This window comes from Haliotis rufescens, unplaced genomic scaffold, assembly GCF_023055435.1.
Source record: "Haliotis rufescens isolate VD_foot unplaced genomic scaffold, xgHalRufe1.0.p SCAF_2, whole genome shotgun sequence".
In the NCBI taxonomy this organism is placed as follows: Eukaryota; Metazoa; Mollusca; class Gastropoda; order Lepetellida; family Haliotidae; genus Haliotis; species Haliotis rufescens.
In genome coordinates, this window is record NW_025963890.1 from 34631767 (window position 1) to 35208482 (window position 576716).

Below are 576716 nucleotides of genomic sequence, written 5' to 3' on the forward strand. Positions count from 1 at the left end.
CATGTTCTTTTAGACTATGTAACCATATACTGGAAATGAAATCGAACACAATATATGCAGTCATTTAGAATCAGAAAGGACCAGGAGAGCTTGCGCCAAGGCGAGGAAGAATTTGAATTCTCTGAGAGATATTGGACTAAAGCAGGTGGTCTGAACCCAGTCTGCTGTATGAACATATGGCGCAGAGTAATAATTCCATGTGCCTTCTACACGTGTGAACTATGTCCAAGACAGAACACAATGAAATTGAAAAACTCCAGCGCTACTTTGCACATAATGTACAAAATTTTAATGTAAGATCTCCGACCGTTGCGACTATTCAGACGCTAGGATTGTGGACAACGACATCTGTGATTGACAAAATGAAGCTGATGTTCCTTGGGAGGATGTGTAGAAGCAGCAGCAGATATGCCCCGAAAAAGGTGTTCTATTTCAAGTGTGCTCAATATATAGCAGGCAATGACAAAGGCAAGTCTGTAACACATGATCTACTCAATGTGGCAAAGAAATATGAATTATGGACCATAATAGTTCACTTTAAGAAAACTAACCAGTTTCCATCCAAGGATATGTGGAACAAAACCGTACAGACGAAAATAACAGAACACGAAACTGCTCACTGGCAGAGGAGTCTGCGAGATCACCCTGAATTAAACAGATTTATTTAAATTCACAGAAAGCTTGTACCTCATAGACTGTGGAATATGTGTATTCTGTACAATATACCAACTAGACCAATGTATGCACTTGTGAAACTAGGAACACTACCAATAACACCTGGACAGTGTTTAATGTGTGATGAGGAGTGCGATGACATAATAAAGCACCAACTGCTATGTTGTACAGCTTTAGCTGATGCAAGGAACACCCTCTATGAACATCTGTTTGACACTTTAAACCTCGAACAATACATGTGTATTGAGGACTGTGCAGATGACGAAGTCAAACTTGTGACATTGCTAGGTGGTATAACCCCTATTGTAGAGGATATGAGCCTTGACAGATGGGCTGAATTCATATCTTCTGTATCACGAGACATAAGCTCCTGGAACATGCGATCAATGCTCTATCTATAGACAGTATATCTCATACCAGGACCACGACATGTAAATATTCAGTATTGCCAATTTCTCTGCATAATGTTCTTGTAAATATGCTGTGTTAACATGATTCTAAATGTATATCACTCTCCGAAATTAATGGAGGAAATAAAGATCATTCATTCATTCATTCATTCATTCATTCATTCATTCATAACAAAAACAGTTGTCCCATGTCAACATTTCTCCAATATAAGCTAAAATACAAATGATCTCACATATTACAACCGAACTCCCCTAGTCACTGATTCCATTAGCACAATGTATGACCTCACTACTTGACAAAGTATTTTTTAATGACAATAAGGTCAATTTGGTACTGAATATAAAGATAGGCAAAAGGATCACATGGTAAAGTACTGGGAGTATGTTTCTATTACGGCTGCGTTTAATTATGTTTATGAATACCAATTCAGATTCTACTCTCAAAATAGTTAACTTCATGTCAACAAATGGGTCCAGTTATAATCAAGTGAATGATGTGATTGTGGCAGGCAGTTGTATATATTATATATGTTTATTTCAGCTTTTTATATTTTTTAATTTGGGTCCATTTCAGGTTGATTGACCATTAGTTGTCGATGGTCAAGTATCATCCACTTGGCTAGTTTTCATTTCTTCTCTTTTAGGTCTTAGGTATTTCAGTTTAAGGGTGGACAGGTTATTCCATTCTCTTTTCTATTGTTTCTTGACCCGTCAGTTGATTAATACAAAAGCCTTGGCCAGTCAGCTTGGCCTTATGCAACTTTACCTTTCTTTTCCACCTCTAACTTACACTTACACTTACACTGCCACTAACCCTGCACGACTAAGGACAAGGAAAACCACAGTGCCAAGGTTAGTTACTTAATAAACATAAGCTCTTTAAATAATTTTAAACATAGCTTATAAATAGTATAAACTTTTCTAAGTATACTTATCACCATTAAGGTATATCTAATATATTTACATCTATTCTATTTACAGTAAGTAATGATATGTATGCATGTGTTTGAATGTTAGGTTACTGCATATAAGGAATGCAGGTTATTATTATATATTTTGTATTGTATATACGGAATATCTAGTGTTTTATCCATAGTTTATATATGACTAGATTGTAATAGTGTATATATAGTATATATAGTCATAATCATTATATCTTAGTTATAAAGTATATGAGTTGTGTAATGCCACTGAATAGTTATTTGCATTACAGTATTATATTAATTAGTTACATCACATAAGTCATTCTGTGTTGTATATTAAGTTTCTTACTATACATGCATGTCGCTGCTGTGGGTAGGGACAGACACACCCCGGTGTCACCCACAGGGTATCTATGATATGTTTATTTGTGTCTGATTTGTGCAAATATCTGTAAGCAGTATTTAAAATTATATTATAATAAGTAAACTGTAAATATGTAAATAATATTCATGGCTACTAAGCGCTACATGATGTTTTGTACCATACTTTCATGTAATATATGATTATGTAATATGCATTGAGTAAGTTCATAGATACAGATAATATAAGTAATAAGTCTTCAACTTTACATCTCTGTGATCCATTCGTGCCGTCTGCAAGAGACAATACATATCAATGAATGAATACACTTGTGCCATGTAAGAGGACATGTAGATCGAAAGATTACAAAGCGGTAGTCAGTGGGTGAATGAGTAAGTTGGGTTAAACGCCGCTTTGAAAAGTATTTCAGCCATATAACAGCATGTCAGCTTAATGTGTGGGTGACTGAGTTGGGTTAAACGCCGCTTTATATTGACATATCTATATACATGTTCATACAGTCTTCATTTCAAAATTCTGACTTCTTACTTTCATCTCCTCCGTGTACGTCATTACATGCCACGCCCTCTGGTTGGTGCTCCAGACACATCGTGTGACATTCCTCCCTACATCCACAACCGTCGTCCGCCTGGAGACATCTGTTACAGTCAGCCCCACAATCTGTCTCACAACTGCTGCCATAGTAACCAGGTACACAACCAGAACACCGCCCATCTCCTCGATCACATGTCTTCCTGTAGCACTTGGCACTACATGTTCTATTGCAGTCAGTTCCCCAGTAGCCTTGCTTGCATCTGGAACATTCCCCAGTCTCCTGAGAACATGACTCACAGTTACCAGGAAACTTCAGCTTACAGTCGAGTGACATCCAGCCGTCCACACAGCTCTGTCTGCAGACTGTAGAGTTCATTCTGTGATCATAGAAACAGTCCTGGTCTCTACAGTGTCTGTTACACTGCTTATCACAGTGATGTCCGTGAAGACCGTGTTTACAACCTCGGGTACACTAATGGTTCCCCTACTGTTCACATGTATTGCCGTGACAACCCGATCGACACCTGGTGTCACAACTGCCACCGGCCCAACCGTTCCTGCAGCCCTTAGCACACGACTCGTCCCAGTCGTAGCAGGAGATGTCTTCACATCCATCACTGCACTTGTTTTCACATTTATTTCCCCACCAGCTGTCTTGACAGTTTTGCAGACAGTTTCCCGTCTCCCGGTCACAGTAGGGCTTGTCACCATGACTGTATCTACAGTTGGGAGGACGTGTATCTGTACAGCTGGCGTTGTAGAAGCCAGCATGGCACTGTATACATTTCCCGGTCTCCCTGTCACAGCCGCCGATGTCGCAGAAGGAAAGGTTGCTGTTACAGTCGTCACAATACAAGCCTCTCTCACAAGCTGGACTAGCCCAAGATGATGTTGGCCAGAGACAGTGGTCACGAGACAAGACGGCATTTACACTGAAAACTGAAAGCGATATATTGTGATTTACATACGAACCACAATATCAGAGTAAATCAAGGAATTCAGTTAAGGATTGACTGTGTATTATTTTCGATTCATTGAGGTATGAATCGAAAAACCGATGTGCAAACTGTATGAATCCGCTGCGGATGACGTACGGTTTGTGAAGATATTCGTCGAAGGCCGGGGATGCTTCTTGCAGTCACTGTTGCTGGCTGGAATCGATTTCGTTGGTGTGCTGTTCGAATCCAGTTGTCTTGTCGATTATTGGTTACGCGTGGCCTGCCAATCCGAGGATGGTCTCTGACTGCATTCGTCTGTTGCCAACGTTGCCTTAAACACCAAATGGTGTTTCTGTGAACGTCAAATTGTCTTGCAACATCACGTTGACTCGACCCTGCTTCAAGCATACCAATGGCTCGCAGACGCTCATTTATGGACAAGCGTACGCGTGGCATTTATTAATGTTGAATAATTGCGTAATTTTGTTGTTTTTCTGAGTGGTTGTTGTCAGCACGATGCTAAACAATGCATATGGAATCCCGTTAACGCACATGTTTTTATACTCATTCTTGGATAGTGAAATGCATGGGGCTTGCATAAAAGTCAACTTTTGCATGGAATGCATGCTTTTCTGTAGTCCATACATGTACTACAACATTGAAAACCAAACTTTACTTGTTTGAAAAATACACTAAAATATTGGTGTCAAGGGAACTTTTGTTTAAGAGTATGAATGATTGTTCCACCAAATGTGAGAATAATTTCTGGTCATGTATCCTGGAGGAACCAACCGATGGTGAAGAAGCTACACACGAGCACAACTTTTCATCTGTCCTTTTACTTGAAATTAACAACCAAAACTACCTTCATGCTCTTTATCCAATATATCGACATCATACTTGATCTATAAACTATCCTTTACTAAGACACCCACACATCCAAGACCCCTCTTTGCCCTTGGGTGGATGAATTCCCCGTTATGCCCTTTCCATGTGAAATCTGGTACTGGTATGGTTTCACTTTTCTTCAGGAAAGGTTCATTCAGAAAAAATATTACATAGTCCAAAAATTCGACAGTATCCGTGGATTTAAACTGACCTGTAGACTGCCAAAGTCAAAATGACCTAGTATCGATCTCATCCTATTTATAGGTGTGAGAAAATAGTCACATGTCTGTTTTTGACAAATCGAATTTACCACAAATTGCGCCCGGTTACGTCTTTATTCCTTTGAGGGATTTACTTTCACAACGTAAAATCACTGAAATAGGGGGAATGGCGAACCATCTCAGGAGGTAGTTTGGTTTAGAAATGAGTATTTATACCAATCAATTAATTACGTCTAATTGATTCGCTAATCGTCAGAAAAAAGGTCAGCTTTGAGAATGACTGCCAGAGAACGGTTTCGGAACCAAAACTTACGTCCCAACGATTAGAAATCATCTGCATGCATGTTGTACAACCGCCAGCAAATCGACAGTCTCTGCACGGACGCCAGTTGTGTCGTGTTCTGTGTGGTGTCGAAGGTCTCGTGTAATGTTTTCAGATGAGTCCAGATTCACTCTTGACATTCTAGATAGGCGTTGAAGTATCTGGAGGCGTCCTAACGAAAGTCAGATCCGGGGGTTAGTCTGCAATCGATCTTTCAAGACGACAACGTTTGTGCCCACTGTGCACGTATCGTAACTACCGTGACTACCGCCAACATCACAAGAATCCAATGGCCAACATAGAGTACTGACTTTTCCCCTTTTGAACACATCTGGGACATGATCGGGAGACAAGTACAAGACTCCCTAACATTGTCATTGGGAGATTGATTCGGACAATGCCATCTCGTATATTGAATTACTGTAACCAGAATTATTGATCAAGTCATTTTCTGACACCACACCCATGTCATCTTTCTTGATTGTTTGCACCTGACAATACTCCGCCAACATGTTCTATTGATTGTCATGGGGCACCTAGTTGTTCCTTTTTCTTGTCTATATATTTCCATCACTCGATAGCTCTTGGTATTTCTGCAATCAACACAGTTATTTTCGAATATCCAGTACTTATATGGAGAGTATATTTCAGGACTGCATATTTAGTTGGCCAGTGGGGATTGCCCTTGAGTACTCTTATAAAACTCTACTTTCAAGTTGTAAATTTGTAGTTCGGGTTTAAGTGATTTCATTTCTGACCTTTTGTACACGGCAAGTTTATTCAACAGATAAGTGCATCACAAATAATTATGTCAGCGAAAGGTTCACAGCAAACACATTTTTTTATGATTTATGTAAGTAAGGTAAGGGTGACTTTGATTGTGGGATTTATACCACCCAAACAGCTGAAGTGACAGATGAAAAGAACGTATGTAATGGGGAAGATATATATGTTTCGGAAAGGGTAAACACAACGTCACGATCAGATTCAGGAGATTAATATTCAACTCGATTGTCATCCATAATAATTCCACCATGTTCGTCGCATAGATGATCGTAATAAGAATTCAACGCCTTATATAACATCACCGAATATAAAGCGGGACGTAAAAGGTGATAATACCATCTGAGCAATGTCTGCAACGTCGGTTACCTGTTGTATTCCGATATTACAGCGACGGGCACTGACACAACACGTCGGTTACCTGATGTATCCCGATACTACAGCGCCGGCCACTGTCACAACACGTCGGTTACCTGTTGTATCCCGATATTACAGTGTCGGCAACTGTTACGATACGCTAGTTACCTGTTGTACCTTGATACTACAGTGTCGGCTACTGTCACGATACGCTGGTTACTTGAGGCATCTTGATACTACAGTGTCGGCTGCTGTCACAATACGCTGGTTACTTGATGTATCCCGATATTACAGTGTCGGCAACTGTCACGATACTGTGGCGTACCGCGATACATTGTTAGCCATCGTTACACATACTTAATAAGTCCGCGCTACATTATTATTTCTCCGGCCAATGGATCAGTGTGCAGTCCCCGATTTTCATTCACAGCTCACAGGTCTCGATTTTCATTCACAGCTCTCAGTCCCCGATTTTCATTCACAGCTCTCAGCCCCCGATTTTCATTCACAGCTCTCAGCCCCCGATTTTCATTCACAGCTCTCAGTCCCCGATTTTCATTCAGAGCTCTCAGCCCCCGATTTTCATTCACAGCTCTCAGCCCCCGATTTTCAATCACAGCTCTCAGCCCCCGATTTTCATTCACAGCTCACGGGTCTCGATTTTCATTCACAGCTCTCAGCCCCCGATTTTCAATCACAGCTCTCAGCCCCCGATTTTCATTCACAGCTCACAGGTCTCGATTTTCATTCACAGCTCTCAGCCCCCGATTTTTATTCACAGCTCTCAGTCCCCGATTTTCATTCACAGCTCTCAGCCCCCGATTTTCATTCACAGCTCTCAGCCCCCGATTTTCATTCACAGCTCTCAGTCCCCGATTTTCATTCAGAGCTCTCAGCCCCCGATTTTCATTCACAGCTCTCAGCCCCCGATTTTCAATCACAGCTCTCAGCCCCCGATTTTCATTCACAGCTCACAGGTCTCGATTTTCATTCACAGCTCTCAGCCCCCGATTTTCAATCACAGCTCTCAGCCCCCGATTTTCATTTACAGCTCTCAGCACCCCGATTTTCATTTACAGCTCTCAGCCCCCGATTTTTATTCACAGCTCACAGGTCTCGATTTTCATTCACAGCTCTCAGCCCCCGATTTTTATTCACAGCTCTCAGTCCCCGATTTTCATTCACAGCTCTCAGCCCCCAATTTTCATTCACAGCTCTCTGCCCCCAATTTTCATTCACAGCTCACAGGTCTCGATTTTCATTCACAGCTCTCAGCCTCCGATTTTCATTCACAGCTCACAGCCCTCGATTTTCAATCACAGCTCTCTGCCCCCGATTTTCATTCACCGCTCACAGGTCTCGATTTTCATTCACAGCTCTCAGCCCCCGATTTTTATTCACAGCTCTCAGTCCCCGATTATCATTCACAGCTCTCAGCCCCCGATTTTCATTCACACCTCTCAGCCCCCGATTTTCATTCACAGCTCACAGGTCTCGATTTTCATTCACAGCTCTCAGCCCCCGATTTTCATTCACAGCTCACAGCCCTCGATTTTCAATCACAGCTCTCTGCCCCCGATTTTCATTCACAGCTCACAGGTCTCGATTTTCATTCACAGCTCACAGGTCTCGATTTTCATTCACAGCTCACAGCCCTCGATTTTCATTCACAGCTCTCAGCCCCCGATTCTCATTCACAGCTCACAGGTCTCGATTTTCATTCACCGCTCTCAGCCCTCGATTTTCATTCACAGCTCACAGGTCTCGATTTTCATTCACAGCTCTCAGCCCCCGATTTTTATTCACAGCTCACAGGTCTCGATTTTCATTCACAGCTCACAGGTCTCGATTTTCATTCACAGCTCACAGCCCTCGATTTTCATTCACAGCTCTCAGCCCCCGATTTTCATTCACAGCTCACAGGTCTCGATTTTCATTCACCGCTCTTAGCCCCCGATTTTTATTCAAAGCTGATCATCCGGACTGCTGAACAGTGGCATCTTTTGATCAAAGTTACTTGCCTAAGGAGATACCACATGTAACATGTGCTTCAGTGTGGGGCAGGACCGAAGCCCTAGAAGCTCTCAGGAATCAAGCTGCTGAACACGGCATAATAGATCATTTCAACGGGTTGTTTCAAAACGTATCTAACGAGCGAAAGCGAGTTAGATACGCTTTGTTACAATTAACGGGTTGTAAGATCAGTGGTATCTGACAGGCACGAGTGCAGTAACTGTTTCTTACACACCCTAAAAAACGCATCTTTTTAGCATCGAACCGATGCATTTTGTCTATTCTCATGATTGTGGCAGCACTGTCACCACTGTCATAAGTGACGTCATCCTATGTACTGCTCACTACTCATTAATAATGTGACCCTACCCCAAAAAAAGGTTTCCGCCATATCTGTGGATTATCAAGGCGATGATGATAATGCAAACTTGACAAAACCAAAGAACACGCTGGGTCCCGAGTTAACAGTTTACACCTCTAAGAAATTACCAAATATGTACAACAATGTTTACTTCCATATGACATCACTACCGGTGACCGACTTTTACAAAATGGCGTGTTCACTGACAACAGTACAGTAGGCGGGATTTTCAGAGGAGGTTTTTCGTTGATTGAGGGATCGTACATAAATGTGTCATGTAAGTAATCAGAAACAATCAGACAAGCTCCATACTGTTATTTGTTTTATGTTTTCCAGTGCAACCAAGAGATTTAGTCAGAAATAAAGCTAACTACCGTCGACGTTGTGCGTGATTTTTCGTCAGTCATGGCGTCACAGAAACTTTTACTATTTCTGTTGAATTTACCTGATCATTGTAATGTATATATTTGTAATTCCATAATTCGTGCTACGATACTTTTTCCATGAATATTCACAAACGTGCGAGCCAATGTGTGCAACAATTAGACGAATGAATCTCTCAAAATAGGAGAAAATACCTCACAGTGTAAAATCTGAATTAAAATCTGTACATTTCAACAAGTACAGTTCCGAGCACAGTGTTCGTTTCCACACATAATTTATTTCGCTTGATTTCATTTGGATAATTTGCATTGGTGACAAAGACCATTTGCCATTTGATTCTAAAATGTATGAGGAATTCAGTGATGCATGTATCGCAGCTGCGAATAGGCGTCTCATAACCAGCACACGTGAAACGTGATTTTGTGAACACAATCCCATATGGCGGAACGTACACTTCCGCGTTCGTGTTTACGTAGTTTCCAAAACAATCTAAACGATTTTAGGCTTATCGGCGAGGTTTCAGAATTATCATTAGTGATTTGATACCCGTGATCACTAATTTGGAAATTCAATTTTTCGAGTAAATATCCGATATTTAGATTTCTAAATACACAGTAAACATCGCCGTGAATGACAATTTAGCGAGATTTACCATGTACCTAAGTTTCAGAGGTCAACTTCAGTAATGTTGCTTTGCCCTAAACGACAGTGGATGATATCACAGAAGAGGGAATCCAAAACTTTGAAGTGCATTTGTGTGCGTGATGTATTTTGAATTTTATTCGACTTCGAAGTGAGGGTTGAAGAGGAGGGACATATATATGTTGCTGTAGCATCTAGGGGGTTGGTTTACACTTTAAAAAACATAACGTTCAATACAGACGCAGGTGAACATTCGACAGAAGCACGAGCATCTTATCAGTGACTTACAATAAGGAAAGTAGTCCGGGATCCGTCATAATCTGACCTCAGGTCATCACCATAGAGTAGCCAATCACGGGCCTGGAATTCGATCTCACACATGTTTGCTACCAGTTGTTATGAGCAAGACGTTATTGTTTTGTTGTATTTTAGAAATGTTACTTTTTCTTCCTAGTTGTCATTGTTGCATATCCAACAACGGCGGACAAACCCGATACTGAAGACTGAGGACGATGTCGTTGTTTCTGTGTGACTTCACGATGTGCTAACTCGAATGTTAGCAGAAGTAGTCGGACCGTCATCTGTGTGACTTCACGATGTGGTAACTCGAATGTTAGCAGGAGTAGTGTGACCGTCATATGTGTGACTTCACGATGTGCTAACTCGAATGTTAGCAGAAGTAGTCGGACCGTCATCTGTGTGACTTCACGATGTGGTAACTCGAATGTTAGCAGGAGTAGTGTGACCGTCATATGTGTGACTTCACGATGTGGTAACTCGAATGTTAGCAGGAGTAGTGTGACCGTCATCTGTGTGACTTCACGTTGTGGCAACTCGAATGTTAGCAGAAGTAGTCGGACCGTCATCTGTGTGACTTCACGATGTGCTAACTCGAATGTTAGCAGAAGTAGTCGGACCGTCATCTGTGTGACTTCACGTTGTGGCAACTCGAATGTTAGCAGAAGTAGTCGGACCGTCATCTGTGTGACTTCACGATGTGGTAACTCGAATGTCAGCAGGAGCAGTGTGACCGTCATCTGTGGGATTTTATACAGTGAATACTTTTGTGGTAGATGTGGTGTCGAGTACGTGTCATACACCTTCATGCAATCATTCAAAGAGTCAACTGTCATCATACCGGCTATATTCTGGGCAGGCTGACTTATTCTGAATTGCTATGTGAAAGCATAACACGAACTGTCACATGTTCATGCAGAGCAATCTTGAAAATGGTTATTCCCTCATACCATTATCAAATTTATTGAATAATAATGATGTCAATCTATGACTTAATACATCGGTAAAACACCCAAAGCAAAACTTCTCCTCACTTTAAAAACGGGTAAATTATTACAAAAACCATAATATCACGAGTAATAATGATAATGTTTTTCAGAAGTGTATTATCATGACATGTATTATCAAAACTATTTTAAAATGTTAAAGTTTCTAAAATGTCTAACGATTTGAGGGCAGACATTTGGCGCTGCACTGATTAGACATAGACAAAATATAAGAGATTTAGTTACATTTGATATTTCTGGCTGACAATTGCAACATTTGCACAGGTGTATCATAGGTAAACACGCGTACCTTAGCACATGTAATATCCGTTCCATCTATTGACTGGGGGTGCACACCATACTTGCCAAAATACAATATATTTAACTGTATTAGGAACAATAATTATTGAAAACATTCTTTATGAGTAAAGTATTCTAAAATGGCATACTACCGATGTGATATCTCATTTCAGATACAGGAAATACGTGAAATAACAAATGCATCTACTTTGTCGTAAATCATGTTAGCAATTGACAGCCATCGATTTTGAATATATGGGATGGAATGGAGTGTAAAGTTTTAGGGAAAATGGTCAAACTGTACATCAAATTCTGAAATCTGTTTCATGATTTTACATCTATAAAAACTCTTGACCAGCGATGATAAATGTGGCAGAGTCTAAAATATGTATCAAAATAACAGTATCAAAACCCTTTAGAATCAACACGGCTCTGTATACTTTGCTCTCTGGTTTGCTCTCTGTGACAGCGAGTGTGTGTGTGTGTGTGTGTCTGTCTGTCTTTCTGTGTGTCTGTCTTTCTGTGTGTCTGTCTTTCTGTGTGTCTGTCTTTCTGTGTGTACGAGTGTGGGCGTACGTGCGTGCGTGTATATATCTCTGTGTGTGCGTGTGTGCGTCAACATGCGTGTGTGTATGTACGTGCGTGTCTATCTGTGTGTCTGTCTATGAGTGCGCGTGTGCGTCTATCGGTCTGTATGTCTGTCTGTGTATGTCGCCGTCTGTGTGTGCGTGTACATGCGTGTTTGTCGGTCTCTATGTGTTGGCGTGTGTGTCTGTGCGTGTGTATGTCTGTGCGTGCGTGTGTGTCCATCTGCCTGTGTGTGTGTGTGTGTGTGTGTGTGTGTGTGTGTGTCTGTGTGTGTGTCTGTGTGTGTGTCTGTGTGTGTGTCTGTGTGTGTCTGTGCGTGTGTTTCATAAGGTTCATCTGTGGGGTTTTGTCTCAGAGGGATCATATAATAAACACTGCAGATGATCGTGGTGCTGTTGTGAGGCAATATATTGATATGGCCAGATTTACATCGAACACAATACAATGAATGCCTCACTCCCAAGAGATCTATTATTAAAACATAACATTACGTCCCATTTGGTACATGTGAGGTATACGGCATTTGTCATTTATATAAATATTCTTAATAGAAGACTATATCTCAATATCACAAAATAGCATGTCTGCAAACTAACACTGATTAACCTTTCAGAAGATAATCATCATTTGTCCCTGGTACAAAATATAGTGACAATATCAAGCATGTGTTATATAAACATAGAACATACTTGGGTCATGCAGACTTATATCCTAGTGAGGAATATTTACAGTATTAAGCAGGTGTTACACTGTAACATACTCTTCAATAATGCTTGGTTTTTATACAAGTGACGAATATCTACAGTATCAACCACATGTTATACAGCTGTAACAGTGACATTTATGCTTGGTTGGTATACAAGCGACGGATATTTACAGTATCAACCACATGTTACACAACTGTAACAGTCACATCACCCATGCTAGGTTTACATACCATTGACGAATATTTACAATATCAATTACGTCTAACACAACTGTAACAGACACATGTACACATCACCCATGCTAGGTTTACATACTGGTCACGAATATTTACAGTATCAACCACATGTTACACAACTGTAACAGTCACATCACCCATGCTAGGTTTACATACCATTGACGAATATTTACAATATCAACTACGTCTAACACAACTGTAACAGACACATGTACACATCACCCATGCTAGGTTTACATACTGGTCACGAATATTTACAGTATCAACCACATGTTACACAACTGTAACAGACACATGTACACACCACCAATGCTAGGTGTACATACCATTGACGAATATTTACAATATCAACTACGTGTTACACAACTGTAACAGACACATCACCCATGCAAGGGTTATATACCAGTGACTAATATTTACAATACAAACCACATCTAACACAACTATAACAGTCACATCACCCATGCTAGGTATACATACCATTGACGAATATTGACAGTATCAACTACGTGTTACACAACTGTAACAGTCACATCACCCATGCTAGGTTTACATACCATTGACGAATATTTACAATATCAACTACGTCTAACACAACTGTAACAGACACATGTACACATCACCCATGCTAGGTTTACATACTGGTCACGAATATTTACAGTATCAACCACATGTTACACAACTGTAACAGACACATGTACACATCACCAATGCTAGGTGTACATACCATTGACGAATATTTACAATATCAACTACGTGTTACACAACTGTAACAGACACATCACCCATGCAAGGGTTATATACCAGTGACTAATATTTACATTACAAACCACATCTAACACAACTATAACAGTCACATCACCCATGCTAGGTTTACATACCATTGACGAATATTGACAGTATCAACTACGTGTTACACAACTGTAACAGTCACATCACCCATGCTAGGTGTACATACCATTGACGAATATTGACAGTATCAACTACGTGTTACACAACTGTAACAGTCACATCACCCATGCAAGGGTTATATACCAGTGACTAATATTTACAATACAAACCACATCTAACACAACTATAACAGTCACATCACCCATGCTAGGTTTACATACCATTGACTAATATTTACAGTATCAACCACGTGTTACACAACTGTAACAGACATATCACCCATGCTTGGTTTACATACCATTGACGAATATTAACAGTATCAACCACGTGTTACATTATTCATACCAGGTTTATATACGTGACGAATATATAAGTGACGAATATTTACAGTTGCAAGCATGTGTTACACAACTGTAACATGACTTCAATAATGCTTGGTTTCATAGATTTATACACAAGTGCGAATATTTACAATATCAGTCATGCGTTACACAACTGTAACATGCACTTCAATAATGCTTGTTTTCCTAGATCTATATACAAGTGCCAATATTTACAATATCAAACATGTGTTACACAACTATAACATGCGCTTCAATAATGCTTGGTTCCCTTAATTTATATACAAGTACGAATATTTACAATATCAAGCGTTACACAATTGGAACATGCACTTCAATAATGCTTGTTTTCCTAGATCTATACACAAGTGCGAATATTTACAATATCAAACATGTGTTACACAACTATAACATGCGCTTCAATAATGCTTGGTTCCCTTAATTTATATACAAGTACGAATATTTACAACATGAAGCATGCGTTACACAACTGTAACATGCACTTAAATAATGCTTGGTTCCCTAGATCTATATACAAGTGCGAAAATTTACAATATCAGTCATGTGTTACACAACTGTAACATGCACTTCAATCAAGCTTGGTTCCCTAGATTTATATACTAGTACGAATATTTACAATATCAGTCATGTATTACACAACTGTAACATGCACTTCAATAATGCTTGGTTCCCTAGATTTACACACAAGTGCGAATATTTACAATATCAAGCATGCGTTTCACAACTGTAACATGCACTTCAATAATGCTTGGTTCCCTTGATCTATATGGACGTACGAATATTTACAATATCAAGCATGTGTTACACAACTGTAACATGCACTTCAATCAAGCTTGGTTCCCTAGATTTATATACAAGTACAAATATTTACAATATCAGTCATGTATTACACAACTGTAACATGCACTTCAATAATGCTTGGTTCCCTAGATTTACACACAAGTGCGAATATTTACAATATCAAGCATGCGTTTCACAACTGTTACATGCACTTCAATAATGCTTGGTTCCCTTGATCTATATGGACGTACGAATATTTACAATATCAAGCATGTGTTACACAACTGTAACATGCACTTCAATCAAGCTTGGTTTCTTCAATCTATATACAAGTACGAATATTTACAATATCAATCATGTGTTACACAACTGTAACATGCACTTCAATAATGCTATGTTTATACACATTGTTCATGCTGGGCTTACTTATATTCTTTCCCGCCGTGATATTGCTGGGATATTGCTAAAAGCGGCGTAAAACTACTCTCACTCACTCACTCACTTATATTCCTTATTCTTGTTGTACTTGTTATATTACATTACCCAATTATTTAAAGAAATATATTATAAAAACAAAACTGTACAAACTCCAAAAATGGAAAACGCACTCAAACTCTGATATAATCACACATATTTATCACAGGTACAAATACAGTGTAGGTGTATTCATTGTCTTGTGTTATCGCAGGACTTCAGCTAGTCTGTCTTACAGACCCTGATACAAATATATATCAAATACAGCCCATGCAAGTCTATAATGTTTGGCAAGTCTAGATCACTGCAGTATCTGAAAATGAAGAGAGTCACTGGGCTCCTTTTTATTATATTTATATTAAGATAACTGAACAACTGGTTTTTTTATGTACGATATGTTCATTTCAGAGACTAGATTTTAGTCTAGACTTCAGCTGGCGGGTCATGTCAATATCATCACATCGGGTGGTGGTGTAAGGGACGTAACTCGGTATTCTTTGCTGCACATGCTACCTATCATGGTGTAGTCTGTGACGCCTTCCAAGTAAATGAAATAATAGATATGAATTATCCCACTTTATCCAACGCTTCAGCTGCGAGGTAACCTTATTGTCTGGAGGTTAAACTCTTTTTCTGTGTTTTGTCTTGTGGTGATTCGACATGAAGTATTTCCATACCACCCTTGTTCTCTCTCGTCACATATTAGTCTTCATTGATCTCGTCTTCGTCATAGGTGGAAGTGTGTGCCAGATATTTCTTCTCCACCTCCTCCAGGTAGTCATTGATGGCGTGTACAAACGGGTCATCGGACAACTCCGTGTTGTTGATCCTAGAAGAAGAAATACCACATACCCATGACAAAGAAGCTATTCCTTTATAGTTGTACCTTCCAAGAGCACCTTGCAACTTACTTATGGGTGACTGGCGATGAACTTTGTTATATTTCATTAAAAACCTTTTCTTCGTGATTGTGGCATTATGTAAATGTCACCAAGTTTCTTGTAATCAATACACTAATGGCATCTATACTTTGAAGAATTGGAGTAATTACGAAATGCTTTAGATGAAGCTTCCAATGATTTGAAAATAACATAATGGTTGACGTTCTGTATGTCCATTCCTAAGAGATAGGGTGGCATATTGGCTAAAGACGTTCAATTCCCTACATGGACACAATATGCGTATTGTTTGATGTTCCCCGCTGTGATACTGCTGGTAGAGCTCCAGTATAAGGCTGCGTAAAATCACGAACCCACTCCCTGACCTACCATTCTCTAGCTGTCCTGAGCATCCAGTTCCTTGGAAGGGCCAGATCGAAAGACGTCAGACCCTCGGTCAGTGCCTTGAAAGCCTCGCCCCGAGAACTCTGCTTATCTCGACAAGTTTGTAGAACCTGGGCAAAATAGCAGGACATTACAGCTGAATAAAAATATGAAACTTTCACTCTACAGAAGAATCGAATGTTGTATTTGCCTCAGCAGTAGATTAAGTGTTGGAGTAAAATTAAGAAATACGAACAACAAATGATTGTCCATTCAAAAACTGACAGTGCGACAAAGGGTTATGTTAAATCGTTTTTGCGCTGACTCCAACATGGACACATACTGAGTATTTGCTTACCTTGATCATCTTGGCCTGGTCAGTAGGAACAAGTGGATCAGCAAGGATAGTGTCTAGCTCCGGTCTAGACACGTCTACATCGCCAGCCAGGTCTAGCACGACCCCCGTCTCATCCACCAGTGCCTGCAGGAAGGCATCAGACATCGGCTCAAGGAGACCTGAAGCATCCAACCCAGCACAGTTATCTATGTTCTGACATCAGATATTTGTGCTGTTAACATTGAAAAAGGCATTCCTACATTATTTTATAACAGACATAGTAATGTGAGAATGACAAACTAAACAACACATCTTAGTTTAATTTCACATTTTACAGGCCTATTTGTAAATGTGGTGTTCATGAAAAAATTCATTTTGTTATTTCGGTGTAGCAAAATATATTCACTTTGTTAAATTTCATAGATCTTTCAAAATATTTGAATTAGAAATATAAATAAGTCTAGTAATCTGGCCGTTGAACCATAATCAACAATATCAGGCAATCAATTATAATGTATGGGTACACTACCTTCTGCACATATCATGGTAATGAAGACTATAAGTTGTCCACAGATGTGATATATATTTTTGTTCATTTTTATACAGATTAAAATAAATAATGAAGTATGACACAAAGGATTGACGAACTCGTTTAAGAAAAAGGTAGAGAAAATATTTCATTCAACTATATTTGGGAGAGTTTTACCTGAAGTTTGTGATTCCTTGGCAGTCAATGCATTCTCCAGCCAGGAGTAGAATTTATCCTGTCGCTCCTTCTTCTCATCCAGCCTGTCACACATCAAGAATAAAGTAAAATACTTATATACCAATACCATAGAAAAGCAATAACCTTGTACATGGCAGCACATTCGGCTGTAATGTGCCTTTTATTAAAACAGTGTTGGGAAACATTGTTCCTTCAACACGTCTTTCTGTTGCTCCATGTGGGGTTATCATGGGAACAGTTACTTACCATTTCTTGAGCTCCGCGATGACAATTGCCACTAGGTCTCTCCTCCCAGATTTCTGTAAGGCTATCAGCAACTCGGGGACGCCATGGTCGGACCGATGAAGGCGGAGATCACGCCATCGTGTCAACATCTGAAATTGGTAGATAATGAATGTATAGACATGTATATAGTTGCTTGATTACTATTTACAGTGTCTTTGTCAAGCACGTGACAGAGATAAGGTCTTTACTTCATTCACTGACGAAGACTTGACGAAGACTTGACGAAGACTTAATGGGAATTGATTGATTTGCCAACGCCCTAGCAAACAGAAATGCACAAAATGTACACATTTTGTGGTGCACGATTTAAGTATCCAGCTTGATCCCCATGATAGATATTGTTATCAGTTGTGCAATAAAGTGAAACATGAAGAGATATGAATCATTTGCACATAATGTATTGACGCAAACAGTTATATATACCGGTCTTAAAGACATTAGTTGACGCAACAATGACAATGTTTCTTGCCTTATCACAATACATATCGTCACTACTACGAATTGGCACAACATATGTATATAAACTAGACAGCTGATATTTCTCATATTAATAAACCCCAAATAATCAACCCGGCCGTATGTGTATCATCACTTACTTTCAGTCGCTGGTCCATGTCCTCCAGGTCTTCCTGAATCTGCAGCTTGTCGATGGACGCTCCAGTGAAGCCCAGGAGTATCCCCAGCCTCATCCATTCTGATCCAAGTCTGCTGGCCAGATCCTGAAGGAGGTGTCTGTCTGTGAAACCTGAAAGACAAATAAATATGTCTAAACAAAAGAACAAGAGTTAAATGAAGATTTAATACTTCAAAATCTGGACTTGTCTGTGAAATTAGGTCAGTTTGGTAATTTTACTACACATTATACCACCTCTTTCCCAGATGCTCTCTGTTATATGTGCGCTAGACACGACTAAATTTTAGCCTTTCTCAAAAAAAATTATTAAAAAAGCAAACTCAATGAAAAGAAAAAAATGTTCGACAACAATCCTCTGAAGATTGCCAAATAAGTTAAATATGAAAATAGTACCTGCAAACGCTAAGGCCTCTTCTGTCGTGGTTTCATTTTTTTTTGTATGTGTCTCGCCATTTTTCTTGTTGGCCTTCGTTCTGTCAAAATCAGCCAGGTACACCAGAATCTTGGCCAGAGAGTCGTAGGTGGGATTCTGGGCAAACTCTTTCTCAAGCCTCTTCTTTTCCCCTATGTCAACCCAGCCAACTTTATCCCTGGTTTCATCCTTCGCACAGATTGGGAATGTCAAGTAGTTGTCCCTTTTCGGGTGATACTGTAGCTTTGTGATCACGCTGTTGATCTTCTGGCTGTTGCCGCCGATGTCAAAGAGGAACTCCTGTTTAGGGAAGGAGATGAATTCGGTGGTGAAGCTGGGTTTCTGGTCCTTGTAGCCTTCCATCTTCCAGTGCTGGAGCCTGGTGTGAAGCCGTGTGTTCCTGGTGCACTCTACAACAGCTTCACAGTTGGAGTCTTGCATGGGCCGGAGCATGGCCATAAACACAACGCTGCACTCACGGCGCTTTGCTTTCTCAAGAAGCTTAGCATTAGTGCGGATGATGTCTTTTTCCGTGACCTTTGCATCTTCCATTGGTTGTTTGTACTCAATAAGATTAAGACTGCATGACAAGAAAATAATTAAGGTTAAAATATTGAATTCTTAAACCCAGTATCATTACTGACAAGGGCCCTGTTTCAGGAGTAATTGATGAGGTAAGCATGATTAATGTAAATATAAAACGTCATCGCAAGAGAATAACCGATTTCGATTATCCGACGAAACAGATGCCTTTGGGCTTTAAGGCCAAAACATTATGTGAATGGATAACTAAAAATCAGTTAAGACACCAGGTGTTCGCGCAAAAGGGTAAACATGCCCTGCTCTATCGGTAGCACCCGCCACTTACACAGTTTGCATGAAAAAGTATGTGCTTGTTGCCTGACCAACACATCTACTTCATATAACCTATAGTACCGCATAACCCTTATCATTATACAAAGCCTGGTTCAAGACAAAGGAGAATATGGACTCAACATGTGCCTACATGAACAGTAATAATGTCATTTACAATCTGTAAAGGTAATGCAGCATTTCTACTCAGCATACTATAAAACATGCTAGGTATCTACACATCTTAAAGATGTTATTGAACTTACTCAGAGAAATGGGGAACTTTAACTGTAATTAGTCCGCCGTTTATTACTGGATTCTTTTCCAGTATCTCCCAACAGTCCTCCTCCTGTTTATGATCCACTTCGTCATGACGAAGCATGACGTACAGATCGCCGTCACCGAAGTAGTCCTGTGGTGTGGGCATGGTGATGAGGACGTCACGCTTGGGTTGTTCCCCCTTGGAATGGTTGACGTCATAGAAGTGGGACAGGGACAACACGGGAGAGAACTCGTCCTCGTCGAAGGCAGGTTTGGGGATGACCTGTGGCGAAATCTCAACGAGTCTTAATCTTTCATAATCATGTTGGGTTTTTATTTAAGAATTTTGTTCATTAATATATGTTATCATGTTTATGTCGTTTACCGAAAATGGAACTCCAAGTTGCACTTGTGTCTTAATAGGCCTATTTTGTATGCTTTAGCTATTTAAAGAATGTTTACAAAAATAACACATCAGTGTCTCATGGTCCACATAAAGCACTAATTACGACCCTGACTGGAAATAGACACCAGGCACCATGTGCACAAAAAGAACAACGGCAACACACATACTTTAACATAGACTTACAATAGATGTGACGCTGCGATCCATTTGTGCCAGTGGTTTCTGACTAAGTATCCTTATATCATGATATCATGTAAATAATCGCAAGCCAGTGACCGTAAGGTCTTCAGCAACCCATGCTTGCCGAAAAAGGCGACTAACGGGATCGGGTGGTCAGGCTCGCTGACTTGGTTGATGCTTGCCATAGTATCCCAATTGCGTGGATCGATGCTCATGACATCAATCACTGGATTGTCTGGCCCAGACTCGATTATTTTTAGACCGCCGTCACATAGCTGGAATATTGCCGAGTGCGGCGTTAAACAACAAACAAACAAACAAACAAACAACAAGCAAGAGCAACGATCCATTCCATCGGGTAAGATGACACGCAGTCGGCCACTTTTGTCTAAGGGATTCTTTCTATAACCTCCAGTGATCAACTGATTAAGAGCAGCATACATGAACTACCATAAACAACACTTGAATGTATAATTATATTTTATGTTATTTTAGAGCTTCTCAATACCTCAAGAGTGAGTGTTCCCGACTTGACGAAGGTCTCCTTGAGGATCTTGATCTCCACCATGTTGTCCACAGAGGAGGTGAAAACGCCCCCTGCTGGCGTGATCGGGAACTTTTCTACCTTGGGCAGAGTGACGAGGAGAAAAGCGTTGATGTTGGAGATGTTCATCTTCACGTAGCAGAACCACTGTTTCTGTGAAGATGAGCAAACATTTATATGCAGTTAACTGAAAATATTACAAACTATATAAAAAAAACAGTGCCTGTTAAAATAGCGTTATACATGTAGATGCTCGTGGCTAACTCAATCCAAAGGTCATTGTCAATTTAATACACATGTATGTGAATAATGGCATGTTTTTATATGAAGATTGGATGTTGGTAAAGGCGCCAATCAACAAGATCCAAGCTATATTACTGTGGCCTGTACATGATAGAGTCTAAACCACACAACATTTGTGCAATCCTGACACTGTAGTAATGTTATCCTAGAGTATATATATAGATTGTATATTGTTTTAATATTGAGTTTTTGAAAGCTATTTCCGGTATTCGATAAGATTATCCTGTACATACCGTGTCCTCCTCGTACCGTATGTCCCTCAATAAACCGCTGTACACACCCCGGTCTGTTTTCATGTACACTTCCTCAAACAGGTCAGGTTTGGCATATACGGGTATCTTCAGTGTCACATGACCTTCAGGTCGCGTGCCAGACAAGCGGTACTCAAACACGTCACTCATTAGCAGCTCTTTGTCTGCCGGGACCAATGAGCTGCGACTGTACTCGGGTCGGACACGCCTACCGATGAAGTTGACAGACCCGGTGCCTATGGAGAGCGGTGTTTTTATGGTGAGATCCAGCTTCTTAAGATGATAGGTGGAGTCAGCTTCCAGTGTTGTGTGCTCTATAAACACATAACTGAAATAAAAAAAAATATGTCGACTCGATAATATTGTAAGTAACTTGACTTAACTTGTTAACATCTTGAGGAAGTCGGTGCAGTGTGGTTACAGCGTTTGCTCGTCACGCCGAAAGCCCGGGTTTGATTCGCGACATTGTTGTAGTATAGGCAAAAGCGGAGTAAACACTCACTCACTCACTCACTCACTCACTCACCGACCCACCCACCCACCCACTCACTCACTCACTCACTCACTGATGAAAATCGTTGATGTGATTTTATATGCGAATGCAATATTATTAAAGTGAAGGAATCCTTCGTAAAATATCTTAAAATAATACTTGCGTTCTGTCGCATTTACAATTTTCAAGAAGTGCAACCAAAGATGTCAAACAGTCCTTAACCATGTGTATTTTTAACATAATAATCAAATAAATGTGTATGTTTTATAAGTTTTAGCGAACGCTTATGATAGCTCTTGTTACAAAACGGAATAAAAAAACTATTTCATGACTTACCCGTTCTTGATTCCAAACACTGTCTGCCTCGACTCCTGCATGAGACGCAGCATGTCCTGCCGCTTACACGTGTAGGACGGGGTGTTGCCAATCTGGAAGTCACGTCACGTGTACGTTGTATGTTATCTCTGTACATTTGTAGTTGTATTGTTCACCTATTATGTTGATCCTTTGTTCATAGTGGTGATAAAACTGGATCATAGCTATGTTTTGTTTGTTTGTTGTTTAACGCCGCACTATGCCAGCTATATGACGGCGGTCTGCAAATAATCGAGTCTGGACCAGCAATTCAGTGATTGATATCATGAGCACCGATACACACATTTGGGATATGATACATGCTTTTAGTCTCTGTTATATAGCTGAAATACTCTTCAGTGGCGGTAAATCCAACATATTCATACTTTGTTCCCCTAGTGTTATTGGTTTACCTTGTCCTTGATGGTGACATCGGCTCCACAGAAGACTAGGATGTCCACTGCCTCCACCTGCTTCTTGTTGACAGCGTAATGGAGAGGAGTGCGGCCATTCTAAATCACAGTTACATATTCATCATTTATTCTTGCACAGGAATCGAGGCATTATAATTTTTTATCAAATAATCCATACTGTCATACGTTCATGTGCCATTGATTAGCTCTTTCTATGCACATAATAAGCATATGTATGTATGCGTGCACGGTATATATGAATATGCACATTTACATACTGGTATATCTGAGATTTTGTTTATTTGCTTTGTTTGTTGTTTAACGCCGAACTCAGCAATATTTCAGCCATGTGACGGTGGTTTGTAAATAATCGATTCTGGTCCAGACAATGCAGTGATTGACATTACGAGCATCGATCTACGCAATTGCAATATGATGACATGTATCAACTAACATAGCCAGCCTCATCACCCGATTCCGTCAGTCGCATCTTGCGACAGTCATGGGTTGCTAAAGAGCAATTCTAACCCTGAATCTTCTCGGGGTCTGTTTATATTAATCACATAAGGGAATCGATGATCTAGGACAATATATTACACTTGTGCTCATGGAATATACAATTCAACCTGTACACAGGAGCAGTAGACCATAACAAATATCAAAGATTGTTTTAACACACAAAAGAGATCGATTGGAATCGATATACTAAATTGATTATATATATTACAGCTGATTAAAAAATGTAATCGCGAGCATTCTTTATCAATGCATCGTAAGGACGATTTTCATTTGATATTTCACCGACTAGATATTGACAAGGAGACGTTAATACTGTACCTTGTCTCTAGCATTGACTTTAATACCATATGTCAGCAACAGCTTTATGCTCTCTACATCTCCGTGAGCTGACTCTATATGCAGCGGTGTGCGTCCACCCTGGAATAAAGCTTTTTTCAGCATCCATTCTATGTTGTATTTTGTTTTACATGTTTCAATAGTGTTTTAGAAGTCTTAGAAATCAATAATGTTCATGCTATCTTAAAGTACAAAAGGTTTTCAAGTTACTTTGTCAATAGGTAATATAAAACGTATACCCCAGAGAATAACCAGTCTCTATTATCCGATTCTGTTGAGCATAAAAGGCGAAATAGATATGCATGGATTACTCATAATCCGGATCTGTTCGTGTGTAAGCCTATATGAGTTTAAGCGCGAGTAAGTTGGGCTTTACACCGACTGTAGCAATCTTCCAGCAATATCACGGTGGGTGACACCAACAATGAGCTTCACACATTGTACTTACGTGGGGAATGGATTCCGGGACTTCGGTGTGACGAGAGGACGCTTTAACCACTTGGCTACCACTCGCCCCATGAATGTGAGCAAAATAGCAAATACCCCCTACCTTTCGACTTTATTAGAGCATGGCAAAATGTCTCACCTTGTCAGTTTTCGAGACATCAGCCCCATGAGAGAGCAGCAAATTTTGGACCACATAGTTCCTCAACTCAGCAGCTCGAAGCAAAGGTGTGCAACCATCCTGGAATTGAAATGTGATGACATGTCATGAGTGTTAATTGTACCAAGGTTTGTATACTGAACCAAATTAAAAACTTCACAATCCTAAAATTTTAACATTTTGACCAGTTATCATTGTGGGCCCTTATTGTGTATTTAAACAGTAATGGCCACGTATTGTCTTCAGTTAACACCCGTTTTTGTGCAGGTGAATCGATCAAAATCATGTGCACAGCAGTAAAGTGGCAAAAGTGTTTTTTACACGTCCAACTGGTCACTTGGCCATAATACCGCATGTGTTTTCAGCATACTTGTTAGCAGTCATTAACAAAAAAAGAAAAACACAAGAAAACAAAAGTCTTTACGGCCATTTGTCATGACACGCCTTTCAAATGTGCAACGTGAACATGCAATCGGCATGTTGCAGACGGGAACGTCCGTAGCTGAAGTAGCAAGGACGATGGGTTGTAGTCGACGGACTGTTTATGATTTACAGACGCGTCTACAGCAAACGGGTACCACAGCTGATCGCCCTCGGCCAGGTCGACCACGTGTGACGTCACATGCAGAGGATCGTCAGATTGTCTTACGTCACCCCCGTAACCGATTTTTGACGGCTACATCAACCAGAAATGAACTGTTGAGGGGTAGACTGAGTGCGCAAACTGTTCGAAACCGTCTAAGAACTGCTCACCTTTAAGCAGGACGGCCATACTGCGGGCCGATTCTGACTCAAGTACACAGACGTCAACGTCAAATGTGGGCACATCGACACTTACGATGGACTCAGAAGAATTGGAATCAAGTCGTCTTCAGTGATGAATCCCGATTTAATCTTCGATTTGTTGATGGTAGGGCGAGGGTGTGGAGGCGCCGTCATGAACGTTACGCCCAGTGTTGTGTACAGGAAGTTGTCAGATTTCGAGGTGGAAGTGTCATGGTGTGGGGTGCTTTCTGTGGCAATGCACGTTCCAGGCTTCCAGGCACGTTCGTTCGACGCTGCTGCTTACCGCGACCAGGTACTGGCACCAGAACTTCTGCCTTTTATGGCAGCACATAGACCCGGTTTGATCTTTCAACACGACAATGCCAGACCCCACACAGCAATTTTGACAAGGAATTTCCTTCAGATTGCGAGAGTCAACGTCATGGACTGGCCGTCAAGGTCTCCCGACCTCAATCCCATCGAACACGTCTGGGACGCTCTTGGCAGACGTATGCGCACTCTCCAGAACCAACCACAGAATTTGCAAGATCTTGGCACCATTTTGCAGCAACAATGGCGTCGTCTTCCCAAACATGTGTTCACAAGTATCACAAGGTCCATGCGGAGGCGTTGTGTGGCAGTTGTCAACGCACATGGTGGCCATACACGCTACTGAACTTGTGTGCCATCAGATTTTCGTGCTTGGGACTTATGATTTAAACAGTTGATGTTATTACCGAATACCGTGCTAGGTGCTTGGAACAAATTATGGTTACCACCGTTAATTAAAATCCTTCTTTGGACATTAATGATTAAAAATTACCTTCTCTGATACATTTGTTCGTTGTATATCATATATGGGATAACTTTTAAAAATGTGAAGTTTTTAATTTGACTCAGATTATATGATGTTGACATTTCGAAAAAATAAATGTGTAATCCCTTTCAATATATACATACCGCGTTTTTCGCATTGATATTAGCTCCAATATCGAGAACATTTTCAATATTTCCTGTGTGTCCAATCTCTACAAAGTCAAACAGCCGGTCTGTAGCTTTCTGGATAGCTAGCCTGCAAAAAGAAGAAAGTTAACGGAAATGGTATGGTTTTACTCACAATACAGATTGCTTTTTTTGCGATTGATAATAAGTAACAGTAACTGTAAATACCTGCTGGTTGCTGTGGGGCGTCGTAGTCTGTCTACTTTGGGCAGTTCCTTCTTCACCTTAGGTGGAGAGCTGATAGTCATCACGGAGTGGTTGTCTGGAAACAGGTCCTCTGTTAAAATCATTGGCAGATAGCTACTCCCATGATTTGACAACCTAGATCGGTCATAGCGGTTCGAGGTACTTCCTTTAAGAGCAGCAAGGAGGTCATCTTCAACCTCAGACTGTGAAGCAATATTGCCATCATCCTTTAACACAGAGAACCTCAGGTTGCCATTCTCAAATGTTGCCACGGATCCATCCCTTGATGACTCCTTTACTTCCAGTGACACCAGTTCAGAGAGCAATCGTTGCTTGGCATCTGCATCGGTCTCTGCAACTGTTTTCAAAGCAGCCGAGAAGTTGACCCTTGACTGTACCGCCGCAGAAAGAATGGATTCCTTGTCTTTTCTTCCATGGAACTTAAATACGGTCACGGCATGAGCCAGCATATCCATTCCTAATGTTCTAGAGAGAGCCTCAGATATGAAGAAAGGAGTTTGGAACTCGAATGTACGACACACTGCAGAAATCAAGATATCAGTTATTGTTCTGAGCTCTGAGTCAGTATCAAGAATATTTGGTTTGAAATTTATATACAGATCTCTCTCTGAGAGAAGATGTATGTCCGCAGTTTCAGTGTGTGTAGTGCCTTTCACTGTTTCAATAGAGTCTTCATCTTTCACAGAATGTTTGAATCCGATACGAATGTGTCCAATATCAGCAATTGTTGACAATATGGCGTCCTTGTTTTTGTCATGTCCTTTTGGAAGGTCAGCTATTTCTTCAAGTGTCTTCTGCATTATATAACCCACAACCTGAAGACTTGAGTCACTTTCAAAGTCTCCAGTATCGATCACAACATTTGTTCCGAGTTTGCTTCCAATGTCCCATACATCGTACACAGCAGATATGCTCTTAAAACTGCTCTTCACCATTAATTGTAAGGAGTTCATGTGTGGACACATATTTTGTTTCTCGTAGAAGTAACCTTGTCGGCAAATCACATCTTCACAGGTAATGCCCAGTACTCCTGCAGCAACAGGATGTAGTTTATCTGTGCCGTCATTTGGTTTGATGTTTACTGTGTGAGGGATTTCCAAAAGCAAACGCTTAACAGCAGGTTTATCACAAAGAAACATCAGGTTCTTATTAATGCTTATAAGTTGCACTCTTTGAATCTGATGATCATCATCTTTCATGAAATGATTGAATGATATGTGTTGCCAGATGCCGCAAACTTCTGCTTTATTCATTTCTTGAATCTCAGATAATTTCCTTATTTTGAACATCTTTGTTTTCTTTGTGTCAGCTTGCTTCAGTCGTACCAACAGCACCTTTGACATCCTGATGTCCTTCAGTTCATTGTGTGTCACCCATGTCCAGGCACCAGCAGGTATGTTGAAATCACCAAGGTATCTACATCCGCGTGCACCCTGTAAGATGCTCAGGAGCATGTGGGTGAAGGCATACCATGTACCAAATGCCAACCAATCATAGTATCTACCAATCAGATGTAGAGGATGAGTCATTTCTCGAATGTCATTTGTGTGTATGATCTTTAGCCAGTCAGAGTCGACAGGAGACACTGTAACAATGATGCCAAGTTGCTCCTGGAGATTCATTGTAGCTTTAGCAAGTTTTTCAGAGCTTGTCAAGGCTTGCACTTGTGCTGACTTGGGCCAAGTAACGTCCTTAATGTTGTGAGGATATTCAAACTTGAAGGGTACAACATGGTCAAGAATCTGTTTTTCTTCCAATGAATAGAAGAACTTGGAATAGTCCATGTCTTCAGTCATCCACATTCCCGTGTCAGTCTTTGTAACCCTCAAGCTAACCACAAGAGTTTTCTTCTTGAACCAAATTCCAGACCTGTCCTTCATTCGTGTTACCCTTAAGCATACATCATCAATATCAAAATGAAGCCACAGCATGAAAGCATAGAGTTGAGCTATCTTCTGAAGTTCCTGAACAGCATATCCCCTGATGAATCCAAGGATTCTCCCAACCATGCCAATGCTTTCAAACGATTCCCATTCTATTGTCGCATCAACCTTTGGCTTCTTACGGTTTTGGCTAATCTGCATGGTAGGATTAGAGTAATCTTGTTTGCTGGTCAATATCCTGAATCCATGCAAGAGACAGTTGTAACCTGCTCTGCAAGTAGTCAGTAGTTTTAATAAAATGAAATGATCCGAATTGTATCGAAGGGAGCCATCTTTCACTGAAAAGTACCACAGCATTGATGATTCATTGGATGTAATAGACTCTGCTTTCAAAATAGGTAGATTTGTCACATACTTGACTGTAATTTCTTTCAAATTAGAGTAAAGTTGTACTGTAGAACTGACAGCTTTTCTACCACAAAGGGATTTTATATCTCTCAACAATGAACCACAACGAAGTATAACACTTTGAAGTCCACCAAGTTTGTTGCAGGCAGCATCTCCTGATAACATTCCCATGACAAGTGAATGAATCCCCATATCCCTGGACGCCATGACTGAATCCCAGTCAACACTGACCGTCACAGCAAGACCACTCAGTTCTCGTTTCACCTGAAAGAATACAAATAACATAAATGCAACAAAAGATAACCATGATACATAAGTTCAAATTGTGATGAATTATTTTTTACATTCACTTCAATGAGTTATATTCACATATCGTCCATTAGCGCAATAACTGTGATGTACAATATGTTATTTCTATTCACCACACATGAAAGAAAAATATGTTTTCCTCCTTTTATACAATCTATGAATCAATACTTAAAAGCTTCACATAGAGCTAAAATATAAATTGTCAATGGAAGATAATGACCAGTTTAGATTATCCACCGAAACAGAGTACATACGTACATGTCCTTGATCTATGGACAGTGCTTCAGCTAAAAGTAAGATTAATAAAAGATTATGTTGACTTACTAGATTCTCCATTTCCTTTGTGACTGTCTCATCAATATGCTCACGGGTACCAGCTTCCTTTGTGATTTCAGTTGGCATCTCTCCCGTAAAAACATACACTTCAGCATCCTCAACAGAAATTTGGATTTTATCTTGAAGATGAGATCCAGAAAGTAATACTTGAGCACTGCCAATGGAACCCTTCTGGATACATGATACACTGATTCTTGATACTGCTTTCCAAGCATGACTATTTGTATCTATGTAAGTTGAGTACCTTCCAAGAACAAGCTTTGACATGGCTAGACCACGAGTTTGCACTTTTGAATAACCTGGAAGAATCTTTTCAAAGCTCATCAAATCTACATGTAGTTCTTTTCCAAAGAAGTGTGTTGGTATCATTGCTTCAGGGTCAGCCTGCTTTTCAATAATCATTTTGTTGTCTTGATCTTTGGATTTGGTCAGCAATACGTCAGCAAATGACATGCGGGAATCGGAATTGTCCATGTCAGTTTGCCATCCATAATCACCTGGATGTGAAAACCCAATTCTCCATTGTATGGACACAGGTAATGCTCCTTGGATAGTTTGTAGCACTGGGTACATCTCTGTAGCCCCACTGTTCTTGATAGTAGATACTATTTCTGTATTCCCGTATGCCAAAGCAACTTCCAATGGTGAAGCCATTTCCCCTGTGACTAAGTCAGTAAATGACCTTTTCTCCAAAACGGTCTTGAAGAATTTGTTTTTCTTTGTTTGTGCAGCATAACAGCAGAGTTCAGCGATGTTTTCTTGTCCATGTGATGTGTTTTGGAAGTAGAAACACGCTGCCTCTTCTAAATTTGATTTTAGCGCCCATTGGAGAACATCTTTTTCTTTATTCAACAAAAACAATTGTGTGTTTATAATATCAGCTTCATATCCCATTGTTGCCAGTGCACTGAACATAGCACCATTAGAATGGGTTATTCTAGACCATGTGTTAAGTGTGTCGAGGGGATGTGTGAATCGCTTCTTTCCAAACTTCAGATGAACATCCAGACAGAAACCTACTCTCGATGGCTTTCTAGCAAGAATGTTTCTCTTTGGAACCATTGGTGTTTTCATGTATCCATTCTGGAACATCTTAGACCAACCAATTGCTGAATCCATCAGACAGAGCACACAAGCATAATCCGCCACTTGGTGAGATGCATGAGAACTTTCTTCAAATGTTATACCCTTGCAAAGATATTGCAACAAGTGATGATTGCCATAGGCAACAGCCGTGGCAACAGGAATCAAGTTCGATTTATCCCTGGCAGTAAACGCTACCTCAGGGGCTCTGACTGTGACCGTTTCAGTGATTGAAGGAATACCAATACGGGCAGCTAAATGAAGAACATTTTCTTGCAAAGGAGATTTCCAATTGTACAAGTTGGTCTCTTCCATTAAAAGTTCAACACATGAAACATGCTTTTTTTCCATGGCCAAAACCAAAGGTGGTGTCTCTACATCATGTAACCACTCCACTAGTCTATCTGGATCATGTGCTTTTGTGAGGGTGAGAAGGAATTTTAGAGAGTTCTTACAACCATAAAGTGCACAGAGATGAAACAGTGTAGGTGCTTGCTTTGAATCTATCATCTCCTGAATAAGTCTTTCTTGTAAAGTCTCCATGATTGCTAATGCACCATGATCATCACCATGCCGAACAAGGGATTGCACATTGGATTCAAGCCTCTTTTGTTGCGTGTAAGGTGGCATGAGGTCACCTGGTACTGAAGGGGATGATTCATTCTTCATCATGAGATGTTTCAACCAGCCTGTTTGTCCTGTATCAAACGTTGACAATGCCTTGTAATTGTTCACAAGGTGGTTTGCCAATGTTATGTTTCCCATGCATCTTGCGAGATCCAATGGGGTGTGATCAAAATTATTTCTTGAATTGAGCTCATCTTTAGATGTGTTGAGAATAACTTCAATAAGCGCCTTCATATTCCAAACACATGCAAAATGCAACACTGAATTGTCATGCCGATCAGTCCTCCTTACATCAAGGTATCTGCTGTTCAGGAGATCAACACAAGCCTTTTCTTGACCTCTTGCAGCTGTCTTCAATAGCACCTTCTCTGAAAAATCCTTTGTAAGCACTGATGTGACCATTCTGGACTGAACAAGTGTAACAATGACGGCATTATTTGCATGATCAGAAGCCAGTTCCATACTCTCTCTGATTCTAACACTATCGATTGTACCACTTGCATCAAGTGCATCTAGCACTTTTTGCACAATATCACTGCTTCCACTAAGGACAGCAAAATCTAAGACCCATTTGCCTCTGTCAAGGGCTGTAATGTTCTTTGCTTCCTGTTGTAGCTTCAAATGCTGGGCTAGGAAATAATCAACTGTTGCTGATCTTTTGTGGAAGCATGCCAAACACAATGATCTATATAATACCATTGATTTGTCAGACACCACACGTGTGTGTAGTTTTTGACAGATTTCTGTTACAATATCAAGATGTCCTTTCTTTGAGGAATCATATAGCACTTCTATCCATGTATCAACCGTTTCAAAGGCTCTGTCTTTTGCTGAGTAGTCCCTAACGACTTCATGCAGCATGGCATACAAACCCGTCTTCGTCGCAAATCCTATTGTACCAGTGCTTAGTGTTAGATCTACTTCATTTGCTAAATATCGCAGAACGCCTACCCTGTCTCTCACGTCACCATCCTTAGCATGCTTTGTAAACATGAACAAAAGGTCAGTGAACAACAAGTCACCAGATATCTTTCTTGCAAAAAGAGCTTTGAATTCTTCATACCCAGTCTGCCGCAAGACCTCTATAGGCTGAACCTTCCCAAGATATGCAAGAACTGATATAAGGGAATTTGGCACATTGGATTTGCATATCTTTAATGCTGATTTCACCAAGAGTGTAATTTCTGATAGTGTAAGTCTGGTCCCATGTGAAAGATAATTCTTGAGTTTCTGGAAGATCTTGAATGCATCCTGTTTTCCTTGAAGCTCAGACAGAAGATCTTTGCCCATCCTTTCTTTGGGAGATTTAATCTTCCTCTTCTGTACAAACAAGTCGAATTCTGTTGTCTCTAAGGTAGCAAGTGTCAGAATATCATATAAATGTTCAGGTTCATCGGTGACCTTCTTGAGCACTGTTTCAAATGATTGGTACTGATGATTTGCCACAGCAAAGACCAATGGTGATGGACATGTGGTTAGCTGTAGCATGTGTTGAGACATTGTCAGATTTAACATCTCTTGGAGAAGTTTAGTGTCACCAGTGGCTGCAGCTCCGTGTAACATGCTGGAAGAATTGGATTGACAATAGTTTGAGAGGTCTAGTAAATATTGGACCTTTTGTTTAAGTGTGTCAAATGGAACTACTTTGGGCACGTGGTGATCCAGCACGGACGTATACTTGTGAGGAGCCCTTTGGGATTTTGTGTATACTTCTTTAAATAACATAGTCCTTGGAGACACTATTTCTGCTACCCTGGTTGAATCATTTCTCAGTATTTGTGCATCACGATGCCGTGACCATTCTTCATGACTGTGTTCATGGCCATGGCTGTGTTCATGAGTGAAAACCCTCTTTGGCCACATATCAGGGACGGATCTGTTCAGGCTTAGGATGCCACCATGCATCAAAACTACTTCAGCTATATTGAAATGCCTGTTTGCGAGAGCGTACCATAAGGGTGTCACTTTTGAGTGGTCCTTCACATTAACAACACTTTGAACAGGAATGTATCCATGTGTGCCCAGCAAATTCAGTGCATATTTCACAAAATCAATATTTCCATTTTGGCACACGTTGTGGAAGGTTGTCATTCCATGGCTATTTTCCCATGTAAGTAGCTTAACAATGGAATCTGAAAGACCAGGCTGATTTGCATATCTTGAAGTAAGAAGTTTGAAGAGCATCAATGCAGTTTGTTCAGAACCTCTAACACTGGCAGTAAACAAGGCCTCCTGTGCTACATCAAAAGATCCAGTCATGAGATTTTGTCCGTGGTTTTCTAACAGATGGCTGCAGGTTTTCCAGGGACCTCTTCCTAACAGAGGTAGGATAACCAGTCTGAAAATATATTTATATGTAATAATCTAGTTACAGCAAAATTAGCTCATATTATTTGTCTTTTTTTTCTTCAGAACAATTGACATATTTGTTGTCTTTGGTTATTCCTACTCAATGAATCATTGCATTATTATGTATGTCTCAGTCAAGTGGTTTACCAGTTGTACAAACAAAATGGAGGTCATTTGTAATATGAACTTGAAATCACATTCATTATTTAGGCTTTGAATAGAATGCTTTATAGCTTATGCATTCTAATAACGATACCTACCTATCACTGAGGATGTCAGTAGAAATGTTTGTTCCATTTTCAAGGATGAATTGAACCAACTGCCAATGTGTGTCTTCTACAGCTACTCTCAACAAGTTTCCAAACACTGGATGATGATAGCTAACATCAATCTGCAAACTAGTTGATAAACATATACTGATAAAAAGGCTTGACACGATCCCATGAACATTAAGATTGGAATATAAACATAGATAAACTGTAATACACAATAATGCTATATGATTTCAATAACAATAGAATGACTTCTTTCAATGACACTGAATGGAAACAACAATAAATTTAGGGCAATGAATAAAGAGAAACCTCGTTACATTACTTACACTGAACTCAGTGTCCTCAGGTCCCTTGTTTGCCTTTCGTCTTCAGGGACTCTCAAGGATTTGGTGTACTTCCACTGCATAAAAGCTGATTTGAAGAATATAAAATAAAATATATACTGAATCAGTAATATAATTTCATGAATGTAACATATTCTTACAAATGTGAATTTTACAGATTCATTGACCACATATTTCTTTGACACCTATGTGTGCATAAATTCGCTATTGGTCATGAGGGGCTCAGGTGGTTCGTATGAACTGTAGATCCCCTTGTTCGACCCTCAGATGCTATGAACCTCTGTTCATCATGTTTGAATCATGTTGGAATCCCATATTATATTTACCATAATTGTGTTGAGTATTTATAGGTCATCATCATGTGTGTCACATTGGGCTTTACTCAGATAAAACACTATGATATGACCGAAATACTGACAAAGTGGTGTTACACCCAATTCACTCACTGGTAGGAGTTAAACAGGGAATGCAGAAATGATAACTACTCACGCAAAAATCTTGTGCCAACACACACAGCAAGCAGAGTCTGCTGTGAAACATTTGCACCATTCTTCAACAGAAACTCTACTGTTTTCTCATTGCCCATGGCTACAGCATAGTCAAGACATGTAGCTCCAAGTGCATCCTCAAAGTTGATAGACAGAGGATCAACACAATCAATAACTGCTTTCATTAGCTCCACATCATCTAGAAGGCTCACTGTGTGCAAAAGAGATGCTCCACTGTTTATGACTTTATCAAGTGTTGACAGTCCCATGGTGGATAAAGAAAATAACAGTTTTCTGTCTTGTGTCATATTCCTGAGAAGTTTAATTGTGTGCCAGCCCTTTGTGTGCATGACATACATTTGAGTAAACTCATCTCTTGGCATGACAGTCATCCATTCATTAAGATTCTGAAAGTTCCTAGCTTTGTCTAGAACTTGAGGAAGGAGCTTTGGAAAGAGGATCAAAAGTTTTGCAATTGTGAAGCTAGACCTTCTTGATAAATCCAGACCCTCAATGTGATGGGATGCAATCTGAGTAATGATATTTTCACTAAACATTCTCTCTTTGTGGTCTGATTCTTTCAACAGAGGAGACAATTTCTTCACAAGATGTTCAAAGTCAAGTGTATTTACAACATTGAGTCCTTGTTGAAAGAAAAGCTTCAATGTTGACAACGGAGCGTACCCAAACAGCTTGTTCCACGTCTGAAAGAGCACAGGATAAGACTTTGTGTCTTCTTTTTCCATATTGTAAACGTGTCTGTGACATGAATGGTGTTTGGTCAGGAGGCACTTCCACAAAGTATTCCCCCCAACTCTGAGAACTTCATCAGCTGCTGCCCAGCATCTTTTGTTGATAACTGTCATAAACATATCACATGAAATGTGAATTGTGCTTTTCTTTGAAACACGCACTTCATCCAGATAAAGACCTTTTTTCAGTAGTTCCATAACCACATATTCAATTTCTGGTTTCTTGCCTAACCTGTTTGCAAGCCATGTATGTGGTAGTGATGAGATGTCGTTGTTTCTTTCAGAGAATTTGAACAGGAAGCATTTAAGAAGGGAGTAGTTGGATGATATATCAATGTCTGGGCGAATTTCAGAAACCATGTTTCTTGTCAGAAGTTTCTTGCTTTGGAGAGATTCTGGAATTGCCTGTACTACAGAATGGATGTGTTTCAAGCTTATTTCTCTTGCACTACACAAGGCCTGTAGTATACCCATTCCCAGAGAACATACACGCCACAGTTCATCAACATTGTCTATTGTTCCAATGATGGATTCACCTTCCTCTTTCCTTTCTCTGAGTAAGTAATCAAACATTTTAACATCACCATTCAGAGCTGCTAGATGAACAGCAAAACATATTGAACTTGATGCTCCATTTCTCACCAGCACTTCCACCAATGATGTATTTTGATTTATAACACCTAGTTCTAGAGGACTGTAATATAGCACACGTTTTTCATAAGCTGTCAAAGCTATCATGCTGTATAGATCATTCTTCTTTGGTATAAGATTTGGATGTGCTCCTAAATCTATGAGATAGTTAACAACATTGATCTGTCGTTCTTCCTGAACAGAGTCTGATGGTTTCTGCAAGCAGGCTAGATGCAAGAGTGCTGTAAGAACTTCTTGAGATGCCTCCAAAAAGATCATCAGGACTTTCAAACTATCTATGTGCCAATTACAAGCTGCAAATAAAGCAGCATGTTTTGCACAGTTCTGTAGGAGTTCAGGGCGAATATTTGCAATAAGTACTAAGATATCGTTCCTGTTCATTAGAATTAGTATTTGAGGTAAGGACTGGACTTCTTCTGTGCTGGATTTAAATGTTTTGAATGGCCCATGAATTGCTTCTATCTCCTCACAATATTCCTTCTTACTATATACTGGTGGCACTTTCGTCTTTTTTGGCGAATCTATCTTGCCTGCGTGACTTTGTGAGTCCAGTGATTCCTCCAAGGCCTTGTCAGATTTGCATTTGTGTAACCATCTGGAACAATAATATGGTGGTAAAAAATATTGTATTTTCATGGTGGTTTGCATTGGAATTACTATTCATGATTTCTTCGAGTCATCCCATTAACTTATGTTCATCAGGGATAAGGAACGAACATTTCATATAGTGGTCACAAACAATGATACCCACAAGGATACTTCCTGTTGAATTTTCACATACGCAACGTATTCGCGAAACATTGCACGTAAAGGCATGCCAGTATATTTTCGTCACCAATGTATCGCCGTGAAATGTAAGGGAATAAAGTACATGTGTCACAATACATGGTGAGACATTCAGACAAGACAGAAGCAGTTAATGATAGAATCAGATCATCAACAAGCGAAGCTTATGGTCAATACACACCAGCAAGTAGGCAAACAACCTGTGCAGTCGTTTGAAAGCAGCAGGAGAAAAATCTTGTCCAGTGATTGCCATCCCTATGGCTGGAAATCAGAGAAAGTGCCTTCAGTGGTATCATAGCATCAGACCATCACTGCACCAAATCTGAGCACCACTGATATGATAAATTGTGTGAGCCTTTAGCACACACCTCGTTCATCTTAATGATTGAATGAGTATGGTTTTACGCTGATTTTAGAATTATTCCAGCAATTTCCCCACGGGGAACAACAAGAATGGGCTTCAGACATTGGCATTGAACCCATGTCCCCGGCGTGATGAGTATATGCTTTAATCACTTGCCTAACCCCATCTTAAAATTGACTTACGGGGTTCGTTATTATGAGGTTTTGAGACAGTTGTTCATTTGCAGGAATGCATTCAAACCCAAACCACAGTTGTCCAGGTTCATGGAGGTTACAGCCCTTTTAACATGTCACATCCAACACCGATGTCAAAAAAGGCATGCCCACTGAGTTTTTCATTCAATGCAACTGACACCTTAGTTTTCTAGAAGTATATTTAGGAATTGACTGTAGTTGTATAATGACTGTGAAATGGGCAACCATAAACAATGCTCAATACACTCAGTTGGAACTAAGTCATTGCTCAGTCGTTTACATCTAGTTTGACTCATCCACTGGTTGTCCCAGCAATGGGCATACAATGCAAGTTAAATCTGCAACTTGCAGTAGGGTAGTACTGAACATTCTTCCTTGTAACAGACGGGGCCAAGCCTCGCTGCCACACTGTAAGAAGACTGTGATACATCAGTTGGGGTATAATTAGAATCCCACATGGCTTATCCCATGTGTCGTTAGTGTGAGGGGCGGTGCCTTATACATACAGTATTAACATACAGCATTACAATGCAGAAAGCAAACGTTTAACTAAGGTGTATGTCAAGAGGGACAGTATTCTCTTCAACATAAACTGAAATTTTAAAGTTATGTTTCCATTAATGTTGAGGAAAATTCTGTCCTTGACATACACAAATTTCATCATAAAAGGAACCAGTCGAAGAATGTTTGTATAAATCAATTCATTGTTATTCTTATTCATTGAAAACACAATTTTTAATGAAACTCCAGTATTTATTTGCTATAACTATTGCACATGAATTTGAGGGTAGTGGGGGGAAAGTGTAATCTAGACACAATTAAATGCTTTCTCATTTACCATTCATGCCAGAGAAATAAGCCAACACATTTCTTGCCTGTTGATTGGTAATCCATTTGCTACTGACAAGCAGATGATTAAAAAACTGATATTGGTTAGGAGAATCCTTGATTATGTCGTGAACTGTATACATTATCCCAGGAAATGACAGTGACCATAATCATTGTAACAGTAAGACATGGGATGCTTAGACATATGAATCAAAAAGTCAATGTCCACATCATTCTTGAGATTTACAACCTACCCGTGTGGCTTCATTCTGTGGAGTATTTTGACAAGGAAAAGATGGACACAAAAAAAACGTGTTAATCTTCGTCTAACTTAAGAGGAAGCAATAAAGGAATTCCCCGAGCAATTTAACTGGTATCTTGATATTCTGCGCGAAAAATATGAAAGGGACAACAATACACAAAAATACACAAGATGAAATGAGGATATTCAAGATGACAGTGTTTCAGAACTTGAGGTTGTTGATGCAGATGTTGGTAGTAGTATTGACAGCACTGATAACACTGATAAGATTGAACCACATCTTAATGTTGGCCAATGTCCTCATTGCTACTCTAAAGCATCGGTTACCGAAAATAGGTGGTTGGGCAAAGGACAGTCCCCGACTAATGGCCCTTTGAGGAAATCAATGTACTAGAAGTTTTGAAAAATGCTGAATGACAGATACTTTGCAAGTAAATCATTATGAGATAAAGAAAGCTCACATTCTCTGCCAGGCAGACACAAGCGATGAAGTAGTGTGGGAGGGGGAACTGGAGACAGGCAAATAATGCCCACCTGTGTTTTTCATAATGTTCGTGGTTTATACCCAAACCCATCTGGTATGGGACACAAATGGCAGTAATAATTAGCTCATTCCAGATCGATTGCATACTCTTGTCTTTTCCCATTACTTCTTAGCTTGGAATATATGCTTGAAATGCAAAACTATTAAGTAGAGAGAAAGAGAAGAGAGAGAAACTGGACAGGGCTATCAGGACAGATTCGCACTATTTTCATCAGGGGGAAAGCCCCAATCTGTACCCTGACACATGAACTCTGACCCTGTCATTCAAATGCTCAACAATTGTTAACATTCAAAGAGAACATTTGAAATATTTATCAACGCTACAAAACTGTGTTGCTTTCAACAAAACATTCCATGCTTTTTCATACTGTCACCCATATGTGACAAACAGAATCCAGATTAGTTTGTTAAACGAGCTAGAAGCTTTCCCATGTCTCAAGTGGAGAGGTGACTGGTTTGAAATTGCCACTCCGTATTTGTGAGGTCTCGTAAAATCTCGCGCTATTTATAGTTTACTTTTGCCGGCTTAAAACAAATAACAGCTGGAAGAAAAAGGATATATGTTACTGAAACCTACCTGATGCGATCTCCAAGAACAGTCCAAATCTTCCCACACTTCTTGCATCTCATTCTTGAAGTTTTGACTTCCCGTCTGCTTAGTTTTCTACCCTTTTCTTTCAAATCAAGCGTTTGATCTCTCCACATCTCACATATTGACACAAATGAGGACAATTCCTTCACTTCAAGTGTAGCATCCTCAATGATTGGTATATCCTTCATCTGGGTTAGCATTGTCTCTGCTGTCTCAACGTCCATTAAATACAGGTAGTGAAGGATGGATCTTCTTTTCAAATCCAGAGCATGTGGATCTAGCTGTCTGAGGTAGGTGTTAACAAGAGTCTTCAGCAGTACAACTTTCTTACTGTGTGCTGCAACGAGCAATGGGGTCCTACCAGAAACATCCTTCACATTTGGCACAGTTCGTTCATTTTCAAGAAGTACCTTCACAGAGTTGACTTGTCCTGACATGCATGCATAATGAAGAGCAGTTGAACCTCTCCAATCAACATCGTTTGGATTAGCACTGCTAGCTAAAAGGAAATGTATACATTCAGTATGTCCCATCTGTGCTGCCTCATGTAGAGGGGTTCTTCCCATTATGTCTGGATGCTTCAAATTAGTACCCTGTTCTGCTAGCCATTTTAAAGCTCCAATGTCTCCAACACGAGTAGCCTGAGATACAAACCTGACAAGTACCTTTGCCTCTATTTTCAAACATGGCATAAGCGCTACTGAACGTTCAGGGTGAACAGAGAAGTTTTGTTCAATTTCACATATGATCATTTGCTTGGTCCTGGCATCAAGAAAGAAGAGGTCCCTGGCTTGAACAATTGTCTGAAGAACAGATGTTCGTTTCCACTGGACTGCTAGTCGGATTCCTTTTACAAAATCGTCATCAGACATTTCATCATAATATAACAGAGAAAGTACAGATGCATTACCATGCTGGCAGGCATAGTGAAATGGGAGATGTCCATCTTTGTCTTTTTCTTTTGGATCATGTCCCTGTGTTGTGTTCTCGTTCACGACGTCTTGGTCGTACTGGTTTCTGACATCAGACTCTATGGTGTTATCCCCATCTCCCTTGCGAAGCAACAACTCAACCAGGTCCTTCTCTCCAACTTCAGCAGCCAGATGTAAGGGTGGAAGGTAAAACACTGAGTCGAAAACCTTCACAAGCTTGCAGAGATCACGTGCAAATTCCAGTTTCCTGTACTGAAGGGAATAACAAGTCAGATGAAGGATCAACTTGTCATCCAAGAGACTTAGATCTGTCCTCCTAATGACTTCATCTAGTGACTTATTTCCGAGAGTGAAAAGTATCCAGTAACAGCTGAGTCCTTGAATATCCTGACACTGTAAATCAGGTCCAAGTTGGAGAAGGTAGCAAACCACATCAAATTTGGCATAAAGACGCCCATCTTCATTACTTTGTCTCTTCTCAAACCCCGATTCTTCAAACTTTCCAAACGTCAATGCACAATGAAGGGGTGTTCTCTTGTTGATGTCTTTCATGTACAGTATTTCCCTTCCGAAACGACCAATCAGAAGCTCACACGCGGCCACGTGACCATTCTGTGCTGCATAGTGTAGAGGAGTCGCAGCTCTACTGTCTCTGAAATGTTGTAGTTCAGTTTCTGGTGGGATCGTCTCCAGAAGCTCTGCAAGCTCTCTTTCCTTGCCCAGCGCAGCATACTCGTTCAGTGCATAGACTGACACATCTACAACAAAACAAAACACTGACGTCAAAGAACAGTTTATGAAATGTATTTTTTATATTATATGAATACTTTAATAATAGGTAACTAGGTGCTACGTGACTTTTTAAAATATTTGTTCAAGGTTCATGGGTTTTAACTTCTTTCAACTCCTCATCCAACAAAATGTCTTGTGATAAACAAATTCATAATCGGTGAAACAGTCTGCATAAGGTCAACAAATCCCCACATACCTCCCTCAGGCTGTCATTGCTAACGATTCAGTCAAAACATGATAATTTTCACATCCCAAAATGTAATCAATGGTTCACATACTGTCGGTCATATTGACTTACGGCACAACTATGCTTACCATCACTTTCTGCCCTGGCTGATGTGATGCTCCAAGGTACATAATCGAAGCCGAAGATGGTGGGAGCGCTGAGAGCGTCCTGGAGGGTGTCAGGGATCCAGTGACTTAGTCCGCTGTCCTCGTACAGGAACACCATCCCACAGCACATGGATGTATAGCGACGTCCGTCCTTCTCGAACGTCAACTGTAATGTATCACAAGCTATGCAGTCAGCAATATTACAACTAAATCTCAAGTAAATAATCGATTATTGATCGGAATAACCAGTGGTTGATAATATGAGCAAAGGTTCGTACCTTCAAAGTGCAGTGATACACAATCATACAAAACACTACAACCACTCAATCCTCTCCTAATACTGTAGGTTCCTGGCACGTATTCCGTCACAAAATCTCAATGATGGGATAGTATCTGTAATATTGACAGTTTTGGAAAACTAATTGTTGCTGCAATTCAATTATGAATATGAGACATTTATGTCATATTGTCGAAATGTGAAAAATATACCGATAAGGCACATTTACCATATTTTATCATATTATTACACGATATTCAGAAGAAAGATATGTGAATCTAACCATCACTCAAAATGTTAAACATGTAACAGAGAGATGGTTCATTGCTACATTTCTTGATAAGTGTCACCTTTTTATACTGTACGTTCTGATATCGAAAGGCAGGGTTTTGAACTTTAGAAGGTGGCCTTGGTAGGATGTCAAACAAACGTAGAATTCTCTCCCTGGATCGCACCACCTCTTTGTTCTTCCGCAGGAAAATAAATCCCTTTTCGTAGCATGGTGCAAAGGTCCTGTATATGAGCTTGCGGATCTCGAGCAAACTGGACTTGGAACTGAGATAAAGGGAACAGCTTCGCAGGCATGGATGTTCTCTACTGACCGCCTGGAATTTGACCAGGATGTCAGGGGCCTTCTCCCTCGGTACACTTGGGGCAGAGGAAAACACATATTGGTCCCCGCTTCTCTCTGTAGCCCTGGAAACAGAAGGGAATATGTAACTGCACATTTCTACCATTTTAAAGATCACCCGACCGTTGTTGTCCCCTTGCTGAAGTTGCGTCTTTATTGACACACTTCGTAACTGTTACTGTGTTCGTTTCATAGCATCTGAATCAATTATTCTAGTATAAAGAAAGGCTGCACACATTGTACCCATCTGAGGAATCGAACTGGGATTTTCGACACAATGAGCAAACCTCGAGGTTACCCTGCCACATTTGCTTCTTTGAAATAACTGTTGGAACTAATGCATGTTTGTGTTTAAGACATGTAACATGGCAACAGTTACGTTAAGTCTCATTGATATTCAATAAGGGACTCAGACGTCCCTACTGCCACAGCTCTATATAAGCAGCTACAGTTGCTCACAAAACCTAATCCGCTTATCTATAGTGCCCTACAACCAATATGGTCAATAGAGTATTATAGGTGTTTAAATGGCAACATGTAGGTACCTCCTTGAATGCTATAATGGGCTTAGTTATAAATATATATTCAATAACTATTTACTCACGGCCACAAGGTTACATTCAAACCAAGGAATATTTTCACATAGTGAGCATTTCACACTGATTTTTCAGCACGTCAGCTGAAACTGATATCACTTCATGGTATTGGCAGATTATTGTTTACCACAAGATGTTTATTATCAATCCTTTAATTGATACAGCTGATTTGGGGGAATTTGTTTAATAAGGCCACGAAAACTTACTTGATTTGTATATACAGTGAATCATTTGAGGAGAGGAAAGACGACTAGACGTGAATGAATATGTTTATATCCCTATGTAGATTCAGCCAATATATTAAAACCGATACCATATATTATTGAATCGTACTTATGTTATACAATATAGTATTACATTACAACAAATACTATCAAAGCATATGTTATAATTCTATCACATTATACGACTATTGGAAGTAATATTATAACATACTATTTTGGTATAATATATTATGCCACTATCAAAGGTGAGGTGAAATGGGGTTTAACGTCGCGTCAAAGATTATTGCACTATAATTCTATCACATTATACGACTATTGGAAGTAATATTATAACATACTATTTTGGTATAATATATTATGCCACTATCAAAGGTGAGGTGAAATGGGGTTTAACGTCGCGTCAAAGATTATTGCACTTACATAGCGACGTGCATGCACGTGTGTGTGTCGCAGTTTAAAACGATTACACCCCCCCCCCCCCCCCCCCCCCCCCCTCAGACACAGTGTACTGACTCCGAGCCGACCAGTCCTTGTTTTACCCTCTTAATGCCGAGCGCCAGACAGGGTTACAACAAGTAGAATCTTTTAACGTCTTTTGGTATGACGCGGCCGGGGATCGAACAATGGCTTTCCCTCTTCGGGCGAACGTTGTACCACTAGACCACGGAGGCTGTCTCCACTTTTAAAGACGATACCACACACTATACGTCTGTAACATTATATACTGTTTATACATTTGGTATATAACTATTAATACTCTTTTTGCACTTTTAAAGCATATAGTTTTGACTATCAGAAATGTTATTATACACTATTAATGCATCTCTATTATGCGAGATATCATTTTCCTCTTGAAACTGATATGGCACATTATATCGGTGTGTTTTTGACACTATTAGAACTGATTTTATACAGTATTAAAGCATCTGCTGTGGGACTTTCAAAACTACTCATGAAATACAAAAAACGCTTTTATATATTATTATCAGGTTATCGATTCCGATTCTAGTTCTTATGACCTTTGAACAATTCTTCAATGAGCATGTTTCATCGCAAATATTTGCTTTGTAACTCATCATGTAAAATCCATATAACCACTGACAAGCGATTAAAACTGCCCCCTTCTTTCCTACGCACATGAGAAACACAGACGTGACATGCAGAGCGGAAAGTGACACCGGCGGAAACGAGAAACAAAGTGTCGGTTATCGACCTTATCTGTGTCAGTAGAGCCGCCATTCCGGAATAGTCACAAATCTATAAACACGCTGTTCATTACTTAAATGTCAGATAGTTCACGCATCCACAAGAATTATGTAACCGACTTTGGATATATTCATAAATACGGAAGGAAACAATCACTAGGACATTTGTGAAGTTTACAAACTCGTTTTTAACAGAGCGACGTCGTAAATATAAGACACGAATGTGTGCTTTGGTGTTTAGCCTGAATCCATATAGAAGCTATGCAGCTGCTATCGTCAGCAAATAGCAACCACTGAAATATATTTATTAGGGAATCCGATTTTCAACAATCGCCTGAAGCCACTGAAAACGTCTTTGTGACAGACGACGCCCCCCACACATTGTGTTGTAATCTCCAAGGTCTTGTGTACAAGCGTCAACGCCCTAGCAGTACAGCAGATAGATTTAAAACATATTCAGAGGACCATGACGTACACTCAACAAATATTAACAAAGAGGTTACATGTTTGTTTAGAGTCAGTGAAATGTGTCTGTGATGAGACAGCGTTTTATCCATCCCGAGATGAGACTGGTGAGATGAGAGCTGAAAATAGCACTGACTCATCAACATACGTTCTTGTTTACATGTCCCTGCTCATGTTGACGTGTGTGTGACGTCACAGGGCGGATCGCCATGGATCGGAAAATAGAATAAGACTTGAACATGTTATTTATATGTTCTTTGAATGTGTTGTCAAAGCCAAGAGGCATTTGAATAAAAAAGTTTTAGAATACATAAAACATACTTCATAGGGATAACATGAAATTCAGTATACTCCTGGTGGGTGTACCGTATACCTATTGATACAAGCACTCAGTCATGCATTATCTGTGAAAAAATGGGGTGAGGGAGGGAGGGAGGGACGGAGGGACGGAGTGACAGAGCGAGCGAGCGAGCGAGCGCTCGCGAGTGGGTGTGTTTTTTCCCCCGATTGACTACACAGCTCAGGTATTCAAAAGAGATATTTAATCTATACATTGTTTAAGATATACAAATAAACACTCACATTAATCTTACATGTTTTTCGATAGCACTTGAAATCGTTTTCCGTGAAAAATTTAATGTCGTGAACAAACACCTAACAATCGACATGAAAAAAAAGCTGTGCTTATTATATGGCCTGTGATTCAACCTTTTACAATGTGATTCCTCCTCTTTGAAGGTGCACATCGCTGAGATTTGTTTGCTTTGTTCTACAGGGACGAAATGACTTCAGCCCAAGGCTAGCATCAACACATGTCACTCACCGATACATTACCATGCATTTCCCCGGCTAGGACAACATTTACTCCTCATTTCGCCAGCTAGAACAACATTTACTCCGCATTTCCCAAGCTTGGACAACATTTACTCCGCATTTCCCCGGCTAGGACAACATTTACTCCACATTTCCCCAGCTAGAACAACATTTACTCCGCATTTCCCAAGCTAGGACAACATTTACTCCACATTTCCCTGCTAGGACAACTGGTACTCCACATTTCCCCAGCTAGAACAACATTAACTCCGCATTTCCCTAGCTAGGGCAACATTTATTCCACATTTCCCAAGCTAGGACAACATTTACTCCGCATTTCCCCAGCTAGGATCACATTTACTCCTCATTTCCCCAGCTAGGACAACATTTACTCCGCATTTCCCCAGCTAGAACAACATTTACTCCGCATTTCCCCGGCTAGGACAACATTTACTCCGCATTTCCCCGGCTAGGACAACATTTACTCCGCATTTCCCCAGCTAGGACAACATTTACTCCACATTTCCCCAGCTAGGACAACATTTACTCCGCATTTCCCAAGCTAGGACAACATTTACTCCGCATTTCCCCAGCTAGGACAACATTTACTCCGCATTTCCCCAGCTAGGACAACATTTACTCCGCATTTCTCCAGCTAGGACAACATTAACTCCGCATTTTCCCAGCTAGAACAACATTTACTCCGCATTTCCCCAGCTAGGACAACATTTACTCCGCATTTCCCCGGCTAGGACAACATTAACTCCACATTTTCCCAGCTAGAACAACATTTACTCCGCATTTCCCCAGCTAGGATCACATTTACTCCGCATTTCCCCGGCTAGAACAACATTTACTCCGCATTTCCCCAGCTAGGACAACATTTACTCCACATTTCCCCAGCTAGGACACCATTTACTCCACATTTCCCCAGCTAGAACAACATTTACTCCGTAAATATGCACGTTTGTTTGCCGTGAAAGTGGTGTGAGATTCCATCAAACAGACACGCGCGTGCTATAATCGGATTATTCAGACACCGTTACCACGATTGGAATAACTGACATTCTACATAGCCGGCATACATATAGAATACTAAACGAGCGCCCGTGTAATACCAATTTTATGAAACTCGTGAATAGTTGTGGTCTCTGACGAGCTTTCGCTCGTCAGAGACCACAACTATTCACGAGTTTCATAAAATTGGTTTTACACGGGAGCGAGTTTAGTATTTCATTTATTACTTGCAATTTATAACGTTTTTTTAATTATACTGTTGAGTATGCATAGGCTAGCACCTACATGATCCACAACATAGTCCAATTGAGTTTAACAGAATAATACTTCAAGCACGTCAAAAGTTGAAACGTATGAATTTCATACCATACAACGGGTCTACCTTTAGAATTCACAAAATTATCGAAAGGCTAAGACTTTCGCATCTCACATACTTTAACTTAGACCAACGACTGTCGTTGCGCTACAATACGATCGCCTTGTGGAACGGGCCTTGCACCTCAAAGTTTTCAATAACGTCACAATACCCGATGACGTAATTTGTGGAATTTTGATGCAAGATCCATCGGCGAAACAATGCCATGTGACGTCAGCCTAGCAACAAGGTTGCTTGGGTCATCGAGTGTGCATAAGCTCCTCTCAGTGATCTATCAACTCCACACGCAATGTCGTTGAATAAGCCAAGGGATGTTGAGAGCTTTCAATATTTGTTCGTGAAACGTGTTCCGAGAGTACATAAGCACGCGTTTTGGTATTACACAATGTGTAATAAAGCTGTATGTTTATTAAACGGGTAATCTCTTCACGGGCAAGTAATAAAGTACCGTACATCATGCTGTATGGGTTTCTCGACGTTAGGGAACAGACACCAATCATTCTGATGTTGAGTTCATTAAGAACTGGCTTTTCCTTGGTGCGAGATCTTTAAGTATGAACCTTCAATTGTGAGGGCCGAACTGTATGAACGTCGGAGCTTGCGATAAACTGAAGGCCGATTCGTATCCTATATTATTCGTATTTATATTACTATTTTATACCTTGAAGGATGTATACACAATTTCTTGTAGTACGTGTGACTTTATGTTTATACTGACAGCCATTCAACAACCCGGTTGTGTCGTGGAATACAATTATAGTTCCTCAAATGGACATGAGCGTATGTATGCTCAAATTGCTCTACAATAAAATCTTTTGTAGTTCGGTTACAACACATAGATTAAAATAATATCATCATTCACATTTGGATGAGAAAAGTCTGTTTAGAGCTACCTCAGTAAGTCGGTCACAGAGGCAGTGCGTCAAAATACATTTACATCAAGTGCAGGCCGTCACAACAGCCGACACGATCAACGTGACGGGAGATATTTCAGAAGTTGTTGCGGTTACATGTGTTTGTCATCATTGATCAATTGGCCGATCATTGAAAGGTGATTGTAAAGATGTGTTAAATAAATACTAAGGTAAATTCATAGATTGCTGTTGACTGTCACTGTCAGTGTAAACACGGATCGAGTCGACTGTTGTGTGAGCGTGTATTTCTTCGTTTTGCTCACTAGGATAAGTCGTAGCGAGGATATCGTGCACGGACATACATCAAACACTCTGATTTTTCCCAATGTATGCTAAAACGCTGAGTTCAAGATTAAAGTGTCCAAATAATCAAAAACAGAAACGGAAAACAGAAGTTGTCCGTCAGTGTTTACGTCATTTCAAGAAAAATATCTTGTAAAAAAACTGTTGACGTCAAAATGTGTCGTTCATTCGCTTATGAACGTCACAGTCGCGGTTATGAGGTCTCTCGTCTGACTTTTCCCAATGTATGCTAAAACGCTGAATTCAGGATTAAAGTGTCTAAATGATCAAAAACAGAAACGGAAAACCGAAAAAGTGGGTCAATGTTTACGTCATTTCAAGAAAACAATCTCGTAAAAAAAGTATTAACGTCAACACGTGTCGTCCATTCGCTTATGAACGTCATTTTTAAACTGCTGTCATGTGGTCGGCCTCTCGCCTCACTTTTCCCAATGAATGCTAAAACGCTGAGGTCAAGATTAAATTGTCTAAATGATCAGAAAGAGTAGCGGAAAACCGAAATAGTGGGTCACATTTTAAAAAATTGTTTTGATAATTTTAAATCGTAAAACAGTCACATAGACACTTGAGCCCGGGTTAAAGTGCATATTCCGTGTGTGGTACCAATACTACTACAGAGAGAGGGCGATCGTTGATGTGTCTTTGTCGGTTGGGATAACATTCCCAAATCTTCCATAAAAATACCTCCCCGTTGGTTATGTAACTACCCCTTGGGGATATCGAGTAGACGTGGTCCCCAGTCACCTCATTCGTGACCAACTCGTGTTATTCCGGGACAGACGGAAAGGGGCGAGGGGTGACGAATGCAGTAACCTGTGCTTGTCGTGCGAGTCGTACAATGGATCGGGTGATCAGAGTCTATGGACTGGTTAGATGTCAGTATGTTCCGATAGTGTGGAACGTTGAGCAAGGTGTCCGTCACTGGTGTGTCTGGTCCGGGCTAGATTATTTACTGGTCGCCATGGTACAGCTGGAATGTTACCGAGTGGCGTTAAACAACATTCACACACTCATCTACTGTCGCAAAATTTCTTCAGTATATATGTATTTAATATCAGCGAGCTTCTTGAAGAGTACGTGCCTGGGAGATCTCTCAGATCAAACTGCCAGTCCCTACTCTCTGTGCCTAGTGTTAGAACGGCGACTTTTGGAGGTCGGAGTTTCGCCAAAGTTGCCCCTGAGCTATGTAATAGGCTGCCATTGGATATTAGGAACATTGACAGTCCTACTTTGTTCCGATCAAGACTCAAAAACTATCTTTTCACCAAATCTTTCTTAGAGTATTGAGGCTTTGTGTTTTCCTAGCTGTGTAATGTCTCTTTTTTGGTGTAGACTCAAATGAAGCGCTTTTGAGCAGTTCTTCGAACTGGATACCAGCGCTTTATAAATCTGTAGTTATTATTATTTTAAAGTCTTGTCGCCATGTTGTCTTCAGTGTAATCTATCCCTCCTTTTTATTCCTACTTTTGTTTCTGCTCACACACAGCAACAAAAACTACCAAGTGAGCATCTAACAATAGGTTATTCGAACCCATCCAAGTCATCATAACGTTGCCAACGGCAATCAATGTCGCCATTCATAGCTCTCGTGTTGTCAGTCACAAAACGAGAGGCTGAATGAAAGAAATTGAACTTAAAATATACAGCAACGATTGAAATTTACATTTGGAAAATAATTGTTATTTGTTTTGCAAATTCAGGGTGCGGTAATCAATAGACACGGAAGGAATGTATAGTTGACAGTTTTCAATTCAGTCGGAAGACCTTGGGCTTTTCCGCAAGCCACAAGCCATGTTGCATAAATAATTACCGTTGACCAGTAACTACCGGGTTAAGATACAATCAATCATAAGCAGGCTGACCTTGACCCAGATATGTATGTTAATGTTACTCCTAACAACGTTATTATGTAAATCCAATATGACGTCAATATAGAATACTAAACGAGCTCCCGTGTAATACCAATTTTATGAAACGAGTGAATAGTTGTGGTATCTGACGAGCGAAAGCGAGTCAGATACCACAACTATTCATGAGTTTCATAAAATTGGTTTTACACGAGAGCGAGTTTAGTATTTTATTTATTACTTGTCATTTATAATGTTTTTAGAATTATACTGTTGAGTGTAAATAGGCTGACATCTACGCGATCCATGGCATAATGCAATTGAGTTTAACAGAATAATACTTCAAACACGTCAAAAGTTGAAACGTATGAATTTAATATCATACAATGGTCCAGCTTTAGAATTCAGGCGTTCGTCCCACAAAATTATCGTAGTGCTAAGGCTATCACAACTCACATAATTTAACTTAGACTAACGACTGTCGTTGCGCTAGAGTACGATCGCCTTGTGGAACGGGGCCTTGCACCTCAAAGTTTACAATGACGTCACAATACCCGATGACGTAATTTGTGGAATTTTGTTGCAAGATCCATCGGCGAAACAATGCCATGTGACGTCAGCCTAGCAACAAGGTTGCTTGGGTCATCGAGTGTGCATAAGCTCCTCCCAGTGATCTATCATCTCCACACACAATGTCGTTGAATACGCCAAGGGATGTTGAGAGCTTTCAATATTTGTTCGTGAAACGTGTTCCGAGAGTACATAAGCACGCGTTTTGGTATTACACAATGTGTGATAAAGCTGTATGTTTATTAAACGGGTGATCTCTTCACGGGCAAGTAATAATAATGATTTGAACAGCTCTGTTGTTTTATTTTCTAAAAACAACACTGTTTAAAGTTTAGATGGAATTCGTTCGTTAGGGCTTCAAATTTCTATTAACATTTTCAAACATGATAAATAATGTGTCTGTAGAAACATTATCGGTCGGGAAATTGAAAGCTTTAAGATTTAAGAAAAACTTTATATGGGGTATACGGTAATCACTCAATGGCACAATGCCAGATAAGATCGACATTCCGAGCATTTAACGTGTCCTAATTACACTGATAGATCAATCCATTTATATATTATTACTTTCTAATATATACACTTGTGAGTTGGACTATATGGTATTTCTTCGATATGGTAATTACGTTATGTCTATTCCCGCGTTTCTATATACGTGCAATAATAATATATCCATTACGGTATTGTACGTGAATGACAACCATTCGAAGCATTCAACTTAAGCTGACGCTGACAGGTTACAATTATGTTTGTTAATAACCTTTGAAGTGCGTACTCCCTGAGCCCTGCATTTCACTAATGTGTTCATAACAGTCTTCCATTACCCGATCTTATACATACTGCTGTCTCATGACCCGTCAAACAAACTTGCAACAAATGGAACTTAAGCCATGGTTAGATTTAATATCAATGCCCCATAACATGCTATCATCTCCATTGAAGCTGAACCTTTATAGTCGTGCATACATGTATGAGATTTGCTGGCCGACGGGAATATGACAAGGCCTCGTTACAGCTTAGTGGCCGTGTCTTGATGTGTTGGGCTCGCGGGTTAGTGGAGTCAGGTTATTGGGGAAGTTTATTTCAATATAATGTTGTGTTGAGTAGAGTAGAGTAGAGTGATTGAGTCTTCTGTTATGCCGCCGTCAGCAATACTACAGCTGGGTCACAATCTATAAAGGGTTAATTCCAGATCTGACGAAACAATGGTTGCTAACAACAGGAACACGTTGCCACGGTACAGTGACCACGGTTAGCCTAGGAGAGGATAGTGTTTATTACAGTCTCACCCTATACACATATATAGAGTAGACACATATTTGAACAATAACATGTACAGGCCACCAATGGATTATGAGAGACTTAACCAACACACAAATCTAAATAAAATAACATAAACTTTAAAATAATACATATAGACAACCATTTTCCTACAAAATAACACCAATACACAGTTATATCTACATTCATCCACAGCATACTTCACAGTCACATTGTGGACACGGTTGTGGTCGCCGCGTGGGTACAATGCGTGAAGCCAGTTCTTGGTGCCGTCGCTCCAATACTACTACAAGCGGCGTAAAACAGCACCCACTCAAACATTCTATTGATTGAACCCAAACAGGTATAATTCGATATCTGGTGATCAATTATATCAATATCCCCATTCGTATCGAGATATGAATGTGGCTGGCACCATGTCAACGATGTTCATATGGTTCATGTGGGATGTTCCAGGACGCATTTCAAAACAGATTCAGCTTTTTTTCCGCATGTAAAGAATAAAAGGGGAAAGGGGTTTACGAGGTGCGCCATACACAGCCAGCCAGTGTATAGCAGATTGAGTATCCTGAGTCAAACACTGTATTCTATCCTACCCACACACAGCGCATTCCACAACAATTATTTCAATTAACAGGATCAGTGTACTGACTGAAACTCAAAACGTCATCCTTGTTGGAAGTCATTTACGTTTAAAGCGTTGTAACGTGATGAGCGAACACACGGTGATGACAATGGTGATGAAAACTTGATTTAACTTTCACATTGATCTTGTAGATAACAACGACCTGTGGATCATCGTGGCCTATTTATTCTGGTATAAGGAGACATTAGTTGACAAAGTTGACATAGCTGCGATTGGCCATATTTCCTGCACACAATGAGCTAAACACTGCAACCCATCTTTTTACATTTCAAATGAAGGTTATTCGGTGCTGGTCGATAACGATTTTAGCAATTAGGCTTTTGTCGTTTAACGAGGTCAGTGATTCTCTGCTAACTGTGGTTAGTGTATCATAGAAGGGAGACTACAGTTGGTATAACACGACACTAACCACACTGCTATTTTTGTATGGATTGTTAATGTAAATGTTGACATGATATTGACACAATCACTATACATATTACACTTGCCAGTTTCATATGTAGACGGAAGCAGTCAAATTGGTCGGTAAAAGCTTCGCTACTCAGATTTAATAACTCGGCGTATAAAGGACAGCGATAACGTTATTATCTGCTACATACCAAATTGCTTGATTGGCATGTGGTCAAAACATGGTGCTATATATCACGTATAAGCTGCCATTTCCGACTGACTGACAGGTCATGGTGATATTGACAGTACTGTCATGTTATCAATTCAAGATCCATCAGCTACGGATGAATTGCCAATTCCAACTTGCGGTTTATATCTTATTTGCTGGTTACATAGTGTGCATTTAATGAGCGGCAGAATTGACAAATACGCATTAATACATCAGTGGTGTTCAATCACTGAATACAATTGCAGTCAATCGCAGTACAGGTTATTATGTCGTGGCACTGCCGTTATAAATCATGTAAGACGTCATTGTAACGTCGTAACGTCTTCAGTGAGGCATCAGTAACGCTAGCTGCATGTTAGATGTAGCTGTATGTGTGGTGATGATGGTTGTGGTGGCTGTAGTGCACACAATTACGAGGGTACAACTTAGTTTTGAGGGTAACTAGTGAAATACCGGGTGTTTATGATACATGGTTAATATTATTTATGGGTGTGAGTGAGTATGGTTTTACGCCGCTTTTAGTAATATCCCACCAATATCACCAGAAATGGACTTCACACATTGTAACCATGTCGGGATTCCAACCCGGGTCTTCGCCGTGACGAGCGAACGCTTTGACCACTAAGCTACCCACCGCCTCCTATTATTTTTGGAATAAACCAATCCGATAAATTTCGTGTCACAAGACGATAAATATGCAAATGAAGTCACCTAGCAGGAACTATTTTTAAGTTCAATACATCGATGCAATGCCTTCTTTCTAATGAAACTATTGACCAACGCGGCTGTATGTCATTTCATCAAAACACTGTATTCATACACGATTTCTAAAGCAATGGGTGAAATTACATCTGAAATATCGATTGTTGTAAGAAGGAGATTATATGATAAAGATATTATCACCCTCGTGTGTTTCCGTATCGTAAAACTAATGTAAAAGGAATAAGAAAATATGTTTAATGCTCGACTATGGCTGAAATAATACACTTTTATTCCTATTAAATATTGATAATTACGACACGGAAACACACTCGGCTACTAATCCCTATTGCTCTATTGCTATGAAACAGGAAACATTACTCGGTTACAACTTGTGTCAGTGGAAGAACTACGAGGTAGATGTGAGTAACCAAAGTGGATGAAGTAGTAGTTTAGTCCCGACAAGGATGTCAACATCGGCACAGCCTCCAGGCCGGGACACCTACTTTATGATAGCGACAAATGTGTATATCTGAACCATACTGACGTCATCTCGTCAAGTTTGTAGATCAACTTGATAAGACATAAAAACAACTGGTCAAAAAACATTGCTGAATCTTTTAAATAAAATACTTAAACTTGGTTGTTATGACAACGTCCATGTTTCCGCAACATATACCTGCAATTACTATATTGTGTTGGTATACTATATGAATAATTAGTGACTAGAACTCACGACATACAGAATCGCTTCCCTATCGGATAAAGCCCCTTTCAACACGCCCCTGTATCAAGCAGTTAATTGAGAGCCTTTTGTCGACATTAATAGTATTTTGACATAAAACGGTTATATGCTGGTGTAAAGAAACAGGGTTACAGGCGTTTGTTGTCAAGCGTGACAAGCTTTTTCAGCAGGAAGACTGAGGGGTTATTCAACTTACAACTGTAAAATTTACATTTTATTTGAGCGAGTTGTTTACACCATTATAACATACAGAGTGTGGTTATACTGGGAGCTTATGATTGCAACATCCGTTTTCTCATCGACAACATCTTTGTTAACATGTTTAAAGGATTAAGACACCTGCTTCAACACAGTATTTGAGTATTTCAGTTTCATCTAAAGAATCAGATAGAGTTGACACACCAATACCCATACAGTATGTCTGTAAACAAAGTGTATGCTATGACATCCCATTGAGAAGTTGTACTTCCTCGTTGCAAACCACTACCATACACAACGACATCCACTTACCCCATGATGTTACAATCGTCTGTGTCACATGAGATAACTCCCGGAGAACGATGGTCTGTCCATCAGCGATAGCGAGTCACTTTCACATGAGCAAAGGTATACCTATGTCCGATTGCATTACAGGTGCGTGAATCACCTGCCGTGAATCACATGACGCACGGACGCCTGTCCATCCACTCTTTACATCAATACACGAGCTAACTTCCTCCAAGTTTGACACCAGGCGTCGGAGCGTAACTACAGTAAACTGTCGTCTGCTACAGCTGGCTGTCGTCTGGTCTGTGAAGCAGACGACACTTCAGTTGCTGGTGTTTAGTCGTATCCAAGGCCGGCACGCAAGATTTAACACGCTGGAAACAAGATCCGTGTTTTGTTCTCCGTATATCACACGGGATATGAGTTCCTGAGGCATGTGTTGATGCATTTTGTGTGTGTGTCTTGTCATCTGTTGTCTTTCGCCATGACAATATGTCAATAATACCTACTCTCCTGAGAAAACACACCTTGGTAACACAACAAGCATTTGTTTGTGTCGCATCTGATTTATAATCTATTGCAAAAAACACAATGTGTCTCTTTGAAACGTTTAAACATATGCATAGATTCTTAGGAATTGGCATGATTTATGTCTTTAGCGGTGTGTGTCAATATGCATACTTGTATGCCAGGACCCGTGAAGATCCGGGGTAGAATAGGTCTTCATAAACCCATGCTTGCCGTAAAAGGCGACTGTACTTGTCGTGGAAGGAGACTAACGGGATCGGGTTGTCAGGCTCGCTGACTTGGTTGATGCATGTCATCCTATCTCCATTGCGTGGATCGAGGCTAATGATATCAATCACTGGATTGCCTGGTCTAGACTCGATTATTTACAGACCGCCGTCATATAACTGGAATACTGCTGAGTGCGCCATTAAACAACAAACAAACAGAACTTGTATCCCAGGTCCCTCTTGGGACACACAGACAACTTAGATACCTCCCGATCAAAGAATACGTCTTGACGTGCGTGCATGTAAGTCTGCGTCTGTTTCTCTTCCCAAACACGTCATTTTACTATAATGACAAGATACTGTCGTCGCGATGATGTATTCTGAAAATAAACATATGCAAACATAGTATACCTAAAGTGTGTGAGTCAATGTTGTTTAGTGCCGCACACATCAATTTTCCAGCGTATTATGGCAGCAAGTTAAGAATGGAGTCTAGACTAGGAAAACCAATGACTGAAAACATGAGCAACGATACACGCCATTCGGGCCGATCAGTTTCAGTTTTCTCCCCATGGCCAGGCTCCGGTCTGTTCAGATTACTACACCGTCGACCCCGCCCCCCTCCCTTTTTTTAGGAAATTTACTATATTGTTTTAAGTAAAAATGTTATATTGCTTTCAGGAAATATACTATATCGCTTTTATGAAATATGCTATATTGGTTTTAAGAAATATACTGCATTCAATTTGCATTTATAGCGACGGTGCACATAATGCCTTTACCAAGTATACAGCTAATGTGCTTGTATAACCAGCGTAATACTAAAATACTCTCATGCAGAGGACAAAAGTTCATAAGGTCGGTTTCTAAATCGTAGACTCAATATAATCTAGTTAACAATCTTATTACGAACAATGGGTCCGCCTCCTTGTTCTCATACAGTGTACAGATTTGGTATTAAGAACTCACATATATTTTAGGCGCATAAAAGCTGGATAATTTCCTCATAACGTTGATATTACATTTCCAGTCAAAGGAGCGGTTGTTGTTACCGTCTTATCTCCAAAATCTACATTATTTAACTTGTTGTTATTTACACAATCTTTATATCCTCCTATATCCTTCCAACACGCTATTGTGTTATGTTGGTATCAAAGTAACTAAATGAATCGTTTATATTTCATCAACACCATGTTTTGTAATAAATCATATTAATTCACATAAGTAATTACCATATATGAAGTAATATAAACTGTAGTTATTGTATATTATTTGTCTGGTAAGGCTCTTAGCATTTACTACATTGATATCTGTCTCTACCGATATGTCTTTTTCACTTGTAAAAATAGTCTTATAGATAACTTGCTGAAAACAAAACAAATTATCTATGAGAAGAGTTTTACAACAAAAATAAAGGATGAGCAGAAATAAATATATATGTTTGGAACGCATTTTCTCCTGTAAACAAATGGTCATCTTATTATAAAATCTTTATTTGAAAATGATGACCGGTTTACCTATTACTCAACCCAGTACGTGAGACATGTTTGGCGTTTTTCATCCTTAAATTTAAGAGGACGGCGTGTGTGTTCCTTCTCGCACTGTCCGGCCTTTGGTGGTCGATATAGATATACATATGATGAAGATGCCTTCATTGCTCATCAGTGTCTGGTCACTGAGACATACCGATCTTTGAAATGAATCGGTTGTCAAATATTCCAAAGCAAAGTAGCATTGATACCAATGCTGTAAATTATTCATTGGCATTATTTCTTTATCAAACAATTAATAACGTGGAAGGAAACGGCATATTGAATAAATGCATTATTTATTATTAAATAGTCACTAATGTGTATTGACAAAGGGCGAAACATCATGTGTGCTATCTTCCATACTACTGCAATCATTGCTGGTGGGTTTTGGTAGACAAATATGTATTTGCGGACCGAGTTCTGTCAACAATGCGGTAAATCAAACAACCATTTGCCACATGGTAAAGAGAGTCGGAAATTAGATACGAGGTTAATTATCCTAACTAACGCTAACTATAGTAAATTATCTTGATTGCATCAGATCAGTCTCTGGAAACAACTATTCCCTTTTGTCATCTGTGGGCGTCAACGGAAATTCCCCTATTCGATTACACACAACACTTATGGTGTTATCTTGAGGAAATGGTTGCTGAGAATAGTCATAAATCTCTAACAGTATCAGTAAACGATATTGCAATAATACATGTATGCCTAATCATATCAATTACATCAATTTTAAAGCTTGAGGGGTACAGAGGATCACGTGTTATAGGGTGGAGTAACCGGTTCACAGGGTTCTGTCCCTTAGCCGAGACAGGATTCCCTGATCGTGGGTGCAAATTGAAGGTTTATAACCGGTTATGGTCATGTTCTTGTCGCTGGGTGCTGTGCTGTGGTAAACGTATAGTTTGTATGATGGGCGTCTTTCCTCCATAAGGTGGGGCGAGGTGAAATTGGGTTTAACGTCGTGTTCAAGATTATTGCACTTATGTAGCGACGTGCGTGCACGTGTGGATGTGTGTGGCTGCTTGTACTAGTTCGGTATAATGCCGAGTTTATACTACTAGCCCACTGAGATACCACGCCGCAGTTTAACATGAATACTCCACTCAGACACAATATACTGACCCCGAGCTGACGAGTCCTTGTTTTAGCCCCTTAACGCCGAGCGCCAGACAGGGTAACAACAAGTACCATCTTTCAACGTCTTTTGGTATGACGCGGTCGGGTATCGAACCTACGATCTTCCCCTCTCCGGGGAGACGATCTATCCACCAGACCACAGAATCGGTCCTGTACTAAAGAGACAGGGCTGATATAACATAAATACTGTTCAACCAGGCGTAAAGCCATCTAACCAAAGCTGAAAGGGGTGTGTAATATTATTCATGACGTCTTTGGTATTTAGTGGCGATTGCATTCGAGAAACATCTCATAGTTCATGCTTGGATTGTTCAGTGCAATATGGAATCATCTTCCCGAGGCAAGGGAGTAAACTGACTACAAAAGTCCAGTTTCCACCCTAGCCGAACTAGGCTGGAATTATTGAGTTGTATTTTGGCTGGACTAACGAGTCCAATCAAATTCGCGTAACGAAATCAACATCCGGTTCGTAAACTGCCGTGCAGGTTTTGGTCGATTGGAGGATTTGCAAGGCATGTGTACCGACAACTTATCAACAGATACTTTACAAATCGTTTCATGTTTTTAATCAATGTGCTAACGTGATTTCATGCACTTTTCGAAGTAAGATCCGCGTTGTTACAAAATAGATCTTGACTATCGATCCTATCGTCTTCACAGGGCGCTGCCTTTTTATGCAAATGCATGTGATATCAGAGGTGGAATCTGATTGGTTTATTTGTTGTTTAGCGCCCCACTCAGCAATATTCCAGCTACATGACGGCGGTCTGTAAATAATTGAGTCTGGACCAGACAATCCAGTGATTGACATCATGAGCATCGATCCACGCAATCGAGATGAATCAAATTGGTCAATAGGAGGGACATAGAAGGGTCATAACTCGTCATAGCCACTGGCGCTACGATTAAACCCAGAAATTCCGGCCTAGTTCGGCAAGGGTGGAAACATGACTTTTATAGTCTGTTAACTCCCTTGGCTCGAGAAGATGTATGGGATAGAAATATATTGTCAACGTGATACTTGCAAAACAAATGGTAGGCTGAAGTGTGACCCTTTTGTCTTAATGACAGACTCCACTCATCTGGACACTTCTAGACAAGTCTAGACTCCACTCATCTGGACACTTCTAGACAAGTCTAGACTCCACTCATCTGGACACTTCTAGACAAGTCTAGACTCCACTCATCTGGACACTTCTAGACAAGTCTAGACTCCACTCATCTGGACACTTCTAGACAAGTCTAGACTCCACTCATCTGGACACTTCGAGACAAGTCTAGACTCCACTCATCTGGACACTTCGAGACAAGTCTAGACTCCACTCATCTGGACACTTCGAGACAAGTCTAGACTCCACTCATCTGGACACTTCTAGACAAGTCTAGACTCCACTCATCTGGACACTTCGAGACAAGTCTAGACTCCACTCATCTGGACACTTCTAGACAAGTCTAGACTCCACTCATCTGGACACTTCGAGACAAGTCTAGACTCCTCTCATCTGGACACTTCGAGACAAGTCTAGACTCCACTCATCTGGACACTTCGAGACAAGTCTAGACTCCACTCATTTGGACACTTCGAGACAAGTCTAGACTCCACTCATCTGGACACTTCTAGACAAGTCTAGACTCCACTCATCTGGACACTTCGAGACAAGTGTAGACTCCACTCATCTGGACACTTCGAGACAAGTCTAGACTCCAAGTGAAAAATGAGCAATGTACGAGTTTACTGCTTGGAAATAGACTGCAAATGTATGTACATCAGAATATCTCTGCGCCCGATCATAAGGCATGGAAATGGACGCTATTATAATATCTGCATACAAGCAATGATGCATGGAGTATATAAATGAGGTCATCTCCCGCTGGAGAAAACAATCAGGTTGCACGGAATTTACTCTGTCCCAGCTCCCCACTGGAACTAAGTCACATGAAGTCTTCTGCCAACAGTGAAAACAACAAGCCCTTGTCCGTATATCAGCACAGGGCTGGTTCACGAACCTGACTAGGGCAATTACATATTAGTAAGATATGTTGGGTTGAGGGCGTCTTTAGTAGTATTTCAGTTAAGTGATGGTAGAAAACCAAGAGAGACTCGAGTCGTAGACACCTTTGGGACTATTTGAACACATATATGGTGCTGGCAGACCGAGAAGGATCCTTAACGTCACGAATCAGGGATTCGAGTAAACGAGCTCTGGATCCTGGCACGAGTAAGGGGAATAACCCCTACCGTATTACAGGTAATGCTATGCCTGCCATTTCTTAATGTGTAACAAACAAGCTGTGGTGTTTTAACATCACACTGTACCCATCATGTATAAGTTAACACATACTTCCCCAAACTGTACACATGGCTCACTGATCTGACGGACAAAGGTAAGTATACACCCATGTTTGTTGGTGGCTAACATGAAACAAACAAGACATGGTTATTCGATGGTGATGTATTTAATATGGGTACCATAGTTGTGTTTTGGACCTTAAGTTTGCAGTGTTTCGGCGACTATTTTCGGCATAGTAACGCTTTGATAACGTTTGTATTTGTTTGGTCAAATCCAATTTTCAAGTTCGCCCGGCTGCTTAGTACGGTTATAACGTGTAACTTGGGTCTATCGCCCCAGGAGGTGTATCAGATGTGCATTAACATCGGCTTTTGAAAGCTCTCTTGACTTCAATGTACAATAAATAAGTAATGCGCTGACTGAATGGAGCTGCCAAGGATCACGCTTCCAGAGAGTGTTAATCAAATCATACTCAACCGACCTGTCATTGTGTATTTTAGCTCGAGTGTCATTGCATACGCCAGTTTGATGAATGAACATCATATAGATCTGTAGGGTATTATCAGTTCCAGACATGTCATTGAAGTCCTCCTGGCAAAAGGGACATTCTGTAAGTCGCTATTGGTTACGCGTCCATACAGTCATCAAAGGAGGAATTAACATGTAACTAAATATTGATAATTATAGTAATGAAATAGCATTTATCATTTGTGTATTAAGATGTGTGCGTGCGTGTTTTCAGGGAAGTGCAACAGGCTCCGCGTACCGAGGCTCCAGTGTGGCTGTAGGTATTCCATCCTGGACAACTAGGTATGAACGGAGCCAGTCATGGATCCACGCACGTGACACGACCGGTTGGCAATTAATTGAAAGAATATTGTGTGACTGGACGAGCTGTCTGTGTGACACTTGGCAGAACTTCAAAACCATGGTGTATGTCACGTAGTTCAAAAGTTAAAATAGCACAAGTACATTGGCATACGGTGTTGTGCCCTGTCTTCCTCACAAAAGGAGGAATGTCTCAGTATCATTTTCAAACGTTGATAAGTATGATTCAGTTAGCAGCAGAAATTGAATCGTAACTTTCGAGGTGGGGTGAGGTAAAATGGGGTTTAACGTCGCGTCCAAGATTATTCACTTATATAGCGACTTGCATGTACGTGTGTGCGTGTGGCTGCTTGTACTAGTCCGGACTAATGTCGATTTTATAGTGCTAGTCCACTGAGATACCATGCCGCAGTTTAACATGAATAACCCACTCAGACACAGTATACTGACTCCAAGCCGACCAGTCCTTGTTTTAGCCCCTTAATGCCGAGCGCCAGACAGGGTAACAACAAGAACCATCTTTTGACGTCTTTTGGTATGATCGAACCCCGGACCTTCCACTCTCCCGTCGGACGCTCTACCACTAGATCAAGAAGGCAGTCTTTAACATGTTTTACACGAATAGTGAGACTTGAAAGGAAGAGAAATCTCATTGGTTCTATGACATATATAGACTTGTTTCTAGAGTATCCATTCGAAGTCGTCTGTGTGATACAGCTACGTCTACAGCGTAAGTCTGTAGGATGATTATTTATACAAACATACGTTTCGAGGGTGGGCAGAATGAATGTGGACAACGCCATAATTTATAAAGTAGGGCCAAGTGCTACAGGCGAATACCTCTCTACGTATAGTCTCTTCCCTTTATCTGCTCAGTCACTGAGTTTGTCTACAGATTTATATCTGATGTTGGCCTGTACCCTGTCCGGTTATAATATAAACATGAACGTGATATAGATATCCGTGTGCGAAATACGCTGCAGTCGGAAAGCGCACGTTAAATCTTCTATATCAGTCAGTCAGATATAGATATAAATAAGAACAGTACATCATCAATCCCGTCTTATTTAGGGAGCATTTACCAATCCCCTTAGGGACAAACAGGTAAGCTTTTTCGGAAAAAAGGCGTTTGTGTAATATATGTCCCTGGTGACGCGTCCTACCATTAGTAGGCAACTGATATAGTCACGGTATAAGAAACAGCCTATGTTCTATTCAAGCGAAGAAGGAATTTACTCGTATTCCTGTCCGATATAATCGTCACGCTTTCTTACTAAATTCTTAGGATATTCAAATTGCTTACTGATATGTAAGTATATCCAAATTGCTTACTAATATTTAAGTATATCCAAATTGCTTACTAATATTTAAGTATATCCAAATTGCTTACTAATATTTAAGTATATCCAAATTGCTTACTAATATCTAAGTATATCCAAATTGTTTACTAATATTTAAGTATATCCAAATCACAGACACAAATACAAATAGAAGAAGCCATGGTAAAAATGTTATCAGGATTTCTCAAGAAAATATATGCGGTTGTTTTTTTATGTTCACTGTAGAATGAGAACAATAAGTGAACAATTGTTCTGTTCACACCTTTTCTTGACCAAACAAACATCTATAATAACTACAATTGACCTGGGAACATCAAACCAAATTCTCCCAAAGTGTTAAACAGCTTAATCACTAATTACGTTTAAAGCCAATTTATCAACATGTACGAGGGATCACACACCTGTCGTAGTGTGATCAAGAGGCCTCAACACCCAATAGAGTAACCTTGTAGATATTCTACCTTCTTGAGAAACAGCCATGGCATTATTTGACCGTCACTTAGATATAAATACATGTAATTTAAGTCCACGGTGTTGGCATTGCTGAATGTACAGGTCCCCTGTGGGGTGGTTGGAATGTATCGCTCCACTGAGTTCAAGCTAGGCCTTCTGAACAATAGACGCAATCAGTGGCACTTTAAGTCCTATAAGAATACAGAACCCCTTAGTCGGTGTGTAGGGCACTTGTAAAAACGGTTTTGTTACTACCGTGTTTTATTTATATATAACTCATGGTAGAAGATTAAATAATATTGTTATTAATACTTATGAAATTATTAATTATATTAGCTTCGAAATCGTATTTTTGTGTCGGTGTTAGTTGTGATAGTGCTGATGCTGGTATTGACATGTTGTGGTATTCATAGTCAGGTATACACGTTATGACGGTGTTTGTTTTATGTATTCAAACATTGATAGGGGTCAAAGGGTATCGCAGGGTCTATAAGGTGCAGCATGTCAGTGTGATAGTTGCGCTCCTTAGTCATGCCAGGATCTGCTGAACGTGGGTTTGAAACGCAGATTAGACACGAGTATGAGGCTTGGTTCGTCAGCACCGTGCCCATCATCATGGAGTTAATAGAGGTCATAAACAAATTTACTAGGACCTGCATCACTTTCCTCCCACATGAAGCTGCCACGCCGTGATATGACTGAAGTACTGCTCGAAGCGGCGTTAAACCCAACCCAGTTGCGACCGCCCCCGTGGTCTAATGGATAGAACGTCCGTCAGGAGAGCGGAAGGTTCGATCCCCGGCCGCGTACTACCAAAAGACGACGGTTTAAAAATGGTACTTCTTGTTACCCTGCCAGGAGCTCGGCATTAAGGGGCGAAAACAAGGACTGGTCGGCTCGAAGTCGGTATACTTTGTCTGAGTGGGTTATTCATGTTAAACTGTGGCATGGTATCTCATTGAGCTAGCATTATAAAATCGGCATTAGTCTGGACTAGTACAAGCAGATACACTCACACGTGCATGCACGTCGCTATATAAGTGCGATAATCTTGGACGCGACGTTAAACCTCATTTCACCTCACCCCACCCAAACCCAGCCGTTCACTATAACCTGATAAATTAACACAGTTACCTTGTGTATGATTACCATATCCAAATTCTTGCTGTTGTCAGTAAATTGCAACGGTATTTGTCTGAAGTGTGAATAAGTCGGAATTAACATTTCAATATTCATGCATACGAGGAGTGGAAGACGCATATATGGGAGCAAACTTGAGTTTTCATCATGACAGGCGAACCCTTTAACCACTAAACTACCCCGCCCCTGAGAAGCCACGTATGTCACCGTATCTGTCTCGTGTTACGGGTCGTGTTTGCAGTGGCAGATGCCTTGTCCAGGTAATATCAATCCACAGTTTGTAGTCTGTCTGTACTGATTGCGTGACACACGGCAGTGACAGAACAATCCGTGTTGATGGAAGGCCCACTGCCCGCCAGTGTTCGCTTGTCATGTAGATAGCTCGCCGTTATCACACAGCGCACCTGTCAGCCGCATGCTCACGGAAGATATTAAAACGCTTGCAGAATACAGATAGCTGTCAGTCAATACCAACACCCCTGGTTCTCAGCACGGGGAGTTATGGCAATCAATAAGTGTGTGACAGCATCATCACTAATTTACCTTCTGTAGACAAAGGGGTGCCTGTAGTGTGACGTATAGTTAAGTACATGTGTGGGTTGTGACAGACTGAAACCCAGGGTGTAGCCGTGTCTTAGACGAATACACAAAATACGTGTCTGCTTCTAGTCATAGTTTCTTTCCCAGGGAGGAGAAGACAAGCAGTATTTTCACACCACATTTCCTGTCAGGACATCCGACTTCTCCAGCAAACAATATTTTTTTCTGGTAAAACCTGAGGCAATCTTATTCTTTCTTTATTTCTGGAACAAATTTTTTTTCAAAAGTGTGTGAGTGAATGGCGTCTTACGTTGTATTTAGCAATAATCCAACCATATCGCGATGATCGATATGTAACTATCAAGACTGGGCTTGGATAAGCTGTCGGAGACTGGTGATTAACGATCCACAATGACAATCAAGCAGACAACACATTGTACGATCCCAGTCCTCCATGAGTCGGCCCTTGCATTAAATATATGCAGGTACTTGGGTCCTTTTCCGACCAAGACATCATCATTTATTTCTCAAAAAAGAACCCTCCATGGTGGTACAGGAGAAAAAAGTTTCTTAACATGATAATAATTCATATTAAACAAGATGTCGGTCATACTGTACAGATATTTGGCGATAAACATTTTGCTTGAACATTTGTACGAACATTTAAACAGAAACACTTACATAAACAAACACACATATACACAGTTACACTCAAAGGTACTTATCTATTATATATATTATTTTTCTCTTTTTGATTTCTTTTACATGTCTGGTACTCAACATTTGTTTGCATTTTATTATATTCGGAAATTGCGTATATTTATTCGAGATAAGTTTAGATCTAGATTCACGGAACGCTTCACATTTATGGCAGTGGAATTCATCGGCTATAGCAGGCGACATTCTCTATCTATACCAAGCCAACGGCCAACTTCGACAGGTAGATTATGGTTACAGGTTCTATGTTTTAGAATAGGATAATAAAAGTTTGTAGATAGGAGAAGAAAGTTTTCAAATGACGGGATATCTTTTAAATATGTATAATTATACCCTTTTGAATTAAATGATTAATTATCATCTGGGGTTATAACCACCACTCTGAAAAAATAACAGTTGATGAAAGTCAGATAGCAAAGCTTCTGAACGCTTCCATAGCAGCTCGGTTCCAGTATCAGTATTTTGTGTGACTTCCCCAGGCATCCAGATAGGCCTGGACACGACGTGTGACCTCTTCGGGCATCTAGACAGGCCTGGACACGATGTGTGACCTCCTCGGGCATCAATACAGGCCTGGACACGACGTGTGACCTCCTCGGGCATCAAGACAGGCCTGGACACGACGTGTGACCTCCTCGGGCATCAAGACAGACCTGGACACGATGTGTGACCTCCTCGGGCATCCAGATAGGCCTGGACACGATGTGTGACCTCCTCGGGCATCAAGACAGGCCTGGACACGACGTGTGACCTCTTCAGGCATCTAGACAGGCCTGGACACGACGTGTGATTTCTTCAGGCATCTAGACAGGCCTGGACACGATGTGTGACCTCTTCAGGCATCTAGACAGGCCTGGACACGACGTGTGACCTCTTCAGGCATCTAGACAGGCCTGGACACGACGTGTGACCTCTTCAGGCATCTAGACAGGCCTGGACACGACGTGTGACCTCTTCAGGCATCTAGACAGGCCTGGACACGACGTGTGACCTCTTCAGGCATCTAGACAGGCCTGGACACGACGTGTGACCTCTTCAGGCATCTAGACAGGCCTGGACACGACGTGTGACCTCTTCAGGCATCTAGACAGGCCTGGACACGATGTGTGACCTCTTCAGGCATCTAGACAGGCCTGGACACGATGTGTGACCTCTTCAGGCATCTAGACAGGCCTGGACACGATGTGTGACCTCCTCGGGCATCAAGACAGGCCTGGACACGATGTGTGACCTCTTCAGGCATCTAGAAAGGCCTGGACACGATGTGTGACCTCCTCAGGCATCTAGACAGGCCTGGACACGACGTGTGACCTCTTCAGGCATCTAGACAGGCCTGGACACGACGTGTGACCTCTTCGGGCATCTAGACAGGCCTGGACACGACGTGTGACCTCTTCGGGCATCTAGACAGGCCTGGACACGACGTGTGACCTCTTCAGGCATCTAGACAGGCCTGGACACGACGTGTGACCTCTTCAGGCATCTAGACAGGCCTGGACACGATGTGTGACCTCTTCGGGCATCTAGACAGGCCTGGACACGACGTGTGACCTCTTCAGGCATCTAGACAGGCCTGGACACGACGTGTGACCTCTTCAGGCATCTAGACAGGCCTGGACACGACGTGTGACCTCTTCAGGCATCTAGACAGGCCTGGACACGATGTGTGACCTCTTCAGGCATCTAGACAGGCCTGGACACGATGTGTGACCTCTTCAGGCATCTAGACAGGCCTGGACACGACGTGTGACATCTTCAGGCATCTAGACAGGCCTGGACACGACGTGTGACCTCTTCGGGCATCTAGACAGGCCTGGACACGACGTGTGACCTCTTCGGGCATCTAGACAGGCCTGGACACGATGTGTGACCTCTTCAGGCATCTAGACAGGCCTGGACACGACGTGTGACTTCCCCAGGCATCTAGACAGGCCTGGACACGACGTGTGACCTCTTCAGGCATCTAGACAGGCCTGGACACGACGTGTGACTTCCCCAGGCATCTAGACAGGCCTGGACACGACGTGTGACTTCCCCAGGCATCTAGACAGGCCTGGACACGACGTGTGACCTCCTCGGGCATCTAGACAGGCCTGGACACGACGTGTGACCTCTTCAGGCATCTAGACAGGCCTGGACACGATGTGTGACCTCTTCAGGCATCTAGACAGGCCTGGACACGATGTGTGACATCTTCAGGCATCTAGACAGGCCTGGACACGATGTGTGACCTCTTCAGGCATCTAGACAGGCCTGGACACGATGTGTGACATCTTCAGGCATCTAGACAGGCCTGGACACGATGTGTGACCTCCTCAGGCATCTAGAAAGGCCTGGACACGATGTGTGACCTCCTCAGGCATCTAGACAGGCCTGGACACGACGTGTGACCTCTTCAGGCATCTAGACAGGCCTGGACACGACGTGTGACCTCTTCGGGCATCTAGACAGGCCTGGACACGACGTGTGACCTCTTCGGGCATCTAGACAGGCCTGGACACGACGTGTGACCTCTTCGGGCATCTAGACAGGCCTGGACACGATGTGTGACCTCTTCAGGCATCTAGACAGGCCTGGACACGACGTGTGACTTCCCCAGGCATCTAGACAGGCCTGGACACGACGTGTGACCTCTTCAGGCATCTAGACAGGCCTGGACACGACGTGTGACTTCCCCAGGCATCTAGACAGGCCTGGACACGACGTGTGACTTCCCCAGGCATCTAGACAGGCCTGGACACGACGTGTGACCTCCTCGGGCATCTAGACAGGCCTGGACACGACGTGTGACCTCCTCAGGCATCTAGACAGGCCTGGACACGACGTGTGACTTCCCCAGGCATCTAGACAGGCCTGGACACGACGTGTGACTTCCCCAGGCATCTAGACAGGCCTGGACACGACGTGTGACTTCCCCAGGCATCTAGACAGGCCTGGACGCGACGCCTCATGGATGACATAAACGTTTTGATGACGTCATTGGGTAAGGAGTCCCACTTCTCCAATAACGCACGTTCCAGCTGCTGTACGTTGTTTGGCAGGTTTGGACGTGGTCTTATCTGTTGCCCAAGATGATCCCAGGGCAACCGGGGTATGTTATGACGTTGAGAAAAAAAATTCGAGCAGTGGGGCCTGGCATTGTCCTGTTGGAACAGTAACCTCCCGAATGACAACCATGTAACGTTGGGTGTTCAAATGATCCACGCATGAGAACAAGACGTGGCTTTCTTTCACCACAAATCCCGCCCCACACCCTGACTCCGGACCCGTGAAGATCCGGGGTAGAATAGGTCTTCAGCAACCCATGCTTGCCGTAAAAGGCGACTGTGTGTGACCTCTTCAGGCATCTAGACAGGCCTGGACACGATGTGTGACCTCTTCAGGCATCTAGACAGGCCTGGACACGACGTGTGACCTCTTCAGGCATCTAGACAGGCCTGGACACGACGTGTGACCTCTTCAGGCATCTAGACAGGCCTGGACACGACTTGTCGTGAGAGGCGACTAACGGGATCGGGTGGTCAGGCTCTCTGACTTGGTTGATGCATGTCATCCTAACCTAATTGCGTAAATTGATGTTCATGATGTCAATCACTGGATTGTCTGGTCCAGACTCCATTATTTACAGTCCGCCGTCATATAGCTGGAATATTGCTGAGTGCGGCGTTAAACAACAAACCAACCAACCATGTCACCGCTGTCTTAAGTTGAACCAGCTCTCGCCCCTGAACAGTACCCTTGATCAATCACGTCGCTGGCAACATCGTGTAATTGCAGCATGTAGTTGTCTTGTGTGACTGCTGAGGCGGCGTCCCAGCTTCGTCAACGCCTATGACGCCACCGTCATCATCAGATTGTGGTCCCACTGAGGGTCCCCCCTGTGGGATTCCAGTTCGAGGTCACATGTGCCTTGTCTGGTGGTATCGCTGAAGTAGTCTGGCAATGGCCAGTCGGCTGCACCTCAGCGTTCTTACAATATGTACCCAATAGCCTCTCCGTGCATGTTCATCTTGTGCTATCATCCTAAATCAATACAATTCAGACATAATTATTTTTCTCAAAATGAACGGACTTCTGACAGTCAGATGATGCTGCATGTGTTTGGGCAATCGTTTTTTAACCTGAATTCATTTTTCTATGGCCAAGATATTAAAACATATACGAAAGTACATAAACTGTTGAGTCAGAATATTTACAAGAAAACTACAGTCTACCACGAGCCCGCCTTCCGTAACAAAGACGTGTGTACAGGTTATTACCAAAATACACCTGATATGTATTTCCGAAAAAGTCCATTAGTTACATGGCTTTGATGGGGTGAGTGAGGTAATTACATGTTTCTTGGTTTAGGGAACATGAAGCTAATCTTCTGTTCTTATTATACGTAGATATTTAATAATTGTTGCTTTTGTTTTAATGACAAGGGGTTTGGGATATATAGTTTACTAAGGAGGTAGATTGTTATCATGAACTTGTAATTAATTTTCTTGTCTTTGTCATTAATGTCACGGACGTGGCCTATGAAATAAGTATTCCCATCCTATGAATGAATATTCCCATCCTCGATTATACAGTGTATTGTATTTGTATCCCGAGACCCCATTCGCCACCGCGGCTTGTTTACGAGAGTGATCTCAGTGTCTGTTATCGCCAACTTAACACAGCGTTTCTCGAGCGAGGTAATTTATCGTGACAGAATGGATGTATGATACACTGGATAATCGAAGTCATTTTACCTTAACTACGTTTCAAGATCGAAACCCGTTGGCACCCGGTACAGAATCGGTCCCCAGTGACCAAATTGAATCAAATAGTCAGGTTTACTGACACGGCAGATTGCCCGGACGGCGTAAGACGTGGCTCATAATATCGACCCCTTGTTTGTCAAGTCCAGACTCTATTATTTCCAGGACGCAGCTGGAATATATTAAAGACTACGGCTTTTAACATCATTCCTTCACTACATTGGAAACCCAACACAGATGGTTGTTATGGATAGCGTCACGGGCCATTGCAGACGGGTTCTTTCCAGACCCGTATATTTGACCGAAGTCCATAGCACTGTCGACAGTAACGGCGTGCGTGTGTATGGAATTTCCTCGGCCATGCTCTGTTGTTGAATGCTGTCCCTGCTCGATTATCTTCTTGACGGTATTTAGACATGTATAAAATGGTGGGTAATCATTTGTGTGACTTGTCGCATGAACCTGTCAAGTCATGGCATCGTTATACCAGTGTATTTGACAAGTCTACAAACACAGACAGCCACGACAGCAATAGTATGCGCGGACTTTTCTCAGAACGGTCACAAGGCAATAAGAGTTATGTCCCCTGGGCATGGTATCTCCCCCACCCCCCGTAAATGTGAAACCCCCGTAAAAGCATCTTAAGATCGTTTCCATTGACACTCACAGAATTTTTAGGGATTCGTGTCTAATGTTTACTGAGATTAAAAACACACTGTTTCGATGTTGACACACTTGTTTCTGTGTTTCAGGGATTCTAGGTCCGAACATCCCATGTCCTAAGAACCGTATAATATGGATACGGTGTGTGAAGAAGTTGATCACCACCTTTCGTGCCCCTTGGACCGTTGCTCATCGTATCAACCACTGAGTTCGCTCTTGAAGATTGAATTATTTACAGGCAATCATGGAACTGTTGACTGCGGCGTAAAACAACATACACTCACTCGCCCCTTCGGATAACTTTGCAGGACACTTACCTGTCTGTCATCTATACTTATAACGTTAAAAGAACCTGATGATATAGGTTGGACACATAACGAATGTATTCTTAGCAGTGGTCGACTGAATGTATTCTTAGCAGTGGTCGACTGAATGTATTCTTAGCAGTGGTCGACTGAATGTATTCTTAGCAGTGGTCGACTGAATGTATTCTTAGCAGTGGTCGACTGAATGCATTCTTAGCAGTGGTCGACTGAATGTATTCTTAGCAGTGGTCGACTGAATGTATTCTTAGCAGTGGTCGACTGAATGTATTCTTAGCAGTGGTCGACTGAATGTATTCTTTGCAGTGGTCGACTGAATGCATTCTTAGCAGTGGTCGACTGAATGTATCCTTAGCAGTGGTCGACTGAATGCATTCTTAGCAGTGGTCGACTGAATGTATTCTTAGCAGTGGTCGACTGTATGTATTCTTAGCAGTGGTCGACTGTATGTATTCTTAGCAGTGGTCGACTGAATGTATCCTTAGCAGTGGTCGACTGTTTGTATTCTTAGCAGTGGTCGACTGAATGTATTCTTAGCAGTGGTCGACTGAATGTATTCTTAGCAGTGGTCGACTGAATGTATTCTTAGCAGTGGTCGACTGAATGTATTCTTAGCGGTGGTCGACTGTATGTATTCTTAGCAGTGGTCGACTGAATGCATTCTTAGCAGTGGTCGACTGAATGCATTCTTAGCAGTGGTCGACTGAATGTATTCTTAGCAGTGGTCGACTGTATGTATTCTTAGCAGTGGTCGACTGAATGCATTCTTAGCAGTGGTCGACTGAATGTATCCTTAGCAGTGGTCGACTGAATGTATCCTTAGCAGTGGTCGACTGAATGTATTCTTAGCAGTGGTCGACTGTATGTATTCTTAGCAGTGGTCGACTGAATGTATCCTTAGCAGTGGTCGACTGAATGTATTCTTAGCAGTGGTCGACTGAATGTATTCTTAGCAGTGGTCGACTGAATGTATTCTTAGCAGTGGTCGACTGAATGTATTCTTAGCAGTGGTCGACTGAATGTATCCTTAGCAGTGGTCGACTGAATGTATTCTTAGCGGTGGTCGACTGAATGTATCCTTAGCAGTGGTCGACTGAATGTATTCTTAGCAGTGGTCGACTGAATGTATCCTTAGCAGTGGTCGACTGAATGTATTCTTAGCAGTGGTCGACTGAATGCATTCTTAGCAGTGGTCGACTGAATGTATTCTTAGCAGTGGTCGACTGAATGTATTCTTAGCAGTGGTCGACTGAATGCATTCTTAGCAGTGGTCGACTGAATGTATTCTTAGCAGTGGTCGACTGAATGTATTCTTAGCAGTGGTCGACTGAATGTATTCTTAGCAGTGGTCGACTGAATGTATTCTTAGCAGTGGTCGACTGAATGTATTCTTAGCAGTGGTCGACTGAATGTATTCTTAGCAGTGGTCGACTGAATGTATTCTTAGCGGTGGTCGACTGAATGTATTCTTAGCAGTGGTCGACTGAATGTATTCTTAGCAGTGGTCGACTGAATGTATTCTTAGCAGTGGTCGACTGAATGTATTCTTAGCAGTGGTCGACTGAATGTATTCTTAGCAGTGGTCGACTGAATGTATTCTTAGCAGTGGTCGACTGAATGTATTCTTAGCAGTGGTCGACTGAATGTATTCTTAGCAGTGGTCGACTGAATGTATTCTTAGCAGTGGTCGACTATATGTATTCTTAGCAGTGGTCGACTGTATGTATTCTTAGCAGTGGTCGACTGAATGTATTGACATGGCATAACTGGAGAAAGTAAAGGAGTTTCAAACACTTCGCCATGCAGAGTGGCGTCCCTTTGCTCGCCCTTCGTGATTTGGAATCCACTGTGCTTATCGTCTCATTCTGAAGTACGAAACGAACCAGTTCTTAAGTAGAAAAGAGCTACTCCTACAAAATTCCTCTGGGTAGAGTGGGATGAAATAATAACCCGAGAAAAAACAATAGTTTGTTTTGATCCACCTTCTTATAGACAGAATACAAAGACAGAAGTAAGCCAAGTCTGTTATTGCAAATGTAAGCCACATCCAGCCACCTCCTTGTCGGTAAAAGTGATTGTCGAAAATTAGTCGGAAAAAGATATAACTGTCTGAAAAGAAAATACTAGCGTCCGGGTCCCTTTCTCCTAGTTCTCTCGTGACTGACCAAGCGTCAACACGCAAGTACAATTGCTCCTCCAGGACGCAGGGGATCCAGGTGTGGAGGGTTCACGTGTGACTGCTGCTCCTACTTGCCACTACGCTTTCGGGAGAGATTACACTGAAGTGGGAGAAAGGAGATCAAGTCAACCAAGTTCAACCTTCCGCATACCGCGAGGATTACCAACTACACCTGCAGGATGCATGAGCTCAGTACTTGGAACCTGTGTCAGATGGGACTCGGTGGTATAACAGGACCTATGACTTTGTCATGTTATAGTTTTAAGAACAAATATTGAAGTTGGGGGGGTGGAGGGGTGCCTATGCTCCATTTCTAGTTTAATTCTCAGATTCTTTATTTCTCTTTTAACCACCATCGGTGGTACATGAACAATATTAGAATACATACTATATGAAGTGTCAACACTGAATTAGTGAATCAATATGACAGGGAGTATACATTTATATATAACTATGGATACACACAATTAGTTAATGCGACTTCAGATTGCTTTCTGTATATATGGCTACTAACTTAATTCTGTATTAATAGTTGTTAGGAACCTACCATGTTGTTTTAAATGTTTACATTTAGGAGTACATAAAAGACATTTTACATTTACTATCGATTTATGTTATTCTTTGTTTTCTAAAAGCCTCACAACGAAATAAATAGTGAAATTCTTCTGCAATGTCTAGTGAGTTTCGTCATTTACATAAGACATCTTCTCTAGGAGTATTGCTCCTTCTTCCGGTCTCAATGGGAAGGTGGTGGTTTGATGTTCGAAATTTTAGTAGTGGGTATGATACTGATTTAGGGAGCCAAAGGTAATTTCCAAAATTAGGTATACTTATGCTTAAAATATTTGTAGTAAAATCTTTTAAAGTCTGTTGCAATTGTACAACGCCAAAATTAATCAAGATGATCTTTCATTGTTCGTTCAACAGCTGCTACGACCCAGTCTCTGTTAAAATGTTGGGGTGAATGAAATACGGCTGTTAGTCCACAAGAGTTCAGTATAATTTCAACGAGGCTAAGCCATTGGTCTTTCTGTGGATTTATATAGCTATCAGCTTGTTCAAGACTCAATATAACTGTGATGACTTAGGGGGCTCAGTTAGATTATTTGATAGATTCCAGATGCTGATAAAACTTTTACAAATGTGTATACTGAGTGGGACCCTTCCAAGTTTACCACATACAAACGGGATTGGGGTTGATGTACTCAGACTAGTTGCAATTTTAAAACAATTAAATTGATTTTTCAACAACTGCTGCTTTTTCATATCCCCAGACTTCGGATCCATACAGGAGTATGGGAGTTACCATAACGTCGACTGCTTACATAAACAGTCTAAGGATAGAGTGAGGTTCCTCAAACTTTGCTTTGGATACTTTGGATGTCTCTATCAACGTTAAATAGCGTACGTAAACCGTCTATTTCTGTAAAACTTTATTCCTATGTTATTGTAACTAGCAACTATTTCCAACTTTTTGTCTGTAACTGTACCTCCAGCAAAAATAGCAACTTTTGTTTTTTGCAATATTGACATCATTTTTCCATGTGCCGCATTAACAGTAGAATGGACCTTATGTGGTTTGCAAAGATAATGGATCATTCCCAAATACTACTGTGTCATCTGCATATAGAAGGAACGGAAATTGAAGGCATAACGTTGCAGTGAATTCGTCAGTACTTTCTATTGTAACACCGTTGCATTCTTTTGATACCAGACAAGTTCCAAATCATTCAGAAATATGGAAAAGAGCAGGGGTGATACATTCTCCCCGACGGACACCTGAATGACTGACGAGGAAGTCTGATACTTTATGTTAAACTTTACATAGGGCTGTCAGAAATCTTCCCTCTGTTCCCAAATCTGACATTTTAAACCAAAGCCCGACTCTCAAAACATTGTCAAATACTATTGAAAACTCTATGAAAGCACAGTATAAATTTCTTTAAGCATTTTTCAAAATGTTCAATAATAGAAATATTGTCAGTAGTCGAAAACCCTTTGCGAAATCCTGCTTGAGATGGTGATATAAGCTGATTTATATCCAGGAATTGTGTTAATCTTATGCTAAGTATACTAATAAACAACTTTCCACGACAGCTTAAAATTGTAATCGGCCTATAAGGGTTGGGGTCTTGTAAATCACCCTTTTTCTTATATATTGGTTTAATAATGCCTGTAGGGGCGGTTGGGTAGCTTAGTGGTTAAAGCGTTCGCTCGTTCGCTCGTCACAATATGTGAAGCTGATTTCTGGTGTCCCAAGCCGTGATATTGCTGGAATATTGCTAAAGCGGCGTAAAACCATACTCACTTACTAATATACCTGTTAACCATGTTTCGGTAACTTTACTAGTAGAAAATACAAGATTGAACAAGTCAGCATATAGTAGTCCTATCAAAGGAATCTTTAAGATAATCGTGTTCTGTGAGATCAGTGTAATGTATTCAACAACTGCTTCATGATTTCTGTGCCATTAGCATTCTCATTAACTGCTAGGTTGATATAATAAAATGTAAGTTTGCAGAGTGGGTTTTGACTTGCTGAGTCTGAGCAGGACCCTTTACAATCAGCTATCTTACCGCCACAACTGTAGTAAGGCAATGTTAACGTATGGTTCCGATTTATTATCGTCATAACGCTAAGATCGCTTTGTTGCAACGGGCCCATAATCCTAGTCCCCCCTGAATTCATTATTCGTTAATGGAATGTATTACGTCCTTGACAATGCTGTACACTAACACCGGTATAGTGTCGCTACATAAAGACGATACCTGTCACCCATGTAGGCTGATTTACTTTAACGATTGAACCTCCTGGTGTCTGAGTCACTTTCCCATTTATTCAGGGTGTGACACTATCCATTTAGTCGTGTTGCTAATCTGTTTCACGCAACGTTGAAACAGTTGACAAGGACTGCAAACCAATCATGTTAAATGTGCGATCAGTAAGACTCAGTTGTATCTGGCCCACTGATCTTCATTTAAGTCTGTATGTTTAAAAAATTAATTCAAGAGGCCGCACCAAGAACACGTTATTTTTCCATATACATAATTATATATTTACCATATCCTGACGTCAGCTACATACCAGATTCTTTAAATTGAACTTGCAGTGGTATTGTCTGTACGTGAAATAACTACACTGACATGAACATGACATAGTGACAAATATAATGATTACCACCTTCCCCTTCTGAACCAAAGTTGATTACGGCCATGAGCCGTCAACGCCACGTCCTTTTTTTGTTATTCAGAAGGAAAGTCTTTGTCATCAACAGGGGACTCAAGTGAATGTGTATCTTTTCGAGCCTACCCACGTATTGCGGGATTAATTTAACAGAGATCACTGTATTTTACAAGCATATGTCCAACTCGAGACATTTGGTGGAGCGAGCCCCATATCCTTTAGTTGCTTTGAGTTTGTCATTTATCTGATGTTAGAGGCGGCTACTGTGGATGTTAGAGGCGGGTTCTGCTAATGTTAGAGGCGGCTACTGCTGATGTTAGAGGCAGCTACCGCTGATGTTAGAGGCGGCAACTGCGGATGTTAGAGGCGGGTTCTGCTGATGTTAGAGGCGGGTTCTGCTGATGTTAGAGGCGGGTTCTGCTGATGTTAGAGGCGGGTTCTGCGGATGTTAGAGGCGGGTTCTGCTGATGTAAGAGGCGGCTACTGCGGATGTTAGAGGCGGGTTCTGCTGATGTTAGAGGCGGCTACTGCGGATGTTAGAGGCAGCTACTGCGGATGTTAGAGGCGGCTACTGCGGATGTTAGAGTCGGGTTCTGCGGATGTTAGAGTCGGGTTCTGCTGATGTTAGAGGCGGGTTCTGCTGATGTAAGAGGCGGCTACTGCGGATGTTAGAGGCGGGTTCTGCTGATGTTAGAGGCGGGTTCTGCGGATGTTAGAGTCGGGTTCTGCTGATGTTAGAGGCGGGTTCTGCTGATGTTAGAGGCAGCTACTGCGGATGTTAGAGGCGGGTTCTGCTGATGTTAGAGGCGGGTTCTGCGGATGTTAGAGGCAGCTACTGCGGATGTTAGAGGCGGCTACTGCGGATGTTAGAGTCGGGTTCTGCGGATGTTAGAGTCGGGTTCTGCTGATGTTAGAGGCGGGTTCTGCTGATGTAAGAGGCGGCTACTGCGGATGTTAGAGGCGGGTTCTGCTGATGTTAGAGGCGGGTTCTGCTGATGTTAGAGGCGGGTTCTGCTGATGTTAGAGGCGGGTTCTGCTGATGTTAGAGGCGGCTACTGCTGATGTTAGAGGCGGCTACTGCGGATGTTAGAGTCGGGTTCTGCGGATGTTAGAGTCGGGTTCTGCTGATGTTAGAGGCGGGTTCTGCTGATGTAAGAGGCGGCTACTGCGGATGTTAGAGGCGGCTACTGCGGATGTTAGAGGCGGCTACTGCGGATGTTAGAGTCGGGTTCTGCGGATGTTAGAGTCGGGTTCTGCTGATGTTAGAGGCGGGTTCTGCGGATGTTAGAGGCGGGTTCTGCTGATGTTAGAGGCGGGTTCTGCTGATGTAAGAGGCGGCTACTGCGGATGTTAGAGGCGGGTTCTGCTGATGTTAGAGGCGGGTTCTGCTGATGTTAGAGGCGGGTTCTGCTGATGTTAGAGGCGGGTTCTGCTGATGTTAGAGGCGGCTACTGCTGATGTTAGAGGCGGGTTCTGCTGATGTTAGAGGCGGCTACTGCGGATGTTAGAGGCGGCTACTGCGGATGTTAGAGGCGGCTACTGCGGATGTTAGAGTCGGGTTCTGCTGATGTTAGAGGCAGCTACTGCTGATGTTAGAGGCGGGTTCTGCTGATGTTAGAGGCGGCTACTGCTGATGTTAGAGGCGGGTTCTGCTGATGTTAGAGGCAGCTACTGCTGATGTTAGAGGCGGGTTCTGCTGATGTTAGAGGCGGCTACTGCCGATGTTAGAGGCGGGATCTGCTGATGTTAGGCTGATGTTAGAGGCGGCTACTGCTGATGTTAGAGGCGGGTTCTGCTGATGTTAGTGGCGGCTACTGCTGATGTTAGAGGCGGGTTCTGCTGATGTTAGAGGCGGGTTCTGCTGATGTTAGAGGCGGCTACTGCTGATGTTAGAGGCGGGTTCTGCAGATTTAGAGGCGGGTTCTGCTGATGTTAGAGGCGGGTTCTGCTGATGTTAGAGGCGGGTTCTGCTGATGTTGGAGGCGGCTACTGCGGATGTTAGAGGCGGGTTCTGCTGATGTTAGAGGCAGCTACTGCTGATGTTAGAGGCGGGTTCTGCTGATGTTAGAGGCGGCTACTGCTGATGTTAGAGGCGGGTTCTGCTGATGTTAGAGGCAGCTACTGCGGATGTTAGAGGCGGGTTCTGCTGATGTTAGAGGCAGCTACTGCGGATGTTAGAGGCGGGTTCTGCTGTTGTTAGAGGCGGCTACTGCCGATGCTAGAGGCGGGATCTGCTGATGTTAGAGGCGGCTACTGCTTATGTTAGAGGCGGCTACTGCTGATGTTAGAGGCGGGTTCTGCTGATGTTAGAGGCGGGTTCTGCAGATTTAGAGGCGGGCTCTGCTAATGATAGATACGAGCTCTGCTGATGTTAGAGGCGGTCTATGCAGATGTTCGCAGCGAGTTCTGTTGATGTTAGAGGTCGGTTCAGCTGATGTTAGAGGCGGGCTCTGCAGATGTTAGTGGCGGCCTCTGTTGATGTTAGAGGCGGCTACTGCTGATGTTAGAGGCGGGTTCTGCTGATGTTAGAGGCGGCTACTGCGGATGTTAGAGGCGGGTTCTGCTGATGTTAGAGGCGGGTTCTGCTGATGTTAGAGGCGGCTACTGCTGATGTTAGAGGCGGCTACTGCTGATGTTAGAGGCGGGTTCTGCTGATTTTAGAGGCGGGTTCTGCTGATGTTAGAGGCGGGTTCTGCTGATGTTAGAGGTGGGTTCTGCAGATTTAGAGGGGGGGTTCTGCTGATGTTAGAGGCGGGTTCTGCAGATTTAGAGGCGGGCTCTGCTAATGATAGATACGAGCTCTGCTGATGTTAGAGGCGGTCTATGCAGATGTTCGCAGCGAGTTCTGTTGATGTTAGAGGTCGGTTCAGCTGATGTTAGAGGCGGGCTCTGCAGATGTTAGTGGCGGCCTCTGTTGATGTTAGAGGCGGCTACTGTTGATGTTAGAGACGAGCTCTGCTGATGTTAGAGGCGGGATCTTCAGTTGTTAGAGGCGGGTTCTGCTGATGTTAGAGGCGGCTCCTGCTAATGTTAGAGGCGGCTACTGATGATGTTAGAGGCGGCTACTGCTAATGTTAGAGGCGGCTACTGCTGATGTTAGAGGCGGCTACTGCTGATGTTAGAGGCCGGTTCTGCTGATGTTAGAGGCGCTACTGCTGATGTTAGAGGCGGGTTCTGCAGATTTAGAGGCGGGTTCTGCTGATGTTAGAGGCGGGTTCTGCTGATGTTAGAGGCGCCTACTGCTGATGTTAGAGGCGGCTACTGTTGATGTTAGAGGCGGCTACTGCTAATGTTAGAGGCGGCTACTGCTGATGTTAGAGGCGGCTACTGCTGATGTTAGAGGCGGCTACTGCTGATGTTAGAGGCGGGTTCTGCTGATGTTAGAGGCGGCTACTGCTGATGTTAGAGGCGGTTACTGCTGATGTTAGAGGCGGTTTCTGCAGATTTAGAGGCGGGTTCTGCTGATGTTAGAGGCGGGTTCTGCTGATGTTAGAGGCGGGTTCTGCTGATGTTAGAGGCGGGTTCCGCAGATTTAGAGGCGGGTTCTTCTGATGTTAGAGGCGGGTTCTGCTGATGTAAGAGGCGGGTTTTGCAGATTTAGAGGCGGCTACTGCTGATGTTAGAGGCGGGTTCTGCTGATGTTAGAGGCGGCTACTGCTGATGTTGGAGGCGGCTACTGCTGATGTTAGAGGCGGGTTCTACTGATGTTAGAGGCGGGTTCTGCTGATGTTAGAGGCGGCTACTGCTGATGGTAGAGGCGGCTACTGCTGATGTTAGAGGCGGGTTCTTCTGATGTTGGAGACGGCTACTGCTGATGTTAGAGGCGGGTTCTGCAGATTTAGAGGCGGGTTCTGCTGATGTTAGAGGCCGGTTCTGCTGATGTTAGAGGCGGGTTCTGCAGATTTAGAGGCGGGCTCTGCTAATGATAGATACGAGCTCTGCTGATGTTAGAGGCGGTCTATGCAGATGTTCGCAGCGAGTTCTGTTGATGTTAGAGGTCGGTTCAGCTGATGTTAGAGGCGGGCTCTGCAGATGTTAGTGGCGGCCTCTGTTGATGTTAGAGGCGGCTACTGTTGATGTTAGAGACGAGCTCTGCTGATGTTAGAGGCGGGATCTTCAGTTGTTAGAGGCGGGCTCTGCTGATGTTAGTGGCGGCCTCTGGAGATGTTAGTGACGGCCTCCGGAAATGTTAGAGGCGGGCTCTACTGAAGTTGGATACGAGCTCTGCTGATGTTTGAGGCGGGTTCTGCTGATGTTAGAGGCGGGCTCTGCTGATGTTATTGGCGGCCTCTGTTGATGTTAGAGGCGGGTTCTGCTGATGTTAGAGGCGGGCTCTGCTGATGTTATTGGCGGCCTCTGTTGATGTTAGAGGCGGCTACTGTTGATGTTAGAGACGAGCTCTGCTGATGTTAGAGGCGGGATCTTCAGTTGTTAGAGGCGGGCTCTGCTGATGTTAGTGGCGGCCTCTGGAGATGTTAGTGGCGGCCTTTGGAGATGTTAGAGGCGGGTTCTGCTGATGTTAGATACGAGCTCTGCTGATGTTAGATACGTGCTCTGCTGATGTTTGAGGCGGGTTCTGCTGATGTTAGATACGAGCTCTGCTGATGTTAGATACGTGCTCTGCTGATGTTTGAGGCGGGTTCTGCTGATGTTAGATACGAGCTCTGCTGATGTTAGATACGTGCTCTAATGATGTTTGAGGCGGGCTCTGCAGATGTTAGTGGCGGTCTCTGTTGATGTTAGAGGCGGCTACTGTTGATGTTAGAGACGAGCTCTGCTGATGTTAGAGGCGGGATCTTCAGTTGTTAGAGGCGGGCTCTGCTGATGTTAGTGGCGGCCTCTGGAGATGTTAGTGGCGGCCTCTGGAAATGTTAGAGGCTGGCTCTACTGAAGTTGGATACGAGCTCTGCTGATGTTAGATACGTGCTCTTCTGATATTTGAGGCGGGTTCTGCTGATGTAAGTTGCGGCCTCTGGAGATGCTGGAGGCGGGCTTTGCTGATGTTAGATACGAGCTCTGTTGATGTTAGAGGCGGGCTCTGCTGATGTTAGATACGAGCTCTGTTGATGTTAGAGGCGGGTTCTGCTGATGTTAGTTGCGGCCTCTTGAGATGCTGGAGGCGGGCTCTGCTGATGTTAGATACGAGCTCTGTTGATGTTAGAGGCGGGTTCTGCTGATGTTAGTTGCGGCCTCTGGAGATGCTGGAGGCGGGCTTTGCTGATGTTAGATACGAGCTCTGTTGATGTTAGAGGCGGGCTCTGCTGATGTTAGATCCGAGCTCTGTTGATGTTAGAGGCGGGTTCTGCTGATGTTAGTTGCGGCCTCTGGAGCTGCTGGAGGCGGGCTCTGCTGATGTTAGATACGAGCTCTGTTGATGTTAGAGGCGGGTTCTGCTGATGTTTTGGACGGATTCTGCTACTTATATTGGAAAGATGCAGTTCCGCTGTAAGCTGACCGTAAAAATCTGTAAATACCTACATTCAATGAAAATGATAGGACATACTAAAGAATTACAATCTACTATTCTTGATCTAATATTACACAGTTTCATCCACCCCACCACCATGCATTTATAAAACGAATATGTTGTGAATGACGTTATAGAAGTAGTGTTATTTGTTTTTTTTGGATCATACACAAATGCAGCACATGGTAAAGTGCGGTTAGCGATCTGTGTCAAGATGTGTAAAGGTCGAAACTATTAAGTACCTTAAGCTCTATGGCACACACGTTTTCAGTTACACATCAATGTTAATTTAGACGAGTGAGTTATCCCATTGAATTCAATAAGAGGGTCGCAGGATTTCCAACAGTCAGTAATATTTTGGCTTTACACAAAGTGCCATGTACGTAATCTGGACGAGTCAAACCAGTGATTAAAGGTCTGATCAACTTACAGCACTATTCCCATCTCCGCCCATCAGGATCTATATAACTTACAGCACTATTTCCGTCTCCGTCCATCAGGGTCTATGTAACTTACAGCACTATTCCCATCTCCGCCCATCAGGATCTATGTAACTTACAGCACTATTCCCATCTCCGCCAATCAGGATCTATGTAACTTACAGCACTATTTCCGTCTCCGTCCATCAGGATCTATGTAACTTACAGCATTATTCCCGTCTCCGCCCATCAGGGTCTATGTAACTTACAGCACTATTTCCGTCTCTGTCCATCAGGATCTATGTAACTTACAGCACTATTTCCGTCTACGTCCATCAGGATCTATGTAACTTACAGCACTATTCCCATCTCCGCCCATCAGGGTCTATGTAACTTACATCACTATGCCCATCTCCGCCCATCAGGATCTATGTAACTTACAGCACTATTTCCGTCTCCGTCCATCAGGATCTATGTAACTTACAGCACTATTCCCATCTCCGCCCATCAGGGTCTATGTAAGTTACAGCACTATTCCCATCTCCGCCCATCAGGGTCTATGTAAGTTACAGCACTATTCCCATCTCCGCCCATCAGGGTCTATGTAAGTTACAGCACTATTCCCGAGTCCAACCACCAGGATATATGTAACTTACAGCATTATTCCCGTCTTCGCGCGCGCGCGCGTGCGTGCGCGCGTGCGTGTATATAGATATGAGACACATTTTGAATCACAGAAACACCAGTTAAACAACTACGGTGATAGAATAGGTGGGATCAGCTTTATTTAGTCATTACACAATGAAGAAGACGTGCACTTTTCGAAGACGTGCAGACGCACTGTTGACGACGTACAAATGCACCAAGGAACCATAAGACATTACGAATTGAAAAATCAACGTAAAGGAAGTATAAGGAAAATACCGATCTATCACACTAATGCTTTTTATACACCATGCAATGCCGTGTTAAATCATGCAACGATTATCAAGGCAATGTTGTTCCTGTTGCTGCTCTCTGAGATTAGTCAGAATACAGATGAATACTATTGTGTCACCTCGTTTATCCGGACGGTAACGTTCCCAGATACACTGTCCAGAATAACACATATCTGGATAAACGAATCATTTTTACCGAGATGTGTCCTACGCTTTCGCCTCGTGGCTATACTCAGTCTATGACATCACAGCTGACTATACAAACAAAAGAACTGGAACATCTAGTACGTTGTGTGAAGATGTAGAGCAGCTAACAGCTTGGGCTTTGCGGATACCCAATATCAGCTCTTCACTAAACTCTGCTGAATTGTGTTTTATTACGGGCAGCTATGGCAAGCTGATTCAAGCACGACTAGGAGTGTGGTCCAACACATCGAACACATGTTATTCCTTCATATTCGGCAATTCATATCAACAGTCTATCTCTGCCTCGAGAGCACGCAGGTTTTGAAGCTGTACACAGCTGACAACTGGCCCCGGCAGCTGCAGCCTTGACAGATCTTTCAACCTTCCTGGTCCCAGCGCTGACCTAACGACAACAACACACAACGTCCGCAGTGTCGCTGGCGTAGCTGGAAGAGAACTGTATAGATGTAGCAAAGGTGAATTATCTACTATTTACTTTCATGCTAACACGAAAATCATCAGTCTACGCTATAAATTAGGCCAATGTGAACAAATGTCTTCAATGTGAACATTTCCCTCGAATCTGTTATTAGCTCTAAATCATAGCAACACAGTTCGCTTCTATCATGAAAAGGGCATACCTACCCACATTGTTCAAACAGGACATATTGTTAAATAATATATGATCCTAACAACTAAAATAATATCACAACTAATTGTTTTCAATCTTCTCCCAAAACTAGCATCCCTGGCCAAGCTTATTTTGTGATAAACACGACGAAAATATCAAACAGACGCATTCCTCAATGGCATGAGGTCTCACGAAGGTGTATGATATTTCACATGTATCACATATTAATATCATATACCATGTGAGATCGGCCATGGAAACGAACATCCATAGCTTATATATACGCTTACCTGCTACTAAAATCCCAAAGAATGAGAATATATGAAAAATCATTACAACTGATTTTTTTATGGTAAAGGTCACCGCTATTGATATATTATTGATACATACACATTACTCGGGAATATATTTTGGGCTGTTCTACACTTCCAGATAAGTTAAAGCAGCTGAGCCCCAGGAAAACGTGAATAAATATTTCAAATATCATTATGCAGCAGTAGGTCACAGACTTCAAATATATTCCAGCTTTCAAAAAGATCATACAACAAGGGGCAGTTCGCTGTTACGTTCATACATTCTTCATATGGAGAAAGTTAGACAGAGAGTAAATACTGACTATCTATTTGTAACTAATTTGTCCAACAAAAGCCGGTCAATTTTGTACGATGTTACGTCTATGTGTTCCCTCCAGTATTTCCATCATCAGTTCACGTTCTATATTCCTCATGTATTTGCTCAGTAATGACAGACAAGCACTTGATCTGATTGCAATTAGTAATATCTCATCTGAGCAAACATTATCCCGGCCGTGTCCTGCATTCATACGAAACCTTTCACTCCTTCAAACCATCGAGCCTTTAGAGGAAATAGGAAATACTAAATTCACTATAGTTTCGCTTACAGCCGTGAAACCCGTGGCGGGCGACATATATCTATGTAAGGCACAATTTCCGCGTGGTATGCGTGTTTTACAAGGCATGGGTCAGGATGACCTATCGACACTTAAAGTAAACGTCCATTCAGTTGTGCAGACATGAATTACATGTGCTTGACATGGTGGTGCATTGGTGATAACAACAGTTACATTGAAAGGAGCCGAAACATGCCCTGCTCATTGAACGCTATAGTGGTCACACGAGACAATGGCGAATAATGCATGAACATTTCAGTATTGTAGTGGTGAGTCAAATTAGTTGTTTTTCTTAAATACTGGTATAAGATATAAAAGGTGTATAGGTATATATTTTTTCAATTACACTACTTGATATTCATTGGCACGTACATTTAATTGCTTATCGCTATATTTAAGTTTTATAAGATGTTCATTTTTTTTTACTATTATTTTTATGATTCGTTTGTTTTGTTTTTTTTGTTTTTCCTTTCTATCAACACTACACGTTGCAACTTACACCGCCTCCGCTCCACCCACTGTCGACATCCGGGGTCCTCCTTACTGTCGAGGTAGTCAAGGGGCGTGCGCTTCAAATCGTTTGTCACGTTCGTCGCCATCCCACACAATAAGTATTGCACAAGTTTAAAATGGCCGCTTTTGGCAGCAACATGAGCAGGGGTATTTCCTCGCTTGTCCCTCAGAGATATGTCAGCACCATGTCGTAACAAGCACTGGAGAGTTGGCAACGACCCACTTTCGGCAACGTCGTGGCAAATTGTACGGTAAGTACTCGTGCCGCCAATATGGCGGTGGCTGATGTCCTTGACATTAGGATCTGCGCCTGCGCAGAGCAGCTCATCTGCCAGATCGACATAAGTGTGCGTCATCACCTGTTGAAAATAGAAGACATGAAAAACTCGCATCCCCATCAGTCATTATTAACAATGACATCATGGTAATAAGTGAAAGCAACCATTTTATACATCGGCATGAATTATATTTGTTTTCGTGTTTCACATGGAAACATTTAGGCATGTTTATGCGGTTTATCTCACTTTTGAAAAGGCTCATTTCAAGAAAACCAATATTTAAAAGTAGACAGTCTCGGCATTACAAAGGCGAATTATTTCCTGTTTGAATAATTGTCGTCTAAGTTATAATTTACTTCCTTCAACAGTTCAGTTTAAGACCCTTGGAATCACCAGCACCTATGCCTACTCGTTGGTTTCGCCGAAGTGGTAAATGTCTACGAAATGCATCAATTAAGGCTTCCCTCCAAAATAAAGCTCACACGCCGCGAGATAACTGAAACACTGTTCAAATTCAGTCACTCACCCGCAACGTCAAAGATCTCAGTCAATTCCGGGTTTTATAACTCTGTGATTTTACTTAGATATTTAATATAGCAGCGGGAAAACCAAACTCAACAGCTTGCATCTTACACAATAAAACTGTAGGTATGTGTTTATTGTGCATACAAAGACACAGAAAATTAAAACACATATGTGCATATTAGTATACCATACATATCCAGGCCAGTATTCAGTGCATATTAACAGGCCTTTTGGAGGAAAGTTTGGGAGAACGTCTGTATGTTTAAGAAAGCGCTCTACAAATATCAACTTGAATCGTTGTAGTTTAATCTTTCAATGATTTTCAAAATACTAATCCAAATCTATAGCTGAATCCATGTTCGATGTGCGTATCTCCCACACAAATAACCCTTGACAAATTACACCAACTAATTTTTATTTATCATGCTAAGGCCATAATAGATTAATTATGAAATTCACATTTATATTTTCGTATGTAGAAGTGAGTTATCAGAAGGAAGGACTGACACATGAAAGAATGAAAAAGACTCATTGTGACCATGACGGGGTTTAAGACAAGCAGTGGAGGAGTTTGATTAATCTCAATGCCTTACGACACTACCCTGCATACCCTACACCGGCACAACTAGTCCTATGTGTCCACGACTGCTTCTGGTTGGCTAGACACGGCAGATGGTTGATGCATGGCAAATATGTAGCATATCTGACATACCGCGTTAAATGAATATTTTTCATATTACCTATTTTAATCAATATGAGTCCAAAATTATTCAGATCTTAAACGATTTGCTTATAAATAGATACATTATTTCTGATAAAATCAGTATTTCCCTCTATGTCGGTGTACGCTTTAATTTTTGTATTTGGTCATCATTTCTTCTGTGTTATGAACGACACAAGACATGTAATGGTGTCCGGCGTTTGCTGTTGTGACAATGTTCGAAAGATAAATTAAAATAGTGAATAGCCATGTTCACTCCGAATCACACGACCAGATTAAACAACTGAATTATGCTACAAGTGAATTATGAACATTATCTTTGCTACACTGAATAAAAACAAACTAACTTGTAGATGTTGGCTATATGAACGGTTACTGTTGAAAAAAGTATGCTACTGTGTCTTTGAAGGGCACATTCCGACACAGTTGTATCATCTGACTCCCATGTAATACTGGTAACTTTTCGATCGTTCTCTGTCTATATTTTAGGATATTTTGTTTTATGTTGATGTTACTATTATAAGCAATTAAAGATTGGAAACATTATTTCGTTTTAGAATCACTATTAGTATTCCTTATTAGTCAATGCGGTATTGATTAACATCACATCAGTATCTTTGTGACCCCTTATCACTTAAGAATGCGTAATAACAAAACACATAACCGATCCCACAGGTGCCTTTACTAGTTGTATTAACACATACAAAACACAGAATATAATTACCAAAACATGATTCTTATACTGAAACACGTGTACGAATGCATCTAACAGCGGAGAATGATCCCGAACTCTGTGACATGGTATGGTGTTGTGTATAAAAATGTGCGACAGGAAATTGTGGATTGAAAAACGTTTAGGGAATGTAAAATATCTGTAGGAGTGGCCTTCAACGGTGATGGCGGTCCCGGCAATGCATTTGAGAATGGCGCTCGCTTTCAAAGTTAGCGAGATTAGTAGTGCATGGGACACCATCCAGTGTGATAAGCAACACACTGACACAACGTCGTCAGAAACAACATTTTGAACAACATATTGCAATCTTCTGGATATAAATAAAATAGCATAACCAAACATAAAATATCAGAAATACACTTCGCATACATTTGTTTAAAGATAATTTGTATTGTCCACCGTCCTTCAATTACTATATACTAATTGAGAGCTATTTTGTGTTGATGTTGATATATTTTCCTTGTTCATTTTGTACTCAGATTCTATAATCACCACAGACATGTATATTTAAATTGGTATGCTGAGATGTGATTGACCCCATCTAAACTGTGAATATTTTCGTTTTCAAATATTAATTTATAGTAAGCAATCGGATTTTCGAACACCACTATTTGAAGTATTTTTACATACACAAATAAACCGAACTGTAAAAAAGTATTGAAATTAATCGCATTATCTATGTTATTGCAAGAGAGCATCACGTGTTAGCAACACGGCAATTATTTACTAAATCCTACCATTAATACACTGATGCATGGTCGAGGAAACATTTATATCGCGCAGATTGGGCGATATAATTGTCCATAGCTGAGTTAGTTAGACGTGCTGGTACAGCCCACGGAAATAGATGCCCACAATCGTATATTGTTTTAACATTTGATTTACCATCGAAATTGACGGACTGAAGTGCTTCTGTTCAACGTGTGACGTTATAAATTATATCTACTTCATTGTTATTATCAACTATGTATTTTCTAGCCATGTATACACAGTATACATGGAACCCGCTTATCTGCGAAGAAATTTACTCAGTCTTATGAAATGGCCTGAAATATGTCATGCTGACAAAACTATTTTTATCTGAAAATAAATAACTCGCGTTTGTATACAATGAACCTATTCATTTTAACAGCCTCTATTGCCAACTGTCTGACTCAGCAATGTTTCGTTGTCAGGAATAACTGGGGAAAAAACCATTGAGGATGTGCTTCTCATTTCACAAACGGATGCATGTTGATAGCATTTCCCTTCCTTAAACCTGACCTATGAGACACATGCATTTTAGTTTCCATGGTGACCGACCCACGATCATGGACCTCTTTCAAATACAAACATGTATTCCTTATATTTTAACAAACCTAGAATGGTATGTCGACGGTGAGTACATGTAAGCCTAGCTTTTCTATTTACGCTGTATGACCATATAGACGAGTGTTGTACATATCCCAACACTAAGACACATACATTTTTTAATCAGACACCGACAAGTATTTTACTTTCAATACATTTAGAAATTTATGATGTTTCAATTTGACATTTACATTCCTATTTAGACGAGCATATTTAACTGCCACTAATAGTGTTTTTTAATTATTTTGAGAAGTCTGTGTTCTTAGCTATAATATCCGAATTCTGTATAAGGTATGTTTGGCTACATCTGTGTGTTTATATTATTTGTCACAAATAAATCACAAAGAGAAACACGTCATTTCAATTTAACTGACTTTGTGATGGCATATGTAATTGACACGAGAGAGGTAGCGTGACACTATCAATATATATAAGTCATGCTTCATGACAATAGCTCTATTTCAGCTTAGTGGGGTTTTCCAATTTATCTTCTGATATTTATCAACCAATCAGAAGATGGACGTACTTCCGTTTAGGATGTTGACTTCGCTATGTAAATAACTGTCTCTTATTTGAAATGTCAATGCTTTTTCATTATATGTGATCAGTGATGTTTGGGCTTTTTTGTAGGTGACCATTAGTGATATGTGAGTTGATACTTATCTAAATAGTTATTGAATATTGAAGGTAAAATTCTGAAGAAAATAAATATGGATTTAATTTTGATGTGTACTAGAAGGTAAGAGGATTTAACAGTTATTTGCGTTGAACTTTGGTACATGATCCTGTCGGGTCTTACTTTCTCTATGCCATTACAACTATGAACAACTGAGATGTCTAAATCATTACTCTTACCATATATTTACCCTGGGTGACTTATGATTAACCTAATAGGAATTAGCTTTTCCTTGACGTATTTGCTATAAATTTCGACCATTGGAGTTTATCAATTGAAGTATTTGCAAACTTAAGAAGAAGGCATATATACATAGTAAATATATGTACTTACTGGGTATGACTGACCCAACATATATATCCAACCAAATGGCCATTATAAATAATTTGTCATGGTTTATTATTTCATTACTTGGACAAATAATATTATTTTCATGAATATTGATTATTCCTCATGATATTTTATATATTGTTTAAATCACATGCCTGTTGTTGATTTGCATTATTTTTAAAAGTAATATTGTTTTTTATTCAGTAATAGTGTGTGTCTTATATTATTTAAATCAACGTCGTTTATGATTTCATTACTTGGAAATATTTTTTTTTGTTAATACTGATTACTCCTCGTTATATGTTATGGCAGATCGAATCACATACATGTTGTCAGTGTTCATTATTTCTTAAAATAATACTATTTTTTATTCAATAAAAGTGTGTGTCCTATATTATTTAAAACAATGTCGTTTATGATTTCATTACTTGGAAAAAAATTATTATTTTGTGAATACTGAATATACTTCATCATACACTTTGGCAGATCGTATCACATGCCTGTTGTCTGTGCATTTTTTTCTTTAACTAATATTAATTTTTATTTCAGTAATAGTGTATGTATTACATGATTTAAAGCAAGGTCGCTTATGGTTTCATTACATGGAAAAAAATATTAATTTTGTTAATACTGATTACTCCTCGTTATATTTATGCAGATCGAACCACATGCCTGTTGTCAGTGTTCATTATTTCTTAAAATAATATTATTTATGATTCAGTAAAAGTGTGTGTCTTATATGATTTAAAGCAACGTCGCTTGTGATTTCATGACTTGGAAATAACATATTATATTTGCGTATGCTGAATGTTTTTTCATTATACACTTACAGATCGTATCACACACCTGTTGTCGGTGTACTTTTTTCTAGAACTAATTGTATTTCTTATTCAGTGTGCGTATTACATGATTTAAAGCAGCGTTGCTCATGATTTCATTACATCGAAAAAATAGTATTTTTGGTAATACTGATTATTCCTCATTATACTCCTCGTTATATGTTATGGCAGATCGAACCACATACCTGTTGTCGGTGTTCATTATTTCTTAAAATATTATTATGTTTTACTCAGTAGTAGTGTGTGTCTTCTATGATTTAAAGCAACGTCGCTTGTGATTTCATCACATGGAAAAAAATATTTTTGTGAATACTGAATATTCTTCATCACATTTACTGACAGATCGAATCACGTGCCTGGTGTCGTAGTTCATTATTTATCAAAATAATGAAAACAATTACTCACTAATAGTGTGTGTCTTTTATGATTCATAGGAAATTGGCTTATGATTCCATGACCTGGATTTTTTTGTGAATGCTGATTATTCCTCATTATATGTTCTGGCAGATAGAACCAAATGCCTGTTGTCAGTATTCATTATTTCTTAATATAAAATTATTTCCTATTCATGTGTGTATTACATGATTTGTTGCAACGTTGCTGGTTTAAATAATCCTACAGCAAATGCCTGTGAATTAAAAAAAAAAGTACAGTAACTATAACACAAACTATACACATATAATTCCATTCCAGGAGAAACGCAGCCCGTAAAATACATTAGTTATAAACAAAGATCATCCCTTCGACGAAGAAGAATTTGTTAACAGACGCTTGAGTATATTTGTACACATAAATAACTGCTTTAAAACATATCTTTTGATACCATAAAAACGCATCAATGTAGAATAAAACAAGTCTGAAAATAGAAATATCATTTTGAGTGGGTTTGTATGACGATATATCAACATGCATGAAATGCATGTATAAAACCAGACTGTTTTACTCGTCCAATACCGTCCAAGATTAACAATATCAAAGCAACCATTTGTTTTAAAGAAATGGGTGCCAAATGTTAAGATTATTTACTGATGTAATTCACTGCCTCCTTGTATTATCTGACGCCCTTTACTCCCACATACATGTACATGAAGGTTTGAAAAATGACATGATAATAATGTTTGCACTGGGACAAATCACATACCGTACTTACTCAACACATGCAATCAATTCACACGAATTTCAGCAGCAGTATCCCGAGTGTTGTACGTGTGTGTGGCTGTAGTGAACAAGCTTATTGAAACTGAATGACTCACAAACTTATAAATACAATACAGAGGTTTAATGTCTAACTGCTAATGGTTCGCTACATGTCAATGAAACACTCGTGAATGTGTTAAAATAACGGCTCTTCATCGTAGTGTTATATCTATGGTAAATATCACCCTTTGTTCTGTACAAAGTAAAAGTGTGTGGCTCAATGGTTAAACATGGCGGAGGAGTAACCGCTCAAGATCATTAGTGTTTTGTTGCTGTTTAACGCCGCCCTCGGCAATATTCCAACTATAAGACGGTGGCAATCGTATCTTGAGTAGACAAACCAGACATCAACAAGGCACCGAGCCTAACCAACTGATCCACATAGTGGCCTCGTACCACGGTCATAAGTAGCTGGGGATATATCCTAACCCGGGACCTCCCCAGGGGGCAACCATCAGTGAACAGTGAACTACAGATGAAAACATGTTGTGTAAGTATGAATGGAAAAATATCTATTATTATATTATATATGATTGACTATTCACATATTAATTTATTCAATAATATGTTAATTCAACATATTTGATTACGCTTTACATATACATGCATTTATACAAAGCCGCACTATCAAATTCGTGAGTGTATATATATATGTCATACATATACCATGTTAGCGAAGCAAAATTTATATTATTGAATTTCAACAGTTTGACAAAGGTAATTATAGACTGAAGTGAGGAATTCATCTCAAATTAATTGTTGATAGTATAACGCTGCTGCAATGGAACCTACCAGTTGAAGCTATATTGAGTTGTAAAGAACCTGTGAGGAAGCAAACTAAAAAAACACCGAAAAACTTTGGTTGTAAAACGATAAGAAAAAACAGTTAGTTAACACAGAATTGGTCACCTATTTCGAACCACTAGACAGTATAGTATGCCCAAACATAAGGATACATATCAATCATTTGACGAAAAAATGATAACATGAAGTGAATATAAATACACATTAATATGTGTAACAACTGTTTTTAATTAGTGGAATCAAATATTCATTCATAGTTCCACATATCAATATATTTTATTATATTAACTGATGTTTTAATTACAGTAAATTCACGTTTGCTGTTGACTATTTATCGTAAATGTGATGTGCCATGTACATATCAACTAAAAGAAATCAGAAGTAGATTTAGCATGAGATACATTCACAACGCGAGACTCTTGGTATTTCTTTCGCTAAATGTAAGACATTGTTCGTAGTTTAAGATTTTCGTGGTCAAGGAAGTTATTTCAGTTGCACTGACGTGTTTGTACTCAACAATTCAATATATATAGTTCGTCCAGATTAGTTGTTAGCATGTATTTATTCATTCCCACTATATTATTATAAAACCAAACAAACATTAAAAAATGACACTTACACATTTCGTTAAAAGTGAAAAAGATGGCAAGACCGGTACACTGGATATATGCTTGTATGATAATGTTAAATGAACACAATGGTGGAACCAGCGCATTGGATATATGCTTGTATGATAACGTTAAATGAGAATGAACGATAAACCAGCACACTGGATGTATGCTTGTATGATAATAATAAATGAACACGATGGTTAAACCAGCGCATTGGATATATGCTTGTATGATAATGTTAAATGAACACGATGGTTAAACCAGCGCATTGGATATATGCTTGTATAATAATGTTAAATGAACACGATGGTTAAACCAGCACACTGGATATATGCTTGTATGATAATGTTAAATGAACACGATGGTTAAACCAGCGCATTGGATATATGCTTGTATGATAATGTTAAATGAACACGATGGTTAAACAAGCGCATTGGATATATGCTTGTATGATAATGTTAAATGAGAATGATCGATAAACCAGCATACTGGATATATGCTTGTAAGATAATGTAAAATGAACACGATACTTAAACTAATACACTGGACTTATGCTTGTATGATAATGTTGATATCTTACAAGAGCGTCCATGTTTATTCATATGTATCCACTATGGTGGGCGGTATGCACTTGTCAATACCTCAGTTTATCACAGCACGCTAGGCTAATTGAACTGGCACAGTTGGGGTAATGACGGGTAAACTGTTACGAGACGGGTTATTTTCAGTTACTTGACTACAGATCAGCCGATTCAAAACTTGTATTTAAAACGTCATAATGATAAAACAAATCAAAGTGTGTCGGTCTATGAAACAATGTAACATTTGACTTTTACACATATTTATTTTATTGCGATCCATCGAATGTTTTTTTTATGAGATCACTTAAAAACGTCTTTATATGTTTATTCAGATTTTTATCGATTCCCACAACATATAATCACTATTTGTCCATCGTTAACTCTAGAAATAAAAATGTTATTTAACAAGCTGTTATGAATATATACATTTACACCGGATATAGGTTTTAACACCTATTTCATGTACATATTATTAATATGCGCGAGGTGGTTCTGCGTTAGAACGGTTCCCAGTAATCTAAATGGATGGGTGGTCAAGCTTAGAGACTTTGTTGATCGTACTCCCGGTTGCGTGGATCGTTACTCATAATATCAATCACTTTTTTATTTGTTCCAAAGCCGATTACTTACAGATCACCGCCATACAGCTGGAATGCTGCGTTAAACAGCAAGATTGGGTGAGTTTAATGTCGTTTTGAAAAGTATTTCAGTTACATCACGGCGTGTCAGGCTGATGTGGTAGGAAAACCTGACATAGTGCAGGTCGTAGACGTTTACCACTTTGTTGAAACTCGCATACACGGTCTTGATGCTGACAAACCAAGACACCTAATCACGGCAAACTGGGAATAGAACCCGCGATCATAGGTTGTTATTTTTCTAACACGCCAAAGGAACTCGGCAAAGCGAATTGTGGCACCTCAGACGATTTGGCCACCCACTGCCCCCTTAACAACAAAGAAACAAATATTAACAGGTACATGTCTTATTTGAGATCTATGAAGGGATGAGAATAATTGTGACAATCATTCGAAAACTAATATAGATCTATATGTTTAAAAATAAACAAACTGGAATAATGCTCTCTGATGGTACACGATAACCCAGAATATATATAATGAAAATCGAGTCAATTTCCCTGTTGGTTTGAACATTCACAATGCACTCTAAATAGCATGATAATATCGTTTATCATATAGTGGGTAGGTTTCTCGGCAGGGTAAAGCCAACGAATACAAGCTGTATCCGCTGGGATCATTTACTTATAAATATGCAAACATAAAATGTCAGGTAGGTACTACTTTCAGTGTTTACAAACAAATAACCATGTCTATCGACAATCGAGTCAGAATTGACGATCGGGGAACCCCGGCAAATTGTCAAACATTCAAAATCTAAGATAACGAAAATCAGTATCTAAAAGGGGCGTAGTTGAGGCCATTCACAAGTGTAGGCAACATTGGAGATAGAAATTTGCGAAGAAATTTAACGATGACGGTTAAAAATGACAATTAAAAACAGTTAGACTATGTCACACACATTACCTTGTTTCTTTTTTGTCGCCGTGTTGGATATATGACTGCATTTCGTAATCACGAAAGGTTATGACAGGTCATGCAAACTAAACAAATGTGATCATGACTTCTCATTGACTAGAGTAACTTCCCTGGGCAAAGGGCAGTTACTCTAGCGGGCGGACTGATGCAAAAGGCAATCACTGACATTGACAAATTATGTGAAGGCAATTGTCTTTTGTAATCTGCAACACCATTTTAAGTTGAACTATATTGACTATTGTCACTGTCCGATTGACTAATCACTGACCTTGTGACGTAATAAATTAATGCGCACATTCCAGAAAAAAAACTTGCAATGTTTAGATATTGTTTGTAAGAAACGAGGATACTTTTTTCGAAGATATAATGACATTATATGATAAAGAGGTGACGTCGCTTGTATGTTTTGGATGGTAAATATCCTATATTAGGAATAAACACTCTGTATTTAACTCGACAGGGCTTGCTAAATACAATGTTTACTCCTAATATTGGATAGTAACCATCCTGATCACACTCGCGTGATAACCCATTGATCCTTTTTCTTTAACCTAATTACACGTGTGTAACCAGTGAAATATTCATTTTGAGAACAACATGTGCATTAAATATTTATTAAACGCATTTTAAATTAGTTCTAGAAAGTATTAAAAACTGAAGATGCCTATGTAGGAAAAATGGACAACACATGGGCTTACTTTGATGCAGTAGTAGTGTTTTCGACATTTTAAGATTGTATTATAATTAGTTCCAATGTCAACTTTATGTTGTAGCCACTTTAAATATTTGTTCAGGATTTCTGGTTGATGACCATTTTTAATTAAATGACATTGCTTATTACGATTCTCTGAGTTTTCTTTCCTTTTTTCATTGAGAATATTTAATAAATTAAAACATTCAACTGTGCTAAAGAAAACAGACGGAAACATCTCCACAATAATGTGGACGGTTTGTGGTCAGTCAGGCGAACCTTCGTACTCACTATCATTGTGACAAAGGTCTGCTTAAAGCTATCATTAACTATGAATTCTTGGATTTGCAGTTTATTTCTAGGTCTTACATACCCACAATTGTTTATTTGCCTCCCCTGTTCTGTCCCACCTAAATCTCGCCCTGTTCTACATACCTAGCGTTGTTGATGAAATGTCTCCGTGATAAGATGGTCATCCCAGCCCTCTGGCCCCGACTGTCGACATCATCATCTATCACATCAAAGACATGGACAATTTGGAGTAACTCCTCCCCTACTGACCTCCCTAATTGGACACACACCAGATACATCAGTGTGGACAGACCCTAGGCTGGAAGTCCGCTTTACATCACTGTGATGGAGTGTAATGAGATTTAATTAGTAAGCGTGTGTCGTGTGATCTTCAACGCTGAGTAGCAACACACCACTACATACACTACTACATGTATATCAGAACACAGATACAGCAATATTTCTAGAGCATGGCTCTACATGAATAAATATCATTTTGTGACATGGGACATCTACAGAATATACCAAGACATCACATGCAGTGATACATGTTTTGTGCAATAGATATTTCAATAGTTACAGATTGTGTCGTAAACAGTGCCATCGATCTACAAGCAATATGAGTTTGCTGGCGTTAGCATTTTGGTTTTTATTAATTAACAATATATATATATTTTATTTTTTTTGCTGTTCAGTTATAGGTTGTTATCATTCCGACTACTGTTTTTTCCGTAAATTGAACATGTGCACATTACAAGGTTGATTTTAAGACAGGGGACATTATACAGACGAACTCTGGAATTTTATATGCTAGATGTACGTCCAAACTATTGCTAAATAGGATTTTGTTATGTTTCTCTATGAAACTATGCTTAACTGGGTTTTGGCCCGAGAGACGTCTGAAATGAACCACTTCAGGCTTATTGCGGTATCTGACAATGAGACGGTCATGTACACAGTGATAACGCATAGTATTTGTCATTGCCAAAGCATTTTGAAATATTGACACATACATGCAACTATGGCGCCAAACATACATTTGTAATGATTACATATGTATTTTACTATTACAGGTGTCTTTTTATTTGTTGAATTTCCATTTTAATATGAAAGTTTTCAAGATTGTTATTGAATATAGCATTGGCGACATTCACATTTCGACAAATGTTCATACATGTGGACTATCTGGTGTTGGGTTCATCGCCGCCATTTTGATATGAATTCCGCAATCGCAAGGAAAAGCATATTTCCATTCCATTCAGTTTTCTTCTTGTGCATTGAACTTAACTGTACATCAAGTAATTATAATACGCCTCATCAAGCCTTGTTAAGATGTGTTCTGTCGCTTTTCTTAATATAATAAGGTGTTTGGCAGTGTAAGGAAAGTGTACATTAATACATTTAGCATACAAACGTTGCATTATGTCCTCTATAAACTAGTAAGTCAGTATACATAACTCACAGACCATTTAAACGTATGAACATGGTTTCAGAGATTTCTCTAATTTGAATACCTGTACTCTCATCATGCGCACCACACGGATGTTACGCTCAAAACTGACGTGCCATAACAGTAAAACAATCGTAATTGATTGTATTTTGGATCATGATTTTTCCTTAATTGATACATTTAAAAAGTAAGCATGCATTTATTGAAAGCATGAAAAATTGCGATGTAATTTGAGAGCGATGTGCCCTACCTGAACGGCAGTCCTTCCAAAGCTATTTCTCCCATTGACATCCACTCCTGTTTGGAGGATGTCTCGCACCTTGGTCAGATCGCCATTCGCCGCCGCTGTGGTCAGGTCGTCCACGGTGAATTCGCCACACCTTATTTCACCTTCTCTCGCCATGAGCGATGCCTAACGTCTGATCTGTCCAGCCTCGATGACAACAAAGCATATTTGTAAGCCTGCAAGTTAGTCTTCAACTATTGGCTAAACAGAAGAGCTTCGTCCAATAAGAGTTGAAGTTTCTGAAAAGAGAAGGTGGGGCTTACATTGTAATTATATAAAGAAGTGAAAATTTGCAGGGTGAAAGCGCACGTTAAATCTCCTATATCAGTCAGTCAGGCAGTCTGCAGGGTGAGCAATCTCACTGTCAAAATAACTCCATAATAGAAAATATGTTATCAATGATAATTCAACTCTTATCCATAAACTATATATATGTTTCACCAGAAAGCTTTGAATGATTTATAGCCACTGAATACGAACTACCTCCACACAAACAATGATATTTTGAAATAAAATAACGTATATAATATATAAGATCCAGACGCTCTTCGATAAGCACAAGGCATCGCAGACTGACACATGAGGTAGTTGATCAAAAGGTTCCCTGTACGTACAACGCGTACATAGTAGGCTAGATACACCCCACAGATGTTTATGTGGTTACATATATATGTTTTAATAAATACATTCTTTCCAACCATATTATTCCACTGGAAATTAATCTTTTGCAATAGGATCATATGTAAATATAATCTCAAATACTATGCTGGTTCCAATTCCAAATGAAACATCGCTTAATTTCAATTATAGGAAAGGGATGTGTGTGGATATACATGCTTGCCTAATCTATTCGTCGCTGAATTGGAAATGAAGTCTATGTATCAAAGACGACATCTGTACTTCTAGCATGTGTATTGCGAAATCAACGTCATATCGTACGATTATATTGTTGGCTTTTGGCACATTCCTTGTGTCAGATAATCCTTTAAATAAAGCTTTAATAGTCGTGGCGTGTAAACTGTTTCAATAATATACGTTCACAGGGTGGCTGCAAAACCGGGACAAGGGAACTGTCTATTTTACCACATTTTGTTTGTTGAGAAACATTTATGTCAGTCAGTCCAGCCGTGAATACTTTGACGTCCACACTGTGTGTCAGTACAGATAGGAGACTCGCCACAGCATTGCAAAAGAGTACGACGAGAAATAGAACTTAATATCATATCTATATTTCAATTATACGTAAACAGATATTTCCTCTACGTGCAATTTTAAGAACAACGATCTAATAATAATTACTTTAGAAACGCGCGGAATCGAAATGCTATTCCAAGAACACTTACAAAGATAGTTAACGGTTGTTTTGTTTTCCATTTCACTACAAAACTTGTCAAACAACACGTACTGTGCAGCAAAACAGCTGTGCATACCTTTAATTGTAGCAAGCACCTTGTAGCAGTTCTATTTCATGAAAACTATTGTGAAATGCGAATGCAATAAAAATACATGCAAACTCAAGATTAACTGAAAAAACGCAAAAGCAATACATTTCCATTTATGAGATATCATAAAAGTTAAAATGGCTATGATTTGATAATGTAATTACTTTATGTGCATTCTATCAGTCAGTTTAAGTAATGTGTCATATATTTATAAACCTAAAATATTACAACACAACTGTGTGCATTATATTTATATATCCGAACTTGTACCACAATATAACTGTGTGTCTTAATTTAAAAACCTGAATTATTACAACATACCTGTGTCTTACATTTATAAACCTGAAATATTGCCACAACATAACTATGTGCCTTATATTTATATACCCGAAATATTACCCGAAAAATGACTTTGTCTTATATTCATAAACACGAACTCTTAAGACCAAACAAGGCTGTATTTTGTGTATATACTTGAATTATTACCACAAATATCTGTTTGCCTTAATTCATAAATCTGAAATATTACCACCTGAAATATTAGAACATAACTCTGTGTATTATATTGATAACCTAAAATATTACCACAACATATAACCGCGTGTCTTATATTTATTAATCCGAATTATTACAACATACCTGTGTGTCTTACATTTATAAACCTGAAATATTACATTAAACCTGTGTGTCTTACATTTATAAACCTGAAATATTACAACATACCTGTGTGTCTTACATTTATAAACCTGAAATATTACATTAAACCTGTGTGTCTTACATTTATAAACCTGAATTATTGCCACAACATAACTATGTGTCTTATATTTATATACCCGAAATATTACCCAAACATGACTTTGTCTTATATTTATAAACACGAACTCTTAAGACCAAACAACGCTGTATTTTGTGTATATACTTGAATTATTACCACAAATATCAAACAAACAAACACAATATAACTGCTTGCCTTATATTTATTAACCTAAATATTACCACACCATAACTGTGTGTCTTTTATTTATTATACCCAATCTATTTTCAAACTATTATATATTGTCTTATATTTATCGATCCAAAATAGGACCTGTGTGTCTTATATCTATCAATCCGAAATATCACCACAACATAACTGTGTCTTATATTAATATACCTGAAATATCACAATATAACTGTTTGCCTTAATTCATAAATCTGAAATATTACCACCTGAAATATTAGAACATAACTCTGTGTATTATATTGATAAACCTAAAATATTACCACAACATATAACCGCGTGTCTTATATTTATTAATTCGAATTGTTACAACATAACTGTGTATCTTATATTTATAATCCCGAACTATTAACACAACGTAACTGTGTTATATATATATATACCCGAAATATTACTACAACATATATATGTGTCTTATATTTATAAACCTGAACTGTTACCACAACATATATATGTGTCTTACATTTATAAGCATGAACTGTCACCACAACATATATATGTGTCTTATATTAATAAACCCGAAAACATAGCACAACAAAACTGTGTGTCTTATATTTAAACCCGAACCAGTAACACAACACAAATGTGTGTCTTATATTTATTAATTCGAATTGTTACAACATAACTGTGTATCTTATATTTATAATCCCGAACTATTTACACAACGTAACTGTGTGTTAAATATATATACCCGAAATATTACCACAACATATATATGTGTCTTATATTTATAAACCTGAACTGTTACCACGACATATATATGTGTCTTATATTAATAAACCCGAAAACATAGCACAACAAAACTGTGTGTCTTATATTTATAAACCCGAACCAGTAACACAACACAAATGTGTGTTATATTTATAAGCCTGAAAGATCGCTCGTGACTATGTCTATATATTATGCGCTATGCAGATATAAATAAAACAGACCACAAATGTGTGTATTACCATTCAAAACTTCTCACTTCGTGGTGATATCCAATAAACATAAAATTCAATTTCACGTTTCATGTGCTCACAATTGAATAAGTAGTCAACTTTCATATTTTTGCAAAGTGAATTAACCATAAATATTTAAGTCGAATTTAGCCTTCAGTTTGAAACCTATCAAATTTGTTGTAGATCAAATGCACAGTATTTTATCATAGTACAATAACAAGATACCGATAAATAATAAAGTGCAAACTAGTACATTGACGTAACTGTTATTGCGCCAACGGTTCAAATAATTTATAAATAACTTGTTATTCTTATTCATGACGCATTCTGTGTGTGGCTTAGCCAGTTTCAAATATAATGGGAAGCATCAATTCTAATGGCTGTGAAGATAATGGACATCCTTTTCACCGAATAACTTTTCTATAGGCATTACATGGGATACGGAGACACTTAAGATATATAACCATACATACATTCAATAATTTGACAGACATATTGAATCCAGTCCGTCATTAGTCCGTGTCTCGTAGTTTCCAAGAAGCATACCAAATGCCATATTTCAAACATAATATTTCAATTAACAAGCATCATTAATGCCATGAGCTTTTATGGTGTTTATGAAGATACCACGAAGAGCACATTTCTGTGAATGTGACACGCATCACATGTTCATGCACATTCCGTTATATTTCGTTATCTATCTATCTATCTATCTATCTATCTATATATATATATATATATATATATATATATATATATATATATATATATATATATATATATGTGTGTGTGTGTGTGTGTGTGTGTGTGTGTGTGTGTGTGTGTTGTGATATATATATATTCAAAAATGAGGTAAATGTTCACTCAGTTTACATATAATATATAATAAAATAATAAAGTCAAAAGTTAGTCCAACATCTTCTTTATATCAGTTTCAGACATAGTACTTTCGCTGTCTCATGACAGCTCTTGCTGTCATGTCTTGCTGTCATGAGACAGCGAAAGTACTATGTCTGAAACTGATATAAAGAAGATGTTGGACTAACGTGGACTTTATTATTATATAATATATATATATTGTTAATTAATACCACCAAAATGCTAACGCCAACAAACTCATATTGCTAGTAGATCGATGGCACTGTTTACGACACAGTCAACGAAACAATGTGTAACTACACAAAACATGTATCACTGCATGTGATGTCTTGGTATATTCCGTAGATGTCCCATGTCACAAAATGATATTTATTCATGTAGAGCCATGCTCTAGAAATATTGCTGTATCTGTGTTCTGATATACATGTAGTAGTGTATGTAGTGGTGTGTTGCTACTCAGCGTTGAAGATGAAAATATACAATTGACACAACTACCAGTAGATATAGTGTATAAGCAATCGTAATTAATCATTCATTTCAGTGTATAAACAACACGTTTGCCTCTTACATTCGATATTTATTGATTCAGTATTACACAAATTTAATCATATACATGTAGATCTAAACTGCACAAGAAATTTAACTATTGTGTTGTCTGTTCAAACCTCTTTACCTAATTGTGAAATACTTACATATTTAAACACCGAACGGCATTAAGCCCATATACTTGGTGCCATATTATTAATTACTTGCAAAATTGTTCGGGTGTCTGCAGAATTAATATCTTAATCAATCAATGCATGTGGCAACGGAAAGAAGGACCATTTTCAAATTTTCACTGTCTTCGCTTGTTTCTCTAATTAAAAATATAAATAACGTACATCACGACAAATGGCTAAGGCAGGATCTCATGTTGCGTGATCGCTTCTGTGAATATTTCAGCCTCAACATCCAGGAGCGATCATTGTTATTTTTGTCTTCACAAAAATTGTACATTAATGTCAGTGTTGGGACATTCATTGTAAAGGTAACCTTGCTGTATGCTATCAGATGAGCTACGAAATGCCCGCGCAGGGCAACCGGTGCATGGAGTTCGATGGAGGTGCAGAATACTAACATAATCAGTGTCATACTCATATATTCACAAAAATAAACATAAATTGTTCAAGTAAGTAGGATGAAGCATCGTCAGTTATTAAAGTATGAATCATGGGATGGAATGTAAAACCTTCTTCAAGTTGCCCTTAGATGAAAACCAAAATTAATACAGATAACAAATAATTGATACCCTGTTATGGCGACACATGTAGAAGTTTGTGTGTTTATATTTGAACCCACTTAACCGATGAACAGCGTGTGTGTAAGAAAGTGTACATTTACGTACTATATATCTAAATGTAACAATTTCTACGTAAACGCTCTTCATTGGTTAATGGGGGTAATATAAAGACATTGCGGGAATTTGAAAAAATGACAAAGCGATCGTACCTATAAGTTAAAGTTAATTTCAATGTTAAAAATTCAAAAGTCACTTCACAAACTAAAATACCGAAAGGTTATGTATGTTGTTGCTGTATACTTCTTTATATTTTCACCCACAATGACAGGTATAAACTGTTCATGTAGGATCCGTTTTCATACAATCAATGACCAGGCGGAAATTAGGACACGTCTCACCCTCCCCTTTTCGTAGTTGCTGTGTACACACGTAAGTTTCCAATTTTAGGACCAGGAACGCGACATGTATTTGCAAGTTTGAGTGGTGGATTACTATTTATTTTATGTCATATATGGCGACATGTTATTAGCATTAATAATACAATAACCTAAAACTGTGTCTTGTGCGAGTATTAAAGTTCCAAAATTTCCGCTGAATCCCTCAACACATATTATGTAAATAACTTGGTGTCCGAACATATGCCTTACTTACAATTGTGAATACGAGATGATGTTTTCTAATTAAACTTGAAATATAAGTACAACTGCAAATAAATTTCTTTTTATTGTAGACTATTACATAATAATGATTGACATGTTACACTTAAATAATATAATATTTAGGAGCCTCTGACATAAATAGTGTGAGAGTTTCCAGAATTATATCATGAAGAAAGATACATAGGTATATAGCTGCAGATAACGTAGATATTTAACATACTAGCACTGTATATTTCAAATCAATTACAAAATATTTATGTAACGTGGACACATATAATGGCGCCAAAACACTGGAGAACTAAACAAAAATGCTTGACAAATAATAACGGCATTTTAATTTGTAGCGGTAAATACGAAATAGTGTTTACATATTTCTTCCTCAAATACCCAATGAAAAGTGTCAGTATGAAAACTGTGCATTCATAGGTAAAACATTACTTGTGTTAGAATATAAGAAATCGTCAAAATTAAATACACATTTCAGAATGATTTGTAAGAACAACACAAGTCATCTAGGATTGACGGGATAAATTACCTAGATATTCTGTAGTATTCTTCCTGTCTACCCTTTGTCATTAGGCCCAACTAAAAGCGATATTTCAAAACAGAACAGACGTTTCAAACCAAATCAGGGCACATATCTTCCTGACTGTAGATATAATATAAGTAACGGGCAGCTCGACAATTTACATCATGACAGCACTCTTACACTCATCAACATCACACAGTCTAATACACTAGTTCACCTACCTCTGTGTGTTATTGAAGGCAACCGGGTATTCCTTTCAAATGGGATATACATTTTGTCTGGAATTCACAACGGCCAGACAAGCAGACGACAATCGTAACATATCCCAGAAACCAGTTCATACCGGTATACGTGCACGTGCGGGTGCTGACGATGTGGCGGCACTAAACACACAGACAAGGAAGACCCCAAACAACTAAACAGCAGCGGTAATTCTTTCAGAAGGACTGTTGGGCTGCAGTGGTGGTTTGGTTGATATTTTACACATATAAACAGGATGTTGGTTTTCCATGAACAATTCTCTGTGTTTCCTGTGTAGAATGGTGTCATGAAATGGCTACAATTTATGGATGCTCATCACGTATATCAACGTACATAAGACAAGGAATAAGTGCGAATAATATTCACTTTGAATCAAGTATCATATCAATCAGAAGGAGGACTGTTATTTACAACACTTGAATATGTTCGTCGGTATAAAGATAGTATGTCATTATTTATAGAAATTAACAATATACTAGTATATACCTGCATATATAGTGTCTACTAGTACAATAACAAATAAATACAACTGTAATTGTACACCGTGCACACGTTCAGAACACCTCTCCTCGGATATTATCATGATCATATAGTGTGTCTTATTACCATGTGTTTAACAGGCTTGGTGTGTGATTTCGCTTTAAATATTGCTACATTAAAGTTCGTATGTTGTATACGGGCCTATGGCATTCAATTATTACAAACAATATGAAATCAATGACATTAAACATATAAACATGGCAAGGAAATGAGCATAGACTGTCAGATCAACTACTACATCATCTGATATTTTGATTACAAAATAATACTTTCATTACCATATTATTACCCACGGATGGTTCATATGGGGGTGCTAGTAAAATAGCTGTTTAATTTGTGAACACAATCTGCAGCAGCTGTTTTATTTACTTAGTAATGAGAATATTAGGTGAGGTAGTAATGAAGGGTGTCTGGAATTCATATTTTTAAGAATTGTGGAACATCTTTATGATGTACATTTCAGCTGGTATTATGTATATTTTCATTTTCCTATTTTTTCTAATTGTTATTCTATTTTTCATATCTGCAAACAATTCACGCTGATATACATGGTGCGATACATCTATATTTACCAGAAGTTTATTTTTATGGTAGATGTGACAGGCCTCCTTGTCAAACACTGGAGGTAGTAGTCGTGATGCAGTAGAAGTCGTAGCCACGGCTGTACGCTAGTATCTGCACTTTATCTGATTGTAGCTGTACTATTAGTAGATGGTAAAACATGGAGTTGGTGGTAAAATGGCAATGTTGTTTTGAAGAAGAGTTATGTCCCCTGCGGTGATTGTGTCTATAAATACCTTCCCTGAAAACTATAAATCATTTGAATATCCTGCAAAATGCATTTTCGAAAATATTTTAAAACCTCTACACGGCTAATATTTTAAAACACCACAAATCCCCGAGAGCTATATATTTAGTCGTATAAAAAAAATACTGGCTACCCTCCATGTACCCCCTCACTTAAATATAGGTCATCATGTTGTTATCACTATGTTAGTCCATTCTACCGATGTATATCTTGTTGCATGATGTCAGTATCATATTTAGAATCATATTAAATTTTAAATGCAAGATTTCAATATGAAAAACCAAACGTACGAAAAACAATAGATAAAGCATGAATACATTGTGGCAAGATTAAATCTAACATCAGTCCAAGGGGTTACTCTGAAGAAGTGAAATATCAGATATCCCTGATGGTCACAGCAGTATACGATATGATGTCAAATTTCTCTGTAATATGGACAATCACAATAAAGATTTTTAAGGCGTCCTTGCATGTCTGCAGTAAGTTTTGGACATGAGTTGCTAAACAATCTCGGACATTATGTATTCACGGATTATTTCATAAAATCTTTTATCAAAATCAGATTAAGTTTTTCATGAACTCATTAGCACATTCTTCATGAAATTGTGCTTAAATCCTTCATGAAGGTATGACTAAATGCAATCGATGCACTACTTGATACTTGTTCGTTCAAACAAAATGGCAGGGGGTACGTCTTATTATAATTATGATGTTTTGCTTGTATTTCATGTGATCATGATATGTATGTTAATAAGATTATAATCCCATTAACATAGAATGCCATCCTATGTATCGTATGATGAGAAAAGCAGAACTATCTGCTCAACAATACTGACACGACTAGAGCTCTACAAAACAAAACACTTCTGGTCTAGTGAGACCAGCATATTTGAGCCTGCCATATCCCAGTCCTCGTGCCAACATGTGTACAATATACACTCTTAATAATCCCGTAAGTGAATGTTGTTTAACGCCACAGCCAGAAATAATCCAGCTATATCATTTGTTTGTTTGTTTGTTGTTTAACGCCGCACTCCACAATATTCCAGCTATATGACGGCGGTCTGTAAATAATCGTGTCTGGACCAGACGATCCAGTGATTGACATCATGAGCATCGATCCACGCAATTGGGATACGATGACATGCATCAACTAAGTCAGCGAGCCTGACCACCCGATCCCGTTAGTCGCCTCTCACGACAAGCATAGTCGCCTTTAACGACACACATGGGTTGCTGAAGACCTCTTCTACCTCGGATCTCCACTGGTCGCAGCTATATCTTGGCTGCATGTAAGTAATAGTGCTTGGGCCTGTAAATAAGTGATTGATAGCAACACCAACGTTCCACACGACGAGGACAAAAGGAATCACAACCAGCCAGGTGACACATTGTGACCATCCAGTACTCACTGGTCACTTGTCACGACTAGCATGGGAACCTGGGTACCAGTCCTGACCCGGAAGCCGATAACACAGTCACATCATCGAAACAATTTGGTCTGCGCCGATTGACCGGTATATCCAATTATAAAAAGTGTCCACTTCACACATATATATCTTTAGTCTACTTGCATGTATGTTGTTTACATGAAGCCGTGTTTGTCCATCACACTGGGAAATACAATATTTAAGCAGTTATTATAACACAAATATGCTTTAATGTTGTTTAAAATATCATAGACAAACAGTTATTTCATACAGCATAGTATTTGTTTGAGTTTAATGCCACAACCAGCAATACTCGAGCTATATTATGACGGCCGAACAAACAAACCGGTGATTGATATCATGAACAACGTTCCCCGGCCACGAGACTAAGTCACCGACACTGACCACACGATCCATTTGCATACTGTACCTATATAGATTATCCATCTGTATATATACACCATCAGAAACCACTTGCATATAGTATTAAAATATAGTGTGCATCTGTATATTTACACTCACAAAAATGACTTACATATAGTAGTATAATATAGTGTGCAACGAGCATGTGTATATATACTGAACCACCATGGATAGATATATGAGAAACCTTATTTGTCCTAACACTAAAAACATATTTTGAGACATATTAAAAAGATGAAACTTGGCAAAACTGATCGTCAAGGTTGAAATTAAAGTGTCAAATGTTCTAAAAGTGAAACACAACACTAGTCTCTGAGAAAATGGCATCACAAGTCAGTATCTCGTGTGTCCGCCATGTGCATTGATGACTCCCGTGCAACGTCGATACGTGGAATGGGTGAGGCGGTTGAAGAAGGCATAGGCACTTGAGCCCATACTCTGAGGAACGCCTGACGCAGTTCAGCTGCAGTTGTCGGCCTTGGTCGGACGAGCTGCAGTTGTCGACCTTGGTCGGACGTCATTCAGCCGTCTATGAATCTCGTCCCACAGGTGTTCAATGGGATTTAAATCGGGACTGAGGGCAGGCCACTGGGTGGTTCTGATGCCATTCTGCTGGAGGAAGTCTCTTGTTGCTCTCGCAGTGTGGGAACGGGCGTTATAATATTGAAACTCGTAGTTGCGGCGACGTGCCAAATGAGGTATGGCGTGTGGTCTCAAGACTTGATCAATGTACCGAGCTGCTGTGCCACCATTACCTCTCCCTGGAAGACCACAGGGCCGACCCTCTGTGCAAGACCAATTCCACCCCACACCATGGGTGCTCGGGCCACCCCACGAGTCTCTCTCAACAACACAAGCATCCGAATAACGTCCCCCACGTCGTCGCCAGATTCTCTCTCTCTCTCGCTCAGAGAGATACAGTAACGGCTCTCGTCTGAGAAGAGGTTCCAATGCTGGTGCGGTGTTGCCCACTGAAGGCGGTCCCGGCGATGACGTGGTGTCAGAATGGGTCCTCGGTGTGGCCTGTGACAGTGGAGGTGTCTCCTCATCAATCGTCGACGCCCGACGTCGACGATGCTGTCGCACAATCTGACGGTCCTGACGTCGGTTGGTGACCTTGGTCTTCCACTTCGTGGTCGGTCATCTGTAGTGTTGGTCGTCTGGTACCGTTGCTGGAGCCTGTATACGGTCCTTATGTGGATTTGAAATGCATTGGCTACTTGCCGGGCGGTTTGTCCAGCTTACATTCGTCCAAGGGCTTGGTGTCGCTGATTTCTTGTCAATCTTGGAATGTGGTAGCAATTCAATAACGAATGAATGTTATCCGATCTGGGTGGATTTTTATAGGGCAAGACATAGGGAAAGGCATATGCATTTCAGTTTGCACGGAACTCGCGTGCATAGGGTTACCATGGCCGTTGCCGTGATGCGTTTGCGCGATCGTTTTTTTTGTCATCTGCTTTGGGGTTTTTATCATCAAATTTCATTTTTCCGGACAAGGTAATGTTAAATTTTAGTAACTCTGACAAAAAGTACCCAGATATTTAAATGACAAATTTTCATGCAATGTTACTTGGGGTGACGTTTCTTTTGCGGTTCAGTATATAATCACAGAAACCACTTACGTTACGTACACTGTGGTATTATAGTATAATGAGTGAGTGAGTGAGTGAGCTGGGTTTAACGCCCATTTTAACAGTATTCCAGTTATATCACGGCGTGTCAGCTAAATGTGGGAGGAAAGCCCGAAGTGATGCAGGTCTCAGACGTTTACCACTTCGGTGAAACCCACGAGCACGGATATGGTGCTGACCAACCTAGAAACATAATAGGGGCGAACTGGGATTCGAACCCACAATCATAGGTTTCTGAGATGCAACTCTGCACAGCGAATCGCGGCGCCTAAGACGACTGGGCCCTCCGTGCCCCCTAGTATATTGTGTAAGGTGCCTCTGTATATGCAATAATGAATAGTTCTTACATATGGCATTATAGTATAGTGTCTAATGTCCATCTGTATAGGCAATCACATGTAGAGATTATTATACCAGCATCTGTGCCATACATCTGTGTGATTTTACGAAACGAGTGTCAGAATTCTTGTATTTCCCGAGCGAGAGCTAGTTTCGTAAAATCAGTACGACACATACGAGTGTAATAATGTCTTTATTACCCTTTTTTTCTTTATACTTTTGAGCTCCCCTTTAGAAAAATGCACAGATCACGACCGCCGTCTCAAAAAACCACACCTGTCGAATGACGTCAACAATCTTCAGCTATGACGTCGTTTCTAGTGTGACGTTATGGTCCGGACTAGTGGGCATGGTCCGGACTAGTACAAGCAGACACACACACGTGCATGCACGTCGCTATATATACGTGCAATAACTTTGACCGCGACGTTAAACCCAATTTCCCTTCGCCTCACCTAGTATAGTGTGTTTATTTTTGTTTGTTTGTTGTTTAACGCCGCACTCAGAAATATTCCAGCTATATGACGGCGGTCTGTAAAATAATCGAGTCTGGACCAGACAATCCAGTGATTGACATCATGAGCATCGATCCACGCAATTGGGATACGATGACATGCTTCAACCAAGTCAGCGAGCCTGACCACCCGATCCCGTTAGTCGCCTTTTACGACAAGCATTGTCGCCTTTTACGGCAAGTATGGGTTGCTGAAGACCTATTCTACCCCGGAATCTTCACGGGTCTATTATAGTGTGAAATGTGCATATGTTTATATACAATCATAGAAACCTCTTACATCTATTGACTTTACTGCTGTCGTCCTGTCTTTGTTCTAGCATGTCTTTTGTGTTGTTATGGCATTTCTAAAAATTGCATCAAAGATTATAACACACATGCCAGCTGTTGTTAAGATCTGCTGAACAAGTCCAGTGTTCCTTGGATTCTATTGAGTATTATACTATAGCGTCTATCAGTACACACAGTCACAAAAAATCATAACATATACTATAGCGTCTATCAGTACACACAGTCACAAAAAATCATAACATATACTATAGTGTCTATCAGTACACACAGTCACAAAAAATCATAACATATACTATAGCGTCTATCAGTACACACAGTCACAAAAGATCATAACATATACTATGGCGTCTATCAGTACACACAGTCACAAAAAATCATAACATATACTATAGCGTCTATCAGTACACACAGTCACAAAAGATCATAACATATATTATAGCGTCTATCAGTACACACAGTCACAAAAAATCATAACATATACTATAGCGTCTATCAGTACACACAGTCACAAAAAATCATAACATATACTATAGCGTCTATTAGTACACACAATCACAGAAAATCAGAACATATACTTTTGCGTCTATCAATACACACAGTCACAGAACATTATAACGTATACTATAGCGTCTATCAGTTCACAGAATCACAGAAAATCAGAACATATACTATAGCGTCTATCAGTTCACACAGTCACGGAAAAGCATTACATATACTATAGCGTGTATCAGTATACACAATCACGGAAATTCATTAAATACTCTATAGCGTGTATGGATGTATGGCCGATAAACCAGCACGATATTAAAGCAGTCAGAGCATGTAGTTAGTCGATCGGTTGTGTCACTTTAACCAAAGCTATGCCTGCATCCGGGTATGTTATTTCCAACGACATGCATACACATATATGATAGGATAAGTGTTAACAACCATCTGAGTTTCCTCACCTATTATTAGCTATATTACATATATAGAGAAGCTTACCCTCATGTCTTTTGATATCAAATATATCAAACACGAGTCGATAAAAGTTTTTATTACAAAAATCGTAAGTGCATTGTTTCCGTCATCAGGGCGGCATTATTTACGTCATTCGAATCTCATTGTGACGTAAGGACGGGATGACGTCATAATAGAAACGCCGTCATAGCTGAAGCTGAATTATGGTTTGGGGGGACAACGCTGGTGATCAGTGCAAAGGGATTAAGAAATAATGGGTAATAAAGAATTATTACACTCAAGTGTGTCATGCTGATTTTACGAAACCTGTGTAAGAATTCAGGTAATTAGATACAAGATAACAAGAATTCTCACACTCATTTCGTAAAATCAGTATGACACAGGAGCTCGTATAATAATCTCTTTAACCGCCCGAGGCTTTATGAGTGTTTGTTATAGTTGATATCAAGAGGCACTACGGTGAGATTCCATTTATCATCCAAAATCTTTCTTTCAAACTTTTCAACTTTGAAAGATGTACAGCTTACCAGCTTTAGTGGCAGACAGATTAATGATGTCATTTGATCGTGACGTCACGGTAACCGATGATGTCACAATGGTTTGCAAAGCATTGTAATCTAATTTCATTGTAGCGATATCTCCTAGGTAATATCACATAATCTCATCAATCGATATCTTCCATGTCCATGTCCGCTTTCTCAATAAACGATAAAAATCCCCAACTTTGAATGTAATTAATTCTTGTGCGTTGTACGGACTATGGGCAGCGCGCAGGGAGAGGAGTGTTTGTTTTTTTGTTGCCCAACGGAGAAAGTAAAACATTGTGAATAATATAAATACATTGTCCTGAACGAAAATATAGAAAGGTGTATGAAGACACATTTTCCATACGTGAATGCATAGACCCTGCATGGTAAGTATTTGTATGTTCAATACTGCGAGCATATTTGGTCAGCCCCGAGTCACCTGGTAATTGGTCAAGCATGCGACTGGTTAAATCATCTGAACAGTTTCATGTGTACAGGTGAGGAGAGACATATGTATCCTGTCTACCTGTCACTCAGTCGTCTGTCTCCTCTCCTCTGTATACAAAAAAACGCTCTCAACAATTAATTGTTTATCCGCCATCGATCACACTCGTGTGCCTTGGCTATCGTTCGGCTTCGTTGCCTTATGAAAACGTCCACACGTCAGCCAGCCTGGCAGTGTCAACGGGTTCTCGTGAACTACTCCCGGCTGTAATCGTACCCATACATACAACATATACTGAGGTAGGCCTGCATTAGGTGCGTGTGCACTAATTACATGCAAATATGTCTGGGGAATAATGCCACATAGACTGTTTTCTGACAGCGTGAAAAAAGATCCCATTCGAAATGTAATTACCACTTTCATTGAAAATACGACTCATTTTAATGGTTTGGTGATTTGACAAATCGTTTTATTATGATAGTTATGTTGTTTCTCAGGTCGGTGTATCTTGTTTGTTTGTTGGTAAACGCTGCAGTCAGTAATATTCCAGCTATATGACGGCGGTCTGTAAATAATCGAGTCTGGACCAGATAATCCAGTGAATGACATCATGAGCATCGATCTACGTAATTGGGATACGAGGACATGCATTAACCAAGTCAGCGAGCCTGACCACCCGATCCCAGTAGTCGCGTTACGACAAGCATAGACCAATCCTAACCCGGATCTTAACGGGTAAATAGAATTGTTAGATGATAGATGCAGTTCGCGACGAAAACACCCAAGACAAGCATCGTGTCGCAAAGATGTAATTTGATCTAAGAGTTATCAGTGAGTTTGCCTTTTAAGTCTCCTTCAACACCGTTTCTGCATAATCACGGCAGAGACACCAGAAATGGGCTTCACACATTGTACATGTATAGGGAATGGAACCCGGGCCTTCGGCGTGACGATTGAATGCTTTAACCACTGGTCTAGCCCACCGCCCCTATTGTCGGTTAAGTATACTGTTAGGTAGGTCAAAGATAGTTATTGCATGTAAGGCCTCCGGCCTATATACAAAGTTGTGACAAATAAGTAGTTTAACATATTCGGATATGTACTCATGTTTAACAATTCGTTTCTGAGAGAAATTGCATTTTTAGCATATTTTGCCAGTTTTAAAACGACAGCATTATCTTTTGAAGAGAGAAGAGAAATATAAATATAAACTTGTTTTTTTCGTCACAATAATGACATACAAAAGTAGAATAAATTTCATTTTCTATAGCTGAATGAGATAATGGGCACAACCTCTTCGATTTTTCAGTGGACATTTTCTTCATTCATTTATTATGAGATGTAACAATCCAAGCCTAAATGAAATAAATGGTCGAAGGGTTCTTGATGTTAATATAGATAAGTATTTTTCTGGCTAAATATGATATATACAAATCATACCTTGAATTGTTTTCTAGAGTAGACTGTCATTCTTGGTAAAAGATATTTATAGATTTTTTGTACGAAATTGTTTCAAAACGATTTTAACATTACCAACTGTTTCATTTAACCAAACAAAGCCGTAGCCATGAGAAAATATAAGGTTTCTAATACGTGGTACCCATGTTACTTTGCCCATGTCGTCTAAATGTACAAGCAAACATATTATAAGCAGGTTTGGGGATTCGGCGTGCACGCATCCCAAGAATATGAAACCAGTATTTCAAGCATCTAATTTGGGAGTTGATGTATAACGGGTTTCTGCCACTCTCGCCATAGACCATACAATTGGGTGTTGATGGACCAACAGATAAGTATGTGTTCTCACCAAACAGACATTGCGTGAATGAATGTGAGTTTGGAGTACTATGTATCACGACAATATACAGGCTATATCGTGGCGGCCTGTAAATGATACAGTTCGGACCAGGCAAACCATGCAGTGACAGAACGCTTGAGAGACGATCCACACCAGTTTGGCACGATAACACACAGCCGTCTCCGTGGGGAGTTTGGGTTAGAGTTGGTCCCCAGCACAATAAGCTGGTAGTAAGAGGTGGCGTGATGTATCAGCTGGTCCGTCCAGCTGACTTGGTTGATTGTGTGTCATCCTACTCTTGTCGTTGTGGATCGTTGCTCGTAATATCAATCACGGGTTCGTCTGGTCCAGACTCGATTATCTACAGGTCGGCGTCTTGTGCCGGTAACTTGAATATTGCTGAGTGTGGCATTAAACATTGACCAACAACAGACAACAATAGCTAAATCACAGAGCCTGATCACCCGATCTATATTGCTAGTCAACTCTTACGACCAGAGTGAGTGAGTTTTGTTTTACGCCGCTTTTAGCAATATTCTAGTAATATCACAGTGGGGGGCACCAGAAATGGGCTTCACACATTGTACCCATGTCGGGAATCGAACCCGGGTCTTCAGCGTGACGAGCGAACGCTGTAACCACTAGGCCACCCGACCGTCCCCTTACGACCAGAGACACGTGAAGATCCGGATCAAAATTGGTCTTCAACAACCCATGCTTGTCGTAAGAGGCGACTAACGGGATCGGGTGGTCAGGCTTGGTTGATGCATGGCATCGTATCCCAGTTGCGTAGATCGATGCTCATGGTATCAATCACTGGATTGTCTGGTCCAGACTCGATAATTTACAGACCGCCGTAATATAGCTGGAATATTGCTGAGTGCGGCGTTACACAACAAAACAACCTACGACCAGCGTGGGTAACTAGGGGAAGTCTCTACCCCGATAAATACAATTTAGCTAACAATGTACCCATGTGGGAATCGAACCTGGACCGCAACTTGCGAATGATCAAAGCACTAGCTACTCCACATCCTCCAGGTTTGAGGGATGGCAACAATTTCTCTTGAAAAAAATCTAACCTTTTTACGTTATTCATAACAATACACCAACTGGTCGGTTTTATTTTTACAAATGTCTATTACTAGTGTAAATCAATTTGTAGTAAATAATAGATTATAATCATATCATAACTTTTACATACAACCTTCCAATATACTCCGACGAGGAATTACATTCAATTCTGACAAGGACAGTTACATCGGAGATGAATGTTGGATTAAGACAAGCTATATTTCGTTAACATAAATTATCTAAACAAACATCTGTAGTACGATAAAATTACATACTGACAGCCGTACAACAATAGTGAGGATATATCTAACGAGGATGACACTCAAGTGTTGGGAATTCAAACCTGAAAACAAGTCGATGACCAGTGTAGGCCTAATACAAATATATATACCTGTGCACTGTGTGACATACACCCGTATGCTGATACACAAACACTTACGTGACAATAACGGTTCGTTTACTTACCTTGTATACAACACAACCTCTCACAATAGATGAATGGGCAGAATCAGTTGATTTTCACCCTCGGACCCCAGCGAGCCCTCCGAAAAACAGCGGTCATACAAGCGACCTGACCATATTGATAACCGTTCATGACTAGTCTGGTCGAGTAAAGATAAAAGGCGGGATGGCTATCACAGCGTAATATCCCGACACTTGTCAATAAATCCTCGTCCGAGCATCGGGGGTCCCATTCGATAAAATCTCACCTGTCACGAACATGTGACATCGTGTGCTGACATTTTAAGCCGTCCTTAAAAGTGTACATGAATTTATTTGCTTGCGCAGCGCAATCATTTCAAGTCAGAGGCATGTTTGAATCGCGGCGCGTAATTATGAACTGTTCGATATAATCAAGGCGATGTAAAATATTAGTCTGTGATGTCAACGGTCTATTAATAGGCAACAGCATGGGACGAAAATAATCAATAAACAGTGTTTGTCTTCTGTGTGAATTTGATGCTCCTTGGTTAATGAGTTCGTAGCGACTGTGTGCACTAAGTTAATTTTCATATGCTTTTAATTTGAATGCGTTATGGCGATTAAAAACGTTCGATTGCCCATACGTTTATGAATACAGTCAACACAGCCTCAATGTTTTGATCGGGATTGCTTGGAGATTGTATGTCACGTGACATACTGCACATGCGGTTTGTTACTATTTATAGCCAGACCAAAATAAACAAAATACTTGCTCACTGACATTTCGTTAAATGTTCCCTGGCAACTCTTGTGCATTCCCATATTTCAAAAATGAAATTGTTGAATATTTTGTGCATTGAAATTAAATAATATGCTAAGATTATTCAGATTTTGCGTTTTGTCAAGTTATTGCCATAGCCCTGCGCAGAAACGGTATCTAATGTTACCCACAGTACCACTTATATATGTAGTTGTTTAACAACTATTTTCTTTACAAAGATACCAATTGGTAACATTATTTAATGAATAAAACACACTTGGAATTGTGGTTATAAGTTTTTTATAATTTTAGGTTACTAGAAATTCAAATATCAACTATATCGAGACAAGAATGTTGTGAAAACAGTGATGTTTTTACAAGATACTAGCATTTCAGACCAATAAGAAGCAACAATGGCGGACGGCATACGAGACTCGACTCTTGTTGATTTTCAGGTCTGTCCCAATGGTTATCGGGATATCTAAGTTTCATTTATTTGTATCGAATAATTGTTGATAGTTATGACTTTAATTTCGTGTCCTTCTTTTAAATTTAACATGCCGTAGAAGGAAAGTCTCACTCTATGACACATCATTAACAAACGCTTTGCCAGTCATTGAATCAGCTGTTCATGTTTGGAATTTATGACGCACAATCCTTCGGAATCATCTCGATCGTGCATTTCACCGTATATCTGCGTGCTTCAAGCTTTAAAGACGTTTCGGCTAAAATAGACAACATGGCTAATTAGATGCATACTAATAATACAGTGCATTAGGATAGTACACCCAGTGGCTGCTTTTCCTGACACACACTACATAGATTTTGATGGGAAATTTCCACACTCAATTTTTGGCATCCCAAAACAAAATTATTAATTATGAGTAAATAATAAGTGGGTTATAACTGACGAGCAGTCATAGTATAATTTAAGAGATCTGTTCTAAGAATCCATACTGTTAATTCTAATTGATGATTGATCAGTTACTCTGACCCGATACAATGATCAAGTATAATCAAACGTGGAGAAAGATTAGTTCTTACTGTAAAATTTCTGGGATAAGATATAATGGATGTTGACGGAATGATATTGTAATTGAAATTAACTTGTGCTAGTGAATCCCACACCATTGACCATGTTGACAATCTCATTAAAATAGTCTTTTCTTAGTGCTAGCTACCGCTACACATAGATCTGGGAACATCCCATTACAGGTCACATCAGAACGACCTTTCATCCGACCAATCAGAGCATCGCTTACTAGATCGCGAAAGTGAAAGTCTGAATGTGTTTACTCGTCATGCAACCTTAAAAAGGTGAACACAAGGCATTCCGAACAACAGTTACAGGTGTAAGGACTGATTGTGTCAAAAGTATTGCCTATCTCTTGCTACAATGGGACACGCATTTGAAAATTATATAAGTTAACCTAAAAATACATGAAAATCCTATCCAACCTTACGCTTTGTGTCTACTTAAACAATCAAAGGGTAGCCATTTTTGCTATAGATCTTTAATTAATAAATACACAGTTAGTAATCAACACTACAGAAAATTGCAACATATACTTGAAAACATTTAGAATTACATATATTGGATCTTTATTTCTTTAACAGAGACCAAGAAGAATTTGTTGCCTGGAAAAGTTCATTCTTAATTCGATTTTATCTTGAAGCCAACTTTGAAGTTCTTGCCAGATAGGCGTTACCTTGCTACAGTCTGGAAATAGATGTGAAGCACTTTCTTTAGAAGCTGAACAATAACTTCAAGTGTCGTAATCCACATGTCCCATTTTAAAAGTCTACTGTTTGTTGGTAGAATATGGTGTAGGATTTCATTTTGAAACCATTGAAGGTTTAGTGTCTCTTGAACATTGAAATGGTATGTGGTTATATAGTTGCCATATTTGTATTCGAATATCATTTTCAAGTATATGTTGCCATAACAGTGTATTTATTAATTAAAGATTTATAGTAATACTGGCTACCCTTTGATTGTTTAATTAGACACTTCAAAGTGTAAGGTTGGACCGGATTTTTAGGTTTTCTTATTTAGTATTATTTGTGGAACATAATTTGTTTATTGTGCTTATTATCCCTCTATGTTCTAAATAATTTGCTTTTGCGTTGAACTTACTTATAAATATATTGTATGGTAAAAATTGTCCTGATGCCTTGAGCATGTCATTCACATAACGTACCCCCTTCTCATTCCAGTTTGGGTAGTAATACTAGTATGTTACTTTTCTGCCAATTGGAATGTTTTAATATACCAGATATGTTGCGAAATTATATTAATATTTTCACTGTTGTCCTTCTCAAATCTAGAAGTAAAGTCCCACCAGGCAGAAAGAAGAACAATTGAACTTACTGCAAACTAGTGGGATGATAACACCTTTTAGCTTTTCACAGTTATAATCGAATATATCCGAAGATCCCAGATTTTGTAGATAGTTGGAAAATAGTTCATGTCCTTTCGATGACTTTGCATTGAGTCTTCTTGTCATTGAAACTTTTTGTGCTTGTATTATTTCCTTCATTTTCGGTATGACTAAACCTCCATCTTTGACGCTACATATCTGTTGATCTCTTTTCACTTTGTCTGGTTTATTTCCCCACATGAATCTAATACATTTACGTTGGAATTCTTCTACAAATGCATCTGTGAGTGGGTTCGGGAGGGAGGAAAAAAGATGATTTAGTTTTGTAATGATATGTGATTATAATATGCAGTTTTTTCCCAAAGTCGAGAGGTTGCACGCTAACTGGATGGACATAAGCATCTCACATTTTCTAAGTGTATCTTTATAATTTAGTTCAGTCATGTCAAGATGAAGGTTAAATTTTATCCCAAGTAATTCAAATGTGTTCTGATACCAGTTTAGTCTCCATTTCTGACACAGCTTCATTGGTGAATGTTTTTTCGAGCCTATCCAAATATTTCTAGTTTTATCAATATTTACTTTCAATCCCGAGAAACAGGCAAAGAATGTTAACACTTGTAGCACTGTTTGTAGTCAGTGTTCCGAACCATCTAGAGAACAAGTAGTGGGAGTTAAGTTAAGTCCCTTTGCAGTGCTAGGATCTGCTGATATTGGATTTGTATTCACCCTGATTATGATCCTAGGTCTATCAGCACCTTACCTGTGTTTGTTCATTTCACTACACCATTTATGTCCACAACCTGCATCACTGAGAGCTTTCCTCCCATATGAACCTCATGGATATAGCTGCCATGAATAGATGTTATTTATATCGCTGTGCAGAGTTGCGTCCCTTACGCACGCCAGAAACCTGTGATTGTGGGTTTGAATCCCGGGTTCACCCCGATTATGTTTCCAGGTTTGTCAGCACTGTACCCGTGCTTGTGGATTTCACCAATGTGGTAAACGTCCGAGACCTGCATCACTTCAGGCTTTCCTCCCCCATTAAGCTGACACAGTGATATAACTGTAATTATGTTAAAAGCCATGTTAAACCCAACTCACTCACTCACTGATGTTATTTATATGCTGCATCAAACACTCATTACAAATTCAGACGTTTATTTGGCTCTATTTCTCTATTCTCTATTGCATTTTTTTCAAGTCACAACCATCTACTCTGACTTTCCTGATGTTTTAGCGTTATGGCAATGCTTCAAGGTCTTTGTGCACTATGTTCCTCCATCACCAGCCAATGTAAAGGGTTCCTTTGCAGTGTAATCACTATTGTTAACCAACAAATCGAGTGAGAGGGAAGCCATCGTGTGCTCAGACCAGTGAGTTGCCAGATTACATCGCACAAAAGTTGATGTGTCTCACTTGTACCACAGCCTTGCAAGCCGCCCTGCTCTACACATCACTTCCATGCAGGCAATGCAAGCCTGGGTTCAGACAATGATCATGCATGGAGTAGGGCTCTTTTGAAGTCCATCATTAATAAACAGACCACGTAAAACAGACATGTATCATTACTACACTGCATAGTGTCTGTATGTATTCAAGAGTGGTGGAGGAACGGCATGTATACAGATCTTTGAGTCAAAGTACACAATGGCATAATGATGAACCTAGCTTCGGTAACCGTATCTCTGGGCTGCTCCCTATGAACGATTTTCATATTGTCTTGTCACCACCCAGAGCTACGTGCTGTCCCATATTGTTTTCCTAAAAGGTTCCCGATTCGGGAACATACCTCACTAACAACCCTGTCATAGTGTACATGAATTGTAAAACCACGAAAATTGCAACACAATTCTCTTCCTAAAACACTTGGCTTCAAATATGTGTCCCATAGCAGGGCTGTCCCATAGCAGGGCTCGATTTAACTATATAAAACATGCACCTGTGCAACCTATTATTGAGAAATGCAACCTACTTGTGGCTGACTTACTATTAGTTGTTCACACAACATTGATCTTTGAACACGATACCTCTTAGCTCTTTACCATACTATGTCACTAATCCAGCTGTTATGTGTATTTGCCATGCTTTCATGGGCTTGATGTCATGAAACTGTGGACACTTTAAGATTGTGTCCACATGTTCCTGTAACATTTACAGCAATACGTCATTACTGTCACTGGCAGCAGGCCTATGTTTCAACTTCGATAAATTTATGGGACCATGGTGCAACGTGTTTTTTGTCTGGTGCAACTAGGTTTTCATGTCAGCATGCACCTGGTGCAAGTTAAGTCCAGTTCCTTGAATCAAGCCCTGCATGGTGTTTTGCTAATAGATACCTGATTGAAATCTTCAGCAAATTGCATGCGTTGTGATTTTACTCTTTCCTTCAAATATCAGTACTTGTATTTTAGATCTTTACAGGCAAAGATATATTTTTTTCACCATTGCACTTAGTGATGGCGGCCAAAGATCTGTACCCTTTCGGTTATTCAACCCCGATAAGTACATAAAAAAATTCCATGATTGAACGTATCAGGATACATATTTAATGGCAAGTGTTTTAGGAAGCGAATCGTGTTGCAGTTTTCGTGGGATTACGATTCATGTACATTATGGAAGGGTTCTTACTGCGGCAGGTTACGAATCAGGACTTTTAGGCATTGGTTTTGCCCATGTCTTTAGAAGTTAAGTAGCCTAGTAAATGAGTAACCAGCCTGAGATGAATCAGAATTCCTAGTCCTGCACCATGACCGTGGAATATATTTCTTTTATGAAAAAATAATAATCTAGAAATGCATACAAAAGCAAGTCTAGCCAGCTCAAGCTAGCTCTATTCCACATAGGGACATTTTTTTATTTTTAGAGTCAAGAAGGATATTGTGTAATATAAGATTTCAGAGACTAAATGTTAGTCTACAGGATTCCCTGACCTGAGAGATAACATAGCTATTATGATAGAAGGATTTGTCAGACACAGTGTGATATTTGACTATCAGGGATCTCTGACAAGGTTGATCCACCATCAGGTGCTCTTTGAACTGAGAATTAGTAATAAGTCCATTTATATTATAATGCACCAGATTCCATTCACCAAAGTTAATGCTCATGGCACTACATATGATGAAGCAGGTTATGCTACAGCAAGGAAAAAGTTGTGGCTTGGGTCAAGGGGTTTTGAATTTAGACTGAATAGTTCTGCTTGAAAAGGTAGGTGTTTAGATGTGCCTTGAATGATGGGAGTGGTATTTTCCCGTGGCAAGGGAGTTAACTGACTATAGAAGTCCAGTTTCCACCCTTGTGAACTAGGCAGGAATTATGGAGTTACATTTTGGCTGTGCTAACAAGTCTATTCATTGTCCAATCAAAATCGCATAATGAAATTGACAACCGGTTCATTAACAACATAGCAACTGCCATGCAGATTTCAGTCAATTGCAGGATTTGCAGAGCATGTGTGCCGTCAACTGGGCGTTTACAGATATGTTCGAAATATTTTCATGTTTTTAATCAAGGTGCTGAAGTGATTTGATGCACTTCGCGGGATAAGACCAGTTTTATTATGATAAAGATCTTGACTGGGTGCCGCCATTTATTTTGAGTCAAATGCTAGTGATAAGAGAAGTGGAATCTGATTGGTCAATAGGAGAGGCATAGAAGGGACATAAGTCGTAATAGCCTCTGGTGGCGCTACCGTCGAGCCCCGTAATTCCAGCCAAGTTTGACAAGGGTGGAAACTGAACATTTACAGTCATTTAACATGTTTAACTCCCTTGCCTAAGAAAGATGTGGGAGTGATGGTAAGAGCTTAAGGTGGTAGAATTTCAAACATGAAGTCCAAATTGAAGCTGTGTGTATTTATATTCACACTTGTATTCATGTATATTTGACCAATTTGAACACGTCCAGACTTCTGTAGGTCAGCTCTTACATACCAGTATTTCCTGTTTAAAAAACAGGACAAAGGAAGAAGAAGAAAAAACAAGAAAAACTTGTTAAGGACTGACTGGGCTCAATGAACTGGGTCAATCTAGGTGTAGACTTCGTAGTTGTGCCTTGTGTATAACTAGGACCATTATTCCTGTCAATATCACCTTGTAAGGATAACCAGTTAGTCTAAATGGATCTAAATCATAACATTTGAGTATGTAGGTAGGCCAGTAAAGTGTTAATTAGTTCAAGTTTGCTACAACTGTAAATTGTTGAAAACATCTATTGGCAATGTATGTGTTAAAACGGTTTGGGCTTACTCATTTCGTCATGTTTGCTGAGACTGGAGTTTTATTGCACAGACTGCATCCTGCGGGTGGGGATCTAAGTAGTCGCCTCTTACGACAAGCACAGTTGCTTCCTCACTCTAGAATGGAGGATGGAGTAGAATGGTTGGTGTTTAGGCTCAGTTTCGTGGTTAATTGTGAGTCATCATACCCCATCTTCCCAATGCAAGGGAGTTAACTGACTGTCAAAGTCCAGTTTCATCCCTTGCCAAACTATCCTGGAATTATGGAGTTATATTTTGGCTGAACTAGTGAGTGAGTATGGTTTTGAGCCACTTTTATCAATATTCCAGCAATATCACAGCGGTGAACACCAGAAATGAGCTTTACCCATTGTGCCCATGTCGGGAATTGAACCATCGGTCTTCGGCGTCACAAGCAAACGCTTTAACCACTAGGCTACCTGACCGCCCCTTGGCTGGACTAAAGACTCTATGAATAATCCTAACAAAATCACATTACGAATTTGACATCTGGTTATTAAACTGGCATGCAGATGTCTGTTGATTGCAGGATTTGCAAAGCATGTGTACCGACAACTTAGCCTCAACAGATATTTTCCAAATCTTTTCATGTTTTCAATCAAGGTGCTCACATGATTTTATCCACTTTGTGAAATATGACCAGTTTTATTACAAAATAGATCTTGATTATCGATCAGATTGCCTTCCCTTGGCGATGCCATTTTATTTGAAACAAATACAAGTGATATGAGAGGTAGAATCTTATTGGTCAATAGGAGGGACATAAGTCATAATAGCCACTGTTGGCGCTATGATCGAACCTAGAAATTTCAGCCTAGTTCGGCAAGGGTGGAAACTGATCTTATCCAGTCAGTTAACTCCCTTGCCTTGGGAAGATGTTGTACCCCAAAAGCATGAGACTCACATCAACTACTGTATCCCTGGTCCAGTGATTTGCAGTCTGTCATAATATAGTTGCAACAAAAAAACCAAGTGAATATGCTGAACTAAGCAATCTCTGCTTCACCTGTAACACAATAATTAGGGAGTCTTCACAGCTTTGTGTGAGATATGTAGATCAGGTGAATGGGTTCAGATGTTAGCGGCATCTATTCATAGACTGAGACAATGAATATACACATCTGTCTATGACTAGTGAACAAACTGATGCCAGCCTTAAGTGTACATGAATAATTGATACTGTACCAGCAGGCTTGTACCAGCTAGTGCTAACTGACTATTCAGGTTGATGGGTGTACTTGCTTGAACTGACACCAACACAACAGCTTTTATTTCAGTATTGGTTTGTAGAAGACATGTTAGCTGTCATTAACTCAATGTAGACATGAAATTCAGCATGTGGAATGGTCAGTGTAGACAAATGGTAACACTTGACGTTGTTAACATGACTTAAAAAAATATCAACCTGTAGTACAATAACTGAAGGAGGAAAAGCCAAGGAAGATGCATGTTAAAGCTATACTTTATATATAATGCTGAATGACATAGGAATTAGGCTTCAATATTAGCAACATTTATTTGTATGTGTTATGGTTTGAATATATTTGTATTAAATCCTTTGACTATCAAACAAAAAGGAGAGTACATGATGGCTGATGTGCACACAGAGAATTTATTATGTTTTCATATGGATTAACTTTTTTTAATTTGTTAAAATATTTTATGAAATTGAATATTAATTATATTTTTTTCAAAATATGCCTCAATGGTACTTTCTTTCTTTTTTTGGACTGTTAAGTTAAATAACAAACACTTTAGAGAAACCTATTTTTAGTGTCTTAAGAACAGTCCAGCGGACATCCTTAATTTGACATGGCTCATATCTACAATGGCACGAAAACGTGCTCGCCATGTTTATGGAAAATGGATAAGTTGTAAAAGATTTCGCCACAGCATTAGTACTTTCTCCATTAAATAGCCACTGGGGGTGTGTTGTGGTATTCAATAAGTCATGTTAATGTAACTACAAAAACACTCCTATATGTAGTATTAGTGTTGACCCTATTTTAACCTTATATGTCAATGGACCATTCAGTTTACTGTTAGTTATGGTATTGTAATCCTGTCCCTAGGGTCTTTCTGGTACTATAGATCAATATATTGATATGTCATGATACTTCTCACTGTGTTCACTCAATATATTGATAATGTGTTTTCATCAATGAAAGCACAGCCTTTCCTTTCATAAGCTGAATCCAAGTGTTAGAATTATAACAGGTAATGTCTGCTTCAAATATTAGATTGCTCTATTAGTATTCATACATCTTGCCTGCGTTTCTGTCAATATAGTAAAGAAAATAAAAAATATTGAAATCTGATTAAACTTTTACTATTATATATCAAACAAAGTCAGGCATGACAGTCAAGGTGTTGTATCATATATACACTCATGTTAAAAGTGGAAGGTATTGGGTGTCCCTACGCTCATATTGAGTAGAGCAATCCTTAAGAGCCCCAGGACCACACTAATTACTAATATAACAATGATTACATGAGACTCATATCAACTGCTGTATCCGTGGTCCAGTGATTTACAGTTTGTCATAATATAGTTGCAGCCAAAAAACCACAAGCAAATATGCTGTACCAAGCAATCTCTCCCTCTCCTGTAAAACAGTAATTAGGGAGTCTTCACAGCTTTGTGTGAGATATGCAGATCAGGTGAATGGGTTCAGATTAGGGCTGGGATGAGTCCAAATTTACTACCCAGGTACCCGGCCCCCTATTACCTGACCCTACTGGGTACCCACTGTAGGTCTCAAGAGATAGGTACAAAATGTCCGATTGGGAAACGTTTGACCGTATTCCTGTCAAAATGTATTTAGATACAGGTATAAAATGATCTGGTCATGCATACACTGAAGTTGACTGAAAATTGATCTTTAAGCAAACATACGAAGTCAAAAGGAATGTGTGCATAGTCGGAAAGAAATGTGAACATTTGTCACTTATAGTGTAACCATAGAGTTCCAGATAATTTTTGTCATTAAACAATATAATCACGTGACTAACCACGGGTGTGGGTAGTCCTGTGAGTACCCGGGTCCTACTCAGTACCCACCCTACCCAAGTTACCGAGGCCTAGTTCAGATGTCAGCGGCAACTATTCATAGACTCAGACAATGAATATACACATATGTTTATGGCTAGAGAACAAGCTGATGCCAGCCTTGAAGTGTACATTATTAATTGCTACAGGACCACACTAATTTCTAATATAACAATGATTACAGATCCTTCTACAGATATCTGGCACATGTCACTGGGGCATGCAGGCAAGCGGTCTAAAGCCCCAGACCAGCAAGTGCTGGTGCCAGGTGCTGAGATCATATCCTGCTATTGACCAGGCTGTTATTCAGCCTATGGACCAACAATGTTTACAGGTCTTCGCATTGTTGTCACTACCCCTAGTGTACAGTACATTCACCCTGTGCACCCTGAACCCACTTGTCCAATGGTAGATGACCAGATGATGGAAACTTGAATACATTCATACACTCAAAACAGATGTGTCAAAACGTGTTGCCCTGGGCAAGTGACTTACTTTAAATGTGCCTCTGTTCACCCAGCAGGGAATGGGTACCTGAAAAGATAGGTGGATGTAAAAACACTCTAGCACCCGTAGGCAGTTTGGATTGGATACTTCCAAGGGAGTTAGAAATGATGACTGGAATGCATACTGATCCTGGTAGGGGAACAAATATACTGCATTTGAGCAGACACTAGAATCTGGATAAGTGGGGTATATAAATGTCTTTTATCATCCAAAACTGGCTCCCACTGGAGATATGGCTTGGGTGAGATCAAGCGATATCTACATTGCAGATATCGCTGCAATGAAATTGCATCACAATGCTTTGCGGACCATTGTGACATCATTGGTTACCATGACGACACAATCAAATGACATCACTCATGGCTCTGCTGCTGAAGCTGTTAGCAGTACTTTTTTACGCTTAGGACACTGCTTATTAAAGTCTACAAACTGTAAAAGTTGGAAGAATGATGTTGGATGATTAACCCCAACCTTGTGTCTTTTGATATCAAATGTATCAACACGTGTTGATAAAAGTGGAAAAATTCCTTGGCAAGCCTCGGAGATTTTCCACTTTTATCAACGAGTGTTGATATATTTGACATCAAAAGACACTGAGGTGAGATTCTCTATATATAATAATAGTGGGACAGATGTATTAACTGAACTTGGAGAATTCGGTTGTGTTATGTATGTTAATTTGCTTTCTATGTTTTAGGCGTTCACTGGAATTGATGACATCGAGACATGTGTGGCAATACTTGAACAGCATGATTGGAGTCTAGAGGTGAGTTGTAAACAGACCCCATGTAGACCAAGGTTAAGGCCCCGGTGTATGTTTAAGATCAAATGTCTATCACATCTGTGATCTGGTATGTGGAGACTGGTGAAAGTTGAGTGGAAAATTTGGAGAGGCAGAAACTGGCGATTCAATTAGTGACAGCCCAAAATGAAAATTGAGAAAGATCTACATTCATAATGGTATGGGTTATGAGATAACTGATCTCTGTGGTTTTGAACTGTTTATCGCTAGTGTGACATCTGACACATACATTCTGAGGAAAGTTGTGTCCGGGTCAGATAAAAAATACCCACTCCATGTTTTTTATGCAGTGGGGTCATCCGCACTCTCTCAGTATATGCTCACTCATGAATGTTTTCATGTTCCGCTACACAACAATCCAAAACTTGGATCCCAGTGACCATGAGCAATGCTAGCAGTAGATCGTGAAGTCAATGGTCGATTTATATGTGCCGGACCAATCAATCTCATTAAAATCAGATCTTAGTTCTCGCTATCGCTAAACAAAGGATCTGAGGACATCCCATTACGGGTCACGTCAGAAAGACCTTTCATCCGACCAATCAAAGCGTCGCTTACCAGATCATGAAAGTGACAGTCGGAATGGGTTTTCTGATCATGCAACCTCGAAAATTTAACACGAGGTATTTCAAACAACGGGTACGGGCCATAAACATGAAAAACTGATTCCGTCAAAATTATCGTTTATCTCTCGCTTCTGTGAGATAAACATTTGAATGGAGGAGGCGTTGCACAGTACGTAAGAAGCACTGCCATACAATCGCAACCACATATTAGACATTCCAGAATGTTTGTTTGTTCCGTTTTCAAATTTTTTATCGAGAACTGCATCAACATATTTTTCAAGCGTAGTCTGAAATGGAAGTTGCCAGGTTGAAACGAGTGTCGATAAGCTTGAGAAAGCTGCTTTCTAATTGGCTGATGTCAACTTTTTGTTAGTTGTTTCAGTGGTCGGTCAAAGTTCGCGAAAGGTCGTTCTGACGTGACCCGTAATGGGATGTCCTCAGATCTTTATTTAGCGGCAGCGTGAACTTAGATCTGATTTTAATGAGATTGCGGACCAATTGTCTGACAGTTTTTCTTTTTAATCTGACAATGACTTTCATGAATTGTCACAAAGAGAAAAGGATTGTAACCTTTATCAAGTCCTTACCATGATAACAATGACTAACAGTTAGTCACAATGGATCTGTCATTTCGTGGGATTATATTACTTCGCCCTGTAATCATGGTATTTATTGCAAAATTACACACACGAACACCTGCGTGAAGATCTGGGATAGAACTGGGCTTCAGTAACCCATGTTTGTCATAAGAAGCAACTAACGGGATCGGGTGGTCAGGCTTGCTGACTTGCATAGATCAATGCTCATTATGTTAATCACTGGATTGTCTGGTCCAGATTTGATTATTTACAGGCCATCATCATATTGCTAGAATTTTTCTGAGTGTGGTGTTAAACAACAAACAAAAATCAACCAAGAACACAAACAAATATATTTGTTACCATGGTTATACTCACTCACTCACTCACTTTTGTAAGACAGTTGACAGGAAACTAGCAACCCAAGATAGTCATCGAAGTGTACTAATACGCCACAATAGTATTCCATTTGTGAAAACAGTTTCTGTAAAACATTTTCATAAAAACATTTCTCGAAGAACAAACAATTCATTAGGTAAATATGTATAGAAAGCTGTGTGTTTGTACATAAGCCCTACATCCATGAAATGGCTTTACGATAACTACCTATACAGCCCATCATCATCATAATATATTGCATATATTTCCACACAATAAAAAGCACTATTATTTCCCCAGTCACTGGATTAGTGTGCACTCAAGAATCATTCTCAGCTCCCTGGGGAGTATACAACCCAAGCTTCCTGTTAGGTGCTAGAAGGTTAACAATCACATTGCCATCTCATCCCACACAACAAAAAGCACTATTATTTCCCCAGTCACTGGATTAGTGTGCACTCAAGAATCATTCTCAGCTCCCTGGGGAGTATACAACCCAAGCTTCCTGTTAGGTGCTAGAAGGTTAACAATCACATTGCCATCTCATCCTACCGGGTACCCATCCACTGCTGGGTGAACAGAGGCACATTTCGAACAAACTCACTTGCCCAAGGAGACGTTACTTGTGTTACATGTGCTTCAGTGTGGGGCAGGACTGAAGCCCTAGAAACTCTCAGGAGCCAAGCTGCCGAACACAGTCACCATCTCCGCAACAGATGTTGCTTAACTTCGTAAACTGTGCGCTGTGCACAGACCAGGTGCCATCATCAACATTCATGATGCAATCAAGCTGAATCCATTACTAAAATGTTACTGCAATATCAAGAACATGTGGCATAAAACAACAAATAAACAAAAGGCAATCCAGTCACCTTGAAGTCTTCTATGGTATTTAAATCTAGGCACCCCCAATACATATATGCTGAATCTTTAACAGTTTACATAAGAGTTGTGACAAGGACCCCTCGACTTTATTGCTTCATTTAAACACTGGTATGTTTAGAGCATAACATGGTTAGAAATACTTTTTCTTATTATGCATGTTTGTTCAGTCAGCATTTCAGACTAGGGAGGCAAGTGGTCTAAGACTCTAAGACACCACAGTTCTCTGGGCAGTGGTACATGGTACTTGTCAGCTACCAGCATCACTTTGAGCATTCCTACCCATGAATCCGACGATGCTGTAATGTCACTGAAATATCATTCAAGGCAGTGTTTCTGTTAATCCCAGCACATCATTTACTTCCTTGATCAGGTGATGACATACAGATGTACCCGTCACCTCCTAGCAGACGATTATCTGCACTCAATAGCCAGTATACTCTCAAGGATTGATTTATGGAATTTGATTTTAATTGCACCATGTGCATCTTGACTTTAAAACCTAGTTGCACCAGATTAAACCAGGTTGCACATGGTCTCATGAATTAAGTTAAAACATGCACATTATCTTGAAGTACCCACATTTTGATGTCATGCCCCCAAAAGCAAAGCAAATAACAGATAACAAAGCGATTAATGATGTATACTACTCCAAATTTACTAAAGATCACCACTTAAAAAAGTGATTTGTCAAATTGTGTGCATATATTGTAATAGCCAAAGACAATATTGGGTGAAAACATGTTTAATGAACAAAACCACCCTGTGGCACGATCATCATGACCTGCATGTTGCTGGGTAGCTGACCCAAACATCTGAAATTGAGTTACCCAATAATTGTGTACCGAGATATTTCAGTCTTTATTTGGAGGATGATTTTTTTATATCTTCAGAACTTGATCTGTAGCAAACTTTGAGTAGTATGGTATATTAATAAGCTTAGAGGTATTGAATGTGTTCAAAGATTTATGTTGTGTCAACATGTAAGGGTTAGACACAAATTTAAAAAGATTTTGACATGTACATGGTGCATGTAGACATGAATATTAGGTTGCATTTTTCAATAATCGGTTGCACTGGTGCATGTTTTATATAGTTAAATCAAGTCCTGACTCTCTGATAATGGGACAGTTGCCAAGTCTCTTACAAGTCATCCCCTTGGGGAATCGGGGTTAAAATTTGTCCCCAGTAGCATGTTGAATGAGTCTACAAGCTGAATCGGGTGGCCCTGACTTGGTGATTTGGCTGATTGTGTGCCATCAAAGCATGATTGTGTATAATATTGCTCAAACTTTGAGTCACTGGTTTGCCTAAACCAGACTTGATTTTTTACAGACCCCCTCATATTGCTTGACTATTGTTCACTCACTCAATCCAACAGGTCAATAACATTATACTACACCATGGTACGCCTTACAGTTGGCATGGTTGGCAAGTGTTCAATTTCAATGTTGAAACCTCACCAGAAAATGCTGTCTGAAAAAGTTGACTGCAAGTAGAAAAATAGCACATGATCAGAAAAGGCTATTCAGATTGAAACAATTCAGTCCATGATTCATTACATTATATTTCATTTGACAAAATGGTACATTAATATAAAATATTGTTTTCAATAATGTAGATGCATATTTGGTGTACAAACTAAGTATTGTTTTATGATATGTGTCGTATTGAATGGATTGCAATTACTTGTATCAGGGCTTAAACAGTTACCAGTCGAGGCCTGGTAGACAGGTGTGGGCTGAATTTCAACAGTGAAACAAATTAACTCATGCTTTTTGTTGTCAGACTGCAGTGAACAGCATCCTCCAGGATGGAGCTTCTGCAACCATCAATCCTGTTCCCCCTAGCAATGCCACAGCCGGGGAGACGACAGAGATGGCAGACTGTATCATGGATCCAGACGACCACAATAAGGGCTTTGTGTCCGATGACCCGGCACTGGTCGTAGAGGGTGCTTCAGCTGCTGGTCCCTCCACAAGTTTTGCAGGACGCAGTATGACACGAATGTTGCACTTCCAGGTGGAATATCGGGACAAGATTATACCAGTTATCTTGCCAGACACAGAAACCATTGGTAGGTGGCTTGTTTGGTAAAGTATTTCAAAGAGGTGAAATGGGGTTCAAGATTATTGCACTTTTATCATAGCGTGTGTATGGCACCAGGCAGGGTAGCAAGAAGTACCATCTGCTTGTACTAGTCCAGACTTAAGCTAGATTTATAGTACTTGCCCTTTGAGATATGATGTTTCAGTTTAACATGGATACCCTATTCAGTATACTGACTCTCATATCCCATAATATCCCATAATGCAAAGCACCAGGGAGGGTAACACAAGTAGCATCCTTTAAAATGTTTTGGTGTTATGCGGTTGGGGATCAAACCACCGACTTTCTGCTCTCGTTCTGAAATATGCCATTGTGTTACCTGTCTCTTCACATATGATCAAGTAGTGTATTCCTTTCAGGCAAGATCAAAGAAACCCTGAGTGTTGAACTTGGCATACCAGTTGACCAGCAAGAGTTGAAAGGATTAGTCAAAAGAAAAGTTGAAGATAGGGTAGGTACTCTTTATATTTGTAGACACGCTCTTGAGACAAAGCATGTCACCTCTGTGACATCAGTGCTCTCCATTTAGTTCTTTTCACTACTCCTTGCTCTATGGCTACATGTTAATCAGTCAGTTCTGTTTAAAGCCATAATAAATAATTATTAGAATTTCTGTCAGCCTCATTCTCAAATACCTGCCAAGCATTGTCGTACCAAAGTACCTTCAGACAAAGGAAATCACTGTGTACGATTGTTTCTTTTACTTTCCTCAATCATTAATGAAATATGCCATATATGTCGTCCTACAGAACATTCATCTGTCATCGATTGGTAATATTGCGGCAGGATGCACAGATGCTTGAAGAAAATTTGAAATGAGAACATGAAATGCTTTACAGTTTTTCTTTAAATTGGAAAGAACAGCTTTAAAAAATTGTATTCTTTAACTGTTTAATAACATAAATGTAAACCTGAAATTTTAAACTTATCCCATCTCACACTATGCATTTCTTCCTTCATCTTTCGATCCTCCTGTGGAAACATGCTTGAACAAAGTTTCCAGCTTCTAGAAACAATTCACCTTAACAAGTCCCATGGTCACCACCCAAACAAATGGGTCATGCGATGATCACATGACTACCCCTGCCACACCATTCTCTTTCTCATTGCCACACTGTTGAGACGTGTACTGAGCTCTTAGAGAATACATTTTGAGTTCTTAGAGAATGCATTTTCTTTTTTATTTGTGGATTTCGTATTAACTTAATGTTAGTAACCTGAGGGATCGTGGGTACTGAACATGAAAATACCCCCGCATGTCTCGAGTGCAGACAAGCTTTCTCCACTTCGGATCCTCGCGATCTCTCTTGTAATTGTCAGGGCCATTGTAGACAAAAGATGTTTCCAGTGTTCCTATCTCACGGATAAATCCTTTACCATCTACCTATGCAAATTACACAAGTGGGACGTTGTCTGGCGGTCAAAGTCCAAAAGACATAGAACATGTGTCGTCCTCTGCTAAGAAGCCTAAGAGGGTCACCAAACTGGCTGTCCACTCCTCTGTATCTGTCGTCAAACCTTCTCCAGCGTCTACTTTACCTACACTGTCCGTGGTTTGGATGACGTCTTCGACAGCTTTCTCACAGACGATGTTGCTGCTGTACCGGTTCAACAGTGTGTCTGTCCCCGGTGTGTCCATGTCCACGCCTCGGACTGGCTCAGACGTCCGGATGGTTCTCTCTGCAGACGACTTGTCCAAGCCAGATTGACAGCACCACAGGTTGACCCTTCTAGCGATCCATGATCATCAGCTACCAGTCGATTGTCATCCCCCCTGCTCCTTCACATGATGTTCCTGGATGTTAGGCACCCATCTCCAGATTTCAGTGGACCTCCTCCAATTTCAAAAGCAGCATCTGGAGGAGCATCAGAAGAGGGAACGATGTCAACCTCAATTTGTTCCTTCACAGCAAGACCTCCATGAAGTTCTAGGAGTGAAGACTATTTCATTTCGTGGCCTCCCTCCCATTATGGCCATCAAGGACAGCAGTCCCAGCTCCAATTTCTCTGGGCTCTGTGTCATTCACCGCTTCAGGGATGTCGGCGAGTCTGCCAAGCAACTCATCCTCCAAGTGAACTTCCACCCCCAGTCATACGCATTGTAGAGACTCCCCATGACCAGTCTTTTTGTCACACTCCTCCTGCAGAACGATTATAGGCTGCCGCTGATCATAACTCGGTCAACAACGCCCACACCCCTTCCTGTGCTAAAAGAAACCATCGGTACATTGCTTTTAAAACATGCTATAGAATATCTAGGTCCAGACCCTAGTACCCCAGGGTTTTACTACCTGATCTTTCTGGTCCTGAAGAAAGACATTATGAATCTCAGGATAATATTCAATATGAAGACATTCAAAGTGTTATATCTGGAAGATCTGCCGCATTTTCGCCTGACATCAATCCACTTCGACCGGTCATCTGATTCAGTGACCAAATGGTCAGTATTGACCTCCAGGACACATATCTACACATACCCATCCATGGCCCCATGCTTTTTTACCCGCATTACCAAGCCCATCACAAAGTTCATGCAAATTTGAGGGTTCGCCTTCGAGTCATACATCGACGATTGGTTTCAGGCCCATACAGATCCAGACATCCTCATGTGCCATGTCGAGTTTACACAACAGCATCTTCATCAGGTAGGGTGGCTCATCAACGTTGGCAAGTCTGAGATGACTCCGACTCAATGGCTCTAGTTCACCAGGGCTCTATTCAACTCCAGACTGGGCATTATGTTTGTCCCTCAGGACAGGTGGTTGAGGATACGTCTCATGACATTGGTACTCAGACAGCCCCTACTTCTACTCCAATGGCAACAGCTGCTCGATATTCTGACTTCGGCGCAAGCCCTTACTCAGAAAGGTCAACTTCAACTTTGACCGATCCAGAAGTCGCTTGTCGCCAATGGCTATTCGAAGAGAGTAGCCAAGACCATCACTGAGGCTCAGCACACCTCTACTAAGACCCTATATGACCACAAATGGAAAGCTTTCAAAGCCTACTGTCTATCTCATGACATCACCAAGCCGACCACTGCTTCTCCTCATCAGGTCGCCGAATAGCTCCAACATTTATGATCTTCTCAGAAACTGTCCACTGGTCCACTTTCCTATCTTGCTGCGATCAACTCCATCTTTGCTACTACAACTGGATGGAAGATCTTTACTGTTGCTGAGCTGCAGTCCCTCATTCGGTCCTACAAGTTGGCTGATCAGTTGTCTTACTTCCGGACGTCCACTTGGGATCTTACAGTCTTTCTCCACCATTGGACTTCAGTAGAGGTGGTGTACAAGGACTTTGAGTTGATCGCCTTAAAGACGCTGGAGTGAGCGAGTTCCATGCTTTGGATTCAACAGGGTCCAGTTTGAGCAATTACAGAATGGGAAGGTCTTTCTGGGCCTTTGCTGGGACTTCATCGTGAAGAATCAGCTTCTGGGACAGCCAGATCATTCATCTCATATAAGAAATGAACGTCTCATGGTCGTTATTTGTCGTACAATTAACAAGTCCCACTCGTCGTTTATTTCTTAAATATACTTACTTATCTCACATGCTATATGCCCTCCCGACCATCCGGACCATCCCATACATACCCACATCCCCACATCTAGAATGATGTGGCAAGGGTAGTCATGTGATCATGTCCTGTATGTCGCTATGCACAGGATTACAGTGCATGACCCATTTGTTTGGTTGGTCACCATAGTAATTCTGGGATGTGTCGGGTGAATTTTTTGGAAACTTTGTTCAAGCATGTTTCCTTGAAAGAAAGATCGATAGAAGGAAGAAGGAAGAAATGCATAATTTGAGATGGGCTAAGTTTATAAATATACAATTTTCTGTAAAAATTACATTTAAATGATTTATGAAAGCAAAATCTTTGCAGAAAATGTCAGAGTATGTCTATTTTGGATGTGTTGTATGAGCAGACATGTAAGACTGTATGAGGAAGTGTTGTCCAGACATACACTGTTTTTTGCAGACTGTGTTACGAGACCTGCACCTGCCCAAGCAGAACAAGCTCTATCTGCTGACACCACAGATCAACAACCCAACGCTCACAAAACCCAATGCTCCAGTCAGGGAGGAGTAAGATCACTTTCTGTTAAGCAAGGATGTAATTTTTAGCATTAGTTGCATCTCTTAGCCATGTCAGGATCCGCTAGTTCACCTGATTTCTGGTATGACCCTTGGTATGTCATCATACCCTGAAGGTGTGGGATTATTAATCTTAGTTCTCGCTACCACTAAACATTACGGGTCACATCAGAATGACCTTTCGTTCGTCCAATCAGAGAGTCGCTTACCAGATCATGAAAGTGACAGTCGGAATGTGTTTTCTAATCATGCAACTGCAAAACAAATTTAACATTAGGTATTTGGAACGACAGTTATGGGCTTTATTGCTGAATCCATACAATCTAGGCTATCTATTAGCCATTCCAGAATCTTTTTTTGTTTAGTTTTCAATTTTTTTATCGAGATAGTCAAAATATCTTTCGAAGTGTAGTCACCAGTTTGAAACTAGTGCCATAAAGCATGAGAAAGCTGCCTTCTGATTGGCTAATGTAGACTTCTTATCAGTCATTTCATTAGTCAGTCAAAGTTCGCAAAATGTGGGTCTGACGTGACCTGTAATGGGATGTCCTCACATCTTTGTTTAGCATTAGGGAGAACTAAGATCTGATTTTTTATGAGATTGGGGATGCTGCTCATGTCAAGTACCTGTTAGTCTGGTCCAGAGAGGATTCTGTACAGGCTATACAGCTGGAATATTGTTGACTGCTGTGTAAAGGTTGACACACTGAGATAATATCCTAAGAGCAATAAGGAATTACCGGTAGGGATTATTTGTCCGAAGTTAATTAATTTGAAAGCTCCGGGCCTCGGCACAGAACTTTCAACATGAATTCAAGAAGGACAGATAATCTGTAATTCCACATTGCTTGTAGGTTCTTCTTTATATTACTTGTAGTCTTGTGATGAGAAAAAGTGAAAAATGTGAGTTTCCTGATCTCAAATGGAGACCTCAGCTCAGTGGCTCTATCAGTGGAACGTCACATAAAGCCATCATGAACAGTGGATGTCATCGTCTTCAGTTATGTGTGACAATACGTTCATATGATATCACGTTGCTGTGGGCTTCACCACAAACAATAACAACAATGGGACAGTCTTATTATGCTAAGTGACAATTACTGACAAGAATTTTACCTATGTCTGTGCCCTTATGGGTAATATCGTGATGTAACAGCACTTCTGTTCAAGATGACATTAAGCATAGCTCAGTCACTGTTCATTCAGTGTTATGTTCTTGTGTTGATGTTGAGTGATTCTCATCATTCTGTGTTTCAGTCCATGTGAAATGTTCGACCGGGAGTACACCCTGAACATCAAGTTCATCGACGGCAGCAAGTACCAGTACTACCCACTCAAGTTTCAAGGGAGTAAATCTGTCCGAGAGGTTAGTTAAAGCAAATACTTTAAAGTTTTTCTAAATACAAATTTATCACATTCACTGTAATAAGTACCCTGTGTGCCTAGAAAATTGACAAAGGGGTGCTTATTTAAACCATACACAAGTTAAAACTGTCTGCTGAGATTGGTTAAACTATCAGTGAAACACAAAACTTTTCTATAATAGTTATTTGGCAGTTATATGCTTGTACACTGCCATTATACACTGTAATATACAAAAGTAAGTATGGGCTGTCATGTAAATATTTTAGCTTAGTACGGTGGTGTTTATGAAGAGTACTTGCAGATTGTAGTTGATAGAAGTTGGTCTGGGGTGCTTAGTACGGCAAATACGGTAGTCTAAACTGTTCTTTGTCTTGATGACAGCAGATGTTTTCAATGGACCCACAGAGTTTAAAGTAAATAAGGTTAGATACCCACAGATGACAACTGTGTAAGTGATTGGGTATGGTTTTACGCCACTTTCAGCAATAATACGTCCGGGGACACCAGAAATGAGCTTTACACATTGTACCCATATGTGGAATTGAACCCAGCCTTTGGTATGATAAGCAAACACTTTAACCACTAAACTACCCTACCAGCCCCAAGGGATAACTAGACATACATTTGATAGTTCCCAGGCATTCCATTTTGCAAGATATCACTGAGCATAGTATATCAGTTATAGAGTGAGCTCTCTACTGTTACTGAGTCTAGTCTTTGAAACAGGTTAATATTTGTGTTTGGGAAATAATGCAATACCTCTTTTATTTGTGACACTGAGTGTTAGCTGGTAACATGTTCTGTGTGTAGATCAAGCAGGCGGTGTTTGTGCTGACTGACGTAGCCTCCAGGTTCCAGGTGTGGTCCGGCTGGCCAGATGGCATCAAGGATGAGGTGGGTTCAGTAGGCACTCACTTATCTAGCCACAAAATATTCTCCCTGGTGATTCCGGACGAGGATGCTGATCGAGTGGTAACAGATGTGTGACCTGGATTACTGTGTCATCGTGCCCCTAAAACAAATATCATTGCTCATGATGTCGACCACTGGTTTGCCAGGGTTCAACTTACAGGCCGGTGTGATATAGCAGTAATATTGCTGGCTGAAGCATAGCGCATCAACCATTCATTCAGCTGATTACTGTAAACTTGCAGATGCAAATTCAGAAAGCAACACACAATGAACAAACTGAATGGACCCTAGCCTCTCTTACAGACTGATAGTGTCTCTATTTAAGTGCCATCATCTTGAACACGACGTTAAGCCCCATTTCACCTCACCTCAAGACTAATAGGTTTAAGAGGGATTATTAAAGCATGTAACAATGCCCATACGTGATGAACATGATGAAATTACAAGCAAATGAATTTTTGGGGAGCAGGATCAAGTTGAATAATAAAAAATTCTCAGGGTATAATTTGCCTCCTCCCATCTCTCCTCCATCCCCCACCCCAACCCTCCTCCCATCTATCCTCCACCCCCCACCCCCACCCTCCTGAGCTTCTTCCAGGATGTATTGTTTTATGTCATTCAATCTCCTTATGCCAAGTTTGATAAATGTTTTTACTTCAGGATCTCTTGGGCAGGACAGGTGTATCTTATCCGAAACATGAATTCGAGATGCACAAGGCCTCATCTTCTTCTCAGAACAAATCAAAAATGACAACTGAGGTAATTTTTTTGTTTCAACTGAAGCTGGACACCGGATCAGCAAGTAATTTGCTAACTTTTATGTTTGTACTAGTACTAAAAAATTATCAGTAATACTACAACATGCTACAACTAATACTTCTTCTACTAATGATAGTAGCCATATCAATTATGTGCTTTCAGAGAAAGATATGACAGAAAGTAAACTTAATGCAACAGAATGAGACTTATTTAATAGGATATTTCATTATAAAAAAAATGGAAGATCTTTTGCTGTGAATTATTTTCCTTTTAAAACTTTTTAAACATTTGACAAATGTGATTGTTTATTAGTTTATTTATTAGTCACCGCATTCAGCAATATTCCAGCTATATGAAGGTGGCCGACAAATATGAAAAAAGCTACTTGAGTCATTGAGATCCTGACTAGAATGTTTCCAGTGGGAGTAATAGATAAGTGTCATGTCTGACTGGTATCCAACTAACATTGTTGCAGGAAGCCGTGATGGAGATAGATAGCAGTGATGAAGACACGGCCATGGAGCCCTACACACTGGAAGATGACATCTTCGCCCCCGAGTCGGAACTTCCCCAAAGCAGGAAACACGAACCACTAAGTAGGTTAAACATACACTAACAGGAAACTAACATGCTACCAAGTCTAGAAAAACAGGAAACACATCTGTGTTTATTTATAGAAATTATGAAATTTGCTTTAACCCTGTGAAATACAATGGGTATGATATGCTATGTGTAAGACTTGTATCGTTGGTATCTGGGGCAGAAAATAATCAACTCTCATCTATGTGAGTAATAGGATGCTCATCTGTTCTATCACACACAGCTTCATCTCAATAATGTGACCACTTACCATTGTAGTCGCCTTTTACATGGAAGGTGAAGGGTTAATCTGGCCTGCCCTTGAAAGATACAAGGGAATAACATACATGTAGACCAAATAATCAAATGAACAGAGATAATTATGCAGACACAATCATGACCATGGCAACTATTTTAGAAAATAACAACAAATTTTGAGTGTGTGTCTCTGGCTTTTGGCCATTTCCATGATATTATCAACCTTCCTCTCTATCGTTACCAAATTTGAAAAAAATAATCAATAGGACATTTTGGATGACTAATCAGTCAGTATACTAGACAATGAACCAGTCTGACACCCTGATGGACTTAAGAGACAGATTGAGTGTAGATAATTTGCTGTTTGTGCTTTTATTTAACCTTCCAAGATAACAAGTTTAGGTAAACTATGTGTACAGTCATTCTGACGTGACCCCTAATGGGATGTCCCCAGATCTTTGTTTAGCAATAGCGAGAACTAAGATCTGATTTTAATGAGATTGTACAGTATAATTATTTTATGTTGAACAAAGAGCAGACAAAATGTACATCAGGATTCAGTCCATCAGTAGTGTGCAGGTATTGAGTACAGCACCTGTCCTTATCCTGCAGTTTCAAATAGGAGATTGTGGTCATTTGTCAGTGACCACTGGAACATATGCCCTGGTCGGATGTTGGAAGTTGAGGATTTGTAATTGATTATGCATTTGAGGCTATTTCAGGATAGTTTTCGCTCCCTGGACTCACTTTGTGGGGTAGTAGTATCATGGATTATAAACAAGCTAATGCCACCATTGCTTATATTCATACTTAATGTAGACTTTGTTAGATTATTTTGTATCAGGTTTTTATTGATTATAGCTCATGAGATGTAGATAGACTCTATGAAGTTTTAGAAAAATGTTTTCACTAATATTTTGTTTTGACAGTGCCTGAATCAGTAAATGATGAAACAGAGGCCTTGGAACATTTTACCAAAGAATTCAAGGAAAGGTACGAGCTGTGTTAAGTGTAGTTATGTCGAGGTAGTTGAGATGTCACGAGATCAAGTGCATCGTCAAGCAGCTCATCTATGAGGTCACTATGAATACATGGGTTAGCGGTTACTGAACAGTTCTCTCCCTTTATCAACAACTTCATGTCCTCTCTCTTAACTCTCAAACCACCTCCCTCCACCCTTCATCTCTCCATGGCCGAATAGGTGGACTAGTGGATAGTGTCCCCTCGGAGAGTGGAAGGATGGTAACTCGAGCTATGGCCATGTCATACTGAAAGACATTAAAAGATGGCATTTAGAGGATAAAAACAAAGGACTGGTTGGCTAAGAGTCAGTATGCTGTGTCTGCGTGGGGTATCCCTGTTATACTGCGGCATGGTATCTCAGTGGGCTAGCACTTTTAAATCAGCACTAGTCTGGATTGTGCAAGCAGCCATACTCCAAAAAAACTGCTGAAACACCCCTTCCCTCCCTCCCTCACTCCCTTACCATCCCTCTCAAAAAACTCAGAAACTCCCTTAATCTTCTCCCCCTCCCTTCGCTCCCTCACTCCTCACTCCTCTCTCCCTCCTCTCCGTCCCTTCCTTATCTCTAAGGGCAAAATGATACACCGATATTCCCATGCATCGCGATATTTAACCCACGATACGAACTTGATACACCTGGGTCTGTTTATCGATACAGCATATACAGAACGCAAATCCTAAGTACAGTGTTCCCTCGCTATTGCGCCCATCAATATAGCGCTAAGTCGGTTATAGCACGCGATAAAGCATGGCTCCCAAATTTTGCTTACATTTCTCAAGTTTTACACTAGCACAATGTTTTTCCCAACGCAGACATTAACAGCTGATCACCAAGAGCATGTAACACTGGAAATACCAGTCAACAGATTCGATGTGAAGTACGCAATTTAATTATTATACTATCTGGTTATAACAATGTGTTCATTGTATATCTGGACTTACGTTTGTAATATATTTTATTAGTTTTATTCAAAATTTCATTCACTACTGTTTACATTACGGTGACTAGTAAAATTGTTCCATACGTAAAAATATCCTGCAATAGCAAGCACATGTACCAATGTGCTACGGTTATGGTTCTTATAATTTTAAATATATTTTGTAAAACCTGCAATGAAAGTAACATGATATTGGAATTATCATATCATGTTACTTTCATTGCAGGTTTTCCCTCTCCCCTCACTCCTCTCTCTCTCTCCCTCCTTTCCCTACTCTCCCTCTCGCCTCTCCCCTCTCTCTCTCTCTCCCTCCTTTCCCTACTCTCCCTCTCGCCTCTCCCCTCTCTCTCTCTCCCTCCTTTCCCAACTCTCCCTCCTTTCCCTACTATCCCTCTCGACTCTCCCCTCACTCCTCTCTCTCTCTCCCTACTTTCCCTACTCTCCCTCTCGCCTCTCCCCTCACTCCTCTCTCTCTCTCTCTCCCTCCCCTCCCTACTCTCCCTCCTGTCCCTACTATCCCTCTCAACTCTCCCCTCACTCCTCTCTCTCTCCCTCCTTTCCCTACTCTCCCTCTCGCCTCTCCCCTCACTCCTCTCTCTCTCTCTCCCTCCTTTCCCTACTCTCCCTCTCGCCTCTCCCCTCACTCCTCTCTCTCCTTCCTTTCCCTCCTCTCCTTCCCTCTTGCCTCTCCCTCCTCTCCCTCCCTCCCCCTCTCTCCCTCTTGCCTCTCCCTCCCTCACTCCTCTTTCTCCCTCCTCTCCCTCCTCTCCCTCCCTCTTGCCTCTCCCTCCTCTCCCTCCTCTCCCTCCCTCCTCCTCTCTCCCTCTTGCCTCTCCCTCCCTCACTCCTCTCTCTCCCTCCTCTCCCTCCCTCTTGCCTCTCCCTCCCTCACTCCTCCCTCTTGCCTCTCCCTCCTTCACTCCTCTCTCTCACTCCTCTCCCTCCCTCTTGCCTCTCCCTCCCTCACTCCTCTCTCTCCCTCCTCTCCCTCCCTCTTGACTCTCCCTCCCTCACTCCTCTCTCTCTCCTCTCCCTCCCTCTTGCCTCTCCCTCCCTCTCTCCTCTCTCTCCCTCCTTTCCCTCCCTCTTGCCTCTCCCTCCCTCACTCCTCTCTCTCTCCTCTCCCTCCCTCTTGCCTCTCCCTCCCTCACTCTTCTCTCTCTCCTCTCCCTCCCTCTTGCCTCTCCCTCCCTCACTCCTCTCTCTCCTCTCCCTCCCTCTTGCCTCTCCCTCCCTCACTCCTCTCTCTCTCTCCCTCCCTCTTGCCTCTCCCTCCCTCACTCCTCTCTCTCTCTCTCCCTCTTGCCTCTCCCTCCCTCACTCCTCTCTCTCTCTCCTCTCCCTCCCTCTTGCCTCTCCCTCCCTCACTCCTCTCTCTCCCTCCTCTCCCTCCCTCTTGCCTCTCCCTCCCTCACTCCTCTCTCCCTCCTCTCCCTCCCTCTTGCATCTCCCTCCCTCACTCCTCTCTCTCTCCTCTCCCTCCCTCACTCCTCTCTCTCTCCCTCCCTCTTGCCTCTCCCTCCCTCACTCCTCTCTCTCTCCCTCCTCTCCCTCCCTCTTGCCTATCCCTCCCTCACTCCTCTCTCTCTCCTCTCCCTCCCTCTTGCCTCTCCCTCCCTCCCTCCTCTCTCTCTCCCTCCTCTCCCTCCCTCTTGCCTATCCCTCCCTCACTCCTCTCTCTCCCTCCTCTACCTCTCTTGCCTCTCCTTTCCCTTACTCCTTTCGCTTTTCCCTCCCTCTCCCTCTCACCCCCTCCCTCCCCTCCCTCCCCTCCCTTCTCTCCTTCCCTTCTCTCCCCCCTTCTCTCCCTCACTATTATTATATCATCTCTCCCTCCTTTCCCTCCTCTCCCTCTCACCTCTCCCCTCACTCCTCTCTCTCTCTCCCTCCCCTCCCTACTCTCCCTCCTTTCCCTACTATCCCTCTCGACTCTCCCCTCACTCCTCTCTCTCTCTCCCTCCTTTCCCTACTCTCCCTCCTCTCTCTCCCTCCTCTCCCTCCCTCTTGCCTCTCCCTCCCTCACTCCTCTCTCTCCCTCCTCTCCCTTCCTCTTGCCTCTCCCTTCCTCACTCCTCTCTCTCTCCCTCCCTCTTGCCTCTCCCTCCCTCATTCCTCTCTCTCCTCCTCTCCCTCCCTCTTGCCTATCCCTCCCTCACTCCTTTCGCTCTCTCCCTCCCTCTCCCTCTCACCCCCCTCCCTCCCCTCCTTCCCTTCTCTCCCTCCCTTCTCTCCCTCACTACTTCTCCCTTTATAAGGCTTCTTTATTACTGAAGTGATTGAGTGTGAAATCATCAGATGTGTTCCACATAGTCATATATCTTTATACCCCCAACTAAACAGCTCCTACATTCCAGGTATGGAGACTGCCATCCTGTGTTCTACATAGGTTCATTAGACGATGCTATCCGTGATGCCTTACAAGTCAAAGCTAAAGATGTGAGTCAGTCAGGGTGATGTGTTTTGTGTTGTACAAGCATTGATTCTCACCGCATTGATTCACCAAGTAACAATTTTGGAGACTATGTCAGAAAGTCTTGTGTCAATACAAACAAAACAAGCATTAAGATGATCCCATGATATAAAGAGGGATATACACTGAAGTCACAAATACAATATGATAAATGTTCATGTTACTTTAGGCAATACATGGTCTGGTAACAATGTATTCAATATGATCACATCAAAATGGCAATCATTACCAGTTTGTAGACCCTATAATGTTCAGATGATAAAAAACAGTATATTGAAACTAGATGATGTAATTATAAAGAAATAAATACCATGAGTGAAATCCTCCATTCAGACTGGAGGTTTAACTAACACAGATTTCTGGAAAAACAAGGGACTGACAGGCTAGGTGTTAGAAGATGGAAACAGGTTCAAGGTTCAATTCCACTCTAGGATCGATTGAGACGAGAGAAATGCAAAGTGTGAAATAGGATAAGTAGTATAGATATATGATTTATTGTAGAACTTACAAGAAATTTCGTTTCTATATGTCAATCTTGTTTTGTGCTGCAGAGAAAGTTATTTGCCATCTACCTCCACCATGAGGGAAGCATCTTCTCCAACGTCTTCTGCTCCCAGCTGCTGTGTTCAGAAGGCATTGTCAATTACCTCAGTAGCAACTGTTTAACCTGGGCATGGGATATGACCTTCGAAGCCAATCGGGCAAAGTAGGTTGTCTTCAGAATACTCTCTCATGAACTACAATCACGCCACCTGCCATGTCCCATTCACTCAATCAGGCAAGATTTCAATGGAATTCAAAATGTTCTTAGGTGCCATGAAAAATTGCGTCCCTAAGCTGTGGTAAGATCTGTTGATTGGAATCAGAATGTTTTCCTGATAATGGTCCTTTATCTATCAGCACCATATCTGTTCTGAGGATTTCCCCAAAGTGCTAAATACCAAAGCCCTGCATCACTCTGGCTTTCCTCCCTCATAGTGAGTTGGGTTTAATGCCTCTTTTAACAAAATTCAAGTTATATCACACCGTGTCAACTTAAATGTGTGAGGAAAGCCAGAAGTGATGCAGGTCTCAGACGTTTACCTCTTTGGTGAAACCCACACGCACGGGTATGGTGCTCACAAACCTAGAAACATAATCAGGGCAAACCAGAATTTAAACCCACAATTATAGGTTTCCGGATGCAACTCTGTAAAGCTAGTTTGCGCCGAGTTGACATGGTGTGATAAAGCCACAAAACATAATCTTTATAGATTCTTGACTCCACATCAGTGATGTCAGTGTTTGCTTCTTCCATCTGTCAGGTGTTTTTTGTTCCAGGTTAATCACAGTAGCAACCCGTCACTTCGGGAGTGTAGCAGCCAGTCAGATTAGGAACTATAAAACAGACCAGCTTCCAGCATTGTTATTAATCACAAGATCTCGGGCTACCAACGAAGTGGTTGATGTTATTCAAGGTGAGCTAGCAGATCTCTTACGTCAGTCTGTGCTTGGTTCATGCACGTTTGATACATAACATCTCTTATTGATAGACGACTTCATGTAGAAATTCATTGTTTCTATCCATCATCTGTAAAGGTATTGAATGATTCAGTCCCTCATGGAGAGTCAGGACAGAACAGATCCCTGGCTCCTAATGCTTGTTCCCCTGTGGAGATTCCAGGACAGAATAGGCACCTTGTATCCCATACTTGTTTACCCCTGGGGAATGGTGGGAGGGATGGGAGAATAGGTTCTCAGTATCCCATGCTTGTTTACTTGTTTACCCCTGGTGAATGTTTGGAGGGATGGGAGAATAGGTTCTCAGTATCCCATGCTTGTTTACTTGTTTACCCCAGGGGAATGGTGGGAGGGATGGGTGAATAGGTTCTCAGTATCCCATGCTTGTTTACTTGTTTACCCATGGTGAATGTTTGGAGGGATGGGAGAATAGGTTCTCAGTATCCCATGCTTGTTTACTTGTTTACCCATGGGGAATGGTGGGAGGGATGGGAGAATAGGTTCTCAGTATCCCATGCTTGTTTACCCCCCGGGGAACGGTGGGAGGGATGGGAGAATAGGTTCTCAGTATCCCATGCTTGTTTACTTGTTTACCCATGGGGAATGGTGGAAGCGGTAGGTGAATAGGTTCTCAGTATCCCATGCTTGTTTACTTGTTTACCCATGGGGGAATGGTGGGAAGGATGGGTGAATAGGTTCTCAGTATCCCATGCTTGTTTACCCCAGGGGAATGGTGGGAGGGATGGATGAATAGGTTCTCAGTATCCCATGCTTGTTTACTTGTTTACCCATGGGGAATAGTGGAAGGGATAGGTGAATAGGTTCTCAGCATCCCATGTTTGTTTACCCCCCGGGGAATGGTGGGAGGGATGGGTGAATAGGTTCTCAGTATCCCATGCTTGTTTACTTGTTTACCCATGGGGAATGGTGGGAGGGATGGGTGAATAGGTTCTCAGTATCCCATGCTTGTTTACTTGTTTACCCATGGGGAATGGTGGGAGGGGTAGGAGAATAGGTTCTCAGTATCCCATGCTTGTTTACCCCAGGGGAATGGTGGGAGGGATGGATGAATAGGTTCTCAGTAACCCATGCTTATTTACTTGTTTACCCATGGGGAATGGTGGGAGGGATGGGTGAATAGGTTCTCAGTATCCCATGCTTGTTTACTTGTTTACCCATGGGGGAATGGTGGGAGGGATAGGTGAACAGGTTCTCAGTATCCCATGCTTGTTTACCCCAGGGGAATGGTGGGAGGGGTTGGAGAATAGGTTCTCAGTATCCCATGCTTGTTTACTTGTTTACCCATGGGGAATAGTGGGGGGGATAGGTGAATAGGTTCTCAGCATCCCATGTTTGTTTACCCCCCGGGGAATGGTGGGAGGGATGGGTGAATAGGTTCTCAGTATCCCATGCTTGTTTACTTGTTTACCCATGGGGAATGGTGGGAGAATAGGTTCTCAGTATCCCATGCTTGTTTACTTGTTTACCCATGGGGAATGGTGGGAGGGGTAGGAGAATAGGTTCTCAGTATCCCATTCTTGTTTACCCCAGGTGAATGGTGGGAGGGATGGGTGAATAGGTTCTCAGTATCCCATGCTTGTTTACTTGTTTACCCATGGGGAATGGTGGGAGGGGTGGGAGAATAGGTTCTCAGTATCCCATGCTTGTTTACCCATGAGGAATGGTGGGAGGGATGGTTTTGGGTAGTTCCCAGTATCCCATGTTTGTCTCCCCTGAAGAATGGTGGGATGGAAGGTGGGGGTAGTTCCCAGTTTCCCATGTTTGTCTCCCCTGAGGAATGGTGGGGGTAGTTCCCAGTATCCCATGTTTGTCTCCCCTGAGGAATAGTGGGAGGGATGGTAGGGGTAGTTCCCACTATCCCATGTTTGTCTCCCCTGAGGAATAGTGGGAGGGATGGTAGGGGTAGTTCCCACTATCCCATGTTTGTCTCCCCTTTGGAATGGTGGGAGGGATGGTGGGGGTAGTTCCCAGTATCCCATGTTTGTCTCCCCTTAGGAATGGTGGGAGGGATGGTGGGGGTAGTTCCCAGTATTCCATGTTTGTCTCCCCTTAGGAATGGTGGGAGGGATGGTGGGGGTAGTTCCCAGTATTCCATGTTTGTCTTCCCATCAGGATTCTGGGACAGAATGGGACCCCAGTAAGTCCTGCATTGTGTAAGAGCTGTTTCATGAGGTTTGGATGGTTACAACATGTGGCTGGGATGTTTGTGTATCATCATATATTAAAACAACATTCACCCTCTAATATCTGTGTATATTTTATTGTTGTTGGTAAAATGAATTCTGCTCCTATGAAATTAAGATGAAATTCAATTCCATACAGTATGTCAGTATGAATATTTAGCCACTAGTCTGAAGCCCAAGTCTAGTAAAATTGTTTGGTCTAGTAAGCTAAGCTGGTATTAGTCCAGACATGACATTATGATCTACAGTAGAGAGATTTTGGCACAGGTTAATATATGAAATATCTTTGTGCCATGACATCCTGTCCACTGACAGTAAATGGTATCTTGTTGTTTTCCTTCCCAGGCCATGTAACACTAGATGAACTTATGACAAGGTTAATACATTCAGTAGAAGTGTTCACAGAACAGCAACAAGCTGACATGTTAGAAGAGGTAAGTGTTTTATATCCATTACAATAAAACTTCTCTAAATCCTAGTAACCATCAGCTACGTGATGAGTTCACCCTCGTACAAGCCTGTACAAGCAGAGTGCTGATGGAGATAGTGGACCATAGAGTAGATATGGTTAGTTCACCCTTGTTACCTATACAAGCAGAGTGCTGATGGAGATAGTGGACCATAGAGTAGATATGGTTAGTTCACCCTTGTTACCTATACAAGCAGAGTGCTGATGGAGATAGTGGACCATAGAGTAGATATGGTTAGTTCACCCTTGTTACCTATACAAGCAGAGTGCTGATGGAGATAGTGGACCATAGAGTAGATATGGTTAGTTCACCCTTGTTACCTATACAAGCAGAGTGCTGATGGAGATAGTGGACCATAGAGTAGATATGGTTAGTTCACCCTCGTTACCTATACAAGCAGAGTGCTGATGGAGATAGTGGACCATAGAGTAGATATGGTTAGTTCACCCTCGTTACCTATACAAGCAGAGTGCTGATGGAGATAGTGGACCATAGAGTAGATATGGTTAGTTCACCCTCGTTACCTATACAAGCAGAGTGCTGATGGAGATAGTGGACCATAGAGTAGATATGGTTAGTTCACCCTCGTTACCTATACAAGCAGAGTGCTGATGGAGATAGTGGACCATAGAGTAGATATGGTTAGTTCACCCTCGTTACCTATACAAGCAGAGTGCTGATGGAGATAGTGGACCATAGAGTAGATATGGTTAGTTCACCCTTGTTACCTATACAAGCAGAGTGCTGATGGAGATAGTGGACCATAGAGTAGATATGGTTAGTTCACCCTTGTTACCTATACAAGCAGAGTGCTGATGGAGATAGTGGACCATAGAGTAGATATGGTTAGTTCACCCTTGTTACCTATACAAGCAGAGTGCTGATGGAGATAGTGGACCATAGAGTAGATATGGTTAGTTCACCCTTGTTACCTATACAAGCAGAGTGCTGATGGAGATATTGGACCATAGAGTAGATATGGTTAGTTCACCCTTGTTACCTATACAAGCAGAGTGCTGATGGAGATAGTGGACCATAGAGTAGATATGGTTAGTTCACCCTTGTTACCTATACAAGCAGAGTGCTGATGGAGATAGTGGACCATAGAGTAGATATGGTTAGTTCACCCTTGTTACATATACAAGCAGAGTGCTGATGGAGATAGTGGACCATAGAGTAGATATGGTTAGTTCACCCTTGTTACCTATACAAGCAGAGTGCTGATGGAGATAGTGGACCATAGAGTAGATATGGTTAATTCACCCTTGTTACCTATACAAGCAGAGTGCTGATGGAGATAGTTGACCATAGAGTAGACAAGGATTATACGGAGACCTTACACATATTGTTTTTATGTCATAAGGGATTGACCATTTGATATTGGGGGAGGTGGGGGGTCTTGGATTTTATTGAAAAAAAGAAATTGTCCCCCAAAAGCCTGGAAAATAATATTTCTGCTTCAGAGTGTTGTAAAACAAATAAATTGCTTGCCACAAAAGTTACATTGTTGCAATGGGTTTTTTTCTTTACAAAATATTCAAGCTCATAGTGTAAAGCGAAAAAATATCTGGTTTTGTTGCTGCAGCTTCAAAATTCCAGGCCTCCCCCAGAATATCAAATGGTCAGTCCCTAAGTCATTTAATGATAATCTGTTGGATGAGATTTCAATGTAAAGTCTGTCTTGCTAGATAACAAGAGAAGAACCAACAATTAGATTTGGTTATAAAGAATACAAAATACAAGTAATTACTCTTGAAGAGGTCAATATGCATAAACAAGGACCCTAGGACCCGACTCCCTTGAGGTTGGGCTCAAGGGTCCATTTTTTCGCATATTGACCTCATCAAGACCCCAAGACCTTGACCCTTTCGGCAGTCTGACCAGACATCAGCCTGCGGACTCTGTTCGGTCAGACAACCTTGGGGTTGGGTCCAAGGGTTCTAGTATTCGCATATTTACCTTCTCAAGAGTAATCATTCATTTTTTTATACTGTAATTCACTTTAAAGTTTATGAAATGTTTAAGTTGTCCTCTGTTTCATTACAGTAACTTAGCTGCAAACCATGAAATGTTCGTACCAGACGCAATCTTGTTTCCTTGCTCACATGACAGGTCAATACTTATCATGTGACGAGTCTATATTCGAGGGCAGTGTCAATCCCTTGATTTCAGGGTCTACTGAGAATGTATTGTTTCGTCACTTGGTACAGATTAACCAATGGAATTGCAAGATTTTAATAGAGGTATAACAATGCTGGTTGTTTCAGCGTGAGAGAGAGGCGAGAGAACAAATCAAACTAGAGCAGGATGAGGCGTATCAAGAATCATTAGCTGCTGACAGGGCCAAGGTGAGAAGCAGTACGGGTCTCCACAACACTAATACCAGTATGATTAGGCTTGAACACATTGAAAACATCCCAAATATCTACACTTGTGCTTTATTTGTCACCATTTGGCTTATTTTGAACGTGCAAGAAGTCTTGTCCCATCCATCAGTACTTGGAAAGCCTGTGCAGCTACAAGTACTTCAGCTGAATAACCACCACCCCCATTGTTCAAAGCATTACAATTGTCCGATATGTGATGTGCACTAACTTACATGGTTCAAAGTGTATTTATCATGTTTTATCTTTTTAACAGAAAAAAAGCGACCAGTCGACTTTATTTGATAATGACAGTCGAATGGGCCACCAGTTGTTTGAGAAGAGCATCCCTATGTATTGCCCAGCATTTGTATACATTTCCTAATACGCCTGAAAGAGTTGCTTCCCCTGTGTTGCCAAGTTCATTCACATTGAGCAGGTGCTCTAGGCCAAAGTGCACAGACAGGCAAATATTGTACTATTGATATCCACGTATTTTGTGTACATGCACAAAAACATTTTGTCAACTGCCGAGATGTTCTCAATTAGAAGAGTGTTAGATACACATTGTCCATTTAGCTGACTGACTGACTGACTGACTGACTGCTGTGTTACAAGTGTCCATGTTACCTGCCTGACTGACTGCTGTGTTACCTGTGTCCATGTTACCTAACTGACTGCTGTGTTATCCATGTTACCTGACTGATGGACTGCTGTGTTATCATTGTTACCTGACTGATGGACTGCTGTGTTACCTGTGTCCATGTTACCTGACTGACTGCTGTGTTACCTGTGTCCATGTTACCTAACTGACTGCTGTGTTATCCATGTTACCTGACTGACGGACTGCTGTGTTACCTGTGTCCATGTTACCTACCTGACTGACTGACTGATTGACTGACTGCTGTGTTACCTGTGTCCATGTTACCTAACTGACTGCTGTGTTATCCATGTTACCTGACTGACGGACTGCTGTGTTACCTGTGTCCATGTTACCTACCTGACTGACTGACTGATTGACTGACTGCTGTGTTACCTGTGTCTATGTTACCTAACTGACTGCTGTGTTATCCATGTTACCTACCTGACTGACTGACTGATTGACTGACTGACTGCTGTGTTACCTGTGTTCCTGTTACCTGACTGACTGACTGGTTGACTGTTGTGTTACCTGTGTCCATGTTACCTGACTGACTGGCTGCTGTGTTACATGTGTCCATGTTACCTGACTGACTGCTGTGTTACATGTGTCCATGTTACCTGACTGACTGACTGCTGTTTTACCTGTGTCCATGTTACCTGACTGACTGACTGCTGTGTTACCTGTGTCCATGTTACCTGACTGACTGACTGGTTGACTGTTGTGTTACCTGTGTCCATGTTACCTGCCTGACTGACTGCTGTGTTACCAGTGTCCATGTTACCTACCTGACTGACTGCTGTGTTACCAGTGTCCATGTTTCCTACCTGACTGACTGCTGTGTTACCTGTGTCCATGTTACCTGCCTGACTGACGGACTGCTGTGTTGCCTGTGTCCATGTTACCTGCCTGACTGACGGACTGCTGTGTTACCTGTGTCCATGTTACCTGACTGACTGACTGACTGGTTGACTGTTGTCTTACCAGTGTCCATGTTACCTGCCTGACTGACGGACTGCTGTGTTACCTGTGTCCATGTTACCTGCCTGACTGACTGACTGCTGTGTTACCAGTGTCCATGTTACCTGACTGACAAACTGCTGTGTTACCTGTGTCCATGTTACCTGCCTTACTGACTAACTGCTGTGTTACCAGTGTCCATGTTACCTGACTGACTAACTGCTGTGTTACCTGTGTCCATGTTACCTGCCTGACTGACTGACTGACTGCTGTATTACGGACTGCTGTGTTACCTACCTGACTGACTGCTGTGTTACCAGTGTCCATGTTACCTACCTGACTGACTGACTGTTGTGTTACCAGTGTCCATGTTACCTGACTGACTAACTGCTGTGTTACCAGTGTTCAGGTTACCTGACTGACTGACTGCTGTGTTACCAGTGTTCAGGTTACCTGACTGACTAACTGCTGTGTTACCAGTGTTCAGGTTACCTGACTGACTGACTGCTGTGTTACCAGTGTTCAGGTTACCTGACTGACTAACTGCTGTGTTACCAGTGTTCAGGTTACCTGACTGACTGACTGCTGTGTTACCAGTGTCCATGTTACCTGACTGACTAACTGCTGTGTTACCAGTGTTCAGGTTACCTGACTGACTGCTGTGTTACCAGTGTCCATGTTACCTGACTGACGGACTGCTGTGTTACCAGTGTCCATGTTACCTACCTGACTGACTGCTGTGTTACCTGTGCTCGTTACATGACTGACCAATTACTGTAATACCTGTGTCCATGTTACCTGATTAACTGTCTGACTTGTGTTACAGGTGTCCATGTTACCTGACTGACTGCCATGTTACCTGTGTCCATTTACCTGCCTGACTGATGGCCATGTTATATGTGTCCATGTTACCTCACTGACTGCTGTGTTACCTGTGTCCATGCTACCTGACTGACTGACTGACTGCTGTGTTACCTGTGTCCATGTTACCTGACTGACTGCTGTGTTACCTGTGTCCATGCTACCTGACTGACTGCTGTGTTACCTGTGTCCATGCTACCTGACTGACTGCTGTGTTACCTGTGTCCATGCTACCTAACTGACTGACTAACTGCTGTGTTACCCGTGTCCATGTTACCTGCCTGACTGACGGACTGCTGTGTTACCTGTGTCCATGTTACCTGCCTGACTGACTGACTGCTGTGTTACCTGTGTCCATGTTACCTGACTGACTGACTGACTGGTTGACTGTTGTCTTACCTGTGTCCATGTTACCTGACTCACTGACTGCTGTGTTACCTGTGTCCATGTTACCTGCCTGACTGACTGCTGTGTTACCTGTGTCCATGTTACCTGCCTGACTGACTGACTGCTGTGTTACCTGTGTCCATGTTACCTGCCTGACTGACTGACTGCTGTGTTACCAGTGTCCATGTTACCTGACTGACTAACTGCTGTGTTACCTGTGTCCATGTTACCTACCTGACTGACTGACTGATTGACTGACTGCTGTGTTACCTGTGTCTATGTTACCTAACTGACTGCTGTGTTATCCATGTTACCTACCTGACTGACTGACTGATTGACTGACTGACTGCTGTGTTACCTGTGTTCCTGTTACCTGACTGACTGACTGGTTGACTGTTGTGTTACCTGTGTCCATGTTACCTGACTGACTGACTGCTGTGTTACCTGTGTCCATGTTACCTGACTGACTGACTGCTGTGTTATCTGTGTCCATGTTACCTGACTGACTGACTGGTTGACTGTTGTGTTACCTGTGTCCATGTTACCTGCCTGACTGACTGCTGTGTTACCAGTGTCCATGTTACCTACCTGACTGACTGCTGTGTTACCAGTGTCCATGTTTCCTACCTGACTGACTGCTGTGTTACCTGTGTCCATGTTACCTGCCTGACTGACGGACTGCTGTGTTACCTGTGTCCATGTTACCTGACTGACTGACTGACTGGTTGACTGTTGTCTTACCAGTGTCCATTTTACCTGCCTGACTGACGGACTGCTGTGTTACCTGTGTCCATGTTACCTGCCTGACTGACTGACTGCTGTGTTACCAGTGTCCATGTTACCTGCCTGACTGACTGCTGTGTTACCTGTGTCCATGTTACCTAACTGACTGCTGTGTTATCCATGTTACCTGACTGATGGACTGCTGTGTTATCATTGTTACCTGACTGATGGACTGCTGTGTTACCTGTGTCCATGTTACCTGACTGACTGCTGTGTTACCTGTGTCCATGTTACCTAACTGACTGCTGTGTTATCCATGTTACCTGACTGACGGACTGCTGTGTTACCTGTGTCCATGTTACCTACCTGACTGACTGACTGACTGATTGACTGACTGCTGTGTTACCTGTGTCTATGTTACCTAACTGACTGCTGTGTTATCCATGTTACCTGACTGACTAACTGCTGTGTTACCTGTGTCCATGTTACCTACCTGACTGACTGACTGATTGACTGACTGCTGTGTTACCTGTGTCTATGTTACCTAACTGACTGCTGTGTTATCCATGTTACCTACCTGACTGACTGACTGATTGACTGACTGACTGCTGTGTTACCTGTGTTCCTGTTACCTGACTGACTGACTGGTTGACTGTTGTGTTACCTGTGTCCATGTTACCTGACTGACTGGCTGCTGTGTTACATGTGTCCATGTTACCTGACAGACTGCTGTGTTACATGTGTCCATGTTACCTGACTGACTGACTGCTGTTTTACCTGTGTCCATGTTACCTGACTGACTGACTGCTGTGTTATCTGTGTCCATGTTACCTGACTGACTGACTGGTTGACTGCTGTGTTACCTGTGTCCATGTTACCTGCCTGACTGACGGACTGCTGTGTTACCTGTGTCCATGTTACCTGCCTGACTGACGGACTGCTGTGTTACCTGTGTCCATGTTACCTGACTGACTGACTGACTGACTGGTTGACTGTTGTCTTACCAGTGTCCATATTACCTGCCTGACTGACGGACTGCTGTGTTACCTGTGTCCATGTTACCTGCCTGACTGACTGACTGCTGTGTTACCAGTGTCCATGTTACCTGACTGACAAACTGCTGTGTTACCTGTGTCCATGTTACCTGCCTTACTGACTAACTGCTGTGTTACCAGTGTCCATGTTACCTGACTAACTGCTGTGTTACCTGTGTCCATGTTACCTGCCTGACTGACTGAATGACTGCTGTATTACCAGTGTCCATGTTACCTACCTGACTGACTGCTGTGTTACCAGTGTCCATGTTACCTACCTGACTGACTGACTGTTGTGTTACCAGTGTCCATGTTACCTGACTGACTAACTGCTGTGTTACCAGTGTTCAGGTTACCTGACTGACTGACTGCTGTGTTACCAGTGTCCATGTTACCTGACTGACTAACTGCTGTGTTACCAGTGTTCAGGTTACCTGACTGACTGACTGCTGTGTTACCAGTGTCCATGTTACCTGACTGACTAACTGCTGTGTTACCAGTGTTCAGGTTACCTGACTGACTGCTGTGTTACCAGTGTCCATGTTACCTGACTGACGGACTGCTGTGTTACCAGTGTCCATGTTACCTACCTGACTGACTGCTGTGTTACCTGTGCTCGTTACATGACTGACCAATTACTGTAATACCTGTGTCCATGTTACCTGATTAACTGTCTGACTTGTGTTACAGGTGTCCATGTTACCTGACTGACTGCCATGTTACCTGTGTCCATTTACCTGCCTGACTGATGGCCATGTTATATGTGTCCATGTTACCTCACTGACTGCTGTGTTACCTGTGTCCATGTTACCTGACTGACTGGCTGCTGTGTTACCTGTGTCCATGTTACCTGACTGACTGACTGTAATGTTCCTGTGTCCATGTTACCAGACTGACTGGCTGCTGTGTTACCTGTGTCCATGTTACCTGACTGACTGCTGTGTTACCTGTGTCCATGTTACCTGACTGACTGGCTGCTGTGTTACAGGTGTCCATGTTACCTAACTGACTGTTGTGTTACCTGTGTCCATGTTACCTGACTGACTGGCTGCTGTGTTACCTGTGTCCATGTTACCTAACTGACTGTTGTGTTACCTGTGTCCATGTTAACTGACTGCTGTGTTACCTGTGTCCATGTTACCTAACTGACTGTTGTGTTACCTGTGTCCATGTTACCTGACTGACTGGCTGCTGTGTTACATGTGTCCATGTTACCTGACTGACGGACTGCTGTGTTATCCATGTTACCTGACTGACTGGCTGCTGTGTTACCTGTGTCCATGTTACCTGACTGACTGACTGTTGTGTCACCTGTGTCCATGTTACCTGACTGCCCAGCTGCTGTTACAGGCGGAGGCCCAGAAGGTGGAGAAGGAGCGTCTGATGGCGGAGCAGGAGAAGGAGATGCAGGCACAGATGGTGGAGGAGCAGAAGAAGCAGGAGGAGCTAGCTGTGAAAGAGGTACACATAGTCCATGTGGACCACACTCATACAGTTTCCAGCCAAACACATTCTTCTCTTGATTATATTACTGACACTGACAGGTTGGTTGGTGTAAGGACACCTATTTAACTGCCAGGGTTCCAGTTCCTCATGAAAGTCCCCAGTGTACTGTGGTTTCTTGTGTCTACCAAAGAATAAATCTCCAGGACTTCATACTTGTCTTCAGAGCCAACTAAAATGGATACAACATGTTTCTAGGCTGACCATGAACCCCATCATGTCTAAAAAGAGTGGACTTTTGATTTGCTATCAGCCATTATTGTATCTGGCTCAGGCTCCATTCAAAGGCTTTAGGCTGGATCGGAAGAATCAGGAGAATCAGGAGAAGACTCTTCAATTCATTGTGTAGATATGAGTCATATCTCACTGGTTCATATCTCAATGTCATACAATAGTTAACCCTTGTGATCAGCTTGTCCGTCCTCCGCCATTTATTTCGTTGCCAGTGCAGAACTCCTAAACTATTGTATACGTCTTGTTGAAACTTCCTCTATAGATAAGTGTTGTCGTAAACTCTTGCCTTTTAATGATATGGGATTGGTTTTTTTTCGTTTTTTTATTTTCATGTTTAAAAATTGAACTTTACTGAAAATGAGGGCAGTTTCCAGAGCAAAACTCCAAAACCATTGAATATTTCTGGAAGAACTTGCTATGCAGATCAGTCTAGTGGTGAACTGGTGCCTTTTGATGATTTGGGTTATTGAAAAATACTGAACAACATTATGTTTTCTTACTGAACTGAAGGTATCCAATGGCAATGAATCAAAAGTGGGGTATGAGTAGCCAAACTCCAAGCTCCAGACTATGTGGCATCTCCTTATGACCCTTGTTTAAATAGTGTTTAATAACATCACATGCAGCAGGATTATAATTTGCAACATTTGGTCATTCGAATGAGAGTGTCATTAGCACTGTGCAACTGTACTCTGCAACATCTACTCTACTCCACGACGGATAATCTGCTCCTGATAGACACCACTGTGTCACAAAACACATAAGGTGCATGTAGGCACACTCAACAGGCTTCTTAAAACTGTCTTATTGATATATTTAACTTGAATATATCAAGTCTTTTAGTGTTTGTAGTTGAAGGACTTGCGAACAAATACATTTGAAATAGAGAGTGTATACAGACTGCCACTTTTATTTTTTAGTTGTGCAAGCATTGTGGTATTATTAAAATTCAGAGCATCACTTACAACAAAACATTGACCTTGAACTTCAGGTTCTAAATGAGAGTAATGCCAACTTGGACCAAGTGGACAGGTCTTCATCATTTCAACTGTTGCAATCTTGTGTCTTGAATCTTTCATGCCCCTAAACTGAACAGGTGTAGCTTGGCTATAGGTTGCAACCAATATCATAACACATAAACCAGCTGCTGACTTGTATGAAATTACATAGTCAATATGACCGGACTCAATGAGTCAATCGACCCGTGAAGATCCGGGGTAGAATAGGTCTTCAGCAACCCATGCTTGCCGTAAAAGGCGACTATGCTTGTCGTAAGAGGCGACTAACGGGATCGGTTGGTCAGGCTCGCTGACTTGGTTGATGCATGTCATCGATCCCAATTGTGTGGATCGATGCTCATGATATTAATCACTGGATTGTCTGGTCCAGACTCAATTATTTACAGACCGCCGTCATATAGCTGGAATATTGCTAAGTGCGGCGTTAAACAACCAAAAACCAGCCAACCAACAACAATGAGTCAATCATCTTGTGGGCTCCCCTCACTTAAACTAAAACGAGGTTGAAGCTAGATTTTCAGTTGAATGCAGATGTTTCTGACTTGATGATGTTTTTGTATATAAATGCTATTATCAATGTGATTTTTTTAATTGGCATATTATCGTATCTTATAATGAATCAGCTACAAATGTTATATTCATGCTCCATCCTTGTATTAAAAATTTCATTTTTTCAAACATTGTATTTTAGTAAAGTGCAAAGTTTTTGAGTAATATTTAAATAAATACATTTGTCCCTGTTAGATACCGTGTTTCTTACAACTTGTATTTTTCAAACTTACCTGATGAGTGTAAGCAGGGACTTGTTCAGTAATATATATAGGTGTAATATTGCTGACTGAGATGCAGGACAACATACACCATTCACTTGCTCTGGTCCATAATAGGTGTACTAGTTAGTGGAAGGACATTGAATTAAACACATCACAATATTAGGGGGTGGATACAATCACTTTGTACATCTACCTATCACAGTTCTTTTACAATATTGTAGGCAATCCAGGCTTCCTTATTAAAGTCATTACCAGATGAACCTCCCACAAGCTGTAAGAATCCTGTCAGTCGGATACGTTTCCGTCTCCCGACTGGCGAGGTGACGACTCGACGCTTTCTGGCAACCGAGACAGTGCAGACACTTCTACATTATCTGACAACCAAAGGGTTCCACACAGAGGAGTACAAGGTGCTATCTACTTTCCCTAGGAGAGATGTGAGTATACATGCTGTATAGGGTATATAACATACCGTATTCGACGTAATAAGCGCCCAGGACGCTCTCCAAATTAGAAATAGGGCTCTTATTGGAATAATATTTTAGTGAAAAAAAGAGTTGAAAGATAAATATCGTGGTTTATGCTGACAGCCTGAAATGTTTATGCACGACAGATATATTTTTCCAGAATTTAATTGCCCATAATTAAGTGTGCACATAATACATGAGTGCATATTAAACACGAATAAATAAGTCTTGTGTACATTGATCAATCGAAAAGGGTGCTAATTGGGATTATTCACTGGCCAATATATTAGTAAATATCGCCGTGGGCACTTATTAGAGCGAGGCGCTTATTACGTCGAATACGGTAACTACACGATAAATCACAAAGAACAATGAAGAACGAAGTGTTGTTTATTTCACTATAAAACATTGTTCTATCATGACGTCATTTCTGGAATTTTGAACACGTGCTCACAACTTGATGACATCATAAATTGGACAAAGTTATTTTTTTAGAGGGAAGTGTTTAATGAGTTGTTCCCTGTAGATGTAGCTGGCCAATGTAGATAATTGCAAATGCTGAACGAATGTTTGAGAGATATGACAATCGGTATTGGGAGAAAAGGTACAGATAATCGACGTGCAAATTGTGAGAATATGCAGGAGAGACCAAAATTTCATAAAATGTACTTGTCCGGCATTGCCATGGTTTGATTCTATTCAGAGAGTCATCATTATTTAAATATGGGTAAATATCTTTGAAGCTTGTATGCTACATGACTCATGATCGTTATTAATCGTTCAACAAAACACTGGAGGAAGAATAAACCACTCAGGGCTGCACCCCTCATGGTTTATTCTTTATTGTACGATAAACAACTCATCGTATATTTTATAAATAGCACTTCTACACTGTAATCAGTTTGATATTTGTTGCATTGGTCCAAGAGGTGAGAGCTTCACTGTTTGAAATGACAAGCTAGATGTTCCATTTTGATATAAAGATGTTATGTATGTATTTATGATGGAAGTTATTGCATTGATATAAATCCTCCCCAGTCCTTGTCACCCAAAGGGTAGTCGTTTCCTTCAGGCCCCTTGTAGGAGCCCCAATAGGGATTCCAGACAGAATAGGTTCTCTGTACCCCATGCTTGCCCTTAGAGTAAGACCTTACCACTCCTGGGCTCAAAATAGATCATCTGTACCCCATGATTGTCATAAGACCTTATCTCTATGTGGCCCAAATAGGTCCTCTGTTCCCAATGATTGTCCTAAGACCTTACCTCTATGGGGCTCAAATAGGTCCTCTGTACCCAATGATTGCTCAAATAGGTCCTCTGTACCCCATGATTGTCCTAAGACCTTACCTCTGTGTGGCTCAAATAGGTCCTCTGTACCCCATGATTGTCCTAAGACCTTACCTCTGTGTGGCTCAAATGGGTCCTCTGTACCCCATGATTGTCCTAAGACCTTACCTCTATGGGGCTCAAATAGGTCCTCTGTACCCCATGATTGTCCTAAGATCTTACCTCTGTGTGGCTCAAATAGGTCCTCTGTACCCCATGATTGTCCTTAGACCTTACCTCTGTGTTGCTCAAATAGGTCCTCTGTACCCCATGATTGTCCTAAGACCTTACCTCTATGGGGCTCAAATAGGTTCTCTGTACCCCATGATTGTCCTAAGACCTTACCTCTGTGCTGCTCAAATAGGTTCTCTGTACCCCATGCTTGTCCTAAGACCTTACCTCTGTGCTGCTCAAATAGGTCCTCTGTACCCCATGATTGTCCTAAGACCTTACCTCTGTGCTGCTCAAATAGGTCCTCTGTACCCCATGCTTGTCCTTAGTCCTTACCTCTGTGTGGCTCTAATAGGTCCTCTGTACCCCATGCTTGTCCTTATACCTTACCTCTGTGTTGCTCAAAAAGGTCCTCTATTCCCCATGTTTGTCCTAAGACCTTACCTCTGTGAGAGTCAGAATATGTCCCCTGTACATAAGACAATATTCATTCACACATACTTTATTCATCAATTGCCAAATTTCTTTTTGTAAGAGAGAATAATTATTTTGTTATTGACAGATTACCCAGCTAGATCTTAACATGTCATTACAAGAAGCCAAACTGTTTCCACAAGAAACTCTTATTCTGGAGGAGAAGTCGTAACGCTCTGTCATTGATGGGTTGCCGGGGAAGTGCAAGGATGTTTTCATTGGACTGAGTGAGAGCTCTGATGTTGCTGATGTTGCTGATGTTACTATGTCCCAGACTCTCACACATGGAAGACAGTTTTTTCTGAAGCAAAAATTATAATGAAAAACTTGATGTTTTGTTCTGTTCTTGGATGGCAACATTTCATGTTGGTGATGAAATAAGACGGATGTGAAATTTGAATTTACAAACAAAGAAAATTGAGCGCCAAATTCAACTGTTTGGTATTGAATTGATAGTAAGATTGTATAACAAAAATTATTGTGCTGAAAATAGGACATGAATGTCCTAGGACATTTGTTGTTGTGTCCTGAACTTTGAAGAATTCATTAGCTGGCTGCCATTGTAAATGTTCCATGTTGTTGCAAGTCTGGTCAACTTGGTATGCTTGTCTACACACAGATTGATTGATGCCTGTCAGTTACATATGGATGTATTTCAAGCTTGACACTGACGTTCACAAACTGCAAAATCTTGATTACATGAAATGACTGAAATTATTTTTGTTGGCATAGTGAAATATGAAATATCCATGAAGTCTTTGCATGGCTTTAGGAAGGATAAGCAGAGTAAGGGAAACTTCCTTTTGCCTTAATCTCTCAGTGATGAGTGCAGAATACATCCACCAAGGATCAGGTTTAGTATGGGCTGAAATCCCAATAGACATGGAAGCATTCTTGTTAGTATGTCATTGGCATTGAGTCTCAGTACCTCTCTGTATGCAGATCTGACCAGCCCTCTACAGAACACAAGGTGAAGCATTCAAATTTTGTTTTGTTTGATTTTTATATCTCAAAAATGATTGTTGGCAATTCTGAGTAGAGAATATGGTATAAAAGAGCCCCATGCATTTAAGATGCTCTATCAACTGAACATTTTTTAATTTTTTTTATTTATTTATTTTATTTGGTTGTTTCATTTCCTACAGGCCAAAATTTCAGAGTCCTTGGCAAATGCATTTGACAAAGGAAGGTGATGACGAAAAAGAATAGTTAGAGAACTGACATCTGATTTGGATCACATATCTTGCACATCCTTCATTGGGAGGTCAAGGCTTGCTGAGTGTTCACATGATGTGATAATGGAGGATTTGTCAAATCTTCACACAGAGATGTATTGATTGCTATCATACTGAACATTGTCTTTACTGAAAATTGTATTGGTTCTCTGATTCCAGTAATCAGTCCTAGAAATGTCTCCGAACATAGCTGCAGGCCTGTGTGTTGCTGTCACCGGAGTTCATCAGTGAAAACTTCAGCTGTAAAACTTCCAACATGTTATCTCCTGATGTGCTGCTACTTTAACCAGGAGGATGTAGCTTTGTTGGCCCATCATCCCATTGCTGTTGTATATTTTATACTAAGTGGTTTGATGAATTATCTGTTCTTGTTGAAATATCTATATTTAATTTGGGGCATGTATCATGTTAAGTGGGGCTCCAGGAGGGCTATAGTGTATACTATGCTAAACAAGAGGTACCATATTTGATGTACTAGGATCCCTGCACTTCACAATTGATAACCTTTGTGTTAAGGGTTACATCGTGTCCAGTGGAACCTGATAAATCCAGACAGGTCGTTTTGGATCAAGATTGTCCACATTAGCAGGTATGTTGGTTACCTGAAGAATGACTGTGTAGAGGTTCCATCCCAGCTGTGTCCCAAAGTGAAGAGTTCCAGATAACAGAGGTTCTGTTTTAAACAGATGGAACCTGAGCTGCTGCCTATACCTAGATGACAATCTCAGACATGTGTCAGTAAGAGAGGAAGTGACTTAACTTTTGGTAGGCGAAGGGGAGAATCTGTACAATACGGAAACGACACTTTTCCTACACCATAACACCCAGATTTCCTTAACATATATTTATCTAATCCCAGTACACTGAAGACAATCGTGTCATTATTGACCCTATGCCATGGTGAGAGGCTGGTGCATGACTGTCAAATGTGTGATTCTGAAGACTGTATGAATTTTTTGTTTTGGCCAACCTCATTCAAATCTGGATCCTGTTTCACAAAAAATAAGGCTATGACTATCATAACTCTTCTGCTTTAACATACAATTACGACAGTCGCATCACTATGATCGTTTTGGGAAACGAGGCCCAGATATTTTCCTCCGCTACGATACCTCTCTGTGTGAAGATCTGAGGAAACCTCTCTAAATGGCTGTATCAGGTGAACATTCTATTAATCTGCCCATTGGTGTCGAGGCTTCTAACTTCTCGGTATGAGTGAGCAAAGATTCATACAAGCATATCGTTTTTTCTGTATCACGAAAAATGAATATAATCGTGGAACTCTGATTACAAATTAGTCATGTTATTATATTGTTGTGGATATGTTGTACACCCTGTTGTTACGGAGTGCCATGAGTGCATCGGAGAGAATCTACGCCCAAAAGGGTGTAATGTTGAGGGGATATTTGTGTTTTGTGTTGGTTTCGAAATCGAGATGCTAAAGAAATGAAGCTGAAATATTTGATAAGCTGACATCTGATTGGCTCCAGGACCCATGCATCCTTTGTTGTGACTGGATCAGTCAATGTCCTCAAAGGGTTCTGCAGCAACCTTTATTGGTGGTGTCCTCAAATCTTCACGCAGAAAGGTATCATATCACAGTGAAACATTTGATTTTAGTGAAATTATTTGCCTTAAAAACTGCTTCCCAAACAATACCATGTCTTGAACATATTCCCAGTGGATACTTTATCCCATTTGAAGGAAACAATAAACCAAAACATGTTTCAGGCTTTGATATTCCTTTATTACTGTGCCAATTGAAGTTTAAAATTCTAATGGCATGGTAAAATAAGTCCTTGGTGCCTAAAGGGTACACTTAAAAAAAATAATTTTAAATCATAGAAACATGTTTATTATATGAAGCCAGTGATAATGTACTTTCATGAACGTCAACTGGATAATCACAAGGAAAATAATCGATTGAACATATTTATTTGGCAGATTCATATAATAATTGATGGGATTCAGAAACCGAAAAGGTTTCAGTTGCAGTGAAAGGATGAGGGCATCCAATGATTCACCGAGGTCAAACTTGGATCCAAAGTAGTGTTCTTGTTGTGACGCTTCTTTTCCAGAGCGCACATATAAACACTGTTAGGAGTGCCTTGTGGCAAAGAAAATACATTTGTAACCCTACATTTAATGGCCATGGACAGACCACTAATTAGATTTGAAAGTTGCCATTTGTTTGTTGAGCATGTTGAGAAAGCATGGTATTATTCAAACACAGGAACACCAATAAGGGTTTGACAATAAAGCTGAGGGTATGCATGAGTGAGTGAGTGAGGAACATATTTGCATTTATTTATTAAAAAGAATCTGGACAGAAAAGAACTGCACATTTTGTTGTCGTTTGTATGTTGAGTATTTTCTGTGTTCATGAGGTAATGATATACGTAGCTTGAAACTTACAGTCCTGTTATGCTGTAGAAGTGTAGAGAGGTTTGTGTTCGTACATAGTCTCTGGTTAAGTTATCTCCCTTTGACCTGGAAGGCTCCCATGTATTGTGAGGACTCTTGAAATGCCTATCATTCTGTAGACCTACAATAGTCTTAGCACTGAGTATGTTGTGTGCTTGTGGGCTAAGAACTTAGGGCTGGGACAAGTCTAAATTTACTACCCGGGTATCGACCCCCCTTTTACCCTATCCCACCCAAGTACCCACTGTAGGCCTCAAGAGATAGGTACAAAATGTCTGATTGGAATATAGTTTGACTGTAGCCCTGACAAAAAGTGTTAAGATACATGTATATAGTAATCTGGTCATGCATACACTGAAGTTGACTGAAGTTTTATCTTTATTCAAACCTATAAAAGTCAGAAAGAAATGTGAACATTAGTGACTTGTAGTGTAACCATAGAGTTCTAGATATTTTTTCTTATCAAACATTATATTACATGACTAACCACGGGTCCGGGTAGTCCTGTGGGTACACGGGTTCTTAGGACCCACCTGACCCGAGTAGCTGAGTTACCTGTCCCAGTCCTAGTAGAAATTAACACAGCTGTAACAGAGCTGACTGTATGGGACATTGTTTTGTTGCTCAGTTCATTTCAACTATAGGTAGTTATATTTTCTCGCCTGGTCAAAGGTTATAAAGATATTCTTCAAAACACAAGGTAAAGAAGTACACAGTATTTCGTAGTGGTCCTAGACATAGCAATATTGTTCATAGCAGTTCATGGGTATTGTTGTTTGAAAGTGTTTTGGCTGTTGGAAGGACAGGCAACGAATGCAATGTGTCCTTGTTGATATATTTTCAGAAGCCATTTTGATTGTGGAATTAATGATTGTTTCTCAGAGGGAGATGTTGGTACTTATTTCAATTTTCTGCTAATCATTCTTTGCCATCACCATTTCCATCCCACCCAACCGAGTTATTTTGAACTAAATGAAACCAGGGTTCAATATGTCAGATCCACTGGGTCTCAGAATATTATTTTTCTCTGTATTCAACTTTGATTTGATGTTGACAGTCATTTAGTCCAAACCTCAGTCAAGAGGATCATTTTTACAACACTTGAAGTAAAGTACCTAACGCTGAGTTTTTTGGATGACTTTGTTTTTTGGTGAAGTTGCGATTGTTTGTGTGACTCTATAGAATATGGTGGATGTGAGGATATTTTTAGGGGAAGGTTTTTTTGGGTCAACGGTGTAAATGTCAAAATGTGTCATAGTGTTTTCAATATCTCAGTTACATGTTTATTAGGAAACATATTTCTGTAAGTATATATATACATGTACTTCATAAATGTTTTTCAAATTTCATACACAATCAATATAATACAATTTTGAAAGAATAGTTTCCCGTTTTGTGTAACATTTGTACGTGAAATGAGTGGATTACTATTTCTGCAGTATCAGCTGTGGAGGGTATCGGGACTAGAACATGATGTAGAGTGGCATGCTGATCATTCAGCAAAGTCAAGTCAAGTGTCACATGGGCATTAATCCAGTAACATGACTGCCATTAATTCTGGGTGTATTTTGTAAGTGTGAATGAATGTTGTTTGTCATGAACTAAGGGCTCTGGGTGAGACCACACAAGTTTTCTATTAATGTAAACAAGATGAGAAATCTTTTTGATGAGTATCTCATAGTAATATGAAAACAAAATGTGAACAAATATGTATAAATGAACGTACGAGTTCAGACCAGAACAGCTGTAATTTCAGAGACAATACTGGTAACACTTCTCACAAATAACTCTTGTCTCATCAGATTACAGGATATTCATGAGGGTCAAATTTTTCATGAGGGCTCTTGTATAGGGTCGGGACTTTCTCCATAATCCAAGTCCTTTTCCAATCTAGGTTTACACGTAATTAGTGCCATGTAATAAACCAAAACATTGTCTTGTATGAATAGGCCACATTTAAAGTGTAACGTAATGACTCCACAACATGATACAGGCACTTGTTGACAGTGTTTGATGCTATGCCTCAGTAAATGTATCCATATACAGCATTTGAAATTGAGCATGGAAGTCGAGGGGCCCTTGTCATAACCCAAACTGAAAGTTGAAAATTTAGTGGTCCTTAAATTTGAATACTATAGCAGCAAATCTAAAGGATTCCCTTTAATTTCTAACAATGTATATGGATTCAATTGCATTCTCAACTTCCTGGGGAGGATACAGTTAGTTGTTGTAATTTGGATAGGAATCAGAACCCCAACATGGATCTTTTATTATGAACCTTAAAGGGGAAGTGTACACGCAAAAACCACTTTCTTTCTTTTTCTAATTGCTGATGCGGCGTTAAGCAATATTCACTCACTCACTCTTTTTCTAAACAAAACGCAATTTTAGAATTAATTAGTATCTGTGTTTGAAAATATACACTCATTTTTTCACAGTGAAAGTAGGAAGCTCACAATAGTGTGAAAATGACATGAAGTTATGAGGCCTTCGTTTTTCGAGCTAAACAGGCCTGAGTTATCCCCCTTAGATTATGACGTAATTGGTGCCAATTCAACTGGGTCCCTGTCTATTCTCAACGCAAAAGATATCAAGTACCAGTTTGCGGTAAAACAACATGGCCTACGACACACTCCGGCGCAGTGGTGACTCAGCATAACACTATGCTGGCTGGCATCTGAGACGCTAGAATCACACACCTGGACCTACACCACGTGAAGCGGCTCTAACAAAGCATAGTGACGTCATAATGTTTATCAATTGGCACCAATGACGTCATATTGCAAGGGGCATAAGCCATGGTGTTTTTATTGTGGAAATAGAACACTTGGTAAATGTGAAAAATATAAATCGTTTTAATGGGAAAAATATGTTAATTAATTGTGATATTTTTATATTTTTGTCTATGACACTTCTAGGTTAACACTTTTAATGTGGAAAAAGTACAAGAAAAATAGGTTCATTTCCGTGTGTACTTGCCCTTTAAGAGGCAATACTTTGAGAGAAAAAATCATCAAATAAATATCTGTTGATTATGTGTTAGGTGACTTGCACATCATCATCAATCAGAGTTAATGTGATTTCCATAAAATACGTACCTCCTACACTATTGGGGAAAACACAGCTGAATGCAAGACTTGATTAGACCCATCCCCAAGTCGTTTTTGCCTGCAGGTTTTGTGTGGTCAGAGGTACCATGTTGATATTTTGTATATACGCCCCTATTGGGAGAGTAATCATCTTCCCGAGGCAAGGGAGTTAACTGACTATCAAAGTCCAGTGTCCACCTTTGCCGAACTAGGCTGGAATTCCGGAGTTACATTTTTGCTGGACTAACGAGTCTATGCATAGTCCAATCAAAGTCGCGTAATGAACTAGACATCCAGTTTCTAATCAAGGTGCTCAAGTGATTTGATGCACTTCACGGGGTAGACCCATTATATAACAATATAGATCTTGATTATCGATCAGATAGTCTTGACTGGGTGCCGCCATTTTGTTTGAATAAAATGCAAGTGATATGAGAGATGGAATCTGATTGGTCAATAGGAGGGACATAAAAGGACACAACTCGTGATAGCCTGGAATTTCCAGCCTTGTTCCGCAAGGGTGGAAACTGGACTTTTTAAGTCAGTTAACGCCCTTGCCTCGGGAAGATGGAGAGTAATAAACGACTGTGTATTGTTCTTGTGGGAACCACTCATCATTTGCTTGTACAGTTGTGTATTTAAGTGCATTGTGAAAACACCATATTGTAGAATATTGAAGTGATGATGACATGTTACTATGGAGACCTATGCTGGCACACATTAAAAACTGTTTTTTAAAACTGCTGCATTTCATGTCTTTCTTTCAAGCAAGATGCCATAGTACTGCAGAGACAGGCATCTGTGTCAGTCAGCCTGTTCTTTCAATCTGTGCATCACTTTTATCTATTAAACCCTGAATATATATATATAATGGGGTTTAATGTTGCGTTCAAGATTGTAGCACTTATATAAGGATGTGTGTGTGGCTGCTTGTACCAGTCAGCACTAATGCCGATTTTTATGTTGCTAGCCCACTGATATATCATGCCTCACTCAGACACAGTATACGGACTCCGAGCCTACCAGTCCTTATTTTAGACCCTTAATGATGAGGGCCAGGCAGAGTAACAATAGGTACCATCTTTTAACGTCTTTAGGGATGATGCAGCTGGGGATATTACCCCTGGCCTCCCGCTCTCCAGGTGGATGCTCTCTCCACTAGACCATGAAGAAAGTCAGGTCAGGTCAGGTCAGGTGAAATGGGGTTTAACGTCCCGACCAAGACATGCATGCACGTGTCGATTTATAGTGCTAGCGCACTGAGATACCATGCCGCAGTTTAACATGAATACCCCACTCAGACACAGTATACTGACTCCGAGCCAACCAGTCCTTGTCCTTAATGCCGAGTGCCAGACAGGGTAACAAGAAGTACCATCTTTTAACGTCAATTGGTATGACGCGGCCGGGGATCGACCCCGGGACCTTCCGTTTTCCGGGTGGACGCTCTACCACTAGACCACGGATGCGGTCACGGTCAAGACACAAAGAATAAATTTCAGTAGTTATTATTTGTTTATTATAGGCAGTACTGAGTCAGATATGGATTATTTTAACATTATATCTGTACAATAAATAAGATAGTAAAATATAGTCAATGGACGGACTCATCACTCCGTGGACTGTATGCAAGTGAATGTGATAAAATATACAAAAATAAACACCTACATATCGTGGATTGAGCGACATGGCATCTGTCACAGTGAGTTGATGCAGTCTCCAATTGATGCAAGCTGAACCAGATTGAATAGTTAAACCTCATTAATCAGGACATCGTTCAAAGGGGCATTGTCCAGTTTAACTAATGTCCTACTTATGCTTTGTGTGTACTTCTGCATAAAGAATGTCTAGATGGTTTGTAAACAAACTGCTGAGTTTGTGTGATGACTCTTCCTCCATCGTGCAGCTCTCCACATGCCAAGATGTAGCCTCTGTCAGCAGGATCCCCTTGGGATGGACGTACAGCTGATTCAGCTTCTAACCTGAGTCATGGCCATGCTCCAGGCAACTCGAATGCTACATCCCGAAGATCTTAATGTCCCTCAGCTATGGGTCTGTGTTTCTCTGCATGTTTAAGCATACAATGGGAGACAACTCTGACAGGACTAGCTTATCATTTAGCTGTCCCACGAATGTAATGCTTGTATGTACAGGTCTACATCTGAACTGGTTTCTCTACTGATCCAGATGCTCTACTGTGGGTCTCCTGTTGCTAGGAAGGCAAGTATCCATCTACAGTCGCTGGGCCTGTCACATGTTCATTTCTCTTGATACCATTTTCAGCGCTTTCTTGAAGGTAAGCCTAGGTTTGCGGTGTTTCCGAATATACTGAAAAATCAACACTACACTTATACCAACCACATTGACTGCTATTGAAAATCAGGTAAAGACACACCAGTTAGTATTCCAGGCTTGACCTTGTACTGTAACATACCTTAGTAGGTAGACAAGCTTCTGGGGAAACGACTAGATACATTTCATTGCTTGTGAAGTGGAAGGTGAGATTTCAATATTAAAACAAGGAAGAGGCTTACACACTGTATGTTCCGTAGGGCCACTGTGTGTACAAGCAAACTATCAGTACTAAAGATCAGGTGGTCACATGGATGTTTGCTCACGACGCCACAGTTTCTTTACCCAGACTTGGACGTGAATATTGCTGACTGCTGCGTAAAAGAGCATTCACTCCCCGCACTCACCTCCTGGGTGTCCTCTAGCGTGGTGTACTTATAGCTGTCCTCCAGCATGGAGGTGGAGGACTCGTACATGCGTCTCTGGGTCTCCAGGAAGTTCTGTGTCAGGGCAAGCTGCTGCTTCATCAGGTCATGCAGCGCCAGCATACAGGGGCTGTAGGATGTCATGGCTACAGGGCACATACAGACATATTATACAGGGGCTGTAGGATGTCATGGCTACAGGGCACATACAGACATATTATACAGGGGCTGTAGGATGTCATGGCTACAGGGGACATACAGACATTATACAGGGGCTGTAGGATGTCATGGCTACAGGGCACATACAGACATTTTATACAGGGGCTGTAGGATGTCATGGCTACAGGGGACATACAGACATACAGGGGCTGTAGGATGTCATGGCTACAGGGCACATACAGACATATTATACAGGGGCTGTAGGATGTCATGGCTACAGGGGACATACAGACATTATACAGGGGCTGTAGGATGTCATGGCTACAGGGGACATACAGACATACAGGGGCTGTAGGATGTCATGGCTACAGGGGACATACAGACATACAGGGGCTGTAGGATGTCATGTCTACAGGGCACATACAAACATACAGGGGCTGTAGGATGTCATGCCTACAGGGGACATACAGACATTATACAGGGGCTGTAGGATTCATGGCTACAGGGGACATACAGACATTAAACAGGGGCTGTAGGATGTCATGCCTACAGGGGACATACAGACATTATACAGGGGCTGAAGGATGTCATGCCTACAGGGGACATACAGACATTATACAGGGGCTGTAGGATGTCATGGCTACAGGGCACATACAGACATTATACAGGGGCTGTAGGATGTCATGCCTACAGGGGACATACAGACATTATACAGGGGCTGAAGGATGTCATGCCTACAGGGGACATACAGACATTATACAGGGGCTGTAGGATGTCATGCCTACAGGGGACATACAGACATTATACAGGGGCTGTAGGATGTCATGGCTACAGGACACATACAGACATTATACAGGGGCTGTAGGATGTCATGGCTACAGGGCACATACAGACATTATACAGGGGCTGTAGGGTGTCATGGCTGTAGGATGTCATGGCTACAGGGGACATACAGACATTATACAGGGGCTGTAGGATGTCATGGCTACAGGGGACATACAGACATACAGGGGCTGTAGGATGTCATGTCTACAGGGGACATACAGACATTATACAGGGACTGTAGGATGTCATGGCTACAGGGCACATACAGACATTATACAGGGGCTGTAGGATGTCATGTCTACAGGGGACATACAGACATTATACAGGGGCTGTAGGATGTCATGGCTACAGGGCACATACAGACATACAGGGGCTGTAGGATGTCATGGCTACAGGGCACATACAGACATTATACAGGGGCTGTAGGATGTCATGCCTACAGGGGACATACAGACATTATACAGGGGCTGAAGGATGTCATGCCTACAGGGGACATACAGACATTATACAGGGGCTGTAGGATGTCATGCCTACAGGGGACATACAGACATTATACAGGGGCTGTAGGATGTCATGGCTACAGGACACATACAGACATTATACAGGGGCTGTAGGATGTCATGGCTACAGGGCACATACAGACATTATACAGGGGCTGTAGGGTGTCATGGCTGTAGGATGTCATGGCTACAGGGGACATACAGACATTATACAGGGGCTGTAGGATGTCATGGCTACAGGGGACATACAGACATACAGGGGCTGTAGGATGTCATGTCTACAGGGGACATACAGACATTATACAGGGACTGTAGGATGTCATGGCTACAGGGCACATACAGACATTATACAGGGGCTGTAGGATGTCATGTCTACAGGGGACATACAGACATTATACAGGGGCTGTAGGATGTCATGGCTACAGGGCACATACAGACATACAGGGGCTGTAGGATGTCATGGCTACAGGGCACATACAGACATTATACAGGGGCTGTAGGATGTCATGGCTACAGGAGATATATAGATATGTTTGCATAAAAAAACTGAAGCAGTCCTAGTGATGCTTATGTCTGAATGTTTAATTCAGACCCAACATACAACACACAGCAACACTTGGTACTATTGCTTGGTAACGTTTAGCCTCTGTATATGAATCAGACCAATATACAGTCAGACACAGTTGTGTCAAAGTTGAAGGGACCTACGTAAATAATTGGAGTTATGCAAGGTTCATCACAACCGAAAATAATGACTACAGAAGGAATACGCAGGGACAAAGCGGTAACATCAAGACAACCGTAAGTTCGACACATTAAAGTTCAACACAACAGTGTTTGACTGTATGTAACAATCTCTCATCTTCCCAAGGCAAGGGCGTTAACTGACTACAAAAGTCCAGTTTCCACCCTTGCCGAACTAGGCTGGTATTATGGAGTTACATTTTGGCTGGACTAACGAGTCTATGCAAAGTCCAATCAAAATCACGCACCGAAATCGAATCCGGTTCGTAAACTGTCGTGCAAACTCATTGTCAACAGATATTTTCCAAATCTTTTCATGTTTTTAATCAAGGTGCTCACGCATTGCATGATGTAGGACCCGTTTTATCACAACATAGACCTTGATTATCGATCAGATCGTCTTGAGTGGGCGCCACTGTTTTGTTTCAAGCAAATGCAAGTGATACGAGAGGTGGAATCTGATTGGTCTAAAGGAGAGGCTCAGAAGGAACATAACTCGTAATAGCCACTGGTGGCGCTACGATAGAGCCCAGGAATTCCAGCCTAGTTCGGCAAGGGTGGAAACTGAACTTTTAAAGTCAGTTAACTCTCTTGCCTCGGGAAGATGCAATCTCTGTGATCCTACTGACTATCTGCTGTGTGTGTCACCCACCTTCTAGAGAGTCTGCACTGACAACATGGGAGGCTATAGGTGTGGGGTCCACGAAGCCAAGTCCCAGGCTGGGGCCTGATATAGCCAGGCCACTTGACATCAGGTTCCAGCGATAATTCAGACCAGGATCACTCGGGGTTTGAATCTCCACATTCTTTGTCTCCTTCCTGGATTCTCGGAGAGGCTGGTCTTGTCTAGATTTTGTGTAGCTGAAATAATGGATGCATGTATGCCTGAGTGAATGAGTGAGTGAACTTAGTGAAGGGGACTGCACTGTAGATTCCACAGGAGCTTGCAATGTGTCACTGTCTGCCACAATGTCCCTGTCTGCTGCCATGTGTCCCTGTCTGCTGCAATGTGTCCCTGTCTACTGCAATGTGTCCCTGGCTGCTGCAATGTCCCTGTCTACTGCAATGTGTCCCTGTCTGCTGCAATGTGTCCCTGGCTCCTGCAATGTCCCTGTCTACTGCAATGTGTCCCTGGCTGCTGCAATGTCCCTGTCTACTGCAATGTGTCCCTGTCTGCTGCAATGTGTCCCTGGCTCCTGCAATGTCCCTGTCTACTGCAATGTGTCCCTGTCTGCTGCAATGTGTCCCTGTCTGCTGCAATGTCCCTGTCTACTGCAATGTGTCCCTGTCTGCTGCAATGTGTCCCTGGCTGCTGCAATGTCCCTGTCTACTGCAATGTGTCCCTGTCTACTGCAATGTGTCCCTGTCTGCTGCAATGTGTCCCTGTCTGCTGCAATGTGTCCCTGTCTACTGCAATGTGTCCCTGGCTGCTGCAATGTCCCTGTCTACTGCAATGTGTCCCTGTCTGCTGCAATGTGTCCCTGGCTCCTGCAATGTCCCTGTCTACTGCAATGTGTCCCTGGCTGCTGCAATGTCCCTGTCTACTGCAATGTGTCCCTGTCTGCTGCAATGTGTCCCTGGCTCCTGCAATGTCCCTGTCTACTGCAATGTGTCCCTGTCTGCTGCAATGTGTCCCTGTCTGCTGCAATGTGTCCCTGTCTGCTGCAATGTCCCTGTCTGCTGCAATGTGTCCCTGTCTGCTGCAATGTGTCCCTGGCTGCTGCAATGTCCCTGTCTACTGCAATGTGTCCCTGTCTACTGCAATGTGTCCCTGTCTGCTGCAATGTGTCCCTGTCTGCTGCAATGTGTCCCTGTCTACTGCAATGTGTCCCTGGCTGCTGCAATGTCCCTGTCTACTGCAATGTGTCCCTGTCTGCTGCAATGTGTCCCTGGCTCCTGCAATGTCCCTGTCTACTGCAATGTGTCCCTGGCTGCTGCAATGTCCCTGTCTACTGCAATGTGTCCCTGTCTGCTGCAATGTGTCCCTGGCTCCTGCAATGTCCCTGTCTACTGCAATGTGTCCCTGTCTGCTGCAATGTGTCCCTGTCTGCTGCAATGTGTCCCTGTCTGCTGCAATGTCCCTGTCTGCTGCAATGTGTCCCTGTCTGCTGCAATGTGTCCCTGGCTGCTGCAATGTCCCTGTCTACTGCAATGTGTCCCTGTCTACTGCAATGTGTCCCTGTCTGCTGCAATGTGTCCCTGTCTGCTGCAATGTGTCCCTGTCTACTGCAATGTCCCTGTCTGCTGCCATGTGTCCCTGTCTGCTGCAATATCCCTGTCTGCTGCAATGTGTCCCTGTCTGCTGCAATGTGTCCTTGTCAGCTGCAATGTGTCCCTGTCTGCTGCAATGTGTCCCTGTCTGCTGCAATGTGTCCCTGTCTGCTGCAATGTGTCCCTGCCTGCTGCAATGTCCCTGTCTGCTGCAATGTGTCCCTGTCTGCTGCAATGTGTCCCTGTCTGCTGCAATGTGTCCCTGTCTGCTGCAATGTGTCCCTGTCTGCTGCAATGTGTCCCTGCCTGCTGCAATGTGTCCCTGCCTGCTGCAATGTCCTTGTCTGCTGCAATGTCGCTGTCTGCTGCAATGTGTCCCTGTCTGCTGCAATGTGTCCCTGTCTGCTGCAATGTGTCCCTGTCTGCTGCAATGTCCCTGTCTGCTGCAATGTGTCCCTGGCTCCTGCAATGTGTCCCTGTCTGCTGCAATGTGTCCCTGTCTGCTGCAATGTGTCCCTGTCTGCTGCAATGTCCCTGTCTGCTGCAATGTGTCCCTGTCTGCTGCAATGTGTCCCTGTCTGCTGCAATGTGTCCCTGTCTGCTGCAATGTCCTTGTCTGCTGCAATGTCGCTGTCTGCTGCAATGTGTCCCTGTCTGCTGCAATGTCCCTGTCTGCTGCAATGTGTCCCTGTCTGCTGCAATGTGTCCCTGTCTGCTGCAATGTGTCCCTGTCTGCTGCTATGTCCCTGTCTGCTGCAATGTGTCCCTGTCTGCTGCAATGTGTCCCTGTCTGCTGCAATGTGTCCCTGTCTGCTGCAATGTGTCCACCATACTGGCCACATACACTGTCAGCTCTCTACCATACAGGCCACACACACTGTCAGCCCCCAATGATACTGGCCACACACACTGTCAGCTCTCTACCATACTGGCCACACACACTGTCAGCTCTCTACCATACTGGCTACACACACTGTCAGCTCTCTACCATACAGGCCACACACACTGTCAGCTCTCTACCATACAGGCCACACACACTGTCAGCTCCCAATGATACTGGCCACACACACTGTCAGCTCTCTACCATACAGGCCACATACACTGTCAGCCCCCAATGATACTGGCCACACACACTGTCAGCTCTCTACCATACAGGCCACATACACTGTCAGCTCCCAATGATACTGGCCACATACACTGTCAGCTCACAATGATACAGGCCACACACACTGTCAGCTCCCAATGATACAGGCCACACACACTGTCAGCTCCCAATGATACAGGCCACATACACTGTCAGCTCCCAATGATACTGGCCACATACACTGTCAGCTCACAATGATACAGGCCACACACACTGTCAGCTCACAGTGATGCTGGCCACACACACTGTCAGCTCTCTACCATACAGGCCACATACACTGTCAGCTCCCAATGATACTGGCCACATACACTGTCAGCTCACAATGATACAGGCCACACACACTGTCAGCTCCCAATGATACTGGCCACATACACTGTCAGCTCACAATGATACTGGCCACATACACTGTCAGCTCACAATGACACAGGCCACACACACTGTCAGCTCTCTACCATACTGGCCAAATACACTGTCAGCTCTCTACCATACAGGCCAAATACACTGTCAGCTCTCTACCATACAGGCCACATACAATGTCAGCTCTCTACCGTACAGGCCACATACAATGTCAGCTCTCTACCATACAGGCCACACACACCATCAGCCCCCAATGATACTGGCCACATACACTGTCAGCTCTCTACCATACAGGCCACACACACTGTCAGCTCTCTACCATACTGGCCACACACACTGTCAGCTCTCTACCATACTGGCCACACACACTGTCAGCTCTCTACCATACAGGCCACACACACTGTCAGCTCTCTACCATACTGGCTACACACACTGTCAGCTCTCTACCATACAGGCCACACACACTGTCAGCTCTCAACCATACAGGCCACACACACTGTCAGCTCTCTACCATACTGGCCACATACACTGTCAGCTCTCTACCATACAGGCCACACACACTGTCAGCTCTCTACCATACTGGCCACACCCACTGTCAGCTCTCTACCATACAGCCACACACAGTCAGCTCACAATGATACTGGCCACACACACTGTCAGCTCTCTACCATACAGGTCACACACATTGTCAGCTCACAATGATGCTGGCCACACACACTGTCAGCTCTCTACCATACAGGCCACATACACTGTCAGCTCCCAATGATACTGGCCACACACACTGTCAGCTCACAATGATACAGGCCACACACACTGTCAGCTCACAATGATGCTGGCCACACACACTGTCAGCTCTCTACCATACAGGCCACATACACTGTCAACTCCCAATGATACTGGCCACATACACTGTCAGCTCCCAATGATACTGGCCACATACACTGTCAGCTCCCAATGATACTAGCCACATACACTGTCAGCTCACAATGATACTGGCCACACACACTGTCAGCTCTCTACCATACAGGCCACATACACTGTCAGCTCCCAATGATACAGGCCACACACACTGTCAGCTCACAATGATGCTGGCCACACACACTGTCAGCTCTCTACCATACAGGCCACACACACTGTCAGCTCTCTACCATACAGGCCACAAACACTGTCAGCTCCCAATGATACTGGCCACACACACTGTCAGCTCCCAATGATACTGGCCACACACACTGTCAGCTCTCTACCATACTGGCCACACACACTGTCAGCTCACAATGATACTTGCCACACACAGTCAGCTCTCTACCATACAGCCACACACTGTCAGCTCACAATGATACTGGCCACACACACTGTCAGCTCTCTACCATACAGGCCACACACACTGTCAGCTCTCTACCATACTGGCCACACACACTGTCAGCTCTCTACCATACTGGCCACACACACTGTCAGCTCTCTACCATACAGGCCACACACACTGTCAGCTCTCTACCATACTGGCTACACACACTGTCAGCTCTCTACCATACAGGCCACACACACTGTCAGCTCTCTACCATACAGGCCACACACACTGTCAGCTCCCAATGATACTGGCCACACACACTGTCAGCTCTCTACCATACTGGCCACACACACTGTCAGCTCTCTACCATACAGGCCACACACACTGTCAGCTCTCTACCATACTGGCTACACACACTGTCAGCTCTCTACCATACAGGCCACACACACTGTCAGCTCTCTACCATACAGGCCACACACACTGTCAGCTCCCAATGATACTTGCCACACACACTGTCAGCTCTCTACCATACAGGCCACATACACTGTCAGCTCCCAATGATACTGGCCACACACACTGTCAGCTCTCTACCATACAGGCCACACACACTGTCAGCTCTCTACCATACAGGCCACATACACTGTCAGCTCCCAATGATACTGGCCACACACAATGTCAGCTCTCTACCATACAGGCCACACACACTGTCAGCTCCCAATGATACAGGCCACACACACTGTCAGCTCACAATGATACTGGCCACATACACTGTCAGCTCACAATGACACAGGCCACACACACTGTCAGCTCTCTACCATACTGGCCAAATACACTGTCAGCTCTCTACCATACAGGCCAAATACACTGTCAGCTCTCTACCATACAGGCCACATACACTGTCAGCTCCCAATGATACTGGCCACATACACTGTCAGCTCACAATGATACAGGCCACACACACTGTCAGCTCACAATGATGCTGGCCACACACACTGTCAGCTCTCTACCATACAGGCCACATACACTGTCAGCTCCCAATGATACTGGCCACATACACTGTCAGCTCACAATGATACAGGCCACACACACTGTCAGCTCCCAATGATACTGGCCACATACACTGTCAGCTCCCAATGATACTGGCCACATACACTGTCAGCTCACAATGATACAGGCCACACACACTGTCAGCTCTCTACCATACAGGCCACAAACACTGTCAGCTCCCAATGATACTGGCCACATACACTGTCAGCTCACAATGATACAGGCCACACACACTGTCAGCTCCCAATGATGCTGGCCACACACACTGTCAGCTCTCTACCATACACGCCACATACACTGTCAGCTCCCAATGATACTGGCCACACACTGTCAGCTCCCAATGATACTGGCCACACACACTGTCAGCTCACAATGATACAGGCCACACACACTGTCAGCTCACAATGATACAGGCCACACACACTGTCAGCTCTCTACCATACTGGCCACACACACTGTCAGCTCACAATGATACTTGCCACACACAGTCAGCTCTCTACCATACAGCCACACACACTGTCAGCTCACAATGATACTTTCCACACACACTGTCAGCTCTCTACCATACAGGCCACACACATTGTCAGCTCACAATGATACTTGCCACACACACTGTCAGCTCTCTACCATACTGGCCACACACACTGTCAGCTCACAATGATTCTTGCCACACACACTGTCAGCTCTCTACCATACTGGCCACACACACTGTCAGCTCACAATGATACTTGCCACACACACTGTCAGCTCTCTACCATACAGGCCACACACACTGTCAGCTCTCTACCATACAGGCCACACACACTGTCAGCTCACAATGATACTGGCAACACACACTGTCAGCTCTCTACCATACAGGCCACACACACTGTCAGCTCTCTACCATACAGCCACACACACTGTCAGCTCTCTACCATACAGGCCACACACACTGTCAGCTCTCTACCACAGTCCCAGATTGCTGTATGCCAGGTCACCCAGGTCTCCTACCTCTGTGTGTATGTCTCTGTGTCCGACGTGTAGCCCTCACTGTCACTCTGATATGTTCGGTCAGAGTAGCTCCTCGCTCTGGAGTCAGTCTCAAAGTCATCGTCGTAGTCTGCCTGGGTATTCTCATCACTGTACTCTGTCTTCACCTCAGACGCTGTGGACCATCGGACCTGCTTCCCACCCTGGAGACTCCCCTGTCCAATTCTCTCGGAAATACTGTCCTCGTCAAAGTCCTCAGAATACACCTGATGCTGGGGAGTGTCCACACCGATCTCTGTTGCAATTGAAGACACAGAATCTTTTCTCTTCTGTGCAGCAAAAATATCTGACTTTTCTGTTACTATTTCTGAAGCTTCAGACACTATACTCTCATCCTTAGCTTCAGACACACCTAACAGTTCATCAACTGTATGAAGTCCTAGATTGTTAAACACAGAGTCAGTTTTATGGGGCTCTCTTGCTTTTTTTGAAGAACTTTTTGCCTTGAATATGTCTTCTTTCCCTGATGCTTTGAAAACACTTAAAGACTCTTTGGATTTTTGTTTTGGTTTGGATTTGGATTCTTTTTGTTCCGATTTTTTTTTCAAGGATTTCTTCTTCTTCTTCTTTTCTGAAGGTTCAGGAGACAGGGCAAGAGGCTCTAAAGAGTCCAAATCCATCAAATTGACAGCTTAAACAAAAAGAAATGGTATAAATTATTTATCATATAACCTATTTGTCATTTACTTTTGAGTGGTTTTCACTTATTATAAAATCAACCCATGTAACAACATGAACAAGTCTATTGATAAATTAAAGCTAAAATTATTATTTTCTGGATAAATATAACATTTAAATAATTCAAATATATTTTGCTGTAACCAGCAGAATTGCTACATTCTTCCTTTATTTTTGTTTCAATGTAATATTTCACGGATATCAGACAGTGACTGATTTGCACTGCTTTAAGCTGTGATGACACTGAGATCCAGTCCTTACTGTTGAATATGTTGCCAGAGCTCTCCGTCTCCTGGGTGTCGGCCACTTCACTGAGGATGGAGTCCACGTTGTCTGAGTCCTGGGAGGGTGACCTGGACAGCCGGCGCCCGTAGATCGGAGACGGACCCCGGCGTGGAGTCTGTGTTGGAGGGGACGGCGTTCTCATGAGGGAGAGGTCGGGGGATGGGAGGTCACGACCTCTGGACTTCTGTACATGGACATGAACACTACACTACAAGTCAGACGTGTCAATCTTCATCAAGCATGTAAAAAACATGACTCTATCTACCCCTCTGTAATGAACAAATTGTCTTTACTTAGTGTTGATGTAAAGATCAAAGGGTCACAAAGATGGCACACAGAGTTTGACTGTCGGTCAAGGAGGAACTCTTACTATCAGAATGCCTTCTAATGTAAGACGTTAAACCCAACTCACTCACTCACTCACTCACTCTAATGTAAGACTGCTGTAGTACCCACCTGTCGTTTCTTTGTTTTCTTCTTCTTGGCGTCGTCAGCGGAGGACAGCCGGTTGATGAAGTCTGCCATGCTCTCCTCCTCGGAGGTGAGGTGGATGTTGCCCATGTACTTTACCTGCCCCTTGTTGGCATACTCCGGAACTGAAGGCACAACACACAAGATGACGAGGTTACCATGGTTACTTATATATTACCTATTTATAATTTCCACTGAAAAAGTGAAAATATAACACAATAAATGATCTGTCATTTTGTTTGATGAAGAACCCTAATTCACACCTGACCCGAAAGTTTTTCCATCGTCAACTTGTCAACAAAGTTAACAGTTTTCAAACTAAGACCCACATGCCTCTACCCCTCTGATCCTTATCACAAGGTTAAAACTTACACTGTCACACACAAAATGTTTAAAACATGTTACACTTATCCTCCTTAAGCAAAACATTCCACAGACCCATTACGATTCAATAAATACTTAATGTCGCTTAATGCTGCTACAGTGTTGGAATCGAGAGACACCTAAATTAGCGACATTTAGTGTCATGACAAGAGCGCATTTGTTTTCAGGCCTAACTTTAAACACTGTGACACTTGATGCCCTCTTCCTTTCCTAGATCCAGTCCACAATATCCCAGTCCACCACGCATTCAGGCTTCACTCCCAGCAACAGCCTGACCACCTGATCCCATTAGTCACCTCTCATGGCAAGCCTAGTTGCCTGTTACGGCAAGCATGGGTTGCTGAAGACCTATTCTGACACGGATCTTCACGGGGATGGGAATCCCCATGAGGTATTTTGACATTAGTAAAGTAAGCAATGTTAATGTCAAAAGAACTACATCATCAAAAGAAGCATGGATTGAGGAAGCTAGTCATTCAAGTTTGAAAAGAATGCAGAACAAGTTTGATAAGTAATGTAAAATGTAGCTTGACTACCTACACACACACACACAAGCAGATATACAGTCAAACACTTTTGTGTCAAAGTTGAAGGGACCTATGTACATATTTCGAGTTATCCGAGGTTTGACACAATCGAAAATGATGAATGAAGAAGGGATACGCAGAGACCAAGCTTAAACTTCAAGACAACAATAAGTCTGACACATCAAAGTTCAATACAAGAGTTTTTGACTGTACATGGTAGAGGATCCTGATGGGGGTTACAGTGTTTGACTGTACATGGTAGAGGATCCTGATGGGGGTTACAGTGTTTGACTGTACATGGTAGAGGATCCTGATGGGGGTTACAGTGTTTGACTGTACATGGTGGAGGATCCTGATGGGGGTTACAGTGTTTGACTGTACATGGTAGAGGATCCTGATGGGGGTTACAGTGTTTGACTGTACATGGTAGAGGATCCTGATGGGGGTTACAGTGTTTGACTGTACATGGTAGAGGATCCTGATGTGGGTTACAGTGTTTGACTGTACATGGTAGAGGATCCTGATGGGGGTTCAGCAGGCAGACAGATGGAGGACCAACTGTCCTAGATATTTAATGTCAGAAAAAAATGACGCCAATCATGTAAATGGGGTTAAATATCTTATTTAGTTGGTAAAAGTTTATTCTTAATTCTGCTTTTGTTTTTTTATGGAATTTGTTTGACGAAACAACTTGACCACAGTCTTCAAGTCTTATATCAATTAAACAAGGTCACTTTTTCGGTTGCTTGTGGTTTTTTTCTTCTTATGATAAGCAGTATTATTTTATGGTAAGCAGTATTTGTTCATAATTTTCCATTAAATTTTACGCTAAATTTAGACCAATCATATACTTTGAGTTTTGGAGTTGTTTGTGCCAGTCATTCAGCCCATCAAGAACCTCATGTACTAGACAGAGTAATGTTCACAGATGTATCGAAGAACTGACGGAAATTTGATCCCCATATACTTTCTCAATATGAAATCTGTTCAGGCAATGAGTTGAAGGCAAAGGGTTCCCGTCTCACATCAGAGGTCAACGTGTCCAACATGTCATAGTGAATGAGGGAATCGTGGCTTATGCCAGTCAGCAAGATAATGTTTACAATCCCCACATAGGCGAGCCTGCCTAAAATTGACCAAATTATGGTACTGCATGTGGATGTGGGCTAGACAACTTATGACCCACAGTTTCGACCCATCTGATTACACTGAAGTGTAATGTGGCTGTAGACATGAAACTTTGAAAACAATCCGTCTCTGCAGATCTTGTTGGATATCAATGACACAATCTAGCTCCCATGAACAGACATCTCCACTCAACATGCTCAGCTGTCGGTTCTCATTACAATCAGATAGTTTTCTCTGATATATGAGAACCTCTCCATACTTGGCAAAATTTTAAAAAATAATATGAACAGCACATACTCGGAGGAGTGAGTGAGAGAGTTAGGTTTAACACCACTTTGAACAGTATTCGAGTTATATCACGGCATATCAGCTTCGTGAGGGAGGAATGCCCAAAGTGATGTAGGTCTCAGACGATTATCACTTTGGTGAAACCCACGAGCACGAGTATGATGCTGACACATACAGTGACAAGCCGAGAAACGTAACTGTGGTAAACCTGGATTCGAACCCACAATCTCAGGTTTCTGGCATGCCCAAGGGTACCAAAACTGCAGAGCAAATTGTGGTGCCTCGACAACTGGGCCACCCCCGCCCCCTACAACTACAAGGGGCGAACAATTCACAGTCAAATGTAAATTTTAGAAGATCACTTAGACATGTTAGAAGCTACATAAAGGTTAATAATATATCCTCACAACAATAGCGCCCCAAGACCATGAATCACAGAGATCTATCTGGTATATTATATTAAAGGTCGTACAAAGATAAAGAAGGATAACCAAAGGTCTCTAAAAAAAACAGGCATCATAAAAAATTCCACATTGATATATTAATGGGTATGCAGAGCGCCAGAGTTACAAGTTTACCATGACTACCATGGCACTGGTGGCAGGCCTAACAGTACACATGCTACATAGAAGTAGATGTGACAAATATCACGCTATAGCAACACATCCGTTATTGTTAGTCATACCACATATTTTCTGTATATCAAACTTCATAATGATTCATTCAGAAATAACAGAGTAAACGGGCAAAATACTATGTTCGTCAGCCATGATTACAGTTGGATGAGAGTTCTTTGAACACACTGACAACACTGCTGGAATCCCAAATTTCAGCTTAATAAACCCTGCGGTTTACATAGTCATTGATGTGGGGACCATGCTAAAAATAGCATCAATTTATGACCAGTGAAATTACAGAGCGCATTTGCTCCGAGACGTGTAAGGAACTTCCGGTACAATAAATGGGAACTGATGAAAATGTCCGCCTGCTAAAACATTTTCGATTTTTATTATTTATGGTGAACAAGTCAACTAGAGCACATGTCGGCCATGAAAATAGCCGCTGGTCAATTAAAGAGAAAGTCTGCCGCGTTAGAGACTAGATAACAGGGTCACAAGAATATATCCAAGGTCAAAGGTCCAAGCAAGGTTGAAAAAATCCTGTCTTATTTGCAGACCACCTACACATGACATATGATTCATAATGATCAATCTACCAGGTCGTGAGTATCATTACTTTACGAAGACATCTCATTTTGACACAAGTCACTTATTACAACATCTAGACCTAGGACCATGAAGCATAGTCTTCCATTAATTGTGCACAGTATGTTATATACTACTCAAAAATAGTGACTCATATGACTATACAGTAGCTTATACAGTGGCAGCTCCGGAGGGAGGGTTCTGGGGGTGGCCAGTACAACTGGGACTGGTAACTTGGGCACTCTGGTCGGGTGGGTCCTGAGCTGGACCCGGGTACCCACAGGACTACCCGGACCTGTGGTTAGTCACATGATATATTGTTTAATGACAAAGTAATCAAGAACTCAGTGAATTCACTACAGGTCACGAATGTTCACATTTCTTTCTGACTATCATATTTTTGAATAAAGACAAAACTTCAGTCAAGTTCAGTTATGCATGATCAGATCATTTTACAGTGCACCTGAATATCTTTTTGCCAGGGCTCTGATCAAACAATTCCCTATCGGACATTTTGTACCAATCTCTTGAGACCTACAGCAGGTACCCGGGTTGGGTCGGGTAATAGGGGGTTCGGTACCCGGGTAGTAAATTTGGACTCGTCCCAGCCCCCCTTTGTTACATCTGATGACATATTTTGTATGCGGATTGTAAAGTAAAATTAAGAATGTTTTACATATAGGGTATGCTGAAGCTACAAATGGCAGACGTCAAACCCCCAAATCCTGGTCCTACCCCTGTAATATGTCTTGTCAAAAAAAAAAATATATACTATCCAAAACAAGTTGAAGAACACGCAATTTTTTAAATGACTGTACTTAATCCGTAATCTAGTGTATATATTTATCATGCAAAGGTGTGTGATAGAGCACAGAGAGTGAGTGAGTGAGTGAGGTTTTACGCCGCTTTTAGCAATATTCCAGCAATATCACGGCGGGGGACACCAGAAATGGGCTTCACACATTGTACCCATGTCGGGAATCGAACCCGGGTCTTCGGCGTGACGAGCTAACGCTTTAACCACTAGGCTACCCGACCGCCCCTAGAGCACAGAGAAAATACAACAGGAACTAGTGCACTACAAGCAGCAAGAAGAGATATCTACACAATACAGCACTAGATAAGCAGCTACAGATATAGGAGCATGCCATGAAGCCATAAAAGGTTCAAGATATTCAAGTCAGAGACACATTCAAAGCAAGACATATGAATACACTTTGCCTATACAGTGAGGGGCTGTATCAAATGTCAAGCTGTCATTTCCATGCACTGACCAGAAACTGAAGCACAACTCATGAGGCTCTGCAAGGCTGTGTTTTCTTTATAAGATCAAGGGATGATCTGACAATCACATGAAGAATTAGCAAATAAGATGGTTACATGGAAATTTTGTTGCAGTTTGGAAATGTCTGTTAAACATTTGACATTGTCCCCTGTTATTAACAAGCTGTGACATGATTGACATCTCGAACAGATAACATATATCAACAGGGATCACTGTTATGGACAGCAAGAAAAACATAGAATGGATTTTCAGGAATCAAAGAAGCTAATTTTGAATGTGAGACCATTCCATTGAGGAAAGACTGTTTTTTAATTGTATGTTAATGTCATGAAATGAGCAAGGTCGTCCATTTCAGTGTCAATCATCCCCACTTACCAGCTGCTGCATTTGGAGGTTTGGAGGTATCTAGAACAAGTGATTCATAAAGTCAATAAACCAACCTGGGATCTGTAAATGATTCATATCAATAAACTTTCACACCTGTGTACAAAAATAAGTATCACAAAATATCATAATAAATATGTGTATATATCACCTTTCTGCCTTAATTTGTTATGCCTACCATCTATAACATCATCTATAGCAATGTGCCATTGTGTGAAATAGTATCAACACCCTCTGCAGAGAAGAACCTCTTTAATACAAACCTCATTAATCCACCAACCCCCCTCTTGGGACAATCAGTTTCGTGAAAATCAAGAATATTAAACAAATATATTCACACATATATATATACTGATTTGGTTGGTTGGTTAGTTTGTTGTTTAATGCCGCACTCAGCAATATTCCAGCTATATGACGGCGGTCTGTATATAATTGAGTCTGGACCAGACAATCCAGTGATTAATATCATGAGCATCGATCCACGCAATTGGGATACGATGACATGCATCAACCAAGTCAGCGAGCCTGACCACCTGATCCCGTTAGTCGCCTTTTACGACAAGCATAGTCACCTTTTACGGCAAGCATGGGTTTCTGAAGACCTATTCTACCACGGAATCTTCACGGGTCACATATATACTGAAATACATAGGGGTTGTTTCACTTTCTTGTCACATAACATGTTCATTTCATCACTCCTAACTCTATGTAAACAGACTCTGTGTTGCATCGCCCGCCCGCCCGCCCGCCCGCCCGCCCGTCCGCCCGTCTGCCCGCCACGCCACGCCACGCCACGCCACGCCACGTGGCAAGATACAATACCCGATACACAAAGTTTGGCTTGATTCACATTTAACCCCATATCGATTGTCCTTGTTGATCATGCATTGATATCAATAAACAAGTACAAACTATTTGTTCAATTCCTCATACCTTTCGAGGTCGTCTTTCGGATATGAAACAGTCCCCATAACAAGACTGACCAGCTTTTCTTTGCTGCCTGCCAGTACGTAAACTTGTTTGTTTCTTATTATTTTCTCATACAGAATAGTTTACAAATTTGTAACTATATACAATATCAGAGACAATCTCTGACAATATGTATGTTACCTGCTGCAGAAACTATTTCACCACACACGTTATTGTTGTCATGCCCGTCTGTCTAATGCCTATGGAAGGCTGCTTGTCAGTCTTCAAAGACCAAGTTACCTGTCTATAATAGGCAGATATTAATTGTTACTTCAAAACTGTTGTATACACGTCATATGATAATCATACTACTGATTACAGGTGTATATGCGCATACATATGTACACATATGCTATTTTGTCATGTCTCAAGAAAACTAACATCAATACACACCTCTATCTGCATACGGTCGGCGTTGTCCCTTAGCTGGGGACGATGGCCTAGGTGCTTCAATTTTTCCCATGTATGCATTTTCACCTTCTTCAAGAGGCTTCTCTGCTTTCGTTTTCTTCCAAAATCGATTTCCATCTCTCCCGATGCTCTTTTCTGACGCCGATTTCAGCTGATCAGCTGACGCATATTGCATGTAGTTAGCAAGACTCACACTGTCATCAGTGTCAGTTTCAAAATAGGTTCCTCGTTTATTGCCATCAACAGCCCTGTCGTTGATCTTGCTAGTCAGTGCCTTAGCCTTGTCAAGGGGCGTAGATTTCTTCTTAGTGGGAGTAGATTTCTGAGGTGATACATTTGGAACTGACGTCGCTGGGCGATATGAACGTCTTGGACCCCGAGGGGACATGTTAGGTGTCGTGACATTTGAATGGTCAATTTCCTCTGGATCTGGTTTCTTCTTCTTCAGGAATCGACTGGCAGCTCCTCTGAGTGGCGGGGTTTCAATACGAGCTCTAGGCGTCTTTTGTAAGTTACTTTCACTGGAAATTGAAATATTTTCCCCCATGTCCTCAAAATTCACTGACTTTCTGGCCTGGCCTGTTTTCTGTGCCAAGTTGCTCAGGTAGTTCTGGAAGGAAAGTGGACATGTTGAGTCGTGACTGAAAAAGGCTATGGTAATTTGTGAGAGGGAGGGAACATGACTGGGAACGTTGTTGATGCTGCAGTCATCAGTGTCCCAGCATTATTCACAGTGGCCTGAGAATAATGAAACAATGATTCACATTAGCGGGACAAGAGGAACATACAATCAGGTACCACATGGCCATGACCTTCACTGTTCGGCTCTTACCAAAAACGCCAGGGTTTAATTGGTTATATACGAAAATCTTCATTTTAATAAGCAGAAACTTCTTTCATCATCAAAATCAGACCAAAAATATGTCTGGTTTACAGATTTTATTAACCTGGGCCTCGTTCCACAAAGCGATCCTAGCACTAAGTTGATCGTAATTCCCATCTTGTAGCATATCCTTACGATAGTCGTAGTGCTAAGATTGCTTTGTGGAACACATCCCAGTTACCTTCTGTCAGTAGAAATAAAACAAATAGTCAATTTGTGTCACGCAGTTTTAAAATTTGATCTTGTTGCTTGGGATGGGTTTTAGTGAGAAGAGTGAGTGAGTGTGTTTTTACGCCGCTTTAAGCAATATTCCAGCAATATCACGGCGGGGGACACCAGAAATGGGCCTCCCACATTGTACCCATGTCGGGAATTGAACCCGGGTCTTCAGCGTGACAAGCGAACACTTTAACCAACAGGGTCCCTGACCGCCCTTTACTGAGAAGAAATTACTGATGATTGTGTGTACATATGCAGGATCATAACAGTAGGATGCGTAGAGTAGCATTCTATATGCATCTCTTCTGAGAAGACTTTGTCCCATAACTATGTCCAGTGTAGGTGCTGTCTCTGAGCTGTTGTATCAGAGCGTAGTGGGTGAATACAGTATTCACTGCAGCTATATCTAACTGCTGTCATTATAGTGACTAAGGTCAGTTCATCTTTCCCGTTGTTTGTCGTGGAAGACAATATACCAGTGACTATCTGTTGTCAATAACATTTGTATTGTGTTGTGACAGACCAGAACTATATCTTGTCATGACAGACCAGAACTATATCTTGTCGTGACAGACCAGAACTATATCTTGTCGTGACAGACCAGAACTATATCTTGTCGTGACAGACCAGAACTATATCTTGTCATGACAGACCAGAACTATATCTTGTCATGACAGACCAGTACTATATCTTGTCATGACAGACCAGAACTATATCTTGTCATGACAGACCAGAACTATATCTTGTCGTGACAGACCAGAACTATATCTTGTCATGACAGACCAGAACTATATCTTGTCATGACAGACCAGTACTATATCTTGTCATGACAGACCAGAACTATATCTTGTCATGACAGACCAGAACTATATCTTGTCATGACAGATCAGAACTATATCTTGTCATGTCAGACCAGAACTATATCTTGTCGTGACAGACCAGAACTATATCTTGTCATGACAGACCAGAACTATATCTTGTCGTGACAGACCAGAACTATATCTTGTCATGACAGACCAGAACTAAATCTTGTCATGACAGATCAGAACTATATCTTGTCATGACAGTCCCAGAACTATATCTTGTCATGACAGACCAGAACTATATCTTGTCATGACAGACCAGAACTATATCTTGTCGTGACAGACCAGAACTATATCTTGTCATGACAGACGAGAACTATATCTTGTCGTGACGGACGAGAACTATATCTTGTCATGACAGACCAGAACTATATCTTGTCATGACAGACCAGAACTATATCTTGTCGTGACAGACCAGAACTATATCTTGTCGTGACAGACCAGAACTATATCTTGTCGTGACAGACCAGAACTATATCTTGTCGTGACAGACCAGAACTATATCTTGTCATGACAGACCGGAACTATATCTTGTCATGACAGACCGGAACTATATCTTGTCGTGACAGACCAGAACTATATCTTGTCATGACAGACCAGAACTATATCTTGTCATGACAGACCAGAACTATATCTTGTCGTGACAGACCAGAACTATATCTTGTCGTGACAGACCAGAACTATATCTTGTCGTGACAGACCAGAACTATATCTTGTCGTGACAGACCAGAACTATATCTTGTCGTGACAGACCAGAACTATATCTTGTCATGACAGACCAGAACTATATCTTGTCATGACAGACCAGTACTATAACTTGTCATGACAGACCAGAACTATATCTTGTCATGACAGACCAGAACTATATCTTGTCATGACAGATCAGAACTATATCTTGTCATGTCAGACCAGAACTATATCTTGTCGTGACAGACCAGAACTAAATCTTGTCATGACAGATCAGAACTATATCTTGTCATGACAGACCAGAACTATATCTTGTCATGACAGACCAGAACTATATCTTGTCGTGACAGACCAGAACTATATCTTGTCATGACAGACCAGAACTATATCTTGTCATGACAGACCAGAACTATATCTTGTCGTGACAGACCAGAACTACCGTATTCGACCTAATAAGCGCCCAGGGCGCTCTCAAAATTAGAAATAGGGGGCTCTTATTTGAATATTATTTTGGTGAAAAAGACAGAGTTGAAAGATAAATTTCGTTGTTTATGCTGACAGCCTGAACTGTTTATATACGAGAGATACATTTTTCCAGAATTTAAATGCCCTTAATTAAGGGTGCTTATAACACACGTACGTATTATACGCGAATAAATAAGTGTTGTGTACATTGATCAATCGGAAGGGGTTCTAATTGGTATTGTTCACTAGCCAATATATTAGCAAATATTGCCGTGGGCGCTTATTAGAGCGGGGCGCTTATTATGTCGATTACGGTTTATCTTGTCATGACAGACCAGAACTATATCTTGTCGTGACAGACCAGAACTATATCTTGTCGTGACAGACCAGAACTATATCTTGTCGTGACAGACCAGAACTATATCTTGTCATGACAGACCAGAACTATATCTTGTCATGACAGACCAGAACTATATCTTGTCATGACAGACCAGAACTATATCTTGTCATGACAGACCAGAACTATATCTTGTCATGACAGACCAGAACTATATCTTGTCGTGACAGACCAGAACTATATCTTGTCGTGACAGACCAGAACTATATCTTGTCGTGACAGACCAGAACTATATCTTGTCGTGACAGACCAGAACTATATCTTGTCATGACAGACCAGAACTATATCTTGTCATGACAGACCAGAACTATATCTTGTCGTGACAGACCAGAACTATATCTTGTCGTGACAGACCAGAACTATATCTTGTCGTGACAGACCAGAACTATATCTTGTCATGACAGACCAGAACTATATCTTGTCATGACAGACCAGAACTATATCTTGTCATGACAGACCAGAACTATATCTTGTCGTGACAGACCAGAACTATATCTTGTCGTGACAGACCAGAACTATATCTTGTCATGACAGACCAGAACTATATCTTGTCGTGACAGACCAGAACTATATCTTGACGTTGGACAATCCCCTTCCATGTCTGTGTAGGCATCTATCAGTGTATTATGATATATGTGAACCTTTAGATTGCCTTGTGTGTGTATGTAATTGCATTTCATCTGCTGTGGTAGAGCACAATGATGGCTGTGTTGAACCAATAGTTGTATGTGTAAATCAGTAGTGTGTAATTAGTAGTATTAGCATGATTAGAGCATAGCTTACTGTGTAGTTTACTGTATAATCTTAATAAATAGTATTAGTGTTTAGTGTTAGTTTTAGTAGTGTAGTGTTAGTAGTGTTAGGAGTAGTTGTAATAGTAGTAGTAGTAGTTGTGGTAGTAGTTGTGGTAGTAGTAGTAGCAGAAGCAGCAGCAGTAGTGGGAGATAGTGATAGAGTATAGTAGTAGAATAGAGTAGTACTAGTATCAGTAGGAGTATAGTAATTCTAATTGGTTTAGGTAATTACTCAGAAGTTAGTAAAAATTATATATATATAGTTATCTCTCTTCGTAATAATATTGTTTTTAATTTCTTTTGGAGTTCTGTCATTTTTACTTCCTCTTAACCATTTCATGTGACACTGATGATGATGATGATGATGATGATGATGATGATGATGATGTGACAATTAAATCCTTCCACTGTTAAATTATCTCAGCTTCTGTCATCAACTAACCCTGCAGTTATTAAAAGTGTATCTTTACATCTGAAAAGAAACCTACCTAGATAGCACCTTTTTTATATGCACATTTAGAAACAGCACAATGTTTGCATTTTTGTATATGCAGCACCATGGGCCATGTGTCCGCAAATGCAAAATACATTTGGCACTTGTCAAACTTGTCACTTGTCTTATTAACTGCTGAATTGAAATTCATGACAACATCTGAGTGTTGCAGACAAACTAGTGTTTGAATGACTTGAATCAATCATGCTCGGACATACAGCTCAAAGCCTAGTCTCTCTTTAAATGTTTCACGGAATATTGTCACAAAAAAATCTAAATTCACACAAGTGTATTTTCATGTAAATATATTTGATAAAATTTGACACCATTGTGAAACAACACATTTGGGACAATATCTGCATTGTCAGTCGGTAACCAAGGGAACTTTGACCCAGATGTCCAGGATAACACTGACAAGGGTATTAGAATGTTGGGCATAGTTCCTTTGTCCTGGTTACACAGAATGTACAGCTGTTTGTGTATGCTCTTGCTATGCAATGTTAGATTCAAACAATCAAAAAACAATTTCCAGGGTTTTCTTGTTACATGATTGACATAGCAATCTGCAGCACCTGTTATGATATTGACAGGTGTTAATTTCACAATTGCAAACAGAATCAAAGTGAGTCACTTGCAGCAGTATCAAACACCATACTTTTGAAAAAATACTGCATGTTTATAAACAAACAAAGCTTTGATATGGCCCATCAGAGACTGCTACCGGTATATGATTCTACAACCAGGCAGCGAGGCACATGCACATTTATGAACAGGTTGGGACTGAATGTAAGGGGCGACTGAATGTAAGGGGCGACTGAATGTGTAAGGGGCGACTGAATGTAAGGGGCGACTGAATGTAAGAGGCGACTGAATGTAAGGGGCGACTGAATGTAAGGGGCGACTGAATGTAAGGGGCGACTGAATGTGTAAGGGGCGACTGAATGTAAGGGGCGACTGAATGTAAGGGGCGACTGAATGTAAGAGGCGACTGAATGTGTAAGGGGCGACTGAATGTAAGGGGCGACTGAATGTAAGAGGCGACTGAATGTAAGGGGCGACTGAATGTAAGAGGCGACTGAATGTAAGGGGCGACTGAATGTAAGGGGCCACTGAATGTAAGGGGCCACTGAATGTAAGAGGTGACTGAATGTAAGGGGCGACTGAATGTAAGGGGCGACTGAATGTAAGGGGCGACTGAATGTAAGGGGCGAGTAAATGTAAGGGGCGACTGAATGTAAGGGGCGACTGAATGTAAGAGGCGACTGAATGTAAGGAAACTGAATGTAAGAGGCGACTTAATGTAAGGGGCGACTGAATGTAAGGGGCGACTAAATGTAAGAGGCGACTGAATGTAAGGGGCGACTGAATGGATCAGGGGGTGAATCTCAGTGACTTAGTTGACGAAGTCAATGTACTCTGATGGCATGAATTGTTGCTCACAATATCATTCCCTGGATTGACAGGTCTAGACTCGATTAATTACAGGCCGTCATCATATAGCTGGAATATTGCTGAGTGCGGCATTGAACAACACAGCTATATACTATTGCAACAATCCACAACTTTACCCCATAGTCTGAAGCCCAAGACAAGTAAAATGTCATTTGGTCGGTTAGATCAGCTTGTACTAGTCCACATACTAAGCCTAAAATCTACCAAAATGATGCCATAATTCAAGTTTGGGCCAGAGGGCATCAAAGTGTTGAAATAGCATTGCAATAGCTTTAAGAGAAGATGTACACCGTCCTACAATGGAGGTATACTTGAATTACTCAACATGATGGCAAAGCCCAGTATCGGCAGATTGCTTGCGGCAGTTTTTGAAAAAAAAAAAAATATATTACCAGGTTGCCATCAGGACTCACAGACTTAAGACCCTGACTAAATTCTCAGGCCCTCATTAACAACTGCAGCCTACTGTGACAAATAAATCAACAGGTAAATTTACTGCAGGCTATAAGGACCCCTACAAAACTGAAACTACGGGCCTGACATGAGATCTACCTGCATATTTGGAACGGGAGTAATGGAGGTACTTATGTCTGTTGTCTGATGTATTATTATGATCATTACCTGAAAGGATGCCCACATGTTTCATCAACATGACCAAGCAGGTGAAATTTTGGTCCAAACAACCAGGAAATGTAAATGATAAATAGATTTCTTTTCTTTTATTACATCTATTTTTTTTTTGAATGCCAACCAAGTTAATTTCTTATGCGTAGGTCATCAGTCCATCTACAGTTATATACATATATACATGTTAATTCCTAGGGCAATAATGAAACCTTATTAGTGTATACAGAAGTATAAACATATATACATAAATATATACAAGACATGAGAGAGAAACAAATTCAAATTTAAAAATGATGAGCCACAATATTTTCATCCATGGAACACTTTACAACAAAGTAATTTTGGTTACACGTTCTACATAACCGGTGTAGACTGTCTCCATCTGTCGATACTATCTATAGTTCAGAGAAGCTGTGATGTCACTGATTGCTACTTTTACCAGTTATTGATCTTCAACAGTTGGACCAAGGACAACTGTGATGCATGGATGGTTTGACAGTCACTCCCCTACATTCCACACTGACAGGACCAGACTATTCAGATATGTTGGTGTCAAATAAACGCTAACAATACACATTGGGCTGATTGTGAAAGCAGAGGCTGTAAATCTAAGTGGCGAATAAAAGTGAATCAGTGATATGTTTGTTTCTAATGGCCTATTCAACAGGTCAGCACAGATGCCGTAAATCAATAAACTTCATACTGGCAGTGAAGACAAACATTGGCCTAGAGCTCCCTGCTGAAAGAGATGGGAAGATAATGCAACATGCTGTTGTCAATATCACCTCCAGCTGTCTTTCTGCTATCAACCAATACCTGCAGGGCATGTATATTGCACTACTGACACATGGGCACAATGATATCAGGTCTACTTTTGTTTCACATAACTAGGATTAAAGAGGTTTATTAAGTAACTTTATTTCATGAAACAATTGCATGCATTATCTGTGTAGATAACGACTGTCTGTATTGAGATGCCTGCACCATGGATAGATGAAAAGAAATTGACGATGTTGATTTCACTAAGGCTAAAATGCAGACCATGTGGCAATGAATACCAGCAGTCCTGATGACGTGCATGTTTCCCAACTGTCCATAAATGACAATGTTTGCAGTCAGTTACCTAATTCATCCCTGTATTAAATACAACTAACAATGTCCACCTGACTGTATGTGTGTCAGAATGAAATAACAACCATCAACCAGCTGTGTGTGTGTGCCACAATTTGATTGGTTCAAACATGAGACATGGGATTCAAAGCTAGGAAAGCTTGGACGTTTTAGAATTTATCAACATCTTTCTTGAAGAAATATAATATTTTCTCAGTCCCAAAATATGAAAATATGGCAAAATAATCTGTATGAGGACATGACTATCATATCACAATATTAATTTAATAATCATGTGATAATAATTGACTGCATCACTTGGGCTTACCCAGTGGTTCTCTCTGTTCTGTCAACATGGTATTTCTATTGAACAAATATGTAACCACAATACACAATGAAACCCAACAAAAGAAAGGATTAACCGCATAAAAGAAATGCTTCTGTTTACACATTTATGGAAACATACTGAAACAATGTCACGCAAGTGCTCAATATGTCTGTATTTCCACTTCTCTAGAGGTAACCAAAAGACTGAAGTAGAACTGAGCACAACTACAACCGTATACCAGTGTCTCACACAACTTGAATCACTTGTATCATTGTATGTCATTTACAGTATTCTCGAGTTACATCCTCAGCACGTCCTGTATGTGCCAGGACTCGCATCAGCAGCAACAGCTGACGCAACTGACACTGCCAAACAAGAGTCTAATGGCAAACATACATGATAACTATTGACTGGCAAAAACTGAACCATGAGAATATTGTTTCGAACTATGAAACCAGTGCCAGTTTATAATACCGAACACACATGTCCTAGGATATCAGGGATTTGTCTAGACCTACTCACTAGATGATATTTGGCCCAAGATTTTCACTGTCAACAGGACCACTAAAGAGGAGGAAACTTCAATGGTTAATTTTATAGCATTTCACTCTCAATATACAATGTTGAAATACATCTAAATTTAAGAAAATAAATACTATATAAAATCCCATTTTGTACAAAATAGTGATGCTTTTCCCCATTTTCCTTGCCAGGGGACACATAGTTTAGAATCCTTTCGAATCCCTGGATGCAATATTCCATGGACCACTGCAAGAACATGCTGTTTTACTAATGTCATGGTCAAGTGATGTTTAGCTTACCAATGAGCTTGGGTAAAAATATAAATAATTTTTGTTTAGCTCAATATTCTCAACTTATTTGTCATAAAAGGTGTTTGAGTCGGTCATGCTAATTCTATTCAAAGTGCTGCCTGCTTAATATTTCCACAGTACCATGTATCTGTATTGAACTGTCAGGGAGGATTTTCATTGCTATATGGCTTAAATATTGCTTATGAGGCAATACATTTTAACCCAGTGTAGCCAGAGACATACAGAGTGCATTTGATCAATCATCATTCAAACATTAACAGTTAGTTCATAGTTAAGTTTATCATTTGTTATATTTTACTGATAGTATCTTTCTATTTGTCTGATCCATCAGGGAAGCGAGCACATAGAAATACACTTCAACTACCTTTTCTTTCATTGTATAATTGTGGCTGTTGAAGAGAATTACAAAGATTTACAAAGGAAAGATATGACATGAAAATTTGATGCAAACATTAATGTAGAAACAGACTGACCGAGAGCTCATCCTCCTCCTTAGACTTTAGCGGTACTCTCTCCCCTCTCAGCTGAGAGTTGACCCGCTGCAGGATGGACGAAGCACGACTCATCCTCGTCACTGACAAAACTTCTCACAGCCTGTGTCAGTGTTGCTTGTACACCATATTGGAAGATGACATCTAGTGTTTGTCAGTATGACAAGTCCCTGCACTGGGTTGAAACCTGTAATAAATATCACATTTCACATGATAAAAACCATTCCACTATTCAGTTTCAAATTTGAGAAATATCAAAATCTATTCAAATGTTTTTTCCATAATTTACTTTACCATAAACATTGCAAAAAAAATAAAATTAAAAAGAAACATTGTGTTCAGCATGTTCAGTAAAAAAGACTGGATAGTGTTATTTAACAACTTTCCTTGTTTATATAAGCTAGCTTTTAAACCTTTGTTACAAAAGATTTTTAAAATAAATAAAACCAGTAGTCTTGTTATGAACAGGCAATTTAAAAAAAATATACCAGGTCATAATTTATAAAATTCACACTCATTTTCTTTGTACCAAACCTCTTTTCACACATAATCTGGTCTAACTGGTAATTTTATTCATATATCATCACATATCAATTGTTTATAATATGAGACCATAAAAGACATACATGATATAAACATGCATATTTGATCATTTCTAAAAATCATAATCAGTTAAAGATACATGTAAAATTGTAACAGATTGTAAATGATTGTCAAGTAAGGACTACAGTAATAGTATAGATTGGACTCATTTAGTTCCAATGAAAATATTATGTAATAAGCATATCAATATTCTCCTGCTGCAGCTTGCATGACAGGCATGTCACACATTCGCTAAATGATGTGGTGAACATCTTGCAGATTTCTAGGAGTCTGTCGCTTTATTTGCTTCATCCAGTTTAATTAAGACAGACAGGGGTCCTTTAATTGTAATACTAATTACCATGCAATAAGGGAGAAGCTTGACATTCAGCTTTGGCACACACAACAGATGCTTTTTTTATTTTGTTTTTTTATTGTTTATGCCACACTCAGCAATATTCCACCTATATGTCGGTGGCCTGTAAATAATCGAGTCTGGACCAGACAATCCAGTGATTGCCATTATGAGCATCAATCTACGCAATTGGGATACGATGACATGCATCAACCAAGTCCCCGAGACTGACCACCCGATCCCATTAGTCGCCTCTTACGACAAGCATAGTCGACTCTTATGGGCATGCATGGGTTGCTGAATTCAAACTAACTGACTGATAAGTACAATAATTCTGGCTTTTCCCCATATCACAGAGCTTAAGATAAATTGTGTATATGCATAAACCATGCAAATAAATCACCATGACCCAATTAAGTTTGAGTTGCTTGCACACAAATTTGCATGTAAATCTAAAAAACAGCAATTAGTAAAACAATACTGTGATTAATTACAAAACATAACCTTTTCAACTTGCATACCCAAATATCTTTACACTTCTTTTTTCTATTTAGCACCTACACTTAAACTCTACTGCAGTGAATAACGCACAAAAGTGCTACATCTTGCTTATTGTAACTGAGACATGTGTTGCTGGTGTGAGTTTATGTGGCGTATGACATACTTTGGGCACCACATGAACCAAAGAAAATTAGAAATTACCTGCCACAGCATAAGTAGAATTATTTTCAAAAACGTCAATAAATAGACAAAAGACTTGATCCAACATGTCCAAGGGAGTAGAAATATATTGAACACTCAAAGAAAACCCATCAAATACCCAATGCGAATTATATCAATCATGCAAGAAAATACTCAATGACTCTGGAGCCCTGTATGAGTTGTGAAGGGAACATAGTGTTGCCATTGTATCCAATAATCTGAATTTGTTATAGAATAAAGACATACCATCATACAAATAATTGTGAACAGATCTGATTTAGAATGTGTGTGAAAATCAACAAACATTATTCTTATATCAAATGGATATTAATCAGCCAATATATGTCAAAGTCCACCTCTGTATAAACTGTACATATGGATTACTTCTGCTAAATAGTATTATGTGGGTGTACGTTTGGTGTGTTTTTAACAATACATGTCAAATTTGGATGTTATCAAATTCCTGGCAAGAATCATGCAAGTAATTATCTTCACTAACAACCAAACTATAATTATTGCAAAATAGTGTTAAATTATTGTAACTCTGGTATGTTCATTAATCTGTTCCTTGTATCGACGAGTGTATTTCGTATTTATTTTTCGCCAGTCATTGCTATCATTGCTCTCCACGTAGGTATGGCTTCAGCCAATCCGTGGTTCACATTTGTGAAGTTACACACTTCCCACGACGATATATATCAATGAAGTAACATATGGCACTTTAATCCGGAACTCGCAGTGCCCACTAATTATATGCATAGTGACATGACCTTACTATGAAATTGATCAAATGTAAAGATAGAACACGCAGATTTCACGTTCAGACATGTAGATATAACTAATATTGAAGTATACACGCAAATTAATTTAATACATGAAACTGGTGTCACCGAAGAGACAAGATCATTATTTCTCACAACTAGGGATATATATGCACAAATGACCTTACAATGCTACCGAAACTTACAATAAAATGAAACATTTTCAACAAGTCTCTCTCTTCTAACTTCCGTTGCAAACAACAACAAAGTTTAGAGTTACTTCCCTTCCTTGACAATCGGGAAAGACCGCTATCCAACGACAGTTTCCGACGTGTTACGATGAAGGGAGATTCCTCGCTCTGCGCGTGGTGAGCGCTGATTGGTCAGAAGAAACCAATCGCGTGCGTACAGCTGTCGAGATCACGTGGAGAACCGGCATTAACTATCTCGGGGTAGAAGTTTCGGCAGGTCCTTTCCAAAGCCTGACCAAAGATGAGGGCGGTTGCGATTTTTGTGGCACTCTTCGGTGCAGTTTTCTGTGATCCCACTGTATACTTTGAGGAGAAATTTGATGGTAAGTCAAGTTGTGATTGTGCATAAGTAGTATTTAATATTTTGCAGGTGCTCGTTTATCCACAGACTTTTCCGATTTCCCATGCTTTGACATTTGACTAGTGAATATGTCAATATTCCTTTACAAAATTGCTCGTTAACAGATGTATATTCAAGACCACAGTGAATGTTCTATAAACCAAGCATATGATGATATTACTTGTGCAGATATTAATTGTATATTCCCGATGCAGATCATTTAAGAAAAAAAATAATTTTATACCGTGGAAAATACTACAAATCGACGACTCGCAAGCTGAAGTTCAATATATTACATTAATTAAAGTTTGGATTGAAAAGTAGCAGTGACCACTGATTTATAAACGTTTTTCATAATGTGACAGTATAGTTGTTCTATCATTCTAAGCCTAAGTTGAAATAAGTGGAAGTGCCACTTAATATGTACATACATAAGTGTAAATATAGTATTTCTTTCTTAAACGGTTTCTTTGTTTTAATTGGAAAATATTAAATGTGGCCACAACAATCCAGTGTATGCATGTTCATTTTATTTCCAGGTGGCTGGAGGGATCGTTGGGTTGATTCAACCGCAAAGGCTGCAGAGCAGGGAAAATTTGAACTGTCTGCTGGAAAATTTTATGGTGATGCAGAAAAAGATAAAGGTGAGTATTTAACCTAGAAGATTGTTCAGTTTTCTAGACAGTACAATCACATGTACAAACATTTGCATTGCTACTTGAAATTCCTTAATCTGAGCAGATATATGTAGAATTGTTTTTCAAAGTTGGTGCTGTTCTTTCTTTTCAGGTTTAAAAACAACCCAGGATGCCAGATTTTATGGTGTCTCAGGCAAGTTTGATAAATTCAGCAACGAAGGTAAAACTCTAGTCGTCCAGTTCACAGTGAAACATGAACAGAACATTGACTGCGGCGGTGGTTATGCCAAGGTTTTTGCCAGTGACCTCGACCAAGCAGGCATGCACGGAGACAGCCCATATCTCATTATGTTCGGTAAGAATGATTTTCATCAGTCTAGACATACTAGGTAAAATCTGTCTTGTTTCATTGTAAGCCATTAAAGAATGTTCATCTTCAGACGTTCAGTTCTTTATTTGGGTTTGTGGCCAGGTAGTGAAAATTAAATTTATGGGTAATATGTGTGAAACTCATTTCTGGTGTCCCTCGTAGTAATATGGCATGAATAGTGACTAACTAGGGAGGTTAGTCTTAGAATCATGATATTTTTCATATTTTTATTAATTGGTTTCTTTCAGGACCTGACATCTGTGGTCCTGGAACAAAGAAGGTTCACGTGATTTTCAACTACAAGGGAAAGAACCTTTTGACCAAGAAAGATATCCGATGCAAGGTTTGTAGAATATTATTCACTCGAAAGTTCATAATAACAGATTTGTGAAATGGGTATCAAAGAAGAATGGAGAAGAGAACTAACATTTCCCAGAGACTTAAATACAATCCGATAGCTCTTGTTCTTATTCCATGTGTGTTGAGTAAATGCTTATGGTGTTCTTGTTTCCCTGTAGGATGATGTTTTCACTCACTTGTATACCCTCATTGTGAAATCTGACAACACATACGAGGTGAAGATTGATAACGAGAAGGTGGAGAGCGGAGAGCTTGAGGCGGATTGGGATTTCCTTCCAGCCAAGAAAGTCAAGGTAAATATTTTACATAGTACAGTACAGGTATTGGTGTTGTCATATGCTTGCATGGAACCCTGCATTTGCCCAAGAGACCAGAAACAGAGTGGTTATTAGATCCAAAGGACTAGTAGAAATACTTAATGTTTAATCAAAGTTGCCTATTTGCTTCAGAAGGTGTAACTGAAGTTTTTACCGCTGTATAAGCAACCAAGGTACACCTCAATCTGCTATTGCAGCACAATGAATTAATATGCCGATCAACAATGATTAAGTACCCTGAATATGACAGTATATTAATGTTGAGTTCATGTGTTTTCAGGACCCCGAGGCCAAGAAACCCGATGACTGGGATGAGCGTGAGAAGATCGATGACCCTGATGACACCAAGCCTGAGGATTGGGACAAGCCAGAACATATCCCCGACCCAGATGCCAAGAAGCCTGATGACTGGGACGATGAGATGGATGGAGAATGGGAGCCCCCAATGGTTGATAACCCAGATTACAAGGGAGAGTGGAAACCCAAGCAGATCGACAACCCAGACTACAAGGGCAAATGGGTCCATCCTGAGATCGACAACCCTGACTACTCCCCCGATGACAATCTCTACAGATACACCGATATTGGTGCTATTGGTTTTGATTTGTGGCAGGTGCGAGGAATCCCAATATTTATCTAGAATTTATTGCAACTTTGTTGAGTAAAGTCTAGGATTTCTAAGTCCATGTGGCAGGCAGATTGGTTGGGAAAAGCATTATTTTGCACCATAGATTTTCCCACTGTCATAGCTGGAATATTGCAACGTTTAACAACATTCAAAGAAAAACCAAAGATTTTCAGTTATTTTCTTGTATTTAATGATATCTGAGAATGCTTAGATAAATGTTCACCATCACTTTTTTCAAGACCTGTTCCTTCCTTTCAGGTTAAATCTGGAACTATCTTTGATAATGTCCTCATAACTGATGATGAAAAATTCGCAGAGGAATTCGGAAAAGATACATGGGGCAAAACAAAGGTAAGGAAATGTGACTTGTCAGCTGTTGCTTCTCAGCATTAAATCTGCAGTTTAAAAGTTGAAAATAAATCCCAAATGACAATACATTCCGACTGCCTTCACTAATCTTTATGATACTCATGGGGTGGATATGGTTTCTCATGAATGGTTGTATGTTTCAGGACCCTGAAAAGAAGATGAAGGATGCTCAGGATGAGGAGGAGAGGAAACAGAGGGAGGAGGAAGAGAAGAAGAGGAAAGAAGAGGAAGGTGAGAAGTGATTCAGTGATTGCAGACTATGTAGAAGGATTGAGACATCTGTCTTAGCAGTCTCAGGTTGCTAATGAAAAATGTTCAATACTTGTGATTTGACACATTCACCATCTATGAATTGTTGAGAGTATTCGTAAATTATTAAGTGCCGTTGTCTGTTCTCAGATGCCAAGAAGGAAGATGGGGATGAGGCAGAGGAGGAGGAGGAAGAGGATGACTCAGATAAAAAAGAAGAACCTGTAAGTTGACTACACCCAGTTGCTGTGAGATTGTCTTTGTCAAAGTAGTTATGAAATTATTCCAAATTATTTTCTTCACAGTAATGTACTTGTGTATGCTAAAAGGATTTTTAGTTAGTTTTATTGACATTTATGAATGTTTTTTTTTCCATTTCAGGATCATGACGAGTTGTAGAGATCTTCCAGAGATTAGCCAATCATCTTCATCCGTCATTCGTCACCGTTCATTTCATGCCATTCACATGACGTATAATATGGGAAGTCTTTTAGCCGGGGTCAACAGCTTTCATCAAAGCTCTTAAAGGAAATTTGTTAAGTTTTTGTTTTTTATTTTGTATTCATCGGCCATTGTGTGTGAGATGTTTTAAAGAAAAGTCAAACAGCGTTTCACTCTAATATGCCACCATGGACTAAATACAAAGTGTGTGTGTGAAGATATGCATGGAACAGTTCACTGTTCTTGGTAATGGCATTGCTGTCAACATTATTAGGTTGTCTGTCACATTAGATGATTTCACTCTTTGTTTTGTATTTAAATATTTAATGTACAATTCAAGTGATGTATAAAGAACTATTGTAAATTTCATGCTATTGATGTAAATTGCTCTGTAAAACATAACTAATGTAGGGGTGTTTATGCCAAAGTGAGGTAATAAATACTTCTTTTTACAAGTCTGTGTTGTTGATTTGAAACCATAGAAAAGAAAGTCAGTTTTTATACTGCAGTCGGCAATATTGCAGCTGTCTTCGCAGACTCAATGCAAATGATTGATTGCACAAGCATTCAGTCAGGTCGTGGTGACAACCCAGCAGACCTGTGTCTAGTTGCCTCACATCACGAGGTTGAGGTGCAACATGGTGCGAGTTGTTTCCCCTTAGCTGATAATGTCATTGGACAATGGCTCTGTCTACGGCATACTCGCGCATATGCAACAGCCTCCTTAGAAGGAATGCTGTCCGGAGAGCGGAAGCCATGCCATGCCAAAAGGTACATAAAGAGGACAAAACAAGGACTGATTGACTCCTAGTCACATACTGTCTGAGTGGGTTATGCATGTTAAACTGCGGCTTTTTTCTCCTTGACATTAGTTACAACTATAGTCTGGAAGGTAATTTAAGGTACCGACGTTTACTACAATATCTGAAAAACTATTTGACCTACTCCAGTCAAAGTTGGTATGAGATTATTAAACAGTCATACATAACTGGATATTACATTTAAAGACAATCGGTGCATGAATAAAAAATCTGTCTATTTAGCTATCACTATATTTCATCAACAACCAGACCTGTTCGTCACGGGAGGAACGAGCATTCATAGAAACAGCCATCTGCATAATGCTACCTCTGCTTCACATGGCCATATGACACAGTTGAATCAACTCAACTCGAAAGGCTGCACTGGAATCACGCACGTTGAGACCCCCAACGCTAACACCGTATTCATGTGTGCGTGATTCCCGTGCACCTTGAGTGAGTTGATTGGTTCAACTGTGTCATATGGCCCTGTGAAGTAGGGATAGCATTATGCAGATGGCTGTTTCTATGAATGCTCGTTCCACCCGTGATGAACAGGTCTGGTTGTTGATGAAACATAATGATCACTGAACAGACAGATTTTTTATTCATGCAGCTTGGTTTTAAATGTAATATCCAGTTATGTATGACTGTTTAATAATCTCATACCAACTGTTTTTACCGATAGTTTTTCAGATATTGTAGTAAACGTCGGTACATTAAGTTATATTCCAGACTATAGTACATGCACACACCCCACTTTATAAGTACAGTAATCTTGAACGCGACATTAAACCACACCTCGCCTTGTGCACTTGGATAAAGTGTGTAAAATGTATCCATGACCTGCCATACTTCGGGCCTTGTCCACATAAAGATAATGCAGTTTATATATTATTAAAATACTGTTCAAAGTGTTTTCACGACCATCTTAGCAAAAGCAAGAATTGGGGATTTGTTCTGCCCCTGAATCCTTTATTTTTTATCCCCCGCCCCAATGAAGTTAACTCAGAAACCGTTAAATATTTCTCTATGAAACTTTGCATGTCTATCAGGATCATGCTGAACTGGTGCCATTTTGCTATTTAGGAATTTTAGAAATTGTTATTTTTTACATTTCCATGGTAACAAGTTGGATTTAAGTTTTAAGATAGGGTGGGTTCACTTACGGAGTATAACAAATAAACTGTTAAACATTTCCTTGCCAAACATTGCATGTCTATATATAAAGCACATACTGAACTGGTGCAATTGGATATTAAGGAGTTTTAGAAATGTTTATTTTAGAATTTCCATTGCAGCTATTTTGACATGGGCTAAGAGAAATGTTGGGTCAGTTATCTGGTTTGGGACCATAACATGTTAAAATGGGCGGGGGATATAGATGACTTCCTCGACAATATGCTTGTTAACAGATAGGATTCCATACCATCTGGTGTACAAAATTGGGATTTTTTTTAGTCTGTATTTTCTTAAATTCGGGGATATTTTAATATGAATGTAAACATCAAAGCCTCTTGTTTATAGATCTGTAATCAGTGGAATCCAAGCGATCTCCACATAATGATCATAATCATCATGATAATAACATGACTTGGCAAAGTTTTTATTCCAATTTGGGAAATTTTACAGACATTTCCTTCAGACATGTGGGCCTAATATCAGTTTCTGAGGAGGTGAGACTAGGTCTCCATTAGGGCTGGGACGAGTTCAAATGATGTTTCAAAATGTCTGATTGGGAAATTTTTTAGCACAGCCCTGGCAAAACACATTTAAATGCATGTATTAAACAATCTAGTCATGCATACACTGAAGCTGAATTAAGTTATATCTTTATTTAACCATATGAAAAATCAGAAGGAATGGGTGCATAGTCAGAAAGAAATGCGAACATTAGATGACTTGTAGTGTAACCATAGAGTTCCAGCTAAATTTTGTCATTAGACAATATATCACGTGACTAACCATGTGTCCAGGTAGTCGTGTGGGTACCTGGGTCATACTCGTATCCACCTGACCCGGGTACCCGAGTTACCCGTCCCATCCCTAGTCTCCATGCCCCCTTTCTTGTCCTAAGTGTCAACTAAAATGAGGACTTTATTCTGGCTACTTGTATGTCATCATACCAGGTGGTATGGACTGGTCCTCACACTATCATCCTCTTGTTCGTCTGTCTCAGAATATTTACAGGCCACTGAGATACACCTGGAAAACACAAGATTCATTCACTCACTCATACAATGTTCACGGAAACATCACAACAAACTTTATTTCATGTATATATTTTATTCTGAATTCCGGCTGCAAAGTTATGAGGAAGACATGCATCTAAATCACTTCTGCATAGATCATCATATTTCATTCATCAAATACTGTTTGATACACCCATGGAAGACATTCTAGAAGAGGAAATAATATAGTTCATGAAAAGTCTATACAGGTTTTGTCAAAATACTGCACTTAATACTGAGCAAATTATACAATTATGACAAAGCAGGTAATAATTGAAAGAACCATTCTCAACACCAGTTGTAAATAATCAACTGTTCTACAAACTTTAATTAAATGTAAAAAGACTGATATCAGCTGAAAATATAAAATAGGGCTGAGTAAACTGGCAGTTCTGTGATGAATGTTTGCAGCTTGTACCCTTAAAACAAACAATCCTAGGTTACCATGGTAACCTAGGAATGTTTTACTATTGCAGTTCAAGAAATAATGCAGCGTATAACATGCTTTGTATGAAACAATATTCAAATGAAATCGTCTTTTTCCACATTAACTAAAACATGAAAGGTGCTCATACAGATTCATGGTATTGTGCAAAGGTTATTCACAATGTGTTAAAACATAGGGACAAGGTAGGATTATGCTATTGTGAGAACAGACTTCTCAAGACACAGAATCTTGTGGTCTGATTTTACGGTATGTCTGGAATATGCATAATCACAAAGTTAGCCTAAATCTAGGTCTGTCACTATGTGAGCAAAAATTGCAAATCAAAAGTTCACATTCCATTTCAACAATTCATTGGCACATAACAGATTGGCTGTAAAGCGATAATTTGTATATTTTACAATAAAATTGTCAAATTCAACAAGAATAATTTCTCTCTCTCACATAATTAAACTTAACAAAGGGAAATTTACACACCAACAAATGGCAACAATAGAGTGAACCACAGAAAGATTACAGGTCCTTCAAGGGAAGGGTAACGGCAGGTATGACTGATCTACTGAAACCTGACAAGTTCAACTCTTCATTAACGATGGACCATTCAGATGAAGACAGTCGCTAGTTGTTTGTGTGTTCATCATTCGACCTAAATGACCTTCCTGCCCAATAATTCGAGAAGTGTTTTTTCATATATCTATTCACCTGCTGGAATATATCCTCCTGTTGGGGCAATGAATCACACATTTCCACTAACCCGGACCATTAAGAAATCTGTGGGTTTTTTTGTTGCAAGGCTATCTGTAGAACGAAAATGATTATACCTCTAGGTTTATTTTTTATAATCTTTCAGGTACTCAGATGTTAAAGTTTTAAGCATGACCATTATATTGCTGGAATATTGCCACAAAAATAAAAAATCACTATAACTCCATGGTTATACTACAAGTCACTAATGTTTGCATTTTTTTCTTACTTCAACTTCAATCAACTTCAGTCTGTGTATGTCCAGATCATTTGATAGTGTACCTAAATAGGGCTACGGTCAAACTATTCCCAATGGGACATTTTGTATCGGTATCTCCTGAGACCTACAGCGGGTACCCAGGTAGGGTCGGGTAATAGAGGTGTGGGTACCCAGGTAGGGTCGGGTAATAGAGGTGTGGGTACCCAGGTAGGTTCGGGTAATAGAGGTGTGGGTACCCAGGTAGGGTCGGGTAATAGGGGTGTGGGTACCCAGGTAGTAAATCTGGACTCGTCCCAGCCCTATGGGCAACACAGAAAATATTACTGATGGGCAAACCCAGTTAACACAAGAATCTTCCATATTACGACCAAAAGGAACTTTTAAAAAATATCATGCCATGGAAAGATGGTTAAAACATGGAAAGAGAGTTTTAGTTTTCATGAAGATCCATCGTCCATCTTATTTGTCAGGCTTTAGAAATTAGACATAACATGCAAGAGGAATGTTTCACAGAACGGACAAATAGAGAATCATAAAAATATACAGCAGCAAGTGCAGAAACGTTCTGATAATGAACATGAATATTCTGCATGAAATAAACATGAATATATTTCAGTAATGCTTAGACAGGTTTAATTTAGAAATAGGTTTACTAATCAAGGCCGTAGTTAACTTTTTTTGACAGGGGGAGAAAATATTTGTACAAGTATCACTTGTCCCCCCAACTTGTATTCTTATGATTCAAATAAAACTGTTTTCTATAAAAAAAATCCCCCCGGCTGGCTACGGCACTGCTAATGGATCATTATGGCATTTTGAAGGATAAAAAAATGTGACAATTGACAATTTTACAGGGAGAACTACTCCCAAACTAACCATGTGGATAAAAAGCGTGGCATACCATCTAAGGTGGTGCATGATGTGCCCCTGGAGTGTGCAAGGACTCCACATTATGCTTAATTGGGAACCAAATCTGTGCTACTTGCATTTATCAATAAATCAATCATATCAAATTAAACTGTATAGCCTAATACATACCTATCATGTGCATGTATAATAAAATACAGGAAATCATGGCTATTTGTAGACACTGAAGTTGTGGGCCATTAAAGGCACATGCATAAATAATCCAGGACATGAACACAGTGCACACACTGGTGACACACACACCACACAACTTGATTTGTTTAAGCTATGGATTATTGCATAGAGATATACAAGAGAATATACGATTAAGTAAAAAAATATCACATTTGATCATATTGAAGCTGATAACAGTGATGGTGACACAAACATCTTTAATAATATTTCAGCATTAACATCATCCTTGTTAGCCATGACAGACAGTTGACTGGTAATGTTAACATAAGTGACGAGTCACATGTAATGTTAACATAAGTGACGAGTCACATGTAATGTTAACATAAGTGACGAGTCACATGTAATGTTAACATCAGTGATGGCAGTCACATGTAATGTTAACATAAATGATGAGTCACATGTAATGTTAACATCAGTGATGACAGTCACATGTAATGTTAACATAAGTGACGAGTCACATGTAATGTTAACATCAGTGATGACAGTCACATGTAATGTTAACATCAGTGATGACAGTCACATGTAATGTTAACATCAGTGATGACAGTCACATGTAATGTTAACATAAGTGATGAGTCACATGTAATGTTAACATCAGTGATGACAGTCACATGTAATGTTAACATCAGTGATGACAGTCACATGTAATGTTAACATCAGTGACGAGTCACATGTAATGTTAACATCAGTGACGAGTCACATGTAATGTTAACATCAGTGATGACAGTCACATGTAATGTTAACATCAGTGACGAGTCACATGTAATGTTTACATCAGTGACGAGTCACATGTAATGTTAACATCAGTGATGACAGTCACATGTAATGTTAACATCAGTGATGACAGTCACATGTAATGTTAACATCAGTGATGACAGTCACATGTAATGTTAACATCAGTGACGAGTCACATGTAATGTTAACAGTAGTGAGGACAGTCACACGCAACATTAACATCAGTGATGACAGTCACATGTTATGTTAACAGTAGTGAGGACAGTCACACGTAACGTTAACATCATTTATTACAGTCACCAACTGTGGTGTTAATGTAAGCAATAACCTCCACAGGCACTAATGTTATTGTCAGTCACAGACACCGATGTTATTGTCAGTCACAGACACCGATGTTATTGTCAGTCACAGACACCGATGTTAATGTCAGTCACAGACACCGATGTTAATGTCAGTCACGGACACCGATGTTAATGTCAGTCACAGACACCGATGTTAATGTCAGTCACAGACACCGATGTTAATGTCAGTCACAGACACCGATGTTAATGTCAGACACAGACACTGATGTTAATGTCAGTCACAGACACAGATATTAATGTCAGTCACAGACACTGATGTGAATGATACAAAAGTACAAGCCAGAAACTTAACAAGGCCTCGCAGACAACTAGCCACGTGTAAACAGCCTACTAAAGAGTGAATGTGGTGTACCATGGGGACAACAGTAATCACTCTTAATAGTTCATGAAGGCATTACCTATTCCTACAAAGATTTTCTTTCTTCAAAATTTACCGAATTTATACCCGAAAAGAAACAAACCAAGGCATTCTTCAATTTTGAAGAAACAAAGCAAGTTGTCGTGGGATCATTCCTTGCAAACATTATTGAAAATCTGTTGATAGAAATGACAACAAGACATCTGACATATCTTTGTTTGCAAGGTCATGCAATATTTGGTGATTATGTAAGTATATTGGGTGAAATCCATGTAATGTGAACAATAAAAGGGAAACAGATACCAATCCTAAAATATCCAACAGATATCCTAAGAGATGATGTAAACACAATCCTCAGTAGAATCTCTTGTATCACAGAACTTTATTATAAATGTTATTCACACTGTATTAAACAAAGTAAACTCATTCAGACTGTTTCAACCAGCATATTTCAACATCTTTCTTCTACCTGAAGTATATAAAACTACAACTATATATACCAGCTGATCAAGAAGTCAGGTCTAAGGTAAAATCTATTTCTTCTCTGACACATATCCAATGATGTGGTCCTCGTGTACTATTCCCCCTTAATGAGGCTTTTTTTTTTGCTTACAAATTCATATGTCCCTTCAACAAACATATAAACACAATTCTGTTTTCTCCTGGAGCATGATTTTGACCAGGAATAACATTATTTTGCAAGGGTTGAAAAACTTAGAATTGGTTCTCACACAAATCAAAACTGTTGCGGTGAAAGTTATTGCCGTGAATCACCCATTAGTTAAATCAGGCCTCAATCTCATTTTTGAGGTTTTCAAAGAGACAAATGCTGTGTTTATGGGTTCGGAAGGTTTGACCTCAAGTACATTGGAGCTCGGGACTCCATCAGTTTTCCAGTTTTAACATATCAGTGGTGCCAATCACAAACTGAGACAACTAGGAATATCTGACACCATTAGGGTCTAAATTGAGTATTTGGTTTAACACCCAAAATCTGAAGCCTTCAAGCTAAAACAAATGATGAATATTTGTTAATCGGTTGTTTATGAGACTTGACTTTCATGCCTAATTTACAGTGGCTCGGGGCGGAGAACGGAGACAAACATTAGCCTGTTGAGAAATACATGATAAAAATGGTTCATACACTGACCTCACATTCATATAGGCACTGGTCTAAAATTATTACATCCGTATGACACATTTAAGTACAACACATATTCTGTTTTCGTGAAGTACATATGATAACACTAGTAACAATCACAATCATGAATTTACAAGATGCAATATGACCCACAGTTCAACTTGTGTTCCTCCCCATTGAGATATTTATCTCCCCTTACAATTATCTCCCTTTTTACAGCTTGGTTGTATGATCATCAACATGTTGTCCTGTATAATCACTTTTCTCTACGGAAACATACATAAAATGTTGGTAAATCATGTAATTATAATATTACATTTTGTATAAACCTGGTGGTTTGGATGTAAATAAATTTATATCAAAATTTGAAATTTGTTTTACACTGGTCTTTTTACACACAATGAGATATTTGTGATAAATACTTTATTATTATATCTTCCTTGGTTTAACTGCACTGATACTATTGCCTGTTCCTGTGAGTATTTGTCAGTTTGTTGATTCCATTGCTCAAACAACTGCCATTTTTGTATGAACCTTTTTCTGTTCCAAGTCCATGGTAGAAGTCTTCTTTAAATCAGAGAATCGTCAGCTGGTGGTGGACTTTTGTTGACTGCAGCGTACATTGGATCCTGAAATTTCAAACAAAAATATGTAAAATATCTGCTCTGGGATCCAATATCTTTCATTTTCTAAAACGACAATTACATCGTGAAACACTGTTCCATTCAGAGTGTACTTGATTCATTCAATCCTGAATTTTATGATGATAATTATTCTGTATGGATATCATAACTACATATAAGCCTCTCTCATTAAGATTTGGTACTAATCTAAAGGCATCTAAATGAAGGTTGACAAAAAATGAAAGTCATAATCATGATAATAATAAAAACGTAAAAAAAATAAAAAGCTAAAAGTCAAACATTGATAAAAATATTAGTTAAAAATGGTATGAAGAAAAACTACCGGTAATAGACTTAAGTCTATAGGATTTGTCTGACAGCCCGTGCAGATGTAGAGTAGATAAAGCTAGAAAGATGGTATCTAAAAATGCTCGCAGCCAAAACAATAATAATGTACAATAACAACGTTGGGTGACAAGCTGTAGAGTGGTTGATGTGGAGACACATCTTCTCAACTCGGTACATCGTCTCCGCACATAGGTAACATGGGCAACATTAGTAACAACATAAATACTTTGTTGTAAATCATGAAATTAATGTGACCATGAAAATAATGAAAGAGTACCCCCTCCTCACATAAATAAAGCGACACATTATTATCTGGCCGTTATGTATAAATGTTTATCAAGCAGTTATGACAGTCTGTGTGTACTCTTGGCCAGGCTGTTAAAACACTGTGAAACTACGTAATGATAATGTCGTAATGCCTAATGAAAACACAACACTGCCTATTTATATTTAGAAACTGTACTTGTGTATCAACACTCATTTCAAAGTCTCATTTATCATTTTTTGCTGCTGATTTCATGGAAATTTGATCACATTTTGAGAGAAAAGAGAGAAAAGAAAACTCTAGTATTCACCAGAACAGCTAATTAGCTCTCAGTAAATCATGGTATTCAAAGTCTAAATTCTTGGTGGTGTTGTCTCCTGCTTAATGAAACAGAGTTCTTAACTTTCGAAGTATGGGCTTCTCACATTAATGGTTCGAGGTGGCACACTCATCAATATGACACAATACTTCCATGATTTACATGTGAGTAACCAACACATAGTAGCCAGGATCTGTGGTGTTAAGGTCATGCAGCAGGCAGGCTGTTCAAGGCAAGTTACATCAGCCCAAACACTCCAACTCAGACCTAGGGCTGCAAATTCAACTCAAAGGCCATGATCATACATTCAGCTCCTTCCCCCTACCCTAGAGTCAAACTCCTGGAGCTCAGTTCCTTCCCCCTACCCTAGAGTCAAACCCCTGGAGCTCAGCTCCTTCACCCTCCCCTAGAGTCAAACCCCTGGAGCTCAGCTCCTTCACCCTCCCCTAGAGTCAAACCCCTGGAGCTCAGCTCCTTCACCCTACCCTAGAGTCAAACCCCTGGAGCTCAGCTCCTTCACCCTACCCTAGAGTCAAACCCCTGGAGCTCAGCTCATTCCCCCTACCCTAGAGTCAAACCCCTGGAGCTCAGCTCCTTCCCCCTACCCTAGAGTCAAACCCCTGGAGCTCAGCTCCTTCCCCCTACCCTAGAGTCAAACCCCTGGAGCTCAGCTCCTTCCCCCTACCCTAGAGTCAAACCCCTTGAGCTCAGCTCCTTCCCCCTACCCTAGAGTCAAACCCCAGGAGCTCAGCTCATTCCCCCTACCCTAGAGTCAAACCCCTGGAGCTCAGCTCCTTCCCCCTACCCTAGAGTCAAACCCCTGGAGCTCAGCTCATTCCCCCTACCCTAGAATCAAACCCCTGGAGCTCAGCTCCTTCCCCCTACCCTAGAGTCAAACCCCAGGAGCTCAGCTCCTTCACTCTACCCTAGAATCAAATCCCTGGAGCTCAGCTCCTTCACTCTACCCTAGAGTCAAATCCCTGGAGCTCAGCTCCTTCCCCCTACCCTAGAGTCAAACCCCTGGAGCTCAGCTCCTTCACTCTACCCTAGAGTCAAACCCCTGGAGCTCAGCTCCTTCACCCTACCCTAGAGTCAAACCCCTGGAGCTCAGCTCCTTCACTCTACCCTAGAGTCAAACCCCTGGAGCTCAGATATACACTCACCTCAAATGCTGAGATATGCGCTCACTTCAAATGTTAAGGTTTCCGTTCACTCCAAATGCTTATACATTTTCATACACTCACTTCAAATGCTAAGACATACGCTCACTTACATTGCTAAGACATACGCTCACTTACAATGCTAAGACATACACTCACTTCACATGCCAAGACATACGCTCACTTCAAATGCTAAGACATACGCTCACTTACAATGCTAAGACATACACTCACTCACAATGCTAAAACATACACTCACTTGAAATGCTAAGACATACGCTCACTTACAATGCTAAGACATACGCTCACTTCAAACGCCAAGACATACGCTCACTTACAATGCTAAGACACACTCACTTCAAATGCCAAGACATACGCTCACTTGAAATGCTAAGACATACGCTCACTTGAAATGCTAAGACATACGCTCACTTACAATGCTAAGACATACGCTCACTTACAATGCTAATACATACGCTCACTTCAAATGCGAAGACATACGCTGACAATAAATGCAAAGACATACTCTGACAATAAATGCTAAGACATACACTCACGTCAAATGCTTAGACATACGCTAGCAATAAATGCTAAGACATACACTCACGTCAAATGCTAAGACACACGCTCACTTCAAATGCAAGTTGCATATCATAATCTCAAACACTACTGAAGTACACACAGTACTACATTGATTTATCTGCCCTTCAATTTAAACATTTCTGAAAAAAACGCTGAAAATGATGTAAACGAAAGAAGCTAGCATTGCTGCTGCCTGCTGTGACCTGCTGTGTTAGCAAGATGTGTATTAGTACCATCTACAAGCTATGCTGGGCTTCAAGCTGTGTGTTAGATAGCTACACATTGTACTCGCACCATACTACGAGCAAGAAGGCTGCTTGTCAAAGCCTCACAGGCCTGTGTCAACAGGCCAAAACACTAAGGGTGAGTGAACGTTGCTTACTGCTGCAGTAGTGAGTGCGTGAGTCAGTATGGTTTTTAGCAATATTCCAGCAATATCACGGCGGGGGACACCAGAAATAGGCTTCACACATTGATTCCATGTCGGGAACCGAACCCGGGTCTTCGGCGTGTCGAGCGAACGCTTCAACCACTAGGCTACCCGACGTCCCTTAATGCTGCAGTAAGCCACATTGCAGCTTGCGTACAGTCGCCTGTAAATAACCAAGTCCGGACCAGGCAAACCAGTGACTGAAAACATGAGCAACGATCCATTCCATATCCCGGCGCCTGACACACTCAGGAACCCGTACAGGGAGCCAAACATTATGATGGTACATGTATTTTACCTACAAACAGCAATATGAAAAAGGTTGTTTGACTATACTCCGAATGTGTTTGTGTTAACTTTAACTTAATGCACAGAAAGGCAGACACAGGAGACTACAGATAAGTTTGATAACAATACTGAGCTAGGCTACTAAGCAAGTCAGGCATTGATAAAGCTAGCAACAGGCTAGGCATACAGCTATTTCATATACGGGCTCAAAGCATTGAATCACATATGATAAAGTTTATCGTAAAATAATTTGTATAGTATTACATATTAATTCAAAAGTTATAAATGGGCAGGTCTTTTTTCAGATAATTTGTAAGCCACAAAGAGTTACTTCCCTTCTTCTTTGTGACACATCTGGTGAAGTGTGTGTCTGACAACACATTCAGCTAGGTTCTTGCACAGACGGAAACAATTCACACACACGACACACGTCAATCATTTTGATTTCATTTACTTAAAAGTGCCGAATGCTTTGAGCCAAGATACCTTGGGAACTAGACATGGTCTTTGCACACTTTTCTACCATACGACATACAGTCATACAGTACGTCATGTGGAAAGACCAGATCTGGGACCATTTGATACAGGAAAAAAGCAAAGTAAAGACCATTACCGGAGGAAATCGTTGCATGCTATGTAACTGTAAAAATAATACATGATGTCAAACACATGCAGAACTTACCACACAATACCACAGATTTATTTGTGCTGTAATATACAGAGAAAAATGTTAAGGTTTGTGTCGAAGAACTGTTACATCCTTCCAAACTCTGTATCTAAGAACTCTATGCTCATCAAATTGAATGTATGTTAATGCACATGGTTGTGTGTTGTTAGACATATTGTAGTGAATATGGAGCCAAAATCCTCTAGAAATGTGCTGAAACAACCATAGTTTGGAAGTGAATATGGTATACAGATCCGTGGATCCATAAACTGAAATTCAGGTCTATTGAGGCAACATCTTAACAGTACATATTGTCACAGGCCCACCAAATAAGACAATCATGTATTTTCAGATTTCACCATATATACCTGGAAGATCTTTTTCTAATGCCTACTAATGTTTAACATGAAGTTGAGACAGTATTTATTTTTGAACAAAATATCCACCAAATAAAGACATGAAATATTTTATGGATAGCAATGTCTTTATTTTTTGTTACAATGTTTCAGGGGTACTTCAGGTGAATGATGAAGGGGACAGAAGTAGCCATGAAACATCGTCACAAACAATATAGAACTTGTTATCCACAAATTATTTCACGTCTTCATGTTCTTGTAACTAAATGCCCATCAAAGATGTGCTCCATCCACTCGTAAATGGTAGAGATGAAACTTGGTATGTGACTAGTGCAGCAAGGATTTCAATGAGTAGTGCAGGGTGCAATATAACCAAAATCAACATTGAACTATGAGGACTTCACACGTTACATGTAGCTATACTACTGTTTACACACATTTGAAAAGATAAACACAGAAACATATTTTGCATCACTGCAGAATGATGTGCTGAAAGAAATCGCAAAAACTTCAAGGCTTAAGACAGGACATGTTGCTAACAGTGGCAACCTATGTCAGCTTTGTCCTGATACTGTGATGCACCAAGGGCCTTTGGTTTCCTAGCCTAAAAAGAAGGGACACAAGAAAATCGGGGAGTCCTCGGTTATCAATCTTTCGTTGAAAGTTCTTATTTAGGCTTTGAATGTTCTTAAAATGTATTGTATTCTTCCCTAGAGGATGAGACGGTTATTTTTTAAATGAAAGTTGATGTTCAATATTTATACTAACTGAAATCTAAAATATTTATGCAATATATTTTTAGTAATGGTAGAATTATACCAATTACCCATAAAGAGGCAATATGTTGTTGCCATGGGAACATTGCTGAGAAACATATGCTTCCTCAGCCTTGGTGTGTCACAGTTTGTTAGGCCATCCATATTTTTATGTGTTTCTTATCCCCAACCTCAGCCAGCAGGAGAGCAGGCAGGTGACAAAAAAATAAATATAAATTTTAAAAAACAACAACTGTTTTTCACTAATTGTGTCACTTATTTTATGAAATCTTAAAATTTAGAACACTTTGTAATAGTATCTAAATTAATATATGATGTAGACAAATCGGTTTTCTTCAGAAACAAATTCGTAATCAATATAGCTGAAGAAAGCTGTTTTTTTATGAGTGTGCAATGGTAAGAATACTTTTTTCATCACATTGGGGCACAAATTTCCACAGTGTGGGGGAAAATTGAGATAAGAAAACTATTTTTATAATTTCACATTGGAATAAAAATTTGGGGCGGGCGGGCAGGACATGGGAAACACAGAAGAAAATATGGACAGCCTTTTGTCAAGAAAAGATGATTCTCATACATATGGCCATATGTATGTGTAGGCAGATTTCAATGGTTCGAAATGGCTGTTTTGCGGTAGGAGTGGCCATATTGCAAGGTGGACATTTTTTAGACCATTGGAATCCGCCGACAAACACAGACACACAAATAACTCATGTCACCTTGAAGTCAGTCAACAAACAACCAATAAACAAACACAGACATCAACACATCTCACCTCTCCATTCATAGCAAAAGGGTCACCTGAAGATGATTCACCCTGAATTACAAAAACATTCCCACCTTTCAACTGAATCGTAACTTCAAGGGAACTTCCTAATGATGATACTGTTACTATAGTTACATCTCACAGTCACTATGGTGTACGGATAATCATTGCCTTAACTTCTTCTTCTATCTATCTATCTATCTATCTAGTTTCAAGAAGTTAACATCCATGAAATTGGTTCCTATTTGAACCATGAAATGTTCACAATTTCCACCCCCATGTATCAAATGTTTATCATTTTCACAGGTACGTACTCTGGACAAAAAGTCTCCTAAACTTCATTATATCCATGGAATTGTGTAGTGATTAATGTGTGATTGTCACCAATCACCACTCACCAAACACATTACACAGAAGACAGGAAGCACTCTGCCCTTAATAAGTTTTACAGACTATTGTTTCCCATGTTCTCAAAATGTATTACAGCTAAGTAACCAGTTACAATTCACTAGTCATTCCTAATATTCCATATATACTTATTAAAGGTGTACGAAGGTCCACACTTCAAAACTTTAATATCAGACAAAATCTGAATGCCAGCTCCGCAAGTTTTCAACAGATTAGTTGAGTTATGAAAATATAAATTCTGATCATTTCGTTCACACTCACACTCACACAGTCACACACTCACTCACACATGCATGCATGCATTCACACTAACACTCATGCACGCACACTCACTCACACATGCAAACACATCATGCGTGTGCGTGTGCACACACACACACACTCACTCACACATGCATGCATTCACACTAATACGCGCACACGCGCACGCACACACGCACACGCACACGCACACACACACACACACACACACATAAAACAATACAAAGCAACACTACCATACCACTCAACAGAATACATTTGAAAGAAAGGAATGTTAATAGGTACACAAAAGCCTGAAAAAGTGTTTCTTTCCATACAGAAGCAACAAATGTCAATGTTATCTACAACAGAAATATCCAGTTAGTTGTGACAGAGAAATCAAAGTACTGAGGAGAGAATCTGAAGTAGGACCCATGCACAGGAAGCAGGCATTAAGACTTCCACAGAGAAACATGACATCTTGACGGGGAGCTTCACACTCTCTATTTGTTCACATTAAACATATTATTAGGACTGGTAAAGAAACTTTAATGATACTTTAGTCAGTGTGTATTGTTTTATGCCATTTTCAAAACTTTTCCAGCAATATAAAGGCAGGGGACACCAGAAATGAGGTTCACAAATTGTACCCGTGTTGGAAACCAACCAGAACCTTTGGCATGACAAGCAAACTCTTTAACCACTAGGCTACTGCACTCCACCTGATGGTACTTGAACCGGAAACTATATTTGCTTGAATTGGGAAACTATTTCCTATCATCGCCCTATTGGAAAAGGGTGGAGCAGGAGTTATTTCCCTTCATGGTGAGATGGACCAGGAATTATCTCCCATCTTAGGGACGGGACCAAAAGTTAGTTGTGAGGAAGACCAAGAAACATTGTCGGATCTCAATGACATATCTGATCTTGCTGAGTTATACCAGGATACATTGTGAGGTTGACTTTGAAGCTATGAAGATATTAGTGAGGTTCACCACAATAAGGTAGGAGTTTATATTCCTGTTAGTATTACTGAGAATGGCACTATCCACTGTCTGCATCTTATGAAACATGATTGTAAAATATGATCATTGTTACTGTGTGTACAATATTGTCTCCTTCAAGATGCTGATGTGTCTCTGTGGATGAAGCATCTCTGCTGAACCAGTTACACATGGCGAGACAGACAGCAATCCACACCACATCCTGTGAGAGAGTCACATGTCCACACCTGGAGGATGCCATGCCTGTTACTCACCTGTTCTGATACTGACGCAGGTCCATTCTTTTCAGTACTGGAATCAAATACTGTGAAGCAATTGTTCTTAAAAATATCACTACTGAAATCACTAAACGGGTCCCAATTGCCAAATGGCTTGCTGTCAAAACTTGGCTGACTAGACAAAAATGGGTCTGTAGATTTGTGGGTGGGTAGAGTACTTGGTGCAGAGGGGAAGGAGTCACTGAACGGGTCTGTGTTGGAGCTGGGTGAAAAGGGGTCTGTAGCTGATGAAGGTGATGGGGAAGAGCTTGTGGATGTATTTTTACGAGGCTTCGGCACTGGCCTTGGACGAACAGAAGCAGAGTTTGTGTCAACTTTAGGTCTTGGGGGTGGTGGAGGCGGTGCCCCACCAGGTAAAGAAAGCTTCACTTCAGCTGGCAGAGGTGGTGGTGGTTCTTCAGGTGATGGGAGGTTAAAGTCATCAGAGAACACAGGAATGTTCCCATTTGTTAACCTCTTTGGACTCTTTTTAGGCAAGTGTTCGTGTTTTGAAACATCTGCTTGTGTTTGCTTCTTGGGCATATTATCACATGAGAGTCTGCTGCTAAGGGTCATCGCTGGCATGAAGGGGTCGACGTCTGGGGGAGTGGAGGAGGAGGGTTGCGATGTGGGTTGAGGAATGTGCACATGTGAAGTGTCAAAGGGATCCTCGGAAGAATCGGCTAACCCACGTAACCGATCTGCTTCCTTGCCTAAAGGACCAAACGGATCACTTGCCTGCTGCTGGATACCAGGGGAAATGACCCCAGGGGACATGACTCCAGGGGAAGGAATCCCCGGGGATGGGGTCCGGGGTGGGACGACATCAACCTTCAGCTCATTCAGAGACTTCTTGGGAGGAGCACTCATAGCCTCAAATATGGCTTTGGGGGACTTCTTGGGATCACTTCCACCGATGTTGACAAGATCAGCAAAAGCATCCTTCTTTTTAGGTTCAGTTGTTATTTCTTCAACTTCAGGTTCATTTAAAACAGTTGGTGTCAAGATATTAGGGTCTGGCTCTGTGTCAGGGAAAAGGTTTTGTTGAGGCTGACCCATGGCAGGCTGAGCAGCTCCAAATGCTCCAAAGCCTCCAGGGAAGGCAGCTGGTTGACCAAAGCCTCCTGCTGTGGGCTGTCGTAAGGCTCCACCAAAAGCCTGCTGACCAAATCCTGCAGGGGCAGGTTGTCCGAAGCCTCCTGCAGCTGGCTGGCCGAACCCTGGACGCACCTGCGCCTGAAATGAGAAGCTGATTTTACTATCGATCGTACAGAGTTAGGAACAAGGCTGATTACTCCAGCCTTATGGTGGTGAGGGCCGCCTAGAATGTGTTTCACACATACATTGTTCCCATGTAGGGAACTGATACCAGGCCTTGGATGTGATAAGCCATCACTTTTACCAGCTTAGCCACTCTTTTCCTACTAATAATCAGCAATCACACTTTGCAAGAGAAAATGTTTTAGTAACATAAGAAATTCTGTCCATTTTATCTCTTTAAATCAGTACCAACATCAACCTAAATAAAACAGTAAGTTAGATAGTGAGTGAGGTGAATTGGGTTGATCCCTGCTTTGGATAGTATTCCAGTCATATCTCAGTGTGCCAGCTTCACTCTTTCAACACCAGTCAACCAGAAGCGTTTACTGCTGTGACACCAAAGACTCTTGTGTGAAACATATAGCCAACATTTATCAAAGAAAATATCTGCTTGTAAAACGTCTTTACTACTATATGTTATACCCCATTTGAAAGGTCTGATCCTATTGTTTATGAATATGAAAGTTATGTTTATCACATTTTTTAAATAATGCATTTACAACTTAATTAAGTTTGTTGTTAATAATTTGTTAAGCACATTGACAAGGTCCAGATAAAGGACCAAGGAAGCGAACTTGGACGATTTTCAGCATATATATGATTTCATTAAATCCACTTACCTATTTCTTTTTTATTTTCATTGTTTATGTAATTGGAAATGCATTTCAAAAGAACTATAAATAGTAATTGTCATCACCCATTTCCCGATAAAAGTAGCTGTCCACTCAGCAACATGAAGAAATACCCCTGTTTTTGAGACCTATGGCAGCCAATCAAATTACAGCTATGGTACCGTGCTCGTGTATAATGACTTTCAGATTTTGACGAGAGATTTTTGTTAAATCGTGCTATTCTGAACGTTTTAAGCAGGAAATCGCGATTTATATTAAAAATATGGAGCTTCGTGGATGTATCGTGCTAGGTTACCAGCTATGACAAAGATTATTCATGCATTAAGGGCATTAAACATCATGTCCAAGCCGAGAATTCGAGGTGACGAAAGCCAAGATGTCATTTGATTTACATTACACGCAATTGCAAGAAAAGATGGAAATAATAACTAAGATGTAAGTTTGACATATTTTTGTTGATTTTATTTATTACTTTGTATACTATATTTAAAGATTTGTTTGAAACGTCTTTATTTTGCTGTTTGACATGTTCGATGTGGACCCGTTGTTGAAGTGTGTGTCCGAGAATTTTATTTTCAATGACATAGAGGGAAAAAGTGAATAATATTTTAATCTAAATAAAATGATAAATGGAATACACATTTCAGACATTGTGAAATGTGATAGATTTAATAAATGAGTGATATGAGAGGTAGGTTTATAAAATTATATACCATTTTGACGTGACTATGGCTTGGCTGCTTAATCGGCCTACAGTGCCTGGGGACTCGATGCTTCTTGGCCGGTCTACAGCAGAAGGCACCACTTCAGCCTGGGTTAATACATGTACAAGCTATGCTCCAGAAACGAAATACGAAGGGACAGACAGACAGACAGACCAGATGATGACTATCCCCCTGCAATATGTGCCGGGGGGATAAAAATAATCAAGGCAGATCTGGGATTCAAACTAAAGATCATGGGATTCTGACACACCCAAACAACGCACAGCAAACAAAACAATTGGACCACCCCTAGTTAGTAATGAAATTCTTCAAGCATAAAAGTGAGACAAGAAATTCACCTGTGCTCCAGGCATGGGTGTTCCTGGCATGCCGAAGGCAGCACCAGGGGGCAGGGCTCCAGGTCCAGGCCCAAATGGCTGTGAAGTTGCTGGCTGACCAAATGGCTGTGAAGTTGCTGGCTGACCAAATGGCTGTGAAGTTGCTGGCTGACCAAATGGCTGTGAAGTTGCTGGCTGACCAAATGGCTGTGAAGTTGCTGGCTGACCAAATGGCTGTGACGTGGCTGGCTGACCAAACGGCTGTGACGTTGCTGGCTGACCAAATGGCTGTGTCGCTGCTGGCTGACCAAACGGCTGAGATGTTGCTTGACCAAAAGGCTGACCACCAAATGGTTGACTGGTAGGAGCGGAAAAGGGATTGGCTGTGTTGGCCCCAAACCCTTGGCTTGTCGGTGGGAAAGCATTTTGAGCGCCAAACCCACTCTGCAGCCCTGCAAGATCATCCAGATTAGACCCAGAAGCATTTCGCTTGATGTCTGCCTGGGAGGTACTAGTACCCCAGGGGTCAGTTGTCGACTTGGAGGCGTCTGGGGTGTTGGTGTCAAGCATGTCAAAAGAACTCATCTGCTGAATTCCCTACAATGAGAAAGAAGTTGATGTCATCTCTGAAACAAGCCAATGTTAGAAAATATGTCCTTACTAAGCCTCTGTCATATGAAGAATGCAGGATTTTACAGATTATTCAGAGGGAGGTGACAGCAAGAGATCTTATCCATTTTGCATTCTGGTGTAAGGTTAAAGACCATGAGTCAGAACAGACAAGGATGATATATAACCGAGAGCAGCCATAGTAATACAATTGAAGCCAAAGGTTAAATATTCAATTCCAGAAATTCTTGAAACAACTGTTTATACAAGTGATGAAATGATGTGATGATGATGCGATGATGATGTGATGGAGCCTATACAACCCCAGTCAACATGCAATCCACACCACTAGGGAGAATGACAGCCTGTCATGAACATCACATCTGGAGGTCAAGATGCGTTATCAACAACTCCGCACTGGGCATGCTAAGTGCTCTCCATAGTTTCCTTGTCTTGAGTATATTTTCTAAAAAATGTTCAAAATGCAAACAAAGCCAGAGGATATTGTTTGTTTTAGAATTTAGAATTTTAATTAAGAAACTATCTTGTTTTCTTGAAGTAAATTCAACAAAAACTGTTAAGCGTAAGTGGAACATAATTTTCGTGCCTTGTTTCAAACTTCAATACTCTGTGTAATTCTCACACTGCAGCCACATCAGTTCAAATCCTTTACCTTAATTCATTTCTGAAATTCAATATAACGTTTCTTTAATCCAAAATCCAAACTTAAGACAGAGCAAATACTTAGCTCCCAATACGTCCCCAATTTAATCGAGATGTCTTCCAATTGGAAGTAATTTCTTGTTAGCATGAGCTTAGAAAGCACTTATTAAGTGCTGAGCAGCACTAGGTCCTAGGTAAGCAAGCACCCTAAGCACACCCACTAGTTCTATGTTTTCCAGCTGATCCTCCAGGTCAAGCAGATTAGAACCACTCTTCTTCTCCTCTCCGGCCACAGGGGCGTTGTTCTGGGGCACCTACAGAAACAAACCACTTCCTGATGCAGGTTAACCATATATAGGGCACTGTAACCATGGACATAGTGTTTGGTAACCATGGCAACAGAATGAGGTAACAGTAACATGACACGAATTTAGTTTTCAGAAATGGATTCAATTTCTTTTAGTATTGGATCCAAGGCAGTATAATGGCTGTCATGGAAACATAAAACACAAATCATAACTGATCGGATTGTTTGTATTCTGATACATTCTGCAGTTTTTCTCCAAAATGCATGAATTTGAAGCAAAGGGTTGATCTTGTCATGTTTAAATGTCACAATGCCCCCAAGACACAAACACATGCATGTGTAGAGGAATACAGAAACACATGTTCACAACGGATAGACACAAGGAAACTACAAGGTCCAGTGTCATGCTCATCTTCAAATCTGAATGTCAAAGACCTCATCAATTATTGTGTATCAATGGAATTCATCTGCACACAAGCAGATATATCATGTTTTACTTTTCTTATAATATAAATTCTTCCTGTCTTTCAATTTCAAATCAAATACAGCGATCTGATACAAAACAATTATTCTTATTATGGTAATTTCTTGTGTTTACTGTATATAGAATTACAGTAGATACCTACACTAGACCTTGGTAAACAAGAAATACAGATCGATCAGAAGATCAAAGAGCATGCAGCAAGAAACAAAGATTATTATATGTAACCACAACAACAACAACAACAACAACACAATCACTGTAGGTAAGCATGTCCTACTGACTCTGGGATCATTGCTTCTCTAATGTCTCTTAATAATGAGGGATATGCAATGTATAAATATAAGTGGTCAACCAATGTCGAGGGGTATATGGAGTGATGTACCCACTGTGTGAGCCTGTGTACCCAGAGCCATCAGACGCGAGGTCACAGTCTCACAGATCACACTATATGCCCCATCCCTCACAGATCACACTATATGCCCCGATCCCTCACAGATCACACTATATGCCCCATCCCTCACAGATCACACTATATGCCCCGATCCCTCACAGATCACACTATATGCCCCATCCCTCACAGATCACACTATATGCCCCGATCCCTCACAGATCACACTATATGCCCAATCCCTCACAGATCACACTATATGCCCCATCCCTCACAGATCACACTATATGCCCCGATCACTCACAGATCACACTATATGCCCCATCCCTCACAGATCACACTATATGCCCCATCCCTCACAGATCACACTATATGCCCCGATCCCTCACAGATCACACTATATGCCCCATCCCTCACAGATCACACTATATGCCCCGATCCCTCACAGATCACACTATATGCCCCATCCCTCACAGATCACACTATATGCCCCGATCCCTCACAGATCACACTATATGCCCCATCCCTCACAGATCACACTATATGCCCCGATCCCTCACAGATCACACTATATGCCCAATCCCTCACAGATCACACTATATGCCCCATCCCTCACAGATCACACTATATGCCCCGATCCCTCACAGATCACACTATATGCCCCATCCCTCACAGATCACACTATATGCCCCGATCCCTCACAGATCACACTATATGCCCCATCCCTCACAGATCACACTATATGCCCCGATCCCTCACAGATCACACTATATGCCCAATCCCTCACAGATCACACTATATGCCCCATCCCTCACAGATCACACTATATGCCCCGATCACTCACAGATCACACTATATGCCCCATCCCTCACAGATCACACTATATGCCCCATCCCTCACAGATCACACTATATGCCCCGATCCCTCACAGATCACACTATATGCCCCATCCCTCACAGATCACACTATATGCCCCGATCCCTCACAGATCACACTATATGCCCCATCCCTCACAGATCACACTATATGCCCCGATCCCTCACAGATCACACTATATGCCCAATCCCTCACAGATCACACTATATGCCCCATCCCTCACAGATCACACTATATGCCCCGATCACTCACAGATCACACTATATGCCCCATCCCTCACAGATCACACTATATGCCCCGATCACTCACAGATCACACTATATGCCCCATCCCTCACAGATCACACTATATGCCCCGATCACTCACAGATCACACTATATGCCCCGATCCCTCACAGATCACACTATATGCCCCATCCCTCACAGATCACACTATATGCCCCGATCACTCACAGATCACACTATATGCCCCATCCCTCACAGATCACACTATATGCCCCGATCACTCACAGATCACACTATATGCCCCGATCCCTCACAGATCACACTATATGCCCCATCCCTCACAGATCACACTATATGCACAATCCCTCACAGATCACACTATATGCCCCGATCCCTCACAGATCACACTATATGCCCAATCCCTCACAGATCACACTATATGCCCCATCCCTCACAGATCACACTATATGCCCAATCCCTCACAGATCACACTATATGCCCCGATCCCTCACAGATCACACTATATGCCCCGATCCCTCACAGATCACACTATATGCCCCATCCCTCACAGATCACACTATATGCCCAATCCCTCACAGATCACACTATATGCCCCATCCCTCACAGATCACACTATATGCCCCATCCCTCACAGATGACACTATATGCCCAATCCCTCACAGATCACACTATATGCCCCGATCCCTCACAGATCACACTATATGCCCCATCCCTCACAGATCACACTATATGCCCAATCCCTCACAGATCACACTATATGCCCCATCCCTCACAGATCACACTATATGCCCAATCCCTCACAGATCACACTATATGCCCCATCCCTCACAGATCACACTATATGCCCCATCCCTCACAGATCACACTATATGCCCAATCCCTCACAGATCACACTATATGCCCCGATCCCTCACAGATCACACTATATGCCCAATCCCTCACAGATCACACTATATGCCCAATCCCTCACAGATCACACTATATGCCCCATCCCTCACAGATCACACTATATGCCCCGATCCCTCACAGATCACACTATATGCCCCATCCCTCACAGATCACACTATATGCCCCATCCCTCACAGATCACACTATATGCACAATCCCTCAGATCACACTATATGCCCCATCCCTCACAGATCACACTATATGCCCCATCCCTCACAGATCACACTATATGCCCCATCCCTCACAGATCACACTATATGCCCCGATCCCTCACAGATCACACTATATGCCCTGATCCCTCACAGATCACACTATATGCCCCATCCCTCACAGATCACACTATATGCCCCGATCACTCACAGATCACACTATATGCCCCATCCCTCACAGATCACACTATATGCACAATCCCTCACAGATCACACTATATGCCCCATCCCTCACAGATGACACTATATGCACAATCCCTCACAGATCACACTATATGCCCCGATCCCTCACAGATCACACTATATGCCCCATCCCTCACAGAACACTATATGCCCCGATCCCTCACAGATCACACTATATGCCCCGATCACTCACAGATCACACTATATGCCCCGATCCCTCACAGATCACACTATATGCCCCATCCAACACAGATCACACTATATGCCCCGATCCCTCACAGATCACACTATATGCCCCATCCCTCACAGATCACACTATATGCCCAATCCCTCACAGATCACACTATATGCCCCGATCCCTCACAGATCACACTATATGCCCCATCCCTCACAGATCACACTATATGCCCCATCCCTCACAGATCACACTATATGCCCCGATCCCTCACGATCACACTATATGCCCCGATCCCTCACAGATCACACTATATGCCCCATCCCTCACAGATCACACTATATGCCCCGATCCCTCACGATCACACTATATGCCCCGATCCCTCACAGATCACACTATATGCCCCGATCCCTCACAGATCACACTATATGCCCCGATCCCTCACAGATCACACTATATGCCCAATCCCTCACAGATCACACTATATGCCCCGATCCCTCACGATCACACTATATGCCCCGATCCCTCACAGATCACACTATATGCCCCGATCCCTCACAGATCACACTATATGCCCCGATCCCTCACAGATCACACTATATGCCCCATCCCTCACAGATCACACTATATGCCCCATCCCTCACAGATCACACTATATGCACAATCCCTCACAGATCACACTATATGCCCCATCCCTCACAGATCACACTATATGCCCCATCCCTCACAGATCACACTATATGCCCAATCCCTCACAGATCACACTATATGCCCCGATCCCTCACAGATCACACTATATGCCCCATCCCTCACAGATCACACTATATGCCCCGATCACTCACAGATCACACTATATGCCCAATCCCTCACAGATCACACTATATGCCCCATCCCTCACAGATCACACTATATGCCCCATCCCTCACAGATCACACTATATGCCCAATCCCTCACAGATCACACTATATGCCCCATCCCTCACAGATCACACTATATGCCCCGATCCCTCACAGATCACACTATATGCCCCATCCCTCACAGATCACACTATATGCCCCGATCCCTCACAGATCACACTATATGCCCCATCCCTCACAGATCACACTATATGCCCCATCCCTCACAGATCACACTATATGCCCCATCCCTCACAGATCACACTATATGCACAATCCCTCACAGATCACACTATATGCCCCGATCCCTCACAGATCACACTATATGCCCCGATCCCTCACAGATCACACTATATGCCCCATCCCTCACAGATCACACTATATGCCCCATCCCTCACAGATCACACTATATGCCCCATCCCTCACAGATCACACTATATGCCCCATCCCTCACAGATCACACTATATGCACAATCCCTCACAGATCACACTATATGCACAATCCCTCACAGATCACACTATATGCACAATCCCTCACAGATCACACTATATGCACAATCCCTCACAGATCACACTATATGCACAATCCCTCACAGATCACACTATATGCACAATCCCTCACAGATCACACTATATGCACAATCCCTCACAGATCACACTATATGCCCCATCCCTCACAGATCACACTATATGCCCCGATCCCTCACAGATCACACTATATGCCCCATCCCTCACAGATCACACTATATGCCCCATCCCTCACAGATCACACTATATGCACAATCCCTCACAGATCACACTATATGCACAATCCCTCACAGATCACACTATATGCACAATCCCTCACAGATCACACTATATGCCCCGATCCCTCACAGATCACACTATATGCCCCGAGGGATCAGTGGACAACTAATATATCTCATCCACATTCATACATACAGGTCTTGAATATATGTCTGAAGTTTCACAGAGTTAGCAAAAGTCGTAGCAGTTGACGCAAACAAGCTGAGTTACTTCCTTTACCCAATACATTCGGATAAACATCGGTTCATTTCAACGATACTTATTCAAGATATGCCAGTTACCTATGATGTGTACCGACTGACTCCACACTGGGCTACATGAGCGAGCTTCATAGAAAGTAAGTGCTAACTCCTTGCCAATCAGAAGCTAGTATTTTAATGAAAAGTGAGATAATACACCTTGTAGTTTCTGAAGGTTGCTATGAAGAGAATATTTGTGTGGTAATCTTTTGTTAAGATCAGTATTTCCGAATCAAAGTGGTAAAGAAACCCTTTTTGGAGACACATTTGATTGGTTGAAGAACCATGCATCATTTAGATTGGGCAGTCAAAGTATATTCAGGGTTGACCTGATATGGGGGATTGTAGGATCTCCATGAAGAGAGGTATTGACTCGGAGCAGCAGGTCTTATCATTGTGAGATTAATTTAGTCTAAAATTTGAAAAAAAAACATTTTGATTAAATCATAATTTATTCATTTCACTGAACTAAACTTGTGACTGTACAGTATTATGTTAAGCACTTCCAAACATGCACAGGTGATGAACAAAATAACAACACTCACGTCACAGAGCTAAGCAAACCGTCACCACATGCTCTTTAACCAAAACATGAGCTCAGCATGAGGTGATGTGAAACTAAACCCACTAAACATCCATACTGAGGGCACAAGCAGCAGAAACAGGGGCCCTCACCAAGAATATATGCCAATTCACCACAGGGGCAACAGGTAAGTTACAGTGAAATGCTACTTGATTATTGTGTAGCAGAAGCAACTGAGAACTGCTAGGCATGTAGCATTAGTGTCTAGCCACAAATGTCTTACTGAATAGATATGCTCAGGGCTGTCAGGTGACACATCATTGTTTGGAACCTGTAGTCAAACAAGGGACAGCTGCACCATGTGTCTTCTACAGATATGTATTTTGTTCAAAATTTAAATATATTTGCACAGAATGAAATTATTCTCATTTCAAGTAAAAAAGAACGTCTCTTGCAATATATCATATAGAAGTTTATTTGTCCTGTACTGGACCCTCTAGCATTGACATTAACATGGTATGGAAAAATTTAGTTTGAGCTTGAAGTTGGTGGTCACAGGCCGAAACTGTGCCAAATCTGCAAGGCCTGGGACACGATTGATACTCCTCAGCTCTAACCCTCTCCTGCTGTGTGTCACGTCTCACCTGGTACACTGCTTCTTGTGCATCTGGTGCGGCCTCCGCTGGTTTCTGTTCCCCTTCAGCGACTGGTGTTTCTGGCGGCAGCTGCTGCTGCTGCTGCTGATGGTCTTCCTCCTGCTTCTTCTTGGCATCCTCCACTTCCTGTTTCTTCATGTCATACACGGCTTGGAACAAGTCTCGTAACGTCAGCACCAGCTGCTCTGCCTGTGACAGCACAGAAACATAACAGCAATTTAAAATGTTATTTTCTTCTTGGAAACAATATCTTCATGGCTATACAGGGAACAAGTCTTACTGAGTCAATTCCCCAGAAAGACGAGGCAGGTTAGGGGCTCTTTTTGGCCCACTTGCAGGAAACTTGGCATAAAAATATTGGCATAAAAATTATAAGACATGTTCTGATAACTAAACTTTCATCTTTCTTAGACTTGCAAGGTTTAGACTTCTGATATGATGAAATAACTACTGGACCCATTAAGATCTGGGGTAAGATTGTCTGATTATTTACAGACTCCCGTCATATAGCTGGAATATTGTTGAGTGTGGTGTTAAACAACAAACAAACATAATTATTGCCCAAATGAGTCTAATAGACCCATTTGTTCTAACTTCAGGAGAACATCTAAGTATGAGCAAGCCTGTGACCCAAGATGGACTTTTTACCATATGTTTGATTGAAACATATTTTATTCACAAGAAAAGGACTGGGCCCAAGTTTTCACAACTTAAATAGCCCTCTCCCAAAATATATAGAGGATATATAATATTACAATGTAAATATGGAGTATATATGTTCGTACTACCTCTCAGATTGGGTCTATCCTAGCCAATCAGTCAGCTTGGGTCTATCCCAGTCAATCAGCTTGGGTCTATCCCAGTCAATCAATCAGCTTGGGTCTGTACCAGTCAATCAGCTTGGGTCTATCCCAGTCAATCAATCAGCTTGGGTCTGTACCAGTCAATCAGCTTGGGTCTATCCCAGTCAATCAAAAAGCTTGCAGCTATCCCAGTCAATCAATCAGTTTGGGTCTATCCCAGTCAATCAATCACCTATCCCAGTCAATCAATCAGCTTGGATCTATCCCAGTCAATCAATCAGCTTGGATCTATCCCAGTCAATCAGCTTGGATCTATCCAAGTCAATCAATCAGCTTGGATCTATCCCAGTCAATCAGCTTGGATCTATCCCAGTCCAGTCATTTACCTGTTTTTCTGTCTTGATTGCAAAGAACTTGTGTGTTCCATCTCCCACACCAAATATATAGCCGAAGGCCCGAGAGTCGGACACATCCCTAGCTATGAAGGAGATCCTGTGAACTGCATGTGTGTACTGGATAGCCTGAAACAACACCTGAAGATAACTCTCATGTCACATCATCTTAATCATAATCATACGACCCGTGCAGATCCGGGGTAGAATAGTCTTCAGCAAACCCCTGCTTGGGACAAGAGGTGACTATGCTTGTCGTAAGAGGCAACTAATGGGATCAGACGGTCAGGCTCACTGACTTGGTTCATGCATGTCTTCGCATCCTAATTGTGTCAATCAATGCTCATGATATCAATCATATGAATTGTCTGGTCCAGACTTGATTATCTACTGATCACCGTCAGATAGCTGGAATATTGCAGAGTGCGGCATTAAACAACAAACACCCAACCAACCATAATCATACACACAACCCACCATAGGCTTCATCTGTTATGATGATGATGCATCATAACACAATTAAACTTCATGGAACATTATCTATCATCATCATCATCATCATCATCACCACCACCATAAGATCTACATGATTATCATCCTTGCCACCTACCATAGAGACTCCATCTATGATCTTGAGCCCCTCCAGTGAGACGTTGACAACAATTCTCTGTTTGTGTTCCCCGGCTGACTTGACGGAGGCCTTCAGCTTCTGCATGGACATCTGGCACATCTTGTCTCCACGTGCCTCAGCAACATCGTCAACACCAATCAATTTGGCACGGAAATTTAACCCTTCACCCTCAAACTTGTTGGGATCAATTTTGCCTGGAACACACAGTAACTAACATGACAGCCATCTTACTTCTTGGACAGCTAGACTGACATGAAAATGTACACCTTTGGCTGATTTCAAAAATACAAATGCATATACTAATCAGAGAATTTCTTTATATATATACACACACACACACACACACACACACACACACACACACACACACACACACACCTGTTAACCCAAGTGTGAGACACGCACCTGTTTTAGCTGTTTACCCAAGCGTGAGACACCCACCTGTTTTAGCTGTTTACCCAAGTGTGAGACACCCACCTGTTTTAGCTGTTTACCCAAGCGTGAGACACCCACCTGTTTTAGCTGTCATGGTTGCCTTCAGTCAACACTCAGCTGCTGTATCATCAACTCCTGCAACATCAACACAAGTTGCTTCAAGTGGCCTTATCGGGAAGGTGGATCGTTTTTTTAAGTATATCCGTAATCGGGTAGGTAGGTCGTTATTTGCAGTATATTCGTAATCGGGTAGGTAGTTACTTATTCAGTGTATCTGTAATCGGGTAGGTAGGTCAATATTAAAAGTATATCCGTAATCGGGTAGGTAGGTCGTTATTTGCAGTATATTCGTAATCGGGTAGGTAGTTACTTATTCAGTGTATCTGTAATCGGGTAGGTAGGTCAATATTAAAAGTATATCCGTAATCGGGTAGGTGGTCACTATTCACAGCATATCCTTAATCGGGTAGGTAGGTCGTTATTTGCAGTATATCCGTAATCAGGTAGGTAGGTCGTTATTTGCAGTATATCCGTAATTGGGTAGGTAGGTCACTATTTGCAGTATATTCATAATGGGGTAGGTAGGTCACTATTTGCAGTATATCCATAATCAGGTAGGTAGGTCATTATTTGCAGTATATCCGTAATCGGGTACGTAGGTCATTATTTGCAGTATATCCGTAATCGGGTAGGTAGGTCAATTTTCACAGTATATCCGTAATCGGGTAGGTGGTCACTATTCACAGCATATCCGTAATCGGGTAGGTAGGTCACTATTTGCAGTTTATCCATAATTGGGTAGGTATGTCGTTATTTGCAGTATATCCGTAATCCGGTAGGTAGGTCACTATTTGCAGTATATCCATAATCAGGTAGGTAGGTAGGTCATTATTTGCAGTATATCTGTAATCCGGTAGGTAGGTCACTATTTGCAGTATATCCATAATCAGGTAGGTAGGTCATTATTTGCAGTATATCCGTAATCCGGTAGGTAGGTCATTATTTGCAGTATATCCGTAATCAGGTAGGTAGGTCACTATTTGCAGTATATCCATAATTAGGTAGGTAGGTCATTATTTCCAGTAATCGTAATTGGGTATGTAGGTCACCATTTGCAGTATATCCATAATTGGGTAGGTAGGTCATTATTTGCTGTATATCCGTAATCGGGTAGGTAGGTTGTTATTTGCTGTATATCCGTAATCGGGTAGGTAGGTTGTTATTTGCTGTATATCCGTAATCGGGTAGGTAGGTTGTTATTTGCTGTATATCCGTAATCGGGTAAGTAGGTCACTTTTGGCAGTATACCTGTAATTTGGTAGGTAGGTCATCAGGTAGGTTGTTACTTGCAGTAAATCCGTAATCGGGTAGGTAGGTCACTATTTGCAGTATACCCGTAATTGGGTAAGTAGGTCATTAGGTAGTTCGTTATTTGCAGTTTATCAGTACAATCCTACTTTCACATAAGTGTCACCATATTAAAGATAATGACTGTTTTATCTAAAGTGAAGCACAACAAATTTGCAAAAGAATACAGATAAAGTAAGGTTCAAACTCAAGAAAAACAAGCATATAGTCGACGAAGTCATCTATATCCCCGCCCACTTTAACACGTTATGGTCCCAAACCAGGTAACTGACCCAACATTTAAACCAGTTCAGTATGTGCCTCGTAGACATACAAAGTTTTGTAAGAAAGTATTTAACGGATTTTGAGTTACACTCCCGAAACGAACTCTACCCTAAAGAACCTAAGTCCAACTTGTTGCCATGGAAACATAAAAATAAAAATTTCTAAAATTCCTAAATAGCAAAAGGCACCAGTTCAGTATGAGTCTGATAGACATGCAAAGTTTCGTAGAGAAATATTTAACGGTTTCTGAGTTGTGCTCCGGAAACATTTTTGAGATGCACACACACACTCACACACACAAGCACAGACGGACGGATGGATGGAACCCATTTCTGTATCCCCAACCAACTTCGTTGGGGTGGGGGATAACAAGGGTCAGTCAGTAAGCTGGAAACAAATGTCATGGGTTTTTTTAACATGAATATAAATGCAACATATGGTTCCACATGTTAACTGTCTGCCAATACATCAGTGAAGTTGAACCTTATTACTTCATCAGATAATAAGAAGAGATTTTTTATGCAAGGATATGGATCATAACTCACCACTAGTCACACACAATTAGACCACTTATAATGTGTGATTATACATCCATCTTGACAACTCCAACACTGATATGCCACATACCTGCCCCAAACATCGGTCTGTCCTATCAAAGTTCACGATAGTGTAAGATATGAACAATGAATGTGATATCAGAGGACAGTATCAGGAGTACCAAGTCATTCAAGTTCAAACATGTCCGCCTTCATCGCTTTCCCTGTATCAGCTCTCCATCAAATGATATGTAGACAACACCTACCAGACACACTGACAGAGCAATGCCCAGCTGAATCCTGCCAGTTGTCCAACTGTACTATGGTATCCTCCCAATCATATGATATCTGGTCCATATATATTGATGTTTGGGGATACGTTCACTGCCTAACTTCTATAAGAAACTTTATGAAGCAATGTCATAGTTACTCTATTCATATTCAGTGGTTTTAACAACATGGAAAATGTTCAAATTAAGGTCGATGTTTATTTTTTTTAATATTTTAATATTTTCCCTCAAACTAACATAACATATTAAAAAATATGTTTCCCATAGTGAATGTCATAGCATTACAGGTACTTCGCCCTCAATTGAAAAATAAGATAGACACAATGTGAAGAAGCAAAGACTGATCTCAAAATAACGATTTTAATATTTTAATAATGCGAGATGGGTCGTATAGATAGATGAGAATACCTATTATGTCATCAATAGGAAGCATGTGCTGTTTACACGGTTTACACAGAAATCCTGTCCAGCCAAATGCTTCAAGATAGATAATAATATGTTAATTTTTCTGTGACTGTATCTGAACATATTGATACCCAATGGCTGAATGTGTATTGCTGATGACTGTATTGCAATATAGCGGTATACCAGTTATATTGCACACCCTATATTTCATATTTGTTAAATTGGGCTGATCCAAAAACATAAGAACAAGAAATGAAAACATGACAAATCAAATGTCATTTGCTTTTCTCATGCATCAAATTCCCTTGCATCTTTTCAGAATCTGAAACACTGATTTCACGTTTCGACATGTACATTAATAAAAGGCTACATAATGACTGCACTAAAATGTATATATAATTCATGAGACAGATTCTCTTTCCTAACATTGTTCCATCAGCGTCCATATCTAACAGGAAGATGTATTCCTGAATACCTCCCTGTGGGTACAAATCTTAAAATCCAACCAAATCCTTGTCGATTTCTTCTACGTCAACTGTGCTGGAATGTCAAGTAGCTCCAGTGGATGTGGAAGACCTTATCTCTATGAATCCGTATGTTGTAAGATATATATCAGTCCAAGCTACAATTACACAGTCAAGCCCTGTAGCTCAGAACACCCAATGCAGCACAATGCTGTGTCTTAACAATTGTGCACAATCCCCTCAAACATGGATCAATTGTACATACAGTGATAGAAACCAACAGTCTAACACTATTCCTTAACAGATACCAAAACCCTTAAAAATGGCAAATTTCTACTCGTCCTTATGATACCTCAACTATTGGGCATTTTGGCAAGGACAATAGGACTAGTGTCAATTTCTATCACTGCATTTGAGATGAATCCCAAAAGTAGAAATATGAGGTCCACACCAATCTATCTAATTTTCAATATTTCAACCTAGTGGATCACTGATGATGTAACTTTGTGGTTAAAATTGTGGAATCCTTATTGGCACTATATTGTGGAATATCTCAAAAAGACAGACACATAGATATATTATAAACCCAAGGACAAGCTTTCATTCACATTCCTTCCAATCCTCTACACAAATCAGCTCAAAGAGAGTCCTACTTACACCAGCTGACAGGGAAACAAGCATGCCAACCCAAGGTGAACACTCCCACTGCCTTCTTTTGTCTCGTCTGTGACAGACACGACTGGAATGGACACATGAAATGTACACCTAATTAATGCCTGGTCACTATCAACTACAAATGTCTATATCACAATGACCTGTGGATCTCGGTGGTCTCCTGTGGGGTCTTCTCTCTGTCGTCACCCCAGGCTTCAGATCATCCTGGGGGTATCACACCAGCTCTCTGGGGCAGGCTGGAATAAAGTGTGGTCAAGTCACTAGTTGTAGGGCTTACAAACAAGCATGACTTAATGTGAATGTTTTTTTAATAAATTTTGTATGTTTTTTTATTAAATGAAATGTTTCGTCATCATGTCTCTAAAAATCCATTTCCCTTACATTCTATGACTTCAAGTTCATTCTGACAGATATTTTACATACTTGGAGGGTTAGAAATTCATATTTGTTTCCTAAGTACACAATATATCCTGCTAGAGTTTTAATCTCTGTACAAGTGATGGTTAGTTCACAGGGAAATGGCACCCTTTCCTGAATTTTAAAAGTCTTAGACTAGCAGACTTAATTTCCACCCTGCATAGTATGGAAAGTAATTCCTTTGCGGTGATAGCACAGTTAAAATGAGTTCCCACTGCCAGAAGGGTGTACTTAGAAATCTTTATATTTGAACAACAATGCAACAATGTTTATTACAGGAAGCCACAAATAAACATCACAAATAAACATCACAAACATGTGGAAAATGATGACTAGTGAACACGCATAATGTTCAGTATGATTCACCAAATAAATTTGGGTATTCAGAAATAACAAAGCAGGGCTCGATTGAACATCATATAAAACATGCACCAGTGCAATCTATTGTTGAAAGATGCAACCTAATATGTTATGTCTTCATGCACCAAGTGTTTGTCAAAAACTTAACCAGTGTTTGAAATTGGCACTCGTTCTGTAGCCCTTGCCAAACTGCCCAATAGTTAAGGTATTTTAAGGTTTTGCTATATGTCATCCTATTACAAGGGCTAGTAGACTAAAAATGTTAGTTTCTACCGCTGTTAATATGTGTCTTACTAACCCTTAGCTGTTCACATAACATCGGTTCAGGAAGACAATGGCTCTAAGCTCTATTTGCCAGAAAATATCACTAATCCCTTTTATGAGTAATTTGCCATGCTTTCTTGGGCTTGATGTCATCACCCTGTGGGTACTACAAGGTTATGTGTACCTGTACCTATAATGATAATTTCCGTGACACTGGCAGCCGACTGGCCTATGTTTCAGTTATGGACCAGGGGGCAACCTGGTATTGTCTTCTGCAACTTGGTTTTCATGTCAACATGCACCTGTTGCAAGTTAAATCCTGTTCCTTAAATCGAGCCCTGGAAAGGGTATTATCAATCTCAATGAACAGGTAACTGCTAATTATTTAGCCTTGGGACTTTTACTGAGTTTGAAAGTGGATCAAAATAAATCTTCTAGTTGGCACACTTTTATTCCAGAGGGAACACCCAAACATCTTGATGAATGCATTTTTCAGCACTTTCTATCCCTGCATAGATCACATGTTTCAAACATAAAGTTGATAATTTGACATGAGACATGACATTATCCCAGTTAATAACATGGTTTCAAAAATATACCTGCAGGGTTCGAAATGCCAGTCAAAATCACAATGGTATGGTTAAAACAAACTCCAAGTGTCCTTACTGCAGTCTACAATTTGAAGAACATATACCAAATATATCACATCTATTTTTCAAACTCTAAGTTAATATTTAATTGACTACAATCACAGGAAGATTATAAACTCACATCAAGGATATGGTTTTACTCTCCACAGTAAAAGTGAAGCACACTTGAAAACAGTTGCACTTCGATCCCTGACCTGAAGTCACCGAATCAGCCCTACCCACAGGACACAGACGTCACCTTAACACATTTCTTTTATGTTTTAGGACGTGAAATATATCACTTCATCCCTATTTTTTGACACTACATATTTTTCCTAAAAACACTTCCTGACTGATGACTCTGATGCCAAACAGTGCTGATCAGCTGACAACAATACACAGACAATATGCAGCTTCCTTTGTCACTAGTCAGTAAGTGTGGCGTCCCTCCTCCTGCCCGACACCACAATTACCAAAGTTCACAGGTCAACTGTGGAGGTCCTGGCCTGTAAGTAAAGTAACCCGAGTACCATATACGTCTGAAAACTATTGTATATTGCACTAGGTTAATGACAAGTTAAGTAGCTTACAGGCTAACAGAGCGAGGTATTGGTGTGACATGAAGCAGTAAGATCTATGGGACGTGTAACCGATATGACAGGTATCACTGAGTATGACATATTACACTGCTAGTGGTACACATGTCAGTCATCAATATCAGCTGATATGCAAGGACTGACATGTAACATTTTACAACAGTCAGCAAAATAATTGATTTTTCATAATCCAATTTCATATCCAAACCAGAAACTTATGTCTTTAACCAAGAAAGTCATTTATGTTTACATCAACATCAGCATGATCAGTTACAGTTTAGCATAGATTTTTTTAGGTTGCAATTTTTGGTTGGTAAGAAAATACTAATTCACAAACACAAGAAAACAGTGTTAATAACTTAGAAATATCCTCATGTTATGGGTTTTTTTCTGATGCTAAAAAAACATGATCGTTTTCTCGTAAATCACAAGAACAACTGTAAAACATCTCACTCAGTCACTTACAAAAGATACCTTTATCTTATAAACAAGCCATCATCCGAGTATTTACAATGTCTGTGTGGTGGCGCCACACTCTTCGTTATAGCGTGAGTTATCATGATAAACATGGTCATCCGGAAACATATGATGTCCGAAACAATCCAAAATATTATTTGACCATTTCTGATCTAAATTATATATTATGCAGCAACATATCCTCTAGAGCATCAGTAAACAACATAAAACACGGCACATGCTACAGCATATTTGCTTGCAATGACAGGCTTGACTTACACTTGATGCAGCAACATCCACTAGCAGTACCTTGCCTCAATCCAGGATTAAAATAGATTATCATTTGCAACAAAATAGTATTATACTCACAGTATCAACATCAAATTATTCTCTATCAAAGGATACTTTCAATTATCATAATGTCAAACTAAGTTTAAAATTTTGACGGAATAGCTAATAAACATGATTACTATATGTAGAAGTTGCAGGTTTTGAAAATATCCCTTTTCTATTACAGATTTAGTTAAATTTACAGTTTTACTCTATCAGAATAATTAATACAGATAATAAGACAAACAAATTAGTCGGGACTTTTTAAAAAATTGACTTAACAAATTCTGCAGATCCCTAAAATAACTAATAGTGGCAAGAAGCACAATAAATTTCTGTGTTTGTCACAAGACAATAGTGCATAGGAAGCAACACACTCAGGTCATTGTGAAAAATGTAAATTAATCTGAAATGTCTTTTATTTTATTTTTTTCCACCTACCAACCAGGATACTGACACCAATATTAACATGTCAAGACATCCTGTGTTTTTAATTGGCATGAGACAAATCTACTTGTAAAATTCACAGATTAATATTAATATATAACAGCTTTATTCTAACTTATGTTTTTGGACTGTTCGACTGACAAAACTGTTCGACTGACTATACTCTCTTTACAAAACCTACAGTAGTGCTTGTATCATATAACTAGAAATGGATGTATCATGTCACAACACATCTTCCAAAGGCAAGCGTGTCCACTAGCCTATAATAAGCTTAGTTTCCATCCTTGCCACATCAAGTGCACTTTTCTTGGGTCAATCGTGGGGCCACCTTGTGGAGATCACAGTTGTGCCCCTTGCAATGAAAACGAGATATCCAATCAGAGTGCTGTTTTTAACTTCACAGTAGGGCTTCACAAAGATGGTGACTTCTCATCATTGTAATTCTTACAAGCACAGTACTAGGGCGAATTAATTTTAAACTTGGAAAGACTTAGAAAATACTTCTCTTTGCTTAATTGTTGACTGAACTTCAGCGCAAATGCGACGAGCTATATGGCACCGGCCTAGTTTTCGGAACCCAGATGATGATTGTATAAAACGTTCTCTGATTGGCTTATCGATATGTGCTATAGTCCAATCATATTTAGCAGAGGAAAGTGGGCTTGATGTGGCATCCTTCATGATGAATTGCCTGACTACTGGTTGACAAAATATTTTGACACTGCTCGACAAAACATATGCTGTTAATGAATGTTGACCTTAGAGATGAATCTCTCTCTCCCTGTATCAGCCATACACTTCCCCCAACTCAGGCAAGGCTGCCCTTATGGTTCAAGGTGTAGATACAGCAGCAGCAAACTTGGTGAAGATGTTTTCCTGAATTCAATCTACTTGTGTGTTTTTTCACTGCTGCTTTTGACAAGAGGAATGGTCTGTTTTGTTATGAAGATCAATTCAGCTGTCAAGTATCTTTAGCTTAGTCTGAGATATGCTGGGTCCTTGAGATTTCGTTGACTGCAGCAATATTCACGCAATATAACAACTGTCTGCAGATCATCGAGTCCAGACGGGGTAAACAAGTGGTTGGTAGCATGATCAAGCTTTGATCTATATCCAATGCAATCAGGGTACGATGACACACAACCAGTCACAAAGCCTGAATTAACCAATCAGTCTATTGTTACGAGATGCATTAAGTGCTGGATATCTTAACTCTGACAGGGAAGCCCCACAGGGCAGAGTCTATGGTCAGAATGGTGTGCTGCTTTCTGGGTCTAGTGTCAGGAATACCAAAGTCTGAAGTATGTTGGGTCTAGTGTGAAGTATGCTGGGTCTAGTGTGAAGCATGCTGGGTCTAGTGTGAAGTATGCTGGGTCTAGTGTGAAGTATGCTAGGTCTAGTGTAAAGTTTGCTGGATCTAGTGTGAAGTATGCTGGGTCTAGTGTGAAGCATGCTGGGTCTAGTGTGAAGTATGCTGGGTCTAGTGTGAAGTATGCTAGGTCTAGTGTGAAGTATGCTGGGTCTAGTGTGAAGTATGCTGGGTTTAGTGTGAAGTATGCTGGGTTTAGTGTGAAGCATGCTGGGTTTAGTGTGAAGCATGCTGGGTCTAGTGTGAAGTATTCTGGATCAAGTGTGAAGTATGCTGGGTCTAGTGTGAAGTATGCTAGGTCTAGTGTAAAGTTTGCTGGGTCTAGTTTGAAGTATTCTGGGTCTAGTGTGAAGCATGCTGGGTCTAGTGTGAAGTATGCTGGGTCTAGTGTGAAGCATGCTGGGTCTAGTGTGAAGCATGCTGGGTCTAGTGTGAAGTATTCTGGATCAAGTGTGAAGTATGCTGGGTCTAGTGTGAAGTATGCTAGGTCTAGTGTAAAGTTTGCTGGGTCTAGTGTGAAGCATGCTGGGTCTAGTGTGAAGCATGCTGGGTCTAGTGTAAAGCATGCTGGGTTTAGTGTGAATTATTCTGGGTCTAGTGTGAAGTATGCTGGGTCTAGTGTGAAGCATGCTGGGTCTAGTGTGAAGCATGCTGGGTCTAGTGTGTAGCATGCTGGGTCTAGTGTGAAGCATGCTGGGTCTAGTGTGAAGTATTCTGGATCAAGTGTGAAGTATGCTGGGTCTAGTGTGAAGTATGCTAGGTCTAGTGTAAAGTTTGCTGGGTCTAGTGTGAAGCATGCTGGGTCTAGTGTGAAGCATGCTGGGTCTAGTGTAAAGCATGCTGGGTTTAGTGTGAATTATTCTGGGTCTAGTGTGAAGTATGCTGGGTCTAGTGTGAAGCATGCTGGGTCTAGTGTGAAGCATGCTGGGTCTAGTGTGTAGCATGCTGGGTCTAGTGTGAAGCATGCTGGGTCTAGTGTGAAGCATGCTGGGTCTAGTGTGAAGCAACATGCTGGGTCTAGTGTGAAGCATGCTGGGTCTAGTGTGAAGCATGCTGGGTCTAGTGTGAAGCATGCTGGGTCTAGTGTGAAGTATTCTGGGTCTAGTGTGAAGCATGCTGGGTCTAGTGTGAAGTATCCTAGGCCAAGTGTGAAGTATGCTGGGTCAAGTGAAAAGTATGCTGGGTCTTGTGTGAAGTATGCACTGTCCAGTGTGGCATATGCTGGGTCTGTATTGTAGGACACAATGTGAGCTCGTTCAAGTATAAACAAACTGGCTTGATGAAGCTTACAAATATATTTCCCAGAAGACAAGCCACTAAGAAGCTTGTTGTTCTGCTACACAATGCCTGCATTATGACCAATGAATTCAACCAACCATCCAATACTGACACGATGACCATACATGGGTACAAGATTATTGTGGCACACAGGATTCAGATATGTCATGAATTAAGATAAGTCTCTCATATTGCTCAAATAACTAAACTTAGTTATAACAGGTAAAGTATTTTTATCTACATTATCTTGGAAAAGCAGCAATATCTCTGTAAGGGACTGGTCATTTATTATGGGGGTTGGGGCTTGGAGAGGAGTGATAAGATTAGGGGGTGAAAAGAAAATTACACAGTTAAAGAGGGGGGGGGGGTGGACACCAAGATTCATCACAACTGGGGGGTTGGTGAGTGGGACTGAAAAATGAATCAGTATTATCTTTTCAAACAATTTTGTGTTAATAAACTTGAACATTATTTAGGGACTGGTCATTGCTTTTTGGAGGGGGAAGGGTGTCATTTAAAAAATGTTAAGTCCTGAGACCAATCCCAAAGTTCCGTCCAATATAACAAGTTCTTACTGTTCGCATTTTCCCAATCATCCACTGGTACATTGTGAATTATTTAGAACAGATGAATATTCCATATGACAGCAAGGTGCTGGGAGAGTTGGGAAGCATCAAATACTCCCACAAGAGTAACATGAATCCAGGATATTGAATTACTTAGCAATAAATACAAATGTTGCGCTAGTGTATACTACAAGCACATGTACAAGGGTAATTCATACCTAATTAAGTCAGGGGGTGTACTCAGGTGTATATTTCAGACCAACAAGTCTACATTTGATTGACACTTGAGGTGTTGAATAATGTCATGAGTTGAGCCAAGGCAAGCATGAAGGTCAACATTTGTAAGAATCAGTTTCATAAAGTATTAAATTTAGCAACTCAAAAGTCAAAGTCAGATGTAAAGATGATCGATTTTACCAGTTTCAGGTTTCTCAATTTAGATTTTTAATAACTTCAATCTGACACATTTTACATACAAGTAAGGTTCTGTTGAAACATATTTCAAATCTCAATTATTTAATAACTAATTTATTAGACTTTTCCATATTTCAAGCTTCTAATACTCCATGCTGAGTGTAGCACAATTGATGTAAAACAATGTCTGGGAATCAGGAGAATTTTTTTTCTTTTTTCTTCAATTAACAAAACAACTGAAAATTAGATCATAATGGGTGGAACAAATCATGGTATCATCACTTCATTGAAAGATGAAACAGTAATGGAAATCAAGTAATTATTTTCAATGTGACATTCACAAATACCATCTTAAAAGTAATGTATCGGACATCTTGATCTAATTTAGGTGTTATCCATGGTGGGAAGAAGCATGACAAGCTTCTATTTCATTGGTGCATTGGTTCAGTTTAATTGTCGTTTAAAGATGCTGAAGAAGTGGTTCTGGTCCAGGCGAACTAAAAGAATTCATTGCCGTTTTCTCCAGTTAAAGAGTAATAACTTCATCATCAAAGAAACTTGTAATTAATTCAAATCAAATGGCATTTGATTTATTTTGCCCCCTTCTTTATTTGTGAAAACTTGTGAGAGAAAAAGTGCCCTGTCTACAAGTATTCAAACCATATTGTATCGCTATCATATATTGTCAAATAAACCATGACTGCATATTATCTTGTGATAATAGTTTTAAAAGTAATATCACAACGGAGACATTTCATGAAAAGCCGAGTCCAAACTACAGAAAACAACACGCTAATTTCCTAACAATCCAAAATACAGAGAAATTACATGTTGACAAGTGCAGTGATTTTGGACAAATGGCAATAGGTCATTCGCACAATTTTATCACTTTTTGATAGGACATTCTTTGACATCATTACAAAATTTAAAAAATATCTTCAGGACATGTTGGATAACAATCAGTCAGTGTCCTAGAAAATGAACCAATCTGAAACCCTGCAATTGTTTACAAAACGTTTGTAAAAATATGGATATAATGGCAGTACTTTCAAACAAACAATTCGCCAAAAACTGCTTGCTTTATGTCTAGTGGTCAATATGACCCAGCTAGTTGAAACTAGGCAACTTGTTTTGTCGAAGATATTATTTTACAAATAAGCAATCAGAAACATAACAATACAACAACACAAAATGTTTACTTTATCAAAAGCTATTTGTCGAGCTGTATGAATAAATTAAACGCCTACAGCCCATAAGAACTACAAATTATCCATTTTGCCAATCGGTCAAGGGGGCGTTAACACACGATACACCCATCGACTTGAAATACACATGACAAACAATAACGGGGATTGAGTGGTTTACACCTGTCTGCTGCTTCCCTAAAATACAAACAAGGGCGGAATCTGCATGTAATTTAAACGTGACATGGAATTGGAGGCTTTGGTTGGGCAATTAATTCCAAGAACATCGTACGATTCCTGACATTGACAGATCCAAAATAAGGTAAGGGTCGATTTCACGCTACTCACGGTTATATGGATCCACAAACTTCTCAGACCAAAATTGTCGCTTTGTCCGTCTTGGCTAGATCACAACAGACACAACTGCTCTCCACAAAAGTCAAATTAGATCACGGTGATCCTGAAATCAACAAATATCTTCCATCTACACCCCTACTGTACACGACACCCAGTTCCGGATGTCAGATGATGACCTGTAACCTCTCAACCACACACTACAAGTCTAACGGTATACAATGTATACATGATATTCTGCAATCGTAATTCAAATCACGAAACTGTAACGTAACTTACACATCCGTGTATTATATTAAACAATGCATTCTGTATTCTTTATATTCCTTGATAGTATTTTTTTTACATGCATTGGTATCAACAATAGTCCCATTTGCTCAGTAACATTAGTTGTTTGGAAAGTAAGAGATGAAGTTAAAGCACGTGCTACTGCTAAGAAACGAGAGGCGGGTTATTTAAACAGGTGTACGCTTGTAACTATACCGTGTACACACATGCTCATATCACAATAATTAGTTATTGGAGGTAAATGCCAGCGCCGTTGTGACAGTATGACGCAGTTGTATTTTTTCAAATAATTATTTTTATAAATTTGCACATTATTTAGGGACTGTTATTTTTTTATTGGGGGTATGGAAATGTTATATTGATTATATATTAACCCCCATATATATATATATATATATATATATATATATATATAACACCCCCATATATATCATTTTGTATAGGGGGTATGGACAAATGTTATATATGGGGGTTATAAAAAATGATTTAGTCATAAGGCCAATCTAACCGCCACCCACCCCCCTTCCCCTGTGATAAGTAAATGACAAGCCCCCCTTAGACATTCTACTAATTCATTTAATAATATTATTAATACATTTCGTATAGACTAACGATAAAAAAAACAACAAAAGGACAAAGATAAGAATAGTACTAAGTTTTTGGAAGGCATTTAGAAGTGATACACATAAGGATGAAAATCTATGGATGTCAACTCCTTTATTATGAGGAACAACGTTTCTTAGTAAATATGCTTACTCCTTTATCAGGTGTATGATTGCTATGAGGCTGAGAGCATCTATATTTGTATGTTAGAACAACAAAAGTAATAAGATAACAAAAGGTGGAAACTTAACGAGGGAAGCCCATGGGCGGATACAGAGGGGGGTGCGCCCCCCCCCCCCCCCCCTTTTATTTCGAAATTTTTTTTTATTTCTGTATAAATTACCACCAAAGACAATAAATAGATCTTAATTGTGCACACACCCTTTTAAAAAAAGCTGTATCCGCCCATGAAGCCAACAGATAATTGGCGCTGATAGGTGATTAGCAATAGACAATGGAAGCCAAGATTTCAGAAATGTCATCTCGTCGGTTTACAAAACCCAATAGACTGGACCCAGGAGTGTAAAATATATTGAATACCCCCAAAACGCCATCACTGCCCAGTGTGAATGATAACATGTGCATGAGTAAATTATGAACGGCTCCAATCAAAATCTCGATCCATGGGACCAGGGAACCGCCTCGTGGTGTGGTGGATAGAACGTCTGCCCAGAGAGCGGAAGTTCGATCCCCTATGAATCCGGGCTAGTACAAGCAGCCACACACACACTTTCACGTCGGTGTATGAGTGAAATAATCTTGAACGTGACGGTAAACCCCAATTCACCTCACCATTCAAACGATGTAATGAGATAACGTTATTATTAAACCGCGCGTTACTGAAAGATGCGCACGTACAATATTGGTTTTGGACTCCGGTAGCTCGAAGCGTCAATGTCAAACAGAACCAAGGCCTTAAGCTTCTCGCAGCTCTTGGGTGAAGTTTAATTTCATCGCTGATTTGACAAAATGATCTTTAATTTATGTCAGCGTTGCGTACGAGAAAGATAATTACTGAATGGGTGTCGTCGAAGATGTTGGGAAGTATGATGCAATGAGTCCCGACTAGACAAACACTTGGTCAATGAAAACATGTCTTTATAATAATTTGTATTTTTTCGAAAGAACCTTTCCTCTTCTGCTGTATTAATCAAGCAAACTAGACTTGGTTAGTTTGATCTAGTCTTGCCTGTTCTTTTGCTAAAAAATGCCTAAAAAATATAAATTCCAGTCATGGTGCAGGACTAAGTCCCGATCTATCAAATCAAATATTTAATCGTACGAAAGGCCTTAGGCCAAAATGTAATTTAGTACAATGTTTCCACGTCAACATTTGTATATGAACACACTATGCTATTTAGAGAGTGGTACCTTCTTAGTATAGTACAGATTCTCGTATTTTGGGGGGTTGAGTCCCATCCGGGATTAGAACCCACGCTGCCAGAGTGAGGGACCTAATCGCCAGTACACAAAGTCAGCGATCTAACCCGCTCTGCCGCCGAGGCTTCCACAAACAGGAAAGTCCAACAACTGGTAGCCTAGATCACGTTTTGTGTACCATTGTTTCATCTTTGCATGTTAAAAGGTTCACATGTGTCTGTTTTAGGGCTGGGACGAGTCCAAATTTACTACCCGGGTACCCGCCCCCTATCACCCGAACCTATACCCGGGTACCCACTCTAGGTCTCAGGAGATGTCTCAAAATGTTCGATTGTGAATATTTTTAGCATAGCCCTGGCAAAACGTATTTAGATACATGTATCAAACAATCTGGCCATGCATACACTGAAGTTGACTTAAGTTATATCTTTTTTCAACCACATGAAAAATCAGAAGGAATGGGTGTAGAGTCAGAACGAAAAGCTAACATTAGTGACGTCTAGTGTCACCATAGATTTCCAGATAATTTTAGTCATTAAACAATATATCACGTGACTAACCACGAGTCCGGGTAGTCCTGTGGGTACCCCGGTCCTACTCTGTACCGACCCGACCCGACCCGGTTACCCGAGTTACCCGTCCCAGCCCTAGTCTGTTTATTGAGTAATTATCTGGTAAAAACCGTAATCATAGATCTCTGTATTGAGGCAATCTCATTAAAATCAGATCTAAGTTCTCGCTTTGTTTAGCGATAACGAGAACTAAGATCTGATTTTCATGAGCTTGGTATTGAGGCAGAAAACAAGCAAGAAATTACGCTTTTCCTTGATACCAGATTTACACACATAATAATTATAGCAAGTTCTTTCGAAGGACTTTTTTCTTCGTTTATTTAGCGTTAACTCGCAATAACTCTTGTTAAAGCATAGTATTGGGGAAGTTTCTTTGAGTTTATTTGACAGATGTCTCACTGATTATAACATGGGTTTGAAAGTTCTATCATATCTGGAGCTTGTGCACATGTGCGGTGTTGATGCTGTCTATCTATTGCAGTATAAGTGGTTTTTTACCGTGAAAATATCGGATGTGTTACCACCTCGTCCAACATCAGAATGTGTATAGACTTGTTTAATATTTATTATTAAATTATGTTTTTAAATGTCCGACTGAATGAATTTTGTATGCAAGGTACACAATGACCAAAACCAGAGACCGTATACCGGTAAAGGTCTTGTCGCCTCTACCCTAACCGTGGATATATTATGTTACACCACATAGCACGTGGTATATCCATTTAACACTGAGGTGTTTTGTATTGTTGAACGAACTATCACATGTCTACTTTTCCCTTAAGTGTTAGTTGTAGTTCGCGCTGATGACTTCATAAACAAAAGATTCAGAAAACAGCACGTGTCACGTGACCTAGTCTGTCCCAGACTTTGTTTGTTTGTTGTTTAACGCCGCACTCAGCAATAGTTAGGCTATTACGACTGCCGGTAAACAATCTAGTGATTGATATCATGAGCATCGATCCACGTAAATGGGATACGATGACATGCATCAACCTAGTCAACAGATCTGACCACCCAGCCCCGTTAGTCGCCACTTACGACAAGCATAGTCGCCTCTTATGACAAGCATGGGTTGCTGAAGACCTATTCTAACCTGGATCACCTATCGCTGGCATATAAATCCCTGCTATTAGATGGTATGGGCGAGTTTATGCTCCTGTTTTTAGGGATATGTCGACATGCATACATTCAGCGTACACTGGTGATAACTAACTTCAATATTCAGTCAGAACCAAATCTTGGAAAAGTCTAATTTGTCACAATAGATTATTGTAGCGGAGGGCGGTTATCATGAGTGCTAAACTTAAGTTGAAATTATGTATAGGTTTTATAAGGGCATAAGAAATAATGACAGCCATTTAGTTTTAGAAATATACAAGTTATCAAAGAAACGCAATTAAACAAAACACAATAAGTGTAAATTGGTGATGGATTAATCCTATCAAATTATCGAATTGTGTATACAATTATGCTTATCTCCACGGACGTGAATAATGCAATAAATGTACGTGATATTATCTACAACGAACGCCATCTAGTAAAACAATCAAAACATACAATGTTAACTAAATATAGATCTATACCCTGAGGAAAACGTTCTCTTCTTGGTGTTATGACATTCACGTGATCAGTCATGTGATTTGGTTCGGGACAAAATGGCGGCAGAAAATCACCACGGAATTATTTACATCTTTCTTGTGAGTTTAACGTATTCGTTGACATCGGGATGCGGTACGACTACACACATCGAAATCAGTAAGTTTGGATTGATCTACATCAAAGATATGTATTTGCTGACCTTCAAAACTTCTAATCCCATATGAAATGTTGAATGTTTACATGTTCCTTGTTATTATAGTAGGGTGACCGAACATTGCGGTGGGGTCCAGCTGTCAAGACATGGCCCTACCTGATGTAGGTCAATCGGCCCTAAACCTAACTTAATAACTATAACCCATAAATATTTGTAACTTTTGTTTTTCCACATTATATTTATATATAACATAAATGATTTTTAATGCTTATAGCAAGTAGTCTAAGATCTTTATTTTTAAATGAGGAAGGGGTTACCAGCTTGTTACGGACGGTAGTTTTACCCATTTTATTTCCCTATTGGCGATTGCTCTGCTTTCATGTTATGGACTGGTCACAGATATCAAGAAATACAATTTTTCAGGTTGGGGATGGGCCTTGTGTGACAGAAAAATAATGGGTCAGCTGGAGAAATACAAAATATTAGTTTTTTACAGTTTGAAATAGATCTTGTTTCATGCAGTTGTTTTTACTTCTTAGAGCTCGTCCATTTCTTTTACCTTATTAGGACTTGTGATATCTGTGGTCAGTTCACTATTTTGTTCCTCATTAACTTAATATTACTTCCTGGAGTTTCATGATGACCCAGCCTGTAAGAAAAATGTTGAATCAAAATGTGTATGAAAAGGTTTTTGTTTAGTATTCTCATGAATGATATGCAATATTAATTGTTCTTCAACAGATGTTCATTGTAATAAGTCACCCCCATATCATCTTCTAGATAAATGTGTAAGTAATATTTATAAGTGCTCCATACTAAGTCTGAAAATTGATGTGACAGTCCGTATTTTCATGTGTATTACAGACTGTTTTACAAAAAAAAACACAGCGGTGTAGGATGGGGATATTAGTTCTTGGTATTTTATTATCAAACATTTTTGAGTTTCATCAATATTTGAACTAAGTTTATTTTCTACCACTCGTTTTCCAACAACAATTGAACTTGTGTTGATAAGTACCTCCCTTTGTGCGTGGCTAATACAGTAGTTTTAATTATTGCTGTGACATTTCATTCTGGCAGCATAGATGATAGAGCAATATGTTTCAATAGTTTGTATAGGTGGTAATTTAAATAAAATAATATATAGTTTTCATATGAATGCAAATATGGCAACTGGTTCAGTACATGTGGTGTGTTATAGGCAGCTGTCGTCGCAAACTTTCAATTTACTTGTATTACAAAGCCACAATAAATTAATGATTAGATATGTGAAGCAGCAGTCTTTTCACTTATGTTGTTATACTTAAATATTCCAACTGGTTACCATATTCAAGACAAATGTGTACATAAACTGTCGTCAATGTGATTCACATCTCGTCACATCTATTTCTAACATAGACGTGATAGAGATTAGGTGTAGCAAGTATTGGTCAGCAGTTGGTGCAGAATGCTCAATGTCACAAGTCCCAAATTTGTTATGGGCACCAGCTGAATTGTTGATTTTTGTCACATGGTGAAATATTGGTTAAAACACAACCATTCTTACACCAAGTAAAGGAGCAAGGAACCAGGAAGGACATTTTCTTCATCTGTCTGTACTTGGGGATGATGATATGATTCAAGGCAGAGTGTTTAGTTGTGAGGTGAGGTGTTAGATGTGAGGTCTGTACTTGGGGATGATGATATGATTCAAGGCAGAGTGTTTAGTTTTGAGGTGAGGTGTTAGATGGTGAGGTGAGGTGTTAGATGGTGAGGTCTGTACTTGGGGATGATGATAAGATTCAAGGCAGAATGTTTAGTTTTGAGGTGAGGTGTTAGATAGTGAGGTCTGTACTTGAGGATGATGATAGGATTCAAGGCAGAGTGTTTAGTTGTGAGGTGAGGTGTTAGATGGTGAGGTGAGGTGTTAGATGGTGAGGTCTGTACTTGGGGATGATGATATGATTCAGGGCAGAGTGTTTAAATGTGAGGTGAGGTGTTAGATGGTGAGGTGAGGTGTTAGATGGTGGCTCAATTAATTTCTTAGTTGCTTGCATACAAATACAATTTCAAAAACCCAATAACACAAACAACACTGTCACTGTGCATAGTTACTAGGGCTGGGACGAGTCCAAATTTACTACCCAGGTATCCACCTCCCTATTACCCGACCCTACCCAGGTACCCACTGTAGCTTTCAGGAGATGTCTCAAAATGTCCGATTTGGAACATCCTTAGCATAGCCCTGGCAAAACATTTTTAGATACATGTATTAAACAATCTGGTCATTCATACACTGAAGTTGAATTAAGTTATATCTTTATTCAACCATATGAAAAATCGGAAGGAATGCAAACATTAGTTACTTGTAGTGTTACCATAGAGTTGTAGATAATTTTTGTCATTAAACAATATATCACGTGACTAACCATGGGTCCGGGTAGTCCTGTACCCGGGTCCTACTCAGTACCAACCCGACCTGGGTTCTCGAGTTACCCATCCCAGCCCTAATAGTTACCCAATGCTGCATTTTCAACTTTCAGCCCAAGTACCTTCACACAGTGTTATTTACTGATCAAACGCAGGCATCACCTATTCATACACTGTACTGCATTGAATAATGCACAAGTGGGCTACATGTCGCTTATACTGTAACTGATGTGGCTGTATAACTGTATATACTGTAACTGATGTCGCTTATACGGTAACTGATGTGGCTTATACTGTAACTGATGTCGCTTATACTGTAACTGATGTCGCTTATACTGTAACTGATGTGGCTTATACTGTAACTGATGTCGCTTATACGGTAACTGATGTGGCTTATAGGGTAACTGATGTCGCTTATACTGTAACTGATGTCGCTTATACGGTAACTGATGTCGCTTATACTGTAACTGATGTCGCTTATACTGTAACTGATGTCGCTTATACTGTAACTGATGTCGCTTATACGGTAACTGATGTGGCTTATACTGTAACTGATGTCGCTTATACTGTAACTGATGTGGCTTATACTGTAACTGATGTTGCTTATACTGTAACTGATGTCGCTTATACGGTAACTGATGTGGCTTATACTGTAACTGATGTCGCTTATACGGTAACTGATGTCGCTTATACTGTAACTGATGTCGCTTATACTGTAACTGATGTCGCTTATACTGTAACTGATGTCGCTTATACGGTAACTGATGTGGCTTATACTGTAACTGATGTGGCTTATACTGTAACTGATGTTGCTTATACGGTAACTGATGTCGCTTATACGGTAACTGATGTGGCTTATACTGTAACTGATGTCGCTTATACGGTAACTGATGTGGCTTATACTGTAACTGATGTCGCTTATACTGTAACTGATGTGGCTTATACTGTAACTGATGTTGCTTATACTGTAACTGATGTCGCTTATACGGTAACTGATGTGGCTTATACTGTAACTGATGTCGCTTATACTGTAACTGATGTCGCTTATACTGTAACTGATGTGGCTTATACTGTAACTGATGTGGCTTATACTGTAACTGATGTCGCTTATACGGTAACTGATGTGGCTTATACTGTAACTGATGTTGCTTATACGGTAACTGATGTCGCTTATACGGTAACTGATGTGGCTTATACTGTAACTGATGTCGCTTATAGGGTAACTGATGTCGCTTATAGGGTAACTGATGTCGGTTATACTGTAACTGATGTCGCTTATACTGTAACTGATGTCGGTTATAGGGTAACTGATGTCGCTTATACTGTAACTGATACATGTATCACTGTTGTGAGCCTGCGACCGACCTTGGTGCATGTGCACCTGCATTACGATTCTTCACTACCCATACGCTTTGCATGTGATGCTTCGTCATATCATGTTGGAGCAGTACTATCACATGTTACAAAGGACGGTTTGGAAAGGCCCATTGCATTTGCTTCCCGCACACTGAAGAAAGCTGAGAGTGGATATTCTCAAATAGACAAAGAAGCTTTGGGGATTATTTTTGGTGTACATTTATGGCAGACATTTGACATTAATCACAGATCATCACCCACTGACTGTTTTGTTTGGAGCTGGAAGACCCGTGCCTACACTTGCGGCTGCTCGGATGCAGAGATGGGCGCTCATCCTAAGTGCATATGATTATGAGATTAAGTATAAGGCATCAGAGAAGCATGCAAATCCTGATGTGTTATCCAGACTTCCACTTGTCAATGTTACCAGGGAGCAGAAAGAATCACCAGATGAGGTAGAGATGTTTTACAACCGACAGTTTGAGCAACTACCGGTTACTGCTGCTGACGTTAGAAACGAAACAAGACGTGATCCTCTCCTGTCTCAAGTGTACACAGCGGTGATGAATGGATGGACAAGAGAGCATGGGGAAGATTTCATGATGAAAGCATATCACAGTCGAAGGTTTGAACTCACTGTACATATTGGCTGTGTGATGTGGGGAATGAGAGTAGTAATGAGACAGACTGTGTTGCAAGAATTACACACGGGACATTTTGGAGTTGTGAAAATGAAATCTGTAGCAAGAAGTTACATTTGGTGGCCTGGGATAGACGGTGAAATAGAGGAAATTGCCAAGACATGTTCAACATACCAGAACACTCACAACAATCCACAGTTAGCCCCTGTACACCCATGGGCTCCGCCGTCATGTCCATGGACCCGCATTCATCTTGACTTTGCAGGGCCATTTATGGGTCACATGTTTCTGTCAACTGTAGATGCATTTTCAAAATGGACAGAAATTGTAGCAATGAATTCTACAACATCTAGTGCTGCAGTGAAGGAAGTACGAAAGCTGTGTGCACAGTTTGGTGTGCCACATCAAGTGGTTACAGATAATGGACCACAATTTGTGTCAAAAGAGTTTGAAGCATTTTTGAAATGCAATGGTGTCAAACATATTTTGTCAGCTCCATATCATCCGGCTACTAATGGACAAAGCCGCCTCCGTGGTCTAGTGGTAGAGCGTCCCCCCGGAGAGCGGAAGGTCCGGGGTTCGATCCCCGGTCGCGTCATACCAAAAGACGTTAAAAGATGGTACTTGTTGGTACCCTGTCTGGCGTTCGACATTAAGGGGCTAAAACAAGGACTGGTCGGCTCGGAGTCAGTATACTGTGTCTGAGTGGGGTATTCATGTTAAACTGCGGCATGGTATCTCAGTGAGCTAGTACTATAAATCGGCATCAGTCCGGACTAGTACAAGCAGCCACACACACACACGTGCATGCACGTCGCTATATAAGTGCAATAATCTTGGACGCGACGTTAAACCCAATTTCACCTCACCTCACTAATGGACAAGCTGAGAGGGCAGTCCAGTCATTCAAACAGGCCATGAAGGCAGCTAAGGAAGACGTAGGATCTGTGTTGACAAAGGTTGATCAGTTTCTGCTGGCTTACAGGTCGACTCCTCATTGCACTACCCGTGAAACTCCAGCAAAGTTGTTTCTGGGTCGAGAATTAAGGACAAAGTTAGACTTGCTGAAACCAGACATTCAGTCTGCTATGTCATCTAAGTTGGCAGGTCAAATGAGTGATCCAGTTGAGACTAGACAACTGCAAGTAAACCAGGAGGTGTGGGTGCATGATTATCATGCACATGACAAATGGATACCCGGGCAAGTTTTGACAAAATATGTAGAGAGACATTATGAAGTTGGTGTTGGTGACAGGAGTTGTCGACGCCATCTTGATCAACTTCGAGGTAGAATTGCTACAGACAGTGTAGAAGGTGACAAACTTTCGACCAAGAGTGGGATGGTGTCAGACTCATGAGACTAAGATGTCAGATGCAATAATTGTACCATCTGGCAAGACAGACACTAATGCATGTGGTGATGATTCGGGTAGAACATTGAATGTTGGGAGGCAGGTGTGTGTGTCGCCCCAGCAGTTACCATGGTTATAAAACAAGCTGTCAGGCGATCAACTAAGACAGTAACAGCTCCTGACAGACTTAATCTGTAATGCCATAGATCATAAACTAAAAGTGTGGTTAAGTTATTTACTGTGTTAAACAAGGGATTCGTTTTGTGTAACTTAGTGGGTCAGTGTCAAAAGTTGTAATGTTGTAATTGTTCTTTTTCTTAGTACATCAGAGGGGTGTTAGATTTTCGTTTCAAGGGGGAGAAATGTTGTGTTAGGTTTGTTGACATATTGTGAGCGCCAATGTGCACGCACTACTACGCCATACCTCACGTGCCCCGGCATCGGAGTGACGTCATGACTATGTACCTGTGGTCAGTTCAGAATAAATCATCGTTCAGTTCACACGTCTTGTTGCTTGATGTTCCTCCCAGTCTAGGCGCAGGTCGAACAAGTACCTGAACATGATGTACAGTCTTACAAATACACTACAGTGGCAACTCACACAGTAGAGATACAGACTACATTTTTTTAAGTATTTTCCACTTTAATGTTTTGTTAAAGTCTAAAAGTAATAGTGCTGGGATGATAAACCAACTGTGCGATCCAGTATGTCTCACGATACATTGCTCACGATCCAATATGTATCACGATACTTGCATGTGTTCTTTTCTGTGGTGTGAAAGCCATCCTTTCCATAGACAGGATTGACAAATACCTGGCACAATGGATAAAAATATTTATTACCAACATGGTGAAGATACAGGTGGTAAGATACTAAATCTGTACGTCACGTGTGTGTAGTCATTTCGATGGATAACCGTGACCTCTGTCACACCTGAATTACTTTTTTCATTCATAAAAAAGTGCAAGACGTCATTCTATTTGCAGCTATGCAGAACTGAAGCAATCTCATGAAAGCGAGAGACATTTACACACACTTTATTATACCAAACAAGATAGTCACACGCATCAACTTTGCTTTGCATTCTGTATTAGTTATGCACAGAGCTACTACAGACATTATATAATCAAGCTATATCCATTTGCAATGTACTATTACCGATCGATAGATCGAGGGTCCCTATGAGCGTGACGCACCCAACAACTTTCTTGACTTTCAATTTGATTTAACATAAAAGGATAAGCGTGGTGAAATGAAGTCAGTTTTAACTATCTGGATATATATCTGGACTATCTGGATGCTCCGGTTGTGCCATCACTGTCCCCTTTAAAGCGTTTTTTTTTCGGCACTGTTTCGGGAGATGTTTGTTCATCAATAAACATACACGACTGCACGACCAGATCACTCAAAGTGAACAGTTCTGATGAAAATCGTTCAAAAACTCTGTGGAAGTGTGCCTGACTTCTGATTTTGTGGCTCAGAACATCCCAAATGCGAACAATAACATTCCCTAGCGGAAAACGCTGTGAGTAGATCCAGTTGTCTTTTCTTATATGGATGGTGACCTTGCCCTTTGTTCGAAGCTGTCACTGACATGCAAGCAAACTTTAGTTTGTTGATTTTAACGTCTTCAGCATCAGGCCGTACAGTTAACATGAATGTCTTTGGCAAGCACTCTAATTTCCCTCTACCAAAATGGTACGGACAGGATATAAATTCAGCAGATAGATCAAGCAAACCGCAAAATTTTGATTGCACAGCCAGGAACTAACAACAATGCGCTTGAATTTCCATAAGTTGAATATATTCTTTAAAAAGATCTTGAGGGTTGATGCTGTCATGTTTGCACACACAACAGCAGGAACATGTTGTTAATGCGTATGCATAGAAATGTCGACAATTCCCATATTTGGGCATATATCAATATTCATGCACAACCAGATTTGCAACCGGTTTCAGTTTCATCTGTCAATGAAAGAAAGTTTTTATGTATTTACACTTAAATACATATTTTGACATGGGTAATAAAAATAAGATACAGCACTCACTCTCGTTTGATGCCTATTTTTATGAAACTGATCTTGCTTTCGCTTGTTCAGATACTATAGAAAGTCCACTCATTTCGTAAAAATGGTATCTAACGAGAATGAGTGTAGTATTCTCTATTTATGTTTTTACTACTAATTAGTGTTTGATGTAATATTCTTTATTACCCGGTAACTTGTATTGAGAAGTAGGAGATCCACTAATGCATCGGTGTATCGTCCCACTGCTGACAAGTAGGGATGTGTTTAAGGTTGGACAAAGTTCAAGTGTCTTTGGTGCAAGTCTACATTACATGGAGGGGAATATCCGAGTAACTCTCCATTCCTTGAAAATACTGGAGCAGAGGACCCACAGAGGAATGGAGAGCTACGAGGATATTCCCCTACTTAAAACTCATCATCTCTTTTACACTTTGACAAAATATTCTATTGTGGAAAATATTTTCAAAATAAATCAGAACTCTTTGTGGACTGTATTTATACTGGGTGAATGTCCCTTGCATGATGCGCGCGAAATACCTTGTCTGCCGCTGTTGCACATGCACCAAGCTCTGTCGCGAGCTGACAGTTACAATGCATGGTACACATAATTTCGTTGGGTCCTAAACCAGTATTTATCAATCGCTTGCACATTGTCAATACATGCTGATGGGAATAATAGGAAATATACAGCCCCGAACAAGGATATATATCTTATCTGATTTGTTTTTTCTCGTCAAAGGTTTATCAAATTGCTATAAATATGAACATTGTTGTAGGTAACGTGCTCTAACACAAATTATATACATATTATTTTGAGCTTTTAAGCATTATGCAAAATTATGAAAATATTTAATAGTTAATTTTACACCATACCTTCATGTGCCGCCGTAGCTGAGGTTGACAATTACACATTCTCAAATCAAACGATGCGGGTTCAAACCCCAATGGCGACACGTTTTCGGGGAAAAAATGAAATTATTCACTTGTCAATAAATGTAAGAAATAATTCCGTCTATTCCAAGTGGTAATTAATTCAAATACTGGTTCAAGATAATGTATAGTTGAAAAACAGCTCTCCATTCCTGAAAAATAATGGAGTGTTCAAAGGTTACAGATGTGTTTTAATTTTCCAGAATGAACAGATACTCTGACTTTCTCCTATAATAAAGTGTTATATTAAGAAGGTGTTGCTTTAGCTTAAACAAGACTTTAGTATGTTGCTTTTAAAGCAAACCAAGTCTCATTATAATCAGATCTTTCACTCCCCTAAAATACCCCTCTGCATGCTTGAAGATCTGTGAACACCTCTATAGCAGGTTTGTTTGTTTAATGTCGCCCTGAGCAATATGCAAGCTATTGTGTCAGGTGACCCCTGAGTGACTTTTGACTGCCCAATCTTAGGGAAGACTTAGTGGATTCTTGTGTTTTCTAAAATGATTTAACTTCATATTTGTCCCACATCAATTTGGAAATTTTGATTTCTAAAAACCAACACAGAACACAAATATTCCTGCAATGGTACTGCTTTTTCATGATTTTGGTGTAGATGCTATGGTGCCCAGAAACGACATAATGTGTACTTTCTACTTTTGGATCTTGCCGTGTTAGGGGTTTTTTTAGATTCAGAAATCAGATATGCTGGTTTGAAGTGATATTTTAACGGTATATTAAAATAAGTTTTGGGTTGTTATCTCCCTTGTCGTTCTTCAGTTGTGAATAAGGTTTGCTATGTTGTCAATTCATAAAATGATTCAGAAAGATTCAGAAATCAGATGTGCTGGTTTTAATGGCTTGCTCACACTAATCGAGAATTTAGAAGCCTCAATAGCAACATCACCTGATGTGACCTGTTATTGAGGTGTCCTCAGATCTCCATACAGGGAGGTGTCTGAATTTAATGTGATTGAATTAAGCTGAATTGTCTCCATACCTTTATGGCATTAAGCATGTTTGACATAGTTAGCTGTGAATTATGACTTAGATTTGGCTTCAACTTTGATACTCTGAATTGCATGGTATTAAATTCATTCAATACTTCTAGGTATGATTTATGTAGTGATATATTCCTTTTATAGGTCACAGAGCCATTGAACATTTTGCTGATGAGAAAGGACAGTTTACCTACCAAGAGGTGGGTGTTACATATGAATTTATCATTATCTGACATAGGACTTTTGGACTGCTTCCTAACAGCATCAAATTTTTAAAAGTCATTGCCTGAGAACCAAAATATTTATGGCAATCTTCAGTGTTTTTTATGAGTGGCTTTATCCTTTTCTTCTGTCAATACAGTCAACTTCAGACATAACAAAATCACAGTACAGTCAACATCAGACATAACAAAATCACAGTACAGTCAACATCAGACATAACAAAATCACAGTACAGTCAACTTAAGACATAACAAAATCACAATACACATGATACAGTCAACTTCAGACATAACAAAATCACAGTACAGTCAACATCAGACATAACAAAATCACAGTACAGTCAACATCAGACATAACAAAATCACAGTACAGTCAACATCAGACATAACAAAATCACAATACACATGATACAGTCAACTTCAGACATAACAAAATCACAGTACAGTCAACATCAGACATAACAAAATCACAGTACAGTCAACATCAGACATAACAAAATCACAGTACAGTCAACATCAGACATAACAAAATCACAATACACATGATACAGTCAACATCAGACATAACAAAATCACAATACAGTCAACATCAGACATAACAAAATCACAGTACAGTCAACATCAGACATAACAAAATCACAGTACAGTCAACATCAGACATAACAAAATCACAGTACAGTCAACATCAGACATAACAAAATCACAATACACATGATACAGTCAACTTCAGACATAACAAAATCACAGTACAGTCAACATCAGACATAACAAAATCACAGTACAGTCAACATCAGACATAACAAAATCACAGTACAGTCAACATCAGACATAACAAAATCACAGTACAGTCAACATCAGACATAACAAAATCACAATACACATGATACAGTCAACTTCAGACATAACAAAATCACAGTACAGTCAACATCAGACATAACAAAATCACAGTACAGTCAACATCAGACATAACAAAATCACAGTACAGTCAACATCAGACATAACAAAATCACAGTACAGTCAACATCAGACATAACAAAATCACAATACACATGATACAGTCAACTTCAGACATAACAAAATCACAGTACAGTCAACATCAGACATAACAAAATCACAGTACAGTCAACATCAGACATAACAAAATCACAGTACAGTCAACATCAGACATAACAAAATCACAATACACATGATACAGTCAACATCAGACATAACAAAATCACAGTACAGTCAACATCAGACATAACAAAATCACAATACAGTCAACTTCAGATTGCTCAATATGCACATGATACATGATGTATTTGACAATAAGCTGTATTCTTCCAGCTGTTCCGGAAGCACCAAGATGCCTTCCAGGCTGGGAGCCCCTACCCTGACGCCTACTACTCCAATATCTGTGCTGACGGTGAGTCTCTCAGGAAGCCTTCCTTGCATGAGGAGGATTCTCAATAGTCAACACATCACATTTCATATAGATATGTTTGTCCAATAATGGACCTGCAACAATGTTTCTTTTGTGTTACCAAAATTGGATTTTATTGAAAAAGTACATTGTCTGCGAAAATGGTTTAAAAAATAATTATGCTTCATATTGTTGGGAATTTTTTTTTTTATCTGCCACAAAAATTACATTGTGTTTATATAGAAAAAAATATTCTGGCTCATAGTGTTAATATTTGGTTTTGCAGCAGATAAAAATGTCCTAAGTACGTCGTTCATTTAGTTCAAATTATTATTTGGATCAACCACTGTGTTTTTTTGTCTTCATGCACACTAATCACAACATGAGATTACAAGTTTACCCTAAATGCACATTTTAAGTTGTCTACAAACCAATTCATTTTAGAATCATGTGGTTTGTGGTAACACGATCATGCAACTGATACTAAAGCACATTAACTGCATAATAGGTAAATACCACAACATATCTGAAGACAGCCATTGGTCGGGATTCCTTAACGCCACCCTGAACTACATCCGGAGGAAGTACCCCCCACCCTGGGACCAGGTGAGTACAGTCCCGGACACAACACATCACAGCCCCGGTCCACAGGCACTTTTCAGCTAAATCTTCACATCCAATAATAGATCATCAATTCAACAAAGAATCAAATGCTGTGACTATCATAAATCTATGTTAGATGAACAAAGCCCTGCATGGTCATTGCTAAGGTACCTTCTTAGTCCGAGGAATCTGAGAAAGTTATGTTTCCATTAATTGTTTTCTTTGAAACCACCATGCCACAAGTGATGACGCTGTTTCTGTCTGGCAGGCCACAGAGAAGTTGGTGGTCTTCATGTTCGGCTTCATGTCCCATCAGGTGGCAGATGTGTTATGGCACAACTTGGGGATCTCACAGGGCTTCCTCCAGACCATGGCCAATGTAGGTATCTGACTGTGTGTAGGGGCACCATGTAGGTGTCTGACGGTGTGTAGGGGCACCATGTAGGTATCTGACAGTGTGTAGGGGCACCATGTAGGTATCTGACTGTGTGTAGGGGCACCATGTAGGTGTCTGACGGTGTGTAGGGGCACCATGTAGGTATCTGACAGTGTGTAGGGGCACCATGTAGGTGTCTGACTGTGTAGGGGCACCATGTAGGTGTCTGACTGTGTGTAGGGGCACCATGTAGGTGTCTGACTGTGTGTAGGGGCACCATGTAGGTATCTGACTGTGTGTAGGGGCACCATGTAGGTATCTGACTCTGTGTAGGGGAACCATGTAGGTATCTGACTGTGTGTAGGAGCACCATGTAGGTGTCTGACTGTGTGTAGGGGCACCATGTAGGTATCTGACTGTGTGTAGGGGCACCATGTAGGTGTCTGACTGTGTGAAGGGGCACCATGTAGGTGTCTGACTGTGTGTAGGGGCACATGTAGGTGTCTTACTGTGTGTAGGGGCACAATGGCCAATGTAGGTATCTGACAGTGTGTAGGGGCACCATGTAGGTATCTGACTGTGTGTAGGGGCACCATGTAGGTATCTGACAGTGTGTAGGGGCACCATGTAGGTATCTGACAGTGTGTAGGGGCCCCATGTAGGTATCTGACTGTGTGTAGGGGCACCATATAGGTGTCTGACTGTGTGAAGGGGCACCATGTAGGTGTCTGACTGTGTGTAGGAGCACCATGTAGGTGTCTGACTGTGTGTAGGGGCACCATGTAGGTGTCTGACTGCGTGTAGGGGCACCATATAGGTGTCTGACTGTGTGAAGGGGCACCATGTAGGTGTCTGACTGTGTGTAGGGGCACTATGTAGGTGTCTGACTGTGTGAAGGGGCACCATGTAGGTGTCTGACTGTGTGTAGGGGAACCATGTAGGTGTCTGACTGTGTGTAGGGGCACCATGTAGGTGTCTGACTGTGTGTAGGGGCACCATGTAGGTGTCTGACTGTGTGTAGGGGCACCATGTAGGTATCTGACAGTGTGTAGGGGCACCATGTAGGTATCTGACTGTGTGTAGGGGCACCATGTAGGTGTCTGACTGTGAGTAGGGGCACCATGTAGGTATTTGACTGTGTGTAGGGGCACCATGTAGGTATCTGACTGTGTGTAGGGGCACCATGTAGGTGTCTGACTGTGTGTAGGGGCACCACGTAGGAATCTGACTGTGTGTAGGGGCACCATGTAGGTGTCTGACTGCATGAAGGGGCACCATGTTGGTATCTGACAGTGTGTAGGGGCACCATGGCCTATGTAGGTGTCTACAGTGTGTAGGGGCACCGTGTAAATATCTGACTGTGTGAAGGAGCACCATGTAGGTGTCTGACTGTGTGAAGGGGCACCATGTAGGTGTCTGACTGTGTGTATGGGAACTATGTTGGTATCTGACTGTGTGTAGGGGAACCATGTAGGTGTCTGACTGTGTGTAGGGGCACCATGTAGGTGTCTGACTGTGTGTAGGGGAACTATGTTGGTATCTGACTGTGTGTAGGAGCACCATGTAGGTATCTGACTGTGTGTAGGGGCACCATGTAGGTATCTGACTGTGTGTAGGGGCACCATGTAGGTGTCTGACTGTGTGTAGGGGCACCATGTAGGTGTCTGACTGTGTGTAGGGGCACCATGTAGGTATCTGACTGTGTGAAGGGGCACCATGTAGGTGTCTGACTGTGTGTAGGGGAACTATGTTGGTATCTGACTGTGTGTAGGGGCACCATGTAGGTGTCTGACTGTGTGTAGGGGCACCATGTAGGTATATGACTGTGTGAAGGGGCACCATGTAGGTGTCTGACTGTGTGTAGGGGAACTATGTTGGTATCTGACTGTGTGTAGGGGCACCATGTAGGTATCTGACATGGCCAATGTAGGTATCTGACAGTGTGTAGGGGCAACTGTATTTGACAATAACATGAAAATAAAATTAGTTGATGTGTATTTTTTTCATTTTTAGATAAATTTCCATGGCGTATTTGGGCTAGCCCATGATACAGGAGATATTGGTAGGTACTTCTAAACAATGACATTGTGATGTCTTGCGTGTGCGTCAGTTTGAAGGTGAGACGAGAGCAGTACATGTAATATTTGCTCCTTGCCTCAAAGATGATATATTAATCAATACTATAGTAAACTCTGTTAATAGCGAACACACTTATAACAAACTGACAGATATAGTGTTCTTGTCTTTTGGCCCCGGCCATTTGCTGTATTTTTGCTCAACCGTATACATGCCTGTTACGAACTACGATTATAACGAACTAAAATTAGATGTCCTTTTGAGTTTGTTACGACCGTAGTTTACTATATATGGATTGTGGATTCAAACGTTCAAAGCAGCTATTTGAAAGTAGGACCGGAGGTAATAACCTTGATGGCTTTCTCTTCAGGGGGAGATGTACTGGCAGTGTTTGAGATGAATCTAGATTACATAGACAATCTCTCTGACTGGTAAGTGTCTTTCAGCTTACTCTGCATATATCCTCTGTCAGGTGAAGTGTTGAGCCAAACTTTACCAGTGTACCATTGCCTTCTGAATGAGTGATTGAGATCCCACGTGGACTGCAATGTTTCCTGGACACTTGTTCACGATTATGTTTTTGTTCAGAAATACATCATGATGATTTTTGTGTGAAATTTATTCAAATGTTATTTTTTATGAGGTTGAACCTACAGGTAACCTATCTCTACATTGAAAACACAGGATGTTTATCTCCATTCTACCTTGACAAAATAAAAGGCAAATTCTTTATTATTGACGATATTGTTTGAAGCGCCATTTTGTCACCTAATATTGTCCATATCATTATGTCACTTTCCTTCCGCATCAAACTTCAGCCATCAAATTATCTGTTTGAGTCAGAGGTGGTTATTATGATTTGAAACCTCTGATTAGCTGATTTGAAAGTTAATGCTTCCATATCTCAGTATTTCAATGTTTTTGTTATGATAACTCCATATTTTGAGACTTAAACACAGGTACCATGTCATTTACATTATAAGACTTTGCTGACTCAAAACAAGAGAACATTATGTAGAATTGTTTACCTTGATTAAGAAACAATACATTTCAATGAAGACCCTGACGTACACTGACCCCGTCAAATATTGACTCGTCTGCTAGAAAACAAGATGGCATCTGGTACGAATATTTCATGGTTCGCCTGAAACTTAATGTAATGAAATAGAGAATGGTTAAAGACTTCATAAACTTTAAAGTGAATTTCGGTATAACCAAACGAATGATTACTCTTGACAAGGTAATTATGTGAAAACAAGGACCTTTCGCGTATTGACCTCGTCTAAAGCCAAGAGTAATCATTTGTATAATGTTGAATGCATATTACCATACGCCTATCCATCAATGTGTAGGTATGTCCCTGAATGCATATTACCATACGCCTATCCATCAATGTGTAGGTATGTCCCTGAATGCATATTACCATACGCCTATCCATCAATGTGTAGGTATGTCCCTGAATGCATATTACCATACGCCTATCCATCAATGTGTAGGTATGTCCCTGAAAGCATATTACCATACACCTATCCATCAATGTGTAGGTATGTCCCTGAATGCATATTACCATACACCTATCCATCAATGTGTAGGTATGTCCCTGAAGACGTATGACCATACGCCTATCCATCAATGTGTAGGTATGTCCCTGAATGCATATTACCATACGCCTATCCATCAATGTGTAGGTATGTCCCTGAAAGCATATTACCATACACCTATCCATCAATGTGTAGGTATGTCCCTGAAAGCATATTACCATACACCTATCCATCAATGTGTAGGTATGTCCCTGAATGCATATTACCATACACCTATCCATCAATGTGTAGGTATGTCCCTGAATGCATATTACCATACACCTATCCATCAATGTGTAGGTATGTCCCTGAATGCATATTACCATACACCTATCCATCAATGTGTAGGTATGTCCCTGAATGCATATTACCATACACCTATCCATCAATGTGTAGGTATGTCCCTGAATACGTATTACCATACACCTATCCATCAATGTGTAGGTATGTCCCTGAATACGTATGACCATACGCCTATCCATCAATGTGTAGGTATGTCCCTGAATGCATATTACCATACACCTATCCATCAATGTGTAGGTATGTCCCTGAATACGTATTACCATACACCTATCCATCAATGTGTAGGTATGTCCCTGAATGCGTATTACCAAACGCCTATCCATCAATGTGTAGGTATGTCCCTGAATGCATATTACCATACACCTATCCATCAATGTGTAGGTATGTCCCTGAATACGTATTACCATACACCTATCCATCAATGTAGGTATGTCCCTGAATGCATATTACCATACACCTATCCATCAATATAGGTATGTCCCTGAATGCATATTACCATACGCCTATCCATCAATGTGTAGGTATGTCCCTGAATGCATATTACCATACACCTATCCATCAATATAGGTATGTCCCTGAATGCATATTACCATACGCCTATCCATCAATGTAGGTATGTCCCTGAATGCATATTACCATACACCTATCCATCAATGTAGATATGTCCCTGAATGCGTATTTCTATACACCTATCCATCAATGTAGATATGTCCCTGAATACGTATTACCATACACCTATCCATCAATGTAGATATGTCCCTGAATGCGTATTTCTATACACCTATCCATCAATGTAGGTATGTCCCTGAATGCGTATTACCATACGCCTATCCATCAATGTGTAGGTATGTCCCTGAATGCATATTACCATACACCTATCCATCAATGTGTAGTTATGCCCCTGAATGCATATTACCATACACCTATCCATCAATGTGTAGGTATGTCCCTGAATGCATATTACCATACACCTATCCATCAATGTGTAGGTATGTCCCTGAATGCATATTACCATACACCTATCCATCAATGTGTAGGTATGTCCCTGAATGCATATTACCATACACCTATCCATCAATGTGTAGGTATGTCCCTGACTGCATATTACCATACACCTATCCATCAATGTGTAGGTATGTCCCTGAATGCATATTACCATACACCTATCCATCAATGTGTAGGTATGCCCCTGACTGCATATTACCATACACCTATCCATCAATGTGTAGGTATGTCCCTGAATGCATATTACCATACACCTATCCATCAATGTGTAGGTATGTCCCTGAATGCATATTACCATACACCTATCCATCAATGTGTAGGTATGTCCCTGAATGCATATTACCATACACCTATCCATCAATGTGTAGGTATGTCCCTAAATGCATATTACCATACACCTATCCATCAATGTGTAGGTATGTCCCTGAATGCATATTACCATACGCCTATCCATCAATGTGCAGGTATGTCTTTGAATGCGTATTACCATACACCTATCCATCAATGTGTAGGTATGTCCCTAAATGCATATTACCATACACCTATCCATCAATGTGTAGGTATGTCCCTGAAAGCATATTACCATACACCTATCCATCAATGTGTAGGTATGTCCCTGAATGCATATTACCATACACCTATCCATCAATGTGTAGGTATGTCCCTGAATGCATATTACCATACACCTATCCATCAATGTGCAAGTATGTCCCTGAATGCATATTACCATACGCCTATCCATTAATGTGTAGGTATGTCCCTGAATGCATATTACCATACACCTATCCATCAATGTGTAGGTATGTCCCTGAATGCATATTACCATACGCCTATCCATCAATGTGTAGGTATGTCCCTGAATGCATATTACCATACGCCTACCCATCAATGTAGGTATGTCCCTGAATGCATATTACCATACGCCTATCCATCAATGTGTAGGTATTTCCCTGAATGCGTATTACCATACGCCTATCCATCAATGTGTAGGTATGTCCCTAAATGCATATTACCATACACCTATCCATCAATGTGTAGGTATGTCCCTGAATGCATATTACCATACGCCTATCCATCAATGTGTAGGTATGTCCCTGAATGCATATTACCATACACCTATCCATCAATGTGTAGGTATGTCCCTGAATGCATATTACCATACGCCTATCCATCAATGTGCAGGTATGTCCCTGAATGCGTATTACCATACACCTATCCATCAATGTGTAGGTATGTCCCTAAATGCATATTACCATACACCTATCCATCAATGTGTAGGTATGTCCCTAAATGCATATTACCATACACCTATCCATCAATGTGTAGGTATGTCCCTGAATGTGTATTACCATACACCTATCCATCAATGTGTAGGTATGTCCCTGAATGCATATTACCAAACGCCTATCCATCAATGTGTAGGTATGTCCCTGAATGCGTATTACCATACACCTATCCATCAATGTAGGTATGTCCCTGAATGCATATTACCATACACCTATCCATCAATGTGTGGGTATGTCCCTGAATGCATATTACCATACACCTATCCATCAATGTGTAGGTATGTCCCTGAATACGTATTACCATACACCTATCCATCAATGTGTAGATATGTCCCTGACTGCATATTACCATACACCTATCCATCAATGTGTAGGTATGTCCCTGAATACGTATTACCATACACCTATCCATCAATGTGTAGGTATGTCCCTGAATGCATATTACCATACGCCTATCCATCAATGTGTAGGTATGTCCCTGAATGCGTATTACCATACGCCTATCCATCAATGTAGATATGTCCCTGAATGCATATTACCATACACCTATCCATCAATGTGTAGGTATGTCCCTGAATGCGTATTACCATACGCCTATCCATCAATGTAGATATGTCCCTGAATGCATATTACCATACACCTATCCATCAATGTAGGTATGTCCCTGAATGCATATTACCATACACCTATCCATCAATGTAGGTATGTCCCTGAATGCATATTACCATACACCTATCCATCAATGTGCAGGTATGTCCCTGAATGCATATTACCATACAACTATCCATCAATGTGTAGGTATGTCCCTAAATGCATATTACCATACACCTATCCATCAATGTGTAGGTATGTCCCTGAATGCATATTACCATACACCTATCCATCAATGTGTAGGTATGTCCCTGAATGCATATTACCATACACCTATCCATCAATGTGTAGGTATGTCCCTGAATGCATATTACCATACACCTATCCATCAATGTAGGTATGTCCCTGAATGCATATTACCATACACCTATCCATCAATGTGTAGGTATGTCCCTGAATGCATATTACCATACACCTATCCATCAATGTGTAGGTATGTCCCTGAATGCATATTACCATACACCTATCCATCAATGTGTAGGTATGTCCCTGAATGCATATTACCATACACCTATCCATCAATGTGTAGGTATGTCCCTGAATGCATATTACCATACACCTATCCATCAATGTGTAAGTATGTCCCTGAATGCATATTACCATACACCTATCCATCAATATAGGTATGTCCCTGAATGCATATTACCATACACCTATCCATCAATGTGTAGGTATGTCCCTGAATGCATATTACCATACACCTATCCATCAATGTGTAGGTATGTCCCTGAATGCATATTACCATACACCTATCCATCAATATAGGTATGTCCCTGAATGCATATTACCATACACCTATCCATCAATGTAGGTATGTCCCTGAATGCATATTACCATACACCTATCCATCAATATAGGTATGTCCCTGAATGCATATTACCATACACCTATCCATCAATATAGGTATGTCCCTGAATGCATATTACCATACACCTATCCATCAATGTAGGTATGTCCCTGAATGCATATTACCATACGCCTATCCATCAATGTGTAGGTATGTCCCTGAATGCATATTACCAAACACCTATCCATCAATGTGTAGGTATGTCCCTGAATGCATATTACCATACACCTACCCATCAATGTGTAGGTATGTCCCTGAATGCATATTACCATACACCTATCCATCAATGTGTAGGTATGTCCCTGAATGCATATTACCATACACCTATCCATCAATGTGTAGGTATGTCCCTGAATGCATATTACCATACGCCTATCCATCAATGTGTAGGTATGTCCCTAAATGCATATTACCAAACGCCTATCCATCAATGTGTAGGTATGTCCCTGAATGCATATTACCATACACCTATCCATCAATATAGGTATGTCCCTGAATGCATATTACCATACACCTATCCATCAATGTAGGTATGTCCCTGAATGCATATTACCATACACCTATCCATCAATGTGTAGGTATGTCCCTGAATGCATATTACCATACACCTATCCATCAATGTAGGTATGTCCCTGAATGCATATTACCATACACCTATCCATCAATGTAGGTATGTCCCTGAATGCATATTACCATACACCTATCCATCAATGTAGGTATGTCCCTGAATGCATATTACCATACACCTATCCATCAATATAGGTATGTCCCTGAATGCATATTACCATACAACTATCCATCAATGTGTAGGTATGTCCCTGAATGCATATTACCATACGCCTATCCATCAATGTGTAGGTATGTCCCTGAAAGGATATTACCATACACCTATCCATCAATGTGTAGGTATGTCCCTGAATGCATATTACCATACACCTATCCATCAATGTGTAGGTATGTCCCTGAATGCATATTACCATACGCCTATCCATCAATGTGTAGGTATGTCCCTGAATGCATATTACCATACGCCTATCCATCAATGTGTAGGTATGTCCCTGAATGCATATTACCATACACCTATCCATCAATGTGTAGGTATGTCCCTGAATGCATATTACCATACACCTATCCATCAATGTGTAGGTATGTCCCTGAATTTGTATTACCATACACCTATCCATCAATGTGTAGGTATGTCCCTGAATGCATATTACCATACACCTATCCATCAATGTGTAGGTATGTCCCTGAATGCATATTACCATACACCTATCCATCAATGTAGGTATGTCCCTGAATGCATATTACCATACACCTATCCATCAATGTGTAGGTATGTCCCTGAATGCATATTACCATACTATCCATCAATGTGTAGGTATGTCCCTGAATGCATATTACCATACAACTATCCATCAATGTGTAGGTATGTCCCTGAATGCATATTACCATACTATCCATCAATGTGTAGGTATGTCCCTGAATGCATATTACCATACAACTATCCATCAATGTGTAGGTATGTCCCTGAATGCGTATTACCATACACCTATCCATCAATGTGTAGGTATGTCCCTGAATGCATATTACCATACAACTATCCATCAATGTGTAGGTATGTCCCTGAATGCGTATTACCATACACCTATCCATCAATGTAGGTATGTCCCTGAATGCGTATTACCATACACCTATCCATCAATGTGTAGGTATGTCCCTGAATGCATATTACCATACACCTATCCATCAATGTGTAGGTATGTCCCTGAATGCGTATTACCATACACCTATCCATCAATGTGTAGGTATGTCCCTGAATGCGTATTACCATACACCTATCCATCAATGTGTAGGTATGTCCCTGAATGTGTATTACCATACACCTATCCATCAATGTGTAGGTATGTCCCTGAATGCATATTACCATACACCTATCCATCAATGTAGGTATGTCCCTGAATGCGTATTACCATACACCTATCCATCAATGTGTAGGTATGTCCCTGAATGCATATTACCATACACCTATCCATCAATGTGTAGGTATGTCCCTGAATGCATATTACCATACACCTATCCATCAATGTGTAGGTATGTCCCTGAATGCATATTACCATACACCTATCCATCAATGTGTAGGTATGTCCCTGAATGCATATTACCATACACCTATCCATCAATGTGTAGGTATGTCCCTGAATGCGTATTACCATACACCTATCCATCAATGTAGGTATGTCCCTGAATGCGTATTACCATACACCTATCCATCAATGTGTAGGTATGTCCCTGAATGCATATTACCATACACCTATCCATCAATGTAGGTATGTCCCGATTGATGACCTGTACTACATCTACCGGGACTTGTATGGTCGGGACAGGATGCCCAAGGACATCATGGAGGCTTGTACAGCCACATTGTTCCTGGAAAGGTAGGGACTGTCTTTTATATGCCAGGCCACAGTTTAATAGTTTTCAGTCCATGAATTTGACCATGTCTGTAGTTGAAATTTAGACATATTTGACTGCCCCTTCCATCTTAATGTATTTATAAATATTTAATATACAACAACCATAATCGTACCAAGTAAAAGTAACAAATACCTTTTTATATAATAATGTCTCAAATACACTGTATATAATCTCTTGCCACTGTTGTCTTGTTATAAAGGTGAACTAAGCCATGTGCAAAATCAAAACTTTTACTCTGGTGTGCAGCCTTAACCTTAAGCCTGCTGAATTGTTTTCACACTTCATACCCCTGCCTGCTGGATTAATTTAAGCATAAGGCGCTCTAAAGAGGGTGGGTGATTTCAAACATTTGAGGCTTCATTGAACATGGGATGAATGTCGATCATCATGAATGAATCAATAATTTGTACAAGTACTATATCCCTGACCAAAAAAAGGCGGGGGTATATACATGTAGTTATGCCAAGGAGTTCCATCAGTCTGTACTTCTAGGGACATTTTTTGTGCGACCTATACTTTGAAAAATACTGCAAACTTAGTGAAGACTTTCTATACCAGTAGGAGCCGTGCCGTGTCCATTTTATTTCAATATTTGTACTTTTTACATGTTTTGAAATTTTGTTTACTTCAACATTTGGGCGACCTATTAATTGTAAACTATTTCATGGATTCTGTTCAATCTGGAGGAACAGTTTCTATAGCAATAGGAAAGGTACAGTGCAAAGTTTGATTTCGATTAGTGGATTTTCTGAGAAATTATTGCTTTTTTTGTTGTACGTTGTTGTCAAGGTCGGGGGTATTAGTGAGCCCTGCTCAATTTTTGCCTTGTTCCTGATAGAAATACCCACATTATTATTAGAAATAAAGCCTGACATGTTTAAACATAAAGAGGTTAAGACCAAAGGGAACATAAAGTTTGTGCACTGAGCATCTGATCCATGTCCCACACCACCTCAGGGCATGGTTTATTCAGGTTTCTGTTTGATCAGGGAATACTGATGTATGGCTGTATGGGAAATATCAGTTTATGTTTGTCTGGTCAGTTACTGTAAAGATTTCATCCCCAAATCTGAGAAACAGCCAACTCTTTGTAGTCTGATTCAGTTGTGGTTGATAACATATGCCCAACTTCTCTGAAATTGCAGACTTGGAGAACAACTTGCAATAGGGAAGGTAGGTTTTCACAGCTCTTTGTCATTCAATGTGTTCAACTTGATCTAAGTGGATCCCAACATAGGTGGAAAGGTGTGAAGCTGTCTGTCCCCCTCGTCATGATATCGCTGGGATAACCCTACAACCTGCTTAAATCAATCAATCAATCAATCAATCAATCAATCAATCAATCAATCAATCAAGTCACTTGTACAAGTTTATCATTATTTATTATTCATGTGTGAATAATGGCAATTAAGAGACTGTTATTTCTCAAGATTCATGCATTTCATCAGTGTGTGATGGGTCCAGAATAGCCTGGTTGGATGATTCCTTACATGGGTACATTTCTGGTGTCTCCTTCATGTGGCTGGAATATTGCTGACAGAGGTTTGGACCCTACACACTCACTCACTCCATTTGAGATATATGGATAATCTGTGCCTTTTTCTGTGTTATCAGCTTTACACCACCTTTGCAAAGAAGAGCCCATTTCTTGTAGACCAGTTTTCTGACTACTTTGTGGGTGGCATAGATGACATGTCAGCCTGGACACAGATCATCTGGAAACTTGTGGTGTATATGCTGGAACACGGTCAGAGGTAGGTCATCTGGACACATGTGGTGTATATGCTGGAACACGGTCAGAGGTAGGTCATCTGGAAACATGTGGTGTATATGCTGGAACATGGTCAGAGGTAGGTCATCTGGACACATGTGTATATGCTGGAACACGGTCAGAGGTAGGTCATCTGGACACATGTGGTGTATATGCTGGAACACGGTCAGAGGTAGGTCATCTGGAAACATGTGGTGTATATGCTGGAACACGGTCAGAGGTAGGTCATCTGGAAACTTGTGGTGTATATGCTGGAACACGGTCAGAGGTAGGTCAACTGGATACATGTGGTGTATATGCTGGAACATGGTCAGAGGTAGGTCATCTGGAAACTTGTGGTGTATATGCTGGAACACGGTCAGAGGTAGGTCAACTGGATACATGTGGTGTATATGCTGGAACACGGTCAGAGGTAGGTCATCTGGAAACATGTGGTGTATATGCTGGAACACGGTCAGAGGTAGGTAATCTGGAAACATGTGGTGTATATGCTGGAACACGGTCAGAGGTAGGTAATCTGGACACATGTGGTGTATATGCTGGAACACGGTCAGAGGTAGGTAATCTGGGAATGTGATGTATATGCATGGCTTAGGCAAAATCTGAGGAAGGCTTATTTGAAATGAAATTGTACAATATCCCCTTGTTTACTTGCTGTGTTTGAATGACAAGGAAGATATCCATGTTGGTTTCAGTGACTGTAATGTCACCCACAACCCGCTGTACATCACATGTGGCCAGCCCCCACAGAACCCACAGGTGAACAACAGGAAGTCAGCAAGGGAGTCTGGGATACCCCTGAGACTCACAGACCATGGTCTGTCCCAGGAAGACATCATTGTGGAGAAAGCATATCGAGGGATACGATTCAGAGCAACTGACAAACTCAAGGTCAGTCATTTAGAGACTGTTGTTGTTTTTGGATAACGATGTTGGCAATTACAAGAAGCAAACACAAAGAAACCTTTTTCTCCTTTATTTGCATATGTGTCTTGTGCATCAGTAGTCAGTTAACAATGTTTCTGATAGATTTGATACTACTTGTTTCAGTGTAATAACTGCCTCCTATTTTCAATCTATTGGTAGGAATTCATACGGCAGAAAAGACTTAAGAAGCAAAGCATTGCCAAGTTGCACCAGAGGGAGAGTCTGAATGATAAACAGCCTGATGCCGTTTATACAGTTCCAGAAAAATATGCCAAGTTGGGCTGGTGGGTATACAGTGAATCAGTGACTGGAATGGTTTGTCAGACTTTAAGAATACAGCAGCAGATTTCATACATGGCCTCTGTCAGTTTTAGCTATGAGAGGTATGTGATTAGGTTCATGCTGATCAGGATCCAATATCCTTGACACTAACCTCACAGTGTTTATAACCTCACCATGTTTATAACCTCAAAGTGTTTATAACCTCACAGTGTTTACAACCTCACAGTGTTTATACCCTCAGTGTTTATAACCTCACAGTGTTTATAGCATCACAGTGTTTATAACCTCACAGTGTTTATAACCTCACAGTGTTTATAACCTCACAGTGTTTATACCCTCACAGTGTTTATAGCATCACAGAGTTTATAACCTCACAGTGTTTATAACCTCACAGTGTTTATAGCCTCAGTGTTTATAACCTCACAGTGTTTATAACCTCACAGTGTTTATACCTTCAGTGTTTATAACCTCATAGTGTTTATAACCTCAGTGTTTATAACCTCAGTGTTTATACCCTCGAAGTGGTTATAACCTCACAGTGTTTATACCCTCACAGTGTTTATACCCTCACAGTGCTTATACCCTCAGTGTTTATACCCTCACAGTGTTTATACCCTCACAGTGTTTATACCCTCACAGTGTTTATACCCTCACAGTGTATATAACCTCACAGTGTTTATACCCTCACAGTGTTAATAACCTCACAGTGTTTATAACCTCAGTGTTTATACCCTCAGTGTTTATCCCCTCACAATGTTTATACCCTCACAGTGTATATAATCTCACAGTGTTTATACCCTGACAGTGTTTATACCCTCAGTGTTTATACCCTCACAGTGTATATAACCTCACAGTGTTTATACCCTCAGTGTTTATACCCTCACAGTGTTTATACCCTCACATTGTTTATACCCTCAGTGTTTATACCCTCACAGTGTTTATACCCTCACAGTGTTTATACCCTCACAGTGTATATAACCTCACAGTGTTTATACCCTCAGTGATTATACCCTCACAGTGTTTATACCCTCACAGTGTTTATACCCTCAGTGTTTATACCCTTACAGTGTTTATAACCTCAGTGTTTATACCTTCACAGTGTATATACCCTCAGTGTTTATACCCTCACAGTGTTTATACTATCACAGTGTATATAACCTCACAGTGTTTATACCCTCAGTGTTTATAACCTCACAGTGTTTATACCCTCACAGTGTTTATACCTTCAGTGTTTATAACCTCATAGTGTTTATAACCTCAGTGTTTATAACCTCACAGTGTTTATACCCTCGAAGTGGTTATAACCTCATAGTGTTTATAACCTCAGTGTTTATAACCTCACAGTGTTTATACCCTCGAAGTGGTTATAACCTCACAGTGTTTATAATCTCACAGTGTTTATAATCTCACAGTGTTTATAACCTCACAGTGTTTATAATCTCACAGTGTTTATAATCTCACAGTGTTATACCCTCACAGTGTTTATACCCTCACAGTGCTAATAGCCTCACAGTGTTTATACCCTCACAGTGTTTATACCCTCACAGTGTTTATAATCTCACAATGTTTATACCCTCACAGTGTTTATACCCTCACAGTGTTTATAATCTCACAGTGTTTATACCCTCACAGTGTTTATAATCTCACAGTGTTTATACCCTCACAGTGTTTATAACCTCACAGTGTTTATACCCTCAGTGTTTATACCCTCAGTGTTTATACCCTCACAGTGTTTATACCCTCAGTGTTTATACCCTCAGTGTTTATAACCTCACAGTGTTTATACCCTCACAGTGTTTATAACCTCACAGTGTTTATAACCTCACAGTGTTTATACCCTCAGTGTTTATACCCTCAGTGTTTATACCCTCACAGTGTTTATACCCTCAGTGTTTATACCCTCATTGTTTATACCCTCACAGTGTATATAAACTCACAGTGTTTATACCCTCACAGTGTTTATACCATCACAGTGTATATAACCTCACAGTGTTTATAACCTCCCAGTGTTTATACCCTCACAGTGTATATAACCTCACAGTGTTTATAACCTCCCAGTGTTTATACCCTCCCAGTGTATATAACCTCACAGTGTTTATACCCTCACAGTGTATATAACCTCACAGTGTTTATAACCTCACAGTGTTTATACCCTCACAGTGTATATAATCTCACAGTGTTTATACCCCATAGTGTTTATACCCTCACAGTGTTTATACCCTCACAGTGTTTATAATCTCACAGTGTTTATAATCTCACAGTGTTTATACCCTCACAGTGTTTATACCCTCACAGTGTATATAACCTCACAGTGTTTATAACCTCACAATGTTTATACCCTCACAGTGTATATAACCTCACAGTGTTTATACCCTCACAGTGTATATAACCTCACAGTGTTTATAACCTCCCAGTGTTTATACCCTCACAGTGTTTATAATCTCACAGTGTTTATAACCTCACAGTGTTTATATTCTCACAGTGTTTATAATCTCACAGTGTTTATACCCTCACAGTGTTTATAACCTCACAGTGTTTATAATCTCACAGTGTTTATAATCTCACAGTGTTTATACCCTCACAGTGTTTATACCCTCACAGTGCTAATAGCCTCACAGTGTTTATACCCTCACAGTGTTTATACCCTCACAGTGTTTATAATCTCACAGTGTTTATACCCTCACAGTGTTTATAATCTCACAGTGTTTATACCCCATAGTGTTTATACCCTCACAGTGTTTATACCCTCACAGTGTTTATAATCTCACAGTGTTTATAATCTCACAGTGTTTATACCCTCACAGTGTTTATACCCTCACAGTGCTAATAGCCTCACAGTGTTTATACCCTCACAGTGTTTATACCCTCACAGTGTTTATAATCTCACAGTGTTTATACCCTCACAGTGTTTATAATCTCACAGTGTTTATACCCCATAGTGTTTATACCCTCACAGTGTTAATAGCCTCACAGTGTTTATAATCTCACAGTGTTTATACCCCCACAGTGTTTATAATCTCACAGTGTTTATAATCTCACAGTGTTTATAATCTCACAGTGTTTATACCCTCACAGTGTTTATAATCTCACAGTGTTTATAATCTCACAGTGTTATACCCTCACAGTGTTTATACCCTCACAGTGCTAATAGCCTCACAGTGTTTATACCCTCACAGTGTTTATACCCTCACAGTGTTTATAATCTCACAATGTTTATACCCTCACCGTGTATACAACCTCACAGTGTTTATACCCTCACAGTGTATATAACCTCACAGTGTTTATAACCTCCCAGTGTTTATACCCTCACAGTGTTTATAATCTCACAGTGTTTATAACCTCACAGTGTTTATATTCTCACAGTGTTTATAATCTCACAGTGTTTATACCCTCACAGTGTTTATAACCTCACAGTGTTTATAATCTCACAGTGTTTATAATCTCACAGTGTTTATACCCTCACAGTGTTTATACCCTCACAGTGCTAATAGCCTCACAGTGTTTATACCCTCACAGTGTTTATACCCTCACAGTGTTTATAATCTCACAGTGTTTATACCCTCACAGTGTTTATAATCTCACAGTGTTTATACCCCATAGTGTTTATACCCTCACAGTGTTTATACCCTCACAGTGTTTATAATCTCACAGTGTTTATAATCTCACAGTGTTTATACCCTCACAGTGTTTATACCCTCACAGTGCTAATAGCCTCACAGTGTTTATACCCTCACAGTGTTTATACCCTCACAGTGTTTATAATCTCACAGTGTTTATACCCTCACAGTGTTTATAATCTCACAGTGTTTATACCCCATAGTGTTTATACCCTCACAGTGTTAATAGCCTCACAGTGTTTATAATCTCACAGTGTTTATACCCCCACAGTGTTTATAATCTCACAGTGTTTATAATCTCACAGTGTTTATAATCTCACAGTGTTTATACCCTCACAGTGTTTATAATCTCACAGTGTTATACCCTCACAGTGTTTATACCCTCACAGTGCTAATAGCCTCACAGTGTTTATACCCTCACAGTGTTTATACCCTCAGTGTTTATAATCTCACAATGTTTATACCCTCACAGTGTTTATACCCTCACAGTGTTTATAATCTCACAGTGTTTATACCCTCACAGTGTTTATAATCTCACAGTGTTTATACCCTCACAGTGTTTATACCCTCACAGTGTTTATACCCTCAGTGTTTATAATCTCACAGTGTTTATACCCTCACAGTGTTTATACCCTCACAGTGTTTATACCCTCACAGTGTTTATACCCTCACAGTGTTTATAATCTCACAGTGTTTTGTGCAGGTCACTGGCTGTTGGCGACCTGAATGACGATGGTCAAGATGACCTGGCTGTTGGTGCCCCAGGGCACGGCAGTGAGTTCTCCCCACAAGACGGCAAAGTCTTCATCATCTATGGTAGGTGGGGAAACTGGTAGCTCATTGTTATTAAGCCTTGACATGGTAGTTGAGCCTAGCAGTTTGGTAAAAGTCAAAATTCCTTGGAAAAAATACACAAAGGCAGAATGGAGAATGAGCATTTACTGACTAAGTAAGATTTCTGCTAGATTGACTCAGTAACACTGACTATAGCACACCCCTTGAGACCGTCTAGGATATGTTATATCTTATGTTATGTTCTACAGGAACAGACCATGGTCTGCCGCTTAAAACAATGGAAAATCTGAATGTTCAAGCAAACCAAGTTCTGAACGGCCCATTTAAGGTAAGTATCAAAACCGGATACTTACCTCTGTTTCCATCAGTGAAGTCTTGTGGAGCCTGTTGAATTGTTTGCTTCTTGAAATTAACCATAATGAGGTAAACAGCAGAAACATATGTTTGACTCAACATGATTTCAAAACAAATGAAACAACATGCTTTGCAATAATATCCGGCTCCATGTACTTATATTGTGGTGTCATGCATATCTCCCAGGCCCAGGCCAGGTTCGGCTCGTCTCTTGCGATCGTTGATATCAACATGGATGGCATCAATGACCTAGCTGTCGGCGCCCCCAACATGGCATCAGAGTCCACCCCCCTCAAGTACCAGGTAACATAAGCCGTTCCAGGACTAGTGTCTGTAGGTAGGATATGACACGGCATTGTAGGGTATGCCTGATAATGAGAAACTATCGCACGTGGGATATCAGAAAAAATATGATTCAGCTTCACCCTTTTTGACTGGTTCATGCCTGTTGTGTGATTGTTCACAAGTTAACTCCTTCGATGCCACATCATTTCACTGCCTGTTGTGTGATTGCTCAGAAGTTAACTCCTTCCATGTCGCATCCTTTCACTGCCTGTTGTGTGATTGTTCACAAGTTGACTCGATGTCACATCATTTCACTGCATGTTGTGTGATTGTTCACAAGTTGACTCCTTCCATGTCACATCATTTCACTGCCTGTTGTGTGATTGTTCACAAGTTAACTCCTTCGATGTCACATCCTTTCACTGCATGTTGTGTGATTGTTCACAAGTTGACTCCTTCGATGTCACATCATTTCACTGCCTGTTGTGTGATTGTTCACAAGTTAACTCCTTCCATGTCACATCCTTTCACTGCCTGTTGTGTGATTGTTCACAAGTTAACTCCTTCGATGTCACCTCATTTCACTGCCCTTATCACAGAATACTGATAATGATGTCGAGTTTTTCGTTTCTCACCTTACATCTCTCACTTCTACTTTCCTTGTTGGCAGTTTTCTATTAGTCATTCTCCGATGAGAAGGAATGATAGGTTGCAAGTGTTGTTACACCAGCATTGACAGTGGCAATGAGCTCCAATGTGTTCAGATGTTAATGTGTCACAATATTATTATGAGCAGGAGACACAGTTTTCACATTAATTATAACTCTGACCTAAAAGGGAGGGGGTATATAGTTATACCAAGGAATTCTGTACGTCCTTCTTTCCATCCCTCCTTCCATCCATCCATCCTTCCAAGGACAATCTTTTGTACGGCCTACCACTTTTATTCTTTTCAAACTTACTGAAAACTTTTTATACCTCAAAAGAATTCTGATAAAAAAACACACTATTTTTCAATTTTTTTACCTTTTTGTGCGACCTATAACAAGAAAACTACTGCATGGTTTTTTATCAAATTTAGGGAAAAAGAAGTCGGGGTTAATTTCATGATTCACAGTATCAGCTGCCTGAGTGGAAGTGTCCATTATCTGATGCAGACTGTTGTGTACGTGTACTTATGTCTGTTTCATGCTGTGGTGTACGTGTACTTATGTCTGTTTCAGGGTATGGTGTATGTGTACTTATGTCTGTTTCAGGGTATGGTGTACGTGTACTAATGTCTGTTTCAGGGTATGGTGTATGTGTACTTATGTCTGTTTCAGGGTATGGTGTACGTGTACTAATGTCTGTTTCAGGGTATGGTGTACGTGTACTTATGTCTGTTTCAGGCTGTGGTGTAAGTGTACTTATGTCTGTTTCAGGCTGTGGTGTACGTGTACTTATGTCTGTTTCAGGCTGTGGTGTACGTGTACTAATGTCTGTTTCAGGCTGTGGTGTACGTGTACTTATGTCTGTTTCAGGCTGTTGTGTACGTGTACTTATGTCTGTTTCAGGCTGTGGTGTAAGTGTACTAATGTCTGTTTCAGGCTGTGGTGTACGTGTACTTATGCCTGTTTCAGGCTGTGGTGTACGTGTACTAAGGTCTGTTTTAGGCTGTGGTGTATGTGTACTTATGTCTGTTTCAGGCTGTGGTGTAAGTGTACTAATGTCCATTTCAGGCTGTGGTGTACGTGTACTAATGTCTGTTTCAGGCTGTGGTGTAAGTGTACTAATGTCTGTTTCAGGCTGTGGTGTACGTGTACTTATGTCTGTTTCAGGCTGTGGTGTAAGTGTACTAATGTCTATTTCAGGCTGTGGTGTACGTGTACTAATGTCTGTTTCAGGCTGTGGTGTATGTGGACTAAGGTCTGTTTTAGGCTGTGGTGTATGTGTACTTATGTCTGTTTCAGGCTGTGGTGTAAGTGTACTAATGTCTATTTCAGGCTGTGGTGTACGTGTACTTATGTCTGTTTCAGGCTGTGGTGTATGTGTACTTATGTCTGTTTCAGGCTGTGGTGTAAGTGTACTAATGTCTGTTTCAGGGTATGGTGTATGTGTACTTATGTCTGTTTCAGGCTGTGGTGTAAGTGTACTAATGTCTGTTTCAGGCTGTGGTGTACGTGTACTTATGTCTGTTTCAGGCTGTGGTGTATGTGTACTTATGTCTGTTTCAGGCTTTGGTGTAAGTGTACTAATGTCTGTTTCAGGCTGTGGTGTACGTGTACTAATGTCTGTTTCAGGCTGTGGTGTACGTGTACTAATGTCTGTTTCAGGCTGTGGTGTAAGTGTACTAATGTCTGTTTCAGGCTGTGGTGTACGTGTACTTATGTCTGTTTCAGGCTGTGGTGTACGTGTACTAATGTCTGTTTCAGGCTGTGGTGTAAGTGTACTTATGTCTGTTTCAGGCTGTGGTGTACATGTACTAATGTCTGTTTCAGGCTGTGGTGTACGTGTACTTATGTCTGTTTCAGGCTGTGGTGTAAGTGTACTTATGTCTGTTTCAGGCTGTTGTGTACGTGTACTAAGGTCTGTTTCAGGCTGTGGTGTACGTGTACTAAGGTCTGTTTCAGGCTGTGGTGTACGTGTACTTATGTCTGTTTCAGGCTGTGGTGTAAGTGTACTAATGTCTGTTTTCAGGCTGTGGTGTACGTGTACTAATGTCTGTTTCAGGCTGTGGTGTACGTGTACTAATGTCTATTTCAGGCTGTGGTGTAAGTGTACTAATGTCTGTTTCAGGCTGTGGTGTACGTGTACTTATGTCTGTTTCAGGCTGTGGTGTACGTGTACTAATGTCTGTTTCAGGCTGTGGTGTACGTGTACTTATGTCTGTTTCAGGCTGTGGTGTACGTGTACTAATGTCTGTTTCAGGCTGTGGTGTACGTGTACTTATGTCTGTTTCAGGCTGTGGTGTACGTGTACTTATGTCTGTTTCAGGCTGTGGTGTACGTGTACTAAGGTCTGTTTCAGGCTGTGGTGTACGTGTACTAAGGTCTGTTTCAGGCTGTTGTGTACGTGTACTTATGTCTGTTTCAGGCTGTGGTGTAAGTGAACTTGTGTCTGTTTCAGGGTATGGTGTATGTGTACTATGGAAGCAGGTACGACATGTTCAGATTCTCACAAGTCAACATGACTATCAGCTGCAAGGTAATCACATTGGTGACAATACCCAACATTTTCAGAAAAAATCATATAATCATATAATCAAGATAGTGATATGTGCATATTTTTTAAAAATATTATATGATTTGTAGCCAAACAGAAATATGTATCAGTGTTGATTGACAAGTTCTGAGCCTCACATAGATGGAATGGCATAATAGTGAATTCTCTGTTGTGGACATAACTTGCCATAGAGGTATACCCTCAAGCACTCGAGTCGCTGAGCAGATTGTCTTGCTGTGACATAACTTGCCATAGAGGATATCCACAAGCACTCGAGTCACTGAGCAGATTGTCTTGCTGTGACATAACTTGCCATAGAGGTATATCCACAAGCACTTGAGTCGCTGAGCAGATTGTCTTGCTGTGACATAACTTGCCATAGAGGTATATCCACAAGCACTCGAGTCACTGAGCAGATTGTCTTGCTGTGACATAACTTGCCATAGAGGTATATCCACAAGCACTTGAGTCGCTGAGCAGATTGTCTTGCTGTGACACGGCAGTAAAATAAACAGGAGTCTGTGACCTTTGGAAAATGGACTAACTTGAGTAACGTGTAGTGATCAATTACTTGCAGAAAAAGGAATTTGAGCTGAATAGTCTTTTTCTGAACAGTACTTAAATATAGAATATTTGGCACAGAGGCAACTGGGGGCAGGCAGGTCAGTATTGTAACAAGTATTACACAGAGTGAAACATTATGTTGAGTTAAAGTTATAAGTTTGTGACAAATGGAGTGCTGTAATTAATTTGATCACAGTGTCACAACTGTGAATTGAACCCCTCTTGTATGATATTCCCAGTGACTGGAGATGATGAGATTCTACTGAAAATGGAAAATTCCACATGGTGAAAGAGTTGTGATACTGGAAGGCACAGTTTCTATATTCTACAGGATACATTCTGCAACAATGGATGGTCCCTGTCTGCTGGCGACCTCAGTGGAGACGGACATCCTGATCTCATTCTTGGCTCCCCGTTTGCTCCAGCCGGTGGCCAACAGCGAGGCTTTATAGGAACTGTGTATGCCAGCAAAAAGTACACAGAGGGTAACACTGAATATCTTTGAACATTTCAAGTATTTCTGTTTCAGTTTTTTTTATCTAATAGAAGCGGATACTGATTCCTCAGCATGGGCATTAGGCGATATTTTGATTTGTTTAGGTTTTACTCAATCGACTGTACAAAAAGCCTTAATCAGAAAATAAATCATACATAGTTAATATCTATGTGATGGATTTGAAAAATACCTCCACAAAAGTCTTAACACCCAGTAACTGTTGTTTTTCTGCGGCCACTGCAAACATCCTAAAAACTTAAAAAAGCTGTCTGTTGACAATCTAACTGGTGAGGAGCATCCACACTGAGTTGCTGCTATGTTGAATGATGAACTGTGTTCTGTGATATCCTGGTCATCTGCATGCATCCTCATCCATCTGTAGATGTGACCGCCCTGACCGTAGACACCCTGGACTGGACGAACAGTGGACAGCAGGTGAGGGGCATGCTGCAGACATCTCTGTCTGTTGTATCTGTTACAGCAGTAGGTAGGCTGAAAGCATTGTTCACTCTACATGTTTGTATTCTCATGGTAGGCCTTCATGTGCTGTCCATTCTTTGTGTTCTCTCACCCTGTGGTGATTCAGGTCACATGTCACATGTCATTGCAGGACTATGGCTGGCTGGGACAAGACCTAGCACTCAGGCAACACCCCAGCGGTCAGCAGCTGCTGATGGTCAGTCAGCCCACCTTCAGGAACTGTAGGCTGTGAGTACTGACGTCTTGCTGACTCTCCATCCCGTCACCTGTAATATGCACATGTTAGTCTGCAAGGACCATCTACTGGGGAGTTGCATGTTTGTCTGCAAGAACCACTTACTAGGCAGTCACATGTTTCTCTGCGGGAACCATGTATTGGGGAGTCACATGTTAGTCTGCAGGAACTACCTATTTGGGGAGTCACATGTTAGCCTGCAGGAACCACCAACTGGGGAGTCACATGTTAGTCTGCAGGAACCACCTACTAGGCAGTCACATGTTAGTCTGCAGGAACCACCTAATAGGGGGACAAATGTTAGACTGCAGGAACCACCTACTAGGGTAGTCACATGTTAGTCTGCAGAAACCATGTATTGGGGGGTCACATGTTAGTCTGCAGAAACCACCTAATGGGGAGACAAATGTTAGTCTTCAGGAACCACCAACTGGGGAGTCACATGTTAGTCTGCAGAAACCATGTATTGGGGAGTCACATGTTAGTCTGCAGGAACCACCAACTAGGGGGTCACATGTTAGTCTGCAGGAACCATGTATTGGGGAGTCACATGTTAGACTGCAGAACCACCAACTGGGGAGTCACATGTTAGTCTGCAGAAACCACCAACTGGGGGGTCACATGTTAGTCTGCAGAAACCACCTATTTGGGGAGTCACATGTTAGCCTGCAGGAACCACCAACTGGGGAGTCACATGTTAGTCTGCAGGAACCACCTACTAGGCAGTCACATGTTAGTCTGCAGAAACCACCAACTGGGAAGTCACATGTTAGTCTGCAGAAACCACCAACTGGGGAGTCACATGTTAGTCTGCAGGAACCAACTAATAGGGGGACAAATGTTAGACTGCAGGAACCACCTACTAGGGTAGTCACATGTTAGTCTGCAGAAACCATGTATTGGGGAGTCACATGTTAGTCTGCAGGAACCACCTAATGGGGAGACAAATGTTAGACTGCAGGAACCACCTACTAGGGTAGTCACATGTTAGTCTGCAGAAACCACCAACTGGAGAGTCACATGTTCGTCTGCAGGAACCACCAACTAGGGGGTCACATGTTAGTCTGCAGGAACCATGTATTGGGGAGTCACATGTTAGACTGCAGAACCACCAACTGGGGAGTCACATGTTAGTCTGCAGGAACCACCTACTAGGGTAGTCACATGTTAGTCTGCAGAAACCATGTATTGGGGAGTCACATGTTAGTCTGCAGAAACCACCTAATGGGGAGACAAATGTTAGACTGCAGGAACCACCAACTAGGGGGTCACATGTTAGTCTTCAGGAACCATGTATTGGGGAGTCACATGTTAGTCTGTAGGAACCACCTAATGGGGAGACAAATGTTAGACTGCAGGAACCACCTACTAGGGTAGTCACATGTTAGTCTGCAGAAACCATCAACTGGAGAGTCACATGTTAGTCTGCAGGAACCACCAACTAGGGGGTCACATGTTAGTCTGCAGGAACCATGTATTGGGGAGTCACATGTTAGACTGCAGAACCACCAACTGGGGAGTCACATGTTAGTCTGCAGAAACCACCAACTGGGGAGTCACATGTTAGTCTGCAGAAACCACCAACTGGGGAGTCACATGTTAGTCTGCAGAAACCACCTAATGGTGAAACAAATGTTAGACTGCAGGAACCACCTACTAGGGGGTCACATGTTAGTCTGCAGAAACCACCTAATGGGGAGACAAATGTTAGACTGCAGGAACCACCAACTAGGGGGTCACATGTTAGTCTTCAGGAACCATGTATTGGGGAGTCACATGTTAGTCTGCAGGAACCACCTAATGGGGAGACAAATGTTAGACTGCAGGAACCACCTACTAGGGTAGTCACATGTTAGTCTGCAGAAACCATGTATTGGGGGGTCACATGTTAGTCTGCAGAAACCACCTAATGGGGAGACAAATGTTAGTCTTCAGGAACCACCAACTGGGGAGTCACATGTTAGTCTGCAGAAACCATGTATTGGGGAGTCACATGTTAGTCTGCAGGAACCACCAACTAGGGGGTCACATGTTAGTCTGCAGGAACCATGTATTGGGGAGTCACATGTTAGACTGCAGAACCACCAACTGGGGAGTCACATGTTAGTCTGCAGAAACCACCACCTGGGGAGTCACATGTTAGTCTGCAGAAACCACCAACTGGGGAGTCACATGTTAGTCTGCAGAAACCACCAACTGGGGAGTCACATGTTATTCTGCAGAAACCACCTAATGGGGAAACAAATGTTAGACTGCAGGAACCACCTACTAGGGGGTCACATGTTAGTCTGCAGAAACCATGTATTGGGGAGTCACATGTTAGACTGCAGAACCACCAACTGGGGGGTCACATGTTAGTCTGCAGAAACCACCACCTGGGGAGTCACATGTTAGTCTGCAGAAACCACCACCTGGGGAGTCACATGTTAGTCTGCAGAAACCACCAACTGGGGAGTCACATGTTATTCTGCAGAAACCACCTAATGGGGAAACAAATGTTAGACTGCAGGAACCATCTACTAGGGGGTCACATGTTAGTCTTAAGGAACCATGTATTGGGTAGTCACATGTTAGACTGCAGGAACCATCAACTGGGGAGTCACATGTTAGTCTGCAGGAACCACCAACTAGGGGGTCACATGTTAGTCTTCAGGAACCATGTTTTGGGGAGTCACATGTTAGTCTGCAGGAACCACCAATTGGGGAGTCACATGTTAGTCTGCAGGGACCACCTACTAGGGGGTCACATGTTAGTCTGCAGGAACCATGTATTGGAGAGTCACATGTTAGTCTGCAGGAACCATGTATTGGGGAGTCACATGTTAGTCTGCAGGAACTACCTACTGGGGAGTCACATGTTAGTCTTCAGGACACTAGGGAGACACAGGTCTTGAAGTATCTGGTGTGGAGACACATGTAAGTCTTGAAGCAAATATTGGGGAAAACCACACCACACACATTTATGCCATTATATATCATATCATGTCAGAATTATCAAAATGTGTTCCTCCTTAGAAGTGACAAGGCAAGCTTTAGACAAGCATCCCATATCTTCCTCATCATACCATGGTATTCATATATGAAACTGTATCAACATAATTATGTCCTTCCATGTTGTCCTAATCTGAAGATTTGATGGGAGTACTATACAACTGACTCTGTCTTACAGATACAATTGTTCCTATGATGACAACGACACCCAGAGTGTGGGACAGTTCCACATGTTCTACGCCCCAGTGACAGGGGTCACTTTATCAACAACAAAATCAGGCAGTAGGCAGTTCCAGCAGTTTGGCTCCAGCTTCGATATAGGCCAGCCCCTACCAGGGGGAGACACAATACTGGCCGTGTCAGCAGTGGGGGAAGGTGAGCTACATTGTCTGTGAGTGTGGTTATCACAGCGTTGTCATGGCAATAGTTAATAATTCTTATACTCTACCTCTTGTACATCATTGCCATAATCCTGTATTTTGGGTGAAATCACACTTGAACTAACCTCTTCAGATTTTCAACAGAGGTCTTTCGGCACTGTCAACTATACACGACTAGTCTTACCCATAATAGCACGAAACTGCTTACAGCTGTTTGCGATGTGCAAGGTGGGAAAAAACTCAGTCCTTTCCTGTATGTAGTTAGGACAGTGTTAATTTGCCCAGATAGCTAGTGAATCTTTTAGAGGGACAAATCATTTTATACTAGCTACACTATTGGCCAGTAAATTGTTTTATTTTAAACATTCCCTTGTCATATATTTTAAAGTGAGGATCAGGTGGTCCATGTTTCTCATAATGTCTGGTCCAGACATGATTTTTTACTGCTGTTTGTCGTTGACAACAAACCTTCGAGGACATAATACCAGTGTCTTGCTGCATTGTTGACAACAAATCTTGGAGGACATACAACCAGTGTCTTGCTGCATTGTTGACAACACACCTTGGAGGACCTACAACCAGTGTCTTGCTGCATTGTTGACAGCAAACCTTGGAAGACCTACAACCAGTGTCTTGCTGCATTGTTGACAACAAATCTTGGAGAACCTACAACCAGTGTCTTGCTGCATTGTTGACAACAAATCTTGGAGAACCTACAACCAGTGTCTTGCTGCATTGTTGACAACAAACCTTGGAGAACCTACAACCAGTGTCTTGCTGCATTGTTGACAACAAATCTTGGAGAACCTACAACCAGTGTCTTGCTGCATTGTTGACAACAAACCTTGGAAGACCTACAACCAGTGTCTTGCTGCATTGTTGACAACAAACCTTGGAGGACCTACAACCAGTGTCTTGCTGCATTGTTGACAACAAACCTTGGAGGACCTACAACCAGTGTCTTGCTGCATTGTTGACAGCAAATCGTGGAGGACCTACAACCAGTGTCTTGCTGCATTGTTGACAACACACCTTGGAGGACATACAACCAGTGTCTTGCTGCATTGTTGACAACAAACCTTGGAGAACCTACAACCAGTGTCTTGTTGCATTGTTGACAACAAATCTTGGAGAACCTACAACCAGTGTGTGCTGCATTGTTGACAACAAACCTTGGAAGACCTACAACCAGTGTCTTGCTGCATTGTTGACAACAAACCTTGGAAGACCTACAACCAGTGTCTTGCTGCATTGTTGACAACAAACCTTGGAAGACCTACAACCAGTGTCTTGCTGCATTGTTGACAACAAACCTTGGAAGACCTACAACCAGTGTCTTGCTGCATTGTTGACAGCAAATCTTGGAGAACCTACAACCAGTATCTTGCTGCATTGTTGACAACAAACCTTGGAAGACCTACAACCAGTGTCTTGCTGCATTGTTGACAGCAAATCTTGGAGGACCTACAACCAGTGTCTTGCTGCATTGTTGACAACAAACCTTGGAAGACCTACAACCAGTGTCTTGCTGCATTGTTGACAGCAAATCTTGGAGAACCTACAACCAGTGTCTTGCTGCATTGTTGACAACAAACCTTGGAAGACCTACAACCAGTGTCTTGCTGCATTGTTGACAACAAACCTTGGAAGACCTACAACCAGTGTCTTGCTGCATTGTTGACAGCAAATCTTGGAGGACCTACAACCAGTGTCTTGCTGCATTGTTGACAGCAAATCTTGGAGGACCTACAACCAGTGTCTTGCTGCATTGTTGACAACAAACCTTGGAAGACCTACAACCAGTGTCTTGCTGCATTGTTGACAGCAAATCTTGGAGGACCTACAACCAGTGTCTTGCTGCATTGTTGACAACAAACCTTGGAAGACCTACAACCAGTGTCTTGCCATGTCGTTGTGGTACCTGGGCAGCCGGATCAGTGCTCTCTGCATCACCCTTTGGTATGACAGTTCCAGGTTAAAGTGCAAGCACATATGCCATTATGTTGGCCCTGAAATGATGCGGATGCAGTTTTAAAATATTTTCACTAATTACAATGACTCTGATATTAATGAGACCACTGCCTGGACTGTATGACTGACCTGCTACTACTGTTACCCCACAGATGTGGAGGGCAAGGTGATGCTACTGGATGCCAAGTTCACACAGGCTGGGGTGGTACATCTCCTCAACATCACCAACATCACCTCACTGTCTCAACAGGTGGCGCTGTATGCAGGGGACAGACGGTATAGTAGGTTCGGGGCAAAGGTCAAGGTGAGTTGGTCTTAGAAACCAATAAACGGCCACGCAATTAAGTAATAATCTGTGCCAGTCACTTCAAGGAAACATGTCTTCATATCTGATACAGATGTTTGGAAATTATAATATATTAACATTTGCTTATTCAAGCAATAAAACAATAATAATAATAATAATAACCTAAAGTGATGCACATCTTGCCCTGAAGCAGTAAAAACTGTAGAAAATACTCCCTACCCTTATTTTCACCTCTGTTAGTTTGCTGATCTGAACACGGACGGCTACGACGACCTTATTGTCACCGCCCCACTCCGTACAGATGATGTGACAGAAGAGTTATATGGAGGTGGGTAAGGATGTCCAGATGGGCTGCATGTTCACATTTCAGTACCGACAAGATGAAATTGCCCTAGAATTTGATTGATAATGTTACAACTATGAAGATATTTGTGAGAGCTACAAAACTCACAGCTGTACCAGCAGAAAAAAACAGATGTTGGAGCTCACAGAAGCTGCCTCATTGGTTGATTAGCTTACAGTGTTACCCGCATTCACGGACTAAACACTAGGGCTGGGACAAGTCCAGGAACTTCGGTACAAAATGTCCGATTGGGAATTGTTTAACAGCAGCCCTGGCAAAAAGTATTTTGATACACATTTAATACGATCTTGTCATGCACACACAGAAGTTGACCGAATGTTTATAATCTTTACTGGAACATATAAAAGTCAGAAGAAATGTGTGCATAGTCAGAAAAAATGTGATCATTAGTGACTTGTAGTGTAACCATGGAGTTATAATGAACTTTTGTCATGAAACAGTATATCCTGTGGGTACCCAGGTCCTACTCAGTACCCACCCAACCGGAGTACCCGAGTTATTCGTCCCAGCCCTACCAGACTTCATGTTGTATTACAGCTGAGGCGGGTCGGGTGTTCATATACAGTGGTGGCAAGGGCTTCCCTGTGGGAGACAGGGCCTTGTATGACTGCCAGACTCTCTCCTTCATAGAGCCTTGTCCAGGACAAAAGGTGGGTAACTCAAATATAGATATTAGAAATTCTCCACATCAGGGATCTGCTTGTGTGTAAATATTGTCACAATCGTGAGTGGGAGAGATATCTTCATAGCTTTTATCACCATGTCACTTACAAGTAGTGTGCCAGAAGGCAGGCACAGATGGTGTAGACTGACATCTTGTCTCTGAAATGAAAATAGTTTTTACAAAAAAACAGTTGTTAAATTATCTTAACAAAATAGGAACCCAGAAGAAGCTGAGGTAATCTAGACATGCCAACTATTATAGACTTGCATGGGCTACATGGGCTATATTTGTTTCAGGGTCTGTATGACAGACTAGCCAACTCACTCCGACCATTGAGAGTCAGTTTGTTGAGTTGATGGTTATTCTTTGTGTGGTAATGTCACATCGCAAGGTGTAGAAAGTAACAAAAACAAGTTGGAAACACCCTTGTCAGATATGTGGCCAGATAAGTAGATACTATTTGCTCTGTTCCTGGATTTGTCAAGGGAGTCGACTGCATGTTTCTGAAGCTCTGATTTAGGTCAGCCTGTATGAGCAACTCTCACAGTGTGCCTTGGAATTAAGCTTCAAACAGGCATCATTCTGTCAAAACATGCTTGTTGCTTGGATATTTAGAAGTCTAAAAAAGTTATTTCGTGGCTAACGGAATATTAATGGTAACAAGCAGTGTTGACACGAAACCATCTTCCCAAGGCAAGGGCATTTATTGACGATAAAAGTTCAGTTTCCACCCTTGCCGAACTTGGCTGGAATTTCCAGGTTCGATCGTAGCGCCACCAGTGGCTATTACAAGTTATGTCCCTTCTATGTTCCTCCTATTGACCAACCAGATTCCATCTCTCATATCACTTGCGCCCAGTCAAGATGATCTGTTCAATAGTCAAGATCTGTATTGTAATAAAATGGGTCTTACCCCAAAAAGTGCATCAAATCACGTGAGCACCTTGATTAAAAACATGAAAGAAATCCATGTTGTTTACAAACCAGATGTCTAGTTCGTTATGCGATTTTGATTGGACTATGCATAGACTCGTTAGTCCAGCCAAAATGTAACTCCTTAACTGCAGCCTAGTTCGGCAAGGGTGGAAACTGGACTTTTACAGTCAGTTAACTCCCTTTACTCGGGAAGATGACACGAAAGAGTCTGAAATATAAACACAGTATGTCTAGATAGCAGCATAAAACATGGGGGACATCAAAATATTGATGTCAAAAGAATCTATGAGGTGAACAAATGTGAAGTAGATTTTAGTGAACAAACATGAAATAAGGATTACAGAAAATGTTATTGTGTTCCTTTGGTAGTATTTCCAGTTGTAATTTCAGGCATCTTACGAGCTGAACCTTGGGGAAGACGGAGCTCAGTTTGGGACGAATATCGCTGTTGTCAGGTCTAAACATACAGTATGTTTGCTTAATCATGTATAATATTGATATTACAGTGAGGATTGACATTTTTGTGGGGATTTCGGGGTAGAAATTGTCCCCACTAGCTGATGCTGTTGTTTAATGAGATTGTTCCAGTGTGGAACCTGGATGGTTGTGTGTCATGGGAACCAGATGCCAAAGAACTTTCAATAGAATATCCCTGGGCCGGAGCTACTTTCCACAGAATATAGGGGGGCACGGATGGCCTAGACGTCTTAGGTGCCACAATTCTCTGTGCTGAGTTGCACTCCTTGGGCATGCCAGATATCTTTGATTGTGGGTTCAAATCCTGATTCGCCCCGGTAATGTTTCTAGGTTTGTCAGCACCATACCCGTGGTTGTGGGTTTCACCAAAGTGGTAAACGTACCCCCACATCAAGCTGACACGCCATGATATAAGTGGAATAATAATAAAGGTGGCATTAAACCCAACTCACTCACTCACTCCACAGAACATACCCACAACAGAGGGATATTCTGGAGAAGGTCCCTGTTGAGAGGTTATCCTACTATATGTAAACAATTACACCACTAGAGGTGTATGATATGTACAGGCAAGCAGTATATAGCTGGAATATTGCTGACATGGCCACAGAAAGACTCACCCAGTTTTACACCTTCTTTGCAGACGAAATGATGCCTGCCTTTTGTTTACTTTCATCATTATGACTTCAGGTGAATCTGGTAGTGACGGCCCTGCACAGCAGTATGGGGGACAGACTGTCTGGGGCTGTGGTCGTGTACTCCTTTCCCAAGTCCTGACTCCAGACAACCATCTCTCCATGTTTTAGCATTCCAACCTGTCAACATTCTGACAGAGACCATATACCGATATACGGTCTCTGATTCTGATGACCTTGGGAGAGCCTTACTTCACTCATGATTTTTGTCTGATCAGAATATTTTTAGACTGCAGGAAATGTATGTCAGGGTATCTTTAACCATGGATATATCTCTAGCAATTTCTCCAGTCGCGAGTCTTTTCATTTGTGTCTGTGTTACTTACATATTGGAATATTTATTTGAATTATACAGCAACAGTATGTAAAATGCATGTTTGCCTAGTCTGGTTAATGCAGTCAATATCATCAGTATGTGTTATCTTTTTTTGTTTATGATTGTTATTTTTAATTATAAGTCTATGAACAATGTGATTATATTTTTAAAAGGTTTACTATGGTACTATGGAGTGAGTGAACGAAAGTATTGTTTCACCCCTAATACTAGACTAACATATAGTCTCTGAAATGAACATATCGTACAGAAAAAAACAGTTGTTCAGTTATCTTAATAAAAATCTAATAAAAAGGGAGCCCAGTGATTCTCTTTTCATTTCCTGATACTGCAGTAATCTAGACTTGCCAAACATTATAGACTTGCATGGGCTGTAGTTGATATAAATGTATCAGGGTCTGTAAGACAGACTACCCTAATACAGATGTGACAGTCACTGTTGATATATTACTATGTGTTTGATGCCTATTTCCTCCGAGTATCATAAGTGGTCTATATGTAAACGATTAATGTTCCCAACTTCAAAGAGTTTCTGGAGGAAAGATTATTCATATGGGAAAATATCTTTTTTTCTATGTTAATATGAAGTGTTGGTGTAAATATATAATAATATATCACATTTGCTCAGGTTACATAATTTATTTTGTATTCATTTTTTACAAATTTGGTGACATGTTTATGATATAGATTAGGGGTGGGAAAATATTCCAGTGTTAGTAAGATACTGGCTGTGGAAATAATATCCAATTTTACACTGGACATTTTTACCTAAGATATTACTTTCTCCTGGAAAGAATCTCCAGGGGGAATAAATATCCTATTACATATTCAGGAATTCTGTTACACTTGAAATAAAAATTAAATGCTTCGCACCTTGTTGCTGATGCACCAGTGTCTGAAAAAAACACATTATTGTTTAGGCCTAAATGGATGTGAGAGGTATGAAAGATCTAGGGCTGGGATGAGTCCAAATTTACTACCCGGGTACCCACTGTAGGTCTCTGGAGATGTCTCAAAATGTCCGATTGGGAACATTTTTAGGATAGACCAGGCAAAACGTATTTAGATACATGTATTAAACAATCTGGTCATTCATACACTGAAGTTGAATTAAGTTATATCTTTATTCAACCATATGAAATATCAGAAAGAATTGTGAGCATTAGTGACTTGTCGTATAACCATAGAGTTCCAGATAACTTTTGCCATTAAACAATATGTCACATGACTAACCACGGCTCTGTGGGTACCCGGGTCCTACTCAGTACCCACCCGACCCGAGTACCCGAGTTACCCGTCCCAGACCTAGAAAGATCATGAGAGATCAGCTCACTAGATGCGAGAGAGGACGATTGACAAGACTGATTCAGATAGGTGATGTTTGTGGTAGACAGGGTATCTGCAGTACAAGTCATATGTCGCTTTGTCAGGATCTGCTGATGGTAGGTTGGAACATTAGCTTCCTCTGACTATGGTTGTTATTCTGTCAGCACCATACCCATAGGTATGATCATAGGTCGTGACAAACGTTCACGCCCTTTATAAGAAATCATCTTCCTGAGGCAAGGGAGTTAACTGACCGTAAAAGACCCGTTTCCACCTTTGCTGAACTAGGCTGGAATATCGTGGCTCGATCATAGCACTACAATTGGTGATGTCCTTTCCATGTCCCTCATACTGACCAATCAGATTCCACAGATATCACTTGCATTTGCTTCAAACAAAATAGCAGCACCCAGTCAAGACGATCTGATCGATAATAAAGATCTTTATCGTCATGAAATGGGTCTTACCTCGCGAATTGCCTCTACTCACTTGAGCACCTTGATTAATACGTGGACAGTTTTGGAAAATATCTGTTGATGCCCAGTTGATGGCACACATGCCTTGCAAACCCTGCAATCAACAGAAATCTATATGGTAGCCGCAATGTTGTTTATGAACCAAATGACTTTGATTGGACTATGCATAGACAAGTTAGTCCAGCCAAAATAGAACTCCAGAAATCCAGCCTGGACAGCTGACAGTGCTGGTGCTGACAGAATAACAACCATAGTCAGAGGAAGCTAATATTCCAAACAACAATCAGCAGATCCATGACACAATAAAGGGACACAACAATGAACTCCAGTGACTTAGACCACGGAGCCATCTGTGCAATCAAAATGAAATTAATCCAAATTTGATAATTTTATAATCCTATACAATCACTGACATCCTCATCCACTGAGGAGAAATTATCATCTGTCAGATAGAATGTAAAACCTTTTTACTAGCTGCTTATACATTTGTCAAGTATTTTCTAACTTTGGGAAACAATTCAGAGGTGTGTTGTCCATATTCTCCAGCATGACATTATTAGATCTAACTTCATCAAGTGCATTAAATGCTGCTAAAAGAGTCTTCTGAAAGTCTTCTCAATAAAACTTGAGATCATTATGAATAAAACTTTATTTCTTTAGATGTTGTGGTTTTAATTGTTACAAGGAAAAACACATTACATTATTTTTATGTAGAATGTTTCCTTTGTAAGATCCAATAGTCAGAGTGGTCGGTAACTCTCCTGAATCAACATTTAATCACATGAACTTTCACGAATTCTGGAAAACATTATTTGGGTCACCTAGGAGAAGTCAATAAAATTATAACTAATGGTAAACATTCTAAGTTGAAATGTATGCCAACACACATATTGTTATCACACACTCCAAGCTTCCTTAATGCAGTGAGAAGTCACAGGCAAGCACAATGTTCAGTATGGCTGCTACAGTAACCATGAGTCCAAACCAATATCAGGAAAAAGTTTGGATGTACCTATCCAATACCTTTCACAACAACCCAGTGGAGGATTTCATTCTGAAGCCCTAAGCCCAGTGGAGATTCTGAGTTCTGGATCTACCTACCCAATTCCTTCTACAACAACCCAGTGGAGAATTTCATTCTGAAGCCCTAAGCCCAGTGGAGATTCTGGGTTCTGGATCTACCTATCCAATTCCTTCTACAACAACCCAGTGGAGGATTTCATTCTGAAGCCCTAAGCCCAGTGGAGATTCTGGGTTCTGGATCTACCTATCCAATTCCTTCTACAACAACCCAGTGGAGGATTTCATTCTGAAGCCCTAAGCCCAGTGGAGATTCTGGGTTCTGGATCTACCTATCCAATTCCTTCTACAACAACCCAGTGGAGGATTTCATTCTGAAGCCCTAAGCCCAGTGGAGATTCTGGGTTCTGGATCTACCTATCCAATTCCTTCTACAACAACCCAGTGGAGGATTTCATTCTTAAGCCCTACAACCATTGGAGATTCTGGGTTCAGATTGGTCCCCAGTCTATGTTTGTTGTAAGAGGTGGCTAAATGGATCAGGTGATCAGGTTCGTCGACTTGGTTGACTGCACATCATCATATCGTAATTGTGAGGATCGATGCTCATGATGTCGACTTAATTGTCATGTCCAACTTTGCAACTATTTACAGACCAGTCATAATGATAGAAAATTCCTGAGTGTGCCGTAACACAACAAACAAACACTGGGTTTATGATGTCACTGCATCAAAGCTCTTCTCAAGCCATCACACAGGTAACCCATGGTTTAAATGGTCTGCAGTAACCTATGCTGATCGTAAGAGGCCACTCAAACAGATCTGGTGGCCACTCTGAATGGCCGACAACCAAACCTGATGGCAAGGAATGTTCTTCATGGCTTCAATCACTGGCTTGTCTGGCTCAGACTAGTTTATTTACTGACCACCATGATATAGCAGGGCAGGAAAGGTGTGTGCATTACATGCAAAAACAGAAACAACCCTCTCCCCACCTTCTGAACACCCCAAAAACTTCACATCAGAAATGTGTCGTGAACTTTTCTGAACTGACCAATTTCTGGCGACCAATGACTCCAATAAGTTCCTGTATCCATCTGTCCTACCTAATGTTGTCTGACCCAGTGGGAGTATGTGGAACTGTGAGATCATAGTTAAAGGCAGTATAGGAAACTGTACACTTTCAATCTAATTACTTTCATGATATAAAGGATTTCATTTTGCTCATTTTAACATCTTAAATATTGATGAACTAGGCACTTCTAAATTACAGTGTTGTGTACATAAAAAAAAAGTGTTTAAAACATCGAGCTTAAAAATAATGATAATGTTTTAAATGGACACAACTACTTTATATGTGATCTGGAATGATATGTTGAAGTAGTTCAGTACATTTGCCATTTTTTTTTCATAGAAACTACTCGTACAATGAAATCATGAAATTGCAAATGAGCGCTATGTTTTTCAGAGTGACAGCTACATGTATGATGACAGTGGGTAGGAACCGGCCCAAGCTACAAAAAAAACTACATTAAGAAGTACATTAAACAGTACTATCAGATGGTCCATGTAGCTATTGCATATTCCTAGATATGAGTTAGAGAGTTGGGTTTAACACCCCTTTTAACAGTATTCCAGTTATATCGCGGCATGTCATCTTCATGTGGGAGGAAAGCCCAAAGTGATGCAGGTCTCAGACATTTACCACTTCGGTGAAGCCCTCAAGCACAGGTATGGTGCTGACAAACCTAGAAACATAATCGGGGCAAACAGGGATTAAAACCCACAATCAATTGGGAACCTGAGTTTGAAGGTCCGTCTGCAGGACGTATTCCTAAAGTGCTGGATAACACACCTTTTCTCTGTGGAACCTCATCAACTTGCACTTGATTATATATCTGATTTAACTAAGAAAACTTAACCTTCTGGGGTGGGAAGATTCTATGGTCTAATAATGGCATTTTGCTTGTCTCAAATGTGGTAGATTTTTTATTATTCCAAGAACTTGGGGGTAAAATGGATCAGTGTATTCAAAATTGTATTCACATATTGCTGTATTCATGTGTACAGAACACCTTATCATTCTGATAGCATCTCGAACCTTAAGCTAAAGGCATACTGTTATTATCACTACGGGCAAGCACCCCAAGTACGTTTCTGTATACAGACATGTATACCCAGTCAAAATCAGAATACAGAAATATATGCAAGCCAAAATCAGAATAATGGTACCCCGAGACTGAAACAGGTTCAGTTGTAGTTCTGGCTAGCCAGACGACGAGTGCATGCAGGACAATGCTGTGCATTGTTAAATATTAGAGTAATGTATGTACATCACTGTGATTGCTCACTTTTTATATAGCACACTGGAATGCATCTCATACAACATGACAGTTCTGATCCATTTATGGAAAGGAAATGCCAAGAGAAAAATAAAAATATACAGCGTGTACTGCCATGTTGAATTTTACTGCAGTTGGGCATCCAGGACGTGTTGTAAACTTCTAAAGCTTTCAAGGAGCTGGTTCAGGGCATTGCGCAATACGGCCTGCGGTGGAATGGACTCACCCTAGGGTACCAAAAACATACCAGGGGTACATATCTGTTGTACCTGTGTTGACAACAACCCCTTCAGCTGAACTAACCACAATGCAGCCTATCAAGGGAGATCACTCTAAAGTAAAAGCTATCTTGAAATTTCAAGTACCTATTCTTGCGCTCTCTCAGCCCGATATGGTATGTGGTACAAATGATATGTTTCAAATTACGCTAAATTGATGAAATATTTTTCCTGAGCATTAAAAGACAAACAAATACGATTCCTCTACTCTACCCAAACAATATCTTGACCGGAATATGGTCTGTGAACACATAAAGGTAGCTGCCCTGTGTGGGTGTGGCTTGTCTAGTGACCCCCAGTCGTCCACTGTTTGAATAAGGCCTTGTCACGCTCATTGTCAAACTGGGGAACAAAGTCAATTTTAAGAATTTCTGAAAATCCTTCATCTTTTGTTGGTGCCTGGAAGTTTTTCTTGAAAACTGCATATCCTACACCCGGAATCCTTCTCACTTCCCCATTGGTCTGATTCTGTCTCACGAAGTTCAGGTGATTGTACAACTCAGGAGACGTCTGCATCCAATAGCACCGACATGGGATTCCTGCAAAGACTTGACAATGTTAGTGCACCGATAGCGAGATCGAATTGGATCTACTGGTACAATGCCAGTGCACTGGTTTGGGAGACTTTGGTACAGTTTGCTTCGTAACTTTGTTGAGAAGCCCTTCTCCGTACACTTCCATTGGGAGACATTTTGATTGAATACAAAGGACTGATTGCAAACTGCACTGATTTCCTGAAAACAGCTTCAACTTTTTACAGCTTCTTCATTATTTGATCTTTGTTTAGTGATTTTGGCATAATTATATAAGTGATGACTAGATAATCAGAAATGTACACAATACTGTGAACATCTGTAACGTCATATAGTGTGAAGTATATATCCTGTATTGTAACATCCCCCTTCGCCACAGAACAACCACAGAAGCCCTGACTATAACACTTGATGGTGCAGTGGTGTTAGTTACTCAAATCCATTAGAGTTGATGGTGTAATCAGTCACAGAACTCTCAACTTATCACAGCAATCAATACTTAAGTAATAGGATCAATAAATCTCCATATTCACCTTCATCTTCTGCCAGGGCAATAAACCTGGATCTGGCATCTACTGTAGGGTTTGTGTTGTCCACGACGACGCTTTTCCCAGAACTCAGAGCCTCCTTCGCAGCCTGTAGGGACAAGGACCATTAAAACACACACAACACAATGCTAGCAGCCTGTAGGGACATTGACCGTTAAAACACACAACACAATGCTAGCAGCCTGTAGGACATGGACCATTAAAACAAACACAAAACCTACTGCTAGCAGCCTGTAGGACATGGGCCGTTAAAACACACACAACACAATGCTAGCAGCCTGTAGGACATGGACCGTTAAAACACACACAACACAATGCTAGCAGCCTGTAGGACATGGACCATTAAAACACACACAACACAATGCTAGCAGCCTGTAGGACATGGACCGTTAAAACACACACAACACAATGCTAGCAGCCTGTAGGACATGGACCGTTAAAACACACACAACACAATCCTAGCAAGTCAGGGCTCTATAAGAACTTGAGAGCAACTTAGAAGAGTGTTGTTGGATAACTATTCCACCTACAACATTACCAAGCACAGGCCAATGATCCAGCTGTATGTGTCAGTGTTATACATGAGGGGGACACACAAGGTGGACACTTGGTGTGTCCAGGAGTTGATGTTCTAAAATGAGTCGCACTTAAAAACCAATTACTGGTCGTTGAAAACATTTGGTGCAGAAACATGAGTTAATATGCTTTGGAGTTCATCACTTAATCCAACAGGTCAGCACCTTTTGCAAGGATCTCACTTTTGAAAATGAACCCCACGTTCTGACTGGTCAACTTCCCCCAGGTGGAGTGGACACTGGACGTACCAGGCACTACACTTCAGCATTGACAACAAGTGCTGCCTTCTCACCTTGATACACTTCTCCACAGTGCCCATGGTGTCCCTGTTGACTGCAGTGTAGCCATGTTTCTCCAGGTAGCGTTTCCTGAAGCTACTCTTTCCACAAGCCGGGGGACCCACCATTATCACCACCTCCTGTGACTGAACACAAAACATCATCCTTGAATGTAGGGCAAGTTTGTATGATGAGGAACACTTCCTGATACATCTCAGTAAACTTGTTTTCCCCCGCCCAACTAAGTTAGCGGGGGATATAGAAACGGGTTTCGTCCGTCCGTCCATACGTACGTACGTCCGTTAGTCACCTTTCGTTTCCAGAGCATAACTCAGACACCATTCAATATTTTTTCATAAAACTTTGCAGGTTTGTCAGGTACATGCTGAACTGATGCCTTTTGCTATTTAGAAATTTTAGAAATTTTTATTTTTTACATTTCCATGGCAACAAGATGGACTTAGGTTCCAAACTCTTCTTTTTTTTACAAGTTCCTTGACAAGTTCCACCTCCGTTAAAAAAGGTTAGGGTTTGTTTAGATTTAACAATGTCATAAATTCTGCAACAGGGGCGGAGGATATAGCCACGTTAGTGGCAAACTCTTGTTTTAGTTGTGATTTGTCATGAAAAATGCAGCATGACTAGTTGATCTGTCTTAACTGAAATTACATCCAACAGTCAGTGAAAGGGAGATAACAAGGTTTGAAGCGATGGGGTGTAGCTGAAGTTACTCACATCACTGTGATAGTTCTTCTTCCCAGCTGTTGGGGCGCTTTCCAGATACTCAACAGGGTTGAGGGACCCCCATTCAAACTTGGCAGGCTTCTCCTTCAAGAAGAACTCCTCCGGGGTTTTGAAGTCTGAAATACCAAAGTACTGTCTTTCTCATCTAAACAACAAGAATGGAAACACATTAGTTACTCACAATCTTTATTGGTAGTGTAGTGCCATGCATAAAAATGCTTTCATGACCTTCAGGTCAAAAGATTGTTCAGATAGAGATGTCTTTGAGAAAGTTTCTACAGAACATATTTCCAGCGAATGAAACTTTTTTTAGTTATAAAAGAATCAAAGAGTGTTGATTATAGCAGTGAGAGGCATCAGCCAGAATCAGCTGTCATCCTATCCAGTGTCACTTACCTATCCCAATATTGGCTGCAAACATGCGGTCACTACAGGAGAAGTCCCTGGGTTTACCTGGTGCCCAGTTCTTGGCCCTGCCAGCAGCGTCTCCAACGTAGACACTCTCCTCCAGGTCCACCTGAAGACACAACACAACACAACACCTGTATATACACACTCTCCTCCAGGTCCACCTGAAGACACAACACAACACCTGTACATACACACTCTCCTCCAGGTCCAGCTGAAGACACAACACAACACAACACCTGTACATACACACTCTCCTCCAGGTCCACCTGAAGACACAACACAACACCTGTACATACACACTCTCCTCCAGGTCCAGCTGAAGACACAACACAACACAACACCTGTACATACACACTCTCCTCCAGGTCCAGCTGAAGACACAACACAACACAACACCTGTACATACACACTCTCCTCCAGGTCCACCTGAAGACACAACACAACACAACACCTGTACATACACACTCTCCTCCAGGTCCAGCTGAAGACACAACACAACACAACACCTGTACATACACACTCTCCTCCAGGTCCACCTGGAGACACAACACAACACAACACCTGTACATACACACTCTCCTCCAGGTCCAGCTGAAGACACAACACAACACAACACCTGTACATACACACTCTCCTCCAGGTCCACCTGGAGACACAACACAACACAACACCTGTACATACACACTCTCCTCCAGGTCCACCTGAAGACACAACACAACACAACACCTGTACATACACACTCTCCTCCAGGTCCACCTGAAGACACAACACAACACAACACCTGTACATACACACTCTCCTCCAGGTCCACCTGGAGACACAACACAACACCTGTACATACACACTCTCCTCCAGGTCCAGCTGAAGACACAACACAACACAACACCTGTACATACACACTCTCCTCCAGGTCCAGCTGAAGACACAACACAACACCTGTACATACACACTCTCCTCCAGGTCCACCTGGAGACACAACACAACACCTGTACATACACACTCTCCTCCAGGTCCAGCTGAAGACACAACACAACACAACACCTGTACATACACACTCTCCTCCAGGTCCACCTGAAGACACAACACAACACAATACCTGTACATACACACTCTCCTCCAGGTCCACCTGAAGACACAACACAACACAACACAATACCTGTACATACACACTCTCCTCCAGGTTCACCTGAACACACAACACAACACCTGTACATACACACTCTCCTCCAGGTCCAGCTGAAGACACAACACAACACAATACCTGTACATACACACTCTCCTCCAGGTCCACCTGGAGACACAACACAACACCTGTACATACACACTCTCCTCCAGGTCCAGCTGAAGACACAACACAACACAACACCTGTACATACACACTCTCCTCCAGGTCCACCTGAAGACACAACACAACATCGGTACATACACACTCTCCTCCAGGTCCACCTGAAGACACAACCCAACACAACACAACACAACACCTGTACATACACACTCTCCTCCAGGTCCACCTGAAGACACAACACAACATCGGTACATACACACTCTCCTCCAGGTCCACCTGAAGACACAACACAACACAACACAACACCTGTACATACACACTCTCCTCCAGGTCCACCTGAAGACACAACACAACACAACACCTGTACATACACACTCTCCTCCAGGTCCACCTGAAAACACAACACAACACAACACCTGTACATACACACTCTCCTCCAGGTCCACCTGAAGACACAACACAACACAACACAACACCTGTACATACACTCTCTCCTCCAGGTCCAGCTGAAGACACAACACAACACAACACCTGTACATACACACTCTCCTCCAGGTCCAGCTGAAGACACAACACAACACAACACCTGTACATACACACTCTCCTCCAGGTCCACCTGAAGACACAACACAACACAACATCGGTACATACACACTCTCCTCCAGGTCCACCTGAAGACACAACACAACACCTGTACATACACACTCTCCTCCAGGTCCAGCTGAAGACACAACACAACACAACACCTGTACATACACACTCTCCTCCAGGTCCACCTGGAGACACAACACAACACAACACCTGTACATACACACTCTCCTCCAGGTCCACCTGGAGACACAACACAACACAACACCTGTACATACACACTCTCCTCCAGGTCCACCTGAAGACACAACACAACACAACACCTGTACATACACACTCTCCTCCAGGTCCACCTGAAGACACAACACAACACAACACCTGTACATACACACTCTCCTCCAGGTCCAGCTGAAGACACAACACAACACAACACCTGTACATACACACTCTCCTTCAGGTCCACCTGAAGACACAACACAACACAACACCTGTACATACACACTCTCCTCCAGGTCCACCTGAAGACACAACACAACACCTGTACATACACACTCTCCTCCAGGTCCACCTGAAGACACAACACAACACAACACCTGTACATACACACTCTCCTCCAGGTCCAGCTGAAGACACAACACAATACAACACAATACCTGTACATACACACTCTCCTCCAGGTCCAGCTGAAGACACAACACAACACAACACCTGTACATACACACTCTCCTCCAGGTCCAGCTGAAGACACAACACAACACAACACAACACAACACCTGTACATACACACTCTCCTCCAGGTCCACCTGGAGACACAACACAACACAACACCTGTACATACACACTCTCCTCCAGGTCCACCTGAAGACACAACACAACACAACACCTGTACATACACACTCTCCTCCAGGTCCACCTGGAGACACAACACAACACAACACCTGTACATACACACTCTCCTCCAGGTCCACCTGAAGACACAACACAACACAACACCTGTACATACACACTCTCCTCCAGGTTCACCTGAAGACACAACACAACACAACACCTGTACATACACACTCTCCTTCAGGTCCACCTGAAGACACAACACAACACAACACCTGTACATACACACTCTCCTCCAGGTCCACCTGAAGACACAACACAACACAACACCTGTACATACACACTCTCCTCCAGGTCCACCTGGAGACACAACACAACACCTGTACATACACACTCTCCTCCAGGTCCACCTGGAGACACAACACAACACAACACCTGTACATACACACTCTCCTCCAGGTCCACCTGAAGACACAACACAACACAACACCTGTACATACACACTCTCCTCCAGGTCCACCTGAAGACACAACACAACACAACACCTGTACATACACACTCTCCTCCAGGTCCACCTGAAGACACAACACAACACAACACAACACCTGTACATACACACTCTCCTCCAGGTCCACCTGAAGACACAACACAACACAACACCTGTACATACACACTCTCCTCCAGGTCCACCTGAAGACACAACACAACACCTGTACATACACACTCTCCTCCAGGTCCACCTGAAGACACAACACAACACCTGTACATACACACTCTCCTCCAGGTCCACCTGAAGACACAACACAACACCTGTACATACACACTCTCCTCCAGGTCCACCTGAAGACACAACACAACACAACACCTGTACATACACACTCTCCTCCAGGTCCACCTGAAGACACAACACAACACAACACCTGTACATACACACTCTCCTCCAGGTCCAGCTGAAGACACAACACAACACAACACCTGTACATACACACTCTCCTCCAGGTCCACCTGAAGACACAACACAACACAACACAACACCTGTACATACACACTCTCCTCCAGGTCCACCTGGAGACACAACACAACACCTGTACATACACACTCCAAGACATCTGCCTGGGGATATTTCAAACACTGGGTGAGAGGGTAGAATTCAAGATTGATTAATTCTAGACTTGAACTAGCAGTGAACTAGTTAGACAGTCCCTTAGCTAGTAAAATCCACCAACCTCCACCCCGCCATTGCAGTTCTTCACAAAGAAGTCCCACATCTCGGTACTGGGTTTCCGGAAGTGGTTGTTTCCCGTGCAGACAAACGCCTGAAACATACAGATTACCCTCATTACAGTTGACTGGAACCAGATTCTCTATCAAGTCAACATTCAACTTTCAATGAATGTTCATATAATATATATATCATATTCATATATAATGCTTATGAATTGTGCATGTCTATAAACACTTGAAACACTATATTAATTGATACTTAGACAGTATATATACAGCAGTGTCAACATGAAATGTGAAGTGTGGTTATCACCTGATTATTTATTCAACAATAATTTCCTCCAAGTTAATCATTCAAAATGTCTGGGAATTCTGGGTCCAGAATTTGTGGGACTTGGTGGGACGTGGCTGATGAATACACATTGTAGTGATGGTGGGACGTGGCTGATGAGTACACATTGTAGTGATGGTGGGATGTGGCTGATGAATACACATTGTGGTGATGGTGGGATGTGGCTGATGAATACACATTGTAGTGATGGTGGGATGTGGCTGATGAATACACATTGTAGTGATGGTGGGACGTGGCTGATGAATACACATTGTAGTGATGGTGGGATGTGGCTGATGAATACACATTGTAGTGATGGTGGGACCTGTCTGATGAATACACATTGTAGTGATGGTGGGACGTGGCTGATAAATACACTTTGTAGTGATGGTGGGACATGTCTGATGAATACACTTTGTAGTGATGGTGGGATGTGGCTGATGAATACACTTTGTAGTGATGGTGGGACATGTCTGATGAATACACTTTGTAGTGATGGTGGGATGTGGCTGATGAATACACATTGTAGTGATGGTGGGACGTGGCTGATGAATACACTTTGTAGTGATGGTGGGACGTGGCTGATGAATACACATTGTAGTGATGGTGGGATGTGGCTGATGAATACACATTGTCGTGATGGTGGGATGTGGCTGATGAATACACATTGTAGTGATGGTGGGACGTGGCTGATGAATACACATTGTTGTGATGGTGGGACGTGGCTGATGAATACACATTGTAGTGATGGTGGGACCTGCCTGATGAATACACATTGTAGTGATGGTGGGATGTGGCTGATGAATACACATTGTAGTGATGGTTGGACGTGGCTGATGAATACACATTGTCGTGATGGTGGGACGTGGCTGATGAATACACATTGTAGTGATGGTGGGACCTGCCTGATGAATACACATTGTCGTGATGGTGGGACGTGGCTGATGAATACACATTGTTGTGATGGTGGGACGTGGCTGATGAATACACATTGTAGTGATGGTGGGATGTGGCTGATGAATACACATTGTAGTGATGGTTGGACGTGGCTGATGAATACACATTGTCGTGATGGTGGGACGTGGCTGATGAATACACATTGTAGTGATGGTGGGACCTGCCTGATGAATACACATTGTCGTGATGGTGGGACGTGGCTGATGAATACACATTGTTGTGATGGTGGGACGTGGCTGATGAATACACATTGTAGTGATGGTGGGATGTGGCTGATGAATACACATTGTCGTGATGGTGGGACGTGGCTGATGAATACACATTGTAGTGATGGTGGGATGTGGCTGATGAATACACATTGTAGTGATGGTGGGATGTGGCTGATGAATACACATTGTAGTGATGGTGGGACCTGCCTGATGAATACACATTGTCGTGATGGTGGGACGTGGCTGATGAATACACATTGTTGTGATGGTGGGACGTGGCTGATGAATACACATTGTAGTGATGGTGGGATGTGGCTGATGAATACACATTGTCGTGATGGTGGGACGTGGCTGATGAATACACATTGTAGTGATGGTGGGATGTGGCTGATGAATACACATTGTAGTGATGGTGGGACATGGCTGATGAATACACATTGTAGTGATGGTGGGATGTGGCTGATGAATACACATTGTAGTGATGGTTGGACGTGGCTGATGAATACACATTGTCGTGATGGTGGGACGTGGCTGATGAATACACATTGTAGTGATGGTGGGACCTGCCTGATGAATACACATTGTCGTGATGGTGGGACGTGGCTGATGAATACACATTGTTGTGATGGTGGGACGTGGCTGATGAATACACATTGTAGTGATGGTGGGACGTGGCTGATGAATACACATTGTAGTGATGGTGGGACCTGCCTGATGAATACACATTGTCGTGATGGTGGGACGTGGCTGATGAATACACATTGTAGTGATGGTGGGACGTGGCTGATGAATACACATTGTAGTGATGGTGGGACCTGCCTGATGAATACACATTGTCGTGATGGTGGGACGTGGCTGATGAATACACATTGTTGTGATGGTGGGACGTGGCTGATGAATACACATTGTAGTGATGGTGGGATGTGGCTGATGAATACACATTGTCGTGATGGTGGGACGTGGCTGATGAATACACATTGTAGTGATGGTGGGATGTGGCTGATGAATACACATTGTAGTGATGGTGGGACGTGGCTGATGAATACACTTTGTAGTGATGGTGGGACGTGGCTGATGAATACACATTGTAGTGATGGTGGGACGTGGCTGATGAATACACATTGTAGTGATGGTGGGATGTGGCTGATGAATACACATTGTAGTGATGGTGGGACGTGGCTGATGAATACACTTTGTAGTGATGGTGGGACGTGGCTGATGAATACACATTGTAGTGATGGTGGGACGTGGCTGATGAATACACATTGTAGTGATGGTGGGACGTGGCTGATGAAAACACATTGTAGTGATGGTGGGACATGGCTGATAAATACACTTTGTAGTGATGGTGGGACATGTCTGATGAATACACTTTGTAGTGATGGTGGGATGTGGCTGATGAATACACATTGTCGTGATGGTGGGACGTGGCTGATAAATACACTTTGTAGTGATGGTGGGACATGTCTGATGAATACACTTTGTAGTGATGGTGGGACATGGCTGATGAATACACATTGTAGTGATGGTGGGACATGGCTGATAAATACACTTTGTAGTGATGGTGGGACATGTCTGATGAATACACTTTGTAGTGATGGTGGGACATGTCTGATGAATACACATTGTCGTGATGGTGGGACGTGGCTGATGAATACACATTGTAGTGATGGTGGGACGTGGCTGATGAATACACATTGTCGTGATGGTGGGACGTGGCTGATGAATACACATTGTCGTGATGGTGGGACGTGGCTGATGAATACACATTGTAGTGATGGTGGGATGTGGCTGATGAATACACATTGTAGTGATGGTGGGATGTGGCTGATGAATACACATTGTAGTGATGGTGGGACGTGGCTGATGAATACACATTGTAGTGATGGTAGGACCTGCCTGATGAATACACATTGTAGTGATGGTGGGACGTGGCTGATGAATACACATTGTAGTGATGGTGGGACTTGGCTGATGAATACACATTGTAGTGATGGTGGGACGTGGCTGATGAATACACATTGTAGTGATGGTGGGACGTGGCTGATGAATACACATTGTAGTGATGGTGGGACGTGGCTGATGAATACACATTGTCGTGATGGTGGGATGTGGCTGATGAATACACATTGTAGTGATGGTGGGACGTGGCTGATGAATACACATTGTAGTGATGGTGGGATGTGGCTGATGAATACACATTGTTGTGATGGTGGGACGTGGCTGATGAATACACATTGTAGTGATGGTGGGATGTGGCTGATGAATACACATTGTTGTGATGGTAGGACCTGCCTGATGAATACACATTGTAGTGATGGTGGGACGTGGCTGATGAATACACATTGTCGTGATGGTGGGACGTGGCTGATGAATACACATTGTTGTGATGGTGGGACGTGGCTGATGAATACACATTGTCGTGATGGTGGGACGTGGCTGATGAATACACATTGTTGTGATGGTGGGACGTGGCTGATGAATACACATTGTAGTGATGGTGGGACCTGCCTGATGAATACACATTGTAGTGATGGTGGGACGTGGCTGATGAATACACATTGTAGTGATGGTGGGACGTGGCTGATGAATACACATTGTAGTGATGGTGGGACATGGCTGATGAATACACATTGTTGTGATGGTGGGACGTGGCTGATGAATACACATTGTAGTGATGGTGGGACGTGGCTGATGAATACACATTGTAGCGATGGTAGGACCAGGTGGGACCGGGCTGAACATGTGTCATTGTGGGTCTGACGGCATTTATTGCTGGTCATGCTGTCCAGCACTTGTTTGACTGGTCCACACTCAACAATTATTTACAGGCCACTGCGACATCACTTGAATATTGTTGACTGCAGTTTAGAATTAATGTTTACTCACTACATTTTGAATCAATTAACGTTTACTCACTACATTTTGAATCAATTAACGTTTACTCACTACATTTGGCATCAATTAACGTTTACTCACTACATTTTCAATCAATTAATGTTTACTCACTACATTTTCAATCAATTAACATTTACTCACTACATTTTGAATCAATTAACGTTTACTCACTACATTTGGAATCAATTAACGTTTACTCACTACATTTTCAATCAATTAACGTTTACTCACTACATTTTGAATCAATTAACGTTTACTCACTACATTTGGAATCAATTAACGTTTCCTCACTACATTTTGAATCAATTAACATTTACTCACTACATTTGGAATCAATTAACGTTTACTCACTACATTTGGAATCAATTAACGTTTACTCACTACATTTGGAATCAATTAATGTTTACTCACTACATTTGGAATCAATTAATGTTTACTCACTACATTTTCAATCAATTAACGTTTACTCACTACATTTAGAATCAATTAACGTTTCCTCACTACATTTTGAATCAATTAACGTTTCCTCACTACATTTGGAATCAATTAACGTTTACTCACTACATTTGGAATCAATTAACGTTTCCTCACTACATTTGGAATCAATTAACGTTTACTCACTACATTTGGAATCAATTAATGTTTACTCACTACATTTTCAATCAATTAACGTTTACTCACTACATTTAGAATCAATTAACGTTTCCTCACTACATTTTGAATCAATTAACGTTTCCTCACTACATTTGGAATCAATTAACGTTTCCTCACTACATTTTGAATCAATTAACGTTTCCTCACTACATTTGGAATCAATTAACGTTTACTCACTACATTTGGAATCAATTAACGTTTACTCACTACATTTGGAATCAATTAACATTTCCTCACTACATTTTGAATCAATTAACGTTTACGCACTACATTTGGAATCAATTAACGTTTACTCACTACATTTGGAATCAATCAACGTTTCCTCACTACATTTGGAATCAATTAACGTTTACTCACTACATTTGGAATCAATTAACGTTTCCTCACTACATTTGGAATCATCCATGAACAGAGAAAGGAACCTCAAACCACACTGTCTGCATCTTCCTGAGGAACAGGCACAACCATAACTCACCAACACAGGGATGTCCAGGGCTGTGATAATGGCTTCAATCTTATCCTTGATTTCAGCTGGCTTCACCTTCATTTTCTCAATCCCAGCCTGGTTTGTGAAGAAGACAACTCGGAACCCATCTTCATCTAGTTCCTTCATCATTGCCTGCACCCTGTTGTCCCAGAACTCCCAGTCCTTAGCACCTGTAGGAGATAGAGTCAGTATCCCTGGCAGCTGAAAAGTGTACTCAGGCATATGATGTAATGCCCCATGACAACAGGTTCCAGCATCCTCAGCTTTTATTAAAAACTGTCATATATCATAAATTTGACTTGGCACGTTTTGGAAAAAACACTCCAAGGTTAAACTGTCGGCATCCACGAACCAGGTGAACATGGCATCCAACTTATGCACTTAGGCATCTGGAACACCACTTAAAAGGGTTCAGCATCCGATGTACCAAATGGGGATTGCCTCTCTCCATAAATTCAAGACAACATCTGTACACATCTTAACTGTTACACAATGTTAAGTAATGTTTCTCAGCTCCTTGTTCTGACTGACCCTTGAAAATGTTTTGGTGGTCAGCAACTAGGCCTATTCACATCTTGACCATTATACAAGTTCGCTAAATTAATAGAGACAAATATAAAATTTAGTGAAGCTGTGAAACTGCTACAACCTTCAAGCAAGAATTACATTTCTAACTTCACAGCAAATAATATTCCTGGAACATAATAGTCCAGTCCTTATTCAACCATAGTATCTTGAAAACGCAATGCCATTAAGAAAGTGGTCAAATGTAACAATGTTATATTTGGGATAACACTTTCTTAGTTAAGTACAAATTCTAGTACTCATTTTGGTTGAGTCTCATTCGGGATTCGAACCCACACTCTCAGAGTGAGGCACCTAATCACAAGCACAAAAAGTGCCATCGAGTCACTTGTCAGAGGGGTACACAAAGTATGTGATCTAGACTACTAGTTGTCTGACTTTCATTTTTTGGGGAAGCCTCAGTGGCTGAGATGCCGCATTCTGTGGGTGTGGATTTGAATCCTGGACGGGACTCAACCCAAAACAGTACTAGAATTTGTACTGTACTAAGAAAGTGTTATCCCAAATATAACATTTGTTACATAGTATCTTGAACCATATGGAAACATTGGTTCACACCATGTTTAACATGTTGCTCAACCTTACAGACAGTCACACATTTATCACATGTTGATAAATAAAATCATTGTAAGCATATGTTCTTAATTGTTCATACATAAAGCTATGTCTTCTAGTTTGTTATGAAGTTATACATGTATGTCATTCCAAAACAGCATAATGCGTTGTTGTTATTTTTTTTCCATGTGATCAATTAATAAACTATCATAAATAGATTAATAAATATCATAAACCAAAATTACTATGTAAGTATTCATTTGAATTTTAATAAATAATAATCTACAATTATCAAGAAGTCGCACATGCAAGAATTGTTTTCCATCCAAAGCTAACCAGTCACATGACATCATAATAAAGGCGGGAGAACTCCGGTCACTCATCTGCTTAGGTCATGAATCTCATTTGCATATTGATTGACGGCTTGTTCTCGTTAACAGCCAGCGCTGGGTGTGTGAACTGGCTCGTACAATCACACGTAGGGTGAAATAGCGCTACATAATAAGCCGTAACATGTCGTACCCGTAGCAAATTTCCTCCCGCTTGCCGTTCGTATGACGGTGAAATCGATGTCAAATCCAGCAACCTTCTCCCTCCCTTCTAGAGTATCCGAGCTGAGCAGGATCAACGGACACACCCCTTTTAGCTCTTTTCCTGCTTGGGTCCATTTCATATTATTCGGCAAATCAGTCTCCCCTTTCGCCTTTTTAGCCTTTGCTTTCGTGTCAGCAACTGCTTTTCGTTTAAGGGTTTCCCTGCGAGCACTCATTTTCAGTGTCTTGCACGATGCGACCGACCGACTGATATGATAACTGACTACCCGGTAAAGCCGCACACCTATCATTTATATTGGCCAACCCGGGCATGCGGGGACACGATTTGTGACGTCACAAGTAAACAAGGATATACGTGCTCGCACTTGTTCCAAAGGGAGATAACTCTAGTATACCGTGTCTGCTGACAAGGCAGAATTTGATATTTTTAACGAATTGAGTCATAGTATATTCTCATTGTAGTTTTCAGCCAGCTGGAAGAGTGGTGAATTAGTCGTATGTTTGTTATTTTGCATATAAATACATACTTTTTCATTATGTCTTTTGTTTTTTGTGTATCCTACCAGAGACCGTAATCTGTTTCTTCATATATGGTGGATGTGTGAGATCTGTGCTTTAATGGAATATTTGTGACGGAAAACCTCGAGAGTATGCACAGTTTTCGAAGACATCGACCCGCTTGGTGCGTTGCTATACAGGTGTCATTTAGGGGGAAAGGGTGGTCCTACAAACTGCTTGTTCTGAGGACGAATATTGCGTCTATTTTACATATTGCATACTTACTTACTGGCATGTGTCGACTTCATGCATGGACTATTCCCTTCAGTGACATGCGAACTAAAAATAATTTTCAGAATGAAATAATTAACTAAAGGCCATAGCATATCACTCTATATATATTTCCACATAGCATAGTTTTAAACCTGTATGAAAATAACCCAATACGATTTCCATTAGCTCGATAAGGACTGGAAGAGTGCACTGTGGTGAAGTAGGCCTATATATAGTAAAACAGTACTTGTCCTTTCAAAATGTTATGTCTTGTTCGTTATCCCTTTATAATTATTTTATATTCTCATTATGCATATGCACAAACTTGAAATGGCTAATGATTATCATAGTTTACGCAAAAATACATCTATCTATATCTATAATAAATGTATAACCTGGTTTATTTCATACTTTATGTCTTCGCTGATTTGCAATAGCTGTATGTGATAATTGCTCAGAGTTACCACATTGAGACAGTTCTGTGATGGTGCGTCGTGTTTTGGGTATACACGGAGCCGATCGATCACCATCAATATACACAGACTCTGCAGTGGATGTGGGTGCTAATTTGCTTCGACTGAAAACATGGGCGGATCCAGAGGGGGGGAGACCAAATGTATAAAATGCTGTAGGCAGAAAAATCATCTACGAGGGAATTTTGATTTTTTGGACCCCTCCCTTTTAAAAAATTTGGATCGGCCCTTGGAAAATATTGTATTAATTAATGGCACGTTAACCAAATTCGGCACTACTAAATATCCGAGCGGTCGCACTCACCACTGTTCTAGAGCTTTGTGTTTTAACTATTGACAAATCATGAAGTGTTCATACGTACTGCAGTTTGGTATGGGTTACCGTTATAAATTTATTTCTAGTTTTGAATAGATCTCGACTAAATCTGAACAATTCTTCTGCTGAGAATTTCTAAATTGCATTTACTTTGTAAAATAAAGCATCAAATTAAAAATGGTCTGACACATCGTCTTTTGCAGACTGGCCACATATTGTCTTCGTACGGTCACATGATTGTATAAACTATATATATATATATATATATATATTCTTCATTAATAGTTGATCGCGTGTATTGTGCTGGTGACGGGCCTGACAGAATCTCAGGCGCGAAGTGATACGGGCCCGACCCGGCTGGCTGGAAGGTTCCGCTGGCTCGCTGGGCACCGCCGCACTTGTCTCTCGGCTGACCCATCTAGCAGACTCATGTTGCAAATCCCAAGGCTTCTACAATATTACGGAATCTTCTTTTGCTTTCCGATTTGTTTCTTGGCGTTAACATTAATCATAAATAAACATATGGCTGAAGTAATTATGTGTAAAATTAGTGGATTAACGGTAACTTTTTATTTGTTCAGAATGTTTACAGATCTTGAACTTGTCTAGCGTTCCCGCTCTGCACGCCATCTTCGGCTAGTTTCTCTCCCAGAATTCCGCAGCCAATTGCGCATGCGTTTTGATACCAATGCAAATGGCGGCACTTGTTATTGTTCCATGGCATTCGTGATAGAGGGACATTTCTAGGACAGATTTGACACCTTTGCAGGTAAAGATGATCCCAACGACAAACAAGCAAAGTCAATTAAACCTTGATTTGCAACCCTGACACCAATTCAGTGCTCCAAGATACGATTTATACACCGAACTTTAATCGTTTCCGAAGGGTTTTGCAGACCCGATTTTCGATTTGCCAGCGAGGACGAGAGGAAAATCGCCTCTATATACCTATCAAATTGTCAAATTTCTTCATATTTTCAAACTGCAACAAATTCTATAAGCTTAAATCGCCTTTATTTCAAAATTGCCTTCTGTTTTTAAACGCATCTCCGGTCGATCCATGCCGGCGAAATTCCCCGCATGGTGAAGTCGGTAACCAGTGTAAATTGAGCACGTCCCCACCTCAAAATATCGAAGCGAAGGAAAGCCGAATGCTTGTCACCCCCTTTAGAATTCACTGGCGTTGAACTTAATTGGGGTTTCTTGTTAACAGAACCGTTTACCCTAGGGTATTGTTATCGTTTATTACATTGTAAACTTTGTGTTCTCATTTTCTACCTGCAAAGATTGTTTACATTGGATATTTCATGTCAAGAAAAATGGCCTCTTATCCAGGTCATGGGTCTGAATTTTGACGTTTCATCGAGCTTTCGGAGAATTAACCTGCCAGTGTATTTCAGAACCATTTTTTAAAAAGTGATGATAGAGATAAATGGAGGGGAATTAAATGTATGTGTCTTAAGCTTTGACAAGTGAAAGTGTAGCCCACTGTGTCGCTGGAGTAGAGGTCATGATGGTAATCCTCAAAATGTTTTTCATTTTAGTTTCAGTTGTTAAATAACATCTAACCTATTTGATTTAATGGGACACTTTTGTATAATGAATATGAACAAGTAACTCAATAGTGGGGATCATCAAAAACAGAACTGTCTGACAGGAAGTTTGTTACTTGGGGGTCCATATTTCTACATTTATATGCACACTGGTGGCAATGGTGGAATGTTCATTTTAACTAAATTTCTGAATCATACTGGAGTAAATTTTAAGTATTTTAAGATTTATAAGTTTCTGTATGTCCACGATATGTTGGCATTTTATTTTAGGTAACCTTTGCTGCATGCACTTGCATTATTTTTTACCAAAGTTTGTCATTGAAATATGTGTAGGCTACTGCTGCAAAGAATATGGTTTGTCGTTGGATAAGTCCTGATATTTTGATTGCTTCTGACCCAGTTATCGCATGAGGATGTTTCGATAGTAGTTACATGAAAACTGATATATAGGTCAATCCTGTGTCATTTTGGTAATGACAGTATTTTGTCATCAATCAAACTGACTTTTCATTGTTTCAGGCTTGAAATACAATTACACTTATGTTTTGGGAGTTATGAAATTAAACAAAAATCTGCTTGTCCAATACTTGTAAAAAGAATTCAGGAAGGACTGGTGACAGTTCCTTATTCTACCACTTTTGCCATCAGGTAGATGGCAACTCTGCAGCAGGTTATTTTTGCAGGCCAGTGAAAACAAAAATTAATTCTAACCCTAGTCACGCAGGAATGTTTTTGAATTCTTACTTTTAATGTAGGACTTCCATACGTCATACTCTTGAGAATACAAAATGAGTGAGTGAGTTAGGGTTTACGCCGCTTTTAGCAATATTCCAGCAATGTCACAGTGGGGACACCAGAAATGGGCTTAACACATTGTACCCATGTGGGGAATTGAATCCGGGCCTTCGGCTTGACGAGCAAACACTTTAACCACTAGTCTATCCAACCACCCCAAGATGAGATATGTGTTGTGTTGACCATGACAATGTGTATGTAGAATAGTGTCAAACCAAGTAATACAAATTGAATAATATGTTTAATAATTGCGCTTTTGTCTTTAGCCTTAGGAAATAGGTCTTTTCCATATTTTTTTCCTTAATCATATGCAAAGTTTTGAAAAACTCCCTTATTTGGCATATTGCCAAACAAAACTTATTCCTGTCTCACTATATATTTTAATACAAATAACATTGAGCATGCTGAGTATCCATAGTGTAGACATTGCTTCTGATACCAAACAAGCCAATTTAGTGAATATGATGTTTTCTCTCTGATTCAATATTAGATCTTTCATTTGTCTTTTTTTCCCCCTTTTTTGAATAAGAAATTTAATACCTAAATATACTATTTGCAGTATTTTCTTTAGTGAAGTTCACGATTGATTACAAAGTTAGAATTATTATGGAATTGTATCTAATTTAATATAAAAACCTGGTCTTTCACATATGCAGGGCATAGTACTGTATTTATCAATTGTTTATTATGTTCTGTTTTGATCCTGTTTGGAAAATTCCAGCGAAGATGCTATTGATAGTGAACCCTTCAGATTGTTGTGATCATGTTTGTAGTTAAGTTATCTTCTCTTTAATTACATATAAGACTAGAGTGACTCCATCTGTGATTAATAATATCATCAATTTATTGACATATGAGCAGTACAAAGTGCTCAGTAAATACCTAATAAGTGTTATATAATCCAATTTCTTTCTTGTGCAAACAACATTAATGATGTGCTAAGTCTTGTAGGAATTTCATGCCGAGATAGATCCCATTATCACACGCAGCTTCCAAATGTGTCATTGTGTCACAAGTTTGATGTGAACAATTAGAAACATCAGTGATGAATGGAGGTTATCACGCAATTGTGTTTTTGGATGGTAAATATCCTGTATTAGGAATATTAAACATTGTGTTTATTCCTAATACAGCATTTGTACCATCCCAAAACACACAAGCATGATAACCGCTTCATTATATAATGTCATTCTAAAATTCTGTTGTTAGAAAACATATTCTCACCTCTAACAAGTTTTTCTGGAATGTGCACATTAATATATTAATTCAGAAGGTCAGTAATTAGTTGGTCAAACTGAGACAAAAGTAAATTTTTATAAACATTGGAGTTCGACAATGCCAAGTTGCCTACACATTATTTTTCTATTTCCCTTGTCTGCTAGACAAATTGCCCTTTATCAAAGGAAAGCTACTCTAGTCTATGATAGGTCACCTTTGTTTAGAAACTGCCTGTCCTGTCGTAGCGTTACGAAATGCTGTCAGCGACAAAATGAAACAAGGTAACATTGTGAAAATTTCAACCAAATCCAACTACAGTTATAAAAAACTCAAATGGACCACTAATTTTGGTTTGTTTTTACCGTAGTTCGTTATTAGTATTTCTACTGAATTTCTTCACTCTAGCTGTCACATTTTAAAGACAGAATATGTCCACTACAAAAGCTAAAGCATAATAACTGTTTTACTATTGTTAATTGAGGGTTTAAATTGAGGACAAGGTGTCTGTACTTAACCCAGTTAATCACTTGCCTTCAATTGTTTATTGCCGCATTGAAAAGTCTCTTGTGGTTGTGGATGTTTTGATTGGTGACTTGTGAGCAGTGCAGAGGTTAACAGTTTGCTCTGAACATAAACACTGCTGTAGATAGGCAACACACTGGACCACAAAGTGTGATAGCTATATCCATTATTTTGTTATATGCATGTTCATTATATCAATCAATTTTATACAATAAAATATACAGTGAATGGCCAGGACCAAAAAAACATATTAAGGAAAGGCCACCTTGCTGCAGCATTCTACATGCACTAATATGGAAACTGATTCCACTAGTGTCCTTGCTAAATTGTTTAGTAATATATTTCTCCTAAGTTGCACAAACTTGTACAAGGCTTGAGCTACGTCCCTGTTCGACACTGATTTTTGGTATCTTAGACTATTGTTTTGATATTGATAATAATTATCCCCCAAATTTGTCCAGATTCCCGATGTTTAATTTGACTCCATCACCGATAGACATGGTCATCACCGTGTTTGTTTGTAAATACTGAAAATAGTTCCTACCTGACCTTTTATTTTTGCATATATACTGTATGTGAGACGAGCGTTAGAAATTGACACTAGTCCCGAGTCCTTGACAAACTGCTCAGTTGTTAATGTATCATGAAGACTAGTAGAAATTTGCCATTTTTAATTTTTTTTAACATATTTTTAATTGTTTAAATGTTAATTCTACCATGAATTTAGAATTTACTTGATTCTGATTGGTCAATCAGAGGCTATTAAATCACAATAAACCCCCCTGATTGAAACAGCTAGTTTGACTGCCGCATCACCGCGGAAGCGAATACTCATAGAATAGTACTATTTTCAGTCATTGTCGGTAGGCATATTTAAATACTTATATCTACAATAACAGGTTACAAAATGCACAGATGCAGTTACTACAATATTCAAAGGATGTGTGGCAATACATTTTGTGCAAAAAACACGATAGCAATCTACAAAGGGAATGTATTTACGTTTTGGAGAAGACAGAGAGCTTGGAATATTTACGCTTTTCTATGTACGACTGTCACGTCATATATTTTGCGTAACAGTGAGCGATATGACGTCATAATGGTGACCTGCGATGTAGAGCGAAAGCCTTGCAAAGCTTGCTTTGTTTTCTTCAGGGATTCCCACATCATGTTAGCTTACCAAGTTGCCGTGCTTGTATGTTTTAAATGCCTCTCATATGTTTGGGTGATGTATTACGGTGTAAACAAACTGCTTGAGTATATACAACGCCATATTTTGTTCGGTGATTCCGTAATTCAGATCCATAACCCACTCAAAACACTGGACTCAACCCATGCCGCTTCACTCAGTATATTTGCTAACACCAAAGAGTTCGCGTTTTATTTCGTCATGGTAGAAAGGAGATAAACATACTGTGTTTTCAATGTAGAGCTAGATTACCTTTAGATTTAACCGCGCTAAATTTAACATTTGAAACCTCATGCTGCGCGTTCTGTTTCAAATTCAATTTAGCGGGGTTAAATCTACAGGTAACCTAGCTCTACATTGAAAACACAGTATGTTTATCTCTTAATTGAAACCAAGTTTGAATGATGATAACCAATCACTATATGGTTTGTTTATGGTACAACGTAGATTAAAAAAGATTTTAATATTTTCACTGGGTGCCATTTTACACAACTAACTGCAATTTGAGCCAAATATGTAGTGACATTCTTCCTGTCTGGTAAGAACCATCATGCCTCCAAAAGCCTTTGATTCTGTCAGTCTGCAAGGTCATGCCAAAAAAGCTCAAATAGAAAAAAAATAATTTTTTGCCAGGCTTGATATAGAAGTATTCAGGGTATTGACACTTTATGCATAGATCTTGTCTTGTTCTTTTGACTGCAATTAAGCCACAAGTCTTGTGTCTAGTTAAAGAGAATTCAGTCAAGTAAGCTCCGTAAATGATAAACATGTATATTTAACAACCCTAAAATCTTCTGAAATGGATGTCAAAGGTCATATCGGGCTAATAGACTGAAAAGCTTTTGTCATTGGCTCATGTAGACTAAGGAATTCTTGTGCATACACATGTTGGTTTTTTTGGTTTAATGCCGCACTCAGCAATATTCCAGCTATATGACGGCGGTCTGTAAATAATTGAGTCCCGACCAGACAATTGGTTATAGTTTCAGGGACTGAGTTGAGATGCCAGTCAACTTTTGATCTTAGCAAATAATGTTTCCTATGCTACTTTGGATTTTTACCATTCCTTAATTTCAACTTTATTTTGTGTTTATGACTTTTAAAATTTTCTTTCCTTAACCTGTCCTTGTGAAAACTTCTATCCTTTCTTAAAAGTGTTGCCATTCACCATACATAATAAATTACTAATATTATTTGGATGCCTTAAAGAATAAGCTATTAATTTAAATCATTTATGCATTATTGGACAGCCATATTGGATTGAAGGTATTTTGTTCATAAGTGCCTTGTTAATGACTCAGGTTGAGGCATGACTTTTGATATCCAATCATTTCTGAAACTGAAAATGGTTGACAACATCAGACAGGAAGTGCCTAGAACCTTGTCACGAAGTCCGCGAGCTCGAACCATGGAGTGCTGTTTTTTATGTTCTGATGCAATAGGCATTTCTGACTGTTGCTTCTTGTACTAGATTTGTCCTTCTTTGATAACAGGGTCACACAGATTTGAAAAATTCTTGAATTTAACCATGTCCGATGAAATGTGCTTCATTTTGCCATTTTGCCATCAAAGTGCAGGAATGTTGTTGACAGTTCTTGAAACGTGCTAGAATGTAAATAAGAGCGTTCCAGCTGTCACAAAGTCACTACTGAATATTATTATCGATCAAGTTTAATGCGTTCTTTACTTCCTGTCTCTTACACCATGAAAAGAACAACTGTCTTCTGTCTGAGGATCCAGGAACCAGTCAAATTGTGTTTAAATCATGGGGAAATGTGTTTCTAATCTCACATGTGTTTCAAAGTACCAGTGGGTGCATAAAACAAAAAACAGAAACAAGGCATGATGTTACTGCTGCAGGAAGGAAATTGATATTGGTGTGATGGGGGAAACTGCGAAAGTCACACAGACAAAGCAGTCGTTAACCGGAAAAGTCTTGGGATTAAATTTGCATTTGGGCATTGTTTTAATCGAGAAAGAGAGTCCCTTGTTAAACAAGTGTTTATCCTTGAAGATTGCTTTAAAAAAATGCTTGAATGTAGAGTCCAAAGATCTGTATGAACCCTGGATAAGTAATATGTATTGAGATCAAGTTTGATTTGAGACCATTACCATTTTTTAGGTTTATCTACTTAAGACCAATATTTTGCACCAGGTCCCAATGTCAGTTAAAAAAGTCTCAAATTGGAATTTGAAATGTCCCAAATTCAGATTATGATAATATTGCTTTTCAAAAGTAATCTTTTTTTAACTGGCGACAGAAAAAAATAAAGAGAAAACAACCTCAAATCTAATTCAACATTATTACATTGAATGCAGTGTTGATAAATCCCAAGCTACCTGCTACAGTCACTTGGTTGACTATTCTTGTCGTAAGAGGCGATTAACAGAATCAGATGGTCAGGCTCTCTGACTTGGTTGATGGCAACTTGATGCATGTCATTGTATCCTAATTGTGTGGTTTGTCTGGTCCAGACTCGATTATTTACAGACTGCCATCATATAGCTGGAATATTTCTAAGTGTGGCATAAAAACAACAAACACATGGTGGTCAATCCTACATACATCCAGGTTATCAAAGCAGGTCTCAAAGTTTAAATTTTTACCAAGTAGCCAATAGTGTAGGTAGCCAAAAGCATTTGAAATAACCATTGTATGTCATAGCACTTGTCTTGGAATTGTATATTAGTGGAAACTGTACTTCAGTTTTGTTATTTGTGACTAGAACAATGATGCAATTTATGTTACTAGATAATATAGGTACATCCTTGCTTATCCAATAAACTATTAACTAAAGTTAAATACTAATTACATTAATGCGAATTATGTGTGAGTGCAGTTGGTAGCAGACATGTTTATTTTTGTGTCTACATATGTGTAGCAATAAAATTTAGTTGCCACAAGATAATTTTCAAGGTAGTCATTTGGCTACCTCTGAATTTTAGATTGTAGATAAATTGAAATTTAGGTGCCAGTGGCGACCATTTTAGTCGCAACTTTGAGGCCTGCAATGTATTGTGAAAATAGTGGGAAACAGTAACAGTTTCAGAAATGTAGGGATAGTCTTTTATTTCTCAGAATGGTTGGTCAAGTTTGTTTTTTTAGTTCTTCTAGGGTAAAATCAAAAGGGCAATCTAAGGCACACTTGGCAATCCTGCAAACTTTAAGTTGCTTCTTGTGGTTCAATTTCCGCTGATTTTCCTTTCTAGGATTGCTGTATGAATATTTGAACACGTTTCCCTGGTTGTAATGAGAGATGTGGCAATGTTGCAGGTGGGTGTTCAATGGATGTTGGAGATGGGTCCGCAGGAGGACTACATCGAGACAGTGCTGACCTGTGAAGGGGACTTTGATGATCCACAGCTTCACAGTCGCCTGGAGAAGTTCAGGCGGAGCTTGAAAGATCTCCTGCTGACGGGTAAGATAAATTTTGTTGTGGATAATTTTGCATTCTATGTTAAATCCAAATCCATACTTTTTGACCATCAAGGACTGAGGTTATCATTATCAGATGATTGTAAGTAAACTTGAAAGATTGTCAATACATTTAACATGATTTACATATTTCCTGTTCCTAGTCGAGGTCCAATATCTTGTTTCTATTGTGTTGTCAGAACTGTCAGTTGATCATCTTATTACTTTGTTTTCAGATATGCACAAGCTTATCCTTAAGAAGGTTGAACCATGGAATAGTGTACGAGTGACTTTCAACATACCAAAAGAGGCAGCTTTAAGACTCAAGCAGCTAGCACAGCAAGGCAATGCAGCACTGCGTGAGCTTGGTGTCTTGGCTGTTCAGATTCAGGGCGATCAAGTTGTTTCTCTTACTATCGCGGGACGTAATAATGAGAGAACAGAGCTTATTCTACGCACAGCTGAGGTGAGGCCAGGGCAGTCTGCTGTGTCAGTGTTTGATACTGGACTTCAAAGTTCTGATGAGTTGAACTCACCTGGACCGAGCAATGTTGAAGTGACTAGAAAGAATATTGCTGATTACTTGAGGCAAGGGACCTCTTTGTTTGATACAATCATAAACCAGTCACAGCCTGGACCAGGTAATGGTGTGTTCAAATCTCCAAATGTTGTTGCAACATCAAGTGAGCCGATCCCATTCCGGGCAAACAATGTTATTAGCACATCGCCTGGTAACACGGCAACGGTCACCAGCCAAACACCAGTGTATATGAGTAACTTCCCACCAGGGAGGAGCCCTACAGGATATCCAGCATCACCAAGTGCAAATTATCCAACATCTCCTAGCGCGAGCAGGAGCCCAGTCCACCAGCCTGGCCTAAAGTACCCTTCTCCCCCAGGCCTTCCACCTGGAATACCGACTGCCCCACCTAGTATGGGCAGCATGAATCATGTTAGACTCCCACCTCCACCCCCATACCCAGGTGGAAACACTGTGAATAACATCCCCAGGCCAGGCAAAGCTGTGAGTGTTTCAAGCCCTTTGCTGGTAAATTTGTTGCAAACTGAACCCTTGGTGGCTGGATTCAACAACCTGAATGGCAGCAAAATGCTGCCACCACAGGAAGGTGGTCCTCCAGCCAAGAAGAGGAGACGTAGGAAGCCTAAGGAAGCAACCAAGCCTTCAGCTGTACCATCTGATGGAGAAGTACCTATACAGAGTGTTCTGAATCCAGCTCTGGATGCAGCAACAATGCTCTCCAATGACCGTGTTGAGAGCTCAATGGACTCTACCAATGCAGGTCATCCTGCTGACCCCAATGTCTCATTGAATCCCAATCAGAGGCTTACTCCAACCTCTGTAGCTCCAATGTTGGGGAGCTCCTCTCAGTTAAACATCTCACCACTTAACATTGAAAGTAGACTAAATCCTAATGAAAGTGTGGGGTCTGGTACCCAACCGCCATCCGAGAGTTTACCTCTCGGTGTGGACTCTTTATCTGAGCCATCTATACCAAATTTAATAGAGGAGAAAGGTTTTGTTCACGAACAGCCAGATCCATTTCCACCCGAAATTACTGCAGGTAAAATCATTAACCCATACACAGGGCAGTTAGAACCCATGGACAGGAGCCCTGTGAAAAGTGCAAAATTGGGTGGTGGTGGTGTTACACAAGTGAAAAACAAAGCTCAACGCATGAAATCTGCTTCGAAACCCAATAGGGAGAATGTGCATGATGTATTTCTGAACAGGGGTAAGAAGCATGTAAACAAGAAAAGTGCTACAGTTACAAGTGAGGATGTTCAGGCCTTGGCTATCATGACTGGTCAGATGCCTGTTGCAGGAAGTAGTGATGTGTTTGGTGTTTCTAAAAGGACAGTTGAAAGGGAGCATTGCCAACCATCTGAGAGGTCACCAGACAGTGCAGCAGCAGCAACAACAACAACAACAACAACAACAACAACAGCAACAGCACAAAGTGCTAATGTACCACAACAGATCTATGCAGAAGCCCAACAGTCTAGTCAGTGTGCATCATCAACAGCTGTCAGTGTGTCCACATCTTTGTCCAGTACAGCAATGCCAAGCCCAACTGAGTCTCTAGCTAATGTTACAATTGGTATGGGAATAATGAACTCTGCAGGGCCTTCAGTAGCCAGTCTGGCATCTGCCAAGGCCTCCTCTCCACCATACCCTAGTGGACCTCTTGGGCACCCTTTGTTGGAGACTTCAGGGAAGCGACAGACCCAACCAGCACAAAGTGTGTCTCATTCAGCAGAGCTGCATAATAGTGACAGCAAGTCCCCACTAGCCATTGACAGTGTGTTGCAGTGTACTCCTGCAGCTAGTGAGGCTGTTCTCAGTGTGGCCCAAAGTGCAAAGGCTAGTGCTAAAGTTGACTCTGTTTCATTGCTCAATTCCCCTTCCACCAGAACCACAGATTCCAATTGTATGTCTGCGAGTCCAGAAAACAAGATGCCCTCTGAAGGAGATGACAATTCAAACCACAGTGGCATAATAGGTGATATTACAGCTGATAACCCTACCTCGGCTGGCTCCTTCTTGGATTCGGGGTCTGGCAAAGTGTATAACCATGACTCAGGGGTTGGGAGCTCGTCAGAGCGATCTGATGACACCCCCTCTGAGCCTGGGGACAGCGAGTTTCGATCGACTCACCCAGTCGACTCAGACGAATTGTCCAAATCACAGAAACTATTAGACTGTAAACCAGAGTCAAAGCAGATGACTGTTGGGTATGTGATGGACAATGACCACATGCCGCAGCAGCATAAGGACAAAAGTGACTTGGCACATATGCCATTTACAACCGAAAAAGTGGCTTCTTTAGGGCAAATCAAGAATCATACGAACCTTATGTATGGTCAAACTCCTAGTGATCTCCCCCAAAACAATCAAGTTACAGTGCTGCAATGGTCAACCAAAGACTCAAAACCACTTGCTGGCCATAAACATATACCTAATTATGAACTGCTAATGAATTCCCAGAGTGGTAAGTTAAAAAATGGTCCCTTGTTGCCAGGCGGGTCAGTTCACAAAAATTTGGATAGGCATTCTTCGTCACCTTCCAAGTCAAAGACTGTTGCAGACATTGAGAGTCCACATAACTCAAACAAACTCTCCTACTCAAAAGGTGTGTATGATTTGTGTGCTTTGACATTTTTGTAGGCATGCATGTTTTCTTTGCAGAGAAAGATGAATAGACCGTTTAGACAGGCCAACAGTTACCGGTAATCTTTTTTTTTTTCAAGGAAACATTTTGCTCCCATATATATTTTCCAGGGAGCAAATTTAAGAAAAGGGGAGCCAGAGAAATACGTCTCTTGTTTCCATTCATATTTCAATGACAGAAATGCTTTCACTAGTAACTATGTACTTGACCAGTCATACCACTGAAAGGAAGGCCATGTCCGAAATGGGGAGAAATGTGTTTGAACATGTTGAAATGTTTTCTTTTATGTGGTGAAAAAAGTCAAAAGAATTGCCTTGTTATGTCAAAACTTGCGCCAGTACGACTATAATTGCACATGTTAATCATGCTTAAACTCTTGTCAGGTTGTGTAAATTTTACTAGATTTAGACAACTGTTTTGTTTTGGTATATCTGTATCTTTGCCATTTGTGTGTGGATTGGCAAACCTTAGCCTCAGGCTAAATATCTCAAAGATTTGAATATTTATTGCACAAACATAATTTTGTTTTAACATAACTGATTTCAAAGTTAGTTTTATATTCACAAATTGTGTCTGCTTGAATAGCGACGGGGAAGAAAGTTTATTTACTCATTTTTAAATCTATGCATATTCATTGCAAGCATGTTGAAAAGCAGTTTGTGGCAAATAGTAGTGGTTGTAAGGTTGTAGGCTGTAGTGTATCTTCATAGTAAGGTTGTGATACCAGCTGGATATGCGTAACATGAAACTCAACATTTTTATCTCAAGGAAATATTTCCACCATCAAAGGAAATTGATAGCCTAGCTAAAAAGCACATAGTACTCCACTTAGAGGTAGATTTGAGTTATTTCATAAAACTGTCTTGAGACATGGTATAGATTGTTAGATACAAGCAGAAAAAAACTATTTATTATTTATGTATGTTGATATTCTTCATGTCACAGAGTGCAGTCAGACTGAACAAATATTTGGTTCAGGGTGTTTCATGTGAATTTAGGTTTATTTTGGTTTTCTGGATTTGATTCATAGATATACCAGAGGAGAGATAGATCATGTTTAATAGGTAGCCAAATAGGTAATTTTCAAAAAGGTCAGGCTGATTTCCGGATGATAACTTTAACAAATGTGATGCACCTGATGTCCCTAAGTGCCCACAGATGAAGACAATCACAAGATATATCCCCACCTTTCATTACTCGGTGAAATTAGGAGATAAACATACTGTCTTTTCAATGTAGAGCAAGGTTACCTGTAGGTGTACCTACACTAAAGTGAATTTGGAAGCCAACGTGCAGCGTGAAGTTTCAAATCTAAAATTTAGCGCTGTTAAATTTGCAGGTAATCTTTCTCAACATTGAAAACAATGCTCAAGCAGTTTGTTTGCACCGTAATACTTCACACAAACTTACTTCACACAAACTTATGACAGGCACTGAATGGGCACCTTTAAGAAAACTAAGCAAGCCTTACAAAGGTTTCATTCTACACTGCACGTCACAATCACGTCTGATTGAAATGTATTGCCGCACATCAAATAAATATATTGTAGTAACCACAACTTGGCATATTGTAACCTATAATGTCATTATTTTAATATGCCTCCCAACAATGACTGAAAATGAAGTACTATTCTAATATTAGCTTCTTTGGTGATGCAGCAGTCAGTTTCAATTAGAAGGGGTTTAATGTGATTTCATACCTCTGTTTGACCAATCAAAATGGAATATTTTCCAAATTCATGGGACCCGTAAATTTCGGGGTAGAATAGGTCTTCAGCAACCAATGCTTGCGGTAAAAGGCGACTATGCTTGTTGTAAGAGGCGACTACCGGGATCGGGTGGTCAGGCTCGCTGACTTGGTTGATGCATGTCATTGGTCCCTATTGCCTGGATCGATGTTCATGATATAAATCACTAGATTGTCTGGTCCAGACTTGATTATTTACACACCGCTGTCATATAGCTGGAATATTGCTAACTGCGGCGTTAAACAACAAACCGACCAACCAACCAAATTCATGGTACAATATACCATTTACCTAGTCCTACCAACATTCATGCTTAGTGAATCACATCGGCCAACAGCCCGTGAAGATCCAGGTAAGAATTGATCTTCAATAACCCATGCTTGTCATAAGAGGCGACTATGCTTGCTGTCTTGGTTGATGCATTTCATTGCCTCCCAAATGCGTGGATTGATGCTCATGATGTCAATAACTGGATCAAATAAAATAAATATCAGATACACAGATAGTTTCATCTTAATGATAAAGTTATTCTTAAAGACTGCAAAGCATGTTAGATTTAACATGGAGAAGAAACATCTCTATACCATGTATACCTCTGACTATTTGTATGTATACTGGTTGTTGTAGTTTTTTAGTTGTCGCTTTTAACATTTAATGTGTGAAGAGACGGATGTATTTTCCACAGGTATGAGTAGCTAAATATTGTCAATCAGCAGTCTACAGTCCTTGCCACTTGATATATAAGATCACAGAATATAGTGATTATTAATTATCGAAGATAGTTGCTTGTTTGCTAATTATATTATACAGTCTGGGTAGGGATAGGCAGTCAGGTGACCACGAGCCGTTATATGTAGCAGTGCGTTCGTCTCGTACTAGGTAAAAAATGCTGCCAATTTTTTACAACTGAAGGAAAAGAAATGTGCAGATGTATTTAAAGGTCTATGGGTCTTGTTCAAGAGGCATGCGCTGCTAAATGTAACTTGCTCGCAGTCACCTGGCTGCCATTCCTAAACCCAATTGAAACCATGTGATTAAAACTCTAATGAAGATGTTTATCGCTAGCAAAATGGATATTTCTTGGAAAGCACACTTTGCAATTTTTGTCATTATTGTAATATTTCTAAGAACCGGAAAAGCTTGTTTTCACTTCATAAAGTATAAGCACACATGTAACTATCTTCGTTAATTAATAATTGTGTGATTCTAATTATAATTAATTTCGTAATTATATTACAGATAGTGAGGAATATAACATAAATTGAATGTGGCAGTTATTTCACTTCTGGATACTTTTGTCTGTCTACCATGATGCAACAATGTGCTGACCTAAGTTTTCAATCATATTGGAAGATATATCACTGCATATGTCTGCTCTTACCATGCTTATGAACGTGGACTATATGAATGCTAGATTCACCCTGATCATGCTGATTGTTTCAAGGTTTGACCGAACCACACATAAGCTGGTGGGTTTCACCCAAGTGGTGAGCATGTTAGGGCAGCTAAGACTTGCATCACTTCAGTCTTCACGCTCACATATCGCTGACATGTCGTCGTATAACAAATATTGTAAGAGGCATAAGACACAACTCGCTCACCCTAAAAGTGATAGACTTACTGACACCTTTGTGTTGTCAGTGATATCAAGAGAGCTTGTGACAACAATAACATGTAGGTTTCTCCTAGAATCTGGGTTGAAATAAGTCCCCAGCTTGAAATGCAACTTTTATAACCAGAGTTCAGACTCTGTGACTGTTGCGTCTCATCATCCCCCGATAACGTGGATCATTGCTTAGTTACAGGCAACTGTCATGTAGCTGGAATAATGCTGAGTGCCACATTTAACAACGAACAAACATAGATTCTTGTACAATGGTTGGGATAATGACTTTTTGTTATCCTTCAATCAAATGTCAAGGTTACCAAATGTCATGGTCTCAATACTAAGCAGTGTTAAGCATTGAAAAGACCAAGGGCCGCTTCGGAAAAAGTTGCGGTTAAACTTCTTTTTTTTCAACAATAAGAATGACTCACTTATGACCTCAGAAAATCATGTTGATGGTTACATATGTTAAAGTCATTAATTATTCATAAAAGGGTGTTACATGTAATTTCGTGAAATAAATCAATAGATGTACAGAACTCCAGATAAGCTGCGTATCTGCGTGAAATACGCATCAGAAATGCAGAAATACACAGTAAAATATAATCCAAGCGTATCAAATACGCAACGAACATTACAGATACGTTTTGAAGTTTTGTGTGAAAACTTAATGACAGTGTATGTATGTGAATTTCATCTGATCTTTACTTGAGGGTTAAAGCTATGTGAGAATATTTAACAAATGCTTTTTGTTTTCTTTAGGGCCGTCATCGGCTGATGGTGAATTGCAAACCTCCAGTCCTCCCACATCCCAGCCAGATGGAGACCAAGGCAATGAGCACCCACCTTTTAGTGCTGACACTCTTAAGACTCAAACGCCCCCAAATTCACTTTCCACAGGAGACATCACAGATAGAACGTCCAATTTTCAGTGCAATACTAATAGCCCTGAGTGGTTGAACCTTCCTGGGCTAGCCTCCCAGCCTGTAAGCAGTGTATGTGATACAGATACAAGTGATCTGCATGAGCTAAGTCAAAGTTATGCTCAGAGCGGGAGGCTAGAACCTCACTCCCCTGGCGGGCTAGGGCAGTGTATAACAAACAGTGATGGCAGGTGTCAGGCTTCATCACCAAAAAGTGCAGCAGAGAAATTTTTTCCTGGTATTGCTGACATTGATGGCATGCAAACAAGTGCTAGAAGTATGCCATTCAAAGGTGGTCAAAATCCAGATGGACTGAAAGGATCCAATATTACCAGCAAGTACTCAAAAAGATCCTCTCCTGTGAATGTGAACATGCTTAACCACATATATGCACCAGGATTGCCGCTCCCAAGACGATTGACTGAATCTATTCAGAGATTAGTTAAACCTTTGGGAGATCTACCTCAAATGCGAGCGTGCAAGTCTCCTGGTGCAAGTGGCTCAAAGCAAGGACCAAATGGGGAAAAGTCACCACGGGGTGTTCATGGTGCACGCTCGCCTGGAGCGAGTGTCCCACGAAGTAGTCCCAATGGTGGTATTCCTACAAGTCAGGCAGCATTAGCATCAAGTATGCCATCCAACTTGCCCAACCTACAGCAGAACACTTTGAGTGGAGGTGCTGTCTCAGTGAACTGTACTACTGGCATGTCAGTATCAGCATCTGTGTCACAAACTTTTATGTCCCTTGAAGGGCAATCAGGATCTCATATGGCTGGCTCTGTTAACCTACAATCATCATTAGCAGACAGGAACTTCTACTCCAGCCCACAACAGCATTCCACACCTTACAGCACATATTCACCCCCATCAGAAAACCAGCTGTTTGATAGTAACGCAGTAGCAGCTTCTCAAGCAAATGTTGTTGATGGCATCCCTCCTAGTCAGCATCCAGACCTGACAGACTCTGCAGTGATGTCTGATAATCAACAGACCAACATGGCTGATCAGTTAGTGCCTTTGTCAATGTCCCACAAGTGCAATACTCATAGTGGACCCTTGTCACAAGCTAATCCCTCATATGCAAAACCTGTGTCTGCTTCTGCAGATGTGTCTGACTTGAGTGCTGTGAACAAAACACACTCTCATTCTGATCTCAATGACAGTGCTGCTAGCCATAATAGTACAACTACAGAACCAATCAGTACAAGTAATGGGGACAGCAGTTCTGCCCCACTTCCTGTGAACTGTGTCCAGTCTGAAGCAGCACCAACTGCAGGAGAATCTCAGCATCAGGGTGACAGTGTGTCCCTGGCTGATGGGCAGCATCTCTCTCAGCATTCCACAGTGCATAGTGCGGGTAGTAGTGATGCTGTAGATGTAGCTAGCAATGCTCAAAGGCAGCTTCATGCGCCCATCATCGACACACAGCCAAATCCAAGTGATAGTTCAGATGTGCCAAAATTGTCATCTGTTGATGGGGCAGATGTTGATTCTGTTGATCAACATCCACAAACTGTTGGGGAGGCTGAGACAAATGAAGGGATACACATCAGCAAAGATGTCAAAGAGGAGGTTGACACAGCCTTAAGTCAAGATGCCACAATTGCAGAGTGCTCTGCCAAGGATACCAAACATGAAACTCAAGATCTATGCAGTTCAGAGGCAGCTAACATCTCTGACACTCCTCCAATAATTGAACCAATTGTCCCTCTGCAAACGGAAACCTCAGACATACCCATTACAGAGTACAAGGATGAAAACAATGCATCATCAATTGACTCGCCAGTGGGAATTCCTTCCAGTGATCCTGTAGAAGGACCACAGGATGGAAATGACCAAGAGGAACCAAAACCCATCAAAAAGGTGGCAGAGTTACTTATACAACCAACAGCAAACTTAAATCCATCAGTAGAATCAATGAGGACTGATTCAGCAGGAAGAGAAGAAGATCGGCAATCAGAAAACAAAATCAGTAAGATTGCGGATGAAGTGGAGGATGTTGAGACTGAATCCAAGAGTCAATTCAATACTGTTCAGCCTCCAGTCCTGCAACCAGAGCCAGAGTCCATGCCCACCAGGAGGATCACAAGGAAAAGGAAGTCAACTCACAGTGAAAGTGATGGCAAAGAAAATGACACAGATGCTGCTCCCAAGATGGAAGTTCCTGAGATAACTGCAAAATCAATAATTGCCTATCAAAACTCTGATGCTGCATCATCAGCAAAGACAGACTCTGCTGCTGTGTCTGGCCCCAGGACAAGAGAAACTAGGAGGCATCCTCACGGTGAAGAGAAGGTGAAGAACCCAGAGGACGTGAATGATAAGCCTGCATCAGACAAACAGATGGAGAAATTGGGCCATCTGGACAAACAGCAGCTGTCCCCAAAGGATGGGACTCAGGAGAGGAAAGTTGATGGGATAGGTGCACCTAAGGAAGATGACTTATCTGCGAAGAGGGGCAACACCAATAGACGGAACAAAAGTCTGCCTGTTGCCGGCACTGAAAAGCCACAACCCTACTGTAAGTATCAACTTGATTTCTCTTTCAGAATACAGCCAGGTCTCGTTAATCCAACAATTGGCTTTATCCGACACTAATGATGGGAACCAATTAAATCAGTGCTATTTAGACCTGTTAATCCGACAGTCTCGCACTCCGACCCTGACCCCGACACACCTAATTTGCAACGAATTACCAAAATCACTCATTAATCAGTCTCGTTAGTCCGACACGTTCTCTGTGGCCATCTGCCTGAGAGTACACAGCCTGCATTTTGATGGGAGACGAGTCGGCTGGTAGCTGCATATTACAATGGCTGCAGAGATAAACTTGCCTATAAATAAACAATTAATGCTTTAAATAAAGAACACAGGATTAATCACATGATTATATTACCACAATCTCATTAACATCAGATACAAGTTCTCGCTATTGCCGAGGACATCCCATTACAGGTCATGTCAGAATAACCTTTCGCGAACTATGACCTATCAATGAAATGACAGGAAGTCAACGTTAGCCACTAAGAAAGCAGCTTTCTTTTTTCATTACGTGTTTGTATCGTTATCTATCGTGTAGTTGTCCGTTTTTCGATCACGAACGTTGATACTACTTATTTTTGCTTATCCGACATACTCGTTAATCTGATATAATCATATGCAACCAAGTATGTCGGATTAACAGGACTTTACTGCATATGAATTAGACTCCAAGAATGTATGACTTGGTTTGTTTCTGAACGTGTTACTATGGTTTCTGAGATGAAGATTAGATTTTTTATGATATATATCTTTTAGTTATTTTTAGACCATTGTTATATACGATTAATGATGATAACTGTTTCAAATTTGCGTATTATATTTACAAATCGTGTGTTCTTCTTGCTCCAGCTTTTTTTGACATTTCAATCATCCGTGGACGAACCCGGAGCCAATCAGCACCAATGACTGAAAACAAAGACCAGAAAATTGAGAAGGAGAAAGAGGAATCTCCTGACTCACAGAAAAGATCAACTAGATCCTCACGACAAAAAGGTACAGATTTCTGCTTGTAAAGGTACTGCTAACCACACGTTTACAGATGTATGCTTCCAGTTGAGTCAGCTTGTGGGCTATTTATTCAACCTGTACTGTGAAAGGATATTGGTGGGGGACATAGATTTACATTAGCTGTATTACTTTTATGGGAAAATAATTTCTGAATGTATGCTGTTTTATCTGTGTATGATTCTCTCCAATGCTATTGTTATTGTGGATGCAAGTAACATTAAGCTATAGATAGCGATATCAATATTTTATTACTTATCAAACAGGTGACTGATGTCATAAAGTGAATATATCAGAAACTGATTGATTCCATTGAATACTGTATTTCGTGGTATGAAAAAATCTCTGTGCTGACAAAAGAACTGCATTTTAAGACAACCGATAACTTTTTTATTCAATTGCAGCCACTGACAAAATTTCAAAAAAATATACTCAGCATCATTATTGAAGGGCCACCTAGGTGTGTAGGGTGTCAAACATGAACATATGCCAACAAGCATCAATAGATCTGAGTATGATTACAGAGTGATTAACAGTTGAACATGTTGTTTATGTGCATGTCACACTGATTGGATGCTTTTTTGAAACTAGAAAAATGGATTACTATTACTGAATTGTGCAAGATTGAAGGCAATTGGAAAAGCTAGCCAAACACACACACCTGAATACAACCAGTGGTTAAGCCATGCAGATGCAATGCGGGACAAGTAACAGTCATCTCTCTCTCTCTCTCTCTCTCTCTCGCTCGCTCACTCACTCACTCACTCACTCACTCACTCACTCACTCACACACACACACACACACACACACACACACACACACACACACACTTGGAAGTTGAAATTGCAATAGTATTTTAGTTCTCTTTGTATTGGCTTAAATAATCAAGTCTGCAGGAGTAATCTCAATTTTGTGCTCAGTTGTAGTTGTTGCATTGCAGATTTGATGCTATTGGACGCTCCAAGTGATGACCCTTTGCTTCTCCTTACAGATCACCCTGAACAACCAGTTGCCAAGCGACGCCGATCACGTGATCACAGATAGAAGTCTCACTGTAGACCTAGAAGAACTACTGAATACTTCACTTACATAGTCCATTGTAAATAGGCCAGTCACAGATGACCGTGTAGAACACTTCATGCGACTTTGTTTCGTTGATAGAGTGCTCATAATAAGGATGCCAGTTTCCCTGAAATTCCATAAATCAATGTGGTAATTATCAGCATGTTGTACATAGCCAGAATGTATATATCTAATGCCGACTATTTAAGTTTGCTGGAACTCTGTACAGACTTAAATCCTGACTGTTTCAAGTGATATTGCCCCCAGACCCATTTTGAGAATTTAGAGAATATATTATGACTAATTATTGGTTTCACTTGGTTATCACTATTGATAATTCATAGGGGATTTATCTAGTACATGTAGATTATGTACAATTTTCCAAAACTATTTGTTATTTAAAGATATTTTTTTTAAGAATCAAAACCCATTATTGATGATGTTTTGCTTTTGACCACACTTCATGCCAAATGTTTACATGCATAGTGTATGGGTTTGACACCCTGTTCGTGTTTTTGTGTGAGCGTGAAAAAAATGTGATAGTTTTTGACAAACTGCCATGTGAATGCATAATTTGACATTTGTAATACTTTTGAGAGATACACACCTCTCAAACTGGTTACCATTAACTGTGTGAAGACTGTTTTCTAGCATCTTTTCTCGTGTGTGTATATAACGCCTTTCCATAGTGATGTAACATACATACTCTCACACAGCTTTTTGCGGTTACTAAATCTTGTTAATATCATGAAATAAACGTGTGGTACTAGAGTGATTTTTCTTCGAGAGACTTATTGAAGGCTTACATTTACAACTGTTTTGCTAGTCTTTGTTGTACAGTTTTCATTATTAATATTTTTTTCAAAGATTACAAATCATAGAGATACATTGACTGACTGTATATATCATTCTACATAATACATACATAAATGAGGATCCTTTAGAATCACTTATGTTGTCTTGTTGTTTCTGTTTTAGTGTGATTTGAACTGCAGTGGCCACCTAGTGTTGAGCTACCTGACTCTCACTGGCAGAGCTAGCTTGCCTGCTCATTTGCTGACTTTCTGTTCTTTGTTAGGCTGGTTGTCAGATTGGGCTTAGATGCTTTCCTCTGCAGTCTCTCGTCACTGAAAGGCTGTATATTTTTTATTTTTATATACAGTATTTGTGAATAAAGTATAGATCTTATTTCATAACAAAGTACCTATATCTTTGTGATACTTTGATAAAGAGGATATAAGGGCTGAAGAACAGTAAGGTTAGATCAGGGTTGGGCACCATCTGGTAAATCCTACCAGTCCACAGCTCAGTTGTGACTAGTTGTTTCTTGAAAGTAAATTTTGGGCGAAAACGTTTTTCTACCAGATTTTCACTTGTCTCAGGATTAGTGGGCATGTCTGATATTGTGTGTGAAATTAAGGATGAGATGACATGTAAACTAAGATTGACTATACTCAGTAATTATGACTGATTAATGAGTATCCCAACAGAAACTCATGACTACAGAGAAGGCATGCATTTCTGAATTAGAACACTTACAGCATTTCAATAGTCCTTAAGATGCTGTGAGTTCAACTACATAACACACTTAAGGAGATGGATCTGTATTATTGCTATTGGTATTATGTGGAAGATACATTATGTGGGCCCTTTGTCAATCTCATTAAAGCAGATCTTTTACTCCTGATATGACACTCACACCCACACCACCTTTTTTTCATTAAGATGTGTCAAATTCACCATAGAGAGGTCATGTGTGAATTTTCTAATCCAGAAATTAGAGGTATCTAAATACTTAGTAGACACGAGCGAAGCATTAAGAGCAGCATTATATGATTTCTGTATTTTGAAAATGAACATGAATGGTCAGTTCCGTATGAAAAAGAATAAAGACCAGGCTATAACATTGTTGTGGATATTTTATATGTCTTCTTGTTTCTGAGTGTCATGGCATCTACACTCAAAAGGGTGTACTATTGGGGGAATATTTGTGTTTGAAGAGTGAAATCATGGAGGGATGGTGAGATCTTAAGCACAAAGGTATTGTATCGAAGTAAAAGATCTGATTTAAATGATATTGTGATGTGAGTATTAACACCATGGAAAAGGTCATACATGCTTCTTGCACACACATCAAGAGGCAAAGAATAATATGGAGACAAGGTATCCCTTGCTCTGAGGTCTTGGAAAGCACCTAACACTAAATAAACAAATCTTCTCTTTTCACCCCTACCTCTGATGGTGCATTTTCCACTGTCCATTGATCCTCGATGGAAAGAACAAACAGGATGATCCTCTGGACAAAGATGATGTAAATGTACATTGACATCCCTGCAAAATCACATTTAAGCTGTCTGATGGAGCTTCAGCTCTTAGATTGTGTTGATTTGTCGTGTGACATGTTCATTTGTTGAACCAGGTGGTGTTGAAATATAATAGAACACATCCATTAGGCCATAATACTTGAATCATCCATGCTTGTCTTTTAAACCCAGCACCAACAAGAAGAGGGTTTCGCTTTGTGTGACCTTTCTTTTCTTGATAGATTACACAACAGACATTCATGCTTCATTTAGCCACATTGTTTGACAGATGTCAATAGAAAAATGATATGCCTCCTGCCTGACATTGAACATTTTGGATGAAAAATAATAATTACTTAATTATGTCTGAAAGTTTGAAATATAGGATTCATACAGCCCTGACTGAAATATTTCTGGGTTATGATCATGTTAAATGTTATTAATAATAACAAAATATTTTGCCCACAAAGATATATATCGTGAGGTATATCACCTTCATAGCCCTGGGACGTTTAATATTGGGGGGCCATCCATTTATTTGAGGGCGATAAAGTTGAAGGTCTATTCAAATCTAGAAATTATAATAAGCAAAACCCCAGATGTAAAAAAAAACACATTTCTGGGAATGTTTGTGGTTCTATTTATGAAAACGTTTTGAATCATCGTAATTAATGCAGACAAAATTCAATCATGGGGTCCATGGTCATGAAACCGTATCCCCCGAACACAACCAGTTGGCAGTAGCAGCACGTGCAGGGTATGGACACGTGGTTTTAAAAACCATAAACATTAGCTAATGACGGGAAGCAATGCGTCAATTTTTGAGAGTTGAAAATCGAGGCAGATAATTTGTTCCAAACGTGCAATAGTCAGTCATGTGGTTGCACATCTAAACGCCAGAGTTATTATTGGCTTAGGCTGCGGTACCAGGCCCCAGGGTCACGACAGAGAGGCGGGATAGGTACCTTGGGAACCATTCTCTACGTGACCGATTTCTGGCGTCACGTCACAGAACTGATGAACACTTTACGCCAATAATGTCAGCATGAGTCAGACCTCCGTAAGAAGCAGATGACGCCCTGCTGGTCTCCGTTCTCGACGTCCTGCAGTTAGTCCACCACTTCACAGACAAGCACGCTTGCAGTTGTCGACGTCTTCAGCGTTGGAATCAACGTCAGTGATCATCAGTGCTTCTACTGATGAAAGCAGATTCACTCTGTCCTTCCATGATGGTCGTAGGCGAGTTTACAGACGGCAACATGAACGTTGTGATGAAGCTACTGTAGTAGTGTCTTTTAATTCATTTGAGGGTAGTTCAATAATGGTATGGGTAATGGTACAGCAACACCAGCACGTCAGCACGCTAAGATCGAGACCTGCTCCATTTGGTTAGGGGACAACACTTTGCCACAAGCATTTGCTTAACAGACAATTGTCATTACAGGGATTGAGAAATCGGCTCAGCACAGCAGATTTAAAGTCAAGGAGGGTGATCAGGTGTCCTATGCTGTGAGATCATCACAGGGCCGTTTTGGCATGTTGTTTGGCGAAATGTGTCTGGAACCTTAGCACATGAGGGAAGTTCCACTGGTTGGATGTTTTTTGTTTTTTGTTTTTTGCCGCACTCAGCAATATTCCAGCTATATGACGGCGGTCTGTAAAATAATCGAGTCTGGACCAGACAATCCAGTGATCGACATCATGAGCATCGATCCACGCAATTGGGATCGATGACATGTATCAACCAAGTCAGCGAGCCTGACCACCCGATCCCGTTAGTCGCCTTTTACGACAAGCATAGTCACCTTTTACGGCACGCATGGGATGCTGAAGACCTATTCACTGGTTGGATGAGAGCAGGTGGTTGTTGTGTGTCACAGACGGGTGTGTTAGCGGGACAGAAACACGACATACACGCCCGGGAACCTTCGTCCCACTTCTCCGCAGGATCAGTCATAATGTGGGGGTTCAGTTCTTGGCCCAATACCAGTTTCTATCACTATAGACACCTTACCAGTTGGAAGAATTGCAAGATCACATGATCTCAGTTTCCATCTGTAGGCTGATGATACACAACTCTATCTAGGATCCACACCATTGTCACTATCATCGGTTAAAGTGAGTGAGTGAGTTGGGTTTAATGCCGCTTTTAACAGTATTCCAGTTATATCGCGGCGTGTCAGCTTAATGTGGGAGGAAAGCCCGAAGTGATGCAGGTCTCTGACGTTTATCACTTCGGTGAAACCCACGAGCACGGGTATGGTGCTGACAAACCTTGAAACATAATCGGGGCGAACCGGGATTCGAACCCACAATCATAGGTTTCTGGCGTGCCCAAGGGACGCAACTCTGCACAGCGAATCGCGGCGCCTTAGACGACTGGGCCACCCGTGCCCCCCATCGGTTAAAGAGACATTCGAGAGAATCACAGCTTATATTTTTTACATCAAAAGTTGGATGATGACAAACTTCCTGAATTGAAATTTTGTCAATGCTGAAATTTTTATCATCAGTTAAAAAATAACGCAGCCCTAGATTCATTTTCCCAATATATGGGTTGGATACAGTATTGTTCAACCAAGCAGTCATGCATGACATCTAGGCATTGATTCAACATTCAGTTTGAAAAAAAAAATGTTAATAACATTTTCAGCAGCATACCATCAGATAAGGAACATCTGACAAGTCAGTAGATATGTGGACGAGGACTCTGTCAAGTGCTTTGTCCATACATTGCCACTTCCTGGTTAGACTATTGCAACGGTTTCCTGCATGGCATTTAATCTGACAATGTAATCTGTCTACAGTGTGTGTAAAATAAAGCTGTCAGGCTCATCACACGATGTCGAATGCACGACCACATAACACTTGACCTCAAAGAACTGCATTGGGTACCAGTGAGACCGAGAATCATGTTCAAGCTGGTATTTGTCTACATATCACTCCATGGTCTGTCTCCAGGGTACCTGCATGAATTTACAAGGTTTTACCAACCTGAACGGCATTACTATCTGCATGCCAACAACAGTTGGTGGTGCCACCAGCCCCGACAACGACTGGAAACAGAACCTTCAGCAGAGCAGGCGCTTCTCCATGGACAAACTCCCAGTGGATGTCAGGAGTCCGAGGATATCAGCAACTTCCGGTCAACACTCAAAGCCATCTTCTTCAAAAGAACAGAAGAATGACTGACGGTTCCTGAGCGGGGAGTATCTGGATAAGATGCGCTACATAAAACTATAATTTACTATCATATTATTATTATTATTATTATTTTTCAATTTTGAGTTGGTGGCTTTAAAAGTTGATTCTATCGTTCATCTAAGCAGCACTTGAATGTAAACGTACGTGTCTGTGCTTGTACATGATGTTCAAAATAAAGTCACAGTTAATCATTTTATTGGCTGAATATAACATTCATAACATAACAGTAATATCGAGTTGCCTCGCATAGCCTAATCGTTTTAGATGTATTTAGAATTCGGTTACCTGATATTTTTCTGGATTATCACACTGATCATCACAACATTGCTGCCGATACTTTCACAAATAAATGATGATATGTCCGTATAATAAAAAAGGACTTATTTGGAATCAAATATTTTAAAGAACAATTCATGGGATAGAGGTTTTAGAACGTTCTTAGCTGGTACAGCTGCATGAACAGAACAGGATAATAACCTAGAAAATAGTAGTCCTAATTATTTATATGCGGGAACACATTCAAGTCGCTGGCCTTTATAGTACCATTTGTCTGTCTCAGATAAAATGCCACCCTTTTTGAAAACCTCAATTTTAGTTTTATCTAAATTAACAGACATGATATTTATCACAATACGTTTTTGCAACCCAAATACTGTATCAGCGATGAGGACAATATGATAAGAAAATAATAAGAACAGTTGAATGATATCAGGATGTAAGTGTGTAGCTGGGGAACAGGAAGATTCTATCGGTAGTGCCAAATCATAAATAAACAAAGAAAAGAAAATAATGGGCTCATGACACAGCCTTGCCTAACGCCTAACGGACAATCAAAACATTCTGATTAATTATTGTTGACACGAAAACAACCCTTCACACAATCATACATGGATTTAAATGCACGTAACATCTTTGGGGAAACACTCCTACATTTTAATACAAACCATAGTGTTGATCTGTCAACAAAATCGAATGCTTTCTGAAAATCACCAAATAGAGCATATATTTTACCACACTTTTTAAATACGAAATGGTGTATCACAGACTGAAGAATAAAAATATTGTCATGTGTAATATATCCCTTCCTGAAGCCAACTCCGGCTCGCGGCTTTTACCATATGAAGTAGCCCAGAAAGACAATCTTGCATTCAAAATAGATGTATGTAATTTAGCAAATAAACCTAACAAGGATATGCCTCTGTAGTTATTAGGACTTAAATGGTCACCTTTTCTGTACTGGAATAATGATACCTATACTCCATTATTTGGGGAAATGTGCAGATTCAAAAACTACAGTGTAGCTCAATATACACTACCAATATATCCATAGATGTTTTAAAGAATTCAGAAATAGGTTTGTCCTCATTCGCAGCCTTACGTGTCTTCTGGCAAACAATGTCTTCACACATGTTTGGTTTTGTCATGGGCGAGTCAAGTATCGAACTGGTCAAATCATCAAAGTTCAAATCAATATGAGAATCTAATGATTCTTCATTCACTTTCATATTATATTCCTGGAACAAATTCTGAATAAGAGAACCAGTCACTCAAGGGCGCATGTTTACTTTGTGTATTACTGTGTGTATATTGCCCATAAGTATTCCTAAAGTCCCTAGAGTGATTGATCCTAGCTGGCAGTTCATGTTTTACATGTATGTTGTACTGTCTCTTCTTTTTTCTAAGTAATTCATTATATTTATAACGTTGGGCAATACAGGGCATTGCAGGGAACGGCCGTCTTCTACACACAGTAATCTCTGCAAAGACACATTCATCACATCAAACAAGGGTTGGTACAAGATGCAAGAATATTTATTTAACGTCGGTTATGGGGTAAAACTTCAACCTGACCTCTTTCCAGCTATTTTCCCGACATATCTTAAAACATAAACATGGACAGAATATGTGTAGGAAATATAAAGTGAATAAGAACAAAATAACATAGCAGTGGACCTAACGGTGGAAATCATCTACTGTATGGTCAACATTGGGCAATTGCCTCTGGGTCCCCTCCAGTGCTGAAGCAGTCTGCACAAATCTTTGTATTGTTCTGAATTACGGAGCTCATCCGGCCGACTACTCTAGACCGAGAAGGGGGCACGGGTGACCCAGTCGTTTAAGGCGCCGCGATTCACTGGGCAGAGTTGCGTCCCTTGGGCACGCCAGAAACTCATGATTGTGGGTTCGCCCTGTTCGCCCCGATTATGTTTCTAGGTTTGTCAGCACCATACCCGTGCTCGTGGGTTTCACGGAAGTGGTAAACGTCTGAGACCTGCATCACTTCGGGCTTTCCTCCCACATTAAGCTGACACGCCGCGATATAACTGGAATACTGTTAAAAGCTGCTTTAAATCCAACTCACTCACTCTGGACCGAGAAGCTGCATATGAAAATGGCTTTAAGCCAAGGGATTAGGTCGTATGTTCTAAGGTTATTAAGTTTTGAATGTCACTTGATGAAACGTTGTTGACAATTTGGAATACTTCCCGAGCCTTGTCTTTTTACATGATTTAGCTTCCTTTTACATGAAGAGAGTTAGTGCAAGCCATAGTCTATAGACTGGGAGTTGAGCTGTTATTGTCATCTTCAATAAATCTAACGGCTCTCTCCTGAAGTTTTTTTCCAATTTTGTTATGCAGGCTTTGTTGCAGAAGTGCCAAATAAGAGGACAGTAATTAAAATTTGATGATGAGAAGGTCTTGTAATTATTTTTTGCGAAATGCATCAAATCACGTGAGCACCTTGATTAACACATGAAAAGAACTGGATTTTAACTCCGCAATGCCCCTGGACGTGATAAGCATGTCCTTTAGAAGACACATACCGTCAACACCTTCGCTAGGGAAGGGGGTAGTCTTTGAGTAGACACGTTCTATTTAGTTGTATTGTCATAGCGACTGATTTACGACACCCATTGTCTGAAGAACATTTAATTGCAAAGGCTCATTACCCTGGAGCCATGACATCTTTATGCCTTGAAACACTTAATTGCTGTTATTAATAAGATGCTAATCCTATTTGTTAATCCCCATTTTTGTGTACATCGACCGTCTGCCATCCTGAACGAGATGTGCAAGTATGTCACTGATGATTTACTGTTTACATTTATATTTATTACTTACTAAATGTCAGGTGACCTTGGCTATATAAGCCTTGGTCCAGAGAGATTGAGAAGAAAGAAAAGAAAGGTCTTACCCTTAGCCTAGATAGGGTTAGGCTGGGTGCTCCGGGGTACCTAGACAACAACCACTACCACTATGTGCTGACCTGGCACATAGTGTCTTTTGTATGTATATATCTACATGTATAAAGTAAAACTGTATATACCGCAAGCCATCGTCTCCAAGTTGTCACTTCCTACTGAGAACCATATATGACGGCCCCTTGCATATACGAGTGTGCAAATTATTCATTAATCAACGTCGGACCACACGCGTTGTTAGTATTTAGCAGTGACAACTTACCGTAAATGCCCCTATACGTTGAAGCAGCAAACCACACCAAAGTTTGAGATTCTGCACTTCCAGGAAACAATTCCTCCACAACAGAGTCTAACGTTGCGATTACAGATGTTTTCATTTGAGATTCTAACTTTTCATTTTCAGTATAATAAAAATATTTGGTTAATGAGTCATAAAAGGTCGTATTTGACCTAGAATTATTAACTGTTTAAAGGAAACGTCCAGTGTTAAGGCAATGTTGTTTCAGCATTGTTCCATTAACGTCATTTTTTTATCACCGTGAACTGTAAACAAAAAACATGATTCGGAATCTGGACATCATCGGTCACACTCGACTCTCTTAGACATTACTTTAAGCGCCTTTGCTTCATAGACCACGTAATACAACGTGTTCGTGTCCACGTCGTGTAGAAACAGGAGATATTCACCATCAAGTGTGGAGTAAAGTTACAAGAACAAGATTGTTGTTGATCAGTTGCTGGAATATCCACATCTTCTGTCAAGTTGTGGGTTCGAATCCCGGTTCGCCCCGGTTATGTTTCTGGGTTTGTCAGCACCATACCCGTGCTCGTGGGTTTCACCGAAGTTGTAAACATCTGAGACCTGTATCATTTCGGGCTTTCCTCTCACATTAAGCTGACACACCGCGATATAACTGGAATAATGTTAAAAGCGGCGTTAAACCCAACTCACTCACTCACTCCTCTGTCGAGGAATCGTCTGTCAACCCTATTAGTGGTTGGCCATCTGTGAGGATAGAGGATACTGTCGACCAGTTTTCCTGTCATTGCCAAATAAATCCATCACTTCCTGATGTGTATATGGCTCCAAGTGTTCCACTCAGTGAGGTAGCCCTGTTCCAGGTTAGAATAGATGTTGGATTAGTTTGAGGAGATACACGTGCATTTTGGTCGGAAGAAGTCTAAGCAGTTAAAGTCGTATTGACTCCCCTCTTAAATGCATTGAGAATGTTTTATGAATAACGTATGCGTCTAAAGTACTTTAGTGTTTAATACTTAATATGATACTAAAGAGAAGAAGATAAGAAAAACTGCCTGTGAAGTATTCAGTAAAATAACAAACTCAATGAGCTTAGGAAGGCCTCATCTTCAAAATATAAATATGAAATATTTACCTATAAAAGTATGTATTTTAAAGTGCAAGTAAAATAAGAAAACATTATTGCGATTTTGTAGCGAATATCAATTCCCCTATGCGTATTCCCGAGAGAAAGAATGTTATAACATTGGTAGAATGTATTTAAATGTCCACGTGAAAGTGCTGAATGATGCTCAGTGGAGAAAACTGACGACATAGAAGGCGTTGACTATTTACCAGAAAGAAACGTTATTGACTTTCAAAGTAATCCAAGGGGAAAAAGATTTTTAGATTTGTTACAATTAATGCAAACATGTGCATTTTAAATATTCGAAATACCAAGGTTAATAATGTTATATCTACATCATTTGCCGGTTCTGTTGTTGATTATTGTGTTGTTCCCTATGAAGGTCGTGACAAATTTTATGACATGCAAGTTACTCGACCCAGTGCTTTATTTAATGATGCAGGTTATGTCGGATTATTCGCATCTTCCCGAGGCAAGGGCGTTAACAGACTTGATACTTTTATGGACGGTTAACTCTCTTGCCTCGGGAAGATGGGGTAATCGAGGGAGTTGCTCCCTGAAAGTGGGTCATTCTTTGCTCCCATGGTCAGTGCAGCTGAAACACGGAAACAGAGACACAGCCAGTTGTGATGGTAGGGACCCACCTGCACATCTTTTAAAATCAGAAGAAAATATAATCCAGCTTAATACTTTAATCACAAAACTGGAAACGACACATGAGTATCAACGTGATATTGAAAGGGTGTGTGAAGAATTTGTAAATAGTGTCGAATGTGAAATGCACATTAAACTGTCCTCAAGACGTGTGCTACCGTCTGGAGCAAGAACAAATATGAAGAGAAGTGTAAGCAGCCATGGTGGAATGACAGGTTGGGTGCTAAATGGGCAGTGGGGAAAGTGGGAGTGGGGAACGAAAGGTAAAATGACATGTGCGGGGAGATGGATCAGTGAGCAGAGACAGAGAAGGAAGTGTCAGGGAGATAGACACAGGATTTCAAATTGGTAATATCCCAAGTGATAGCCTCGGTGAAGAGTATGGAAAGGTTGGTTGATTTGTTGTTTAACGCCCCACTCAGCAGTATTCCAGCTATATGACGGCGATCTGTAAATAATCGAGTCTCGACCAGACAATCCAGTGATTAATATCATGAGCATCGATCCACGCAATTTGGGATCGATGACATGCATCAATCAAGTCAGCGAGCCCGACCACCCGATCCCGTTAGTCGCCTCTTACGGGTATGGAAAGGAGGCGGACATGAATGACGCCACGACACCACAACTGAGAGATGAGATCACTTTAGCTGAAGTAAGACTAGCTATGAAACAAGCCAAGAGTGACAAGAGTGAAAAATGACGTCCTGAGCGATAATCAGAATGAATGCAGGCGTGAAAAGATCAAGGGTGGATCACATCGGCTCACTTACAAGTATCATGGAACCTCAGACAACCTGGAGTACATGGGTAACTGCAAATGGCCATCAAGTCCCTTATAATGATGTGTCCAACAGAGTATCCACGTCAACAATGTTCGCACATCATGGCTCAACGTTAATCAAGGAGTAAACAGGACTCTTTGTAGTCACTGCTATTGTCCAACTTGTTCCTCAATGACCTGATAATGATGATAAGTGCCATGGGGCGAGAGGATGGTGTGGACGGCGAATCTGGTAATATTTTAGCTGACGCAGACGGCATAGTTCCACTGGCGCGACTGGAGAGGACCTCAATCTACTTTGGGATATTGTCAACACATGGTGCCACAAGAACAATATGAATATAAACTGTGATGAAACGAAAAGTATACATTTCAGAACACCATCAAAACCAAGAACCTACTTTAAGTTCAAATGTGGAGCGGACATCATAGGACCAGCGGACAGCTGTACCTACCTCGGAATTCTCCTGACCCAGCACTTGAATGATCAAACCCTGGTCAAAATAGTCCGCAAATAGATCATTGGGACTTCCAATTACTAAGGTTATATCATTAAGTTTGGACAAAGGGATATTGTCATTATAGGTTGGATATTCACGCAGAGCCCAATATTTTTCTGCTAACCTAATATGACACCTTATACGTCAACTAAAGACTTAATGAAAACTTAACACTTAACCAAAGTCGTTAAGGGTCAAAGGGAGACTACTCTTCAAACCTCAGAGGCCAAACCTTGTTGATAATTTTAACTTTATATCATCTTTATTAAAGTCAGGAACGTGATCCAAAAAAACATTAGTCCTTGCACATCAAAATAAATTATATCAAAACACCAAAAAGTGTCGAATAACGAATTTGTGTACCAGATTTTTCATGCGAAATATGTGAGGTGGGTGTTGGAAAATCCACAATGGCTGTTACTGACGGTATACGGTCTCATATTAGGTCAGTAACAACCATCTTGGATTTTTACTGACGGTATACGGGCTCATGTGGGGTCAGTAGTTCTGCTCTCTGATTGGTCAGTCTCACTTTGACGCACATTAGATATTTATGTATGTATGTTAATCTCGTATTTCTGTAAGTGTATGCTATGTTTCCGAACAGATCGTTCTGTTTCGTTTCTGGGTGTGAAAACAGTTCGCGCGCACACGTTACTTTGCGATACAGATCTAAAAGCATTATTTTCAGTTGGGCTTCAGATATGGGACAGGCAGCGTCGTTTGACACTCCTGTCAGTTTGTAATAGTGATCGTTATAGAAAGTTGGGAATTCACAAAGTTTTGTGAAAGTGAATTAAAATACAATAGCATTTGTTGTTAAGAATTGTTGCTTAAACCAAAACAAAAGTTTTTAAATGATTTACATGAAATGTTCTTTGCCTTTTTGCACTGGTACTGTTTCTAATAACTAAAGTGGCATGCCTCTCATGGTACGTATATGGTACGATGGTGTGATCGGTGTGCGGATAGGGAACCGACATATATTGGACGTCAACTTATTCCTGCGTTAACGCGGTATCATAGAGATTGTCTTGGGGTAGCATATCTGGCATTAGATGGTAAGGGATGGACACACCCAATAATCTCAGCACTGGACACAATTGACTAACATGAATAAGCGAAGATTAAACAAGAGAATATTCATATTGGCAGATAAGGAAGCTACATTAGAAAAAGAAAAAATGGAAAGCAAGAAACCAATGTGTGACCAATCAAAATCAACATTATATTAATATCAAAAGGCCAGCTTATAACACTTCAACTGTAAAACCTAGGTCTTACCATTCAAAAAGTAAAACCTCTGAGCAGGTCTCACTTGAAAGCAGTATCTCTCACAAGGAAGACACCTACAATACAATAGGCAAAAGTGGCAGAAGGTTTATAAAAGGGAAGGAGGGTCGACTGATCTCCTCCCCACTTGGAATTAGAAACAAGTTTTAATAAATCCAGTTTCTAAAGACATTTAGATTTCAGATATTAAATATGTGTAAAAAAATATGATGGTAATAAAATCATCCCCAAGAATCTGACTTCCTTTACAACTGTAATTGCAGTGCTCGCTAGATGTAATTCTGGGCCACTATGTGGTTTACATGACAGCAATTGGTTATTGATTCAGAAAATGTAAAACTATTGTATTGTGACCAATCATTGATTTTATGGGGAAAAGCTGCAACTGTCTCTCAGTCGTGTGCACATTTTTACCTCGACATGATACATTAAAATTTAAAACCATACACAAATAATGACCATCAACAGAGTCATTCAAAAGTTTAGATAGACTATTAATTTTGATATAAAGAACGTTTCCATATTGAGTTTCCTTGATCGTCCAAAAACCGTACACAGTGGATCCCACAGTACCTTGAAACGCCTATCAGTGAACAAATGTGGCATAAAATGAGGCAAACGGCCCGTAAATCCCATATCATTAACGCCGTCGAATGATTCATTGACAGAAAATGTGGAAATTCCAACAGCTGACCAACAGCAATCTTGTTCTTGTAACTTTTCATATTCAAAAGAAATCTCGATTGTACGATTCCGACTATATCATGATACCAGGTGTTCGCGAAAAGGTGAGCGTATCCTGACCCACTGGCGGCACCCCGGCAAAAACACATGCAAAGGCACGCCAATTGTTCACCTGAAAACACCACGGAAACATATTGTACAAGTCATAATAGGGAATTGCATCGGACATAATTTTTGTCACTGATGCGTCAAATGTGTAAATGTCCTCCACATGTCTACTATAAAACGTTCTGAAAGCTTTCAGAGGCCTTGAATGTTGTAACCTTGATCAGGCAACTTCTGAGCAAGAGTCGTATGACGATCTCTGAAATCCTGGTAGAAAGAACATGCTCAATTGTATTTCAAATGTTGTGAAAAGGTTAGAGCTGCAGGAATATTGCTTGACATGAAAGGAAAGTCATCCCTCTTGTCATACAGTCTTGTAGGGGAGTGTTTTGTCACTCTGAATCTTTATGCATGGATCTAAATATGAAACAGATGAGGCGGTCTCACTGGTCTCCTATATTTCTGGTTCAGGTGGGTAAATCAGTGGAAGGGAATTGGCAGTTTGATGGTTATTGAACGATATCAGATCATCGATAAACCTGAATCTTAAGTTAAACGTCTTGGCCATGTTACCTTGTTTTGACTTTGTCAATCCAAGCAGAAATTCCGATTCATATGCACTAAGAAACAGATCCGCAAGAAGAGGAGCACAATTGGTGCCCATGGGGATGCCTACTTCATGCTTAAATGTCTTACCCCCATTTTCTACATAGATATTATCAATGAGGAAGTCCAGCTTTTCTCAGTAAACAACGTTACAGATAATATGCTGCCTTGTGGGACAACCTGATCTTGATTGTGAAAGAACCCAGACACGGCGGAGGCCACACATACCTGGACATTCCTACCTGTTAAGAACTGTAACATTAAATTATCAAAATGACCCATGAAACCCATATCATTAACACTGTGGAACGATTCACTGACAGATAATGCGGATATTCCAACAGATGACCAACAACAATCTGGTTCTTTAGTCCAGACTTAGAAAATGGTGATTATCTCCTGTGTATGCAGCCCGTCAGTAAGGATACAGGATACTGTAGACCAGTTTTCATTGCCAAATAAATATGTCACTTCCTGTTGTGTTTATAACTCCAAGTGTCCACTCAGTGAGGAATCCCTCTCCTGGGTTAGAATAGATGTAAGATTGGTTTGAGGAGACACACATAAAATAACACACAACATACAAGAAACGCATTTTGGTTTGAAGAAGTTGAAGCAGTTACAGTTGTATCTTGTAACGTAAAATGACTACCAATTTTCTACCGAATATATTGAGAATGTTTTACATATAATATGAATATCAATGATAACGCTAATACTCTTCCAGTTTGGACATTAGCAAGATCCTCATTTTGGTTTGAAAATGTTGAAGAAGTTATCTTGTAAGTAAAACGACTACTGTGTTTCTACTGCGTCAATTGCTCCTATACAGACCATACAGTAGCAGTATCACACAGAGCAATACTTACAGGATCATTAAAATTTACAACTTCATGACTAATTTAAAAGACAGTAATTAATAAAGGATGAAATAGCAATAGATAACAAGAAATAAACCCGTGCAGATCCGGGGTAGAATAGGTCTTCAGCAACCCATGCTTGCCGTCAAAGGTGACTATACTTGTCGTAAAAGGCGACGAACGGGATCAGGTGGTCAGGGTCGCTGACTTGGTTGATGCATATCATCGGTCCCAATTGCGTGGATCGATGCTCATGATATCAATCAGTGGATTGGCTGGTCCAGACTCGATTATTTACAGACCGCTGTCATATAGCTGGAATATTGCTGAGTGGGGCGTTAAACCACAAACAAACAAACAACGAGAAATATTAGGACATTTAGTTTTCAGGGTGAGCCTGAATTTTTAAAAAGAAAACCACCTTGCGACAATCTATTTTTGTGGCAGGCAATTTCTTTTGTTTTTATTTGCGAACATTACCTGACTTAATTTATATTCCAATCTACATTCACCAGATTCTAACAGTTTTGAAAATAATATATTTTGTTTCTTTAGTCATTTTGTTAAGATATGTTTGTTTGTTTTTTGCCAGAAAATAACAATATTGATATTGCCATATGTACATATTATGTAGTTTGCAGTATCAGTTGCCGTAAACCGTTTTGCCAAAAATCTTCTTAAGTCAATTGATTTTCATATATTTACAGAAGGCTTCAATGTCAATCATTTTGGTCCTGATTTCCTGTAATCACTTATTATCATTCTCTTTTCATTCTTTCATGTTCACCGCTCAAAATAAAACGAAAGATCAAGATTCTTAAAAAATTCTTTTCTTTGGATTTTTGAATGGTGAAATTATTTGGGATTCTATTATTGTTATTTTGCCTTGAATGTTTGTAGTCTTATTTGCCAAGAAAAAAGGTATACCTGCTTTGTTCCCATTTTAAAAAAATAAGAGTTATCATATGATGATTTGCATTAAAGTAATTCCAAGAATCATAAACGGCTCTTTTTATCAGTAAAGTGATATATGGGGGACACATTTTTTCATTTGAGTTCTTTTTTTTTAGCCAATCCAATAGCCACACTTTTGTTGCAAATGACTTTAATACCTGAGGCAATAGCAACATTCCTTAAAGTACAATGTATCAATTCTGAAAGATCTTCTGATCCCTCTTGTGTACAATTATCTGCATATTAAAATATAAAGTATTCTATTCCCTTGATATCCATACCTTTATGTATTTTGTTCTTTTAATGGAAATGGAAAGCACCTTTGCACATATGATACAAGTATGCGGTGACAGTGCATCACCTTGTCTGCAGCCTCGATCCAGCTTCAAATAATTTGAAATATGGCCTGTATTTATTGTTGAACTGCATACTATGGAAGTGTTGTTGCCATATTCTAAAAAAAATATAATCTATGTAGACAATACATTCATCTACGTAGGTTAGGCTAGGTTAACCTGTTGTTTAACGCCGCACTCAGCAATATTCCAGCTACATGACGGCGATCTGTAAATAATCGAGTCTGGACCAGACAATCCAGTGATTGACATCATGAGCATCGATCCACGCAATTGAAATACGATGACATGCATCAACCAAGTTAGCGAGTCTGGCCACCCGATCCCGTTGGTCGCCACTTACAACAAGCATAGTCGCCATTTATGCATGGTAAGCATGGGTTGTAGATGATACTTACACCTACGTAGATGATACTTTCATCTACGTCGATGATACTTACTTCTACGGAGATGATACTGGTATCTACATAGACGATACATCAACGTAGATGATACTTTCACCTAGAATGTGTCACCAATACGCTTTCATAGCACTGCAGTTATTTGTCTCTAGGGTTTATGATAATTCTGGGGTTTTGTATATTCCCCCTCAACACTACCAAAGGCTTTCTCAAACCCAGTAACAAGTCGGTTTGGGATTCGATGTATTTCACATGCAGTAATTCATAATGTCACATAATAGTCGTGTATTTTCTACGATAAAGCGATTTTTAAGGAAACCAGTTTAGCAATGAGGTTAATCCAGCTGGCTTATTTCCACCAGTAATTCATCACGTTAATGGTGAACATCATAACAGATCTTTACAGTCGTGATGAGCAGTGCCACGGGCAGTAAAGAGAAGGCCAAGTTCAGCCATACCCAAGTTTGGGGTGGAGAGAAAGTCATACTGTACTGTAACTTGGAGGCTATTTCAAGCCAACTGATACGTAGGTACAACTTAAAAATATCTAAAACGCTGTTATTTAATGAGTTATTTGAGAACTAATTTCGTTTTGTAGTTGATTGTTTCATTTATATGACCTCTCACGCCGACAATGGATGATGTCAAGACTTCCAAGAAATGAATTGGTTGAGTATATATTCAACAGGTTGCGATGATATATATGTAGGGGAGGGTGTTTGTGTCATTTTATGAATTCTTTTAATAGACTATGTATATTGTAACCATTACTTTGAACTAGTCAATCATATAAGTAATTAAACTTGAACTTGAGAGATAACTGTCACATTTGTCTCTACCTGTGACCCCTCCGAAGACAGCTGGTCTATTTACCCCTGTGTAACTAGGAGTTCCAAAGAGAGTGACAAGCGACCTTGTCGTCATAGCAACATGGTGATAAACCTACTGTGCATTGAAATTTGCGCTCGGTTCCAAATTGAAATGAGAGGTGTCTAATCTACCGTTAGACCACCTCAAATTTCAGTACACAGTAGACTTATCTCCTACATATTCATTACCACTTTCATAAGTATCATGACCCGTGCACTAAGTCTATGTGTGCTACCATGAGAAAAATGACTCACTGCATAGGTATTTTGCATTTTGTAAATTACGTTGCGTTTCTTGTAAGAAAATAATTGAAGCTCTTACGAACAAATGAGGTGAGGTGAAATGGAGCTTAACGTCGCGTCCAAGATTATTGCACCGATATAGCGACGTGCTTGCACGTGTGTGTGGCTGCTTGTACAAGTCCGGACTAGTCTCGATTTTATAGTGGTAGCCCACAGAGATACCACAGATTAACACGAATACCCAACTCAGACATAGATTTCTGTATCCGGGCCAACCAGTTCTTGTGTCAGCCCCTTAATTACGAGCGCAAGGCAGAGTAACAACAAGAACCATATTTAAGGTCGCGGCCGGGAATCGAACCCGGACCTCCAGCGCTCCCACTAGACCCCGGAGGCGATCACGAACAAATTAACTATATCTCTGGATATATATTATCAGCATGGAGACACCGTGCATTCACGGCGATCATGCCTAAAAAACTATAGTAATCATATGTCAGATGTAGGTTCTCGTGGTAGTTGTTTTCATGTCTTGGCGTATAGCAGAGCTGATCGTGTACACTGTTCGTACTTGAAAAGGGTAGAAAAACGTAGACAGAATGAAAGTTAAATACAGAGAGTAAGAATTATGTTGTTGATGTTGATTGTTGTTTACGGCGCACTCAGCACTAATCCAGCCCTATGACGGCGGTCTGTAAATAATGAAGTCTGGATCAGACAATCCAGTGATAGACATCATGAACATCGGTATACGATGGGATATGGGATACGATGACATCCATCAACCAAATCAGCTAGTCCGACCACCCGATCCCGTTAGTCGTCTTTTACGACAAGCATAGTCGCCACTTACGACAAGCAAGGGTTGCTGAAGACATATTCTAACACGGATGGTCATGGATTAGTCAGAATTATTAATACATAGAATGCAGGGAATGTACAGACAGAGAAAACCTAAACTGGACCAACGACAATGTGTAACTATTGTGATGAGGTTAGTAAATAAGGCAGTGTCTGGAGTTCAATGAAACGACAGTAATACAATTAGCAACACCAATATACGCATAATAGTTTAAGGTTTTTTATTAAAAACCAGTAAAACTTTCAAAAGGTTTTATGGTAGGCATGTGGAGGAAATTTCCAAATTTGACGCATCAGTGACAAATATAATGTCTGATGCAATTCTCTGCTTCGACTTGTACCGTATGGGCCCGTGCTTTTTCAGGTGAACAATTGAACAACCGTTGCAAGTGTTTATTGTGCGTGCCTCGGGCGAGGCAGGATACGCCCACCTTTTCGCGAACACCTGATATCCTCACTATTTAATAGTGATTCTTAAGCGTATGATTATGCTACAGACGGAGTCACACAATGAACAATGAGATTTCTTATGATTATGGAAACGGCTTTTGTCACTTGGATATGTATGAAGCAAGAGGGTACACTTCAAAGTGACCGCGAAACAGTGGTGGTGCAGAGTTGACTACCCATCGAAGCATCCATAAAATATCACGCCAATCAATTTATTTCAGTACATTTAGGTCTCATCCCTGGGTGCCGTTGTAGAGAGCAACCTTAGCGCTACGACTGTCGTAAGTCTGTGTTAACGTATTGGAGTTACGATCACCTTAGCGCTACGACAGTCGTAAGTCTGTGTTAACGTATGGGAGTTACGATCACCTTAGCGCTACGACTGTCGTAAGTCTGTGTTAACGTATGGGAGTTACGATCACCTTAGCGCTACGACTGTCGTAAGTCTGTGTTAACGTATGGGAGTTACGATCACCTTAGCGCTACGACTGTCGTAAGTCTGTGTTAACGTATGGGAGTTACGATCACCTTAGCGCTAAGATCGCTTTGTACAAAGGCACCCTGACCTTTATAACATTGGATTTGGCTTCAAAGCAAACGTGACGTCACCATAGTCCTCACCACTTGATCATTTTACGAAGATGGGTGCATGTGTGCTTATTCTTATACAGGGAAAACAAGCCATTCCGGCAATAAGGAATACTACTTATAGTAATGACATAAATTGCAAAGTGCACTTTTCAAGAAATATCTATTTTGCTGGCGATAAACATCCTCCATCCGACTGAGGATCGGCAGTCACGTGACTGCGAGCGACTGTAACTTGCAGCGAGTGCAGCGTACGTACATGACCAGCACGAACTGGAAGAAACGTGCATATGTACTATTTAACGCGCTATTGGCCAAGTTCACTGTTAAATATGACCGCTCTCTTATCAACTGTTGTTTTACACGGATTTGAGAGGGATGAAAAGATGTGGTTAAGTCTGGGCAAATTAGCAATTAATCAATTGTCTGTCATGCCTTTTAGCACATTATGAATACACTCATACGTTAATTGAGATATCTAACTATCCGAAAATTGGTCAAATGTTCCCCATGACCTTGTAATATAAGGCCAAGTTCCCCGTTATTAACTGTTGTCTTCAAACACGAAAAGAAAGTTGGTACCATTTGTTAACCAAATCCACGCAGAAGTTCTCAAGATATCTTCAACAGGTTGGTTGGTTGTTTAACGCCGCACTCAGCAATATTCCAGCTATATGACGGCGGTCTGTAAATAATCGAGTCTGGACCAGACAATCCAGTCATTAATATCATGAGCATCGATCCACGCAATTGGGATTGATGACATGCATCAACAAAGTCAGCGAGCCTGACCACCCGATCCCGTTAGTCGCCTTTTACGACAAGCATAGTCACCTTTTACGGCAAGCATGGGTTACTGAAGACCTATTCTACCCCGGAATCTTCACGGGTTCTTCAACAGGACGTATTAGCGGAGGTTCCCCTAAAAAGGGGTAGACTAATACCCTGCGCATGCGCGCTCTCACAATAGGTCTAAAAGAAAAAGCAATAACAGAACGCGTTGGGATGTTAAAAAGATTTAATATTCTAAACAATTGTGTATTTTTTTATTGAAACGCATTTGCTGTTGCGATACAGTAAGGTAACCCTTTATTCATGACAAACTGAATACTGTTTTGGGATACAACTTGAGCCGGATACCTTGCATCCTGAGTGAAAACAGTAACAAGGTGAGACTTCCTTAAAAAAGAAGTGAATCGGTACAGATTAGTCTGACCGGTACGACAGGTAGGGTTCCGACAGACCGGGGATATGATCAGGACAACCTTGGGATCGAACCAACTGCCATCGATTCCTAGCACGACCAATGAACGCCTCTTTGCACAGCAAATTGTGGAACCTCAGTCCATTGCACTTTGAATGATGACGATTAGCAGTAATTGTCTTCGCACGAACATTCCAGCGATGGGATAGCCTTGTGGTTAAAGCGTTCGCTAGTCTCGCTGAAGACCCAAATCGGAGCAATGTGTGAAGCCCATTTCTGGTGTCCCCCGCCGCGATATTGCTGGAATATTGCTAAAGGCGGCGTAAAATCATACTCACTCACTCAAATGCCAATCTAGTCTAGATATTCTATATATTCAGGCTATAAGACTGGACGCTGGGTATGCAACAATGCACATGTATCTTGTGGTGCAGTGTTTCTCCTTTTAAGATCACATTCAAAGTTCCTATAAACACCATTACAAATTGTCATTTTTTCTTGAACAAAACACAACAACTTTGTTTAATTTTGTTGTTCTCAAACAACACAGAAAACAGAACTGCTGACGTAGCGAAAATGCATACCCAGTGGATGGATGTTCGACAGTAAAAATGAACATGTTTGGGCTACGAAATTAACGGCTAGTGATAGTACTAACACCTGTACCCCACACCATGTCGTTACACACAAGTAATCCTTGAGAGAGATAACAGGGATCCTTCATGGCACAACAGATTACATATATAATCAGGTGTCCGGGTCTTAGGGACTGGTCATACAATACAGGTGTGATTGGTTTCAGGACTGTATCACATTTTGCTCCTCAAAAACGACCAGACCGTCAACAAATAAAACTGTCATTATTTACTCATAGTTGTGATAGATTGTGGCCAACTTGCTCTTCCGATGTGTTGTATTTCATTTCAACCCAGTATAATAAATGACAAGTCCCTTATTCTCTTTATGAATATACATTCACCAATGAAAAAGGCGAGCGTTTATTTGAACAATAACAATATTGGCGTGTAAGCTATATTAGATGTGAAACCAGCAACGATCCATGACGTCCTGGTACAGGTAAGCATCAGAATACCTGCACTGTACCCACCCCAGCACCAGTGTCCATACACGCTCACAAAAACACAGCGCTGTTGTACTAATTCTTCAGAAAATGGCTAGAAATGTTGGAAAATACAAGAATATTCAAACATATGACCTGATTAAAACATGATTGCAACAGCATTAGCACATCCAACTGGAAGCTGGTGTCCCAAATTGTGAGTCTTAACAACAAAATAGAGCATGTGACTACTTCATACAACTGTAGTGAATCTACACAAATACAAATGAATTGAAAATCAATTGGCTAGTTCTAACGACTTGGCACTCCAAATTTAGTAAAAGCATTTATACTTTATTCACTTTCAAAATATTAGCCTTTATCCCGGGCTGCCCAGGGCCCACTTGAACAAAGCGATCGTAGCGCTAAGGTGATCGTAACTCCCATACTTTAACACAGGCTTACGATAGTCTCAGCGCTAAGGTCGCTTTGTGCAAGTGGACCCAGATCACGAAAACACCACTCGATGTACTCGTTACCATGACGACTGTAAAAGATAGATGACCTTTGGCTATCAGTAGTCTCCTGAATACAAGACCATGGATCCATGGCTGGTCACCATTGCGATGTTCACTACCCATCAGGTCGGAACAATCAGTCCAAGTGGATGTAGAGATGTGGATTACTATGTGATATCCAAAGCCTATGAAACAGATATCCAAAGCCTATGAAACAGTCACTGTTGCGAGAAGAAGAAAAAGAACGTGTTGTATGCTGACGGTATTGCACAGCACGTTAATACTGAGGATCAATGAGGTTTAAAAGCATCTTCTTGTAGTCTCCTCCGCACTCACTGGCAACAGCCTCGGACAGGGTCGTCTCGTACATGTTCTGGTAGGCCTCCTTCACCTCCTCCAGGTCCACCTGCGGCAGACACAAGGACACCATGTCAAAGGATTTACTGCAGTTGTGTTGTGGGTGCGCGAGCTGGAGGTGCAGCAGTCAGCAGCAATAGTCTAGCCATATCACATAAATGATCGAGTCTGAACCAGGATGCCTGACACCAGCAATAAGCCCCGCCTACAGTTATCTCCATGTAACCTTGTGTTATGAGTAATATTCATAGTTTGAGCTATGAATCGACAGCAGCTGTCGTAAGTTCATATTCAGGTCCGTCTGTTGCTTAACAACCCTGTATTATTCCAGCTATGTCACGACGGCCTGTAAATAATCAAGTGTGGATGAGACGAACCAGTGACTGATATTCTGAGCGAGGACCCGGTTACGATGTCGGGCGCCATGACACGCAATCAACCTATTACCGAGTCTGATTAAGTCGCGTCTTTCGGCAAGCAAAGAGATCTAGAACATATTCTAATTAGAACTCTGAAAGGGGTTTGTGTTCAGGTATTAGAACAAACTCATATTGCCCTGTCCAACGTGCCAACTCCGTTACTCTACCCACGCCCCCATGAAGACATTCCGTGTGTTAGTCTGATAGCTGGATAAGTATGTTCCGGGAGTTAAGTATGTTCCATGTATAACTGACGATGAGACCCGTGTGTACCCTTGAACAAATAGCTATTGGGTGATGTCAGGCCCTCCTACCTCACTTCTGGAGACGATCACTCGGATCAGGTCATTATCGCTAGTCCCAAGTCCAGCCATTGCATCGTGTGCTCTACGGGCAAAGTAGGCGGGTGTGTTCTTTGCGGCTTCAACTGTGGGTACAGCAGAACAAATAGTACAAACAGAACAAATTAGAACAAGATCAACCAGTACATAGTTGAGCCTTACATCTGGTTGCTTGGTTTACGGATCTGCTGAACTTAAGACTCGTAACATCAGAGTGAGAGAGGATGGTTTTACGCCACTTTGGGCACTATTCCAGCAATATCACGGCCGGGGACACCATAATTGCGTACGTAGCATCAGAAGAAAAAGTCAGAATGACAAAACAAAAATTATACCGCCGACGATAAAGTAATCCAAAGCATTTTTGACTAAAGTTATTTTTTTATAACGATAACTCGTAATTACAGTCAAGTCAGATCTATAGCGTTTATAAGGAACAGGCCAAGATAATTTTTGCATCACCTACTGATTTAAATGGATATGATTAAAAAATCTTGTACAATTATTTTTTTGTTACACCTACCGACTATTCTTTTCAAAATCGAAAGCCGCAAACCAAAAAGAAAAGTCTGGCCTTACCGAAACGTGTATATGGTGCTATGAAGCACAGTAAATCTTCCACCAATAATTATCTCCGTGCATTAATTAATAGGACAGTTGTCGCGAGGAACAAATGTCCTTATACGAGAGCGTCACTGTACTATGGTCGTGAATATCATTAATAAGAAAGCTTTTTTTCACATGCAAACTACTTTCATTAGTTTCACTAATGTGTCAGTCGGATTTCATATGATGTTAATAAATAGAATTAATATTTCACTTAAGGCGTTTATAATGAATTTTCAATAGGGTTTCACATTTTCTAAAATAATTATTAATAAGTTTAAAAATGTCTGAAATATGGTTTTTGTAAACTGTTTTGAGTATTGTTTTATGCCGCTGTTAGCAATAGTCCACCACTATCACGACGGGAGATGTTCTACCCATGTGGGGAATCGCACAGGTATTCGGCTTCACGAGCAAACACTTCAACACCTTGGTCACCCCGCTCCTAACTTCGCCTCCAGATACGATCAGTCTCATTAGGCTCAACAAACCATAGTCAGTCATGATAGTATACAAAATACAAACTACGCCAAGCAAGCTTTCACACTGACGAGTAGTGCGTGTGTTTACCTATAGCCAGAAACCCGTTCTGAAGGTCTCCTCCACACTCGCTCCTGATGGCGTCCTCCATGGTGGAGCCGTGCAGTTCCTCATACTTCTCAATAGTTGCCCGGATCTGGGCTTGGCTCCTCAGACACAACACGGCGTTAAACTCCGCCTCCTCGGTCCCCCAGCAGCCCTCGCCCGCCTGGACAGCATAACAAGCTTGAATCAATACCTCGCCCCTCGACCTCACTGTCCCATCCGTTCATTAACTAACACGCCACTGGTCATCTGTTTATTCACTACATCCCACAATGGGCTCTACAAGTCAATATGTTATTTATTACACCCCACAATTAGCTCTACTGGTCAATCTGTTATTCACTACATCCCACAATGGGCTCAACAGGCCAATCTGTTATTTGTTACACCCCACAATTAGCTCTACTGGTCGATCTGTTTATTCAGTACACTCACAGCTTGCCCTTACAGGTCATCTGTTCATTCAGTACACCCATAGCTTGCCCTTACAGGTCATCTGTTTATTCAGTACACCCATAGCTTGCCCTTACAGGTCACCTGTTCATTCAGTACACCCACAGCTTGCCCTTACAGGTCACCTGTTTATTCAGTACGCCCACAGCTTGCCCTGACAGGACTTCTGTTTATTCAGTACACCCATAGCTTGCCCTTACAGGTCATCTGTTTATTCAGTACACCCACAGCTCGCCCGTACAGGTCATCTGTTTATTCAGTACACCCATAGCTTGCCCTGACAGGACTTCTGTTTATTCAGTACGCCCACAGCTTGCCATTTCAGGTCTTCTGTTTATTCAGTACACCAATAGCTTGCCCCTTCAGGTCTTCTGTTTATTCAGTACACCCATAGCTTGCCCTTACAGGTCATCTGTTTATTCAGTACACCCATAGCTTGCCCTTTCAGGTCTTCTGTTTATTCAGTACACCCATAGCTTGCCCTTACAGGTCTTCTGTTTATTCAGTACACCCATAGCTTGCCCTTTCAGGTCTTCTGTTTATTCAGCACACCCATAGCTTGCCCCTACTGTCACATCTCGGAGGTTCAAAATATTAGCTCACGTCATGGAACTTCTGAGCATCTTCAGTCGCCTTTTCGTCGTCGACGTCCTCACCCTCCTCCCTGCCCCCAGCACACAGCGACACAAACATCCTCTGGAAGTAGCCGCTCGTGTCGCCGGTCAGGTCGTCCTCCAGCTCACTCTCAAACTCTGAAGTAATGGAGACACATGGCTTGCTTTACGTCTGTGGCAACTACAAAGGTGTTTCCCAAATTTGTTCCAATTCCCCAAAACGCTCACAACAGAAACGTGCATCATAAGCCACTTGAACTAAAATCTAAACCACAACTTTGAAACAGGAAGTCGCATGCTTCTCCGCACGTACTTTTAGTAAACATGACACATCCCGTTTTAGAAGTAACACGCCCTATGCAGTTTCACTTTAAAACTGTAAGGCCAGTGTCTCTAGTAACTGAGGAAGTCGTATGCGCTTCAGATGTAATGACACAACACTTCCGGCTTTAGAAAACACATACCAAATACAGTACACCTTTGAGACAGAAAGTGTCACGTGCAAGTTCCTCTTTCTTCACATCATATTTTGTCAGGACTTCAAACATGTCCAGCGAAGAATATTTGTAAGACCTGGGGCAATTTTTTTTTCTGTATTACCCTAAAAAATCGTATGGGAGACCCCTTAGTACACCGATGTACCGAATTGTAAGTACATCTCGAACAGTTGCATTAGACGAGGGATGACCCCTGTGGTAAACCCTCCATGTTCGAGGGAGTTCACTACAAAGTCCCGTTTACATGTGCAATGTAGATGTACCTTCTTTATAAATCTCTTTTATTTGGTTTATTTCGTCATTGCTTCTTGTGCACATGATTTCTACGATCGTTGTTTCATCCGTCCCTGCACCCTGAAGTCAATAAAATAATTAATTTAAATGATTACAATTAAAAATGCATGCATGCACTTGATGGTATAAAGAGAAGGACCAATCGATAAAAAAAAGCATTTATATGACTCACTCTTGAAACTGATTGGTCAAAATAACATTAAAAGTGATCGGTTCCAAAATAAAATAAGAGGTATCAAATCTAATGTTAGAGTACCTCAAATTTCCAAACAGAAGATTTATCTCCTTATTCTCCCTTCTAAATTTCATATTTAAAACGTCACTTCGTGATAAGTTCAAAATTCAATTATACATTAAAACACAAAAAATGTATCCTAATTCACGATAAAAGTACATGTTTTAAGATGATATAATAGTACTCACTGATATGGCGTAGTGTATCTGGCGAGCATCAAGCGCTCGCGGGGGCGCCATGGCTGCGACAACAACCTCCTCAAAGTCTCCGCGGAGTTCCGACTTCAGGTCGTCGATTAGATCCTGAAACATGGCGATAGGCAGTTGGTGACTTCAGGAAACAGGAAGGGGCAACCTTTACTGAGACACTATAAGCTAATGCCCCTCATACATGGCCCCGGTGACACACATTAATCAATGCCTTCAATATATACACTAATATATTTGTCGTTAGAAAAAAAATTGGTTAAAAAGAAATAGCTCAGACACAAAACATGCCCTCAGGAAAAATGGGTCAGTGGGTAGTTCAAAGAAGAAAAATATCATGAACGAAAAATGTTTGATTTGAAAAGTTACTGATGTGATTTGTTTGTTTGTTGTTTAACGCCGCACTCAGCAATATCCCAGCTATATGACGGCGGTCTGTAAATAATCGAGTCTGGACCAGACAATCCAGTGATTGACATAATGAGCATCGATCCATGCAATTGGGATCGATGATATATGCATCAACCAAGTCAGCGTGCCTGACCACCCGATCCCGTTAGTCGCCTTTTACGACAAGCGACTAACGGGGTCGGGGACTGATGTGATAAAGGTGAGAGACTTCATTAAAAATAACAGTCAATTATTTTGGCAGACATTTTTCATTTTTGCTCGGTAATGATGCTGACATACCAAGGATCAAAATCATTACTGTGAGATTCGAACCCAACTCTAAACGATTGAGGTACACGCGCCCCCTTCCCACCTAAGCCACATAAGAACACTGTAGATTTCTTTACGAACGCTACCTTTCCATACGCCTGCTTAAAGGCGGTGGCTACTTCCTGCCTCTGCTCGTTGGACAGATTGGAGACTGTCACCAGCACCTGGTCCTCATCCGTGCCTGTGTGAGGGAGGGACAAATTAACCCCAAACAAGCCACATCATAATCGAGGACGTTTACGTTTACGTTTCCGTAGCTCATAAATCGTGATTACGAAGTATAGACATTTAAAAATAAATATTGCAAAAGCAGTACAATAGTCTAAAATGAATAAGTTTCACTTGACCCGACACTTACCAAATCCCGACATGGCATTGCGGAGCGTCTCTGCAACTGCACCAGCATCGAGGTCGCTAATTCCATAAATTGTTCCCTAAAACACAATACGTTTCATTAAAGTGTTTAACTGAGTGAGACTGGGTGAATGGTGTTCAATGCGGCAGTCAGCAATATCCCAGCTACGGCGGCCTGTGTGATAATCGAGCTTTTACCATGCATGCAGGCCACATGTACTGAAAGCTGAGCCTAAGTACGATCAGTCAAGTCCCGGAGGCTGTACAACCAGTCCCCTGTGCAGCCGACTCCTATACGACAAGCATAATTATGGTACTGGGGGACCTGTCCTGACATGAATACCAATGTGGGTTCATAAATACGGCCCAAACTGTACATTTGTTCTTAAGACACTACTCTTCATCCATCCCATTGGTAACATTAGGGGTAAGGTGAAACGGGGTTTAACGTCGCGTTCAAGATGATTTCAATCATAGAGCGACGTGCCTGCTCGTGTGTGTGGCTGCTTGTATACTAGTCCGGCTTATGTCGGTTTTATAGTGCTAGACACCCATCAACCTATAACTGATTCGAAGGATGCGACTTATAGGCGGAGGCGTTTTGGAGCAGACAAAACCTAATGGTAGAAAGTGGTTGGTTGTTGGAATAGTTCATTAACAGAGTTTTAGGCATAAAGTTGAACATTTTGAAGCAGTATTAGGCACATGACAGTTAAGCATACACCAGAACTATTTCTGAGCATGTTCAACCTAATAACGCAAAGCAATATGTACAATCAAATTTGATAACTCTCGCTCTTCAAATACGACTTCCATATTTACTACTGCAGCTAGGGTTCAACAGACATAATGTCTTTCCCAAACAGATCCTCGCATCAACAACTCTCAAAATATGTTTGTAAAAGTATATCATCTACTATATATCTAGGCACTGGTATTAAATTTGCGACTGCTTACAGCGGGACAAACGACTACCCTCGTTGGAGTAACACGACTAAATCGGCAGAGTGATTCGTGAAATGCGTGCCTTGTGAAACTGACGTCTTTTTCTTTCACTATAGTCAGTAAGGGAGTTTAACGTAAAATTTAATGGCCCCTACGTCGATCGTCATTGGGTCGTCTGTTTCATTTAAGACAATGTAGCAGTGATGGGGTTATTTGTTTGTTTGTTGTTTAACGCCGCTCTCAGCAATATCCCAACTATATGACGGCGGACTACACGATCGAGACTGGACCAGACAATCCAGTGATTGACATCATGAGCATAGATCTACGCAATAGGGATACGATGACATGCATCAACCAAGTCAGCGAACCTCACCATCCGATCACGTTAGTCGCCTTTTACGACAAGCATAGTCGCCTGTTACGACAAGCATGGGTTGCTGAAGACCTATTGTAACCCTGATCTTCACGGGTCAGAGGTTGGGGGTCGCCAGGCTACAATAAAGCGTTCGCTCGTCACAACTGCCCAGGTTCGATTCGCTATACATGCGAATTTTCTATGTCCGTCGTCGTGCAATACTGAGAGTCAGAAAAAGACCTAAAAATCCACCCACTCAAGCAAATGTACCAGTGAGTTGGGGAAAACGCCGCTTTGAACATTATTCCAGTTATATCACGGTGTGTCAGCTTAATGCGGGAGGAAAGCCTGAAGTGATGCAGGACGTTACCACTTCCGTGAAACCATGCACGAGCACGGGTATGGTGCAGACATAATCGGGTCGAAGCGGGATTCGAACCTACGGTCACAGGTTTCTTGCGTGTCCAACGGACTAGGGCTGGGACGGGTAAATCGGGTACCCGGGTCGGGTGGGTACTGAGTAGGACCCGGGTACTCACAGGACTACCCGGACCCGTGGTTAGTCACGCGATATATTGTTTCATGACAAACAAAAAAATCACTATAATTATAACTACATGGTTATACGACAATTTAAAATCTCTAATGTTCGCATTTCTTCATGACTATGAACACGTTCCTTCTGACTTAAATGTTTGAACAAAGCTAAAACTTCAGTCAACTTCAGTCAACTTCAGTGTATGCATGACCACATCGTTTTTATAGTGTATCTAAAAACATTCTGCCAGGGCTACTGTCAAACTATTCCTAATCGGACATTTTATACCTATCCCTTGACACCAACAGCGGGTACCCGGGTAGGGTCGGGAAATAGGGATGTGGGTACCCGGGTAGTAAATTTGGACTCGTCCCAGCCCTACAAGGGACCCAACTCTGCACAGCTAATAGCGGCACCTTAGACGACTAGGCCACCTGTACCTCAGTGTATACGCTCATTAGCGTCGCATGCAAATCCTCACTATTGGCAAACGGAAAACATTTATCGGGAAATCCAATGTGTTAAGATAGTCTAAACACGGTACTTGAGATAACGTTGTGTCATTACATCAAACTGTATGACCGAACTCTGAACTGTGTTGTTGAAACATGCCCGCTAGCTCATCACACACCCAGCCGGTCATGTGGAGATGTGTCACTGTCGCCGCGGGGGCAGTTATATCCACCGCTCTGTGCTACGTACAACCTACATAGGTATATATATAGCGCTATGAGGTTCGGGTTCACGGAACATATATAGGTATTTCCGGTATTCGCCTCACCCTCGCGAGTTTTGTGACTTTTGCTCTTTGCCAGTAAACATCGACCTTGCTCCGAGATCAGATAGTGGCTCGTCTATCAAATGTCTAGACTTTCTCCGTCTTCTTTACATCCTTAAAACTAAGTTGCGTGTCTCGGCAGAGATGTTTCAGGCTAGATGTGTCAAGGTATAACACAATATTATCGTATTTGTTTCCATCGCAACTCTGGAAAATATTTTAATATCAAACCTCGTTATAACGCGGGTCGCCTAGCTTGTAATCTGCTCGCACTATAACAGGCGTGGCATTATAGTGAGTATGGGTTTTACATCGCTTTTAGCAAGATATCAACAATATCCCGGCGGGGAAACACAGGAAATGGGCTTCACACATTGTACCCATGTGGGGAATCGAACCCGTGCCTTCGCTGTGACCGGAAGTAAGGCTGCCCAATCCCTTCTGTGGCACTATAAAGAGGACTTCTTTTCCCGTATAGTATATCCAGAGACCATATAATTGTCTCTGAGTATATCAGAACGCTGGTGTACAAAACTAAAACAGTGATGTCATTCCCCGATAGCAAGTTTTGAACGTTTAAAATCTCGAATGGTTATGGCATTGTCACACTCAAGTCATTTCCTGCACATCACGCCTACTTGAGTGGCTTGCCAAACAGGCATGCACTGACAAATTCTACGCCCATACATGAGCTCACACCCAGCAAGCTACCACCTCCCGATACCCTCGCCTACACAAACATGATAAACGGCCAGATTGTCACGACTTGGTGACCAGCGCAAATCATACGCGGCTATGTAAGCAATGTTGTCCCCAGCTAGCCCATCCGCCTGCCAACGTCTAATCTTGTCATTTGGGCGTGGAGAGGGTTCAGCGTGTCTCAACCAGTGCCCCATGACCGTATGAGTAAGTTATGGACACGTTACTTGTTTCAGTAAGTTGACGAAGTCAGAAATACATAATGCAAGCTTGGAGATTCATTGTATGTATGGCCAAAGTTACAGCCTAGCTTGTACAATACACCATCTCATCTGTCGGCGAGGAATTCGCGCCATGTGATACCCAAGTCACAAGAAGCAAATCCAATTTCAAAATGCCAATTAAACGAATAATGTACTGTTTCGTTCGTTTTTTAATAACGTTTTTTAATAACGTCATAAAAGCAAAGTCGCACATTTGTTTGTTTGTTGTTGTTTGCAATATGCCAGCTATATGACAGGGTCTGTAAATAATCGAGTCAGGACCAGACAATCCAGTGCCTGACATGAGCATCGATCTACGCAATTGGTTTGATTGTTGTTTTAAGCCGCACTCAGCATTATTCCAGCTATATGACGGCGGTCTGTAAATAATCGAGTCTGGACCAGGCAATCCAGTGATTGATATCATGAGCTTCGACCCACGCAATTTGGATCGATCATGAATCGACCAAGACAGCGAGCCTGACCAACCGATCCCGTTGGTCGCCTCTTACCACAAGCATAGTCGTCTTTTACGACAAGCATGGGTTGCTGAAGACCTTTTCTATCCCGGATCTTCACGGGTTTTCGCGGTTGGGATACCGTGACATGCATCAACCAAGTCAGCGAGCCTGACCACCCGATCCCGTTAGTCGCCTCTTACGACAAGCATGGGTTGCTGTATGTATGTGACAAGTTGCTTATATGCTAGTACACATTGTAGGTGAGTTAATAGAGACATATCGGGAAATTACACATCCGTGACGGACAGGCCTTCACTCACGCCCAGTGTATCGGATCACTAGAATCCATCATACAGAATACCTTATAATTGCACTACCATATGCTCCAACAGGAAGACTGATCATTAGGCAGTTCACAATGTGATGCGTTCATCGACCAGAAATATAGATTTGTCTATAAACTAAACATACGCTCGCGGGACAATTAACTATCCTCTTTCATCCATGACCTTCTGCACTAAACCTACTGCGGGAATGTCAGTTCCATAGCTTCCACTGATCTCACGATGATCCTGAATAGTTAATGGTTGTGAAAATATGCTCAGGTAAGTCTGCTCATATTACACAGGAAGACATTTATGTGTAAGATCGAGTTTGATAAATACAATCGTTTGGTAATATCGTTATTTGTATAACATATATAAATATTGAATATGCTAATACACATGTAAGAAGCGGAGTGAAAATGTCAGACACATTAAATACAGCGTCAAAAAGCTCCACGTTTAACATCACCGCGAAGCTTGAATGAACACTGCACTCCCTCCAAGCTAGTATGTACACATACCTTCGAGCGACCCCGCCCACGAGAGAAAACATAGATCACTTTTTTAATCCACGGCTCGCAACTACATACCACTATCAAAACCATTGGTGTATGGGCACCCGGAATACCTCCATCAATAACCACAACGAAAATCTGTAAAATAGAGAGTTTGTCTTACCGGCATATTTAGCAGTTTAGCTTGGTATCCCTTCAAAATCCCAGGTCAGTCTGACAGGTCTGGCGTGTCACGTGACATCCGGCTAACCAATGAACGACTTCACTACGCAATCGTGCATTTCGTGGCAGACGATGCCGTGTCTTAGTGATCATCGTATCAACGGGATGCACCCGACAGAATCACGACTCGTCGATAGCGCGAGTTATCTTGTTTTCAAAACCGAGATATGTTTCGGGAAGTTTATTCAAGGCCACGCAGGTGGGCGAATGACTCACCCATGGTGATACTGTGTAGCGTTAACACCTGTGCAGAGAGATGTGGGTTTCAATTGTTAAACCGTCACGTTATGCTGCCTGCTTGCGGCATATTCATAAATTGCACAACACAGCCATTATACAATTCACCTTTATTGGATATTTACCTACAATTCGACTGAATCAATTGAATATATGGGGGATATATTGTCGAATTTGCTCTCGATGCACGATTTGTAGGCAACATGTCTAGTGCAAACAGTGTACACCTTTCCGTTACTGAATTCGAATATACTTTCAAAAACAAATAGATGCAGTGAAATTTCGGCACTCTGGACCTTATTAATTTGGACACCTACAGACAGGACGATAACAGGATCCATGATTAGTTAATCCAGAGGTTTTTTTAATCCGCACAATTGCCTTCGTGTCGTATTGAGGGGGTTTCGCTATATATGCCGTTTGATATATGTAACAGCATTTGCTACTTAAAACATGCTTACTGCATGGCATAGCGAGTTAGTGTTGGGTACTTAAATTGTTTGACAAAGGGTTTATTGCTGAACGCTGTACGTTCGTATATTGAAGTTCGATATTTACATCTTACGTCTGTGGTGTGAACGGTGTTCGTGCAATCTTATAATGTTAAACCAGGAGTTGATGCATCCAATATAAGATCTTATAGATAATACATATCGGCCATACTCTACATATGCCAACATTTGGGAACTTTGTACAAGTTAAGAGCTGTATTTTTCTACTTTTTCAAAATGTTTGAACCCCCATATTCCCACGCAGTACAAGGGATTGGTTGAATTTGTGTTGCAACAAGTTAAGCGTAATGTTATGGAGCTGTGTACATTCATGTCAGTGGCGGATCCAGCATTGTTTTAGTGGTTTTTTCAACAACAACAACAACAACAACAAAAATGGGGGGGGGGGGGGGGGGGGGGGGAGGGGGGGGGAGAGGAGTCCACCTACAAAACGATATGTAAACCATTATTACTTTTAATTTAACGACCAATTCAACATTTATGATTCAAGGTATTCACATTTTTTAACATTATTTTAAAACTTTTTAAATTTAAAAAAAAATAATGGGGGGGGGATTTCTTTTTTACATATAAAAATGGGGGTGACCACCACCAGCAACCCACCAACACCTCCTTGATCCGTCACTGCATTTGACCTGCATGTTTGAGTTTTCAAGTTTGAGCCTGGAAGGAGTGGGCGTGTTACCGGGCTCACCCATGTATGACACATGTAACATATTGATTCCAGCTACCGGCCAGCATATTTGTATCGGTAAGGAAAAACGAAGTCATTGTCGGTAGGTGCCACATTGTTTGGTTTCCAGTCTGGCGTCATTGACTAGGGTGTTACCTGCACAGAATTACGTACGGGTTCGCTTGAGGTAAAAAACTAAGACTTTCGAAATACTCTACTCTTAACACCTTTGTATTCGGTAGGTCAACATAATGTAAAGTGTCAACAATAGGGGCTGGGAGATTTCTGTGTAGTTTTTATAGACACTGTTCATATTTCATCGCTCAAATTTTAGGGTCTGTGCTTCAGTGACAACTCACAAAAGAACCACTATCACGAGAATATCTCAGGTGAGGTGAGGTGAAATGGGGTTAACGTCGCGTCCAAGCTTTTTGCATTTATATAGCGACGCGCATGCACGTGTGGCTGCATGTACTAAGCGGGATTAGTGCCCATTTTATAGTGCTAGCCCACTGAGATACCATGCCGAGGTTTAACATGAATACTGGACACTGTATACTGACCAGTTCTTGTTTCAGCCCCTTGATATCGAGCGCCAGGTAGGATAACAACAAGTACCATATTTTAAGGTCTTTTCGTATGGCGCGGCCTCGGATCGAACCCCGAACCTTCAGCTCTCCGGGCGGATACTCAACCACTAGACCACGAAGGCGGTCAACATCTCATGAAGAAGGGTGTTAGTGTCAAGACGTATGTTTTGTTCAACTTAAACTTGTCTAACTTGCCTGAGATACCATATCTTGTGTGTTGAAATATTATGTTCAGGCCATCCGTTTCCTTCTATGTACTTGCGCACGTGACTGGTTCGCTGGACTTTTTTGAGTGAGTGAGTTCGTTTAACTCCGCTTTGAACATTATTTCAGTTATATCACAGCTATCAGCTTGATGCGTATACACATTTTGTGAAACCCACGAGCACGGGTATGGTGCCGACAAAGCTAGAAGCATAATCAGGGCGAACCGGGATTCGAACCCACGATCAAAGGTTTCTTGCACGTCAAAGGGTCGCAACTGCGCACAGAGAATTGCGGTCCCTGTTGCCTAAGGTGCCGCAAATTTTGCCACATCCGTACTTTTGGCCACCCCCTTTGCTGCACGAAGTATGACGAGACGATCCCGAGGCAATAGTGATGGCAGCTCGGTTCCCCCGAGAATCTGACACACTTTGAAAGGCAAGACATGTGAAAAGGTCCACATCCGGTAAAAGTCGTTTCTTAACAGTGCTGAAAAATATTCAAAATATTAGGGGCGGATGGATCGAAACAAACTATATTTTAAGAAGCCACCTCTACCATAACGCTACACCGAGTTCTGTCTCACACATGCTTAATACATCACCTTACTCTGACTGGACTATATGCCTCTGATGCTCACAACACATACCTATACAGCAGAATTGCCTTGGCCAAGTTGTTGCTGAGTAGTCCTTATTATCACAAGACAAGGGTATTGGGGACATAGTTGATCCACCATGCAACACTATGAGTCGACATGCGACGACGAACACGGATCGACAGCCTCAAGCAAGCAATACTAGGGACCACCCACCCAGCCTTGTCAGTTTTTGCCTTCTATTCCAGCCTAAGTCTGTGTCTGGTCCAAGGATCATCTCCGTCAGAGAACATCTAAATTGAAATACGTCGTAGAGCGTTTCTTGCCAAAATCCGGGCATGTGCACACCTCTTCAAGCAACAGATGGAATATTTTATAAGTCAAAATGCACTATCGGTAATATTTAAAGATATCATATCTAGTAGTCTATTTCTAACCATGTTACATTCGAGCGAGTCAGTTGTGGAGCCTAGAGAGAAAATTCATTCTCGCCGGTATTTTGACATCTCACGCCCACCAAAGGGTAAAATAGAACTTCCGCGAGGTAGGGTTATTGGGACATGTGGCCCTAATATCTGATGACAGGACCTCCGAACAAAGTAGCAATATTTCTCCTAAATCTGTCTTTGACCATGCCATTCAGAGATAGTGGTAGATCGTGGTAAAGATCCTCATCGCAGGTATGCGTCATTTGTCATATGATTAAATATTCTCAAGGTGCGCTAAGGATAAAGTTTTGATGATATAAAAGAATAAAAAAACAAATAAAGATTGAATATCCCTATACACAATGATTTGGCAACCCCTATAGGACCTCAATTACATAACGAACGGGCAGAGGCATGCAGTCATGGACACGAGGTGCACGAGGTGCACGAGGTGCTTGATGACCTGCGTGTGAATGTTTCGTGGCAGAATCGTTGCCCATCAGTATCAGAGAGCACAATATTTGCTACTGAGGATTGGAACAACTTAATGTACTTATGCCCTCTCAGCGTCAAAGAAGTTGTTTGACGACCGAAAAATTAGACAGATGCATAGGCATGCTTGAAACTGTCTCTACACAACGTCACGTTGTAACCGTTTTGGGGGGCAGAGCATGGAATCGATACCAAACATTTGGATCACCTACCCAGCGACATGCAGGTGGTCGACAAGCGTTTCACCACACAGCGGGAAGACAGGTTTTACCTGACAGCAGCAAGACGTCATCATTTCGTGACTGCTACCACACTCTGAAATGACCTGCTACTGGCTTTGAACATCTACGAAAATCTTATTTGATGGACAAGTATCAGTCAGCATACAGAGTCTCGCACAGTACTGAGACGGCTCTTCACTGTGTACTGAACAACATAAAGACGTTAGCCGACTCTGGAGACATTGCTATGTTAGTCCTCGGCAATGCTCCTACTGAAGAGCGAAACAATCTTCCCCTTGGCAACCATCCTGACACGTTTTGGGAGCTGACGGGTGATCTGACTGATTATTGGTCACACGTTGTTTGTTGGCATTGTGTGGCACACGACAACGGAGTTTTGTTCATTAAACATGTCTTCACGTAATACTTTCTTTGGCTATTTCAACAGATGCACACGGTTTGACGTATTACCTTTTAAAGCGGTGATCGTCAGCAAACTTTGAGTAGTATATGTAGGTCTACTATAGGGCGGTGGAAAGATTCACCAAGGTGATGCTAATAGGTCCACAACGAGCCGGTGCAGACAAAGTGAGTGAGTCAATGTAGCTCTTTGAAAAGTAATTCATTTATATCAAACCGTGTCAGCTTAGTGTGGGAGAAAAGCTTGAAGTGACACGGCTCTTAAATGTTTGCCACGTTGGTGACCACTAGCACGAGTACTAACAACCTAAGGGTCATATTCAATACGTTCTTGCATTCGAACCCACGATCAGTGGATCCTGCTATGACCAAGGGACGCAACTTTGAACAGCAAACTGCGGCTCCAAATGTTACTGAGCCATAAAGCCTTCAACAAGGAGTAAGGAGTCGCATATGATGTGGAGTAGACGTAGATTCAACAAGATAAAGTGCATGAGAATGATGAGATACAGTGTTCGGGGAGTATTGTTGGCGTATGTGTGTTGGGGTGGGGTGTGTGTGTTATTTTGGCGTCTGTGGGTGTCGGAGGAGTAATGTTGATATCTGTGTGGGGGGAGTAATGTTGGCGTCTGTGGGTGTCGGGGGAGTAATGTTGATATCTGTGTTGGGGAGTAATGTTGGCGTCTGTGAGTAGGGGAGTAATGTTGCTATCTGTGTGAGGGGGTAATGTTGGCGTCTGTGGGTGTCGGGGGAGTAATGTTGATATCTGTGTTGGGGAGTAATGTTGGCGTCTGAGTGGGGGAGTAATGTTGATATCTGTGTGGGGGAGTAATGTTGGCGTCTGTGAGTGGGGGAGTAATGTTGATATCTGTGTGAGGGAGTAATGTTGGCGTCTATGAGTGGGGGGAGTAATGTTGGCGTCTGAGTGGGGGAGTTATGTTGATATCTGTGTGAGGGAGTAATGTTGGCGTCTATGAGTGGGGGAGTAATGTTGATATCTGTGTTGGGGAGTAATGTTGGCGTCTGTGAGTGGGGGAGTAATGTTGATATCTGTGTGAGGGAGTAATATTGGCGTCTATGAGTGGGGGAGTAATGTTGATATCTGTGTGAGGGAGTAATGTTGGCGTCTATGAGTGGGGGAGTAATGTTGATATCTTTGTGGGGGAGTAATGTTGGCGTCTGTGAGTGGGGCAGTAATGTTGATATCTGTGTGGGGGGAGTAATGTTGGCGTCTGTGAGTGGGGGAGTAATGTTGATATCTGTGTGGGGGGAGTAATGTTGGCGTCTGTGAGTGGGGCAGTAATGTTGATATCTGTGTGGGGGGAGTAATGTTGATATCTGTGTTGGGGAGTAATGTTGACGTCTGTGAGTGGGGGAGTAATGTTGATATCTGTGTTGGGGAGTAATGTTGGCGTCTGTGAGTGGGGGAGTAATGTTGCTATCTGTGTGAGGGAGTAATGTTGGCGTCTATGAGTGGGGGAGTAATGTTGATATCTGTGTGGGGGAAGTAATGTTGGCGTCTGTGAGTGGGGGAGTAATAATGTTGGCGTCTTTGTGTGTTTGGGGGAGTAATTTTGGCGTCTGTGGGTGTCGGGGGAGTAATGTTGTCATCTGTGTGTGTTGGGGGAATATTGTTGGCGTCTGTGTGTTGGGGGTAATGTTGGCGTCTGTGTGTTGGGGGTAATGTTGGCGTCTGTGTGTTTGGGGGTAATGTTAGCGTCTGTGTGTTGGGGGTAATGTTAGCGTCTGTGTGTCGGGGAGGTAATGTTGGCGTCTGTGTGTTGGGGGAGTAATTTTGGCGTCTGTGTGTTGGGGGTAATGTTGGCGTCTGTGTGTCGGTGAGGTAATGTTGGCGTCTGTGTGTCGGGGAGGTAATGTTGGCGTCTGTGTGTTGGGGGAGTAATTTTGGCGTCTGTGGGTGTCGGGGGAGTAATGTTGTCATCTATGTGTGTTGGGGGAATATTGTTGGCGTCTGTGTGTTTGGGGTAATGTTGGCGTCTGTGTGTTGGGAGTAATGTTGGCGTCTGTGTGTTTTGGGGGAGTAATGTTAAGTGTCATTGTATTTACGACCGCTTCCGTGGTCAGTGGGATAGAGTGTCTGCCCGGAGAGCGGAAAATCGGTGATTCGATCCCCGGACACTTCATTCCAAAAGACGTTTTAGGCTGGTATTTGTTGTTACCCTGCTTAATAGCACCAAGGGCCTAAACATGCACTCGTCGGCTCACTTTACTGTGTCTGAGTTAGATATTCTTGTTAAACTGCGACATTGTATCTCAGTGGGCTAACGCAATAAAACCGCCGGGGAGTCCGCCATTAGTCTGGACTAGTATAAGCAGCTACACACACACGCACACGTGTACATGCACGTCGCTATATAAGTGCAATAACGTTAAACCTCATCGCGCCTTTTTGTAGTTACCGTTTCCCCAAGACAGACGCAGAGACAGTGGGACTACTGAAGTATTTTACTGCAGCTTCTCCGAGTCTTATTCTGACAACTTGCGGTGACCTCTCTTCTCACCATGTTTATGCGATTTGGAGCAGATTTACAGGGCTTTTTAAATGTCTCAGGTTAAGTCAGAACTAGCTTTCTGCAGAGGTTTAACAAACATATGCACACGTTAAGCTCCGTGTTGGTAGTTTTATTACAACTTTAAATAGAAAGCGTTTAAAGATTCTTTATTGTCGTAAAAATGACATGTCAGGATACATTTTCATATTTTATATAACACGGCCCTAGATGTTATTAACTTTCAGGTGTTGTCTTCGTAATATACAAACCCAACCACCACCTCCCTCAAAATCCTTTTTCGGTTTCGCCTATCCTAGGTTGTAAAAGATTATCTCAAATAACAACAAAAATTATTCCACAGATGTGTTCATTGTGTAAATTGTGCACAAAGTGTCTTGAAGTTTAAGGCCGACAGAATACGTTTAACTAAAGCCGCATACATGGCAACAAGTTTTGCAAGAAAAACAAAACAATCTGAAATATCTTCGTTTTTTATATAAATAAATCCAACATACCAACTAAGAATTTCAATTTTAAAATCTGCTTTCCAAGAATTCACAATGTGTAAATTTGATGTTAATACAGAATAACGCGTATGTGGTGACAAATGAAAGGGCTTACAATGCTACCTAGCTTAATTATGACACTGTATTATATTTTCTAAAGAGTTAACACATAGACTTAAATCAACATTTTGGAGTGAGTTTAAATTTAACGTCGCATCGGCATTATTTCAGCCTTACAGCGACCAGCATTTTGGAGACTCCATACCAAATAATCTCAAATGACGCTTGAAGCTTTTTTGTTTTGTGTGTGTGTGTGTGTGTGTGTGTGTGTGTTGTTGTTTGTTGTTGTTGTTTGTTTGTTTGTTTTAATTTGTTTTTGTTTTTGTTTTGGGTGTGTGTGTATGGATTGGACGTTCGTTTTGTCATTAGGCTGGGGTGGGGTTGGGTGTGGTGTGGTGGGGAGGTGGGGGGAGAGGTATATTCTGTTTACTTTCTAAGACAAGCCATTGTCCGTAATACCACAAACTATCGGGGTGTAATATATATTAAATCAATATGTGTCAAAGTCATGTTATATTTATTGAAGCACTCTTGAAATACTTTGCAACCATGTGGAGATTGCCCTATCCAAAACATGACCTCGCTAATCCTGGGTCACGCGCGTATTAATAGGAAATAACTAAATTCATGGTTAAACAAATAAACACGTAATGGAATTTACATGATATTAATGAAACAGTACAGTTATACCATTTCCATGCATTTAATATCTATTTGAGATGAAGTTCCAAATATATCGACACGTGTCAAGAGAACATGTTTTCTTGGCGTAGTCTGACAACTGCGTGAACAGTCTGACAGTATGCCGCTGTCACTCAGTTAATCGGGTGTCGTGTTTCTCTAGCTATGGCGTAACCATGAAAATAACAACAGCAGTAAGGGCGATTTTCTTGATTTTCATGCAAAAGTTACCTTTTCCTCTCTAAAAGTCCTTCATATTTATACTTGTGAACTCTTTGTAATTGCAGTTGCTGCGCTCTAAAGCGACGGGGCCGCTACCTTCTCTGGAGTACTTGGACTTATCACAACTCGGGTTGGGTATGTAAACAAACTTCCCACATGTTTCTCGCCTCTAGCTACCGTGAATTTTATAATAATTTGAGTAGTGTTTGTTGACTATGGTTGTTACACAAAAAATGAAGACGATTAAAAGTATTTCCAAACATTCTAAACTAGATCTAACTGTTATAATCCAGGATCTGACACTCTGAAAAAACATAATTCTATTTTAATTTGTTCAGTTTCAATTTTGACATTTTGACATTTGTGAATGATTAATTTCATTTCTGGTAGGTCGTATTTAAGTTTTTTAAGCATCTCCGTAATTAGTTTGAAATGGTAATTTGTTTTGTTAGGTAGCTGACAAAATAGTTGTCAATGAACCTGAACAATTATATTGTATATAGATCTAGATCTACATACTGTACAGTTAGTGCTATTACTCATGTTTCATATCAACATCTAGGTAGCTGTAACATACCAACACAAATGTGACTATGACATGTTTAATTTTAGATTTTTTTAGGTTTAATTAATTCAAATATGAAAAGACTTGAGAAGTGTTGGTATTCAAAGGGGTAAGACTTCTGCCAATATCCTACCCCCTCAAAAGTATATATATTTAAAAAGATTGCAATATGACAATATATTTATTTAACTTTTGGAGGGGGGATACAGGCGGAAGCTTTCCTTCAAATGTATTCAGAGTACAATGTGACTTATTACATCTCGTTATAAATGCAGTTATTTGTTTGTCCAAATGAGGAACCTCATAAAAAATAATATTTAAGTAATGTATTTTATTTAGTGTTTCTCATGAGGGAGGATTTGAGGACTTTTTGTTTCTTTGTTTCTTTGGTATGTTACAATAAAACTAAACTTTGCTTTAATGAACCATGTGACCTCATTTGGCTACGCCCATGCAGATCAAAAGGAAAAAAAAAATGGACTTTAGTAAAAAAAATAATTTGAGTTTGGGGACATGATAAACAAGAATTTTGTTTCAATATGTTTAATTTGAATTGAAGCCTCAAGTACATCTTGATCTTCTTTCCTAAGTTTGAAATTTCCTTCCACAGTATCCATCGAGAAACTGAGTAGTTGCCCCAAGCTCCAGACACTCAAGCTAAGAGGAAATAATATTTGTGAAGTTTCTAACTTGGAGTGTTGTACTCATTTGTGGCATTTGGACTTCAGTAATAACAAGGTATGTATTCAGTGATGAAATCCTGTGTTTATCTGAAATATTAATTGATGCTTCATTCAAGTGAAATAACATTATTTCACTCGAAAGAAGTAACCCTTTTGTCACAAACTATTCTCTGTTCGTCTCATTTACTGTATGGTTAAGATAATACATAAGAAATAAAGAACAGTCTTTTTTCTTTTGTCTAAGTACATATTTATCTCGTCTTGTGACCAAAAAAGTCATGGCTGTACCACACATTTAACGTTATGCTTGTGAAGATGTCCAATATTTCTGATCTTTCAAAGAGAAAAAAACTTTTGACAAGAAAATCCATATCTCCTATTATATTATGTATTATATATATTTTTTCAATTGTTTGTTAAAAAACAAAGGGTTTTTATTTTTTAAAGTCATGTTTAATTGTTATATGAAAAATAAGACATACAAATCATGAAAATTGTCCATTAGAACAGCTAAACATATTTGCCCCACTAAATTTTTCAAACTAGAAATATAAAAGTGCTGTTTGAATGAAAATGTGCTCCTTTCAGAAATATTTTGTTTGTAAGGATATAACCTCAGATTAACCCTAAGGTTTTTTTAATTTGTTTATCCCCCTGACAGCTTCACCAAGAGAATCCTGACTTTAACAGTTCATAATATTTTTTATCTATTTTGTTTTTAGTAATTTTATAATAAGATACAGTATAAGAAAACTGACTTGAACCCAAGTTGTCTGTTTTACAAGTGTCCACTCACCTCACTGGCCCATTTAATATTTTAGTCAACTTGCCTAAGGCACCATGATATTTATCAAGTTTAACTTTTTAACTACACATTCCCTCATTTATTTTGATTTGTTTTTTAAAAATTGTATACCATAGCAAAGCAACCCTAATTCATTTACATGCAGCACCAATAATCATGATCATGATGTCGGGGGGTGGGGTCGGTAGCCTGGTGGTTAACATGGTTAAAGCATTCCCTCATTACTCAGAAGAAGAAGACCCAGGTTCGATTCCCCACATGGGTACAATGTGTGAAGCCCATTTCTTGTGTCCCTTGCCATGATGTCTGGAATATTGCTTAAAGCGGCGTAAAACCATATTCACTCACTCACCAATGATCATGATGTTAATAATTTTGTTACACCATAATACCCATACTTCTGTACAGGGAAAGCTTGTTTTGTGGGTATGCTTATTTCCCCATATACTGGTTCCTGGAAGTACATGTGTATGTGTCGCGGAACATTTATGTAGAGACAGTCTTGTCACAGACCATTCTCATGAAGCTGTTGCTGCTCGTTTTCAGTTGGGGATAGTTCAATCTCATTAAAATCCAATCTTAGTTCTTGCTACCGCTAAACAAAGATCTGGGGACATACTATTACGGGTCACGTCAGAACGACATTTCATCCGAGCAATCACTGAGTTAAGTGACAGTCAGAAAGTGATTTCTAATCATGGAACCTCGAAACATTTAACAGGGAGTATTCTGAACGACAGATACAGGCTTTACGACTGAATGCATACAATCTCAGCCATCTATTAGCCATTTCAGTATGTTCTTTTGTTCAGTTTTCAAAATTTTAATTGAGAATTTGTCAGAATATGTTTTGAAGCGGAATAGCCAGTTTGAAACTAGTGACATAAAGCATGATAAAGCTGCCTTCTGATTGGCTAATCTCGACCTCTTGTCTGTCATTCCACTGGTCGTTCAAAGTTGGCAAAAGGCCTGTCTGACGTGCCCCTTGTAATCAGATGTCCTCCGATCTTTGTTTATCAGTAGCGAGAACTAAGATCTGATTTTAAGGAGATTGGATATAGTTAAGTATGGAGCCATCTTTTCTTTTATTAACCATCCTTTTAGACACAGGACAATGAAATTATATATTCTGGATTATATTTCCTTGTCGGCATTAACAATTAGTACTGGGATGAAAATAATCAGAATGATGATCTTACACCTTTAACATGTTTTGGTTTGAAGGACAGCCATTGACAACGGTAACTCATTTTCAACTTCATATCAGCTGGCGTCTTTAATCTTATCTTTGAGTGTCTTCCCAAAAGGAATAGGGAGATTTATTGTATTTTCTTGTCATGTGGAGTTCCCCTTGTGATTAGGAAAAGTTGACACAAGATATCAGAGTACTTCCATCAACTAGCCATAGCAGTATAATGTAATCCTGTTTGTAACTGGCCTGGGGTGCAGGCATGGTGGACATGGCAGACTGTTGATGGAGGGGTTTACAATAACTTGTTGAACAGTTGTTGAATATCCAAGTTTTTCAAACGCAAGTTAGAATTTAATACAAGAGTAAGGACTTTCAATTTTTAAACTTATCCTATCTCACATAATGCATTTTCTCATTCTTCTTTTGATGCTAAGTGAAAACGTGCCTAAACAAAGGTTTCCAGCTTCTAAAAAACATTGTTTGATAGGCATTACTTTGAAGTTGACGAATGACAAAGTAGACACAATTTATGGATAACGACTTCTTTAATTACTGAATTAAAGAAGTTGTTACAGTATTTATAGTAGTTGTTATCCATAAATTGTATCTGCTTTCTAAAAAACAATTAACTTGAACTCACCAGCATCACCAGGGGCACTTCCCATCAATCTGGGTCATGCACGCTTTTTATGCCTGTCGACCTACAATCCGTGAACTCGTGATTTCCCCAACTTAATGGTTCTTATTGTCTTGGTATTATTTGGTGTCTGGCCATCATGGTTCTTTATTTACAGTTTCAAATTTTCTCTAAACTAACAAATCTCAACATGCTTCAACTTTGCTTCAATGACCCCAGCAATGATGCCTCTAAAGCAGTTTATGGAATTCGGGTCCAAATGTTATACATGTATATATTCATGGTTGCAGCATGTTTGTGCAGACATCATGACATTATATGTTTGTGCAGACATCATGACATTATATGTTTGTGCAGACATCAAGACATAATATGTTTGTACAGATATCATGACATTATATGTTTGTGCAGACATCATGACATTATATGTTTGTGCAGACATCATGACATTATATGTTTATGCAGACATCATGACATTATATGTTTGTACAGACATCATGACATATGTTTGTGCAGACATCATGACATTATATGTTTGTATGGACATCGAGACATGATATGTTTGTACAGATATCATGACATTATATGTTTGTGCAGACATCATGACATTATATGTTTGTGCAGACATCAAGACATTATATGTTTGTGCAGACATCATGACATTATATGTTTATGCAGACATCATGACATTATATGTTTGTGCAGACATGACATTATATGTTTGTACAGATATAATGACATCATATGTTTTCTGCAGACATCAAGACATTATATGTTTGTGCAGACATCAAGACATTATATGTTTGTACAGACATCATGACATTATATGTTTGTACAGACATCATGACATTATATGTTTATGCAGACATCATGACATTATATGTTTGTACAGACATCATGACATTATATGTTTGTGCAGACATCATGACATTATATGTTTGTACAGACATCATGACATTATATGTTTATGCAGACATCATGATATTATATGTTTGTGCAGACATCATGACATTATATGTTTGTGCAGACATCATGACATTATTTGTTTGTACGGATATCATGACATTATATGTTTGTGCAGACATCAAGACATTATATGTTTGTACAGACATCAAGACATTATATGTTTGTACAGACATCATGACATTATATGTTTATGCAGACATCATGACATTATATGTTTGTACAGACATCATGACATTATATGTTTGTGCAGACATCAAGACATTATATGTTTGTGCAGACATCAAGACATTATATGTTTGTGCAGACATCATGACATTATATGTTTGTACAGACATCATGACATTATATGTTTGTGCAGACATCAAGACATTATATGTTTGTACAGACATCATGACATTATATGTTTATGCAGACATCATGATATTATATGTTTGTGCAGACATCATGACATTATATGTTTGTGCAGACATCATGACATTATTTGTTTGTACGGATATCATGACATTATATGTTTGTGCAGACATCAAGACGTTATATGTTTGTACAGACATCATTACATTATATGTTTGTACAGACATCATGACATTATATGTTTATGCAGACATCATGACATTATATGTTTGTGCAGACATCATGACATTATATGTTTGTACAGATATAATGACATCATATGTTTGTGCAGACATCAAGACATTATATGTTTGTGCAGACATCAAGACATTATATGTTTGTACAGACATCATGACATTATATGTTTGTACAGACATCATGACATTATATGTTTGTACAGACATCATGACATTATATGTTTATGCAGACATCATGACATTATATGTTTGTACAGACATCATGACATTATATGTTTGTGCAGACATCAAGACATTATATGTTTGTACAGACATCATGACATTATATGTTTATGCAAACATCATGACATTATATGTTTGTGCAGACATCATGACATTATATGTTTGTGCAGACATCATGACATTATTTGTTTGTACGGATATCATGACATTATATGTTTGTGCAGACATCAAGACATTATATGTTTGTACAGACATCATTACATTATATGTTTGTACAGACATCATGACATTATATGTTTATGCAGACATCATGACATTTTATGTTTATGCAGACATCATGACATTATATGTTTGTGCAGACATCAAGACATTATACGTTTGTACAGACATCATGACATTATATGTTTGTGCAGACATCATGACATTAAATGTTTGTGCAGACATCATGACATTGTATGTTTGTGCAGACATCAAGACATTATATGTTTGTACAGACATCATGACATTATATGTTTGTGCACATATCATGACATCGTAGGTTTGTGTTTATATTATGACATCATGATTGATTGCATGCCACAAAAATTGTCCCTGTTTTCACTTTGAGTAACCTTACCGTCTGGTTGCTGGCAAAAAATACATCTAAACATACTAAACATTGCTAAATGTTACACAAAATAATTCCACCGTTAGTACGTTTTTGTAGGATATGAACTCAAAATGATAATTTTGTTACATGTGTCACTTGCAGGCTAAGAGAATTTTAGAGGTTGAAAGTTTGTGTTGATACCTTGACCTGTGGTCTCACAATCTTATGAAAGTCCACTCACTCTCGCCTTAATTCAATGTACAACCCCAGGAATGACTCCCTAATGAGTTTATTATAATATTTTGGTGTAAACAAAATCGTACAATGAATACTCTCTCTTTTTTGACACAGTCATAGATGTTAAATATCACTGTTCAATAAACATGTAATCGCTAAATAATAAATGTAATAAACCATCTGAAGTTCATTGCATAGCTATTAACATGGCTACAGTTCTGTTGGTTGTAGTGGCCAACCTTTACACATACCTTAACTATGTTTGCTAAGTACAGTACACTGTTGTCAATATGAAATGTGTGACGAAACAAATCCTCAGTTAATCCTGAGCCTGACTTGAGGCTATGTTATGTACAGTACTACCCTGGGTGTTTTGGGGGTGCTGACTTGTGGCTGTGTTATGTACAAGTACCGGTACTACCCTGGGTGTGGGGGCTGACTTGAGGCTGTGTTATATACAAGTACCGGTACTACCCTGGGTGTGGGGGCTGACTTGAGGCTGTGTTATATACAAGTACCGATACTACCCTGGGTGTGGGGGCTGACTTGAGGCTGTGTTATGTACAGTACTACCCTGGGTGTGGGGGCTGACTTGTGGCTGTGTTATATACAAGTACCGGTACTACACTGGGTGTGGGGGCTGACTTGAGGCTGTGTTGTGTACAGTACTACCCTGGGTGTGGGGGCTGATAGTTTCTACAGATGTCTGTGTGGCAGTGTTATCTGTTAAAAAATCTGTAAGCCAACACAGAAATATATCTTAAAGGACAATATTAACAACATTGAAAATATGTTCTTTAGTATTTTAGCGTAAGCCAGTACTGAAGATGATTAAAAAACAGATGAGCTAAATGTCTAAAACCAGAGTGTCAAGAGCAACAATAGCTCAAGGAATGTAGCTTGTAAAGTATTATGCCCAAAATATATCATAACGGTTATAGCAGATTACCGTTTCAAGCCAGGCTGACTCGGGGGACAATAGGGCTGGCGGGGTATTATGTGCTTATCTCCATGTCTGAGGGCATGCATTACCCACGAGCCAGCAGATTGAGTTTGTCGACAGGCCACTACAATAATATTTTATCAGAATCAATTCGCGTGTGATATTATTGTGTGGAAACTATTATCATGCTTATACCACTACAACAATTTGCCTAAGTGACTCTAAGTCAGTTGATGTATTGTGTTAAGTCCCGTTAAAGTAATAGTTACTTCACGTTTGATTTTCTTTAATTTGCAATTATATTTTTGTGTGTAATTGTGTGATTTTAGAGATAGCGTTATGTGTTAGTTACTTTCTTGTTTCATGAATGATCCTTTCCTAAAGTTCGCAAAATTGAAAACAATTAAATTAAGACTATTGTGTTATTAGAAATAGTTTTTCAACATAATATTGTTTGTCTTAATGTTTAACATTGTTAAATGTTAATTTCAACAGTTTTATTTAAGAAATTCACTGATAATATTTTCTCTTTTCCTACCTTGCTTCCTACCTCTCAGCACATTCAACAAAGACAAAATTATAAACTTGTCTGGCCTTGGTGTTTCTTAATTGTCTCTTAATACAAATCAGCTGCAATACATGTTGCATAAAATACAGTTTATCTTATCCTTTCTTGAGAATGGTGAGAATGTTGAGGTAAGACATGGGGTAAAAAATTAAAGATGTACCAGTAATATGAATTTTGTTTTAAATGTTGAATGTGTAACTGTAAATAAACAAGAATTCTAAGCTCAGACCTAGAAAAACCTCTTTATGACAGAAAGCCAATATTGAGCCAAAATCAGTTAACATGCAAGCCATTGATCTGTACAGTAGGCTGTCATTGACTATATAAACATCAATACACTCTGTCTCCCGATACCTGATCAGAACAGGAAAGACAAATATCAATACATGTGTGATTATTACAGTTTATACCTTGAAAGTAGGCTGATTATCATTAAAGTATTAATATGATTATGATAAACAAGTAAACACATTCCTTGAAATTTCCTAAAGGTTATTAATAAACCCAAAGTTTATTGTTTACTTTAAGATATGTTCTGTGCACTCTCTATGGTATCATTAAGCAATATTTTGATGTTATATTTGTTAGTTGATATTTTCATTCTCCAGCTGATTTGCCCTATGTATGTGTAGGTAATGGTAGTACAAGATCATGAACATTTACTGAGAAATACAACGTCTCAGTTGAGATTTCCTACAAAAGTTCATGAAAAATCATCCTCTTTCAGCACTTTAGCCATGTTTTTGTGGTACGTCATGTTTTATGTCCTAAACTTGCAAATGATGGAAGAAAATTATGGCTTTGTTACTGAGAGTTATCATATGAATGTTTGTCATTACTTGTAATAAAATCTAGCGATCTGATTGGCTAGTCATCGTCTTGCGAAAACCCACACAAGGCGTTCATTCGGCCTGTACAGACATAACGTGTTTATGTGATGTCATCTGCTTGTCTGTCCCACTGGCAGTTACAAGGCAGATCTGATATTATCACACAAACTTACCTCCCCAGAAAAAAAACCTTGTGAACAGTAATCATACATTTTTTCATTTGTCAGTAGCAGGGTGTACAGAATTTTATGAGCTGAAAGTTCTTGTACCCCATCGACCTTCGATCTCGAGGTGTACAGGCTTATTCGACTCGTAAACTCCTGTATTGACACAAATAACTCATAATCAATTTCAGACACATTTCTGTAACATTAAAATTTGCCATTTGACCTATAAGGGCCTTTACCATACCCTGTCCTTTACAGTAAGTGTCATGTTCATTTGTTTATTCTTGGTACCCCCTACATACAAGCATTGCTGTAGCCATCAATACCACCACACTGGAGTATCGATGTGCTCTAGTGATGTTTCAACTTGTCTTTGGGCAGTGCATGAAACACTAGGAATCGGCCCCCTGCAAGTTTTATCACTAGACCCAAGTCTTGTAAAATTCTTTCTGTCTCAGCTGACAATATTCCATTAGAATGTGCTAATGATAATCAGCTGATAATGCCAAAGACAAGTTTGGGAAAGTAAACTCAGAACATAACAGTCTGGCATCACAATTGTTGGTGCACATCAGTGATTTAAGTGGATGTGCTAACATGGTAAATAAACATTAAGAAGCGTCAATGTACAAGTAATGAGTATTTAGATGAAATATATTCCTCATCAAAATACAAAGATAAACATAAAACATGAAGAACATGAGCTATGTCATCTTCCCAAGGCAAGAGAGTTGACTGACAATAAATGTCCAGTTTCCACCCTTCCCGAACTAGGCTGGAATTCCGGAGTTACATTTTGGCTGGGTACCGCAAACTGACAGATATATTGCAAATCTTTTCCTATTTTTAATCAAGATGCTCCATATTACAATACAGATTTTGATTATCAATCAGACTGGACACCGCCATTTTGTTTGAAGCAAATGCAAGTGATATGAGAGGTGAAATCTGATTGGTCAATAGCAGGGACTTAAAACGGACATTTACTTGTAGTAGTCAGTAGTGGCGCTATGATCAAGCCTGGAAATTCCAGGCTAGTTCGGTAAAGATGAAAACTGGATTTTTATTGTCAGTTTACACCCTTGTCCTGGGAAGATGAAGTTATGTAGAGATCATGTATGTTTCCAGCACCGACCTTGCACCTTTAAAACAACATATTGCAATAAGCATGATAAGGAAAACTGGATGCTATTATCTAAATTATACAAATATGTATTACCAATAATTGGAAGCAAACTGTTTAATGTTGTTGGGTGTCCTTGGCCATCCTGCTCTATGTGAAGAGGAAGGCATTTGTTTTCTATTTCTTTCAGAGAAAGAACATAACTGATCTGGGCTGTCTATCAAGCACAAATGAAATAAGTGATGTGGGGGGTTTTAGAGGGAGCGGGTAGATTACGTTGTAGTTGCCCTATGATATACGATTCCTCAAAAAGCATTTGGTCCAAGTAACTTGAACATAATGATATGTGAATACTGACTGTCCCCTCTAGATCCAATGCCTGGATGGGCTGTCAAGGTTTCTGGCTGTTGGGACTCTCATCCTGTCCAGCAACAACCTCACGTGGAAGGAACTGGTCAAAATACGACATCTTCATATCCTCAACCTCAGTCTCCATGGCAACCCACACCTGGAAAAAGATCCCTATTGTAAGTATCAGAATATTTTGAATGATTTTCCCTTTTTTCAGTTTGAAATTATTGAGAAATAATGTACACAGTGGAGACAGTGATCAGTTGTCTCTGGTGTGTCTGGGAAACTCATTTCATCCAAATCCAAATCAGTGACCCAGTGGCAGATTAAGCACCACAATTGTGGTGCAGAGTTGTGCCCCTTAGATGTGCCAGGATGTGCTGTTCCTGGGTTCTAATTGTTTTCCAGTGATGATGGTCATTTTATAGCTGGACTGACATATAATAACTTACATTGATCTCACTAACTCTTAACTCCCATGCTTTCTGGCTTGCTAGAACTGTGGAAACCATTTAAAGGATCTCTGATGTTCTTTTTGCATTTGCTTTTGCACATGGCATACCGTGACATGCCTGACAGTGTTTGTTTGACATACCGTACCATCTAAAATGTCATGACATATCTGACAGTGTTGGCTCAGCACTTGAAATGTCATGACGGACCAGACAGTGTTTGCTGACAAAGCTGGTTGAATCATTCCTCTGTGTATGGAGTGTATGTACTGCAAGTCTCCCTGTAAATGTGTTGGCACCTCTGTGTTATGTGGGTCTGTCGTAGATCAGTGACTATAGCCATGAACTTCAAGTCAGCATTACCAAGGGAGTGTTAGGGATTTTGTAATGGATAGACTGACTATTGTAGCTGCAGTAGCATTCATAGTGTGTAATACAAACCATGCCAGTATGATATTGTGGCAGCTACACAATGAAATATCAGTCTGTATTGATCAGTGTCTGGGTAGTGGTAGAAACTAGTCTATATTAGTCACTAGCCCCCGTGATGTCATATGTCAACAACAAAAATAGTGTTTAAATACTGTATTTTTTACTGGTATTATTCTTTTAGTATTTCAACCATTAAACATTAGGTTTGGGGACTGATAAACATGACAGTGGCAGATCCAGAGGGAGAGTTCTTGGGGTGGCCATCCCCTTGTTAACAGCTCATGACATTTTGTATGCTCATTTTCTACCATGATAACATGTTGATTTGGTTGTTAAAGTACAATTATTAATAAATGGTCCAAGTGGAACCCCCTTTTTAAAATCCTGACAAGGTCACTGTTGGTATTGAAATTAACCGAGTCCTGAGGTCTTTGATGTTTATTTCACCATAACATTCTAATCTCGGAACCCCCTTAATATATTTTTGTTGAAGTTATGTAATTTGCCAATGATATTTTGGCTTTCTTTCTCAATTCAAACACTGACATGCCTGGTATTTACAGCATGTCAATTTCCATGTGACAGTAAGCATGGTCAGGCAACACTTTTATTTATTCTTTTGAATCACAGATTCAACAGACTGGAGCGAAAGACACACTTCGAAAATTAAATAGAAATAGTTTAAACTTATTTTTTATTTCCTAACTTTGAATAAATATATATAAAATAAAAAGATTCAACAAAAGTCCTATACGATGTAAGTATTAACTTTTGAAGAGTAATTGCTCCAAATCCATTGTATCTTGTCTCTGAAGAAACGAATGCCTACACAGAAGAAAATACAGGTCATGGTAAAAATAGTAACAACTGCTCTGACAACACTATTAGCATTTACTTTTCCCCATTAAAGCAGTCAACCCAAACAAGTTCATGCCAAGTAGAATATAAATATAAAATTATGTTTATTTCAACGGACCAAAGAAAATTGGGTAGCAAAAATCACCGAACAGCAGGCTGAAAAAGTGATGTTTGATTTTGAAGTTGAATTGTGTTTTTCTAATCCTTCAGAAATGGAGCCATTGGTTTGTCCAAAAAATCAACATCTATGACAATAACTTCAATTACACTGGAGCCATTGTAAGGTCAATCTTAGAGACCATTGCGACAGTAACCCTATATTGAATATGTTTATTGTGTTGTATGTGCATTCCTAGCTTATCTGCTTCATGTTATGTTCCATACAGTAAACATATACTTAATCACAGGAAGTATTGTTGACATGTCCTGAATAAGTTGTATATTCCTTATCATGTTTTACCTGTATGATATACCAGAGATCTGTGAGTGATCACCCAGCCCGCTGTGACTAATTACAGGTAGTGTCTTCCTCGATTGCTCGATGTACATATCTCATCAGTAGCAGGTCAATATCACCCGTCAATCATCCAATAATCACGTCTTTGATCAGCAAATCTCCCCACCTCGTCATAGGTCACTTGTACACTGTAATTGTCTCGCTTGATCGTGCATTTCTGGGTACATGTTGGTGTCTATAGCTTGTCAATAGCACCGTGATAACATGCGTTGTTGGCTACAGCATTGTACAGCTGACATGTATTGCATGTCGGTTCAGATTGGTAGTCTATGTGGCTTCTTGTACTTTCTTGTACTAAGTAGGCTTGCACTGGTCCCAGCTTTTGAAAATTGGTGTCTTTGAAAGAAATGTAGATGAAATCTAATAAGTATTTTTTTTATTGATGGTTATGGCATGTTTGAGGTTGATTATTTAGCAGGTATAGTGGTAGTTGAAGGGTGATTAACTTATTTGGTAGCTTTTTGATATTTCATTAATTAAGATAGAACTTTACATAATTCCCTTTATCCATTTCATCTGCAGTCATATAGTTCAGTCAAGTCTTACAAAGACATGATGAAATCGGCAAGTTACCGTCATGAGGAATGATGTCCTCAACACAATAAGAAGCTCCTTCCATGTGGGGTTTCCAGGTTAGACTACGTCCGGGGCAACCCGGCTCTGTTGTAACTAAACGGATCCGGTGGTTAGGCTTAGTGACTTGGTTGATTGTATGTCACAATACCCCGACAACATGGAGCATTGCTTACAGTTTAAATCACTAGTTTGTCTTTATTTATTGTCCGCAGACATGTTGTCGTTGGAATATTGCTGAGTATGCCATTAACAAATGGCCCATCACCTGAACTGTTGTCATTAAGTACAAATGTAGACAAAACTGTATACATAGATTTGCGTTATGTTTGTCCTCTATGAAAGGAATATCACATTCAGTTATTAGCAGAACTATTAACATGTAACTTACATCCCAACCAGCTTGCTACAGCACCCACCCCAGTGTAGCCCAAGTACCCCGCAGACATGGATTCTGGCTGTTGTAGTCCGCTACTGCACTCAGTCATGTACAGGATACCATGATATAGCTAGAAATACTGCTGACTTTGGCATAAAACAACTCAATCACTCACCCACTCACTCAATCATGTAGTTTCACTCACTCACCCGTCCAAATCCCACTCACTCACCCATCCCAATCCCATTCTTTCACCCATCCAAATCCCACTCACTCACCCATCCCAATCCCACTCACTCACCCTTCACAACCCTGCTCACTCATCCCAATCCCACTCACTCACCCTTCACAACCCTGCTCACTCATCCCAATCCCACTCACTCACCCTTCACAACCCTGCTCACTCATCCAAATCCCACTCACTCACCCTTCACAACCCTGCTCACTCATCCAAATCCCACTCACTCACCCTTCACAACCCTGCTCACTCATCCAAATCCCACTCACTCACCCTTCACAACCCTGCTCACTCATCCAAATCCCACTCACTCACCCTTCACAACCCTGCTCACTCATCCAAATCCCACTCACTCATTTTCCAAAATCCTACCCATTCACTCACCCAAATCCCACTCACTTACCAACCCATATTCAAATCTAACCCATCAAAACCCACTCACTCATCAAAATCCCACTCATTCACTCGTCCAAATCCCACTCACTCATTCACTTATCCAAATCACATTCATTCAATCATCCGAATCCCACTCAGGCACCCATTCAAATCCATCTCACTCACTCATCCAAATCCCTCTCATTTACTCATCAATTTCCCACTCACTCACCCATCCAAATCCCACTCACTCATCAAAATCCCTCTCATTCACCCATCAAAATCCCACTTACTCACTCACCCAAATCCCACTCACTCATCAAAATCCCACTATCTCACCCAAATATCTATCACTCACCCTTCAAAATCCCACTCACTCACCACTCACTTATCAACACAAATCCTACTCGCTCATCCATCCATATCCCGTTCATTCACCCATCCAGACTCGATTATTAGACCTTCAGTTTGCCAAATGTAAGCAGGTTACATGCTCTGAATGGCCCCAGGTGGAGATCACAGCCCTCTTTCAATTCAAGTAGTTTTTCTTGTCATAAATCCTGATGATAAACCAATCTCTATTGACAGGTTGACAGGAATTAGCAAGTCTCGTGAATATTCAAGTGCTATGAACAGGAGTATTTAACTGATTTCTATGCAACTAACACATGTGGATTTCTTTGATATTGAGGTGGTCGTGCTAGATTACACACGGACAGGTTAAAGGTCGTCAATCAGTGTTGTTCCATGTTGTCTGGGTTGTATGTGTCGTAAACAACATCTGTCAGTTATACCCATATGTAGGTATTCATGTAGGTATTCATGTAGATTAAATGAAACACCATGACAGATGTAAAAACTGATTTTGTTTGATATTGTTAGTTTAGTTTCAACATCAGAAATAAGTGGGTTTTTCTCTACATGACACAAAAGTAGTCAGACTGTATACAACTGGAGATAAAATGAAGCCCACAACTGTTCCCAATACCATCACTGATCTGATAAGTTTTTTTATAACTACACGATTTTTGTATCGAGACTAGATATTTTTTCCGCTACAGCTTCAAAACCAGATATATTTGATTTAAAACTTTGAGCCTGTATCCTTTTTGTAGAAAACCACCTTGCAACAATGTAAGTTTTGTGGCAGGCTATTTCTTTTTTATCAACACTCTGAAGCATAACAATTTCTTTCAAGAATTTTCAGGGACAATTTATTTTTTTCAATTTATTGTAATGTTGATTGAAGAAAAAGGAATTCTGTTTCCCTAGTCTGACTTGAACAACATTCAACCTCGAACACCTTATTAACCTTGAGTGACCATTGTAGCCATAGATGCTGCCTCATTGAACCCCATGTCCATAAAACTGTAAGGGTGACATTGATCAGTAGATCTATTGCCACCTAGCACCTCATCTGGTACCAGCTTCTCCATGTTGTGTGTTCTGTCTGCTGTTGTATGGAGTTCCACCCTCGTGATGTCGCTTTTTGTATCCTCTGACAATCACGACAATAGACAAGAACTTTATTGCCCTGATATAGCCCATGCCCATTGATCCTGGCCAGACGAAATATACTCCTGTCGTCTTTGATTCTTTCAATTCCGTTGTCAATGTCAGATTTTGTCAATATGTAATAAAGCTGGTTTGGCAAATGGCTTATCTCTTAATAGAGGTGGGCTTTCTTTGGACGAATAGATCGTTCCATGTCATCCTCTAGAACCTCTTGACATTGCTATCAAACCTGTGCAAGCAAATGTCATTATGCTTTGGTTTGTGTCTTGTATTAATTTTGTGTTTTACTTTGACAATTCAATTAGTTTATTCTAAGAATGGCAACTGTTAACATGGTTCAAATTATGTTTTATCGATTTCTGAAACGTCAATAGGTTCTGTTTGAGTATTGGAAAACTTTGTATTTGAAATACATCTTAGGAATAGATCTTAGCTTTTTTATGTCATCAAAGTGGTAATAAAGTGTTGCCATAACAACCACAGTGGGATCCTGTTTGTGGCAAGCTGAATATTGATGTCATAACATGTACATCGTAAGGGAGAGAATTTGTGGATGTCAACTTCCTTATTATGAGAGAGACAATGTTACAGAGTATATGCTTACTTCTTCAACAAGTGAATAAACCTGATGGAGTAAGCCAGTGTTCCCGCTGCCTTTTGAATCTGCCAGTCCTGGTAGACTGGCAACTCTAACAATTACCACTTCGTCCTAATTTTTGTCAGCCCCAACTTACAACAAATAAAAAAACATATGAAAATTACCTGGTTTTAAATTCCTTCAACATCATGTTCAATGCAGTGTACGTTCTTCGCTGACAAATGCAATGACATCATCTCTGAAGTAACTTAGTCTCATCAACACATCATTCACACAAAGTTCAGTCACAATTTTCTCTCTTCTTTTGAATATTATACTTTGGTTCGAGACTAAGTCACAACAAAATATATATTTAACCTCGAAGCAAAACGAAATGTTATTTCCTTACAATAAAGACAAGGTGATGGTAATAGACAAGCTGACTTTGTTAGAAAAATATACTTATATCATGTATATGACTATCGCTGATATTAAACAATAAGGATTTATAAGGTACTTTATCTGCCGGTCCACAGGTACTGACAGTCACAGGAATTTGTTTTAGCCTAATTTTACTGGTAAAAAAACTGGTAATTACTGGTAAACGGGAACACTGGTAAGCATACTGTGTTGTGTTCCTCATAAAAAAGAAATTGACATACAGTAATTCTCTTACTTATGTGTATCTCTTCTAACTGCCATTCCAAGACTTGATGTAAATAGTAGCCATGAAGAGTGGGTTCAACTACAGATGATCAAATTACGTACTACATGTATATCAAGCACTTACATCAGACTTTGAACAAAAACAAAAGGTATCCTGATATCTGACAGACTTCTAATGTGTGAGACCTTGGTCAACAGCCATAGCATGCCAGGAAGGAATCCATTCCATTCCTTCGTCCTGGAACTGACTAGGACCGAGGTTTGTGAAATACACACCCTAGTGCACTGGTTGATAGCCGTGTTACGAGTGGCGCTCACCTAGTTATTTGCACTTAAAGCAGTAATGTTTCAGTCCAGGGCGGAGCTGCTATTGTCACTTGTTACTTATATGGCCAGCACTTACCTGCCTGAGCAACTGTTTTGTGTAGGGAAACGCTGTTCACTTTCAGTGTGAAATGGCTTTTGTAGATTTGGTAGCAGATAAATGGTGCATTATTGTTGTGTATTGTCTTCAGCTCCATTGAAGTTTGTAATGGCTGTAAAGTGATATGTGTTCAAGGAATGAAATGTTGTTACAATTTCTACAGGGGAAAATATGTATTGTTGGTTTTAGATGTGACTGATGCATTCTGCACTGTTGTTGAAGTATAGGGTACAGATGTATGGCACACTGGATCAGACAAGGGGTAAACCATCTTAGTTGAATGCATTTGGGGATTGCGAGAAAACATCAGTTTTATTTATGACAAGATTCAGCATCTGTTTCACTGTGGTGAACAGTGATGGAAATGATTGCACAAGTAGAACAACATGAAGTAAGACAGTATGCTCTCAAGATACCTACAACACTACCCTAACTAGCTGGGTAGTGGGTTTTTTCTATTCCTGTTTTGGTACAATGACCTTGACCTTGGAATTGCCTGGAGAAGTAATACTGAACTGGCCTTTATATTATAATTGTTTCTAATCATTTAGTGAGTGTTTGATGTTGTATTAAGCTATAATTATCTAGAAAGTTTTGATGAATTTTGATCTGGGAAAAGTAGAATATTAAAGTTGTGTCAAATACAGGTTGGAAATCCTAATTGCATTGGAAAATTCCTGATGTAGTAAAACTGTGGATGGTGTTGAAGCAGATGCAGGGTCAAGGCCAGCTGTTGTGAGCTCCAGACAGTTTTATAATGTCTCTCAGTCTGACAAACCTGAATCTGTGTTAGCCATCCAAGAAGGTCATATAGGGAATACAGTCAGAATTGGTTCCCATTGCTCCATGCTTTTCCAAGGAGATTGTATCCACCCAATACACTTTTTAACAATGTCTGACCTGTAGATGTCATTGGACACCAACATGTGGAGGTCGTGTCTTCTCTCCAGACATGATTATGTATAGGCCGTTGTAATACAGCAGTAATATTGACATTGTCAGTATCACACGGGTTTGTATACACAATGTTCCTGTATGAATACAGACGGCAGATCGGCAGTGACGTCGCTATATTTAGCCAACAGATCAAGCTAAGACCTTGCTCCATTGAGAGGGATACCAACAAGTGCTCATGAGTACAAATGGCCATATTTCTTATGTAAGGTGTGACTAGCAATCATCTACTCTACACAGGCTAGGGCCCACACACTATTCAGGCACTGGGTTTGTTAGCTCTCATTAGTTATACACGGCCTGGTTTCCTTACTTGACTAAATATAGACACTACCAATGTGTAGAATAGCCGCCTGCCCGCTATCCTGTGGCTGGCAAAATTTTGGTCGGGCTAAATGTTCTGAAATGTCCCGAGTCCAAATGGCTACTGAAATTTTAATGGGGATTTTTTGTGCCCACCCCTTAGTTCATTAAATAAAAAATTGATCTCCCAATTCTGTAGATCAATATGACCATCAAAAATAAGAACAAATGTAATTAATAGCCCAAATTAAACGATGTGATATTAGAGTTATCCTCTGTCATCTTGTTTGAGTGACTGTCGTCTTTGTAACACTATGTATAACAAACATGTTTTGTTTGGTTGTAATTTGTAGTTTAACCAATCACAAGCTTTGTAACTTAGCGAACTTGGACCACCCATGTCAAACGTGGTGGGGAACAAAACTGTCACATTTTTAAGATTGTGAAATTTGAACCTGGCCAGTAACATTTGAGGCTAGCTAGCCCTCTACTAGCTGACACTCTATATTGGTCTGTCGTGTATTCACGTGAGATGGAGGAACGCACTGTACACAAACCTGTGAAGTATTGAAGATGTAATGTGGATGACCTTGGCATGTAGCATCTCACAGACAAAAATTCTGGAATTCAGTTTTGAAAGTTTGTCATTGTGATCATTTTTGTTGTTTCAGATCGGATCCATGTGATAGACTGTCTGCCAAATATCTGGATGCTAGATGGAAGAATTGTCACTTGTAAGTTGAACACTTTGTAATGCACTGGAACACACATGTGCCTTGCTTGGTCCAACTATTGGTGCTTAACAAAAGTCCATGGGCCAATGGCATTACATTAAAGTACCGGTAGGTTAAAACATCAACAGTTAAATTGATGACCAAATCAGTCTATTGCTTCCTTAATTACTGTATTTTCTTGAGTATAGTGCACACTTTTTTCCCCAAAAAAACAGCTGTGGAGAAGGGGGTGCGCATTATACACGAATTAATGAGTTTTGATGTTTTTTCCCCCAAGGAAAGACATTACCGTGAGCACGTAACACCAGAAATACCATGTCAACAAATCCATACTGAAGTTCGCAAATTATTCATGTAATTACACTGTCTGGCTATAAAAAGTGTTCATTGTATATCTGGACTTATGTTTGTAACTTATTTCATTAATTTTATTCAAAATTCCTTTTAATATTGTTTTAATTAATTTCGGTGAAATCGTGTGTGAAGCGATCGGAAGATCGCAAAACTCACCGTTATTAACAGCAACCACGGTCAGATTACCGCTATTGACGCCTTGAAATGAACTTTAGTTGACAGAGAATGGATACATATATCATAAATGCCATACTTTGATTCGTTAAAAGTCATATTTGTTTTTGTTGGACGATTCTATGTCAACACGTAATTCTCGCGATCACGTGCACGGTAGCCTAGACGGTGACTGGTCAGACTGATTCCATGTAAAAATTAATACCCGGCAATAGCGATCAGCTGCTTCGCTTAGGGTTATTTTTATTATCCCCCGCCACGAAGTGGAAGGGGGATATAGGAATCGGTGCTGTCCTTCCGTCCGGCCGTCCTTCCGTCCGTCCGTCACATTTTGTTTCCGGAGCAGATCTTGAAAACCGTACCATATTTCTTCACCAGACTTGGCACATAGATAGATCTAGTGGTGAACTGGTGCCTTTTGATAGTTTGGGATTTTTAAAAAAGTTATTTTTCGAGTTTCCATGGCAACGACTTTGATTTAGACTGAAAATGGCGGTAGTCATCGTTTCCGGAGCAGATCTTGAAAACCGTACCATTTTTCTTCACCAAATTTTGCACATTGATAGGTCTAGTTGTGAACTGGTGCCTTTTGATATTTTTATTTTTTATTTTTTGAGTTTCCATGGCAACGACTTTGATTTAGACTGAAAATGGCGGTAGTCCTCGTTTCCGGAGCAGATCTTGAAAAACGTACTATATTTCTTTACCAAACTTGGAACATAATGTCATCTCACAGTATTGAATACATTTCCTTTCTTGTTGATAAGTTCTGCATTGCTTGAGTGTATGTTCCTCCAAAAGTGTCATGGACACAGTTGTTGCATTCACTAACTTCATACAGAAACACAACTCATTACAAATACAACAGTGTAACTGATCTTAAACCTACTCAACTGTATAAACAATATATATTCTTGTCAACCATACTCTGTACTTCACTTGCTTCATAATGGTGTTAGAACCTACACCGAAACCATCGCTCCTAATTGTAATAAAGAAGTTGTTCGTCCATATGTCTCATCCTTACTCATTACAAATTCAGTAACACATTCTATCATAAACTGCAGATGGAAAAACAACACCAGTATAACTTTTTTTAAGTGCTGCAATTAGGCCATTTACAAAAAGGCCCAGTGAACATAGTTCACAGGAGCTAATGCATTGCACACACCCGACATGTCATATTGGCGGGGAATGGGAGTATTTCATGCTTGTCTTAAATATGTTTAGTAAAAGCTGCACCAAATTAACAAGATATTGGAATATATTATATTCCTGATAAAAAAATAGTTTCAGATACAACTTTTGCCGATCCTTGCATTAAAATACTGTAAAGTTATATCATTGGGTGTGTCTTGACCGAATCACTGGTAGATTCCAAGAAAACGTGTGTACAGCTGATTGCTGTGTCCGGCTTAGTTTACGAGAAAATACACAAGGTAATCTTAATCCCTGGATATAAAACAATGCCTAGCAGAACAAAAAATACAATTTAAACGGTAAATCAACATGTCTGGTGATTTTTTATCTCAAAATTCGAATTTGTACTGACGAAGTTTCTCATCACCCGTTCGTTTGCCGGACTTCGCTGAAGGGGTACGGTGTAGTTTTTTTCTGCGCATAATATTCAAATTTCTTTTTTTTTCCAAAATATTGAACCCGCTAGAGGGGGGTGTGCATTATACATGGGTGCGCACTATACTCAAGAAAATACGGTAAGCAGCAACTTCTTTAAGAATCTACAAAACCCAACTCTCTTATTTATTTTTAATGATGGACAGAAATAGCTCAGAAATCTGAAATGTTTAAATATAAGAGTATTCATCTACGACACCATTTTATCGGGTGTTCCCCCTGTCCACCATTAGAAGCCTCCGTGGTCTGGTGGCAGAACGTCCGCCCAGGGAGCGGAAGGTCGGGGGTTCCACCTGTCCACCATTAGAAGCCTCTGTGGTCTGGTGGCAGAACGTCCGCCCAGGGAGCGGAAGGTCGGGGGTTCCACCTGTCCACCATTAGAAGCCTCTGTGGTCTGGTGGCAGAACGTCCGCCCAGGGAGCGGAAGGTCGGGGGTTTCCCCTGTCCACCATTAGAAGCCTCTGTGGTCTGGTGGCAGAACGTCCGCCCAGGGAGCGGAAGGTCGGGGGTTCCACCTGTCCACCATTAGAAGCCTCTGTGGTCTGGTGGCAGAACACGCCCAGGGAGCGGAAGGTCGGGGGTTCCATCCCCGACCACGTCATATCAAAAGACTTTAAAAGATGGTACTTGTTGTTACTCTGCCTGGCACTCAGCATTAAGGGGTTAAAACAAAGACTGGTCGGCTCTTAGTCAGCATACTGTGTCTGCATGGGGTATTCATGTAAAATTGGCCATGGTATCTCTGTGGGCCAGTACTATGTAATCAGCATTAGTCCGGACTAGTACAAGCAGCCACACTCATGCACATGGCTATATAAGTGCGTCTTGGACATGACGGTAAACCCCTTTTCACCTCACCTCACCCTTCCTTCATGATCGCACACAGACATAAGCATACACTGTATGTCTATGGACTAGGTGATGCACATGTGTATAACACTGTATTGTGAGGTGAGTGCTACTTCACCTTTTCTATATGCAGACAGACACTTCCATATGGAAATCTGTTCATTTAGTCGCCATCTCTTCTGGCAGCATTCTAGTGTCATTGCTATATAATGGCCTGCCTGAGCTAGAGTACATGTGCTTCTAGGGTTGTGTGCCTGTCAGCAGATACATTATCATACATCTTTATATTCAATAAGATATTTTAGTGGCATGAATCGGTGTACTTTTGATATTACCATGAATTCCCAATGACTGTTAGCAGGTCAGTACTTGGTCATCAAGCTTTCATCAACAGGATACTCTGTTTTCATTATGGTCGTAAAATCAATGCCAACTCTAAATCTTTGATTGTTGATATTGATTTCTTGATTTTAGTATTCTTGCATTCACTAGACCTGGATTTATTCCATCCCACCCAGTGAAGTTCTATATGTCTGACCCACCCCATCTCTGACCCTCCACAAATATGTGTATCATTTTTTACGACCATCCCTTAGGGACTGTCATATTTTATGGAGGTTTCTCCTACTGTTTCTCACATTAGTGTTATCACACTGTTTCTCCCTTTTGTTGCTCCCTCTGTTTCTCCTACTGTTTCTCCCTCTGTTTCTCACATTAGTGTTATCACACTGTTTCTCCCTTTTGTTGCTCCCTCTGTTTCTCCTACTGTTTCTCCCTCTGTTTCTCACATTAGTGTTATCACACTGTTTCTCCCTTTTGTTGCTCCCTCTGTTTCTCCTACTGTTTCTCCCTCTGTTTCTCACATTAGTGTTATCACACTGTTTCTCCCTTTTGTTGCTCCCTCTGTTTCTCCTACTGTTTCTCCCTCTGTTTCTCACATTAGTGTTATCACACTGTTTCTCCCTTTTGTTGCTCCCTCTGTTTCTCACTCTGTTTCTCACTCTGTTTCTCACTGTTTCTCACTGTTTCTCACTCTGTTTCTCATGCTGTTTCTCACATTGGGTTATGACACTGTTTCTCACTGTTTCTCATGCTGTTTCTCACACTGTTTCTCACATTGGGTTATGACACTGTTTCTCCTATTGTTCTAACACTGTTTCTCATGCTGTTTCTCACTCTGTTTCTCACATTGGGTTATGACACTGTTTCTCCTATTGTTCTCACACTGTTTCTCATGCTGTTTCTCACATTGGGTTATGACACTGTTTCTCCTATTGTTCTCACACTGTTTCTCATGCTGTTTCTCACATTGGGTTATGACACTGTTTCTCCTACTGTTCTCACACTGTTTCTCACACTGTTTCTCACACTGTTTCTCACTCTGTGTCTCATGCTGTTTCTCACACTGTTTCTCACATTGGGTTATGACACTGTTTCTCCTATTGTTCTCACACTGTTTCTCATGCTGTTTCTCACATTGGGTTATGACACTGTTTCTCCTATTGTTCTCACACTGTTTCTCATGCTGTTTCTCACATTGGGTTATGACACTGTTTCTCCTACTGTTCTCACACTGTTTCTCACACTGTTTTCTCACACTGTTTTCTCACTCTGTTTCTCACATTGGGTTATGACACTGTTTTTCCTACTGTTCTCATGCTGTTTCTCACACTGTTTCTCACTGGAAACATATTGCATCCTGTCCTGTTTTTGTTTCAGCGGCGGAGAGACTGCAGGTGAAGCACTTCTTCCAGGACTCAGCACTCACCGAACATCCAGTTGTGAGTTTATGCTTGTTATTGTAACCATGGTAACCTAGTGCCCCTTGTGGAATCAGGATGAGAACAGACCCCCAGATAACAGACAACTTGTGTTTAGTCATGCACCATGATGGTTAAATATCTGTGTTTGAATCGACCAAATCCAGTCTAGATATGAGATATATATAGGCAAGTCAAGCTGGATATATTCCACATCAAATCAGAATTGGAAAACTTGGAACAAATTTATTCTTTAAGATTTCATGGACAATATGTCCCTCCACACACACACCAGTGCTTCAGTGGGTTAGCTGTGGCACAAGTAGGAACAGTTTGCTTGGTCTGTTTGGATTTTCAGCCCTGTCAGAAACACATTAGATATGGTAGTACCTCTCATGTTTAGCTCACCTGACAATCTCTTCCCAAGTAACAGTTGAGCAGGTGAAGAAACTTATTTGATTGTTGAATGTTTAGCAGGGTCTTTTGGCTATGGTGAAGACAATGATTCCAATTCATAAGAAACAAAGAAGTATGGATGTTGGAATGATTGAAGCCAATAAAACTGAAGCATGTAGGTAAACTCATATATGACAGCCTAATGTTTCCACCTTGGAAGAGTAATTGGAGTATTTTTCTTGTCTTTTCAATTCTTTGATTATCTAAAACTTGAAATTACGAGAAAATAATAAAAGTATTGAGAAAAAGCTCCAAATTTTGGTAAATTCCTTTTTCAGTTGTACAAGGTCTTTGTGGTTAATGCCTACTATATACAGCTTTGTCTGTGGCATCCCAGATCCAATAACACACAGGACAAACTAATGCAACATTGCTGACTTACACATCAGTCCATTCCAGCATGTCAGGCCTGAGCCTAACCAAACAAGCAAAACACACTACAACATGTTACACTTGTTCACAGATGGAAACAACATTGTAGATCTGTTTACGGTGGCATTTTAAATATTCATTTTATTATTACAATAATAATTCTTGTGAATACCATACCTCTATTACATCACTGCCATAATCCCGTATTTCACACTGTTACTTAGTCTTCAGATTTTCAACAGGAGTCCTCTTCACTGTCAACTATGCATGAGTAGTTGTACCTGTGTTAGCACGTTAGGCAAAAATCACTTCTTTCCTCTCTGTGCTGGAGGAAGCATCAACTATTTCTCTGAGATTCTTTTACTAGCATGTTGGTAGTGTTTTCACACTTTTTAGTATTAATTTGATTGAAATGTAAGAAGTGCAGACAGTCATGGGGGACCCTCAATCTTCTTGTTGGAAGTGCCAGGAGGTACGGTGTACAGTGTATGGATGATAACGGATGTGAGCAGTGCGCTTCACTTTCACAGTCGGCCTTTCTCAAGTTGGCTGTGTCAGTCAAGAAAGCCTGACAGAAGGAAGCAGCAAATAGGACAGATTATGCGTTAGCATCTTTAGCCAGAAAAAAAGGGAAAAAAGAAGTTATATTTACAAACAAAACCTGTTCACTTGATGTCCTGAATTACTGTAGTATGTGTTGTAGGCACCAAAACAATTATTGTCTCCTTTATCATGTTTATAGAAGATTTGAAGCAGTGACCAAAAAAATATTCTGAATCTATCCAAAATGCCACTAAAATAAATTAATAACCTGATTGCAGAACTATCTTTTTAAGGTTTATTGTATTAACTATATATATATTGTTGTAATGACATTTGATTTCTCATTTCTCATTTTTTATAAAGTATTATTCCGCAAACTTCACAGCTGAGTATTTTTTAGAAACCTTAATTCACACAAATAATGCCAAAACAAATATATTCATTAACCCAACTGTGATGAAAGCGTGTGTCAATATTGCCACTTTTGGTAGCCTCACCCCACTACCTTGGCTTCTGAAACAGATGTTTGGGACAGGTGTATTGAGCCAAACGCTGGTCTTTAATATTCACTCCGTCGTTTGATAACAGAATGTATGAATCAAGCAATTCTTCACAGTAATTATTGTAAGCCCAACAACCTTCTAAGTCATCAATCACACAGCTCATTTAATCAGAAACAAAACTATCGAGGCATTTGCCTGCAGTGATTGGGCGAGCACTTGTATGCTGCAGTCGAGTCCGCTATAGACGTTGTGTTTACATAATCAATATCACCTGTGATTGATGGGCCCAATAAGCTCCACATATTACCCACCTTGTTGATGTCACTTACACTCTACAGGAAGGTCCTCTGGAGTCCTCACTGCACGAGCCTCGACGTGGGCACCTTGGGTTCATATGTTAAACCGTCGATAAGTGATCGGGAGAAAAAATAGCATTATCATGTTCTGAGTATCATGTTGAGGCTCTTTTGGGGTTTACTGATATTTTTTAATTGATAGCGATTATTATTGCAGGTTAATTTATTTTTTTTAAAACTTTGTTAGGGATGTTTCTTTTCAGAACTGTTTGTATCTGTTTTGGCCCGATGTAGGCATCTTATTTGCAGCAGGATGGAACAAAAAATTAACCATTGAGTATAGGCATGTTCTGATTCTCATTGGGTATTGATAGATCTAGTGTTCGTATTTCGTCAGGTCGGGTCTACCAGAAAGTAGATATTCTATAAGTAATTCTGCTAAAAATGGTGTTTGAAGGGATTTCGAATTTGTTCATCTCTTCTTGATCTGCTTACAGTGTTTCTCATGTCGTAGAAGCTCACAACTGTAACATACCTTTTTTTCAGTTACACAATACTAGCATAAGACTTTTGTGCAGTATTCACTGCAGTTCATGTGTATGTGATGCCTGCATGAGGTAATACAGATACATTAGCTGAAAAGGCTACATGTATCATCCATGTATTCATGCGGGCAATTTATAATATACTTTTGGCAGTGGTGATTTTGTGTGTGACTATTTTATGCAGATATGCTACACATCTGGAACTTGGGACACTATGACAAACTGTGCAGTAAGTGGTAGCTGAGAGTTGTTCGACACCAAGTTCTCCAGTAGGCTCCATGTACTTCTAGTAGGCACCATATAATCCAGTAGGCACCAAGTACTTCCAGCAGGCAACAAGTACTTCCAGTAGGCACCAAATTCTCCAGTAGGCTCCATGTACTTCCAGTAGGCACCAAGTACTTCCAGTAGGCACCAAGTACTTCCAGTAGGCGCCATGCACTTCCAGAAGGCACCATGTACTTCCAGTAGGCACCAAGTACTTCCAGTAGGCTCCAAGTACTTCCAGTAGTTGCCATATACTTCCAGTAGGCTACAAGTACTTCCAGTAGGTGCCATGTACTTCCAGTAGTCACCACGTACTTCCAGTAGGCACCAAGTACTTCCAGTAGGTGCCATGTACTTCCAGTAGGCACCAAATTCTCCAGTAGGCTCCATGTACTTCCAGTAGGCACCAAGTACTTCCAGTAGGCACCAAGTACTTCCAGTAGGCGCCATGCACTTCCAGAAGGCACCATGTACTTCCAGTAGGCACCATGTACTTCCACTAGGCACCATGTACTTCCACTAGGCACCATGTACTTCCAGTAGGCACCACGTACTTCCAGTAGGTGCCACATACTTCCAGTAGGCACCACGTACTTCCAGTAGTCACCATGTACTTCCAGTAGTCACCATGTACTTTCAGTAGGCACCATGTACTTCCAGTAGGTGCCACATACTTCCAGTAGGCACCACGTACTTCCAGTAGGCACCATGTACTTCCAGTAGGCACCATGTACTTCCACTAGGCACCATGTACTTTCAGTAGGCACCATGTACTTCCAGTAGGTGCCACATACTTTCAGAAGGCACGAAGTACTTCCAGTAGGCGCCACATACTTCCAGTAGGCACCATATACTTTCAAAGTACTTTTAGTAGGTGCCATGTACTTCCAGTGGCACCAAGTACTTCCAGTAGGCACCAAGTACTTCCAGCAGGATACAAGTACTTCCAGTAGGTGCCACATACTTCCAGTAGGCACCATATACTTTCAAAGTACTTCCAGAAGGTGCCATGTACTTCCACTAGGCACCATGTACTTCCAGTAGTCACCATGTACTTCCAGTAGGCACCATGTACTTCCAGTAGGCACCATGTACTTCCACTAGGCACCATGTACTTCCAGTAGGCACCATGTACTTCCACTAGGCACCATGTACTTTCAGTAGGCACCATGTACTTCCAGTAGGTGCCACATACTTTCAGAAGGCACGAAGTACTTCCAGTAGGCGCCACATACTTCCAGTAGGCACCATATACTTTCAAAGTACTTTTAGTAGGTGCCATGTACTTCCAGTGACACCAAGTACTTCCAGTAGGCACCAAGTACTTCCAGCAGGATACAAGTACTTCCAGTAGGTGCCACATACTTCCAGTAGGCACCATATACTTTCAAAGTACTTCCAGAAGGTGCCATGTACTTCCAGTAGTCACCAAGTACTTCCAGTAGTCACCAAGTACTTCCAGTAGTCACCATGTACTTCCAGTAGGCACCATGTACTTCCAGTAGGCACCATGTACTTCCAGTAGGCACCATGTACTTCCAATAGGTGCCACATATTTCCAGTAGGCACCATGTACTTCCAGTAGGCACCATGTACTTCCAGTAGGCACCAAGTACTTCCAGTAGGCACCATGAACTTCCAGTAGGCACCATGTACTTCAAGTAGGCACCATGTACTTCCATTAGGCTCCATGTACTTCCAGTAGGCACCATGTACTTCCAGTAGGCACCATGTACTTCCACTAGGCACCATGTACTTCCAGTAGGCACCATGTACTTCCAGTAGGTGCCACATACTTTCAGAAGGCACGAAGTACTTCCACTAGGCACCATGTACTTCCAGTAGGCACCATGTACTTCCTAGTAAGTACCAAATTCTCCAGTAGGCACCAAGTACTTCAGTTTCAGTAGGTACTGAGTACTTCTTTTAGACACCAAGTCTTTCCAGAAGGCACCAAATTCTCCAGTAGGCACCAACTCCTTCCAGTAGGCACCAAGTCCTTCCAGTAGGCATTATGACCGCCCCAAATGGGGTCAGAAATGTGACTGACAAACTCAGCCTTGAATCTGAACTCACCATGTGGTCCTACATTTCAGAGACACAAGCTGGGCAGGGAGTGGTTTATACCAAGCACACTTAAGAAAATACAGGTGAACGGGATCTTCGGTGACAAGGTAGGCTCTGAGGGAGGTCCCACATGGGCATCATCCCAAAACATGTGTCTAGCAAACAGTACCAAGTATCAATAATGAAACAACACATGACACCTTGTTTTTTTAGGTATTAATGATTGAAATGAAAATAATGTCATTTCATAATAATACGTTATATTATAAAGGTTTAGGGTCCTTAGATTCAAATTCTATTGGAGCAAGGAGCTGTTTATCATGGAAGATCCCTGTAGGGATCTGGATAACAGCAGGTCCTAAGCTACCTGTGCTTGTCCTAAGATTCGATGACTTGGTTGATTGTGTGTCATTGCATATATCACAATATCAATCTCTGGTTTATCTGGTCCACACTCTAGGCCGCCATCATATAGCTAGAACATTGCTGAGTACAGTGTTAAACAACAAACAAATCATCAAGGACGAGGTTATGAAACAGCTGTTTTTATTTCATTCCAGTCTAAACATCTGCTAACGAAGTTCCCTATCAATGCTGCTCATAATATAGGTGAGTTCTGTGATTAGTTGTGTGAGCAGTATTCCTTGTCTCAATGCAGACACACATGACCGGTGATCCTGGGTGTTGTAACGTGTTGTGTAGAGTTGTGTCCCTTTGCCAAGCAAAGTCTATTGGTTCAATCCCCAATTCAGACTGATAATGCACATTGATCTGTCATCATACCAATTCTCGTCAAGTTTACCAAGTGGTAAACTTCAAAACAGTCTCCAACTTTCATTGGTGTTGGCTTTCTTCCCAGACAGGCCTTGCTAATAGCTGAATGACAAGTTGTCCAACCCACACTCACTTCCATTGTACATGCATCTGAGGTGTTTGATGCAGATTTCAGCTACACAGATGCAGTTCCAGACCCTGGAAGAAGTTTCATCATATAATATGTTTGTTGGTTCCTATTCATCAAGCTGTTTGTGTTTTTCTTTGCAGAAATTGATCAAAGACGACTTAAATACTTAGCTTTCAATCTACAAGAGGACCTCACAACAGAGAGGAAGTACACAAAAAGGTTGGTTGCTGTAATTGTTCCAACGTCACTACATTATCAACTTTCCCAAAGGTTAGAAATGTCTCCATCAGTTTTGATTTCAGAAAACTTTCTTGACAAGATGTTAAGACATGTAACATGTATATGTAAAACTCCACTTGGTGGCTCCAGGTGTGGCAGATTCTGACATGTGTGGGATGTTGTATCTGTTGTCCTCAAACGTACATTCTGTGTTCTGTACACTACTGCAGTATGTTAAAGGTCAAGATCACCTTTTAAGTAATTGTGAAACATAGTTGTATCATAATTTCTCTTGAATAAGGCAAAAGATTTTTTACATTGGAGGATATGTTACAATGGATATATTCTGCATGGACTTTAGGGGTCCATTGCCATAAGGTCCAAGTCAGAATTACACTTTTATAAAAAAAACATCATGAACATGGTACCTTCTCTAAGAAGGGGTCCTGGTTTGAAAAGGAATTGGTTAAAATTAAGGGCAAGTTCAGTGTTAAATCTACAGACATAGAGCTGTCTCTCAAAGGTCAACATGGTCAAGGTCATCTTTCAACATTTTTTGTTTTTTTCAGTTACAAATGGCATTAGGACATTTTGGTGATATTTTTCATTTTTTGATAGGGCATTCTTCCATACCATTACCAAATTTGAAACTAAATGTTGAAATGTTGACATTTAGGATGACATTTAGGATGACAATCAATGTCCTAGAAAATGATTCTGAAACTCTGTTTTTGAGGTTATTGTGAAACTTGTTGTGTCATTCGTTGCCAGTGACTGTTGCTCGGGTACTTGTGCAGTCCTGGAATTTGGTAATTGCTGCATATTAAAAACCTTGCCTTGATTAAGGGATGGAAGTAATATTTTCGGACTTGAAGGAGGTATGTTGCGAGGCTGGGGGGAAATGGCAGTGAAGGGACTGCTCTCTGGTTTGGCGAGAACTTGCAAACACCTCGAGGTAAAGATGTTGGGACATCTATATCCTGATTTGATAATTGATGCGTGTGTTTGTGCAGAGACTTCCAGGTGCTGCGTTACCGCCGGACGTTCCTGGAGGACCTGCTGGAGGTGCGGCCTACTGACCGGGAGAGATGCAATATGCTGCTGCTGCTACTGGTGGTCAGTGTCACTTGGGAACTATACCCATACGCTGGTCACAAACATGGTGACATAGCCGCACTGTTTACAGAGTTCGATCAGTAGTCAGCAACCTGAGTGGATGAAACTAAGACTTGTTTGATAACAGTTACTGGGCATTTTCTGTTTTCTGTAAATAGACTTTCATGTAAATGTTCATTCTTGGTAGGGATGCATATAAAGATGACTTTCAGATTGGTCTAGAAGTTGAAAAGGGGTGCTTATTGGAGCAGGGCGCTAAAAAATGGCGAATATGGTAAACATCAACATATCTTACTATGTTAATATGTCTGCCTGTTAAAGGGAAATAACTCAGCTTTTGTATCTAAATACATTTTGGGGAATACTTTGTATGGTAATATGCAGGTGTTGTTTCAGGCGTCACTAGAGTTCGTAATGCCCACGCACCTGGTGAAGGAGACGCTGGAGACGGCCAAGCTGGGGAAGATAGGGTAGGCCTGCAGTTGGTAGCCTTCACACAAGTAACTGACCCGTGAACATCCCATTAGAATAGGGCTTCAGCAACCCATGCTTCTCGTAGGAGGCGACTATTCTTGTCTAACTAACGGGATCGGGTGGTCAGGTTCGCTGTCTTGGTTGGTACATGTCATCGTATCCCAATTGCATGGATTGATGCTGGATTATTCCCGACGTATATAGCTGGAATATTGCTGAGTGCGGCTTTAAACAATAAACAAACACAGAAGTGATTATAGTCGTCTGACGTTCCGAGATTCGCAATGTTGTGTTCATTGCCTGGGTCTGCTTGTGATGGGTTTGAAATCACAAGATTTACCCTGCTTATGATCCTGAGTTTGTCAGCACCATGTACGTGCATGTATACCAAAGAAGAAGTAAGTATATACAACCTGTGTACTTTTGGGTTTTCCACCCACATTAAGCTGACAAACTGCGAATGAAATACTTTGAAATAGTGTTCATTTCACCCACATTAAACAGACTTGCTGTGATATATATGAAGTCCTGTTTAAATCAGTGTTAAACCCAACTGCCTCACTCTCTCACTGACTGACTGACTGACTGACAGGAAGGTGTACACCATGGACCTGTTCCTGTTGCCCAAGGACGTGCGGTGTCAGGTGGTGGGCATCCTGCTGTCGGCCATCAAGGTGGACAAGGACATCAGGGAGGTCAGTCACACGGCAGTTTGGGGACCACTAGAAACAGAAAGTTTGAAAGTAACAGAACGTTTTTGAATTATTGTAATTGGAGAGGTTCATGTCCACCAAGTACATATTCGTTTCTGTCAGTTCCAAGTTTTGGGCTATGACCTGATCATGTACAGATCATGGCTAAAGTGAGAAAAAATGTTTTTGAAAAAGTTTCAAGCTTAAGAAAAAGTCTTATGCCATGAATTATAAGCAAGTCTGTGACCTAAGTTTATTTCTATAACCAAACCTATGAACTACTGTCTGTATCTTGGCCGGACACTTGCTTGTGTTCCAGTTAGAAGCATGCTCTCTGAAAACCACAGAAATCATGTGTTTGAACACATTTGAGCCATCCTATTCATTTGATGATGTAGCAGGTACAAATTATGCACATCTTTTACATTTCACATCAGTTTCAAATGTGTTGCTTATTGGAAGGATTATGCTAGGCTGGTGGGCCAACAGGTGGGCCAACAGGGTACTTATACCTTCAACATAATTACGTGAGTGTTTACCTGTGTTGTCAGGATGGAGGGCTGTACGACCGCCTGTACCTGTGTCTGTTCTACACCGTGGCGGAACTCACTCGACTTAGTCAGTCCGACGCCCCGGGGGACACTCAGGCTGCTGGCAAGATGCACAACATGTAAGATGACAATCACACGGTGCACATTATCATCAGGTGTTGATAGCAACGGAGAGAAGCATCACACAAACATGAAAGGTGTTAATGTGAACCTGAGACAGTACTTACTTTGGTGTATGTATACTTGGACACAGTCCTGTCCCTAGCTGGCACTTTCCACAATAGTTGACTCTTGATCTTAGTAGATTTCTTTATAACAAGACAAAAAATAACACCTTTATATTTGGTCCAGATGGGGACCTTTCCTATTTAATAATTTATTTCAGGACAATTTTAAAAGAGATTTCGTTGACTGACGTTGATGCAGTGTTTCGGTGTTTCAGCTACCGAGATTACAAGTGTCTCCTGGCATCGGAGATTGTTCAGCTGATGTGTATTGTGCCGGCCTTCTTTGAGTACATGGAGAAGGATGTCGGTGAGCCTCTGTGATGTATAAATGATACCTACCTGAAGAAAAGAAGGGGAGTGATATAGAAAAATGTGTCCTTCATATATATGAGTGATTTCAAAGAAACATGTTTATCCACCAGTCCCTCACAGTGCTGTCGATGTCGTGTGTTGTTGTTTGTACCCCTGGCTCTGGTCCAAATTTGACTGTTATGATGTTGTAGCTTTGATGTTGTGCACTGCAGGAAAAACAATGTTATTTTGAAATAATGAAAGGTATCAACATAAATTTGCCTTATAAATATAACTAATTATTGGATCAATTTTTTGATTACTGTTTATTTTTAGGAGTGATGAACTTGGTTACCACGGGAACAGGAGACCGAAGCATTATTGGAAAAATTACCCAACTAGCTCACAATTACAGGTCTGAGGGGGTATGTTGCACTCATTTGTCTTACAGTAGAACTAGGAATGGATGCTATGAAAGACAGTCATGCTTGTTAGAAATAGCTCAGGTTTACTGTTACGGTGTATTGTGTGTTTGTTTGTGGACTCAATAAGGGGAGACAACTCTTCCTTACTTAACAGAGAATAGTAAATGCATTATTTAGACACCATAAATTGCAAATAACAGTGAAGAATGTGAGGCTTATTTCAGGATATAACATTGTTCTATCATGACACCATGTCTGGCGGCGATTTGACCATGCTAGCAACTCAATGATGTTGTAAATTGGACGACACTATTTTTGAGAGGGTAGTGAGTTGTTCCCCATAGATGTAGCTGGGCAACACAGATAAATGCAATGGCTGAATGATTGCACCAAAAGTGGGTGAGATTTGACAATCATTTTTGGGAGAAAGGTTACAGAATTGTAAGAGTATCTGGAAAATACCAAACTTAACCCCCTTTTCATAAAATGGGCTTGTCAGACATTGCTGAGATCAGATGGTATTCAGGGAGTCATTATTTAATTAATGGTAACTATTTTTAAAGAGGCTGTACATAATGTAGATATCTCATATATAAGAGTAAAAAACTCTAGGTTGATGTTTATTGTACAATAAAACACTGCAGAGAGAATAAACCAGTTGGAGCTGCATCCTCATGGTTTATTCTACCTACAGTGTTTTATTGTACAATAAACTACGGCCACGAGTTGTATATTTCTTAACTAATGTAAGCAAATCTTCGAGAAAGTGGAATAATGGGAGACTACTCTTGCGTGTTTATTATCATGACAACAGACAATAGCTGCAGATGATATGGTTTACAGAATTATGCTGAAAGGACTCTTGAGAATACTGGTAACAGATGTCTCAGTTTTGTTCTAGGTCCTGAAGCATGCTTGTGACACAACTGTGTTTTTCAGAGAGATGTGCGGGCATTGTACGAGGACATCTCTGAGATTCTGCTACAGAAGGTTCAGGAACAGACCATGAATCTCACCAACAAGTCTCCACGGGAGGCCGTGGGGGACAAGGTACTCAGTGTAAGTGACTCTGGTCCATGACATATTTCCCTACTGTGGAAAATTTGACCACGCCCATAATCATAACAACTATCTGTATCGTAATACTCATCATAGCTCATGATTCTGTGATAATGGGGAATTTGCCATGGTGATTAAAGTCAAAGCTGCTGCAATAGGGGAAGTTTTGTATCAGCAACCGAGCCATTGAAAACACACAGAATAGTACAGGGTGCCCAAGATATACATAGCAAACAGAGATGTGAGAAAATAACTGCTCTGAACAAGGACTGTGTTGGTGGAGGACATGGGCCTGTCCCTGCAAGTTGCCCCTACTTTAAACCTGTGGCACAAGATAGTTCTCAGGAGCTACAAGTAACAGTTGTCAGGGGTAGCTGCCAGGATAGCTTGTTCTTGGTCGGAGTCTCATGTCCAAAACAAAGTTTAGGCCATTTAAGATACATGATTAGATTTGTATTCAAGTTCTTTGAAAAAATGAGGCAGGAGGCAATTTATTTGTTTATTAATACTTATGTGGATGTGATTCACATGAAGCATGAATGTTTGGTAACGCTATGTAAACGGTGTATTTCAGCCAGTGAAGTTATTTTGCAGTTTTCTTTGCCTGAAGGTGCTAGGGGACATCACAATGATGTGAGGTTGGGTGTTTGGTTGTGAGGCAGGCAGGGAGGAAAACTTCAATTGTAAATGTCTACCATCAATTAGATGATTGGGTCTTGTGCTCCTGGCTGCATCCGTCATGGAAACCTGGTAAGGACACTTCAGCAGTCTTCAGTGACAATTGTGTAGATTGTACCGGAATCCTTGCAATTAACAGTGTCTGGTTTAACAGAGGTTTATGATGCTGATGACTTGGATATCTTGGATTGTCTCCTCCTTACAGACGTCGGGGGCGGTGAAGAGAGCCAAGACCCCGGTGGACGTGGCGGAGTACCACATGAAGGGGGTGACCAGCCCAGACTCAGACCCCCCTGTTGTCCAGTGTCACACCCCCAGGAAAAACACACACAAATTCCCCCGTGAGTCACACTGCACAATGGTTTCTACAGTGACATTTTGTAACTACTTGGGACTACTAAATGTCAGCTTTTCTGCCGAGTACCAATGAAACCATACAAGTTTCAGTATTATTGTTATTATTTACCAAACTTGCAAGGCTGTAGTAGACATAGTGGACAGGATGACGACTGAGTCTACGTCGAGGACAGGGTCACGAAGGTCTGAAGAAAATATAACAGTTAATTGAATCATGTACTGCTCTGGACCGTTGTGTTAACACTTTGTTATTCAGCGCACATTTTGTCCTGTTTTTGTTAGGTGATTAACAACGGGGCCAAATTAAACCTAAATTGCATGTTTTGAATATACATGGACACTGACAATATAATTTGCATTTTTTATTTATCTGTGTCATACTCACTACATGCGTTTGATCAGGAGTGAAACATTAACTTGAAGTTTTATTTTTATTTCAGATTTAGGAGATGTCTTGTTATTAGGACCACAGGTTGGTACAAACACATTGTCACATCAGAATAAGTTGATGATATTTCATCCAATTTAAGATCATCAGGACAGAAGGCCGGGTAATCCGTCTGTCCATCTGTCGTCTGTTCAGAAACATCTTGTCCGGAATATGTTACACCCATTAGAGCAGGCAGTTTTCTGATTCAACCTCACTTCCTATTATTCTTAAGATGGAAATGAAGCTTGGTTCTGGAACAGAGGAGCTTCAGTTGTTAGTGATGATGCTGACTACATCAACACAATGTGTGTGTGATGGGCCAGCAGGGAGGAACATCTTGTTCCAGTGGGAATTCATAGGATGTTTAATGAATATCTATATGATGGGGTGGTCATGTACCTCAGCCCATTCATCAGATTCCAGCTATTTATGTTTTCAGACTATAGGAAAAGTCATCTCCTTACCTCAGCCATTCCTGGCACTGGTTGCCATGGACGCAGTTCCAGGTAAGTGAGCGCATCATAAGGTAAAGCATAATACTAAACTTTCTTTCAAGTAAACATTGATATTCAGTTTGATTTCAAGAGGTCTCTCCCCTGTTTGATAGTAGGGAAGAATATGTGAAACTCTTTGAAGATGTTTTGCCACAGGAATTGAAAATTTTGAGTTTGGCCTCAGTTTAACTCATGTTGAACCAAATCCTATCTACTAATTTGACACAGGAAAAAAAATGGCCAGTGAAACACCAGTGATCTAAATTAATTAACAAGACAATTATATCTTAGGTATACATGTATCACTTGTTAAAGTCTGTCCAAGAGATGTCCTGTGATGTCACAGCTTGTGCCACACGTGTACTGTGAGTATTCCTATGATTACAGTATCCAATGGTGCAATGGTCAGCAAGCTGCGTGATTCGGATGACCACTACACATACGTTAACATGAGGCAGCTAGAGTGGGACTTGCAGTACCATTTGTGGAAGCCTGTTGGCACTGTTGGAGACAGGTGGGTACAGGGGCTGGACTGGCATATGTGAGGGGGTGGGGGTTGCAGTGTACCCAGTGGATGCCTGTCAGCAGTGTGAGGGACAGGTGGGTATATGGGGTGGATTGGCAGATGTGTGGGGGTGGGGGTTGCAGTGTACCCAGTGGATGCCTGTCAGCAGTGTGAGGGACAGGTGGGTACAGAGGCTGGACTGGCATATGTGAGGGGGTGGGGGTTGCAGTGTACCCAGTGGATGCCTGTCAGCAGTGTGAGGGACAGGTGGGTATATGGGGTGGATTGGCAGATGTGCGGGGGTGGGGGTTGCAGTGTACCCAGTGGATGCCTGTCAGCAGTGTGAGGGACAGGTGGGTACAGAGGCTGGACTGGCATATGTGAGGGGGTGGGGGTTGCAGTGTACCCAGTGGATGCCTGTCAGCATTGTAGTGGTGATATCTATATATGTCAAGGTGGACATGCCTGTTTTGTATGGATGATGCTAGTGTGAGGATGGGAGTTTGAAGGGGATACAAGAGTTAGATTCAAGAAGATTCAACTTATATGAACACAAAGTTTATTAAAGATTGAAACGTTTGTGACACTATTTTTAATGAACATAAATAAGTTGACACACGAGTGACATTTTGATGAACATGTTCATATTTCAGCATCAGACAAGATGTGCTCCGACAAGTACAGGAGAGGTGACTAAGCCTAGCCAGTTTATAATGTCTTACACCTCCTGTAGGGATCAGGCATTCTTGCATAGTGTAGATAGTATCTGTAAGTCTAACCAGGAGCCAAGTAGTTCATGTTTTGGAGTGTCCTTGTCCTTAGTAGTCCTGTACTGCAATGACCGTACATCGTAGATCAACAGATTATATATCTTATGAAAGGCTGAAACATTTCTGAAATATTTATGTCAACAGGATGAAATACTGAAATATTTATGTCAACATGATGAAACACTGAGATATTTATGTCACAGCATGAAACACTGTGATATTTATGTCACAGGATGAAACACTGAGATAGGTTTGTCACAGCATGTCATTTCGAATGATTTACAGTACAAGTTCTGTGTTCATTAGTTTTGATCAGTTTGAGATGAATGCTGGCATTTGTCATTTGACGAGCAGCATGGCTTATGTATTCCTGCATAGTTCAGATCAGTGTGATCCAAATGGAAGCTAATACCTGTGTCTCAGTGGTTCAGATTGTCTGCAATATCCCTATTCTTATTATCTAAGGAGCGCCCATATTAAAGTGTAACAGGGTTAATGCCAAAGTCTTCGAAGCCTAAGGCTGCTTGTGTGTAGGTCAATTTCCTTAGTTACCGATACAATAGCACTGTTTATGTTTATATGTCCGTGCTTTGCATTTAGCTATGTGCTTTTCCTCTTTTCCAGCATGTTTTAACATTTAATACTAAGGAAGTATTTTCATGGAATGCTTTCTTTTGTCAACAGTTCTGAAAAAGGGTTTTGAAAAACTTTTAAATTGTTGATGATTTTATGCTTACTGGGTACAACCTGTTTATTTCAGTAGTTTCACTTGTAGTGCTTACCATAACTAACTTGTTGTGCCTTGAACAGGTCAGTGGACAATGTACAGTCCCCACACTCTCCCACACTTCCATCTGTGCAGGGCTGCACCACCAGATGCAATGTTGATGTGTCTTTCTGACATATAGAGACACACATTGGCTAACATTTACTTGCATAACTCTCATCTTTTAATGAAAACGACTGTTTAACCACTCTCATAAATCAAGTTGTAGTTCATGGATGGGGATATAGTAGTGTTCATGGACATACAGTCTGCTACAAACACACCCATGTGTCTCACCACCATTCACCCATGTGTCTCACCCCCAGACACACCATTCACCCATGTGTGTCACCCCCAGATACACCATTCACCCATGTGTCTCACCCCCAGATACACCATTCACCCATGTGTGTCACCCCCAGATACACCATTCACCCATGTGTCTCACCCCCAGATACACCATTCACCCATGTGTCTCACCCCCAGATACACCATTCACCCATGTGTCTCACCGCCAGACACACCATTCACCCATGTGTCTCACCACCATTCACCCATGTGTCTCACCCCCAGATACACCATTCACCCATGTGTCTCACCACCAGATACACCATTCACCCATGTGTCTCACCACCAGACACACCATTCACCCATGTGTCTCACCACCATTCACCCATGTGTCTCACCACCAGACACACCATTCACCCATGTGTCTCACCGCCAGATACACCATTCACCCATGTGTCTCACCACCAGACACACCATTCACCCATGTGTCTCACCGCCAGACACACCATTCACCCATGTGTCTCACCACCATTCACCCATGTGTCTCACCACCAGACACACCATTCACCCATGTGTCTCACCGCCAGACACACCATTCACCCATGTGTCTCACCACCATTCACCCATGTGTCTCACCACCAGACACACCATTCACCCATGTGTCTCACCACCAGACACACCATTCACCCATGTGTCTCACCACCATTCACCCATGTGTCTCACCACCAGACACACCATTCACCCATGTGTCTCACCACCAGACACACCATTCACCCATGTGTCTCACCACCATTCACCCATGTGTCTCACCACCAGACACACCATTCACCCATGTGTCTCACCACCATTCACCCATGTGTCTCACCCCCAGATACACCTTTCATCCATGTGAATCTCACCCCCACACACAATTCACCCATGTGTCTCACCACCATTCACCCAAGTGTCTCACCCCCAGATACACCTTTCACCCATATGTGTCTCACCCACACACACCATTCACCCATGTGTCTCAACACCAGATACACCATTCACCCATGTGTCTCACCATTACATACACCCATGTGTCTCACCACCCCCACATACACCCATGTGTCTCAACACCAGATACACCATTCACCCATGTGTCTCACCCCCAGATACATCAATCACCCATGTGTCTCACCACCACATACACCCATGTGTCTCACCACCACATACACCCATGTGTCTCACCACCCCCACATACATCCATGTGTCTCAACACCAGACACACCATTCACCCATGTGTCTCACCCCCAGACACACCATTCACCCATGTGTCTCACCCCCAGATACATCATTCACCCATGTGTCTCACCCCCAGACACACCATTCACCCATGTGTCTCACCCCCAGATACACCATTCACCCATGTGTCTCACCCCCAGATACACCATTCACCCATGTGTCTCACCCCCAGATACACCATTCACCCATGTGTCTCACCCCCAGATACACCATTCACCCATGTGTCTCACCCCCAGATACACCATTCACCCATGTGTCTCACCCCCAGATACACCATTCACCCATGTGTCTCACCCCCAGATACACCATTCACCCATGTGTCTCACCACCAGATACACCATTAACCCATGTGTCTCACCACAGACACATCATTCACCCATGTGTCTCACCCCCAGACACACCATTCACCCATGTGTCTCACCACCAGACACATCATTCACCCATGTGTCTCACCACCATTCACCCATGTGTCTCACCCCCAGATACACCATTCACCCATGTGTCTCACCCCCAGATACACCATTCACCCATGTGTCTCACCCCCAGATACACCATTCACCCATGTGTCTCACCACCAGATACACCATTCACCCATGTGTCTCACCACCAGACACACCATTCACCCATGTGTCTCACCCCCAGATACACCATTCACCCATGTGTCTCACCCCCAGATACACCATTCACCCATGTGTCTCACCACCAGACACACCATTCACCCATGTGTCTCACCCCCAGATACACCATTCACCCATGTGTCTCACCACCAGACACATCATTCACCCATGTGTCTCACCACCATTCACCCATGTGTCTCACCCCCAGATACACCATTCACCCATGTGTCTCACCCCCAGATACACCATTCACCCATGTGTCTCACCCCCAGATACACCATTCACCCATGTGTCTCACCACCAGATACACCATTCACCCATGTGTCTCACCACCAGACACACCATTCACCCATGTGTCTCACCCCCAGATACACCATTCACCCATGTGTCTCACCACCAGATACACCATTCACCCATGTGTCTCACCACCAGACACACCATTCACCCATGTGTCTCACCCCCAGATACACCATTCACCCATGTGTCTCACCACCACAAACACCCATGTGTGTCTCACCACCATTCACCCATGTGTCTCACCCCCAGATACATCATTCACCCATGTGTCTCACCACCACATACACCCATGTGTGTCTCACCACCACATACACCCATGTGTCTCACCCCCAGATTCATCATTCACCCATGTGTCTCACCACCACATACACCCATGTGTGTCTCACCACCACATACACCCATGTGTCTCACCACCACATACACCCATGTGTGTCTCACCACCACATACACCCATGTGTCTCACCACCAGATACACCATTCACCCATGTGTCTCACCCCAAGGTACACCATTCACCCATGTGTCTCACCCCCAGATACACCATTCACCCATGTGTCTCACCCCCAGATACACCATTCACCCATGTGTGTCTCACCACTACATACACCCATGTGTGTCTCACCACCAAATACACCTATGTGTCTCACCACCAAATACACCTATGTGTCTCACCACCACATACACCCATGTGTCTCACCACCACCACATACACCCATGTGTCTCACCACCACCAAATACACCTATGTGTCTCACCACCACATACACCCATGTGTCTCACCACCACTACATACACCCATGTGTGTCTCACCACCACATACACCCATGTGTCTCACCCCCAGATACACTATCCAGAGTACAGACGAGATGCGGAGGGAGCTGGAGCGGCGAGCAGCCATCATCTATCACACATCGCGGCCAAACTCCCCTGACAGCTACATGCTGGAACCCCCGGCGCGGGAACCTACCCCCCTCATCTACACCAGCTACAGGCCCGACACACCTCAGGACACCTCCAAATCAAAGGTAGTGGCAGACCTTTAATTCCAGACATCTTGGCAGGTTTTGTTTTTGGAATGAGTGAGTGAGTATGGTTTTACACAGCTTGGAGAAATATTACAGCATTATCTGATGGGGGAAACCGGAAATGAGCTGACACATTGTACTCATGGAATCTAACCCCTTAACCAGTAGGCTGCCTGACATCCCGTTTGTCAGATTGTTTGGTCTATATTCTAAATGTTGATTGGAGGCAGTGACCCTCAGTACATGCTGTCAAGGGCAAGCCCATGATCCATAGTATTTGAGTTAATCATATTAATTCATGATGGCCCAGTCGTCTGAGGCATCTTATTATTCCCCAGCACGAAGTGGAAGGGGGATAAAAGGAATGTGTGCCGTCCGTGCGTCCGTGTGTCTGTGTGTCCGTCTGTCACATTTCGTTTCCAGAGCAGAACACAAAAACCATGGGAGATATCTTAACTAAACTTGGCACATAGATAGGTCTAGTGGTGAACTGGTGCCTTTTGATAGTTTAGGATTTAAAAAAAAAATTCTTTTGAGTTTCCCTGACAACGACTTTGACTTAGACTAAAATTGGTGATAGTGCTCGTTACCGGAGCAGATCTTGAAAACCATACAATATTTCTTCACCACACTTGGCACATAGTTAGGTCTAGTGGTGAACTGGTGGCTTTTGAAACTTTTGGATTTTTTAGGTAATTATTTTTCGAGTTTCCATGGCAACGATTTTGACTTAGACTGAAAATGGTGGTAGTGCTCATTTCCGGAGCAGATCTTAAAAACAATACAATATTTCTTCACCACACTTGGCACATAGTTAGGTCTAGTGGTGAACTGGTGGCTTTTGAAATTTTTGGATTTTTTAGGTAATTATTTTTCTAATTTCCATGGCAACGACTTTGACTTAGACTGAAAATGGTGGTAGTGCTCGTTTCCGGAGCAGATCTTAAAAACCATACAATATTTCTTCACCAAACCTGGCACATAGATAGGTCTAGTGGTGAACTGGTGGCTTTTGATAGTTAGGGATATTTAAAAAACATATTTTTCTAGTTTCCATGGCAACGACTTTTACTTAGACTGAAAATGGTGGTAGTGCTTGTTTCGGGAGCAGATCTTGAAATATTTTTTCACCAAACTTGGCACATAAATAGGCCTAGTGGAAAACTGGTGCCTTTTGATACTTTGGGATTTTTTAGATAATTATTTTTCAAGTTTCCATGGCAACGACTTTGACTTAGACTGAAAATCACCAAACTTGGCACAGATCTTGAAAACCGTACAATATTTCTTCTTGGCGTATAAATAGGTCTAGTGGTAAACTAGTGCCTTTGATAGTTTGGGAGTTTTTACGATTGTTTCCTTAGCAAGAGCATAAGTTGGAAACCGTTTACATATTCTACAAAAAAATCTACACAGTGTTGTCTGAGAACTGTTACCATAATTACCTAATTGAGATGTATACCAAGGAACTGAGAAATCAATCGTAAGACGTTTGCTCTCTCGAATAAGTATTGTTGAGATGAGCAGATGTTTATCCAAATGTCCCAGGTGAAGGGAAACAAACTCAGTTTGTTTGTGTTGTCTGCTCCGACTTTTGCTAACTCCGTGAAACTTCAGACATATATTCCAGACCTGTATGTATGAATGTGGATGAGATATATTAGTTGTCCACTGATCCCTCAGGGCATATAGTGTGATCTGTGTGTGAGACTGTGTACCTCGCGTCTGATGGCTCTGGGTACACATGTTTACACAATGGGTACATCACTCAATATACTCCTACAGCTCGGTTGGCAACTTATAATATAACTGAATTACCTTTCAAAGCAGTGGTTAGCCCAACCCACACACACACTATTGATGTCACAAGACAAAAGAAAGTGAACATGAAATGTAAATCACTGTCTGGTTTGTAATCTGCTGGTTAACGGAGGTTGATGTTTGCTCCCGGACTCTTTGACCATTACTGCTTCAGTTACAGAGTCACCGACCCCCGAGACCGATGTCGTCTGTTCTGAAGGAGAAACTGGACCTAAAGCTGGACATGAGTCACAGAGCACAGTCGGCCAGGGTGGTGCGAGAACAGACTCCGTCCAGGCACCCAGCAGCAGCAGCATCAGCAGCAGCAGCATCAGCAGCAGCACTTGCTGTATCAGCACGTCACCTTAACAGACAGGACAACTTCGCCAAGGTATGTCAGTTGTGAATAATGGGTGCGTAGAGTTTCAGTATGGCTGTTATAGGATGAGTATTTGTTGTTTTATGGTATGAACCCTATATACCTATGTAGCAGTCTGCAGATACACAAACATGAGGATGAATAATGTAAATCTGGAAATTTTGCGAACAGGAAAGTACTGCAAAACTGCGAGTGACACACACTTGCAACTGATTCATGACAGTTATTTTTGAAGACCAACAAAAGACATAAAGAGGCATATTTCTTTAATTCACTTTCACACATTGTCAAACCAGCCAGTACATGAATGAATATAATCCCTCACATCCTGTGTTTCTCTAATTCCGCATTGTCTCTCATTGTGAGACTTATACTACTGCATGAATTCTTATAAAATTGTGGGGACAGTTTCCATACTAAAAGAAGAGTTGCAGTGCAAAGTTTGATATGTGTATTTTATGAAAAAATATGATGGTTTTTTTATGTTGTGAACTTAGAATTTATTTTTACTTCGACATTTGTGCAACCTATAACTTTAAAACTACATCATGGATTCTTTTCAAATTCGGGGTACAGTTTCTATACCAGTAGGAGAGATGCAGTGCTCACTCTTTGTCTTGTTAGTGTAAGTTCACTAACCTGCCACATCTCGTCAAGTAAATCCAGACATACGCCAGCCAGTCTATTCTAAAACACGCTACTCCAACCTCCCTTGTCAACTGCAACAACACATGCATCTATAGTTTAACAATCACTGACTGACACTGAGTTACCATTTCTTCATGCTGCTTTTTCACTTATCAAAACTATCATGTGCAAATGTATCTTTCATCTCTGGTAATCTAAACAGTCACAGTTAAGGTTAGTGTTAGCCACTCGCAATAATTTCATGGCGCAAAACTTAAAACCTTTACAATACTTAATTTATTCATTTAGACCTGCGCCCAGTTCTACAAAACCATCTTGGCGCTAAGATGATCATATCAGTAACTTCTAATAGAATAAATAGCTAGAAGATGACTGTTTATCTTTCCAGAGGCAATTTATGTCATAGATCCGAAGTGAGCGAAACAAACGATGGCTCTATGACATTATTCCCCAGGGCAAGATAAACTGTAATTCTTAGTTTCTAACTTATAATCAAATCTACTGCATACGTCTAAATCCCATCCCTAACCACCTTCAAATTTCTTGCTGCTGTGACCAAACACAAATGTTTCCCTACAGTAGACAGGTGACCATTTCATGACACATCGGATTGTGTAAAATAGCTAGCTATTACCATTCAGTTTTAGTATACTGGATCACTTACACTTATGCAAGACAACATTAATCTGAACATAACATAAGAAACATGTTGTTGTATTTAACTTAAACAAATGCAAGTTAACAATTTTGTAAGTCAACATTGGCGAGTAAGAAAAAGTCAGTTGAAGTGAGTCACACATGTTGACTTAATGTTACAGCTTCAGCCAATTTTTATGTTTTCAAACATTAACAATTTGATGCCAGATATGCATACCATTATTTGTTTTGATGAAAAGTAGTACTGTGACCAATGAAAAGCCGAGTTATTTATAGAAAAAGTGTTATTTCCAAGAACTTTATAGAACATTAAATACCCTCTATCTGGCTTACCTTATGGGTAAGGATGTACTTTAACATAGGCTTACGATAGTCATAGCTGTAGAAATTACGCCTGGGAACACTGGATGAAACAATCAGTACGTTTATTCTGCAGTGCAATCAGAGCCCCAACTGACAATAACATACACACAAGGACCCAATCAGCTCAGCCCTCTGTTATCTGCCATCTCTTTCTCTCTCCATCTCTACCCAAAACTAACTGCCCCACTACAACACACAATTTTAAGGGTAATGCTATTTTTTAGGGCATTATGTGAAGGATAAAACACGTTCCGAGGTTTTGGTTGAAAATGTAAACCCGCCTGGGAGGGAAGATCCTAAGGGCCGAAGGCCCGCAGGATCTTTCCGACCAGGCGGGTTTACATTTTCAACCAAAACCGAGGATAAGTGTTTTATCTGACTTATAAACCGACAAAGTTAATTCTAATTGAGATACGCAATAACGAGGATCTATATATGCGATATAACGAGACTATGAATGCATCCCTGAGCTATGTTGAGTGACGACTACAGGTGTCATGCACGTGCTGGTCGTGCACGCACGCATTGCCCGTGAGCGTCTCTGTCATAATGTGGACAGCTTACAGTCGAGTTTCATTTAGTGGCAAGATGTGGGAGAGAGAGGAAGGTGACGATTTATTTCTCACACAAACGAAAACTAAAAATGCAGATGACTGTGACGAAGAACGGCCCCATGAAGATGAATTTGTGTATCGTTTTAGCGACCCGTTAATGGCCTGCAAAGAATATCATTGTAAATGTCAACTTCAATTAAAGTGAAGAAAATCTAGTATTGCGGGTTTTTTTAAAAATAAAGGATATGGAAGTCCTGGGGACTTACTGTGGAAGACCCAGGGACTTGATCTGAAATATGTCACTTTTTATAACGAGGAAAATCAAGTCCCCGGCTTCCACAGTAAGTCCCAGGTTTTCTACGCAAGTAAAACCTCATGTGGGTCTTTCTCAAGTTTGAAGAAACCTAACGATCAATACAAATGAACACTCTGAGGTTTATAACATTTGCAGAAGCTTGATGTCTTCCTTAACTGCCCGACGAAGGAGGGCAGTTGAAAAGACCGAGGGCTTCTGTAAATGATAAAAGGGGGTCGTCTAAGTCTAATGATAGTCGTCTAAGGTGCTGCTATTCGCTGTGCAGAATTGTGTCCCTTGAGCACACCAGAAACCTATGATTGTGGGTTCGAATCCCGGTTCGCCCCGATTATGTTTCTAGGTCTGTCAGCACCATACCCTTGCTTGTGGGTTTCACCGAAGTGGTAAATGTCTGAGACCTGCATCACTTCGGGCTTTCCTCACACATTAAGCTGACACACTGCGATATAACTGGAATAATGTTAAACCCAACTCACTCACTGTAAATGATAATGCCCTGAAAAATAGCGTTACTGTTATTATAGCTAAAATGGATAGAATTTGTTATCAAATAAATATAAACAACAATATCAGTTTTGAAACATTTACTGCAATTAACACACAACAAATGTCACTGACCCACTTTTACAAATATGAAAACGTCATAGAACAAACCAGATAGGGATAGGTGACGTCACGTTTTTAAACGTCACCTATCCCTATCCCTATGACGCCACCTTACAACGGGCGTGATAATGCCTGTCGTCAAGCAATATGAGGGCATTGTCAAGTTACAGTTGCCCGCTCATTTCTGATAACATGCGGGCGGTTTATTGATAGTTCTATCCATTTTAGCTATAATACATCATAATCTCATAGAAGCTATTTACATGCACAACATGTAATGAATGCAAGGATACCAACCACAGTCAAGCGTCAAAAGAAACCGAAAGTGATATTGTGTGGAATGCAAAGGGAGATAACATATAGGCCACTTGAAAATATGGTCAGAAATATAGCCTTCATAGCAATAAGGTCGCTTTGTGGAACGGGTCCCAGTATGCCAACATATAACAGGTCCAGTTCTTTTTCAAATCTGGCTGTCCAGTAGATTTTGTTACTTTAAAAAATCTAACACTGAATATGTGTAGTGTTTTATAAAACTGTATACTTCACAGAAAATTGTCTAAATTCTGTTGGTTTGTTTCTCAGGCAGTGCGAGACAAGAAAAGTATCACAGCCATTAGACAGATCCTGGATGACTGTGTGAGCCTGGCGATGGACATCGTCGACGGTGATGCAGAGGAGGAGGATGAAGTGGAGGTAGGTGCTCACCTTAGACATACAGGACAGAAGTCTTCAACAGACGTCATGAACAATAAAGGGACATACCTACTACGTCATGAACAATACAGGGACATACTTACTACATCACGAACAATAAGGGGGGATAACTGCACCATGAACAATAAGGGGAGATAACTACTACCTCATAAACAATAAGAGGAGATAACTACCTCAAGAACAATCAGGGGAGATAACTATATGTCGATTCACCTGAAGTGATCAATCTCACTAGAATCAGATCTTATTTCATGCAACTGCTAAACAAAGATCTGAGGACTTTCCATTAGGTGTCACGTCAGAACGACCTTTCATCCGTCCAATCAGAGCGTCGCTTACCAGATGATTGAAGTGACAGTCAGAATGTGATTTCTAATCATGCAACCTCGACACTTTAACACGGGATATTCCGAACGATAGTTATGGGCTTAACGACTGAATCACACAATCTAGACCATCTATTAGCCATTCCAGAATGTCCTTTTGTACAGATTTCAAATTTTTAAACGAACATTTGTCAAAATATATAAGCGTGAGAAAACTGCCTTCTGATTGGCTAATGTCGACTTCTTGTCAGTCATTCCATTGGTCGGTCAAAGTTCACGCAAGGTCGGTCAGACGTGACCCGTAATGGGGTGGCCTGGGGTGATTTTAATGAGATTGCTGAAGTGATTTACTTATAGTATGTTCTCATTAGCACACCCCTTCATCTATTGATATTTACAAGACCATTATAATTTATGTGCGCCAAAAGCGAGGTTTACACTTTTATGAGTCAAACTGGACATGTGCACTTTGAAACCAAGGACTGAAGGGTGCATACAAATGTTCAGCTTGTAAGATCCTGTCCACCCTTCTGTTGCCATGGTTACACTGGTTACATGCAAACACTTAGTGCAGTGAAATACTTTTGCCAACAAGCAGATTCTCAGTGTGGTTACTCAAAGGCAACTGGATGTGACAAGCAAGTGGTATCTTGATGTCTTTACATGCTGACTTGTGACCCGTGAAGATTCAGGGTAGAATAGGTCTTCAGAAACCCATGCTTTCCATAAAAGGCGACTATGGTTGACGTACGAGGCGACTAATGGGATCTGGTGGTCAGGCTTGCTGATTTGGTTGATGCATGTCATCGATCCCAGTTGCGTGGATCGATGGTTATGATGTCAATCACTGGATTGTCTGGTTCAGACTTGATTATTTACAGACCGTCGTCATATAGCTGGAATATAGCTGAGTGTGGCAGTAAACAACAAACAAACAAACAAAACATGCTGGCTTGTATTGGTTCTAGAAGCTAATGACTGGCCAATTAGATAGCTAGATCCTATTTCATGAGGAATGAAACATTATTTCACCAAACTTTTTGACAAATAGGAGATAAGAGTTAGGATAGGTCTTCAGCAAGTCATGAGGTGACTATTCTTGTCAAAAGAGGCGACTAACAGGATCGGTGGTCAAGCTCTATCTTGGTTGATGCATGTCATCGTATTCCAATTGTGTGGATTCATGATCATGGCAACAATCACTGTATTGTCTGGTCCAGGCTTGATTCTTTATGTTGGAGTACACCACAGCATGACTACTTTACCTCCAAATGATGAGGTTAAAACAACTATACACATACATATACCTACATAACATTGATACACTGATTAACCAACTATAAACACATGCAATGTAACACAGTACCACAATAAACACTATATCACAGACTGGCCTTGGGAGTATGCAGTAGCTATAGTGTGCCGATCTCCAAGTATCCGATGGATATCCACTAGTTGCTGAGGAAAACTACTTGAGTGCTAGTAGTTTGAGAGTGAGTGACTTCAATATCAGGTCCTGTTTAATTAAACAAATATGAAAAGGAGGAGGTTGCAGTGCATTCTTTTGCCCTAGGTGCTCTTCACACTTGGCTGTGTAGGGAAATCATTCGCTGTGTTAACAGTGTAGTATAAATGTATCATTAATATTATTTTTAATATAATTTTAACTTTTCTGAGCCACACATGAATGAAATGTTCATCTGTAATACAACATTAATGTACTAAATCTTGAGCACACCAGAAACCTATGATTGTGGTTTGGAATCCCGGTTTGATTATGTTTATAATTTGTCAGCACCACACCCGTGCTCATGGGTTTCACCAAAGTGGTAAATGTCTGAGAGCTGCATCACTTTGGGCTTTCCTCCCAAATAAAACTGACATGCTGATATAACTGGAATACTGTTCAAAGTGGCATTAAACCCAACTCACTCACTCCATAGACAACTATGTATACACAGGACTATGTTATATGTTAGATGTGTGAAGACACTCAATGGACAGCCAGCCTCCCCACATGGGGTGGACAGTGAGCAGCTGGAGATCTGGGTTAGAATAGATCTTCAGCAACCCATACTTGCCGTAAGAGGCGACAATGCTTGTCATAAGAGGCTACTAACAGGATCGGGTGGTCAGGCTTGCTGACTTGGTTGATGCATGTTATCGTATCCCAAGTGTGTGGATTGATGCTCATGATGTCAATCACTAGATTGCCTGGTCAAGATTTGATTATTCACAGACTGCTGAAATATTGCTGTGTGCTGCGTTAAAAAACAAACAAACAAAACTTCCATGTCTGCAACACATGTTAGAAAATTGAAGTTGAGTTATCTCCCCTGGTTGAGTACTCGAGTCCATCTAAACCTGACCCTTGTTCGAGTCCTTGTGTGCCCATCAGACGCCTAACATGTAATGAACTGCATTAATTTTCCTCATTCTCGATTATTTACAGACTGCCATCGTTTAGCTGGAATATTGCTGAGTGTGGTGTTAAACAACAAACAAACAAACAGTCATGAACTGTTGCTCATGCTATCAACCACTGGTTTGACTTCCCAGACTAATGATTACATGCCACTGATGGTCTGTATGGTCAGGTGGTCACACTCAGTCACTTGGGTGATTGCGTGTCATCATGTCTGATGGTGTGGTTGGTTGCTCATGCTATCAACCACTGGTTTGACTGCCCAGACTAATGATAACATACCACTGATGATCTGATGGTCAAAAGACCTTACAGATAGGCAGATGGTTACAATGTGTGACCATGTGCCAAAATCTTGAATTTTGCTCGGGCCATCAACCATCTGGTTTATCTGGTCCCAGCTTGATTACTTACAAGATGTTGTGATAGCTATATTACTGAACAACATTCACGCACTATAAAATTGATGTCTATAATTACCGCAATTACTTTTAAATGTTAATTGCATCAAGTACCAATATTACATTTGTATAATTATTTCATCAGATTTTCTGAAGTAGTTTTCAATCTTGTTTGGATGAAAAGCATTTCCAGGTTCATCAAAGGTTTGAGAAATATTTGACCAAAATGTGTTGATCCAACATTTCCAGATAAGAGCAACTGTGACAAGCCAGCGAGTATGTATACCACACACAGTGTGTCTGTGTTAACAACCGTCAGTGTAGCTTACTTTCTCATTGTTCAGCTTCTACGTTCCTAGGTGTCCTTGTAGATCTCCCTCCACAGTAGTTAGATGTTGTGAATAGAACTTGTAGTGAATCACCGGTGTATTGAATGTTTCATACATCCATGCGGGAGTTTACACTGCACTGAGTGTTATGTTATAGCAAAATTATGTTCAGCACAAACAATGACTAGTCTTTCAATTCTAATAAATGTTTTACTATATGGTAATATTTGACACTACTGAGTTATCGTACATTTTGAAAGTGTGCCCCCTTTGACATGTTACACCAGAAATAGAGCAACACAAATGGTAGAGCGACATTGTCAGTAGTAGACTGTGGACTTGCCCCTTGAACCTGTTGGCCATTGTGTCCGTTAATGGTTAATGTCCTGACCTTCTTCTAAATACCTGGGTAATCGTTGTTGTGAGTTTCTGTTGTCATGATCATGTCTATTTATGTTGTCTCTGTCTATCATGTCTATGTTGCCTACAGTCTAATATGTCTATCTGTTTGTGACGTGTATTGAGAGCCTCCTGTCATTGGTTCAGTTGGTACTGGTATCCATATTAAATATTTCACTTGGAGTGTGCTTCAACCACATGCCAGGGCATGGTCCACACTTTGCAGCAATTGTCTTCGCAGAGTTACATCCCTTAGTCATGACAGGACACACTAGCCATGGAATTGTAGATCTACAGAACAAAGGGAGGCATTTAAATCACTGGTTGCCAATGTCAAATAACAACAAGTTTGGCATGAATATAAGGCCTACATCCAGAGAACTGTTCAGAGGCACTAAGTCATTAGCTCTTTGTCTTTGGATGAGGAATGTTTTTAATTCAATCTGAAACTTGTGTTCTGGAGATGAGCGGAAAGCTTGTTCCACATGTCAGCATGACTTGGGAAAAACTCTGTCAACATAGGAAAACATTTATGAAAGTAGTACTAGTTGTAAGACTAACTAACCTAAAAACACCTATTGTGATAAACAGCATATGCATTGCATCTGAGAAATAATAAAGAAATTACATCATTTTTAAATGTTGAATGTTATGAAAGGTTCATTAATCAGATGAATGTAAGAAGAAATGTATGTTTACTAAGGTGACATGCAATGCCACAAAAGTGTGACATGAGAGGTCAAAGTGTGACGTGAGAGGTAAAAGTGTGACTTGAGAGGTAAAAGTGTGACATGAGAGGTCAAAGTGTGACGTGAGAGGTAAAAGTGTGACGTGAGAGGTCAAAGTGTGACATGAGAGGTCAAAGTGTGACGTGAGAGGTAAAAGTGTGACGTGAGAGGTCAAAGTGTGATGTGAGAAGTAAAAGTGTGACATGAGAGGTAAAAGTGTGACGTGAGAGGTCAAAGTGTGACGTGAGAGGTCAAAGTGTGACATGAGAGGTCAAAGTGTGACGTGAGAGGTAAAACAGTGACATGAGAGGTAAAAGTGACATGCAATGCCACTAAAGTGTGACATGAGAGGTCAAAGTGTGACATGAGAGGTAAAAGTGTGACGTGAAAGGTAAAAGTGTGACATGAGAGGTAAAAGTGTGACGTGAGAGGTCAAAGTGTGACGTGAGAGGTAAAAGTGTGACGTGAGAGGTCAAAGTGTGACGTGAGAGGTCAAAGTGTGACATGAGAGGTCAAAGTGTGACGTGAGAGGTAAAACAGTGACATGAGAGGTAAAAGTGACATGCAATGCCACTAAAGTGTGACATGAGAGGTAAAAGTGTGACATGAGAGGTAAAAGTGTGACATGAGAGGTAAAAGTGTGATGTGAGAGGTCAAAGTGTGACGTGAGAGGTAAAAGTGTGTCATGAGAGGTCAAAGTGTGACATGAGAGGTAAAAGTGTGACGTGAGAGGTCAAAGTGGGACATGAGAGGTAAAAGTGTGACGTGAGAGGTAAAAGTGTGACATGAGAGGTAAAAGTGTGACATGAGAGGTAAAAGTGTGACGTGAGAGGTAAAACAGTGACATGAGAGGTAAAAGTGACATGCAATGCCACTAAAGTGTGACATGAGAGGTCAAAGTGTGACGTGAGAGGTCAAAGTGTGACGTGAGAGGTAAAACAGTGACATGAGAGGTAAAAGTGTGACATGAGAGGTAAAAGTGTGACGTGAGAGGTAAAAGTGTGACATGAGAGGTAAAAGTGTGACGTGAGAGGTAAAAGTGTTGCATGAGAGGTGAAATTGTGACATGAGAGGTCAAAGTGTGACATGAGAGTTAAAAGTGTGACATGAGAGGTAAAAGTGTGACGTGAGAGGTCAAAGTGGGACATGAGAGGTAAAAGTGGGACATGAGAGGTAAAATTGTGACATGAGAGGTCAAAGTGTGACGTGAGAGGTAAAAGTGTGACGTGAGAGGTAAAAGTGTGACATGAGAGGTCAAAGTGTGACATGAGAGGTAAAAGTGTGACGTGAGAGGTCAAAGTGTGACATGAGAGGTCAAAGTGTCATGAGAGGTCAAAGTGTGACATGAGGTAAAAGTGTGACATGAGAGGTAAAAGTGTGACATGAGAGGTCAAAGTGTGACGTGAGAGGTCAAAGTGTGACATGAGAGGTCAAAGTGTGACATGAGAGGTCAAAGTGTGACATGAAAGGTAAAAGTGTGACATGAAAGGTAAAAGTGTGACATGAGAGGTCAAAGTGTGACGTGAGAGGTCAAAGTGGGACATGAGAGGTCAAAGTGTGACATGAGAGGTAAAAGTGTGACATGAGAGGTAAAAGTGTGAATATGACATGTAAAGTGTGTGAATGTGGTTCAAATGAAAATGAAATCCATTTCATGTTTGAGTGTAATAGCCTGCGATGCCATTCGTTACAAATATTTGACAGTATATGGTCAAATAAACAGTGTTGATAAATATCATAAATCAATTAGCAGTTATTTTACAAAGAAGTAATTCATTTATTTTCTCCTTCACTTAGGATCGGCTGGGTTTAAGAAACTATAAATGGTTTAATGTGGGAGTAGGGCCTGCAATACATCTGTTGCCTCAAGCAATGCAATGCGACTGTTGTGCATCTTTGCATCCTATCAATTTCAGGAACAACAACAACAACAACGTTTATTTTGACTCCCCTGTTTCATATATGTCCACTTCTGTGGGTCCTACTTTAGAAAATATGTTTTGGATGCCATACGCTATCAGCTTATTGGCAAGATAAAAAAAGACCAAATTCTGCATTATTTGGTTTTTCTATTTCACCAAAATTTACAGTTGACAGATCCGTGAAACAAGTAAAAATATGTGGCCTACATACACTATTGTCTGCCTGACTGAGCTATCTCCCCTGGTAAGGTACTCGGATACTCGTCAGTCCTAATGCAGATCCCATAGCTAGTCCTTACTTTGTTATCACGCACTGAATGTCAAGTTTTTTGTGATGGGGTAATAAGTTAGTATTGGGTAGTTGTGGTCTTAGGCTCAGTTGAGAGTACATTGTAAGGGTGGGCAAAATGCCAAATGGTGGGGTATCCAAAGGATGCCACTCTCTTTCTTCATTTGCAAACACAGAAATGTGTAAGTGATGATACGAGTTGGGGCTGAAAGTGTGTGTTTAGTGTTCTGCATCTAATGATTTGAGTTTTGATATTGGGACAGATTGTCAGGACTAATATTCCTAATGACCCCAGGGTGCTGTTGTACAAAACAACCTTAGGGCTATGACTGTCGTAAGCCTGTGTTAAGGTATGGGAGTTACGACCTCAGCGCTCCGACTGTCGTAAGTCTATGTTAAGGTATGGGCGTTACGATCACCTTATTGCTAAGATCGCTTTGTACAACGGCACCCTGGTCCGTGTGACAGACAGTTTACAAATAACTGGACACACAGTTGGAGCGGGGGTAGGTGGTAAGGCTGTCTGACACCTACACCCTGCCGGCTACCCATGTCATAGACTCAGGCCATGCGGTGCCCCTTTGTAGTGAAACACTGCAGCATTAACAAGAATTGGTGTGCTCATGATATGAGATCTCTCCATTCCAACAAAGACATACTTATTTGTACCCCATATCAGATGAATATGTTTTATCCACGACGAGGATCAGCCTAATTGTGGAGTTTGCTAGTCATGCAAGAGAAGCTGGTCACAAGGGGAAGGGAGACACAGATTTAATTATAGTACATGTACTACTGCTTGGTTAATGAGCTATCTGTGAATCTTATCCGATGTCCTTCAAGTGATGGTTCATTTCATGTTGGGTCATATTTCATGTCTACATACAGTGGCATACATTTGCTGATTTCGGCGGCCTCTTCAGGCCTCTTTGTCTATACTTGTGTGTCTTGAAATGTCAAGGGAGGGGCGATCGAGTTCCTGCCCAAACACTCAACCACTGACATTGGCGAGTTTATTGTTCAGCAGGCCCTGATACAGATTCGATTAAGTCGTGTGTACTTTTCATATTGTGTTTACATGCCTCCTTAAGTCGTAGGTAGCAATCCGGATGTGGTCTTCACAGTGTTTGAGCTCTTATAGCTGCCACGTCTGTGAAATTATGGCTGATGGAATGTAGTAGGGTTGTATGTACATGTCATTATGTCAGTGCACATGGCACGTACATAGCAGTGTATTGAACACGTTTGTAGTCTGGTACCAGGGCCTCCTGTCTTGTTTATCACACGTACTGTCGGATAATATATGATTAATGTCTCCGGCTGCATGCTGTAATATGTGTACACAATGTTCCTATGTGTGCTTACATCATGTAACATGTAATCAAAACTTGTACATACTTATGCTCCTTTGTACAGTAAGTGTCAATATGTTTACATTTGGTGAAGAGGTCAGCTTCAGGTTAGGGACTGGACATTTATTATAGGGGGGTGGGGCGGCCAGTAACATTGGGAGGGGGAGGTGGGGGCGCCCATGAAAAAATGACACAGCGCAAGGGGGGTGGGGGGGGTGCCAAAATTTATCACAACTTGTGGGGGGGCATGAAAAATGACACAATTGTGGTTTTTCAAATATAAATGATGTAAATTTGATTCCATTATTTAGGGACTGATCATTCGATATGTGTGTGATGGGGGCATGAAAAAATGTTACATAGAGTGGGTGGGGCTCAGCCGAATATGATACAGTCCTAAGGCCAATCTCAGTCCACCCCACCCCACCCCACCCCACCTTCAGCCCTCTATAATAAATGACCGGTCCCTCAAATTTGATGATGTACAGGGGCAAAGCTAGGGGAAATTATTTTCATATTTGATACTCGTAACACTGATCAAACACGAGCAGGCCAGTGCAACGTATCTAAAACAGAGCTATGCCACTGATATTTTGTATTTTAATTTCTTATATACAAACATTTTAGTTCCAATTAAGGCCACTAAAGCCATACCGTTATTAGTTTTATCTTCAGCTCAGGTTGTCCTGCATGGCTAGGGTAGGTGGATATGAAAGTGAACATAAGTTGTGTCTGTGAAATTGTTGTAGATTTATTTTCTTCACTTGACCTTGTGGATTGTTTTATATTTTTTTCGGATTTAAGGAAACAACTGTTGGATGTTCACAGGTTATGGTTTGATCCGGACTGCATAACTGTAAGGTTGTGTTATTGAGGGATAAATTGTTAAAACTGTTCAGTAATTGATACTTTTATCCATCTTCTCATGGCAAGGGAGTTAACTTATTGTAAAAGTCCAGTTTTCACCCTTGCCAGATTAGGCTGCAATTATGGAGCTAAATTTTGGCTGGACTAGCAAGTCTATGCATGGTCCAATCCAAATTGACAACCGTTTCATAAACAACATGAATTTCAACGTGCAGATTTCGGTCGACTGCAGGATTTCCAAAGAATGTGTACCATCAACTGGACATTAGAGATATTTTCCAGATTTTTCATGACTTTAATCAAGGTGCTTACACGATTTGGTGCACTTTGTGAGGTAAGATCTGTTTTGTTCCAATCTACATGTTGATCATCAATCAGATCGTTTTGACTGGGTGCCAACTTTTGGTTTAAAGCAAATACAAGTGATATGAGAGTTGCAATCTGATTGGTCAATAGGAGGGACATAGAAGGGACATAACTCATAATAGCCACTGGTGGTGCTACAATTGAGCCCAGAAATTCCAACAATAGTGGATACTGGACTTTCAGAGTCAGTTACTCCCTTGCCTCGGGAAGATGACTTTTATCTGACACCAAACTTTTAACCTGCTACCTGAGAACATTCATGCCTGTTTGTTCTTTGTATTAGATGTTTTACCTGCACCAGTCCTTACTAATTTGTATACTATTTTCCTTCCATTACAGAGCAGATGGACAAATAGAAAAACAAGCAACCATTTTCATCCTTTAATTGTGGCTATTGCCTCAAGCCAGTCAATCCATTAGTTGTGACTATTGCCTCAAGCTAGTCAATCCATTAGTTGTGACTATTGCCTCAAGCCAGTCAATCCATTAATTGTGGCTATTGCCTCAAGCCAGTCAATCCATTAATTGTGGCTATTGCCTCAAGCTAGTCAATCCATTAGTTGTGACTATTGCCTCAAGCTAGTCAATCCATTAGTTGTGACTATTGCCTCAAGCCAGTCAATCCATTAATTGTGGCTATTGCCTCAAGCTAGTCAATCCATTAATTGAAAAATGAAAAGTGTCACCTAAAATGTCTTGTTGATTGGAATAGCAAACCATTTTATGGTTTTCAAAAAACAAAGATTAATTTTGTCAGAAACATAAAGTATAGGTTAGAGCACCAGGACTAGACTGAAACTAAACATTTGAAAGATTACACACCATGGTCCGAGAGCTCTGACCTTTCAGTAACATGGCTAACATTCAAAGGACCTTAGCGCCTAAAATGTTTAAACAACAGTGTTTTGATAACCATATTTCGTAAGATATTCAAGAACTCAATGCTTAACTGTGAGAACACTGTGTGATCTGTGGGAACTGTTCCCTGAGCCTTTCGCACGTGCACCTCACTCTCTTCCTACACAGGGTATGAAATGCATGTTCTGGGACAAGTATGCAATTCATACATCATCAATCACCTAAATATTACTTGCCCATGTTGATGGATCATTTATAAGCAGACATAGCCCTAGCGTGTCCCCACAGCCCACAGTGCATAGAATAACATAAAACATGTTGCCTAAAACATATTTCATTGTTCATAAATGGATGAACTATTGGTTCGGATGTAAGTAAGTTTTTAGTTCTTAATGTCATTCAATGTTTTCCATGTTGTCATGGCAGAAGACTACATCCCTTAGTCTTCGGTGCAGACTTCACTGGTTCTGATGCTCCTGGCGACACATTTTACGTGACATTGTTTTACCATCAAGGGAAATGAAGGGGACAAAGGAAGATCTGTCATTGCCAAGTGGTGTTCCACTAACAATTCAGCTTGTTAATATACCGTATACAGTCCAAGACAAAGGAGGCATGGTTTAGGTTTTATTACAGGTAGGTTACAGGATTGTTTTTTGATGGGGATATCTGTGAACAGTAATTTCTGTACAATGGCAAAATGATGTCCTATGTTATTAACTCAAGGTGATATGTAGTTGTCTGGGAAGTGATATGTTTCATAATGCTACCCCAAACAACAGTCAAAAATACATTCTGAGAAATATTTATTATGTAAAATATATAATTCTTGATAACAAATCATGCATACAGAGTACATGGATGAATATGACAAAATTTATCAATCAGCTAAAAATTGTAAGAGGAAACTAATATAGTTGCTGAACATAAGAGGTACATTTGAGAATCACATATGTACAATAATAATGATTGACACAGTTTTCTGTTTTGAAATTCAGTTTAAGCATGATCCAATCATTGCCAGGGTGGTGGGGTAGCCTAATGGTTAAAGCCTTCGCTTGTCATGCCGAAGACCCAGGTCCAATTCCCCACATGGGTACAATGTGTGAAGCCCATCTGGTTATTCCCCGCTGTGATATTGATGGAATATTGTTAAATGCAGTGTAAAACAATACTCACTCACTCATTAATTGCCACTGTTTAGCTCAGAAATGAAGGCATATGGACCAATCTCATTAAAATCAGATCTAAGTTTGTTGCCGCTAAACAAAGATCTGAGGACATGCCATTATGGGTCATGTCAGAACGACCTTTTGCGAACTTTGACCAACCACTGAAATGACTAAACATCAGCCAATTAGAAATCAGCTTTCTCGAGCTTTACGGTATTCGTTTCAACCTGGCGACTTCCATTTCAGAATATGCGTGAAAAATATGTTGGCACAGTTCTCGATTAAAAGTTTGAAAACTGAACAAACAAACATTCCGAAATGTCTAATATATGGTTGAGATTGTATGACAGTACATGCCATGTACTGTGCAACACCTCCTCCATTCAAATGTTTGACCCACGGAAGTGAGAGATAGACGATAATTTTGACGGAATCAGTCGTACGGGCCGTAACTGTCGTTCGGAATACCCCGTGATAACGTTTTCGAGGTTGCATGAAAACACATTCCGACTGTCACTTTCATGAACTGGTAAGCGACGCTTTGATTGGTTGGATGAAAGGTCGTTCTGACGTGACCCGTAATGGGATGTCCTCAGATCTTTGTTCAGCAATAGCGAGAACTAAGATCTGATTTTAATGAGATTGGCATATGGACATACTGGCATTAACTCTGTACATGTATTTCCACATAATCAGCTTTCTAACTAATGATCACATATGTAATATGTTTAGCATAGCCAAAATTTTGAAACATTGAAATTGAACTCTTTTAAGATCAAATCTGATGTATGAAATCTGCAAATCTATCCAAGCCCATTGTCACAAATACAAAATGTAGTATTTCCATGTGTGTCTTATTGATTTCACCAGCCTATACCCATTGCGTCCTGCCAGCAATGTTAGGGTCTTTATATAAGCACTTGGCTTGTTTGAACCATGGCTTAAATCATACAGCTTTATGGTCGCAGGACTTAAGTTAAATTATGAAAAAGAATTCACTATATTGTGTTACTGATTTAAGTATTTTACCTTGAAGAAAATAGGACACACTTTTCCATGTGTGTGAAACATCAGCTATAGTAGATAGTTCCTGACAAAATTTAACAGTCAACATTCTATCAGCATCACTGCTCTCGTCATCCTATAGTCTGAGCTACGGCAGCAGCTGCTGCCTCCAGCGACCGTTTCCTCTGCAACCGTGCCTGCATCCTCTCATACGAGGCCTTCACCTCTCCTGTCTCATCATAGTCAAAGGGAACTTTGTTGTCCTCATCCGTCATGGTAATACGTGCACCAGCTCGGATGAGGTATTTTGCCACTTCAATATGACCATTCTGGATGGCCATATGCAATGGTGTCATCTGCCTGGTGTCCGAGTCATTTGCGTTTGCCCCATACCGGATGAGTAGCCTGGCACATTCCATGTTGCCTGACTGGGCAGTGTAGTGAAGGGCAGTCAAACCATGTAGATCATGAAGGTTGATGTTTGCACCTGCCTGAATCAGAAGAAGAGCCACGTTGAAATTTTCTTCCTGGACTGCGATGTGCAGGGGTGTTTTGTTGTTTGTTGTCAGGATGTTTATATTGGTTGTGTAACGCAGAAGGAGAGCTGTCGTATCCGCTCCACCACACAGGGCTGTTAAATGGAGAGGAGATTTCCTGAAATTCGTCGTCAAAGTTGCGTCTGCTCCGTTCTCAAGCAGAAGTGAAGCGAGCTTGAGGTTGTTGTCCGCACATGCTAAATGGAGGGGGGTTCTACCCATCAGCTTTTCCTTGGTGTTGATGTTCATGGTACTTCTTTTGATGATCATTTTGGCCATATCCATGAACTTTGCCATCACTGACAGATGTAGCGGCGTCATCCCACATCGGTCCCGGATGGTCACGTCTGCTCCTGTGTGTATCAAAAGCTTGGCCATTTCTGTGTTCTTGCACAAGAGAGCTGTGTGAAGAGGGGACTTCTGTTGCTCATCCACTGAATTAATATCACATCCACTGTCAATCAGCAGTGTGGCCATCTTCGTGTTCCCTTTAACCATCACAAGATGTAGAGGTGACCTTTCCTCTTTGTCTTTGGCATTGACGTCTGCTCCATGTTCAATCAACAGCTGAACGGCTTGTAGCCTGTTCGCAAATGTTAATTTATGGAGGAGAGATGTTCGAGATTTTCTTGACAACAACATATTCACATCTGCACCACATCGCATCAGGAATTTGGCCGTTTCTACATTTCCGTAGAACAGTGCGACGTACAGGGGGGTAAAACCAAAATTGTTCCTGGCATTAATGTCCACTCCCTTGTCCAGTACCATCTTGATGAGCGATGGTTTATGTCTTTGGGCAAGTATATGAATTCCCGTGTTTCCATTGCTGATAATTGTGGAGCAAAGCTCACGACTTTCCTTCCCATAATGCTCCAGCGCTTCACGGATATCACTTTCACTTCCTGCAATAATAAGTTTGGCAAACTGTTCCGCCAACTTTTCAATTTGGTCGTAATTCTTCATATTGATAACAGAATATAAAACTTATTTATTGACTTACTCCAAGTATTTTAGTTTGTGCACAATAATCCATTAGTTATCTTGAATGATTACAAGCCTAATCCGTATATTGGCTCCTGTATATACACAAAGATTAGATATGCTTCAAGATCAATCAAGAATGAGTTTCTTTGAGATTGACAAGTTTGAGTTCGTCTAAGACATGTATACAAGGACTGCAGCAGTCCATGATTTCAACGGTTGTGAAGTGTGATAGAGTTGTCATTGACGACGTCAGTGCACTTAAGTGTCCTGTCTTGAATGTCATCAATAATCTGGTCACCACATTAAACTGAATCAATCACCATTCTGAGTACAGGACTTGAATCTTTTTAGCACAAATTTACTCCACAAATAGAAAAAGGATGTTGTTGCTTACACTCGATTTCACATTTCATAATGTTGATTTCCCAGTGGATGAAATGGACATCCCTGTCATCCCAGTGAACTCCTCCTTTCCACTGAATCAGAAGTTATATACCAGCTTTACAGATACCAGAACACTGGACACAGAGATTTATCACAGCCGTATAAGATAACATAGGTATCACATAAACTGGAGATCACTTGAGCTGTTCTCAGACAGTTGACGTGTCGTGGTGTACTCCACGCCAATAGCATTAGACACTCGTCCTCAATAGCTCAATCTTGCTGTATTGGAATTCTTTATTTACCATTTCAATGGAGGCTTTCACAGCAGATATGATTCCATAATTGTCACCTGCTGTCTCTATGACCACAAGGCAATTCATACCTGACAGGTAAATAACATTCACCGAACACCCTTTCCATGGTTCATGCGTGTCCCTCCCAATGACTGGTCACATTAGCACCCCGACATAGTTGGGATGGCTATTCATCCAAAGGGTCAAACTCCATCCAGATTGATAGCAATGTATGCAATGGGAAAATTCGGATCCATTATTCATGACCTGTTGCTAGTAATTGCTACCAATGATTTGATCGTCAATTTTATTATCCACATGTTCGGTTAGTGGATGTCAAATCCTGACTATGATATGTACTGTCTGTTTGCTTGGATTTACAATAATCCAGGCCCATGTTTGACCAAGCATTGTAAAGATTGTAGATAAAAGAAACTGGTAGCCGCTCCGAGGCGTAGGGGTGTGCTCAGGTGACAAGTTTCCCCTTGTATGGTTTCAGTGAACAGAATGTCCTTACACTTGTGTTTGTGGCAGTTGTGATACTGGTGCCAGGATGGTTCTGCTTGGCCGGGCTGTCAGGGTACCACAATGGGGCCTTGGTTTCACTGTGCTAGAGGGTTGTCAATATCGCGTTCATTTCACAGACACCCATTGCAGCGGAGATCTGATATCCTCTGATTGCCGTGTTGAGTCTTCATAGGACAGGGATTAAGTAATCTGAGATCTTGATCAATAAACTTGACAGCGGAAGACTTGTTGCGATTGATTATTAATTACTCATCAGCCTCCGCCCCTGCTGTGTGATATAGACAGTAGCCCGAAGACGTATTTCAGATGTAGGTTGTGTTATTGTGTTGTTAATTTCCTTGTTGATGTTATGAAGCGGATCTAAGTCGTGTGACGAGCCAGAGATCTGTGCTTATGTTCTTATATGTAGTTCACATTGCCTTAAGAATTGACTATTGATTGATCTAATCAATCTTTATCTTTGCTTATTGCATTATGGAGTCAGTTGTCAATTTCAGTCAATAACTCGTGAATTATGTTTGAGGTGTAATCTCATTGTTGTGGGATCTGTCTGTCACTGCTGAAGTTTGATGTATCTCAGTCAATGAATTGCCAATTACTCCTCTCACGTCCTGCGATTAATGTTCGACTGACAGTCTCTTTTTTATAAGGTCACTAACAGGATCATATACAAAGCGCGAATGTTTTGACTGTTTTGCAGTGTTGTTTGTATCTGTGTGGTTGTTACTTGCGTCTAAGCTATAATGTCAGATGTAACTCCTGGAGGTAAATCTTTCCAATTCATAATCTTCATGTTTTAGGAGACTGCCTGTCTAATTAATAACGGTCAATTCCATTTAATGGTGTATATTATCATGATTTTCCTTTGTCATTGTTTGGTCAAAAAGGAAAAATTTAAAAAGTGATATTTTATTATTAGGCTGAATGAGTTTAAAGTTGTGTCTCCAGGTTTTCATGGTCAATATTCCATGAGACAGGAGGAATTTTTTTATTAGGAAACAAGAACCACCCACCACCCCGTGTTGTGATATGTCATTGTTTCTGTGCAGGTTATTGTCTCTATCATACACGGCTGGTGACTGTCATAACTGTTTCCTCCACAGTGGCCATGTAGTGGTCAGTGACACTGTGTAGCCAGCTAGGTGATGAGATATATGTCATTGTTTCTGTACAGGTTATTATCTCTATCATACACGGCTAGTGACTGTCATAACTGTTTCCTCCACAGTGGCCATGTAGTGGTCAGTGACACTGTGTAGCCAGTGAGGTGATGAGATATATGTCATTGTTTCTGTGCAGGTTATTGTCTCTATCATACACGGCTGGTGACTGTCATAACTGTTTCCTCCACAGAGGCCATGTAGTGGTCAGGGACACTGTGTAGCCAGTGAGGTGATGTGATGTATGTCAGTATCCCAGTATCTTCAGATACAACATGCATCACTTTAGTAAATCATGCAAGGAAAACTCACATATTTTGCAGTATGTTGGATTGTTAAACCTCTAAGAATCTTGCAATTCCATTGGTAAATCTGTATCACATGATGAAACAATACATTTCAATGGTGACCCCGAAATCATGGGATTTTCGTGAAATACCTCGAATATTGACTCGTCACATGATCAGTATTGACCTGTGATGAATATTGACTCGTCTGCTAGAAAGCAAGATGGCGTTTGGTATGAACATTTTACGTTTTGCAGCTAAGTTACTGTAATTAAACAGAGGACGGTTTAAAGACTTCATAAACTTTGAAGTGAATTTTGGAATAACAAAATGAAAGATTACTCTTGACAAGGTAAACATGCGAAAACAATGACCTTCGGACCCGACCCTTCATCAAGAGTAATTATTTGTATCCTTGCATACTGTGTTTTCGACCCCCGAAGAAGGACTTCTCATTATGTGTCTAATGACAATCACAATACACTAAAATTTAGTCTTACTTTTGAGAACATTTAATTCTGCTTCCAACTGGATAGTAAAATGACCATAGCTTGTCAATTAAGTTGTGATAATGCCTCACCAAGCGAGACAAGACAATCAGGTGTCATACTGTTGCCATCACCTGATTTCAAGCCCCTCCATGACAGTCAAGGTAAAAATAGCTGCACAACATGATCAGTCACATGACATTAGTCACATTACAAAACTATCATCAGATCAAGTTTGCTTAAAATGTGCATCAGTGAAAAAGTAAGTTTTGAGGTATGTTTTCATTACTTAATGAAAATCTTACCTCGTGTAGCTTAATTCATGACATAACTTCAAAGACGAGTGGAGAACTCTTTGATGTCTTCAGTGGGCTTTGAAGCGTCCTCCTTAACTATGTCATTAAGCGCATCGTTTCTTACTTGCTTATTGTTTTGGGGCTTGAAAAGAGAGGAGGCTCGAAAACATGTTACGTGGGTATATATTACTCATCATATTATACCTCCATTCTATTATGATAAATACCCTGGACTCCGTTGTGCCAGAGGTTTGTTCAGGAAGTGACATCACAGCTCCATCTCTCCTGTCATAACTTACCACACAATGTCCCTCACTCACCAGCTTGAAATCAACAACCAATCAAAACATCTGTTGTGAACGCAAGTTTGGCATAGGTGTTAATTCAAAATCTATATATTTTATCTCCTCAGAAGAGATTTCATGAGTGTTAAAACAGGTGAAAAGTCCTCATACTGCAAGATGTTCCCAGATGTTTCTGAAACAACTGACTACATGGCGAGCACTGGTGATATGAAAAAAAGAGATAATAGTGTAATGTGATTGGACGGCCATTGTTATGGGTAGCCCAGTAAAATGGAGATACTCTCTGGAATGAAAGTCGCCAGTTTCAAACAAGTGCTGCAAAACTTGAGAATGATGGTTAGTGTGGACTTCCTGTTAGTCATTCCATTGTTTGGTCAAAGTTCGCAAAAGGTTGCTCTGATGTGATCTGTAATGGAATGTGACAGATCTTTGTGTAGCACTTACACCTGATTTTAAAATGATTTCACAAATTAGTCTAAAGATGTCTTTAGTCTTGTTTGATTTATTTAAAAGATTAATTGTTATTTCTGAAGCAAGTTTATATCTGCAGCCATTTCAATATGTAGCCACTAGCTGTGAGCTGTGTTCTCACAGGCAGATAGCCACGGAGTAAGCTGATCACTGTGTCGGATTAACAAGACTGAACAATCGACTGCAAATTAGGTGTGTCGGAGTCAGAGTGCAAGACTATCAGATTAACAGGTCTAAATACCATGGATTTAATTGGTTCCCATCATTAGTGTTGGATAAAGCTTATTATCAGATTAACGAGTGTTGGATTAACAGGACTTGACTGTATTATATACTGACTGAGTGTGTGACTTCAGTTTAACACCGCGTTCAGTAATATTCCAGCAATATCACAGCTTGGACACCAGAAATGGGCTTCACACATTGTAACCATGTGGGGAATCAAACCCAGGCATTTAGCATGTCAATCGAACGTTAAACCACCAGGCTACCCTACCACCCCTTATCATACACTGGATAGTCAGTGATGTATCACTCAGATAAAGTGTTATTTATTGTAGCTCAAACTCAAAGCCTACTATCACAATAACACTCACTCACTTCTACAGCACTCTACAGTACATTGAGGACACGCAGGATTGGGTTTAATACCCACATAGTCTTATTTTGCTAACCCTTTGTAAGTCCATAGGAGTAATCTTAATGCAATATAAAAAATCTTTGAAATAGATAAGAGAGGGTTTCACCTTGTAGAGATATCACAGTTTGATAACAGTCATCCCTGTCAAAACACGGGGTGTTATAAGAAGCCAAGCTCTTTGACAACACTGGAGAATAGTTTGTGGGCTGTGTGCAGGACTTGGTAATAGACGGCCGTGAAGGGCCCAGCACAATAGCCATTGTGGGTGTTTGTTGCGTGCAGTCTGTAAAGAAAGGGGCTCTCTGTTGAGGTTTACAACAAATATTTATTCAAGTGCATTATACTTGTTATATTTATTGTTAGACGGATATACGTATATGTACTTAAAAGGCTTTGACAAAAATATTTTGGAATAGATTATACACTGGTCTTTTGATCCATAGGCAGTCAGAGGACCCAGCAATATGTTATTTTTATGAAGGCTTTTCATGAAGGGAAGTGCCACGTACGACATGCCTCACTCCTGCATCAGTACATATCGTGATACTCCAGTCACAATATGGCAGATAGAGAGACACTTTGTTTGTGCTGTTTTTGCAAGAGGTTGGTGCTGTCAACCAGTCTGTGTGCATCTTGCATGACTTGTTGATTGAATCTTGTTCTGATAGTATCGTGCAATCAGATTTAGCATTTTGTTTCGTGATAGGCGGTATGTTAAGCTGGGCCCCAGGAGTTGTCAGGCTGGTTATTTCAAAACATTGTGAAGGTTACTTTTTTTTATTTTTAGAATAGATACGTCCTTAAAACATGAACTGATACATGGGTAGGAGGCGACTATGCTTGTCAGAACGCGACTAACGGGATCGGGTAGTCAGGCTCGCTGACTTGGCTGATGCATGTCATTTTATCTCAATTGCGTAGATCGATGCTCCTGATGTCAATCACTGGATTGTTTTGTCCAGACTCGATGATTTTCAGACCACCGTCATATAGCTGGAATATTGCTGAGTGCGACGTTAAACAACAAATAAACATGGGTGTATGCTGTATCTTCTATTATAATGGAGTGTGTCTATTGTTTCTGCGGGTTGTGATTCTTTGAAGCGACTCAGCACGCGCAACACGCTGAGGACGAGATGGGAGCAAATATCGGTTCACCGTTTTGCATCGTCATGTCATGTCATTGTCATGTTGTATAATCAGTTAGCAGCTCCCTGATACCTCAGTCCTTGAAAGTCCAAATCACCCTTGAAGAGGGTGCTAACCTGTATGTATGGTCAGGTGAAAATGCGTCAATACATCAGTAAGACAGGACACCCCTATTGTACCCTCATATTGTGGTCATGGGTATATGAACATGGATATAATGGTAATACATGTAACAGACTATCAAAAGTGCTGGCTGCTCTACTATATGTTAGACTTAAAATTCATGCAAGGAATGAATTCAGACCAAAAGATTTATAGTTTCTTACACAAGTAACCACCAGGTCAGACTCAGTCTGTGTCAGCCACCATGAGCGGTGACTCAGAGAGTGTACATGCAGTTACCCTGTTGTCACTACAGCATGTTAACAGGGTAGTGAACCTCACTGGTGTTACTCCCAATCACCGGTGAATCAACACTCACACCTATAAGCAGCACTACTGTCATCTCTCCTGCATGTGTTCATTAATCTACAGCCATTGTTTAACGATCTTAATCAGCAAGTCAACTGTCATTTTTTTAAATGCACCTATGAGATGATCAGAAGGCTGACCAGTTGATGTGGTATTTGTCATGAACCTTCTCCCACACTTTCCTTGATTGCCAAAGTCATTCTGTAACTGATATGAATAGTGTGTATGAGTAAAGCATATCAGACATGGTTTGTGAGTAACGAACTATGGATATGATAAACAAATGTCAGTCCCTTGGAGTTTGTTATAACCATGGTTACAGTACTGTTAGGATAAAAACATTGTGTGTTTTCAGATGTGAGGATGTTATTAATAATTTAAACTTTGGAAATTCGGAACAACAAGGCATTAGCTGGATGTCTCAAATGTTAAACTTACTGGGCACTGAATACTCAATTAAAGGACAAGTATATGGTCAAAATGGCTTTAGGGCATACTTAATCACAAATGCTTCACCAAAATTAAGTTTGAAAAACGGAAATGGCAGAAAACAGAAGATAAAAAAACAACAGGCAAAATCATCTCCCAAATGAAAAATTCCTCCACTGCGGGGAATCCCCTTGCTGGAGGTTAAAACGGGTTCCTGGTGTTTGACGTGCTGCGCAATTTCAACGTTCTTGATGATTGTGCTGATGCCCAGTTTGCCTGCTTCTGCCTCGGGTTTTGTGATGCAAAATGTCTTTTTTCTGTCTGCTCATCCTTATGATTAACAACACGAAGATGCCTTCAGTTGTTTACTCAAGGGATTCATCCCAGATGGGTAGTTATTATGTAGAATAGGACCAAGGGCAACTGGTGTTTTATTTCCCAAACAGGATGTTAGTTATCAAACTCAGTTAGTTACCGATGTTTAATTGTTATCTTAATTATTCACAAGATCAAGAGTTGTTTCACACAATGTATGCACAATTGTAATTTTTGTAGGATTAATAGAAACAGCACATGTATATCGGCCTAGAATCACAAGATAGATAAACACGGCAAACGTAACAGCCAATGAAAACTGTTGTCACTGCTGCGCTGGTAGCTTTAGGCAGCGCCCCCAAATAGGTTTGTTTGGGTATAGGCAAATATGGAGCATGACGTTTCATCACTTTCACTTGGACAGTTAGATACTTTATATGAATATTATGAATTTTTCTATCGGGAATTGACTAAATGTTTCAAGGACAATCAATATTTACAAAAATGTCACATTAATTTTATTCACAAATGATGGGGAATGGGTCCAGGGTATTTATCATAATAGAATGGGGACATGATACACAGGATGATCGAGGATGTTGTTTCCATGGAATCATCTGAGTCAAAATGCTTCCACTGTACTTTTTCACTTCATGTCTGGACCCATGAAGATCCGGGGTAGAATAGGTCTTCAGCAACCCATGCTTGCCATAAGAGGTGACAATGCTTGTCACAAGAGGTGCCTAACAGGATCAGTAGGTCAGTCTCGCTGACTTGGTTGATGCATGTCATCGTTTCCCAATTGCGAGGATCGATGCTCATGATGTCAATCACTAGATTGTCTGGTCAAGATTTGATTATTCACAGACTGCTGGAATATTGCTGAGTGCTGCGTTAAAAAACAAACAAACAAAACTTCCATGTCTGCAACACATGTTAGAAAATTGGAGTTGAGTTATCTCCCCTGGTTGAGTACTCGAGTCCATCTAACCCTGACCCTTGTTCAAGTACTTGTGTGCCCATCAGAGGCCTAACATGTAATGAACTGCATACATTACCTCATTCCTCCCACTACAAGATGACACTTAGTTAAGCCCAACTCACTCATCAGTTGATCTGTCCCCAGGGTTCTGTCCAGGGGTCCCTGCTGGTGCAGATCGACGGACACTCGCCCCCCTCCGCTGCCGACAGGCTGCACAACAGGTTTGTAGCTCAGTCATCACCATTCACAGATCTGTAGCTGGGTGGATAGACGTGGGTAGTTAACACACCCAAGTTTTTAAGGCAATAGATAAGATAAACATTTTGAGAATTGTATCCTGAAATCCTTATTATAAATCCTAATATAAATCAGATAAAAAGAAACATGAGTATGTGAAGAGAATTTATAATCATAGCTTTGTCACATACATCCACTTCCATCGGATACTAAGTAACAGCTGTCAGTAGAGTCAGTTTGCTTGTATTTCTGTGCTATTATTAAGGGACCTTCCGTTGTATTGCCTAATCCCAGACCTATTTTAGAAGCCAGTGTCACAATTAATTATTGTATGTCCAGTGTGGATTACTTAGGGTTACTTATGTTAGTCTCCTATCAAGGCTTGGATTCAGACAAACAACTGATAAGATTTGGTGTAACCTTAAGCAGCATATATGTTTTTGTTTTGTTTTTCTTTTACTGTTTGAAATGTTATGAACAGGAACACACTTACTTATATGAGAAAAGAAAAGCCATGCTTTAATGACATTTATTTTTCATGAGCTATCAACTTCAACTTCAGATCCGATCCAGACCTCCAGTCAGATGAGGAGCCAGAGCTACAGTCCATTCATGCAGACAGCTCCAAGTCTACTTCATCCAAGGGAGGCAACAACAACAGACCCAACTCAGAGTGGCCTCCCCCTGCTCACCTTGATGTTCAGCTGCCAAGTGTGGTGGAGGGGGAGAGTGAGCCCAACACGGGGAGAGAGAAGGGGACAAGAGGTCAGGGGAGGTTACGGAAGGGGATCACCGATAGCGTCCGCAAGCCATTAGCAGGGTAGGTAAAAATATTTTGATATATTTTATCAGAAGTGATTGATGGTCTATATATTTGCCATGTTTGCAGAGATGCCACCCATTACACTTTTGGCATAATGATTGCGCTTTTGTGTCTGAAATTACGCTTTTACACTTATCTTTCCAAAATTGTGACTTTTTACCTTTTTTTCACAAATAATTTACATGTATAAAATATCACGGAGAGCAAATTGTTAAGCACCGATCACATGAGGCATTCTACAGGGAGCTAATTGCATGTCGACCAATATTTCTTCAGAACTCGAAACACCACATTGTCTTTCTGGAACACAGTTAATATTGTCACATGATGAATTTATGCATGTGTGTAGCTATGTCACAGGTTTTAGCATGAATGCAGTGATTTCAGCACCATTATTTGTCTCCTCGCTAAAATAAATTAAATGCTTTCGTAGGTGATATATAATCTATAATCTCAAAAGTTATTCAAAATACAACATGTTTGTTTGAAACATGTCCCCGATGTGAAGGAACTTTTATTTTCAAGTCCTTTTTTAATGTTGATTTTTATTTATGTTTGGATTGATATTCAATTTCAAGGTTTTATCATATTTAAGCATACAAATGCAAGCAGCATCATTTCTTCTGTGTACTTTGAGCTTTATCACCCTGTTTTTAAAATAGAGTGGCTTGTGTGTGTGGCTACATTACTGGCGCCAATGCATGTGTAACCTAGCTTCGTGTACATATAGGCCTAACCTATCATGGCATGGTACTCTTGATATTACTCTTTTTTACATGAAATTGCCCTTTTTTACTCAACTGTGCTGTGTTGCGTTCCTTAGCCGTTACAGGATCCTTTGTTTGAGTTTTAATCTTAGACTCATTTATGTTCGTGTATGGTTGCACCAGAGCAAATTTTATGCCTTTATTTTCCAATTTTTTTGTGTCAAAGTAATTGAGCCCAGGGATCCAGGGATGAAATTTTACTTTTTGTCTCAAAGTTTTCTTTGTAAATCCTATATTAATATTACAACTTTCATGAAGATTTTTGAACTATTCCCTATAGACTTCAGTTAACTTCCAACATTCATAGCATCTCTTGCCATATGTCTTGAAAGCTATTGCCTGTCTACAGCAAGAACGTTGCCCCCATGAGGAGTAGTAGACCATTCAGCGCGGTGGACGCCTACCGGTACTTCGTGACAGCCCAGCCAGCCAGTCGGCCTGGGAGCGGCTACAACACAGACTTCCAGCGAGCTCGCACAGAAGTGTGGAAGAAACGAGCGTCAGTTCCCACCACACCCACAGGTAGGAGCAGGGCAAGACTAGGTCACACTTCAAGATAGGCCTAAACAAATAGGAAGTATTGGTCAAAAGAGGATATTGGTTACTTGCAGTGTGTAGTCAGGCTGACTGTGTGTCATCATGACCAGACTGCCTGGATTATTGCTCATGCTGTCAGCCACTGGTTTGCCTGGCCCAGATGTTTTATCGGCTGTCCTGATATGGCTGGAATATATATCTGCAGCCTAGTCTACATTCAGTCTCTCAACGTGTGCATGCTAAGTCTTGTAGAACATGTATTGAGAACTGAATTGTTTTTGAATACTAAATCATCACAGACCATTGAATTCACTACAGATAGTCAAATACTGTACAGACAATAAATTTGTCAGATATTTCTCATATATTCATTTTGTGAATGGTGGAATTTTTATAAAACCTGTTTTACCAGTCCATGGAGATTATGTTGTAACATCTTACATTGGAGTTATGCCCCTTAAATTGAGCTGCAGGTTGGTTATCTAAGAGTTCTAATAATACTTTATCTCACAATGCTGATCTGAAGTGGTGCAAGTATTCGTGACAATGCCGTGCTACTGAAACCACCATATATGTTGCAGCCAAACAACCACCACCCCAGAGACCAACGTCCCCTGCCCTGACGGACGACCCCCCCTCCAGCAGACTACACATCCACCGGGCCAACTACTGGATGGGAGGGGGGCGGGACCTGTACTGGGAGGAGCAGCTGAAACGCCCCAAGTCCGGCCACACCCCTGGGTGGAAGGACGGCCTCCCGGACAACATGAAGAGACGACCCAAGTCAGCCGTGGCCACAAGGACACTACGGTGGGGGGAGTTAGAGTAGGGGTGGGGGGAGATAGAGTAGGGGTGGGGGGAGATAGAGTAGGGGTGGGGGGAGACAGAGTAGGGGTGGGGGGAGTTAGAGTAGGGGTGGGGGGAGTTAGAGTAGGGGTGGGGGGAGATAGAGTAGGGGTGGGGGGAGATAAAGCAGGGCTGACAGGGATTTGTGGTGAAAGTCTAAAATGTGATGTATGAGGGTTCGAGGCCTATAAGGCAGGTTATCAATCTATATAAAATTGTAATTTGATATTTAGGTATGATCAATCTATACAAGATTGTTGACAATAATCATTTGAACTTTGTTGATACTTTTCTTCTAATCTGTGTAAATTGTTTTCAGTTTTAACCAAACAGATGACAGTTGTAATCTGTAGGCAAAGGTCAAGAACTACTTGTGGGTGTTAGAGATGAGGTTATTTTTGCTCTCAATCATAGCAGCGTTGTTTACACATGTCCAAGATGCTAGTTACACAGTTCGTGTACATGTATCATGTGGTGACAGTGATTGATGTCAATATCTTGTACATTTCAGGAGATCAAAGGCTCCCAATGTTGTCACACCCTCCTCTATAGCCTACGAAGCCATGCTGGCAGGTACGTTTCATGGAGATGTCAGCTCATTTGTATATATTAATATATTATCCATGTATATTTCACTAATTGTAAATGATATGAGATAAACTTGTAATCGACATAGTTATGTGTTGTATATTTCAAATGTATGTCAAATCTTTTATCAACAGGTCATTATGTGATGTTCTATTACCTCTAAGGTATTTCAAGGTCAACTCCGCTGCTGCTGATTATTGTAGAACCTTTAGTGAAAATATGCTTCATCATATACAAGTGTCCATCAATTGGTTGAAGGCTTGGAACAAGTAGGGAGCTCACTGTCACTTTCAACGATCAAACATGGGCTCCTTGTGGGCTAACCTATACCTATCATGCGAACTATTTCATGTTGATTAAATGATAATTGATTTTAAACTTGTAAAATATTTTAAAGGTTTAAAGGTTGTAAAGTATCATCTCTTGCTATGTAGAGTAATAATCCATGTACTGAAGTGCATACAGTTGTAGGGGAGGTACACATTTTACAGGGTAAGTTATCAAGGGGAGATAATTTGGATCACCTTCTTGATAAGGGATTTTAAGGAAGTTACACTTCCAAAAACAAACTAAATATGAGCAGATAAAGGTCATTAGATACATATGTTATGTTGAAATGTTAATTCATTTTTTTCATCAATCCACTTTTAACATATGATAACTTTCACATTGCTGGCTTCTTACTGTAACAGATTGTGTTCTGTAGCAGAACAGATGTGTGGAATAACCTTCTAACTTCTAGATCAGACTGATGCTAACTGATGTAACAAACTGATTCTTCAGTAAGGTTTGAATAGCAGTTTTGCTTGTATGTAATAGAAGGTAGTGGTAGGCTATACAATTCCTTCAGTATACAGTGACGTGGGTTCTGGAATATGTTACAGTGTGTTAGAACATTGAACGCTGCACGTTAATCCTTGAAATAGTGAGTGGATTTTGTTCAGAATCAGTCAGAAATATTCCTGCAATAGTTCTTGATCTTGTAAACCAGTGATGCAGGATCCAATAAAACCAGTGACTGAAACCATGAGCAACATAACCTATTGTAGGGGCAATGTGACACGCAGTCAGCTGAATCACAGAGCCGGACCATCCGATCCCTGATTTATGATCCCCTTGTTATAGTGTGAGAAATCGTGATAAACACTGGCCGTCCAAAAACATATGATTTCCCAAAACATTTAATCAGACGATGTTATTTTTATTATTGTTGTTTTTGTTATTATTATTATTATTATCTGCTGCAGGCTATTCTAACCCAGACCTACCCCAGCTACCCAACCTATCAGACTACAGACCGCTGTCCCAGCAGCTTGGGTTGCCACGGCGACTAGGATCCCCACCCCCAGGAGTCGATGACTTCTACGCTGAACCTACCCAAGATACAGTTTATAGGTAGAGCTAGCCACACCCAGGGCCATCAGCATGCTGCCTTCTCCACCTGCCTTGTTACTCCTGAAAGCAATGTCACCTTCACACCTGCATGTACATTTCTCATGACACTGACCAGACTAGAAGCTTCGTTGTCAGTAGTGCCAGTTGTCTGATGATCAGCAGTGTAGTGTTGTATCTGACAATACTGACATAGGTTTATTATGGCAAATCTGCTGATCATCTGTATGCTTACACCAAAGAATGATATTTGTTATTTTTGTTCATGCTGTAGTTTGAAATGACATCCACACCTCAATTATGAAAGTGGTCAAAAACTTTCGACAGAAATGAATACTATTTTGCACTGAGCTTTGTACACATTAAACTTACCCTCATGCGAGGATAATACTACTTTCCCACTCTTTACAAAACATATGTTCCTTGCGTATGACCCTTTGTTTAAAACAGACCCACTCTGAAGTGTCAGGAATAGACACAGCATTGTTTCCGACTGAACTCCTCAAGTTAGTGGAATTTGATACTCGGACTATCCATTTCTGTCTGACAGTATTTAACCTAAGAGTTTAGTTTCACAATTGTGGTGTGCCATCACATTTCATGCCATCTAGAGTCTTACTTGAGTTATACACCTCGGAATATTCTTTTCTTGATATTACCTATTGCCATTACTTAAATCATATGATACCAATGACTTGATGACAGCTAAAATTAGTATTGACCTGCTCATGTAGATATCATGTAACTTATAGGTGTCACCTGATGTACATATCATATCAGTTGCATGTAGAGCAATAGCTGTCAGCATGCATGTAGAGCAATAGCTGTCTGCATGCATGTCTATAGCTGTCTGCATGCATGTCTATAGCTGTCAGCATGCATGTCTATAGCTGTCAGCATGCATGTCTATAGCTGTCTGCATGCATGTCTATAGCTGTCAGCATGCATGTCTATAGCTGTCAGCATGCATGTCTATAGCTGTCAGCATGCATGTCTATAGCTGTCAGCATGCATGTCTATAGCTGTCAGCATGCATGTCTATAGCTGTCAGCATGCATGTCTATAGCTGTCTGCATGCATGTCTATAGCTGTCAGCATGCATGTCTATAGCTGTCAGCATGCATGTCTATAGCTGTCAGCATGCATGTCTATAGCTGTCAGCATGCATGTCTATAGCTGTCAGCATGCATGTCTATAGCTGTCTGCATGCATGTCTGTAGCTGTCAGCATGCATGTCTATAGCTGTCAGCATGCATGTCTATAGCTGTCAGCATGCATGTCTATAGCTGTCTGCATGCATGTCTATAGCTGTCAGCATGCATGTCTATAGCTGTCAGCATGCATGTCTATAGCTGTCTGCATGCATGTCTATAGCTGTCAGCATGCATGTCTATAGCTGTCAGCATGCATGTCTATAGCTGTCAGCATGCATGTCTATAGCTGTCTGCATGCATGTCTATAGCTGTCAGCATGCATGTCTATAGCTGTCAGCATGCATGTCTATAGCTGTCAGCATGCATGTCTATAGCTGTCAGCATGCATGTCTATAGCTGTCAGCATGCATGTCTATAGCTGTCTGCATGCATGTCTGTAGCTGTCAGCATGCATGTCTATAGCTGTCAGCATGCATGTCTATAGCTGTCAGCATGCATGTCTATAGCTGTCTGCATGCATGTCTATAGCTGTCAGCATGCATGTCTATAGCTGTCAGCATGCATGTCTATAGCTGTCTGCATGCATGTCTATAGCTGTCAGCATGCATGTCTATAGCTGTCAGCATGCATGTCTATAGCTGTCAGCATGCATGTCTATAGCTGTCAGTATGCATGTCTATAGCAGTCAGCATGCATGTCTATAGCTGTCTGCATGCATGTCTATAGCTGTCTGCATGCATGTCTATAGCTGTCAGCATGCATGTCTATAGCTGTCAGCATGCATGTCTATAGCTGTCAGCATGCATGTCTATAGCTGTCAGTATGCATGTCTATTGCAGTCAGCATTCATGTCTATAGCTGTCTGCATGCATGTCTATAGCTGTCAGCATGCATGTCTACAGCTGTCAGCATGCATGTCTATAGCTGTCTGCATGCATGTCTATAGCTGTCTGCATGCATGTCTATAGCTGTCAGCATGCATGTCTATAGCTGTCAGCATGCATGTCTATAGCTGTCAGCATGCATGTCTATAGCTGTCAGCATGCATGTCTATAGCTGTCTGCATGCATGTCTATAGCTGTCAGTATGCATGTCTATATCAGTCAGCATGCATGTCTTTAGCTGTCAGCATGCATGTCTATAGCTGTCAGCATGCATGTCTATAGCTGTCAGCATGCATGTCTATTGTATCATCATTATCAGGCCTTCCACAATATGAGTGTCTTCATTGGTTGTATTCCTGGTAGAGTATCCAGGGCACTGCTACCTGCCCGGTTAAAGTAATTAACATCACTCGGGCACTGCCAGCTACCCAGCTAAGTTTTGTCTATTTAGAAATTGACAAGTCATTGACTGTATCAATATCAACATGATGGAAATCACATACCTTAGAAACTCAGTTCTCAAGTGACACTTTTTAGAAACTAGTTATAGTTTATCCGATGTGTATAGTTAAACTATTAATAAATCAAATAATATAGTAACCGTTTTTTGTTAATATTCCCACTTCTGAGAGATATATTAATGTGCATAGTTGTTTTGTTTTGCTCTGTAAGATTCAATGTGTAATTTAATCAATCAATCTGTGATATATATTTTAATTGAAATAAACCATACATTCGTTAAATGTATTTATGAAGTTCTTTTTCCAGATTAAACTGAATTTTCCACAGCTATAACAGTAAAACTTTGATTTTTGTACTGAGGGCATTATGCATAGTTACAAACTGAGTACTCAACTGTGATTAATCAGAATCCTGGACAAATGACTGCATGTGTCACTGACAAGACAAGATAAGATTTATTTTGGGAGGAGAAAAAATACAGCTTGAGATAAGGTATAAAATATATTGTCAGTCTTGAATAAGACACTAACAGTGTTTAAACAGACTTTATTGTTTGATTTAAAATTTGCAGAAATCTTGTTTTAATTATTTGTTAAAACTTTTATGTCAATAATATATTAATCTGTCCACATTTAAAAAAAATGGTTTATCTCTTTTCTTATTTGATCAAGAACTGTGACAAAAGGAAGGAAGGATTTAATTGTGCCTTGTGTGAAATGAAATATCTAGTGAAGGTTTGTGTAGTTATTTGAATGTCAACATGCATGTACCAATCTATGAAAAAAATCAGAGTTTTAATGTTGTGTGTGTGTGTGTGTTTTGTCAGTAGTGAGAGTACTGCATGTGTTTGTACACTCAATGGTAAACTTACAGGTAATTCTACAGTTTGATGCATGCCTCTCTCATTCCCTGCACGGAGTGGTGTGTACAATGTTGTTTGCTTCACTGATAGCTTTCCCCCAACTGCGCCACGTTTGACCTTGCATGCAAATGTCCTTGACTTCATCTGACCTTTTGACCTTCGGTGACCCCTGGTGTATCTAGCTCCACCATGACTCTAACTTGGAGGCGGTGGCACCAGAAACTGGCCAATCAGGCTTCCAATCATACACAGCTGCTGACTGCTTCGATGTTGACATATTATCGGCAGACCCTTGAGAGCCTGAGACTCTGCTATCCTATCTGCGCTGACTGAGTGGGTGCACTTATTAATCAAGTATAATCAGGTGTGTATCACGTCACACAGCAGCTTGAACTTGGACCAATGGTTTGTACACAAATATGAAATATGGAATTTGGAATTTCTAAAATGAACGATATCTGCAGAAATTCTGCTTAAATCACCAATTTGCATTTATTTTAACTAACCTTATCTTAATATTTCATTCCTTGTTTTCTTATGAGTGAAATTGAAATATCTGCTGTGTTGTCAACAGTGGAAACTTGATGACTCATTATATTCTGATTTTCTGAAGGGAACCATCCCCCTATAGGACAGCTGCTGTGTCCTCCTTGATTGAAAAGCACTGGCACTGATGATATGTGATAGGGTAGGGACTGACTGTTTGATATTCTCGGGGGGAGGGGGAGTGGAGGGGGGCCTGGGATTTTATCCAAAAAAATTAAATTGTACCAGAAGATTCTTGAAAACAATAATAATACTTCAGAGACTGGTGCACCTCTCCATTTTATATCCTTTGTTATGATCAATCTCAGGTTGTAATGTTCTACCTGTACTTTCTTGAAATATTCGGTTGGCAAATTTTAATATGTCAAGTTTGTACTTTTTTAAATCGGACATTTTGCGCAGATCGGTTTCCTGATCCCTGTTTCAGACTGTCAAAAAAAAGAGCTTGTTTGCCACAAAATTACGTTGCTGCAAGGTGGGTTTGTTTTTAAATAATAAGGCTCATACAGGAAGGTTCAATTAATAATATATTTGGTTTTGCAGCTTTAGCTGAAAAAATATCTAATTTCCAGACAAAATCCCAGCCCCCACCCAACCCCCACCCAACCCCAAATATCAAATGATCGGTCACTTCCATGTACACTGGGACTAGCAGCTTTATTGTTCCAGTTTAATATACTGTGTGAATGTAAGTGTCAGGGAGAAATGTATCCAGGTAGCAAAGTATGTCTTGTTACTGTTCCAGTTTAGAGAAAGATGTTGCATGGAGAGTGCCTCTTCTTGACCTTGACCTGTTTCTCCTTGCAGTGGTCAGCCATGTTGTCTCCAGTGCATCTATGAGCAGTTCATGCAGGAGTACAAGACGGAGGTGGAGTACGACAGCGACAGATAGGGAGGGGAATACAGCATCACTAAATTGATGTTCACCATGCTTCTCAAACTATGTCTGTTCAGCGGAATTATCATGCCAATCTTGAGAGAGGTCACCAAAATGGGAGATATGAAATTTCCCTAATAAAACATTAGACCCCTAGGGACCATCTCAACACTTCACAGTCGACCACTAGATTAAGAAGATTAATAGGATACCTGACCTCCCACCCACAGTATTAAAGACATATGTCTAGTGGTAGACTGTGAACTTTTGTGACGATCCCTTACTCATCCCCCACATTCATAACATAAATAATTGATCTGTGAGTGAGAGTTATAAAAGCAATACTTTGATCAGCAAATTAAAGCAAAAGCTTTACCCACCAGACTTAAGATTCTTGCTTGTGGTTTAACAAATTGTTCTGTTTAGGGACCAGTTCAAAAGTTTGATGTCGGTTAAAAAACTTAATTCCTTAAGTTTTGAAACATACCCCCTTACCCCCTAAAAAACTTAATTCTGAAGATGTTGAATTTCCAAGTTTAGTGACCTCTTTTATCACGCATTTTCAAGGTTTTCAAGGTTTTATCGAATGAAGTTTATTTACTAGGTGTTAACAATCATTTGTAGGGTTTTGATAGATCAAATGTGTTATCATATATTACGCACTGCACTAGCTGGACTAGATGATGAAACACTACCTTGTGGAAAGGCTGGATGTATTTAATGACAGCTCCTATCATCATATGAATGAAAATAGGATTGGTTCAGTTGAATTACTGTAAAAACATTGAGAAATCAGGTAAGTTGATTTTGTTGGATGGAATGCTTGCAGGGCCATTAACCCCCCACTCCTAAACTAAAGGAATTCAGATTTTTATCCAACATTGAACTTTTGAACTGGTCCCTAATCAGGGAACTACATGACAGTGAGGGTAGATGGATGGTCGAGTCTTTGACTTGGAACATTATCTATGCAGGTCCAAATGGTGCATTGTGTGTTTGTTTGCCTAACTTCATGTCCTCAGTTCCTTGTGTCATGGTCATCTGTGATCCAGCATATGTTTGCACTCAAACACATGGGAAATAGGTGAACCTCGAATGAACACCAAAGTCGGCCATTTTGAATTTGTAACTTTTCCTTTCAAGTTTTTATTTTAGTGCTACTATATTTTTTATGAAATCTAAGATTGTTTGTGTATAAATATACTACTCCACTTTTGATAGGGATATTTTTATCTTATGATACACAGACCCGACCCTCATTTGTCAAGTGTATATTTAGATAGAGTGACATCTGATTATTGAGGACATGTATTTGTGAAATAGTATGGGTGTGTGGTATCTTAATCATTGGGGTGTGGGAGCATCAGGTAACTGCCCCCGGGAAATATGCACCCTGGAAAAGTGCCCCCCAAGAATAATATAACAAAGGACAAGTGTCTGAAGGAACACTCTTTCAAGAATACAATTTTATGTTAACTCTTTCAAACAACATCTACGCGAGGCAAGGGAGTTAACTGACTGTAAAAGTTCAGTTTTCACCAACTGAAGAACTAGGCTTGAATTTCTGGCTCGATCGTAGCGCCACCAGTGGCTATTACAAGTTATGTCCCTTCTGTATCCCTGCTAGTGACCAATCAGATTCCGCCTCTCATATCACTTGCATTTGCTTCAAACAAAATGGAGGCCCCCAGTCAAGACAATCTGATTGAGAATCAAAATCTTCGTGAAGTGCGTCAAATCACGTGAGCACCTTGATTAACAAAATGAAAAGATTTGGAAAATATCTGTTTGACGAGTTGGCGGAACACATGTTTTGCATTTGACCAGAATCTGTATGGCAATTTACGAACTGGATGTTGATTTCGTTATGTGATTTTGAATAGACTGTACACAGACTCAGTCCAGCCAAAATATAACTCCATGATTCCCGCCTAGTTCGGCAAGGGTAGAAACTGGACTTTCATGGTGAGTTACCTCCCTTGCCTTGGGAATATGTCAAACAATGATGTTGCCAACATTTTTTTTCAAACTCCTACCTGAGAATAAACATGTTTGTTTAGAAATGTTGAGTGTTACCAGTCCCTTTTAAGTAGATTTTGGAGTAGCAGTGTATACAAGTGCATACAGAATATGATGAGCTTCTCATTGGTTGTGGTTCAGCAGCATTCCAGCTATATGACGGCGGTCTGTAAATAATCAAGTCTGGACCTGACAATCCAGTGATTGACATCATAAGCATCGATCCATGCTGAAATACGATGACATGCATCAACCAAGTCAGCAAGCCTGACCACCCGATCCTATTAGTCGCCTCTTATGACAAGTATTCACCTGTTGCAGCAAGCATATGTTACTGAAGACCTATTCTAACCCGAATTGTCAATGGTTCATTGTATATGTATTATCAGTTATCAAAGTGTAATATCAGTTATGAAAATGTAAGTGGAATCAAGTGTTTCAAAATACGGGGTACCGAAGCTTTGCAATTTACTTCTTGTATGTAAACATGGAAACAGCAAAATAAATTGACACTTGTCCTGTGGTATATTATCGGGGGGTCAGTTTGTTGGGGAGGGGATGGGGGAGGTGGGGGTGGCAGCAGTTGCCCCTGAATCAGGTGTGTGACATTATTAAGTATCTTGTCCGTCCATTGCTTTGCGATAAATCACGTCTGATGTTAATGTTTGCATTCTTGTATAATGTATTATGTATATTTGATGCAGCAATGTAGATGAATGATTTACTGAATACAGTCGAAACTGTTAATTACTGTATAAAGATGTGATCCACTTTCAAACATGTTTTTGTCTGTGTGTGTGTGTGTATCTCTACATGGGATGCATTCATTTACATTACAAATAGAACACACAAAGACACATGAACGTACATAGACATATGGACATAACACCAGAGACATTGAGGAGACATGGAGGAGACACAGGGACATGGCACCAGGGACATGGAGGAGACACAGAGACATGGAGGAGACACAGGGACATGGAGGAGACACAGGGACATAGCACCAGAGACATGGAAGAGACACAGGGACATGGGACATGGAGGAGACACATGGACATGGAGGAGATACAAGGACATGGATGAGACACATGGACATAGCACCAGAGACATGGAGGAGACACGTGGACATGGAGGAGACACAGGGACATGGCACCAGAGACATGGAAGAGTCACGTGGACATGGAGGAGACACAGGGACATGGCACCAGGGACATGGAGGAGACACGTGGACATGGAGGAGACACAAGGACATCGATGAGACATATGGACATAGCACCAGAGACATGGAGGAGACACAGGGTCATGGAGGAGACACAGGGACATAGCACCAGAGACATAGAAGAGACACAGGGACATGGAGGAGACACAGGGACATGGAGAAGACACAGGGACAAGGAGGAGACACAGTGACATGGAGGAGACACGCGGACATGGAGGAGACAGGGGCATAACACCAGGGACATGGAGGCGACACTAGGAGCATAACACATGGGACATGGAGGAGACACACGGACATGGAGGAGACACATGGACATAACTCCAGAGACATGGAGGAGACACAGAGACATGGAGATGACACAGGGGCATAAAACCAGGGACATGGAGGAGACACAGGGACATGGAGATGACACAGGGACATGGAGGAGACACACGGACATGGAGGAGACACATGGACATGGAGATGACACAGGGGCATAACACCAGGGACATGGAGGAGACACACAGACATGGAGGGGACACAGGGACATGGAGGAGACACAGGGACATGGAGATGACACAGGGGCATAACACCAGGGACATGGAGGAGACACACGGACATGGAGGAGACACACCGACATTGAGGAGACACAGGGACATAACATCAGGGACATGGAGGAGACACACGGACATGGAGGAGACGCAGAAACATGGAGGAGACACTGGGACATGAAGATGACACAGGGACATAACATCAGGGACATGGAGGAGTCCCAGGGACATGGAGATGACACACGGACATGGAGGAGACACTGGGACATGGAGGAGACACACGGACATGGAGGAGACACAGGGACATGGAGGAGACACTGGGACATGGAGGGGACACAGGGGCATAACACAAGGGACATGGAGGAGACACAGGGACATGGAGGAGACACATGGACATAGCACCAGCGACATGGAGGAGCACAGGGTCATAACACCAGGGACATGGAGGAGTCACAGGGACATAGCACCAGAGACATGGAGGAGACACAGGGTCATAACACCAGGGACATGGAGGAGACACAGGGACATGGAGGAGACACGTGGACATGGAGATGATACATGGACATAACACCAGGGACATGGAGACACATGGACATGGAGGAGACACAGGGTCATAACACCAGGGACATGGAGGAGACACGTGGACATGGAGATGATACATGGACATAACACCAGGGACATGGAGGAGACACGTTGACATGGAGGAGACACGTGGACATGGAGGAGACACGGACATGGAGGAGACACGTGGACATGGAGGAGACATGGAGATGACACAGGGGCATAGCACCAGAGACATGCAGGAGACACAGGGGCATAACACCAGGGACATGGAGGAGACACACGGACATGGAGGAGACATGTGGACATGGAGGAGACACAGGGACATGGAGATGAAACACGGACATAACACCAGGGACATGCAGGAGACATACAGACATGGAGGAGACACACGGACATGGAGGAGACACACGGACATGGAGGAGACACACGGACATGGAGATGACACATGGGCATAGCACCAGAGACACACACGGAGGAGACACAGGGACATAACACCTGGGACATGGAAGAGACAAAGGGACATGGAGGAGTCACAAGGACATGGAGGAGACGCATGGACATAGCACCAGAGACATGGAAGTGACACAGGGACATGGAGGAGACACATGGACATGGAGGAGAAAAGGGGCATAACACCAGAGACATGGAGGAGACACATGGATATGGAGGAGAAAAGGGACATAGCACAAGAGACACACACAGAGGAGACACAGGGACATGGAGGAGACATGCGGACATGGAGACAAAGGGACATAACACCAGAGACATGGACACATAGACAATGATGAGACTCAGGGACATAACGCCAGAAACATGGAGGAGACACAGGGACATGGAGGAGACACTGGGACATGGAGGAGATAAGGATATAACACCAGGGACACGGAGGAGACACAAGGACATGGAGGAGACACATGGACATGGGGGAGACACGGGGACATGAGGGAGACACGGGGACATGGAGGATACAGGGACATGGGGAAGACACAGGGACATAACACCAAGGACATGGGGGAGACACGGGAATAACACCCGAGACACAGGGACACAGGAGAGACACATTGAAATGGAGGAGACGCGGGGACATGGGGGAGTCAGGGGGACATGGACGAGACACAGGGACAAGGGGAGACACATGGGCATAGAGGATACACAGGGACAAGGGGGGACATGGGGAGATGGAGGGGACAGGGACATGGAGACACGGGGACATGGGGGAACACGGGGACATAGAGGAGACACAGGGACAAGGGGGGAGATGGAGGGGGCAGGGACATGGAGGAGACAAAAGGACATTGTGAAGTGACATGGACATGGGGGAGACAGGGGGACATGGACGAGACACAGGGACAAGGGGGACACATGGCATAGAGGAGACACGGGGAAATAAAGGAGACACAGGGACATGGAGGAGACACAGGGACATTGTGGAGAAACATGGACATGGAGGAGACACGGGGACGACAGGGGGACATGGACGAGACACAGGGACAAGGGGAGACACATGGACACAGAGGAGACACAGGGACAATGGGGGACACGGGGACGTAGAGGAGACACAGGGACAAGGGGGGGGAACGGGGAGATTGAGGGGACAGGGACATGGAGGAGACAAAGGGACATTGTGGAGAGACATGGACATGGAGGAGACACAGGGACATGTGGGAGACAAAGGGACATTGTGGGGAAACATGGACATGGAGGAGACACAAGGACATGTGGGAGACAGGGGGACATGGACGAGACACAGGGACAAGGGGAGACACATGGACATAGAGGAGACACAGGGACAAGGGGGGACACGGGGAGATGGAGGTGACACGGTGACATTGAGGAGACACAGGGACATGAAGGAGATAGGAACATGGAGGAGACACATGGACATGGAGGAGACACAGGGACATGGCGGAGACACAAGGACATGGCGGAGACACAAGGACACAACACTAGAGACATGGAGGAGACACAAGGACATAACATGTGGCGCTCAGTTGTCCATGTACAGAATTAGGTCCCTTTGCTGTATCCAAGATTCGCCCTGATAATGATCTTTGATCTGGCAGCACCATATTTGTGCTGATGGGTTTTGCTAGTGTAGTAAACATAAATGCCAAAAGTACTGACTGCAGCTAAACCAAATCCACAAAGTCTCTGTGTATAATCATTAGCAGAATCACCTGTTTTAGAAAACAAATACACAAAACATGACTCCAAATAAGAGCTTTACTAAGTTTATTGAGTAAATGATACTTATGGAAACATTAATAAAATAGTTTTAACAAAAGACAATCCTAAATTATTGATTGCATCAATATAAGCATTCATTATCTTAATTCTTAGGAAATATTCGCTATATTTGTTTATTTACCAGATTAAAAAATTGGGACAGTTACATGTTTCTTTCATTTCAAGATTTGCATATGGTATATTTTCCTTAAATTCAATAAATGACATTTGTTTACATGAAGTTTGTTTACAGTTACGTTTGGATTAGGGTGACTTGGGCCAGTTTCTGCCCTTTTACAGCTAGATTTAATTTCCTGCCGTAGTCCTGTAGCTATGCCACAACAGGACACCATGACCTTGTGATTTATAGCGTGAGCGTCGGTCATATTAAAACAATGAATTAAAACCTCAAGCCAGGTTATTTCCCCAATGGCCTGGGAAAAAACGGAACCTATTCTGATTTGGAATACCCACAACCAAGGAGGAACATTTATTCATATAAATTACACTATTGTTAGTAATCGTTTAGAACACTTTTTTTACATTTGTAACATCTATATATTTAGAAACATCTATTTATAGCACTAATACCATTGTAAATAATACCTTTTATAAAATCTATTTAAAGCACTAACACCATCGTAGTTATAACCTTTATAACGTCTATTTATAGCATTAACACAATCGTAAGTATTACCTTTCATAAAATATATTTAAAGCACTAACACCATCGTAATTATTACTTTTATAACGTCTATTTATAGCACTAACACAATCGTAAGTATTACCTTTTATAAAATATATTTATAGCCTTAATCGTAATTATTCCCTTTTATAAAATACATTTATAGCACTAACACCATCGTAATTATTACCTTTTTTAAATCTTCTGGTGTTCCCCGCCGTGATATTGCTGGGATATTGCTAAAAGCGGCGTAAAAAAATACTCACCCAATCGTACTTATTACCTTTTATTAAATCTATTTATAGCACTAACACCACCGTAAACATTACCGTTTATTACATCTATTTATAGCACTAACACCATCATAATTATTACCTTTTATAACACCTATTTATAGCACTAACACCAATGTAATTATTACCTTTATAGCATCTATTTATAGCACTAACACATCGTAATTATTATATTTTTAAACATATATTTATAGCTGTAACACCACCACCGTAAAATTACCTTGTTTGACATCTATTTACAGCACTAACACTATCATAAATGTAACCTTTTATGACATTTAGTTTTTAGCCCCGCACTGGGCCATGTTGCAGCTTTATAACCGCAGCCTGTAAATAATCGAGTATGGACCAGACAAACCAGTGATTGATATTTTGAGCAACGATCTACATCGCCGGGGCGCGATGACACACAATCATTGTAATCGCTTCGTATGACAAGGGAGGGACCTATTCTATTATTTATATGAATAGCGAATAGTACCATCGCATCGCACAACGTCTACTCATATGACCAGCACCATCTTGAAGTTTACCATTTATAACATCTATTTATATGACTAGGTTTACTGTGGAACCTATCATCAATACGATCTATAAATATAACAAGCATCGCCACGAAACTTCGAAAACACTTATTTATATGAATAACAGTATCGTAAATTTTATAGTGTAAAGATCGCAACAGACTAGAGGTTATCATTTAAGGCATCTGTAAATGCGTTAAGCATATCATATGTGGCTTTTATTTCTATAACCAGCACTATCGTGAAGTGTCTCATGTATAACTAGTTAGCAAGTTATTCAATTATTTAGTCATTATAAACTATAGCTAGCTTTGTGGGATATATATCAATGAAAACCGTATTATATATTTTTTATTCATTCCACTTAAAATCCTGAGCTTATCGCAAACTCTGACCCCATATGCCACGGTCAAAACCATTTCTGTAAATACATGTAAATAGCAAATACATTTCTACAGACACCACTGCCGTGAAGCTTGCTTACTTTTTTTATTTTACTTTACTTTACTTTACTTTACTTTATTTATTAAATTAAATTAAATTAAATTAAATTAAATTAAATTAAATTAAATTAAATTAAATTAAATTTAATTTAATTTAATTTAATTTAATTTAATTTAATTTAATTTTATTTTATTTTATTTTATTTTATTTATTTTATCTTATTTTATTTATTTTATTTCATTCATTCATTCATTCATTCATTCATTCATTCATTCATTCATTTATTCATAGGTCAAGTGGTGACTCGGCAAGTCTCTGGATGCGCCGTCGGTTAGTTGTGGAGCTCGGGACATCGGTCATCTTTTTGGTGGGGGAGTTGCCTTGCTTTCTCCGCCACACACGACGTCTGCCGCGGCTCACATCACCCGGGGTTGCTGCCGTTGAGGCGGCTTCTCCTGTCTTAAGTGTCTCCACCTGGTGGACAATCTCGCACTTCTTCACCCCGCCCGGAAGGAATGGTGTTGCTGTCTCCACGCGGCGGTGCTTGTCGCCGACAATGGTGTCCAGATTGCTTCGCTTCCGTTTGCGGGAAAGGTCAAGTGGCTGGTTACTATGGACATCTTTGTGAGGATGAACCTAGAGATAGAAAAATAATGGACTTTTGCTCATTTCCTATCGTTATCAGGCGAGGTGGGTTTATGTTCTTGTGTTTAGTGACAACCCTGCCCTAAAGTTTGAAACAATGAAAATCATATAAGAATACTGTTTGATTCAGTGTACGTTTTTCAACATGTTTTTATTACACATTTTGTTGAAATTGCAACCCTGACAACATTGTTTAATATTATTAATACCTTCTGCCGCAACACAAAACGATAATTAATCTGGTCTCATTAAGATAAATCCCGAACTCGACCCTTCTGCAACCGCACTATGATATCAATCTTTACATTACGAACGGAGACCTTAAAATTAACACCTTGGTGTCATTATTGATTGTTGATCGTTGTTAACGCCACACTCGGCAATATCCCAGCTATGTGACGGTGGAATGTAAATATATCAAGTCTGGACCAGACAACACAGTGATTGACATCATGAGCATCATCTATGCAATAGGAATACAAGGACATGCACCAGGCAAGTCAGCGAGTCGCCTCTTACGACTTCATGGAATGCTAAAGGCCAATTCTAACCCGGATCTTCACGGGTCCATTGGCATATACATTGTACATCGTTCTACAACGTCGCAAGTAGATCGTTTGAATAGCTTTGGTCTACGAGAACCTGTACAGTCCAGGGACGGATGATGAGCGCAATAAATGTTTATGATGTCTTACCTTCCTGGATCGAGCGCCAAGTTGTCCAGAACCCGTAGCAGCACCTTCTGTGTCTCGTGTAGCAGAACGCTCTGAGAGAGGTTGTAGACTCAGTCTGGAGAACGGCAACCTGAGCATCAACACCTGTTTGTCGACGCGGGCCTTGGACCTCCTGGATGTACGTCTGCGCTTCTTGGTGTGCTCCTGGAACGGACGGTGTGGGACCTACTTGTCATTTGTTATCAAAGCACATGAAACGTATGTGACAATACATACAGATGTGTGTGTGTGTGTGTGTGTGTGTGTGTGTGTGTGTGTGTGTGTGTGTGTGTGTGTGTGTGTGTGTGTGTGTGTGTGTGATTGTATGTGTGTGTGAACCAGTTAAGACACAAGTGCACTTAAAATCGTGCTTCTAAAGATAAAAAAGGGGATAACTAAGAAATACTGGATAAATAAAAAGCTGGATCTAGGATGTCAGGAGGTTAAGATTTGCAGAGTCTGCAATCCCTAGTAATATCATAACGTGGTCCTACCTGTGGAAGACTTAAAGCGTGGTGCTGGGCGTCTTGGTGTAGGTGGAGACGCGAGGCGGTGACGGCATCATCCAGATAAAGCTAAGTGCACATGAAGCAATATATGAACGAGTCTGTTTACATGTCAAAGAAACAATGAAGAAGAAGTTGTGTGTAATATTTGATGGAAATAAAATAAAAATAATAATGACAACAATATATAATTTAAACTGATGTCAAGATCTATCGTATTGTCGTTCACTTGCAACCAAGCGAAAATCATATCCGGTCAATTAAAATCAGATGAAGACTAAAGTTGCATTAAAATTATATCCAGTACAAATATAGAGAGCGGCTCAACAAATAGGAAATGCCCTTTGAACATAATATAATTTGAAAAATATTTGGCCCAAAAATCGTAAAACAAAACAAAACAAACAAAACTGAAAAGATTTTATCAAATTCCAAAATTGTATTCCTTTAGTCATGTTTAAATTTTACATGGGTTCGTCATTCCAAATGCAGGGTTAGAAATTGGCACTGATCTTATACTGGTCTTACTGGTCTTTGCCAAAGTACCCTATAGTTAAGGTGTCATAAGGACTACTAGAATTTTGCCATTATCATGGGTTTTGCTATATGTTATCATTATAAGGACTACTTGGCAGTTAGTTTCTATCGATGAGATGGAAACGGGAAACTGTTTCGTGAATGTTTCCATAATTACAATTTGAACAGTTCGGAGAACATCCTCATCAATAACTGACGTGTACGCACAAAGTCCACGGTGCCCTTAGCAAAGCCGCAAACATGTGATATAGGGAAATTATTGAAAGGCAACGATTAAGAGTTACCTCCCTTTACCTATTCCCAAACTTAAATAGGCACCGTGAAGAAGCCCACTTGTGGAGGAAAGATTGTTCTTAAAATAGGGCAAAGTATAGGTTGGTGCCTTACATGAATTAAACGGGGTTGATTAGGTGAACAGTCAGCAGTACACAAGTCACTGCATAGTACCGTAACTGCTTTAAACGTGCACAGAACTTTGTCTTCTGTCATGATATGGATCACAAATACATCGCATTTATACTCGGGAAACGATTTGCGTCAATCTATACTATCAGGCCTGAGTGAAGGTAGACCTGACTTGGCATATCCAACTTATCTGTAGCTTATTATGGATTTGTGTGTAGATTTCCACCAGTCTCGGACTAACGGACAAGTGTCCATATCTATAGATGCATATACGCTTGAAACATTGTAACCTACCCGATCTTAATTCAAGGGTCGTCTCCTACGACAAGCATCATGTCCTTGGGACCTATTCTAACCTGAAAATCCCTAAGGGGTAAGTATATGGGTATAGCTGTCTACGCGGAATATACCTGTACAGGTCCACAGAGAGAAGGATCCAGTGCCACGGGAGTAGGGAGAGGGCTGGGGCTCATAAAAGACCCTCCCTTCCCGTGGGTGGGGTGCGCGGTGAAGATGGGGCAGCCAGTGGCGGGATCTTTGGGGCATGCTCCACGTTTTAGGAAGAACATCTCCAGGTGGGCGGGGCGCCCGGGGGTGGGGCGGAGGTAGGGTGGGAGACGGTGGTAGGATACAGGGGGGCGGGTGACAGGGCGTCCTGGGGGAGGAGATTCGTATAAAGATGAAGGAGGTGTCAGTAGTCGTGCATGGAATGATTGAAACATGTCATTTTCGGGGACGGTTTATTCGTCTACAATGGAAAGGTAAACTCTAGTTAAAAGGGAGTGAAAACGAGTTCTGTTGCATTGAAACAACTATGACAAAAAGAAATTCGGGCCAAAGAAAATATACACATGAAAATTGGACTTGACCAACAAATAACAAACGTTATCAAAAGGGTACTAGACGGGGAACGGTCCTGAAACAAATGATATCAGTAAACAATACATCCCCATTTCTTGCTTGTTTTATTTGTTTGTTTGTTGTTTAACGCCGCACTCAGCAATATTCCTGCTATATGACGGCGGTGTGTAAATAATCGCGTCTGGACCAGACAATCCAGTGATTTACATCATGAGCATCGACCAAAGCAATTGAGATACGATGACATGCATTAGCCAAGTCAGCGAGCCTGACCACCCGATCCCGTTAGTCGCCTCTTATAACAAGCATGGTCGCCTTTTACGGTAAGCATGGGTTGCTGAAAACCTATTCTACCCCGGATCTTCACGGGTCTGTTTTATTTGTAGTGCGACCACCATGAAACATCGATGTATACTTTCTTTTGCTCGGCAGTATAGTTTGAATTCAGTTATTATTAGGTGCTGTACGTGTCATATTGAGCAGGGCACACCAAGTCAGTTGATAAGTTTTAATGTGAAGTAATTTTGAAAGACCAATCTGGAATTGAACTATTTGGGATATTTTCAAATGTGCTTTGGTTTATGATACGTAATCAACTACTCGAATACACTTCTAAATGCCTTTCAAAGACCTGATACTGGAATACCAATTAGTGGATATTTATTCTTGTCATCTTATTTAGTATAAAGTTGGCCATCTAATTTAGGCACAGCAGCTATACAACCAAGTAATAATTTCTTGTAATTGTTCCTGATGAAAACATAATAATGCTAACAATTAAACTGAGGCTGCGATCCTGACAACAATACTGGTTGGTACAACGGAATTGGCAGATGTACACAGATGAAGTATAGTTCTTTTCATGCTATATACTTGTAATAATAACATTTTAAATGTGTAGCTATGAATTTCTGTAGTCGATGGAAGTAATGAAAGGGTTGTTAATAAAACTTATATCATTTAAATGTCGGAAACTTCTTTTACTTTTTAACTTTATCGACTATATTCCCCTTTCGTGACTACTCGTGTGATTCCGAGGCAAACGGAATGGTCACGGAAAGGGGCGAGTGGACACGGAAGGGACGCCATTTTTTTCATAGTAACCGCCTTGACAACACCTCGAGCGGCCATTTTGGATCAATGTTGAGGTCTGACCAAGTTTGTGTTTGAAGCGGGAAATTCAAAATATTTAGGCGAGAAATAACATATGCACTACAAGTGTATTGCTGATATCATTAGAAGGAATATGCGATGAAATAAAATGTGATTTTTTATGAGAAAAACACTAAACGGTAAAACTTTCGTGAAGAATGCAAAAATGTCGGCCCGAAATGACAGAATACTCAGTGAACAAGCAGAATGAGGAGTTGAAAAGATGAAGTTCAAATATTGTCATGCCATGAGTCATTGTCACATAGAATCCATCAGTAAAAATATAATCAGTAACACACCCGTCACTTCATGACTGATCAGGGACATCACTGTAATCGATTGTCTCATTTTGAGGATAAGGAAGGTTCCGTTAGAATTTTGTGGAATCTCATAGAAATGTCAGTGTCTCAAATAAAATAACTATATAAACATCTACAAACCTGAGACAGCTCTCTCATCCATCCTTGGTAGAATCCGAACACTTGTGAAGATTCAATGGCAAAATAGAAAACTCTGACAGCGCTTCGATGTATCTCTGATGAGCGACAAGGAAACAGTAGGCCGAGGTTGCTTTGACGTCAGCTTTTATCAACAACACGCGGACGTGAGAGAAAACAAGCGTAACTAAGCAACGCGTTAACAAAGGGGCATTGTCTTGCCATATGTACGAAAACCACAACTTATCTTGCTTAGTTTTCAAAAGCGTTTCATGATATAATATACAAGACAACTTGATCGAGAGGATCAACATGGCGCGAAGAAATTTGGAATGTCATAATGCGCACATTGTTCACCCAGATGGTGAAATTAATTTTAACTTGCATGTGATACCTACAGAATCAGGAATGAGAACGTGACACATCTGAGTTTAAACATATATGTAATAGAAAAAGTTATTCACGCTGTACAGAAGGTCTCATCTCACTACACGGAAACTTTGTCTCCCTTCCGTGTCTGTCATCGGAGTTTACTGCGCGGACAAGTTCAAACTACTGATCAGTAGTTTAACAACCATATTCGCGAATTTCTTCTTTTGTATCAGTTGATATCTTTTTGAAGTACAAGGCTACAGAATGTAGTTGACACACAGTCTTAAATACATACAAGTTATAAAGTATGAGACTCGTGAAGATCCTGGGTAGAATAGGTCTTCAGCAACCCATGCTTGCTGTAAAAGGCGACTATGCTTGTCCTAAGAAGCGAGAAACACGGGATCAGGTGGTCAGGCTTGCTGACTTGGTTGATGCATATCATCGTATCCCAATTTCGTAGATCGATTGCTGAGTGCGGCGTTAAACAACAAACCCAACTCGAACGGGTCTCGATGAAATGCATGGCCTGTGATTGAAATATGCCACGTGGTCGGGGTACGATGGGACCACCCGATCCATTTGGTCCCACTTGCTTCACAAGGCAAGATTTGATTATTTACAAGACCGAGGTAATTTGATGTGGTTGAGGAACTGGACTCAATATATTCGGTGTAAAGCCAACGATTTAGGGAGTAAAATATGTTCTGCAAAAATCCAGCTATTTTAGTTCAAACTGTAAAGAAATTTGGCATGTGTTAACTTCGTAGTCTGAGTCAACACGCTAAGTTGGTAGTTGTTTTTTTCCCATATATTTTAATTTGAACCTATGTACTTCGACCATGCTGGAAGCTGAAACTTTTTATAGCCATGGCAGCCATTGTTTTCAAAATATATCGACATTTAGTGTAATTGGTAGTGAGGCTGACGATGTTCCGTTTTCCGCAATACTTTGTAATGTAATCCTATATTTGACCTTTGCACTTTGACCATGGTCTTAAGTTGTCTCAGAATGCATATTCTCCAATTATAAACATCATCTCTCCAGAAAAAGACACTGCCACGCCATTCTGAACTGTTGACAAAATATACAGGTTACCTAGTGTAGTGTCACTATTTTCACCAACGGTGGTTTTCTGGCAGCAAGATGGCGTACCAAAGAAACAGTTGGTAGTGAGGCTCACGATATTCCGTTTTCAGGAATACTTTGTTATGTAATCCTATATTTGACCTTTGCACTTTGACCATGGTCTTAAGTTGTCTCAGAATGCATATTCTCCAATTATAAACATCATCTCACCAGAAAAAAAACACTGCCACGCCATTTTTGAAGTGTTGACAAAATATACAGGTGACCTACAGTGTAGGGTCATTATTTTCACCAACGTTGGTTTTCTGGCAGCAAGATGGCATACCAAAGAAACAGAAACCCTTGCGAATATTTTTGTTCAGTCAATGACTATTTAACACCTCCGACAATTTGGGCATGCATGATACAGGGTTTTGTTGACCATCTTAAAGTTTCATTTGGAACAATAGGTAATAATTTTTTTTATGGATTTATAGGATTGAAAATATGTTTTAGTTATATAAAAATCCTGTATTGTCAAAGCTATCTTTACCATCACCGGTACAAAGCAAACCCTTGTCATTCGGATTCTAATTTCTTTTTTTCTGATTGTTCGAATTACAGCGCCTTAGACAACATGTACATCCATGTCCTGATACTTTGAGGAGAAACATCATGGGTCTCATGTATTACAAGCAAATGCATCATCTAAGCAAATGTCAGAATCTGAGTCATGTCTTGTTGGAAAACACAACAAAAACTCAAAAGCCAAATATCCAATGTATTTATTCATATATATTTCTCAATCACAGTATTATACATCATTGTTGCATTAGATTAGTAAACAATAGTTTATTATATCCAACTCCTAATTATGTAAGCAAAATGATGAATAATCTTTTGAGTCTACTTCAGACCCAACATACATGATGAGAGCAGCAGCACTTGTACAAAAATGCAACCCTCACATTTCTGTTTGCTTCAAATCCACAATCCTTCAAGTTCAGAAACACAACAAAATTCATGAAAATATTTCTCAAATGCAACTGAAAACTACAGGTTGGCACACCGGATTATCTAAGTCAAAATATTCAACTACTTACAACAAACTAACAACAGGCTTGCTTCGAAAATAAAATCTATGAATTCTTTTTAATTATTCGAGGTTAAAAGGCAAGGAGTAGCAATTTAATAAAAATAATTCCTGGACAACCAAAATAATATTTCTAATCAAGAAAGGCAATGTTGTAAGTTCTGTTAAAGACTCACAAGCTGCAGACTATCACAACCCTACAGCTCTCACATTGGCTCAACCAACAGAATGATGAAGTGTCCAGTCCCGTATGAACAAATATTTCCATGTAACAACTGTTAGAAACTAAAATGCCACACTACTCAAGGAATGAAACAATTCCAGAATGCTAAAACAGTGTTACAAGGTAACTCCTCTCACAATGACAATAAATAACCAACCATTCACCAATAAAGTGGAATAAATCTGAACCACGTGACTACAAGATGGAAGCAATGAAATGTTTGTGTAAGTGTAACAGTGTAACACTAAGATAATATTGAGTTGATAAATATGTCAGAGTACAATGAAATGAAAGACATCCGCCAAATAAAAAAAATGGTGAAAAGAAAAGAGAGGACGACGGTGTCATAGCAGTGGGGAGGTCCAGGCATAATTATTATTATTCTCATTTGCAACATCAAAGAAAGTTCACTATTTCATTATGCATTTTGCATATTGAACAATTTTACAAACACATTAAAATTCTCATCATTTCAGATATAAGTCTTATAATTTATATTTCAGGCCTCGAAAAAAATAATGTTTCTCATGAGCACGATCAGAATCATATTTTTTTAAATATCCGAGCCACTTGACTTCTTACCCCTTCTTTATTAGAAGACAGAAGACACATACAAACTCGTTATCAAACATGGCATGATAGTTAAGGCAAGGAAAAGTAACTCTTCTACTTAAATCCAGACCATTTTGACATTCTTAGACATGGTATCAAAACTGGCATCTTAATGAACAAAACCAAAATTTACTGTCTGCCATGAAATTGCCTCAGTCAAACTACAGGCATGATGAGAAGCATTTAAAAAAAAAAACTTTCCAGAGTCTTGTGTAAAACTGCTAGGCCCATTTAACCCCATGAGTGAGCAACATCTCACCTGTAATACATACACCCACAACTACTATAGGACTAACAAGCTGCTGGACTATTGTTAGTGATGATCCCTCCTCAGTGACAAAAACAAGTGACACTGATGAATAAATTGACAAGAGAACTGACAAGGCTTCACCTTATTGCAGTGCTATTTGCATAGAATAAGGGAGGTTCCCACTGTGCTCAATGATAAGCTGCCTGAAAGGAAATCACAAACAGACAGAAAAATATCCCTGAATAAACCTAAAATCACTCCAAGCTCCCAAAAGTAGGAAATTCAAATTAATTTCAATTTTATTGGTAAGAAACTATTCCATAGTACAATTTACTTAAAAATCATTTACCAGGTTAAACAGAATAACTCTTAAATCCCAATGCATTCATTGACTGTGAAATGTGAGAATTGTAAGCTAGTCTTGTCCTCAAAGTATTCAAATTAATATTACTGCGGATAGTTTGTCCCAAACGCAAAAAAATAATTCACAACTTCTGAGATGACCTACCGTTACTCATTCTTCAGCCAGTCAACCACTGCATGACAAGCTTAATGCAGTACTTTTCAGCCAGTCAACCACCGCATGAAAAGGTTAATGCAGTATTCCTCAAAAAAGTTGTTAAATCAATGATGCATTGACAGCTGTTAAAAACAAGAGACAACAAAAACTGTGAACATCGGTTATTATGCTACAATATCACAATCGGATCATAATTTGAATACTGTAAATAATGAATGGAAGTGATAGATAGATATTGATCAAAATTGTACATGAACAGACACTAGAGTAAGAAGGGATTCGGCGGTTAAAAAGGTGTCAAAGCTGAAAACTTACAGTTAGAGAAGCCTAGCTGTCAAACTTTCAGTTCTACACAATGTTCCAAATTGTGATTAACTACCACAGGGATTCAACATAATGAAAAGTTATTGCCCATAGTCAGTTCTAGATAAACAACATCAGTGAAGGCTGTAAACCTTCATTTGAAACCATTTCCAACACCCAAACAATGCTTATTAACATAATTGTTCAAAGTTTGGATCTTAAGTGATTTTACAGTTACTGGACTTTGTGATATGCTGTATGTTAATATGAAATAGTGAAAAGTCCCTCTTGGAAACTCTTTAAACAGTGACAAAAAAATATACAAAAATAATCACCTTAATATACAATATGCTGGCCACTTTGATGGACAAAGACCAAGGATACACGCCTGCCATATCTCTCACATGCATCACTTTGACTTAACAAACTCTACTGACCATGTGCCATGCTTACGTTGCAACTCAGCTGTTGCTGTCATCCTGATCATCAAGAGTTGGGTCAAATAAATTAAGTAACATTAAGATGACACAATAAGGCATATATGAATGTCAATCTACCTCACTATATTAATATCACTAACATTTCCATGCGTGCTTATATTTCACCATAAGTACAAACATTCTGATCCAAGGGCTAGGAAGCGCCCCACACTCATGTCCACTGACATCCATTTTCTATGTACCACTTCAAAACTGAAAAAAATGCCACGCAAGCATTATTTTACTTGTATCTGCGATGTAGCTACAAATAAAGCTCCCTCCTTATTGCAAACAAATGTACCACCTTTCTCTCACCAGCAACAATGTCAATTTCAATCACTTTCAAATGAAAATATCTGAAATATTCCGGAAGTTGAGCGGACCGAGAAGAATTGTGCATGTTTTGTCAGAAGGCATTGTAACCATGGTGACAAGCCAGAGACTCATAGGAAGATGTCAGCTGCAGTTTCATGAGAATCACATCCATGTTTTGGGCCAGGCTGACAAGTTCACAGGCCCTGGACTAGGATAGGAAATTGACTGGTTCTCATGAAATCGGACAGTTGCTATGTACAAGTATAGGTCATCACACAGCGACAAAAATAGAGCTATATGTTCACACTCACACAGTATTACATTCACACAACACACCCTTCTTGACAGACATGCACAGTATGTCTCTGTCGAGAGCTTGTCCCACATCTATATGCATGATATCATACATTAATGCATACATTTGAATAGCTTGCTTGGCATGGAAACGGAAGGACCCAGTGGAGAGGAATATACACATGATTACCTCAAGTGATAGTAAATTTCATCTCTATGATCTTATTGATTTGTCTGGATGGATTGATAAGGCAGTGATGTTAGAGAGAATGAGCTGTTAAATTAGGGCCTGAGAAAAGCAATACTTAGTGAAGCTGGGACTGGTGCAGGGTAATGGACAAATTAATTTCCAGGAATCCTTGTTACCAAGGATACAGGGAAGAAACTGCCAGGATTGAGCAGAGACCACAGGTTTCCTACACTAGAAAACCACATTGTGTTACAGCAAGGTATTCCTGTCCACTGGTTGAAATCAACCTCAACAGATTCTTGGATATCAAGCACATGTGGTTATTAATTCCTCACAGACATGCCAAAAGATTAAGAATGTCTTAAACAACCAGTAGGAGGTGAGGGGATTCCATAGTTGATTTTATACATAATGCGAAAATGATAAGACCAATACACTTCCGAGGAAGAGATACACCACAGCTCACAGACACACTCCGACACCTAAGACATGCCTTGACCAATGCAGGGAGACACCACAGCTCATTGACAGCCCCGACACCTCAGAACACCTAGCATCAACAATGCATGGATGCACCAGAGCTCATGAACTGGTTTGACCACTGAGAAAATTTAGTGCGACCAATGCAAGGATTCAGTAGAAATCATTGACAGGCTTGACAATGAGACACCTTAACACTAGCCCAGAGCCCTGTTCCACAAAGGGATTCTACAATTTCTAGCATTATGACTTTTGTATCTCCAATACTTAAGCGTAGACTTACAATACTGTCTCAAGTCTAAGATCACATGTCGAACTGATCAAAATCAAAATGCTTAATAGAAAGTCCTTCTCTTAAATAGATAAACCCTGACTTTGGTTGTACCCCTGCAATAACAGGTCCGTCAACTGAGGCCACCCCTGCATCAGCCTCTCCACCCCTGCATCAGCCTCTCCACACCCCCGCATCAGCCTCTTCATCCCTGCATCAACTACGTGTCAGCTTACCAAGACAGCTACAGGACATCTGCTGTTAACTAGCAAATTGAACATCGGTTGTCAACTGGCACACAGAAGATCAGACATAAAATGGCATACTGAACACAGATTGTCCACAGCTATCGAGACCAGATGTAGCTCTTAGTGACGCTTCTTCTTCCTCCGAGCTCGTTTCCCCCCTGCAGCGGACGTCGTTGATGACCCTGCTCCCCATGCCGATGACGCCTGAGGCTGCTGACTTGACTGCTGTTGCTGTTGTTGCTGTTGTTGTTGCCATGGTGAGGAACCATCAGGAGACATAGACGCCTTGTGAAACAAGTGGTTAATGAAATCTTCTAAATCATGCTCCCTGCAAAAATAAAGGAAATGAAATTGACATCAAATAAAGTTTTGATTGGATACTAGAAATACAAAAGAGAACCAGTATAAGTACTGAATTATGCTTCAGCAAGCTGATGCTAACACAGTTACACTGAATATTAATTTCAGTTGCACACATTATCATTCACCCCCACAGAAATGCAACTACCCTGATGACCTACCCTGACTTTCCATGGCGATGACCTCGGTTTCCATCTGTAGCTATTCTGTAGAAAACATGGTGAGAGTTGGCCTGCATCTGCTTGAAAAACTCCTTCTGTAATCAAAAATGACTAGTGTCAAGCTCATGGTGTTGATTCAGCATTACCATAACTTTAACCACAATTTAACTGCCTACGCTCGGCCGTCACACGGCAAAGGAAAGATAACTCTAATTGAAGACTAAAATATAAAATGCAAAATATTAGGAATGGTTGAATTTCCGTACTGGGAAAAGGAAGCATTGACCTGCAGGACGGAGAAACATTACTTTTCCTTTTGGGGCCTGACTGGGAGACATTCTTATACTCTTCAGTATCACTGCTGTAGTAGGATGTCTTCGAGTTGTGTGAAACAATCTATAAATCTTACAGAAAGACTTCTGTGTTGTCTGATTTCAGTACACTATGTTTGTTTACAAAGGATAAAAGTTCAATCCTGTGACAAGACAAATGAGCTTGTGACAGTGGTGTACTGCAGAGTATCCCCTGTGCTGGGTTGTGTGCCTGACAGAGGGACTTTGTCTAGTGTCCAGTCCGAGACATTGCAATTAATGACATATGTGAAATGGAGGTATATTGGAAAATGATGACAGTTCTTAACTGCCAGATTGATACACGTCATAAAACATTTGATTTAGCAGATTCGGTTTCCAATATGTTGGATCAAGCTTGCAAGGAGTGCCAATCGACCAAAAACCCTCTTTAAGGCTAAAAAAATTAATAGTCTTCTCAGGCACTGCCCACATCATAATAAAATTCATTGCACGTTTCAATTTTTTTTCAATTTTCCATTTTGTTTGTGCATTGTGTTAAAGTATTAGGATTTTTATATGTTTTTGAAAATGGATATAAAAACAAAAGATCCGGCAGATATTACGATGATGCGGGGGGTGCCTGAGAACCAAGACTATTATGTTTTTTAGCCTAACCTCTAGGATTTCTATTTGAGGCCAGAAGACATTGATCCCTAATTGTGGTGATGGTGCAACTCACATGACATGCCACCCACTCTGTTATATCATACACGTGTTGATCCATACATGCGTAGTAGTGCCACAGAAAACCTAGCATCTTCTTCTCTGCCCACACATCTCCCTGCAAATAAACAAATCTTGACACGTCACTCTATTGTCCTAAATGTGCATTATCAAGGTTCATCAACGAGCGAGTGAATATGGTTTTACACCGGTTTTAGCAATATTCCAGCAATATCACGCCGGGGGACACCAGAAATGAGCTTCACACAATGAACCCATTTGTGTTCGGCATGAAGAGCGAACGCTATAACAACCAGACTGCCCCACATCTCCTGGGTTCATACAGATATGGAAGACTAATATTTAAGGCCTTTTCAAGGCTTTTCAAGGCTTTTCAAGGCTTTTCAAGGCTGCCAACTGTCATTTTCAAGGCTTTTTTAGTTGGGTTATAAGTCTGCCAATAGTTAATTACATCCAGCATGCTATGCTATTTTATTATACTATCAACAGCAGTTTGACCATCAGACAGTTTCCAACTAGATTTATTTTCAGACCCAACAAAAAATGAAAGTAAGTTTGTCACAAATTCTTCCGTGATTTTGGCACACAAATCTATCACTGTGATACATTTCACTTTAACATCTTTGGTTCACATTTTTGTGTGCTTTGATACTTTCATTAACAATCAAAATCAAGGCTTTTCAAGACGGACCTTAAAATTCTAGGCCTGTTCAAGTCTGTACGAATCCTGATTATTTCCCATGAACAATGTCAGCCAAACAGATGAAACCCACTACCAACATAAAAAACTTGATTGTCGTCGCACATCTGCGAGAGAATCGTTCACTATGTGTATCAACTTTTGCACCAATGACCTCTCGAACTGCATGTGCAACTGCCTGTTTCATTTCGACACAGGTGTAGTTGGTTGTGTTTGAACATTAGCTCCTCATCAGCATTGAATTACTTAGATCAAAGAAAGTCCTGAAAAGCATGCATTTGTGAAAATAATACACTTGGGTGCTCCTTGCCCTCGTATATCATTTTTCACGAATACACAATTTAGCTTTCATTCTTCATGACATACACCATCAGGCTTGAGTGAGTGAGTGAGTGAGTGAGTGAGGTAAGACATATAGCTACATCAGCAGTATTTCAGCCATATCATGACTACCATCAGGACTGAATACAGCTACAAAACTTAACTAAGAACTACATATGTATATGCAAAAAGAGTAAATGCCCATTGAAAATTTTTTCAGTTTATCATGGTCAGCCTAATGTAGGAGGAAAGTCCAAATTGACCACTTTGGTGAAACCATCGGGGCCCCGAAGCCCAATTAATTACTTGGAAGATTCAATGCTGTAGAAAACAGTTTCGGCATGTGCTGGTGTTCAAATATGCAGGTCATGAATACTTACCACTCAGTGAATAAAGATATGTGTAAATAAATTGACAAAACTGCACTAAACATTTCTGCACCAAATCTACATGACCCACCTCTTTGGCAGAATGAAAGTTGTTACATCTATCACAGAATCGAGCACTGTACCATGGTCGATCAACTGGAATACGCTTATGTTTGCCTCCACAGTTATCACACCTCATCATGTTGGCAGCCTGGAACAGACAACAGTTATCAACATGGAGAAAGGAGCTAAATGGGTAGGACTTGGCCATGTTGAAAATTGGACAAAGAGTCTTAGGATTTTCTTTCGACAAGATCTGCATAATTTGGAAAATAAGGAAAAGCATCAAGAAAGCCTTCAGAAGTACCCATGGTGTGTGTTTGTTGTTTAACTCTGCACTCAGCAATATTCTAGTCATATGACGGCAGTCTGTAAATAATTGAATCTGAACCAGACAATCCAGTATTCATTTCATCTGTAATCGTTTTCAATAAAATATGCAAGATAACTTTCAACCTAAGATATGTTTTCATCTCACATATTCTAGGTAATAGCAGCGATATACCATGAATGTTATCTCATATACATCTGTACATGTCGCTCATATCATACATAGACGACATACTTGGCAACTTCTTGTTACAAAACTAATCAGGAAGTGTGTGCGCAGCAGGTATCAAAGCTAGTTTTTAAAGGAAGATAATTATGTTTATTATTTTTGTTGTAAGAGACTTGTTACTGATGCTCAAATGTCAAAGCAATAGTGAACAGCTGATGATTGATGTTGTGAGGGAAATGGCTGACATATGGAAGTTTTTGATCAGGGATGATGGGGTTAACGAGAAAAAACATGATTTAATTAACAAACAGGCTGAAAAAAAATAAAATTCTGCAGTGTCTGCAACCATGAGTCCAGCAAACAAGACTCATCAGAAAGATGACATATCCCCCCGGCAGCTGTCTGTAAAGTAACCACAAGTAAATGTGCTATTCTGTATTCTGTGGGGTTTTTTTTATGCAAACAAATGACAAATTACAAGAAACAATGACTAAACAAGCGTACAGTCACAAAGTCATCTATATCCCACACCCATTTTAACACGTTATGGTCCCAAACCAGGTAACTGACCCAACATTTCTTTCAGCCCATTTCAAAATAGCTGCAATGGAAATTCTAAAATAAACATTTCTAAAACTTATTAACTTCTTTAATATCAAATGGCACCAGTTCAGTATGTGCTTATATGTAAAAAATAAAAATTTATAAAATTCCTAAATAGCAAAAGGCACCAGTTCAGCAAGAGTCTGATAGACATGCAAAGTTTTGTTAGAAAGTTTTGAATAGGTTTTGAGTTATGCTCCGGAAACGAACTCTACCCTATAGAACCTAAGTCCAACTTGTTGCCATGGAAACGTAAAAAATAAAGATTTATAAAATTCCTAAATAGAAAAAGGCACCACTTTAGTATGAGACTGATAGATTTGCCAAGTTTCGATCAAATACACTGAATGGTTTTCGAAATCTGCCCCAGAAACGAACCCCATCCCCAATTGAGTCTATGTCCAACTTCATTCCATAAAAATTAAAAAAAAATTTAATTAGTAAAATCCTAAAATATCAAAAGGCACCACTTCAGTATGTGCCTGATAGATTTGCCAAGTTTCGATCAAATACACTGAATGGTTTTCGAATTCTGCCCCGGAAACAAACCCCATCCCCAATTGAGTCTATGTCCAACTTCATTCCATAAAAAATCCCAAAATATCAAAAGGCACCACTTCAGTATGTGCCTGATAGCTTTGCCAAGTTTTGATTAAATACACTGAATGGTTTTCGAATTCTGCCCCGGAAACGAACCCCATCCCCAATTGAGTCTATGTCCAACTTCATTCCCTAAAAATTTAAAAAAATAAAAATTAGAAAATTCCCAAAATATCAAAAGGCACCACTTCAGTATGTGCCTGATAGATTTGCCATGTTTCGATCAAATACACTGAATGGTTTTGGAATTCTGCCCCGGAAAAGGAAATGATAATGCATTATATGCCGGTGGGATACAAATAATGGACAATGTATAAACAAATTACAATCTATTGAAAACGATGCCAAGAGCCAATTTCAGGATGGTAGTCTCTGACATTTTGTGTGCACACTGCTTCTGTAACTTTTCTGTTCCAAGTTCAAGGACACTCATCATCTTGCAGCTATCAAAGAATTCCTGGATCATTCAGTCTGATATGCACATATTCAGGTCATTGAGCTATTATAGATAAATGATGCTGGTAAATTATTCACATCTTACCTCTTGTATCTTTTCATGAAGTTTTGTCAAAAGATCATTGAATTCTCTCTGAAATTAAAATGAAATGTCAGTTCATAAACCATACAGAAGGTTTCTTCCAGTGTGCCTACATACTTGTTTTAATACACTCAAGTTATGGGCTGTTGTTGGTGGCAAATATGATCAGTAGTAATGAACTTAGAGATTTGTCTCCACCATTTACCCAAACACAAAAATCACTGTTCTTATTCATCCTTAATAAATGAGGTTTGTAAAAGTGATAAAAGTCAGTTTTCTCCAAAGCAGCAAATCCTTAATTGGTCATTTGAATACCTTGGTTTTAAACGATGCAGTCAACGCACTATGCAAAAATGTAAATAAAATAATAAACATGTTAGAAACACCTATTAAATGAACTTAGAGTTATTCCTGGTCTTAGAACCTTAGTTCAAGTTCCAGGTTGATAATAACCAGTTTGAACATTGTTTGAAGTGTGTTTCATCATATGATATGTGATTTCAAAGCAAATCAACCATGTGAGATTGAGTGTGAAACATCACAAAATAGGACGCTGGACCACACACATCAATGAGTTGTTTGTTAATCATTACAGCAGCACATCCACCTACCATAGCAGCCTCAGCCTCGTGAGCCTCCTGCATCTGAGCATCGTAGACCTTCCTCTTGGCCTGCAAGGAACAGAACATGAACATGTGAACACTTCAAGGCAGGAGCTGGATTGTGGCAGGAGTTGGATTGTGACAGGAGCTGGATTGTGGCAGGAGTTGGATTGTGGCAGAGATGGATTGTAACAGGAGCTGGATTGTGACAGGAGCTGGATTGTGGCAGGAGTTGGATTGTGACAGAAGCTGGATTGTGCAGGAGTTGGATTGTGACAGGAGCTGGATTGTGACAGGAGTTGGATTGTGACAGGAGCTGGATTGTGGCAGGAGTTGGATTGTGACAGGAGCTGGATTGTGACAGGAGCTGGATTGTGACAGGAGTTGGATTGTGACAGGAGCTGGATTGTGGCAGGAGTTGGATTGTGGCAGGCACAGTCCAACTCTTCAATAGAGAGGGCACATCTCAACAGTTTCACAAGTTTGTCATTAGCTTCAATATTTTCAGTCTTTATTTTTTCAAAACCAAATTTCTTCTTGTTATCTATTTGATATGGATTTGTTACATTATCACATTTGAATGATGTTACCAAACAATGGAGAATACTATTGCTGATAAATATCAACTGAAGTGAAGATTTGTCTGTCAAGTTATCAAATCAAAGAAATGATGACATGAATATGCATAACAGTCACAAATAATGATCAATGAAGTGAATCTACGTATAGCGAGCACCATAAATCAACTCACTGGTTCTCGTATCATCTCAAAGGCGTGACCTAATATCTTGAAGGCTTCTTCAGCACCAGGTTCCTGGTTCTGCAACACCATTATTTCCATGAGACCAGCATATAACAAATATAACCATGGTAACATTGCCACAAGTTAAATCACATCACTCAATATTCCATAATACCTACTGCTATAGACATGTTAACAACAGCTGTTGAGACAAGAGTCATCAGAAGATGACAAGTCCCCCCGGCCCCAACAAATTCGAAATAGCAAACCATCTGACCGTTACTTAAGTCCAACTTGATGAGAGAACTTCTGTCTAATCTGTCTGTCTGTATACAAGAGTAGTTATTGAGCTGTCAAAACAATACCATGGAATTAGGATTCGGAACTTTGTATTTCTCTGTCATTAACACACTACAGCGATTGAAACTAACAGTTTTAATCCAAAAGTCCTTGTAATGATAACATATAGCAAAACCCTTAAAAAGAGCCAATTTCTACTAGTCCTCATGATACCTTAACTATTGGGCAGTTTGGCAAGGACTATTGGACTAGTGCCAATTTCTAATGTTGAACTATGAACAGACTCAAAATCAAACTTGTTACCATGCAAACAGACAAAAAATCTAAAACGCCCTAAATTGGAAAAGGGACCAGTTGACAACCTGGTCAAATTGTTTCCATGGAAATTGAGAAAAATAAAAATGGCACAAATAGATAAATAGCAAAGGCACCACTTCAGGATCTGTTTGAAAAATCTGCCAATTTTCGTTGAAAAATATTAAATGCTTTTAGAGTTACGTTCCGAAAACATGACAGATTAGGCGTCGACTCTATCCCCCGACATTATATGCCAGGGGATAACAAACCTGTCAAGCCAGGGCTAGGAAATATGAGAATAACTGACAAGGATTTATGGATGGAGTGAGTCATTCTTTTGACTTCTTCCAGAGGCAAGGGAGTTAACTGACTATAAAAGTCCAGTTTCAACCCTTGCTGAAATTGGCTGGAATTATGGAGTTACATTTTGGATGGACTACGAGTCCAATCAAAATCACGTAACGAAAAATCAACATCCAGTTCATAAACTGTCGTGTACATTTCAGTCGATTTTGCAGGATTTGCAAAGTATGTGTACCGCCAACTTAGCGTCAACAGATATTTTCCAAATCTTTTCATGTTCTTCATCAAGGTGCTCATGTGATTTGATTCACTGCGCAAAGTAAGACGTGTCTTATTACAATGTAGATCTTGATAATTGATCATATCGTCATTTTGTTTGCAGCAAATGCAAGCGATATGAGAGGTGGAATCTGATTGGTCATAGACAGCTCACAGTAGTGTTGAAAACATTGACTCACTCATCTATTCCCAAGCTGACAGGAATACTGACCTTATCTGGGTGGACTAGCACGGCCTGGCGGCGGTAATACTTTTTGATATCTTCATCACTGCTATCAGAGCGTAATCCTAAAATACTGAAAACAAAAGGAAGACAGATAGACAAACAGGCAATGCACTTGGAGGATCTGCCTTAGAAGCCCCAGAGCTTTCTTGTGAATCTACATGAAACACTCTCGCACTGCCTCACTGAACACATGTTGCATCTACATATGAAGCAGGGTGGAAATTAGGAATGGAAGTCAAGGGGTCCTTGTCCTAATGTTTAAAGGTAAAGACTTAGGGGGTCCCAAGATTCAAATACTGTACCAGCAAACATCAAAGACACCAGGTTCATTTTGAATATGTGTGGTCATCAGGCATAAATTTCCATCACAAAGGCTCCAAAAGAGATGTACATACATGGAGGTCCAACAATTTCTCTCACAACATCACATTATTCTTTGTGTTAAAGTGTTAAACTAATTTGATAGATCTAATATAAGAACCTCCTGATTGTGTTTTATTACCTATTCAGGTGAGAACAGATTACAAACTATACAAAGACTATTCTAGTTTAATGTTTCCTATTCTGCTGCCATGTTAATACTGACCATGTTAAGATGCATCTTACACACGTGCTACACAACTATCTCCCTGTCATTCCTCGGCAAAGACAATTCCTGGAAAGAGCCATGGGTCCTAAAGCTCCTACCCTTCCACATATGGGATACCAAAACATTTCTGGGGTATATTCCTCCCTCTTACTATCAACAATGTGGTAATTATTCACATTCATAATGGCTTTCTAAAAGCTTAAAATTTGTTTCTGAAAATAGTAACATTGATGTAATCTATCAGAATGGATGTGCCCTCACAAACGCAGTCCATTTCTGGAGAGTCATTGGTGAAACTATTTGAGAAGGTTTTCCAGTGTGCCTATAAACATGAAAAAGCGAGGAGATATACTATCTATACCATCATGCCTACAATATAGCCTACTGGATGCCACATATTCCATGTTGCAGTGGACTCCTCACCTATAGGGGTCTTTTCCTCTACAAGCAAGAAGTCGTCTCATGGCTTCCTCTCCTGAAACATTAGAACATTTAGCTAAAACATTCCATAGTGCAATAAAAATGAATTATTTTGGAAGATTTTCATAAAACTTGTTGGTATGTCAATTCTGAAAAAATAAAAATCTAGGGCTATGATCAGATTTACCTCCCCTTGCATCAGTTACCTCCCTTCTCACATGTTAAGGAGGGATACCGCTTTGAGATCTGTTGCTGATTTTCTGGTCTGAACATTATATAATTATTTCCATGTGTAAAATTGAGGTGTATGTTTCTGTACAACTATGGCAACCAATTATCACTTAAATATATTGTAACATTTGAGTAAGCAGATACACAATATCATTTTTAAGCAACCTGAAACAAATTTGCCAGCAATGCCAATTTGACAGAGCCAACGACTTCTTCTCTGGTTCCACAGATGTCCTTGATTCAGAATCTGAGTAATTAAGTTCATATTGCCTGACAAAGTAACATAATTCTTTCAGCTATTAGCAGCAAAAACTACTGAAAAGAATATGTGTCTAAATGCACTGACACTCTGAAATGTTGAAATTTTCAAGTCCAACTTGATGGCAGAATTTCTATCTATTCTGATTGTCTGTATACAAGAGTAGTTATTGAGCTATCAAAACTACACCATGGAATTGGGATTCGGAACTTTGTCTTTCTATGACAGGTACACATCAATATGAACAGAGTCGATATCAAACTTCTTGCCATGGAAACAGAATAAAAGTCAATTCTAAACACCCATAAGTAGCAAAAGGCACATTTGACAAACTGGTCTTTGTGTGTGCAAAGTGTCATGAAAGAATACCTATTAGTTTTAGAGATATGGTCTGGACACCACTATGAAGAGAATCAAAGACAAACTTGTTGCCATTGAAACAGGAAAGAAATAATTGTTTAAAATTCCTAAATAGCAAGGCACCACTTCAGCCCTTGGTCAATACATGTACTAATTTTGGATGAAAGGTCTTTCAAAGTTTTTAAGTTGTGCTCAGAAAAAGACACCTACCCCTCCCTTTTGAGACTAAGTCCGAATTGTTTTCATGGAAATCGAGAAAAATGAAAATGCCCAATATCTGTAAATAGCAAAAGGCACAACTTCAGGCTCTGTTTGATACATCTGGCAAGTTTTTTAGAAAATATTGAATGGTTTTCGAGTTAAGCTCAGGAAACAAAATGACTAAGGCATCAACTATATCCCCACGCATTATATGCAGGGGGGATGAAAAGCAAACAGTTTATTACCTGTACTTGGCAGTGATATATTTTCTTCTAGTCCCGTCCGTCGTTTTGCCGTTTCAGTAGTGCCAGGAATTGTTCCAGGTTTTAAGTTATTTTTGAAGACTTTAGCTTTGATAAAACACCAGCCTTTACTCCAAGCTAAACTGATGAGGTGAACACTGCCAGAAGCTCTGCAACAAACAGGGAGATAGTGGGTGAGTGAATGTTGTTTTAAGCTGCTGTCAGAAATATTCCAGCAAATGGCCTCAGGTCTGAGGCTAGGCCAGAAAAACAAGCTGGGGCAAGATGACAAGCACTTCAACAAGTCATACACTGTAATTCACATTAGCCTGTCCCAAGTGGCCTATAATCTCAATTATCTGGAAGGGAGCTGGCATCAAACTATACATTTTTTTAACATCCAGCAAGGCCAAAGAACAATTTATTTTGGGGTGGTTAACCTGAGGACAAATTATGTTTTCCCAGTCCCTAATAGAACTAAAAAACAAGAGTCATCAGAAGATGACAAATGCAGCATGGCTTATTGAATAATAGAATAAAGGGCCAGGTGAGAACCATACTCCCCAAGGAGCTGAGAGTGCAAATAGAATGAACACTGATGGTTTACCAAAGTAATAATGTCCTACCCATTGAACATGTCTCTCTGTGGTGAGGCCTATTATCATCATAATGTTGCTCACAAGTACTACTGAAGTCCCCTAACATATATAAAAATTCCTTGTAAGAGCTGGTAGCATGTATACTCACAAGTACATGATGATCCCGAGGAGATAGAGAAGAAGAGTTAGCAAGATAGACACTGTGCGATGAAGGCCACTTTTACACCTCTCACCCAGGAAGCTCACCCACTCATCTGAAAAAGTATAAAATAATACATTCAACATGGCTCGATTTAAGGAACTTGATTTAACTTGCACCAGGTGCATGTTGGCATGAAAACATAGTTGCACCAGACAAAAGCAGGATGCATCCTGGTCCCATAAATTGAATATTGAATATCAATATTGAAACATGTACACATAATCTTGAAGTATCCAAAGTTTGATGATGTCAAGCCCCCAAAAGCATGACAAATAAGACATAAAACAGTGATTGTTGATGTAGTGTGGTAAATAAAGCCTAGAGGTGTTCAAAGATCCACACTTGTTGTCTGGACAAATTTGAAAGATACTGACATGCACTTGGTGCATGTACTTAACAAATAACTGATGAGTGGGAGTTGTTCATAGATCACAAGTCATTTATTTCTTATATGATATGTCAACATAATGTACAGCCCCCTCAAGAAAATGCACAAGCTTCAAAAATATTTATCCATACTGAAATAACGATGACTAACTGAAAATCCAACTTTGGCAATGTCAGAGAAGTCCTTTTTATGAACAGGTGGGTTCCTGCATTATCTCACAAATGTTACGTTGATTACCAGAACCTTTTCTTACAATACCAACTGTAATATATCTCCCACTTTCGGATACGATTGTTCGGCCATACCGTTAACCTGTTTCCCACCTAACATCTATCATGGGGAACAACTCACCAGACACTCCCCTCTCATAAATAATGTTGTCCAATATATGAAGTCATCAAGTTGCGAGCACATGTTCTAATCTCCCGTACAAACATCACGAGAGAACAATATTTTACTGATAAATTAACCAGGCTTCATTCTTCATTTCTTTTATACAGAAATATTAAGTTTCACTTTTCAATAACAGGTGGCACTCCTGCATGTTTTAAATAGCTATTTCAAGCTCCGAGACAATCACATCAGAAACTGACACAAGAACCACATATACCTTTATTACACCTCATGACATTGGCAAGGATACATTCACACCGATCATAAACAACAGCCGCATGGCTGTAGCTAATCTGCATAATTATATCAGGATCAGCTATTCCAATATTATGTTATATTAGTTGCAGCCTTTACTATATATATTTTAAAAAATAATAAGCATAGCACTTGGGTACATCGAACTGCTATTGCCAGATATGTTTACGTGACATTATGATTAGTCACCATTGAGGCTTCCTGCAGTTTGGCTATTTTGATCCTGAAAACGTTATGTTTACATTTAATAGTCAAAACTACAACAAATATGACCCTTAACAAGTCAAAGTATGGCATTTATGAAATATGTATCCGTTCTCTGTTAACTAACATTCGTTTCAAGGCACCAATAACAGTTATCTTATCATGGTTGCTGTAAGTAAGAGTTAGTTGGTGTGATCTGGATCTGTTCTCTCATTATATTACTGAAATTAACATGATTAATGTTGAATAAAATTTTGCATAAAATTAATAAAATAGATTACAAACATACGTCCTGACATACAATGAACACTTCTTTTAACCAGAGAGTATAAGAGTGTTATAACAGGATTAAATTGAGAACTTCAGTATGGATTTGTTGACATGGTATTTCCAGTGTTACGTGCTCACGGTAATGTCTTTGCGTTGGGGACAAAACATCAATACTGATCGTGACGTACCCACATATTTAATTTGACAGTATTGTGGTCACTGGTCATTGTCACATTTAAGGCAGATACTAGAACCTGGATAAGTGCAGTATATAAATGTATAATATATTAATAATTAACAAACCATGTCAAATAATTTATGTTGATATTGTTTCACTGAATATAACAAATAATACATCAACTGGTGACTTTTTATTATATTCGTGAATTAATATTCGTCTTCGTTAACCTATATTTGTGATAGGAATCGTATTCGCCTCATAGTGTATTCATTGCAGCCCTAATATAAACACAGGAATTCAAAGCTTCTTCAACCTAAACGAGATATCCTTTATCATGTTTATAAAGAGATTCCATGAATTCCACGGCATACAACATAGTTCACAATTCACATGTTAAACAAGTAAAACAAAATGATTAAAGAAACATACTTTGATTAAAGTGACAATACACATGATACATGTATTTCCCATTCACTTAGCATTAAGCATGATAAGCCCTATGTAATTTTCACAAGCAATTACCGTGATTATGACCACAGCACAAAGCTTGGTGCTGGGCAAACAGAACCTGAGCTCTACTTCCAAACAGGCTGGACTTTTAACTACCAGCAATGTACTAATCACTGTCACTTGACACCTCCCAAACCAAGGCCTTCTTTCTATCGCTTCACATACGACCTTAATCCTCACTATTTCAACTTCATGTAGTCATGGCAACCTACTACAGATGAAACAACTCACAGGTACACTTGACAATTTCCATGTCACATCCCAGATCCTAAACATACCTCCTCCTTCCTCACATGAAATCATTTTACCAGGCAGCCGTTACATTGCAGTAGCTACTACACTGTCACCAGTGCCTCGCCACAATGAAAGTGAAAGTAAAGTCTGCATAATCAATAGTCATAAGACACGCAATCATTGCATGTAATCACTGCAATCTGTCCTCACATACATATCTGGGTTTGAACTAGGTCAAAGCTCTTGCATGACACATAGAAAAGATAAGTTTTATACCTACATATCTATACCTCAAATTCCATGCTAAATTAGCCAACCTTTGGACTTCAATTTCACATCAATGTACACTTCAGCTTCCTTGTCACCCTGAATATAGCATGTAGAGCTACTCTTGTCCTGTATGAGCAGGAAATACTGCAGTATTCAACAATCAAAATATACATAGGTACTTCAAAATGCAACATTTTACTTTCTCAACTTCACTGAATAACAGAATGTTTTCAGAATCATCAGCCACAGAAATAGGCACTTGTCCTATAGTCCTTGTCAAACTGCCCAATAGTTAAGGTATCAAAAGTAATACCTTATTCAACATAAAAAGCGCCCAGGGCGCTCTCAAAATTAGAAATAGGGGGCTCTTATTAGAATATTATTTTGGTGAGAAAAAAAAACAGAGTTAAAGGATAAATTTCGTGGTTTATGCTGACAGCCTGAAATGTTTATATACGAGAGATATATTTTTCCAGAATTTAATTGCCCATAATTAAGGGTGCATATAACACAAGAGTGCGTATTATACACGAATAAATACGTCTTGAGTACATTGATCAATCGGAAGGGGTGCTAATTGGGATTGTTCACTAGCCAATATATAAGCAAATATCGCCGTGGGTGCTTATTACGTCGAATACGGTAGTAGAAAATTGCCATTTTCAAGGGTTGCTATATGTTATCACGATGAGGACTAGTAGGCTTAAAATGTTAGTTTCTATCGCTGCATCAAAATACATAAAAGAACTTTTTTTAAACTGTGTGAGTGGGCTGTTCTGACAGTCAGGCAAATGGGTTGGGGGATTGGGGTTGGCGGCACTGTGGGCTTGAGGTCTTCTATCAGCCCATGATATTGGAAAAAAGGGACCTCTCATATCTTCAACTTTTGACATCATGGTGATGACAAGGACCCCTTGACTTGCAGGCTTAAATTAGAACAGTAAATGCTTTATTTGAAGTAGCCCCATAACATAATTACAATTCATAGAGAGTCATGTTTTGCATTCTCAGGTATCTGACAAAGGAATACAATTAAATATTACTGCTTTCTTACCACTCTCCATTTTTAGCCCCTGACAGGAAGTGGAAGGAGGGATATTGCAATGGGGGCCATCTGTTCGTCATGTTTCGTTTCCGGAGCAAAACTTGGAAACCGTTTGACATTTTATTACAAAACTTTGCATATTTATCGAACACAAGCTGAACTGGTGCCTTTTGGTGTTTTGGTATTTCTCAAAAAATATTTTTAGTGTTTCCATGGCAACAAACTTGACTTACACTTAAATACACATAGCATTCGTTTCCGGAGCATAACTTGGAAACCATTAAATATTTTATTACAATACTTTGCACATTTATCTAGCACATCCTGAAATGCTGCCTTTTCATGTTAACATATTTCTGCAAAAAATATTTTTGTATCTCCTTGGCAACAAACTGGATTCAGACACAAAGACGCATAGCATTTAGTTTCCCGAAAATAACTAAAAAAATATTTCATATTTTATTATTAACTTTACATATGTATCAAACAAATGCTGAACTAGTGCCCTTTGATACTTTGCTATTTCTTAAAAAAAGTATTTTTTGTGTTTCCTTGTTTCCTGGAGTTACTCTCCCTTTCTCCATGCTTTAGATATTGTGCATCCTTTTCATCGTGCATGATTTTAGAAAATCAGTATTTAGGTATATACCTCAACCTTTAAAGTGCCCCATGGCAGGGGATAGTGACGAAGCTGTTTTCTTGTTTATGATACGCAAAAAGCTATGCCAGGGCTTCAGATTTATATTTTGGCCATTGAATACTTACATATAATCATGGTAATTATTCTCAGTTGGTATTTAACACATATCATATAATCTATTAGGTATTTTAATACCAATCAGAAGACATATTCAATAATTCTGCATAAAATTCTGTTTCTGGTCTCTTGTTATTTGCTGCTTACTTGCTGCCTCAACTATGTCACTCGCAACAGAGATACATATTTAGGTTACAACAAGCAATGACAAGCGAGGTGAAGAGCACTTGTTACTGCAGCAGAGTTAATGCAAATTATGTATGTGATGCCTGCCTTAGATAAGAAGCTAAAGATCTATAAGACTACATTTGGTAATTATGTTGTACCTTAGGATATTGACAATATTGATTTTATTAAAATGTTCATGCACATTCATGTATTTGAACACATATGTAAGCAACTCGAAATGAATTGAGTGAGGCTGAGTTTGTTTGTGTTTTCTACACAGATGCACAGCTGATCTCCAGTTCTGTTATCTCGAATGAAGAATTCCTTATGATGAGATAGCGTCAGTTTGCTTTTCACACAAGCTAGTTGAAAGTGTATATAGGTAGTGAAACCAATAGGTAGGGCTGGCTATCAATTATCGATAAATATTGGAAAAGTAAATTTAAACTAATATGTAAGAACATATCTCACGGCACTTGTAAGCAGTGACACATTTATGCATGTCTTACACTGTGGACATTTGAAATATAACAAAAATAGTGTTGTCCGGTCTTCGACAATTGACATGACAAGTCCGTTTTGGTAAATCTAAACATTACTTCATCACAATAGTTTATGTAAGTTATTATCGATGACACTAATTTCCCATCATTCATAGTTAATATTTATTCCCATCGACAATAATTCTAATTATCAATCTTTTTAGCCAGCCCTACCGATAGGTAGGCATCAGACAAGACAATGTACCAAAAATAAAAATAAAAATGTTAAAAAAATGTACAAGCTATAAAAATATTTATTTACCCATATTTAAATAATGATGACTTACTGAATACAATCCAACCTCAGCAATGTCGGACAAATCCATTTCACGAACAGAGGGGTTTCGTCTGGTATTTCCTAGATATTCTCACAATTTTCATGTAGATTACCTGTATCTTTTCTCCCAATAACAATTGTCCTATCTCTCACTCTACTGAATGCGATCATTGGGCCATTGCCTACAACTGTGTTGGCCAGATACATCAATGGGGAACAACTCACTCGACGCTAGGGCTGCAACGAATACACTATGAGACGAATACAATTCGTATCACGAATATTGGGAAACGAATACAAAGTTAATTCACGAATACAATAACAAGTCAGCAGTTGATGCATTGTTTGTTATGTTCAGTGAATCAATAACAACAAAATATTTGACATGGTTTGTTAATCATTAATATATTATACATTTATATACTGCACTTATCCAGGTGCTGGTTTCTGCTCAAATGCGACAATGGCCAGTGACCACAATACTGTCAAATTAAATCGTAAGTTTTGTCTTTTGAAGAAATCTGTGCATAAAACATGTTCTTATGGATATTTTCATGTAAATGATTGCATGTTCATAAATATTCGATTCTAGTGGCCACGAATAACAAATTCAGTTCATGAATGGATACAATTCGATTCACTGTAGACGCGAGTGAATCGTAACAACCCTACTCGACACTTCCATCTAAAAAATGACGCTGTCCAATATACGACGTCATCAAGTTGTGAACGCACATACGAATCTCCAGAAATGACATCATGATGAAACAATGTTTTAACGTGAAATAAGCCACACTTGGTACTTTATTGTTCTTTGCATAGCTATCTTATATATGGTTGTGACTGTTATGGGTTTGTAGAGGTGACTTCTATTTCATTGACCAGTAAGAGGAAGAGGCTAAAAGCATGGGTTTTATTTGTAAGCCATCTTTTTCATAGACAGGATAGCTACATACCTGGCACACTGACAATTTACAGTTGACAGTGTCAAGTATGGTGCAATAGATAATAATATTTACTTTTTCATCACTAATTTTCACTACTAATTAGTGTTTGGTGTAACAGCCATTAAAAGTAAACATTTAAGGTATGAATCGATATTTTTTACTTAGTGTTTGACTGTGATCAATAATTGTATCGGGACGTAAAATATTGCAATCCACTAATGCATTGGTGTATCGTCCCACCACTACCCTTATGGCTATTCTCCAATATAGTACATGTTCAAAAGCAAACCAAAAAAACCCACTGCCTACCAACATGGGTTACCTACCCTATATTCAAATTATATGGAACCCCATCTTGGAAACTAAGGGGCTCCTGGGATCTTAGAGGTCTCTTTCAATAGTAGTTGAATGCAGGGACTCCCTAATCTTTCATTTTTAGCATTAAAGTTAATTCAAGGACACCTAAACTTTCAAGCTTAATTTCCAACACTGAAAATCAAAACATTGACTTAAAAACAAAAAAAAGTAGATGTGTAACTATAGGCAAATGTCAATTCTGGACAAACGTACTGCAATACCTTCTGTGACTATAGCCAAATGTCAATTCTGGACAAACGTACTGTAATACGTACTGTGACTATAGCCAAATGTCAATTCTGGACAAATGTACTGTAATACGTACTGTGACTATAGCCAAATGTCAATTCTGGACAAACGTACTGTAATACGTACTGTGACTATAGCCAAATGTCAATTCTGGACAAACGTACTGTAATACGTACTGTGACTATAGCCAAATGTCAATTCTGGACAAAACGTACAGCAATACATACTGTGACCTTCACTGGGCAATACAGCAATACTACAATGTATCATTAGACTTCAGATGACAGTACCACGACTTCTCGTATTTAGGTCCACATGGAATTACGCTCATGGGCCTAAAAACGAAAAATATTTCCTTCAGGCTTCAATTTGAAATTAATTTTGGAGTAATCTTCCTTAAATTAATACCTTACTCCCTTCAATAGTCAATATGTGGTGATGCACTACACAAGGCAAATCTTAATGTACATTCAACAGTAAGAGCAAGTTCAAGTTTGGCATTCTATGAAATTATTTCTTGTCAAATGTAAAATCCATGTATTATATTTTCTCAGTTCCAACAACTGTCAGTTTCTGATTTCTTCAGCGACAGGTGTCCCCTATTTAGGTAAAAGAGCTTAAGATAAAATATTTGAAATGAAAAAATGCTATTTTCCATAATTAGGCCCAGGGCGTAAATATAGTGAATGCCTAGCATCCTGGCATCTACTTCCACACCTGTATCCATGCTGGCAACCCAATCACATCATGGATTCCTGTCACGACAAGCAGGCAATACCTCTGTCTGCTCTGTCCAGGATGCCTGACATAGTCATGACCTATATATTACCCATACATCAATAAATGTTGTGGACTTTTATGGGTGCTTTAACAAGTAATTAACCTACCATTTCTATCATAAACTAACTCGGTCTTTCACCTTGTTAACAGCAACATATGTGGCCACGACATACGTTCCCAGCTACGTTTTTTGAGATATGGAACATGCAAGAGCATTCTTCATAAGTACATAATAAGTTACTTTAGCAAGGCTCTGTCCTCACAAAGCGAGTTTACTGGCTTTCTACTGTCTTCTTTTCATAATTTTCAGGAGATTGTAGTTGTAGTTGATTTGTCTCACAGTCCCTGAACAAAATTACTTTCCCTTCTGCCAAGCCCTTACTGTAATGCTAAAGCCCTAAATGAAGCAAGTCTAGATTTCCCTCAGGTTATGAATCTCTCTCTCACTGGGGATCCTTTTTAAATTAAATGGAGTATTTCTATCATAATATATTTTCAGAGAATAAGCGTTAGTCTACTGACTTGTGTTAGCTGAGTTACTGGGCCAAAATAAATATTACTGGATGCCAGCTTCAGAGGCTGAAGTTAAAAATTGTCCATCTCAACTGGGATTTGTTCATTTAAGCTCAGGCACATTGAGGGAAGGCATTTCCCTGGAGACAGAATCATCTAATGTATTTCCATAGCGCCAAGTCTCAACAATTATGTTACAAGTATATGACATGTGTGATGCCATCTGACATGTAAATTACTATGATCAGATGCATCCACCAGTACACATTGGTCAATAAGTCACCAAGTGATATTCAGCTGTCCAACAGAGGGTGACTGATACATCTTGTATAACCTGTCATCAGTGAATATGCACTGCAAAACTTAGTTCACTTTTTACGGTCATGCATAAATCACAATCATTTGTCTTGTTTATAACATTACAAATGGATACTTTATTTGATCTTTACACAACAAAAACCAGGACTTAAATGCAATGCAAATTTCAGATTTACTTCAATACTGATGGGTCTTAACCATCTCATCTTCCCGAGGCAAGAATGTCCACTAGTCTAGTTTTCACCCTCGCCATTTCAAGCCTACTTTTCTTGGCCTTGATCGACTGCATTTCAGTCAGTGTGGTGAGTTAAACAAGCATATAGTCGACAAAGTACCCTGCCCATTTTAACACGTTATGGTCCCAAACCAGGTAACTGACCCAACATTTCTCTTAGCCCATGTCAAAATACCTGGAATGGAAATTCTAAAACTAACATTTCTAAAACTCCTTAATATCAAACAACACCAGTTCAGTATGTGCTTTATATATAGACATGCAATGTTTGGCAAGGAAATATTTAACAGTTTATTTGTTATACTCCATAAATGAACCCACCCTATATTAAAACTTAAATCCAACTTGTCATGGAAACATAAACAATAAAAAATTTAAAAAGTGCTTAATAACAAAAGGCACAAGTTCAGTATGTGCCTGGTAGACATGCAAAGTTTTGTAAGTATTGAACAGTTTTTGAGTTACGCTCCAGAAACGAACACCACCCTTATAGAACCCAAGTCCAACTTGTTGCCATGGAAACATAAAAAATACAAATTTATAAAATTCCTAAATAGCAAAAGGCACAAGTTTAGTATGTGCCTGGTAAACATGCAAAGTTTTGTAAGAAAGTATTTAACAGTTTTTGAGTTACGCTCCAGAAATGAACACCACCCTTATAGAACCCAAGTCCAACTTGTTGCCATGAAAACGTAAAATAATTAAAATTTATAAAATTCCTAAATAGCAAAAGGCACCAGTTCAGTATGAGTCTAATAGACATGCAAAGTTTCGTAGAGAAATATTTAACGCATGGATAGATGGAACCCATTTCAATATCCCCCGCCCCGTCGAAAAAAAGGCTTGCACTCAAATATATAAAAATACTTGGGCGAGTCGATTGAAAACTTTGACCCACTGAGAAAATATTTGTTTTACATGTAGCTTACTTTTGGAATAATTTCCGCACAAATTGATTTTGTAAAACATACTCTGATTGACCATCAATGTGTGTGAAAGTCCTCTCATATTTTCGAACAGAAAAGTAGCCTTGACATGGCAAGGGTGGAGTCTTGGCTTTGATATAGACGAGTAAACACGCTAGCCTCAGGAAGAAGTCACTACATGGGAATATCCCAGGCCTCACAACAATTTTGTCAGACATGTCAGAAATTCGAAAGATAGCTGCTTCCTGGTCCATGACCGGGCCCCCTAGCAATCTAAATCAAGGAACTGGAAATAATGATGACAAATGTCTCCTGTTTACACACCCAACAGAGGTTGACTGTCTGACTGCAGGGATAAATATGAAGCCTTATTTTATAGAAGCCCAGGATCTGAAGCAGTAGCCCTCCATGGCCACAGGCCACGTATCTGAGGGCTGCATGCCCTAGGGGGAAGAAGGGTCCAGGGGTCTACCCTATGGATTTTCTTGGAATGGTGCATGCGTTTAATGCCAATAGAGAGCAATTGTAAAAAAAATTCCACCACTTTTTTTCTTTGGAATAACGAAGAACAAAAGATGTTTTAGGAAACACATTAATTGTAAATGCAAAGTTGTGCGTAACCTCCATTATAGTCATTAGTGACAAACAATCTACTGTGAAATTTGATTCAGGCGTCAATGGCAGGAATTTGATTGTGGTTGCTGTAAATAACTGGTTGCTGTAAATAACTGGTGCAATCCACCAATCAGTCCAAACACAAAATAGAATAAATGTTTGAATAAAATTAATAAAATAGATTACAAACATAAGTCCTGATACACCAGATATACCATGACATGCAATGATATAACTAGATAGTGTAACAACATTATTTTATGTGTTGCCTAACACCTCACTCACCAATATTCTAGCTATATGACGGCAGTCTGTAAATAATCGAGTGTAGACCAGACAATCTAGTGATTGACATCATGAGCATCAATCTATGCAATTGAGATACAATGACATGCATCAACCAAGTCAGCGAGCCTGACCACCTGATCCCATTAGGATCAACTAAGTCAACTAAGGTACTTCAGTACGGATTTGTTGATATGCCATTTCCTAAGACGTGGAGAAACGGTATGTGATTGTTTTGGAAAATATTGAAATTGATGTGAGCCATTGATTACCTCGGTGTGCGAATCCTTGTGGAGGGCTTAATGACTGTAGTTACGTTTGGAAGTTGGCACAATGATATTTGTTGAGGAAATAACATGTTAAATGTTTGAACTTCAAGATTAAGATTATATATAATAAAATGTTTTATTCAGCTGCAATAATTTTTTATTTTTTTTACAGCCCATTGCAATAACCAACGGCCATATTGTGATACTTACAGCCAATACTTGCCAAAAATGGCCCATAAAGTTTGAAAATTTCCTTCCCAATCACAGTACATGGAACTGATAAAATCCTCACACTGACAATGGCTGAAGAAAGTTGCATATGTATACATACTTCTCAAAAGAAGTTAAAGATGACCTTCACGCAAACATATAAACTATAGGCACATGAAACACAAATCAAGTTTTCATAAACTTCTTTTTAAGAAGACATTCATCATGCATGTCAGCAATGGGACATGTACTTCTGCTTCAACAAACATGCACGCAAGAGTTGTTTCCCCTTATGGGCAATCTGCCTCCATAATGTCATACACTCAATTATCAAAGATACATGAATGTCCCTGCATGAAATAACTAAATAATACTGGTAGGTTAACAGTAATTTAAGGTGATTTGTAGGTCAAGAACCAATATATTCAACAAAAACACATAGCCTATACTGAACACCACCATGCATCTTGTGCTTATTTCTGAATTTCTGAACATAGAGAATTGTCCCGTTCGAAATACTGAATTTTCAGTAATATCTTTGTGCACCTACCTATCAGTTCCCAATCAATGTTGCCACCAAAAGGAAGGTGTCTCTGCGACTCTGCGTCATGCCTGGAAGGGACATCTTTCCTTGACTTCCGCTCCGGAGACACGCCATTCTGGAACAGGTCCTCCTCAGAGTGACCTTTACTCCTGGACTCTCTGTTCATCGCAGCAGTGTGATTGGTTCGCTTCTTGGAGTCGCGAAGATCATTATTGATGTAGTCTGCCTTCTTGGGTGGCACACAGGATGTTTTACTAGCACTTGGAGGCTTGCCATTGTTCAACACAGTGCCTGCAGACTTGCTGGCGCCAGAATGTCTACTATCGTTCTTAACCTTATTTGTATCTTTTTCCTTTTTCTGAAAGATTCTTTTGGGATCAAAGAACACGCGGTCTGTTTTGTCCTTTGAAGGAGGCACATGTTCATTGGAAGCTTTCCCTGGGTCAGTGTTAAGCTTCTCCGAAGTGTTTTTCTCCATGCTGTCCCTACTGGTAGACTTGGTGAGATGAATCTCCTCTATGCCACTGGTGCCACTGCTAACACTGCTGTTGCTTCCTTTCCGACTGCGATGAGATAAGCTCTCTGCACTACTGCTTATGGGCTTATCAACCTTGGCCTCGAAGCCATCCAAATCCTCAAACTGGTCCAGCCCGTATTTGGAATCCGGCAACACTATAGATCCCTGGTTTCCATCAGCAGACGTTGTCCTTTGCCGACTGGGAAATCCTCTTGTCTGGAAGGATTTCTTGACAGCAGGCTTAAAAGATTTGGGCAGTGTGTCCGGGACTTTTTTCTTTGAGCAGTTGTCAAGGTCTTCCTTAGGTTTCTGCATAGGTTTGCTTTTCAGAGTCTTTGCAACATCAGAGTAGGTTTTTGGCTTGCTGTTGATGTCTGCTTTCTCTTCCGGAACCTTTGCCTGAGTGAGGACATCAGTTGTCCCAAATGGGTTGTAAGTACCAGTGAACTTATCTCTGGTCTGCCACTGCTTCATGGCATCTGTGTATAAGTCATATCCTTCCTTGGAGGCAGTGTCATAGCCAGAGTCTTCGGGGAAAGGAGGGGAAGCAGGGAAATCGCTTCCAAGACTGCTGGCATCATCGAACCCAGGCAGGCCTCCAGTCCGACCCAAATCCTGAACATAGCTGGAGTAAGCACTGAAGTAGTCTGGTGAGGATGTGGACAGCCCAAACTGTCCATCCACAGGGTCTGAAGGCTGAACGAAGTTTTCCCAGTACAAATGAGACGGAGACACAGGGTGCGTCATCCCGCTGAACTGGGTCCAGGGTTCAAAGGGCATTCTTCCCCCAGCATCAGCAGGAAAACCTGCATCATGCCTGTCAAGTCCTGCGTGGAAGCTTGGGGACTTGTTGGCAGGGTCTTCTTCGGAGGCTTCGGCCATATTTTAGGTCACACAGAACCCATACTGGCAGAGCTCTGGAAAAGATAACAGATTATGAAAGATAATGCATTGAACATGTAAACATAGACTTGATACAACCCTTCTTCTTGTCAAAAGACATCTTCTGAAAAGGGTTTGAAGAAAATATATATCAAAACTTCATCAATGTGTAGGCCAAATGACTATCAAAACGTTATTCTTGACTGTTCTGTTGTTTATTTTGGACCTTGGGGGTAAATCAGCTTAAAGTCATCAGCCTTTACATATTTGAGTGTGAATTGGGTTTTACACTTTTAGTAATATTAAAGCAGTATCATGGCAGGAGACACCAGCAATGGACTTCACACACTGTACCCAATGTTAATTGAATAGTTCTTTTGGCATGACAAGCAAACGCTTTACCACTAGGCCACCCCTGTAATCTAGTCTGAACAAAACAAACCAGTGACTGTTATTATGCGCAAGGTTCCACATCGTCCCAGTATGGCATTTGATAAACCATTTTAACGTGCCTGACCACCCTATCCACGGAGTCGCCTCTTGATACAAGCATATGTTGCAGGGAACCTATCCTAACATAGTTCTAAATATAATGAGCTTGCCATAGTTCAAGGAATATTTACTAACTATGATCCTGTTTCCTTTAATTTTGAACATTAAGGCTTTGACAAGGCCTCCTTGCACAAATGCACGGTTTGGATGGTCACAAAAAATATTGACATTCTTCATGGAATTTATTAATTTTTTTCAATGGTTATAAAATGAATTTTTTGACATTTTATTATTTGTTTGTTATTGTTGATCAAATCCATACTTGGCAATATAATGATAATTGCCTGAAAATAATAGAGGCTGGGCCAGATAATCTTGTGATTAATATTATGAGAAATGATCCATGCTATAGGGTTAAACAGTGGGGCCTGATACCAACCCAGGATCCTCATGGGTTGGAACTTTATTGTTGATGTTTCAAAAACTGATTTATCGTGTCATTTCACATTAAGTTTGACATGTCACTGTGTCACTTGTACAGAGTAAGTGTACCCTAATAGTCATACTTGTATGAGGGAGTGAATATGGTTTGAGTTACAGGGAGCAATATTCCAGAATAGGTTTTACACATTGTACCTGTGTTGGGAATCAAACCCAGATAGAATGCATAACAACCAAACACCTTAACACCTAGGCTACAACCCTAAACACACAATACATTCTTCTAGAATCCCACATGACGTTCTACACAGTGCTGCAGAAGAAAAGCAACTACATGTATCATCCTCAGTTATCCAGGGTAATCATGGTAATACATCTCCATTCCATAATGACAAATACCCTGAACCCAATCACTGCAAATAGCGTCGTCTTGATCCAGATTCGAATAGAAAGACGCTATAAACAGCCATCCAATCAAATTACTTGCATGAGGTGCAGGTGAAGGTGCAGGCATCACTTCATAAGCAAACTTTTGTTGGAGAACGGGTCCTGACACTGTCCACAATGTCACGATAGAGACATAAACAATACACTGGATAATCTGGGATATATATCTATGTAAATGTGAGAGCATCTCTTAAACTATTCATTGATTTTGTTCCTGCACTCACCTTACAGTGTTATATATAGGGCTTATCTTTATCATGTTTATATGCCAAAGACAATTTATTACCTAGAATACATTTTGCCATATCAAATGCAGCTGCTTACACCAAGACCATATATTATTGGCCGACTCTTCAGAAACTGACTGGCCAGATGACACTATCACATGCAGCTTTTCAGAAACTCTACAATAATGGCAAATGCAGTTTGACGGATAGTTGATGACACCTGATGCTTACCGATGACAAACCAGAAGAGATAAGTAGAAAACAATTCTCAAATGATTATCTTCATCAATGTACTGAAGAATACCTTCATGACCACCATTTCAACATGTACTTGTTATGGCTGTCCGGGTTGGAAATTAAGCATGAATGTCCAGGAGCCCTAAAGATAAACATGATAAAGAGATCACAAATTCAATACATGCTACAGAAGCAACTTCAATTTGTAGGACTGACTGTATGAAAACTTTCTCTCACTCAGATCCCTAATTCCAATTTCAATACCTCCCAGCTTTGAGATGCTGCTAAACCCTACATGAGGCATGTCAGGTGAACTTTCCAATTGGGGTGCATGCTTCCAACTTCTCAATAATGATGAAGCATGAGGAGAAGCTGCTGTACCGTGTTTACTATCGCAAAAACAAATTAAACAGGCAATTCCGCATGAGGGAGGGAGTTGGATTTAACACCGCTGTTAACAGTATTCCAGTTACATCAAGATGTGTCAGCTTGGTGTGGTCACTGACCTCTGAAACAACCCATATGACCCACTACTTCTGAACCATATGGACCTAAGGCAAATTATTATTGCTCATCATTTCAAAGGTAATGGGTAATCTAATCCCAATGTATTCAAATCAATTGGAAGGTCTGTGAATATCATGTATTTTTATGTCTAACAAAGCTCTACTTCATTAATAATTCACCAACACCAGGATACCAAGAAATTTCTGTATAACAAAATCACCAGCTGATGTGATGATCTGGTGAAAATACCTAGTCCTACATCACCTGCTCCAAGAATTACCACTAGCTTGAGGTCCAATTTAAGTTAAACATAGTTGGCTCACAAAATCACACCCTACATGAGGTTTGAAAAACAGGAGGTCAAGCCTAAAACCGAACACAGTAAAACATCAAATTAATGGGCCATCAAAGATACTGTGAATTCCGACCTCTAGTCAGAAATGTGAGTGGACCTACCTTAGAAATTTCTAAATTAATCAGCAAATGGCAACACCAAAACTGTAGACAGTCACCAAGGCTCAATATAATTTTTAAGCAACTGAGTATTTACCCATGGTATCATTCACATTGGGTATTCAGCATACTTTTACTCCTATGGGTCCAGTCTATTAGGCATTTATAAACAGAGCTGACCTATTTTTAAATAATTCTGCCATAAATGCTGATTCAGGCGACTTGAAATTTGCATATGTCCATGTGCAGCTGCAAGCATGTCACATCACAAGCCCAGTGATATACATGGCTAAGTAACACGAACATTTGAGACAAAAGTGACTTTGTGCAATATTCTCTGCTGTGAGTACATGTATTTTGATGCCTGCATTCAATCAGTAAATTATGATATAGAAATACAGGTATGCTAACTGCAAAGGCTTCATTGGGTTTTGGATATTTCTCATGCATATTTCTACGCAAGCAACTCAAAATTAATTGGGTAATGGTGATTTACTGAGTAATTTTACACAAATATGCAGCTTATCTTGAGCTCTGAGTCACAATTACAGTGTTAGAAATTGGCACTGGTCCTCTAGTCCTTGCCAAACTGCCCAATAGGTATCAAAGGACTAGTAGAAATTTGCCATTTTCAATGGTTTTGCTATATGTTTTGATAAGGACTAGTGGACTAAAAATGTATTTCATAATTTACAGTATGTAGAGGATTCTCAAATCAATATACTAAAGATTAAATACTCAAGGAATTTCTAAAGCTGCTGTATCATTCTTCATAAAAAACACTTTATTGGTCCTATAATCATTGAAATACAACTCAACAAACCATCACAGTTGTAACTACAGGCAAACACCATTGTTTTGAACTTTGATGTGTCAAACTTAGTTGTCTTGAAGTAAAAGCCTGGTCCCTGTGTATTCCTTCTTTATTAATCGTTTCGGTTTTGTCGAACCTCGGATAACTCGAAACAATGACGTAGGTCCCTTCAACTTTGACACAATGGTGTTTGACTATATTTACATTACTGTGAAATTCTAAATTCACATTTGGGAACTTTTACTGACATTTAGTCGTCTAGATAAAACCCTGGCTGTGTATCCTTGAGATGTTGTGCAAACCTGGCAGAACTACTTCTTTCTTCCAAAACAATCTTGTTGCATTACACAAACCACTGGTCGGAAAGGACCCAGGAACAAGTTCCATTAACCCTGTCACCTGACATCTTCCCAAGGCAAGGGAGTTAAATGACTTTAATAGTCCTTGAAAGTGCTGAACTAGGCTGGAATTTCTGGCCACCATCGTAGCACCACCAGTGGCTATTACAAGTTATGTCCATACTTTGTCCCTCCTACTGACCAATCAGCTTCCACCTCTCAAATCACTTGCCTTCCTTCAAATATAATAGTGTTACGCAGTGAAGACAATCTGATCTTTACATATATATATATATATATAAAATGGGTCTTTCTTTGCGAAGTGCATCATCACGTGAGTACCTTGATTAAATACATGAAAAGATTTTGAAAAATATCTGTTGATACTAAGTTGTCAGTTTGCTTTGCCACAGGAAAATGACCTTAGGATATAAGTAAATATGCATTTCCAACATTTTACAAAATCTTTAGGATTTGGGGGAACCCAACTTCACATGTGGCTCAAAGTACTGTGAAAAATGCTGCGAAGTAATGTGAAAAAGAAAGAGAGCTAAAGACAAAACTTGACTAATACTGCATCCTCTGCCCTACGACCAATATTCTTATTCATCAGTATCATGGGCTGGTGATGGTTAAGAAAAGTGAGTTGCCATTCAAAAACAAGGCTAGCTGACCCTTTCCTGGTTGTTCAATCTCTTAAAAGAATTGATTCTTTTAGAATGAAACCTTTGAGTGATGATCCAACAAACCCTCCATAGGAGGTCAAATCAGGTGATATTTCTAATCTACGATGGGTGTTCATTAAAGATTTCACCTAAACCACTTAGGGTTATCATATTTGGTTGAAATTTCACATGTGTAATGATACATGTATCTATGGGTTATGTCTGAATTTGCAGCACCGAACTATTTATCTTACCACTTTTACAGGTGTTATGATCGAGTAGGGTGTGACAATGGAGCCAGTAGAATGCCGAGCAGTGATTAGGTTTTTATATTTGAAAGGTCTCACACCAAAAGAAACTTTTGATGAAATGAAAGCAACTTATGGGGAAGATGCCCCATCATATGACGTTGTTAAACACTGGCATCGCCAGTTCAAGTGTGGTCGGACATCTGTGGAAACAGCTGCCATTCCTGGTTGCCCACATTCAGCCATTGATGAGGACACTATCCATCAAGTGGAGACCGCCATTTTGGAAGACCAACGTATAACTGTTCGCCAGTTAGCACAAGATGTCAAGATCAGTGTAGGGTCTGTGGAAAAAATCATCCATGACAATTTGAACATGCATAAGGTGTCTGCACGATGGATTCCCAGGTTGCTCACACCTTTCCAAAAGCAGGAACGAGTCAATTGTTCAAAGGATCTTTTGGACATGTGCCAAAAAAAACAGGCAAACTTTTTTGACAGACTTATCACACAGGATGAAACATGGGTCCATCACTATGATCCTGAGACTAAAGTTCAGTCGATGCAATGGAAGCATGTGGAGTCACCACCCCCAAAGAAGGCACGTGTCCGACCCTCTGCAGGCAAGGTCATGCTCACAGTGTTTTGGGACCAGCACGGAGTAGTGATGATTTCTTGGCAAAGGGTACCACAGTTACAGGAGCTTATTATGCTTCACTGCTGCGGAAATTGCGGGAGGCTATCAAGCTTAAGAGGCGTGGCATGCTGACCAAGGGTGTCAGTCTCCTGCAAGACAATGCTCCAGTACACAACTCTCATGTTGCCCAGACAGAAGCGCGGTCCTGTGGCTATGAAATCCTTCCACATCCTCCTTACTCTCCTGACCTTGCACCATCTGACTTCCACCTCTTTCCAACCATGAAGTCATTTTGAAAGGGAAAACGTTTCACAGATGATGAAACACTGATTTCCGAAGTCAAGTCCTGGTTTGAGACGCAAAATGAGGGCTTTTACAAGCGAGGTCTCCATAGTTGCATAAAACGATGGAAGAAGTGTGTAACTCTTGGTGGTTCCTATGTGGAGAAAGACTAATACCTATGCCAAGTTTCATTCCACTAGGTCCATCGGAAGTGGGTCAGGGGAAATCTTTAACGAACACCCCTCGTACCAATCAGCATTTGCAGTTGGGCGACACACCAATGCATCATGATTTATTACTGCTTGATACAAGCAGTGAAAATATGTAAAAAAAACATAAATACTTTCACCCATTGCGCCATACTTGACACTGTCAACTGTAAGTCATCAGTGTGCCAGGTATTTGGCCACCCTGTCTATGAAAGAGAAGGCTTACCAACCACATGCCACAGTGCACATGCCAGTTTTGTGATAAATATCGGATCACGAAAAAGATATCGTGATACGTATCAGATCGCAAGTTGGTGTATCGTCCTGGCCCTAATCAGCATCCAGGTGTTTAAATTCTCAGTACGAGAGTGAAGCCTTCAGAGCAGCAGAAGATTTCTCTATCTCGAAAAGGAACAAACAGACAGTTCAGAATAAAAAGGTAATAATAGCTGAGCTTTAAACACTGTGGATATTTTACACACTGTGCTGTGGCAGAGCAGTATGATATCTCTACACCCTAATAAACGATGTATCCAATATGTGTACTCTGTCGGTTTTCATTGGTTAAATTCAAAATTTCCAAATAGAATTCAAGGGCAAGAAAGCAGAAAAACGGACACCTGCCGACATTTTGGTAAGGGACGTACATGAGCTGATTCTTTTGTGACGTTCTCTTAGTTTTTCAGACACCATTTTTGTCGCCTTGCTAAAATAACAGGGGGTTTGGGGGCTTGCCCCCTACACAATAGCTGGAATGATTTCATAAGTAAATGTTTATTGTTAAATTACCAAAGTAGATACAAAATATGTGTTCGCTGAAATGTGGCTCTGATGGATGTCAGTGATGAGGTTGTCGCACGTCATGGAACTTATAATTTGAGTACTTTTTCAATGTTGATGTCCAATTTTCGACGTTTATGCATATATTCAATTTCAAGGTTTAATTATATAAACCAAACAAGGGTCATTTTTTCTGCTTATTAGGGGCTTTATCGCCCTATGTTTCAAATAATGATGCTGTCGTGTGCGGCTTTATTAGTAGCACAAAACAAACATGGCAGATAGGTGTCAGGTATAATGCATGTGCACCGAATTCAAGCATCATTCATTTAGACTGGGATTGCTCAGGGATCACACAATGGGACTTGATATGCAAGTCCTTCTTGTGTGAGAAAAGAAGGATGGTCTGGTATTTGCTTAGGTATTTGAATCTAAGAACAATATAAATCTGACATTTGGGTTATGACAAGGCCTCCTTTACATACATGCATAATTTGGAACAGCATGCTTACCCTTTGATAATCAGGTGCACAAATTGTTGAAAAAATTCTCTTATTGGTGACTTGAAAAAGGGATACATGCAGTCAAAGTATGTTTCACAGAGGGCCACAAAACACAAGCTGACATAAATTGTACCTTCAAAGAAACCTTTACACTGGACAGTAGATGTTGAATGGTTATTTACATGATAAGTTTGAAATTTCTTTTATATATGCACACTTAATGCAGTCCTGGTTTCACTTTGGGACATACAAATCTCACAAAGTACAAATCACAGTGGGTACATGTTACTTGGTTACAGAACACAAGTATTGCATATATTCTGTGAGGACCCATGACACACTAAGACTTTAAAGGAGGATTTACATAAAAGGCAGATAAGTGAGTTTGGTTTTACACCTCTTTTAGCAATATTTCAGTATAATCATGGTGGGGGACACTGTACCTATGTGGGAAACTGACCCTTGGTCTTCTGCATGATGAACAAATGCTTAACCACAAAGACACCCCACAAAAAGCAGATGATATCAAACTGAATACAAAATAATCAACTTTGAGGATATTTACTACATCTTTGAGCATGCTGTGCAAGTTATTTTGAGGACAGGTATCGTGTTCCCTTGAAACCAGTTTATTAATGACCTAAATGTGATGTCTATCAATATCAACAAGGCCTTCAGTCAAGTTCAAGTTAGACACCTTTATCAGATAAGCCTGAAAAAAATATCCTCTTAAATTGCTTGCTTGACATAATCAAAGAGGATCTACATTACTAGGGACTAGATGCAACACATTATATATCCTGTACTTAACACCAGAAAAATATTCTAGAACCAAAAAGTCCAATTGTGACAGAATGAGAGTAATCTAGTCATAGACATGTGAAATATCATAACAAATATAATGACATGTGAAATATCATAACAAATATTATATAAGTCCATAAGACATCGGGGTCCTGACTATTGTTTGGTGATATCTTTTTCTTACTATCAGATTAAAACGTGATAAATTCACAAAGAGGAAGTGGTATCTTGCATTTGCTGCGGAAATTCTGTTGTGTTACTTCGAACAAACGCAAGACTAGCTGCTATAATTAGACCATTCTCAAACGTCACAGACAAAACTCATCTGGTTGTTTTCAATCTTAAATGCAGAAATAGTTCACGTGTTTGATTATGTTGTGAGTCTGTACTTCGATTTCATCGCAAAACATCAGTTTGCACAACAACTGCATTATCCCGTGTGTTTTGACGTACGGTATGGCGATCGAAAAAGAGAATAATCGGCGTGTTCCGGGCAACAGACGAACGGATTAATGCATGCTTTTCCATTTCAATGCACGGTTACACTAAGGCGAAGGACGGAATAATATCCAGACGACCGAATCATACAATAACTGCACATGTGAACCAAAAATACAACACTGAAGCACATTCACTTACAGTCACACACCACCATCGGCATGGAGCAGTTGTCAACTCTGAAATCTCGCCTCCGCCCCACGTGACGATATCTTCGCGCCCGCATCCGCGAGAGGTCGCCATGACCTCATTTGTAGCAGACGAACTTCCTAGACATCGTGAATAAATTACTCGACTTGTTGTAGCAACGATCATCAACACTACTGTTTGAGGTATAGCAATTATTTTCAATTACTTTGATTTGTTCTCAATATTAGTTCCTGGTTTAACCTTTTTTTTTTGCTGTCATTTCGAGAAATCAAACGTGTTTGTATAATATTACTATCTACAAACATAGTTATGTTTGTAAATTAACGATTTCGAAATAAATCTTTATCAATGAACTACGCATGAATTGAAGTAACATATTATTTTAAGAGGGCAAACTTAAATTAATTTGCCAAAGAATATTGGGGAAATTAACCTGATCATGTCAAATATGATCAAATATGCCTTACTCCTAATATGGGCAACATGAGCAACACTAAACAAATAGTGCCAAAATGTCTTATAAAAACAACTTTTTTTCGGTGTTTTGCTACTAACCTAATAAAAACGACATTTTCATTTATCATCCAAAACTGCCTTCCACAGGAGATATCGATTGTGTATGATTAAACAATATTTCCTAGGAGATATCACTACAATGAAATTGCACCACAATACTACGGTGGCCCATACCCGACACTGGTGAAACCATTTTTCACTGTATGCCTCTATATTTTATCTGGCGAGATCATTTTTCACTGTATGCCTCTCTATTTTGCCAGATACTTTTCGTTTCAAATTGGCATACCACGTGTGACCAGAATTACTTCCAGACCAGTGCCCTGGCAATCGACAGGTTGGAGATTGTATCCTAAGATTGAACTTTGATTCTAAAGTATGTATCACCTGCTTGATGAGCCATTATCAGAAAATTAGAAGTGCTGATTGGGTGCTACGTCGGCATGGTCGGGGCTAACTCACACGTAATGACAAATGAAAAGTCACTCACACATACACAGCTACCTCACACACGTTGACCACTGCATGGTTACTCACATAATTATATAGTCCATAGTGTCCATAGTCACTCACAATAGGCCTATATAGAGTGAACTGTATAGTCACTCAAGTACAGTGACCACTGTGTCATGTCATATGTCATGTCATAATTTTTTTTATCATGTATTGAAAAGGACAATCCCCCGAGAGCTTAATTTTGCCACATATAGTCAATTTACTGAGGACATCACTATGGCAACGGTGTCCATAGCTTCCATATATTTGCAGCCCCAGGGCCACCGTACAATACCATTGAAGCGTCATCGGTTACCATGACGTCACACCCAAATGACATCAATACACTCTAAGCCACTGAATCGGTGTAGTACTATTTACACAGAGGACACTGGTACAAACTGAAAAGTTGGAAGAATGAATTTGGATGGTAAACAGAATCTCGGCATGCCCAGGAGTTAAGCGTTTGTCGACTCATGTTACTATTTTTGATATCAAAAGCCACTCGAATAGGATTTCTCTATCTTATCCCTTATTCTTTGGTGGAATCCAAATGAAACCAAACTTCCACCAGTCCATTTTATTAACATGACACAACTCCGAATCTGACAGATACATATGGTCCGTATATGATTAACAAAATCGAGTTAGTACAAAGACACACCAAGCATGTGTGTAATGATAATTTAACGCACAATCCTTTGATGACGTAATAAAGACTGCATTGTCATGTAATGACGTCACAGCCGATCACAATGTTGACTGTTATCCTAACGATACGGTTTCCAATATAATAGATAGTTATACAATGTGAATAATACGTAGATTATTACATAACGAAGCGTGCTGTATTTCACGATGAAACATTGTTCTATCATGACGTCATTTCTGGAGATTTGAACATGCGCTCGCAACTTGATGACGTCGTAAATAGGACGACGTTATTTTTTAGAGGACAATGTCTATAGAGTTGTTCCTCATAGATGTAGCCGGACAGCATAGATGTAGTTGAACGATCGTACCCAATAGTGGGAGAGATATGACAATCGGTATTGGGAGAAAAGGTGCAAATAATCGACGCGAAAATTGTGAGAATACCAAACTTAATCTCCCTGTACATAAAATGGAGTTGACCGACATTGCCGAGGTCGGATTGTATTCTGGGAGTCATCATTATTGAAATACTGGTACATGTTTTTAAAGCTTGTAGTATTTTTTGACATCCTTAATAAGGCTGTACAAAATGTTTATATCTCGTATAAGAAATACACGACTCGTGCTCGTTGTTTATCGTATAATAAAACACTGCCAACGACCACGAGTCATTTCTTTCTTAAATAATATATATCCAACTAATTCAGCTAAATCCAACTAAATATATTTAAACCCGCCGACAAAGGACAACTAGCGTATCAGAGATTTGCATTTAAAACTAGTCTGTAACCATAAAATATAACTATTAATAACAATACATTTTAACAACGGACTCTGAATCACCAGCAACCAAATTTAGGCCATCATGTGGGACTTACGGTACACAAGCTACCTACACGGTTCCCCAGCAGGATTTAAACCATCTCTTTAGTCAATGGTGATTATTGACAAATTATAGCCTGAAATTAAAACAAACAATTATCCTGCGATTAAGACACTGGTACATAAAAATACACTGAATGACGTAGGCTATAATTGAAAGATAAGAAAACATCATTACAAAATAGAGACATCTGAACTTCTGATTGTTAATGACGTAGTTGTGACGATACTGAACAATCTGAAAGCGTTTATCTCCAGGTATTACCCAAGTACAAATATAAATAGATGATATTTATGTTTTCTTGTCAAATAACTTACCAGTATTTATTTCATTGAGCGACCTGCCAGAGTTAAATATTTTGTCATTAGTGTCAACTGTGTCGGGTCACGAGATGAGTTAAACATGTCATCTGACAGGTAAACACTCATCTTCACGACCTTTACAAAAGTGAGGGGCGGTCGGGTAGCCCATTTCTGGTGTCCCCCGCCGTGATATTGATGGAATATTGCTAAAAGCGACGCAAAACCATACTTACTCACTCACTCAGTCACTTACAATAGTGTCGTTGAGTTCCAGCATTATGTGTTATTTCATTTGAGTGGGATAACAGTTGTTCTATTATATAAGATAGTTACGCGCTAAATCGCAAAGAACAGTGAAGAACAAAGCGTGCTTTATTTCACGATAAAACATAATGTTGTCATGACATTATTTCTGGAGATTCGAACATGTGCTCGCAACTTCATGACGCTGTAAATAAGATGACGTTATCTTTTAGAGGGAAGTGTCTACTGAGATGTTCTCCATAGATGTAGCTGCATGGCCACCGCAGATGAACGCAATGGCCGAACTATGCATTCAAAAGTGTGAGAGATAAGACAATCTGTATTGGGAGAAAATGTACATAGAATGGAGGTGAAAATTCTGTACATTCTATTAACATAGTTGAAGAGGCTGTACAATATATTGATACGTCATGATTTATTTTCCCTGCAGTGTTTTATTGTACGATGATAAACAACTCCCACTCGTCGTTTATTTCTTAAGTGATATTCACAATGTGATGTCATACGCCAACAGTGCTATAGACTCGTGATATATTTACAACGCGTACGCACAATACAGATTTTTTTAACTTGTCGATACGGGCTACTGAATACCGACTCTGCCTTTGATGTAAATTATGTCTACATTTCATTTTTGTAGCGCAACGCATTTATTATGCATACGAGAGGTGGCTAAAAATACTACGGATGGCTGAGACCAACAACGAAGAATGTTAAGTACACCCTTAACAGTTCGCATGTACTATGTACAATACATTCTATGTTGCATTTGGACCAAATGCACAAACCAACAGCATATTGATGTTTCTTTGTTATTTAATGCAATTTTCGAGCTATATGATAGCGGTCTGTAAATAATCGAATCTGGACAAGACAATCAAGTGATAGACATCATGATCGGAGATGATCCAAGATCAGATCAGGAAGACCTTCAACTGCACCACATCGTCAATACAGTGGGCATCTCTCATGAGAGAATTGAGAACATCCCGAGGAATTAACTGGGCCTATTACCCCTGACCAGAAACGCGCCAGGTTAACCATCTCTCGGGAGTATTTACGGCGTTTTGAAGCAGCTATAGTCTGTCTCCCAGACCCTGGAGAATAAATGAAAACATAAACCCAACTCAAGTATAGAATGATTTGACAAGTCTAGGAAATAAGCATTGTTCTGGTCTTCATTTGGATTATATTTTTATTTTGTAGATATATTTTGAATAAGAAAACTTAATTTCTGGGACTAAATGTTAATCTCAAGCAGACCCAGCTGATTGTTTTGAGCGAATTGTAACCATGGGTTCACCGCCATCAGTCAGAGACTAAACAACAGTCACCGCAGTGGAAACATCAAACGTCTCCTGCTCCAAAGAAGGCTAGTCTGTTGAAACAGTTGGCTAGGGGATGGCTTCGGGGTTTTTTGGATTCCAAAGGAATCATACTGGTGGACTACCTAACGAAAGGCCAGACCATTAGCGCTTGATGTTATGCTAATCTGCGTGAGAATATGAAGGCTAAATGTCGTTGTTCCACAGAACAATGCACCTGTGAACAAATCTGTTGAAGCCATGCTTGCAATGCATAACTAGGCTTTGAACTCATTGAACTTCCTCCGTATTCACCAAATTTGACACCGTCCGATTTCCACCTCTTGAAGAAGGAACTGTCTGGCAAACATTATGCATGATTTCTGATGTTAAGGACTTGTTCACGCCACCGGGAGGTAGCCTTCTACACTGGCGTGATCAGGACTGGCAGGCATCGTTGGCAGAAGTGTGTGAACCTCGGAGGAAATAAAATTATTAGTAACCAACTCCATCAACGCAGGTCATAGTCAGGCTTAGAACTGTTCAAGCACCCCTCGTATATGTGACTTGCCCCTGATTGTTGTATGTACAATGACAGTTTGTCTATACACGCAATCTACCAGTCTTTAGGGGCTTTCAGCTTAGGGTATATACAAGACTAATATAATGGTTCATGTAAGTCCAATATAAGATGCCCAATCAGAATGGAATATATTTAAGACTTTTCTTTCATATTCAAATCAGTTAGCTCGTCTGTACATGTGTCTGCAAGCTTGCTGTTGCTGCGGAAAACAACATTCATCCATTCAATCGTTCCATGGCGCACCTTCACTAATCACGTCCATGTGGCTGTGTGTACACATACCTCGTACATACTGTAGGTTTAAGGGTTCTACAGACGTGTCCTGTGTGCAGATATATCTGGTTACTCACTATAACGAATGCTGAAGCCTTCTAACACAGACTGGTTCATGACAGTATTGCCTTACGTCACCTTTACTAAATATACGAGTATCCGGATCTACTCAGTGATCTATTTCGATAAAAACCCGCTTGGATCATGCTTTCGCCAAAATTCATCTCACAAGGCGCGGTAATAATCTTTGCAGTTTTAAGGATTTGACCATCCAAATAAAATACAACTCACAAATCTCATTTTCACATTGAAATATGAATGTACTTTGAACAAACTACATACCATAAACATAATTATTACACCATTTTCAGTATACTGTTCCAAGGTATGATGTCAGTTCGTGTTTTGTTTGTTTACATGTTTGTTGTTTAACGCGGCGTGCACTCAGCAACATTCCAGCTGTATGACGGCGGTCTGTGAATCGTGTCTGGATCATACAGTTCAGAGATTGATATTATGATCAACAATACACCCAATCATGGTACGCAATGAAATCATTCTCGAGCCTGACCACCCAGATCCGCCACTTACCACAAGCATATGGTTGCTGGGGACTTATTCTGTACCCTGAATCCAAACAGGGCGCTCCTCAGACACCTGAAGATGTTAACAACAAGCAACACAGTTTGTTTCACAGTTTGGAATGGCTGTCTCCATCACCTGTGACAACCGACGGTTGGAAAGGGAAACTTGACCGTTTTATAATAATGGACATCCTCGAAAGCCTGGAAATATTGCCAGGGCAGAACCAGCCCTGCGTTAACGAAACACGTTGAAGGTGCAAGGTTGTTCTTTGTATATATAGGCTGCTATACAGTTGGAAAACAACAATAGCTTTGGTCCCTCATAAACATCAGGACGCCTATTGTCCATCCTCTACTGACTAACCATATCCTGTGGTCAGGCTCGCTGACTTGGTTGCTGCATGTCATCGTATCCCAGTTGCGTGGATCGATGCTCATGATATCAATCACTGGATTGTCTGGTGTGTGTGTGTGTGTGTTTGTGTGTGTGTGTGTGTTTGTGTGTGTGTGTGTGTGTGTGTGTGTGTGTGTGTGTGTGTGTGTGTGTGTGTGTGTGTGTGTGTGTGTGTGTGTGTGTGTGTGTGTGTGTGTGTGTGTGTGTGTGTTTGTTTGTTTGTGTGTGTGTTTGTGTCCAGACTGATGCCGATTTCTGTTAGCACACTGAGATACCATTGCTGCAGTTTCACATGAATACTAGTACCCCACTCAGACACAGTATACGGACCAGATAGGGTAAAAACAAGTCCCATCTTTTCACGTCTTTTGGTATGACGCGGCAGGGGATCGAACTCTGGACCTTCCGCTCTCCAGGGGACTCTCTACCACTAGACCACAGAGGCGAACATTATGCCAAAGGAAATTTGTTTTTCCATCATGAGGAACTCAACAGCAAGGAACATTATAAATACAGATAAATAATGTCAAATATATTATCCATGCTTGTGTTGAACCCGTTTGACTTTTCAGACTGATATATTGGTTGAGAAGACTGACACTATTGGTACAAACTCGGAAAATGTTTGTTTTAGTTTTCAGTACATGCAGCCTTCCAGAAAGTACCTGTTCATTTGTTTTAAAGCCATATCCAGCTATATGACATCGGTTCGTAAGTAATCGAGTCTGGACAGGACAATCAAGTGATTGATATCATGAGCATGGATCCACGCCATTGGAATACAATGACATGTATCAACCAAGTCAGTGAGCCTGGTCACCTGACCCTGTTTATCGCCTCTTACCAAAGAAAGGATTACTGAAGGCCAATTCTAACCCACATTTTCATATGCAGTGAATACAACATTTAGCATTTCACTTGATTTTGTTTGTTTAATATTCTTCTTCTTTCATAGTAGATGTTAATATAAGATCTTTGTTTCCAATACTGACAATTTTTCATTCCATCCACGATTACCAGACTGTTAAGCACAGCCAAATGTTCTATTTAGATTATTCAAGAGAGAATGTTAGCAGTGTGCATTATGTATGTGACTATAATCTTATATCTTCTCAAAGGGGGGACTTTTGACTCCCATCTGTCACTGAGGTGGCCTGTTACGACGTAAATTGAAATATCAGGTAAATTGTAATACTTGCAGCAAATTGTAATAATTTTTACGTAATTTGTAATAACAACGTAAATTGTAATAAAATTTGACGTAAATTGTAATACGCAAATTGTAATAAAATTGACGTAAATTGTAATAATCTCAACTTGCGGTAAAATGTAATAACTTTTTACCTAAATTGTAATAACCTTATATCCGGTATCTTCGGGCATGTCTTGTTGAGTTTCAAAGAGCATCAGAATGTATAATAAATTTGTTGATTTAATTATTGCTGAAATATATCTGCTTTGATCAAAATTGAAAGGATGGAAAATCTATAATGAAAAGGGTTTTGTCACTAACGTAAATGATCTCTTTGACCTTATACGAGACAAAATGAAAATTGTATTGGGGACAAGTTCTTGCAACTTAGTAAACCCCTCTCCGCATAAAATATGTACAAATATACAGTTGCAAAATAAATAAATTTGCTTCAGTCATTAAAAGTTAGACTTTCCACATTTACACATCAATATATTTGTGTAAGTTTGTTATGTTATAATTATTCCATTGTGTATATTACTACCTACTTTACGAATTGAAATATGATTCAATTAGCTTAAATATGAACAATTATGATGAAAATCGTCAATATTACAATTAAGTACAAAACACAGAGTATTTCTCAAAAAAATAAGAAAACTAGGTTCATTCTAGTAATTAATCCTCTTCTGGACAACCATAGAAATGAAATTCCAATGCGTTTATATATACATATAATTATACAACAATGTACGATAACGACCTCAATCCTCCCCCACACCCATACTTTAATGACGATTGTACGATAAACCCTGTACCAACCCTGACAAGGATAGGTTCTAGTCATTTAACGCCTTTGACACTAAACTTATAAGGTTATTACAATTTAGGTAAAAAGTTATTACATTTTACCGCAAGTTGAGATTATTACAATTTGCGTATTACAATTTACGTCAAATTTTATTACAATTTACGTTGTTATTACAATTTACGTCAAAATTATTACAATTTGCTGCAAGTATTACAATTTACCTTTTTATTACAATTTACGTCGTATCCTATATTTGTTCTGATAATGATTCTTGGTTTGTCTGCACCATACCATGCATATGGGTTTCACCACACTGGTTCTTCTGAATTAAACTTACAGCTTGTGATATAATACTGTCTAGTGAGGTGTAAACACTAACACACTCACTATGAAACATAATCCATAAAACACTCAAAATTGAATTGATAATTAAAAGTTTTATTTCCAGCCTGGCCACACAGCACACATGTTACAAATCGTATTCCTTGTCAATATCCTCTAGACACACATAAACATGAAGTCAATACATTATAAAAAGACAAAAATAAAATTACAATACTTACAAAAAATGGATGGGATTATCACTGTTAGCACCAGAAACAGTGGTTTGTTTGTGTCCAGGACTGTAGAGAAATGTTTAAGTAAAAGTGCATTCCAAATTTAACTATTGAAATGGTTACCGTCCTTCCCCTAACGACTGACTTTAAATGCATTTCATTAGGCCACAAAAAATATATAATTAGATTACATGTGAGGCAGGAGGCATGTTATGTATTTTTATTTTTTTTAACAAACTGTTCAAGACATCTGTGAACATAAACACTTGTGAATCACATGAAGCATGAATGTTTGGTAGTACTGAGTGCGTGGTGTATTTCATCAAGTAAAGAAAGAAGGCACCCAGATAGTGATTTTCTTTATCTGTAGGTACTTGGGGGCTATAACATGATTGAGGCAGTGAAGGGGGCAACAATAGAAACCTAATGACGTATATTTATTATGGCCTCACTGAAAATAGTTTACAGACTGGACAGGTAGAAAAAATATTCTGTAAACTAAAATTTTAATGTCATCGTTGAACCAATCATTAAAAATAAATTCAAGTAACAAGTGAAACATATTCAAACGACCCGGGTGCTGTTCTGCAAATGAAATCAGCATAGCCTGGTGCTAAAAGAGTGATAATGCTGACAGTTACAAGGACACCCGCTGGTAGGAAGATTTCACACAGATGTATCACGCCTCTGTTCATGGCTTGCAACACTTAATACAAGCCAGGTTATGTACATTAGATACCAACACAACTGGTCAACATGTAGCTGCAGTTTACTATCTCAGTGATGCTCCCTACACACAATTTGGATTTTGACTTGTTGCTACACACCGCTACAGGCGTCCCACTGATCCACACGTGATAGGTTTCAGTAAAGTGCATGTGTCGTGACCTAATGACAAATGCAACATGATTCACTTCGAAGACAATTCAAAATATAAATTGATTACAGGAGCAGCACAGAGATTTGGTCACCATAGCTGGTAAGTACTGACCCCTTCACAGATCAGTCATGGCACAATGACTATCATACATCTATGTTAAAGTATAGGAGATATGTTTGTTGTGTCATCGCAACTGTCTGTGAGAGGGTACAGGACAAAAAACAAATAAGCTATTTCATGAACAGATATATTTGTCATCAATTACAGTATTCTGTTTCCAAAAGAAGACAGATTTCAAGCTTCCAGAAAAAATGACATTTTATGAGTATTGTGTATGCTGCCTTGGTGCACTCAGTCTTTGAAAGGTTTAGCGATCAGGACAATGTTTTCTGGTGTGAGGTGGTGGTCGATGTACTCCCTTAAGTTGCTGTCCATTTGATAATGTTGGAGGTACTTGATGCGTCCGTAGTCTATGAGGCGCTTGCACCGTCGCCCAATTTCTTCTCTCTCAGTCTCACTCAGCTTCAACCCAGACCTGGAAGGAAAGAAACACTCATTACTTGTTCATGACCTGTTAGATATACTTATGACATGTTCATGATCTGTTAGAGACACTCATGACTAGTTCATGACCTGTTAGATATACTCATGACATGTTCATGATCTGTTAGAGACACTCATGACTAGTTCATGACCTGTTGGATATACTTATGACATGTTCATGATCTGTTAGAGACACTCATGACTAGTTCATGACCTGTTGGATATACTTATGACATGTTCATGATCTGTTAGAGACACTCATGACTAGTTCATGACCTTTTAGATATACTTATGACATGTTCATGATCTGTTAGAGACACTCATGACTAGTTCATGACCTGTTAGATATACTCATGACATGTTCATGATCTGTTAGAGACACTCATGACTAGTTCATGACCTGTTAGATATATTCATGACATGTTCATGATCTGTTAGAGACACTCATGACTAGTTCATGACCTGTTAGATATACTGATGACATGTTCATGATCTGTTAGAGACACTCATGACTAGTTCATGACCTGTTAGATATACTGATGACATGTTCATGATCTGTTAGAGACACTCATGACTAGTTCATGACCTGTTAGATATATTCATGACATGTTCATGATCTGTTAGAGACACTCATGACTAGTTCATGACCTGTTAGATATACTGATGACATGTTCATGATCTGTTAGAGACACTCATGACTAGTTCATGACCTGTTAGATATATTCATGACATGTTCATGATCTGTTAGAGACACTCATGACTAGTTCATGACCTGTTAGATATATTGATGACATGTTCATGATCTGTTAGAGACACTCATGACTAGTTCATGACCTGTTAGATATATTCATGACATGTTCATGATCTGTTAGAGACACTCATGACTAGTTCATGACCTGTTAGATATATTGATGACATGTTCATGATCTGTTAGAGACACTCATGACTAGTTCATGATCTGTTAGATATATTCATGACATGTTCATGATCTGTTAGAGACACTCATGACTAGTTCATGATCTGTTAGATATACTTATGACACGTTCATGATCTGTTAGAGACACTCATGACTAGTTCATGACCTGTTAGATATATTCATGACATGTTCATGATCTGTTAGAGACACTCATGACTAGTTCATGACCTGAGTTGTGAGAAGGACCTCAGTTGCCTTGCTTGTCACTGGAGCAGAGGACCCAGTTGTTACAGTGTGGGACCTGGCTGTTGTTCTGGACATTCTGTACCTCTGTACTCGATTACGTTATGGTACTGTCAACCACTGCTCTGCGTGGTCCAGACTGGATTATTTATAGTCTGACTATATGGAATATTGGAGACCAAGGTTTCAAATAACATTTACTCATTCACTTAGGTGAATTAGGACATGTCTTAAATAGGACGCAACAAAGTTGACTGTTAAGTAAGCAACACTTACGTCTGAGCGCTGTTGATGTCTGCTGCCTCAATGTCATGCTCGTCTGCAGTGCTGTCCCCCACATCCTCCTCTGGTCTGTCCTTCTGCTCCGGCTGCTGCTTTATGCCTGGAGGAATACAACAAATGGTAAAACACATTCATAAAACACCTGACTCTTGTGTGGTTTATGTAGCTCTTAGCAATATTATAAAATATGTCAAACATAATCTTTACATTCCCTCTACCCTACACCTACCTGTCTCCCTCCAGCCCTACACCCAGTCACCTACCTGTCTCCCTCCAGCCCTACACCCAGTCACCTACCTGTCTCCCTCCAGCCCTACACCCAGTCACCTACCTGTCTCCCTCCAGCCCTACACCTACCTGTCTCCCTCCAGCCCTACACCCAGTCATCTACCTGTCTCCCTCCAGCCCTACACCCAGTCACCTACCTGTCTTCCTCCAGCCCTACACCCAGTCACCTACCTATCTCCCTCCAGCCCTACACCCAGTCACCTACCTGTCTCCCTCCAGCCCTACACCCAGCCACCTACCTGTCTCCCTCCAGCCCTACACCCAGCCACCTACCTGTCTCCCTCCAGCCCTACACCCAGTCATCTACCTGTCTTCCTCCAGCCCTACACCCAGTCACCTACCTGTCTTCCTCCAGCCCTACACACAGTCACCTACCTGTCTCCCTACAGCCCTACACCCAGCCACCTACCTGTCTCCCTCCAGCCCTACACCCAGCCACCTACCTGTCTCCCTCCAGCTCTACACCTAGTCACCTACCTGTCTCCCTCCAGCCCTACAACCAGCCACCTACCTGTCTCCCTCCAGCCCTACACCCAGCCACCTACCTGTCTCCCTCCAGCCCTACACCCAGTCACCTACCTGTCTCCCTCCAGCCCTACACCCAGCCACCTACCTGCCTCCCTCCAGCCCTTCACACAGTCACCTACCTGTCTTCCTCCAGCCCTACACCCAGTCACCTACCTGTCTCCCTCCAGCCCTACACCCAGTCACCTACCTGTCTTCCCCCAGCCCTACACCCAGCCAACCTGTCTCCCTCCAGCCCAACACCCAGCCACCTACCTGTCTCCCTCCAGCCCTACACCAAGCCACCTACCTGTCTCCCTTTTGAGCCCTACACCCAGCCACCTACCTGTCTCCCTCCAGCCTTACACCCAGTCACCTACCTGCCTTCCCCCACCCCTACACCCAGTCACCTACCTGTCTTCCCCCAGCCCTACACCCAGCCAACCTGTCTCCCTCCAGCCCAACACCCAGCGGCCTACCTGTCTCCCTCCAGCCCTACACCCAGCCACCTACCTGTCTCCCTCCAGCCCTACACACAGTCACCTACCTGTCTCCCTCCAGCCCTACACACAGTCACCTACCTGTCTTCCCCCAGCCCTACACCTAGTCACCTACCTGTCTTCCCCCAACCCTACACCTAGTCACCTACATGCCTTCCCCCAGCCCTACACCCAGCCACCCACCTGTCTCCCTGCAGCCCTACACCCAGTCACCTACCTGTCTCCCTCCAGCCCTACACCCAGCCACCTACCTGTCTCCCTCCAGCCCTACACCCAGCCACCTACCTGTCTTCCTCGAGCCCTACACCCAGCCACCTACCTGTCTCCCTCCAGCCTTACACCCAGTCACCTACCTGTCTCCCTCCAGCCCATCACCCAGCCACCTACCTGTCTTCCCCCAGCCCTACACCCAGTCACCTACCTGTCTCCCTCCAGCCCTACACCCAGCAACCTACCTGTCTCCCTCCAGCCTTACACCCAGCCACCTACCTGTCTCCCTCGAGCCCTACACCCAGCCACCTACCTGTCTCCCTCCAGCCCTACACCCAGTCACCTACCTGTCTCCCTCCAGCCCTACACCCAGTTACCCACCTGCCTTCCCCCAGCCCTACACCCAGTCACCTACCTGTCTTCCCCCACCCCTACACCCAGTCACCTACCTGTCTCCCTCCAGCCCTACACCCAGCCACCTACCTGTCTCCCTCCAGCCCTACACCCAGCCACCTACCTGTCTCCCTCCAGCCCTACACTCAGCCACCTACCTGTCTCCCTCCAGCCCTACACCCAGTCACCTACCTGTCTCCCTCCAGCCCTACAACCAGCACCTACCTGTCTCCCTCCAGCCCTACACCCAGCCACCTACCTGTCTCCCTCCAGCCCTACACCCAGCCACCTACCTGTCTCCCTCCAGCCCTACACCCAGCCACCTACATGTCTCCCTCCAGCCCTTCACACAGTCACCTACCTGTCTTCCTCCAGCCCTACACCCAGTCACCTACCTGCCTTCCCCCAGCCCTACACCCAGTCACCTACCTGTCTTCCCCCAGCCCTACACCCAGCCAACCTGTCTCCCTCCAGCCCAACACCCAGCCACCTACCTGTCTCCCTCCAGCCTTACACCCAGTCACCTACCTGCCTTCCCCCAGCCCTACACCCAGTCACCTACCTGTCTTCCCCCAGCCCTACACCCAGCCAACCTGTCTCCCTCCAGCCCAACACCCAGCGGCCTACCTGTCTCCCTCCAGCCCTACACCCAGCCACCTACCTGTCTCCCTCCAGCCCTACACACAGTCACCTACCTGTCTCCCTCCAGCCCTACACACAGTCACCTACCTGTCTTCCCCAAGCCCTACACCTAGTCACCTACCTGTCTTCCCCCAACCCTACACCTAGTCACCTACATGCCTTCCCCCAGCCCTACACCCAGTCACCTTCCTGTCTCCCTCCAGCCCTACACCCAGCCACCCACCTGTCTCCCTCCAGCCCTACACCCAGCCACCTACCTGTCTCCCTCCAGACCTACACCCAGCCACCTACCTGTCTTCCTCGGGCCCTACACCCAGCCACCTACCTGTCTCCCTCCAGCCTTACACCCAGCCACCTACCTGTCTTCCTCCAGCCCTACACCCAGTCACCTACCTGTCTTCCCCCAGCCCTACACCCAGCCACCTACCTGTCTTCCTCCAGCCCTACACCCAGTCACCTACCTGTCTTCCCCCAGCCCTACACCCAGTCACCTACCTGTCTTCCCCCAGCCCTACACCCAGTCACCTACCTGTCTCCCTCCAGCCCTACACCCAGCCACCTACCTGTCTCCCTCCAGCCCTACACCCAGTCACCTACCTGTCTCCCTCCAGCCCTACACCCAGTCACCTACCTGTCTCCCTCCAGCCCTACTACCAGCCACCTACCTGTCTCCCTCCAGCCCTACACCCAGCCACCTACCTGTCTCCCTCCAGCCCTACACCCAGCCACCTACCTGTCTCCCTCCAGCCCTACACCCAGCCACCTACATGTCTCCCTCCAGCCCTTCACACAGTCACCTACCTGTCTTCCTCCAGCCCTACACCCAGTCACCTACCTGTCTCCCTCCAGCCCTACACCCAGCCACCTACCTGTCTCCCTCCAGCCCTACACCCAGTCACCTACCTGTCTCCCTCCAGCCCTACACCCAGTCACCTACCTGTCTCCCTCCAGCCCAACACCCAGCCACCTACCTGTCTCCCTCCAGCCCATCACCCAGTCACCTACCTGTCTTCCTCCAGCCCTTCCAGGTACAGGTGGCCCAGCTGCTCATGCTGCTGAGGAGCTGGAAGTCTCGGGCTGATATCCCACAGTGCTTCATGAACTCCTTGCCAACATATGCCTTCCAGGTACATCGGTGGTGGCAGCACAGCGCTATCACTACACCCGAGGGCAGCCTAGGAAGGAGGGAACATGTTTAATTACTTTTCACATTAGTTATAATTTTTATTTGTCTTAGAGTATACAGTGAGTAAAACATATTACATGAATTTGAATCCATGCATTTATAAGACAAAAGTAGCAATAATGGCCTCCAAGCAGCCTTCAGCAACCATTTTATCATCCTCATAAATTGTTCAAATATAAGTTGCCCTGGCAGTAAGGGAACACCACAGTCTGCTCTATCATTGCAGCCGCTCAGGTATAAATTATTATTTTTTTATTACAAGTCCGCAAAAATCATCTGCTACAGAATTGTCATCTTAATAATGGTGAACGTGGTAGCCCACAAGGAAATGTCACTAGTCCCTCCTGGCTAATGTTAATTTGAACCCTGTCATCCTTTAGACAATCAAGCTTGGGACCATCTTCCCGAGGCAAGGGAGTTAACTGACCTTAAAAGTCCAGTTTCCCCCCTGGAATTTCTTGGCTCTATCGTAGCGCCACCAGTGGCTATTACAAGTTATGTCCCTTCTAAGCCTCTCCTATAGACCAATAAGATTCCACCTCTCGTATCACTTGCATTTGCTTCAAACATAACAGTGGCTCCCAGTCAAGACGATCTGATCGATAATCAAGGTCTATATTGTAATAAAATGGATCTTACATCACAAAATGCATCAAATCACGCGAGCACCTTGATTAAAAACATGGAAAGATTTGGAAAATATCTGTTGACAGGGAGTTGGCGGTGCACATGCTTTGCAAATCCTGCAATCGACCGAAATCAGCACAACAGTTTACGTTACCGGATTTCTATTTCGTTGCGTGATTTTGATTGGACTATGCATAGACTCTTTAGTCCAGCCAAAATGTAACTCCATAATACCAGCCTAGTTTGTCAAGGGTGGAAATTGGACTTATATAGTCAGTTAACTCTCTTGCCTCGGGAAGATGGCTTGGGACAGAGAAACACATGGATGATGAGCACTACCCATGCAGTCGGGGTCCAATGTTTGTTGTTTAACGCCTCACTCAGCAATATGCCAGCTATATGACAGTGGTCTCTAAATAATCTAGTCTGGACCAGACAGTCTAGTGATTGACACCGTGAGCATAGATCTACGCAAGGCCAACCTGGGTTGCTGAAGACCTATTCTAACCCGGATCTTCATGGGTCTCTGGGTTCAATGACACCATCATGTCACATGGGGTACTGGGGACATCCCTATGGAGGTTGCCAGGGAACAAAATGATAGTGTACTTGTAAGGAAAGTAGGAAGTCTTGAAAAATAGAAGAAAATAATGGGCATTACTTCTACAGGGCAACACCAACAATGATTGAGTGAGTATGCAGTATTCCAGCAATATCACGGCAGGGGACACCAGAAATTGGCTTCACACATTGTACCAATGTCGGGAATCGAACCCGGGTCTTCGGCGTGACGAGCGAACGCATTAACCACTGGGCTACCTGACAGCCCCAACACAAACAGTGTGATTAGTGACTACCTGTGTTTATGTTCTGTTCTGGGCTTCTTGGAAGGAGATTGTTCACAGGTTTGGTTGTCATCTGACTTGGGAAGTGTCTCAAGTAGACATCTCAGTGCTAGATCTAGCAAAGTGGTGAAAAACAATCCTTTTGAACCATAAGATTGAAAAGATAAACAAAAATTAATTAGTTGACAAAATCTTATTATTCATTAAACATAGCTGTGTAAAGACTGATATGACTGGCTACCTTTATATAAATATTTTTGCGACAATACAAATATATCAAATTTGGCATTTCCATCAGAACTTCACAACATTCAGTCCCTGTGGCCTAAATCAGATGTTTACAGCAATGCAATACCTCGTGAAGATCTGATCTGATGCCATATCCATAGAAAGTCGTGTAAGGTCAACCCTGAGTGAATATTCACTGTCCAATAAAATGAAGGAAGCGTGGGTTCTTGAGCCAATCATATGTCTTCTTTCTGATTGATTTATTGGCTGATTTTAAAGCAACTCATCTTCATTTCTTTACCACTTTGATGACATTTTGAGGTAAAAAATAGATAACCCACACACAACATATATATTCCTTCGGGGGACTGATTGGGTGTAGAGTGCTCATGGCCCTCAGAACCAACAGGGGGTAGAACATGTTTGGCAACAATTCAATGGTGTGGCCTTTATCCTTTACAACAGAAATGGTGGTCAGATTGCCTGGACGGTTCACCTGATCAGATCTTCAAGCAGAGAGGAATATATCGTATGAGAGTGGAAGACGTGATATTACTGCAATTAGTACCTGTGGCTGCACCACACAAGTGTTTTCCCATCGCAACCACTGGACGGTGGTCATCTGCTGATATTGTGTTATACTTCCCTGAAACAAAGAATCAAGACGACATGGTAAAAACGTACATTTATTCAATTTAATTCACTAGTGATATGCATACAGTGTGCAACCACTGAATTACCTCCCTTTGTATATCTTTTAATTGGAAATGCAGGTGGTTACAGATACAGAGGAAAGATGAAACACTAAACTCAATGAACTGTTATTTATTTACTGGTATGTGATTCACAAATGCTTTTGATTCTTGATGTTTCATCAAAATCGATGTTGATGCAATGAAGCACATATTCCTTAGAGTGGTTAATGTTAATGTTTCAGCTTCCACCGCCACTACTGATCATCAGCAGTAACACATCCACATACTTCCTGTAGAAACCCCAACAAGATATCAAACAACATGACGCACCCAGATTTAAGTGTTCAATGTCTATCCTGAGCCTCTCAAACTTTGGTCCCTGTTCTTCTCGGTGCTGGTTGTCAAGCTGAAATAGTATTTGGAATATTATGTGACAACTTTCTATTTTCTGTTACAGATTAAACTAAACCAAAGCAGAAAATAAAATAAAAATAGTTTTATTGTTTATTAATATTTATTTAATGTGCTCATCTTTGAAGGATCAGTAAAACTATGAACTATTAACTTTCTTAATAATAATTAATTAAATGCATTGTCAGGTAGTCTCTCGTCTCCGCAATCCCCCTTAAAAAAGTAAAATAAAACCTTCTCTTATATATACATATTACTGTAAAAATACTAAATGTCCTGCACTCATAATTAATCATTTTTTCCAACTAAACAAACCTAACCAAACAACTTAATAATATTCATGTCTCAAAACATTTAAATATTGAGATACCCAAATGTATATTAGCTTATTTTGAGTGCCAACACCTCCATGTCCTTACTTTGTATCGTATCGTGCCTCTGTCCACCAAGACGAAGGAAACTTTATCACACTTCTCCACCGCTCGCTGGACCCAGTGAGACAGCTGACCTGTACGAGGGACATCACACATTGGGGGAACATTTCTACTTCAACAATAACGTAATAAAAAAGACATTTTATTCAAAAAAGGTTTTTGAGAAGATTACAATCCCCTAGTGATCAGTGATCCTATGTGACAAGGCTACACAATGATCCTTTCCAGGAGTAAGATGACGATTAAACCACCTTGCCACCAACCAAACTTAAGGACATTATAAAGCCTTTTCAAAGCAATGGTCACACTTTTCAGGAAGTAAGACCCACAAATTTATTTCAAAACAGATATATTAAGACATTCTTTATTTTATTGTCAAAATGCACATCCAACTAAACTATTAAAATCTAAGTCGAATCAGTGTTTCTATTTGATTTATCAATCAAGTATTGGACTTACTTTTGCGACATGACATCAGAAATTAATAGTGGAAAAACAATAATAAAACATCTAATTTACGGCAGAGTTAACAATGATAGTCAAATTAAATGTGAACATGTACAAGACATATTATCAATTTTTTTTTAAAAGCTGATTCAATGTTATGTCCTTTTCAAGCCCAGATTCAAGGCACTTTCAAGCCTGTCTATGGTAGTGTTGGGTATTTAAGGGTCAGGACTGAAAACAGAAACCCTGCCCTGTACCATGCACGGACCTGACAACATACCTTTCCCTGCACCCATCTCCACAAAGCAGACGCCATCTTTCAGCAGCTGCAGCTTGTCTAGGTGGCCGACCAGCGAGGCCTGCAATAACCATGGTCACGTATCTCACCAACACTTCACATTATCTAAGATTATTTCAGTGGGAAAGCTACTATCACATGAGCTGTGTGTCACTGCAGGAAACAACAAGATGCTAACATATCTGACTCAAATACTTGATTTTCTTCCTGTAGACAGTTTAGAAGCGTCTTCATGCACAGAATTAACGGATCTCCAACAATGACAGTTGGTGAGATCAATTAAACTTGTGATTTTTATTTCTCACCCTTATAAGTTATGACAAATATAAACCGTTGGTGTTGTAAGATAATAACTAATCAGATGCAGATCATCAACCCGCTGAAGGGGTTGTTGTCAACACGGGTACTACAGATATGTACCCCTGGTACGTTTTTGTATACAGAAATGTACCCTAGCCAAAATCAGAATACAGAAAGGTACCCTAGGGTGAGTCCATTCTGCCACAGGCTGTATTGCGCAATGCGCTGAACCGGCTCCTTGAACGCTTTACAACACGTCCTTCATCCCAAACTGCAGTACAATTCTACATGGCAGTACACGCTGTATATTTTTATTTTTCTCTTGGCATTTCCTTTCCATAAATGGATCAGAACTGTCATGTTGTATGAGATGCATTCCAGTGTGCTATATAAAAAGTGAGCAATCACGGTGATGTACATACATTACTCTAATATTTCACAATGCACAGCATTCTCCTACGTGCACTCATCATTCGGCGAACCAGAACTACAGCATGACCCGGTTTCGTTTTTGGGTTGAGGAATAAGGACCCGTCTGCCGTTAAGGGTACCAGGTACCTTTCTGTATTCTGATTTTGGTACCTGGGGTACATATCTGTAGTACCCGTGCCGACAACATCCCCTTCATCCATAATCCCTGGCCACTGTAAACACCAAATAAAACAAAAACACATCCTAGACAGAAATGAATACTTGTTACTGTGGAAATAGTAAACATTCACATAAAAAAGGCAAAATCATATACAACTGCTTGAGTTCAAAGTGACAATGAAGGGTCATTGTCAACGCTGATCAGTTCCACATGGAAGTAGTTTCATCCAGAACAAATATTGCCAGTGTAAATGTATCATGGAAAAGGTTTCCTAGGGAAAACAGTCCCAGGGCTAAATTCCCCTAGAGAAAAATGGTACAAAGACACAATTTCACTACAGGGACAGGTACTCTTTGACATCATTGTCATGCCACTGAAGTCTGGGTAGAGTTACCTGCCCTTGCCCAAAGCTGTACTGAAACTTACATGCACATTACGGCTGGGATGGGTAACTCGGGTACTCGGGCCGGGGGCGGCTCCTGAGTAGGATGCGGGTACCTACATGACTACCCGGACCCGTTGTTAGTCATGTGATATACTAGTATTGTTTAATGACAAAAATTATCTAGAACTCCATGGTTACAATACAAGTCAATAATATTGGCGTTTTTTTCTGATAATGCACGCGTAGCTTCTGACTTTTATATGTTTGGGTAAAGATAAACCTTCAGTCAACTTCAGTGTATGCATGACCAGATCGTGTTATACATGTACCTAAAGACTCTTGCCAAAGCTCCGTTCGAACAATACTCAATCAGGCATTTTGTACCCATGTCTTGAGACATACAGTCCTAATGCACATTGTGTGTGTTACCTGCTGTTTGCGATGTCTCAGTGCCGGTGTGCCATATGAAGGATTCTCCAACTCTTCCCTCAGACAACTGTGGCTGAGGATGTCTGTCTTGATGTCTTGTATGTGTTCTGTCAGGGGACATAATTCATCTCAATAACATTCTATTGGTTATATATTCAAGGTAACATTGAAGTAAACATTAAATTAAAGTACTCTATTTAGTCTATGACAGATTGGGCTTTATGTTTAGGTCATTTGTTATCAGTGCTGAGAAAACGTAATCTGTAATATTTTTTCATGAGAAGTTTACGTTTTCCATTGGATAGGTGGCCTGTCCCATAAATGTGAAGCCAGTGTTAATTAGTGTATAAATGACACATTTATCCATTCATATGTTTTTCACAAGACTGTTTTCTTGAAATGATATAAACACTGACGGACAACTTCCACATTTGGGGTGGTAGGGTAGCCTAGTGGTTAAAGCATTCATTCGTCATGCCGAAGACCCAGGTTCGATTCCCCACATGGGTACAATGTGTGAAGCCCGTTTGAGTATTGCTTAAAGCAGCATAAAACCATACTCACTCACTCACTCACTCACTTTTACATTCCTGGGGAAACCCCAGGGAATCCTGTAGCAAGAGTACATATGTTGTCTGATCATTTAGACACCTTGGTCTTTGAACTCAGCATTTTATCCCACACTGGAAAAATTCAGACTGTTTGTCTGCATGCCTGTGATTAAAGATCGTCACTACGACCCCTCCTAGTGAACAAAACAAAGAAAGGCACACCCAAACTATTGACTCCATCTGTGCCGAGACTGACAGTGACAGTCAACATTATTCTACAGCAATCTAGGAATTTACTGCAGTCTCTGTTCGACACTTTGCTATAATCACTTTGGAATGATCAACCCATTGATGAATGAGGTTTATACTGTCTCATCTACATTTCTAGACAAAATTCAACATAGTTGGAAATCAACAATCAGAATTTGACAGAAAGTGTTCAGCTGCGTATATGTATTACCGTTGTATAATTTATTCACTCTGTCGATGAGAATTTGCAGTTCCTCATCCTTCACAGTACACACAGTCACCTGCAATAAACAAACCACGCTCTGATTGAAACATTACTAGAACCAGTGTTTGAGATGGCAAGCTGGCCAGGCTGCCATCAGGACCCACAGACTATAGAACCTGCAGGCTCTGGTTAAAATCTTCAGGCCATCATTTAAACAAAAAATGCAGCTTATTGTGACAAATAAATTGACACACAAATTTATTCCAGGACACAAGAACCCCCACAAATTTGAAACTACAGCCCCGACATGAGATCTACCTGCCACAGGCCCACGGGCAGGCACTTATTGCGAACACTGAGTTGAATGTAGTCCTCGACAATGGTGAACCCTATGATTGATGTCTTCATGAATTAAACACAATTTTCAGACACAATGACAGTTTCAACAGATCTTAAGACCTTGTCACATACATGACATGGGCCTAAATATATCATCAACCATCATTTTATTTGAGGGGGATACGTTTTTAGAAAATATCTCAAATTAATTCATTAAAATGGAAAACTAAACTTTAGAACTTTTTATCCACATCGCCAGTGAAAAAAAGCCAAATCAGAATATTTTGAGAACATCTAGAGGTGTTCAATTAGTATGCCCAACTTGCCCGACCTGTGAAAATAAGATTTACTTGCCCTTGGGCAAGTATGAAAATCGGCAGTATTAACTTTGAAACTTAGAAGATGCATTGTGTGTTTTTCAACTGCAGATGAACTGACTAGATATTTTTCTATTCTGCACATCTTCCATTAGCTGTTGCTACAGTAATAAACTATTTTTTGTCAAAATGAAACTTTATCTCAGGAGTAGTATAAGTAATGACAGTTTAACGGGCATGGAGAATGTACTTGTAAGTTTATGTGCCCTTGGGCAAGTAGGAAGATTTGGTATTTGAACACCCCTGACATCAAAATAACAGATGCTGATATTGGATATGTACCTTTTGACCCACACTGGTGGTTTCATGTTCATAAACACATCAAACGTTTTATAACACTGGCATAGAGTTCCAGCAAAATGGCCCACAGCAGTCCGCTAAGCAGTAACTATATCTTTGTGACAACATCAAGGAGTTGAGTACAAATTTGCAGGAATAAATGCTTTCTGTCAAAAGTGGCAAAACAATTTAATTTAAAAAAATGTTATCAGAAGGCCTAGAAAAAAAGAAGAAGAAGAATATGAACAAACCTTGGGTTGAGGGGCAGCATCTCCGTCATCATTGCCGGCGTTGATGCCCTGCTGGTGGTAGCCCTGGCAACCAGGACAGAAGACAACAGCATCAGCAGACAACCAGGAGGAGATAAACCTAACCACGAAATTTGAGGTGGTCTCACTGTAGAATTGACACCTCTTCTTTGGCATTCGGAACCAAGCACTAAAAGTAGCTTTATCGCTTAAATATTACATACATCAATTATTAGATTATCATCCCTGCCAACCTCATGACCAAACATTGTCTTATTGCCCCCAAATACATATTGATGAAAAAATAACCTGCTGTTTGTTTTCCCATGTGTGCACTTGAATGACACCATGTATCAGTGTTTAACATACGCACCTGTCCGAGATGATGTATTTTGCTGACGGACGGTCAGTTTTGAAAAGTTGCACGCCCTATATTCGGGGGTTAGAGTTACTAAGTTAACAATCCACCAGTTTATTGTTATTTTCTGAGAATAAACATTAAACAATACTATTCTTATGTTTACACTTTTGTTGTGACAAACTTTGATGTGGTGAACTTATGTTTGTCTCAAAGTAAAAGCTTGGTCCCTGCATATTCCTTCTTTATTCATCATTTTCTGTTGTGTAGAACTTTGAATAACTCAAAGTACTTACGTAGGTCCCTTCAACTTTGACACTGTGGTGTTTGTCTGTACCACTATAAGTGTCATGTTAATGATCAATTTTGGGCTATTCAAACATGTGGTTGACAGCATGAACAACTATCCACACTGTTGGAGTACACTGACATACAATCAGTCAGGTCATTCAACCTCCTGATTAAAAATAGTCAGCATTTATGACAAGCAGTGGGTACCAGGGATCTACTGCCCTGGAATCCCTGGAAAGTGCATAATCAGAACAAGAAGCATATAGATATTAGGGCTGGGACAGGTCCAAATTTACTACCCGGGTACCCACACCCCTATTACCCGATCCTACCCGGGTACCCACTGTTGGTGTGATAGATAGGTGCAAGATGTCCAATTGATAATAGTTTGACAGTAGCCCTGGCAGAATGTTTTTAGATATATGTATAAAACGATGTGATCATGCATACACTGAAGTTGACTGAAGTTTTAGCTTTGTTCAAACATATTTAAGTCAGAAGGAACGTGTTCATAGTCATGAAGAAATGCGAACATTAGATATTTAAAATTGTCGTGTAACCATGTAGTTATATAGTGGATTTTTGTCATGAAACAACATATCACGTGACTAACCACGGGTCCGGGTAGTCCTGTGGGTACCCAGGTCCTACTCAGTACCCACCCGACCCGGGTACCCAAGTTACCCGTCCCAGCCCAAATAGATATGCTTGTAAATATATCAGGACGTCATTCACCTCAACAGCATTCTTTGTTACACTTTTGTTACATTTCTTTAAGTGTTTCTCCAGACTGTCTTCATAACAGGTGCTGAAACGGAGAGAAAATGAGGTTTCAACTTCATCCATTCTTTCAATGCTACCAAAGTGTACATTTTTATCATGATGATGGTTTTGACATCCTCTGTACAACAGAGACCATATAAACATAATAACCTAACTATCAATATGGTTGCTCTGAACATGCTGAACAAGAAAAACATGTTAACTGTTATTTGTTCTACTAGCTGGTTACAATGATCAGCTGATAATTTTGAAATTGAAAAACTTACTGTTTTGGATCCAGAGGACATGGTATTCTTTTTCTTTCCAGTTGAACCTGCAAAAAACAAAGCACACTTTACCAGCAGGCCATGTCAGTGTGTCCAATCAGGAAAGTTATAACATATACTGCCAGGCTGGATCTGGTGAAACAATATTTTATGTCACAAAATAAGAAATATGAATTGGTATTTGAAAAGGAAACTTGCCAAAAATGTTTGACAATTTGATGTACAGCATTCATGATTTGAATCACCTATCAATTCATTTGATTGGCATTTTTAAAAGTTGGTAAGTAACAGTAAAGACAAGATATTTTATGGATGGCAACTTCTTTATTCAGTTATGATGCGATGTTTTCGTATAGATCCATATACCATTGTCAAGCATTAAGAGTGAGTGAGTGAGTGAGTGAGTATGTTTTTATGCTGCTTTAAGCAATATTCCATCACTATCACAGCGGGAGACATCAGAAATGGGCTTCACACATTGTACCCATCTGGGAATTTGAACCTGGGCCTTCAGTGTGACAAGCAAACACTTTATCCACTAGGCTACCCCATCGCCCCAAACAAGTAAGACAGCAGCACAGTACAGACTTATATACATCTTATAAGGATTTAAGAAGAACAACCTAAGGATGTACACGAAAGGGATTAACATCAACAAAGGATAATGGTTGAATGATACAGTGACAACAGAAAGAAGCCAACTGAACATGATGGGGAACAGAAATCATATTCAATGTATTCAGTAATGTATTCCTATACATTTTCAATGTATTTGTATTCAATACATTATTGCACAGAAAGGAGTGTTTGTATTTGTATTCATACAGTAACCAAGTTTTCGAGAGACTAGGCATGGGACAATTGATAGTTATTGCAAATTGGGTTCAAGCACCTCTATATTTGTCTGCTGACTCATGTTCTTAGATGAATTTTAATCTAGCAATTAAATGATAACACAATATTCGAAATCTAAAAAGAAAAAAACATATGGAAAACTGAAATGGCTTCCTTGTTTATCTGATACAGTCAACGTTCAGCAAATGTCACGAATGATGTGACCGTTAAAATGCTTTATGTTTCACCCTAGTAAGTAGTTTATTCACTGCTTAACATAATCATTAGGGCGAGTATTCTGAACACATCCTCCGTTTGCCTGTGTCTGCTGAACTTTCATTTCCTTACCCCCATTACACAGGCGTGCTCAGCACAGTATTTTTGTCCTGTGTTTGGTCTAAATTTGCAGAATCGCCTCTTCTTCGGTAAGAAAAATGCACAACATCCATCTGGAGGTATACTGTCCATACTGTCAAGCTTCTTAACTTCCATAATCAAGCTCAAAATATTTGACCTTAGTGAAAATCTACTTGAGGGAAATCCCTTTGGAATATCCGGAAGTAAACAAGAACAGTGGAAATGAGTTCCGCAGCAACTGTCATTCATCCTTGTAATTCGCTATGTATATCAAAATAAGCATTGGTGTCGTTATCGAAAATATTTTCTATAATCAATATTTTTACCGATACCGCTATACAAGTATGGAGTAGAGGAGTACGATCAAATTAATGTATTTGACGTGATATTTCAATGATAATTTACTGCGATACGCACTTTCATGGCGGCGAGCCCGACAAGGGTAGCATTACTTTGCAACATTTGTTGAAGCATTTATCATTATTTATTTGTAGTTTCCGGTGGTTTCGTAGAATCTGAAATTCAAAATGTTAATTACACTTAAAACCTTGCAACAACAAACGTTTAAGGTTGATATCGCAGAGGAATCAACGGTAAGAAAAAATCGGCACAATGCCACAAGTGTATTTCCGTCAATAGCTGTGATTACCCACGCGTTCTCTTATTTCCAACAGTGATATAACTGCTTTCAGCGTAACTGTACGATTTTCTGTTAGAAAAAGAACTATTTTATTTCAGATTTACAGTATTTGAGAGTTGGTAATGAGAGTTTCATTATGAGGTACTTATGATGCGACAAGGCCGCAGAACATTCATGAATGTGTCGTTAAAAATAAAATGGCAGTTATCAGTAAATTAGAACTCATCTTCAGAAATTACACCGCACCCATTTGCGCTTGTAAATGATTTTGTGAATACATATCACAACCACTACCTAGGTGGTATTTTTATATTCTAAAGTATTTCAAAATGTATTGATGAGAATTTCAAGATATCCCAGATATACCGACATATATCATGTACACTTTGTATACATATGCTAATGTGAAGTGAATCTGATGTTCTGATCAATTTATCGTACATACCAATCACAATATTATAGAAAACGTTTTTCTTAAGCATGCTCAGTGAGGTCATCACATGAACACTTATCATTTGCTTACATCTATGTGATCTATGCCTGTCTCCATGTGTATAATGCATTATAGGGGTTTCACAAATTCACCTGCCATTTACAATAAATGCAGGTGCAGGTTAAAATGTCACCTTAGCAAAATGTCACCGATTTCATCAGGCGAAAACGGTACATAATCTATGTAGTAGTACATATGTGCTTTATATGATGGTAATGTTCATTTATCTATTATTTCTATTATATTTTCAATGTCATCTATTGATTGATTGATTCCATAATCAAGCTCAAAATATTTGACCTTAGTGAAAATCTACTTGAGGGAAATCTCTTTGGAATATCCGGAAGTAAACAAGAACAGTGGAAATGAGTTCCGCAGCAACTGTCATCCATCTGTGTTATTTGCTATGTATATCAAAATAAGCATTGGTGTCGTTATCGAAATTATTTTCTATAATCCATATTTTTACCGATACCGCCATACAAGTATGGAGTTGAGGAGTGTGATCAAATTAATGTATTTGACTTAGCAAAATGTCACCGATTTCATCAGACGAAAATGGTACATAATCTATGTAGTAGTACATATGTGCTTTATGTGATGGTAATACAGTATTCATTTATCCTTTATTTCTATTATATTTTCAATGTCATCTTGCGATTGATTTCACCATCCACAAGTATCGTTGTCCGCTATCATCAGTGTCAGCGGGTGTATCAGAGTAGAGGCTAATTATTACTTTTAGCATGTTTTAAGGCAATTAACATTTCACATTTTCATATTTTTTATAAACCAAGGTAAAAATATGGTGCTGTATTCACCTCCCAAAAGTAGCAGTTTTCGCTTTTGGCAAGGTTCCATTTTCGCCAATCAGTGCCGTTTTGCTGAGGTTACGTTTACGGACAATCATGAAACAAAATTCTAAATCATATTGCATAATACGACTAGATTACAATGGGCCTAAATGAACTTGTCATTTGATTTAAACATAAACTGGTTGATAGCAACAATCCCAGACGGGCCACATGGAACATTGAGAAACTCACTAGTAGAAACAACACAAATTAAATATAGTGACATGTACCAATTTGGCACCTGTGTATGCATTATGTACCGATACTTGAAGTAGGTGTATCCTGATGTCTATGGTACATTATTTCCTTTCAAAATATATGTAAAAAGCACAGTAGAGTTCTAGTTCTCTCAGGCACAATACAGCAAAAAGAAATATCTGAAGTAAAATTGAACAGTTTTAATTGACTAGCGCTTTCAACTCATACCACATACCAGTCTCATCAGTTGAAAGCACACCAATGGCTATTGGTCTAAAACTGTTGCACACTGATCTAGTTAATTAATCAAATCTTTTATGTAAGGGGACTCGGGGGACTCCAAATATGTGTGTAGCTATTTTGCCAATTCTAGTTTGCAGGAATCAAATTACACTTAGCTCATTTGCTGGGATGACCAATATATCTTTTTCTAAATAAGCATGTGAAAGAGTTTACATATCATTGGTTAGTGAGATTCATATAAACAATTTTAATTACTATCTCAGTAAGTAATTTCTATCCCCCTGACAGGAATGCTGGGCAGAATAAGAGTAGGACTGAAAAAGTCTTGGACACCGACAATATTTGTTTCCAACTCTCAAAAGACACCATTCTGCATATCAGTACAGGCTACGTTGATGATTCATGGTTAATGCACATATGGTTCAAGTGTATTGCAAAATCAGCAAGACTATTCAGTAAATGCACTGCTTAATACAGGCGCTGCTTAATACAGGCGCATGTGCCTCTACTAAACACAATGCTACAGACCAAAAGGGTTTTAAAAGGTCTGACTTCACTGTGCTAGAAAGGCCAAGAAGGTAACCACTGTACCACGCAGGGTTGTTTAGCTTGCTTGTTTGGTTTGACTTTTCTAGTCAAATCTATTGCTGAGTTGTACAAACCTAAAATTACTTTATCATACCTCTATGTCAGAATGATGCGATCTCATTCGTTCACATGATCTTGTTACACTACGTTCTATCCCACCTTGGAGGGAAATAAATTACTCAGCAGGAGAATAAATCCCTTATGCAAATCCCTAGTACCCAGCTGCAAAGCAAAAAGCTCCACGCTTTTTCTGAGTCAATGAAAGTCATGTGACGTAGCACAAGTTAACCTCAGCTCAATAGAACAGCTGTTTTCTATCAATTTTGAATTTGTTTTAATTCTTTTACAATGAATGTCTTACTGAACATGTCGGTAAGATAAATTTGTTTGTCCCAGGATCACTTAGATTGAGATCACATTCAGTTTTATGCGTCTCTCACCTCCATCTCGTGGTATAAAAACCTATCGCAGGATGCATTAAACCACATACCCATCATGATTTTGTTACAACTTATATTGTTTGTCTTCAAAATAACACCAGACCACCGGACCAGTATTTATATCATTTTACAAATCCATAAGAAAATATTCTAGACTCTGACCAGCGGTCCAGTGTTAGTGACGAACACTGTTTGAGGGCATGGCACAGATATAGAGTGGCAGTCACATCACTGGAAGTGTTGCAGGTTCGAACATAAAAAGTAATCATTTCGCGACATGGACAGTGTAGTCCATTGGGACAGTGGGTTCATCGAACACTGTATTCTGTGTTGCTGGTGCTTGTGTGGTGGAGCAGCCTAGTGGCCATCAAGGGCAACCTTCACATTTGTCACTGACTGCTCCCTCTTCAACAGTTGACAGGGGCACATGCGCAACAGTTTGCTATGCACAGTTGTGTCCTGAGAAGTCTATGTTTGTGGATTTGAATCCTCGATTTTGCTGTGAATCCGATTCCTGGTTTGTCAGCACCCAAGTTTGTAGGTTCCTTCAAACATTTCCTAAGTGGTAGACATCTTAGATGTGCATCACATCAGGAATTCGTCATACCTTAACATAACATGTGTTATATAACTGAAATACTGTTTAAAGTACCCTGTAACCCATCTTACTGTCTTAACCACTGGACAATTGTGAATATTTTTTATGTCCATGTTTTGCTTCAGATATTTGAACCTACACTTTTGTCCAAACTCTTAAACAATAAGAGGTCTGCCCATCTATATAATCTAAGGCACTCTTCAGTAGTGCCTGAATCAGATTTCAAATTTTCCCCTATTATGTTGGCCCCATATATTAAGGGGTTAACCAAAGTGGTAAACCAGGTCACTCTGATCCAGGGGATCAACACGGCGCAAAGAAATTTTGTAGCATAGCTACTTATTCATGCAAGTACTTATAGTCTCACACAGCACATGTGAAACCCAGAAGGTAAAATAAGTTGTAATTCACACCTGGTACCTTCAGAATAAGGAATGAGAATATGGCACATTTCAGTTTCTATATTTTTGTTATATAAAAGTAGATATCAAACATGTGAAAACAAAACTGTTTTCACAACTATGACTTCCTGAAACATTTGTTATTGTTTTCAAGGAACAGGGGGAATTATGTTGACACAAGCATCGTGGTATACATTATACTGTTGACATTGATATATCTACAGTGGTAAAGTTATTGATATTCTTTCATAATTAATCTTCTAATTCAAAGTAATAGCTACATTGTTGTAATATTATTTTATGATCAAGTAGATCAGTGGTGACATGCAGACATTGTTAAAATTGAAACCCACAATGTTGTGTGTGCATTTTTGTTGTATTTGTAACCATGAACTATATTTTCTATGAGAGTTACCTCCATAATGCTAATATGTTTACTCCTGACACTTCAATTATTCACACTGTCCAAAAGTGCTAATACCTCACAACATGGAAACTGACATTCCTCCAGGCGGAAATACTGTGATATAACCAAATTACTATTCAGAGCAGATTTATCACTCTCACTCACTCACTCACTCACTCACTCACTCACTCACGCACTCACTCACTCACTCACTCACTCACTCACTCACTCACTCACTCACTCACTCACTCACTCACTCACTCACTCACTCACTCACTATTGTGTGTTTGCCATTTTACAGGTGAAAGAACTAAAAGAGAAAGTGGAGGTAGAGAAGGGGAAAGAATTTCCTGCTGCAGGACAGAAGCTCATTTATGCAGGTAAGATAATTTGTCTATGTGTCCATTGTAGTTGTAATTGTAGTTCTGATTGGAAATCTGGGCAGAGTACTTCATTGGCTCCCAGTACTCTGTGCTGTGCTGGTGACGATATGGTGTTGCTTTCCTGATTTTGTCATCATGCTCATACAGCGGAATCTGTCCAATTCAGACTCAGTTGGGACTGGTTAAAAAGTCTGGTTACGGTTACGCTGAGGTCCGGATTACACAGGGTACAGAAAGTTGGACTGAAGAGAAAGTGAAAAAGCAAAGATCATTCATCTTTTTATCACATGCACATACACTGTACATCAAGTATTGACCTGGGCTGGCATTAAATATAGATAAAAACATTCTTGAAAAAGTCATTTAGAACAGACTGCTTATGTTTCTGAAGAATGTTTTTCAATATCGTTCCTTATTAATAGGTGAGTAAAATCTAAGTAATCCAACAAGAAACTGTTAATGTAAATAGGATTACTGTCAGGATCAGCATTGTTGTTTTAGCTGACAATGACTGAGCTTACTTCAAAGTGAGAGAACATCCAGTCCGGTCTGGTCCAGTCAGATTCAGACAGCTTCTTTTCAATAGTAAATTTGTTGCCGGGACCGTAATTTCTGTCCAAAGTCCGATGTGTAAAAAGTCTGTATTAGAGAGTTGTAGGTGAGTTGTGAGTAATGATCATTTATGAAGTAACTGAGGTAACCGGAGAAAAATTCAAATTTTCACTGAAATCCAAATTTGACAAAGTCTGTAACTCCATGGGTTGTTGCTCATGTTATCAACCACCTTTTGGGATCCAAGGTTGAAATATGTGTTAGCAGCCTATGCTAGTTGTAAGAGGCGACTCAATGGATCCGGTGGTCAGATTTGCTGACTTGGTTGACCGTGTGTCACTGATATTATGAGCAAGATCATTTCCCACATCATCCAGACACACATTGTTTGGGACATTGCTCATGATATCAGTCACTGGTTTGTTTGGTCTAGATGTTGCCATATGGTCAGAATATTGCTGAATGAGGAGTTAAACAACAGACCAAATCATGCTGATCAACTGTTGCCATTGCATGGATTTATCTAGGCCTGCTCAGAGGCTGATATTCGGCCCCAAGTCGGCAACAAGAATTCCCAATTTGAATTAACACTTCCCAATTCCTCCAGATTTACCAAAATAAGAACACTAAAATAATCAAATTTTGAACAGTATCACAATTTTGTCCCAATTTCTTGTCAAGGGCACTTAGTGTGGAATCCTAGACAAATCCTTGCTTTGGTTTCCTGTGCAGACTCCATAATATACATGGCCACCCTCAGACAGTTGGAATATTGCTCACTGCAGCTTTCAGTAAATTGAATAATAGAAACACTCAGTTTAGTCCATAAAAACTCTTTGTTTCTGTGAGGCGAGACTATGGCATATAGAGCTGGTTCATCAGTTGCTTCACAGATATATTTTCTCAAAACCTTAGGTCGGTGGTTGAAATGAAAATTTAAATAAATATGTTGTCAAATGTTTAATTCGTGTGTGTCTCAACCATAACAGCCAGTTTCAGTTTCTGTGGACATTGGACTGTCCTTTTACACGGACGGGAAATAGTAAACATTCAATATGTTAATGAGTACAAGTTGACCAGGGTCTCACTTTGCACTCTTTTCATTCACTTTTGAGGGGCAGTGGGGTAGCCTTGTAATTGAAGCAGTTGCTTTGTCACAGTAAATACCATGGTTCGATTCCCCACATGGGTAGAATGTGCAAAGCCCATTTCTGGTGCCCCTGTGGTGATATTGCTGAAATATTGCTAAAAGCAGCATAAATCAATACTCATTCAATCATGTGTGTAGGTGTGTGTGTGGGGGGGGGGGGGGGGGGGAAGTAGTAACAATGGAAGGGCAAGGGTTTCCCCCGAGCCATGGGAAAAGAAACCCAATGAAACTGTCACAGTATTGTCCTGTGTTACAAGGAAATCAAGACAGTGATGGGAACCACAGTGCACATTTTCAAAAGGTGATAAATACACTTTGCCAAAGATAAATAAAATTGCCTGGAGCAAGAAGGTGGTAGCAGTAAATTAAATTGCTTCCAGTAATTAGTCTCTCCCGCTGTTCAGCTGACAAACCTACTGGCAGTAATACCGTAGTCAGTTGGTTGAATACTTGTCATATGATGTGTTATCAATGTTGTTTTTCAGGAAAGATTTTAGAAGATGACAAGAAAATATCAGATTATAAGATAGAAGAGAAGAATTTTGTTGTTGTCATGATAACAAAGGTAAGTAAAAAGTATGCTACTCAACTTTTGATAGGGATGTTCTGAGTGTGGGCCCTGAATGTGTGATTGTTTGCTGTCAGGCGTCATACACATAGTATCCCATATTGCCATGTTCAGCTTCATGTGTAGTTGAAAAAGTAAGTACACAGTTCAAGTACACCACTTACTGTCCTTTAGTTGTTTGTACCGTATATCGCTGTGTATAAGGCGAGTTTTTCGTACCTAAAATGAGGGGGCTAAGAAGGGGGGTCGTCTTATACACGGAGTCGAAGATCTCACATTTTTTTCCACTGGCGAGGTCAACCGGCGTCCGATAGCCAGCCCAGCATTTGACAATAAAACTTCGCATTTCGTCCTAAATAACTGTTCCAATAACTATTTCCATACATAAACATGATTTGTATCTCTTGTCCTTGAATAAAGTTTAATAATTTCTGCAAATAAAGTTGATATGACCCTCTCCTCGATGCAGATTGTCAAACCAGCTGACACGGTAAAACAATCAACATCCGTGAGTAGAGAGCCGGATGTACCGGTGATCATTTGCATATTGCACATGTGACCTAACATGTGATAACCGGTGAAGCTGAAATCAATTCCCGCTGTTTTTACAGTTGTATTAACAAGTGTTGGAGACGGTGTGTACAAGTGATTGTGGAATAAACACGCTGAATGTGAAGCAAACATAAGCCTAGTTAGTTACAAAATAGTTAATTGGCGATTAAATTACTCACCATTGTCTCTTATATGTTATTACTTCATAAATGAATTTTATTTTACGGGCACCAATTTGGTGTCGTACCGCGTAAACACAAAATGGCGACGTGTGCCGGAGTTACACACGCGACCTATCATTGTAGAAAAAAAACAACGCAAGATAAACATATTTTTATTGCATATATAAGGTTTGTGTGCGCACTTGTGATGTGTGCGAAATATGCATCAGTCGGAAAGCGCACATTAAATCTCCAAAGTAACTAACTAACTAATTTGTGATGTCCGTGTGCGAAATACGCTACAGTCGGCAAGAGCACGTTAAATCTTCTACCGGTATATCAGTCAGACTTGTGATGTGTTTCATTCCAGGTCGCCTTATACACGGAGTATAGGATTTTGGGTTGATTTTTAAGGCGTGTACAGGGGGGTCGTCTTATACGTGGGGTCGCCTTATACACAGCGATATACGGTAACAGTATGACATGGCCCAGTATCCCTCGCAAATGTTGAGTAGTATAGTACAGAAAACTAGAATGTTTTATATATATGGTCTTGTTATCTGTATTGATGAGAGAAGGAAAAATGTTTACATACATAATTCAGTTAAATTTTCTCATGGCTTTAGGATTGAAAATTACCAAGTCTCGAACAATACAGTCTAAAAATCACAACACAAGTAAGTTATACTGGAGACATGACACAAAAAGGTACCAGTGATGAATTGCACATATTATCTTTCAGCCGAAGGCGGCACCCCCAGCCAAACCCGCAGAGAGCACCAGCACACAGCCAGCTCCCACAGAACCTGCTGCTGCAGCTGCCCCCGCCCCTGCCCCCACCCAGACACCCACTCCTGCACCCGCACCGGCACCCACCCCCGTACAGACAGAGGCAAAAGACACACCCAAACCCGAGGAAGCTAAGCCAGAGGATAAGCCTGCAAGGTGTGTGGCTGATTGTACAAACTCTGTGTGTGTATCCATGGTTTTGTTACTTGAGTTTAATTGACCCTTAATATCATGGCATATTTATCGTGAAATGTTTATTTTGTTTCATTATTTCATGTTTACTTTGATACAAATTGCATCTTTCATAGTAATTATGATTTCCCTAATCTGTGTAGCTAGTTACACAATAGTATTCTCATTACTAAGGATGGGTCATTTCGCTATGGAGAGTTGAATCCTAGTCAACACAAATTATATTTCTAGGTTTGTCAGCACCATACCCATGCTTGTAGGTTTCACCAAATTGGTTAATACAGCTTGTATTGTTCCTCATGCTGTCAACCATTGGTTTGCCTGACCCAGACTTGAATCATTTATTAATTATGTCTGCTTTCATTCATCTAGAATGTTACTGACTGCTACTAAAAACCAACAATTTCTCATTTGTGAAGTTTTACAAAAATTATTGTGATTACAATTGTGAACATAAAAGACCCTCCTTCTTCCTCCGTATCAGCATCCCAGCAGCCACTGGGACATCTGCATCTGGCGAGACCCCTGCACAGCTAGCTGCAAGTGCATTACCCCAGTCAGCCATACAGTCAGCAGAAAGCTCCCTTGTGACAGGCCAGGAGTATGAGAACATGGTGATGGAGATGATGAACATGGGCTTCGACAGGGAGATGGTGGTGCAGGCACTCAGGGCTAGCTTCAACAACCCAGACAGAGCTGTAGAGTATCTACTAGGGGTGAGTGACGTTGTTCTCAGTAGGGGTTGGTGGTGGTGCAGGCACTCGGGGCTAGCTTCAACAACCCAGACAGAGCTGTAGGGTATCTGCTAGGGGTGAGTGACACTGTTCTCAGTAGGGGTTGGTGGTGGTGTAGGCACTTGGGGCTAGCTTCAACAACCCAGACAGAGCTGTAGAGTATCTGCTAGGGGTGAGTGACACTGTTCTCAGTAGGGGGTGAGCAATACGCTGTGCAGAGTTGTGTCCCTTTGGCTTAGCCGACACTTATCTCAGATGCGTACTGATAATACTTGTCAGCCCCATGTCTGTGAAATGGAATTTCACCAAAATGGCATGAGCGTTTAGACCTGTTTTACTTTACTTTAAGAGACCACAGAAACTGAAATAATGTTTTAAGTGGGTTGGTTGGTTGGTTTGTTGTTTAACGCCACACTCAGCAATATTCCAGCTATATGAAGGCAGTCTGTAAATCATCGAGCCTGGACCAGACAATCGAGTGATTAATTTCATGAGCATCGATCCACGTTATTGTGATCGATGACACGCATCAACAAAGTCGGCGGGCCTGACCACCCGATCCCGTTAATCGCCTTTTACAACAAGCATAGTCACCTTTTATGGCAAGCATGGGGTTGCTGAAGACCTATTCTAACCCGGAATCAATGTTTTAAGTGGCATAAAACCACTTTCTCACAGTAGAGATGACTAGTAAGGGCATATTTCTTACTGATAGTTAAGAGCACTATGATACTAATACTAATACAATGTTGGTACTCCTGATGTGTTGATAACGTATTGTCAGCACACCTAATTTAAAGCTTTACAACAAAGTGCCTCATGTCCTATGCTATATTATGGAGGGTTAATTTGGGAGGTGTCATGCAATGGGATGGAACTTGCTCTGTAATGCCATATGTACACTGATCATTTCTGATGAAAACACACGTTTTGCTTTTAGTGTGCGTTACGTTTAAGATGCAAGATTCATTTAAATTGGAGACTACATGCTGCGACTGCATTAGGAAGATGTTTCTAGTGTCAGAATTGAATTAAACTTGGGTCCTGTTCCACAAAGAAATCTTAGCACTAAGGTGATCGTAACTCCCATACTATAACATAGGCTTACGATGATCGTAGTGCTAAAATCACTTTGTGGAACGTGGCCCTGGTGTTACCACACTTAAGAATGAATACTGTACATGTATAAGGATACAAGTTTTGTTTCCATTACACTGTCATGTCAATGGCTGTAGATGCAATCCATGCAGATATTCTAAGATGTGAAATGTTTGGTTGTTTGTACAGAAGACAAATGACACTGTGTATGCTATGATGCTTGTTCTTTCAGGGTATTCCTGCTACACCAGTTGCTGTAGTTGATGACCCCCCTCCAGCTCAGCCAGCCCCTGCCCCACCCGCAGCCACGACCGGTGCTCCACCCCCTACACAAGCTGCACCCCCTGCAGGTACCCCCCCTGTACAAGGCCCGGCACAGGGGACAGGCTCCACCCCAGCCAGTGCTGCCCCTGTAGGAGGCAATGGTAATGTCAGACAGGTCAAACAGTGATAATTGTTAGTTACAGTGCTTTTTGTTTAATTTATAGGCAACCACTTGTGCACGATTACCTTGTTACGACTCGCCAAAGTTGGTGCTTTGTGAAACTATGTGCTATGATATTAGTATATTAGTAGTTTGTGTATTGGTACAGAGAGGAAAAACAGTTAATTTGTAAAATAAAAGGGAATATCAGAAAGTTTTGAACCTGGCACATCAAGACACTGTATTCATTATGTATTTCTTCATTGACTTAAGGATACTGAATATGAATTGTTTGGTCTCAAGTCTCATCCTGCAAAAATGGAATGTGGCTGTTTAACATGCTGTAAAAGGCGACTCTGCTTGGTAGAGGCGACTATCCCAGTTGTGTGGATCGATGCTCATGATCTCAATCGCAGTATTGTGTGGTCCAGACTTGATTATTTACAGACCGGTGTCATATAGCTGGAATATTGCTGAGTGCGGGGTTAAACAACAAATAAACAAACAAACATGACAGGTGTTGAGTATATAAAGTATTGTATAACAACCTATCTGTCCATCTTGCATATTTCACTACAGAGGGGTATACAGTGAGGCCCTTGCAGTATGACAGGAACTGACACTTAAATGGATATAAAGCAAAAAGTCTTTTACTCAACTAAAGATATGGTATTTGTTCTACCATTGAGGGAAGTTTTGGATTAAAACAAATACTTTGCATACCTGTATTCCTCTTGGCATGTTGAATCAATCAGTTGGCTTGGCAGAAGTTACACTTTGGTTGTAAGTTTGTAATCTGTCATGTTATGTTTTCAGCTGGAGACCCATTATCATTTTTACGCTTACAACCCCAGTTTCGGCGGATGCGAGAAGCCATTCAAGAAAATCCTCAATTACTCCCAGTTTTGTTACAGCAAATTGGTCAGACAAATCCTACTCTTTTAGCAGTAAGTATATCTCGCTCAAATACTGATTGTTTGATGGCCCCCGTTGGGGATTCCAGAGCATATTTGGTCCCAACAACCTTTTGTTGGCCATACTTGGTGATTTGATGGATTGAATGGTCATACTTGGTGACTTGATGGATCGAATCGTCATACTCGATGACTTGATGGATAGAATGGTCATACTCGGTGACTTGATGGATCGAATGGTCATACTTGGTTACTTGATGGATCGAATGGTCATACTCGGTGACTTGATGGATCGAATGGTCATACTTGGTGACTTGATGGATCGAATGGTCATACTTGGTGACTTGATGGATCGAATGGTCATACTCGATGACTTGATGGATCGAATGGTCATACTCGATGACTTGGTGGAACGAATGGTCATACTTGGTGACTTGATGGATCGAATGGTCATACTCGAGGACTTGATGGATCGAATGGTCATACTTGGTGACTTGATGGATCGAATGGTCATACTCGGTGACTTGATGGATCGAATGGTCATACTTGGTGACTTGATGGATTGAATGGTCATACTTGGTGACTTGGTGGATCGAATGGTCATACTTGGTGACTTGATGGATCGAATGGTCATACTCGGTGACTTGATGGATCGAATGGTCATACTTGGTGACTTGATGGATCGAATGGTCATACTCGGTGACTTGATGGATAGAATGGTCATACTCGGTGACTTGATGGATCGAATGGTCATACTTGGTGACTTGATGGATCGAATGGTCATACTCGGTGACTTGATGGATCGAATGGTCATACTCGATGACTTGATGGATCGAATGGTCATATTCGGTGACTTGATGGATCGAATGGTCATACTCGATGACTTGATTGATCGAATGGTCATACTCGATGACTTGGTTGATTGTTTGTTATACCCCAGTGGTGTGGGTTGTAGTTGATAATATTAAATCACTGGTCCAGAACATACCGCTTACAAAGGAGTGTGACAGGGCTGATTGTTTTTAGTCATACCCAGGTTCCAGGGAGTGTTGCTCAAGCTATCAACCTATGGTTTGTCTGTTATGTAGCTTTGTACCTGTAAAGATCTGGGTAGAGAATAGGTATTCAGCAACCCATGCTTGCTGTGATAGGTGTCTGACATCTAGGTGTCGTTGATGCATGTCATCGTATCCCAGTTGCATGAATAAATGACATTGATGTCAATCACTGGATTGTCTGGTCAAAACATACATTTACAGACCGCCGTCATATAGCTGGAATATTGCTGAGTGCGGTGTTAAACAACAAACAAACAATACGTAGCTAGAATATTGCTTACTTGCATAATGCAATATCTGCTAATTCATTTGTCAAATCAATGTTAAGGAATATGCTCCAGCAAAAATGTTTTCTTGTTTCTGCAGACTTATATGCTTCATGATAATATTCAGTTTAAAATTGAGTGGTCTCCTTGTGATATTTGAATCTACTAACAACTAGTTACCATCATCTGAGACCCTCCTCCCACATCAAGCTGACATGCTGTGATGTAACTTAAATACTGTTGAAAGCAGCATCAGACCAAACTCACTCACTCACACACTGATACAAGCGATTCATATTAGAATCCATTTTGGGTGTAGATCTCAGACATATGGAAAGTTAAAGGTGTAGTTTGTGTTTAAAATTGTTTACTGTTACATCATGATACCGTCATCTCCAAATACAAGGCCAAAATAAATTATTAGATTTTCATCCCCGCAACCTGTCAAACGCCACACATCTTTTTATTGTGCTGAAGTACATACACACAAAGAAAGTTTAGTATGTTTAAACATATCTTATTGTCCAAAAAGACAATGGGGTTGGGCACAAGTGGAACACTTATTGCTTCTCTAGTGGTAGAGTGTCCGCCTGGAGAGCGGAAGGTCCGGAGTTCGATCCCGGCCGCCTCTTACCAAAAGATGTTAAGATATGGTATTTGTTGTTACCCTGCCTGGCATTAAGGGGCTGATTTTACCAGGACTGGTTCGCTCAGAGTCAGTGTACTGTGTCTGTGTGGGGTATTCATGTTAGACTTTGGGGCATGGTATCTCAGTAGGCTAGCACTATAAAAACGGCATTAGTCCAGACTAGTACAAACAGCCATACACACACATGTGCATGCACATTGCTATTTAAGTGCAATAATTAAACCCCATTTCACCTCACCTCACCTCAACCTTGTTTCTTTACTGGCTGATATACACCATTCTGTTTGTTGACAATAGTGCACACATATTCCACGAACAGTTTGTTTACAAAAATAAAATATATAGAATTGCCCCTTTCCAACTTTCAATAACATGTATGATGAAAATCTAACAATTAATATTGTTGTGTCTAATGAATTATTGGCTCTTGACAACCCACTGCTAATACTGCAGATGTGGATCAATGATATTTTGATGGATCCTTGCAGTTGACGTAGTTGATTGCAACAGTTAGGAGTAGATGTGACTGTGGCAGAGATTGTGACATGTGTTTTGTTATTTCAGCTAATTAATCAGAATCAGGAGCGCTTTGTAGACATGTTAAATGAGCCACTAGACGATGAAGCAGCAGAGCCCCAGGGGGCTGGGGCAGGGAGTGGCCAGGGTTATATACACGTCACACCACAGGAAAAAGAGGCAATTGAAAGGGTAGGTTGTTGTTGCCTTGTGGAGAATAGGTCCCCAGTGTCCTACCCTTGTCAGCTCATTAGGAATGGGTTATCGTCTCTTGCATGATCACTCACTAAATCACTGACATTTGTGTGTTTGTGAAGATCCATGTTGGAGTACGTCTTCAGCTACCCATGCTTGTCATAACAGGTGAATAATGTAATAGGGTAGTCAGGCTCGCTGACTTGGTTGATGCATGTCATCATATCCCAATTGGATCGATGATCATGATATCAATCACAGGATTTCTGGTTCAGAATCGATTATTTACAGACCGCTGTCATATAGCTGGAAAATTGTTGAGTACAGCATTAAACAACAAACTAACTTTGAATCCCAGTTTGCCACGATTATGTTTCTAGGCTTGTTAGCACCATAACTGTGCTCGTGGGCTTCACCAAAGTGGTAAACGTCGGAGACCTGCATAACTTAAGGCTGGTATAACCCAACTCACTCACTTGACTTCATTTTCAGTGCCATGCTCTGTTATCCATTGTAATATATCTGCATTGTATTATGATAAATACCCTTGACACGTTCGTGACCATAGCTTGATTTCAGAAGTTACATCATTATCTCAATCTCTCCTATCTAACTTTATCCTTGTTGTAGCTGACTGAAGTCTGACAAGAGGGTGGGTTGGTGGGGCTCCTTGACTGACTGAGCATCGTGCCTCAATGTGGAGCGTTGCTCATACAGTCAGTCACTGGTTTGAGACTGGTCAGTCACTCAGACATGTTAATAGGTTGCTGTGATATAACTGGAATATTGCTGACTGGCTTTTAAGCAACATTTACTCACTCACTTCCACCTTCCTGTCAATATTCCGCCATGATAATGCTGGAATATTGCTAAAAGCGGCGTAAAACCATACTCACTCACTCCTGTCAATATTTGAATCCTGTTTTTTCTTCACTTCACAGTTGAAAGCATTGGGATTCCCTGAAACATTGGTTGTTCAAGCATACTTTGCCTGTGACAAGAATGAAGAGCTTGCTGCTAACTTTTTGTTAACCCAAACATTGGATGACGAAGAGCAACAAAGCTGATCATTTTAAACAAAGACGATTGGGATTATTTCCCCTACAGTTATACACATGTAAAGAAAATCTTGGGACTTTAAAGGAAATCATAAGCCCTGTGGAAGATGGCGAAAGTGGTGCCCGTTTTCTTGCATGGATATACTATCCATATTTTTGAGAAGGCGATGATTGTATGAAATGCTGACAGATTTTATGCCTGCCATGAAAATTAATGTGCATACCATAGTTGGTCTCGATATAAACTCTCGCTCTATCCACCCATCGCAAATATGTACAAACTGATGATGACATTTACTGATGGAGAAGTAGGTTGAAATTTGCACTAACCAAAGCCAAAGTTACTTGGGTTGCTAAGCAACCAACATTTCAAGTGGTTAGTCACTGTTTCAACTACCAAGTCTAATCAGTCGGTGTAATGATGTTGCAGATTTTCATTACGATGTGGAGCAGTGTACACAGTATTTGATTCTCTGTCATTAAGTTTGATGTTCTTGCTAAGCATAACAAATTTTTACTCCAGGTATTTATGGCGCATAAATTCTTCACGTACCGAAATATTACGAAGCCACAATTTGCTGAAAGTATTTTGTGATTGTCTGCATACCTCAGGATTCGTGCTGCAGTTCACGCCAAGTCTTAGACAGAAATTACACTGCTTTTTGATACTATGGATACTCAACAACTGATATAGGATAGGTTTTGTCTACAGCAGTCATCCATGCCTACTGCACTGTGACCTTCCACTTCAATCAAACTCCTTGCACCACACTTGCCCTGTATGGAGCGACATCACGACTGCATCTGGATGATAGCGTAGACACTGATATGTTATGGACAAAATATTAAGTTGAAAAAAATAAATTATGTATGGCAATTTTTGTTTTCAATGGATACATTGTACAGGTATTTGAAAAGTTCTTTTTTGAAATGACTTGGTAAATTCTTTACCAGTAGTTTCAATCTGCATGTACTGATCTACTCATTTTCATTCCTTTTGGAAATGGAATTGAGTTTGTTTGGGGGTTGACCTTCTCAATCAGATCAGTGGCAGTCATAACATGTCAAGTAAGATTTCTGTAACTTTTCTTTCAATCGTTATAAGCCACAAAAGTAATCATTGATGGCACAGTGCACTACCCCTGCATATACATTCAATTGTGTGCCTTGACAGTCAGTTTTGTCTGCATGCACATGTCCTTGAACACTGTTACAATCAGGGAACCAAGCTTCCTCGTGTGGTATATCTTTTCACATATCAGTTAATTTATTTAAAAATGATAGCAGGCAGATATATTTGAGAAATACATGTTGAAGCTGGTGAGAATGTTGATTGGTGTAACTACTAATAATCTGATGTCATGTTACATCAGTGAGCTTTGGGACAGGGTGTTACATAGTGTTCTCTAGAGGTAAAAGGATAAGGACATTTAAAACATGTTAGACATGCCTTTTCCTTTGGGTTGCATCACCAGGTAGCACTTGATTGACACGAGATCAGATTATTTCAGGGGAGAGCACTCTAAGAAAACTGATTGAACAGTGGTCTTAGATTCAAGTAACTGTCAAATATGACACGTTGGTTAATATTATCCAATGGCGCTTGCATTCCATTTTTGGGATTGATCATTAATTGATAAACATGAAACCTTGATCCTTTCGTATGTATTGTTTCTTTTTGTCATTAAATGATGAAAGGTGTGATTCTGATTCTAATAAAGCATCCTGTTGTTGATGTCCATAGTACTCAAAGCCTTGAAAATTAGCAGATGCTAAAAAATCCCTGCTAAAATTTTATGAATAAACTGTTTATTCAACTATGTAGTTGTGGATTTTATTTACATCTATTACCTATCAGAATCATTTCCTAGAGTATACTTGTGCAGTATGAAAAGAGACATCTCAAATTACCTGAATCTTTAACCGTTTCATATGTTGAATTCAATACTCAACCTAAATCAAATACATTAACCTATCTATGTAGATATTTGGTTGTATAGAAAGTACATGTGGGGTCATTTTAGATATGTGGCTTAAATTTGCAAATAAATAATTTAATTTGAAAGTATGGGGTTTTTCAGATTAAAAACGATGTTTTATTGGTCTGTTTTCAGTCATACAAATGGGTATCTCTCATACCCTCACGTCTAGTCGCACGTTTAAAAGGAAGCCAGAAGCTGGAATGTAAAGATTAAACTTGTTTTCGTTCGGTTGCGCACGCACCTCCCTATGACATGTCACAAATCTCGAAGAATAAGCCATCAAGCAGGACTGGACTGGATTACTTCCCTGTGGGGATGGCTGGGTGGGAACGTACGACTGAAAACAGACCAATAAAACATCGTTTTTAATCTGAAAAACCCATGTTTTAGTCTGTTTTCAGTCGTACAAATGGGTAGAATTCGACAGAACACTGGAAGGAGGTTCGGGAAAGTAATCAGGAAGTGACCTCTTTCACGTCGAATGTACCAAGTTCCTCACCCCTGTAGTGACAATAGAACATTCGACCAGATGCACGGACGAGACAAGTTGTTTATCACGAACGCACAGCATGGTTAATGCTCTTCGACACACAACTAATCATCGATGCGACAGGACAACTGCACGCGTCAGTTGAACTGCGTTCGAAGTGTGGCTGCGCATAGTTTAGTTACAGAGCAACTCGCAGTATACAAGGTAACTAAAACAGCATGTTTAATGCTCTTTGACCCACAAGTAAGTATCGATGCGACAGGACAACTGCACACGTCAGTTGAATTGCGATCGAAGTGTGGTCGGCGCATAATTTAGTTACAGTATACAAGGTAACTAAAAAATACGAGCAGTACTATAAAGTATGGGAACATGATGCATACACCGAATAACCATAATAAAAAAGCCGAAGTACTGCACGCAACAAAAACCATAAGAATGCGTACATTCACCAACAGTTTTTATTGTAACTTGTTATCTGGCACGAAGTGTCGAGCAAAAAGTCCAAAGTGAATAAAGCACAAATTCACTGTCTTTTCTGGGAGATCTGTTGTGCCACTACGACTGGACCAAACTGTTTTCTAATGTTGAAGCTATGGCTCGAACTTCGTGCGGATGAGAGGAGGTGGGAGGTGCGAGTCCTTGCGCCTCGTAAGCTCTGAGAATGACCGCTCTCAACCAAAAGGAGAGAGTATTATGTGTAATCTCTTTCTTTGCATTGGTTGAGAGCGGTATGAACAGCCGTCGAAAATGTTGTCGTCGCTGTTCAGATCGCTGCAGGTAAATACGAAGCGCACGAACTGGGCACAGGGTGAGATCAGCGTGATCATGAGGGCCCATAATGGCAGACAAGGAAGGAATGTGGAACATTCTCGAATCTTGGCCAGGAAGTTGATTTTTCGCTAAAAATCCCATCTGAGACCAAGATGGACGTTGCCATGGTTACGTCGATCGAACGTAATCCGACCGACGTCAATGGCATGTATTTCCGATACTCTCGCTGCCATAGCCAGCGAGAGAAGGAAAGCTGTTTTCTGAGACAATGTCGAACGCGACCTGATCGAGAGTCTCATAAGTCTGACTTGACAGGTTGCGCAGAACGACATCGAGATCCCAGGCCGGCGGTTGGAATTTACTTGACCGATCTTCAACCATGAAGGCACGTAGAATTTTCTGCAACTCCGGTACTTTAGTGAGCCTGTCGCCCGTAGGCGACGTCACCACTGAAGCCAAAGCTGCCAGATAAGTCGAGATCGTCGACCCTTTCAGACGCCGAGATGACCGGAGTGAGTGAGTATGGTTTTACGCCGCTTTTAGCAATATTCCAGCAATATCACGGCGGGGGACACCAGAAATGGGTTTCACACATTGTACCCATGTCGGGAATCGAACCCGGGTCTTCGGCGTGAGATGACCGGAGATAGACTAGGAACTCCGTCACCTGTGGTGGGGTTGCTACCGCTGGGTTGAAGCCATGAGACATGGAGAAAGTGGTCCACTTGTCATCGTACAGCTTACGAGTCGTAACTCGATGTGCCGACGAGACAAGCGCTGCCGCTTAAGCCGAATATCCTTTCTTCATTAAAGAGGTCTTAAGCAAACCCAGGCGTGAAGCTGGAAGTTCTTTATCCCCGGATGCAAGTCGTCGTTGTGAGGATGAAGAAGGAGGTCGTCTCGATCTGACAACGGGAACGGTGGCTGATCGATGATCTGAAGAAGTTCCGGGAACCACGTTCTGGCTGGCCAATAAGGCGCGACCAAAGGCAGACGTAGGTTGGCCGTTTGACGAACTTCCTCCAGTATCGATGGTAACAGCACCGTTGACGGAAACGCGTAAGCGTCTAGACCCTACCACGATATCGCTAGAGCGTTGTGGTCCCATGCCCGTGGGTCTGGAACCAGCGACACAAATCGAGGAAGGCGGTTGTTGTACCAGGTTGCGAAGAGATCTACTTGGGGCAACCAGAGTCCATCTGTCAGCAGATGAAAGACTGTCGGATGGATCATCCACTCCGTGGGAGACAGCCTCGATGGACTCGACAGGGCATCGGCTATTTGTCCGAGCCGACCAGTCCTTGTTTTAGCCCCTTAATGCCGAGCGCCAGACAGGGTAACAACAAGTACCATCTTTTAACGTTTTTTGGTATGACGCGGCCGGGGATCGAACCCCGGACATTCCGCTCTCCAGGCGGACACTCTACCACTAGGCCACGGAGGCGGTCCCAGAAGGGAAGGTCCCTGTTTGTTGATGCAGTGGACGACTGTGGAGTTGTCCGACTGTATCATCAGCCGTTTCTGACGGAGTCAAAGTTTCCAGAACTCGACCGCCCGAATCACTGCTTCCATCTCAAGGCAGTCGATGTAGAGGACCTTTTTTTCTGGCGACCACAGCCCGGCCGCTAGGTCATCCCCGAAGTGCGCTCCCCAGCCATCCAATGACGCGTCTACGAATAGGTGTAGTATGAACGGAGGCTCGCTCATAAAGACGCCTTCGCAAACGTTCGAAGGCTGGAGCCACCACTCCAGATGACAACGTAGCTGTGCCGGAAGTTGAACCAGAAGGTTGGGAAACTCCAGGTTGGGGTAGAGTAATCTCTGCAGCGGACGAAGTTGAAGACCACCTGGGCGAGTCAGGTCTTGGGCCAATGTCAACGGACCGAGGACTTCCTGCCACGTGTGCACCGACGCCGGGGCATGTGGAAGTCTCTGAATGCTGCTGAAAATGTTGTCCCAACGGTCTTGAGGTACCTCGACCAGATTGACTCCCGTCTGGAAGCGTATCCCAATGTACTGTAGATCCCGAGTTGGTACCAAGTCCGACCTTTCAAGGTTGACGATCCACCCGAGGTACCATAGTAGACTCAGGGTGGTCGCTAACTCTCCTTAAAGGGCTTCTGTGAACTGGTGAGCTTGGAGCCCGTCGTCTAGGTAGAAGGCGACCCTGTGTTCGAAACCAGTGGCCGTCTGGACAGGTTGTGTGAACCCGAAATGATGATGTCACGCTCGGCTTCCTTTGAGTACTTGTCCAGAACATCGTTGGTACGACCGTCAAACAACTGTTGCGATGACCACGGGGCCCGTAAGAGTGTGAGAGGCCCATGACGATCAGGTAGTTCAGTGCAGTCGATGTAACCATGACGACGTGCCGTAGTAATCTGGGCCGATACATATCGGGACTGGGCGAGGACGTCCGAGATCCACATTTGCATACAGGTGAGGATCGATGTCACCGTCCTTTCGTCCTCGTCCTGGGGGTCTTTCTCCTCAATGTCTTTGGGAGGCCTAGGAGGGCTGTCATCACAATCCATCGTCGACGTCGATTGTGTAGGCGTAGATGAAGGAACTGGTGTACTGGTCGATGGTCCATTGACCTCCGATGTAGTCGAATCCTTCTTGGTCGACGCCGTTGAGGCGAGTACTGCCGCCGTGATCTGGGCTATCAAAGCGGGGTCGATATGAAAGTGAGACGAGGGTGTCGATCGGTCATTATCTCTACGACGCTGATCTCCCAAAAACTCCTTTTGAGAGCGTCGCACGTCCCCGTGGGGACGAGGGCTACGATCTCTAACTATAGAAGTACTACGATCCCCATCGTAGTTATCGTCCGAATCGAACTCTCGACAACCACGAAGGCGACGAACGTCCTCGTGCCGTTTACTGTCTCTCGACGAGGCACTCGACCTGTCGTCCTGGGAACGGGAACGACTTCTAGAGAGGGATCTGTGTTCACTGTCGACCCGCATGACGTCCCTTACGTCGTTGGTAGGACGAGAGACGGACCGACTGGGGAGCGTAGTCCCCTCGTGATCCTTGTCACGCCCCGGTCCCGTCGTAACGCGGGTGGGTAAGTGACGCTCTCGATCAACCGATTGACGAAGATCAGTCGTGTGTGTAGTATCATCAGCAGGCGAACGGTCACGTGTCTTGTCGAAAACATAAGTTGACTGAGGCGGGTCTTTATCAACTGATTCTTTGGGTGTGGCCGACTCGCCACCCCCAGGGCCAGATGTAGAGGGTGCAGAGTCCAAGGATCCACCAAATGACCTTCTCTGCTTGTAGCGCTGGTCAGTAGCCCGCTTCGCCAACGCACGAAGATACAAGTTTATAGAAGACAAGTGCTCATTCTTTACAACGTTTATCCCACGAACACGTTGAAAACCCGTCCTTAATTATGCAGGAAGGACACTACTTGTGAGGATCTACTTAAGACAGTTTTCTTTGACACGAGGCACAAATGCCCGACATGTTGCCACGTGTAAAATCAAGTCAAACAGTGAAACACGTGTTGAACACAAACAATGGATTACCAAGTATTACATTCCAGGAGTCTACAGGTAAGACATATTATTATTACTTTATTAGAACAACAACTGTAGACACACGATAAGTACTCGTAGAATACAAACTATCAGTCTATCGCGAAAGTCTTTCTCGAGCGACCAGCTCAGAGGCGCGCTGAGAGATTTGTGACATGTCATAGGGAGGTGTGTGCGCAACCGAACGGAAACAAGTTTAATCTTTACATTCCAGCTTCTTGCTTCCTAGACGTGAGAGTATGAGAGATACCCATTTGTACAACTGAAAACAGACTAAAACAAGGTTTGTTGGCACCATAGCCTGCCATGGGTTTTTTGGAAAAGGTGAAAGTCCAAGACTTGTTCTGGCTTTCCTTCCACACCATGCTGATACATAACTGAGACATTCTTTTCGAAGTGAGGTTAAGCCACATTTGCTTACAGCAATTATTACAGTTTGCTCTAGAATATCACTACCAAGGATGGCTGGGTACTTGCTTCACTCGTTTATTAATAGCTCATGCCTATGGTCAGACAAGATGTGGATGGTCAGGACAGTCCAAGCATGTCTGACATGCGGATGGTCAGGACATTCCAAGCATCTTTGACATGCGGATGGTCAGGACATTCCAAGCATCTTTGATATGCATTAAACATATTTAATATGTCAGGTTTCATGGAATCATCTGTATCAGATCGTTCTCTTGTGGGGGCCTTGGTGGCGTAGTCGTTTAAGTTGCCATGAATTCACTGTGTAGAGTTGCATCCTTTTGGCGTGACAGAAACCTATGATAGTGGGTTTTGATTCCTGGTTCATGCTTATTATACAAGAGTCCATAAGAACTGAGTCTGACTTTGAAGGAATTGCCTCATTGTGAATTTTGTTGAAGACATCACATGATGTTATGGAGGTATTGTGTATATCCACAAAATAAGTAAATTGTCAGTAAAATAAGCAGGGGTTTGTGGCCTTTGCAAAATGGACAAAGTTATGGAACCTGCAATGACCAAGTACTTGCAGAAATAGGGCTTATCACCAATAGTCATCCATGAAGATATGAATGCAACACTGGGAAAGGATGCCCCTTCATCAGAGGGGGCAGCATATTTTAAGCGTGGCAGGGAGAGCCTTGATGACGACCCCTGTCCTGGTAGGCTTGTCACGTCAACAACATCAGAAATGATCCAAAGAATACACGATATGGTGATCATATTATTAGTTTAGGGGGTGTTTCCCAGGAGAGAATGCACTCTATTATCACAGAAACATTGGTAATGAAGACCGTTTCAGCTCGGGTTCGAACAGACATCGGAACAAAAACGCACATCTGGTAAAAAAAGCTGTTTGAAGCTGACACAGAAAGGTTCTTGCGACGATTTGTGACTGGGTGAAACCTGGGTTCACCATTCCTAGAGACACAACTTGCTCAAATTGATATCTAGGATATCATGTAATGTCCACAATAGAAGATTTTACTGTTACACAATTCCCTTTTGTGAGGCTTAGAACTTAGCAATCAACCCTCACAAGTTTTGCAGCACCATACCCAAAGTCTTGGCATTGACCAAAGTGATAAACATTGAAGACGTGCATCACTTCGGGCTTTCCCCCCACGTTACATGCTGACACACTGGCACACTGGCACACTGTGATATTATACTGTTCAAAAGCGCTGTTGAACTACTATCGCTCAAAGAATCACCCATATCAGATCCTGTTTTGGTTTATCAGCACAGCAGAAACTGAGGACAGCATTGACCTACCCCGCCTCAAGCGTCACAGCCCTGTGGTTTGAGAAAAAGTGTATGGACCTCTTTGAGTTTTTCCAGAAAATAAATTCTGTTTTTAAGTATTCCACACTCGGGGCAGAACCAGGACGTCTTATGGCAACAGAAGAGCCGACAAATTGGAAGGTTGCAATGTATGACCTAGAGTAGTCTGCCATAAACCCCCACGGCTTAGGGACCAACCATTTTGGATTTCATCGAAGAAAATAAAATCAGACTGTTGGTACAAAGAAAAGAGAAAATGCCTGCCTAAAAATTACATTTTTGCATGGTGTTTTTTTTTCTATAAAATATCAGGCTCAGAGTTTTAAATAAAAATATATATCTGGTTTTGTAGCTGTGTATGGCAGGAATATTGCTGACTTCAGCGAAATACTACATTTCATTTACAATCCTTAGAGTTGTCAGGTTCTCTCTTCAACAAAGCATGGTAACAAATACTTTATTCTGCTTGTGAGTTCTTTAATGTAGCAATTCATTCTGGAACCAGATCTGTAGAGAGTAGACTAGAATCTAGTCAAATATGATTTCATTGTGTGGATGGTGATCTTATAATGTCCTATAGCACCTGACGGTTGACCGCTATTGTTCTTCACATAGCCATACATCAAACAGAAAAGAATATCGATTTCAAAGACGCTATAACAAGAGTTATTTAACGTGTTTTAAATAAAAAAATATTCCAAAATGTAACAACATCTTTGGGATCTAATGTCTCTAACGAACTCTATGAACCAGCGTGGTTATTCAGCATAGACAGCATATACTATCCCTGTGGCATGGATGTTGCCCTGGGTGACGTGCACCGTGGTATAATTGTCATATCTTTGGTCCCACAGACACCGAGACGAGAACTGCATACTCTGTGCACCTTTCTCTCCGATCATCACAAAACAGACGAACTTAAATCTCTTCATCTCCAGCTTCTTCACCTGTTCCAGGATCTTGTTGCTCAGCATCAGACTCTTGGTCTTCATGGCACCACACTCGTATACGTTCTCAGTGATGTGGTCCTTGAGAACTGCCTTGATGATCTGCTTCACTTCTCCCTCCTTGAACCGTATGTCCGGGTCCATCTTGTAGGTGTTCTCGTACATGATCATGGCGTGGTGGTGGTCGTCAGTGACCACGCTGTGGCGGTCGTGGTCCCTCAGATGTTTATCTCGGTTGCTGGCGATGGAGTGGGCGGTGTCCTTGCGGCCGAACGTCCCCGCCCTAGGCCTGCCCCCCGTCATGCCTGTCTGAACCGGGTTGATTGTAGCACCCCGGAGGGTCGGGTGTTTGTCCTTGGAATGGTGGTCCATAGAGTGGTGGTCTTTGGGGTGATGGTGGTCCTTGTCTGATTTGCCATGATGGCTGCGATGTTCGGCCTTGACCTCGCTCATCGTGTGTCGCTCCTGAAACAAAAAGTTGGATCTGTCAGAGGAGACCTGTATGATGTTTAAATCTGATTTTTGACTATCTATTAGCCTTTAATTTACAATTTGTGTTTCAGTTTTTCTCCATCTATGGGCTATTTTCATGTTAACAAAACTGTATTTTTGTAAGCCTTTCGATGAAGATTGTATGAATATTTCTCGATATAGAAATTATTAATAACGTCATTGATCGAAAAGTACTTTTCAATTAAGGTAAGATAAATCTACAACATGTCAATTGAAACCATGCTAATACACTTTTCAAGCGAGGCTTCACTACAATGGGCAACGTGCCCAGAGATCGACGTTGGTGCTGACAGCTATCTTCAATGAATGACTACAGGGCAGAAACTAACCCGGTTAGGGCTATCAATGTCGGAGTATTGACACAGGTAACCGACCTGTCGGCAGATAGTGCTACAAGCCTAGTTGATCAAGGCTCCAGTCTTTTATCTGACAGAATCAATGCAGGGACCTGATCGTTTTCGTGTCGCGTTCATTTTGTTTGGACCCGCGTTACAATAGGCCCCCAGGGCTCTCATTTCCTACGCTATGACTCAATTGGTTCGTGTTTATTGTGTAACATCGCACTCCGACGGCGCGGGGCTTTGCTCAAAACATTACCCACTGGTCCGCCCCAATGGTTCCCATGGCGTGAAAACATGGACGTTAAATAATAAAACATCAAATGCTTTTCATTTTGTATTTTCAGGGAAGGTCACGAACAAAATGTACAAGGACATGGGGAGGGTTATCCAAACATATGACAAGCATTAGGGGAGGGTTGTCCATAAATATGACAAGCATTAGGGGAGGCTTATCCATAAATATGACAAGCATTAGGGGAGGGTTATCCATAAATATGACAAGCATTAGGGGATGGTTATCCAAAAATATGACAAGCATTAGGGGAGGGTTATTATTTTGAGTTCATCAACCCCAGACGCCACCCCTGTGATAAAAGACCAGTCTCTAACTGAGCTGCCCTGGACCTACAATGAGTCCCCACGCCGTGGGTCCTGGTCAGAACTCTATATTGCTTTTTGGAAGGGGCAGGGAACCGATGGGTGATAGTGTGAAGACCCATCAACGACGTCGGGAAGGAATAGACCTATTCATCCGGGGTGGGTGTGGGGTGCGAGTTTGGGGAAGCGGGGCGTTGACACACAAAGAGATTCATCACATAAAGTGTGTTCGATTTTCAAAGGGTGCCCTCATACCTGAAGGGGGGCGGTCGGGTAGCCTAGTGGTTAAGCGTTGGCTCGTCACGCCGAAGACCCGGGTTCGATTCCCGACATGGGTACAATGTGTGAAGCCCATTTCTGGTGTCCCCCGCCGTGATATTGCTGGAATATTGCTAAAAGCGGCGCAAAACCATACTCACTCACTCACTCATACCTGAAGGACTGTCTAGATTCAGCCGCCATTGTATCCATACGATCCCCATACTAACTTTTCACGAACATCTTTATTACTTGGTAGACCTATTCTCTCCCGGATCCCCGAGTAGAGTTAGACGAGAGACACGTTAATATTGCTGTTCGATATGACATAGTGATGTCAAATACATACCAGAATAACCCAAAAATATTTACTTATAGCGATCAATAAATACTGTATGATTCGAGTGACACGGGTATGTTAATCCGATAATCCATGTGGCAACTGCGGCAATATCACACACAAACCATCATGGATCACGGCTTCAAATCAAATTTCAGAAGTGTCTTATTGATTTGTTTGTCCTTGTGGCAGGTGGAATGTATTTATGGACTAACCGATCCTTTGATAATCCGGACGTTGACAAGTCGGACCCCCTGACACTCCCAGCTATCATAGCACCGAGGTCAGGCACGTCAACAGGGGCAGCTGGTGCTCCACAACGTCTCAGCAACGTCTCAACAACGTCTCTGTTAGTTGTTTTTTTGTGTGTGTGTATGTTTGTTTTTTTCTTTGCGCGCGCGCGTGTGTGGGGTGGGTTGGGGTGGGGGTGGGGGTGTGGGGTACGGTTGTGTGGTGTGTGGAGTGGAGTGTGGGTGTTAGATGTAGGTGTGGGGTGTGGGATGTGGATGTGGATGTGGGTATGGGGTGTGGGATATGGGATATGGGTATGGAATATCGGGTGTGGGGTGTGGATGTAGGTTGTGGGGTGTGGGATGTGAATGTGGGGTGTAGCTGCGGGGTGTATGTGTGGGGTGTGGTTGTGGGGTGAGATGTGGGTGTAGGGTGTAGGTGTGGGGTGTGTTTGTGGGGTGGTGAGTGTGGGGTGTGGGAAATGGATGTAGGGTGTGGGTGTGGGGTGGAGTGTGGATGTGGGATGTTGGTGTTAGATGTAGGTGTGGGGTGTGGGATTTTGGTGTGGGATGTGGGATGTGGCTGTGGCTGTGGCTGTGAGTATGGGGTATTGGGTATGGGTTGTGGGTATGGAATATCGGGTGTGGGGTGTGGGAGTTAGATGTAGGTGTGGGATGTGGGTATGGGGTGTGGGATGTGGGTGTGGGGTGGAATGTGGGTGTGGGGTGTAGGGTGTGGTTGTGGGGTGGGATGTGGGATGTGGGTGTTAGATGTAGGTGTGGGATGTGGGTGTGGAATGTGGCTGTGGGTGTGGGTGTGGGTATGGGGTGTGGGTTGTGGGTATGGAATATCGGGTGTGGGGTGTGGGTGTTTGATGTAGGTGTGGGGTGTGGGGTGTGGGTATGGGTTGTGGGATGTGGGATGTGGGGTGTGGTTGTGGGGTGTAGGTGTGGGGTGTGGTTGTGGGGTGGGATGTGGGTGTAGGTGTGGGGCATGGTTGTGGAGTGGTGAGTGTGGGGTTCGGGATATGGTTGTGGGGTGTGGGGTATGGCTGTGGGGAGTGGGTCTGGGTGGGATGTGGGTGTGGTTGTGGGGTGTGGTTGTCGGGAGTTGGTGTGGTTGTGGGGGTGGGCAAGCTTCTCTACTTACCTAAAATGATTAGTGATACGTATTTTAAATCCACATAACGGCACCTGTTCAATGTTGAGTCCGTGCAGGTGGAGTGTGGAATCTGTCATCACGTTGTGCATCTAACCATGAAACCAACACACTTTGAGATCAACTCAGTGTTACAGAATTTGTATAACATATTTTCTTCAAGCATGGCTTCATATCAGGACACAATGACACTGTTCTACACAGGGCATTTCAGTTTTCAGGAATCGGTCAAGACGCCGGATTAAACAGAGGCTGGAGTGTTGATGGAAATAAACACGTTTATGGTGAAATAGATCCCTTTGATATGTGTATGAATGCTATGAGAAGCTCTTTGTTGACTGTGGGTGGAATTCTATTGACAACTTAACGTACCGTGATATAGACCACTGCGGAATTCTTACACCGTAAAATACGATTTGATGTGATATTAAGTGTCCGGCGGTTATGTTTAGAGGGTGCTGAGCAACCTAATAACGAATCTTCACACTACATTAATAGGGCCGAATGTCAGCCATAACAGACGTATGTTACTAAATGTGTGGATTTTCTAGCGGAACTCGTGTAATTAATGCATGGAATCGGATTTGTATGCATGGCAACATCGTATATTCACGCATTCATGTTTTGGTCACGAGCGTACAGAGCATGCATGTTGTTCTCATCATAAAGTCATGGATTACAAAATGTGTTTGTTTGTTTGTTGTTTAACGCCGCACTCAGCAATATTCCAGCTATATGACGGCGGTCTGTAAATAATCTAGTCTGGACAAGACAATCCAGTGATTGACATCATGAGCATCGATCCACGCAATTGGAATAAATGCATAAACGTAGTTAGCGAGCATGTCCACCCATCCCGTTAGTTGCCTCTTATAACAAGCATAGTCGACTTTTACGGTAAACATTGGTTTCTATATCGGGATCTTCACTGGTCTTTACACGATTCAAAGCATGCATTTCTGAACTTTTCATTGAATAGAAAAGCTCTGAAATGCATGCTTTGAATCGTGTTCGAAGGTTAAGCGTCTTCATACTGTTAACTATCGTGTCGGGTATCTGCAAATCTGTCTATCACACCAAATCTATTTTACAGGGAACGCATTAAAGCAACCAAATAAATATGACACATGGTTACGTGTATTGACGAAATGTCACGAAAGGCTGTAAGAAAATATTAAAATTGGTTAGCTGAAAAGAAATTGAAGGTTTGACGAGCGAAATGTAATAAACGTTTCTTTTTTCAATAGGTAGAAGGCCCAAGGAAACTAGACGCTAGCAACACTCCGTATGCAACATGAATATACCTGCTCAAGATAACAGTACATTAGTCCTTACACACAAAAGCTGTATATAAAATGTCTTTGCTTGTGGCGAAACCAGCACATATTTACTAGTCGTTAGAAAAACTCCTTTCCGTCGACAGGGGAACAGGTGCTTGAATAACATACCGCATCCAGTTGGAATTTGGTGAGTGCGGCGTTATCAACAAACAAACAAGTCACCGCCCTGTTTAAACCTTAATGTATTGACGTTTAAATGAAAGTATTAAAGGGAGACTAGGCTCGGGCAATATGGCAGTCCCGCTAAATATTTAATTACTCTGCTAACCCATACGATGTTATGAACCTCGTAGCTAACGAAAACACTAATAACACACACACACACACACACACACACACACACACAACAACAACAACAACAAAACAACAACACTGTTTTAGTTATCCATCAGGCCCACCTTACAACATTACTACGTCTAGATTTACACTGACAATAGGTTCCAGCCCTTAGAGCAGAGTCCCTCAGAACATCTCGCCGTTATTGGTCGCACGACACATGTTGGCATTAATTCTCTTTCTATGTGTTTGTCTTTTCGGCTAATTTTGCCAACAATCGCCAACATCTAGAAGGATGATGCAACTCCAGCTATAGCGAACCATGCAGGGAGCAGATATCCTCGTGGTCCCTGTAGTACGGTGGCCATCTTCCCGAGGCAAGGGAATTAACTGACTTTAAAGTCAGTTAATTCCCTTGCTTCGGGAAGATGTACGATGGCCTATGTTTAGTGGCCGTTCTATTATAATGTCCTGATAGGTGTAGTCGTATCTTTTTATGGTTTCATACTAGTTTAAAATACACACCTTTGATAATTTGGGCGTTATACTGTCCTTTGTCGACAGACTTTCTAAATATACACTAAATATATAACTTGTGCTGGTCACGTAGAGGTGATATACTGTCGAAACTATAGCTCTCTCACAACTGTGGGACTTGTGCTTCAGGAAAATGAAATATATATTCATCACCCCAGCAGCTCTAATGGGATCATGTCATCAAAATATGGTCCAGTAAGTTGTACAGGCATAACATTTGATATGGCAATGAACCGCTAATATCCCTTCATTGTCCGCTTCAAGTGATTGCTATCGCCAATATTGACTCTCACTCATGCTCTCCACTATTTCGGTAGCAATGGGAAGTCGTTGAAATGTCTCTTGACGCTGTCTACGACGTCTAGATCAACATAATGGTATGTATTGCTGTTGTTAAGGTCTACCACTGAGGTACAAAGTAAGGACATATATTGTTGTGGACAGGGCGGGTTTCACAATAGGTAAAAAGTAGTGACAAGGTGCTGCTGCTCACGAAGTTCATTCAAAGATAACCGAATTTGTTTTGTGTAGAAACCTACAGCCACCATGTAAGTGTGGCGGGTAGTTTACGGTGTAATGTGATCTCTTTGATGTGAGGGGACCATATGTTCTCAATACGATATTGTTTAAACTTTAAAGAACATTGTTGTGTTAAGGCACATTTAAGTCATGTAGTACGACATCATTAGAAAGGTGTTGGATGAGTGGGCGTTTGAGATTTTGGTTCTTGATCTTAAGTCATGACTTTTATATGCGTTGTATATGTCTGTTTCTGTGTTCAAGTATTTAAAACAAACATTCAAGACTGTTTCATCTCAGAATTGCAATCGATGTCAAATATTTTGAAAATATATTTATTATCAAAACAGTTTTTGATGTCGGCGGCATAAAAACAATTCTCACAGATTTCCGATTTAAATGTTGAGGGATCTCGTGAACCAAGTAAAAAGATGTCCGATTTTAGGTAACAGTGACTGGTCATAACACGCACATTCAACATTCACAGTTTATACTTACATCAAGATCCATACAGACTATTGTGCATATTTAATTAAGGAAAGCATGCGTGTCCTAATCTCTACGTGTCTTTTCCCAGTGACAACACAATTTCAAAGTCAAGCAATATATGAAGACGTTATGCTCGATCAAGAATTCCTAGCTTACCTTCCTCAAGAAAATCTATATTTACACCGCCCATAATTCATGTTTAGCCCAGCAATACATATATCAACACCGTTACAGCTATTAACATGACATGACAAGTATAGGGTACTTGTAACATGTATCAGGGTAGATAAGGACGGCAGATACCCGTAACAGAAACAATATGTCCATGTCCACATGGCCGGCCTGTCGGTGGTCCAGGGTGGGTGTGTTTGGTGGGACAGAACTAGGTCGCTGGGTCAGCGTACGTGACGGCGTATGATTAACCACGGAGTACGCTATTCCACGCAATGCACCACATATACATACCCACACATCGAGTGCTGTGCAGTTAGACGTTAGGAATCAGCATAAATTCAGACCGATGCATCTGATTTAGTTTCAAAAACGTCATTCTAGTACCGATATTGAAAATAAGTGAGTGGCGAGTATTCCAGTTATATCACGACGTGTTAGTTTGGGGGGAAAGCCTGAAGTGATGCAGGTCTCAGACGGTTACCAGTTCAGTGGAACTCCAGAGCACGGGCATGGTGCTGACAAACCTTGAAACATAATCGGGGCGAACCGGGATTCGAACCCACGATCGTAGGTTTCTGGCGTTTCTGTACAGTGAATTACGGCGCCTTGGACGACTGGGCCACTCGTGCCCCCCTAATGAAAATGATGATGTATGCTCCAGCAGTAATTGTGTCTGTGTTCAATTAGTAGACACAGAAATATAGATGCACGAAATGGTATTTAGCGATCTGAGCTTTGGTTTTCTGGGGTTGGGTGTAAGTAATTGAAACTAGGTCGGACAAGCCAGTGATTGATAACATGAGCTATGTTCCACACAGTCGGGGTACTATGACAGATCCCAACCTCAATCACCCGGTGCCGTCCAGTCTAGTGGTAAAAGAGACCTGGTTCGACTCCCCAAATGGGTACAATGTGTGAAGCTCATTCTTGTGTTCCCTGTCGTGATATGTCTGGAATTTTGGTAAAAGCGGCGTAAAAGCATACTCACTCAATCTCTTTACGACAATTGTGATTTTGTTGGTTTGTCGTTTAACGCCACAATAAACAATATTCCAGCTATTTGACGGTAGCCTACAAATAAGTCTGGACCACACAAACCACATAGTCACCGCGCCTGACTACCGATCCATTCAGCCACCTATTACCACAAGCAAAGGTATCTGTGGACCTTTTGTAACCCATTATGGTAGTTCTAAGGAACAAAACTGTCACAGTGTTTCATAGTCACACCTTTTCTTATGGCACACTCATTCAAATTACTAAAATGTATTCATATTTTCACAAACATAGAAGTGATAAATTGCCTGAATGGGTCACTTCAGGTCATTACCCCGTCTTATGTAAACAATTTATCTTGAAGATCTCCGTAACCTGATTCGTCCTAACAAACACCCGAACACAACTGGTCTAGGGCTTGACGTTGTGTCGACACACCTGATTGCATCGAGCTATACAAATA

General features: G+C 40.7%; 17 protein-coding genes and 2 long non-coding RNA genes across 39 annotated transcripts in view; 6 read left to right on the forward strand and 13 right to left on the reverse strand.

The window, feature by feature from the left end:
* Window positions 1–11040: 11040 nt before the first annotated feature.
* On the reverse strand, window positions 11041–55751 carry LOC124111916. Its single transcript, XM_048399844.1, has 25 exons — window positions 55472–55751; window positions 42361–42706; window positions 41716–41899; window positions 39662–41366; window positions 34705–36701; window positions 34198–34282; window positions 33857–33994; window positions 29526–33585; window positions 26563–29156; window positions 26353–26464; window positions 24610–24708; window positions 24006–24104; window positions 23169–23267; window positions 22738–22829; window positions 21891–22236; window positions 21319–21507; window positions 20230–20507; window positions 19093–19691; window positions 18662–18810; window positions 18027–18154; window positions 17760–17842; window positions 17075–17232; window positions 16723–16847; window positions 12448–16283; window positions 11041–11623 (listed from the first exon to the last, which is right to left on the reverse strand). Exons 1-24 carry the CDS (start codon window positions 55474–55476, stop codon window positions 16157–16159), a joined length of 13797 nt encoding a protein of 4598 aa, XP_048255801.1. The 5' UTR covers window positions 55477–55751; the 3' UTR covers window positions 11041–11623; window positions 12448–16156.
* A 28160-nt stretch (window positions 55752–83911) lies between these two features.
* LOC124111917 (cyclin-dependent kinase 4 inhibitor C-like) lies at window positions 83912–117838 on the reverse strand. Of its 2 annotated transcripts, none has more exons than XM_046471824.2 (4): window positions 117484–117838; window positions 99210–99484; window positions 86313–86685; window positions 83912–84718 (listed from the first exon to the last, which is right to left on the reverse strand). In XM_046471824.2, the coding sequence occupies exons 2-4, from the start codon at window positions 99360–99362 to the stop codon at window positions 84558–84560; spliced, it is 687 nt and encodes a 228-aa protein (XP_046327780.1). In that variant the 5' UTR covers window positions 99363–99484; window positions 117484–117838; the 3' UTR covers window positions 83912–84557. The 2 variants fall into 2 exon arrangements, with proteins under 2 accessions (XP_046327780.1, XP_046327781.1); XM_046471825.2 differs by lacking the exon at window positions 117484–117838 and adding an exon at window positions 106196–106392.
* Window positions 117839–118595: 757 nt separating this feature from the next.
* On the forward strand, window positions 118596–168762 carry LOC124111918 (FAS-associated factor 1-like). The gene is made up of 18 exons (XM_046471826.2): window positions 118596–118656; window positions 129100–129168; window positions 133397–133685; window positions 134077–134168; window positions 137706–137812; window positions 139079–139187; window positions 139997–140080; window positions 140759–140857; window positions 141333–141453; window positions 142624–142687; window positions 146010–146091; window positions 146677–146831; window positions 147446–147582; window positions 150175–150263; window positions 152567–152647; window positions 158618–158728; window positions 161018–161233; window positions 163323–168762. Exons 1-18 carry the CDS (start codon window positions 118615–118617, stop codon window positions 163404–163406), a joined length of 2031 nt encoding a protein of 676 aa, XP_046327782.1. The 5' UTR covers window positions 118596–118614; the 3' UTR covers window positions 163407–168762.
* On the reverse strand, window positions 155597–157240 carry LOC125382058. The gene is made up of 3 exons (XR_007222242.1): window positions 157097–157240; window positions 155741–156157; window positions 155597–155615 (listed from the first exon to the last, which is right to left on the reverse strand). It is a non-coding gene; the product is annotated as an uncharacterized LOC125382058 (long non-coding RNA).
* On the reverse strand, window positions 157330–157821 carry LOC125382059. Of its 4 annotated transcripts, none has more exons than XR_007222246.1 (3): window positions 157780–157821; window positions 157421–157459; window positions 157330–157342 (listed from the first exon to the last, which is right to left on the reverse strand). It is a non-coding gene; the product is annotated as an uncharacterized LOC125382059 (long non-coding RNA). The 4 variants fall into 4 exon arrangements; XR_007222243.1 differs by having other exon boundaries at window positions 157421–157463; window positions 157780–157808; XR_007222244.1 differs by lacking the exon at window positions 157330–157342 and adding an exon at window positions 157507–157545 and having other exon boundaries at window positions 157445–157467; window positions 157780–157817.
* A 2716-nt stretch (window positions 168763–171478) lies between the features above and the next one.
* Window positions 171479–202381, reverse strand: LOC124111919 (uncharacterized protein C19orf44-like). Of its 3 annotated transcripts, XM_046471827.2 has the most exons (10): window positions 202267–202379; window positions 199643–199847; window positions 190001–190628; window positions 188630–188659; window positions 183423–183562; window positions 182943–183150; window positions 181965–182634; window positions 175580–175788; window positions 172682–172845; window positions 171479–172310 (listed from the first exon to the last, which is right to left on the reverse strand). In XM_046471827.2, exons 2-10 carry the CDS (start codon window positions 199733–199735, stop codon window positions 172233–172235), a joined length of 2220 nt encoding a protein of 739 aa, XP_046327783.2. In that variant the 5' UTR covers window positions 199736–199847; window positions 202267–202379; the 3' UTR covers window positions 171479–172232. The 3 variants fall into 3 exon arrangements, with proteins under 3 accessions (XP_046327783.2, XP_046327785.2, XP_048255802.1); XM_046471829.2 differs by lacking the exon at window positions 188630–188659 and having other exon boundaries at window positions 202267–202380; XM_048399845.1 differs by lacking the exons at window positions 171479–172310; window positions 172682–172845 and adding an exon at window positions 173866–174693 and having other exon boundaries at window positions 202267–202381.
* A 92-nt stretch (window positions 202382–202473) lies between these two features.
* Window positions 202474–206478, forward strand: LOC124111920 (calreticulin-like). The gene is made up of 10 exons (XM_046471830.1): window positions 202474–202634; window positions 203191–203295; window positions 203441–203644; window positions 203908–204002; window positions 204178–204312; window positions 204617–204949; window positions 205223–205315; window positions 205477–205564; window positions 205733–205806; window positions 205964–206478. Exons 1-10 carry the CDS (start codon window positions 202553–202555, stop codon window positions 205979–205981), a joined length of 1227 nt encoding a protein of 408 aa, XP_046327786.1. The 5' UTR covers window positions 202474–202552; the 3' UTR covers window positions 205982–206478.
* Window positions 206479–209106: 2628 nt separating this feature from the next.
* LOC124111921 (disabled homolog 1-like) lies at window positions 209107–248968 on the reverse strand. 6 transcript variants are annotated; one of them, XM_046471832.2, is made up of 13 exons: window positions 248773–248968; window positions 240255–240350; window positions 236191–236247; window positions 235657–235871; window positions 235041–235175; window positions 233840–234040; window positions 233479–233526; window positions 227137–227229; window positions 225665–226240; window positions 222647–223885; window positions 220750–220791; window positions 218858–218883; window positions 209107–214789 (listed from the first exon to the last, which is right to left on the reverse strand). In XM_046471832.2, exons 3-12 carry the CDS (start codon window positions 236204–236206, stop codon window positions 218875–218877), a joined length of 2574 nt encoding a protein of 857 aa, XP_046327788.2. In that variant the 5' UTR covers window positions 236207–236247; window positions 240255–240350; window positions 248773–248968; the 3' UTR covers window positions 209107–214789; window positions 218858–218874. The 6 variants fall into 6 exon arrangements, with proteins under 6 accessions (XP_046327788.2, XP_046327790.2, XP_046327791.2 ...); XM_046471834.2 differs by lacking the exons at window positions 218858–218883; window positions 220750–220791 and adding an exon at window positions 218789–218815 and having other exon boundaries at window positions 223388–223885; XM_046471835.2 differs by lacking the exon at window positions 220750–220791 and having other exon boundaries at window positions 223388–223885.
* A 4291-nt stretch (window positions 248969–253259) lies between these two features.
* LOC124113065 (phosphatidylinositol-glycan-specific phospholipase D-like) lies at window positions 253260–300506 on the forward strand. Its single transcript, XM_048399847.1, has 25 exons — window positions 253260–253376; window positions 263236–263291; window positions 264639–264717; window positions 265223–265320; window positions 265586–265696; window positions 267707–267755; window positions 268140–268200; window positions 275772–275879; window positions 277065–277092; window positions 277534–277673; window positions 278386–278581; window positions 278777–278901; window positions 283220–283332; window positions 283560–283639; window positions 283852–283968; window positions 287056–287133; window positions 288047–288200; window positions 288594–288646; window positions 288822–288919; window positions 292096–292292; window positions 294421–294572; window positions 294816–294903; window positions 295477–295589; window positions 296930–297007; window positions 297707–300506. The coding sequence occupies exons 1-25, from the start codon at window positions 253277–253279 to the stop codon at window positions 297791–297793; spliced, it is 2559 nt and encodes an 852-aa protein (XP_048255804.1). The 5' UTR covers window positions 253260–253276; the 3' UTR covers window positions 297794–300506.
* On the reverse strand, window positions 300479–318056 carry LOC124113066 (uncharacterized protein F21D5.5-like). Its single transcript, XM_046473310.2, has 8 exons — window positions 317701–318056; window positions 316027–316208; window positions 310505–310594; window positions 306563–306683; window positions 306158–306282; window positions 305437–305568; window positions 304554–304656; window positions 300479–304026 (listed from the first exon to the last, which is right to left on the reverse strand). The coding sequence occupies exons 1-8, from the start codon at window positions 318020–318022 to the stop codon at window positions 303773–303775; spliced, it is 1329 nt and encodes a 442-aa protein (XP_046329266.1). The 5' UTR covers window positions 318023–318056; the 3' UTR covers window positions 300479–303772.
* Window positions 318057–319953: 1897 nt separating this feature from the next.
* Window positions 319954–341010, forward strand: LOC124113067 (nuclear receptor coactivator 6-like). 3 transcript variants are annotated; one of them, XM_046473311.2, is made up of 6 exons: window positions 319954–320061; window positions 327844–327988; window positions 328221–331136; window positions 335292–337973; window positions 338843–338986; window positions 339940–341010. In XM_046473311.2, exons 2-6 carry the CDS (start codon window positions 327859–327861, stop codon window positions 340041–340043), a joined length of 5976 nt encoding a protein of 1991 aa, XP_046329267.2. In that variant the 5' UTR covers window positions 319954–320061; window positions 327844–327858; the 3' UTR covers window positions 340044–341010. The 3 variants fall into 3 exon arrangements, with proteins under 3 accessions (XP_046329267.2, XP_046329269.2, XP_046329268.2); XM_046473313.2 differs by lacking the exon at window positions 319954–320061 and having other exon boundaries at window positions 338843–339008; window positions 339991–341010; XM_046473312.2 differs by lacking the exon at window positions 319954–320061 and having other exon boundaries at window positions 339991–341010.
* A 20357-nt stretch (window positions 341011–361367) lies between these two features.
* LOC124113071 (annexin B9-like) lies at window positions 361368–374050 on the reverse strand. Its single transcript, XM_046473318.2, has 9 exons — window positions 373873–374050; window positions 368831–368906; window positions 368559–368653; window positions 367735–367848; window positions 367281–367371; window positions 366510–366658; window positions 365439–365616; window positions 364236–364348; window positions 361368–363551 (listed from the first exon to the last, which is right to left on the reverse strand). Exons 1-9 carry the CDS (start codon window positions 373876–373878, stop codon window positions 363423–363425), a joined length of 951 nt encoding a protein of 316 aa, XP_046329274.1. The 5' UTR covers window positions 373879–374050; the 3' UTR covers window positions 361368–363422.
* Window positions 374051–382170: 8120 nt separating this feature from the next.
* Window positions 382171–465770, forward strand: LOC124113053. 4 transcript variants are annotated; one of them, XM_048399849.1, is made up of 31 exons: window positions 382171–382260; window positions 382354–382423; window positions 383464–383591; window positions 392773–392929; window positions 401688–401750; window positions 406482–406543; window positions 411601–411678; window positions 412132–412180; window positions 412616–412694; window positions 413708–413810; window positions 414207–414280; window positions 414877–414979; window positions 415528–415646; window positions 415970–416061; window positions 416382–416470; window positions 417410–417529; window positions 418413–418548; window positions 419005–419036; window positions 419434–419500; window positions 419876–420002; window positions 420647–420682; window positions 424838–425021; window positions 426997–427212; window positions 430930–431040; window positions 453369–453445; window positions 454024–454281; window positions 455401–455573; window positions 456170–456398; window positions 456946–457007; window positions 458270–458417; window positions 463130–465770. In XM_048399849.1, exons 1-31 carry the CDS (start codon window positions 382243–382245, stop codon window positions 463212–463214), a joined length of 3345 nt encoding a protein of 1114 aa, XP_048255806.1. In that variant the 5' UTR covers window positions 382171–382242; the 3' UTR covers window positions 463215–465770. The 4 variants fall into 4 exon arrangements, with proteins under 4 accessions (XP_048255806.1, XP_048255807.1, XP_048255808.1 ...); XM_048399850.1 differs by having other exon boundaries at window positions 427003–427212; XM_048399851.1 differs by lacking the exon at window positions 420647–420682.
* LOC124113070 (putative ankyrin repeat protein RF_0381) lies at window positions 443021–447006 on the reverse strand. Its single transcript, XM_046473317.2, has one exon. The coding sequence runs from the start codon at window positions 445000–445002 to the stop codon at window positions 443632–443634; it is 1371 nt and encodes a 456-aa protein (XP_046329273.1). The 5' UTR covers window positions 445003–447006; the 3' UTR covers window positions 443021–443631.
* Window positions 465771–471951: 6181 nt separating the features above from the next.
* Window positions 471952–477130, reverse strand: LOC124113075. Of its 2 annotated transcripts, none has more exons than XM_046473321.2 (4): window positions 476963–477130; window positions 473556–473636; window positions 473044–473226; window positions 471952–472339 (listed from the first exon to the last, which is right to left on the reverse strand). In XM_046473321.2, exons 1-4 carry the CDS (start codon window positions 476978–476980, stop codon window positions 471989–471991), a joined length of 633 nt encoding a protein of 210 aa, XP_046329277.2. In that variant the 5' UTR covers window positions 476981–477130; the 3' UTR covers window positions 471952–471988. The 2 variants fall into 2 exon arrangements, with proteins under 2 accessions (XP_046329277.2, XP_048255812.1); XM_048399855.1 differs by lacking the exon at window positions 476963–477130 and adding an exon at window positions 474492–475093.
* A 2038-nt stretch (window positions 477131–479168) lies between these two features.
* LOC124113072 lies at window positions 479169–516723 on the reverse strand. Its single transcript, XM_046473319.2, has 13 exons — window positions 516642–516723; window positions 506526–507953; window positions 494724–494829; window positions 493980–494146; window positions 492687–492738; window positions 491660–491744; window positions 490279–490347; window positions 489537–489596; window positions 488929–488976; window positions 486717–486836; window positions 485232–485333; window positions 484200–484294; window positions 479169–484006 (listed from the first exon to the last, which is right to left on the reverse strand). Exons 2-13 carry the CDS (start codon window positions 507916–507918, stop codon window positions 483799–483801), a joined length of 2505 nt encoding a protein of 834 aa, XP_046329275.1. The 5' UTR covers window positions 507919–507953; window positions 516642–516723; the 3' UTR covers window positions 479169–483798.
* An 8599-nt stretch (window positions 516724–525322) lies between these two features.
* LOC124113076 (tRNA:m(4)X modification enzyme TRM13 homolog) lies at window positions 525323–543097 on the reverse strand. Of its 2 annotated transcripts, XM_046473322.2 has the most exons (14): window positions 542869–543097; window positions 541687–541733; window positions 541373–541445; window positions 539992–540054; window positions 538752–538821; window positions 537741–537847; window positions 536017–536095; window positions 535275–535363; window positions 534775–534850; window positions 534318–534395; window positions 533534–533636; window positions 531869–532038; window positions 528321–528426; window positions 525323–526877 (listed from the first exon to the last, which is right to left on the reverse strand). In XM_046473322.2, the coding sequence occupies exons 1-14, from the start codon at window positions 543010–543012 to the stop codon at window positions 526694–526696; spliced, it is 1389 nt and encodes a 462-aa protein (XP_046329278.1). In that variant the 5' UTR covers window positions 543013–543097; the 3' UTR covers window positions 525323–526693. The 2 variants fall into 2 exon arrangements, with proteins under 2 accessions (XP_046329278.1, XP_046329279.1); XM_046473323.2 differs by lacking the exons at window positions 537741–537847; window positions 538752–538821; window positions 539992–540054.
* A 189-nt stretch (window positions 543098–543286) lies between these two features.
* Window positions 543287–560814, forward strand: LOC124113077 (UV excision repair protein RAD23 homolog B-like). Its single transcript, XM_046473324.2, has 9 exons — window positions 543287–543470; window positions 548040–548118; window positions 550309–550388; window positions 551847–552049; window positions 552570–552801; window positions 554150–554342; window positions 555158–555288; window positions 557793–557936; window positions 558881–560814. Exons 1-9 carry the CDS (start codon window positions 543405–543407, stop codon window positions 559004–559006), a joined length of 1254 nt encoding a protein of 417 aa, XP_046329280.1. The 5' UTR covers window positions 543287–543404; the 3' UTR covers window positions 559007–560814.
* Window positions 560815–567980: 7166 nt separating this feature from the next.
* LOC124113078 (dynein light chain Tctex-type 5-like) overlaps window positions 567981–576716 on the reverse strand; it is a 12698-nt gene continuing 3962 nt past the window's right edge. For 2 of the 3 annotated variants that reach the window (XM_046473326.2, XM_046473325.2), the window contains exon 2: window positions 567981–568949. In XM_046473326.2, coding sequence (XP_046329282.1) covers window positions 568296–568937 — 642 coding nt within the window. In that variant the 5' untranslated portion in view covers window positions 568938–568949 and the 3' untranslated portion in view covers window positions 567981–568295. Of the gene's footprint in view, window positions 568950–571913; window positions 571938–576716 lie in introns of those variants that run through there. The other variant, XM_046473327.2, reaches the window with a different exon arrangement.

What these genes read in the sequence shown, in the direction of transcription:
- LOC124111916 (XM_048399844.1), bottom strand. An exon ending in ACTGACATCCTCAGTGATAG is followed by an intron (nt 33,586 to 33,856) that starts GTAGGTATCGTT and finishes ATATATTTTCAG; the next exon opens with ACTGGTTATCCTACCTCTGT. An exon ending in ACCAGGCCAAGATGATCAAG is followed by an intron (nt 16,848 to 17,074) that starts GTAAGCAAATAC and finishes TATTTTGCCCAG; the next exon opens with GTTCTACAAACTTGTCGAGA.
- LOC124111917 (XM_046471824.2), bottom strand. Translation starts at nt 99,362, where the DNA reads ATGGCGAGAGAAGGTGAAATAAGGTGTGGCGAATTCACCGTGGACGAC. An exon ending in TTGGAAGGACTGCCGTTCAG is followed by an intron (nt 86,686 to 99,209) that starts GTAGGGCACATC and finishes TATTTTCAACAG; the next exon opens with GTGATGACGCACACTTATGT. An exon ending in GTGGGTGGAGCGGAGGCGGT is followed by an intron (nt 84,719 to 86,312) that starts GTAAGTTGCAAC and finishes GTTCTCTTCCAG; the next exon opens with CTACGCCAGCGACACTGCGG.
- LOC124111918 (XM_046471826.2), top strand. Translation starts at nt 118,615, where the DNA reads ATGGCGGACGGCATACGAGACTCGACTCTTGTTGATTTTCAG. An exon ending in AAAGAAAAGTTGAAGATAGG is followed by an intron (nt 134,169 to 137,705) that starts GTAGGTACTCTT and finishes TGTTTTTTGCAG; the next exon opens with ACTGTGTTACGAGACCTGCA. An exon ending in ACCAAAGAATTCAAGGAAAG is followed by an intron (nt 142,688 to 146,009) that starts GTACGAGCTGTG and finishes CCTACATTCCAG; the next exon opens with GTATGGAGACTGCCATCCTG.
- LOC124111919 (XM_046471827.2), bottom strand. Translation starts at nt 199,735, where the DNA reads ATGAGTCGTGCTTCGTCCATCCTGCAGCGGGTCAACTCTCAGCTGAGA. An exon ending in AGAAAACAAAGAAACGACAG is followed by an intron (nt 183,151 to 183,422) that starts GTGGGTACTACA and finishes GTCCATGTACAG; the next exon opens with AAGTCCAGAGGTCGTGACCT. An exon ending in CTCTGGCAACATATTCAACA is followed by an intron (nt 182,635 to 182,942) that starts GTAAGGACTGGA and finishes TTTTTGTTTAAG; the next exon opens with CTGTCAATTTGATGGATTTG.
- LOC124111920 (XM_046471830.1), top strand. Translation starts at nt 202,553, where the DNA reads ATGAGGGCGGTTGCGATTTTTGTGGCACTCTTCGGTGCAGTTTTCTGT. An exon ending in CTTTGAGGAGAAATTTGATG is followed by an intron (nt 202,635 to 203,190) that starts GTAAGTCAAGTT and finishes TTTTATTTCCAG; the next exon opens with GTGGCTGGAGGGATCGTTGG. An exon ending in TGATGCAGAAAAAGATAAAG is followed by an intron (nt 203,296 to 203,440) that starts GTGAGTATTTAA and finishes CTTTCTTTTCAG; the next exon opens with GTTTAAAAACAACCCAGGAT.
- LOC124111921 (XM_046471831.2), bottom strand. An exon ending in GCCCTGAGCATATCTATTCA is followed by an intron (nt 227,230 to 233,478) that starts GTAAGACATTTG and finishes TTGTTTCTGTAG; the next exon opens with GTGCCCCAGAACAACGCCCC. An exon ending in AGCTGGAAAACATAGAACTA is followed by an intron (nt 226,241 to 227,136) that starts GTGGGTGTGCTT and finishes TTCTCATTGTAG; the next exon opens with GGAATTCAGCAGATGAGTTC.
- LOC124113065 (XM_048399847.1), top strand. Translation starts at nt 253,277, where the DNA reads ATGGCGGCAGAAAATCACCACGGAATTATTTACATCTTTCTTGTGAGT. An exon ending in GACTACACACATCGAAATCA is followed by an intron (nt 253,377 to 263,235) that starts GTAAGTTTGGAT and finishes TTCCTTTTATAG; the next exon opens with GTCACAGAGCCATTGAACAT. An exon ending in ACCTTCAGGAACTGTAGGCT is followed by an intron (nt 288,920 to 292,095) that starts GTGAGTACTGAC and finishes TCTGTCTTACAG; the next exon opens with ATACAATTGTTCCTATGATG.
- LOC124113066 (XM_046473310.2), bottom strand. Translation starts at nt 318,022, where the DNA reads ATGATAGGTGTGCGGCTTTACCGGGTAGTCAGTTATCATATCAGTCGG. An exon ending in CGGGAGGAAATTTGCTACGG is followed by an intron (nt 316,209 to 317,700) that starts GTACGACATGTT and finishes TATCTCCTACAG; the next exon opens with GTGCTAAGGACTGGGAGTTC. An exon ending in ACTGCAATGGCGGGGTGGAG is followed by an intron (nt 306,684 to 310,504) that starts GTTGGTGGATTT and finishes TTGTGTCTTCAG; the next exon opens with GTGGACCTGGAGGAGAGTGT.
- LOC124113067 (XM_046473311.2), top strand. Translation starts at nt 327,859, where the DNA reads ATGTTGGAGATGGGTCCGCAGGAGGACTACATCGAGACAGTGCTGACC. An exon ending in GAAAGATCTCCTGCTGACGG is followed by an intron (nt 327,989 to 328,220) that starts GTAAGATAAATT and finishes CTTTGTTTTCAG; the next exon opens with ATATGCACAAGCTTATCCTT. An exon ending in TAGATCCTCACGACAAAAAG is followed by an intron (nt 338,987 to 339,939) that starts GTACAGATTTCT and finishes GTTGCATTGCAG; the next exon opens with ATTTGATGCTATTGGACGCT.
- LOC124113071 (XM_046473318.2), bottom strand. An exon ending in AGATACACTACGCCATATCA is followed by an intron (nt 367,372 to 367,734) that starts GTGAGTACTATT and finishes TATTGACTTCAG; the next exon opens with GGTGCAGGGACGGATGAAAC. An exon ending in AAAAGAGATTTATAAAGAAG is followed by an intron (nt 366,659 to 367,280) that starts GTACATCTACAT and finishes CCATTACTTCAG; the next exon opens with AGTTTGAGAGTGAGCTGGAG.
- LOC124113053 (XM_048399849.1), top strand. An exon ending in AGGAGGAGGATGAAGTGGAG is followed by an intron (nt 431,041 to 453,368) that starts GTAGGTGCTCAC and finishes ATCTGTCCCCAG; the next exon opens with GGTTCTGTCCAGGGGTCCCT. An exon ending in ACCCAAGATACAGTTTATAG is followed by an intron (nt 458,418 to 463,129) that starts GTAGAGCTAGCC and finishes TTCTCCTTGCAG; the next exon opens with TGGTCAGCCATGTTGTCTCC.
- LOC124113070 (XM_046473317.2), bottom strand. Translation starts at nt 445,002, where the DNA reads ATGAAGAATTACGACCAAATTGAAAAGTTGGCGGAACAGTTTGCCAAA.
- LOC124113075 (XM_048399855.1), bottom strand. Translation starts at nt 474,593, where the DNA reads ATGACAGAAGACAAAGTTCTGTGCACGTTTAAAGCAGTTACGGTACTA. An exon ending in ATCAACCCCGTTTAATTCAT is followed by an intron (nt 473,637 to 474,491) that starts GTAAGGCACCAA and finishes ATGTGCACTTAG; the next exon opens with CTTTATCTGGATGATGCCGT. An exon ending in TTGGCGCTCGATCCAGGAAG is followed by an intron (nt 472,340 to 473,043) that starts GTAAGACATCAT and finishes TTCTATCTCTAG; the next exon opens with GTTCATCCTCACAAAGATGT.
- LOC124113072 (XM_046473319.2), bottom strand. Translation starts at nt 507,918, where the DNA reads ATGGCCGAAGCCTCCGAAGAAGACCCTGCCAACAAGTCCCCAAGCTTC. An exon ending in CATTGATTGGGAACTGATAG is followed by an intron (nt 494,830 to 506,525) that starts GTAGGTGCACAA and finishes ATACTTTTTCAG; the next exon opens with ATGAGTGGGTGAGCTTCCTG. An exon ending in TATATCACTGCCAAGTACAG is followed by an intron (nt 492,739 to 493,979) that starts GTAATAAACTGT and finishes CTAATGTTTCAG; the next exon opens with GAGAGGAAGCCATGAGACGA.
- LOC124113076 (XM_046473322.2), bottom strand. Translation starts at nt 543,012, where the DNA reads ATGGAAGTTAAGAAGCTTGACAGTATGGACAGTATACCTCCAGATGGA. An exon ending in GAGGCACGATACGATACAAA is followed by an intron (nt 534,851 to 535,274) that starts GTAAGGACATGG and finishes ATACTATTTCAG; the next exon opens with CTTGACAACCAGCACCGAGA. An exon ending in CTTGTGTGGTGCAGCCACAG is followed by an intron (nt 533,637 to 534,317) that starts GTACTAATTGCA and finishes CCACTTTGCTAG; the next exon opens with ATCTAGCACTGAGATGTCTA.
- LOC124113077 (XM_046473324.2), top strand. Translation starts at nt 543,405, where the DNA reads ATGTTAATTACACTTAAAACCTTGCAACAACAAACGTTTAAGGTTGAT. An exon ending in ACAGAAGCTCATTTATGCAG is followed by an intron (nt 548,119 to 550,308) that starts GTAAGATAATTT and finishes GTTGTTTTTCAG; the next exon opens with GAAAGATTTTAGAAGATGAC. An exon ending in CCAGAGGATAAGCCTGCAAG is followed by an intron (nt 552,050 to 552,569) that starts GTGTGTGGCTGA and finishes CCTCCGTATCAG; the next exon opens with CATCCCAGCAGCCACTGGGA.